This window comes from Bos javanicus, chromosome 2 (assembly GCF_032452875.1).
Source record: "Bos javanicus breed banteng chromosome 2, ARS-OSU_banteng_1.0, whole genome shotgun sequence".
Lineage (NCBI taxonomy): Eukaryota > Metazoa > Chordata > Mammalia > Artiodactyla > Bovidae > Bos > Bos javanicus.
Window position 1 is genome coordinate 24,628,949 of NC_083869.1, and position 576,716 is coordinate 25,205,664.

Below are 576,716 nucleotides of genomic sequence, written 5' to 3' on the forward strand. Positions count from 1 at the left end.
AAGCAACTTATTTAGTTCTACTTCAATAAAATAAGGACTATATTAAGCAATTTATCTTTTTTTTCCCCTTCTTAGACTTCAACATCTTGATAACCTTATATTAAATCACAACCTCATTTTACATATTTCAACAATAGTGTGTAAACTAGACTTTTGTTACCTGATTTGTATCTTACTATTTACAAAATGTTTATGGCAACTTCTGAATTATCTTCAATTAATATTTGGTGCCAAACATCTAGGTTTCAGGCTGTATTTAGTTTCCCTTCTCTCTCTTACCCACCCTACTCCTAATAAGTGGTTAATAGTTTATTTAAAACAATTCTACTTTAAGAACATTTTCTACTTAGAAAAATCACATAGTAAGACCAAGATTACTAGGAAGACCTTAAAGAAATGTGTTAAAAGCTTAGAAGCAAAGTGTGGGAGGAATAATAAAAGCTTAAAACCTAAAGGTTTTTAATAAGATGGAAAAAGTTAATCATAAGTATTCAAGAATCATATCAGCACACATTAACATATCACAACTAAGCATTTATTACACTATTTAAGAAGGGAAGTAATTGCAGTGGTATTTCAGAAGCTATATCTTTTTTAATGTAATATATGCTCATAAACTCTAAACAGTATTTTAAAATATACAATCTCTCCAAAAGAAAATATTCAACTAAAGATAGATAACTTTTAATGTAAGCAAAATGTTACAAGATTTTTTAAAATTAAAGTCATCATCTGATTTTCACAACACATGTACAGAAATTTGCAAACTTTCTGTACAGAGAAGTATAACCTCTACTCTTGAGCGAGGCGTTCAATGACACGTCGATAATCTTCCACGAGTTCCTGAAAGCTTTCTTCCAGCTGTTCATGTTGCATGCTTATTTCTATCTGGTTCATCTGGTTTGTCAGTTCTTCCGGTCTGAGACATTTTCTCATTTTAGCAAGATCTCTCTGTTTTTTCTAAGTAACAAACACGAGTATTGGTTAGACCAAGAAAGCTGATATAAAAAAATATGTCTCCAGTGTTAAAAATAGTAGTAGTAGGAATATGCCCAAATCTATCCCATACATTTTTAAGGAAGCCTAAACATAATGTTACATGAATTACAAGCCCTCTAAAAAGAGGGTTCCAAAAGACATGGAATTTGTATCAATTAATGGTAAATATAGGTATGTGAGTGACAGCCCCCTCTCCAAAGCATACTGAAGAACTGGCCAGTACAGACACTCAAGTATTTCTTTAATAAATAAGGTACTGTAACTGAAGAAAGACAACTGAAATTAAGTGCTATTATTTCATCAACTTTTAATAGTAATTAATCATTAATTATGTTAATCTTAATTCCAAACTGGCTTCTTCTGCCACTATTATTTCTGAGTTCCCTTACCCAGCGATGTATTTATGGACCACGTATTAATTTTACCATAAACTGTTGGGAGAGTTTCAGGAAGATAAGCCAAAAACTGTCACACTTTAAAAAACAGTATTAACTAGCATTTATTGAGTCTCTACTGTCTACACATACATTATCTTATTAAACCCTCTCCATTTCACTGAGAAGGAAACTACCATTTCTCAGGAAACTGAGATTTGCATCACCCTAAGAATCTGGTAACAACTTTTAGACAGGTCACTATCAGAACAATACAGTTAGTATACTGAGGATGGGACTGGAAGGGACCAAGTTAGCAGTTAGTTTAAGAATTCAAGAGATGATGAAAGCCTAGGCCAAGTCTGCTTAGTTACAGACCAAGCAGAGGTGGAAGGTACAGAACAGATTTAGGGAGGAAAACACTGGATGATGTGGGGAAAGACTGCAGAATGACTCCAAGATTCCTAGGTGGGTGGCAATACTGCATTATATAAAACACTGTAATATATGAAACTTTCATACATTTTCTTTTTTTTCTTTTTTTATTGCATATGTGTATTTTTTCTGTTAGTTTTCTTTTTCTTTTTTTTAAATTTTATTTTATTTTTAAACTTTACAATATTGTATTAGTTTTGCCAAATATTGAAATGAATCCGCCACAGGTATACCCGCGTTTTCAACTTCCCTGGTAGCTCAGCTGGTAAAGAATCCACCTGAAATGCAGGAGACTCTGTTTCGATTTCTGGGTCGTGAAGATCTGCTGGAGAAGGGATAGGCTCCCCACTCCAGTATTCTTGGGCTTCCCTGGTGGCTCAGACAATAAAGAATCTGCCTGCAATATGGGAAACCTGGGTCCAATCCCTGGCCTGGGAAGATCCCCTAGAGAAGAAACAACTACCCACTCCGGTATTCTGACCTGGAGAATTCCATGGACAGAGGAACCTGCAGGCTACAGTCCACAGTCGCAAAGAGTTGGACACAACAGAGCGATTTTCGCTTTCATACATTTTGGATAAACTGCTATAGATTATATCCTCTTTCACTTAAGCATTTAATAAAGAGCTAACTTTATATAGAGATCAGAAATCAAGTATATTAACTTATGTAATCCTAAAAACTATGAGACAGGTACTATAACTTTCTTCAATTGAAAAAGAAAAAAAAAAAGGTGCAGGTGTTAAATAATTTGTCATAGAGGCAGTAAGCAGAGAAGCCAGGATCCAACCCCTAATGATTAATTAGAAGTCCGTATTCTGAATTCCTATATACTGCTACTGCTACTGCTAAGTCGCTTCAGTCGTGTCCGACTCTGTGCGACCCCATAGACGGCAGCCCACCAGGCTCCCGCGTCCCTGGGATTCTCCAGGCAAGAACACTGGAGTGGGTGGCCATTTCCTTCTCCAGGGCATGAAAGTGAAAAGTGAAAGTGAAGTCACTCAGTCGTGTCTGACTCTTAGCGACCCCATGGACTGCAGCCCACCAGGCTCCTCCATCCATGGGATTTTCCAGGCAAGAGTACTGGAGTGGGGCGCCATTGCCTTCTCCCGAATTTCTATGTAACTGCCTACCAAATACAATTAACAACAACAACAAAAAACCCTGAAAACAGTCTTAACTCCATCCTAAAAACTAATAAATGTCTCTCAAAGGAAACCTTAATAGTTTTGGAATATAAGACATGCAGTGCTTCTCAAACTTAAATGTGCACAAACATCAACTGGGAACCTTGTTAAAATTAAAATGCAGGTTCTCATTCAGTAGGTCTGGGGTGGAGTGAGAGTCTGCGGTTCTAAAAAGTGCTCCTGGATGATGTTCATATTGCTGACTTAGTGTGTGTTTGTGTGCGTGGCTGCACTGCTTGGGGGATTCTTAGTTTGCCAACCAGGGATTGAACCCATGGCCCCTACAGTGGAAGCACAATCTTAATCACTGGATCACCAGAGAATTCCCAATGTTGCTGATCTTCTAATCACACTGTGAATAGTAGTTCTAGAGAAGTGATGAAAATTCAGGTTTATTACTCCCAAGCCCTGGAAGGACAGTATATTCCTCACTCTTCAATCATGTGGATAATAAATCCTTTGTTTCTGCTATGAAAGTTACTTTTTTTTTTGCCAAGAAGCACAACTGCCTCTTGGCGGCACCCAAGTTAAGGAAACGGGTCAGGAACTAAAAGGTAATGCATCCAAAAATTATCATGGTATGTTATAAGAAAAAAAATTATTCTTCTAAACTGCTAACCAGTTATAACATTTATAAAATAATCTAACCCCATTGCTTGAATATGCCTCCAATCATATTAAATTCTCATATACAACAGAACCATCATTTTAGTTCTTAAATATTAACTATCAATTCTGCTACAAATAACCTACAGAATGAATCATGTGCCAGTGACATACTGTTTTAAATTATTAACTTGTTTTAAAACTCAACATAGAAAACTAAGATCATGGTATCTGGTCCCATCCTGGCAAAGAGAAGAGGAAGAAGTGGAAACAGTGACAGATTTTATTTTCTTGGGCTCCAAAATCACTGCAGACGATGACTGCAGCCCTGAAAGTAAAAGATGCTTGCTCCTTGGAAGGAAAGCTATGACAAAACTAGACACCTTACTAAAAAGCAGAGACATCACTTTGCTGACAAATGTACAATGTAAGAACTGGACGATAAAGAAGGCTGAGCACTGAAGAACTGATGCTTTTGAACTGTGGTGCTAAAGAAGACTCTTGAGAGTCTCTTGGACTGCAAGATCAAACCAATCAATCCTAAAGGAAATCAACCCTGAATATTCATTGGAAAGACTGATGCCAAAGCTGAAGGTCCAATACTTTGGCCACCTGATGTGAAGAGCTGACTCATTGGGAAAGACCCTGATGCTGGGAAAGACTGAAGGCAAAAGGAGAGGGAGGCAGCAGAGGATGAGATGGTTAGACAGCATCACTGACTCAATGGACATTGATCTGAGCAAACTCCAGGAGACAGCGAACAACAGGGAACCCTGGTGTACTGTGGTCCATGGGATCACAAAGAGTCAGGCACAACTTAGTGACTGAACAAAAACAACAGATCTCTTACGAGTGTTTACTTCCCCAGTTTATCTCCCCCTTCATTGCCACCTTCAATTTCATTGTCAGTTTTTCTCAGATGGATGTCAGAATTAATTTCTATTATAATTTTTATTGACATAGCAGAACATCTCTGAATTAAATTTAAGAGCTCTGAGTACCTAGGAATAAAAAAATACATGTACTAGCTTTATGGAAAACTATGAAACTATTAGAGAAGTTCCTCATGAGCATGTAAACTATGGTTCTTTTAAAATAAGTTATTTGAGCTATTTGTTTTATTGATTTTAATATTCCTAAAACTGCATATGTATACTGCTTTGTATATGTAGGAATTATAAATTCATCTTTTAAACTGTGTTTAAAAAAAAAAAACTTAAACTGATTGGGGATCACCTCTATCCAGCAAGTGACTTACATTGGGAGTACAAATAAAATACTGAAAGACAGAACTCCAGAAGACTGGAATAGACCTCCTCTAGGCTCAGAAGAAATTTCTCCCTCCAAAAACAAACAAAAAGCTAATTCCTTCATAGACTAAGGCTGTGGATAACCTTAATTAATGCAGAAAAATTAATTAAAGATCATATTAGTGTCAGTTTATTTAAGGTCCAAAAAACAACTTTCTTCTTGCCTAGTTTTCAGAGGTTCCAAGAAGGTTTACAAATATCTCAAAAATTCTACCACCTCTAAGAGCGCCTTAATTTCCATCTGCTCAACCAGTCTCTTTTGTGAACTACAGAAATAAGGTTCTTTTGCAATAATTTAAAAATAATAATGGTGTGGAGACATATAAAAAGTCCTAAGACTTATCGAAAGGTTACCTTTAAAAACATGCACACTGTATTTTATTTCTTTCTCATCAGTTCCTCACTATGGAAGTATTTCCATTTTAGAGAAGAGAAGCCTAATACCCAGATTTTAATAACTGTCAACACACACAATTTGTAAAAGTTAAAGCTAGACCTCAAAATTGAGTTTCTGATTCCAAATCCAATGCTATTATAACAATGATTCTAAATTTTGTACTTGCAAACCAATTATGAATTAAAATATGCCTATGAAACAATATAAAAATTTAAATGCTAAAACCAAGCAGCTGCACCAACTTTTCTTTTTTTTTAGTCAAATTGTTCAAATTTATCTTTTTTTGAACACCTGAAAATTACTTCTGTACTAAAGAATTTCTTTTTGTGCTTTTAAAATGATTCTAGTTAATACAAATTATTTTTATCCCTTCTTGGCACTGATACAAATAAATTATCAGTACTTAAAGAACTTTTAAAGTAAGGTACAACTACTTCTAATATCTACCCAAATAAATTTCTTAGTGGAACTAAACTGATATGGAAATTTAAGCCCTTAAAAAAAGGCAGCACAGAATTGGACTTTGCTATCAATAAACAATTCCATTCCTCTGTAATAACTTAGCAAAGTTACATTTTTTTATAATAAAATGTATTAAAGTGAAACATAAATTCTAGATTCCAAACTTTCCCCATTTGGCATATATTTTAAAGATTTTTTAAAAATTCAAAATCACACTCAGTATTAAGCAATTTTACTTTATTCTTAAATATAATTTTGCATTTGAGAATGCTGTGATAGCACAGCACAGTATACAAGTATCAGCTTGGAATGACAAATTGGAGAAAACCATCTGCATACATTCAACAAAGAAATCTTCTAACTCTTCCCTTGCATATAGGGCATTCAACTACTTCTAGGCTTTTACCAAGTTTGTGGTAGGTTTTCTATCACACTGTGGCTATCAACCCAGATCAAGATTTCTTGGTTTTCTCAATGAGACAGAATACTGGATAACTAAACTCGTTAAACTTGGCATACTATAAATAGGGTTTGAGCAAGTATCTAAAGAATTTAATATTTTGTATGAGTGCAAGGATGGTGATACCGATTTTGACTGTTAAGAATTGAAATAGTTTAATAACCAGTTTTTGGTGGTCTTTTAGAAAAGGTGAACTTGCTAGACAGGTGAGGATACTTAATAATATAAAAAAAAATTATTATTCTTAAGAGTAGACAATACTTGCTTTTATGAACTACAGATATTCCCATTATTTGGTATAACTTCCTGACTGCTATTTATACTTAGAAATCATCTTTTATTTGCTGCATCTGCCTATATAAAATGTCACAAGTATCTGAGATACATAATTTAATAAATTACTAAAAGTTTTAATACTCTTAAATGTTGTCATGCTAACATCTAATTATATTGTTCTGTATGCCCAATTTCATCATAAAGAAATTTTCCAGCTACCAAGTTAATATTAAAGATCAAAATCTTTGGAAAGTACCATTTCTACCAATTTTCTGAAGTTTCTGAGCTGACAAACATAAAGACTGATAAAGAATAAAATGTTATTTCTGACAAATTTGGGGGAATAGTCGTTATAATTTATTACAACCTGTTATATGCAGATGGTAGTTCCTAAGTTAGAAAATCAATTAAATTGATTTTATTAATTGATTAAATTTAAGTATTCCATTAAATTGCTTAATGAAATGGCACTATGAAGAAAAAACATATTAATTCCAGACACAAGATTTGTATGTCAGGCAAATAATTATTTTTATATTCAAAATGTGCTATATTTAGAATTGTAACAAATTAAGAAATACGGTTGCACTGCAAACAAGATGTGATAAAGGAAAAAAGCTGAGATTCAACGAGTAGTGTGACCCTATATACCATTAACACTCAAAAGACTGGCTCTATAAAGCAGAATCTATGATAAATAAAACTTGGATTAACTTAGAAAAATCATAACTATGCACTTGATATAAATTACTCATTATTAACTGACACTCTCCTTAAACCTTAAGACAGATTCAAATTTGTCATTCATGTTCCCAACTATGGTGCTGTATAAGCCTCTAGGTCTAATAGTATATACAAATGCAGTACCCAGTAATTAGTTGTTGAATAAATAAATGAATATTCTCTCCAATCAGATTACTGCCCAACTACAAGAATCACAAATCTTCCTCCACACAAGTTGGCATGGACAATATCTACCTTAATAATTAATGGCCAAAAGATGAGGAGGCCAGACCTGATCTAGGAGTGGAATATTTTTGAGTTAAAGGAAAATAAAGGAAATGAAAAAAAGCAGGGGGTAAAGGAGCAAGAAAGATGACAAAAGAGATAAACAACACTAAGTTGTGATTTCAGCTCTGGTCAAGTACAGGGGTTACAAAAGGCAACCAAGGCCATATTTAGGAAGAAAGAAGCACGTGTAAGCAGAATATAGGGACAAATAAAACAATGGAAAAAAAACAAGATAATTTGTTAGGGAAGATTCTGGGCATTCAGTTTTTTAAAAGATGCATACAATGAAAAAAATAACCACGAGCAAACTATCCTTGGGATTAGTTTTTAAGTGAATGGAAACATTTATAGTTTACACTGGAGAATTCTTATAACTAACTGGAAGAATATTTTCACTTTTGTAAAGTTTAGCAGAATGATAATGATTTGGACTCTCCCACACATTGGCATTTGCTAGATATTCTTCATTTTCAACAGTGACAAGAATAAATGTTTAAGACTTCAAAGTCCTACCTTATATGGGCTAATTAGTCTTCTTTTAATATCCAGTCTATAGCTTCTGTATTGTTCAGCATCACTCATGTCAGTTACCAGTAGTCGAAGAATTTCATAAACCCGTCTAGCATGTTGCTAATAAACCAAAGAAGAACATGAACATTTCAAATCACAAATAGTAACACTTTCCCAAAAGAACATATCATATACTGAATACCTGCCATAGGCCAGAAATTATGCTTGGTGCCAGACAAAAAGCAATAAAAGATAGTCTCTGCGCTCAAGAAGGCAAGCAGTCTACTGTGTAACACAAATGAATGAGGTACGGTTAACTTCATGATAGAAATGTGCACAGGACACTACGGCAGCACAGACTGAGAATGGGGGAACAATGTTAGAAGAGGCGTCCTGGGGGAATAAAACCTGAGTGAGCCTTAAAGGAAAGGGAGCATGCTGCTCTTAAAACAGGGAGGCACTATATGTGCATGCACGTCTCACGTACACACGTGCAGAAGTAGTTTAACACTGCTGGGACACAAAATGAAAAAAACTGCGAGTAAATCAGCTACATGAAAATGGTAGCAAAAGAAGGGGAAGGAGACCAATCAGAAAGCTCAGTTGTTAAATCAGGCAAAAAATGATGATGGTATTAACTGAGACAGCACAAACAGTAATACTAAGGGGACAAGGATTCTAGAAATAAAGAGGAGGAAGACTGTGGAGGAGGGTATGGAATGACAGTGAGATTTTCACAGAGTAGGAGAGATTTAGGAGGCAAGAGAACATATAAATCTGAATAAAATTCCAGACGAAGGACAAGGATTTAAGCAATATCAATATACATGGCAAGAGTTTAAACCTTAGGACTGGTTAATGGTTAAGACAGTCCAAGGAAAACATACACAGTGAAGACGGGGGTGTGTGTGTGGGGAGGGGAGGTCAGAACCCTGTAGTATAGTGCCAGTTAATGAGCAGACAAAAACAGCCAAAAAAAATATGAGAAAAATCAGGAAGTTGTGGTAACATTGAAGCCAAAGGAGTAGGCCTATAGTTTTCCTATTTCTGTCATTCCACTTATTTATTGGGAGTGAGGAAGAGGTCAGGTATACATAGGTTAAGATAATACTGAAATTTCTGGAAGAAACACCTGAACTGAGCCTGAAAAATGTACTACCTGGCCAGGCAAAGATGAAGAAACAGGAGAAGGGGTTATCAGGGCAAAGGGAATAGTTGATATACAGGTACATAAAAGGAGTAAAGTTGTAGCACAGTTGGGAAATGGCAAGAGGTTCAGGAGAGCCAAAGCATACAGGAAAGTGGGAGGAAGCTGAGGCGAGCAAGGCAGGCACGGGCCAGATGACGATGGTGTCTGTATGCCATACTGAGGAGCTTTAATCTCAATAATAATGTCTTCATATTCTCTTTCTCTTGAAAGCTATTAAATAAATTCTAGTTAATTAAAGGTTTAATACAGTCTGAGATATAAATTATTTCTAAAATTGTATTTTATCTTAAAACCATGAGCCCATTAAAGTGTTTTTATGCGGGAGAAGATGGAAAGTTTCAATTCAAATTGTTTTTTGAAGGTCAGTCACCAGTGAACGTTTGGCATAGTTTTGGACCTCAGGAGGAAAATGTGGATTGCATATATAACAGATGAGCTCTCGGAATTAAGTAGAATGAGAAGAAATGAGGATTGGATAAAAAAACTCTGGGAAGAATTATATTTAGGGAGCATACAAAAATGTAGAAGCCAGTGACAATATCTCAAAAAAGATGAGCACAGTGGTTAATTGAAAAGCTAGGAACTGCAGTGCCTTAGAAGCCAGGGGAGGGGAGGCCGTCGGCACCAAGTACTAGTCCTCACTACTGGATACTCTTCATCCCTCATATTTTTATATTCCAAAACCTACCCATTGTTCAAGGCTTAGATCAAATGTATCCCCACTATGAAATATTTTGACTTCTTGCTAACATAAATATAATAATTTCCTCTGAATTCCTATATTATTTGTCTGTACTTACCTTAAGATATTTATTACTTTAAAATCCAAACAAATACATCTAGAAGTATAAAAAGTGAAAATTATATGTTTTATTCCAATCCTCCTCCTATCAATATAGTAGTATCCAGGGGCACTAACTACTTTACCAGTTTAAATAAACATTTTCTTGTTATACTTAATGCAGCCAAGAAATCAATTATCTTTCCATTCTATTAATGAGAAAACTGAGGCAGAAGGAAGTAAACTAAATTGCTCTAAGCAATTGCTCCAATTGCTCAAGTGGTAAAGCCAGATTTGATCCTGGGCAATCTGGCTTCAGGGCCTGTATGTTTTTGTTTTTTTTTTTTCTTTTTTGGCATGTGGGATCTTAGTCTTAGTTCCCTGACCAGAGATCAAACCCATGCCTGCTGCAGTGGACATGCGGTCTTAACCACTGAACCACCAGGCAAGTCCCAGGGCCTGTATTCTTAACCACTGCTACTTCCTACACATGTATTCTTAATGTATTTGCAACGTTTAAATTATGTACTTAAATTATTTTTTTCAAAATTTAAATGTTTTCCTCCCAGAATAAAAATACCTTATTTATTTTGAACTTCTGTTGAGCCTCTATTGCCATATCTTCACTGAATCCTTGCATTAACTTTTCCCGGGAAAAACAGGGCAAATCTTGACAAAACTTCACAAGCACAAAGTCTCTCAATTTCACATAGCTTTTGGATGGATCTTCCGCTAAAGAAAGAAAGCAGAATAACATTTCCCTTACCCAGCATAACTTATTCATCATCTGCAACCTCAGTATACACACTAACCTTAGAAAGGCAAATATTCTTCAATGAATTATATAATACAAAAGTTACAATATGAAAGATTATAAATAAAATAGCACTACCATCTTTGTCAAATAAAGTTATAGGTACAATCCTTTTGCAAATAATACATATATATTATTTGTGAAATTTCAACTACTTTTCAAATATAAATTTTTTAAATTAATTAGTTTTATTTTACAATATTGTATTGGTTTTCCCATACATTGACATGAATCTGCCACGAGTGTACATGAGTTCCCCATCCTGAACCCCCCTCCCACCTCCCTCCCCATCCCATCCCTCTGGGTCATCCCAGTGCATCAGCCCTAAGCACCCTGTATCAAACCTGGACTGACGATTTGTTTCACATATATTTTACATGTTTCAATGCCATTCTCCCATCAAATATAAATTTTTGACTAGTTTGTTATCATATGTACCTTAGTTTTATTTTCAGTTAAAGCAGCTGTGTACACAAGAGATCCAAGTTTGGATAATCAATTCCAAAAGCCATTTTCTGATAGCTAAGGGTTCCAAAGCTAAGTTTATAACTCCCTTACTTTAATCTAATAAACTTCAAAGTCTTCTATGCTTCTTTAACTTAATTTAAAAAAAGTTCTTCCTTTTACAAAACACTCTTTTTCATTTAGAGAATATGATTTTGATTCTTTCTTCATTGCATCTGAGTAGCATAGACTTCCTTTATGTTTGTCTATGTTATCTACATTAGACTGAGTAGTGGACAAGAAGATACCAAAACATATAGGTAGAAAAAACACTGCATAGTCAGAGAGCATGAGTTTGAGTCCCAGTTCTGTCATTTATAGATGAAGGACTTGAGGCAAATTATCTTATTTCTCTGAGCCCTCATTTTCTAATTAGTAGATGGTATAAACAAAGAATGTTGAAGTCTGAGCTAGTTCATGGGTCATAAAACAGTTTTGTTACAATTATCAACTCTCTACCAACTGTTCAATGCAATCCCTATCAAAATCCCAGCTGGCTTTTTTTATTGCAGAAATTAATGAATTCATCCTAAAATTGATATGTAAGGAAATCAGAATAGCCAAAACAACCTTGAAAAAAGAACAAAAGTCAGAGGACTCACATTTCCTGATTTCAAAATTTACTCCAAAGCTACAGTAATCAAGACTGTGATACTAGTATAAAGATGGACATGTAGGTCAATGGGACTGAGTTGAGAGTTTAAAATAAACCCATACATTTTTGGTCCATTAATTTCTGAGAAGGGTGCCTTGACAATTCAGTGAGGGAAAGAACAGTCTTTAACAAATGGTACTTGGACAACTGGGTCTCCATAAGCAAAATGAAGTTGGTTGGCCCCCCCTTTCCTCACACAGTACACAAAAATTAACTCAAAATAGATCATAGACCTAAATGAAAATAGAGGAGTAAATCTTCAAGATCTTTGGTTAGGCAATGGTTTCTTAGATAACAGAACCAGAAGCACAAGCAACTAAGGAAAAAGTAGATAAACAGGGCTATATAAAAATTTATAACTTTTATGCTTCAAGTGATAACCTTTAAGGAAATGACAAGATAACTTATAGAATGGGGTAAAATATTCCCAAGTCATATATATGATATGTAACTGTAACCAGACTTTCTATATAAAAAACTTTGTAATTCAATAAGTAAAGATCAAATACCCACCACCCAATTAGAAAATGGGCAAAGACTCTAAATAGGAATCTCTCAAGAAGATATAAATACACACAATAAGCACATGAAAGGATGTTTAACATTATTAGCCAAAGGGAAATGCAAATCAAAACCACAATGAAATACCATTTCTTATCCACTAGGATGACTAGAATAAAAAAGACAACAAGAATCAGCAAGGATGTGGATAAACCGAAATCCTCATGTACTTGCTGGTGGAAATATAAAATGGCACAGCCACTGTGGAAAACAGTCTGATGTTTCTTTAAAAGGGAAACATAGTTATCAGATTTTCCACCATTTCCACTCTTAGGTATGTACCGAAGAGATATGAAAACACAAGTCCACACAAAAAATTGTACACGAATATTTATAATAGCATTATTTAGAAGAGCCAAAAAGTAGAAACAACCCAAATGTCCATCAACTGATGAATGGATAAATAAAATATAGTATATCCATACAATGGAATAGTATTTGGCAATAAAAATAAAGTACTAAACTAAATAAAAAATAAAGTACTACAAGGAAGAACCTTGAAAACATTATGCCAAGTGAAAGAAGTCAGTCATTTTATTGTACAATTCCAATGTCCAAAAGAGGCAAATCTACAGAGACAAAAAGTAGATTAATGGCTGTGTAGCACTGGTGGGGGGTTGAAAGGGTAGGGGAATAAGAGGAAAGAAGTGACTGCTAATGAGTACTGGGTTTCTTTTTGGGAGAATGAAATACTCCAAAATTAGGTTAAGGTGATGGCTGCACTGTAAACATGTTTTTGAAAAACTGAACACTTTAAATAAGAGGACTGTATGACATGTTAACTATATCGCAATAAAATTTTTATTAAAAAAAGAATCTGAGCTAAAGGTAATGTTTTATGATTGAGTCTTTCATTCATTCAATCTATATGTACTAAATACTGTCTTTATATTTCTATGCAGCACTTCATATACATGTAATTATTAAGTAACATTATATGACTATGGATTTAAGGTGGTAAAGTGAAATTCTGTCATGGCATCGGTTTGGTATGAAATTGTGATTAGGAATACACAGAAAATGAAATCAACAGTAAACCAAATAACAAATGCAGACCTACAGAAAATCACCAAATAAACATAACACTGTAATTAGTTACTTTGTCTAATTCTTCAGTCTTTTCCTTATTAATCTGGTCACATAGCAGTTATACAAGTCACCCAGAAACATGAAGGACATTCTGATTCCTCTATGTGCTGCCACCAGTGTTTTTTTTTTTAACTACTACAATAACCTGGTTTTCCTCACCTGTACTCTGCAGCTTTATAAAATGTAAAATGGACTGACACAAACCTAGATTGAAACCATTCAAGTATACCAGTGTAACTAATGTGTGTCTCAAAGAAAGGGAAGAGGGAGAACAGCTAAGGAAACACTGGCCAAAAACTTTCCAAATTTGATGAAAAAAATTTTATCCATACATCCAGGAAGCTCAACAAGCTTCAACTAGGAAAAACATAATGTTACATATCTAAATACATCATAATCAAACTTGAACGTGAACTGAATGAAATGAAAGCACAATTTATGAAAATTTATATGATCAGTAAAACCAGTACTTGTATTTATATAATAATATTTAAGTATTATTTAGATAGCTATACTATTAGAAAAAAAGGACATCAAATCAATAACCTAAGTTTCAATCTTAACTAGAAAGAGTAAATTAATCTCAAAGCAATAAGAAGAAAATAATAAACGTTAAACTGGAAATCAATGAAGTAGAAAATAAAACAACAATTGTAATGAAAACACACCAAAACAATTCTGAAAAAGAACACAACAGACTTTCATTTCCTGATTCCAAAACTCAACATAAAGGTCGAAGTTCTGCTACCACTGGAGCCATGACGCCCAAAGAGAGCAAAAGCAAGGCCACATAGGCTGGGTGAGGCAGTATTTGAGTCCCAAGGAGATCAACAAAGCCACGGTCCACTGATGATGAGTTTGCAGCGACCAGCCCTAGTCTGCGTTGTCTAGATGCTCACTGAGAGCAGGACTGTCTTCTGGGAGTGTGTGCCTCTGGGTCCCTGAGGCCCCTCTTCTCTGCTCCATTCCCACCCACCTGGCCAAGGCCAGTACCCATTTCTAACTCTACTCATCAATCATTTGAAGAACTGTCTGTTTAGTTTACAGCCTCCAGGCAAAACAGGCTCCACAAATTCAACTTACATTGAATTTGTGGAGCTAAACTTGACATTACTGTTAAGGCAAAACACACACACACAAAAAAATCCTCAGTAAGAAAACTATAATAAATGTATCAAGACAGTATGGTTCCAGCAGCACTACAGACACAGATGATTAGAGTCCAGAAACAAATCTTTACATTTATGGTCAACCTATTTTGAACAAAGGTACCAAGGCAATTCAATAGAGGAAAGGATAGTCTTTTTAGCAAACTGCTGGAAAAACTATGATCACATGTAAAGAAGATTAATTTAGAAACTTTCCGCACATAATGCACAAACTTTACCTCAAAATGGATCACAGATCTCAATACAAGAGACTGGGGATGGGGACTGACTGGGGATAGACACGAGGGAATCTTTTTATGGTGACAGAAATATTCTAAAACAGGCCACAAAACTAGGCAAGTATACTAAAAATACTGAACTATATATACACTTAAAATGGATGAATTTAATGGTATGGAAATCAGACCTCAATAGAGCTGCTTTAATTAAATCTCTACTAAGTGACAAACTCTTAAGCAAGCATTTCTTGAAAAAATGTTCTGAAGTGCTAACAGCGACACACATGCTTATCCAGTCTACCTCTTTCTGGTTTGGAAAGAAAGAACTGTGTTGCTAATATCAGTATAAAATAAAATTTAGTATGGGAGAAAGCCTAAGTAACTTAAGTAACTAATACCCCCCAGAATTTTAGGGGAAAACACATCAAAGGTAAGAGAATTACAGTTGATAAAAATCTAAAAAAACTCACACCACATTCTTATCTGTAATTTTCACATAAATTAAAAATTTGTGTAAAAAAAATTTCCACTCAGGTTTAAATAATCCATTATACACTAACAATATTTTGTTTGTAGCTTCATATAAGTGGCCAAGTCACCACTCTTAACTTTAAGTGCTTTAACTAAAGGTGTCAGCCTGAAAATGAACCTAAAATGATAACACCCATTAATTTGTGACATCCTTCAATTGCTTTGTTTCTATGCTACATAAGTGATGCATTTAAAAGATGAAATTTGCTTGGATATAAATTTATAGTTATACATGGGCTCAAAGTTTGAGTTTTTTCCCCAAGTTAAATACATCATCTACCAACATTAATACTCTGCTATCATTTAAAAAAACACTCTTTTAACTCTTCATATTACAAAACATTTACAGATAAAATTCTAAAAAGCCATGTAACATATTCCAGTACTACAAGGAATATTTAAAGAACAGATTTAATCAACTCTTAATATACACTGATAGGTTAATAACACTGACATATAGCCCAGGATCAATTTTTACTGTCAAACGCAACTGTCTCTGCAATTCTGGAAGAAATAAATCATTGATTCTATATGTAACGTCATATAACCGAGATGTGTTAAAACGCTGTATATCTTATGATACTGACATCCTCAAAAGGAAAATGGCACATGATATAAAGAACTGTTTCCCAGTATTTTACTTTTAAATGCTAAAAATAGGGAATTCTCTGGAGGTTCAATTGTTAGGACTCGACACTCTCACTGCCAGGGCCAAAGTTTGATACCTAGTCTGGGAAATAAGATCCTGCAAGTCACGAGGCATAATGTGCTAAAAAAAAAGTGCTAAAAAAAGAAAATGGGTGGCAATTATACCACAAAAACTTATCCTGTAACATAGGCCATCAATGGTTAGGTTTTAATTTTTACTATATCTGGCTATATGTCAATTAAGCAAAAGGCCATCTCAATATAAGGAATATTCTGGGTTGCAAAGGGAAATCCAGACCCTGCAAAAGATCCAAAAGTTTTAAAAATATGCAAAATAATAGATCTAAACACAACTAAAACAACCAAAGAGAGAAAACTATCCTTTATTTAAAAAGACTGAGAATGGAAATCTAGGAGAAATATCTTAATGAGAAGAAATGTATCAGTCATTTTTAGTAATTTGCTAAGAAATGTTAACACTGAAAATAAAGGCCAATACCCAGTTTTCTAATTCAGAAGTCCTTTAACATGTTCAGCATTTTCTCTTTAGAGACTTCAGTTTGCAATGAATAAAGGCTACCATTATTGATGACTCTTCACTGAGATTTAAGAAATAAAATTCTTTATCTGCTAATTGGCGCTAAGTATCAAGGACTTTATAGGCTGGAGTAGACAGAAGAAAGTGGTTAAGAGGCTTCACAGAAACAACCCCTGCTGGCACATTACCCACTAGAGAAGACAAAGACTACTTATGGAAACCCTAATCTCCAGACTAAAATCACCAAAAAGTCTCTTCATGTAGTACCAAGTCCAAGCTCTATAAGTAAACAGAAGCTAAACAACTTTCAGCTTAGCTAAAAAGAAGTGTTACTGATTGTGTAAAGTTTCCATAATTTTACAAGTCACTAAGCTAGTGAAAGTGTCAATTTATAACTTTTGATATAAAGTAACTTTAGTAATTACTTCTTTATCTCCCAAGTTTCCAAATCATTTAACAGCAGCAATAAAGTTAGATGAAAAGATAAATCAACTTTACAAAATGCTTGAGAAATAGACTGAACAAATAGTCATACCATACTTGCAATATATATATATTTCTGACCAAGATTTCCCATTTTATATTCAGTTCATTATCCTCAATTTGTTCAACTAATTAAGCACTTCATACTCAGAGATGCAATCCAATTTCACAAAGGGTTTATGATTTAAAATGAAACTTAAGTCATCTCTAAACAGTTCCAAAAAGACCTCAGGAGACTGCTATTTAAAACAAAAGTTATTTCTGACAAAACCAAAATTAGTAAAGAAGAGATTTAGAAAAGCTCTTTCAGTAACAAAATTTACATACCTGTAATATCAAGAACAGAAGGAGATGCAATGTAGTATCTATGAACTGTTTCAAGAAGTTGAGCACCATGGCCTTGACCTTGAAATGGAGTCAATATCAGCATTTGACTATAGTAAAGAAATTATATTAAAATATTACAATCTGACCAGTTTACAGATTGCAAATCACTACAGTAATACAAACATTTTAAAGTTTGTGTAGTTTTTTTTCAATCCATCTTTAAGAATTCCAAAAACCACCGAGACACTCAAAATTGTAAACATTTAATCTTCCAAACGGTTTCAAAAGGAACAATGAAATAAATCAGTACACAGCCAATGAATAATGGTATTTTTTAAAACAAATCAACACTATTATAATAAGTATTAGAAACTTCAGCAGTTCCTTCTTCTGAAATAAAAGACAAGGCACGTGTTATACTGCCAATTACCTTACACGTGGCCGGGTTTTGTCTGGGTACACATAGTAATTATAGACTGTCATGTAGCCTACGGTCGCAAAGAGTGTAGCTCCATCCTTATTATACTTCTCAAATCTGCAGATAAAACAGAAAGCCAAGCAGGTCAATTACAGTCGCGCTCCCATGCAGTGTCCATTTTCTTTTCCATTCTCTGACTGAATTTTCAGTGTCAGCAAGCTACTCTGTGAGGGCCCAATGGGTACACCTGCTATGTTCTGAATATACAATTCACTTAATTGGTGTGCAGCAACTTGGATAAATCAGACCTCTTTACATCACTTCAGTGCACTTGCCTATTATAAAGATGAATAGGTGGCAAGTAAAAGAAAACACAGGCAAAGCTCATTTTACTGTTTAAGCCTACATTCAGAGCCCTAACGGACAACAGCATTTAATTCGGCTCTATTCTCAAGGTCTCCCAAAGCATAATGAAGGAAAACTCAAGCCTCATAAACAATAGTTTTTCTTTCCTGGGAAAAATATCATTATACTGTCCCAATAATTGGGCTGCCACAATTAAAATGCTGGCTTTGTGGAGGTAATAAGGTCTACTGTTGCTTTAGAACTGTACTTACACTAGAAAGTAGTGCCATCTTTCATCATCCACGTCAATAAAGCTAGCAGTTTCAATAAACCACATCAAAAAGGTCTGAAGCCTTTCATGATATTCTCGAAAGCCTCTACATGTCATGTCAGCCTAGGGAAAAAGCCAGGAAAAGTCAGGTGAAACTCATCACAGAGGTAAGTGAAAGTCTGCAGAACGCAAAACTATTCTGTGGGAAAATGTTTAGAAGTCTCAGATTAAGATGTGTACACAGACACACATACAAAACAGATCTTTGTTTTTAGTGCTGACAAAGACTTGTTTCCTGAAGTTAAAATAAATCAGTGAAAATAACACATCAAACAGAACACAGGTTTCAGGCAAATTAAGTAAGGGAACATTTAGATCTATCTTTACCTTATAAATCTGAAAGGTAAAGTTTTCTCCTCCTGTTGGACTGAGAACAGAGTATGTGTGAAGTAAGGTTCCAAATGGCTTGAAATCAGCTTCTTTTTCCAGCAACGAAAGAAAATCATTTGTGTTTGTGCAAAATCCAGGTGGAATGATTTGTCTAATTTTCCCCTCAACATCATCTGCCTAAAGAATGGAGATTAAAGGACACACACAGAAATTAATAACTCTGACCTAGTCGAATATGCTTAGTTTTTTTGAAAGGGACAAAATTCACAAAACTTCAATTCACTGTTAAACTAAACAAGTGAACACATAGCAAATTGGGAAAGGATGAGTTTCATGTGTACAAGATTCTGCCACAAAAATGTGAGATGAACACAAGTATAACGCAGAAATAAAAAAGAGGAGGTGAGGCGGGGAGTCTGAAATCAACTGCAAGAATGAATACAACCCTACAGAAATCTCTAACATCATGTAGAGAAGGCTGACCACACCCCTTCAGGACAACTTGAACTGGCCAAAACGAAAGACTGCTTATTATTTTTATTAAGTTACATGTGTCAAGAAGAGTATATTATTCATGACATGAAAGGATCTCCAGCAGTAGTGAGGTGAGGCTAGAGTCTGACCAAACAAACGGTAAGCATGAGCAAGCAGGTCATTAACTCCCTCACACCAAAACTCAAAATTAAGACTATTTAAAATATGCCCACTTAGGAAATACATAAATTATATGACTGGATATATTATCCACTCATCCTATAACGTGACACAATTTTTACAGAGTTGAATTTGTGACAGTAAAAAGAGACAAGCCTGGACAACAAAATTAAACTCAGAGATTAAAATTACCCTTGTTAAACAACCTCGATGAATGTTAAACTATCAGCTGAGCAGACTTCATAATCCTTTTCAAAACCCCAAAAGACCACTTGATTGAATACATTTACTACTTCTCTTTAACCATGAATATTTGATGAAGTCTTACAATAAAGTATTACTGCTTCTCACCAGGCAATAAAACTTAATGAATTGGTCTCAACTTAACAAAACCTTATCCCTCAATACAGTCCCTAAAAGCCTGACATTACATTCAACAAAATGAGCTTGCATTCTATTTAAACTTTTTCCTGAACAATGAGGCCAGGTTTTTACTTAATGGAGTTTGCCGTGAGTTCAGCTGTAATGTTTGTATTGTATCTATTTCCACAAGGACTGACACAAGAACACTTTGTGTTAACTTACTAAGCAGCTCTTTCATACCGTTTACATGCATGATGGGTATTAGTTCTAAACCAAGACCCTTGCTACTTAGCATTCAAAACAGGGAAATTAAGATGCTTAGGACAAAATGCACTACAAAAGGCTAATACAACATGCTACTAATTCCTGTCCTTTCAACCATCTTTTAACTAAGCAGAAGCAATGCACCTGCAGATGAATAGCACTTTATTATCACTCAGTTACATTTCAGGATAGAGAACCAGGGATGGAGTTTATTACAAACAAGTTTTATTTTCAATGCTCTGGTACACCAACATTTATATATAACTTGTTTATAGCTATAAAAAAGAGCTATTATTTTAAAATATAGCTCTTCAACATTTTACCCAACAGCTTATTTCTAACATGTACACCAGTCTGTACAATCCATTCATGCTCAAGGTTAAATGCACCACATTTGACAGAACTACTTTTGCTTATTTTTAAAGTACTATTTGATAAATATCTTCTCTTGAAACTGCTAACTAATATGAAGAGATGATCTTAAGCATATTTTCTAGAATTTGTACAATTTCAATAATTGTAAGAAGAAAGTGTAAGAATAAGGGATAGGTCTAATATGTCTGTTGTATGGCAACTAAAATCCAAAGTAGCAATGGGTAAAGGTAGTATTAATTCAAATTTTAAAAAGTCAAGAAACACTACTTTTAAATATTATAATCTATCAGTTTAAAAGAAAACACTTCAAGACACATACAGTATATATAATTTTAACTTTTAAAAATTTCCCCCAATGTCATGTCTTCTCAACAAGGCACTGCAAAGCATGATCAAATAACTTCACATATTCGGCACCAAATGTATTTCAAAGATTTCTTTGAAACTCTAAGTTTCAAGTAGCAGTTCTGGTGGACTATAGAGCAGCCCAAAGATTTGAGCTCAACAAAGTTGAAAGATAGTTAATGTTTAACTTTCAGCCTTCAAAGGATACCTATTTATTGTAATATCTTCAAATAAATATTTTGCTCTGGACAAGTTTATACATTATTTTAAGAACTTTCACAGAGGAATAAAAGGCCACGTTTAAAAATAAGTAATCTGTTAACATGTAATACACTACAGAAAATGTGTATCTATTATATAAAATACGAAACATAAAACTAACAGCTCTTCAAACTTGAAATTCAGAACTTTGTATCACTAAAGGAGAAATGTCTGCATTTCTCTATTAAATGGATTTTGCTTTAAGGAAAAAAAAAACAAATCCTGTAACTATCATATTTTACAGATCTACACTCTTTTCTAAAAGAATAAATTTATTTTAGTTCAGTTAAATATTCATCTATCATTCTGGATTACTGGCCAGGTAATAGTTTATCACTGGAGAAAATCCCCATATAATCTTTTTAAATTGAATGTAGAATTAAACATTAACTGAAACTTACACAAGTTCCAACGCTTGTGGTTAAAGGTTTAATTCTATTTCTGAAGATCACTGAAAAATTCCCTATCTTCAAGAGTATTCTGGAGAAGGCAATGGCAACCCACTCCAGTACTCTTGCCTGGAAAATCCCATTGTCGGAGGAGCCTGGTAGGCTGGAGTCCATGGGGTCGCTAAGAGCACCACCGAGCAACTTCACTTGCACTTTTCACTTTCATGAATTGGAGAAGGAAATGGCAACCCACTCCAGTGTTCTTGCCTGGAGAATCCCAGGGACGGGGAGCCTGGTGGGCTCCTGTCTATGGGGTCGCACAGAGTCAGACACGACTGAAGCGACTTAGCAGTAGCAGCAGCAAGAGTATTCTAAACTTTAATTTAAACTATATAGAAATACAGTTATGTGTGGTAAGTCACTCAATCACGTACAACTCTGTGCGACCCTGTGGACTGTGTAGCCCACCAGGCTTCTCTGTCATGGGATTCTCCAGGCAAGAACACTGGAATGAGTTGCCATGCCCTCCTCCAGGGGATCTTCCTGACCCAGGGATTGAACCCACATCTCTCATATCTCCTGCACTGGCTGGCAGGTTTTGTATCACTAGCGTCACCTGGGAAGCCCACAGTTATAGAAAGGATAAGAAATAAAGCTGATCAAGAATCTAGAGTACGGCATGATATGTTTAATTAATAAGGACATGCCTTACAAATTTTTTCCTAACAATTGGCAATGTCTTTTTAGTAAGGAAAGCATAAAGGTAACCCTTCTATTTAGGTCTTCTCTTAGGTGACTTAAGACGAAATATTTTAGATTGTATATTCTCTGACTATGGTCATTTCAACTTCCAGTGTTCTATATACTGTTACATATCTGATGTTTCCATGAAGCAATTTTTACATTTCCTCATCACTGCATAAAGCAATGTGCCTGAGACTTAACTGGCAGTCGGATAGAATTCGTACACATGTACTTAATACAGATTTAAAAAACAAATTACCTCTTTAGCCTCTTAACCTAAATAGCAGCATTTGTCTAAATTTGCCTGTGGTGCGTAATTTTTGAAATACCAATTTTGAAGGCATGTTAAGGCTTGGCTAAAGTTGCAGAGAGTTAACATTAGCTGTAATTCTAAGAATACCCAAGATATGCTGCAAAAACAAGCCAAAAAACTCCGTATCTATATAAACTTGCTCAATCTTACATTCACTGACAATATGCAAGCTGCAGAAATTTCAGTATTGTTGGAGAAATTAAGTAGAGAAAAACTGTGAGCACTTCCACTTTTTGAAAAACAAAGGTCACATTATGTTAATTTTACTGCATTAGTGCTTTGCAACCTAACTAAACTTACAATAGCTCAGTTGGTAAACAATCTGCCTGCAATGCAGGAGACCTGGGTAGGGAAGATGCCCTGGATAAGGAAATGGCAACCCACTCCAGCATTCTTGCCTGGAGAATCCCACAGGCAGAGGAGCCTGGCAGGCTACAGTCCATGGAGTTGCAAGAGTCGGACATGACTTAGCAACTCAACCACCACCACCAAACTCACAACGATGTTCCAAGATAAAGATCTAAACACATAATTTTAAAGCTTTTTATGATATTTCATGAAAGAATTTCTCATTAAGAATATTGTCACCATTATCAAAAAAGGAATGCAGTGGAATACATTAGGAAATATTATTAGTCTACAAAAGTATTTTTTTCACTTTCTCAAGATTAAATTTTTATACATACACAGGATTTTTCTATTAAAAAAGCCCTAAGGAATCCAGAAGATTAAAGAAATTTGCTCTCATCTACTCTCAAATTGAATCCAAATTAAAGAAAGACAAGGATAAAACAGATGACTGAAACTCACAGATAATACAAACTTTATCTATGTATTTCAACTTTCTCCAACAAACCCTTCCCTAAAATGTCAGCAATCAGCAAGACTGAACAATCTTTATTATACATTCTTCTACTAAAAAGCAATGAAATTACCTTAAGAGAGGGCTGGAGGTACTGATAAAAGCAAAACCATAAGATGAACAAACCATCAGTGTCTGAATAATCAAGTTTATTACATTGCAAAATTAAAAATAATTACATTATCTTTAAAGATGATAGCTATGGAGATGTTCTATAGACATCTTAATTGTTACTAAAAAAATTTAGGTGTCGCCAGAGAGTTTGCAAAAGAAAAAGAATGGATGATGAAAGATTAATATGGCAAAATTTTAATACGCAAATAACTTCTAAGCAGATGTGCTCTGGTTTCTGACCATCTAAAAGGGTATATTTTTCACATGCAAAAATAATACTACAAAGCACCGTATCCATAAACTCAATTATGACATATTATAGTCTCAAACCTTATACATCTAATAACAGAAATCTTGGGTTTTTTCCACTTAAATCTACTTCTCCAATCGTCCCTATCTCAGGAATAGTACCACCACCACTGAAGCAATGGCATCTTCCTCATTGCTCTTTCCCTGAACAATCACATTTAACTCAGTAACAGGTGCTGCTGACCCTACCTCTGAGGAGGTGACTCACTGGAAAGAACACTGATGCTGGGAAAGACTGAAGGCAAAAGAGGAAGGGGGCAGCAGAGGATGAGATGGTTAGATAGCATCACCGACTCAATGGACATGAATCTGAGCAAACTCCTGGAGACAGTGAAGGACAGAGGAGCCTGGTGTGCTGCATTCCATGGGGGTCACAAAGAGTCAGACACAGCGATTGAACAACCACCAAAGAAATATCCTCAAGCAGGTAAATGCAGTGTTGCCCATAACACTGTAATGTTCTGGTCTCTCTTCTCTCACTCTTGCCCTCTACAGTGGGTTCTCTGCATAGCAGGCAGAATCATCTTTCAATATAAACACTATCAGATAACCCCCACCTACTTAAAACTTCCAAGGGCTTCAACTACTCTTATTCCATCAACCGAGTTTTGCCAACCCTCTTCAACTATCTCCTACCCTCCTTCTCTCATTACCACAATTTAACAACAGTGATCTTTCTGGACAACAAAAATGCCAAGAATGTTCTCATTTCAGGGCCTCTGCATAGGCTGATCCCTTCAGATAACCACATGACTGGCTTTTCTTCATTCAGAAACCAGCAAAACGTTTCTTCATACATATTAATTTGTTTATTTAGTATCTATTTGTTGACTGCTCCCCTTGGCAAGAATGTGTCATAAGAACAGTGACTTTGCTTTGTTTGCCATTATACCCCTGTGAAATGAACATTCTCACTGCGAATGGGAAAGAGCCACGCCTGTTCCCCCCACATCTGCTACCCATTCTTTTTTTACAAGGGGAAAAAGAGGTCTCTGCTTGAACATGTAATTTAAATAAATGATCTCTGACAATGAAGCAAATAAATAATCCTACAAAAAGACATTATAAAAGACTGATTCCTTACTCCTAACACAGTACTTCTAAATGGAGAAACCTCGTTTTCAAGAACGGAACAATTAGAAGTCAATGCAAATACACAGCTATTTTCACTGCACAAAATATTTGAAAGATTTATCAATAACTAATTAATATTTCCTTCAGAAGAAATCAATTCAGCACTACCAGCTAGAACTTAAAAAGAAAAGAAACACAAAACACCAGTAAACTCCTCAAACAACACTGAATTATGTACAACACAAAGGAAAAAAAATACAATTTTTAATGTATTTTTAAGAGTATCTGGGCTTGAAAATTTAACAAATATTTGATTATAAAAAGCTCCATTTTAGTAAATTCTGTGTTAAATGCTAGTTTATCTAAGATTAAATCTTTTCAAGTATCAAATCACCACAACTACAGTATTAGTCAATGAGTCATTCTTATAGCTGCAAATTTTCAATAATATCTAAGGGACACAAACCACTAAAAAAAAAATATTAAGTGAAAGTGATATATATTTATCTAACAAGCTGAGTCATCTCAAATAGGGGTGGCAAATGAGAACCAAAAAAAGTTAGTGCTCAAAATATTTCTGACACTGAAGTTGAATAATGGACATAAGAGACTATTTCAGATTTCTTTTATGCTATATATCATTCACGTTTCCATTCCTTTAAGCTTACTAATACGGAATTTTTACCTATAAGGGGACTGTTTGCAAGAGGGAAGACTCTCACACTAGCAATAAACTGAGAGCTAATAGCATAAAAGTATGGGAGCAGGCAAATAAATAAAATATACACTGTGAAAAACAGAAATAAAACCTAACAAGCACAAAAGCCCAGGCCCATTTAGAACAGGTCATAAACAGTTCTAACATCTTTGAGGAGAATATTACTATATATTATGCATACTATGATAAGTGATTCTTTCCCATGTGCAATACAGATTATTTACTAGTTGTGTGACTTTGGACAAGTCCCTTACAATAAAATAAAACAAAAAAACAAACAAATAATAAAAAGGGGGCAAATCAACCAATCCCTGTAATGAGAGACGGTTTTAACAATAAAAGAGTGGAGCATGAGGCTGGGAAAAGACTCACATCAGGAATTAAAACTTAGTTAAAATTTTGAAAACGTTTGCTTCAATATCTTTAAATAGGAATGTCTAAGAACAGAACAACTCTAAAATATACAATTTTTTGAAGGTTCCTTAAAGATTCACGTCTATCCAAACATGCCAAAGACACCCCCTTCCCAACATCTCCCAAAGTTTCAACCATTCCAAGATCAACTCAAGTCTAAAATCTCATCATCTATGTTATTCAATAAGGTACACGTGAGACTATGGGTATGACGTATCATGGGGCACAATTCCTTCCCACCCGTCAAACTAGAAAATAAGTTATTACTTCCAAAGAACAAAGGCAGGACAAGCATTGGATAAAAGTTATAGACTTTGTCATTCCAAAAGGGAGAAAATGGTAGGAAGAAATAAGTCACCAAATGATTTCAAAATCCAGTAGGTCAAATTCCATTGTTGTTGTACAGTCTCTAAGTCATGTCCGATTCTTTGCGACCCCATTGACTGTAGTCTGCCAGGCTCTTCTGTCCATGGCATTTCCCAGGCAAGAATACTGGAGTGGGTTGCCATTCCCTTCTCCAGAGGATATTCCTAACCCAGGGATCAAACCCACATCTCCTGCATTGGCAGGCGGACTCTTTACTGCTTAGCCACCCGGGAAGGCTCAAATTTCATCAGACTTAGGAATACTGTGGTCTATGACACTACCCTCTGAGCCCGAAGCTCCTCCTTCAAAATCATTCATCCTTTTTCTTGAAAGGTAGCACATGTTTGCAGATGAATAGTGTTATCAACCTGTTTCTTGCCTATTGGATTTTAGAAGTCCATTAGCCTTCCCGTATTCTGTCAGTCCAAACTGGCTATATTTCTGCTGATATGACACTCTGGAAAACTTTCTGGGTCATGTACGTATGCCATGAAAGTTCATGCCAATGGACAAGATGGTCCTCCACAGGTGCTCCCTGAATTTATATCACAGAATTCAATCCCTATTTCTGGCTTTGTTGAGATTACTGAGGAGATCAATGAGTCACACCTGTCTATTCAGCAAAACAAGATTATTTAGCCAAGATTTCTATTGGCTTTCTCCCCAGAGCACACTTCCCCACCAAGGAATTTTCTAAATTTAGTGTCTTCACAACAGGCTGAGAATTTCCCAAATCAAGTCCTAGATCTTTTTTACTTAACAGTTCTCTCAATTTCTCTCTTTCTTCTTATACTTTAAGTGGCAAGAAAGCAGGCCACAGCTTCAATACTTTGTTCATAAAGCTCCTTAGCTCAATAACCAAGTTCATTTCTTACAAGTTTTCCTTTTCACATGAATATATGCTTAAAACAACAGAAACTAATTTAAAAAACCTAAAGTTGGTAAATGAAATAAAACTCTGATCAAAAAAGTGAGATTTTTACAGAAAAGGCTAAGGATCACAATCACAGGTTTAACTGGAATGACAGGCAGATAATCATCTCCATAATTAAATGTTAAATATGTGGTTTTAGAGCTGTAATATAACAGATTCTCTCCTCCCTCAAATCTTTAACATTTTATAATCTGTTTTAAACTCAATTAGGAAACAGTTAAAAATAAATTTATTTCTGTTCTTACCTCTACACAGTCAAAGTTCTCATCAACTTTAGATGCATATTCAACACGGAACATTGTTGATAGGCTACCAGCAATATAATATAACAAGATCTTCAGACCCTTGTAACCAAAAGCAGTTTCACTGAAAGGGGAAAAAAAGCAGTAATCTAAGACCCGAAAATGAACAAAGTCATTACAAAGTATTAACTCTACACAGAAACAGGTTTAACTTCATGCGTGGTTTCAAAATTTTAAACTATACTTACTAAAAACAACAACAAACCATACTGTAATGAAACTGTGCCTCAGCTGTCTGTCCTAGTTTATAAAGTAACAGAATAATAACACCTACCTTAGGGATGTTATATGGGTTATATAAATAAGTCAATACATATAAATTGCTCATAACATTCACGGGTACACTGTACAAGTGTACTACAGCTACTGTTGCTGCTTTTACTCTTGCTACTATTATGAGGTATTTCATATCAGAGACAAGTAATGTTAAACTGATTCCTGGTTAGGCAAGCAGTTAAGATGGAGCTATAGAGCCCAACTTGTAGTTCTCCCAACTTATAGCCCAGATCTCCCAACTTATCACTTGCATGTCCAACACAAACATCCAGAGCTGCTGAAAGTGCTAAGTGGTAGCACCTGACTACACCCCACTTAGGAACTCAGAAAGCACACGGGGAGCTGCTGCTATTTTCCCAACCTTGCTCCCTGCTATCCATCTATGCCTTTCTATTTCCTTAAAAAAAAAAAAAAAAGTCTTCTAAAAAGATAATTCTAAAGTAGCCAGGCAAGTTCCCTGGTAGTCCAGTGGTTAAGACTCGGTACCTTCACTGCCATGACCCAGGTTCAATCCCTGTGTTGGGAACAACTATTACACCAAGTACATGGTGTAGCCCCCACAAAAAAGTCCAGAATAGGTAAATCAATGAAGACAGAAAGTAGATTAGTGACTATCCTGGGCTAGGGAGGGTATGGGAAAGAGGGAGCCACTGCTAACTGGTCACAATGGGAATTTTGGTGGAAATGACGAGAAGGTTCCAAAATTGGTTGTGGTGATGATTATTCAATTTTCAATATGCTAAAACCCACAGAATTATACACTTTAAAAAGATTATTGTATGATAAAGGTTTTTTTTTTTTTTTTAAGATGAATTCTGAAAGAATGCTAGAAAGAAGCAGTGTCATTTCCAGATTTCTGTCTAGGTTACCAAAACAAAATATAAGAAGTGTCCATTCCAGGACTCTGAAAATTATGTGTAATAGGAAAGAGTGGCAATGATACTAGGATTAAGATCAATGTAATGGTTCCCAAGATACAGTTACCATGATTATGTGACTCTCTTCCATCTACCTTAGAGGGGTGTGCACACCACTTTTAATGATGTGCAAAGTGAGTGTGCAAAATGCCACAAAGAAGCAGTACTACAAAACACTCTTTAAAGACAGAGATCCAAAAGAAAGCATTCTTATTTTTATGCTGTAATAAAACCTGTTTAAAATATAAGAGGCTCAAATTTTGGCATGAATCAATTATAAAATTCAGTTATTAATACTTAAAAGCACATAAAATACCTAATCTGATATATTCACAAGAAATTCTTCAAAATTTCTTCCAGGAAGAGACATTTGTCAACTTAAAAATATATTAAAAAAATTATGTCAAAAATGCTGAAATAATGCATAGGGAAAAGGGCAATACAGAAGAATATTTTAAATGTCAACTATGTCTAAACACCCTTTCCTACTAAGAAAAAAATCCATGGTTCCTTGAGGATATGGCCAATTCATTCTGTAGAACTAGTAAAGTACAGGGTGAATGTGCAACACTTGATTATCACAAAGTAAAGTGTCCTCAAAATGATGATGATATATCAAAAGGACTCAAAAGCCAGTTTGAAAGAGCCACTTGTTGAATCTGGGATAATCTGAGCATCAATATTAAAAACAGTAACAGACAATAACTCATTAAGTTAAAAAATCCTGAGTCTATTCTGATATAAACAAAAATATGTAAGGGGAAGAAGACACACTCTCTTTTACAGCGGAATGCAAACTAATAACTGCTGAAATGTGGTAGCGTTAGAAAATCGCCCTTTTACAACCATAGTAAAATACTAACAATCATTAACAGATTTAAAACTATTGAATGAAAGTTTGATGGGAAACAGGGTATTTTCACTCTCAAGAGTATCTCCTCACAGGTTACATATAAATAACAAAGAAAAAACCCTACAGTGGTGAAACCTTGCAGATACCTCCAAACTTAATGACCCAAGGTAACCAACAATGGGACAAACTGACATCATGGACATTCTGACATGACACATTGAGAAGGGCAGATACAACTTCTGCTGTGGTACTATAAATATATGCATTATCTGAATTTAATCATGAAGAAACAATCAAACTAGTCCAAAATGAAGGTTTACAAAACTAGCCCTATTCTCTACAAAAATAATGACATGGAAAATAAAGTCTGTGGAACTGTTCCAGTCGAAAGGGACTAAAGAAAGGTAACAACTAAAAGCAATACACGATTCTAGGCTGGATCAAGGATGAGGAATTACTGACTTTATTGAATATACACAAAAGAATTACTGGGAATCAATTGGCAAAGTTTGAAATGTGGATTATATTTTAGAAAATATATCAATGTTAGATTTCCTGAGTTTGGATAATTTTACCACAATACTGTCCTTGTTTTTAGAAAATACATACTAAAGAGTTTAGGAGTAAGAGAAGATATATCTGCAACCAACTCTCAAATGGCTCAACAAAAATCTATCAATATATGTATATGAGAATGATTAAAGCTAATATAGCTAAATGTTAATAACTGATGTATGTAAAGGATGTACAGAATATTATTCTTGAAACTTACTGCAAAGTTGATATTTTCTTCAAAATCAAAAGGTAATGGACTACTCTAATAATGTAATGAAGGCATTAGAAATTTAAAAAATTGTGCTGAACATCCCAGGACATATCTTCAAACTTGCTTCTGAAAATAAATTTCTCTTAATTGTTTATTTATTTCTCATAGAAAAAAACTTGAGCTTTCTAGTGTTGGGGGAGTGTTTTCTAGAAGCAGTATAGCAAAATCATGCAAAACAAGTAGTTATGAATATGGGCTCTACAGTTTGACTGAATCTGAATTTCAGTCATTCATATGTTCCTAGGCAACTATCCAACCCCGCCAATGTTAATGTTACACATGATGATACCACTGCTAAGATTATGCAAATTAAATATCATACTGTACCTACAGTATAGCACTAAATGATAGGTATTATACAGTAGATTGGTGTCTCAATATAAAACATGCCATTCTAATATATTTTAAAAGAAACATGAAAAATAATAGGAAAGAAAATAAATTGATTTCTAAATTAAAAAAAAAAAAAACGTGTTTTCCCTACTAATTTGACAAATATCTTACTAAGTTACTTACTCATCCCCAAAGAGTTGATGGGTATACTCAGGAAAGAAAGTTCTAATGTCATTCTCAAGATCTTCAGGAAAACGAACTGTTTAAAAGAATAAAAAATATAGAGATATTAAAGGTGATAGGTATTTCCACTTTGAGAATCTCATTATAACCAGGATACAGCCAACAAATTTTTTTTTACTTAAAAATGTCACTTTTCCATTATATGATTTACACTGGATTCTCATGTGACAACAATAAAAATCAGAATGTTACTTTTGAGTGCTTCAGCATCAAAACCCTACTGAGTCTAAGAATTAGAAACCTAGGTATGACACAGGCATCTAATTTAGTTTTTATTTTTCTGTTATGTTTGTACACAGTGCAAAGAGTAAAAGAGAATAAAACCAAAGAGAGGCACACTGAGATGAGCAAAGCTAGTACAAAGGAAACAAAAACAAAGTGCTATAGGAAACATTCTGAGAACAAGAATAATCTGAGTTTGATGAAGCTCATATCATCACATCATTCTTTATGACTGCAAGATGATGATGATGTTTATGTTGTTGCTAGCTTTTTTTCCTTTTGCTTGTCACTGCAGGACTTCTCTGGTGGTCCAGTGGTTAAGAATCTGCCTGCAAATGCAGGGGACATAGGTTCAATCCCTGGTCCATGAAGATTCCACATGCCAAGGGGCAACTAAGCAGGTGTGCTGCAACTACTGAATCCTCGTCCTGCAAATACTGAAACCTGCCCTAGGGTCTGTCTGTGCTCTGCAACAAGAGAAGCCACCTCAAAGAGAAGCCCACGCACTGCAGCTAGGGAGTAGCCCTCACTTGCCACAACTAAAGAAAGCCCACATGCAGCAATGAAGAGCCAGAGCAACCTAAATAAATAAATTTTTTAAATGTATCATAAAGCACAAAACCTGAAAATGCAATCTAAGCTGTATTCAGGCAAAGAAAGCATTAAATGGCATAAAAGAACAATCTCTTCATAGTCATTAAGGTGAATTCTTTTAAGGAACAACTATATCTATCTAATACTTTAAAAACTATTCAGAGTGGGAATGGTAAAGTGGGAAGGCCATGAGAAATGTGCACAAAGACTACAAAAATTGACTTCCACCTCTCCTAAAAAGAAAGCAAAAAAAAAAAAAAGCAAAGAGGAGAAAAACAGACCAAGCTCACCTACAAACAATAATGTAAGAATATTTAAAGATAACATAAAATAGTCTTCATAGAAACAAAATACACTGTGGTACTGAAATAAAAGGATGATTCAATATCTAAAAATAAAAAAATAATTTAATATTTATGTATTACATTGTATATAAGACATTATCAAAATTATTTCCATGTAAACTGAAATGGCCCTCAATATACTCTAATGTGTATATCTGAATAAAAAATTTTGAAAATTGAAAAACACTTTTCAATGTAACAAGCCAGGATTTGAGATTTATTGGAGAATTACTATAATCATCTTCATTAATTTAAGTGAAAGGAATGACCACTATCATTTTTTAACAGTGTTCTGAAAGTGCTAGAAAATGCAAATTGGAAAGAGAACAAAATAAGAGGCATATTTATAAAAAAAGGAAGTGAATAAAAAACTAAGAAAATCAGCTGAAACCACTCTCCAAAAACAGTAGAAGAATCCAGTAAGATTATCTGTTTTAAAATACATTAAAAAAATAACAAATATATTAAAAACACTTCAATTAAAAATTAGGCAAAAGATTTGAACAGATAGTTCTACAAAAAAGATACACAGTGACAATAAGCACATGAAAAGATCCTCAATATCAGTCATTAGGGAAATGCAAATAAAAACTGCAATAAGATATCATTTCACATATTCTAGGATTGGCTATATATAAAATTAATTAAGTGCTGACAAGAATGTAGTAAAAGTGGAACTCTTATACATTGCTGGTGGGAATGTAAAATGGTGTATCCACTGTGGAAAATAATTTGGCAGTTACTCAAAAAGATAAACAAAGATTTATTATATGACCCAGCATTCTCTTCCTAGCTATACAGTCAAAAGAACTGAAAACAAGGATAACACAATTCTATCTTGATGCTCACAGCAGCATTATTCACAATTACCAAAAGGTGGAAACAACCTAAGTGTTCATCAGCAGATGACTAAATAAAACAAAGTGTGGCATCGAGTGGAATATTACTCAGCCATTAACAGGAGTGGAGCTCTGATACATGGTACAACATGAAACATCTGATGAGTAAATAAGGTGAAAATATGCTAAGTGAAATAAGCCAGACAGAAAAGGATAAATATTCCACTTAAACAAAATATCTAAAATGGGTTAATTCATACAGACAGAAAGTAGATTAGAGGTTACCAGGAGCTGGAGGGAAAGGTGAATGCAGACTTACCGCTTAACAGGTATAGAGTTTGTCTGGTATAATAAAAAAAGATTCACTTTTTTCTATAGTAACCCACCCCCAGAGCACTGGATCCCTGTGGGAAAAGTACGCCTGTCAATCTCTCACACACAGAGTGAAAATAGCTTATTAATGGAGAAGAATCTTGGGATAAACTTAGTGGAATTATTGGTATGCAGTCAAGAGTTAAAGTTATCCCACGTGTCTATCAGTATGTTCTGATAAACGTTTCTCCAAAGAACGGGGGAAGGGAAAAGAGGGAGACAGAAAGAAAGGCTGGTTTGAGGGAAGCAAATTATTGCTACTGATGGTAGGAATTAGATTGCCCAAATAACCCAGTCAACTTTAGTTATGTCAAATATGTGTAGAATATATGTAAACGGGATCTTGATGTGGTAAAATATATATATATTAAAAATTACTTTCCATCATTCTCCTACACACAATAAAGATAAATACAACAGAAGAGAAGATGCCACTTCATAATAGCAGTAAAATAGATGAAATCCCTAGGAATAAACAATAAGAAATGTTTATCATCTATACATAAACTTTAAAACTCTACAGTTAGACAAAAAAACAGGCCTTAATAAATAGAAAGATATGCTTGCTATTAGTAAGGAAGACTCAATAATGTAAGGACACTACTTTTCCCCATATTAAACTTAAATTTTAGTAGGATCTCAATTTAAAAAAATTAACAAAACATCTCTTTGGAACTTAGTAAAATGTTCATTAGAAGAAAAAACATTACAGAAACTGAAAGAGTAAATGAGTGGGATCTAGTCACACCGTATACTAATCATATTTATTGTAACAGTACACTAATGGCTCAAGGGGAACAAAAGGCCTCAAAGTACACCCAAGAATATATATGATACTTTAGTGTGATTAAAAAAAGAAATTGTAATTGTTTAAGAGACAACAAACTGGCAGGCAGATAATTGCCTAAACCATCTGGAAAAGTATAAAACTGGATTCCTACTCTATGCCTTATCAAGGTAAAGATTCAAAGGTTCAATTAAAAAAGAAAAAAATTTAAAAACTATTAAAATAAACAATATATAAACATTTTCATAATCTTAGAGAAGGAAGGCCCTTTTTATAAGACACAATGAAAACTCATAAAAGAAAAAGAAATTTCCCTAGATAAAAAGTTTTAACTTCTACATAACAAAAGTCAAAACAGGTGTCAAAGTATTTGCAAAATATGACAAAAGGAGGGTTGGTTCTTTTAAATATAAAGGATATACTTCTCTTAGAATTAAAAATCAATTTTAATTATCAAATCAAAACAGTCAAAAACACAGTGAAAAAGAAAAATCTCACTAAACAGTAAGTTGGTAAGGATGTGGAGAAACTGCAACTTTTGTGCACTGTTGGTGGGTATGTAAAATGGAGTCGTAATAACCATTATGGAAATTATGGAGGTTCCCCAAAGAATTAAAAATATAATTACTATATGATCTAGCAATCCCACTTCTGGATACATATCCAAAAGAACTTGAAACTGATCTCAAAGAGACAGTTGCACATCCCTTCACAGCAGCATTATTCAAATAGCCAAGAGAAGGAAGCAACTTAAGTATCTATCAACAGATGAATGGATAAATAAAATGTGGTATGTATATATATGTCTATAAATATATAATGTAATGTATATATTATATATAATGTAAACATAAATACTATAATTTTATAATCATTACATGTAATATATAATATTAAATATAACAATATTATAATGTTTATATTATCTATAATATGTATACATATATATGTAATGTAATATTATCCTGTCTTAAAAGGAAGGAATTTCTGCCAAGTGCTACAACATGGATGAATCTTGAGGATACTATGCTAAAAGAGATAAGCCAGTCACAAGACAACAAATACTGTATGCCTGCATTTATATGAGGTATCTAAAGCAGTCAAATTTTAAAACAGTAGAAAGGTATTAGCAAAGGGCCAGTGAGAGGGGGGAAAATAAGGAGTTCTTTCTTTAATGAATATAGTTTCAATTTTACAAAATGAGAAAGTTCTGGAGACTAGTTGCACAACAATGAGAGTATACTAAATACCATAGAACTGTACACTTCAAAAACCAGTAAATTTTAAGTTATGCATTTCTCACAACAATTGCAAGCAGAAATAAGAAGCTACCTTTCACACATCACAGAGGCAAGGTGTTTTTGGTTTTTTCAAAAATGATAATACGCAACACTGATCAGGGTAGAGGTAAAAGGACTATCTCAAATGTGAGACTGTAGCAGTATAAGCACACATACTCTTTCTAGAAGGCAATTTAACAACAGCTACTAAAGTAGAATATGTTCGTAACCCTTTGATCTAGCACAGTAGTTCTTAAACAGAGACAATTTTACACACCATCCTTAGGAGGTATGGCAGTGTTGGAAGACATTTCTGGTTGTCACAACTGGAGAATGTTACTGGCATCTAGTTATCAGACCAAGAGTGCTGCTAAACATACTACAAAGTACAAAATAACAAAGAATCCTTTTGTTGTTTAGTTGCTAAGTTGTTCCAACTCTTTTGTGACTTCATGGACTGTAGCCCCGTCCATGGGATTTCCCAGGCAAAAATATTGGCTGCTGTTACATCGCTTCAGTCATGTCCAACTCTTTGGACTGCAGCCCACAAGGCTCCTCTGTCCATGGGATTCTCCAGGCAAGAATACTGGAGTGGGCTGCCACTTCCTCCTCTAGGGGATCTTCCAGACCCAGGGATAGAACCCGTGTCTCTAATGTCTCCTGCACTGGCAAATGGGTTCTTTACCACTAGTGTCACCTGGGATGGGCTGCCATTTCCTAACAATTACCTACCTAACCCAAAATGTTAACAGTGTTGAAAATGAAAAACTCTGATCCAGCATTTTAACTTCTAGCCACACATTCTACAGATCACTCACACAAGTGGGTACAAATGTACACAAGGGTATTTACTAGAGAATCACTTTTAATAGTAAAAAAGGAGAAGCAAATCTCACAATAGAGAGTAAGTTTTAAAAAGTTATGATACAGTCATACTGAATTACATAATTTAAAAGAATGAAGTACATCTATATATAGTTATAAACAATGATATTCAAGTTATTGTTAAGCTAAATAACAAAACAGCCTTACAAAAGGATCCTGGTTTTAAAGAAATAATGTATGTACAAGAAAAAATAAAAACTTTGATCAGTATTATCCTTTTAATGAGGTGTCAGGACACAAGTATCTTCTTTATCACCTTCTCTGTATTTGTTATGTTTGTACTGTTTAATTATAGCTAACATTTACTGTGACTAAATCAAGTTTTTCAAGCACTTTACTTGTATTTAACCTCATAATTGATTCACTACAAATAATATTGATTCCATTTTAAAGATGAAAAATCTAAGGAATGGAAAGTGATGAGACCAGAACTCATTAGCACATAATTATTTTTTAAACAGCCTTATTGAGTTATAAATTTACATTCCATAAACTCAATTGTTTTAAGAGTATAATTTTAAGATTTTTAGTACATTTAGACTTGTGTACTGCTACCACAATCTAATTTTAAAATACTGCCATTACCCAAAAGAAATCTAATTTGCAGTCATTCTCTGTTGCCACCCTCAGACCCAGGTGACCACTAACTTTCTGTTTCTGTGCATATGCTTTTTCTGAACACTCATACAAATGGAATCATACAGCATGTCTGGTTTATTTCACTTTAGAATGTTTTTGAGGTTCACCTATGTTGTAGCATGTATCGACCCTTCACTCCTTCTTAATGTCAAATAGTATCCCATCACATGGATATACCACACTTTGTTTAACCATTTACCAGCTGACTGGTATCTAGGTTATATCCTTTGGCTATTGTGAATAATATTCCTGTGAACATTCACGTACAAGTTTTTGGATGGACAAACATTTTAAATTCTCTTGGGTAGACGTCTAGGAGTTGAACTGTTAAGTCATATAGCAAATATATGTTTACTCTTTAAGATCCTGCCAAACTGCTTCCCAAAGTAATTGCAAAACTGTTTCCCAAAGTAATTGCATCATTTTATGCTCCCACCAGGAATATATGAGTGTGTTTCCACATTCTCACCAACACTTATTTTCTATTATTTTTATAAGCAAAAAGGTAAAGGTAAATGTTTTTAAGAGGTTAAAACCATTTCTACTTGTCATTATTTTGCGACACTGAACTTTTGACATGTAAACTCTGCCATGTGTCAAACACCTACCCACTCCATGACATAAATCAAGACTTCATAAAATCTAGATGTGCTCAATTAGTATAGAAAACTAAACATAAATTGCAATAAACAATAAAATAAGCCATACAAATGTCATAAACAACTGCTCTTACACAAAATTCCCCTTCATGTGTCTAATGCTACTTACGAAAGGCATACATACCTAATTTCAGTTCAATTGCTGTGTTGGTGTTACATTTGTACTCAGCCAGTTTCTTCTCAACTGCACTCTTGTATTCAACCAAAAACTTCTCCATAGCACCAAATCCTAAGAAACAGGATTTTAAAAAGACTAGTTGGAAGTGATTTAATTAATCAAACCTAAAAAAAAAAAAAAAAAAGGGTTCTTACTAGAAGTGGAATAAAGGTAAGTCTTTAACTATGCTAACAGACCATAGATTTCCAAATACTCCTACATAAATGTAGAGTATATGACTGTCTCATTATAAAACAGAATAAACATCACTTTTGAGATAGAGGCTTGTGAACCAGACTGGCTTTACATAAATGAGTAAACTTGATAACATAACAGACTACTGACATTTCTAAATAGTTAATATAAACTACCTGCTAGGATTTATACCTAAGTAGCCTTTTAAAAAGAAATATAAAAAGGATGCTACTGCTCCACTAAGAATCGAGGTGAGAATGTCCTTCAATAATTACAAGATAGCATTTTATTCATAATACTGGAAAAATTCTACCCAAAGTACTTTCAGATCAACTATTTCAAAACCAACAACTAATAATGCATAGAAAGATTATCTCAGGAAGGATACACAAGAAACCAGTAAACACTGCTATTTCTAGTATAAAAGACAAGGAACGAGGACATGATTAGGACAGAAAATTTTCTTTTTTAACCAAGTGCACAAAGACATAGGCTATTGGAATAATCAAGTGGTTTTACTACAAGGTGGCTATCCATCAATGTATATGATAATTAACAGTGGAAGAAACCATTATCATGAGAAACTTTCAAGCAAAGATGGCAATAAATCTCCTGACAAAATAATCATAAAAATTAGGGAAAACTCAGGTAAAAAAGTCATGAGCAGAAATGGAAAACAGGGTACAATGACATGCCATAAACTTCAGTAAGTGGTTACAACACAGGTACACAGCAAATGTGGAACACTTGAAGCAGTACAGATTAACGGTTTGGAGTCAGAATTGCTGGATTCAAATCCAGGCTTCATCATTTGCTTACTGCATCTATGACCTAGAGCACATTACTTGGCTTCTCTGAACAAATGGATAAAAAGAGTATAATAGAACCTACCTCAAACTTCATCTATAAAAATGAGATAACAGAACACATCTCAAGGCATTTATGTATAATCTAAGCAACAAATCATACATTAGTTTAATCCTCACAATTCTACAAGACAAGCAGATACTTTATCAGCCCCCTTTCATATTCAAAAGCTTAGGCTTAGAAAGACGTTTGGTTGCTTAAAGGTCACCTGACTAAATGGTGGGACTGAGATTCGAATTTAGGTGGAATTCTTACAGTTCACCCCGTGCAATACATGCGTCCCCCCTCTTAAGACAGTACCAATGGACCCCAAAACCCTACAATCTCTATCTGGTAGAAGAGGTCTTCGTTAAACATCTGTAGAGCTCATGCTATACCCTGTCTATCCAGCACATCTATAAAAGTCTACTGAGACTACTAGGAAGGCACTGGGAAAAATCAGAAGAAACTGTCCATCACTTCAAAAGATATGTAACCGGGAAAAAAAAAAAAACATATACCACACCAAAACAATCTTAATACACGTACAAAATAATGGCAATTATTAGTTATTAAACGCTGTAAATTTAAGAGATTCAATAAAGAAAGCTGACTGGAATAAACACAGAATTATATTAGACATCCCCTAAAAGAGAAGTTTAGATGAAGGAAGAATGCTTCATCCTCTTTCTCAAAGGAAATCTACATAAATCCTAGGACTACTGAAGTGTGAGAGATTAAGGAGACTACTATCAAGTCAAACAAGACTCAAATGAGAGCCTTGGCGCAGGGTAAGGCAGCATTGCGCTAGCTCAGAAGTTGAAGTGCAGGGTGGCGGAAGACCTGGAAGAGGAGGGTCTGAGCATTAAAATCAGCTGGCGGGAATAGGCTCAGACTAGAGGCTGAGGCAGCAGTGGGCGAAGGGAACGAGAAGAGAAACAGGCGTCCAGACACCTGGCACCTTACAAGACCAAATCACCACGCTTTTTCCTGGGCTCTTGGTCCCTCTCAGGGGCCGAGTTCCCCTCAGAAGGTGCAGAACCTCGAGCAGTTGGGGGCGGGGGCACGAATCTCGGCGGAAAAGGAGCTGGGCTGACAGTTCCGCGCTCCCAGGTTCAAACAGGCCTTCTAAAACCCAGGCAAGAGCTCGAAAGTTCCCGGCGGGTACTGTCACCTCCGTCTCGGTGTTCTTTCCCAAACCTGCCCGCCCTCTCCCCTTGGTAAACTTTTCCCGGGAACTTACCCGCCATTTCCGAGCTGCGAGCACCCGCGGCTGAGGGAGGACGAATCAACCGCGCGCGCTCCCAGGCCGGAAGTGAGCCCACTTTCTGACGCATTTCCCCCGCCCACCCTTGGCCTGTAGCTGGCCAATGAGAGGAGGAGGTTCGAGGCGCGGGGTGGTGGAAGCGTCTTGAGAGGCGGGGCTAAGACGGCGGGGCGGGCTCGGATGGTTGCCTAGCCACAGCGAGCGCAGTCAGTCATTTTGCAGGCTTGAATTGCTGGAGGAGGCCGCGAAGGGATATTCTCTGTTAAGACGTTCGCTGGCTCGAGGAGAGTTTCTATCGGCTTGATTTGAATGTATACATACCTTATGGCAATTTTCTGTACCCCCTTAGCGATGTTTGGGAGTGGAAGAGAAACTTTCCACTTGGCTTGGACGGTAGATTCCAACACCGGAGCCCTGTCGGTAAAATACAGGGACTGAGTTGTGGTTTCCGGAGAAATTTTAACTTATTTTGTTTATATTTTTGCGGTAAATACTTGTTTAACATCGTTTTTCTTTCATACTTTTTAACAATATGTTTGCGGTCTGAGACTTAAGTACTGTTTTCACTTTATTACGCAAGAGTCTGCACTGCGCTTAGTCGCTCAGTCGTGTCTGACTCTTGCGACCCCATAGACTGCAGCCTGCCAGGCTCTTCTGTCTATGGGATTCTTCAGGCAAGAATACCGGAGTGGGTTGCCGTTTCCTTCTCCAGGGGATCTTCCCAACCCAGGAATGGAACCCAGGTCTCCTGCGTTGCAGTCAGACTCTTTACTACAAGGGAAGCCCGCGCAAGAGTTTAGTGTACCGAAATTGCTACCCAATAATACCTCAGGTGACCTGTTCTGCTCCTACATGTCTGAAGTCCTAGTGGTCCAAACCACAGCACAGGATACTATCCGATCTGGGCCATAGGGCTTGTTAGTGTTTAGTAGCTGCTGAAACTGTCCCAGAGTATAAACCACTGTTTGCGTGTCTGCGTCCTTGGTTCTTCAGTCCTGTCAGACTCTTTGCTACCCTGCAGTCCGCCAGGCTCCTCTGTCCATGGGATTTCCCAGGCAAAAATACTGCAGTGGGTTGCTATTTCCTTCTCCAGGGATCTTCCTGACCCAGGAATCCAACCAGAGCCTTCTGCGTTGGCAGGCGGATTCTTTACCACTGAGCCACCTGGGAAGCCCCTGTTTCAGTTCAGTTCAGTTCATTTCAGTCGCTCAGTCGTGTCCGACTTTTCGCGACCCCATGAATCACAGCACGCCAGGCCTCCCTGTCCATCACCAACTCCCGGAGTTCACTCAGACTCACGTCCATCGAGTCAGTGATGCCATCCGTATCCACAATTATTCCCACATGTCTATATACTAGAATGCCTTGTCTCAACAAATGTTGGTTAATAGGTTTTACAGTGATGATACTAGAGCTAAAATGGACCATTGGGATGACAATCTAGAACTAACACACTTCCTTCTTTTAAAGATGTGGAAACTAAACCCAGAAAAGAGAATTACCCAAATTCACACTCAGTATACAGCTTATACAAGAGCCCAGGTTTCCAGATTCTCAGCTCAGTATTTCACTACATGGATATGGCCCCCGTGAAGGTAAAGATCAGAAAAGGTACTGAGAATGCTCAGATCCCTTTCCTTTAAGCCTTAATGAAACACAAGAAATTATGATCATAATATTAAGAAGGAAACTGAAATCATTGTCACTAATGACATTATTGATCAAAAATGGAAAACAATCTTTTTTATATAATCATTTTTTCAAAATGGCAAGATTCATCATTTCTTTCCAAAACTAACTTACCTGTAGATTGCTCAATAGCTGACTGGCAATTATGATTCTTAAAACAAGAAATCAAAAGGGAGTTGTCTTAACTGCAGCAAATCTGAAACAGAGTTTATGACTTTATATGATTTCATAGTTAGTTGTGGGCTTCCCAAGTGGCACTAGTGGTAAAGAACCCACCTGCCAATGCCAGAAACATACAAGATGCAAGTTCGATCCCTGGGTAGGGAACATCCTCTAGAGGAGGGCATGGCAACCCACTCTGGTATCTTGCCTGGAGAATCTCATGGAGAGAGGAGCCTGGCGGGCTACAGTCCATGGGGTTGCAAAGAATCGGATATGACTGAGCAACTAAACACGGCACAGGATGCATATGATGATTAAAAAATAAGCTGAATATGAAAAAAATATGACACCTATATATTTTGTGACAAACATTTAGTATTATGATTTGCTTGCAGAATTGAGGTTACAGTTTTAAATTGCCCTTGTTTTAGAACTGTTCATGCATATTTATTAAAATGTCATGGGGCTTCTCTGGTGATCCAATGGTTAAGAATCTGTGCTCCCAGTGCAAGGGGCATGGGTTGGATCCCTGGTCTGGGAACTAGGATCCTGCATGCCTGCACAGGGTGGCCAAAAATAAAGAAATAAAAATAAAATGGAAAAAAAAGTCAGAATACGTGTTTCACTAGTTTAGCTAAAAGCTAAATGAATGACTTCTTTCAGAAAGGTAATAGTAAAATTACCAAAAAGGAAAAAATATTTTTTAGGGTGTTCCCCTTCTTTTTAAATGTATATTTTACTTTATTCTAAAGGGGATTTAGGAAGTGAATATTACTGCCACAGAGTAAAATTTCTGCAAAAGGAATCTGCTGTTCTGAGATATATGGAGGAGGGTGCATTGTGGTATGAAAAGTTCAGTTCTACTCCTTGGTAGACCTTGTTTCCTCTATTAAGTGGAGATAATAATACCTTCCCATTCATTGCATTGGGTTGTTGTGAAAAGCAAATGGAACGATATTTAGGAAAGAGGTTTGTAAACTATAAAAATTCGATATTGATATGAGATGGTATTAGTATACCATTCATTCTAGAATAGAAAATTTGGAAAAGGCATTTTTCTCCATAGCAAGTAGTCATATTACATTGCTAGGAATGAACTAGCAACCATATGTTTTGTACATGTTCAAGTGCATATGGGCTAGTAAATTTTGTCATCCTGTCCTGAAACCTCCACAAGGGATTTAAAAAAACAATACAAAACAAAACATGGTATTAAAAAGATGGTTATCAGAAAGTGGATGGAGGAAATTTGAGATCCAAAAGAAAAATGCAGGTACTTGATGCATCTTTATTTCAAAATATATGCCTCTCTACAAACAAATAACAATAACCAGTTAATTCATTTGTTTAACACATAGTGGAAATGGTGGGGGTGTGGGGTATGAGTGTCAGTTCCCAGAACAATTATCCAGAATCCCCTACCCAGATAGATGACTTTCATATGAGATGAAAGAAAATAAAAATTGAAAAGTAATGTTAGAGGAATAGCTTAAGAGGGACAGTACCAACAGTTTACGCATTCCATTTTTCAGTTCTCATATACTACCTATAGGTGTGTCAACTAGTACTTTTTGAGAGGCAATTTAGCAATTTTAACGAATATAACATATTTCAATTCGTATATCTTTGAAGTAGTTCCACTTAAAAGTATTTCTCCTACAAAACTATTTGCACAAGAATGCAAAGATAAATAATCAAAGATGTTCAAGGCAGCATTAATTTTACTGGCACATTGGAATTAGTCTAAACATTCATCAAAAGGAGCTAGCTAAAATGTACTGACTTGGGGAAATAAACTATTGTTGTTCATTCGCTCAGTCTTTGCAACCCTGTGGACTGCAGCACGCCAGGCCTCCCTGACCTTCACCATCTCCTGGAGCTTGCTCAAACTCACGTCCATTGAGTCAGTGATGCCATTCCAACCATCTCGTCTTCTGTCATCCCCTTCTCCTCCTGCCTTCAATCTTTCCCAGCATCAGGGTCTTTTCTAATGAGTTGGTTCTTTGCATCAGGTGGCCAAAGTATTGGAGTTTCAGCTTCAGCATCAGTCCTTCCAATGAATATTCAGGATTGATTTTCTTTAGGATCGAATGATTTGATCTCCTTGCTGTCCAAGGGACTCTCAAGAGTCTTCAACACCACAGTTCAAAAGCATCCGTTCTTCGGGTTCAGCCTTCTTTATGGCGGAAACATTAATCAAAAGGAGCTAGCTAATAAGTACTGACTTGAGGAAATGCCTACTATATAATAGGTTAAAACGTAAGTTACATAACATTATAATGCTATTTTACTTGTATAGTGCATAATGTTGGTTGCTCAGTCATGTCCGACTCTTTGCGACCCCAGGAAATGTAGGCCAGGCTTCTCTGTCTATGGAATTCTCCAGGCAAGAAATAACTGGAGTGGGTTGCCATTTCCTTCTCCAGGGGCACTTCCCAACCCAGAGATCAAACTCAGGTCTCCTGCATTGCAAGCAGATTCTTTACCATCTGAGCCACCAGGGAAGCCCAATTTTACTTGTATAAAGAAGTGTATTCTGATATAAACAAAGAAAACATCTGGAAGCATAACAAACTAGTTTAACTGTGGCTACTAGTAAGAGAATTTGGAGATGAGGATTAATCAGGGATTTTAAAAAAAGTTTTCTTCTTTTAATGAGGATATATTGGTTTCTTTTATAATTAAAAACATCAATCTTTTGGAAGTTTTTCGACATGGTGGCTAACGCTACACTCTTCTTTACGTCTGGTAAATTATGATACACAGAATAAAGAGAAGCAGCTTAATCGGCACAAAGAACATTAGTTGAAAATTAATATTTCTGGTTTTGCATTCTGTCATTATTTATAAGCAAAAAATAGTCAGAAAGAGAAAAGAGGACTATAATTGCTTATTCTTGTTTACAAAGTGACCAGTCAGGAATGCCCAGTTTACTTTTTGAAACTGTAGTTTGTAAAAAATGCTTTAATTATATACATCTACTGGAAAAGGTCAGTTTTCATTCCAATCCCAAAGAAAGGCAATGCCAAAGAATGCTCAAACTACAGCACAATTGCACTCATCTCACACGCTAGTAAAGTAATGCTCAAAATTCTCCAAGCCAGGCTTCAGCAATATGTGAACCGTGAACTTCCTGATGTTCAAGCTGGTTTTAGAAAAGGCAGAGGAACCAGAGATCAAATTGCCAACATCCGCTGGATCATGGAAAAAGCAAGAGAGTTCCAGAAAAACATCAATTTCTGCTTTATTGACTATGCCAAAGCCTTTGACTGTGTGGATCACAATAAACTGTAGAAAATTATGAAAGAGATGGAAATACAAGACCACCTGATCTGCCTCTTGAGAAATTTGTATGCAGGTCAGGAAGCAACAGTTAGAACTGGACATGGAACAACAGACTGGTTCCAAGTAGGAAAAGGAGTACGTCAAGGCTGTATATTGTCACCCTGCTTATTTAACTTCTATGCAGAGTACATCATGAGAAACGCTGGGCTGGAAGAAGCACAAGCTGGAATCAAGATTGCCAGGAGAAATATCAATAACCTCAGATATGCAGATGACACCACCCTTATGACAGAAAGTGAAGAGGAACTCAAAAGCCTCTTGATGAAAGTGAAAGTGGAGAGTGAAAAAGTTGGCTTAAAGCTCAACATTCAGAAAATGAAGATCATGGCATCTGGTCCCATCACTTCATGGGAAATAGATAGGGAAACAGTGGAAACAGTGTCAGACTTTATTTTTCTGGGCTCCAAAATCACTACAGATGGTAACTGCAGCCATGAAATTAAAAGACGCTTACTCCTTGGAAGGAAAGTTATAACCAACCTAGATAGCATATTCAAAAGCAGAGACATTACTTTGCCAACAAAGGTCCGTCTAGTCAAGGCTATGGTTTTTCCAGTGGTCATGTATGGATGTGAGAGTTGGACTGTGAAGAAGGCTGAGCACCGAAGAATTGATGCTTTTGAACTGTGGTGTTGGAGAAGACTCTTGAGAGTCCCTTGGACTGCAAGGAGATCCAAGCAGTCCATTCTGAAGGAGATCAGCCCTGGGATTTCTTTGGAAGGAATGATGCTAAAGCTGAAACTCCAGTACTTTGGCCACCTCATGCAAAGAGTTGACTCATTGGAAAAGACTCTGATGCTGGGAGGGACTGGGGGCAAGAGGAGAAGGGGATGACAGAGGATGAGATGGCTGGATGGCATCACTGACTCGATGGACGTGAGTCTGAGTGAACTCCGGGAGTTGGTGATGGACAGGGAGGCCTGGCGTGCTGCGATTCATGGGGTCGCAAAGAGTCGGACACGACTGAGGGACTGGTCTGATCTGATCTGATGATAGTTCACATTTTTAGTTATTACTTCAAATATTAATTCTTTTTTCAGGTTTAGCCAATTGAAAAATGACCATTATTCCTCTGTTTTAAACTTTTTTGCTGTTGTTTGTGTTGTACCTTAAGGTGGAAAAGTTTCAGTATAGGAGGGGGGTGAAGAAAACTATCAAAGCCACTTTGTTATTAAATGTGCTATGCTTAGTTGCTCAGTCATGTCTGACTCTTTGCATCCCCATGGACTGTAGCCCGCCAGGCTCCTCTGTCCATGGAGATTCTTCAAGGAAGAATACTGGAGTGGTTGCCATGCCCTCTCCAGGGGATCTTCCCAACCCAGGGATCGAACCCAGGTCTCCCGCATTGCAGGCGGATTCTTTACCATGTAAGCCACCAGGGAATATTACATAATTAAGAATAAAAAGTGGTGAAAATTATGACTAGTAATATTCATTCTAAACTGATATATTGTTTCAATCATTCTGTCTTTTTTTATTGTGGCAAAAAATACACAACGTAAAATTGACAGTCTTAATCATTGGTAAGCATACAGTTCAGTAGCACTAAGTATATTCACATTGTTGTGAACATGTCATTCTAGTGGACTGGTTTTCAGCCACTTCTTTTGTAACCTGTTTACCCATATCACTATGCAAAACAAGACTGTTAACTTCCTACGATCTGGATACACAAAGTGAAGAGTTTTTATACCAGCTATATAATACTGTTAAGTGTTTAGTTCCTAAAACTGTTCCTTAAAAGGATGATAAAATAAGACAGCTTTATAGTAATGTTTCCTCAAATCAGAATTTTGAGGGAATATATCAACATATAGTTGTTAACAAGCTAGAGCTACCAATCACTGTGCATATTAGTAACATTAATTCTTTCTGAAAATGTTGCTAGAGGGAATCCAGAATTTAATGCACAAAGAGGAAGAAACTGTCATGCTAACTGGCACCATATAATACAAAAAGAACCTGTTTCATCAGATAAAAAGGGTATGTTGGTAGGGTTGCTGCTGCTGCTAAGTCGCTTCAGTCGTGTCCGACTCTGTGCAATCCCATAGACGGCAGCCCACCAGGCTCCCCCCTCCCTGGGATTCTCCAGGCAAGAACACGAGTTGGTTGCCATTTCCTTCTCCAATGTTGTTGGTAGGGTTAGGATACATTTAAACAATAAATGGCTTTCTCTCACATATCTTTGTAAAGTTAAATTTTGTTGTATATGAAGCAGTTTATGTTATTATAGATATGGTATTATTTTTTAATATAGTTTAAGAGCAATTAAGGTGCTTTAAAATAGAATCAGGAATTTTAGAACAAAGTGATTTTAGAAATCAGGTAATCTAGTCATTGTCATTTTTTTTTTAATTTGGTATGCATGTGCATAAAAACTTTTGTTCATATCTCCTTTTAATTCCTGCATTAAATATTGCTATTATTAAGTTTTAATTTTTTAGACAAAAGAATATGAATGCTCATTTTTTAATATTTTCTATCTCAGTTGTTCACCTGTGCACCCCTGAAGATCCCTGACTCAAAACACCCTTTGCTTGAGGTTCTTTGCGAATAACTAGCAAAGCTGATACTGTGACCTAAGTCTCTCAGTTTGGGATGTATTCCCATTTTTTTCTTTCCTTTCTTTCTATACAAAGGGCTATTTCCTTCATGAGATATTTTAATTTCCAAAGAAAGTTACTGGATCTAGCATGTGATTGATATCTAATAAATATTTGTTAAATGACTTTGCAGTAACACCATCGAGAACACAGTTACTCCCCAAAACATCTAAGCTTCCACTTTTGTTCAAGCATTCCATGGTTCCTGGTATTGGAAACTGCTGTTTCCTTGTTTTAAAACATCCATGAGCATGTGATTAGAATCAAAGAGACTAAAAATTAACTTATCCATGTTTGGGTTTTTCTTCTAATATGTATTTTTATTTATTTATTTGGCTGTGCTGGGTCTTAGCTGCAGCATGTCAGATTTTTGATCTTCGGTTCAGCATGCATGATCTTTCGGTGGGTCACGCAAACTCTCTAGCTGCGGTGCTTGGGATCTAATCCCCTGACCAGAGATGGAACCCAGAACCCTTACACTAGGAGTGCAGAGTCTCAGCCCCTGGACCACCAGGAAAGTCCCTACGTTATCCATGTTAACCCATTACTACCAACATGTGTATAACACAGGTATTCTTCTTCTATTAAATTGTTCTCTGGATGTCATCAGGGATTAGGGAGTGATCAATACTAGGAGGAGAGGAGGAGGAGATGATCTTTTGCCAGAGTAAATTAATCCCCAGTACAATGGCTGAAAAGACAAGATTCCATGGGACACAGGTATTCTTATAGACAAACCCAAATCATCAGTATCCTTTGCTTTCCCCAGAAAATTTTAACTCAGATTAAGTTCTGGCTTTCTTACACAGCTCTAAGCCTATCTAACCAGCTTCCTAATTGGGAGTTTACCCTCCTTCTCTATACCTCTTTCTCTCTCTCAATCAGTTTAGCACCCAAATGTTTAGGCACTAAATGTAAACTGCCATCTCCCCAAACCCAGGCCCGATTTGGAATCTACTTACACAGTCCAAGAGAAGTGAATGTTGAATAAGTGGTATAGTGGATATAACAGTCTCCTTTCTTTTCTCCCTGGATTTCCCACAACAAACAGGGATGTGGTCATGCTGTAACCGGCAGCAGCCCCACGCTTCACCCCAACTGAGGCTTTTATTCTCTTCCCTCACTTCTCTCCACTTGTCTTCACTGAGGCCTGTCGTATCTGGGGTCTGCTGTGTTCACTCACCAAAGTGAGCCTGCTTATCACAGAAGGATTGCCTCACTTTCTGATCTGTCCTAGGGAATAATTGTGGATGATCACCTACTCCACTCTTAAACCTATTTACTTCTTATTGATAACTCCTCCAGAGCTGAAACTGTTTTGCCTTCATCTTTGAGTTCTTCCTTGAAGTGAGAACAATTTTTTAAAAGTAACATTTACTAAAGATTTTTTATTCAAATTAACTGTTGTATTGAATACATTAACATTTAAATTTGCCTATATCCTTTCTTCTTAGGCCCACTCATGTTTGTCTCCTTCCCCTTCTCTGTCTGGTCCTTAAGGTCTATTCTTATATAAGTGAAATTATCTATTTACTGCAGTACTATCTTATATTCTCCATTTTTGAGATCTTATCTAAAAGTCTGAATATTAACTTTAAAAAATATGTAATATTCTCAATTAAGAATGAATACTTGGAGAAGTGAAAACTTCCCTTTTAAAAAAGTCATAGGAATAATGTCAAGGGATTCCTAAAATATTTTAAAATATTAACAAATAATTATAACGTCTTATGTTATATAAGTTTTGTTAGACCAAGATCACAGGAAAAAGCAGGACAAAAATTTCCTTTTTCAAAAAAGTATGACTGCGTATCTACATTGCCCTTAGATGTGTAGAAGCCCTGTTAAGCTAAATTGTCTGTTTCTTTCATTTGGTAAAGATTCTTGCTTTTTTTCCCTTGTCAAGCAGACTTTCAAGTTATTTTATTCTCAGACCTTGAACTACATGTTGTTCTTTTGAGTAAAATGCACAGAAGGACTGCATCAGGGAGATGACAAATGTCCAAGTCATTTAAATAATATTAGTATGATTTAATTATCTTAGGTTTTGCTTTGCTTTCTGTTAAGTAAAATAAATTATATAATATGTTTAAATGCTGAATGACAATTTTATTTATTATTAGGAGACTTAATTGTATATGAGCCCTTCAGTTCAGTTCAGTCGCTCAGTCATGTCTGACTCTTTGCAACCCCATGAATCACAACACGCCAGGCCTCCCTGTCCATCACCAACTCCCAGAGTTCACTCAAACTCACGTCCATCGAGTCAGTGATGCCATCCAGCCATCTCATCCTCTGTCGTCCCATTCTCCTCCTGCCCCCAATCCCTCCCAGCATCAGAGTCTTTTCCAATGAGTCAACTCTTTGCATGAGGTGGCCAAAGTACTGGAGTTTCAGCTTTAGCATCATTCCTTCCAAAGAACACCCAGGGCTGATCTCCTTTAGAATGGACTGGTTGGATTTCCTTGCAGTCCAAGGGACTCTCAGGATGAGCCCCTATCTAACCGCAAATGAAAGCTGCACAGTTAGGAACTTCTCTGGTAGTTCAGTGGCTAAGAATCCGTGCTCCCAATGCAGAGGGCCCAGGTTTGATCCTGCTCAGGGGACTAGAACCTGCATGCCACAACTAAGACCTGGAGTAGCCAAATAAATAAAAATAAATATTAAAAACTCAAAACATGGATAACATGTTATCCATTTATTAAAGGTAGATAAATACTTACCTAAATTGTCCCTGTAACAGAATAATAGCTGTAATTTGAAAGGTCATTCTTCAGTGAGCCTTACTTTATTTTTATGCTATCTAGTTCATACATATTTCTCATTGGAGTCATAAGCGTTGAATTTTAAAAAAGATAGCCATAAACTTTTTATCTCTTACTAGGCAATGGCACCCCACTCCAGTACTCTTGCCTGGAAAATCCCATGGACAGAGGAGCCTGGTAGGCTGCAGTCCATGGGATCGCTAAGAGTCGGACACGACTGAGTGACTTCACTTTCACTCTTCACTTTCATGCATTGGAGAAGGAAATGGCAACCCACTCCAGTGTTCTTGCCTGGAGAATCCCAGGGACTGGGGAGCCTGGTGGGCTGCCGTCTATGGGGTCCCACAGAGTCGGCCACGACTGAAGTGACTTAGCAGCAGCAGCAGGCTTGGCTTAAGAAGGGGTTAAACGGCTTTAGTATGCATGGTATCAATATGCCACAGGAAATTCTTACCCTGCCCCAGTGTCCTAAAATATTCCAATGTGGGAGAAAGACTTCATCTATTAGAGTACTTATATAAATATTACCAATGATGCCATAGAAATTGGAATGAGAGATAGAATAAGTTATGGTAGATGATTTCACATCAGGTGGGCCTAAAGGAATCTTCACTAGAGGGCTCAAAGACATGTTTTGTGCAATATCTGCACAATATTAACAGTTATATGTATGGACTCCCTGCAAACTGGAATGATTGCAGATAATGGAAAAAGTCAAGCATAATACTCAATTTTTAATGGAAAAGGGAGGAACTGGAAGATCGCACTGTTTAGTCTTCTTTGAAATACCATGGTGCTAATCTTTGAAAAACAAAACCAAAAGCAAAAAAAAAAAACAAAAACAAACAAAAAGCCCTGTAATTTATAAGTCCACAGAGGGTGGCCAAGTATCTATTGTCTAATATGAGTTTGTGAAAAACAATCTTACTAAATAAACTCATTTTACTTCTTAAATAAATGGCAAAAAGAAGTGTGTATAATAGTATGGCACAGTGGTAAAGAATCCGCCTGAAATGCAGGAGATGCAGGTTCAATCCCTCAGTTGGAAAGATCCCTTGGAGTAGGAAAGAGCAACCCACTCCACTATTCTTGTCTGGGAAATCCCATGGACAGAGGAGCCTGGTGAGCTACAGCCCATGGGATTGCAAAGAGTTGGACATGACTGAGAGACTGAACATACATTCATGCATGTTCAATTAGATAAATGATCATTGCTGATCCTATGAAAAATTGTGATATAAAGAAAATTCAGTTATCTGCTCCTGGCCTTGTTTAATATATTCAGATTACTCATACAATTGTACGTGCTATATATGCACAGTTTCAAGTTCTGATTAATTCATTTAACATTATATCATAAACTGCATTCTACTCTTATGTGACAAAGTTACTAAGAAATCTGATCTTGGTGGGGATATAAACATAAAATATTGTATTTTTCCTCTAGTCACTGCTCCCACTGTACTCTGTTGAATAAACACCCTTTCTCCACAGGCAGATTCCATAGTTTTCCGCTCTTTTAAGTTACTCAAAGTCCAGCCTCGCCTAGTTTCTAAAATTTTGGTGTCCTAAAACCCCCTCCAATGCAGGCCAGACTTGTAGCCAAAAGGATGTGAAATGAGGAAGGGAGTATAACCAACTTTTCACTCCTTCTCCCTCATTGGGCCCCTAAAGACTGGGCTAGGTGTCTGGTTCAAGGGTTTTTTTCCTTTTTCTTTTGCAAGGCTAATTCCTCTGGTATTGAGGGCTAGAAGTAGGAATAGAGGAGAAATGAGTCTTGCTCTTTTTCTTGGTCATCTATGCTTCTCCAGCTGACACTGACTGCCCTCAGTGTTCCAAACTGCCTTTCCCGTAGTACACATCAATTCCTTCAGTGAGCAGAAGGGACCTCGGTATTGTACCAGCACCCTCACAAGGAAGCTCTGGCACCTTTCTGTGTTGTTTATTGGATTTATTTACTTGTGTTTTCCATGACATCCTATGGAAAAACCTGAACGAACTTTTTGGCCACTCCAACTCAATACTTTGTTAAGTAGTCTTCCCTTTTGGTGGAACACTGCAAAAACAATTCAAGCCCCAGTATCTTCCTGGTGTCTCTTGACCTACAGGAAATCCACACATTATTTCTTGTATGCAATCAATGTCCCCAATGCATTGGACACACACAGTCCTATCAGCTATCATATCATCACAAGATAATTAAATTTAAACTGTTAGCCAATGCCAATGCTCTTCATATAAGGTGGGGGTAGGGTGGGGAGTGAGAATAATGTAAAGTATAGCTACTACTGAACCCTGCCTTCTGTAGGTGGCCTTGAGGCCTAAGTTGATACTCATAACTTCATTTTTCACCCCTTCATTTCACATCCCTTTATCCCTCTAAGCATCTTGACCTTGCATTCTTTATTTAGTTCAGTGCCTAAATCTTAATTCCCAAATGACTTTGGTCCACTATGGACTTATTTTTGGACTTATATTGGCTATCTTCACTGAGTTGCCTCAGTTGGATTTCAAACATCATCTATGTTCCATGTATGGAGAAGGCAATGGCACCCCACTCCAGTACTCTTGCCTGGAAAATCCCTTGGGTGGAGGAGCCTGGTAGGCTGGAGTCACTAAGGATCGGACACGACTGAGAGACCTCACTTTCACTTTTCACTTAGATGCATTGGAGAAGGAAATGGCAACCCACTCCAGTACTCTTGCCTGGAGAATCCCAGGGACTGGGGAGCCTGGTAGGCTGCCATCTATGGGGTCGCTCAGAGTTGGACACGACTAAAGCGACTTAGCAGCAGCAGCAGCATGTTCCATGTATAGCAGCAACTGAATTTCCCTTTGATGACTGGGATTAATCACCACATGGCTATGATAACCCTTTTCTGCCTTTAATTCTATAGCTCCAGAAGCCAAAGATAGCCAGGGGAACTTTCAGCTTCCAACTCATCTGAATCCTGATGGAAGCGTTCCTCCCTTAGATATAAGACCTCAAAAAGCATGAGCCCAATGTTGTTGGGAAGAAAAGCAAAAATTTCTTTAGTGGATTATTTGTTGTGATAGTGAGAGGTCCATTTTTACTTCCTCTTTTATTCAGTACGTGGGTTAGTACTATAGGAGATCCTTTTTTAATCTCCAGTGTTCTGGTATTTTCTAATCTGCCTTGGTATTGAATCTTTTTCTTTCATTGTTCTGGGTACACAGAGGACACTTTGAAACTCAAAACTCATCTTTTGAATTTGAGAAATTCTCATTTTTTTTTCTTTGCTAATTTCTTCCCCATAATTTAAAATCTCTATTTTCTCTGGATATCCTAGTAGCCAATAAATAGTTCCCCTGGTTTAACTCTCTGTGTTTAAATATTTTTTTTCCTTTGATTCTTTGTGTATTGTCCTACTTTCTGAGATTTTTACAACAGTTTAATTACAATGCTTTGACTAACCTTTTTACCACTCACTAGCTGTATAATATTGGGAAAGCTGTTTAATATCTGTCTGCTTCCTCATCTTTGAAATGGAGATATTAGCAGGAGATAACCAACCATATTTCACAGTGTTTTTTTGAGGATAGCGTCAGAAAAAGTGCTTAGAATATTTTGACACACACTAAGTACTCAATAATAAATATTAATTAATATTAGCTATTCATCAGTATCTTGTGAACCTAGTTAGTGTAAGTGATCTTTGGGCCATTTAGAAGATAATTTCTCACCAGATCCTGATCTTGGCCTGTTTTGAGAAGATCAAACAGTTGGCCTTTGGCAGTCATGCCTCTCTATCTCATTATGTTCTTCAAGTGCAGCAATTTTCAAAATCCTTCTCCAGTTTTGCCTAAATCTGTACCTGTGGTTTATTGTTGTTGTTTAGTTGCTAAGTCATGTCCAACTCTTTTGCGGCACCATGGACTGTAACCCCCCCACGCTCCTCTGTCCATGGGGTTTCCCAGGAGTGGGTTGCCATTTCCTTCTCTAGGGGATCTTCCCAACCCAGGGACTGAACCCAGGTCTCCTGCATTGCAGGTGGATTCTTTACTGCTGAGCCACCAGGGAAGCCCTGTACCTGTGCTTACATGTGTATATTTTGTAATGTAAAATTACATGTAATGTGTTGTAGCAAACTCTTATTCTTAAAAAGGGAAATGATGGAGGGAAAATGATGATTCATGAGAATGGTCTGCTCCAGGAGTGTGCATTTATCCTTTTATCAGGCATCTTTATTTAACACTGCCATGTGTTTGCTGCTGCTGCTGCTGCTAAGTTGCTTCAGTCGTGGCCGACTCTGTGCGACCCCAGAGACAGCAGCCCACCAGGCTCCCCCGTCCCTGGGATTCTCCAGGCAAGAACACTGGAGTGGGTTGCCATTTCCTTCTCCAAAGCATGAAAGTGAAAAGTGAAAGTGAAGTCGCTCAGTCGTGTCCGACTCTTGCGACCCCACGGACTGTAGCCCACCAGGCTCCTCCGTCCATGGGATTTTCCAGGCAAGAGTACTGGAGTGGGTTGCCATTGCCTTCTCCAGGGGATCTTCCCAACCCAGGGATCGAACCCAGGTCTCCCGCATTGTAGGCAGACTCTTTACCGTCTGAGCCACCAGGGAAGCCCTCTGCTAATTGCTAAGGACAGAGATTTTGTTTGTATCATCTTCTTAATTATTTTCAGCATCTACTATGCTTCAGAATGTATGTAAGTTCACAATCTATGACAGTATTTTTAAAGTATGGGTCATGAAATCAATCCAGTATGTTGAAACTTGAGTTAAAAAAAAAGAAATAGAATAGTATAGAATAGTAAATACCATAGTACATTGCATGTAATAAAGTTCAATATTGCTTTATGGAATTTTTATTTCAGTGTGTCCTGGGGTTGTGATTTAAAAACATATTTTTTACTACTCAAGTCTGGGACAATGAAGTTGGAAAGCCACCAATGGAAAAGCCAATAAACAAAGAGGTATTTGCAACACAATGTGATAAATATTATGGTGAAAAGGGGAGTTAAGGATTGTATTCTGGAGGAGGGATTCTTGATCTGTATTTTAAAGGCTAGACAAATTGTAATAAGTGTGGAGTAATATATTTCCAGTAAATGAAATAGCATAAAAGCTCAAAAATCCTTGTAACTAAAGGAACAAGTATAACGTAACATATAAGTAAGAGGAAGGGCCAGATCAGGGAGCTTCTACTCTTCATCATCTGAGGAGCTTGGATTTTATATTGACATCTCTAGAGAGCTACTAGGGGATGGGGAAATGACAAAATTTAGTATCTGTTTTGTATTGAACGCTTGCTAGCACTGTGAAGAATGGATTTGCGGATAACAACAGGAGGCAGAAAGTGGAGAACTGGAGGCACGGAGAGCAAATAGGAGGCACAATAAAGGCCCTTTTAATCAAGAGAAGAGATTTTAAAAAGACTGAGGGAGATGGAAAACACAGGACTGGGCAGCTGTTTGGATGTGTGGTGTAAGGAAGAGTCTGATACCCAGCTTTCTGGCTTGAGCCACTAAAGCAATGGTAATGGTCTTTTTCTGGAAGGTTGCCTATCTCCACTTCATTTCGTTGTTTTTCTGGGGTTTTATCTTGTCCCTTCATCTAGGACATAACCTTCTGCTTTTTTATCCTGATAAACTTTCTGTAATGTGGCTTTTGTTTAGGCTGCTGTGGGATTGTGGTTCTTCTTGCTTCTGTGTGCCCTCTGATGGAGGAGGCTAAGAGGCTTGTGTAAGCTTCCTGATGGGAGGGACTGGCAATGGGAAAAACTGGGTCTTGCTCTGGTGGGCAGGGCCTTGTTCAGTAAAGCTTTAATTCAATTATCTGCTGATGTTACAGTGTTTTAGTCACTAAGTTGTGTCTGACTCTTGCGACCCCATGGACTGTAGCCTGCCAGGCTTCTCTGTCCATAGGATTTTCCAGGCAAGAATATTGGAGTGGGTTGCCATTTCCTTCTCCAGGGGATCTTCCCAACCCAGAGATCTAACACAGGTCTCCTGCACTGCAAGCAGATTCTTTACCAACTGAGCTACAAGGCAAGCTATCTGCTGATGGGTAGGGTATACTCCCTCCCTGGTAATTGTTTGACCTGAGGCCACCTAGGGTCTGCAAGCCCTATGGTGGTGTTAATGGAGACCTCCAAAAGGGTTGCCACCAAGAGGGACCTTTCCACTGCTGCTGCCAGTGCCCCTGTCCCTGTGGTGAGCCCCTGTGGATCCACCACCCCCCACCTCCCACAGGAGACCCTCCAACATGAGCAGGTAGTTTGGATTGTCTCCTGTGGGGTCACTGCTCCTTTCCTCTGGGGCTTGGTATGTGCAAACTTTTGTTTGTGCCCTCCAAGACTGGAGTCTCTGTTTCCTCAAGTCCCATGGAAGTCCTATAATCAAATCCCACTGGCCTTTAAGATCAGATTCCCTGGGGATTCCCAGTCCCTTTGTCATATGGCCTGACATGGGGTTCAGAATCTTCATAACAGAAGGGGAACTTCTTTGGTATTATTGTTCTCCAGGTTTTGGGTCACCCACACAGTGGGTATGGGGTTTTATTTTATCGTGATTCACCCCTCCTACTGTCTTGCTGTGGCTTCTTCTTTGTCTTTGAATGTGAGGTATTTTTTTGGTGGGTTCCAGTGTTCTCCTGTCAATGGTTGTTCAACCGCTAGTTGCAATTTTGGTGCTCTCGCAGGAGGAGATGAGTGCACATCCTTCTACTCTGCCATCTTGAACCAGAAGCAGTGGGAATGGTCTTTACTTAGGAAATATTGACAACAGGACTAATAGCTTGTGGTCTTGACCAGGTAAGAATAATCAATAAACACCTAAGTGGTACCTATGTAGTTAATGTCAAGCATTGAGATAAGTGTTAGGGCCAAGAAGGAAGGATAGGATAATAAGACATGTCCTTGAAGAAACAGGAATCATGAATTCAAAAAGTAGCAAATCATGATTTCCATGAAACCTGAATATCACTCAGCTTGAACTGATTTTTTTCTCTTTCTGAAATATATTGCATATTTACCACAGTTAAGTATATACACTATTTTTTAATATTTATTTTATTATTTGGCTGCACATCTTCTCTGGTGGCTCAGTCAGTAAAGAGCCTGTTTACAATGAGGGAGACCTGGGTTCAATCTCTGGGTTGGGAAGATCCCTTGGAGAAGGAAATGGCAACCCACTCCAGTATTCTTGCATGGAGAATTCTATAGATAGAGGAGCCTGGTGGACTACAGTCCATGGGGTCACAAAGAGTCGGACATGACTGAGTGACTAACACTTTCACACTCTGGCTGTACCAGGTCTTGGTTGTGACATGTGGAATCTTTAGTTGCAACATTCAAACTCTTAGTTGCAGCATGTTCCCTGACCAGGGGTTGAACCAGGCCCCCTACATTGGGAGCACAGAGTCTTAGCCATTGGACCACCAGGGGAGTCCCCTCATTGTTAGTTAATAGTATTACCTGTGTTTTTTCTTCTTAATACATTATGAGGTCTTTATCAATTCAGTTCAGTCGCTCAGTTGTGTCCGACTCTTTGAGACCCCATGGACTGCAGCACACCAGGCCTCCCTGTCCATCACCAACTCCCAGAGTTTACCCAAACTCACATCCATTGAGTCGGTGATGCCGTCCAACCATTTTATCCTCTGTCGTCCCCTTCTCCTCTCGCCTTCAATCTTTCCCAGCATCAGGGTCTTTTCAAATGAGTCAGCTCTTTGCATCAGGTGGCTAAAGTATTGGAGTTTCAGCTTCAACATCAGTCCTTCCAATGAATATTCAGGACTGATTTCCTTTAGGATGGACTGGTTGGATCTCCTTACAGTCCAAGGGACTCTCAAGAGTCTTCTCCAACACCACAGTTCAAAAGCATCAATTCTTCGGTGCTCAGCCTTCTTCACAGTCCAACTCGCACATCCATACGTGACCACTGGAAAAACCATAGCCTTGACTAGACGCACCTTTGTTGGCAAAGTAATGTCTTTGCTTTTTAATATACTGTCTAGGTTGGTCATAACTTTCCTTCCAAGGAGTAAGTGTCTTTTAATTTCATGGCTGCAATCACCATCTGCAGTGATTTTGGAGCCCCCCAAAATAAAGTGTGACACTGTTTCCACTGTTTCTCCATCTGTTTGCCTTGAAGTTGAGAGAGTCAGTTCCTAGGCAGGTTGATAGGGAGTCTAGGGGTCCCCAAGGAGAGAGGGGTCTGGAATTCTCAAGGAGGAAGAAAGGACAAACTTTTTTTCTTTCTCCACATTCCTTAGGGTTATATAACAATAATGTATCCTGCCTGAGGACAGTCTCTGGATTAAGGACAGTCTTTGGATTAAACCTTCTGGCTAATTCTGTTATCTTAAAATGTAAATTATGGGAGTAGGTCTGATGAGGTCTTTACAACCTCCAGACATTCTTTGGATTCACTGGAGAGTATATAACTTCATTGTTAACACTAGCAAGCGGGTACTCTTTCTACCCCCTTCTGATGCCTATGTCAGAAGCTTTCTCTATCTCCTTTATACTTTAGTAAAACTTTATTACACAAAAGCTCTGAGTGATCAAGCCTCGTCTCTGGCCCCGGATTGAATTCTTCTCCTCCGGGGGCCAAGAATCCCGGTGTATTTGCGTGATTCAACAACAACCTTTCAAAGTGATGGGACCAGATGCCATGATCTTTGTTTTCTGAATGTTCAGCTTTAAGCCAACTTTTTTCACTCTCCTCTTTCACTTTCATCAAGAGGCTCTTCAGTTCTTCTTCACTTTCTGCCATAAGGGTGAGATCTTTATGGAGAGGAATTGTTATATTCCCTTTATATTTCCTGGCTTATTATGGATACTGTGTCTAAGAGATGGAGTAGAACTTCATGGCCATTTAGAATTCCATATGATGAAATGCTCTATCATCTTTCTATAGTTCTCTAGTATGTTTGAACAAAGTTGGGTTTGTCTCAGCTACTACTGAGCAGTTTCTTCTCTGTGATCCATGTCCCCTCTTTACCATGCCTTGGGTTTCACTCACTTGGCTGCTCTTCCCTACCTAGAACTCTGAACCTATTGTCTTTGATGAAATGATGTTGCTGCTGCCACATGGATCTCAGTGAAGGAGTGATACGAGGAAGGCTACATTTAGCATTACTGAACTTTAATTTTTCTTCCATACCATCAACACAAAACTAGTTCACATAAAACGTTTTACTGAAAGTTTGGGGATGATTAAGGGAAGTATAACTGCTGACTGTCTTATTCCCCATCCTCATCCTGTACTGTGAGGGTAAGCCCATCCATTCATCCATCCAGGCTGAGGGAAGAGCAGGATGAGCAAACAATGACTATTTTCTGGGGCTTCTTACCAAATTGTAAAAATAAGAGATAATACAGGCAAGACCATGTAACTCTGATTTTTTCCCATGCTGACCAGAGTCAATGAAGAAGCTGCAGGTTAGGGTTACCCAGAAGCTTCCTCAAAAGTGCAGAATATAGTTAACTCTCTCTCTCTCTCTCTTTTTTTTTTTTGGTATTTTTGCTGCATTACAAAACCTGCAGGATAATTCCTTGACCAGGGATCAAACCCATCCCTCCTGAAGTACCAGATCCTAACCACTAGGCCATCAGGGAATTCCCCAGTTAATCCTTTTTATACATAAATTTATTCGTATCCATTATGACATCTTTTAAAGTACAGAGACCTTATACCACAGTGAAGACTTCTTATAACTATTTCACTGTCACGTTTTTATTATATTGTCATTACCTTGAAGTAAACTGAAATGTTAGTCACTCAGTCGTGTCTGACCCTTTGAGACCCCATGGACTGTAGCCCGTCAGGCTCCTCTGTCCATGGAACTCTCCAGGCAAGAATATTAGAGTGGGTTGCCATTCCCTTATTCAGGGGATCTTCCCAATCCAGTGATTGGACATGGGCCTGTTTGCATTGCAGGCAGATTATTTACCATCTGAGCCACCAGGGAAGTCACTGTCTTAAGGTGGTATATATCCTGTTGTCAGGGCCACTGGGAATGGAAAATGCAGAATACTACTTTGAGACCTTTTAACAGTTCTTGGTCAAATTCCTTGTGTGTTCTCAGCTTCTGACCTCTTCCAGTCAAAAAAAAGGCAGTCATTTCACAATTCTGCCCACTTTTCCTCCTTGATTTGTGTCTTTCCACAAGGTCTAACTCTCCTCTAGGTCTAGCTCATTCATGACGTTTCTCCATAACTTTCTATCTTAAACTTTCAGATTGTGTTTCTGGTCACTAGAATTAGACCAGAATTTTATGCTGATCAATATTACATTATTCCTTTATAGTGATTCTTCAGAAGGAGTTTCTTCCTGGGCGTACCCTGGTTCCTGGCTTCCTTCTCTTGAGATTTGTGGCCCTCTCTTCCTTTAATGAGTCCTTTCTTTAGGTCTCTAGCTACAAATCTACCCTTGGCTTTTCTGGAAACTCTCTACTTCCTGGGGTTGGTTTCAAACTAGGATGAGTTCTCCTTTCCCGAAACAGCAATCCAAGGACACAATGACCCATTGCAGGATATCTCCCATCAAAGTCTTGAGTTTCTTAGCCTAGATTTACACTCTAGGGGCATTTCAGAAAGGGAGTCCTAGGGCAGACTTCAGTTTCCAAGTCTGGTACTTTCCAACATCTCTGTCAATATGGTATGCAAATATACCTTGACATTCTTCCTCTAGCTTTCCTGTGGGTAACTATTAGATCAAACAGACACATGGACACAAACACACAACTCCCAAGGACATATGATTACTGTCTAAATCCATGATAAGGAAAATATTTTTTTTCTCAGTGCAATATATCTTTCACAGATTTTGCTGCCCATACTAGAGATATACTATTTGTCAATCATCAGTTTCAGTTTCTTTTCCCTACTCTCCAGCAATGCACAGAGGCATGTCAGTATTTAACAAGTTCCGTTACAATTTCTAGCCAAATAACAGAATTACATAACTGGGTAACATTTTAAGCTTCAAAAGACCCGGCACAATTTCCCCCAGCATTTGATTATGAACAATTTCAAAAGTATACAAAAGTCGAGAGCAGTTTAGCAGTGAATTCCCAAATACCACCCCCTACCCCAGTGTGCCTCAGTTTCCTCAATAACAACTGAATTTTTATAGTATCTGAAAACTGAGGTGGCGTGGGAGGTCTACCCACGCCACTACTCTTGCCTGAAGAATTCCATGGACAGAGGAGCCTGGTGGGCTGCACACAGTCCATGGAGTTGCAAAGAGACTACACTAACACATGCCCCAGTTGGGTATCACATTATCTATGTATCTACCCATTCATTCTCTTATTTCTTTTATGGATTTCAAAGTAAATTTAATATACCAGTACTCTTCTCCTTAAATACTTCATGTTATCACTTACAGTTCAATATTTATTAACAGATTTTTTTTTTTTTTTTTTGACCTGGACTGCCAGGGAAGTCCCCAGGTTTTTTTTTTTTTTTTTTCCTTTTGAGGAAAAATTTACACACAATGAAATTTATAAACTTTATGTGTACATTCCTTAAATTTTGGAAAATACATACACGTGTGACCTAAACCCCTAGCAAGACGTAGACGATTACTATCGCTCCAGATTCCCTCATACCTCTTTTCAGTCATTCCTCTCCCTAAACAACCATGGTTCTGATTTTTTCTTCCATAGGTTAGATTTGTTTGTTCTAGGACATTCAGTTCAGTTCAGTTGCTCAGTTGTGTCCAACTCTTTGTGACCCCATGAATCTATATGTAATCATATAGTATATGCTCTTTTGTACTATGTAAAGCTTCTTTCATTTAGCGTGATACTTTTTTTAAGTTGTAAGATAATTGCTTTACAATGTTGTGTTGGTTTCTGCTGTACAACAATGTGAATCAGTCATAAGTGTGCATATATCCCCTCCCTCATGAGCCTCCCACCCACTCCATACCCCATCCCACTCCTTTAGGTTGTCACAGAGTCCCAGGCCGAGCTCCCTGTATTATACAGCCACTTCCCACCAGCTATCTATTTTACGCATATTACTTTGCCAACAAAGGTCCGTCTAGTCAAGGCTATGGTTTTTCCAGTGGTCATGTATGGATGTGAGAGTTGGACTGTGAAGAAGGCTGAGCACCGAAGAACTGATGCTTTTGAACTGTGGTGTTGGAGAAGACTCTTGAGAGTCCCTTGGACTGCAAGGAGATCCAACCAGTCCATTCTAAAGGAGATCAGCCCTGGGATTTCTTTGGAAGGAATGATGCTAAAGCTGAAATTCCAATACTTTGGCCACCTCATGTGAAGAGTTGACTCATTGGAAAAGACCCTGATGCTGGGAGGGATTGGGGGCAGGAGGAGAAGGGGATGACAGAGGATGAGATGGCTGGATGGCATCACTGACTCGATGGACGTGAGTCTGAGTGAACTCTTGGAGTTGGTGATGGACAGGGAGGCCTGGTGTGTTGCGATTCATGGGGTCGCAAAGAGTCGGACATGACTGAGCGACTGAACTGAACTGAAGTGAACTGATGATACTTTTAAGACTCATCCATGTTGTTGTGTTTATCAGTAGTTTGCTCTCTTTTATTCATGGATAGTATTTCATTCTGTGAATATCAGTTGAGTTGAGTTCAGTTGCTCAGTCATGTCTGACTCTTTGCAACCCCATGAACCACAAAATGCCAGGCCTCCCTGTCCATCACAAACACCCTGAGTCCACCCAAACCCATGTCCATGAGTCAGTGATGCCATCCAGCCATCTTATCTTCTGTCCTCCCCTTCTCCTCCTGCCCTCAATCTTTCCCAGCATGAGGGTCTTTTCAAATGAGTCAGCTCTTTGTATCAGGTGGCCAAAGTATTGGCATTTCAGCTTCAACATCAGTCCTTCCAATGAACACCCAGGAATGATCTCCTTTAGGATGGACTGTTTGGATCTCCTTTCAGTCCAAGGGACTCTCAAGAGTCTTCTCCAACACCACACTTCAAAAGCATCAATTCTTCAGCATTCAGCTTTCTTTGTAGTCCAACTCTCACATCCATACATGACCACTGGAAAAACATTAGCCTTGACTAGATGGACCTTTGGAGATGGCAATGGTAACCCACTCCAGTATTCTTGCCTGGAAAATCCCATGGACGGAGGAGCCTGGTGGGCTGCCATCTATGGGGTTGCACAGAGTCGGACACAACTGAAGTGACTTAGCAGCAGCAGCAGCAGACGGACTTTTGTTGACAAAATGATGTCTCTGCTTTTTAATATGCTGTCTAGGTTGGTCATAACTTTCCTTCCAAGGAGTAAGTGTCTTTTAATTTCATGGCGGCAATCACCATCTGCAGTGATTTTGGAGTCCAGAAAAATAAAGTCTGCCACTGTTTCCCCATCTATTTGCCATGAAGTGATGGGACCAGATGCCATGATCTTTGTTTTCTGAATGTTTAACTTTAAGCCAACTTTTTCACTCTCTTTCACTTTCATCAAGAGGCCCTTTAGTTCCTCTTCGCTTTCTGCCATAAGGGTGGTGTCATCTGCATATCTGAGGTTATTGATATCTCTCCCAGCAATCTTGATTCCAGCTTGTGCTTCTTCCAGCCCAGCATTTCTCATGATGTACTCTGCATATAAGTTAAATAAGCAGGGTGACAATATACAGCCTTGATGTACTCCTTTTCCTATTTGGAACCAGTCTATTGTTCCATGTCCAGTTGTAACTGTTGCTTCCTGACCTGCATACAGGTTTCTCAAGAGGCAGGTCAGATGGTCTGGTATTCCAATCTCTTGAAGAATTTTCCACAGTTTATTGTGATCCACACAGTCAAAGGCTTTGGCATAGTCAATAAAGCAGAAATAGATGTTTTTCTGGAGCTCTCTTGCTTTTTCCATGATCCAGCGGATGTTGGCAATTTGATCTCTGGTTCCTCTGCCTTTTCTAAAACCAGGTGCCCAATATGCTACTGGAGATCAATGGAGAAATAACTCCAGAAAGAATGGAGGGATGGAGCCAAAGCAAAAACAACACCTCGTTGTGGATGAGACTGGTGATAGAAGCAAGTTCCGATGCTATAAAGAGCAATATTGTATAGGAACCTGGAATGTTAGGTCCATGAATCAAGGTAAATTGGAAGTGTCAAACAGGAGATGGCAAGAGTGGACATCGACATTCTAGAAATCAGCGAACTCAGATAGACTGGAATGGGTGAATTTAACTCAGATGACTATTATATCTACTATTGTGGGCAGGAATCTCTTAGAAGAAATGGAGTAGCTCTCATAGTCAACAAAAGAGTCTGAAATGCAGTACTTGGATGCAATCTCAAAAATGACAGAATGATCTCTGTTCGTTTCCAAGGAAAACCATTCAATATCACGGTTATCCAAGTCTATGCCCCGACCAGTAACACTGAAGAAGCTGAAGTTGACCAGTTCTATGAAGACCTACAAGACCTTCTAGGACTAACACCCAAAAATGATGTTTTTCATTATAGGAGACTGGAATGCAAAAGTAGGAAGTCAAGAAACACCTGGAGTAACAGGCAAATTTGGCCTTGGAGTACGGAAGGAAGCAGAGCAAAGGCTAATAGAGTTATGCCAAGAGAACACACTGGTCATAGCAAACACCCTCTTCCAACAACACAAGAGAAGACTACACATGGACATCACCAGATGGTCAACACCAAAATCAGATTGATTATGTTCTTTGCAGCCAAAGATGGAGAAGCTCTACACAGTCAGCAAAAACAAGACCTGGAGCTGACTGTGGCTCAGACCATGAACTCCTTATTGCCAAATTCAGACTGAAATTGAAGAAAGTAGGGAAAACCACTAGACCATTCAGGTATGACCTAAATCAAATCCTATGACTGTACAGTGGAAGTGAGAAATAGATTTAAGGGACCAGATCTGATAGACAGAGTGCCTGATCAACTATGGATGGAGGTTCATGACATTGTACAGGAGACAGTGATCAAGACCATCCCCAAGAAAAAGAAATGCAAAAAAGCAAAATGGCTGTCTGAAGAGGCCTTACAAATAGCTGTGAAAAGAAGAGAAATGAAAAGCAAAGGAGAAAAGGAAAGATATACCCATTTGAATGTAGAGTTCCAAAGAATAGCAAGGAGAGATAAGAAAGCCTTCCTCACAGATCAATGCAAAGAAATAGAGGAAAACAATGAATTTGAAAGTCTAGAGATCTCTTCAAGAAAATTAGAGATACCAAGGGAATATTTCATGCAAAGATGGGCTCAATAAAGGACAGAAATGGTATGGACCTAACAGAAGCAGAAGATACTAAGAAGAAGTGGCAAGAATACACAGAAGAACTGTACAAAAAGATTTTCATGACCCAGATAAGCACGATGGTGTGATCACTCACCTAGAGCCAGACATCATGGAATGTGAAGTCAAGTGGGCCTTAGGAAGTATCACTATGAACAAAGCTAGTGGAGGTGATGGAATTCCAGTTGAGCTATTTCAACTCCTAAAAGATGATGCTGTGAAAGTGCTACCCTCAGTATGCCAGCAAATTTGGAAAACTCAGCAGTGGCCACAGGACTGGAAAAGGTCAGTTTTCATTCCAGTCCCAAAGAAAGGCAATGCCAAAGAAGGCTCAAACTACCACACAATTGCACTCATCTCATATGCTAGTAAAGAAATGCTCAAAATTCTCCAAGCTAGGCTTCAGCAATACGTGAACTGTGAGCTTCCAGATGTTCTGTGAATATAGCATAGTTTGTTTATCCATTCTCCTATTGATGAATCACTGGGCTGTTTCCAGTTTTGGCTTTTATAAATAAAGTATTTGTGAACACTCTTGACCAAGTCTTAAGAAGACTGGTTGACCATATTAAATGTTGACCATATTTTCATTTCTCTTGGTTAAATCCTGATAAGTAGAATTGCTGAGTCATTGTGTACTGTCTGTTTAGTTTTATAAGAACCTGCTTGATCTTTTCCCAAAGTAATTATACCATTTACACTTCCACTACAGTGCATGAGAGCTCTGGTTGCTCCATTTCCTTGCCAGAATCTGGCATGTTTAGTCTTTTTAATTTTAGCTACCCTAGTGGGTGTATAGTGCTATCTTTTTACTGTGACTTAATTTGCATTCCCTGATGACTAATGATGTACAGTTTTTCATATGTATATTGGCTACTAGTATATCCTCTTTTGTGAAATGTTCACCTCTTTTGCCCATTTTCAAACTAGGCTGTTTATTTATCACTGAGATCTAGGAGTTCTTTACATCCTGGATATCAGTCCTTTGCTGTATATAAATTTGCTAATTTTCTCCCAGATGTGACTTGCCTATTTCTTTCCATTTTTGGGTATTTTTCCCTATTTCCTTTTTTCCCCCTACCCTACTTTATTTTATTTAGAAAAAAAATGTTTTTACAGGTATACACAGCTATATGTATTTATTTATTTTTGGCTGCGCTGGGTCTTCGTTGCTGCGCTTGGAATTTCTCTAGTTGTGGAAAATGGGGCTACTCTCTAGTTGCGGTGCACAGGCTTCTCATTATGGTGGCTTCTCCTGTTGCAGAGCATAGGCCCTAGGCTTCAGTAGCTGCAACTTGCTGGCTCTTGGGTGAGTGGACTTGAGTAGTTGCAGCATAGGGGCTCATTAGTTGTGGCTCATGGGCTCTAGAGCTCAGACTCAAAAGTTGTAGAACATGGTCTTAGTTGCTTCACGACATGTGGAATCTTCCCAGACCTGGGATTGAACCCACGTCCCTTGCATTGGCAGGCACATTCTTATCCACTGTGCCACCAGAGAAGTAATCCTATTAATTCTCTTAATGCTGTCTTTTGACCAGTAGACATTTTTGAATTTAGTGAAATCTAATTTAGCAGTTTATTAATTTATGGTTATTGATTTTTCTGTTCTGACTAAAAAACTTTACCTACCTCTGAGTCATGAAGATATTCCTTAATGTTTTCCACTAAAAGCTTTATGGTTTTAGCTTTTGCATTTAGGTCTATGATTCATCTCAAATTGATTTTAGTGTATATTTAGAGGTTGAAGTTTCTTTATTTTCCCATATAGATATGTATCTAGTCAAGTGTCATTTGTTGAAAAGTTTCCTTGCCCCCACTGCATTGCATTAGTATAATACTTTTGTTAGAAATCAAATGACTTTATGATTTTGTAACTATTTCTGGGCTCTCTATTCAGTTCCATTGATCTATTTATCAATCCTTTTGCCAGCCAATATCATACTGAATTGATTTCTTTAGCTTTGTACTAGATATTGAAGCCAGAAAGTGTAAGTCCTTCAACTTTACTCTTTTTCAAGTTTGCTTTGGATATTCTGAGGCCTTTGCTTTTCTCTCAGCAGTTTTTAAAGTGCATTTTTTTTTCTTTACTTTGGATCAGATCCAAAGCTTCCTTCCTTACTGACCTCTAAGTAGGAGGGAGGCAAAAACCAGATCCAAGTAAATCTCCAGGGGTGGGGTTAGGGGTGGGTGGTTGAGGGACCAGGCAGGATGTTTGTTCTCCCAGTTATATACTTTTGATTGGAATGGGAATATGTGACAAACCACAGAGTTTTTACGGCATTATTACCTAAAGCTGCTTTGACCTTTGGTGTATGCAAAAGTTTTGGTCTCATTCTTTCAGCTATATTCATTGAAAAAATTAATGATAGTAGTTGCTGCAGTAAAACATTCTCTACACTTTCAGAATCATGCTATTTATTCTTTTCATATTTCCTGTAGCTGCAAGAGCTAGTTTAGTACCAACACAAGGCACTTAATAAATTTTGTTAACTAAAACTTGTGTTATTAGAAGTCATAATATCAGAGTGTTAAAAGAAACATTAAAGCTCACCTAGTTCAATCCTCCATCTGATCATAAGGTTTCCCACTAAATACCAGCCTGTTCTGACTTATATAGTAATAGTGTACTCACAGCCTTAACCATCTACAACAGTTCATTCCATGAATTCCTTTCAAAATCCATTGGGGAAAAAAAAACAACACGAAAACCTGACTGTTACTGCTTCCATAAGGGAATAAAGAAGACTGTGGTCCCAAACTAAGATCACTATTATTTCCACTGCATAATTTATAAGACTTAGAGTCAGACTGTGAGGAAGAGCAGCTTAGGCAGATGCAATTGTAAGAGTACAGCTATTTCATCTGATTCTGATATGCCACTCTTCCCTCTCCACCAAAATGAGAATTTATTTCAATTAGAGCAAATGTTTCTACAGGGAATATAATACTTGTACAGTATAGAGAAGTCCTTAAATGTGTCATTTATCTAGTGTCTAACTATAAGTGGCATATAGACCTTAGCAAGAGTCTAGTTGCTGTGAGTGGGGGATACTCTGTTGCGATGCATGGGGTTCTCATTGCAGTGGGCTTCTCCCTTGTGGAGCACAAGCTATAGGTGAACGGGCTTCAGTAGCTGCAGCTCATGGGCTCAGTACTTGTAGTTTACGGGCTCTAGAGCATGTGCTCAGCAGTTGTGACATACATGCTCAGTTGCTCTGCAGCATGTGGGAATATCTCAGACCAGGGGTTGAACTATGTCCTTTGTGGGAGTCTTAATCACTGGACCACCAGGAAAGCCCCTATTCTAAATATTCTAAGTGAGCATCTTGATGTGGGGAGGGATACAATTCAGCTTCTTCCTCATCATAGTGTCATAGTGATGACATATGTACCTTTAGTCTAGGAGGAGCCCCACTCCTGGCTTAATTAGTCACTGACATCCTAATGCTCTACTAGTGTTTGTAGATTTATTTCTTGAAAGATGACATCCATCATATCTGTGTGGGATATGGAAACAGGAACAAAATGTATTCCTGTCAGTAGGGCTTCCCAGGTGGCGCTAGTGGTAAAGAATCCGCCTACCAATGCAGGAAATGTGGGTTGGATCCCTGGATCTGGAAGATCCTCTGAAGTAGGAAGTGGCAACCCACTCCAGTATTCTTGCCTGAAGAATCCTATGGACAGAAGAGCCTGGCAGGCTACAGTCCATGGGGTCACAAAGAGTCAGACACAGCTGAGCACACACACACTGATGGCCTATGCAGGATTTCTCACCTCTCAAAATAATGAGAGGAAGCTAGAAAATAAACTGGAAGAATATGTTATTAAAGATAAGAGGAGGGCCAAGAGTTGTGGTAGAACAGGCTCATTGGCAATTGCCTCTTGTTTTAATAATTACATTTTGGTTTATTAGGGCACTAGGCATTAGCATAATTCTAACTTTCACCTACAAAGTTAATACAGTGTAAGCTGCCTGGGAGTTGGAGACATATTTCTGCGGATTGGTCTAGTAAGCTCATACTTTGCTTTTGCATCTGGGGGTAATATTTTTAGGGCAAGGACTTCACAGGCAGATTTAAATTCCCAGCTCAGTCAAACTACACATTAAATATTTTATGAAACCAACACTAAAAAGTGACTATTGATGACAATACTTTTGCAGCTAGTCTCTTAGCCTTTAACTTCCAATTTTGCTTTCTGCAATGTTATTCTTTTCGACTCAATCTTCAAATTTTCAACTTATAGTTGTTGTGCCACAGTTTTAAAATTACTTCTTGTTTATAAATATCACTTTGCAATCTAAAGAAAGAGTTATAAATTACTATATCGGGATTTTTATTTTTAAAAATCGTAAAAAGTTTTGAATTATTTCTACCTCCTTTTCCCAAATATCTTATTTGACAGGTTTGTCTTTTGCCATCCCATTAACTTATAAGTTTTCCCTCAACCCTGATCAACTACAATTGAGGAAAAATAAGTTTTAATATCTAATAATACTGTTAGCCAATCATCATAATAGAATGACAGATTGCAAAATTTTTAAGGGCAGAAGCTCCAATTCACTTGCTTTTGTATTCCTTTTAATACTTAGTTCATCCCATGGTACCTACTTTTAATAACTTTATTCACTTTATTGTTTGTTATATTTGGATAGGTGAAAAATCCAGCAAAATTCACCTTTATTTAGGGTAGCTGAGTTTTTCTAACTTCTTATTATTTAGGGTAGCTGGCAGCCTTAGTTTTAAGTTGTTAATATCATCTCCATTGCGACTAGGTTGGCACCAGTGAGACTCTTAAACTTGCTTAAAAATCATCTATTTTTTATATAGGAAAATTGTTACCATGGCCTGGTGTTTATTCCTGTGAATTATTGTGTTGAGTTCTGTCTAAATGTAGTGTTGTCTTCCTCTCTCCAAGTGGCCAGTCTGACCCTAAATTTCACTCCAACAGTATGGATTTGGCAGACAACAATATGTTCCATTAGCAAATAATCCCTTCATTTAAATAAATCCCTTCCTTTCCCTTAAGTACTTTTATTCGAACTGAGGGACTTTGGGCTACAAACATCCTTCCCTTGAAAAGTAACATACAATAAACATCTTGAAATTCCTACTTAGAGAAACTTCATAAAATAAGAGAGCAGAGTGTCAGGGACATAAGGTGCTAGTAGAACAAATTATGAATTTGTAAATCTTGGTCCATAGGGTCACAAAGAGTAGGACATGACTGAAGTGACTTAGTACGTATATCCAATTACATTGTTAAAAGAAGTTTGAACAGACTGAAGAAAGAGATGTGATGGTGGCAGACAGTTAAATCTACTTCAGAAGAAAAGCTCACTTTAGGAGTACTTATAATATATTGTGCCTTATCCACAATTTCCATCTGCCGCTGCACTTTCCTCATTTCTTTGGATGTGTGTTGGGGGTGCTCAGTCATGTCTTACTGTTTGCAGCCTGAGGGACTGTACCCTTCCAGGCTTCTCTGTCTATGGAATTTTCCAGGCAAGGAAACTTCCTGGAGAGGGTTGCCATTTCCTCCTTCAGAGGGATCTTCCTGACCCAGAAATCAAGCCTACTGTGTCTCCAGCTTTGGCAGGCAGATTCTCCACCACTAGTGCCCCCTGGAAAGCCCATTAACTTGGATACTTAACAGAAATAAAACCATTAGTGAGACTTTAGAAAAGGGAAACCTCTTGTGAGATTCAACACTGGAAACAAGAAAGAGGGTGGAGGAGGGATTATTGCACTAAATGAGATAAGATAAAGCTTGGAGTGTTAGACTTTTTTTTTTTTCAAATAGGGAGTATGCTTTATTTGGGCTTCTCTGGTGGCTCAGATGGTAAAGAATCTGCCTGCAGTGAAGTAGATCGGGGTTTGATCCCTGGGTTGGGAGATTCCCTAACGAACGGGAATGACTACCTACTCCCATATTCTTGTCTGGAAAACTCTATGAACAGAGGAGCCTGGTGGGCCACAGTCCATGGTGTTGCAAAGAGTTGGACAAGACTGAGCAACAAACACTTCACTTTCATGCTTCCTTTAAAGACACAAACAAAATACACAGAGCTGGGATTGTGGGATGCACTGCCCACCTGTAAACTAGAAGTAGGGACTATATGTTATTAATCTTTGTATTCTTTATAAGCAGGACTGTATCTGGCATATAATAGATGCCCAGCAAACAATTGTTGAGTGACTCAATATTCAGCTCAATATAGTGGTAATGGCAAGACTCAGTTTGAGAGACATTATTTTGGTTCAAAGTAGAGCTACTTATTTTTGGATGGGGCTGGAAATGTTTTTGGAGAAGGAAGTTGGGCCAGGATTCAGTGCCAGCCCTGGCAGATGGATTTTTTTCCCCTAAACATTTGTGTCCCACCTCAACCAGAAAGGGATCTGGGTGATTAGGAAGGTGGAGTCTACTAATAAAGCTTTACAACAGTTCAGGAGGCACTCTATTAAGTGTATTCATCCTATGCCAATTTTAGGGCATATTTCTCAAGTTATGTTTACCTAGGTTTGCCCCAGAAATGAGCCCCAGTCTGTTTTATTGTCAGTATTTCCCTCTCGTCAACGATTCAATTATTATTGTTGTTATTATTGAGACACGTTCTTTGATCCTTCGAAATCCTGCTCAATCTAGGCCTCAAGTGTTTCTGTAAGTCTCAAGGGAAAACGACTTAGGCTGAAGTCGGCGCCCAAAGCCACACCCTCCAAGAGGCCTTAAGAGACCTGGGGCTTTCCTGGCAGCTACTCAGCTGCTGGCAACCACGCGGCGCGTCGGAATCCCACGGCTTGGCACCGAGGTGGTCCCTGTGGGAGGCCGGTCCCCCTCCGCGCTGCTGACCAGCCGCTTCTGGCCCGGACGCGGCCCTTCAAGCCGCCCCGCCCGCCCCGGGCTCATTTGCATAGGGACGCGCGCGGCGCCGGCGAGCGGGAGGGCGGGCGCGGCCGGGGAGGCGGCGCGCGCGCGCCCTGACAGCTCGGCCCTGCTCGCTCACTCGCTCGTCCCCGGCTTCCGAGCACAGCATGGCGGTCAAGGTGACTCTAACTCTCTGCTGCTGCCTTTATTTCATAAGAGACATTCCAGGGACCCTACCTGCAGCCCCTCACCTCTTCCCATTGACTTTTTGGCCTGATTGTTAGATGGCGTGTCCTGGGGCTCCAGGGAGAACTGTGCGGGGCTTGGACCGGAGGGAGAGGATGCCCGGCGGGGGGAGGGGAGGGAGGAGGGATTGTGAGTTGGAGGGGCTTGTAAGGACCACTGGTCCGTGAAGGAGGAGGAGTATCCTGCCCTAGGTACATGGGATTGTGAGCCAGCAGTTGGAGGGCATCAGAAAGGGAGTGGGAGGAAGTGGCATGGAAAGCCGGGGATACCCAAGGCATCCGTGTATTGTGGTGGGGGAGGGGGTGAGTAATTGAGTATTTGGGGGCCTCTGGAGCCAGGGGCAGCGGTTGGCATTTGAGCTGCAGGTGGCAGGATGTCTAAAGTATTTAGAAACGTTGTAGCTGCTTTCACTATTTTAGGTTGGGTGGAGAAAGAAAGAGGCGTGGAGATAATTATATTCTGCATTGCTTTCCACGGGAAGAAAGGCCAGTAGGCCATGCGATTAATTTGGGTGTTCCAACTTTGCTGTTGTTTCTACTCTTGCTGGACTCTTGGTTTGAAGGTGGGTGGATGCTCACTGTGTCGCTAGTGGATGTGGAGTAAAGTAAGGGCTTGATCCTCATGGCCCTTCCTTTCCAGCCCAGGGGAAATCTATCTGATAGATTTGCTGTTTCTTAGGCTTTTCACACCTGTCTTTCCACCGTGTGATCGCACAACTCCAATTTGACAGTTGTTATCAGTATTAGTGCTTTTAATTTGTTTTCAACTAGATGCACTTGTGAAAGATAAGAGCATTGATTGTTAGCATCTGTGAACTCTAATCTGCAGAGATTATGTGATCTCTAGTGAAGCATTAACTGGCTTTTTTTTTTTTTCCCCTTACAGACAACCAAGCGAGGTGATCCTCAGGAGTTAAGAAACATATTCCTACAGGTAATGGCTTCTGTCCTGTGCTGCTTCTTGGTAGGGGTGGGGTGGGGGGAACGTGTAAGTCTAGTACTTTTCAGGCCTTCGCTTTCAGGAATGTTTTATCAGTATTTTCATGTTTCCTTCAGAACATGAGAATAAATAATATAGATTATAACTCTTATTTTATTAAGATTTGATTAAATAGATTTCCCTCAAATTATTTTTTTAATGACTTAAGACATTAAAAAAAAAATCACTAAGGAGAAAAATTGCAGCTTCCCTTTAAGCATTGTGACCAAAATAAAATTTCAAAACATATTGGCACACTTGTGCAATTGATAGGTATGATTAAAATTCTTTGTTCTTTGAAAATTATGTTTGTAAAGTTTTCCTGCTTCTAAGCAACTCTGTGCAATTTGTTACAGAGATAAGAATAATATAGTTATTCTTAATTTGTGTGTGTCTTTTCTTCCTCCATTTATTTTTATTATATCCATGGGCTTTGGGGGTTGTGTTACAAAATGTTACTTTATGTGATTCTTGCAAGAATCCACCTTCAGTTCTGCTAAATTTTTATGATCAGTGACTTACTTGGCTGTAGACTTTTAAAAAATTGACTTAGTTTTTTGTTTTCATTTCTTAATTTCAGAAGTTCTGCATGCAGGAAATTGTGTTTAAGTACATATAAAGGGAGACAAGCTTAGGTGACCTACCAAATACTGTTTTTTTCTCTGAATTCTTTTGAGAATTTTTGAGAACGGGTCTATTCTGGACCTGTGCTTGTATAGCAACTTTGACCTTGGGCAGGTCCTTGCTGGGTGTTGGTTTCCTCTGTAAAATGAGAGGTGATCTTCCAAGGTTCCTTCCAACTCCAAAAGTCTATGATTCTATATTAGGAACAGATTCTAACATGTGCATCAGCCTGGTGCAGATGACATTTTTATCTGAGAAATATGGATTGCTTAAGCTATTGTTGGGGAGGAGGCTGTATAGATGACCAGTTAGTGAAAATGAGAATCTTAAATTTTATAAACTCTGGTAAAGGGAAGCATCATTTCCAGAACAAAAGTAATTGTAATAGAAATGTTCTGTTTGTGGTTTGAAACCTTGATTTCTCACAAGTATTCTTGAAAATAACCAAAAATATGTCAGTGTTAACCACGCCATGTGCTCAATTGTTTCATGAGGAATTCATGTGATGTAGTTAATTTTGTTTTCTAAATTAAGTAGGCAAAGGAAAAATCAGTGGAAATGCTTCATGAACTATTGAACAGAGTACTGACCAGGTGTTGGCAACACTGGGTTCAATTGCCAGTCCTGCCCCTATCTTGTGGTTTTACCTGTGGGTTTCATCTTCTCATGTAGTACTCAATGGGCTATAAGGAAATGGCAGTTGAAGTCCTTTCAGCTTTAAAAATCTTGTGGGAAAGAAATCTGTGATTCTATATGGATTTGATTTTGGAAAGGAGAGGGCTGGGACTATGCCTAGCTTTTTGAAAACTTTCAAATTTTATCTTTTTACACATTATTTTGATGATACCCTTTTTATACTGAAAATTTGTGGAATTCATTAACTACATGTTTAGCAGTAATGGTAAAGCATTGACCCAAGAGTTATTGATAAGGGTCAGAACATAGATACTACCTTCTGGTAAGTGAAACAGCTTGATATAGAATATAGTTAGTTGAATCAGTTTGAGGGCTATTAGCAAGTAACATAGATTTTGAATTTATATCTTAAATACTTCAAACTATAGTTACTTGAAGCTATAGGGCATTATTTAGAAACAGTTTTGTTTTAGATGCATATGTTTTTTTTAATATTTTAGAAACAATAGCAGGCAAAAATACATACTACCTATGCATTTCTTTAGCAACTTAACATATTTATCGGAATAGTCACTGGGAATTATTTACTGTGTGTCATGTATGTACTTGTATTTAGTTTAGTAGTAGACACTAACATGATGAATAATTAAAGGGGAGAATTGAGCCCAGACTTGAATGGACAGGTAAACGTGACTAGTCTCTCTTTGAGACCTGTCCCATGTCCCACAACTTGTGGTTGAGGGAGTCCAGAACAATGAAGGCAAATTATAGCCTCTGGTATGATAGTCAAATTGATTTCTCTAGATCCTTGTGGTCATGTAATAATAATGACAATGGCTATCATTTACTGATCATTCTGAAGTATGCTGAGCATTGGCTTAGTCTTTTCGGGTATTAATTTTTTTTCTTTTTAAACTGACGTATAGTTAATTTACAGTATTTCAGGTAAGGATATCTTATTAATTTTCATAACAACCTTTCTGCATGTTTAGTCACTCAGTCGTGTCTGACTCTTTGTGACCCCATGAACTGTAGCCCACCAGATTCCTTTGTCCATTGGATTCTCCAGGCAAGAATACTGCAGTGGGTTGCCATTTCCTTCTCCAGGAGATCTTCCTAATCCAGAGGTTGAACCTCGGTCTCCAGCATTGCAGGCGGATTCTTTAACAACCTTAGGAGATAGCATTATTTTCCCTGTTAAATCATGCTCAGTCGCTAAGTTGTGTCTGACTCTCTGACCCCATAGACTGCAGCCCACCAGGCTCCCCCGTCCCTGGGATTCTCCAGGCAAGAACACTGGAGTGGGTTGCCATTTCCTTCTCCAATGCATGAAAGCGAAAAGAGAAAGGGAAGTCGCTCAGTCGTGTCCGACTCTTTGCGACCCCATGGACTGCAGGCTACCAGGCTCCTCCATCCATGGGATTTTCCAGGCAAGAGTACTGGAGTGGGATGCCATTGCCTTCTCCGTGCTAAAAGCTAGAGGCATGTAAAAGTCTAACTGCAACTGTGTTTGTTAAGAAATTAAAGGAAAAAAAAATTGGTTTCTTAGGTGCTGAAATATAATACCTTTCCACTGTGACTATCTAGAACATTTGGCCAAGGACTTTGGATTTGAAACAGTAGGAAGGCACTCTGGGTTTCTCAGTGGGCAAATTGAAGTGGGTAAATTCTGGCAGCTCTTTGTGTATGTTGGATAAAGTGTGGAGAGGTTGAAAGTAGGTAGAGAGATCTGTTAAGAGGCCATTGAAATAATTCATGTGGGAGATAATGACCTGGAGTGGCTGATGGCTGGGGAAATGGAATGGAAGGATGATACTAGGGACTTTGGAAGGGATGAAATCAATTGAATGTGGTATTAAATATGAAAGTAAAGGAAAGAGTAGTGAATCTAGCATTTTTATGACAGATGTTAATTTATAAGGCGTCTATTTGAGGAGTTGGGTGAGGGGATTGTTAAAGTTTGGTTGCTAAATACATGTGTCCCAATAAGTTGAAGTCAGATACAAGTTTTGTATAGGTGGTAGATGAAACCTTGGATTAGGAGAATTAATTATAAAATAAACAAGACAGGGAATAAAGGACTGATTTATAAGTGATATTATCAATTGAAATGGAAGGAGGAGGAGTGGAAGTGAAGGAGAATGGCCTCATGGGAGTTTAGAGTGTCACAGAAAAGGGTCAAGTCAAAGAGTAAAATCTAGATTTTTCTGTGATTAATATAATTTTGTTTTGGTAGGATTTGAGGGGTCACTTGAATTCAGGGTCATTTGAGCTAATTAAAGACTACAAGAAGATATAATTTTGAATTTTAGAATGCAATTGAAAAATTCTGGAAAATTTAGAACTATGGCATTGACTGTCTAAATTCACAACTAGCTGGTGTGGCTAACAGTCATTTGTTTTGTAAAAGGCAAAATACTCCTGTTTGAAAGTGATATTATACCTATGTTTAATGACGCTCCATTTTATGTGCAAGTCCATTTATGTGCGAGTTGATAAGAGTAAGTAAGCATTTTGATTCTGAGTATAGAGAAATAGGTTTTTTTTTATGTTCATCATTTCTCAAATTTTGATAAGCTGCGTTTTCTATTAATTAAAAGAAAAGAACAATAGTATTCACTAGGATTCTTTTTCCTGCCCCCCCCCCCCCCCAAGTACTTAAAATTAGAGCACAGCAAATGAATTCTTATGTGTTAGACTGCTGTAATTTTACAACCAGCTATCAAGCTAATATTTTACTGTTAGTACCCTTGAAACCGTCAATTCTGGATTTATGTCTTCTTTTACCTCTCTCAGCCACACACTATTACTGACCCAAATCTGCTACATCAGAGGTATATAGTAGCAAAAGGAGACAAGGGAAACAGTGAAGAGGAAGGTGAGGTAAGGACAACAGGGATGTCATAGGCTGTTTGTTATAAACCTGGCAAATTTAAAAATGAAGAGTTAATCTGGTATGGTCTGTGTTTTGTGGCAAAGGAGTTGTGATGGACAGGGAGGCCTGGCGTGCTGTGATTCATGGAGTTGCAGAGTCGGACACGACTGAGCGACTGAACTGAACTGAGGTTTATCAAAAAGCAGTTTTAAGGGACTTCCCTGGTGGTCCAGTGATTATTAGGACTTGGCTCTTTCACTGCTGTGGCCCTGTGTTCATTCCCTGGTTGGGGGAATGAAGATCCTGCAGGCCGTACAGTGCTGCCCAAAAGCAAAAAACTGTTTTAAGTGAATGATTTTTGAAGATCTCTTTTTTTTCTTTTTAAGTTGATAGATTTTTCTGTTGTTCATTTACCAGTGTATCCTATGATAAAAGCAATACATGTTGAGACTGTAGCATAATATATGCTAGACCCAAAATGTGTGGCAATGTAGAAATCAAATACTATTTTTATCCCTTTTTCTCATCACCAGTATAACTAGAAGATCGTATCCCATATCAAATTATGAAAATCCATTTTTTTCTGTCTTGTTTATTTTACATTAGAAAATAAGTAGAAGATGCTGCTGCTAATGTAAAGCAAACAGTGATTCTTCTTTAGGGTTTTTATGATAACATAAATTTTTAATTGAAAGAAATGTCCTTTATTCAATAAATATTTTTTTACATATTATGTATTTATTTACTTTTGGCAATAACCTGCAGCTGAAAAGGGAATTAGCTTTTAGCAGGAGACTTTTCTATTTTGTTGAAATATGAGTTAGGGCTATGTTTTCCAAAGTGTAGGAAGTGTATCACAATATTACAGTTAAAATAAGAGAATCAGGTATTGAAAGATGATAATATCTACTGAGGCCAAATGTGGAGAAAAAAGGTGCTCTCACAGTGCATTTGTGGAAACAAAGACTCTTTGCAAAGCAATTGGCAATGGTTTAAAATAAAAAGATAACCAGTTAAAGACACAATCCTATTTTGGGGATATTTATCCCAGAGAAGTAAAAATACTCATAAGAATATATATGTATTAGATTGTTAGTGTCAGCACTCAGTTGTTCCTCAAAAACAAAAAAAAGCTGGGGGACACAAAATAAATGCTGTCAAAGGGCAGTGGTAGGAAAATTATGAAATAACAACTGTGGAAAATTAAGCAGATACTAAAAAGAATGAGTTAGACTTACTCCAGCTGATTTAGAGGGATTTCAAATGTACTATAAATGAGTCTGCCTGCACTGTGGGAGACACAGGTTTGACCCCCGGATCAGGAAGATCTCCTGGAGAAAGGAATGGCTACCCATTCCAGTATTCTTGGGGCTTTCCTGGTGGCTCAGATGGTAAAGAATCTGCCTGCAGTCAGAAGACCCAGGTTCAATCAGGAAGATCCCCTGGAGAAGAGAATGGTTACCCACTCCAGTATTCTTGCCTGGAGAATTCCACGGACAGCGGAACCTGTCATGCTGTACTCCATGGGGTCACAAAGAGTGGGACACAACTGAGCGACTAGCACTTTTTTTTTCTTTATAAATGAGGAAAGACAGGTGTATATACAGAAGGATAGATAATGTTAACGGGGTTGAGGTAAGAATTCAGGGGAAATAAAAACAAAATCTCAATGTATATGTGTTAAATTTTGAGCAAGTACATAATTTAAAAGTAAGAACTTAGTAATTCAGCTGCTGCTGCTGCTGCTAAGTCGCTTCAATCGTGTCTGACTCTGTGTGACCCCATAGATGGCAGCCCACCAGGTTCCCCTGTCCCTGGGATTCTCCAGGCAAGAACACTGGAGTGGGTTGCCATTTCCTTCTCCAATGCGTGAAAGTGAAAAGTGAAAGTGAAGTCGCTCAGTCGTGTCCGACTCTTAGTGACCCCATAGAATGCAGCCTACCAGGCTCCTCCATCCATGGGGTTTTCCAGGCAAGAGTGCTGGAGTGAGTTGCCATTGCCTTCTCCGTAGTAATTCAGAACATGAAGTTAAAAGAGACTCCCCAGCATGAACTGGGTTGAAGAAACCAGTAAGAGACACACAGAAAGGGATCTATAGTTTTCTTAGCCACCCTGATTAAGGTTTTCACCAGTTTTTCAGGCTATAGGAATTGAAGATAATAGCCTTTATCTTTAGTTTATAAAATATTTGCCATAAACTATATAGAGTTCTTATTTTTAAAAAAGTATTAGGCATTAAGGGCGTGCTAGCAACATAGTGAAGACTCTATCCTTGAATTAACTAGACAGATGAAAAAATAATTAAGATTAAAACATTAGAGTTATTAAATGCTATGTATGTCCTGCTGCTACTGCTGCTGAGTCGCTTCAGTCGTGTCCAACTCTGTGCGACCCCATAGACGGCAGCCCACCAGGCTCCCCCATCCCTGGGATTCTCCAGGCAAGAATACTGGAGTGGGTTGCCATTTCCTTCTCCAATGCATGAAAGTGAAAAGTGAAAGTGAAGTCGCTCAGTCGTGTCCGACTTTTGGCGACCTCATGGACTGCAGCCCACGAGGCTCCTCCATCCACGGGATTTTCCAGGCAAGAGTACTGGAGTGGGGTGCCATTGTCTTCTCCGATCTATGTCCTACTACCAGTCAATAAATAGGCTAGGCACTGTGCGAGGTTTGTAGGTACGACAGAGCTGTTTAATGAAGGTATGACCTCACATTCTGGGTAGGGGTGAGACAGACAATAACAAAGACCACACATTAAAAAAAAAAAGAAATATTAATCACAGGATTGTGACAATTCCAATAAGTAGAATGATGGAAAAGGTGATCGTTTTTCAAGATGGTGGCCAGTGAAGGCCCGTAAGGAAGTGATATCAGGGCTGAGAACTGAAAAGTAAGTAGAGAGAATTCCACATGTGCAAGGGCCTGGATGTGGATAGGATTTGGTATGTTCAACAAACAAAAATGAGGCCAGTGCTCCTGAGGCCTCAGTGAGTGAGGGGGTGAATGGGCAGTAAGAGATGAGGCTGAAGGAACCACACCAAGCAGGACCTTGTTTATAGACCATGAAGAAGAGTTTGGATTCTTTTCTAAAAAAATGTTGTGGAACCTGTCGGAGGTCTTTCACCTTGAAAGTTGAATGATTCAGTTTATATGTTAAATTGATTGTATTTAAAGATAGATCATATTGAAATGTAAGCTTTCTCATATATTTCTGTGCTTTCTCATGGATTTTCTACTCTACCTTGAGTAGACTGTGATTGTTCCAATTTAATTTCCTCCTGTCCGTAGCATTCTTAGGATATCTTGATCTGGGCCTTGGTTGACTCCTTTTTATCCAGGAGGCAACAGAAAGTAGCCAGAACCTTACATGGGCTTTGTAGTCTAACCAGAATCTGAATCCTCTTTGATCCCTTTTGCTGAGTGACCTTAGGTGTTTAGATTTCTGTGGGAGTCTGTCTTCTCATCTGTTTAAGAAAGGATAACTGCATCTAGCATATAGGGATATTACAAGGATAAGATAATGTGTAAATAGTGCCTGGCACTCAGAGAACCTGATAAAACTTAGTTCTTTGTCCCTTTCCTTTTCTTCTGAGCTGAGGACTTTTCTTTCCTGAAAAGGATCTCAGTCCCTTGTGTTCCCCAGGTAACTGTGCTGGACCTAGAAAGTGACTAAGGATGCTAATAAGTACTTGTGATTATGTACATGTAATCAGTTAATTATTAATTACATTCTTAAAATATACATCTGAAGATCTTCACAAATCCCCATAATCAGAAATATCTCCACAAAAGGTAATTTCTGTCTCAAATCTATAGATCCTGAGAAGGGGTAGAGCCATGATTAAAAACTGGGAGACTGGAAGTATGTGCAGAGTTTTCATTTAAACCTTCTGTTGCTCTGTCTTAACCAGAGAAGGAATAGTAGTCCAACCAAGGAATACCAAGATGCAGACCTGAAAGAGAGACTTACAATTCGTTCTTTATGTTTGTAATTTGTGAAAAATCATCTCCCTGTTCTGTTCAGCTCTCTTTTAGCAGTGCTGAAATTTCTGAAACATGGCTCACTGAAACCAGTGCCATGGCTTCTAGAACTGTACTATTGTTTGTTAACTGTTATGTTGTAGGGACTATTTTAAGCTTTTTATACAAATCACTGTATGTAATTCTCAGGACAACTCTATAAGGTAGGTGCCATTAATATTCCCATTTTATAGATGAGAAAACTGAGCCCCAGAACGGTTAAGCAACCTGCTCAAGGTTATATAGTAAATGGAGAAGACTTGCTTTATGTATGTTAATACAACTTGGCTTATTTACTTAATATTGTATGGCAATGCAGGTATGGTAGTACATATAGAATCATCTCATTTTTGGGGTAGCCTTTTTTATTATGAAAAATTTCAAACATATGAATTTAAAGAAAATAGCATAATGAATTGCCATCTACCGTCACGAATCTTCTACTATCATGGATAATTTTGCTTCATTTATATTGCAGCTGCAGGGGATTATTTTGAAGCAATTCTCAGACATCTTATCGCTGCATCCATAAATACTTCAGTGTCTATCTCTAAAAGATGATGACTCTGAAAAACAAACCAAACAAACCACAATACTTCCTGCACCTAAAATTTTTCCTTAATAAATGAATTTCAATTCAGAGTTGTAGTTTCCATGCTTGTTTCTTTTTTTTTTTTAAGTTGTTTTATTAAAATCAGGATCCAGGCCCGGTTCCTACATTGCATTTTGTTGATCTGTCACTGCTCCCTGCCAGGATAAAAGGCCTTTTTTCCTTATGGCAAAAATCTTGCTATGTAATCAAGGCTTACCAACAGTAAAGCATTCGATACACCTGGGAGCTACACCTTGATTATCAAACACATGATTTGTCCGGGCTTGTAAATATATATGCCCCTTGAATGTTCCCATGGTTACTTAGACCAAGAAACTGAAGTATTTTTAAGAACAATGCAAATTATTCAACTTAATCTGCTATGAAACATTCTAGTTCCAGTTACTGAATTCTCTGGGCTCATTATTTCCAAGGTTTTTGGCCATTTTTAGGGGTTAAATTGTTTTGAAAGACTTAGCTTATTATGGTAACTTCTGTTAATTTCAGTGAGTAACTGGAGTCTTCCACCTCTGCGCTTTGTTAGACATTGCATGGTAGCTGATAGTAGGCCTTGATGTAACAGATAGTAAAAATACACATATTAATGCAAAAAGATAGTATTTCATGAAACAATCTGAGAAAGGCAGATTTCTGGAGAAATTTTTTTTGCAATATTAAATAGGTTTTGTTTCCAGTGTAAGTGAAATATGCAACTGAAAATGCTAATTAGATGTATAAAACTGCCTTTTCCTAAAAAATGCGTGTGTAGATTTTAGTAAATACCAGAAAAATTTTGTGTCACTCATTTAAATCTGTTTTAAAAAATTAACGTGGCTTCATAGAGTTGTTAAAATCGATGTGGCTATATGTATTAATTATTTTTTCTCATTAAAATATTATTTCTGCTATTGAATTCCACATTGCACTATTGTAACAGAAGTTGTGTTGTTGGATCTGTTGTGGTCTTTGCTTGTTACATAGAGTGCTTGAGTAGTGAAAGGGCATGCATTCCGGACTAAATTTGGCTTGCATTAGGAGTAAGAGCAGTCAGTAATAGTGAAGGACAACAAGATTAGCTTCATGTGCTCAATTCTTGCCGTGGTAGAAGTCTTTCTCTTCCTTTGCTCATGTAATTCTTTTTTCTGTGGAGGAAATGCTCTGTGTGGTATTTGTAGTTACCAAATTTTATGACATTGTCCTTTGAGAGTTAGAAATCGCAAGGATGTTGCAATCTGAAAATGTCAGTTTATCTCAATTGGAACAAAGTCAGGGAGGAACAGTTTGTTTTGACTCATGTTACAGCCACATGTTGGATAAGCAGAGATGAAGCTGCCTAGACCAGTCAGGACTGATTTTCTGATAAACCCAAGAATAGTAGAAGCCAACCCTAAGGAAACCTTGGTTAGAATAAGGGTGAAGAGTTAGTAACTCCTTCATGTTTGAGCAGAAGCAGAAAAATTCAGAATGCAAGGAGGAAAACTGGGATCTGCTGCTTTTCTGTGTTTCTAAGCATTTTAGATTAACTATGTCAATCTGCATTAGCTTTATAATTTTCAAATACTTTGATGTTCAAGATCTCACTTTTTTCCCCTTAAAAAAGATCTGCTGCTGCTGCTGCTGCTGCTGCTAAGTCGCTTCAGTCATGTCCCACTCTGTGCGACCCCATAGACCGCAGCCCACCAGGCTCCCCCGTCCCTGGGATTCTCCAGGCAAGAACACTGGAGTGGGTTGCCATTTCCTTCTCCAATGTGTGAAAGTGGAAAGTGAAAGTGAAGTCCCTCAGTTGTGTCCAACTCCTAACGACCCCATGGACTGCAGCCCACCAGGCTCCTTCATCCATGGGATTTTTCAGGCACAAGAGTGCTGGAGTGGGATGCCACTGCCTTCTGCTGCTAAGTCACTTCAGTCGTGTCCGACTCTGTGCGACCCCAGAGACAGCAGCCCACCAGGCTCCCCTGTCCCTGGGCCTTCTACCTTTCTGTAATTTCTCATTAAAGAGACTCTGAGAAGTGTGTGTTTGCTCCAGAAATCTCTACTATTTAACAACACAGGAGATTAGAACCTCTTTTCTGACCTTAGTTTCAGTGTCCATCATGCCATGGTCTCTGAATGATTTGAGGGCAGGAACTATGTTTTCTTGATTCTGCATCCCTAGTGCTAGGCCTGGTGCCCAGCACAAAGTTGGTACTTGATAAATGTTTTAAAATGAATGCAAAATAACCTGAAAGATTAAAGCAGATTTTCGGCTTAATAAGTGCTTCTAGATATATTACCTTGGTTTTGGTGGGCGTACTGAAAAAGAAAATCCTTGATCTTGACACACTGTATAATTTTTAAAAAGTAACCAACTTTCTAGTCACAGCCTATCAGAACTTTCCTTTATAATTTCTGGAAAATCTTTTAGAAATATAAAAATAAAAAATCTCTGTTTTTAAACTTACACCATTTAAACAGCTAATTTATATCATTAAAACTGTTTGGGCCTATTTACTCATTCATGTTCTTGTTAAAACTGTTTGGGCCTATTTATTCATTCGTGTTCTTGAATTTTAAGTTAACCTTTTTTTTTTCTTCCCTTAGTGGAAATGTAGTATGTAAACTCTTTGTAAAGTCTGCTTTATAATTAACCTGTGATGTTGGTTGCATACATTCTAAAGGTTACTTAAGGTTATATTTGGTAAAATTGCAAAGGAGTTATTAGTATCCAGTTAACTACAGTCACGTGAGGTCTTGATGTGTTGATCTGTTGGCTTGATAGAACATTTCTGGAAAATGTGATTGTCTCTTTTGAAGCTAGAGGTAGTTCAGTGAAAGTATAACATAAATCTGTGTATGAAACCATACTGTCTTATCAGCAATGATTTTGATTAAATATATAAAGATCCTAATCTTTCATTAAGATCCATTTTCTTTCTCATGCTTCAGAATGTCAAGGCTTTTTCAAACACATATGAACTATACTCAAAATATTTCTGGAAATGCCAAAGCTATGGGCACTTTTACATTAAAGCACTTCAGTTAGGTTTTAAAAAAGTTTAATTGAGAAAATAAACCACGTGTTTTTTTTCTGATACTGTCAGCTACTTCTTATCTATGTCTTTTATGTGTTCTTGACTTCTTGCCCAAGAAGGATTTATGACTGACTGCTTAAGAAACATCTTTGAAATGGCAGATGATTAACTCTAAAGTTATTTGGAGTATGGATATAATATTTGGCTAATTTCATTTCAAGTCATTTTAGTTCAGTCTTTGATAGGAACAAAATAGAAACAATATTGTGCAACTAAATTAATATATTAATTTTTTAGCATAAGTGTTAGCCTAGGAGATCCAAAAGTTTGTCTTAAATTGCTTTTTTTCATTTTTAGTGTAAACATGCAAGTCATTTTGGTTAGCAGAAAAAGTCTAGTAAGCCCACTTAACCTTTTCTTGTTTCTAGCTGTGTTACTTTAGGCCATGTTTCCTTTTTTTGTTTGTTTAAGTGTCGGACATGACTGAAGCAGCAGCAGCAAGCATTATTATCCAGTCAATTAAAATCAGCATTAAAAGTAATGAAGTTATTTAAAATAGATAGGTCATTCTTATTTAAAAAAATATTTTTAGTTTAAATATATCACCCATTTTTGAGGTACCTGCTTTTCTTTGTTAAGGAAATGTTCTAGCCTTTTGGCTGACTGTGGGTAGATTCTAGTTTCAGTTCTAAATTCCCTCTTCTGTTTTGTCTGTTCAGGCAGCAGGCTCAGTGACATTGCCAAGTAATTGTCTCTAATTTAATGAGTTAATTAGTTAACTGTCTCCTGCAGAAGTCAAGTACTGACTCCTTGTGGCTGAGAAGACTTGTGTTTTTTCCCTCTGAGCTATGCACTTTATCTTTCAGTTAAAATAGACTAGGAGAGTTGGGAAAAACACTAGCAAAATACCTCAGGGTAAGTGATTCTCTGGCATCATTTATAACCCCAGATATTGGCAAAGCCTGTTCCAAGTACATGTCCACGAAAGCAATTGTTTTCCTTGGTGGCTACTGTGTCCTTGGTGGTTTGTGCTAAGGCTGCTCCATTTCCTGATAGTTTTAAAGTTAAGAGTGTTGGTATTTCTGTCTGTATGTAATCTGTGTATATAGTGGTGATAGTTGGCAAAAAGATTCAGGTATTAGATATCAGACACCTTTGTGACAAAAAGAAATGGACACTTCAGTCAGTTCAGTTCAGTCAGTTGTATCCGACTCTTTGTGACCCCATGGACTGCAGCACGCAGGTCTCCCTGACCATCACCATCTCCTGGAGTTTACTCAAACTCATGTCCATTGAGTCAATTATGCCATCCAACCATCTCATCCTCTGTCATCCCCTTCTCCTCCCTCCTCCAATCTTTCCCACATCAGGGTCTTTTCAAATGAGTCAGCTCTTCACATCAGGTGGCCAAAGTATTGGAGTTTCAGCTTCAGCATCAGTCCTTCCAATGAATATTCAGGACTGATTTCCTTGAGGATGGATTGATTGGATCTCCTAGAAGTCCAAGGGACTCTCAAGAATCTTCTCCAACACCATAGTTTAAAAACATCAAATGGACACTTAGTTGCTTTATTTTGTTAATACTAACTGAAATGTTTTTGTATTGTTCCTTTTGAAAATTAATATCTGCTAATTAAAGAAATCAACTCAATTGTGAAGTGAGAGAACAAAGATCACCATAACCCATCTCTTATATTTTCTTGTTTTATATTTAGTTCTTAATTATTTTAAATTTCTTATAGAAATTGGCCCTTTTCATTCCATTGATAAAGGAGTCTTTATCAATGAATATGAGCATTTTTATGGTTCTTTATGGGCTTCCCTTGTGGCTCAGCTGGTAAAGAATCCGCCTGCAATGCAGGAGACCTGGGTTCAGTCTCTGGGTTGGGAAGATCCCCTGGAGAAGGGAAAGGCTACCCAATATTCTGGCCTGGAGAATTCCATGGAGTGTATAATCCGTGGGGATTGATGCTTTTGAACTGTGTTGTTGGATAAGACTCTTGAGAGTCCCTTGGACTGCAAGGAGATCCAACCAGTAAATCCTAAAGGAAATCAGTCCTGAATGTTCATTGGAAGGACTGATGATGAAGCTGAAGCTCCCAATACTTTGGCCACCTGATGAGAAGAACTGACTCATTGGAAAAGACCCTGATTCTGGGAAAGATTGAAGGCAGGAGGAGAAGGGAATGACAGAGGATGAGATGGATGGCATCACTGATTGAATGGACATGAGTTTGAGTAAGCTCCTGGAGTTGATGATGGACAGGGAATCCTGGTGTGCTGCAGATCATGGGGTTGCAGAGTCAGACACGACTGAGCAACTGAGCTGACTGACTGATAGTTCTTTTTATATATATATATTGTATTTATATATTGCTAAATTACTTTTTTTGTTTAATTTTTTTTAATTGGAGGATAATTACAGTATTGTGTTGGTATTTGCTGTATAGCTGAATCACCTTTTTAAAGGACTGAATGTGAAAAAGCAAAATGTAAAGAACAATGTGAATAATATGTTATTATTTGTGTTAAAAAGACATGGATAAGAATAATCATACATATTTGTATGTATATATTGGCATATATCAGAGAAGGCAATGGCACCCCACTCCAGTCCTCTTGCCTGGAAAATCCCATGGACGGAGGAGCCTGGTGGGCTGCAGTCCATGGGGTTGCTAAGAGTTGAACACGTCTGAGCAACTTCACTTTCACTTTTCACTTTCATGCATTGGAGAAGGAAATGGCAACCCGCTCCAGTGTTCTTGCCTGGAGAATACCAGGGATGGGGGAGCCTGGTGGGCTGCCATCTGTGGGGTCGCACAGAGTTGGACACGACTGAGCGACTTAGCAGCAGCAGCAGCAACATTGGCATATATGGGGCTTCTCAGGTGGTGCTGGTGGAGATAGATGTAAAAAATATGGGTTCATTCCATGGGTTGGGAAGATCTCCTGGAGAAGGGCATGACAACCCATTCCAGTATTCTTGCTGGCAGAGAAGCCTGATGGGCTACAGTCCATAGATCGCGAAGAGTCAGACCAACTGAAGCAACTTAGCATGCATGCATGCATATTGGCGTCTCTCTCTCTATCTCTCTTATATATAAAATTTACTTGTTTATGCACAAAAAAAGTCTCTGGAAGCATGTGTGAGAAATTAATTGCCTCTGGAGTGAGGAATTGAATGATTGGGAAGAGGTGAGAGGAAGACTTTTTTCATTGTATATTCTTATTTTGAATGGTGTGAATTGACAGTATTAAAACCATAAATAAAACAAAAAGCCTCTAGCAATGGGTGAAAATCCCCATTGTGTTTTCATTTTCACTCCCACTGTTTGGTGCAGGCCTCGATCTCTTTCCTCTGGATCTTTGCAGTAGCCACTACTTGGTCTCCCTGCCCCCAGTCAGCTTATCTTTTCTCCAGTCCATCTTTCACATTGCTGCTGGGGAAAGCACATGTCAGATCATGTCTCTCACTTCCTAAAATTTTCAATGGTATCCCATGGCCCATAGGATAAAGTTCCAGCTCTTTGTTTTAGCATTCCAAGTCTTCCACTATCTGGTCTCAAATTGCCTTTTTATATCACTTCTACATATCTTTATATACCCTCTCTTTGTTATCTTTATATACCCTCTCTTTGTTATCTTTCTCCAGACAACAACCGCCTCCACCCAAAAAGAAAGAAATTCATTTTTAAAATTTCTGTTTTTTGGGTTTTTTTTTTTAAAGCCTGAAATACCCTTTCTCTCAATTTGCAGTTAAAACTGAATTTTGCTTTCAAGGCCTGTTCTGAACATTATTTTCTTTTTCCTCTCACCAACTCCCTGCCATCTATCCTCAAAATGAATCATTTATTTTTGGTTCCCATTGTATGTTTCTCATACCTTTGGCACTCATTCTAGTTAATTGCTCACTTATCAGTTGCTTAAATTCTATTTTTAGACTTCCTTGTATTGATCCCTCTTTCCAGCTGCAGTAGTCTTGCCAACATTGTGCCTTTCTCCACTCCTGCCTGTCTTTTACCCTGGTGGTTTTCATATCTTGGTAAATGTGTCAGATTATGTTATACATTGAAGAATTTTGAGGAGAAGAAGCAATTGATTAGAATTAGTACAATCCACTCAATATCATACAGTTTATTTTTTGTTTATCCTGTTTGCATGCCTATTTTGAAGTGTCAAAGATTATGTAGTTTTCATTTTATAGATATGTGATATATATCTAGAGGCCTGGGAGGAGAATGGCATTGTTGAAGGACTCACAGTGAATAAGTTTAGAGCCAGGGTGTAAACACAGGAACCTTTCAGGTATGACTTTTATAGCATGTAGAGAGAACATGACTTTATTTTGGGGTTATACTAGTTAGGTGCTTTTGGTAGTACCAGCTAGTAAGAATGTGTCCACCTTTGGGCTACTTCTTATGTTGGCTGATAGAGCATTTGCTGTGATAACCTCAATGATATTTTTCAGAATACAACAAAGGAAACAATTTAAAATTTAATTCTATCCTTATTGAAAGAGCTAATGGCTTGGTTTAGTCAGATTCACAAATGAGGACATTTGAAATGCTTAACCAAAAGCAAACCAACAGTCCTTTGCTGTAAGCTAGTGGCTTGGTTGGAGAAGGCGATGGCACCCCACTCCAATACTCTTGCCTGGAAAATCTCACGGTCGGAGGAGCCTGGTAGGTTGCAGTCCATGGAGTTGCTAAGAGTTGGACACGACTGAGTGACTTCACTTTCACTTTTCACTTTCATGCATTGGAGAAGGAAATGGCAACCCACTCCATTGTTCTTGCCTGGAGAATCCCAGGGACGGGGAAGCCTGGTGGGCTGCCATCTATGGGATGGCACAGAGTCGGACACGACTGAAGCAACTTAGCAGCAGCAGCAGCAGTGGCTTGGTTTAGTCAGATTCCCAAATGAGGACATTTGAAATGCTTAACCAAAAGCAAACCAACAGTCCTTTGATCTTTTGATCCTTGTCTTTCCTAGAAGCAACCTCTTGTAACTTTTCTAGCTATTCATTTTTCATGAATAGAAGTATTTCTATACTTTATGAAAAGTAAAGATATGAAGTATTTCATATCTTTACTTTTCATAAAGTATAGAAATACTTCATATCTTTGTACTGCTGCTTCTAAACACTATTGACTTTCTCTTATAGCAGCTGAAGTATTTTACTTCCTCTCCCATTCTTCTCCCTCCATGCTTATCATATTATAATTGTCATTATATTTATAATGTATATTTATAATTGTCATTAAATTAATATTTGGTATCTACATTATTATAACTTTAAATTGCTTATTTTCTGCCAAATCATGTAATGTTTTCTATTTTTATATGACAAAAACACTTGTTCATAATTTACTTTTTTATAGAGTTAAAAATTGCTTAACTTTTTGTTTATTTAGTGATTTGTGTACCTGTTACTGATCCCTTAACAAATATTTACTGAGTGCCTGCCGTTGTGTCAGCTATTATTCTTGGTGCTTGGATACATCAGTGAACATACTAGGCAAAAATTCCTTCTTTTGTGATATTTACATGCCCCTTGCAAGATAGACAACAAACATAATAAGTAAAATACATAGTGTGGTAGTTGATAGGTGCCAAGGGGGAAAGCAGAACACCATCGGGGAATTGGGAATATAAATACAAGTCTGGGTGGCAATGCTAAATAGGGTGATAAAGGGTAAGTCTCATTGAGAAGATTACATTTGTGTAGAGATTTAGGCTCCTCCCAGAGTTATTTTCCACAAAGCCAAATGCCTCGAATAATCTGACATTGCAGTTTCCCTAGTGGCTTGCTCTCTTGGAGCCCTCCCTCTGCCAGCCAGGACTGGCACTCCAGAGACCTGCAGCACAAATGTTGTCCCGGGGTTTCCCTTGGCCACTTCACTGGGTTGGATCATCCTCCATCTTACTATTACTTGGTTCATGCTGTCTTTTTGATGGGGCAATTATCCCATAGCTTCCTGAGAAAGGGTACATAAAAGGGAGGAAAAGCATATTGAAAATATGGATATTCCAAAGTACTTTTAACCTACCCTTACTGTTGATTGAAAGTTTGGCTCAGTTTAGAATTCTTGGTTAGAAATCATTTCTCTTTGAATTTTCAGTGCCTTATTGCATTGTCTTCAAGCTTTCAAAGTTTCTGTTGGGAAACATTGAGGCCCATGATTCATAATTGTTTACACATGACCTATTTTTTCCCTCTGAAAACGTTTAAGATTTTCTCTTTATTCTGATGTTCTATAATTTTATGATGATGAGTCAAACCCTGCTATGGGTTTTTGTTTTGTTTTAATTGACTGTGCTTGGCACTTAGTGGCCCCTTGTATTTCTCAGTTCTGGGAAATGTTCTGATGTTATTACTCTGATAGTTGAGTGAAGTAGGTAAGTTAATCGACTGCAACCCATAGAGGAACGCTTTGGTTGTTCATGTTTGGTCACCAGTTCAGTCAGTTTAGTTCAGTCATGTCTGACTCTTGGCGATCCCATGGACTGCAACATGCCAGACTTCCCTGTCCATCGCCAACTCCCAGAGCTTACTCAAACTCATGTCTGTCAACTTGGTGATGCCATCCAACCATCTCATCCTCTGTCGTCCCCTTCTCCTGCCTTCAGTCTTTCCCAGCATCAGGGTCTTTTCCAATGAGTCAGCTCTTCACATCAAGTGGCCAAAGTATTGGAGTTTCAGCTTCAACATCAGTCCTTCCAATGAACACTCAGGACTGATCTCCTTTAGGATGGACTGGTTGGATCTCCTTGCAGTCCAAGGGACTCTCAAGAGTCTTCTCCAACACCACAGTTGAAAAGCATCAATTCTTTGGTGCTGAGCCTTCTTTACCATAGTACATAAAACCCTTACTATACATTGAGGTGTGTATTTAATAAGCAGGTATTATTATTATTTTATTCTCTAAAATTATTGACATAAAAGGCAGAATTTTTTTGTTTTTTTTCCAGCTCCTGGTACTTAGAAGGAATACCTGTGTTGGAAGGTCTTGTTTGTTATGCTGTTGTTCATTTCCCTTTTAAGGTTTGGCTGTTGTGTCTCCACACCCGTCTCTTGCCATCAGGAAGCCTCCAGAGGCTTTGAGGCTTTCTCACCTTGGTTGCCCTTTCACCTTTCTTTATATTTCTCATATTTCTTTATGTGTATATATACATACACACACACACACCGTAAAATTCACCATTTTAAAGTGTCCAAGTCGGTGTTGTTTTTTTTTTTTCAGTTTATTTACAAAGTTGTGTGACTGTCACCACTGTCTAATTCCAGAGCATTTCTATCACCCCCAAAGAAACTCCCCCTGTGTAAAGTGGTTAACTCCATTCCCCCCTCTTTCCAGTTCCTGGCAACTACTCCTGTACTTTTCTGATGCTGTGAATTTGCCTCTTATGGACAGTTCATATAAATGAGGTCATGTGGTATGTGGTCTTTTGTGTGGTTTCTTTAAGTTAAAGTGTTTTCAAGGTTCATCCATATTGTAGCACGTATCAATACTTTGCTAATGTTCTGAACTCAGGCTCTGGGTGTCTGTTTTTGGACTATCCAGAGAAAACTTCTGCATTTATTGTTACCTTGATTATGATACTGGCATTTAATTTACTTTTTCAGAAAACTTTTGCTGGGTACAAAAAGATACTGAACAATTTTAATTTTAAGTATGCATTATTTACTTTTTAGTATGCCAGTACTGAGGTTGATGGAGAACATTACATGACCCCGGAAGACTTTGTCCAGCGCTATCTTGGACTGTATAATGATCCAAATAGCAATCCGAAGATTGTGCAGCTCTTGGCAGGAGTAGCCGATCAAACCAAGGATGGGTAAGAACTTGTATGCTGTTCTTAAAAGCTAATGTTATTCAATATCATACTGAAAAAATGGGAAAACCATAAACTTACCCATGACCATTTAGAATTTTAATATTAATAAACCATATCTTTTCTTAGAAGTTTAAAAAAATTGTTATTTACTGCCATTATCAAGTATACTTGCATTTCTTTCTTTTTTTTGGAAAAAAAAATACATGCAAAGCTGTATTTTATGTTGAATAATCTGAGCAAAATGGTTTTCAGATGGCTAAGTTATCTTTTATTCACTCATTCAGTAAATATCGAGTACTTACTATGTTTTAGGCACGTTCTATGTACTAGAATTCCATCAGTGAATAAACCACAGAAAAACAATAAACAAAATTTAAAAGTAAACTATAATATTAGGTGGTTATTACTGCTATAAGGAATAATAAGGAAGCATTTAGAGTGATACTTATTCATTTATCTGTCAGGTATTTATGAGACAGCCATCATTTGCCAGGTACTGTTGAACATTAGAAATATAAACAAAATGAGGTTCATGACCTTGAGAAGAAACTCATGGCTTAGTGAGAAAGGATGAGTAAACAAAGAGAAAAAGTAATACTTTGGGAATAAGGTGCTATGATAGAACCATATGAAATATACAAGGGACACCTAAGACAGCATAATTAACTCTGTTTTGGGTGTTCAGGAGAGCATCCTAGAAGAAGTAATGCTTGAGTGAATCTGGCAAGACAGAAAGAGTTTGCTGGACAAAGAGGGAGCATTCCAGGAAAGGGAACAATTGGCATGAAACATCAAGGGGCAGGGAAACGTCGTTTTGAGGGCATTAGCCTACTGTGTCCCCTAGCAAAGCAATAAAGCTATTCTTTTCTACTTCCCCCCCACAAAACCCATCAAGGGGCACCTGCATGTCTGTGTTGCCTCCACAGTGGGCAGGTTGTCAGAGTAATGGGGGCACAGCTGGGGACCTTGTGTGCTAAGCTTTGACTAGTATCCTATAGGCTTGTGACTCTCAGACTTGGAGGTATTTTTAGCCTGGCATTGTAGGCATGTGTGCAGTCACAGTAATTACAAAGTGCATCTTACTTGAGTGTCAGTTTACTCAAATCAAGGGGGAAGGGCATTTTTATATTAAAATCTAGTAGGACTGTATTAGGGAGGGAATGGAATATTTGTATTCTTTGCTTTGTGAATTCTGAGCTAGAGCCCCAGGACTCCAAGGGCCCAGTTTCTTTTTCTTGCCTGTAGAGGGGCTTGTGTGAAAAACTAGGCAAAATTAGTTTTAACTCTTTAAAATGTTTAGAAGGCTGTCGAAATACAGTGGAAGTGTTGGTTTCTAAGGTCTTTGAATCCAGGGTTATTGTATTCATTTCTATTTTCTCACAGAATTTAGCACAGTGCATGAAATTTACTATGAGTATTTTATATCTTGGAAAGGTTTTCTATAATTCATCACTGACAGATATTGAGGAACTTGTATACATTTTGTGCCCAGTCTCCAGAAAAAGTCAAATTGGCTGCCAGGTAACTGTGGCCCATTCAGTCCTTGGGTCTTTCAATAGTGATTAGACAGTGAGGCATATAAAAATTAATGGTATTTACTCAGAATTCCTTCTTCAAATTTAGAAATTTTAATTATTGTCATTAACTTGGTCTGAGACTTGCCAGACGTTTCTTTTCAGAAGCTTCCTCCATATCTTTTCAGATGCTTCCTTTTGTGACCATATGTTCTGATCCATTCCACTGGTGTATCTTATTTGAAGCTTCATGTGGTTCTGTCAGAAGCAGTTGTGTTGTTAAAGTGTGGTCAAGTGGAATCGAGTGTTTAAGTTGCCAGGGTAGAATCGATCAAAAATGGGTTTTGGCTAGTAAAGAATCTAATAATGTTGAATACTGTTTACTTTAAAAAAGCAAGCTGTTTCTTTTTTGAAAAGATATATTTGTTCTATTTAAAATTTTAAAAACTACTTACACTTCCTTTTTTCCCCTCCCTCCCTAGAATAAGTCAGATTCAGATTGGGTAGGAAATTTGATTCATAAAGTTAGGTCATAAAAATTATAAACATATAGATTATTTCTAAAAGCAGAGAAAGGTACAATTTTCTAGAAACCTCCCACCCATGGATGGTCTTCATAGTTTCCTGAACTTACTGAAATATAATGCAAAAATGAATGATTTTGTATTTTCATTTTTCTGGGCAGAAATCACAGGTTTTTCAAAGGGTCTGTGATTTCAGAAGGGTTAAATATCATTGTTAAATTTTTTTTAAATACTTTTAATTTAAGAAAATCAAAGGCATTGATGATGTTTAAACTTATTCCAAGTAGCCAGCCCTTCCTCATTTCACATTTAAGGAAAATGAACTCCAGAGAGATTGATTGGCTTGTCCAATAACACACGATTAATTCTCTTACTTTTTTAGCTCATCTTCTTGTAATCATTTTAAAAAGCTATCTTTTCTCTATTGTTCCATTTCCTACTCCTTTAAGCAGGGCAGTGATGAAAGTTAGGATAGTTTAGTTGGTTTATCTTTTTTCCAACTCCAAGAGGTATTCCTTGATTCTGTTATAGTTTTTTGAGGACCAGTCCTGTAGGCATATAGGCTTCCTAGGCGGCACAGTGGTAAAGAATCTGCCTGCCAATGCAGGAGATGCAAGAGACATGGATTAGATCCCTGGGTTAGAAAGATCCCCTGGAGTAGGAAATGGCAACCCACTCCAGATTCTTGCCTGGAAAATTCTGTGGACAGTGGACTACAGTCCATGGCGTTGCAGAGTCAGACGTGAACAAGCACAGCATGGCCTATATTGGTATGTAACTTGACAAGAATCACATAATACTGTTTATAATTACTCCAGACCAAATCTGAATAGAACTAGTATAAACAAGTTTGAATGATTTACTTAAGTATATGAGAAAAGCAGGTTTCAGTTCAGTTCAGTCGCTCAGTAATGTCTGAACCTGCGACCTCATGAATCGCAGCACGCCAGGCCTCCCTGTCCATCACCAACTCTCAGAGTTCACTCAAACTTACGTCCATTGAGTCGGTGATGCCATCCAGCCATCTCATCCTCTGTTGTCCCCTTCTCCTCCGCCCCCAATCCCTCCAATGAGTCAACTCTTCACATGAGGTGGTCAAAATATTGGAGTTTCAGCTTTAGCATCAGTCCTTCCAAAGAACACCCAGGACTGATCTCCTTTAGAATGGACTGGTTGGATTTCCTTGCAGTCCACGGGACTCTCAAGAATCTTCTCCAACACCACAGTTCAAAAGCATCAAAGCAGGTTTAGGGGTGGTTAATACTGTGTTCCTTTTGTGTTCTATCCTTGCCTGCCCTCCCTTGTTTTCTTAGCATGTTAACTGCTCCCTTTCTCTTCTCCTGGCTCCCTTTCCTCTAATAAATAGTAAAGTAAGCAAGAGTGTTTTGATACAGGTGCTTGCTATGGACAGCCATGTATTTTTTTTATTGCTTTTTGTTTTCTAAGTATTTCATTTGGCTGTGCCACAGGGCATATGAGATCTTAGTTCTCTGAACAGGGATCAAAGCCGGGCCCCTCACATTGGAAGCTTGGAGTCTTAACCCCTGAACTGCCAGGGAAGTCCCTGGAGAGCCATGGAGAAACAACATTGTATAAATAGCATGATAGGTTGTCTAAAAGTAAAAGCCATTCAGTTCAATTCAGTCTCTCAGTCGTGTCCGACACTTCCTGACCCCATGGACCACAGCACGCCAGGTCTCCCTGTCCATCACCAACTTCCAGAGTTTACTCAAACTCATCTCCACTGAGTCAGTGATGCCACCCAACCATCTCATCCTCTCTCATCCCCTTCTCCTGCCCCAATCCCTCCCAGCATCAGGGTCTTTTCCAATGAGTCAACACTTCGCATGAGGTGGCCAAAGTACTGGAGTTTCAGCTTCAGCATCAGTCCTTCCAGTGAACATCCAGGACTGATCTCCTTTAGGATGGACTGGTTGGATCTCCTTGCAGTCCTAGGGACTCTCAAGAGTCTTCTCCAACACCACAGTTCAAAAGCATCAATTCTTCAGCATTCAGCTTTCTTTGTAGTCCAACTCTCACATCCATACATGACTACTGGAAAAACCATAGCCTTGACTAGATGGACCTTTGTAGGCAAAGTAATGTCTCTGCTTTTTAATATGCTGTCTAGGTTGGTCATAACTTTCTTTCCGAGGAGTAAGCATCTTTTACTTTCATGGCTGCAGTCACCATTTGCAGTGATTTTGGAGCTCCCAAAAATAAACTTTGTCACTGTTTCCCCATCTATTTGCCTTGAAGTGATGGGACCAGATGCCATGATCTTAGTTTTCTTAATGTTGAGCTTTAAGCCAACTTTTTCACTTTCCTCTTGCACTTTCATCAAGAGGCTCTTTAGTTCTTCAGTTTCTGCCATAAGGGTGGTGTCATCTGTATATCTGAGGTTATGCATATTTCTCCTGGCAATCTTGATTCCAGCTTGTGCTTCATAGAGCCCAGCGTTTCTCATGATGTACTCTGCATATAAGTTAAATAAGCAGGGTGACTATATACAGCCTTGATGTACTCCTTTTCCTATTTGGAACCAGTCTGTTGTTCCATGTCCATTTCTAACTGTTGCTTCCTGACCTGCATACAGATTTCTGAAGAGGCAGGTCAAATGGTCTGGTATTCCCATCCCTTGAACAGTTTTCCACAGTTTATTGTGATCCACACAGTCAAAGGCTTTGGCATAGTCAATAAAGCAGAAATAGATGTTTTTCTGGAACTGTCTTGCTTTTCAATGATCCAACAGATATTGACAATTTGATCTCTGGTTCCTCTGCCTTTTTTAAATCCAGCTTGAACAACTGGAAGTTCACAGTTCACATGTTGTTGAAGCCTGGCTTGGGGAGTTTTGAGCATTACTTTACTAGCGTGTGAGATGAGTGCAATTGTGCGGTAGTTTGAGCATTCTTTGGCATTGCCTTTCTTTGGGATTGGAATGAAAACTGAGCTTTTCCAGTCCTGTGGCCACTGCTGAGTTTTCCAAAATTTCCATCAATAGAGGAATGGATAAAAAAAATGTGGTACATACATGCAGTAGAATATTACTCAGCCATTAAAGAGAATGAATGCTATTGCAGCACCATGGCTGAACCTAGAGATTGTCATGCTGAGTCAAATAAGTCAGACAGAGGAGGAGAAATATTGTATGACATCATTTATATGTGGAATCTAAAAAGAAATGATACTAACGAACTTACAAAACAGAAAGAATGGATACATGTATATGCATTTGAAGTGTGCAACCTGTGAGAACTCCAAAATTAAAACTCGCTGGTGAACAACTGTTGACAGGAGAATGTGGGATCCCACCAAAAAAGTGTACCCCACATCCAAGGGCAAAGGAGAAGCCCCAGCAAGTTGGTAGGAGGGGCAAAATCATTTTTAGAATCAAACCCCACACCTGCCGGAGACGCTCGGAGGGCTCAAACAAAACCTGTGCACACCAGGAGACTCCACAGAGAGTGAGCCAGACCTGCGTTTGAGTGTTTGAGTGTCTCCTGTAGAGGGACAGGTCAGCAGTGGCCTGAGGTCACCATTAACCCCACCATAGAGCCACCAGAACTTACACAGGACTGGGGAAATAGACTCTTGAAGGGCACAAACAAAAACTTGTGCACACCAGGACCCAAGAGAAAGGAGCAGTGACCCCACAAGAGACTGACCCAGACTTGCCATGAGTGTCCAGGAGTCTCCGTGGGTTGACGGTGGCCTGGTGCAGGGTTGGGGGCACTGAGTGCAACCATGTGTGCATGGGCCCTTTTGAAGGAGATTGCCATTATCTTCATTAAGATTCAGTTACAGTTCAGTCGCTCAGTTGGGTCTGACTTTGTGACCCCATGGAGTGCAGCACGCCAGGCCTCCCTGTCCATTGAGGGAGCTTACTCAAACTCACATCCATCGAGTTGGTGATGGATCATCTCATCCTCTGTCATCTCCTTCTCCTCCCACCTTCAATCTTTCCCAGAGTCAAGGTCTTTTCCAATGAGTCGGTTCTTCTCATCAGGTGGCCGAAGTATTGGAGCTTCAGCATCAGTCCTTCCAATGAATATTTAAGACTGATTTCCTTTAGGATTGACTGGTTGGATCTCCTTGCTGTCCAAGGGACTCTCAAGAGTCTTCTCTAACACCACAGTTCAAAAGCATCAATTCTTCAGCGCTCAGCTTTCTTTATAGTCCAACTCTCATATCCGTACATGACTACTGGAAAAACCATAGCTTTTACTAGACGGAGCTTTGCTGGCAAAGTAGTGTCTCTGCTTTTTAATATGCTGTCTAGGTTGGTCACATGGACTACAGCCTTGTCTAATTCAATGAAACCATGAGCTGTGCAGTGTAGGGCCCCCCAAGGTCATGGTGGAGAGTTCTGACAAAACATGGTCCACTGGAAAGGGAATGGCAAAACACTTCAGTATTCTTGCCTTGAGAACCCCATGAACAGTATGAAAAGGCAAAAAGATAGGCCACTGAAAGATGAACTCCCCAGGTCGGTAGGTGCCCAGTATGCTACTGGAGATCAGTGGAGAAATAACTCCAGAAAGAATGAAGAGATGGAGTCAAAGCAAAAACAACTCATAGTTGTGGACTTGACTGGTGATGGAAGTAAAGTCTGATACTGTAAAGAGCAATATTGCATAGGAACCTGGAATGTTAGGTCCATGAATCAAGGTAAATTGGAAGTGTCAAACAGGAGATGGCAAGAGTGAACATCGACATTTTAGGAATCAGTGAACTAAAATGGACTGGTATGGGTGAATTTAACTCAGATGACTATTATATCTACTACTGTGGGCAACAATCCCTTAGAAGAAATGGAGTAGCCATCATAGTCAACAAAAGAGTCCAAAATGAAATACTTGGATGCAATCTCAAAAACAACAGAATTATATCTGTTCGTTTCTAAGGCAAACTATTCAGTATCACAGTAATCCAAGTCTATGCCCCAACCAGTGACGCTGAAGAAGCTGAAGTTGACCAGTTCTATGAAGACCTACAAGACCTTCTAGAACTAACACCCAAAAAAGATGTCCTTTTCATTATAGGGGACTGGAATGCAAAACTAGGAAGTCAAGAGATACCTGGAGTAACAGGCAGATTTGGCCTTGGAGTACAGAACAAAGCAGGGCAAAGGCTAATAGAGTTTTGTCAAGAGAATGCACTGGTCATAGCAAACACCCTCTTCCAACAACACAAGAGAAGACTCTACACATGGACATCACCAGATGGTTAATACTGAAATCAGACTGATACATTCTTTGCAGCCAAAGATGGAGAAGCTCTATACAGTCAGCAAAAACAAGACCAGGAGCTGACTGTGGCTCAGATCATGAACTCCTTATTGCCAAATTGAGACTGAAATTGAAGAAAGTAGGGAAAACCACTAGACCATTCAGGTATGACCTAAATCAAATCCCTTATGATTATACAGTAGAAATGAAAAATAGATTCAAGGGATTAAATCTGATAGAGTGCCTGAAGAACTACTGATGTAGGTTCATGACATTGTATAGGAGGCAGTGATCAAGACCATCCCCAAGAAAAAGAAATGCAAAAAGGCAAAATGGTTGTCTGAGGAGCCCTTACAAATAGCTGAGAAAAGAAAAAAGGCAAAACGAAAAAGGAAAGATATACCCATGTGAATGCAGAGTTCCAAAGAATAGCAAGGAGAGATAAGGAGGCCTTCCTCAGTGATCAATGCAAAGAAATAGAGGAAAACAGTTGAATGGGAAAGTCTAGAGATCTCTTCAAGAAAATTAGAGATACCAAGGGAACATTTCATGCAAAGATGGGCTCAATAAAGGACAGAAATGGTATGGACCTAACAGAAGCAGAAGATATTAAGAAGAGGTGGCAAGAATACACACAAGAACTGTACAAAAAAGATCTTCACGACCCAGATAATCACGATGATGTGATCACTCATCTAGAGCCAGACATCCTGGAATGTGAAGTCAAGTGGGCCTTAGGAAGCACCACTATGAACAAAGCTAGTGGAGGTGATGGAATTCCAGTTGAGCTATTTCAACTCCTAAAGGATGATGCTGTGAAAGTACTGCCCTCAATATGCCAGCAAATTTGGAAGACTCATCAGTGGCCACAGTACTGGAAAAGGTCAGTTTTCATTCCAGTCCCAAAAAGAGGCAATGCCAAAGAATGTTCAAACTACTGCACAGTTGCACTCATCTCACACGCTAGTAAAGTAATGCTCAAAATTCTCCAAGCCAGGCTTCAACAGTACATGAACCATGAACTTCCAGATGTTCAAGCTGGGTTTACAAAAGGCAGAGGAACCAGAGATCAAATTGCAAACATCTGTTGGATCATAGAAAAAGCAAGAGAGTTCCAGAAAAACATCTACTTCTGCTTATTGACTATGCCAAAGCCTTTGACTGTGTGGATCATGAACATCTTGGAAAATTCTTCAAGGGATGGAAATACCAGACCACCTGACCTGCCTCTTGAGAAATCTGTATGCAGGTCAGGAAGCAACAGTTAGAACTGGACATGGGACAACAGATTGGTTCCAAATCGGGAAAGGAGTACGTCAAGGCTGTATATTGTCACCCTGCTTATTTAACTTATATGTAGAGTACATCATGAGAAACGCCAGGCTGGATGAAGCACAAGCAGGAATCAAGGTTTCTGAGAGAAATATCCATAACCTCAGATATGCAGATGACACCACCCTATGGCAGAAAGTAAAGAAGAACTAAAGAGCCTCTTGATGAAAGTGAAAGAGGAGAGTGAAAAAGTTGGCTTAAAGTTCAACATTCAGAAAACAAAGATCATGGCATCTGCTCCCATCACTTCATGGCAAATAGATGAGGAAACGATGGAAACAGTGAGAGACTGTATTTTTTTTTTGCAGTTCCAGAATCACTGCAAATGGTGATTGCAGCCATGAAATTAAAAGAAACTTGCTCCTTGGAAGAAAAGCTATGACCAACCTAGACAACATATTAAAAAGCAGAAACGTTACTTTGTCAATAAACGTCCATCTAGTAAAGCTATCGTTTTTCCAGTAGTCATGTATGGATGTGAGAGTTGGACTACAAAGAAAGCTGAGCGCCAAAGAATTGATGCTTTTGAACTGTGGTGTTGAAGACTGGTAGAGTCCCTTGGATTGCAAGGAGATCCAACCAGTCCATCCTAAAGGAAATGAGTCCTGAATATTCATTGGAGGGACTGATGTTGAAGCAGAAACTCCAGTACTTTGGCCACCTGATGTGAAGAGCTGACTCATTTGAGAAGACCCTGATGCTGGGAAAGGTTGAAGGTGGGAGGTAAAGGGCACGACAGAGGATGAGGCGATCCATCAACGTCTCAATGGACATAAATTTGAGTAAGCTCCGGGAGTTGGGGATGGACAGGGAAGCCTGGCATGCTGCAGTCCATGTAGTCACAAAAGTCAGACATGACTGAGTGACTAAACTGGACTGAAGCACATTCACATTCATTTCTTCACCAGTATTCAGCTTCAGAACTTTTTCATTTTCCCATACTGAAAGTCCACAGTCATTAAACAAGTCCCCATTCTCTCCCAGTACCCAGTTCCAGGTAAACACTATTCTATTTTCTGTCTTTATGAATTTGTTCTAAGTACTTCATATCAGTGAAATAATATTTTTCCGCTTCCATTTGGCTTATTTCACTTTGCATGGTGTTTTAAAGATTCATTCATGTTGTAGCATGTATCAGAATTTCATTCCTTTTTAAGGCTGCATAGTACGAAGTGACTTATTTTGAGTTTGCTGATGCTTTTGTGTTTCTTTATTGACTTTCTTCAAATAAATCACCCTGTATAACAAAGGTAACTGAGTATTAAGGTTTGGCTCAGTATCCTCCAAATGCCTTCTTATAATAATATTCTACTTGCTAGAGATAGCGGATACCTTTTGTATTTTTCAGCTGTAACTTTAAATTTGGGGTTGGGGGACAGGATGGTGTACACTGGATTGATTGAAGGTAGGAGTTGAGTCTTCACCGTGGCTCACTGAGTTGCTGAATGTATTTGTACAAATCAGTTCTTTGAATTTTCTAAGGGTCCTTCTGACTCTAAATTGCATAAATATATGATTTGCCTTTCTGAATATACTAGTAGATAAAAATGTAGATATTTAATAAAGTTCATAGAATGTGTGTATATTTTTTCTCCCTGTGCTTTTTTGTTTTATTAATTTAACTTTTATTTTTTAACTTGTATTTTACATTGAAGTATATAATTGATCAACAGTGTTGTGTCAGTTTCAAGTGTATAGCAAAGTGATTCACTTATGCATATATATGCATCTATTCTTTTTCAAATTCTTTTTCCATTTAGGTTAATATAGAACTTTTTTTTTATAAAATTGAAATGTGGTTGGTTTCCAATGTTGTGCCAATCTCTGCCATACAGCAGAATGACTCACTTATGTACATGTATGCATTCTTTTTTACAGTTTTCTTTTCCTTTATGGTTTGTCACAGAATATAGTTCCTGTGCTATACATGAGGTCCTTGTCATTTGTCCATTCTAAATGTAATAGTTTGCCTCTACCAACCCCAGACTTCCACTTCATCCCTTTCCCGCCCCACCTCTCCTTTGGCAACCCCAAGTCTGTTCTCTGTGTCTGTGAGTCTTTCTGTTTTGTTGATGTGTTCATTTGTGACATACTTTAGATTCCACGTGTAAGTGATACCAGCGTGACTCCTAAAAAGCAAATGATTGGTTTGCCAGCCAACCATTTATGACCTTTGCTAGTTAAGGAAAAAACCTTTGACCTCTTCTCATAAATACAGAAAGTTTTACTACTGAACATGAAATATGTTTAAAATCTAATATTCTATATTTCAGGGTAATTGTATTTTTATGTCTATTTGCTGAGACTTGGCGTGTTTTGAAAAAATCAAGATGCTATGCGTTGTTCTTCCCCCTATAATCAGCCTAGCAACTTTTCATTTTTATTTTAAAAGTTAATGTTATGAGCAGAAGAAATAGTGCTAATTCTTCATTATAAATATAAAAATTTCAAATGTTTCTAAATTTCATAATATAGAAAGTGACAACCTGTTGTAACTGGTTCCCTAGATCACTATTGTATTTGTGTTATACATTCTCATTGATCTTGAGTTTTGTTCAGAACTTAGAACCACAAATTGCTCATTGCTTTGTAGGAGTGTGTGGATATAGTCAGGATGATACCACTGTTTTTACTACCTGAAAATTTGTGTACTGATAATCATACTTTATAGAGTTTTACTATATTTTTTAGTAATGCATATACTGTGTTATATGACATGTGGCTTGATAAACAGTTTTTAATTGGCTTGTTCCTCCCAGGATTCTTTAGCATGAGCACAGTGAGGGCATAGTCTCCAGTGCCCTGAATACTACCGCGACAGAGCCATTCTTTTCCCTCAATAAAGGGCAAAGGCATAGAGTATATTGGGCTTCCCAGGTGGTTCAGGGGTCAGGAATCTGCCTGTCAAGCAGGAGACTGAGATTCGATCCCTGTGTTGGGAAGATCCCCTGGAGGAGAAAGTGGCAACCCGCTCCTGTATTCTTGCCTAGAGTGTCCCATGGACAGGGGAGCCTGGCAGGCTACAGTCCACGTGGTCGCAAAAGAGTTGGACATAACTTAGCAAGTAAATAGCACCAGCATTGCTTTTGGATATAATGTAATTTGTGTAATTTAAACATACTTCAAAATTTTAAGTAATAAAAATGTAACTTTGAATGTGTAATGTGACTTAGATGAGTGGGCATAAAATGAAATGTGAAATGTAGTCATTTTCTTAAAAATGTGTTGGAAAACATGTCTCTAAAAAGTCATATATCCTAAATTGAGTTTCTTCAAGAATATTTGAGTTCCTGCCCTGAATCAAGCCTGTGCTCTGACAAGCCTACTTTCTGACAGGGAATTAGATTTGAAATAATGAGTTACATGATTACTTTAACAGGAATTTTGTGAGGGGCACAGAACAAATGCTGTAACGATGTGAAGTCATCTGGGGACTTTTAAGATGATTCTCTTGAGGAAATGATATTTGAAATGAGCCATGTAAAGATTGTGCGTGTGGGTGTGTGTGCTTAGTTGACTTTTTGCAATCCCAAGGACTGTAGCCCACCAGGGTCCTCTGTCCATGGGATTTCCCAGGCAGAATTACTTCAGTGGCTTGCCATTTCCTTCTCCAGGGGTCTTCCTGACCGAGGAATTGAACCTACGTTAGCAGGCGGATTTTTTTTTTTTTTTTTTTTTTTTACTGCTGAGCCGCAAGGGAAGCCCAAATGCTCCATAAAATCATTGAAGGCTCTTTCCCACTTTTTGATTCGGTTGTTTGTTTTTCTGGCATTGAGTTGTATGAACTGCTTATATATTTTGGAAATTAATCCTTTGTTAGTTGTTTCATTGCTATTATTTTCTCCCATGCTGAGGATTGTTTTTTCACCTTGCTTATAGTTTCCTTTGCTGTGCAAAAGCTTTTAGGTTTAATCAGGTCCCACTTGTTTACTTTTATTTCCATTACTGTAGGAGGTGGGTCATAGAGGCTCTTGCTTAGATTTATGTCAAGTGTTCTGCCTATATTTTCCTCTAAGAATTTTATAGTTTCTGGTCTTACATTTAGGTCTTTAATCCATTTTGAGTATATCTTTGTGTATGGTGTTAGGAAGTGTTCTAATTTCATTCTTTTACATGTAATTGTCCAGTTTTCCCAGCACCATTTATTAAAGAGGCTGTCTTTGCCCCATAGTATATTGTTGCCTCCTTTGTCAAAAATAAGGTACCCATTTTCTATCTTGTTCCATTGGTCTATATTTCTGTTTTTGTGCCAGTACCATACTGTCTTGATGACTGTAACTTTGTAGTATAATCTGAAGTCAGGAAGGTTGATTCCTCCAGCTCCATTCTTCTTTCTCAGGACTGCTGTGGCTATTCAGGGTCTTTTGTGTTTCCATATGAATTGTGAACTTTTTTGTTCTAGGTCTGTGAAAAATGCCATTGGTAGTTTGATAGGGATTGAGTTGAATCTGTAGATTGCATTTGGTAGTATAGTCATTTTCCCAGTCAAAAAGTGGGGGAAAGACTTAAACAGACATTTCTCCAAAGAAGATGTACAGATGGGTAACAAACACTTGAAAAGATGTTCAAACATTGCTCATTATTAGAGAAATGCAAATCAAAACTACAATGAGATATCACCTCAGGCTGGTCAGAACGGCCATCATCAAAAAGTCTACAAACAATAAATGCTGGAGAAGGTGTGGAGAAAAGAGAATGCTCTTGCGCTGTTGGTGGGAATGTAAATTGAGACAGCCACTATGACAGACAGTATGGAGATTCCTTAAAAAAAACTAGGAATAAAACCACCATATGACCCAGCAATCCTACTCCTAGGCATTATACCCTCAGGAAAACAAAATTGAAAAAGACACGTGTTTCCCATTGTTTATTGCAGCACTATTTACAAAGCTAGAACATGGAAGCAACCTAGATGTCCATTGATGGATGAATGGATAAAGAAGTTGTATATATACACAATGGAATATTATTGAGCCATAAAAAAGAATGCATTTGAGTCAGTTCTGATGAGGTAGATGAACCTAGAACCTATTATACAGAGTGAAAAGAGTCAGAAAGAGAAAGGTAAATATCGTATTCTAACATATATATACACAATCTAGAAAAATGGTACTGAAGAATATATTTACAGGGCAGCAATGGAGAAACAGACATAGAGAATAGACTTAAGGACATGGGAGAGGGGAGGAGAGGGTGAGATGTATGGAAAGAGTTTCATGGAAACTTACATGACCATATGTAAAATAGATAGCCAATGGGAATTTGCTGTATGGCTCAGGAAACTCAAACAGGGGCTCTGTATCAATCTAGAGGGATGGGATGGGGCAGGAGATGGGAGGGAGGTTCAACAGGGAGGGGATATATGTATACCTATGGCTGATTCATGTTGAGGTTTGAATGAAAACAGCAAACTTCTGTAAAGCAGGTCCTTCAATAAAAAAATAAATTAGAAAAAAAATCACTGAAGGCTAGTTCAGTGTAGTTTTGGCCACTGGCTAGTTTCACAGCCGTTAGTATTATACGATGAATAAGCTTTGGTTTTCCTTTTTGTTTTGAACTTTCCTTTAAAGTTTTTATTAGTGACATTTCAAATATATAAAACAAAAAGTAGTGTAATAAATTCAATATACTCATCACCCACTTTTTTTTTTAGGTTAATTTGTGCTTTTATTTGCCAGCATAGTTAAACTACAGTGGTCTACAAACTCTTTTGATCTAAAAAGTAGATTTCACAACGCAATGCACAAGCGCACATACATATATAATATATATATGTAAAAGTGAAGCAAAACTCTGTCAAAATTATCCACCTAGAGTATTAATTCTTTTTTAAGACTTTTTTTTTAACTAAGGATGAACTGCGCTGATGCATGTAATCACCCCAGTTCATGTTAGAGTTCACTTTAATTAAGTGTGACTACACCTTTTTTTTAAATACACCTACTTTTAATAATTGTGAAGATAATTACTAAGTTTGTTTTACTTATATCTCCACCTATTCCTCTATCCCCTAGATTATTTTGAAGCAAATTCCAGGTGACAAATTTCATCTGTAAATATCTCAATGTGTATTTCTAAGAGATAAGAAAAATTACCAAAAACAAACCTCCAAAATGTTGATGTCTCAGTATTATCAAGCATTTGTGTTATATCAGTATTTTCATTTCCTGATTTTCTTATAAACTAAAAAAAAATTTTTTTTTACTTTGTTTTAATCAGAATCCAAATAAGATCTGTATCTTTGTAATTAATTGCTGTATCTTTTAGGTCTTTAATTAGGTTCTCTTCCATATCTTCTTTAAAATGTTTTTTTTTCCAACTCCAAAGTGTTTACTTCTAATTTCCCACAATCTACATTTTTGCTGGTGTGTTTCTGTCGTAATGTTTAATTTAACATTTTTCTTTGTCCTTTATATTTTTTCTGCAAATTGTTGATTACATTTAAAACATTCGTTCTCAATGTGCTAGGTATTGTTGGCGTCTAGTGGGTAGAGGTCAGTGATGTTGCTCAACATGATACAATGCATAGGAGGCCCCCACAGCAGAGTTATTCAGCTTCAAATGTCACTGTTGAGTGCAGAGGTTTAGAAACTCTGATCTATTAGAGACTTGGTCAGATTCAGTTTCAATTAGTTTTCATCCAGTCTCTTTCTTTCTGTGATATTTAGGGACTGTTGATTATTATTTAGATCCATTAATGTGTTAAGAGTTTACAAAAGGGTAATATTCTATCATGGGCTTCCCTGGTGGTTCAGTGGTAAAGAATCCAGCTGCCAGTGCAGGAGATGCAGGTTCAGTCCCTGAGTCAGCAAGATTCCCTGGAGAGGGAAATGGCAACCCACTCCAGTATGCTTACCTGAAAAAGTCTATGGACAGAGGAGCCTGGTGGGCTGCAGTCCATGGAGTCACAAGAGCTGGACACGGCTTAGCGACTACACCACCACCAACCAATATTCTATCATTCCTTCTTTCTTTATTATCTGGAATACCACTACAGAGAAACTTCCCTTCATCAGTTATTTGGTTGCCCTGAGCTATAGTTCATACTGCAAAGGCAGGTTACCAGCTGATGATATTTTATATTTTATTCTAGGTTGATCTCCTATCAAGAGTTTTTGGCATTTGAATCTGTATTATGTGCTCCAGATTCCATGTTCATAGTGGCTTTCCAATTGTTTGACAAGAGTGGAAATGGAGAGGTGACATTTGGTAAGAAAAAAAAAAGATTATATAGTTAAGTGAAGTTAGTGAGGCTGGTTCAATCTTTAATTGCTAAATTTAGTAACTGCATACAGATTGCTGCTTGTTTAAGAGCTAGTCAGAAAATGAAGTTTTAATTTCCTAAAAGAATTTATGTAGATAAAATTAAAATGGTTTTATTTTCTTTAAAGCATTGAACTATTGCCAAAAAAAATTGAGGAAGGTAGGAATGTTGTTGCTTCAACTCATTGCCTCTCTGACACTTTCACATTCCTAAAGTTGGTGGTATAAAATTACCTTGTTCTGGGCCAGCCTGGGATAGATTTTTTATGAAACAGACTGAACAACATGGAGTAATCATCTCGTTCTTTAAGGGGTTTCAGGGTAGAGAATTCAGAGCTTCTCCGGAGCCTCTTTGGAAAATTGCTTCGGTGTCATTTTAACGCCCAAGAATGGAACTGAAGGAAGGAGTTAAGGCAGGAATAGTTAGCATTCTCTGAAGCCCCATTTAAAATTTTTGATTTTAGAATAGAAGGCTAGAATATTAAAGTTGCCTTCTGAATGGGGTGTAGAAATCCATTTAAATCATTTGGTAGGCACATCACTGAGCACACTGTGGATGTCTCAAAAGTGTACAAACTAGGATTTCTATATATAGCTATATATTCGTTTTTTAAAAGAGGCTTACTTCCAGGAATTAGTATGTGCTTAGTCAAAGTATCAGCTAATTTTTCCTGCAATAGGCTTTTCAATTAAAAAGTAGTGTTTTGAAGGACCTAGAGCACTCCTCCCTTTTTTTTTTTTTTAATATTTGAATTTTTTTTCATTGTGGTAAACAGTACCTAACACTAACCTTAGCATCTTAACCATTTGTGAGCGTACAGTTCGGTAGTGTTGAGTATATTCACATTGTCATGAAACACATCTCCAGAACTTTTTCATCTTGTAAAACTGAACTTGAGCCCATTTAGCTGTGTACAGTGTGAATTGGCATCAGTTTGTGGTAGAGAGACTCCTGAAAATCTGGCTTCCCCTGAGCCACAGTGCTAAATACTTATTCACTGTAGTGTTTGTTAGAAGACAAACATCCTCTTGTTAAACCCAAAGGGAAAAGTATCACTGCTGTGGTGAGAACGGTGAGAAAGTACAGGCATTGGAAAGGGCTCGTCTAGCTTTTGCTGTCACCTTCGTGGGCATATGTTCTAGCATGGCATTAATTGATTTCTTCTGCCCACTGACCCAGTCGTCTTCTGTGTAAGAACATTTTCCCAAATAAATACCTACGCAGAGCTGTTTAGGTTTTTGCGTTTATCTTGGCATTCTCTCTTTGGAGCAAGCCCTGGCCTTTTCTGCCTCCTAAAGAATGTTGACTTTCCTCAGAAAAGCCTAAATTTTATAGTTTAAAACATAAAGGCTTTATCATTTCATCATTCAGCATTAACTTTGTACTTCTAAGAATGCTGCATTTTTTATTTTCAATAGTTATCACACATGTTCGTATGCCTTACTTCTAAATATGGTGCACAGATGCTTGGGAAATCACTTGATACAAATAGCTGTATTAGTGACAGTATGCCTATACTTCTATACTGTGTTCTTGCTTAAAAATTAGATTTCCCAAAGCCAAATTCTAACTTACTTTGTCCCTTTTACCTTGGTATTATGATTCTTTGATTGCCTTTTCCAATTTCTATTTTAAAAAAATAAGTCAGTCAAGTCAGTTTATTCAACAGACTAACAATAGAGACTCATGCCATTGTTGATTAGTGGATTAAAATGTGTAGGAAGTAGCTGAATGGTTTATACACACCATATTATTTCATGCAAATGAAAGCTTATAGTTATTAGACTCCAGCTTTAGCACTTTATAGATCTTTTGTTTTTCCCCTCATACTGATTTATGAGTTAAGACTTCAAGAAAATGCAAATAGAATTAAAAGCAAAATGTATCAGTCTTAGTTTTTATAGCACCTGGTGTAAACAGAACATGTAATTCCTCCAGATCCTTCAGTCTACTGCTCCATATTAGAGTTGGGAAAATTCTTACAGAATAAGATGAATTTGAACTCCCTTTTGATGTTGTTCCTGTGATCCCTGGCCAACTGGATGGTTCTCTTGATGGTGTTCACCTAAATCCTGGGGACCTGGACCATTCTCTTCCCTAATGTTGAGGATTCATTTTTAGACAAACCTTCTTAACTATAATGAAAATAATCATAAGGAAGGAGAGAAGAAAGCACTGAAACTGTTACAAATGCCATTTAACAAGATTTCTAAGGCCCACTCATTTCAGGCTGTATTCAACTACAGAATTTCAGCATAAGGAAATAATTAACCTGGAGTTAATTTTAATAGAATTTTGGATCTGTGATAAAGGTCAGTTTTCATGTTTACACTCACTTAATAAAGAGAATTATGCTTATATCTTTACAAATGTATGTTTAGGTAGAAAGAAAATTTAGATCCATTCTAACTCAGTCCTTTTCACCTGATGGACTTATGTTTTCTAGTTTGGAGCTTATTTAAAGTATAGTTTTTTCTTGTGCACATCAGGAGAGAAAGCCAGGAGAGAATATTGGATGCAAAATATAATGGAATAGGGAAAAACTATTATGCCATCAGTATTATCTCTATCTCATGGACTCTGATGATTTATGTGTACATCTATATATATTGTTCTCATCTATGCTTTTGTTTTTTTAGATATGGCTTTTATACACATCAAATTGTGTACTTAAATTGTATACATCTTTGCAAGTATTTATATATATAGCAGTACTGAAAAACATTTACTTGAATGCTGGGCAAGTGTTTTTTTTAAAGATGCCTTTGCTGTAGGGGAGAGGACTTAGATCAAGATGTTGATAATCCATTTCAGGATGCACAAGCTCAGGAGAGGGTTCTGAAGTTTTTAAAAGAATGAATAACATCATTAGTTGTTTCTTTGGTGTTCTTTCAGTGAAACCTCTAATGCATGCTGTGGATGATTACTTAATGGCTTGTATATCTGTTTCTGCCTGGTGGCATGAGCCTTCTACGGGCCATTGCATGACTGGTGTGTGCTAGATATAGTGTAAACTTGCCTTGCTGTCACTGTCATCCACTAGCGGACTGGGTGTGTGCTCGATAGCATTGGATTGAGGTAACCAAGATAACCAGCGCTTCTACACTGTGTTGTCAATAGTTGCCATACCTTTGTCCTAAGTTAAAAAAAAAAAAAAAGAAACCTATTGCTTTAACAAGGATTCTAAAAAACCCAACAATACTCTTACCTATTAACTAATAAATGAATATAAAACATGTTATGTATTCTAAATTTCCTATTAAAAATCTCATCAATATTGTGTTCTAAAAGTGTTTGCCTAGGAATGGGAACTGTTACAAGGAAACTTTTCCAGGGGCATATCTTCATCCCCTGACTGTAGAACTCTCAAGAAGTAGGGTTTCCTTTTAATTTTATGCTGTTTGACCACCAATATGTATAGCAAATAAATACGTGTTCCATTTGTGCCTCTAAAATACTCTTTTTCCATAAAGGGCATAATAATCAGATTGGAGTGTTTTAGGCATGACTGCTGCTATGGTTAAAAGGTTTAGGAGATGGAAGTCTAGATATGAAAAATGTCGTATCCTCTGTCAGTGGGAACAAAGCTATAGACATGGTATAATATGAAATCCTAATGGTAATAAATACCTAGTTTCACTTGGTAAGAACGAGAGCTTCACTTGGGTGTTCAAATTAAATCAGTAAGAATTTTTGAGACTCAGATATTACAGAGAAGGTCACATTAATACTCCAGACCGCTAGAGTAGCTTAGAGTTTGAGGTAAAAAAAGGACATGGTATCACTTGTTTTTATGCCATTTGGTGATAGATTGTTGAAGCATCTACCTTCTATAGTAATAGATGCTCTTTAAATGTAAACTCATTTTTCCTGAGAAATGGACCTTTACATATATTTGGCAGCAGGACTACTGTGTGGACTGATTGTACAGTAGTCCCTTTTGGAGGTAGGTAAAAGGGTTAATAGAAATACTTCTCCCTCAGTAAAACAGAGAAGGTCACCACAGAAATTAACAAGCCACCTGAAGTAGGACTTAGAAGTCTGGCTTGACATGCTGTGTTGGCTGGGACTTCTACAAGCTCCTGTTGTTGATCTTTTTATTGTTGTTGTTTGTTTTCCTTTGTTTTCTTTTTCAGTCTCTTAGTTGTTCCTCTTCTTTCTCCTCAAGTTTTCCTTCTCTGAGAAACTCTTCCACAAGTCTTGCCATTGTTTTTGTTCAGTTATACACAAGGATATTCATTGTTCATGGTGGGAGTCCTTTTAAAAGCCTCTCTGACTTCACTTTAAGAACTGTGCAGGTGAAACTCAGCTGTTGAGGACTCTCTTTTTTCCCCTCTGACAATAAAAATGTTTGCTCTCAAGCCTATAAGCTGGAAGCAGTGGTTCCTGCTGGGCTGGAATCCTTGGAATCAGGATGTCGTTGGGCTGATGGTAGGTGGGCTGTGTCACAGGGCTGATGGCTTGTATACCTACAGGAGGAGTTCTCTGGCCACACCGTTGGTACAGCAGCTCCTTCCAGGCTCATTCATGGAACAGGCATGGTGGCAGTCTTGGAGAAGAGTGCCAGCCCCGGTCAGAGGTAATTTTGTACTGCAGAAAGGTGAACAAGACCAGTAGGAAGCTCCCATAAGGACCAGGGGAGGGATGAGGGTGGATAAGATGGGGAGACGCAGTGTGGGCTGCTGGGGAAATTAAAACCTCTGTTAAGACATATTTACCTAATATATATGCTTCAGTGTATTTCATTTAGTCCAATCATCATAAGTGACTGATACAGCTAAATTGACTAATGTTATAGGTCTGTGAACATTTTTACTTAATCACAGTTGTCACCATTTACCTGCCCTCCTGACAAATCATTGTGCTCCTCTCCTTTAAGCAAAGAGAACATGATAGGCTACTTTTATATCTGACCCTGTTTCCCATTTCAAAGGAATTATAAACCATCTCTTTTATAAGCCCATGCTCCGCAGGAAGTGAAAAAGTGGTCTTTTGTTTTCTGTATGTCAGAAAACAAATGGATTCCTATTTCCCTTAGCAATGCCAACCTGATATAAAACACTCGATCATGATCCTGTTGCCAATAAGTTGTGACTCTCTTATCGCTTTCATCCAAGCCAGAACTGTGGCCACTGAAATAGCACTGCTTAGAGAGCTAAAGACCTTTGTTTGCCACTGGAAAGACGGGATTCTCTCTGGGGAGAAACTTACTATGTAGTTTCAGTTGGATACATTGGGTGTTTTTGAGATTATTGGTGCCCCCTTTCATGTCATACAGAGCCTGATAAAACTGCATAAGAGGAGGTCATTAGTGCTTTGGGCTATTGCCTCAGTATTAAGCTCTCCAGTTCTGGAGCTTTTGTATAACTTTTTTTTTTTTTGATAAGCATATCCTGGTAAAAGTAAAGTGGTAATTATGAATTTGACTTTAAAACAGTAGTTGTACTAATTATTTCTCTAAGCTTCCTGATTTAGCCTCAGGGAGTTGGTAGTGGAAACAGTGGAGAAGGAAATGGCACCCCACTCCAGTACTCTTGCCTGGAGAATCCCATGGACGGAGAAGCCTGGTAGGCTGTAGTCCATGGGGTCGCACAGAGTCAGACACGACTGAAGCGACTTAGCAGCAGCAGCAGCAGTGGAAATAATAACAGAAAGGAAGTGGCATACATCAAGAGATGCCAGAATAGGTTTGAAAGTTTGCAACCTGTGACATGGCTAAAATAATTAAAAGTGTCTGGGCATAGTTAATAAACCATAGCACATAATAATGGTCATAATAAAACCATGTACAAAACTGTCAACTGACCATTTTGGGAAAAGTGGGAAATGTTTAAACAAATATTCATGGAAAATGACACTTCTATATTTGGAGAAATTAATATGAGTAATTTAAGCCATCAGCTTAATTGTTTCAAAGGTACTGTAAGATCTTATTTAAAGGTTGCTAAGAAGTTTACTAAATAGGATTTTAGTTAAAAGTTTTTATTATAGTGCTATTTTTTTCTGAATGTAAATTACACATTGTAATTTTGGTTTATAAATGTCCTTTTTGTGATAGAAAAAGAAATTTTTATGGTTCATTAAATTTTCATAAGTTTGAAAGATTTTGAGTCTGGTTTTATTTGATATAGTTTCACATGAGATTCTGGTATTTTCCAGTCATACAAAGGGAATTCAGTTTTATTCTGCTATTGTATAAAACTTACTTAGGTAGCAGTAAGTATATTTCTTATCAAGCACTTGAGTTTTGAGAGTTGTGACCTTTAAATAAAGGTTATAAAATAACTTATTCCTTTTAATAATTTCTCTTAATGTAATTAAGTTATCCTAATATGTTTTCCATCAATTTCTTCCTATTCCCTTAGTTTAATACTTAAAATAAGAAAACCAATTAATTTGGAAAGAGAAGCAGGTAGGAGAATCCTAAAAAAAAAAATCTTTGCTAAACTGCCTTAATATTTTTAGCTCAAAAGAGTTTTCTGCCATCCTTGTTATTTTAATAATTTGTAAACTTTAATATATTTGACAACTTGTTGAAGTCTCACATAGAGTTGAGGGTAATCCTCTGTGTTGCTTAGAATCCCATAACTTGCTAGTGCATTAATTCTTTGCTTTCAGAAACTGAAGCTCACATCTTTGATTTGTGTTTATGGAAGATGAAAATAATTGACATGATTTGAAAACTCTGAAATACTGTTGCTATTTAGGCCAGAAATAGATGCTACATTCCATTTGAAAGAAAAGATGAGAATCCCATCTCCCCAGTGACATCCAATGCCGCCTTCCAACTGACCGATCGCTGTGACCTATTCAGAGCTGTCGTGTTGAGTCCAAACTGGTAGGATTTCCAGTTCAGGATTCTTACACTTCCCTTACTTCCCCACCATAGCAATGCTTTTATCAAGAAAAAGTATGTTAAAGCTAAAGGGAATCCATTAAACCATTTACAATGTGAGATTTATATCTGTTTAGAGAATTTTCAGAAATTAGATAAAATAGCGTAGTTGGAGATTATAAAACATTAAGCTTATATTTACTAATTCTTAATATAATTGATAGCTATAGATAGTAAAACCCTTTCACTAATATAATTGGCTTAAATTTGAAAATAATTTTGTTCTTAAGACATCAGTAAAAGAGGCTTCCTGCTTTCTTAACTTTGTTAATGATTTTTTTTTTTTTTTTTGGCATGAGCTTCTAAATTAGTCTATCCAGTCTATGCTTGTTAAAGTACCAGTCATTTGTGAATTGACTTTTCTAGTAAGTGTAGAACTCTGTAAGAAAGTGAATGCCATTGTCAGTGCATGAAGACAAGCTGTCAGAGGGTTTTGGTTGTATATTACATGGTGTGACTGGTTCCTATCTAAAAGTTAGTATACTGTGTTTAGTCCTTCTTTATTTAAAAGTGAATCACTAATTTCACTTATCTTAAAATATTTTAATAGCTGAGACTAATAATCATGGTTTTTACGGGGATTTTGAAGCTTTGTGTCAAGACCATATTTTTGACAATATCAGAAGCTTTTAATAAGGTGCTTGCTGCTGAGCTAATGATATGCTTTGGGTAGTATTTCTTATACCTATCTTCAATAGATATATTCAGGCTAGTGTGAATGTAATAATCAAGCCTCAATCAAGCCATACTTAGTATGACAAATATTGCATTATACCGTAATTTAGGTATTCATGCTTCTGATAAAGGGCTTAATTCGACTCCTTGAGGAACCGGGAAAACACTATTGATTTTATACTGGAATGCAAAGTAGCAGCCATTTATAGTGCAAGATATAAATCACTAACTAATTAAAATTAAATCAAGAGAAATTAAGAATCTCATGGCCTTATATGTAATGGTACACAATCTTAACTGTAAAATTATATTTTGTATCAATTGTGTTCCTGTGCATGGGTTTCTGGGCACAAAAAATTTTGCAGCTAATCTTAATAGAAGCAGATAATATTGACTTTTAAAATTTCTCTTAATTTCTTTCTGTAGGAACATTGCAGTGGACTAAACTACTTATTCCAGATATAATTTATTTATTTTTATTTTCCTTTTCAAGAAAATGTCAAAGAAATTTTTGGACAGACTACTATTCATCATCATATCCCTTTTAATTGGGACTGTGAATTTATCCGGCTACATTTTGGGCATAATCGGAAGAAGCACCTTAACTACACAGAATTCACACAGTTTCTTCAGGTGAGCTTAGTTTTTCATAACCAGTGTAAATATATAACATTCCGTCTCCTTCCTTTTACTTTTATTAGGTTTATTACCAAGAAATGGCAATTCTCTGTGGAATTTTAACCTCATTTTTCATTTCCCACTCCCAGAGGCAACTTATTTAAATTCTTATAATTGTTTCTTTCCTTCAGTGTTTACTTTCATAGCTCTAAATAATAAACATTATTTAAATGTTTTGAAGTGCTGATACTGCAATTTTTAATTTTTCACTCTTAGATATTTTTAAAATTTAATTTGAACACCTGAAGATTGGCAACTAGCTCTTTCACCTTTCCCTCTCGGACACTTTCTGTCCCCGCCCTCCATATCATTATGTCATGATTCTGCTTAGATTATCACATTTGAATCACCACAATTTTGTCAACACCGTGCATGACTAAAATGATCACTTTTCTTAGAGACTCTAATTTTTATTGGTTCATTTTCTGTGTGTTAATGCTAATTCATTCTCAGACTCTGCCTCAGTTATTAAACCCCCATTTTTAATATGTTTAAAACAGAGCAAGTGTTTGATCAGTTTTGTTCTCTTGGAGCAATCCAGGAGCTTTCTTTTTAAAAAAAAATTTGAGGTAAAATTCACTTAACATTAAATTAGCCATGTGAAAGTGCACAGTTTAGTGGCATTTAGTACATTCACCAGCTCTAATTCCAAAACCTTTTCATTACGCCAGAAGAAAACCCTGTACCGAAGAAGCAGTCACACTCCATTCTTGCCTCTCCTTAGCTCGTGAAGCCACCAGTTTACTTTCTGTCTCTATGGAGTTACTTATTCTGGATATTTCATATAAATGGAATTATACAACGTGAATTCTTGTGTCTGGCTTTATCTTAGCATAGTGTTTTCAAGGATTACCAATGTGTAGCGGATATTAATACTTCATTCTTTTTGTGGCTGAATAATATTCCATTGTGTGGGTATATCGTATCTTGCCTATCTGTTCATTAGTCGATGGGCACTTACTTGGGTTCTCGCCTTTCGGCTGTTACGAATAGCGCTGCTGTGAACATTGGTGTAGATGTATTTGTTTGAATACCTGTTTTCGAATCTTTTGACTATATCTTTAAGGTGTGGGATTATTGGATCATATGATAATTTTAACTTTTTGAGGAACTACCAGACAGTTTTCCACACCCCCTGCACCACTTTTCTGGAACTTTCTGATACCTGACTTTGTACTTATTACATAGCTATCAGCTTGTGATCTCCCTTCACCTTCATGCTGGGGAGTCCATTTGCCTTTCTGTTATGTTGAACCTTCCATTTGCTGGATTTCATCTCTTCATTTGCTATGATTTTTTTCCCTTCTTTTTACTTACTTACTGCAAGGGCTTCCTAAGGAAAGTAAAATAATTCTTTTGTGAGACTTTTTGTATCTGAAAACCTCTGCTCTATCATTACATTTAGTTTGGCCGGGTATAGAATTTTAGTAAGAATTTATTTTCCACCTAATTTGAAGATAAATCTCTTTTTTTTTTCTTCTAACATCCAGTGTTGCCACTGAGCAGTTAATTACCATTCTAATTTTTGGTTCTCTTTTGACATTTTGTTTCCCCTCACTCTAGAGGGTTTTAAGATTTTTTTATTTTCAGTGTTTTGAAATTTCATGATGATGTACCTTGATGTGAGTTTATTTTTATTCATTGTGTTGGACATTCAGGGGCTCTTTTAATTTGAAAGCTTGTGTACTTCAATTCTTGAAAAATAGTCTTCTATTTTTTTTCTTGTCTTGAACTACTAAATATAATAACTGTATGATCCTTTAGTTCTCTTTTCTCTCCTGAATCTTCTATTAAGTTGTTTTTATTATATTTCTAACTTTCAGGAGTTCTTTTTGGTTTCCTAATATTCCTTTTAAAATACTATACTGTTCTTCTTTCATGAATGTACTATTTTCTCTCACTTCTCCAAAAATATTATAGACAGGTGTTTTGTTTTTAAATTTTCTTCTTGCAATCTGCCTTTTTCCTTCAAGTTACTTTATTTCTTTTTGTTTGGATCTGTTTTTCATGTTAGTAGCTCTTCTTCCAAGTCTGATGATTCTGGGTCCTCTGCTCATACTAAAATTGGGATTGACGCTTATTGGGAGCTTTGGGTTCAGGTACCTTACTGTAAAGTTCTCTGGGTGGGTGGTCTTATTGGGGTCCCTCTAGTTCAGGTCTTTTATTTTGGACAGGGGAATCAGAATAATCGTTTGGCTTCCCATTGAAGTCTTAGACCTGGGTTTTGACATTCTGGTTGCTGAGTAAGACAGGAGGGTTACAGGTCTCAGTATTCAGTGTGGAGATAGTATGTGTGCTCAGTCGTGTCCGACTTTTTGCAGCCTTATGGACTGTAGCCTGCCAAACTCCTCTGTTCATGATCCAGATAAGAATACTGGAGTGGGTTGCCCTTTCCTCCTCCAGTGGAAGTGGGCTTTCGTTTATTTTCCTCCTTTCATTTGTGCCTTGTCTCTCTTAGTCCAGAGATCCTCTGTTAAAACTCACCTCGTTGTCTGCCAGGGTTGGGAAAGGGCCAGAGCCCTGGCTCTGGTGGAGTATGGCAGGCAACTAACTGCTTTATAAATGAACTTCCATCCAAGCTTCCTATTCTCAGTGCCACCTTCACCATCACTCTAGGGGTACTGGTGCAGCCAATGCATGAGTCTTTGGCAGATTCTGTTATGTACATTGGATTGCTTTCTTTGCTTTTCTAGTTTTCTTGGGCCTTCTAAGCCAGTTATCATTTGCCTCTTTGCACTCTAAACTTAAAAATGTAGTTGCTGTCTTCTTTTTTTGTTCTCTTTGTCTTTGAGCTTCTGTTTTGTTTTTCGTTCTTTACTGTGATTTTTGGTGAGGAATAGAGTTTTAAAAGAGCTAAATGTATGAATTCAGTCTCATTCAAAGCCACAGTATTTCTGAAGCTCTGCTATTTTTATCTCATAGATAGGTGAGATGAGATGCATTTCTAAGAACACAAGATCTTTAGCTTTAGTATAACTTCCTTTATTTACCCTTTCCCTCAGTTTCTTTTCCTGCCCTTTCAATCTAGAAGCAGATTTATTTTCTTTTATTTATTAGAATATTTTTATCTCTTTAGAATATCTTTATTTTATCTTTTATAAATCTGGAGTAGTTTTTTTTTTTTTCATTAGGGTGATCACATTATCTATTCTACCCAGATGTTTTGATTATACTACATAAATGAAGAGCTTATGTGCAGAACTTTTTTCCTTTAGTTGCTTCTTTTTGAAGGCCTTAATTTTAATTTTTTTAACTTTTTATTTTGAAAGATGTCTATATTAAAAAACCATGTACCCATCAACCAGCTTCAACAATTATATATTGACCAGTTATTATTATTTTTTTTTTTTACCTATACTTTCTACTCTGTTCCCTACTTGAGAATTTGGAAGCCAATTCCATTTAATCTATAGCTACATATGTGATACTTCAAATACATATATCTTTAAAAGATACAAAAGAGTCCTTCAACTGTTGACCTGATAGAAAATAGAAAATCTATTCTTCTGACATTAGTCTTACAATGAGGATTCTGCTTTGTCTTTAACATAAAGGTGCACATTTTCTTCAGTACTGTCATTAATAAGGCTTAATCATGCCCATAGTTGCCACTGGATATTTCTGAGAGGTTAAGATGCATGCATGGAGAAGACAAAGATATAACAAAGGCATAAATCGGGGGGAAAATAAGCAGGAGTGAGGAAGAGAAAGCCTATATAAGATGGAGTAGATGTGTGTTTGCTCCTGATGCTGCTCAGGAATATACTTTCCTTGGGGAATGCTTTCAACCATAATTTAAGGCTGAAATAGAGGTTTAAAATGCCTGCTTCATTTGAAGGATGATGTGGTTGGAACTGAGGTGATAAAAATATGAAGTGGGTTAGGGAGAAGGACTAAAGTAGAAGAGGAAAATATTTACAAATTGGAGATTGAACAACATGCTCCTAAATAATGGTTCATAGATGAAATCAAAAGGAAAGTAAAAAAATATCTTGAGACAAATGGAAATGGAAACACAGCAAAGCAAAGCATTCATTCTTTGGTGCTTAATAAAAGCAGTTCTAAGAGGGAAGGTTATAATGATAAACACCTACGTTACCAAAAAAAAAAAAAATCTCAGTCTACCTTTGTACTTCAAGGAACTAGAAAGAGAATAAGCTCAAAGTCAGAAGGAATTAACAAAGATCAAAGCAGAAATAAATGAAATAGAGACTAGAAAGACAATAGGAAAGATCAATGAAACCAAGAATGGGTTTTTTAAAAAAGCAAAATTCACAAACATTTAGCTACACTAAGAAAAAAAGAAGACTCAAATAAAATCAGAAAGAGGAGACTGATTACAACTGATAAAGATCATAAGAAACTACTATAAACAGTTATACACCAACAAATGAGATAATCTAGAAGAAATGGATAAATTCCTAGAAACATACAACCTACCTCCATTTCATGAAGAAATGGAAAATCTAAACAGACCAGTTACTAACAAGGAGATTGAATTAGTAAATAAAAACCTCTCAATAAAGAAAAGTCCAGGACCAGATGGCTTCAGTGTTGTTCAGTTGCTCAGTTGTGTTCGACTCTTTGTGACCCCATGGACTGCAACACACCAGGCTTCTCTGTCCTTCACCATCTCCCGGAGTTTGCTCAGATTCATGTCTATTGAGCTGATGATGCAATCCAACCATCTCATCCTCTGTTGCTACCTTCTCCCCCTGCCCTCAATCTTTCCCAGAATCATGGTCTTTTCCAGTGAGTTGGGCCTTCACATCAGGTGGCCAAAATATTGGAGCTTCAGCTTTAGCATCAGTCCTTCCAGTGAATGTTCAGGGTTGATTTCCTTTAGGGTTGACTGGTTTGATCACCTTGCTGTCCAAAGGACCCTGAAGAGTCTCCCCTGACACCACTAGAGGAAATAATTCATTCTTTGGCACTTAGCCTTCCTTATGGCCCAACTCTCATATTGGTACATGCCTACAGGAAAAACCATAGCTTTGACTAGACGTACCTTTGTTGGCAAAGTGTTGTCTGTGCTTTTTAATATACTGTCTAGGTTTGTCATAGCTCTTCTTCCAAGGAGCAATCATCTTAATTCCATGGCTGCAGTCACAGTCTGCAGTGATTTTGGCTTCACTGATGAATACTGCCAAACATTTTAAGAAGAATTAATACCAATCCTTCTCAAACTCTTCCAAAAAACAGAGGAGAGTGCACTTCTTCCAAATTTATTGTACAAGATCAGTATTACCCTGATACCAAAGCCAGACAAGGGCACTACAAGAAAAGAAAAGAACAGGTCAGTATCCCTGATAAAGATAGATGGACATATTCTCAACAAAATATTAGCAAACTGAATTCAGTAGTAGACCAAAAGGATCATAATCAAGTGGAACTTACTCCTGAGATGTAAGGATGGTTCAACATATGCTACTCATTAAATATGATAGACCATATTAACAAAATGAAGGATTAAAAATCATGATCATTTCAATATAGATGCAGAAAAAGCATTTGACAAAATTCAAGATCCTTTCATGATAAAAACTCAGACGTAGATGGAATATACTGACATAGTAAAGGCTGTAGATGACAAGTCTACAGCTAACGTCACAATAGTTAAAAGCTGAAAGCTTTTCCTCTAAGATCAGGAACAAGTCAAGGATGTCCACTATTATCACTGTTATTCAAAAGGTAATGGAAGGACTTCGCTGGTGATCCAGTGGTAAAGAATCTGCCTACCAATGCAGGGGACATGGGTTTGATTCTTGGTCCAGGAAGATTCCACATGCCACCAGGCAACTAAGCCCACAGCTACTGAAACCGACATGCTCTAGAGCTGTGCTCCATGACAAGAGAAGGCACCACAATGAGAAGCCCAGAGACACAACTCGAGGGTGGCCCCCACTCCCTGCAACTAGAGAAAGCCCGTGCATGGCAATGAAGACCCAGTGTAGCCAAGAATAAATTTAAAAAATGTAAATTAAAAACAAGGGAATGGAAGTCCTAACCAGAGCAATTAGACAAAGAAAAGAAATAAAAGGCATCCAAGTTGGAAAGGAAAAATTAAAGTTGTCCTTGCTTGCAGAGGACATAATGTATGTAGACTACCCTAAAGATTTTATGCTTACACAAAATACTGTGCTGCGATTCATGGGGTCGCAAAGAGTCGGACACGACTGAGTGACTGAACTGAACTGAAAATACTGTTAGAACTAAAAATAATTTCAGGAAAATTATCAGATATAAAATTAGTGTGCAAAACTGAGTAGCATTTCTGTACACCAGCAACAAACTATTGAAAAGGTAAATTAAGAAGATTGTTTCATAATAATACGAAAAAGAAAGAAACCAGAGTAAATTTAACTAAGTGAAAGATCTGGAAACTATAAGATGTTGATGAAAGAAATTGAAGACATAAATGAAAAGATTTGTGTCCATGGATTGAGAAATTAATATTGTTAAAATAGCCACAATACTCAAAACGATTTATGGATTCAGTGCAATCCCTGTCAAAATTCCAGTAGCGTTTTTCACAGAAATGGAAAAAAACAATCCTCAAATTTGTATGGAACCACACACACAAAAAAACAAAACCCAAATTGCCAAATCTATCTTGAGAAAGAACAAAGCTGCAGGGATGACACTTCCTGAATTCAAACTATGTTGTGAAGGTATAGCATTCAAAACAGTATGCATTGTCATAAAACAGACCCATAGATCAATGGAGCAGAATAAAGAGCCCAGAAATAAAGCCGTGTATATATGGAGAAAGAGTTCAGTTCAGTTCAGTCGCTCAGTCGTGTCCGACTCTTGTGACCCCACGAACAACAGCACCCCCGGCCTCCCTGTTCATCACCAACTCCCGGAGTCCACCCAAACCCGTGTCCATTGTGTCAGTGATGCCATCCAACCATCTCATCCTCTGTTGTCCCCTTCTCCTGCCCTCAATCTTTCTTAGCATCAGGGTCTTTTCAAATGAGTCAGCTCTTTGCATCAGGTGGCCAAAGTATTGGAGTTTCAACTTCAACATCAGTCTCTTTAATAAATGGTGTTGGGGAAACGGGACTCCTATCTTAAACCATACACAAAAGCCAACTCAAAATGGATTAAAAACTTGAATGTAAAACCTGAAACTTTAAACCCCTGGAAGAAAACATGGAGAGTAAACTCCTTGACATCCATCTTGGCAATGATTTTTTTGGATTTGACACCATAAGCAAAGGCAACAAAAGGAAAAATAAACATGTAGGACTACATGAAACTGAAAAGCTGCACAGCAAGGAAAACCAACAACAAAATGAAAAGCTATGGAATGGGAGTAAATATTTTCAAACTATATATCTGATAAAGAATTCATATCCAAAAAATACAAGGAACTCATTCAGCTCAGTAGCAGAGCAAAGCAAACACCCTCAAATGCAATTACAAAATGGACAAGGGACCAGAATAAACATTTTTTCAAAGAAGACATACAGATCGCCAACAGATAGATGAAAACTTGCTCAGCATTGCTAATCAGGGAATTGTGAATCAAAACCACAATGAAATATCACCTCACACTTCCTGCGTTGTCTGTTAGTAAAAAGACCAGACACGACAAATATCATCAAGCATGTGGAGGAAAGGGAACCTGTGTACACTCTTGGTGGGAAAGTAAACTGGTACAGCCACCATAGAAAACAATACGGGAATTTCTCAAGGAGTTAAAAGAGCTACTGTAATCCAGCAATCCTACTTCTGAGTATGTATCCAAAGGAAATAAAATCATCATCTCAAAGAGATTATCTATATTCTTGTTTATTGCAGCATTATCATAGTAGCCAAGGTATAGAAACAAGTGTCCATTGACAAAAGAATGGTTAAAGAAAATGTGTCATGTGTCTACACACACACACATCTCATTCCACATTTATGCAATGGAATACTATTCGACAACAACAGAAAAGGAGATCCTGTCATTTGCAACTGCATGGCTGAACTTGGAGGGCATTCTACTAAGTGACATAAGCCAGACACAGAAAGACAAATACTTCTGCTGCTGCTCCTGCTAAGTGGCTTCAGTCGTGTCCGACTCTGTGCGACCCCATAGAGGGCAGCCCACCAGGCTCCCCCGTCCCTGGGATTCTCCAGGCAAGAACACTGGAGTGGGTTGCCATTTCCTTCTCCAATGCATGAAAGTGGAAAGTGAAAGTGAAGTCGCTCCGTCGTGTCCGACTCCTAGCGACCCCATGGACTGCAGCCCACCAGGCTCCTCCGTCTATAGGGTTTTCCAGGCAAGAGTACTGGAGTGGGGTGCCGTTGCCTTCTCCGAAATACTTCCTGGTATCACTTAAAAAATAAAACATTGTACATGTAGAAACAGAGTAGGATAATGATTATGATTGGAGGGGGTAGGAGAAATAGGAAGAGGCTGGAAAAAGGGCATAAATTTTAAGATGAATAAAATCTGAAGATCTAATGTATAACATGGTGATGAAAATACTGTATTGTATAGTTGAAATTTTCCCAGAGTAGAACTTAAGTGTTCTCGTCAAAAAAAAAAAGTATGTGAAGTGACGGGTGTGTTAGTTAACTCAGTGGTGGGAGTCCTTGCACAATGTATACATATATCAAATCATAACTTTGTACGCATTTTAAATATACTACACTTTTATTTGTCAATTATACTTTAATAAGTTGGAATTTAAAAAGTAGAGGGGTGGGAAAGAAAACTACTTTGTCACATCATGTGTGTGCTTAGTCGCTCAGTTGTGCCCGACTGCGGCCCCATGGACTATAATAACCCGCCTGGCTCCTCTGTCCATGGAATTTTCCAGGCAAGAATACTGTAGTGGGTTGCCATTTCCTGCTTCAGGGGATCGTCCTGACCCAGGGGTCGAACCCGCATCTCTTGAGTCTTCAGGATTGGCTGGTGGGTTTTTTTTACCACTAGTGCCACCTGGAAGTCCTTGTTAAACCATGCTGGTTGTTTATTTTGTACTCTATCTTTCATATATTTTTACCAGTTGATTTTTAGTTTCCCTGCTTCTGTTAGTATTTTCAAGAAAATCCAAATATGTGTGATGATATTATTAAATTTTTTAAAAGTTAAGATTATTGAAAGACTTAGTAGATTTGATAAACTTGTTTCTAGCTTATCAACCTGCTAAGAAAATACTTAAAAACTTGTTTTATTGTTAAATATCATACAACTATGGACATATTTATATGTATGTTTTATAAAACAAATGTATAGTTTAATGAATTACGAGTCAAACCAATTTTAATGTCTTTCAACCACTGTTGAGATACAGAAAAATATAATTAGTAAAAGGGCGAAACTTCTATCAAAAGCTATTTTAAATGTCAGAAAAGGGTAAAGCAACATTGATTTGTAGGCTTTTATAAATAAATGATAATGCTAATTGCAATGTTTAATATATCTTCTGTGAATAGTATTTATATATTTAGATAGGAATATTGTTTCCAAGGGGTTCCCTGCTGGCTCAGACTGAAATCCAAAGGGAAGATACCCTGGAAAAGGAACTGGCAACCCACTCTAGTATTCTTGCCTGGAGAATTCCATGGACAGAGGACCTGGAGCACTACAGTCCATGGGGTCACAGAGTTGGACACAGCTGAACAACTCACTTTCATTATTTCCAGAGTTGCAAATAGTGTGAAAATGGCATCTAATAGCACTATTATGATGTTGTGATAACAAATTTATTTGGATTGTGTCATATGTCCTAGGAAAGAAATGCTCTAATTTTGACTTTTAAGTAGTCCTTAGGGTATTACTTGCATTTAAAAAAATTTAATTACTTAATTAATTTTTGGCTGTGCAGGGGCTTTCTCTAGTTGCAACGAGCAGGGGCTTCTCATGTTGGAGAGCATGGTATCTAGGGGGCGTGGGCTCAGCAGTTATGGCACACGGGCTTAGTTGCCCCACAGCATGTGGGATCTTCCTGGATCAGGTATCAAACCTGCATACCCTGATTTTGGCAGGTGGATTGTTAACCACTGGACCACCAGGGAAGCCCACTTTTTAAATTTTTTTAAAAATTTTAATTGATATCACCTACTACAAAGTTTGGCTGCCCAATACTTGAAAAGTTCCACGATCTTCTGGATTGTTCTACAGTTTGTGGGTATCACTCAAAGCCACATAGAGTGATAGATGAACAGTGCTTATGCAATTTGTTATTCATAACTTTCATATTAGAATTTGAGCTGTGGTTGGTTGAATCTAAGGACATGAAACCCTCCGATAGGGAGAGCCACCTGTAATCTAGAAAGTGCTCTGGGATGACAAGAACTTCTTCAAGCAGGAGAGTTACTATATATTTTAAAAGCAAAAATTAAAGCACTGAAAAGATAACTCTGTTTTCAGTAATGAAAACTTTTCAGGTAAACAAAGGTTTTCCCCTCCCCACCTCCCTTTTTATTGACATTCTGTGACTCACTTTTCTTCCTGAGGAATAACATGTAGTAAGTATATTTTCAGGAAAATGTGCTTTTTGAAAAGACATGAAGAGTTTTGCTGTACATTCAAAGATGTGTATTATTCATTTTTAAAGTAAATGCATGTACAGGAAGGATGTCCCTGCTTTTCTAAAACACACCTTTGGGGTATGCTTCCATCAGCCTGAGGCCCTGTTTCTGACTTCTCCCTCCAGGAACTACAGTTGGAACATGCAAGGCAAGCCTTTGCTCTCAAAGACAAAAGCAAAAGTGGCCTGATTTCTGGTCTGGATTTCAGTGACATTATGGTTACCATCCGGTCTCACATGCTTACTCCCTTCGTGGAGGAGAACTTAGTTTCAGTAAGTAAAAAGCAATGACTTCAACTTTCTATTTCCTCAGACCTTTGAAACCATTGTCCTGGATTGCATCCCTCGGCATGTCTCCCTCTCATCTGTTGTAACTTTACTCTTAGTTGGTAGGAGGTAATCAGATGTGTGTAAGGGAGATGTGTGTGGGGGCGGGGTGATAGTGAATAGTTTTCCCCCAGATCGGCACCACAATCTTGCTCTCATATATTTCCAAATTGTTTATTTCCATTTACAGAGTCCACCTAAAGAAAACAGGGGAGTATGTAGACAAGGGTGTGCAATTACTTTTTCCCAAGGGCAGTACTTCTCACAGACACTACTGCCTTCACCTTTGGCCTCTTTCCATCCCACCAGGCTCCCAAAGCCTTGCTATAAGGATGGCTCCTTCCTTTGTTGCCTGCAGGGTGCTGTTTGCTAGAGGGATCATCACTGGCCTCCACACTGTTTTAATAACCATGGCTGTGGCAGAAGGTACGGAGGAAATATGTGGGCGTCAGCCTCTGTGGCTCACTCCTCTCTCTGCCCCTTCACCTGTGCACTCAGTCTGCATGGACCAGTTTTTTGTTCTTTAAACTGCTAAACTCTGTAAAGTAAGCATCTGGGCCAATAGCAAACTGATGTCATCCACTTCCTCACAAAGAATGGTGAAACTGTCCTCACCGGTTTTCTTGTTCCTGTATTGTACTTATGTGTAAGTTTTTGATTGCTGCTTGTTTTAAATGGAGGGAAGCCAATGAGCGCTTTTGTTGTCTCAGCTGAAGATCATTATCCCTGATTTGGACCAGGGTAGAAAGATCAACTTCTGTTCTTTTTCTTCAGTGAATTTGAACGTGGAGCATGTCACTTTCTCCTATACATTTCACCTCCTTGACACCCATCTCCCACTCCCCTACCCTCACCTCGTACCCTAGCCAAAAAAATGAAAGAAGGAAGAAAAGAAAGTAAGGGAGAGAGGGAGGAGAGAAGAAAAGAAAATCCTAGAGAGAAGAGCTCAGTACCTTGGGGTGAGGGAGCCTGTTTAATCTTTTCCAGTTGGGTTAGATAGACCTTTATAGCCTGTTTACCAAATGCCATCTCAGTTTCTGGAGGCATGTGTTAAATAATTTGAATCTGGCTTTTTGGATCACTGGTATCCAAATTCAGGCTAATACAAATATCACATATATTTGGGCTAAGGCTCGTGTGTGAGGGATGAGGGTGGGAACATATGCCCATCATTACCTATACTGTCCTTAATATAGATCTTTATGATTAAGGTTGTCACACTGTCATTTCCCTAAGTATTTGAGTTTTTAATAGAGAATGTTTTTAATCATCTGGATTCCTCTGACTCTTGGCTTAGAAATTAAATGTTTGTAAGCTACGAAAAATATTCTCTTTTGAGTTTGTGTCTAACTGTTGGATAGAGGGAGAAGTTACCCCTACCCTGCAGAGTAGGGTAGGCTGTACTGTCCCCCTTCTTCCCCAGGCATGAGAGAGCCTCTTTAGCACTGTTCCACTAAAGACATATTTATAGCAAGTAAATCCTCCCTAGATTTTCTCTACATCTTTTTGGAGTTTTTTGGTAGTTTTACATTTTGTCACAGAGATTCAGCGCTCAGCACAGAGCATTCTATATGTTAATTATAACAAGAAGCTTAAAAAAGAAAAGATTAGTAAAGTTGATAAAGTGAAATAGTCTTAAAATTTAAAGTTACCACTGGTTTTTGTATATGGGTGTGGAAAAAAAAAACAAGTTTAAAAAAATGTTTCTTATTATTGTCTGTTGAGGTTTGGATTATCCAGAAATAGCAGGAGTTTCATAGTTGAAGGTCTTGAAAATCCTGTTTAAATAATCATTGGTTTTGATCTGTGATAATTATATTTGTTGTTTTTGACCTTATAGGTAGATGAACCATGAAGTCCAACTTCCAGATGTTGCTTTCTTCCTTAACACCTAAATTACATAGACTTTCCTGAGGGCTTGAAATGCACTGAGCGTTTCAGCATGATACCGTCCTTGTGTTTATGGACTGGTTGTTTATCATTTTAGTAATGAAGATTCCTTTGGTTCTTCTTTGAGAAAGTTCAGTGTCCATAAATGTGCTTTTGTTTTTGTTTGTTTAACTTTCTGTGTTGTCATTTCCTAGGCAGCCGGAGGAAGTATCTCACACCAGGTTAGCTTCTCATACTTCAATGCATTTAACTCCTTACTGAATAACATGGAGCTTGTTCGTAAGATATATAGCACTCTAGCTGGCACAAGGAAAGATGTTGAAGTCACAAAGGGTAAGATTTTTAAAATACATATTGATGTGAATCTCAGCATTTTCACTTTTCTTTATCTAGGGTGTGAGGTTGATCTAGGTTTACTACTGTGAAGCCACATCTAGAAAGTGTGTATATTTCACTTGGACCATCATGGTCTCCAAAAATCCAGTTGGATTTAGTGGGATGCCAAGGTCAGGAGTGGAAAAGTGGCTTTGACAGTTTTAAAAAGAACCGTGGCCCAGTCTGTCAAACAGGTCAGTGGCAACGGCTTCTTTGTATGAGGAAGGAGTGGCCACAGAAAGATGGGCAGGGCTACTCCTTTTGCTGAATTGTAGTGGGATGTTTTAAGTGACTGGAGAAGAGCCAGTTCTTTCATCTTGTAGCTCTGGAGACCAAAGCAAATAAACAAGATGAGGTTAGAGGAACCTAAAGCGATTGTTTTACCTCTGAAATTACTTTACCTGCTTTTACTGTTTTATCATCTTAACATTTTATCTTTTGCCAGTTTTCATATTTTTGTAGTTATTTCTATGTAGCTGAACTTAGATATTGAAATTCAGTTTTAGATTTTTAAAATAATACTAAAATGCTTTTAGCTTTCAGATAATAGTTAAGGTAGAAGTTTGTTATATGTTAAGAGTCTTTGAAGATTTTAAAGCATTTTCTTTTTCTTCCAGAGGAATTTGCCCAGAGTGCCATACGCTATGGACAAGTCACCCCACTAGAAATTGACATCCTGTACCAGCTTTCAGACTTATATAATGCTACAGGGTAACTATTCCAGTAATTCCTCATGATACTTTTTAGGACAGTTACTTTAATGTGAAGCAGTGGTGTTCTTTTAGTTCATTTAATCAATAGTTTGCTCAGTATATAAGTTTCAAGAAAAAGACACGGGCAGATATGAGAAACGGGAGGAGGACGAGATAGGTGCAGACAGACTAAAGGCAGGGGGAAATGGACAAAGGGAAAGGGAAAGCAAGAAGGGGAGGGAAGAGAAAGGAAGGGAAGAAACAGAGAGATAACGAAGGGAGTAAAGGCTGTTGAAGAGTGTGAGAGGGAAAGGGGGAAGGAAGAATGATAGAGGAGGGGGAGAGGGAAACGAGAAGTAAGTGAGGGACAGAAAAATTGATTTAATCTGGACTCTGTAGAGGTGGTTAGAAATTTTTAGAGATTTGTGGATATTTGCCTAAATTTATAAAATAAATTGAAATACATGTTCAGGAATCTTATAACCTTTTTTTGACTCATTGTGAGTGGGCATTTTCCTAAACAGTATATATCATTTTGTGTTGGAGGGTATCATTTTCTTGAAATATGCCTGTGACATTATTGTCATGGTTATCAGCATAATTAAGCTTAGATGTTTTATGTCTCTTTTATAGATTGAAAAAACCCAGTATTTAATTTGTAAAGTCTTACACAAATCCAGATGAAAAAGCTTTGTCCGTGGGCATCCAGTAGGACCTCGGGAGAGGGGACTCAGGATCTACTAAGTGATCAGATTTTCTTAGTCAGCTTTAGCAGTTGTGTAAGTGTAGGCATATCTGAAAAATAGGTTTTAACCCTAGAACTGAAGACTAGTAGAAGTTGAGTGTACCATAGATAATTTATTGCCTTCATGTTACATAATAAATTGTCAAGCTGGAGTTGATACTGGATAAACCAGCCAGTCTTTGATGATTGACATGAAATATCAGGCCCGTACCTCATCCATCTAGAATTTACATTTGTAATAAAGGTATTGAACATCCTTTATGATAATAAAAGCTTGCAAAGAGTGCTTCTCAAAACTGGATCTGAAGTGACCTACTACCTGGATCATGGAATACACTTATTTTAAAACAGTAGTTCATTCACTCAGTTCAAAACTCAAGAGTTTTAAAGAGCCCGCTGTAAAAATATCTCCCACCCCTTCTCCCTTCTACCCTTAAAGGCAACCAGTATCTATCACTTTTGTGTTTATCCTTCTCAAGATACTTTGCACTTAAGCATTAAAGATGTATGCTAAAGAAATATATTCAATGTGTACGAACTGAACAGTCAGTGTTTATACTTTGCTTCTGAGAAGAATTATTTCTTTAGTTTTTTTAATCTATTTTTAGAGTAATTAATTTGTGTACTCTCTATTATTTCTTTAGAGTCTTTTGCTTTTTGTGTGGCAAGCAAGGTCTGAAGTTTTTTTTTTTTCCCCTCTTACTAAAATTATCTGTGTGAATAGGGAAATACTACTTTTAAACCATAGTTCTTTTTTACCCTTTTCTTTCTGAAGAAAGGTGATCTTAGTATGAGGTGTCGTCTGTTGGTGTCTAACAGTTCTTTCTTTCCCATATTTTTGCCTGAAGGCGCTTGACTTTAGCAGATATTGAGAGAATAGCCCCACTGGCTGAAGGAGCCTTACCTTACAACCTGGCAGAACTTCAGAGACAGGTAGGAGGCATCTCATAAACAGAATCATCTTCAAAAATGCTAAAGTAGTATGGACATGACAGCCTGAACTTTCTGAACCTATGGAAATGAAAACATGATTTACAGAAAGACTTTACTTAGCACAAAGATTACGTTTATAAAACTGTTACCCCCACCCTTATAGAGTATTCTTATGGGGCAGGTAGATTTATGTTTGTGTTTTTTGTTTGTTTGTTTTTTTCCTTCTTTTAGCTTTTTAAGATAAGGAAAATGAGAGTGTAGACACATATGGGCTTAGCTTCCCTCCCCTAGAGTAGCAGTCTTTTCCGTTCATTTGTCTAGTGATATTTAAAGATTAGTGTGAAGTTCAGTTTGTATTATCAAACTGGTATTTATAGGGTTTTTAAAATACAAGACATTCCTCTACTGAAATCAGTCTTTGAGAATCTTTCACTATAGTGTCTTATAGATTACAACAATAACACTCTTTGTGTGTCCAACTCTTTGTGACCCCATGGTCTGTAGCCTACCAGGCTCCTCTGTTCATGGGATTTTCCAGGCAATAGTACTGGAGTGGATTGCCATTTCCTTCTCCAGGGGATCTTCCCAACCCAGGGATCGAACCTGGGTCTCCCGCATTGTAGACAGATGCTTTACCGTCTGAGCCACCAGGGAAGACTCTAAAATACAAGACATTCCTCTACTGAAATGAATCTTTGACTGAGAATCTTTCACTATAGTGTCTTATAGATTACAACAATAACACAGGAAAACTATGTAAATAATGAACCAGAAAGAAAAGCTTGATTATTATTACATTTTTGATAATATTAGTTTTTTGTTTATGTTAAGAGTGATAAAAACAGTAAGTTCTGAGTCCTATAAAGTTATTGCAGCCTTATTTCTGGTTTGAAAAATACTCTGTTAGGAAACTAAACTCCATGATATTACCTTGAAGAGTGGAATTGAGCAGATTTTTTAAAAATCTTGTTTTAAACTGAAACCCTATTTCTGAGGCATTTGGAAGAAGCCTCAGTTGCAGTGGTGGTCATATAGTTTTGGGGCTGGGGATGAAGGTTATAGGAGGGCTAGTCCTTGTCTAACAGACATGAGACCTGTTCCCTCATGATTCTTTAGAAGACTGTGATACACTATGAGGCTAGGAGACGTGGGGAGGGTGAAGGGAGACGGGGGCTGGAGGGGAAGAAGACAGGAGATGAGAGAGGAGGGGAGAGAGAGAGAAGCTACATTGGCATACCATGGAAAAGGCTGCGTCTATTTTGCTGCTACCACATTGATGAGTAGCTAGATGTGCTAGCAAAACATCAAGGTATCTGAGTGTGGTTCACTGTGGGAAGTTTCAGTAGCAAAACTTTCTTCTGTTTGAGCTCCATGGAATGATGATTCTGCCTCGGAAACAAATTAGAATGTTCAGTTTTACTCTGTGTAATAATCAGGAACTTCATAGGTATTATAAGATCTAATTTAAAGGTTGCTAAGAAATTTACAAAATAGGATTTTAGTTAAAAGTTTTTATAATAGTGCTATAGTCAGGTAAGTAAATTGAAAATGGAAACTAATTGCTTTTATATCTACATTTTATGTTAATACTTTGCCTGGGGTATAGTAAAGCTTCCTGTAAATTAAAATATATCAGTAACCCACTGAGATTTAGCCTCTTTAGTAGTAAAAAGCTCTTATTTGCTGCCTTCAAAGTTTATTTTTGTTATAAGTTCTCAGATCCTTTAAAAGAAAATAGGTGGATTTATTCCAATTCATTGATTTATAGTAAAATTTAATAAAATTATTTAAAATTTGGAGATGTGTTAAAATATTTAAAGAGCTCTTATTGAATATAATTTTATATTTTATAGTACACATTAAAGTTCGAAAAATTTCATTTCAAAAGGAGTTTTTTTTTTTTACTGTTATATGTCTATGAATAAAGCTTTCCTTGGGGGTTGTCCTTAATAATTGTTAACTGGGGAATATCTCATTTAGCTTATTAAAAACAGTGTAATGAATTAAAAAACCCAACCCATTTCCTCCTTTTTCAACCTTTCTGGTGCTCTTCTTCTTTTACTGGCCTTTCTTGCCCCTAGCTATTTTGCTGGAGGCCATCAATGAAGGTGGCTTTTGTAATCTTTGGCGCCCTAAGTCTGCATTGCTCATAGTTCTGATTCCTTAGGAAGGTGTTGTAATTCCGCTACTGTTGGAAATTTTCTTGAAGACAGATTAGATTTGCCTGCCTGCAGTGGCAGCGCTGATGCTCAAAGCTCTTGTCAGTTACTTAGAAAATGGGCAGTGATAGAAACCACCATTCTCTCTTGCTGTGTTTCTGATTGGCATCCAGTGTGGTGGTGGTGTGCCTTCTCTTCCTTTTCCCTCACTGGTGAAGGGCATGGGGACCTGCAGTCTCCAGAGAACAGGTAGACATCCTGGGTGTACTTACATTGGTCCCAAAGGAGGACGCTCAGAGCCTGTGTTGTTGATTTTTCTGTCACATATCAGATAGGGTGGTCTTACTGCTGAGGGGTTGGGCTTCCCAGGTGGCACAGATGAAGACTCCACCTGCCGATGCAGGAGACGTTAAGAGATGCGGGTTTGGTCCTTGGGTCGGAAAGATCCCCTGGAGGAAGAAATGGTACCCCATTCCAGTATTCTCGCCTGGAAAATTCCATGGACAAAGGAACTAGAAGGCTACAGTCTGTGGGCTTGCACAGAGTTGGACATGAGTGAACGATTGAACACACACACACATTGCTGAGAGTTTGGAATAAAGAAATAAAAATGAAGATTTAAAATCTGTTTTTTCCTTGTAAATAAATCATTGTAAAAACAACACATGGAAAAAACTCAAGTCATAAATAATTTTAGAATTTCATGGAAACACATATATGAATATTATTTAAGAGGGATTCAAATTAATATCCCTAGCTACAGCCATTGTAAAATCTGATCTTTACTGTCTTTGCTATCTGGTGTAAGTTTCTATGGTCCTCGGTTTCTCCTTTAGTAAAATGAGTACCTGCAGATCTAAGAATCCTTCAAGTTCCTGCATCCTGTAAAAATTATGTGAAGCAATGGATTTTTTTCTTTTTCAAAAATTTTAATGTATCTCTGTTTTTCCTTGTAACATTAAAAGCTTTATGAGGAATATAGGCTAGGACCTCAGTAGAATAATATAAAAATATGCCTAAGTTCTTACAGCAAACAAAGTAATAAACTTCCTGCAGTTTTCAATCTAGAAAAAGCTTTTCTTAGTAAAATTATTTTAAACTTATTACTATGAAGCATTCTAAGGTAGCCATATAGACTGAAATTTTAGTGACTTGTTTTTAAAACTTCTCTAGACCGTGAAATCACAGTAGTGCTAACCATAACTATGTCCATGTTACTTCCAGAAGACACTTTTGATTCTCTTTTCCTATGTTATCAAACTAGAAGTACATAATTATTTAGATTTTGTATGTAGAGTATTTCCATATAGGAGTTTTCTTGAAACCTAGACAAAAAACAGGAAGAATGGCATGTTGTGTGATCTCAGCCTGTGAAAGTTATGAAAACACATGTGCGTGATGGAGGATCTCCAAGCTCAGAAATAAAAGTTATGAGAGAGACAGAGTTTAAGAACTTGGGAGCTGATTAGGTAACATCTTTCCTGTCTCAGTTTCATCATTTATTAAGTAGAGAGCATAGTATCCATCTCACAGGATTATTGTGAGGATTACATGAGGTCATGTGCTTATACCTACTAAGTATGCAGTACATGTTAACTGCCATTATTGTTGTGGTGGTAGTTGTTAAATATGAGAAGGCTATCTGAGCCAACTCCAAGTTGAACTCAAATACAGATATGACACAACTCCTTCGTTCACCCTCATCTACTTTCCTTAGAAGAATGGCAAGTGAGGAAGAATTATATCTTGTGTCTTCTCCTTTATTGCCTGAAATGTTTCACTTTTTAAAGTTTTGTGCTGGCTGAAATTCTGTATTGTATTTTTTTTAATAATTTTGATTGATGGATATAATATACAAAAAAAATTCCCACCCCACACCATACCCCAAAATCTATTCCACCTGGGGTGTTCTAAACTTGAAAGATAAAAGCTTAGAGAAGATAACATAGGAGATTATATTCATAATCAAAAGATAAACAGATTTTTACAAACAGGGCATAAAATACTTATCATTAAAAAAAAAATTGAACTTCATTAAATTTAAGAACCTTTGTTCATAAAACATATCACCAAAAGGATGAGAAGACAGGCTACACAGAAGAGAAAGAAGATATCCAAATGGGGGAAGGAAGGAGGCAGGGAAGAAAGAAAGGGGGGAAAGAAAATTTTGTATCATTAGTAAACAGAAAAAAATACATAGTAAAACTACAATTAAATGCCATTTTATACTGTCCAGATTGGCCAGAATTACATCTGACCATGGCAAGTGTTGTTTAGGAGGTGGAGGAATAGAGATAACCAATGAGAAAAATGGAAATTTTCATTTGATTAAAATGAGTTAAATAAAAGAAGGTGGGTTGCAGAGAGAAGAGAATGTGACGTTTTTGGACCATGAAGCGCTTTAGAGATTAAAGACCAATATGAGAATATGTAGACAACTTCTTTATTTTTTCTTTACTGTATATCACATAATTTCTTTTTCAACTATATGGGGTAAATTTTATCTATGATGGACCTGCTTGGGAATATACATACTTTATAAAAGTTTTGTTTCTATGGGAAGTTATATTTAAGCTGCAGCCCACTCGCACAAGAAACTTTTGGAATACAAGATGGCTTGGGTTCTGTCAGAACATTATTAGAATGAGTTCTCCCTCTGTTTCATGTATAGCATTTCTTAGACATAGGAGTTTGTGTATTTTTCATTCTAATAGACCTTCTTTAAAACTTTGGATAGCTGCTGTGTAAATAGAAACATTATAATCCAGTTATTGATTCCTCTTTTTTAATTTATCACCTATCAACTGTGATAATTTTACCATAAATTGAAGTCTGTTCTCAGAAAAGGAGATTGATTTTCTATACTAGATTTGTCTATTTATTAACTATTTACCTCATTTAAAGTGTTAGAATTAAAGACTTATTACAGTTTTTAACACAATTTAACCTCACTTCTTAGTCAGAAAGAAGTATATATTGTTTAGCATTAGGGAGAAATATATATGCAAATATGGTCTTCCCTGCTGGCTCAGTGGTGAAAAATCTGCCTACAACGCAAGAGACATGGGTTGGAGCTGCTGCTGCTGCTGCTGCTGCTGCTGCTGCTGCTGCTGCCGCCGCCGCCGCCGCCGCCGCCGCTGCCCCTGCCCCTAAGTCGCTTCAGTCGTGTCCGACTCTCTGCGACCCCAGAGACGGCAGCCCACTAGGCTCTGCCGTCCCTGGGATTCTCCAGGCAAGAACACTGGAGTGGGTTGCCATCTCCTTCTCCAATGCATGAAAGTGAAAAGTGAAAGGGAAGTCGCTCAGTTGTGTCCAACTCTTAGCGACCCCATGGACTGCAGCCCACCAGACTTCTCCATCAATGGGATTTTCCAGGCAAGAGTACTGGAGTGGGGTGCCATTGCCCTCTCCGGTGGGTTGGAGACAGCAGTTCAATCCCTGAGTGGGAAAGATCCCCGAGAGAAGGAAATGGCAACCCATTCTAGTATTCTTGACTGGGAAATCCCATGGAGAGAGGAGTCTGGCAGGTTACACTCCATGGGATTGCAAGACTCAGACACAACTTGGTGATTATACCACCACGTGTATATAGATGTGGGTGTGTATATGTATGTATATAATTTTTTTTTCTTCCATCTCATAGGCTGTCACAACTTTGGATTATAGTCTTGTTTTGTGAGCTCAAATTCATGTGTGTTAAATTTGTAGATGTGATTTGCAGACAAAAGAATTTTGTTTTATCTCCCCTAACCTTTTAGGGGGCTTCCCAGGTTGCCCTAGTGGGAAAGAACCCTCCTGTCAATGCAAGAGACATAAGAAATGTGGGTTTGATCCTTGGGTTGGAGAGATCCCCTGGAGGAGGGCATGGCAACACACACCAGTATTCTTGCCTGGAGGATCCCATGGACAGAGGAGCCTGGCAGGCATAATATAGTCCATAGGATCGCAAAGAGAAAGGACTGAAGTGATTTCGCACAGCACATTTTGCCATTACAGTCATGCATTTTAGTTGGCATAAAGTCTAGTCTTCCCCTCCCGCCCCAACCCATGCTCAGTATAAAAAACTTTAGCCTTTCCTTTTTTTTTTTTTCTGTTCATCAATAGTGTACCATTTGGAAGAGGCACTTCTTTTTATTGGGTTGGCATACTGTGTGAAGTAGCTTGGTTTGGGCAGGGTGCTTGACTTGTTAACTGACATGATCTTGCCTTATCTAATTCTCATTTATAGGATGAGTTATGGTTAACAACAAAGTAAAAGAACTGTCTCTTCTGCAAATGAGATCTTGAACCATTTCCTCATTTCCTATCATCCACATAGCTTAGAGAGCAGGTTAAAAACCGTTTAAGGTTCTCAGCTCTTATTGTGCTTTGAAAAACACTTAATTAATCTTGTTAAATATCACCTTCATGATCATAATCATAACCTTAAGGAAAAGAGTGCCTCTTTCCTTTGGCCCATTTGTTCACGGTGGGTGATCTTCTTAGTGCTGAGATTTTCTTTCAGCCTAAATGCTAAAAAATTCAATATACAGTCATTAATAGAGATGACAGCTACAGCAGCATTGTACTTATGAATATTCATGAAGTGAAATCCATAGCATTAATTACATTAATTTACATACCTGAATATAAGTGAACCGTAAGTGATAGCTAAGTCTAAAAAAAAGAAACAAAAAAACCCTTAGTAGCCGTATATTGTATGCTTTTAAAAAAATAAATGCTATTTAATAAGGGTGGAGATGACATTTCTTTCAAAAGGCATTTGGGTATTTAGAGTTAAAGATGTTTTTAGTTAAGGATTAAATCACAGTATAATCCCTACAGTGTTCATAGGATTTTGTAGGGCTTAAAAACGTTCTTTAAAGGACGAGTATATAAAGAAAATATATGATTGAGCACAGGAGAAACCTTTTATATGAATAAGGGAATTAGTGGTTACTTGATTCTTTGTTTAATTGAGGTATAGTTGACTTACAACATTATGTTAATTTCAGGTATGTAACAGTGGTTCAGTATTTTTATAGATTATACTCCATTTAAAGTTATTACAAAATAATGACTGTATCCTTTTTACTTCTTTGTTTTATACATAGTAGTTTGTCTCTTAATCACATACTCCCCCTTTAGTTTTAGTTTTTTAAAAAATTTTATTGTATAGTTGATTTATAATGTTCTGTTTAATTTCTACTGTACAGCAAAGCGACTCAATTATACACTCACTGTTTTTCATAGTCTTTTCTGTTATGGTTCAAGATATTGAATATAATTCCCTCTGCTATACAGGAAGACCTTCTTGTTTATCCATCCTATATGTGATAGTTTGTATCTGCTAATCCCAAACTCCCAATTCTTCCCTCCCCTGCCCACCTGGCAACCACAGTTCTGTTCTCTATATCTGTGTGTCTGTTTCACAGATAGTTCCTTTTTGTCATATTTTAGGTTCCACTTATCAGGATACCAAATTTGGCCCACACCCCTATCTTGCCCCTCCCCAATACTTGATTCTTATTTGGGGTCATAGCTGTTTTAGTCAGTGAGTTTTAAATTCAACATATTCTTTTGAAAGGAGTCATGATTGGAAATAATTCATATTCTATGAGAATGAGATTTATTTTCACCCAGTTTTGTGATTGAGAAACTCTAATTTCAGAAAAGTTTCATGTGTGTGTGATTAGAGATTAAAAGCATATGTGCTATAGAGATAGTATAACAGCTATAGTGGTTATGAAAGATTTTAAAATCTAAGCCAGAACGCCATAACTTTAATTTCTTTAAAATAGTTGATGTTCTTCAAAAAAAATAAATACATAAAATATTTGATGTTGAACATCATTTTTGCCTCAAAGATACACAGATTATGTTTGTTTTCAAATGAATTGTCCTTGAAACAGCATATCAGAATTAACTAGTTAGCCTCATTGTATTCAATCAATATTTGAAAAACTGACTGAAGTATTTTCAGTTAATATAATACTTTACAGTGACACCAAGAAGGATTTTGCATTAATAAGTGCAAAATAAAATTTAAATTATTTTGGTTCAGTTCAGTTCAGTCGCTCAGTCATGTCTGACTCTTTGCGACTCCATGAACCACAGCACGCCAGCCTCCCTGTCTATTACCAACTCCTGGAGTCTACCCAAACTCATGTCCATTGAGTCGGTGATGCCATCCAACCATCTCATCCTCTGTCATCCCCTTCTCTTCCTGCCTTCAATCTTTCCCAGCATCAGGGTCTTTTCAAATGAGTCAGCTCTTTGTATCAGGTGGCCAAAGTATTGGAGTTTCAGCTTCAACATAAGTCCTTCCAATGAACACCCAGGACTGATCTCCTTTAGGATGCACTGGTTGGATCTCCTTGCAGTCTAAGGGATTCTCAAGAGTCTTCTCCAGCACCACAGTTCAAAAGCATCAATTCTTCTACACTCAGCTTTCTTTGTAGTCCAACTCTCACATCCATACATGACCACTGGAAAAACCATAGCCTTGACTAGATGGGCCTTTGTTGGCACAGTAATGTCTCTGCTTTTCAGTATGCTGTCTAGGTTGGTCATAACTTTCCTACCAAGAAGTAAGTGTCTTTTAAAAAATTTCATGGCTGCAATCACCATCTGCAGTGATTTTGGAGCCAAAAAAAATAAAGTCAGCCACTGATTCCACTGCTTAACCATCTATTTGCCATGAAATGATGGGACCAGATGCCATGATTTTAGTTTTCTGAATGTTGAGCTCTAAGCCAACTTTTTCACTCTCATTCTTGTATTATTTCTATTTTGTATGTTTAGAATATATATTGTATGTAATTTAATAATGTATTATTTAGATTTTTATGCATATAATCAGTACAGTGAAACATACATGTAACTTATAAATGAAATCATATAGTACCTGGCAGGAGTGTTCAGTCAGAAACAGTTGTTGAAGACTGTTGACTTAAAGGGTGATGGAGAAGACAGTGGGGTGACACAGGCCATCACTCTGCTTACTCCCCATTTCACAGTAAGACCTTTGGCAAGTCACCTGTCCTGTCCACAGTGTGGCCATCTTACCTGTGTATGTATAGTGGACTGACTGACAAATTAGTACAGTGTGGTGTCAACTGTGGGTAGAAATTGCTGAGAGCAAGCACCCTTCTGATGGTCTCACAGGGGAATTTATTTCCAGAAGATTGAAAAACACTGGAAACTACCACAACATTGTAAAGCAATTTTATTCCCATAAAAAAAAAAAGAAAGAAAGAAAAACATTGGACCCCTTGAGAGCTATATTTGGTCACCAATCCTGAGTGCTTGGTAAAGTGCTTTCATCTTTTGGAGGACAGCAAATTTCTAAATAAAATTAATAGCATTATTATAGTAATAGATGGAACAAAAAGTAATTATCTTTTTGGATGGCATATTTTTTTTTAACTGTTCTCTGAATAAAAATTAGACTATACACAAGGTTTTGTTAAAATGTTCTCTTTCCCTTTTAAAATTTCTAATAAAATATCAGTATTAAATGATTAATTGCTCACTCTTATTACAGCATATAAATCAAGCATAATGGATGGCTATGTAGTTGCTTGGGCTAACTTACTAGGAAAAGATGTATCCCCCACAAAATCATAATTATGTCCTGTGTGCAATTTTTCATCTTTTTATTTTATTTAAGATTTATTTATTGATTATTTTTGGCTGTGCTGGGGCTTTCTCCAGTTGTAGAGAGCAGGGAACTACTCTTTGTTGGGCTTTCCCTAGTTGCAGAGCACAGAATCTAGGCGTGTGTGAGGGCTCAGTAGTTGTGGCTCAAGAACTTAGCTGCCCTGTGGCCTGTGGGATCCTCCCCATCAGGTATCGAACCATGTTCCCTGCATTAGCAGGCAGATTCTTAACCCCTAGATCACCAGAGAAGCCCTCACCTTTTAAATAATGGTTTCTTCCATATATCAAATTCCGTTTTAGGTGTAGTGGATGTATACTTTCAGCTAATTGTATGGGTTTCCCTGGTGGCTCAGATAAAGAATCGACCTGCAATGCGGGAGACCTGGGTTCAATTCCTGGGTTGGGAAGAGCCCCTGGAGGAGGGCATGGCAACCCACTCCAGTGTTCTTGTCTGGAGAATCCCAATGGACAGAGGAGCCTGGTGAGCTACAGTCCATGGGGTCACAAAGAGTCAGACACGACTGAGCGACTAAGCACACAACTTTGGTATATTGGGACAGTTGACATTTATACAATAGTGATTTTATTTGAAGTGATGATATTTGACTAATTGCCAGATTTTCAAGGGTTTCATATTGACTTTTCATCAAACATTACTGATTTTCCTTCTTACTGTGGAATTTATTGATCCACAACACTGTGGCAAGCATAATGAGGTTTTAAAGATCTCTGCCTGCAGAGATCACATTCAGGTGGTAAATATTAGTATTTAGATATCAGATGCTTTTGTTAAAAGAAATGCTTCCTGTGGTGCAAAATTTACAAAACAAGAACACAAAACCTTTCTATAGGTTACTTCCCAAATTGTTAATAAATATCTGGTTTTGTCATTTTTAGCTTGCTTCATTGAACTTTGAAGAGATTGTACAAATGAAAGCAAATCAAAGTAGATTAGCTTACTTTTTTCTTTCCTTTAGATTTTAGGCATGGAGTCCCTTTCCATTAAATTATTCTAGTGAGAGTATCTAAACTTTTTTATTATGCTAGTGTTTTAAAAGCTCGTTCAAGTTGATATTTTTCAAGTTTTCTTATGATAAAACAGTATTTCATTCAGACTGTTATCATTTGTAGCTGCTATTTTTCATAATCAAAATATTAAAGAAGACTGACAATTACTATAGACAGATTATTTCAGGTCGTTAGTGCTGTGGGATACCAATGAAATATCATTCTGAATCATAATAGAATTTCCCCGTTTGCTTTATTTTCAACACAGATTTTGTATTAGAACTACAAATATGGCTAGGACAGTGGCTCTGAACCTAACTGTACAGCAGGATGATTTGAAACCTTTTAAAAATTTACAAGCCCCAGGCCTCAAGGATATCTTCAAGTCTTTCAGGTGTTCTCTTTGCATAGGCAGAATTGAGGAATACATAGGTGTAGGAGAGCAGATGGTCAGTAGCATAGGTGAGAAGTACTATAATTATCTAGTGATAACCTCACTGGTTAAGCTTCAGAGCCAGAAGTAAGGGGGCAAAGGCTCTGAACTCTTGAAATATAGTGGCTATTAAAGTTTTTCACATTAGCCCAAAAAGACGTCTTTGACCTTGCTTATGTCTAATCCTGATAGTTCTAGTTATGTGATTTCTCCAGCCTTGATAGATGGGAGGGAAGCATCAAAATCAAACTAGGACGCTGTTGGTAAAAGAAGTTATAGCTGTCAAGCATGGGAAGATAGCACAAACAGCTGCCTTAGATCCTGGTTGCATGAATGGTCGTATGATAGTCGTATGAATATGTTGACCTTCTGTCTAATGTTGACCTTCATCTTATCTACCAGAGATGGTAGATTATGATTGGTATTCTCTGATTGAGGAAACAAGATAGTTTTTGTACATTTTAGAAAGATTTTTCAATTTTAAGTTGATTAAAGCAAAGAAGGTGTAAAGATTTTATACCTAAAATATTTATTTACCTGAAAGATTCACTTCTGTAGAATGATAGTGTGTTCCCCAATAGTAGCAGATAAATGAAGCATTAATAGGCTTGTGAAAACGAGGGGGGAAAGCTACTGTATCTATTTGGCCAGATACGGTTTTTAAATGTCGATAGTAAAAGTATCTATTTCAGAATCTTAAATTAACATAGCCAAATTATAGCTTTTTTCATTTGCTGTATGCTTTTCCATTTTTTTTTTTTTTAAATATTTTCTTCTCCCCCACAGCAATCTCATGGTTTAGGCAGGCCTATCTGGCTCCAGATTGCCGAGTCTGCTTACAGATTCACTCTGGGCTCAGTTGCTGGAGGTGAGTGACATGTCTGTGTGCCATTTCAAGCTTGTGTTCATGTAATATTATCTCACTAGACTGGGACAGATCAGCAAAGGTGCAGTTCATTGTTCGCAAGGGTCACGAGTTCAGGGCTTTCTGAAGTGTTCTTTATTTTTACTATGATCAGAGGACTTGTCATAGCACAGCCACGGCCCCTGTGGCTCCAGTCTGTCTTCAGGACGAAAGCCTCTGGAGTCACGTGGACGTCTTGGCTGCGTGTGCATTCCGCTGGTTATCATGGTTAAAGCCAGTATGAAGACGTGGAGACTTAAGACTGTTTTTTGGTGTTAGGAGTGAGGGAAGGTGGGAAATCAAGATTTGGGGTACAAATCCCAGACGCTTAAGAAATAAAAGAACCTCTTAAAGTGATTGACTTTTGCTTTTCTGCTTGTGTTTGGCGTCTTGCCTTTTTTTCCCCCTTTCATCTTTTGTTGGTTGAAGAATATCTAGACTTGTTAGTGATTTGCTAAAATGAACCTCCCTTCTCTGCTCTTGGGCAAAATTTAACAGGCCTTTTTTTTTTTTTTTCTGGCTTAATTCTCTCCATAGAATATGTGTAAAACCTGAAGTTGCTTTGTTGAGAAGAACCTAGTAGATGTGATTAAAATACTTACGATTTTTCAAAACAAGCCTGAACTAATGAAACTATTATTTTTTCTTTTCAGTCTCAGTTTTAGAAGTTGCAAAGCATGTTTTGGTTTTCAACAGTTGAGAAATTTAATACTCTAATTCATGTTATGAATTTTTTAGTGCCTGAGATAGTCTGAAGCATGGCCTTTAAAAAAAAAAAAAAAAACTGGGTTCTTAATAGCTGTAACTAAGGTCAATTTACCAAAGTGCTGTAGTAAACTAAATTGTAAATTTATAGCCACTTCTGTGTACATATGTAGTTATTTTAAGGGGTAACTGGTATAATATATGGACACGTATTGGAACATATAAAGAAATATGTTATATATAATAGTTTAATGTTAAAGAAAATTGAGTGTTGACTAATGTTGGTGACAACTTGAAAATTCGCTACCGTTGTTCTCTGTAGCAGCTGTATTTATGGGTCCCAGTAGTTGCTAGCCTCTGATCCTTCAGCTGTGTATGAAAGAAAGAAAAACTATAGAAAGTCTCTTTTGTGAGAATAGATACTGTGTTCTATTTCCTAGTCCTCTGAGATGAGATTTGTTGTCCTTACAGATTCTCCATTTAATTGTGCTCTCTTTTAAGCCTAAAAATTGTTTGTTTTATTTGTAGCTGTGGGGGCCACCGCAGTATATCCTATAGATCTGGTGAAGACCCGCATGCAAAACCAGCGTGGCACCGGCTCTGTTGTGGGAGAGCTGATGTACAAAAACAGCTTTGACTGTTTTAAGAAAGTCTTGCGTTATGAGGGCTTCTTTGGACTCTACCGGGGTGAGTAAGTGAATCTCAGCTGCTGAAGTGAGTGAGTTTGTCTCACCACAGCAGACTTGGCCTCACTCATTATGAAAATCAGTGCATAGCCTGTTCAGTCAGACCGGGGCTGTTTTTCTTTTTATTGTCTCCTTGTTCATTTCCCCTTTTTACATTCTTGCTGGTAACTAGCTGTATTAGTCTGCAAACAAGGTCTTTATTTCTTATTTCTGCCATCCAAAGCCTGCATTTGTCCCAACATGGGTTTGTAGTCACTGTGCTCTTACCAGCTGAAGCACATACAAGGATGACAGGTAAGAAATAGAGAGCTGCTTTTCTCGGTGAATTATAAAGGAGAAATAACACCTCTTCTCTGTGAAAGAGAAGCCAAGCTGCCCCTTGAAGGTGAGTTTACTCTGTATGCACTTGTTTCAGCTGAAGTAGCGAATTTTGTTGTTCAGCTGAAGTAGCGAATTTTGTTGTCTCTTCCAAGGAGACCATTCATAAGTCTTTGCCAGTGAGTCATCTGAAGTTTAAAAAAAAACAGCAAAGGAAGGCTTTTTGCTCCAAGTCTCATTCTTGCTCCATTCCTCCTCTTAGCTTAGAGGTGCTGAGTGGAAGCAGACTGTCTTTTGCAGGGAATGTGATCACCAGCTGTAAGCTGAGCACAGTGCTGTCGGCGTCAGAGGCAGCAGCCCATGCAGGATTCTCCCCACCACCGTCGGCTTTGTAGGAACTTGTTCTCTTGGGAGAGGGAGACTTTCATGTACGTGTTTTCACATTAGAATTTAGAGTTTCCTTTGGGAGGGAGATTAATTTTTTAATCCCTTTGGGCGCCACTTGGAATTCTTTGAAAAACTCTCTACATGCTCAGGTCCAGGGCATTTATGTAATTTACTGTACTTATTTGTTTACACACACAGTCTCGTTAACCCTGAGCTCATTCTGAGCCTGAACAAAGCTTTATGCTCGTGGACAGGATATGTGCAGATACTCAAGTGGAAACGTAGTTCTGATATACTTGAAGGAGCGGGTCACAGGGATGTTTGTTTTTGGCATTTTATTTAGAACAAGAGAAGAGAGTGGTTCTGGAATCAAATTAGGCTCAAATACCCTGCCCTTGAGAAGGAATGTGATGAATTTTCTTAAGATATTCAGAACTCTAGCCTGTCTTAAATTCTAGCCATACAATGTGCGCAGAGGTGTACATTATCTAGAATGCAGATCTGTGCATGTCCGTCTTGTTTGAGACTTTATTAATCACTGCATATCTGAATTCTGTTTATGTGAAACCTGAGGGTTAAGTGGTGCCAAGTGGTTTTTTCCTTTGACATCTCCAGTTAAATAAGACTCTTTCTCCCTGTTGGGTATACTTTAAAAGAGAAGGAACCTACACATACACACTGCACAGCTTACCTTCGCAATAGATGGATGCTTACACAAGATTTTATTTGAGAGTGATGTCATATTATTTGGGTCCAGTATAGCAAGTTGAGGGTAGGGGGTGAAGAAATTATTCGCTTCATTTAAGATGTGAGCTGATAAAATCAGTCCTTTAAATGAGAAACTCTTATATTGGGGGGAAGACTGTAGGAGTCCTGTGTATGAACACTGTGTTGAGATTGTCATATATTGTTTAGAGCTGGTCCATTATTTTGTCAGATGATTGACAAAACTGTTGACAGATTAGCCTAAATTTCTTTATAGGCAGCAATGATAAAATGACATAAACTATCAGTACTGTATTAAAATTCCATGAGCCTTACTGAGGCAAGTTGTAAAACAAATACTCATGCTGACATGGTTGTATGGGGATCAGATTAAAAGTAATAAGGCCTGATAATCATAAGAGAAAGTTAAGACTGCCATCTGCTGATTTATTCTTTTAAATCAGCTGCTACCCATTAAAGGTGTGTGCCGATTTGTGTTTGTCATTGATAATTCAGTTTGACTGACAGTAGCCTGTATATACGATTACTTGCTGGCTCTCAACTCGTAGAAAATCACTCAGCAATATCCTCAAAGTAGGCTTAAGATCAACAGTGAGCATGCAAACACATACATAATTTTCCCTTGCCTGGATAATTTAAAGGCTATAATATGTTTATTGTTAGCATCTTTAAAAACTGTATGCAAAAATGTATTTTAACGATTTGGATAATCTGTGTGCTTTAGAAAGTTGAGCCTTGTGAATAGCTACAGATGTTGAATTGTTTATATATTTTTTTCTTTTGCAGCCAGCCTGGAAATTTTAACTTTCTAAGAATAATGGTTTCCTTTATTTTAGGAGAATTCTTTTGAAATGACTTATGTTTGACATATTAGTACATAGGCTAACAGTGGGCTGTGTTTTGCTTGTAGAGCATACCCATTAATTGATACTTTAAGCTGCATTTTTCTTTATAGTTTTGGCTGTCTTTTAAATGAGCACTAAATTCTGCATTTCTCTAAAGAGAAAATTATGGAAGTTGATTTTCTGTAACAGCCAAGCCACTGCGTGCTATTACACAGGTAGCATCATTTGTGGCAGAACCTGGTCTGCTTAACAGGATGCTTTCCAGAGCTTTTCCAGGCATACATCATTGGCTTCTCTAAAATGTCTATGTACGTTAGTATGTTGTTGGTTGTAAAGAGGGGGAATGTGGTTCTATTGTTGTTGGTAGTGTTCTGAAAGTAGAGAAGATCCATGGGCTCCATTGCTTCCTCATACTTTTTGAGAGGTGTTAGATCACTAGGCTTTAAAGGAAGCATGTTTAAGAAAAGGATTTATAGCAACAGACAGTATGACATTGTATTTGACATAAATAATTATTATATACATATGCATAGTTTTTAGGCTAATCCATTTTTTCCCATTTTCATGAAAATCCTAAGATGTTTGATGGGGAAATAATGTGGGGGAAAATGCCTTATTGGGCTTGTATGTTCATGTCTAGTACACCTATGTTGCTAACGATTCTCTCTGTTTACCTAGGTCTGATACCGCAACTTATAGGGGTTGCTCCAGAGAAGGCCATTAAACTGACTGTAAGTGACTAACTCATTGAATTTATGTCATTTGTTTAGATTATCACTAAGCCAAAAATTAAAACTGCTGCTGGGACTTCCCTGGTGGTCCAGTGGTTAAGCCCCACACTTTCATTGCAGGGCCCACAGGCTCATTCCCTGGTTGGGGAACTAAGATCCCTCATGCCGTGCGGCATGGCAAAAAATTTAAAAAACCAAACAAACCAAAACCGATGCTGCTAAGACTAGCACACTGTCGAGGCATTTGTAAAATTTTGAATTTATATGTAGACATCTGCTAATTTTAAATTTTATATGAGACAAGTATTTTGCTGACTTGGAAAACTAATAATGTACCACTAAAGGCAGTGATTGGGAGTTCTGGTTAATTAATGTTGTCTTTCTAATTAGGTTAATGATTTTGTCCGGGACAAATTTACCAGGAGAGATGGCTCCATTCCACTTTTAGCAGAAATCCTCGCTGGAGGTTGTGTAAGTATTAATAGTGTGATTTCTCACAACAAGTATGTTCCTTTAGCCTTTTTGCACACCAGATATAATACCTGAGTGACATCTCTTCGAGCTCAAGGAATTCTAAGCAGTTTTCTCGGATTGTATGATTGTTTTAAATATTTTATTGCCTAATCTAACTGGTTTTGAGGCAGAAAAGGGTATTTTTGTTAGCTCAGTCTGTTAGAAGCTCCTGAAACATTACTTTTCACACTTTTTGAAGTTCTAATTCTGTTTCTTTTTAAATACCACAGAAAACAGTGGATAGAGTTACCATTTATTTTTATTTTTATTGACTGGAGTAAGTGTGAGATGACTGATTAATTGGACCCTTTTATTTTAGGTGTAGGATTGAGTAAATCATTGTAGTATCAGTACAACGTCCCTTCTTTTAGGGACCAGAGCAAGCAACCATAAATATGTTGAAGCTGTTGACAGTTCTGAACACAGAGACTTTATCTTTAAAATGTGAGCATGACATTGGATTTTGTCCAGTTCTCAAATCTGTTTTGCAGCTCAGCTAATTTGTGGTGTCCCTTGCACATTTAGTAGTACCTAATTTGTTTAATCCATTTTGTCCCTGAAACCTTTAACGACTTCCATTTGACTTGGCTGACAGTCTTGGCTCAATCCTCTTCAGTTGTTTGTGGAACTGAGGTGATGAGGTCAGTGACCTTTGAGGCTTTTAATTCAGAGAAGATGCCCTGAGGGTCAGAGAGAGAGGTCGCTCTGGATTCTCCTTCATGCTGTTTGTCGGCCTGGCGCATACTTAGGTCCTTACCTTTCTGCAACCACGGCTCTTACAGAGGAGGTAGCTTGGTGCACTCCCTGTGTGCTTATGTGTGTTTGCTTCTACCCCGTCACGTATGCCCAAGTGCATTCTCAGAAAGAAGACTCATGTCTCTGGGTATCTCTCTTTTTTTCATGAAGGACAAATAATAGGCATAGACTAAGACCTTTGCTAGCTCTTACTATAGTTTCTCTTCGTCTTTACTCCAATTAGATGCTACAGTTGTTTCTCTTCAAATTAAAGACCCATTGCAAATCATATTATTTTTCTCAGTGGTTTTAGTTTTAATTTGGTTAAGAAATTTCCTAACTCAGTTTTGCCACAACACATGTTATACATTTGTCAGAAATCTCTCAAGTCATGTTCTCTTGTTCCATATAGATAATTATTTGTTTCCATTTGTAATATCCAGAGGTTTTTGCCCATGAAACTGACTTGTTCCCCCATGTCTGACCTGTGACCTAAGTAGTTACATTATGATCAGGTATTTGGTTCCTTCGTTCTTCCCAGGTAAAGACCCTGTTTCTAGGTTTGAACTTTGGGAATTTCTGTTGAAGTCTGGGGGTACCTCGAGGGTTGTATTGACACTCTACATTTCTTCCTTAATCATGACTCATTTCTGGAGGCTTTGATGGATTGTCTAGCTGGAAATTGACCGCATGAAAAATAGTTAGGTTGGGCTCTAGGCAGAATGATTTCATTGTCCGCAATTCTTCACCACACTTCTGCTTCCCTCTTCCCTCTAAATCTCTTCATTCAAGGATAAAAGGAAATGTACAATTATCAAGTTTCCACTGATAAATTTGATCACACTACAGTGTAAGTGATTGGTGAAGCACAATATGCTACTTCTCCCAAAGTCTACTTATTTCACTGGAGAATAAAGCCCTAAACAAAGAAGACGTCTCTGTTGATAGACTATCAGGCATTGTGGAATATAGGAGTAGTCTTTCTGCTGAATGAAATCTGGTAAGCAATCACCAGATAAACACTAGGAAGAGTGGCTACCTGAGGGGTAGGTAGGTAGTAGGGTGCGTGCGTGCGTGCGTGCGTGCGTGCGTGCGTGTGTGTTGCTCAGTCATGTCTGATTCTTTGCAACTCCATGGACTGTAGCCTGCCAAGCTCCCTGTCCCTGTGTGTGTGTGGCTTAGTCATGTCCAACTCTTGGCAACTTTGTGGACTGTGGCCCACCAACCTCCTCTGTCCATGGAATTCTCCAGGCAAGAATACTGAAGTGAGTAGCCAGTCCCTTCTCCAGGCGATCTTCCCAGCCCAGGGATTGAACCTGGGTCTCCTCCGTTGCAGGCAGGTTCTTTACAGTCTGAGCCACCAGGGAACCCTGATCATAAAAACGTTAGGATCCTGGGTATGGGTAGTGGTAGAATGTGGAGTGCCCTATGGGTGTTTGGCTAAATGCTGTCAGTGCCACCAGGCAACAGGAGTGTGGTCACTCAGTTTTAAAGATGTACTTAATGTGTTAGCCTAACGCATGTATTGACTAACGCATGTATAGGTTTTTTTCTTAGCAGAAGGGTCAGCTAGGACCAGGGCGTCAGGTTCCCTACATGTGCAAGGGAAAGTCTACTGCTCTGAAAATGACTGTGCTGTCCTTTAGGCAAAATGATGTGCACTGCCTGGATCATGCAGTAACCAAGAAATGAAACTATCTGGTCCTTAAGCATTATGTGTTTTCTTGTTTTTTGTTTTGTGATCTGTTTTTTAAAGTATATGATATTAGATACATGCAAAAGAGAACACATTATATAGATTAAAAGTTATAATAAAATGAGCATCCATAAACCTACTACTCCAACCAAATATTGCTATTATCATTGATGCTGGTTTTTGTTTTTACTCTAGTACTGATCAGCTAGAATGCTAATGAGCAGTAGGGACTTTTCTTATTGGGTTGAACATTTTATAGGCATGGTCTCATTATCCTTTCTAATTGGAGTTGAAGAAAATAAAACCTGAGAGAAGATATAGCACTTAGTGAATGACAAAATTGACAGTCAAACCACTTTTGTCTCCAAATCTCTGTTAGTACATATTTGGTATGCTTTCATTCTCTCTTTCTTTCATTTATTCATTCTCATTCAACAAGCTGTCAAGGCTGAGAAAGATTTAGAGTTTCCTCCTGTGCAAGGAACCAGACTTAAGATATGTTTATATCTCATAGAAAAAGGGTAGTTCTGACCATTCTCACCAGATAATCTTAAGTCTAATCATATTCCACTTTGGTAATTTGAAAGTAGAATTTATTATCATGATTTACTTCATTTTTACATGTTACCAAAGAAAATACATGCTTATGATTATAATTCATCATAATAGCTACCATTTCTTGAGCATCTTATACTAGACTGAACACTTTATAGGCATTATCTCTTTGTTATTCCCAGCTATTAATACAGTTGAAGAAACTAAAAGCTCAGTGAAATCAAGCACTTAGTTAATGGAAAAATTGAGATTCAAACCACTTCTGTCTCTGAATCTGTATTCTTTCATATTTGGTATATGTTTCTATTCATTCAGTCTTTCATTCATTCTCTCATTCGTTGAATGATTGATATGTTTAAGGAGAAGTTTTGAAATAACAGCTTTATTGAGATACAATTCATATATCATGTAATTCCCCACACATGAAGTAAACAATTCAGTAGCTTTTAGAATATTCATAGAGCTGTGCAGTTATCAGTATAGTCAATTTAGAACATTCTTATCCCCCAAAGAAACCTATGACCCTGTCTCTAATGATTCACCATTTCTGGACATCTCTTATAAATGGAATCAAACAACATGTGGCCTTTTTTTTCTGGCTCCTTTGACTCAGAGTAGTGTTTTCAAGGTTCATTCATGTTGTGGTATGTATCAGTATTTCAAGCCTTTTTATTGCTGAGTAATATTTCAGCATAATTATATACAGGTAATACCTATATATAATATATATAAGTAATACCTATAAATAATATATAAGTAATACCATATTTTGTTTATTCATTCATCAGTTGTTAAACATTTGGGTTTTTTCCACCTTTTAGCTTTATGATTAAGTGCTGCTGTGAACATTGATGTAAAGAGTTTTGTGGACATATGTTTTCATTTCTCTTGTGTACATACTTAGGAGTAGAATTGGTAGGTCATATGGTAACTCTAATTAGTATTTTGAGGACCTGTGAGACCATTTTGCAAAGTATCTGCACCATTTTGCAGTCCTCCCAGCAATGTATGAGGGTTCTTATTTTTCCACATTTTGGCCAATACTTACTATCTGTCCTTTATAGACATCCTAGTGGGTATGTGGTGGTATCTTACTGTGACCTAATGACTGACACTGTTGAGCATTTTTTCATGAATGTACTGGCATTTATATGCCTTTGGAGAGCAATCTATTCAGAATATTTGGCCATTTTTAGTTGGGTTGTTTGTCTTATTATTGAATTATAGGAGTTCTTTATATATTTAGTGTACCTTATCAGATATATGATTTCCAGATATTTTTCACTTTCTTGACTGTCCTTTTGCAGAACTGAACTTTGATTTTAATGAAGTTCGACTTACCTTTATTTTTTGTTGTTGTTTGTGCTTTTCATGTCATAGCTAAAGAAGTCATTGCCTAATCCAAGATCATAGAGATTTATACCTCTGTTTTCTCCTAGGGGTTTTATAGTTTTAGATTTTACATTTAGCTCTTTGATCTTTCACAGAAATTTTTAACCTTATTTTGCAGTATTTTGCTTTGAGCAGAGATATTACCAAATGAAGGTTTCCTTTTTTATCGTCAACATCTTGTTATATTTCCTCTTAATGTTTTTAATTACATGATCGTGTGCATGTAATGGACACATGCACACATGCATGCACAATATTTTTTAAACCAGGTCCAGTTTTGTTAACTCTGACTTCCTAATTGGAAATGCAAGCAGCTCTCACTGCTTTTAAGGGCAGCAGAAAATCACAGTGGAGCGTCTCACTTTGGAAATAGATATGACCTTTGGGAAAAAAATTATAAACAGAGTGTGCATTTTCATAATTTAAATCTTCATCATGAACATTAGCCAAACTTACTTTATATCTATATTAAAGTCTTCTCAAGAAGCACTTACTAGTTCAGAATTTATGATTTAGGTGTGATTGCTTGTTTTTTGTTGTTGTTTCTATAACTTGAATTTTAGAGTTAATAATTTCTCCACTCTTTTTTAGGTGGAGATGGGATAAGAGTGTATACATGTGTGTACAGTTACTCAGTAAATATCTGTTATGGGTGCATATGAGTAATGTATATGTAATAACAGGCTTCAAATAATTTTTCTCATTGTTCTCATAGGTAAGCCATTCTTATCAGGATGTATGTTTTTATTTTTCTATAAGAAAGTCTCTCTTTATTTATGTATAAGTATATACATATTTGTATATACACACATGTCCATATCAGACATAAATATAATTGTTTAATTATGATATCTGTTGTGGAGAATAATACTATGTCAACTCAGAATTTTTCAAAGTACTTTCACCTACACTATTACCATCTCTTATAAGATGGGTAGATGAGGAACAGAAGCTCGAAAAGTCTACCTCTCACCTCAGTCACACAGCTAATATATGTTGCAGTTTTCATGTATTCCCAAGTATTTTGATTTTAAGATCATCTCCTTTTGTTCTGTGATACTATCTTAGGAAATCAAATCAAGGCCTTGTCCATTTTTCAAAATAAATCTAGATGAGTCCATTCAACTTTGTAGTGGCTTTTCTTTTTTAAAAAATACTATATGGATGTATATTACAATAATTTAACATATATCTGAATATATATGTTATTTAGATATAACAATGTATAAAAACATCTTATATGTCAGCTTAATGAGTTTTAACAATTGTATACACCCATGAAATCAGCACTCAAGAGTGAGATGAAGAACATTTCACCCCAGGAAATTAATTCATGCCTCTTTCCAGTCAGTCATGCTTCCCCTTCCCCAAGGAGCCACTGTTCTGATTTCTGTCAACAGTTTTGTTTCTTCTTGGATTTCATATCAACAGACTCATACAAAATGCTTTCTTTTATGGTTAACCTCTTTTGCTTAATAAAGTGTTTTCAAGAGTCATCCTTGTGTGGGTATCAATATCGGTTTTTTTGTTTGTTTTAATTTTACTAAAGATTATTCCATGGTATGAATTAACTACAATTTGCTCTCCATTCTTCTATTGAAGGACATTTTGGGTTGTTTTCAGTTTTTATCTATTATAAATAAGATTGTTATAAACATTATTTAGTACCTAAGAGTAGACTAGGGTAGATGTATATTCAGTTTATTATAAAAGAAACTGCCAGTTGGTTCTTTGACGTGGATGTATCATTTTACAGTCTCATCAGCAGTGTACAAATATTCCAGTTATTCCCCATTCTCAAAATGTTTGATATTTTTAGTCTGTTTTAGTTGTTCTGGTTGGTCTGAAATGATATCTTGTTGTGGTTTTAATTTGCATTTCTCTGATGCCTAGAGATATTGAGCATGCTTTCGTGTGTTTATTGGCTGTTTATCTTTTTTGGTGAATTGTCTGTTCTAGTCTTCTGGTTTTATTAGGTTACTCATTGTTACTGTTGATTTGTAGGAGTTCTGTATACATCATGGATACAGTCTGTTGTCAGATATATGTGTTATGAATATTCTTCCCAGTGTGTGACTTATTTAATGGTAATGGTTTTATGAAAGAAAAGGATTATGTGAATTTCTTAGACATGTCCGTAAACCTAAGTGGGAAAAAATTTAATGTCTCTCTGAGTCAACAGAGAAGTCCCTTGAAAAGTCTAAAGGGACTGACCTATATGTATTTTCTAACGATCTCTCTGGTTAAGTATCTGTTTTTATGTTGTTAAACTCTAGCCAGAGCACTTAGGAGCTGCCGTGGTAGCTCAGCTGATAAAGAATCTGCCTGCAGTGCAGGAGACCCTGGATCGATTCCTGGATCAGGAAGATCCCCTGGAGAAGGGATAGGCTACCCCCTCCAGTACTCTTGGGCTTCCCTGGTGGCTCAGACAGTAAAGAATCTGCCTGCAATGCGAGAGACCTGGGTTCAATCCCAGGTTTGGGAAGATCTCCTGGAGGAGGGCATGGTAACCCACTTCAGTATTCTTTTTTTATTTTATTTTATTTTTAAACTTTACATAATTGTATTAGTTTTGCCAAATATCAAAATGAATCCACCACAGGTATATATTCTTGCCTGGAGCATCCCCATGGACAGAGGAGCCTGGGAGGCTGCAGTCAATGGAGTCGCAAAGAGTCAGACACGACTGAGCCACTAAGCACAGCACAGAGCACTTAACTAACTGATCACATTTACCTCTTCCAGGTAAACGATCACATTTACCTCTTCCAGGTAAACGATCACATTTACCTGCTTCTAAAAGGATAAAAGTCATAAAATTCAGAATGTATATATTGCTCAACAAAGGACTGATGGCCCCAGTATGCTGCAGGTGTTTTCATAGCCCTGTATGAGCACACGTCCTGGAGAACACATCCCTTCCCTTGTGTCTTGCTCTCCGTCGGTGTGGTGCTGTCACCTTGGTTACTGCACAGGAGCTATGTGAGGTAGATAAGGTAGCTGATGGAATCTCTATTGTCATATTAGGAAGCCAAGGAATGAAAAGGTTATGACCTATCTACGGTTACAGAGCTAACAACCATATAGGTTGACAGCTTTCCAAACCCGGAATCTTTGTGTTCTTTTTTCTCCCTTTGGCCTATGTGTGCGCTTGGGCTCACACACCACCATATCCATGCCCATATAGGTGTAGCAAGAGGCCCACTTGTTAGTTGGAGCATTTACTAATCCTGGGAGCCCGAAGTGGTAGCTCACTAGCTCCCCAAGCCATGTCTTTCTCAACAAGCTGAGCTTGCAGATCTCTATAAAGAGCTGTTTGGAAATGGTCCCTTCAGCTCCCATCCCCAGGAACCAGTGTGGTCTCAACTTTATGCTTGCATCCTTACATGAACACGCATACATATGCACACATATTAAAAGTCCACATATATTATGTCAGTATGTGTAATTTAATCTGTTTTTATCTCTGAACACCCTGGCATTTATCATCACTCCTTTTAAACTATGACTGTCTTGGACTATTTTAGAGCGAACCGTAGTGTTTCCCGTTGCTTTATAAAATAAGAATGCTTTGTTGATGGCATTGTGAGCCAGAGCCACTGTCTCTCTCCATCCTGCTTGAGTCAAAGTGACAACTAATTCTATGACTCTTACTTGTTTTTCTGGCAGTTTTAAATGCATATATTTTGTACATCTGTTCAAGGAGCTGATATGGCCTTAAATTGAAGTTAGATTTTCATTTGTCTCTGTAAGGGAAGACTTTATAAAATGAATTGTTTGGATTGGACATTTGGCAGTTGGAGGGAAATAGTTTCAAACTATAAGAGACAACAGATCAAAGAGGGAAGTAAACAGGGGACTTGGTGCACGGGGGTGGAGGGGTGGGGGTGGGGGTCATGCAGCCAGTGGCTGGATCCCCAGCGTCTTTGTGGTCTTTGCCCCTGGGTAGGATTATGCAGGCAGGTCTAACAGGCCCAGTCCTGTGTGCAGCCCCTTGGTCTCAGGAACATCAAAGGTGAGTGGTGACATCTCAGCATTACATCCTTTTCTCCTAACTTTGCTGTCAGCTTTGTCTGTTATTCGCTCAGTCATGTCCAACTCTTTGCGACCCCGTGGACTGTAGCCTGCCAGGCTCCTCTGTCCATGGAATTCTCCAGGCCAGAATACTGAAGTGGCTTGCCATTCCTTTCTCCAGGGGATCTTCCTTACCCAGGGATCGAACCTGGGTCTCCTGCATTACAGACAGATTCTTTACTGTCACCAGGGAAGTCACTAAAGCTTTAATAACTAAAGTTGTCAGCTTTAGTTGGTTTATTTTCCCATTAAAGAATTCTGCAACACAAGATGATACGGCGGCTTTTCCATTCTCTCTTTTCTGTTGGATGTGGGTAAGCCTCATTCAAAATGAGATTTGTTCTGTCTTGTTGTGTCATTTGTAATTCAGTTCTGAACAAAGAAATGACAACTTAATACTGAAAAATGGGAGCATCTAAGTCAGTTTTAGCATTAATGCTTGCATTTCTTTAAAACAATAATAAGTTTGAAAGGGAAGTTTAGCAGTTAGAGGTTACAAATTAATTTTGGTGATTTGATGAGTGAAAAAGTTCACCAAAGGTATTACTGTATGAAATGGTATGCTAGTTAACACAAGTACAAGGTAGGAAGGTAGGAAGACATCAAATTACACAGTGTTCATTTAAGCCTACGTAGCTATGTATCATCATGTTTTAACCTGAAGTTTTATTTATCTCAATGTCTATTATTTCAGATCACTAGCTTTACTTAGTTTGATTTTTTTTGATGTCCGTATATGCATAGGTAGATAAGCCTATTAAAAATTTTGGATCCACAGATAACTAGGGCTAACTAGTTTTTTCAAATGCATTTAAAGTATATGAATTCCCAAGTTTACTGTGGGGAAGCATGTATGAAAGAGGACCTGGTCTGTAAAAAGAGCCATTGTTTCTAAGACCAGTTCTGTTTCTTATTTCTGGTGGCGGGGGTGGGGGTTGTTTTTTGTTTTTGAGTAGTTAGTACACTCATTTGATTCAGAATTTAAAAGATATAATGGCATATGCTTTGCAGATTCTTTCTCCTAGCTATTTACTTCTCCCGGGGATGCAACCAATGTTTTCATCTCTAAGCTATTCTGCTTTTGATAAACTTAACTAAATTTTGACATATTTATGATAAATGGGTGCCTAGTGTTTTATGTTCTGTTTATGTCACTTAGCATGATTTTATTACCTAATATTATAGACTGAATAAGAGCATAGAATTATTTGTGCTTAAATATTTACTTATTGGTCATTTTAATTTTTTTGTTTAATTTTGTTGCTTTTAAAAATAGCAAATGTCAGCCTACTTGTAAAAATACAGATACTTTTTTAATTGAAAAGTTACTATATTTTTATTTCACACTTTAACACATCTGAAATTCTGTATATTCAGTGATGATACTTACTGTAAGTAGTGTTTTTTTCCCCTGTGAATATGTTATTAAATTCATGATATCAGAATCAGTAGAGTCTTAAAATAGAGGAGAAATGATGTTTTCCTCATGTGTTTGTTTCTCAGAGGGCAAACAGTTAAGGATGTGATAACATCATAATCTTGTTCTTTGTCACTAGATTTGTTATCAGAGTAATTGAATTAGTTGCAGATTTTATTCCCCCTTCTCCCTGTTCCCAGTTTAATATGTATGAGAGTGGTTAACCTCAGAGCTTAAAAAAGGACAGTGTATATTTGCCTTGTGTGTTTTCCTTTAAGTGTTATAACGTATCCAAAGTTTTAGGCAAATTAGATAGCAATCTTTATTATTCAGTGTTTCTATGTTATTGAACTCAGGCTTGGCTGCTTGCAGCGTGAAAGCCAGTACTTAAGAAGTGAGTGTTGGTTAGAAAAGGAAAGGTTGCTTAATTCAGGAGGCCAGCAATCTGGGCAGAAGGCAGACTCGTGTCCAAAAACCAACTTCAAAGATTCTGCTCAACTGTGAATGTTTTTAAAGGGAGAATCATTTGGGGAGGGGGATCAGTCTTCATTGTCTTCCACCGTGTACAGAGTCAGTGGTGAGGGAACAGGGCAGGGCTCCTGCAGTCTTGTACTAAGCCTGAAGTCCACCTTCGTGGGGGCCTCCGTTCCTATAGAAGTCAAAGGTACTTTGTTATGTATATTTCTTGGGGAGGAACCAGAACCCTGCCTCCTGGCTGCATTGATGTTACTTGTGTCTCTGGGCTTCTGCTCCCTCCCTTTCCTGAAAAGCAACTCTTTGAATCTGTCCTTTGGAACTCAGGGAAGGTCAGGGAGGCTGAAGGAGACCTATTTCCTACAAACTAGAAATGGGAGACAGAAAGGATCCCACAGGGTCTCGTTCCGTTTCATCTGGATATTGTCTATATATTCCTAGGTCTATTATAAAGTTCTTAAAAATGATTATTTTTAAAGAATATATAGATCATGAAGTTGGTAGAAGTTTTCTCCTTCAGCCATAGTGGAGTACATACATAGGTGTGAAACACACACACAGGTGTGTGCCTTGCCTGTAGTGTCATTTCATTGTTTACACATTCACTTGTTATGTTTCGTGTATTTTACATATATATGAACATAAATATATATATGTTTAGTTTTGTGATTGTGTCCAGTGTGTTGATGGGACTTAGTATATGTTGGTATTGTTGTTCAGTTGCTCAGTCGTGTCTAACTTTGTGACGCCACGGAGTGCAGTATGCCAGGCTTCCCCGTCCTTCACTATCTCCCTGAGTTTGTTCAAACTCATGTTCTTTGAGTCGGTGATGCCATCCGACCAGCTCATCCTCTGTCGCCCCCTTCTCCTCCTGCCTTCAGTTTTTTCCAGCATCAGGGTCTTTTCCGGTGAGTCATATCTTCGCGTCAGGTGGCCAAAGTATTAGAGCTTCAGCTTCAGCATCAGTCCTTCCAATGAATATTCAGGGTTGGTTTCCTTTAAGATTGACTGGTTTGATCTCCTTGCTGTCCAAAGAACTCTCAAATCTTCTCCAGCACCACACTTCGAAATTATCAATTCTTTCTAACTGATGAAAGAAAGCTGAAAGAAAAGCCTCTTTTATGGTCCGCCTCTCACATCTGTACAGCACTACTGGAAGAAGCCTAGCTTTGACTGTATTTCCTTTTTGTATATGCAGTGCGAGTGCTGGGTAACAGATCTTAAAGGGTGTAATGGTTAACGTGTTTGTGTTTTCCTTCTTTTAGTTGTACTGTTTTAATTGAAAGCCTATTACATGTACATGTAGGAAGAAATTTGGAGAGTTGTTAACTACAAACTTCACTAAACTGACAGTTATTTCCAGAAGGGTCTGTGAGAGACAGAAGAGGAGGAAGCTGTGTCTGTGTGGTTGGGGGCACAGTGCTATTTGGAGTATTCCTACTCTGCAGGATGTGATAATTTACTAATGATTAAAAACATGAAAGAACTTTGTATTTATTTAAACATAATGTCCACATTTAATGAGTAGAACCCAGGGGTTGACATCATCTGGTAGTGGTGAATTTGGGGGATTATAATAACATTTTATGCTTTTTTTTTTTTAATCTGCTTTAGTTTAGAACATAAAGCGCATTTTCCCAGAGATAGTCTTTGCAACCATTATTTAAACAAGAGGTTTCAAGGAAGTAGTAAACTTTTATAATTGGTTTGGCCTTTAATACTAGCTACAGGAGCAATTACTTGGATTATCATTTTAACATAATTTTTCACCCAGCAATCCTTTTCAAAGTATTGTCTCCTTAGATTGAAACATTGAAATACTTTCTCTTGCCTGCAGTGCAACAGATTAAGAGGCAGAAGCAGGGACAAATCAACATATAAAATTGGATCAGGCGTCACTCAGGAACCTTTGTGCCAGTGGTCTGGGTTGTGTAGATTTGGGAGTTGCAGGAAATCCAGAGAGAGACAGCAGATTGCTGCACCCTCAGTGCTCAGTGGACGAAAAGAGGATGAGGGCCCTGACGACTCCAGGGCAGTCAGCTTCCCACCAGGAGGAAAGGGATCTTGAGTCGGTGTTGGCAGTTGTGGATATTGATAGGAATGAGGGATCCGGGTGAGAACAGGAGTGTGTTGTCGGTTTATAGCCCCTGGTCAGTTAGGAGAATGGTCTGGGACTTTTTGCTGCCCCTTGGAAAGGGGGTCTGGAGGGCTGTGGGTTTCAGAAAAATGAACAGGGATATGGGTGAAGGTAGAGTATTGAAGTGGCATTGCATGTGGCTTGTGGGTTTTATGGGTGTTGTTTGCAGTCCTTCTATACCTGTGGAATTCCAGTGCCCCGTGAGGCACCTGTTTCCTGTTTCACATATGACGTGTTATTACAGAGAAGTTAGGATTATGTAATGTAATTATGATTATATGAGTGTGGTTCTGATTATATAATTAAACAGCTACACTTAAGATGACAATGTGCAAATGAGATTTTTTTCACTTCATGAATGGAAATGTATATATATTTATGTTTTTAAATTTTTATTTATTTTTATGTATCCATATGTGTACACATACACACTTTTTTTTTTCTTATGGAAACCAAAAAAAGAGTTGGTAGCAGTTTTGTTAAACATTCTCTCCCCACCGCCCCAACAGATTTCCAGTGCAGATACACTTTCATTATCTAAATTTAAATATCCCTATGGTCGCTCACCATGGATGAGTGTGGAGTGTGGCTTTGGTTTGCCCTCTCTTGTACTTGTGATAGCTAGATGCTCCATTTCCCATCTCTGTCTTGAACAGTGTTTCTAGTTTGGTCTTGAAATGATACTGCAATTGTCCTTCCAAATTATGTTCTTTTGTGTGGATGTAGTTGCAGAGTTTTGTTCAGGATAATACATTTTAGAATTTGAACCAGAGGAGACTTTCCACCTTTGACTAGCTTGGGGCAAAAACACCTCTGTGTTAATTGTTCTACACTCCAAGAAAGTGGCAGCAAGTGGTTGAGCTAAGGAGACTGCTTGCTTTTAAGAAGAGCAAAGAAGCTATGTAGATCCGAATTTTAGCTCCAGCTTGGTAGAAGCTACCAGTCAATCTCCTACCATCTCTTTCCCTTTCATTGGAGCACCAGCTGCCACATCTGGCTTCACTTTTGTTTTCCAAATGAGTTTATTAGTTTTGCCATTTTGGATATGGCTGGGTTGACCCAGGAAAGACTGGTCTGGGAAACACTCCTGACATTTCAAATAGAAGCAAAACTAGACATAAGTTGATTTGAGACAGAGTTTGGGGCCATCCCTGTGGGCCCTTCCAGCATCAGCCAAAGCATCGGACTCTCATTCCCCTCCCCGAAAAGGGGGAGGAGTAAAGGGGTACAGTGTGAAGGTCCCCAGGTTTTTTTTGGCTGTACTCTGGGTCAGTCGGGCTCTGATATGGAAATCTGCTCTGTCTCTCCTTTCTTGCCTGCAGGCTGGCGGCTCTCAGGTCATCTTTACTAATCCTCTGGAGATAGTAAAGATTCGCCTACAGGTAGCTGGAGAGATCACCACAGGACCCAGGGTCAGTGCCCTGAATGTGCTCCGGGACCTGGGACTCTTTGGTCTGTATAAGGTGGGTAGATTCCCTTGGGTTATCTCAATAGAGAGGTTGTAGTGTACTCCATAAAAATGTGAAAAAATGTCAAAACCAGACTTCTTCCCCATAAATGGAAAAACAATCTTGTCCAGCAGGGTAGTTCCTAGCGTAGAAAATCAAAACAAAAAGAAAAAATCAGGACACTTCTGTTAGAGGCAGTGGGATGCACAACCACACCATCTTCAGGCTTTTATGAAGCTGCCAGCAGGGAGGCCAGCGCCACAGACCCGCTGGCTCCAGGCTCACAGCCTTTTATTTACCGGTGGATATGGGAAAAGTTTCTTTGGTGTTCTTTTGGGGCTGGTTTAAGGACTGACTTCAAAATAGTCTTATGTTTATTTTGAGTCTGAGCTCTCTCTATTGTTATCTTCCCAGTAGGAGCTTGTCTTTGTCTTAATAATTTGACCACAGTGAAACAGTAGTAGAGTTTGGTAGGATTCAAGTCTTTAAGAAGTTAAGTGGTGGGATTTGTCAATAATGAATTGCATTTTAAAAAAGCAAAACAAAAGCAAACCAGAGTGTACTGTACTTTAGCAAAATGCCAGTCAACAGATTCCTTCCCTGCAGGTATGCTTACTCCCATCATTACAGATCAGATGTAATGGAGCAGAAGCTATTATTTTTCTTAAACAAGGAAGAGTATTTCTTTCTCTTCTTTTGCCTGGTGTAAGGGGAGGGATACAAAAATTTAGCTTTTATAGACAACTGTGTTTCCACAGCGTCTGATTTATTTATAGATCCATCACTGTAGAAATGTATAAATTGGCTTCTGTAGCTGCAAATTGGAAATTAGAAATTCTCTCGATTAGAATCACAGCTACACAGCTCTTAGGAGTCCAGTAAACCAATGATGCCTGTCCTGAGAATTTTGTACATACTTTCCCTTCTACCCCCAACTGCCATCCTTTTTAGAATTCCCTTTGAAAACTGACTTAGCATTTCTCAGAGAGTCCCAGGAATTTTTTTTTTCTTTAATGTTTGAGTTTGTCTTTTAAAAACAGAGCCATCCGGAAAACAAGTACCAAAGATGGAGTATTTCCCTGGCCGGCTAAAGCCTGAGCAGTAGGCTAGCGTGGGCTGAGGAACGGGCAGTGTCAGTCACCAAGACAAGCTGTCTGACTGGATTTCTACTCTCAGGGAAACTTCCTGTTAAAATATTTTGTCTGGGTTTCCCTGTCCTCTGCCATTTAGGACAATGGCAAGTGAGGAGGGAAGTTTGGTGCTTTCTTTTTCCCCTTCCCTAGAAGGTTTTAGTTGTTCAGTTGTGTCTGACTCCTTGAGACCCCATGGACTTCTGTCCATGGGATTCTTCAGGCAAGAATACTGGAGTGGGTAGCCATTCCCTTCTCCAGGGCATCTTCCCGGCCCAGGGATCAAACCCAAGTCTCCTGCATTGGGGGCAGATTCTTTACCATCTGAGCCACCAAGGAAGCTTCCCTTCCTTATCCATGGCTCCTACCCATAGCTTCTTACCTGGTACTTCAGGGGCTCTAAGCTGGGTGGATTGAGTTGGTAATTTGTTAGTTTGAGGAGCTGCCTTTGTTGGTTGCTTTGAAATCAAGCTATCAAACAAGTCTGTTCCCAGCCACACCCATCCCCTGGCACTCACCAAGGCGACCCAGAAGGTCTGAACATTGAATTTTTATTAAACTTAAAATATGAATCCATACTGGAAATGCCAGAAAATTCTTAGTTGTCAGAATACCATCGTTAACTGACTCTAGGACTCCCAGATTCACCAGACTTTCTCAAACTTTGAGCCCCGTCTCGAGTTCCCGGTGCCTGACTTGTTATCCTGTCTCTCTTCCATGTCAGTCTCAATGCTGTCTGAGGGACATTTCAGGCTTGTCAGCCTGGATCCCTCGTGGTCATTCACACCTTGTTTATACAACTGTTTTGCACTATTTCCTCACTCTGTGACAGGGTGCCAAAGCGTGTTTCCTCCGAGACATTCCCTTCTCTGCAATTTATTTTCCTGTTTATGCTCACTGCAAACTACTTCTGGCTGATGAAAACGGACACGTGGGAGGCATAAATCTCCTTGCAGCTGGAGCCATGGCAGGTAACTATTTTTTTTTTTTTTAAGCCCAAAGAGTCCCTACCCAGCCCACCCCCATTCTCTAAGTACAGAATCTCTGTGCTCCTCTTCTTTATTTCTGGAAAGGTTATTGTTTGTATCTGACTTAGTTTAAATATGATTGCCTTTTCTCCTTTGTGGGGTGCGCTATAATTCTGATGAGCGTTAATTACATTTGCATAATGTGGATAAACAGCTTAATGCAGCTTAGGAACTCGCAGCCAAATTAGCTCTGCCCATCGCAATTGGGCTTTCATCAGTTACTGTGTTTCTTAGCCTCCTCTGCCCCTGAAACCTTGGGTGCAGTCAAGCTGAGCATTAATGTAGAAAAGTTCTTCATCACATCAGTTGCTTTGTTGCACCTCATCCTGATGCACAGGTCTAGTATCCCCTCACTTTCTTATTCTGTATAGTAGAATCAACATGATTTGGCTCCAACTTGAGTTTGAAACTGTCCATGTTCCTTCTACCATCATCCTCATCAGACCAAACAAAGTCATACTTCCTCAGCAGCACCACCCTGCGGTGGCATCTCTTCTTGGCTCTTAACATGCTTTGTCTTTTATTAATGGTTGTTTACATAAGTTCTGCCCTCTCTCCTGTGCCCGGAGCCCCTTGGAAGCAGGGGTTTCAAATGCAAGACGGTGCTAAGAAGCTTCCTCTCAATCCCATGCTCCAGCCTTTCTCTTGTGTTGAGAGGGAGCTGATTCCAGATAGAAGGGCAGGACCAGGTTGTCCTTCACTGCAGCAATCCTCAGACTTGGCAGAAGAAGGAAAGGGCATGTGTTTACTTGCCATCACCACTGCTTAGGGAGAGAGACAGGCGAGGTGAATGAACGCAAGCCCAGTGCTGTCCCTGGCTGCTCAGGTGGCTCTGACCACCCAGGCTCCTGCATTACGTGCCTTCTCCTCTGGTCTGTGGGCTCAGCAAAGCAGGGCAGCCTGGGTACCCCTGGGGGTGTGGTATGGAGCAGGAACCCTGGGTTCCAGGGGCGCTGGGTGGACTTGTCATTCTTCTCATCCACGATGACAGGGAATGACTCGTGATGAGGAAGAAACTCTCCCAGGGAGCCTTGAGCCCTTATTTGGGGCAGTCACTTGCGGTTATAATTCAAAAGCCAGTAATGCTACCCGCTCAGCCTTGGCACTGAGTGTTCATCCAGCTCCTTTCAGGTATGCACCAGAGCCTCCCCAGTTGAAGTGAGGGCCAGCACATCTTTCCTCATCTTTGCTCTCTGCTATCCAGACAGCAGCAAAGAACACTCTAATCACGGACAGGCATTTCGCCAGTGGCTGATGGGACCAAGTAAACGTTTTCATGGAGCTGTCAGCACCAGCTTCTTGCCCACAGACACTTGATGTCAGTTTTCAGAATTAGAAATGAATTTTTCTAATTTTTACCTGTAAAGCTTTGCTGGCAGGCACTGAGAACATTCAGGATTTAGAACATTCCAAAGGCAGCAATTTACCTAGTTTCATGTGAATAAGGTATAGGGCTTGGCGGGAGGATATTTGCATCGTCTCTAACAGAGCCCTCCCCGCCGCCCGCCCCAACTACCTACCCTGAGTGGCCGGCTCCATCTGCCTAGTGATGATTCAGTGAAATTCAGGCCAAATTGAATTTCTTCCCCCTGAGGAAGATTATCTTGCTTCTTTGTTCCCTGTTTTGTTTTATAAGTGAAAGGTGTGGTTGTGAAATCCTTCTTGAGTGTCCTGCTGCTGATGAATCTCAGCGTGGCCCCAGGGAGCTGGGGCACAGGAAACGGCTGACAAGGCCTTTTGATGATCAGTTCCCCTACTGTTCCCTAACTGGTTGCCTGGCCTCCTCTGCTTCAGTTGTAATGACTTCTGTCATATAAGCATGTCTGAAAGGAGTCACAGTCAACTCTCAAGTTAGCCCCTCAAAGGGTGAGTGGATATGAGTATTGATATTCACCTCATACAGTAAGGTGACAGGAATCAGCAAAAAAAACAACACTACAGTTTGCTATCAGATATATTTAGCAGCTCGTTAAATTGACATTATCCTCATTCTTCATTATACATGAAAATACTGTCTTATTTAAGAAAAGGAAAGAGGTAATAAAATAATTGAAACCCAAAGGGGAACACTGGGAGTTGTCCTAGTAATATTGCTTCATTTATTCCTCTCACTGTTCTTTGGGATCATGCAACATAGAGTGATCTTCCTAATTCAGAACGAATAAGAGTTTTGCCCCGACTCCACTGAAGCAGCTAGTGGGATTATATCTCCTTTTTCCATTAATGCCCAAGGTATCTATCTAAGAAGCATTGAGTTAAAGCAGTTACAGTTGCTAATTGTACTGTTGGTTGTTAGCAGTCTGTCTATCCTCTGTAAGGTATTTGGGATGAATTAAATGTGCCTTTCTCCTGGAAGGTGTGCCCGCTGCTTCTCTGGTGACCCCTGCTGATGTCATCAAGACAAGACTGCAGGTGGCTGCCCGCGCTGGCCAGACGACATACAGTGGTGTCATCGACTGTTTCAGGAAGATACTCCGGGAAGAAGGGCCCTCAGCATTTTGGAAAGGAACTGCAGGTAGGGCTGGAGCCGTGCAGAAAGGCTGGTTGGCACTGGGGTCCTGCTCCCATTACTCACCTGTGGGCTTTGCTGTAGCCATCCTGCTGTTAACTGCCCCCCTCCCCCTTTCTCTCTCTTTTAGCTCGAGTGTTTCGATCCTCTCCCCAGTTTGGTGTTACTTTGGTCACCTATGAACTTCTCCAGCGGTGGTTTTACATTGATTTTGGAGGCCTGTAAGTGCAACTTTGCAAACTCCCTTATAAAGAAAGCACCAAAACCCCAGACAGGTGTTTGTTCAGCCTATAAAGGCATTTTTGGGATAGCAACCGACAGGACAGAGGACCCTACAGCAGCAATACGTTTAAAACAAACCATGGGCCTAAGATTCTTCACTGTTAGAGGAGTAAGACTTGGACAGGGTGACCCCATACATAGCATTAAGCAACTGCTTGGGGAAAGTTTAGAGAGGAAGCAAATTAAAATGTAATATGAATAGTTGCCTTTTTAGTGTAAGCAGATACTGAGCTTCATGGATTTAGGTCCTTATTTGGCCTTTTTACCAGAAGTAATATAAATTTGTGTTAGTTACACTTTTGTAAACTTTTGAAAACTCATTCAAGCCCTTTCACACCCTCATGATTTCATTATTCACCATAATTTATTATTAGATAGATTTAGAAGTTCTTAGAACTAATTCTCTGCAAAAAAAAAAAAAAAAGGTTCAAAGAAAGGTTATGCCCATGGACATAATCACTGGTGAGATTTAGGCCACAAATTGCGCCTTTTGACGGTTAGTACTTGAAGCTTTCACCATGGACAAGAGGAATCACTTGAATTTGCTGGGAGGGGAAGGTTGTACCCAAAGCAAGCAATTACCAGCTTTTCAGCAGAAGATCAAATTCTGTATCTGAGTCTTTACTGCATAAACCTATGAATTCTTTTCCTGCTCATAAGCCAGATAGGGAGTTAGCTGTTGAACCAAGAAGTTGAGGGACTTATACAAAGAAAGTAAGGACAATCTCAGAGTTTCAGGCTTTTCAATACTTTTGCATTCTGGAAAAAGTAAGAATTATATTTACTTCTCTTTAAATAATTTTAGTAATAACCTTCGCGAGCTTATTACTTTAAAAGTTAGCTTTTAAAATTATGTCAAAATAAAAGAAAATGTAAATTTTCTGCAGTTAATTTATGTTTAGTGTAAAAAATTGGGAAAATAGAAAAATCATTCATAATCCTACTTCCCAGAGTGGTAATATATGAGTGTATTTCTTTCCAGTCTCTCTTTCTGTGGATCTACTTATGTGTATGAAATGGAGGCCATTTCTCTTCTAAATCAAATATGTGAATGTGTTGCTTTCAATGCAGCTATAAATCATGACTAGTGCAGCGTAATTGACAAGGAAATAATTGGATACTCTTCTTGGTGACACATGGGTCAGACTGAAAGTGTTCAGTGGTGTGTCGTCTTCATTTTTTTGGTTTGTTTTTTTGGAGTATAGTTGCTCCTCAGTGCCGTGTGTCTGCTGTTCATCAATCTTGAATACACTGACCATTGACTTTTCCTATCAACAGCAAACCCTCTGGCTCAGAACCAACACCTAAGTCACGCATCGCAGACCTTCCTCCTGCCAATCCTGATCACATCGGTGGATACAGACTCGCCACCGCCACTTTTGCTGGCATTGAGAACAAGTTTGGCCTTTATCTCCCCAAATTTAAACCTCCTAGTGTTGCTGTGGTTCAGCCAAAGGTGGCGGCGGCAGCTCAGTGATAAGACAACCATTCAGTGTGGCAAAATGGCGCCCTAGAAAGAGAAGCCTAGGAGAGCAGCCTTGTAATGTATCCAGTCAGCTGCATGGTGCTGACTGAGCTGAAGAATCAAATTATTCTTTCTATATGACATATACATATATTTGTTTATAAACTAATCATTTGCCCAGGAAAAAAAAAATTACAATGCAGTTTGAAGCTTTAGTTTTATGTGTTGAAATGTTTTCTAAGCCTTGGCATGAATTAGTGTTCTAGACTGCTTTGCACAGCTTGCACTTACAGCGACTGTACATATTGTACATCTTTGTACAGAGACATCTTGGCACCTCATCCCAACAAATCTCATTTATAGAATGTAATGCAGTTCTGAGTGGCTTGAAATGTACAGAATGTTTTGAAAGTGTTTTATTAAGAATCACACGAAAATAAATGTATTAAAATTAAATTCATTCTTTTATTGGTGACTTATGGAAATAATGCATCAAATTGGATGTAATTAATTCCTAGCTTGTTTTCCGTTCTGGAGTAGAAAGGTATTTGCTGATAAGAGGCATAATGAGACCAAGTGCTGACACCATTGAATAAGAGACCCTTTGCAACAGATGCATGCCAGTGGATGCCGGAGGACCAGGCTAACGAACTGCGTGTGCTGGTGTTTCCATTTGTATTTCACGTGTGTATAGATTCTCCTCTGTTCATCAACCAAAAGGCATTTCCTAGGCAGCGCCTCTCCTGTCAGTGCGCATATAGCAGGGATGTCTCCAGCATTACTGGCTTAGTTTTTGCCTTCCTCTGACACAGCAAGGCAAGGGCCTAGCTTTCAAAAGAGTAAAGAATACTTTGGCAATTTTCATTCGTATGGATATGATTCCAATCAAAAATAAAATGCACACCAAAATGTATGCATGGAGTTGGATTTTCCTTCATAAATGTACTGATAGTGCTTTTGATTTTGATTCACTACCAGTTGCCAATGACTAGTGATCAGGCTTCCCTCTTTCCTGCTTTTATAGGAAATCATTTGACTTGGAAAGGGCTATGGTGGAGTAAGTGGAGAAGAAGATTTAGTGGGCTCTAGCTTCTTCCTTATGAATCTAAATACAAACTGCTTATTCCAAAAGTCACTCACCAAGGGTGTGATTGCTAATTTAGACCTAAACATACATCTTGACAGCCACATCTACACTTTGCTCTTTGTGATTTGATGTGTAGCATCAGAATTTATTTACTTTAGCAAAGTGCTTTGGGAAAACATTACTGTCGTTGCCAATGAGCTGGGATAGGAGAATGTATGCAAATATTTTCAAGGGGTGAGCCTGGAGATGAACCAAGTCACTTAATATCCTACACATGGTTCACCAGTTGATGGCTGACAGCCCTGTAACACACGATAGGCTCTCTTGAGGCCTTCCAGAACAAAAGAATTAGCTTTGAAAGCAAGTTATTTCCAAATGTATTCAGTTGTTCTCATTGGAATGGAATAAATAGCAACACAGTTGTTTTGCTATTACCACCTCTTAAAAATGAACAAGTAGTCTGTGGATGTGTTCTTACAAAAATTCAGAAATATAGCATAAGATGTAAAAGTGCCCTCTTTACCCTAATTCTCCCTTCCTCTCCCTGCCCCAAAGGTAATCACTGCTCACAAGTTAGAGTATAAAATTTTAGTCTGTTTTCATACATATACATATATATATATATATATATATATTCATATACGTTTTTATATTTTTAAAATAGAATTATGCTGTGTATGTGTTCTGTGACTTGCTTTTGTTCATTTGTTCACTTTTGAGATCTTTGCATGTCAGTTCATAAAGATTTATCTTAATTTTTAATAGCTGTATAGTATTCTAGTATATGGGTTATGATACTTTTCATAAATATTCCCTTATTGACACTCATTTTTTTTAACTATTGCAAGCAAAGCTGTAGTGAGCAGTAAACACCTTTCTATACATATTTTGTACATGTGCTAATATTTCCTTAGGATGGATATTTAAAATTGGAATTGGTACTTCATGAGATAAATGGGTTTTACATTTTTATATATGTTGTCACATTGCTTTAAAAAGGCTTTGCAAATTTACTTTCCTTCTGACAGCATACGGAGAACTCTTATTTCTTTGCAGCTTCAGCAAAAATGGATATTGTCAATCTATTTTAGGCAAATCGTGATAGGTAATCAATGCTGTTTTAGTTTTCATTTTACTAATTACTAGTGAGGTCAAATGTCTTTTTGCATTTACTGACCATTTGTGGATCTTTTTATGATTGTAGAGTATGCAGAAAGTCTATGAAAACATCTTTATGTGTATGTATACACAGATACATACACATAGATATTTTTTTAAGGAGATGGTCATAAACACCTATGTAACTACCCGGGTCAAGAAAGAAAATTTCTGACACCTCAGAAGTTCCCTCCGAGGATCCTTCCATCACAACTCCTGTGGTCCTCTTTAGCACCATCCTGGCTCTTCATTTCTTCGCATTTCTTTATAGTTTTACCACCCATATATACATTCTTAAACACACTTTTTAGTTCCTATTTTTGAAATTTTTGTGAATCAAATTATACTTTACACTTTCAAGACTTGTTCCCTTTTCTAAACATTATAAAATTCATCCCTGTAATTTGCTGTATAAGCTGTAGTTTGCTTATTCCATTGTTTGAATATAATAATTTATTTTGCTGTTTTACTCTGAACATCGGCATCTGGGTTGTTTCTAATTTGGGGATATTACAAATGGTGCTGCTCTGGATATTTTGTATGTGTGTTTTAGAGTTTTTTTTTTGTTTTTTTTTTTTCAGATTTGGAGTATGCATTTTGAAAGGTTTCCCAGCTGGCTCAGTGGTAAAGAATCAGCCTGCCAGGCGGGAGATCTGGGTTGGATCTCTGGGTCGGGAAGATCCCCTGGAGAAGGAAATGGCAACCCACTACAGTATTCTTGCCTGGGAAATCCCATGGACAGAGAAGCTTGGTGGGATATAGTCCGTGGGGTTGCACAAAATCAGATATGACTTAGTGACTAAAAAGCAACTTCAGCATGCGTTTTTAAAAGGAAGTATACCTAAGAGCAGAGACCCAGGGGTACAGGGTTTATTACAGTCAACTTAGCTAGATCATGCCAAACTATTTCCCAGAGACGTTTGTACTGATTTTCATTCCATCAAGAATGTACCGACACTTTAATTTTTACTAATCTGTTGAGTGTATAATGTTATCTTGTGGTTTTAATTAGCATTTTCCTTACATCAGATGAGGCTGAACACCTTTCATCTGTTCGTATATATATTACCACATTGTTCTTCAGAAAAGACTTCACTAATTTACTTTCTGACTAATAGCATGGGAAAATGCCTCTAAGGTTATTGACTATTTGGATTTCATCTTTGGTGAGTGAATTATGTGTTCAAGTTTTTTGTCCATTTTTCTTAAGCATTTACAGGGAGTTCTTTATATATTCTGGATACTACTCTTTTATGATTGGTATTGCAGAATCTTTTCTCAATTTGTGGCTTGTCTTTTTATACTATTTTGATTAACATTTTTATATGTTCAAATATATTAATTTTTGCTTATGGGTAGCATGTTTTATATTTCACTTAAAAACTTATTCTCTCTCCAGGTTATGAATACGCCTGATATTTTCTTCTTAAATGGTTTATAGTTCTGCCTCTCTCATTGAGGTTTCATCCTACTTGGAACTGTCTTTGACATGTGGTAATTTTTTTTTTTGTATCTTTATGGGGCTAATCTGTTGTCCTAGTACCATTTGTTAAAAACATTTTCCTTTTTCCTACTGCTTTAAAGTGCCTTTTCAGTTATATATTAAGGGTTGATGTATGCAAAGATTTATTTCCGGACTTTTAATTTTGTTTTATTGATTTCTCCTGTGTTGTACACACTCTCTTCAGTACTCTATCTTTTTAAAAAGTTTTAGCATATGGTATAGCACGTCCTTTCACCTTGCTGTTCTTCAAGAGCTTGTGGCTCTTCTTGTTGTTTTTCCATGTCCATTTTAGAAAGAGCTTGTCAATTTCCTCCCCAAAACTAAAAAAAAGGCAAACAGGGTGGGCCTGATTTGATCATGATTCTGTGGCCATTTGGAGAGAATTAGTGTCATTATATTGGGTCTTCTAATCCATGAACATGTTATATGTCTTATTCTAAGTCCTTTTAATGTCTTAATAAAATTTTATAATCACCAAAGAGATCCTGAACATTGTATGTGTAAATATATATATTCATTCCTATGTAAGTCATATATTTAGATGCTATATATATATACACACACACACACGTATACAGGCATATACACACATATATATATTTCTTAATGTCATTCCAAGTATGCCTGAATGAGGTTTCTCCACTTCTAAAAAAATTTTTAAACCTACAGAAAAGTTTGAAGAGGTAAAATGAACTTTTTTAATACCTTTCAACCAGGTTAACTTCCCTATTTGCTTTATCTTTACAAATACACATTTATTTTTGCTGAACCATTTTAAAGTATGTTGCAGACATGGTACTTCATCCCTAAATATCATCCCTAAATATTTCAGCATCTGTATACTAAGAAAGAAGACATACTGCAACTGAACAATACCATTATCTTGCATAAAAATTGACCAATAATTTCATAATGTCATCTTATCTTCAGTCAAAATTCAGACTTCCCCAACAACTCCAGATAGGAGAAGGCAATGGCACCCCACTCCAGTACTCTTGCCTGGAAAAATCCCATGGACGGAGGAGCCTGGTGGGCTGCAGTTCATGGGGTCACTAAGAGTCAGACACAACTGAGCGACTTCACTTTCACTTTTCACTTTCATGCACTGGAGAAGGAAATGGCAACCCACTCCAGTGTTCTTGCCTGGAGAATCCCAGGGACGGGGAAGCCTGGTGGGCTGCCGTCTCTGGGGTCGCACAGACTCGGACTCGACTGAAGCAACTTAGCAGCAGCAACAACTCCAGAAATATCTTTTGTTTTTCTAGTGCAGAATCTGATCGAGATTTATGCATTAATATAGGTTGCTATGTACCTTTAGTCTTTAATTCTGCAATTGTCTCTGCTTATTTGTCCTCAACATTGTAAACTGTTTCTTACAGAATGTCCCACATTTTATACCTGATTCTTTACTCATGGTGTTCTCTAACTTGTTCCAGTGTGTAAACAGGAAGTTTGTTTAGTGGTGAAATTTTCTTTTAATAGATCTACTAAGGTATTCTTTACAGAGCTGTGTAACTATCACCACAATCCAGTTTTAATGTGTTTCCATCACCTCCCCCAGGGAAAATAACATATCTACTTTACACATTCTCACCAACAATTTATTACTGTCTATCTATCTGGGGAGGCCTTACAAATAGCTATGAAAAGAAGAGAAGCAAAAAGCAAAGGAGAGAAGGAAAGATATAAACATCTGAATTCAGAGTTCCAAAGAATAGCAAGAAGAGATAAGAAAGCCTTCTTCAGCGATCAATGCAAAGAAATAGAGGAAAACAACAGAATGGGAAAGACTAGGGATCTCTTCAAGAAAATCAGAGATAGCAAAGGAACATTTCATGCGAAGATGTGCTCGATAAAGGACAGAAATGGTATGGACCTAACAGAAGCAGAAGATATTAAGAAGAGATGGAAAGAATACACAGAAGAACTGTACAAAAAAGATCTTCACGACCCGGATAATCACGATGGTGTGATCACTGACCTAGAGCCAGACATCCTGGAATGTGAAGTCAAGTGGGCCTTAGAAAGCATCACTACAAACAAAGCTAGTGGAGGTGATGGAATTCCAGTTGAGCTATTCCAAATCCTGAAAGATGATGCTGTGAAAGTGCTGCACTCAATATGCCAGCAAATTTGGAAAACTCAGCAGTGGCCACAGGACTGGAAAAGGTCAGTTTTCATTCCAATCCCAAAGAAAGGCAATGCCAAAGAATGCTCAAACTACGGCACAATTGCACTCATCTCACATGCTAGCAAAGTAACGCTCAAAATTCTCCAAGCCAGGCTTCAGCAATATGTGAACCGTGAACTTCCTGATGTTCAAGCTGGTTTTAGAAAAGGCAGAGAAACCAGAGATCAAATTGCCAACATCCACTGGATCATAGAAAAAGCAAGAGAGTTCCAGAAAAGCATCTATTTCTGCTTTATTGACTATGCCAAAGTCAATGGATCACAAGAAACTGTGGAAAATTCTGAAAGAGATGGGAATACCAGACCACCTGATCTGCCTCTTGAGAAATTTGTATGCAGGTCAGGAAGCAACAGTTAGAACTGGACATGGAACAACAGACTGGTTCCAAATAGGAAAAGGAGTTCATCAAGGCTGTATATTGTCACCCTGTTTATTTAACTTATATGCAGAGTACATCATGAGAAACGCTGGACTGGAAGAAACATAAACTGGAATCCAGATTGCCGGGAGAAATATCAATAACCTCAGATATGCAGATGACACCACCCTTATGGCAGAAAGTGAAGAGGAACTCAAAAGCCTCTTGATGAAAGTGAAAGTGGAGAGTGAAAAAGTTGGCTTAAAGCTCAACATTCAGAAAACGAAGATCATGGCATCCTGTCCCACCACTTCATGGGAAATAGATGGGGAAACAGTGGAAACAGTGTCAGACTTTATTTTTTTGGGCTCCAAAATCACTGCAGATGGTGACTGCAGCCATGAAATTAAAAGACGCGTACTCCTTGGAAGGAAAGTTATGACCAACCTAGATAGCATGTTCAAAAGCAGAGACATTACTTTGCCAACAAAGGTTCGTCTAGTCGAGGCTATGGTTTTTTCTGTGGTCATGTATGGATGTGAGAGTTGGACTGTGAAGAAGGCTGAGCGCCAAAGAATTGATGCTTTTGAACTGTGGTGTTGGGGAAGACTCTTGAGAGTCCCTTGGACTGCAAGGAGATCCAAGCAGTCCATTCGGAAGGAGATCAGCCCTGGGATTTCTTTGGAAGGAATGATGCTAAAGCTGAAACTCCAGTACTTTGGCCACCTCATGCGAAGAGTTGACTCATTGGAAAAGACCCTGATGCTGGGAGGGATTGGGGGCAGGAGGAGAAGGGGATGACAGAGGATGAGATGGCTGGATGGCATCACTGACTCGATGGACGTGAGTCTGAGTGAACTCCAGGAGTTGGTGATGGACAGGGAGGCCTGGCATGTTGCGATTCATGGGGTCGCAAAGAGTCGGACATGACTGAGTGACTGATCTGATCTGATCTGATCTTATAATTATTCGATGGGTGTGAAGTGATACTACATTTTGGTTTTCATTTGCATTTCCCCTAGGACTGAAGATGTTGGGCATCTTTTCATGTGCTTGTAGATATTTGTGTTTAAGTCTTTAATCTATTTTTAAGATGGGATTTGTCCTTCTATTATTGAGTTGTAAGAGTTCTTTATACATATTTATAGGATATGAGTCCTATATAAGATTTGCAATTATTTTCTCCCAGTCTGTTTTCTTAATGGTCTTTTGAAACACATGGGTTTTACATTTTAGGTCCAATTTATTAATTTAAAAATTTTATGGATCATGATTTTGGTATCATCTAAAAACTCTGCCTAAATCGAGACCATCAAGATTTTCTTGATTTTTTTTTTTACTTTTGTTGTTCAGTCGCCAAGTCACGTCCAATTCTGCAACCCCACGGACTGCAGCATTCCAGGTCTCCTTGTCTTTCCCTATCTCCTGGAGTCTGTCCAGGTTCATGTCCACTGAATCAGTAATGCCATCCAACCATCTCATCCTCTCGTCACCTTCTTCTTATGCCTTCAGTCCCTCCCAGCATCAGCGTCTTTACCAGTGAGTTGGCTGTTTGCATCAGGCGGCCAAAGTATTGGAGCTTCAGCTTCAGCATCAGTCCTTCCAATGAGTAGTTCTTCTGTTTAGACCTGTGATATATTTTGAGCTAATTTTTATGTATGGTGTGAAGAGTCTAAATTTATCTGTTTGCATTTGGCTATCTAATTTTCTCAGCATCATTTGTTGGAGAGACTGTCCTTTCCCCAGTGAATTGCTTTGGGTGCTTTTGTCAAGAATGAATTGACTGTGCATATAAGGGTTCATTTTTAGGTTCTCTGGTATCTTTGCCTTCTCCCACCTAGTGGAGAGCTGTTCCTCTTCCATCTTAATGAGGAAGCTTCATGTTTCTCACCATTTAGTATGATGGTAGTGTACGTTTATGTAGATTTTTTTTCTATCACATTGAGGAAATCCCCTTCTCTTCCTAGTTTACTGAGAGTTTTTATCATGAATGTTTGATTGTTTTAATGCTTTTTCTTTATCAATGTGATCATGTGATTTTTCTTTTTTAGCTTATGGATGTGGATTACATTGATTTTCAAATGTAATGTTGAACCAGTATTGCCTTGGATAAATCCCAGTCTGTTGTGTTATATAATTCTTTTTATACATAATTAAATTTGATTTGCTAACATTCTTTTGAGGATTTTTGCATCTGTACTCAAGAGAGATACTGGTCTATAGTTTTCTTGGAGTGCTTTGTCTGGCCTCATAGTAGGTTATGCTGTCCTCATAGAATGAGTTAGGAAATATTCCTTCTTCTTGTGTCCTCTGAAAGAGATTGTAGAGAATTAGTGAAATTTCTTCCTTAAATGTTTGGTGGAATTCGCCAGTGAACCCTTCTGGGTGTGCTGCTTTCTTTTTTTGAGGGTTAATTATTATTGATTCAGTTTCTTTGATATAATCCTATTCAGATGATCTGTTTCTTCTTTTGTGAGTTTTGGCAAATTGTGTCTTTTGGAAATTAGTCTATTTCATCTAGGTGTTATCATTAAGTATGTGGGCAGAATTTTTCACAGTTTTGCTTATTCTTCTTTTAGTGTCCTTGAAATCTGTACTTATATTCCTTCTTTCTTCTCTGTTATTAGTAATTAATAATTAGTCTCTAAAGCTACCAATGGTATTCTTCACAGAGCTAGAACAAATAATTTCACAATTTGTATGGAAATACAAAAAACCTCAAATAGCCAAAGCAGTCTTGAGAAAGAATGGAACTGGAGCAATCAACTTGCCTGACTTCAGACTCTACTACAAAGCCACAGTCATCAAGACAGTATGATACTGGCACAAAGACAGAAGTATAGATCAATGGAACAAAATAGAAAGCCCAGAGATAAACCCACATACCTATGGACACCTTATCTTTGACAGAGGAGGCAAGAATATACAATGGATTAAAGACAATCTCTTTAACAAGTGGTGCTGGGAAAACTGGTCAACCACTTGTAAAAGAATGAAACTAGAACACTTTCTAACACCATACACAAAAATAAACTCAAAATAGATTAAAGATCTAAACGTAAGACCAGAAACTATAAAACTCCCAGAGGAGAACATAGGCAAGACACCCTCCGACATACATCACAGCAGGATCCGCTATGACCCACCTCCCAGAATACTGGGAATAAAAGCAAAAATAAACAAATGAGACCTAATTAAACTTAAAAGCTTCTGCACAACAAAGGAAACTATAAGTAAGGTGAAAAGACAGCCTTCAGAATGGGAGAAGATTATAGCAAATGAAGCAACTGACAAACAACTAATCTCAAAAATATACAAGCAACTCCTGCAGCTCAATTCCAGAAAAATAAATGACCCAATCAAAAAATGGGCCAAAGAACTAAATAGACATTTCTCCAAAGAAGACATACAGATGGCCAACAAACACATGAAAAGATGATCAACATCACTCATTATCAGAGAAATGCAAATCAAAACCACTATGAGGTACCATTTCACACCAGTCAGAATGGCTGCGATCCAAAAGTCTACAAGTAATAAATGCTGGACAGGGTGTGGAGAAAAGGGAACCCTCTTACACTGTTGGTGGGAATGCAAACTAATACAGCCACTATGGAGGACAGTGTGGAGACTCCTTAAAAAACTGGAACTAGAACTGCCTTATGACCCAGCAATCCCACTGCTGGGCATACACACTGAGGAAACCAGAATTGAAAGAGACACAGGTACCCCAATGTTCATCACAGCACTGTTTATAATAGCCAGGACATGAAAGCAACCTAGATGTCCGTCAGCAGATGAATGGATAAGAAAGCTGTGGTACATATACACAATGGAGTATTACTCAGCCATTAAAAAGAATACATTTGAATCAGTTCTAATGAGGTGGATGAAACTGGAGCCTATTATACAGAGTGAAGTAAGTTGGAAAGAAAAACACCAATACAGTATACTAACGCATATATATGGAATTTAGAAAGATGGTAACGATGACCCTGTATACGAGACAGCAAAAGAGACACAGATGTATAGAACACTCTTTTGGACTCTGTGGGAGAGGGAGAGGGTGGGATGATTTGGGAGAATGACATTGAAACATGTATAATATCATATATGAAACGAGTTGTGAGTCCAGGTTCGATGCACGATACTGGATAGTTGGGGCTGGTGCACTGGGACAACCCAGAGGGATGGTATGAGGAGGGAGGAGGGAGGAGGGTTCAGGATGGGGAACATGTGTATACCTGTGGCAGATTCAGATTCATGTTGATATATGGCAAAACCAATACAATATTGTAAAGTTAAAAAATAAATAATAATTAGTCTCTATCTTTCATAGCCTGACTAGAAACTTGTCAATTTTATTGACATTTTTAAAGAAACAGTTAAAAGTTTTTTGAAAAAATTTTTCTATTAATGTCCTACTTTTAATTTAATTAATTCTGCTCTAGCTTTTATAATTTCTTTTCTGATGCTTCAGTTCAGTTTAGTCATTCAGTCGTGTCTGACTCTTTGTGACCCCATGAACTGCAGCACGCCAGGCCTGCCTGTCCGTCACCAACTCCCGGAGTCCACCCAAACCCATGTCCATTGAGTTGGTGATGCCATCCAACCATCTCATCCTCCGTCGTCCCCTTCTCCTGCCCTCAACCTTTCCCAGCATCAGGGTCTTTTCAAATGAGTCAACTCTTCGCATCAGGTGGCCAAAGTACTGGAGTTTCAGCTTCAACATCAGTCCCTCCAATGAACACCCTGGACTTATCTCCTTTAGGATGGACTTGTTGATCTCCTTGCAGTCCAAGGGACTCTCAAGAGTCTTCTCCAACACCACAGTTGAAAAGCATCAATTCTTTGGCACTCAGCTTTCTTTATAGTCCAACTCTCGCATCCATACATGACCACTGGAAAAACCATAGCCTTGACTAGACGGACCTTTGTTGACAAACTAATGTGTCTGCTTTTCAATATGCTGTCTAGGTTGGTCATAACTTTGCTTCCAAAGAGTGTCTTTTAATTTCATGGCTGCAGTCACCATCCGCAGTGATTTTGGAGCCCAATAAAATAAAGTCAGCCACTGTTTCCACTGTTTCCCCATCTATTTGCCATGAAGTGATGGGACCGGATGCCATGATCTTAGTTTTCTGAATGTTGAACTTTAAGCCAACTTTTTCACTCTCCTCTTTCACTTTCATCAAGAGGCTCTTTAGTTCTTCTTCACTTTCTGCCATAAGGGTGATGGTATCTGCATATCTGAGGTTATTGAGATTTCTCCTGGCAATCTTGATTCCAGCTTGTGCTTCCTCCAGCCCGGTGTTTCTCATGATGTACTCTGCATATAAGTTAAATAAGCAGGGTGACAATATACAGCCTTGACGTACTCCTTTTCCTATTTGGAACCAGTCTGTTGTTCCATGTCCAGTTCTAACTGTTGCTTCCTGACCTGCATACAGGTTTCTCGAGGCAGGTCAGGTGGTCTGGTATTCCCATCTCCTTCAGAATTTTCCACAGTTTCTTGTGATCCACACAGTCAAAGGCTGATGCTTGCTTCAGATTGAATTTGCTCTTTTTCTGGTTTTCTAAGATAGAGACTTAAATGATTATTTTTAGATCTTTTTCCTTTCTGATATGTTCACTCAATGCTATAAATTGCCCTCTGAACACTGCTTTGTTGCATCCCACAAATTTTGATAAGTTAATTCAAAATATTTAAAAAATTTCTCTTGATACTTCCTCTTTGGTCCTTATGTTACTTCAACTATGTTAATTTCCACATATGGGTTTTTCCAGTTGCCTTTCTGTAACTGATCTCTAGTTTAATTACATCATGGTCTTAGAGGAGGCATTGTTGTTCAGTCACCCAGACGTGGTCCCACTCTTCGCAGCCCTATGGTTGCAGCACACCTGGCTCCTCTGCCCTCCACTGTTTGCTCAAATTCATGTCCATTGAGTCAGTGTTGCTATCTAACCATCTGCCGCCCCCTTCTCCTTTTGCCTTCAGTCTTTCCCAGCATCAGGGTGTTTTCCAGTGAGTCGGCTTTCATATCAGGTGGCCAGAGTATTGGAGCTTCAGCTTTAGTCCTTCCAATGAATATTTAGGGTTTATTTCCTTTAGGATTGACTGGTTTGATCTCCTTGCTGTCCAAGGGACCCTCAAGAGTCTTCTCCAGCACCACTACATGATTTCTATTGGTTAAAATTTATTTATATATCATAGCCCAGAATGTGGTCTATCTTGGTGAACGCTCAGTGTGAGCTTGAGAACAATGTGTATTCTGTTGCTGTTGGATGAAGGAGTCTATGGGCTTCCCTGCTAATGCAGGAGACACAGGAGATATGGATGGGTTCGATCCCTGGATCGGGAAGATCTCCTGGAGTAGGAAATGGCAACCTGCTCTAGTATTCTTGCTTGGAAAATTCCATGGACAGACGAACCTGGTGCACTACCGTCCATGGGGTCACAAAGTGTCGGACACAACTGAGTGATCACGCATGTTGAATTTTGTCAAAAGCTTTTTATATACATCTGTTGAGATGATCATATCTATTTATGCATCTGTTAGAGATGATCTTATCTACTTATGCATCTGTTGAGATGACTGTTCTTCTTGTGATGTATCATATTGATTGATTTGCAGATTCTGAACTGTCCCTGCATCTCTGGGATAAATCCCACTTGATCATGGGGTCGGATCCTTTTAACGTATTGTTGGATTCAGTTTGCTATTTTGTTGCAGATTTTTGCATCTATGTACATAAGTGATATTGGCCTATAATTTTCCTTTTTCTTTTTTTGTGGTATTTTTGTCTGGTTTTGGTATTAGGGGGATGCTGGACTCAGAATGAGTTCATAAGTGTTCTTCCTCTGTAGTTTTTTGAGCACAGTTTGAGAAGGATAGGTGTTAACTCTTCTCTAAATGTTTGGTAGTATTCACCTGCGGATGTTTGGTATTATTTACCTGTGAAGCGAATCTGGTCCTTGACTTTTTAAAAATATTAGTTATTGGCTGCACCAAGTCTTGGTTGCCACATGAGGGATCTTTAGCTGTGGCGTGTGGGATACAGTTCCCTGACCAGAAATCAAACCAGGGTCCCCCGCACTGTGAGTGCAGTCTCAGCCACTAGACCACCAGGGAAGCCCCTGGTCCTCAACTTCTATTTATTGGGGTTTTTTTTTCTTGTTGTTTAATTACTGATTCAAATTCATTACTAGTAATTGGTCTCTTCATATTTTCTTCTTGCTTCAGTCTTGGGAAATTGTACATTTTTAGGTTGTCCATTTTATTGGCTTTTAACTGTTCACAGTAATTTCTTATTTTTTGTATTATATGGTGTTGGTTGTAACATCTCCTTTTTTATATCTTATTTTTTTTTTGTTTTGCCCCTGTCTCTTTTTTTCTTGAGGGGTCTGGCTAAAGGTTTATCAGTTTTATCTTTCCAAAGAAACCAGCTCTACTTTCATTAATCTTTATTTTTTAAATCTCTTATTTCTTTAATATCTGCCCTGATCTTTGTGATTTCCTCCCATTAATTTTGGGTTTTGTTCTTCTTTTTTTAGTTCCTGTAAGTGTAAGGTTAGGTTATTTATTTAAGGTAAGCTTATATTGCTATAAACTTTCCTCTTAGAACTGTATTTGTTGTGTCCCTTAAGTTTTGCATCACTGTGTTTTCTTTTTCATTTGTCTTCAAGTATTTTTTAATTTCTTGTTTGATTTCCTTAGTGATCCATTGGTTGGTTAGTTACACATTGTTTAGCTTCCAGATGTTTGTTTTGTTCTCATAATTTTCTAGTCTCATAGCATAGTGGTTGGAAAAGATGCTTAATATGATTTCAATTTTTTTAAGTTTACTAAGGCTTGTTTTATGGCCTAGCATGGAATCAGTCTATCCTGGAGAACGTTCCGTGAGCACTTTAACATGTAGTTTGTTGCTTTGGGATGGAATGTTCCCTCTCCCTACATATATATAATCTATTAAGTCCATCTAGTCTAATATGTCATTTAAGGCCAGTGTTTCTATTATTGATTTTCTGTCTGAATTACCTGTCCATTGATGTAAGTGGAGTGTTAAATTCTCTATTATTATTCTGTTACTATCAGTTTCTCCCTTTATGTCTGGTAAAGTGTAAAGTGAAGTTGCTCAGTCGTCTCCGACTCTGCGACCCCGTGGACTGTAGCCTATCAGGCTCCTCTGTCCATGGGATTCTCTAAGTAAGAGTACTGGAGTGGGTTGCCATTTCCTTCTCCAGGAGATCTTCCTGACCCAGGAGACCTGGGTCTCCTGCCTTGCAGGCAGACGCTTTACCCTCTGAGCCACCAGGGAGTGTTTCCTTTATGTATTTAGGTGATCCTATTTTGGTTGCATATATATTTACAATTGTTATGTATTCTTCTTGGATTGATCCCTTGATATGTGTCCCCAGGGTAAGCTCCAGTTGCCACCTTCCTCTTCAAGACTCTCTAAGATCAACAGGTAGGTCTGAACCAGGCTCCTTTCTTATGACTGCTTCTACCCTGTATTCTGATGTGTGTGAGATTATGTGCGTGCCCTTTAAGAATGGAGTCTGTGTTTCCACAGCCTTATGGTTCTGAAAGTAAAGCACCTCTAGCCTTCAAAACCAAATGTTCTGGGCTTTTGTCCCCCTGTGCTGGGGGATTTCATGTGGGGCTCAGATCCTTGCTGAGGAAGAATTCTGTAATTGTAATTATTCTCCTGTTTCTGGGTCACCCACCTGGGAGTATGTGTCCTGAGTATACCACAACTCTACCCTTCCTGACTTGTAGTTCCTTCTTTTTTGTTGTAGATCTTTTCTTGTAGGTTCTGGCCTTTTTCATTGATAGTTGTTCTATAAATAGTTGTAATTTTGGTGTGAACCATGAAAGGAGGTGAGCTCAGAGTCTTTCTATCTCAACCTTTTGAAACTCCTTATCCCTTCACTTTTGAAGGATAATTTCACAGGCAATAGAACTCTAGGTTGGTGGCTTCTTTTTTCTGTCAACACTTTAAATATTTCATTCATCTCCCCTCTTGCTTTCATGGTTTCTGAGGATAAACTGAATTTTATTTCCTCTGGCTTCTTTCAGGATTTTTTTATCTTTGATCTGTACTTTCAATACTGTGTACCTCAGTGTAGGTTTTTGTTTTGGTTTAGCATTTATCTCTAAGCTTACTAGGTTTGTGGTTTTGGTGTCTGACATAAATTCGGGGAAAATTCTCATTGTTTCAAATATTTGTTTTGTCCCTTTCTTCTCCTTCCGGTATTCCTGTTACACATATGTTACACCTTCTGCAGTTGTCCTACAATTCTTAGATATTCTGGGGGTTTTGTTTGCTTATAGTACTTTTTCTCTGCTTTTCAGTTTTAGAGATTTCTAATGAGATGCCCTCAAGGTCAGAGATTCTTTTCTCAGCCATGTCCAGCCTACTCATAAGTCCATCCGAGGCATTATTCGTTTGTTGCAGTGTTTTTATCTCCAGCATTTCTTTTGATTCTGTCTTAGAATTCCTGTCTCTGCTAAGTTGCCCACTTGTTCTTCCATGGTGCCTCAGTAGAGTCCTTAACATTTCATAGTTTTATCTCAGCCTAATAGTTCCAACATCCCTCCACATCTGCCATATGACACATGTGCCATATTACATAATTTTGATATTTGCTGTCTCTTCCAATGGTGTGTCTTAAATTTCAGTATGCCTGTAATTTTTTTCTGACAAATGAGCATGATGAACCAAGTAAAAGGAATTAATGTAAATAGGCCTTTGGTGATGTGGTGAGGGGTGGGGGAGACGTGTATATGCCTGTGATCAGAGCTCAGCCTTTCGGTGAGCCTGTGCCTCTGAATGGGCTTCCCTGGTAACTCAGATGGTAAAGAATCTGCCTGCAATGCAGGAGACCTGGGTCGAATCCCTGGGTTGGGAAGATCCCCTAGTGTTGAAGACTCTTGAGAGTCCCTTGGACAGCAAGGAGATCAAACCAGCCAATCCTAAAGGAAATCAGTCCTGAATATTCATTGGAAGTACTGATGCTGAAGCTGAACCTGATGTGAAGAACTGACTCATTGGAAAAGACCCTGATGCTGGGAGAGATTGATGGCAGGAGGAGAAGGGGACGACAGAGGATGAGATGGTTGGATGGCATCACTGACTCGATGGACATGAGTTGGAGCCAAGCTCCAGGAGTTGGTGATGGACTGGGAAGCCTGGCATGCTGCAGTCCATGGGGTCGCAAACAGTCTGACTGATGCCTCTGGACCGTGAATTAGATATGTTTCTCAGTCCCCCAGTCCAGCACACTTAGGTGGGACAGGATGGCTAGAGTGGGAGTTGGGTACTTCTGTCCTCCCGGGTCAGTTTGGCTTTGTTTAAATAGTTTCTCTGAGGGTAGACTTAACTAAATAAAGAAAAATACTCTCATGTATTTCAGAATAGTTCCTTTCCTCTTCCCGGAAACACACTGGAATTATTCTCATACACTCACTGTGAGGAACTGGTAGACACTGAAGAGGTAAAACTTACAAGTGTCCCCACATCCTACCTGCTGCATGATTGGGTTCCCCTGGCTTTTTAACTTAAGAGTTGTCCACACTGAACCTCCAATGATTTGTCTATTATGGTTCAGGTTTCCTTACTCTGGCATTCATTTCTAAAGAGTTTACTGCTACAATATGTTGTGATCTTCTGTATGTGCCTGTCAAGTCTAATTCTGGAGACAGTGCTTTGCCCTGTGACCTTACTTCCCTTATAGATCCGCTAAGTCACTTCAGTCATGTCTGACTCTGTGCGACCCCACAGACGACAGCCCACCAGGCTCCCCCATCCCTGGGATTCTCCAGGCAAGAACACTGGAGTGGGTTGCCATTTCCTTCTCCAATGCGTGAAAGTGAAGTCGTTTCTGACTCCTAGCGACCCCATGGACTACAGCCTGCCAGGCTCCTCTGTCCATGGGATTTTCCAGGCAAGAGTACTGAAGTGGGTTGCCATTGCCTTCTATTATAGATGTAGGAGGAGTTATTTTCAGTTAGCTTTTTACCTCCTTTTATGATGAACTAGCAGTGTATAAGCTGCTTACATGCAGGACTGGAAATTGGAAGTCTAGGATTCTTGGTTCAAAGTAAGTTCCTTTCTCATACATTATTGTCAAAGAGAAGCCCCATGACAGTAGTAGTAACTTGTATATAACCTGTTTTTTGGGAGCTAGCAGCTTTTAGGACTTGTTAATCATGGTTATTTTGAAATTTTGCCTTTAAAAAATTCATCTGGTTCTGTGCTGGGTAGGGATGAACCCTTTTATCCTAAGACTTTTCAGACCACCCCCCAGTGCCTAAATCTACTGTCTCTCTACATCCTTTTATCTCCTGTTTAGTTATGTATTGGAATATTTGAACCCGTATCTTTCAGCTTTCCTTGATACTTTCTCCATCTATACTTCTAGGTTGAGTAATGAGAGTCTTGCTTTATGTTCATCCTGCTCACAGCTTTGCTCTTAAGCTGTACCCCTCTGGCATTTAGTCTTTATTTAATGCCTATGATATCTTCTCTGCCCCTGGGATATGGAATCACTTATCTTCTTTCTTCTGTGGATTTTTTTTCAAGTTTTTCTTTAGGCCTTTCTTGAAGTATTCTGGTGATTCATAGTTGTAATTTGCTTAGTTGCTCATTTAGTTGCTGATTCGAGACTCTTTATGGATGTTGTTCTGTTTATCAGAGCCAGTGATGGGATACGTAAGTTGTGCTTCCAGGCAAGGATATATCACTAGTTGAATTCTGGATATAGGCTTTTTTTTCCTCTTGAGGGTAAGCAAGTACCTGTGAGGCACTGCCCTGCTTCTCCAGTTCCAATGGCTTCACCCACTGTTAGGGTATAGGCTGGGTGTAAACACCCCATCAGTACCCAACTTGGCCCATGGTTGGGGGATGGGACTGGTCTAGCTATTCTCAGTCAGCTCCCTAATGAACCACCCTGCCAAGTATCCATGGGCACTCTCCTACTTTTTGTATCTGTTGATTCTGGGCTCCAGCCCATTCCTCTGTTTAGTGTTGTGTGATTTTCTCTCATTTTATCTGCCTATAGCCTTAAGCCCATCTGCGCTCTATCTTTTTGGCATTCCTCACAATTTCAGTTCCATCGCTAGCCCTCTCATTTTCAGTACTATAGCATATTTCTTATTCTTCTTCTACTCTAGCACCTTACGGAATTTAGGGTTGAGAGAGTAGATGCTTCTGTTCCACCTGCCACCTTCATCCAGGCTCACTACTACCGTGTTAATTTATGTAACAACTAACTTTTGTACTGTTCCTTTTGCTCCGGTTAATTTTCTTGAACTAGTACTGCAGTGGCTCCTGAGCTGGTCCTATAGTTACAAAATGTGCTGTACTATATTATTTACAAGGAATTATTGAAATACGAGCTCTCTTCTCTGCTTCCTAGTATGCACAACTTTGTGATGAATCTACAGATACTCAAAAGCAAATCCTACTAGTGAATACTCTTAGGGGTCACAAAATAGTATTCAGTAATAACCTATTTTATTTGCACTGAAAGATTAGAGACAATAGATCTTAAAAAAAACTACTCAGTTGGTCAGCAGCATGGTGGGGTAAGACATTCCTTTTTGTCCCTCCCTTTTTAGCAATGAATGCTAAACTCCTGTCTCCCTTACTCTGTGGCCAGGTCCTTATGCACTTTTGGGGTGCAGTTGCGAGAATAATGCAAGTGAACCCTGTCAGAAAAATACACCAGGATTGGTGGGCAAGAGAGCAACCACAAACTGGAGCCATAGCGCCATCTTCTGGAAAACAAGAGATTTCCTGCAGCCAGTCAGCCGAGTGGTAAGAACCAGAGAAGACATAAAAGCTTAAAGAATTCTGCCACAAGAGGGAGCAAAAACAGTACAGTGGGTATTCCTGCTGCTGCTGCCAAGTCACTTCAGTCGTGTCCGTCTCTATGCGACCCCAGAGACAGCAGCCCACCAGGCTCCCCCGTCCCTGGGATTCTCCAGGCAAGAACACTGAAGTGGGTTGCCATTTCCTTCTCCAATGCATGAAAGTGAAAAGTGAAAGTGAAGTTGCTCCGTCGTGTCTGACTCTTCGCTACCCCATGGACTGCAGTCTACCAGGCTCCTCCGCCAATGGGATTTTCCAGGCAAGAGTACTGGAGTGGACTGCTCCTACACAAAGGCAAAGAAATCTCCATACGTAACAGCCCCAAAGAGCAGTATACCCCATCTGAAGCCAACCAATAAAGATTTAATTAAGATGTCAGGTACTTCAGATGTGAAAGCAGCAATGCCAGACTACAAAGAACATGGAAAATCAAGTAAGCAAGTCATCGCCAAAAGAATAATTTTTCCAATAACTGAGCTATAGGTATGGTGTTCTTTGATCTAGCTGATTCTTCAAAACAACTATTTTGAAGAAATTCAATGAATTACACAAAAAACTTAATTCAATTTTATCAGGGAAAAATGTACATGAATAAGATGAGATGTTTACCCAAGGAATAGCATCCATAGCACTGTGAAGCAAATGGAAGACAGGAATTTTGAAATAAGAGCAGAAAAAAGAAAAATGAGTGAAAAAGAGTAAAGAAAGTCAATGTTATCCATGAGATTCCATCTAAAGAACAAATGTATGAATAATCAGTGTTCCAGAAAGAGTAGAGAGGGAGAAGGGGGCAGAAAATTTATTCAAAGGAATAACAGCTGAACAGAGACCTGAGGAGAGATTTGGATATCCAAATTCATGAAGATAACAGGTCAACCTATGTTCTCAATGCAAAAAGACCTCCTTTAAGACACATTATAATGAAACTGTCAAAAAATCAGAGAATTCAGAAAGCAGTCAGGAAAAAAAAGATTATGTAACTTACAAAGGCACCACCATTAGGCTATAAGCAAATTTCTCAGCAGAAACCCTACAGGTCAGAAGAGAGTGGAATAACATATTCAAAGTGTTCATTGAAAGAAAAAAAACTGCCCGCCAGGAATACTTTATCTGACTAACTTACCCCTGAGATATGAAGGAGAAATACTTTCCCAGAAAAACGAAAGCTGAGGGAGTCCACTAGACTTGCTTTGCAAGAAACACTGAAAGGAGTTCTTTGAAGCTGGAATGAAAAGATGCTAGTCAATGACATGGAGATGGGAAAGTACACAACACACTGCTAAAAGGTGTGAATACAAAATCAATATATATATAATAATAATAAAAATCTGTATATATATAATATACAGAATCAGCTGCATTTATATTTGCATGCATGCATGCTCAGTCATGTCTGACTCTCTGACCCCATGGATTGTAGCCTGCAGGCTCCTCTGTCCATAGACTTTTCAGGCAAGAATACTGGAGTGGGTTGCCATTTCCTTCTCCAGGGGATCTTCTCAACCCAGGAATCAAACCTGCATGTCCTGAACTGGCAGGCAGATTCTTTACCACTGAGCCACCTGGGAAGCCCCACATTTACATAATACCAATAACAAAATACCTGAAAAGAAAAAAAATAACCCCATTTACAGTGGCATCAAAACAATAAAACATTTAGGAATAAATTTAACCAAGGAAGTGAAAGATCTGTACAATGAAAACTATGAGACTTTGATGAAAGAAACTGAAGAAGTCGCAAACAAATGGAAAGATACCCTGTGTTCACAGACTGGAAGAATTAATATTTCTAAAATATCCGTATTACCTAAAGTCATCTATAGAGTCAATGTAATCCCTATCAAAATTCCCATGGCATTTTTCACAGGAATAGAAAAAATAATCCTAACATTCATATGAGATTTAAAACAAAAGACCCCAAATATCAAAAACAATCCTGAGAAAGAAAAAAGCCACAGGGATTACACTTTGTTTCAAACTATACTACAAACCTATAGTAATTAAAATAGTATGTTACTAGCATCACACACCAGAGAAGGCAATGGCACCCCACTCCAGTACTCTTGCCTGGAAAATCCCATGGACGGAGGAGCCTGGTGGGCTACAGTCCATGGGGTCACAAAGAGTCGGACACGACCAAGCAACTTCAATTTCACTTTTCACTTTCATGCATTGGAGAAGGAAATGGCAACCCACTCCAGTATTCTTGCCTGGAGAATCCCAGGGACTGGGGAGCCTGGTGGGCTGCCGTCTATGGGGTCGCACAGAGTCGGACATGACTGAAGCAATTTAGCAGCAGCAGCAGTAGCATAACACACACACCTAGATCAATAGAACAGAATAGAGAGCCCAGAAATAACCCGTTGCATAAACAATCAACTAATATTTGATAAGGGAGCCAACACTCAATGGGGAAAGGACAGTCTCGTAAATAAATGGTGCTGGGAAAACTGGATAACCACATGCAGAAAAATGACACCTCTATCTTACATCACTCACAAAAATTAACTTGAATGGATTAAAGACTTAAACATAAGACTTGATCCCATAAAGCTCCTAGAAGAAAACAAAAAAGCTCCTTGATACTGATTGGTGTAGTGATATTTTAGATATGACACCAAGAGCACAAGCAACAAAAGAAAAATCAACAAGCAGGGCTACAAAATAAAAAGCTTCTGCACAGCAAAAAAAAAAAAAAAGCAACATATGGAATGGGAGACAGTATTTGCAAAGCATATATCAAGCAATTAATAGCCAAAATATAGAAACCAAACAATAAAAAGCAAACAATCTGATTAAAAGATGGGTATAGAACCAAACATTTTTCCAAAGACAACTTCCAGATATATGACGAGGTGCTTAACATCACTAATCATCAGTTCAGTTCAGTCAGTCATGTCCGACTCTTTGCGACCCCATGAATTGCAGCACGCCAGGCCTCCCTGTCCATCACCAACTCCCAGAGTTCACTCAGACTCACGTCCATCGAGTCAATGATGCCATCCAGCCATCTCATCCTCTGTCGTCCCCTTCTCCTCCTGCCCCCAAGCCCTCCCAGCATCAGAGTCTTTTCCAATGAGTCAACTCTTTGCATGAGGTGGCCAAAGTACTGGAGTTTCAGCTTCAGCATCATACCCTCCAAAGAAATCCCAGGGCTGATCTCCTTCAGAATGGACTGGTTGGATCTCCTTGCAGTCCAAGGGACTCTCAAGAGTCTTCTCCAACACCACAGTTCCAAAGCATCAATTCTTCGGCGCTCAGCTTTCTTCACAGTCCAACTCTCTCATGCATACATGACCACTGGAAAAACCATAGCCTTGACTAGACAGACCTTAGTTGGCAAAGTAACGTCTCTGCTTTTCAATATGCCATCTAGGTTGGTCATAACTTTTTTCCAAGGAGTAAGCGTCTTTTAATTTCATGGCTGCAGTCACCATCTGCAGTGACTAATCATCAGAGAAATGTAAATCAAAACCTTGTATGTTAGAACGGGTGTCATCAAGAAGACAAAAGTTGTGAGCATGAAAGGATAAGGGAACCCTTCCTTGTACCCTGTTGCTGGGAGTGTAAATTGGTACAGCCACTATGGAAAACAGTACAATTCCTCAAGAAATAAAAAACAAAACTACCTTAGGACCCAGCGATTCCACATCTGGGTATATATGCAGAGAAATGAAAATAGGATATTAAAGAAAAATATACACTATGTTGACTGCAGCATTATTCACAATAGCCAATATACGGAAACGACCTAAGTGTCCATCAACAGATGAATGGATAGCACAGTTATACAGACATACATACAATGGAGTATTAGCCATAAGAAATGAGGAGTTCCTGCCATTTGTGACATGTAGCTAATGCTAAACCTCTATCACGCTATACCTACTTATATAAAGCAATATATAAACATATCAAATCAATACATTGAACCCTGGCCTCCTGCACTGCATGTGGATTCTTTACTGTCTGAGCTACCAGGGAAGCCATTGTACACCTTAAACTTATACAATGTTATATAGTTCGCTATATACGTCAGTAAAAATTTTAAAAATTGTACTCTATTGACTTTAGGAAAAAGCCTAGCACTACCCTTAGCTGCCTCATTTGAGAGGGCCTCAAATCATTTCTGTGCCTAGGCCCCATGTAGCTGTATCCCCATCTGCAGGGCCAATAGGATACGACCACCTGGAGCCCATTTCATTTCAATCTAGGTTATGTTTAAGGTACCTGGGACTCAAACTTCCTGCCTAAACAGCTCAGCTTCCAGGCTCATTTTCCCAAAAATGTAGCCTTATATTTAAGGGTGGTCAAGAGGTGGCTCCTTGCAGGGGGGGACAAAACTTAGGCATGTAGGCTGAAGAACCCACAAATGTTCCTTAGTGGCTATTAAGAGATTGAATGGTGGAAGAGGAGGAGAGGAATGGGCTGTGTGCTGGCTCTCCCCTGGCTATCACCTCTGGAGTTCTGAGAAATCAGAAAATTCTAAAATCCAAGCTGCATGTGCGTGTTGTGTGAACATAATAGCTGTCAGCTTGATTTTATAACCTCAAAATATTTTGACCTGTTTCCTCAGGCCCTGCAGATATTAGGGGGAGGATTTAGGAAAGAGAAAGGCAGTGATCTAAATAGATTTCAGGCAGAGTCCTTCTTACCAGAGATGTCACAAGGGAGTCCTGATCAGTTGTAGGTAAGTCGACTACTTAAGAGCCACCACCATCTTCAGCCAGTGAGCATTTTCATTCCCATATCTAATCCGTTTCTTCCTGAAGTTTGAGTGAACCAGAAGGACAATAGAAAGTTATAAAATATCTTTATAGGTTCCTCAAAGCCAGAACACTAATCCTATTTCCTCTGTCACGAGGTTATTTCATGGTCCTTTTATGCCTGTGCCACTGTACGCAAGCTTATCTGAATAAAAAACTGATGTGTTGGTAGACTAAGATCATAAACGCAGTGTGGTATAGTGGTTAAGTACACACCTCTATAATAATGTTTAGTTCCTAGATTGTGAGTCAGTTAATGTCCCCAAGCACAGTGACAACATGCTGGACGCAGCTTGCACCAGTGCAGGGAGAGCCCATTACGTGTTTATTTTCCCAACTCCATGTTCAGTGACGTCATTGGTAGTTTGCCGTTGGCCACGGTGGAAATGTTTACTCCACAAATTGTTCAAATTAGTTTCTGTTTTTTAAGTTAGTAGTAACAGTAGTTCCCACATTATAGGGGAGCTTAGATAAATGAGAATGTGTGTGTGTGAGAGAATCGTGTACCAAATGCTCAATAAATGCTACCAGTTATTAATACACGGTCAGAATATACTAAAGCCAGAGTTTACAAAGCAAACAAACTTTGGAAACAGACATATACTTCCAGTAAGTATAAAGTGTTAGTACAAGATCTTTGTACTACTGATCTTCCCAGTTCTATTTCTTTGAAACTTATTTCATACAGGTTTTGTGGTCTTTCTCAGTAGAGAAAGCAGGGGGAAGGGAGCTAAGATAAGATTAGACAGTAATCCTAACTGGTCAAGCCAGAAAGCCCTTTGTGGTAAAGCAGAGGTGGTGGTAGAGATCTCTGATTTCTAAAAGCTTGTTTTTAACCTCTAACAGCCAAGAGATAGAACCTACAAACCTGTGGGAGCTATTGAAGAGCAGGTAGTAAAACTGTTGGAAGTTATCATCACCTCCCATTATAACATGCCTCTTATTTGTACAGTGCTTCATTTTTACACAGCCCTGTGAAGTGGGAGATGGGGAAATAAACTTAGATGAAGACATTTGCTCGAATGTATGGTTAACTGAGTTTCAACACAAGTTGACACTAAGTCTAAGACACTGAACTAGAAATACAAATCTCAGGACCCTCATTTTTGAAGGGATTTACCAACCAAACATTAGGATTTAGTTAGTTTCCTCTCAGTTGATATAATTCAAACTAAAGCATAGTATCTTTCATAATTAGCCTTTTAGGGCTTCTGATCTATGTGGATGTATTATTCTAGTTATTCTAACACTGATATTACAGCAGCATCCATTTTGCAACAGAGGATGATGGTCTAGAGAAATGAAAGACTTGCCTAAAATAAGGAGCAGGAAAACCCAGGGATAGTCTTCCATGAAGAATCACACTGTACTCCTTTACCTGATTTTTCAGCACAAAATATACAAGTCCTTTTACTCGGTCAACACAAATTCTACTTAAACTCCTGAGTTTCAGAAGGGCTAAGGCCATTTTTTCTGCCTTTGGAAGATGAAGCATCCTCCAAATCCATCTAATGACCCTCAGTGTACTAACAAATTCATTGATTGTATCAAACATTATTGGAAGTGGGGACAATCAAGAAGGGCATAGTTATTTTACCAAGTATTTGTTATCAAGTCAGATTTTGACTTATTTCTGGAAATCATAACTTGGATATAATGTGACAGCACATATCTGCTAATGAATTAGACAAAAGCTATTCCTGCAAGACTAATTTTAGGGCTTCCTCTAAGCCTGGCAACTACACACAGGTTAAGACTAAAGCTCCTCTTTCCAGTGACCATCTTCCTACAGTAAGCCCATGTTACTTCCAAGGGGACAGACCCTAGGGAGGAATGGGTACTTCATAAGTTGTAACAGTTGAGTAACTGCTCTTCCCCAGATTTTTGTGGGTGTGACTGACTCCAGGAGGTAGCTGGATCACCTTTGTTTTCTCATTGATTTGAAAAAGGCATTCCACCTCTTCTAAGACTCCAGATATTGCAATCCACATCTGAAACTAACATAAGTGCAAGAGCTACATATTGACTAGACATTGATTGGGTCTTTTTTCCCTACTGGCATAATTTGTAATTTTACCATAGAATGCAGTAAGAGAAAGTACTCCTAGGAAAAGTATCATTAAGGACAATAAATATTTCTCCCTCAGTTCACTGATACTCTTAAACATCTGAGGATTCAAATTGTGATGTGATTTCTTAGAATTAAAAATTTTTTTCTTCAATACCAAGCCACCTAATCCTTAGATTAGCTGGGTTACATTACCCAGATGGCTACATAAAGTGCTCTCTCTCCATTCTTATATTCTTTAAAAAAACAATCCATTATTTGTATGGCACTTCATAATTTACAAGTCTTCACATACATAATATCTCACGTAACCTTCACACAAAGCAAAAATTTTCATCACGTAACAGATGAGAATACTGATCCTTTACCCAGGTGATATTACTGGTAATGGGGAGTATCAGAACTAGAACTTGGGACTTTGAGACCAGTATTCTTTTCTCATATCAAGCCACCCTTAAGTATAAAAGATTCTGTTCCAAAGCATTTCTATTTGTTCATAAAAAGTTTTTTAAAAATCTAGTACAAAAATCCAGAAAGATAAAGTGACTTGCCATCAAAGCCTTACTGGTGGCACACTGATTTCCAGAGTCACACAGTCACATCTCGGCGTGTTCAGCACCACGTAGGTGTGTTCTACACCCTACACAATCACTGCCCTACAGCTTTCCGATCAAATCAAGTACATTACGAGAGAGGCAGGATAATACATTACCACGGACCTGAATACATGACCTCACAAAGTGAAACAGACCTTTCTGAAAGCTTACCTGAGTGCAAGCTGTTCCATCCTCTGACTGGGAACTGGTAATGGAATATTAAGAAGCTGAAACTGAGATTCCTGCTATGAAACTAACAACACAAAATACTGTAATTTTAGAAAAGTTTGTAAAAGATTGCTGATTGGCTACGTTCAAACTATCAGTGGCCAGAAGCTACATTCTGAAAATTTACATACCAGAGATCCATTTTAACTTTTAAGTTCAGGGATTGTGAACATGGAGGGCAGAAGAGAATCTGTACATCTAAATTCCAACAAAAGGTCTGAGAGCACTGGCCTATTGAAAAAGGGTTACAATATGATGACTATTCAAAGCCTTCTAGTTGGCATTCTGGCTAGGATATAGGATCTTTTTCTAAAACATGTTTCTTGTATGTGAAAAGGATTCAAAAATTATACTACTATATATTAAGTGCAAGCAAATTATTACCTTCTTAGGGCATTAAAATTGATTAGTTAAAAGAATGTTAATTGTAATCCTCTTCTTCAAAAGAAATCATAAACATGCTGCTCCCTTCTTGCCTTTGGGGCAAATTTCCTCTTCTTTGGTAGCACTAGAGACCCCCAGTCTGTAAACCAGATCTCTAAGTAAAGAATTTCCTGCTGCTCCTAAGTTTCTTCAGTCGTGTCTAAACTCTTTGCGACCCCATGGACTGTAGCCCACCAGGCTCCTCTGTCCATGGGATTCTCCAGGCAAGAATACCAGAGTGGATTGTCATGCCCTCCTCCACGGGATCTTTCTGACCCAGGGATGGAAACTGCATCTCTTATGTCTCCTGCATTTGTAGGCAGGTTCTTTACCACTGGTGCCACCTAGGAAGCACTAAGTAATTTCTTCAGCACATTTTTTAAATGAATAAAAAATAAGATTCCCAGGTATTTTTCCCAAACCTGTAAGGTCCCTAGTTGCCTAGCAATTAGCAAGATAATAGCAGGAAAGCAAGAACTCCTTTCTTGCCTCTGGCTTGGCAGAGGGGCTGGACCTCAGTGGGAATTACCATCCCTTAACTAAATGATCAAACAAGGCAAAGCTATAGCTTTTTAGCTATAAGCCCAAGATTCAGGCATAATACTGTCACATTGGGTACTATGTTACATTTGAAATAACTTGGTTCTCACAGCCACTGGAGCAGCTGGATTTGTAACTGAAGCTCTGTTCTCTGCAATGTACTTAATTGTACAGTTTTTTTCTAATTTTGAAATATCACAATGCCAATGCTGAAATACCAGGATTGTGGGAAAGACATTTAAAAAGCATTGCCTGAGGACTTCCCTGGTGGGTCTGTGGTTAGGAATCTGCCTGCCAATGCAGCGGACACAGGTTTGATCCCTGCTCTGGGCAGACTCCACACGCTGTGGGGCAGCTAAGCCTGTGCACCACAACTACTAAGCCCACACATGTTAGAGCCCATGCTCTGCAACGAGGAGCGACTGCACGAGAAGCCCACACGCTACACTAGAGTAGCCCCTGTTACCACAACTAGAGACAGCTCGTGATAAAGACCTAGTGCAGCCAAAAATAAATGTTTTTAAAACTCTAAAAAAATGAAAGCGAATGCCTGACAGAACGGAAAGATGAAAAATTATATTCTTCACTCCAAATTTTTATTCACTCATTCAAACACCTTTTCCACGTGGTTCAAGTGGTAGAGGTTACAATTTATTACTACTAGTACAAAACAGAATGAATCAACATTCTTACAATATTGAAAGACTAGGATCATTCCTAAAACTACTTAGCTTTACTTCTTACTCCTAAATTTTAAGTCATCCATTCTTTCAATATGCAATATCTCAGCATTATGGAAACAATGTTTTATATCTAGAGATTTTCTAAACTTTGTAGGGAACTAGATCTATAAACTGGAAGATTTTTTTTTTGGTTATTAATACAAAAAAAAAAAAAACACGATTATTTCTGAGGTTTATAAGCTGTCTTCTGCAAAACTGAGTATTCTTCCTCTATTCAAAGGTAACCAACTTCTCATTAGAAAAGAAAATAGCCAAGCAACAAACACAAAATAAGAAATTAGCCAGAAAGCTATGGCTTGTTTCCCACTCAGGAAAAAAGTATAACTGGTAACAAATAAGGTACAATTTCTATAAGTGGGTATTTTTTAAACTTGTAAGGTTTCCATTTCTAAAACAGAAGAGTTGAGACACTTTTCTAAGCAGCTTAATCTGTCAGAAGATCTCATATCAATATTTACACCCTCAGTACTTTGTATTTTGCTTTTACACAGTTAACTTTTATTTATTTTCACAGTTAACTTTAAAAGGCAATTCCTCCCATTAAATTCGTGTGTTACTAAAAATGTAGGCTAAAGTTAAATGGGTAAAGATAAAGGCCTACACTGTATTTTGGGGGAGGAAAGAAAGTTATTTCCCAAAAGCAAGAACTCTTTGGTGAGAAGTATTTTTTACTAACACTTACCAATTTTATTCTTTCACAGTTGGATGCATCAACTTGAGTCCAGTGAGCATCTGGGTTTGCCTCATCTTGTGATTTCCAACCTTAATCATAATTGTGTCTTTTTTTGTACTCATTTATACAAATGGAGGGCAAGAATACAGTAACTATTTAGGTGATTACATGAGTTCTATACTAAGACAGTGTGACCCCGCTAAGATTGAATTTTTGGCTCACAGACATTACTACCATGAGGTAACTTATTTGCTGCTGATATATAACAGGCAATTATGGGGTGTAAACCTATGAAAACTGAATATATAAAAATAGAGAATTGCCTGAAGTAATTACAATCAATAATTTTAGAGCTGGAAGGAAATTTAGAAATCATCTAATCTTAACTCCTAGATAAAAAGTCAGATATAAAGACTTAGTTGGCAAAAACCATACTTCTCATGAGTGCCAGAGCTAGATTTTGGGGTTGATATTCCAGGTCAATTATTCCTCACAGTATACAATACTCATAGTTAGGAATAAATTACTTGGAAATGTATTTCCAAACAGACCTTTGTTAGATTAAGAAAATCCAAACAAAAATGTTCAAAATCTGCTATCTATTCTTCATGTTGCTGAATAAATGACAGTTAAACTTTAGAAGGACAAAAGGTCAAGGAACTAGACAACTTAAAGTGAATAAATTCAACATCTGAGCATAATCTTTTTCTCTAGTCCTGAAACAGGTTGATTTCAACACAAATTATTAGAATATTTGCCACTTAACTTTCAGGCTTATAGACAAAGTTGTAACAGATCTCAAGATGTGGAGTTGATTCAATGACAAAAACTTAATTTGAGCACTTTCTTTCATAGCTACTACAACCACAAAATCAATTTCTCTCAAAGGAGGTTTCAGTCTCAGAGGGTTCACATATAATCTCAATTAGCAAAAACAACAGGCAGCTTTCCGTTTATTCTTTACGCCATATCTTAGATGGGAAGAAAAAGGGAGTAAAACAAAAATTAATCTAGAAGAAATTTTTTCACTTAGATTACCTAGACATCAGCTCATAATGAACTGGGAGATCTACAGTATACTGTATGGTAATTTAAGGAACAAAGCTTTCCAGGACTTGAGGTAGCTGCTTACAACAGGAGCTTAAAGCAAGATGAAGACAGGATACCTTATGAGAGAGACAGAATTTAATAACATTTTAATTGCAAGGAGTAAATCAAAATGAAAATTTGAAAAGTTAAAGCATATTTGTTTTTATTTATAGACAGTTATCACAAGAATTGTAAAGAAAAAGAGAGTATCAGAATGGAACTGGATAGTTTTCATGCTATAGCTAAGAATAAACAATGTTCCTACATATTATGGTTAGTGAGCACATTATCAGTATAACAGTGAATCATGGTTATTTAAAAATATGTGGACCATAATCTGTGCTTTAGAAATAACTGTATATAGTGTTATAAGCTGAAAAGACGTCAAAAGAATACCAAATATACACCTGTGTATAAGAATTCAGAAAAGGTTGCATTCTGTAAAGTCAATCAACTGTATTAAAAATGACACAAATTCAAAACAAAATGCATGTTATATAAAAAAGGACTTTGTAAGACTTGCTTGCTGCATTAAATCCATAGTTTAATCCACGAAATTTCCTTTTAATTATCATTTAGACAGAAGCATGCAAATAGTTCTAGGATCTACTTCGAGTCTTCCCCAAATCCACTAAGGCTACATATTCTCTCTTCAGGAGCTAAGCAGGTATTCGGGTAGCTGCTTCCTCCTCTGCATCCGCTCGGTTTGCATTAATTTCTGCAAGTGTTCGGCCAAACCGTGCCCATTCATCATTTCGGGGGACAGCAATCTGCTGTTAAAAGAAATACAATGCTTTATGTACACTGAAATAAAAGATCATCTTACCCACTATTTTTCAGTGTTTTCAAATAATTTTTCCATTAAAAAGTAATAATTGACTTGAATGTCCCTTCCATAATTACAGCTACTATACCAATAATTTATGACATTTCAAAACAAAAGATAGTGTTTGAGAAGTGTGTTGTGACAGCCTCAGAAATGATTTTGCTATTATCAGCATCTGTGCAAGAGAGAATGACATGATGCTCTTTAAATATAACTCCTATGCACTATCTCATGGATTTTCTGGTGAGCAGGAAGGAATTTCTGAAGAATTTTTACTTCTTGCACATGAGTATGAAATAATTTTTGAAACATGGTTCATAAGAGGCTGATTTCTTGTTTAAGTATTTTTGTTTGGAGTATAAGATAACCTTTCTTGATGTATCTTAAACCTTTCGTCAAAAGGTATGCTGCTACTTACCAATTCAGTGACACATCAATAGTAAAAGGGGAAAGGACGCTTGGGATATATTTCCCTCACTGAAGCAGTTCAATAACCAAAAATTTTTGACAGCTGTCATTATAATATTGGAGGAATCTAGTATGCCATATTCGGAGAAGGCAATGGCACCCCACTCCAGTACTCTTGCCTGGAAAATCCCATGGATGGAGAAGCCTGGTAGGCTGCAGTCCATGGGATCATGAAGAGTCGGACATGACTGAGTGACTTCACTTTCACTTTTCACTTTCATGCATTGGAGAAGGAAATGGCAACCCACTCCAGTGTTCTTGCCTGGAGAATCCCAGGGATGGGGGAGCCTGGTGGGCTGCCGTTTATGGGGTCGCACAGAGTCGGACACGACTGAAGAGACTTAGCAGCAGCAGCAGCAGTATGCCATATTAGGGCACAGAGCATTCAGTGTGGCAAATGGATGTGCCTGCTTCTAAATCTACTGTACGACTTTAGACTAGATGGGACAGTGATACCCAGTATTGTAGCTCCCAGACAAATGTGGCTATTTAAATTACCTAAAATGAAATAAAACTGAAAATTCAGTTATTCAGCTGTTCTAGCCACATTTTAAGTGTTCAGTAGCCAAATCTGGCTAATGGCTACCATGTTGGATGGTGCAGATACAGAGTAATTCCATCTATGCAGAGAATTCAACTGGCTGCTCTACATGATCCAATTTACCTCTCTCCAATTGCAGTTGCTAGAGGCTGTGGGATTTCCAGACAGGATGGAGAATCATAAGGCACAGCAAAAGAAAAGAGTAACTAAGGCACTAGCCAGGGCTAAAACATGAGGATACCACTCCCGAGCACTGTGCACAGTTAACCCAAACAGTAAAGATGAGAGGGCTGCAACTCATCCTGTTGGGTTCATTCATAATGGCTTTGCAATAAGGCTCAAGGAGTCAAGAATGACATTTCACATAGTCATTAGGTAGCTCTTAAAAGATACTACTTTTAATTTGAGCTACCTGGTCCAAACAAATCTACGAATATAGAAAATAAAATCTTATCTCAATGTCAATTCTGTAAAGCCCCCAAGTCCAACTATAACTAAATTTCTTCTGCTTGAAGAATTTCTAATTTCCAGCAATGCATGCTGGAAAGTACTTTCGACATATGATACTATCCTCAAAATTTGTTGCATAGGGACACAGGACATTCAGTTTAGAAAGGAAACTAATCTCAAGAGTTGCTTCTGTAATGAAAAGTAAGTTTTATCTTTACAAATACATGGGTTATTCAATTCACGAACCTCAAAGACTAGATTTAACCACAAAGATACTGTCACTATAGTTCCATGAAAGCTAAATAGATGTGTCAAAATTATAGGCAGTGAGCCCCATACCTCTCCCACATCATATATAACAATCTGTCCTTCAGAATCACCCACGGCAATCTCTCTTCCAGAATGGGTCCATCTTACACGATTAAGAGCAGGATTACCTTCCACAGAAATGCTTGCAGTTGGCACCTAAAGTCATTTAAAATACAGTTCAGTGTTAAAAGTTTCATCAGGATTTCTATAAACATGTAAAATAGTAATTCCTTTTCCTCCAATCTGGCTAGGTTTTTGAAAACAAAGATGAAAATAGATAAAGAATTTTCCCAACTTTCTTCCTGTTCAGTGATATATTTTGAATGACATTACAGTCAATCCTTGAAAATGGTTTGGGAAAATAACTTAAGTCCTTTCATAAGAAATCTTCACATGACTGGACACGTCATTTTGAGAAATCTTCTCTTTAATAAAGGATTCTTTGTTGTTTTGACTTTTTTAAGAAGTCAAGCCGTTTGAAAACAGATGGCCAAAACCTCTTTTAAAGAAACATCTCAGAAGCCCGCATAAACAGATTATGGTTCAATTTTAGAGGACAGGAGTTACTTTTGTAGCTTGTGTCTCTGTTAGCTAAAACCTGTGATTTGATCCACAGATTCTACAGTTCATACCAAAGATGCAGTATGGGTCATTCCAAAGCCCTTGTTCCCATGAACTATCTGGAGCAAGGCAAGATGACAGCACCAACACAACGGCACCATCCCTCGGATTATGACCGTACCCTCTGTTATGCTGAGGGAAAAGAAATTATCTGCCACTCACAGAGCAAACCTTCAATGTTTGACTCAGAACAGAATCACAATATTTTTAAATTTCTGAAACCTGATTAAAAATAATCCTTCTATTTGACATAAGTCATCCCCAAATGACTAATTTAACCTTCTAGAATGCCAAAATAGTTGTAAGAGAAAAATTATAACTTAGCTTTATTGTGAGTTAAATTATAGAACAGATCAAAATTGAATTGTAACCACAAATGCCTAACATGAAAATCCAAATTAAGAAAATTGGTACCACTCTAGATAACCAGAAATGTATAATTAAGTCCAGTCATGTATCCAGGACTCAATATCTTTCCCTAGCAGTATCTGAATGTTGCTCTTCAAACTACTAGAGCAGAAGTTAGCATGATGTTAAAATACTTGTATTTCCAATATATAAATTCCTTGTCCTGTATAATCAACTAATTTACTTAAAGGATTATGATAACATATATTTGGCCACTAGAAATAAGAAGAGATGTGAGAAACAGTGGCTGTGGGAGAAGGCACCAAGAGACTTTCTCAATAACTTTTATTGATAGAACTGCTAATGTACTTCTTAACCACACTGCAATACAGAACTCTAAGAACACTCTAAGCCTCTGCCTACATTGGTAAAAACAAACATAGTTAAGAATAAATAATAGCTGCAGTTAAATTTCATTCCAAATAAGTCATTTTAGTATAATAATTATGAAATTTGATTTCTATATTAATGTTATAGTAACAGTAACACTGTTTTTAATCTTTCACAGAGCAAGTCATGAAAATACATTTTGTGTCACTCAAGTCAGCCTAAGACTAGTATTTATGGATAATATACAATTCTACCAAGGCTAAGAGATGATTCAGAAATTCAAAATTAAGGTTAACGTATGTCAACAGCCTGAAACTATCTGCTTTCTAGCCTATGAATGAAAAATATCCCAGTTGCCTTATGAATGAGACTTTGCCAGGACATGAAGAGATGTGACAATGCTTTTTAGAAGTAAAAGGAATGCCCCAGTGGTCCTGGCAATAATATTTCTCCCTTCAGTTCTGCACAGCAGGCTGTTTATTATTTAGGGTACAAAGCTTATTTGCTTTCTTTGTGATGAAGCTACAATCACAGAGTCCTTTCACATTCCTTGGGATAAAAGGAATTTCACAAATTATTCAATAAATCTCCAATTTTCCATTTTTCAGTGCAATTTTTGTTATTTTCCTGCTCACCTCTGTATCATTATTGAGATTCCACAAATCCAGCCTACCCATGCCATCCACACAGGCAAACAGGGCTGGGTGAGTGGGTGACCACATAACATCATAAACATAGTCTGAATTATCTTCAAATGAGTACAAAGGCTTGTTATTCTGAAAGGGAAAAGTTGATTTTTAGCACAGCAAAATATGACATACATTCAATAAGTATGATAACATTTTATGATACTTAACTCAGCCTAGAAAAAGTTCCTATAATCTGTTTCACTATAGAATTACCTGAAGTTATGAAGTACGAATCAACAACTGGACTGCATTCTCTATTTACCTTGTAGACACCATACTGTTTTTAAAAAGGAATAGGATGTGCTGAAGATTCTGGAAAGATGAGAGCAATGGCACTATACTTTTTGAATCTCCTCTAAATCTCCCCATAAACCCAGACAAAGCACCAAGGATAGCAAAAACCAAAGATTCATAAACAACATCTACAACAAAATCAGGAGACAAAACTTCAAATGTAAACAGGTGGAAACCTTGGCCAACTATGAGATCTGCATGGCACATCTGTGTGAGAAGAAGTATAGGAAGGCACGAGGGCTGCTCACAGCTGGAGAATAGAACAGAAAAGCCTTTCAGTACACAGTGGGTTATCACTGGACAGCATGGGGGTCAGTCTGAGAACAGCAGTAGAGACTGGGAGGGAGTCAACACAATTCCATTTACACACCGAAGGCAGACTCCGTTGTGATAGAAGTAAGGTCTAATGATGCAGTCTGAGCCCCGAAAAACTCACAAAATTAACAAATCAAAGCTCCCTTTCCAAGACAAAGTCTCACCAAAAAGAAACTGAAGGGAATGGAATCCAAGTTGCGGAACACAGCACAATAGGGACAAGGGAAAGAGAAGGTTCAGATAAAGGTGGTGGAGAGGAACGGAAAAGATACATTTCAGAAAGTACAAGACACAGAGAGATATATATCCACTTTGCAAAAAACCTAGGAGAGCTTTAACCTAGACTACAAAACTAGAAAGGACTTCCCAGGTAGCTCAGTGGTAAAGAATCCACCTGCCAAAGCAGGAGACACAGGTTCTATCCCTGATTCAGGAAGATCCCCTGGAGAAGGAAATGGCAACCCACTCCAGTATTCTTGCCTGGAAAATCCCATGGGCAGAAGAGTCTGGCGGGTTATAGTCCATGGGATCGCAAAGAGTAGGACACAACTGAGCCACTAAACAACAACAACATGAAACTAGAAAAGTTATCTATGCCCGTTCCCTCCTTAAACACATAGAAAAACTCATTTCACTACTAGATAATAAGGAACAAAAAAAAGGATCTCAGTCAAATCTCACACAAAGTTATTGTGACAGATCTTTAACAAGTGTAACGATGTCATGACAATTAATATGTGAAAAGAACAGTCTTTTCAACAAGTGATGCTGGGACAACTGTATATACACATGCAGAAGAATGAAGTTGGACCCCTCCTTCCCCACATCAAACCCAGAAATTAACTCAAAAATATCTTAGATCTGAATATAAGAGGTAAAATAATACAACTTCTAAATACAAGAGGTAAAAACAGTAAAACTTAGGAGAAAGCACAGGAGTAAGTCATTGTGACTTTGGACTTGTCAATGATTTCTTAGATGAGATAAAAGCACAAATGAAAAAAAAAAAGTATATATATTGGGGTAAATCAAAATTTAAAACCCTTGTGCTTCAAATAATGCCCTCAAGAAAGTGAAGAGAGCCTTTACAATGGGCGAAAATATTTGGAAATAATATATCTGTAAGTAACTCGTATCTACAAATCTTAACAATACTTGAATAAAAAGGCAAACAACCCAATTAAAACTTGGGCAAAGTTTTAATAGGCATTTCTCCAGAGAAGATCTACAAATACAAATAAGCACTTGAAAAGATGTCCAATATCATTATCCATCATGGGAATGCAAATCAAAACCACAATGGAATATCATTTCATACCACCAGGATGGCTTAAATAAAATCCCCAAACCACTGAATTGTACACTATTAAATGATGAATCTTATGGTATATGAATTATATCTCAATAACACCATTATTTTTTAAAAAAAGAGATAAACTGAATTTTTTTGAAAGTGATAGACAAATGAGATTAACAAAGATATACCTGTAATGGTAGGCCCTAAAAAAGAAAATCAAAGCAATACTATAGAATACAAAAATAATAATTTTAGAGAACTCTCCTAAAATAAAAGACAGCCTGAAATTCATATTAGAGTATCTTGTGTATCTACACAATCAACCCTTAAAAAAAAAGAAAAAAAAATTTGATCATCCAGATTTTTAAAGACCAAGTTATGAGGTAATGAAAAAAAATAGGATTGTCATCAGACTTTTTGACAATGCTTTTGCCAGAAAACAACAGTAATATATTTAAGGTAATCAAAAAATGTAAACTGTAGATTTTATATACAGCCAAACTGGTTTCCCCGGTGGCTCAGTGGTAAAGAATCACCTGCAATCCAGGAGAAACAGGAGACATGGGTTTGATCCCTGGGTCCGGAAGATCCCCTGGAGGAGGCCATGGCAACCCACTACAATATTTTTGCCTGAAGAATCCCATGGACAGAGGAGCCTGGCAGGCTACAGTGCATGGAGTCACAAGAATTGGACATGACTGAAGCGACTTAGCAGATAGCACAAACTGACCTTCATAGACAGACTCTTGTGAATACAGGAATAACGCACCCATGAGCACCTCCTGAGGAATCTACTGCAGAAGAAGCTCCAGATGACCAAAAAGAATGAAGAGATGTCAACATAAGGACTGGGGGACACTAAGCTTCTCCTTACAGAATTATAAACAATCTGCAACTATACACAACAGTATGAACGATACCACAGAATGCAAAATCCAGACTGTGAGAAACTAACAGGACCACCAAACTGGTTTCTTCAACAGCAGTAGCAGCAAGACAGAGAAGGAAACCCTACTTTTAAGAGAAGGACTCAAAGGATGGGTTAATCACAAATAAATGAACCTCATCTGGATTCGGCTTCAAACAAAAGGTAAAAAACAAAAAAAATTTTTTTAATTGAGTACCAATCGCCTATTTTATGAAATTAAGGAATCACTATTATTCATTTAGGGGGAGAGTGCAACAATGATATGGTAGTATTACAGGGTTTTTTTGTTTTGTAGATATAATACTGCATACTATGTCTTTGTTTAAAATAATCCAGTGGTAGGGAGGGAATGTACGTAGGAATAGATCAAACAAGGTTGGTCACGTGTTGATAATTTTAGGAGCTAGGTAATGAGCACTACAGTTTAATTATACTCCTCTTTCTGCTTTTGTATCTATTTGGAATTTTCTATAACAAAAAGTTTAAAATTATAAATCTAAAATTTTCCAGGTTATCAAAGTAAATGTCAACTGCATGATTATCTTAAAAGCCAAAAAAAATCTGTTTGTAATTAAGAAAATAAAAATTTTAAACAAACTTAAAAGTAAGCTAAAAACAGAAAGTAAGAGTTTTTTTCCTTAAGATCATTATTTTCCTATAACTCCCCTTGGCAACAATGCCAAGGCAACAATGAGTATCACGATCATTTGCAGAGCTTTTAAGAAATTCAGACGCAGGGCCCCACCTTCCCTGTGCATCCTGAGTCTCTCTGGTGTTGCTCCACTAAAGGTTCTGATGCACATCAGTGATTAACAAACACCCTGCTCAGAAATAGCAAGGAAAGATAAAAAAGCTTTCTTAAGTGAACAATGCAAAGAAATAGAGCAGAACAATAGAATGGTAAAGACTAGAGATCTCTTCAACAAAACTGGAGATACCAAGGGAACATTACAAGAAAAGATGGGCACAATAAAGGACAGAAGTGGCAAGAACCTAAGAGAAGCAGAAGAGATTAAGAAGAGTGGTAAGAATACACAGAAGAACTACACAATAATGTCTTAATGACCCGGAGAACCACAATGGTGTGGTCATTCACCTGGAGCCAGACATCCTGGAGTGTGAAATCAAGTGGGTCTTAAAAAGCATTACTATGAACAAAGCTAGTGGAGGTGATGGAATTCCAGTTGAGCTATTTAAAATCCTAAAAGATGATGCTGTTAAAATGCTGCACTCAGTATGCCAGCAGATTTGGAAAACTCAGCAGTGGCCATAGGACTGGAAAAGGTCAGTTTTCATTCCAATCCCAAAGCAAGACAATGCCAAAGAATGCTCAAACTACAATTGTGCTCATTTCACATGCTAGCAAGGTAATGCTCAAAATCTTTCAAGCTAGGCTTCAATAGTACTTGCACTGAGAACTTCCAGATGTATAAGTTGGATGTAGGAAAGGCAGAAGAACCAGAGATGAAATTGCCAACATCTGACGGATCATAGAAAAAGCAAGGGAATTCTAGGAAAAACATCTACTTTTGCTTCATTTTCTACACTAAAGCCACTGACTATGTGGATGACAACAAACTGAAAATTCTTAAGAGATGGAAATACCAGACCACCTTACTGCCTCCTGAGAAACCTGTATACAGGTCAGGAGGCACCAGTTAGAACTGGACATGGAACAGTGGACTGGTTCAAAATTGGGAAAGGAGTATGTCAAAGCTTATTTAACTTATATGCAGAATACATCATGTGAAATGCCGGGCTGGATGAATCACAAGCTGGAATCAGACATGCAGATGATGGCAGAAAGTGAAGAGGAATTAAAGAGCCTCTTAATGAGGGTGAAAAAGGAGAGTGAAAAAGCTGGCTTAAAACTCAACATTCAAAAACTAAGAGTGGGGAAAACATGGAAAACAGTGAATATTTTCCTGGGCTCCAAAATCACTGCAGTGACTGCAGCAACGAAATTAAAAGACGCTTGCTCCTTGGAAGAAAAGCTACAACAAACCTAGACAGTGTTTTGCGAGGCAGAGACATCACTTTGCCAACAAAGGTCCATATACTCAAAGCTATGGTTTTTCCAATAGTCATGTACGGATGTGAGAGTTGGAACATGCAGAAGGCTGAGTACCAAACAATTTGATGCTTTCGAATTGTGATGCTGGAGAAGACTCTTCAGAGTCCCTTGGACAGCAAGGAGATCAAACCAGTCCATCCGAAAGGAAATCAACTCTGAATATTCACTGGAAGGACTGATGAAGCTGAAGCTCCAATACTTTGGCCACCTGATGTGAACTCATTGGAAAAGACCCTGATGCTGGGAAAGATTGAAGGCAAGAGAAGGGGGCGACAGAGGATGAGAAGATTGGATGGCATCACCAACTTAATTGACATGAGTTTCAGCAAACTCCGGGAGACAGTAAAGGACAGGGAAGCCTGGCATGCGGCAGTCCATGGGGTTGTAAAGAGCTGGACACGACTGAGCGACTGAACAACAAGGTCTATAAATCCTGAGGTGATCGTATACTTCAAGAAAATCCCATTTTTAGGCAATTTTATGGTCTCTCACCAAAGACTTAACACAGTTGTTCACAGTCATGTGCACATACATGTTCAACTCTGTAAGAATATATATTGGTCTACAAGATTTTTTTAAATTTAAAATACTGGTAAAACTATTTTGGAAAATTGCTCAGCAGTATCAGCTGAAAGTGTGCATATCTTATGGCCAAGTATTTCCCTAAGTATATGCCCAACAGAAACAAGTGTTTATGTTCACCAAAAGACACCTACAACTATGCTCATAGCAACATTATCCATAACCCAACCCCAAACTACAATTAACCCACATACAATCAGCAGCAGAATGGATAAATTATAGTATATTTACATAAGGGAATACTATATATGTGAGACAATGAACATCTAATAATCTACAACTACATTCAACATAATGGAATGACCCTTACAAATATAATGAACAAAAAAGCCAAACACAAATAAGTACATATCATGATTCCATTTTTTATAAAATATGAAAAATTTAATATACTAATTTGAATAAAACACATAAAATTATATATAAAGTGAAAAAGAATACTGTGGAATGTCTCAGGAAATTATTAATAAAATTCTTCATCTAATTAAGTGGACTATGATGCAGCCAGAGATAAGAGCAGGATGCATTAAAACTGGGTAAAAGATATTAAAAATAAAAATACAATAAAGGCAACATTTCCAAATTTATAAAATGTAATTAGAAACCTTTGGTAATTTTTTCAAGTTTAACAGTCATCCAAGGATTAACAATTTTGCCCCTCAAAGAGAAAGAAAGAATACACACAATACCAAAATTGTTCATTAATATATTAATCTTATATATGACACTGCAAATTAAAATCCCAAATGGATCACTTGAAATACTTTTTAATAGTAATATCTTTTCTTAATTTGATGAGAACTTCTGCCTAAATGGAAGAGAGGCAGCAGGAAAGAGCTGAAGAGGGACACAGGACCTAGACTCTTATTTCAGGACTTTAAGGCTTTGGAGAAGTCATCTCATCATTGCAGGCCCCTGCTTCCTTATTTGCAGAACAAAAGTTCTGTATCAGTGGTTCTGAACTTTGACTATACATTGTAATCCCCCTAATCCTGGAGAGATTTTCAAAATTATGCTGTTGCCAAGTCTCCTTAGATACTATGATTTAATCAGTCTCAGGTGCCAGGTGAGCACTAAAAGTTTTAAAAATTGCCAAGGTGATTCTAATACGACCAAAACTGAGAGCTACTGAACTAGATGATGTCTAAAGGTCACTGCCGCTCTAAAATTCTTACAAACAAAAGGTTTGCAAATACATTTGCCAAAAAGAATTAATCAAAAGAATGTATTGTTTCTTGAACAACAGACAGCATTTGAATAATCAAAGGCAACTTGCTGTAGTACATGGTGAAAATAAACACTGAATGGTCAAGAGACAAACCATATATATATATTTTTTAGTTCTTTACAGTTATGTATTGGGTTAAATAGTGTCCTGCCCACCCCAGCCCCACAACTCCCTGCCAAATTCAAGTCTGTTTGGAACTTGTAAATGTGACATTATTGGAAAAAGGGTCTTTTGCAGACTTAATTAAACTGGGGTTATACTGCTTAGAGTAGGCCCTGAATCTAGCATGACTGTTGTCTTAAAAGAAGAGAAAAATCTGGACAGACATGTAGGGAGAGTGCCATGTGACAACAGAGGCAGAAACTGGAGTGATGCACCTGGAAGCCAAAAGGCACAAGATTGTTAGCAACCCTGAAAACTAGAAAAGAGACAGGGGAAGAGGGATAGATTCTCCCTCAGAGCCTCCAAAAGTAACCAACCTTGCCAACACCTTGATTTCAGACTTCTAGCCTCCTGTGAGAGAATAAATTTCTGTTGTTTTAAGTTACCCAGTTTGTGACAATCTGATATGGCAGCCCTAGGAAATGTATACAGTAATTCTATATTTTTCTGGGGGCATCTGGGGAGTTCTAGATTAATAACCAAAGAGTCCCTATAGTAAATCCATGAACATAACGGTAAGGTACTCTCCAGAGAAATGGGAAATAAGTACGTCCTCACTTGAATCAAGATAGAAATAAACAGATTCTCATGAAAAAGAAACAATTCCAAGGGCAGAAATACCTTTCTATATAACCTGAAAGAAGATACTAACTTTTTGAGAAGGAATGTATGTATCCTAAAAAGAAATGGAAATATAAAGAAGCAATCTTATAAGAAAACTGAAGAAACGCCTAATTCAAGCACTGTCCTGGAGACAGTGTCTCTGTCAACGGATTCTGAGGATTACCATCTATGGCAGGGTTATCTCTATGTGAAGATGAACGAATCAGGCTATCTTTGCTTGATGCCATTAAACATTCAAATTAGAAAACGTCTTTTGCTCCAATTCCTTGCTTACCAAGCAACTTTCTGATTATAATTTGGCTTCCCATGTGGGTTGTCCAATACAGGGAAACAATGAACTGGTCAGGCAAGTATGAGTATCTGGGCCTTCTGGCAGTTGTTTCTCAGTGTAAATTAATAAACTGACTTTCTCCCACGTATCAGTGTCGTAGACACCTGTGAGTTCTAATTAGTACTCCCTAGCTAATCAACTCTAGTAGACTGATAAAACTGAGTTTCTGAATATGCAAAGAACAGGCTGGACACTGGCCAACAACAAGTTATTACAGTAAATGTTGCCCTGGAGGACTGGGTCCTGATGGTCAGGCAGCATTTTCCAAGAAACATCCCAACTTCAGAGCATTTCTTCATTTTAATTTGTCTAATAGGTGCATAGTTGCTATTAGAAGCATTAGTAAAATCTCTTTAATCCTGTTTTAAAGCAGATATTTTCCAAGAGTTAAACAGGTTAAAGCTTTTCGAATAAGGAGGGAATTTAAGGCATCAGAAACTGTGAAATAATTTTAAGGTGTATATGGACTATAAAAGTTCAAGAACTACCTATTCTGAGAAATACATTAATGATTTTAACTTTGTCACTTTATGGTAAATATACTCCTGAAAGGCATCAGTTCTGAGATTAGAATATATTGTGCATATATTAATATTTTGTCCTCCAAATAAATAATTCTTATATTTTAAGAGTAATCTGTAGTAAGTACAGTTAAATGTGGTTGGAATATTAAGCTCATTTATTAGGTCTACCCCTAATCAAGTACTCATGGAATCCTCAAGTTATCTTCAAGATAACCATTCTATTCCTCCTACCATTCTTCAGGACTGCCAAAGTACTTCTGCTGTGAATCTTCAAATTTGGTATTTTAAAAAGTTAACAGTGTCCTTATTTTAGAAGCAATATCTTGGTTGGTTTAAACTTCACCAAAATGTGGAGAACTATCTATCTTTATCTTCTTTATTAAAAATAACTGAGTTCAAAAAAGTAAAGAAAACAATTTGATGATCCAGAACCCTGTCACTGCATTAAAATCCCTGACTCTGCAAAAACTAGAAGATGACAGAAGATAGATTACTTAAATGAAATTTGAGGCAGTACCAATTGAGATTTCAAGTGATAGAGGATTTATAGAAAGGGAGAAAAAGAAAGAATCTTGTTTTGCTACTGGGGCAGAGTCACCTCTTAAAGGATACAAAGATACAGCAATATCTAATGATTCATTCCTCCAGTTTATGGGGACCCAATTCCTAGAGTCAGAAAACACTTAAAAAGTAGAGGCAAAGAAAAAAACATTTAAAGTCTGTTAAATTTATGAATTTGAAGATACTGGTTTAAAAAGCTTAAAGCTTTTTAAGCTGGAACAATATTTTTAAGAAGAGATTATCTTAAAATTTTGCCTATTATTCATTATCATTGTATTGGAGAGCAGAGAGGCTCTACCAAGTTTTTAGAGAAGAAATGAAGACCAGTAACACAATTAACCATGAAGTATAAATCCAAGATCAAAGCAATAATGACTTTGGGAGTCATAATATGGCCAAACAAAAAAATACTTAGCAGATTGTTGCTCTTTCTTCCTTCATAGACTAGAACTATTTGTATGATGAAAAGTCAGATTAAAAAGGTAATTCTTCTGATACAGTGTTGAGGGTGGGAGAAGGCAATGGCACCTCACTCCAGTACTCTTACCTGGCAAATCCCATGGACAGAGGAGCCTGGTGGGCTGCAGTCCATGGGGTCACTAGGAGTCGGACACAACTGAGCGACTTCACTTTCACTTTTCACTTTCATGCACTGGAGAAGGAAATGGCAACCCACTCCAGTGTTCTTGCCTGGAGAATCCCAGGGACGGGGGAGCCTGGTGGGCTGCCATCTCTGGGGTCACACAGAGTTGGACATGACTGAAGTGACTTAGCAGTAGCAGTTAGCAGTATTGAGGGTATGTGATTTATCTTCTATAAAATCTTCATTAACATTGGAGTGACCAAAGAATAGGGTGGTGGGGGGAAGGGAGCCATGTATTACAGTTGAATGAATAAATGAGTCTTCTATATGAAGCATAAGAAGGAAGCAATGCCTAGCTCAATTAACAAAAAAAGAGATATGGCTGGCTGTCATTCTTATTCAGTAGGCAGTTTTATGTTGAAATACAGGAAAATACAAAAACAAAAAATATCAACCACCATGCAACCAGCTGTGTAGTACAAAAAAGCAAGCACCAGTCAGTCCACTATCACAGATGTAGGTACTGTTCTTATTTAGGCAAGATGAAGTCTTCATTTTCTAGTCCTATTTAGTGGTATATTTAAGAATGGAAACCTCAAATTTAAAGATAAAAGGATGGCAAACTGAAGCCCTGAGATATTAAAAATAACAAATCTACAAATAGATAAAAGATTCTTTTCAAATACTGAAAAAGGGTACTGACCAACAATCTAAGATGTAAGGTATCCAGATATCCAGAAATCTAGCCACTTAGGTGGCCACCTACAGCTAGAGAGAAACAACTGGCTTCATCTCTCCAATTTTGCATCTTGCTTTGGTTTTGCTAGCTGGATTATGCATTTCTTTGCTTACAGACATGAGAATCTTCTACCTCTACCTTTCTCCACTGTATAAATCTCATTCAAAAGCAAAAATTCAAGAGCAATCCAGGGAGGAAAACAGATGATAAACAAAATGTATTAACACTCTGCCTGATCTCCATGGAGGAGAAAAGGAGGAACTGAATGAACACTGTGAAGTCTCTATCATGCTAGATAGACACTGTGTTAAACAGTTTTTAATCTATTTTCCTTCATTAGACTTAAATGCTGTTTTTAATGCCTGCTAATTAATCCCAGAGACATTACTTTGCCAACAAAGATCCGTCTAGACAAGGCTATGGTTTTTCCAGTGGTCATGTATGGATGTGAGAGTTGGACTGTGAAGAAAGCTGAGCGCCAAAGAATTGATGCTTTTGAACTGTGGTGTTGGAGAAGACTCTTGAGAATTCTTTGGATTGCAAGATCCAACCAGTCCATTCTAAAGGAGATCAGTCCTGAGTGTTCTTTGGAAGGACTGATGCTGAAGCTGAAACTCCAATATTTTGGCCACCTCATGCAAAGAGTTGACTCATTGGAAAAGACTCTGATGCTGGGAGGGATTGGGGGCAGGAGGAGAAGGGGACGACAGAGGATGAGATGGCTGGATGGCATCACAGACTCGATGGACGTGAGTCTGCGTAAACTCCGGGAGTTGGTGATGGACAGGGAGGCCTGGCATGCTGCAATTCATGGGGTCACAAAGAGTCAGACACGACTGAGCGACTGAACTGAACTGAATTAATCCCAAATGTGCTTAGTCGCTCAGTCATGTCCGACTCCTTGCGACCCCATGGACTGTAGCCTGTCAGGCTCCTCTGTCTAGAGGGATTCTTCAGGCAAGAATACTGGAGTGTTGCCATGCCCTCCTCCAGGGGATCTTCCCAAACTAGGGATAGAACCCAGGTCTCCCGCATTGCAGGCAGATTCTTTACCATCTGAGCCACCACAGAAGTCCAAGAAAACTGGAGGTGGGGAGCCCATCCCTTTCTCCAGGGGAACTTTCCCACCCAGGAATCAAACCAAGGTCTCCTACATTGCAGGCAGATTCTTTACCAGGAAAGCCAATCCCAAACATGAAAATGTTGAATTTTAAGAGACAATTTGCTACCTCACTTCCTACTACACTGAAAGAAAGCATCAGGAAAGGACAAGAGTGAATAGTGAGTTCATCCCTGATTTACAAGATCAACACTTGATAAATAAATGATTCCACTGTAATAGTGAAGAAAATCTCTTAAAAGCACCAGGTTTTCTCAAAGAAATTGAAGAATCAAAGTTAAGGCAGATGAAAACATGAAAAAACACAGCTTAAAATTTAACTTAATTTAAACAGAATATGATATTCTAAGAAAGGGACTTTGTCAGCAACAATGTAATACTACAGAAAAGATAGACAGCAAAGTAAAGGCACTTTGGATTTGCCTTGAGACTTTTAATAATTCAGGGCAAGTCACATGTTTCTGGAATTGCTGGAGGATCAGGAAGCACTTCATAACATAAAAGGTTTTCCAAGGGTTATTTAAACACAAACAACTTGTATTATGTATTGTGGTCAACAAAAATAAATATGCATCCATAAGTATAAGGATTTACTTATGTATAAATATTTATAATAAATTTACTTATTTAATATAAAATAATTTAAATATGAAATATAAATAAATTTACTTATACTATAATAATTTACAAGTATTTACACAATACTTTCCTAATGACTCAAGTTTATGACATAGTCTTGTTGTATAACAGTTTTTATCTATCTTTTCTCCAGTTTCCATCAGTTCTGTGAATCACTGCAGTTCTGAACATCTTCTAAAAGCTCTTCAAAGAGCAAATGCACAGCTTTTGTGCAGGCTATAGGGGAGCTATATGAGAGTCATGTGAGATCTTCAGAGGCTTTTCCCCCAGCTCAGTTCAGAATAACAATTTCTATGCTTGAAATGCCAGAAGTGGTGGGACAACTGGTCTTGGTTATGAGCGGAGTTATCATACCTGTAAGCATATTTTTTAAAAACTTCAACATCTAGTTTACACTCATGTTCTGTGACTAGGTTTGATTTATCAGTAAATCATTCCAAGCTATTAGGAGGCTTTTCGTCTTTTCCATGTAGTATTAGAGCACCACCTTGTGTCAGAAACCTGAGCACCTGACCAGACATCTGTTTTTAGATACCTTAGTTGTCCAAAGTTTTACTGTCCAGTCAAATGATGAAGTGACAAAAAGATGTGAGAAGTCCACTGCTCCAACAGCTGAATGACAATGAATGCCAGTAATTGGTCCTTGATGTCCCTCGAACATCTCACTGATTCCAGCTTTGCTGTTTCATAAGAGTGAAAACAGGGAAATCTCTTGTAAGTAGACCACTTACAAATATATGTTATCATAGATTTATCTATTATTATACTTTGACACAATTTCAATAAACTTAACTCTGTGCTCATAACACATCAAAATACTTATGTTGAGTGTTACTCTATCCATATTTGATAACACCACTAAAGCAGTAGTAAGTACATTCTGGAACCATAATCATGATGCTATTGATGACAGAACTCAAAAGTCCAATATCCAAGGTTCTGAGGTGGTGGAATAGAGACAAAGGGATGCTACATGTAAGAGAGAGAACCTAGGTTACTTTTAAAACAAAAGCTTTCAAGTGAAGGTGATCTATATTTGCAATGAAATCTGAACACTCAATTTTTTTTTTTAGAGGAAGCAATTGATAAGGTACAGCTAGACAATTTCAAAACAGATTGAACAGCAGGAGAAATACTAGTCAATTTAAAATGTGTACGTGACATTACTGTACAATTATCAGGAGAAGTGAACTTTGAGCCAAGAAGGCTCAATGTCCAAATAAATCGAAACAGAAAAACAGTTGAAAATCTTATTTACAACTTTAAAGGTCAGTATGTAGTATATGAATTTTTGTATTTGTAACTGCAGAATGTTACTTCCTACCACTAACTTTTGTGAGCACGTCCACATATACGAAAATCACAACACACCACACCCCTCAAAATCTATTACTAGAACACATTATGATCTAAAATGACCTTTTATTTTTAAAAAGTATTTAACTTTACATACCTGAACTTAAATAACTTGTCACAAATAAGTGGCTCTAGGAGAGATTCCTACTTGAATTAAGAGGCAAATTGTTTTCATGAGATTATTCAAGGGAGAATTTTAAATAATTGCAAATTCCAGTTTAGATTTACCTGCCATGGCGACATGCTGTGTACACAGAACCTTCCTCGCTTCCAACAACGAAGTTGTTGACATCTCCAACAGGGAAGGACATAGATGTCACAGCGACTGCCTTTGACTGTTTATGAACCAATTCCATGCTATCCTACCCAGAAAAAATTGAGATTATTTTGTAAACTTACAATTAAAAAAATTTTAAGAACATTTTCTAGTCTTAGTTTGTAAACCTTCTTTTACTATACTGCTTACATAAATTTAATTGATTAAAAGCAGGTTTGAAAATGAAGTATATATATCACAGATTATATTTAATACATGCTTAGATTTATAAACTGTTACTATAATACTATTATAAAACATTTATGAAAAATATACGGGTTTATATAGACTTAAAAAAATACCAATATTTGCCTCAAAACTTCAGAGTTTTCCTAGTTTAACCTACCTGTGGATGGGAAAGCATGTCCAGACTCCACGAACAAATTTTTCCATCAGTAGAGATACTAATCAGATTGTGAGCATTCTGTGTTCCAACAACATTTACACAATATACAGGATGCTAAAGAAAGAAATATTAAAGAAAGTTTTCTGGAATTATTTTCACCAAAAAGATGAAATAATTTTTACTGTATCATCACAGGTATTCTGTTTCATATCCAAACAGTCTCACATCATAAGGGCATTTTTAATGTGAAGTTTGATCTTATTCTGTGGATTAACAATAGATTATCTTAGAAGAGAGATAAGTTTCTAATAAAATAGATTTTCAAAAATAAAAAAAAAGTCCTCATTCTTAGTTGCTAAATGATGAGGAATTCATACATCAAAGGAAACATATTTTGAGACTATTTTGACAGACACGACTAAGTATTTAATGATGAAGGAAATCTAATGGAAATAACCTCTTTACTTACTGTGTGTGCTGCAGCTGACAGTGGAGTTCTTTGCACTGGAGTTCTTTTATTGCTACGGTTATCCCACAGCACAATTTGGCCTGAATATGTACCACCCACAACCAGATTTGGATGAAATTTTGCAAATGTCGCAGACATAACGGCTGACTGTAAATAAGTAAGATTTTTATATTCAAGGGTCAAACGAAAGAAATGTGACAAGTTATAAGAATAAATCTATAATCAAAAACATTTTCCCTTTTATTGTAAGCTATCAGAGATTAAAACCACCAGTAAATACACACACTTAAAAATGTCATTTTGTTTAAGAACATAAAGATACAGCTCTAGAATAGTTCTGCTTAAAAGTCGAATGTAATGACTGTTTACAGAAATATTTAAGCAAACAACAAAGCAAAAACTATTTGAATACAGCATTAAATCAAAAGATAAGTGGCTCTACTTTAGCCTTTGACAGAAATCTGACAACAGAGTATAATGCTAGTTTTGATTCAGTTAAGTGTTTTGCAGAATTATTATATTATTAAAAGATTATAACTTATGCAACCAGAAAGGCTTGCAAATTCTAACCTCCCACTAAATCCACTTTAAAAATCTGCATCTGTTTCCTACTTCAAACATATGTTTCTACTTAAAACTATCTAGTTCCAACTCCTCAGGCCATGTATAAGTAATTCAGTGGGCCAACCATCTAATTGTATATTCAGCAAGTAAGTTCCTGAGAAACTCCCTGCAGAAAAGACATTTTATAAAAGATTCCTTTTATACAATCAATCACAATAACAGAAAATCACAACAGCAAAGGACTTTAGGTGTGATTAAACATAAGAGACATCAGAAAAGCTAGAAAACACAGATCATGTTGAATAGAGAAGTCTTCAGTTTTTTGTTAACATCTGTTTGCAAATATGGGGTGGTTTAGTAAATGCTAATCCAATGAAATCATTATGTTGACAAGAAAAGAAAAAAGGCACTGTCTAAATTCATTAGTGAATTCTTAAACTGGGAGAAGACTGCTAAAAGACTATCTTACCTGGCAGTGAAACACATACTCTGGAGTAGTTTTTTTGTATTTCATATTCCATACAAGGGCCACACCGTCAGGCTCATGAGGAGCATCTTCGTTGTTGTTATAGGAAGCCACCAGTAATTCTGGATACTGCTCGCAAGAATCAAGTGGGGAAAAAATGCTATGAATAATAACTGTTTTACATTCCTAGTTACTCAACTTTTTTAATTAAATTATTCTGAAAATGCAAATTCCTAACACTTCATCAAGAAATACATCTCTAGAGTTATGCTCTCTGCAACATCAGTAAAACTTTGAATTAGTAAGGTTATTTTAAAGGTTTTAATGTTAAAATATTTTATTAAAATGTGTTGCAATTCTATCCAAAGGATAGAATTAAAATAGGTAAGCAATTAAAATAAGTAAAACTAAGTTGTGGCATAAATAAAACCTTGAGTTTTAAATAGTGTTCCCAATCCTTTCTTCCTAAGTACATAAGGCAACCATAACATTAGAGCCATCATCCATTGTTATAATATACATTGATTTAATTATACAAAGTTTCCATAATTAAAATACAACTACCTGCTTATTGTAATTCAAAAATGGGTAAACAGAAACCAATTTTGTTATTGTAATTTACCTGAGATGACCAATCCAAACAACTAACGACTCGATGCTTTGACCAACGTTCGTCAAAAAACTGTCGATTTAATGACAGTTTAGCACCTGCTTGAATCTCTCTACAGAAAAAAAACAAAAACAAAAAACCAACAACTGTGTTATAACTTCCCACTCTTAAAGTAATTAAACATTGCGGACACCATAATTTTAGCAACTATACTTACCCTTCTTTGTCTTCCAAATCTCTTCCACTGTAGTCAAAGAAGATGTTAATCTGCTCTGAAAGAGCTCTTTCTACAATTCTTGTGGAATGGTCAAAGAAACTTAAAAATTCCTCAGAGTGCAAGATTTGCTGCTTTTCTTCTTCAGTCAGCTCATGAGGAGGAGCTGTAAAACAAATGTTTTTCTAAAGTCTGATATATGCCACTCAAATCATGTCACTTCACTATCACAATTTGGATCAATGAAAGCAACTCATTTTTTAAGCAGATTCACCTCTTTGATTTAGAGCATTTTATTCTACTTTAGTGCATAAATAATAAAAAAACAATCTTAACAGGAATCAATAAAATTGTTTAAATTCTTTTAAGTTAAATTCTTTAAGGTACCTTTACTATCACTTTCTTCATCTTTCTTTAAAGTTTTCTCTTCCTCAGGTTCAATAGGTGGCTTAGGAGTCACCACGTCATCTTCTTCTTCTTCATCTGAATAAAAACAAAGCAGTAACACAAAAATTATTTTTATGACAATAACTGAAAGCTCTTGAGGTAATTATTTCAGAAAGTATCACAACTTTTTAGGTAGAAGCACAAGTGAACCACTCGTAAGATAGAATGAGGAGAAATAATGAAAATTTTATCAATACAGTTTTTAAAAAAGAATTAAGTGGACCTTCTTTATCCATACCTAACATGGTAAGTCAGCAACAGCCATATCAAATTCTGTAGCTACATAAACTGAAATAAGATATATAAGCAACTAGGATGAGTTCCTCATGTAAATCTCTAAAAGCTTGCAAGCATTTATCATTCCAGACAGAACAACATGCAACTCCTACATAGTTTTATGTAGCATGCTGACATATTAATGCTGTAAAATGAAAAAAATCAAATGTCTAAAATAGCCTACAGAGTTGGCTGCTTACTTGTGATCTGAAACCATCAGTGTCTAATGGATCTTCATATGGCATAAAGACGGCTTACATTAACTCTCAGGTTGCTATTTGAGAGGCAGATTTTAAAGATAATAGCTACGAGACCACATTTTCTATTCTGTCATTTTAAATGCAAGTCTCATTATCTACTGTTATATGATGTGGCAATAAGCACTTAAAATAATGTTTTCTTAACTTGAATAAAAATACACATTGAGACAATAGACAATGTTTATAAGACTTGTAAAAATGACTAACTCTCCTCTTACACAACCAAACCAGGAAAATAACTTTACTTATTTTAAAATGTTACAGAACATACAACTCTGCCTACCTTCTCTTTCGCTACATACGGAGATGGATTTTTATGAAGAAAATGCTTATTTTTATTGCCTAAACAGATGCGTCATTTGTCTATGAGGGAATGGCAGCAGGCATCTGTAGCAGAGTCCATCTCAAGTAATGAGAGCCTATTCAATAAGGGGACTTTACTTGTTATAGTCATTTCCCCGACCCATGTTCAAAATTATCTAAAACACACTAACATACGACATACACAAAAGAACGGTCAAGTATGGGAACCAGCTGCCAAGTCATGGTCCCAGCAGCCAGGCCAGCTGACTAGATAGCAACAACCAGATGGCACTGCTGGGATTGTGTCTTTCTGCTACAAGGTGGCAATGGGATGGCATAACATTCTTCCGCTTGACTGCTTCCAATCCTGTCTCTCCCCAATGGCGAGCCTGTGCAATTACCCACACTCCAGGAGGCCTACAGATAAGCCTTTACCCTGCAAACAAAATGCAGCTTGTAGGCCACACCAGCTGCCAAACCACACACATAGTGTTAGGTTTGGAAAGCTATGAAAATCTTTCTAACTCTATAGTATAAGCAATAAAAATATAACTGTACCTTTAGGAAAGAAAGCTTTAAATGACACTGTATAATGCACACAATGATACAACCTCCAACTTAATCAAAATGATAATGACGTATGCCAATCCTACATTACTTGAAATTGAGCGATTTTTACGTTCTGACAAGTTTACAGAACTAGGATAAATGGCACGAATGATTTCAATATATGCTCATACTTTTGAACCAAATGGTGAAGGTTAAAATTTTTCCTTTCAAGGGCCTCAATCAGCCACAAAGGAAAACAGTAATCACTGTCTTTTCAGCCAGCCCAACCGCATTTGTCAGCCCTTTCTCCGTCAATGCAGCCAGAGCAATCAACCTGCCAAACATTCAGAATGGAAAAACAATCTGAAAATACAGGGTATAATGCACCTGCCAGTGAAAATGGCCATTTCAAGAAAAGCTAGTGATCTCAGTGACCCCGCTGAGGAGGCGGTGGTGCAAAGGGGAAAGAACACGCAAAAGAATTCTTAGTGATCGCCACTCTCTTGCACATTGACACTTCCTTACAAAGCATGCCAATTACAGCTTTTGTGCTACTTAAAAAAATGAAAGCTTTTTTGGGGGCAAAATAATCACACAGAGAAACAGAAAGACAGTACTCCCTTTTAGATGAATTCTCATATACAATGGATTATTAATCTGAGAACAGTGTATCTGGTAACAATTCTATACTGTACTGCTCAAACATTATGATGAAATTCTACCATCAAGTCACCTATCAGTATAATGTAATGAAAATAATTTAATTACACTTAAGCTGACTTTTAGAATAACAAGATATTTACTTCAATTAAAAACTAAGTCTGAAAATATGTATTTTTCCATTTTCTTCTAATACTATCAGTTATCAATTTTGTTGACTAGTAAGTTCACTGTATGTAAATCCTAAAACCAAAGACAGGGAATCTGAGTCACCCTGGACAGGTCATCCTGAAGCGTTGTGAATTATAAATTACAGCCTCCTATCCACATCATATCTTCCTCCCTCAACTTTGTTGCATTATACGGCTTCTAAGTACCATTTCCAATGACAGGTGTCAAATTCCTGTCATAATGCATATGGTCAGTACTTTAGTGCTAAGTGACCTCATAATCTACACATTTAACAGAAAAGATCATGCTTACAGACACTCTTTTCCTTTTAAAATTTAAAATGTAGATTAAGTATGGTAGACAGTGATCTAACTCTGCCTACTTCATGGCATTTGTCATGCTTATTTGCCCATATAGTTTAGTTGTAGCTGAATGATGACTACAATATTTAAATACTTGTTTTCAGGATTTTATTTTAGAATGAATGTACTAACTTTTTCTATTAAAAACTGATTCAAAAACTCAGATACTTAAGAATCAAGCTTCATTAAATGGCTAACACTAAGAAAAATTCCAAGAACATTACAAAAATGATCTGCTTTTAAAATATTTTTATTATTAAGCTGATTATCTACACATACCAAATATTTGGCCAAAAAATGCCTAATATGGAATGGAAAAACAATCTGACCATTAGAGAGTACCATTAGAGACTGTTCCTCTGAAACAAATACTCTTATTAAAAATGAATACAACTAGCTACCAAAAAAGTTATTAACATGACCAAAAACATAATATTACAATTCTAAAGATTCTCTAAGCTAGTCCCTATTATATGATAAGCCATAATATATTTAAAACTGAAAAACACTACAACAGAGCAGGAAGACTGAAAAATGTGACTGCCATGTCACATCAATTTATTGATGAATATTCATTGCAGTATGCTAAGTAGTTAACTCCATGCTTTCTCTGACAGGGAATCTAAGATTATAAACTGAGCAATAAAGAATGCATAAAAGTAGCAGTTACTTTTAAAATGACAAACCTCTTGTCAATGAATGCTAAGATTAGGTTTAATGAACCATTGAATTTTTACTGAGTTAACATCAAAATTGTGATGTATTTTGGTGAGATGGAAAGAAAAGCGGTCTATAAATTAAGCTGCACCTAGAAATAATATGAAAGAATGAAATTCCAGTTGTTGGAATAATCTGTTACAATGGAGTAGGTTAATCAAAGTTAAATCATCTGTGAAATGGGTGGCTTTTGTTAAGCTGAAGGAAGGAGTCTTCAGAACAAGTTTTCTCATCTGTATGTCACACTGCGTTAAAGAGATATCTAAGAATAAGCCACAAAGCACACTTTGAATTATTTAAAAATATTGTAACACATAACAAGGAATATGCAAGATCCTAGAAAATACTCACTAAAAACTGATACTCTAACCTATCACTTATCACAATTAACTCTTAGCATGAGGTCAAAATCTATATCATTTGTGCATTAATGCTATTTAGGAAACAGGTGTCTATAAGTTTATTAACTAGTTTCATCAAACTGATGTATTCTAAGATAGTTTAATATCCTAATGAAGAATTCCTAATTTACAAAGTAGCGTAATTACTCACTACAAAGGAAACTGCCAATGAATTCCAAAAATCAGGAAAAATATGTTGCACATAAAGTAATAATTTAATTTATAAAAATTCTACTTGTAAGTAACTTCACAAACAAAATGAGACTATTAGAGGGAAATACTTTAATCTTAAGTTTAAAATTACATGTTAGATACAAATGATTTTCCTTTAATATTTTCAAAATAAACCTTTTTCTGGTTCAATATCCTTTTGAATCACTTCATTTTGATCCATTTGTCCAAAATTTCATATTCTTTACTCTTTAAAAATCAATATTAAGAAAATATTAGGACAAAACTTTAGGAATGTATCAGTGGAATTCATTCCTTTTATTTTTTTAAACACCTAGAATCAAACGCAAGGTCACTTGTTTCTTCACAATTTAGATATTTAACAAGGGAAAATTTTAATCAGGAAATATTTTGAATATAGGTCTAATGCTAATTTGGGAGATAAATAAAAAGAGGGTAATACTTTAATTATACCATTTATTTTAACACAGAATTTTCTCTCTACATTGTCTCATTTTATGTAAAATTCAAAATTTTATTTAGGCAGTACTGGCATCATTAACACAGATCCTGTTATCTGTGATCTCATAAATATTACATTTTTCTGAGGCCACAATTTTAAATATGCTGATTAAAGTCTTTCAATCATGGTTAAGAACAAATGATTCAATTTTCAATTATTTTTATATTCTCACAGATTCTTTGAGAGTTAAAACTAACTTATTACATATGTTATTTATTCCAAAAAGTTTTTTTAAAATCCATTTTAGACAAGAATAATATTAACCAGAAGGCCTTAACAATTTAGTCTACTTGGGAAGTGTGGATTCCAGATGTTAAGATCATGTAATAAAAAATTAAGAGCTATTTACATATAACATTTTTCTACACATTATATATTCTAATCAACATGTACCTGAGGAAAAATATGATTACTAAATCAATACCAAAAACCATTACGAAACTCCACACAGATAAGAAAGTAGAATGATATGAGAAACACAGCACTCCAATGGAAATCAAGGTTCTGACTGTAGCCAGATATTCTTTTATATTGTGACCATAGGGTCATCAATGAACATTCTTGGGTCTCAGTTTCCTCAGGTGTAAACAAGCTGATTAAACTGTGGAATTTCCTCTTTAAAAATCTGTGTCTAAAAATTGCAACAACAACGAAAAGAAAAGACAATGCCATTTTCAAGAGAGTTAAAAACTTCTAAAAGATAAGAGAAGAAAGTAACTTTTCCAGGCCTGTATCTGTGGGTATTACACTCCTGCCATGAGTTTTTTTTACCTGCCGGGAGCGAAATTGACTAAGGTCACATGTTCCTAGTCAATTTCATTCACAGTAGGTGCTTTAAGACAGCAAAGCACCTCAGTTCAGACTATCAACTTACAGAGTAAACTTGAAAGCAAGAACATGTGCTTTTCAAAAGAATAGATTCAGCCATTTTCTAAAAAATGAAAAAGAGAGCTAAGTCTAAGACCAATTTTTATCTTCAATTTGATAACTAACATTACTTCTGTACTAATTACACTGCCTACCCAAGTTCAATTTACTGTCTTTTACACTCAAACTGTAAATTTCGCAATTTTTTATCATGGTGAGTTTGGGAATTTATTACATATTCTTAAATGTGAGACAAGGAGGCTAAGTTTGAGAAGCTCTGTATTAAACCAATGGAAAAGCAGAGGTAGAGTTAAGCACAAAGTGTCCTCATTATAAAACTCTAAGTGTAGGGGTTTTTTACCCCTCTTTCTTAAACTCCCATAAATTGGGAAATGAAACAATGTAAGAGCCCTGGACATGAAAATAATGGTAATGATACAGACAGGAAATCTCATTTTTATAAACAGTTCTAAAGGCTAAGGACAGCCCCATGGTCTTACAGTATGTCTCTCAGTCTCCTTCACTTATATGCCTCAGTAGTCGTGCAGTGTTAGTCGCTTAATGACGTCCAACCCTTTGCGACCCCACGGACAGTAGCCTGCCTGGCTCTTCTGTCTATGGGATTCTCCTGTCTATGGGATTCTCCAGGCAAGAATACCAGAGTGGGTTGCCATTTTCTTTTCCAGAGAATCTTCCCAACCCAGGGACCAAATCTGGGTCTCCTGCTTGGCAGGCAGATTCTTTTTCATCTGAGCTACAGGAGGCCTATATACCTCAACCTTAAACTAAAAAAATAATCAAGTAGACAGCATACACTCAATACACTAGTAGAATCACTGAATTCTTGTTAGGTTGCAAATGAATAAACATGGATCTTTATAAAACTAATATCTAAGTCTAGTCTACAGAGGAAAATTTTAAAGAGAGTGGTACATAGGTGTACCCATTAGAAAATGGGCTCAGTTTATGTATCTTGCCACTTTTACCCTCTATTAGTGAAGATAAGAAAAATTCTATTTAACAACATGAAAGATCAAAGCTGTTTATTCATTACTCTGAGCCAATCACTATAAGATATTATCTGATGCAAATTTACCAATAAATAAGTGCAAATTTATGAATAAATAAGCCATGCTATTTTTTAATAAAATGTTCTTCAAACTACAGGTCAAAGCCAACAATTTAGTCATGGCCAACAATGAAAAAAATGAAATACAGTAAGAGCAGAGAAGGTATTATTTCAAAAAACTTTTGTATCAGTTACAAGACTCCGCCCTCCCCGCCCCCCCCCCCCCACCCTGCCCCCGTTATCCAAAAGTAGAGCAGTCCTTGAAAACTTTCTTAAGCTGAAATGGTGTAAACTGAAGAAGCGATTACTTTAGGACACATCTTGTTACCATGTGCACAGAGTAAATACTGCAGATGCTCAGAGACAGTTTAAAGCTACGGCAGCTTTCTGCTGAGATGCTGAGTGTAGTTTCCAGGGAAGGAGCTTGGGATTGTCACACTCCCTAAGTGGCATAAGTGAACTTTTGAAATTCGAAGGGTATCTGTACACATCTGTATCTACATTTGTACTAGACTGTAATTAATATGAATTGAATTTCTTACCACAGGTAACTATCATAAAAGAATGAAACTGCTGCTTCAGTGACAGTGTAAGAAGGAAAGCATACGTTGGAATCAGCCAAACTTGGTTTAGAATCTTACCCTTCATAAGCTCTCTTTCAGCTTCAGCTTCCTCATATGTAAACAGAATTGGTATTTAACTCTCAAGGTTTTGGTAAGAGGATTAGAGATAAAGTGCCTTACACTATACCTGATATGTAGTAAGCACTCTGCTGTTACAATTTTCAGTCACCAATTTAAACATGAGGTTTGAAGAATTGTAACAAACAAGTAGCTAAGATAATATATGTGAGAGATGCTAATAGGTCCAATTTGCTCACAGCATTCACAGGGATACACAGAACACAGAGTAACAGCATATGTTTGTATCTAGGTCATCATGGAATTAGAGAAGGCTATAAGGGAGGATGTATGTTTCATTTATGGATCTAAGAGCAAATAATGATTACAACATGATATAGTCATATTAAAATCAAGAACCGAGACTATACTTTCTCACCCAATTTCATCAATATTGTTACTGTAGTATTAACACTGGAAAATAATACTTTCCCAGCAGTTACTTCCCAAGAAAAGGCATTATTTACTGAGTTTGTACTCACTACACATTATGCATTCTCTAGACCAGGCATTATAGCAATGAAGAAGAAACAGTCCCTATTGTGTTCTGGAAAATTTGGCAAAAAAGCTGAAGTATGATGGATGGTAAAAGCCTTGCCCTAAATAGAAGAACCTGCCTGCAATGCAGGAGGCATAAGAAACACAGGTTCAATCCCTGGGTCAGGAAGATCCCCTGGAGGAAGGCATGGCAACCCAATCTAGTATGCTTGCCTGGAGAATTCCACAGACAGAAGAGCCTGGTGGGCTACAGTCCATGGAGTTGCAAAGAGTTGGACACAACCAAAGCGACTTAGCACTCACGTAACTAATTTTCAAGTGAAAAAATACGGTTTATCTTGAACTTCTGGGTTATTAGCCTACTTTACAAATCACAATCTTTTAAATTTTCCCATTAATTTCAAAATAAAAATGGAAAAAAAGCATTTTTTTACAAAACTGCCAGTCATATACTAGTAGCTATACATTCAAATTAGCTCAAAGACGTTATTACATGTTCACTTTAAAATTTATATGCATGTCAAGAATAAGGAACTATAAACAAAAAATTTCAGGTGGGATATACAACCATATGTGTGCTTGTATATGTATACGTATATAATTTTTGAAAAAAATGTATCGTAGAAAACAGACTGGAAACAAAATATTAACAATGGGTACTACACAGTGGTATCATAGGCATATTTCCTGTCCTTTCTGTTTTCTCTAAATTCTCTATGATATATTACAGTAATTAGAAAAAATTATTTTAAAAACTGGAAGTTTTCTTTTAAATAATACATATAATTATAGGTATGTTACAATAGGCATTACCTAAAATTGCTTCAGAATTGCTTTATATTCTAAAACAATCTAAAATGCAATTCATAAATAAAACTAAATCTTCATATTATTATTATAAGGAAAAAAGCCTAATTTATGTTTTAAATGAGATACTGTACCCTCATTTTGGCTATTTTGCTTACTTTCTATTTAACATATCTAACATTTCTCATTTAACATATCTAATTATATAGCTCCCAAAAGACAGACATTTCAGTACTTTGAACATATTAGTAAAATAATATTTTCTGGAAATTATAGAATCCTATAGTATTAGCTTTCTCCATACTGGTAGTTCAGCACTTTATCTTTCCTCTTTTCTTTTTTTAAAGTGGCTTATGTCTCAAACAAATCTATCATCAAGGACTTTTTTTCTGGTAAGATAAGGGATTTTGCACATGTGAAAGCTATTTTACCAATCGATAGAGCAGCAGGAATGAAAAAAAATGTATCCATAGAAATGAATAGTCACACGGTCAAGTTCTAAAAAAAACTATTGGACAAAAACTTATTCCTATTCCCTCAAAATTTTTGAGTTTAATTGTACACACAATAATGTCAAGTCCTTTTGGGAGCAAGAAGAAAATCAAAGGAAAAGTTAATGATATTTATTTTATGTCCATCCTTAGGGGGATGGACAGGAAAGGAGAGTTGTTAAAAGTACATGTGATGATCTACTATTAAGTTTAAAAAGTCTATAAAGAGTTATAATGGCTCATTTTCTTTTGAAGTATATATAAGTATGAAAATTTAAAGATTTTCATTGGTAATAAGCTAGGAATTTCAAGGATTCCCCCCACCCCCCACTCTTGCTTACTTGTATCTCTGGGTTTTCTGCAATGAATATTACTTTTGCTTCTCCTTAATGGAGAAATGTGGTAATTTAATTGAAATTTTAGAGATAAATTAACTTAAACATTTGATAAAGTGCTTATGCTTAATATTCTATAATTAAACAATAATAAATTTTTCTGGCTGAGAAAAAAAAGTGTTCTTTATGTACAGACTGCTAAAAGGATTACAATAGGCCCACAATTCCAAAATATCACCAACTCTAAAATCCGTAATTCTTTTGGTGGTAAACTCTAACATGACCAGAAGTAAAGGTATCTATAATCATTATTTATCTCACTCAGTTTGAATATTCATATCTTTTGCTGTTGAATATTTATGCCCAAGATGCTGCTGGAGTGTTTACATATAGTACTTACATATAGTACTTAACTTCTTTGAAATGTGAAAAATTCTGAATCCCTATATATATATACACCTCCATAGGTTTCAGATAAGAAATTGTGAATTGTATTAGGGATCTTAAGTAAACTTTTATATCAAACATAAATTTATTAGCTTCCCTTGGAAAAACAAGAACTATCATATTAAGTTTATGCTTAAATCATTAGCTATTCAATGAGATATTTAAAATTAGTCCCCACTGTAAAAATGGTCAGCTCCTTTTGATTTAAGACACAAAGGACTCCACATTCAATATAATGTCTATGTATACTCCTTCTGTTTCACAGAGATTACAGGCTGCTATATAATCAACATAGTAGAGCCCTTAGATCATAAAATAGGAAGTTTATGAATTAGGTCTAGATTTGTTCATTAATACAGATAACTGGCACTATATCAGAATATAGTATGCACCAAAGACAATAATTTACGTTATTTCATTTACTATTGGATATACTCCCATTTTGGGAAGAATTATGTTCATGACACAGAAATAGAACATTCTTAAGTTTATTTTTTGCTTCTAAAGCAGCACATAGTAACAACAAAATGAGAATGGAAGTATTTGTATTTATGCCAACAAAATTAAAAACATACATATAGCTTATACTTCTATTAAATTCTACAAGAAAAAGTTTTCAAACTCTAAAGAGCAAATACATAAATATAGAAACCCAAAGTATTATTTTTATAATGTTCCTCTAAGAAAATATGCCAAACAACCAAGGAAAAAAAAAAAAAAAGAATCCCCTTATTTAACATGGGGATTAATGACAATCATATTTAAGGGCAGATACTCACCTTCTTTGGGTTGAGCCATAACTGGAGTCTGAGTTTCCTTTGTATATGTGACAATTTCACGAGGAGGAAAGTCAACTTGTGTAATTTTAGCCATTCCAAGTTTAATAGGTCCTCGTCTAAATAAAGTGAACACAAATACTTTCAAACACTACAAATGATACACTTTAACTACATCAAACCATGTTTTTTGGGAAAAGTAAGAATTAAATATCGTATATCCAACAGTGTAATTTAAACCCCTGTTTTATTCAAGAAAATTTAAATGAACAATTAATTGGCTTTATTTTAACAAAAGAATTAGAAGGTAGCAAGAACAAAAGAGATTTCTGAATCATTCAAGGTGTTTATTTTTCACTTTAAAAAAGCAAATAATTTAGTTTCTTAGAACAAATGTGTGGGTAATAACAGAGGAAGAGGATGGGAATTTCAAAGTAGACTGCTGAATATGGTTGGTTATGAGAACTGTTTTTAGCAGGGATAGGATTCTGGAATTTTTTGTTAAGAGTTAAATATATGGATCTCATTCATACCACATTTAGTCTCCCTCCCTTCAAACATTAGAAGACATCAGCTTTAAGAGTGAGAAATAACTTTCTGTTGAAAACAACTTTTTCTACTTATATTTTGCAGAAATTGAGAAGCATACAGTCAATTTAGATTATAAAATAAAATATTTAAACTTTAAGTCTCTAATCTCTGTGTGATCAATACTGTCCTTGATTCACACATGGACAAACTATTGTGCAGATTATTTTAGATCTAAACTAAAGCTATATATCTTCTGAATATCATGAAATTACTCAAGTCACTCCTATCTTAAATAAGTGAAATACACTATTTTTTGACAAACAGAAGAGTGTTGTAGATAATGAAAATGTACCAAAAGAAAACTATATTTTATTCTATATCTTGGGGAATTTTTTCTTATTATAGAAGATGTCTAAATTCTAAACCAAATATAGCATGCTTTCAAACTCTCAAAATTCTCAATAATGAATCTGTCTTACAAGAATATAAAGCTGGATATTTGAAATATATATATATTTTGGTAATATTTTTTTCTTATATAAACATCCTTTTCAAAATCCTGTACAAAAAAGTTTAATAAAATTAGTACATTTAAAGAGTTAATCTTCTCTAAGGTCCCAAATGTGGGCCACAAGAAATTTTTCATGTGTTTTCTACCTTGGAAATATCTTAGAGAAAAAAAAGCATAGTCAAAGAATTAATTAGAAAAATTTGGTAAGATTTGAAGTGACTTAGCATTCTAAGAACAAAATCTGAAATAAATTTTATATTCTAATTTTCAAGATGTAAACCATATGAAAAATAAATTACTCATATCTGAAATATAATTTCAGATATTTATCATATCTGGAAAAAAGTGCCTGAGTCAACATTAAGAACAAGTTACTAAGCTGAGTACATACAGGGTTTAACAGATTAAAAACCACAATACACAAACAAACAGAATAAGATTTAGGGATAGATTTGGGGAGATAATACCTTACTTATCCAAAGCCACTTTTACTGAGAACAAGCAAGCAGTTGAGGGTGGAGGAGCCTCAGGGTCAGCCAACAGAGAGGACTTCCAGCTAATGTACAAGAAGCCCATATACTTTTCTTACATGGCCTAATTCAAGGTTTATTTAAGTGCTTCCCAGGTAGCACTAGTGGTAAAGAACCCAACTGCCAATGCAAGATACATAAGAGATGTGAGTTTGAGCCCTCAGAAATAAGAGATGTGGGTTCAATCCCTGGGGTCAGGAAGATCCCCTTGGAGGAGGGCATGGCAACCCATTCCAGTACTGCCTAGAGAATCCCATAGATAGGGGATCCTTGCAGGCTACGCACAAAAAGTCCCAAAGAATTGGACACGACTGAAGCAATTTAGCATGCACATAAGGCTTATTTACTCTTACTTTAGACATAATTTCTAAAGGTATAGGGACACATGCTTCAGAAGCTGCAAACTATCAAGGGAAAAGAGCTATCTGAGTCAGGCACAGTGGCAGAAGTAAACATTTACAGTTTGCATCAGAGACTAGAATAAATAAGTAAATGAATAAGCCAACAGCAATCTGGAGCCACAGTGTAGAAACCGACAGCTCTGTTCCTCTCAAAACCTTAAATATCATCAGGAAATTTTAATACAGGAAAATAAATTTTCATGTTGAGTAACCTAGAAAAGATTGCATGTAGAGTATGTATTTTTAAAAGTTTAAAAAAAAAATAAAAAAAATAAAAGTTTAGGAAGTTTGTAATACACTGTAGAAAAACTTACATAAAAAAATATAGCAATAATAAAAGTAATTTAGACATTTAAATTCATAGATTTAGGGTACCTATAAAATCAGATACATAAAATATTTCTTTCACTAATGATAGAGGATAAATGAGGTGTCACAGTGAAATATCACTCTTTGTATTATCTGCACGTTAGAAATTTAAGAAAAATAAAATTAGGACAATTTCACAAAGAATCAAATTAATTACAAAAGAGGGAAGGTAAAAAATCTATTCAATACCCCAAATCGGAATCTGAGTGAAGCTGAAGAACTGATGGATCTGTATCCCAATGCAGCGTCCTAAATGGTTGTAGGACAACCATGAAGCATTAGCAAAAAAGGCCATAAGTTAGTCAAGCAAATACATTCTATGAATAGCTAAAGCACTGTTCACAATTAAAAACCACATGTTCCGGTTAGTACAAAAAAACATGAGATATCACTCAAATGCTCTAGTTCATGCAATGCAAACATACAACCTAGAATAGTTAAAAAGACAGTATTTTCAGATTTTAAGAAACTAATCTTGCAAAATAATGGATAAGAACAGACAAAACATCCAACATCCCAAATAACACATTATTTTTGGATGATAACAAGCTAGGCTATACATATAGTTGAAATTTGAAATTTCCTAATGAAAAAAGCTTTAGTAAAAACATCTTAGTTAACATATCATAATCTTGCCCAAAGCATTAAATGTGTGCAGGAAATTGTCATATTGGTAAAGGAAATGAGTCAACACATAAGCCTTTTGGTAAGAAAACCAAAGACTATTCCACTGGGATACAAAATAGCTTAAGTTTCCAAAATGTGACCCTTATGTAATTTATGGGTTAAGCACTGCCTTGGGCTTACATGTCATCTGCTTTAGAAAGCAACTAAAGATTTCTGTCTCTAGGAAAAAGCAGACTTTTTTTTTGCCAGGAAAAATATTTTATGTTCCAAGAATTTATCTAAACTAACTAAGCTTTTGGAGAATATCAATCCTAAATAAATATTTGGTTGTGTTTAGCCTTGCCTTTTGGGTAAACAACTTCCACGGGATCTTTTCCAAAAGATTTAAGGAAAATTTAGTCATTACTAGAATAAAAGGTCCTTCCCACACTGGTACTCCTGTAGATTAGCAATATGTAAGATAATTATGTACAGTACCATATGATGCTAGAATCCCTATTAAAAAGTTAAGCACAATACATTCAGTGCTACCATCTTTGTCAAATATATTTGTTTCTCGTTTATGCAACAAATTATAATGTACAACTAAAACTACTATAATATTTAAATATAAGAAATGAAATCTTTACTTGCCTATACAACTTAACAGTAAAAGCGATCAAATGAAATAGAGAAATGCTTCATTTTAAAAATATAAAGAAAGATTTTGGGATTTAAATGGTAAGTGTATACACAAAGAAAGAAGGGGCCACAGTGAAGATTTACTTTATACTAAGCAATGAATAGCAACAAACTCAGGCTTTGTTAAACCAGAAGAGGTTCTATGAGATGCTCTCCAAGGAATGTTCTGTACATACCCTTTACATTCTCTAAGAGTTCGAGCTGTTACCAATGACATAGAGCTCCTTGTTAAGGATGTCATTTTGGTCTAAAATAGAGTAAAACTCTACCTCAGAACAGAGCCAGTACTGAAAACATATTGCACAAAGTATGGGATTATATTAAAGGCATCTCCAGACATATAAATTAAAATTTTAATATAATCCTGACACATATAATCAAAAGCCCAAAAGATAAACTGATCAAGAATGTAAAAAAGGAATAAGGAGCATGGATTACTCATTGACTAACTTATCTAAATCTCAGAGTTAACAGAAGTGATTAAGAAAGTGAACTAGAATCTTAATGATATGCAACTTGCCAATCAGCAAAGTTACAGAAATATCATTTTTCATGGCCTCCTATGTATTTATTCATAAATTACCACCAGGCCAAATAGAAACTTTTGGCATTGAGAAATTGTGATTCAGATGTTTTGATATCATACTTGGTAATGTCTAATATGTTTTTTTCCTACTCCCCAAGTGCAGTAATCGTCGACCGTCTTGGCCAGCTGAAGGAGTTGAGTGTATAGGTTTATACGTCTCACATGTCTTCATGCATTTCGCTGTTTATTTTTTCATTATCATCATGGCAGCTCAATTTATATCCATTCTTTTTCTTTCTCAGACTCTAGCATTCTTTTAAAAAGTCACATATTTTAAAATGCAACTTTACTGCCAATATCATCAATTAATCAACAATATTAATTATTTCTCTATTATGGAATCTGGAGATGATTTAAAGGAATTCATAGTTTTCTCGCTGGGTGTACATATATATTAAAAAGTGAACATATTTAGTCCTCTTGAAAATTAACAATTAAAAATCAGTTTGGATTCTCAAAGGAGATGACATATATATTAAGACTAAAAAGGTATCAAGTCATCTCATTTAAAAAGAATTTATTTTCTCTCCCATTAATCTTGTATTCATTCTCTAATAAAAAAACAAATACCCTTTTTAAAAAGTATCTTTGATATTAATTTCTCATTTTGATATTACTTTCTCAAATGTTTTCTCTGCAACCACCCTGTGTGATTTTTCAGTCTTTTAACTTTACTGAGGCTTTCAATAACTAAGTCAAAGATCTCTCTTGGTAATTGTCACATTGCATTTGAAAATATGTGCATTGTTATAAAATATCTTTGATCATGATTTCTAACATAATTTCACAGTGATAACAGACTTGAGAGCACAGGTATGATTTCAATATCTTTAGACCATGAAATTTTTGCATCTTGTTTTATGTCCCTGGATATGCTCCAGTGTCTCTAGGTCTATAGTCTATAGGAACTGAATAGAATTTGTATCCTGCTGTTGTGTGAAAATTGTATAAATTTTAATTATGTTGAATCGGTTCATAGTGCTTTTCAGGTCTACTATATCCTTCTACTTTTCTGTCTGTTCATTCTACTAATTTTTGAGAGTTTGACATTGAAACTCCAACTAAAAATACTTATTTTAAAAAACTGCAATATAGTGGAACTATATGTAACTTTGTTCTGCATTTTCCAAGTCTCCTGTAAATGTTATCATATTTTCATAACTTAAAAAATAAAAACACATATCCCTAAAGATACTTAACTATTCGTTTTCTTGTTTTACATCTACAAATCTACACTTTAAACACAAGTTAGTACATTATTCTTAGGATTTTTCAATACAGTGAATACTATATTTAAGTTATATAAATTAATGAGCATTAGAATCCAAGTTCCATGAAGGCAAAGACCAGGAACATTATTTTCTTTGCTAGCCTATAGCACTTAACATTAAATTGGCAATTCAATTAATATGTATTCTAACAAAATAAACATATTTCTTAAGTTATTTATTTCCTATACCAATTTACAATATTCCAATTGGGTCTCTCTAATAGTCTTTAGGTTTTTCAATGAAACTCAGGTGATCATATTTTAATTTGCATATGCTACACAGTATTTTTGAAAGCAAACTAGCTGATGCTGCATTATAATCTTTCTATTCTTATTCAAAATCAAGAACAATGAATTAACACAATACAGTATATGCATTAAAATAATATATAATATCAAGTAAGGAAATTTAATAAATTTTTTGTGTTTTTTACCTTGGGAAATATTTTTACTTTGATAATGTATTATAAGGGGAAAATAAAACCCTTCTGAAAATGCCACTTGTTTTACTAGGAAAGGAATACTAACATATTTGTATAAAAATACAGAAGTACAAAAGCATGAAACAAATTTAGCCTTTAAAAATGCATTTAGACTAAATAAATTCAGCCTTTAATCTACAATATATTCTTTTATCATGTCACTTAACGTCCAAAAAGAGTATTGTTTAAATCTGCAGTTTCAGTTCTGTAAACAGAACAGGTTTGGAAAGCACATCTCAAATTCAGATTGGTGAGCCTTTTGTGTCTTCTAATTGTTAATGACAACTTGATTATTCAGAACTGATTAAAGGACTGAGTTTATGGATTAGTTAGCCCCTTTTCTTCTTTTTTTGTCTTGTCTTTTAGATACTCATTACTTGTTTGCAACTTCAATCGAGGTGCCTGGGCACAAAGAAGATAAAACTTCTTAGCTTACTTCTCATTAAAAGGTGTTTAAGTTTTCCTGAGGAAGACATTTAACTTCCTAGCCCAAAATAAGGATTCTGAACAAAGATTTTTAACTGGCTGTGTTTAGTTTCATTTCAGTTGCAATAAGAAATAAAAATGTAAGATTTGTTAAATAAAGATTTGGTATTATTGGCAGTGTGACGAAGAGAAGTAATACTTTTCTCAGTATGGTATTTGGAAAGAGGTTGAAATCTTACTGAATGTTTGAAAATCAAGTCCCAACATGTATGCAGGATGATAAAACAAATGTGAGATACTGTTTTACAAGGAAGATGCAAGTTCAGGAAAACTTGGCAACGAACTTTTTTTTTTTTAATTGAGGTATAACTGGCATATAATATCAGTTTCAAGTATATAACATAATGATTTAATATTTGTATATATGGTGAAATGATCACAATAAGTATAGTTAACATCCATTTTACATAGTTACAAAATTTTTTCTTATGATTTTCTCTTTCTCTTTAAGACCCAATCTCTCAGCAACTTTCAAATATACAACATACTATTGTTAACTACTGGAGAAGGAAATGGCTACCCAACTCAGTATTCTTGCCTGGAAAATCCTATAGAGAAGCCTGGCAGCCTACAGCCCATGGGGTCACAAGAGTCAGACATGATTTAGCGACTAAAGCACCAAAAGGTGTGTTTATATATACATAAACTGCTGAGTACAGTCTCCATGCTGTACATTGATACCGCCATGACTTAGTTTATAACTGCAACTTTGTACCCTTTGACCCCCTTCACCGCCTACCCCTTACCTCCCCCGCCTCTAGCAAACATCAAAAATTTTTTAAATGAAAATAAAAATGAATCAATCTCTTCTCTGTATCTATGAGCTAGTTTCATTTTTTAAATTTCACTTATAAGTGAGATCATACAGTATTTGTTTTCCCTTTGATTTCTTTCACTTAGCATAATGCCCTCAAGCCAGTAAATACTTTTTAAAATTTTTATTGAAGCACCAGTAAACACTCAATGTTTCCTTAGCAATTATTCCTTATTCTTGATATTTTATGCATTATTATTTTCTACCTAATTAGAATAACTTAATAGAATAGAATTAGGCTGTTTATTTGAAATAAACAATTCAGTTAAACAGCCTAATTCTATTCTATTATTTCAATTACCAAATGGAAATTAAGCATAAGAGAGATTTTACACTATTTATACCCAAAACGCTCACATAATAACTAATACAATGCTGCTTAAATAGAAAAAATAATTTAATGAATTAACACTTCTACTTTTAGTATAAGAAAATCAGCATAAATCAGTTAACTAGTCAGTAGCTAAATTAATCAAGTGTAACAGTAAAATAATGTTTTTAAAAAATTTCCCCCCAATTTACAACAATTTCTGTGTCATTTAGATTTCAAAATGTTACAACTACCTCAACATAACTATTTAGAGCTGCTCTATACCACTGACAGTAACTGCATAGTAAATGCATTCTATCATTAAAATATTAAAGGAAAATTACTGTACCTAGATCCCACGGCGCCATCTCCAGAGTCCTGGCTCCCAGCTTCGCTTGGTGTGCTCACAGATTTGGAGGATGGAGACATAGGAGGAGGGACTAAATAGTGAAATAGACAGGTATCCGCTGTTACTACACGCAGAGGTTGCTCAGCTTATGACGTTTCAAAAGTAATTTAATATGAAGTAATTAACAAAAAAGAAAAAATAATGGCAAACCAAAAAACGAAAGTACATGAATGAAAATGAACAGTAAAAGAAGAGGAGAAAGACAAAGTTAACAATGCATGCTGACGATTCATGCAATTTCTCTGGCAAAATGCATTTGGGCTTTATATTAAAAAAAAAAAGGCAAGATTATGAAAGGATGCATTTTCATCTCGGCCAACACCAAATGTGGGTACTAATTTTCAAAGGAAAGCATTCCTTCTCCCCTTTCTAACTTTTTGCTTTTAAGATCACCAGATCATTTATTTTTTGTCGATCTTTTCTTTCAAAAAAAAATTAATGTCTTAAATGATATAATTTTCCCCTCCAAAAAAATAAATAAAAAGAGCCAATTTAGAAAAATGACTACCCGTAAAGGAATGACTCCTTTAAAAGTTCATTAGTTTCCAGCAATTTGGGTGAAAAATGCAAACAGGCCATAAAACAACATGCCTTCTAGACATGATGCATAACATAAAGTGATGCATGCAACTTAAACAAGGCAAGGCTTAATGGTAACTTCCTTACCCCAGTATTCAGAAAAAACTGAAGTGTACAGACAAAGATACAGACACCCAAAATATTCTTAATCCCTTCTTATAGAAAAATACACATTTTTCACAGTATATAAAACAAACAGCAAATGCTCTCCCCTAACTTGTTACTTTTAACATTAGATACCAAAAGTTGAACATGAGTATTTCATGCTATTACACTTGTAAACTTTTTGATTACCATTTCAGGGAGTATAAGAGGATCATCACTGCCATCTTCTGGTTGAATTTTACCATAAATGCCCCCAACCCCAAGTATCTTTTTAAAATAATTTTTCAATGTACAATATCAAGTGACTCATACATTTTATGTTGAACTACAAGCCCTTCTTTTAAAAGTTTACTGAAAAGAAGGTTAAGTTCCTAGTTATATAGGAACCAATCTAAAGAAATATGTACTTAATTAAAAGTCTGTGTTTTTGGAATAGTCACATTCACTGAATCCTTAAAATTATGTTTAAATGTTTACAGATGCTTCAGTAAAAACAGTGGGTCTGCAAATCTAACAAAATGCACAACTATAGTATGATGACTTATATCTTAAACATAGGTACAGAACAGATCAACCTTATTTTTCAATGCCAAATTCTACTGGAAACCAATAGGAAGATTAGAAGGAAAAAAACATAGCTAGTATGTTGATTTCCTGAGATACTGTGGTTAATTCTTGCTCAAATTTCAAAAGACCATAAAAACATAATAAAAGGTTTCTAATTTTGCAATTAAAATCTCTCAGAAACAATGCTGAAACCAGACTGCCTGTATATAATTCACATGTGGATAGTACTGCACCAGGGACTGCACGTATAACTCAGAGTAGCCAAACATGACTTGTATCTGAAGTCAAGAACTTCAATGTCCCCCAACTTCTCTTACTTTGCCAACAAATGTCCATCTAGTCAAACCTATGGTTTTTCCAGTAGTCATGTATGGATGTGCGTGTTGGACCGTAAAGCTGAGCGTCGAAGAACTGCTGCTTTTGAACTGTGGTGTTGGAGAAGACTCTTGAGAGTCCCCTGGACTACAAGAAGATCAAACCAGTCCATCCTAAAGGAAATCAATCCTGAATATTCATTGGAAGGACTGACGCTGAAGCTGAAGCTCCAATACTTTGGCCACCTGACATGAAGAACTGACTCATTGGAAAAGACCCTGATGCTGGGCAAGATTGAAGGCAGGAAGAGAAGGGTCAACAAAGGATGAGATGGTTGGATGGCATCAACTCAATGGACATGAGTTTGAGCAAACTCAGGGAGTTTGTGATGGACAGGAAAGCCTGGCGTGCTTCAGTCCATGGGGTCGCAAAGAGTCGGACAAAACTGAGAGACTGAACTGAACTTCTCTTAGGTTAAGTTTTTCCTCATCTTTTTGTCCAACTCTCAGTGTGAGGCTTCCCCTTAAGTCCCAACTGATATAGTAATAAAAGTAATATCTAAGAATGGTTTGTCTACTGTGCTGTAAGCGTAAGCACAAATATGTATATTGAGTTATAGTGAGGTACTACAATGTTTTCATATTAAAGATTTCCAAAGAAGAAATTTTTAGCTTTTTAAATTACATACTTAACTTTAGGCTTAGGAAAATAATTTTTCTAAGTATACATAAATGAAAGACTTGAGGAAAATAGTGATATTACTATCAATCTAATTTTGATAAATTATAAAATTCTTTTCCAGTTAATGTTTTTTTCCCCTTTCTGGTGACTTTAATCAATAAGTTCCTTGCCAGTATTTTAACTAGTTAAGACTGTGTTGAAATAAAAAATAAACACAGGGGTGATGCAATCAAATTATCACAGATCTTCAGCCAAAAGCAAAATAAATCACAACTTCAAGTTTGTAACTAGACAAAAATCTCTTTCTCAGAACTATTCCTTCAACCAGTAGACAGTTTTCACACCAGCTGATAAAGACACTCATTAAGGACTCAAAGTTTTATCTGGCCCACCAAACTCTTCTTACATCAGTCTATACCACAGAAGGGACAAATCTAGAAAAAGAAGATGACTATCTTTGAAAAAGGAAGAATGTAAACAGGAAAAAAGGGAAAGGAAGCATTATTTGGTGACTACCTTATTTTAACCTAATTAGTCTAGAAAAGTCAAAGAATATAGTAACTGCACAATAAGGCAATGTCACTATACTCCCAGCCTCCAATAAACAACACCCAAAAATGAATAAATGCGTGCACTCAGGAAGGCTTAAAAAAAAAAAACACAACTAAATAGCTCATAGCCACTCAAATTTCAGCAAAGACTTGAATCTAGAATTCATTTTTAAAAATGGTTTAAGAGTACAATCAGCTTTAGAAATAACATAAGCTTTATTAATTAGCCTTTGCCAAATACCTGAAATATGATTTGTATGATTAGAACAGTGATTCAATCAGATTACCTTCACCATAGAGTTCTGTATATAGTCTAAAATAAGGCTTTAAAAATAGCACCAAATAAAAGATTTAATATTAACATATGAGTGAATCAGGTGAATGAATTTAAGCTTCTTAGAAGTTTAGAGCAGAAATATCTAATCCTTTCTTCAAAAACCAAGGAAGAAATGTGAAGTAAACTGAAAGACAAATCTACCCCCATTAACTGCACCAATCATGCAAGTAATGCTGAAAGGCTGTGACACTGATTCTTTACAACAAAAAGCTAACCAAGAACTAAGAAGGCCTTTCCTACTAGCCTAGAGCTTGGCCTTCCTTCCTAGGATATAAAATTAACACTGCTGCCAACTGGTCTATGAAGAAAACAACTAGAAATTTTAAAACTACAAAGGACCTGGGTATGCACCTAGATTTAGAAACGAGAGTCAACTTTGAGTCAACCACTGAGAACTACACAGACATGAACAAGGATGGTGCACAGCCCAATTATCTTCAAAGAAAGTCTCTAGCAAGAAGGGGCTCTTGCCAGGAAGAAGAACCCAGAAAAGGTGGAAAGCCAAAAAAAGTAAATGTAGGGAGTGTTGGCAGAGCACAAATGGGAGGAATGAGATTCTGTGATAACCAAACATAGCTCATCTATGACACTTGGCACTCAAAGGCTGAGTTACATAGTAATGCCCTCTTGTGGCTATAAGTGTTTCTAGACTGGAATATTAACATTTAAGTAACTGTTTAAGTTTTCATACTTTATCTTTTTTGTCTTGAAAGATGATGCTTCAAACTTTAATTTTCTGAAATATCAATTTCTTCCTTTCCTATGACCCCTTCTTCTGATAGCATTAAATCCCTCCTCTGCTGCTAAGTCGCTTCAGTCGTGTCTGACTCTGTGCGACCCCATAGACGGCAGCCCACCAGGCTCCCCCATCCCTGGGACTCTCCAGGCAAGAACACTGGAGTGGGTTGCCATTTCCTTCTCCAATGCATGAAAGTGAAAAGTGAAAGTGAAGTCGCTCAGCCATGTCCGACTCTTAGGGACCCCATGGACTGCAGCCCACCAGGCTCCCCGTCCATGGGATTTTCCAGGCAAGAGTACTGGAGTGGGGTGCCATTGCCTTCTCCGAATCCCTTCTCTAACCTCCCCAAAATGTTTCCTTTATTCTCTTTAATGTTTCAGAGCACATGTAAATTTTCTAAAAGAAATTAATAAAATTTTATAGTTAAAATACTATAAGGAATCATTAAAATTAAGCTAAACCTGAAAAAAATGACTTGATAACATAGATATTATTCTATCTAAAAATCAGAATTACTAGTTATTAGATAAATAAGTGCTAGGGAATGTTGTACATGATGATTAGAGTTAACACATACATAACACTGCTGTATGATACATAGGAAACTTTAAGAAAGTAAATCCTAAAACTCATCATTAGGAGAAATTTTTTTCTTTTTATCTATATGAGATGATAGATGTTAACCAAACCTACTGTAGTAATCCTTTCACTATGTGTGTGTGTGTGTATATATATATACACATACACACACATGCATATTACATATACACATAAATCAAACCATCATGATGTACACCTTAAACTTATACAGTGAATCTGTCAATTATTTCTCAATAAAACTGGAAAAATCAGATTTAAAATATTGGAAGTTACAAGAGAGGGAGATAAATGAAGCTATACTTATTTTGACTACCAAACTTCATTTATTCTGAATAAAAAACTGATTATCACAGTATACAAAATCAATATACTATGCCCTACTGATACAGATTCAGGCTACAGAACAATTGACAAAATCTGTTTTCATCTCTTTGTAAGATGGTTAAAACAGCAGTCACACATTCAGAAAGATTCACTTTTTTGGGAAGTGTGGGAGATCAGTGTTTATTAACTCCACATTTGATAAAATATGTCTTGAAAGTTGTGCCTAAAATTAACTTTCTTAAGACTGGCCACTTAAATGTCATTAAAAAAATAATCAAGCCATATTTCTTTTGTGAAATATTCAAATTTCAATTTCCACTATGCACTTTGCTTAAATTTAAACAAGATTTTGTTGTTATTGTTTTTAAAGCAGATGGCTTTTATTGGTCTTACTAGGTGGAAAGACATATGACCTAATAATAATTGAACAATCATTTAAGCGTCCAGTCTGCAATGGACACCAGGGATAAAAAATGTAACATGCTATCACTGCTCCCAAGGACCTCTGACAAAAAAACAATCAAATGATCAAATAAATAAGAATCTATCAGCAAAGAGAAGCTAAGAGCAGTCTTATTAGCTGTATCTCTTTAAAAACACTAGTACTTTTCAGTAGAATTTTTTCAAAAAAGGGAAAAAGTCCATTTTAGCTAAAACCAGACTGATGTTTTTAATAAATCCTTTTGAATATTCTTGTGGTGTTTTCATACTTCTACGATTTAAAATATTTAATAAATACATTTCTAGTGAAAATAAAAACAAGTATCCATCCATGTTATGATACAGAAACTATTTTTATTGTTACAAGCAAGAAAGTTTGACAGCCAATGCTTTCGCCTGTATCCTTTATTCTCCAGGCCTAATTTCAAATAAATACTAGAAAGATCTTTAGATACTTGTGAGAGAACAGAAGGTGGGAAACTACACAACTCACTTAATGAGATTACTATGATCATTATAATAAAACCAGACAAAATATAGTAAAAGGAAAAAAACTATAGGCCTGACTCTGAGTTATAGATGAATCCCTAAATATTAGTGTTACGTAAGAAAAATATTCTCTCATAACTAAGATGGATTTATTCCAAAATGTAAGCATGCTTATACATTTGAAAATCTAACAATATAAACTATATTAACATTTTAAAAGACAATAAAAAGCATATAATCATCTCAAAATATGAGGAGATCCATGAGTTTGTCATACATAGTTTGGTGATTTTAAAGAATGTCAAAATTCTTTGTGAATGTGGGCTGGGACTTAGTGACTCTTCCAACAGACAGACAATGGCAGAAGCCATGTTCTCTGACTTCCAAGGGTAAGTCATAAAACGGACAGCTTCTTCCCAGCTCTCTTTCTCTCTGGACTGCTGACACACTGCAGCCAGGTGACATGCTGCAAGGATACTCAAGCAGGTAGTTTTATGGAATGGCCCACAGAGATACGATCGCAAGCCACCCACTAACAACAGAAGCCAACCTGCTGGCCAGATGACTGAGCAAATCATATGGCTGGTAAAGCAAATCCTCAGGCCCCAATCAAGGCTTCAGATGACTGCAGCTCAGACTGATCTTGACTTCAACCTCATGAGAGACCCTGAGCCAGAACCACCAAGCTAAGCCACTACCAAATTCCTGACTGGCAGAAACTATGAGTGATAACAAACCTTTATTATTTTTTTTTTAAAAATCAAACTGATACAAGAACAAAAAACTTGAATAGACTATAACCATTAGAAAAACTGAAATGATAAGTAACTCCTGCTCTCCACTATCCTCTGGGGACAAAAAGCATAATCTGAGATAATTTTACAGTTGAGTTCTACCAAGTGTTTAATGAAGAGACAATATCTATCTTTTACAACTGCTCCACAAAACAGCAAAAGAGAAAGCTATCCAATTTATTTTAAAACCATAACCACGGTGGCCACAGAACATGAACAGCATAAGAAAATTACAGGCAAATTTCATTTATCAGCATACATAGAAAAACCCTAAATAACATAACTAAACGGAGAAAAATTAGGTTGGATCTCTACCTTCTACTGTATTAAAAAAATGTAACATAAATATCTAAAGGTTTGAAGGATAAAATAATAAAGAAAATGTAGAATATATTTGTATTCTCAAAATAGGAAAGGATATCTTTTAAAAGACGACCAAAAAAGGGGGGGGGGTTGTCTATAATAGATCTGACCACTATTAAAATAAAAGATTTAAACATATCAAAATGTTCGATCCTTGTTCAGGGATCTAAGATCCCACATGTTCCAGAACAACTAGCCCCGTGCTGCAACTACTGAGCCCATATGTTCTGGAGCCCGTGTGCCACAACTAGAGAGGCTGTGTGCCACAATCACCAAGCCCAAGCACCAAACTAGAGAGTCCATGCGCTGCAAGCAAGACCCCTCATAATGCAAAGAAGATCCCAGGTGCCGCAACTAAGACCCAGTGCAATCAAATGAATAATTCTTTTAAATGAAGGATTGTTTCAATAAAAGATACTATGATGGAAGCAATCTAAATGTCCACTGACAGAGGAATGGATAAAGAAGATGCGTTACATATATACAATGGAATATTACTCAGCCACAAAAAACAAAATAATGACATCTGCAGCAAAATGTATGGACCTAAAGCTGTCATACTGAATGAAGTCAGACAGAGAAAAACATATCATATGATATCACTTATATATGGAATCTAAAAAAAAATGGTACAAATGAACTTATTTACAAAACAGAAATAGAGTCACAGATGTAAGAAACAAACTTATGGTTACCAGGGGGAAGAAAGAAGAAGGGATAAATTGGGAGATTTGGACTGACATATACATAATAGTACTGTATAGCACAGGGAACTCTTCCCAATACTCAAACTATATGTGAAAAGAATCTAAAAGAGTGACATATGTACAGGCATAACTGATTCACTTTGCTGTACATCTGATACTAACACAACATTTTAAGTCAACTATAATTCAATAAAAATTTTTGTTTAAATACTGTAGATAATAAACTAGGAAAAGGTATTTTTTAAAGGACTAAAACAAAGAAGTCCTCTCTTAAGTATACAATGAACTCTTACAGCAAGATAAAAAACCCTAGTAGTAAATGGACGAAGAACATGAATATGCAATTTGTAGAAGGGAAAATGTGAAAAGTAGATAAAAGAAAAAATGGTCATTCTCACTGTAAACAGATAAATGTATATTAAAACATTTTGACATACTATTTTATACCCATCAAGTAGATAAAAATTAGAAAGTCGGATAATATCAAGTGATGTGGATACAATGAAACAGTTACTTTCTCACACACAGGTAGCAGAAGGATAAACTTAGTTATTCTTCAGAGTGGTAGGTAGGACCTGAAAAATGTAAGTCTACAATAACATACCAAGCCAATTCTTCAGCATACATTCCAGAGAAATTCTTCCACAGTCCTTTCAAGGGAAAAGAATATATTCTTTGCAGTGTTGCTTGTGAAAGCAAAGCAAAGAGAGAAGAAATCACTAGGGAACAGATAAGTAAAATAGAGTATATGATAGAATATTATGTATCAGTCAGAAATAAATAACTAGATGTATATATTAACAACATGGGTAAATCTCAAATACAAACCTGCTTTGAAAAAAAGGAAAAAAAAAAAAGTGAAACACAGAGCACAATACCACTAATGCACATAAAACATATCCACACGTAGATATATAAAAACTTGAAAAATGTCAACACGCGCCAGACTGATCAAAAGGATGTATGTTAAAAACCCAAGAATCAGTACTTAATGCAAGACTGTGAAGGAGAATGGAATTGGAGATGGGTAATGAAGGAGAAACACACACACAACTAAAGAACATTCAAGAATAGATGATGGAGGTGGGCCATAAACTGAGAAATATGAGCAAGTGAATTTAGTGAAACTGAAGTCCTAAAGAGAATAGAAAAGAAAAAAAAAATCCTACAGGAGAAAACCAAAGCCAAAGGCTCAGAAAAAAATGATCACTTAAAGCTTATACAGCAAACAAGCAACTTGGTTTAGGTTCTAAGGTATTTTTTTCTTAAACAAGATAAAAGTGTTTCGATTCATTTACTTTTAAAATTGCAATATGCAACATAAGTTTATTAAATAAAAGACATAAAAATTAAAGTATTTCTACCTTCAAATTTTATCAATAAGAAAAAGACAAATAAGCTGAAAGGGCTTCCCTGGTAGCTCAGCTGGTAAAGAAACCGCCTGCAATACAGGAGACTCCAGTTTGATTCCTAGGTCAGGAAGATCCCTTGGAGAAGGGATAGGCTACCCACTCCAATATTCATGGGCTTCCCTGGTGGCTCAGATGACAAAGAATCGGCCTGCAATGTGAGAGCCCTGGGTTTGATCCCTGGGTTAGGAAGATTTCCCTGGAGGAAGGCACGGCAACCCACTCCAGGATTCTTGCCTGGAGAATCTCCATGGACAGAGGAGCCTGATGGGTTACAGTCTATGAGGTCGCAAAGAGTTGGATATAACTGAGTAACTAAGCACAGCACAATAAGCTGAAAGAAATAACAATGAACCCAAACCATGAAAGTAACCAGCTTTTTTCACTTTAAAACTTTTTAGAAATAGTGACTCTAATAAGACAGGTGTAATACTTAAAGACTGTTATGCTACCGTTCACAACAATAGGCATACAGCAGGTACTACCTCTGTTATTTGTCCTCTGGACTAGATGGAATTAGCCCACAAACTAACCCTGAAATTTTAGGTCCCTGAATGACAAAAGCCACATCAAACTAAAATACTATGTAACAGCACCCAGTTCAGAATTATTTTAAGTAAGCATTTAATGTCTATATGTAACAAGATTGTCCTCAGTACTTTTACTATTTCAGCTTTTTGGTCTAGTACTGTTATAAAAATGAAGAGTCCAGAAAAAGAACAAGATTAAGTCAAACTGCTGCCAAAATCAGCTACCAATAGGATTTCCCTTATTGGCACCGACAGCAGAAGGTTATAGGCTTCTCCTTCCACTCCTATACCTTTGAACATCAGTACACTTTTAGAACTTTGATTCACTATACCTCTCTTTAACTTATAGAAAGGATTATAGAGTTAAGAAGATCAGAATCACAATCATCTTTGAGCTTAACACAGTATGGCACAGAAAACTAGTTCAAATGTCTGTTGAAATAAGTTACTGATTTAACAAGAAAAGTCAGTTGGCTTATGTTAATAAATATAGTCTCACAGCTCTTCTGAACAAACAAAATAACTATGTATTAACACATCTGAAAAAAGTCAATTCCAAACATTTTAAGATTAATGCTTTTTTTGAGGCACAAATAAGAAAGATATACAAAATACACTAAATCAACTCACTCATCTCATGTATATCTGAGCTGAGTAAGATCTATGCCTCCCTTTTATTAACAGATATAATCTTATCCTTACCAATGGGGGATTCTGCAGTTAGACCCATGCTTTGAAGCAATGCTTCAGCTTCTCTTCTTTTTTTTTCAAGATCTGATTCTTCTTGCACAGGAGCAACTGCTTCCTTCTTCTGATCAGTCTAAATTTTTTAAGTTAAAACTTAAATTTACATATGGTATGAAACATTTCCATTTGCAAAAATACATATGTTTTAAATAATGTGCTAACACTGTATACATTTGGAGGTGGGCTTAGTTTTGAATACACATTATAGTCACTAAATGAAAATCATTCTCAGAGTTTTAGTAAAAATCTCCAAATGATATGTATTAAATTGATTCATTTTTATATGTAAAAGAAGTTCTCACAAAAACATTCTGAACAGATATGTTCAAAAGTACAGTCAATTTCTATTTAATTTATAATATGAAATTGCTATCCATGGTCAAGAATTGTGGAAATCTCACAAATACATAAATATCACAATGCTATGAAAAAAAAATAGAGACTATCATTTAAGACATAACAAATTTTAAGTAAATGAACAATTTGATTTGTTGAAAAAGTACAAGTGCCTCAAACTTCTATATGCAGTCTTCACTGTCTTTATGCAACTTTATGTAGAGGATGTTTGTCAAAAATTCATCTAGAGAAAGGTTTTATTTTTATCAACTATTGGTCTTATTTTCACGGTTTGGTAAAATTAAAATTTACTCTTCCATAGCACAAAACATTTTTCGTTATTGAAATTTTTACCAACTTTTATTTTAGCCATTTATAGTTTTAGCAAAATCTTCCAGTTATAACCCTCAATACTCTCAGATCAATACTCTCAACATCTTAAGGGAAATTTAAGCCTTAAAGGGAAAAGTCTTATGTATACACCTCAAAAGTCTATTTCAGCTAAGACAACCATTACTCATACAACTATCGGCAGTGAACTTTTTTTAGTCCTAATATTCTATCATACCATTTTAACTTAAAAGAGTCATCAGAAAATTTCATTAAAATAGCCAAATAAACTATATATTAGCAAGTAAACACTGTATCGATATATAACAATTAGACTTACTGTTTAATAGCACTGATTTAATGTCTCTTGTAATGTTTGATAAACTTTGAATTAGATATAAGTCATGTAATAGATATTCTGTACGGCCACTTATGGCCATGTTTAGAAAACAAATACCAAATTTGCTCAGTTCTGAAGGGTTCAAGACTACAGGTACTGGTTTGGAATGGTTCTGCCAGTCTTACTCATGCTTCTGTCAGTTAGTTTTTAATCAAATAGCTAACCGAAAGGTCCAACACTCTTACAGTAATGGATCACAAAAAGGTTTAGAATAAACTAGAAAATTCTTCAACTGTAGGCCTTTACAGCATCATAGCAATGCTGCACATAAATTGTACCTTTGGTTTTTCTTTTTCCCTAAGAGATTCCAAGAAGTCTTGGCTATTATTTAGGCCAGTGGTCCCCAACCTTTTTGGCACCAGGGACAAGTTTCATGGAAGACAATTTTTCCATGGACAGGGGGTGGAGAATGGTTTCAGGATGATTCAAGCGCATTGCATTCATTTATTTCTATTATTATTACATCAGCTCCACCTCAGATCACCAGACATTAGATCCTGGAGGTTGGGGGCCCCTGGTTCAGGCTATCACATAGAAAAACTTCACACTAATGTCACATTAGGAACAAACTATCTTAACACTGGCCATTTAAAACACTGAAGATAAAAATATACAAATCTGTCTACACAGGTTTCATAGGGACAAATGTGCATTTCAAGACAGGAGCAAGTAAAATATTTCTAGCTCAGGGTCAATGGATATTTGCCATACATAATAAAATCGTGATGCCAAAAGTCAGATCTAAGTATCTAGCCCATCTTCATGATAGTATCAAACCCACTTACCTGGTAAAAATATTTCAATGACCAACTCATGACAAAGGAGAGACAATCAATTAAGTAACCCCTTAATCAATTAATAATCTAGTCTGTATTTCTCTTTGCCATTATTTATTCTGACTACTAGCAGTTCTGACTGGTAAAATATTCAGATAAGCTCAAAGTCCAAAGTAAGCTATGATGCATATCATATTTTAACAGTAATTACAAGGCAGATGCCCCTTAGTAAACATATTCCTAGAAGACTAAATATGTATATTGAGCTTTTCACCTAGAGTGCTATATGTGCAGTCACAACTGCTGGAATTTTAACTATTCTGAAAGTATTAAAGGTATAAGCACTTAAAATCCAATTATTTTATATTATCTTAAAAAAAAAAATCAAACATACTTCCTTTTTCTTTCTTTCTTCTTCTTTCCTCTTCTTTTCCTCTCTGATTTGAGCCAACCGCTGCTTCTTACGTTCCAACTCTGCCTTTAATTCACTTTTGTCAGACATGTTTGCAACCTTAAGAAGCAAACAATCATTTACAATCATCATTAAATTGGTAAAAGGAGCACTCTTTTAAAACTCTGTCTTTCAAGAAGAGAACTGTCTTGAAAGGCCATGTAATTCAAGGTCATCAAAAGAGAACATGTACACTCTACTTTTAAAATAAAAGAAGCATATATACTGCTGAGACCTGAAAATCATTATAAACAGATGTATATAGGAAATATTCACAGTTGAGCATAGTAATTAGCACTCAGTAAACTCTTCAATGTTCACACGCTCAAATTTAACACAAAGTCTCTGGCTCTTAAAACAGAGGATGTGGATTGCCATTAAAAGCCAAGACAGCAAATCTGCTACCGGTTTTGCATTCACTCCTAGAAATCTGATAAAACAGGCAGTCAGACAGAAAATTCCTATAAATTCTAAGACTACCATGCAATAGTAATACTATGGAGAAGCAAAACACAAATATACCTAAAGGTAGAGCTTCCCTGGTGGCTCAGGAGGTAACAAATCTGCCTGCAATGCATGAGACCAGGATTCTATCCCTTTGGAAAAGGAAATGGCAACCCACTCCAGTATTTTTGCCTGGAGAATCCCACGGGCAGAGAAGCCTGGCGGGCTCTACAACACACAACATACAACACACACACACACACTTTAAGTATGGTGGGGTCGCAAAGAGTCGGACATGACTGAGCGACTCTAACACACTTTGAGTCAAAGCCCAACAACAAAGTCTGATTGAATAATTGCATACAGGTGACAGAACCGCTCATCCTGCGAGAGGCCGGAGCCTCCAGGCCTGACACATTCATTTTCTTAAAACTCCAAGAAAGATAAAGTCTCAGGAATTTTGTGCTACAATCTCCGCGTCTGGGTACTTTCTAACACACACCGGTTGAGCAAGGCGAAAAGGAGTCACTTCTCCCCTGGGTATGGACCAAGAGGGCGCGGTTCACCTAGGGCGTCTTAGGGAGGTGGCCTCGAACGAGCATCAAGGCTTCTCGGGGCCCCTCCGAAGGGTCCAGAGAGAAGTGAGTGGGTTCGTCGAGGCCCCGGCCTTCCTGACTCACCCCGCCTCTCCTTCCCAGGGCCGGGCTGGGCTGGGCGGCACTGTCAGCAGGCCAAGCCGCCCTTAGGGCCGAGACACAGCAGACAGAAGGAGACGGAAGGGCCGTCCACCCACCTGTTCGGTGGCGGGATGGGGAAGAGTCCGCCTGCCAGCAACTTCCCGGTAACGTCCCTCTCCTTCGCCCGCAACAGCAACAGCCGCCACCACTAGTTCCGCGGCTTCCCCCAGCACACAAAGAGGGATGGGCGGCGGCTGCTACGGCGAGAGCTTAGAGACAAACGGCTTCGCCCCAGCCAAGGCGCTCCCAGAAAGCAAGGCAAGGCCCCAGCTGCGGGGAGGAGTAGCCCCTCTACCACTTACCTGGGTAAAGCAGTAGCCAAGAGATGAGACAAAGACTCCACGCAGGGACCCGAAGCGTTTCCCCTTTGCAGACACTGGAAGACTAAGCCTAACAGCCTGGGGCTGGCTAAGAAAACGCCACCCTCGCCGGATTGGCTCCAAAGAGAACTACAAGCCCCAGCTGTGAGGGAAATCGGCATTCGGCGAGCAATGCACTCTGGGGGTAGTAGTCAACGGTAGTCGCAAAGCATGCTGGGACGTGTAGTGTTTCCTAGTCTTTAGCGTTCCCTCTTTGAGGCCTGCCTTCAAGATTCCAGAGACAAGCTTCCAGCTGTTCTGTTTAATGTAGTCTCCTTGGTTGGTCAGTTCTCACAATGTTGTATGTGTTCTATCTTAAGATATTTGATTCCACATTGGCCTAATTTTAAAAAGTGGTGAACTTAGGTATTACACTGCACATTTGGTGAACATTTCTAAAATATTTATACCGGTATTAAAAAATACCTTATAGAGGTTTAAGCAAAATCTGTAATACAAAATCTAAATTTTGAAAATGTAGTGTAACCTCACTGTCAAAAAATGTGAGAAATTGTCTTTAATTATATAAAGATTTGTAAATCTTTACTCAGTTTTCACCAGCGTTCATGGTTGTAAACTTGATTAGCTGGATTATTGCAGTTATGAAAATTAACAGTAAAACCTCTGATTGCTATATTTCCTCTTAAATTTCTTCCTGTACACATGGAATGTCTATTTGAGCCTGCAAATAAAATGATTACTGTTGCAATCAATGGATCAATAAGAATATGATGTACTCTTTCCCAGCCAGGGACCTAGAAATATTAGGAAAGGGTCAAAAAGAGAAAATTTGTGTACTAGAAGGTACACAAATAGTTCCTGAAGGAACTATTCAGGATGCAATATGGAGAGACAAAAAAATAAAAAATAAGAGACAAAAAAAATTCAGAAAAAAATAATAATAAATCTTCTAATAAGATTTAGAAACGTGGAGGATAGGAGGAGTAGGTCTAACAAACATCTCATGAAATTTTAGATGAGAAGGGGAGAGAGAGTAGAGTAGAGGCAATTTCAGATGAAAATACAGTTTTCCATAACTAGTGAAAATCACCAATTCACAGATTCAAGAATTCTGGTTAGTTGCAAATAGGATAAATGAAAAGAAATCCACAATTTGATACAGCTGAATGTAACTGTAAAAAAGAAAAAAAATCAATCCTGGAAATAACAAAAATTTCCATTAACTGATGAATGGATAAAATTGTAATATATTCATACTGTAGAATACTATTCATCAACCAAGAGGAATGAACTACTCATATACGTAATGGCATGAATGAAACTTGAAAACATCATGCTGAGTGAAAGAAGCCAGACGTAAATGGCTATGTACTGAGCTCATATTTGTGAAACCCTAGACAAGGCAGACTTGTCAAATAAGTCAAATAGTCATAGACTTATTGACTATGCCAAAGCCTTTGACTGTGTGGATCACAATAAACTGTGGAAAATTCTGAAAGAGATGGGAATACCAGTCTACCTGACCTGCCTCTTGAGAAACCTATATGCAGGTCAGGAAGCAACAGTTAGAACTGGACATGGAACAACAGACTGGTTCCAAATAGGAAAAGGAGTATGTCAAGGCTTATTTAACTTATATGCAGAGTACATCATGAAAAATGCTGGACTGGAGGAAACACAAGCTGGAATCAATACTGTCGGGAGAAATATCAATAACCTCAGATATGCAGATGACACCACCCTTATGGCAGAAAGTGAAGAGGAACTCAAAAGCCTCTTGATGAAAGTGAAAGTGGAGAGTGAAAAAGTTGGCTTAAAGCTCAACATTCAGAAAACGAAGATCATGGCATCCGGTCCCATCACTTCATGGGAAATAGATGGGGAAACAGTGGAAACAGTGTCAGACTTTATTTTTCGGGGCTCCAAAATCACTGCAGATGGTGACTGCAGCCATGAAATGAAAAGACGCTTACTCCTTGGAAGGAAAGTTATGACCAACCTAGATAGCATATTCCAAAGCAGAGACATTACTTTGCCAACAAAGGTTCGTCTAGTCAAGGCTATGGTTTTTCCTGTGGTCATATATGGATGCAAGAGTTGGACTGTGAAGAAGGCTGAGTGCTGAAGAATTGATGCTTTTGAACTGTGGTGCTGGAGAAGACTCTTGAGAATCCCTTGGACTGCAAGGAGATCCAACCAGTCCATTCTGAAGGAGATCAGCCTGGGATTTCTTTGGAAGGAATGATGCTAAAGCTGAAACTTCAGTACTTTGGCCACCTCGTGTGAAGAGTTGACTCATTGGAAAAGACTCTGATGCTGGGAGGGATTGGGGGCAGGAGGAGAAGGGGACGACAGAGGATGAGATGGCTGGATGGCATCACTGACTTGATGGACGTGAATCTGAGTGAACTCCAGGAGTTGGTGATCGACAGGGAGGCCTGGCGTGCTGCGATTCATGGAGTCGCAAAGAGTCGGACATGACTAGCGACTGAACTGACTGAGACAAGGCAGATGGAGAAGGAAATAGCAACCCATTCCAGTACTCTTGCCTGGAAAATCCCATGGATGGAGGAGCCTGGTAGGCTGCACTCCATGGGGTCACGAAGAGTCAGACATGACTGAGCGACTTCACTTTCACTTTTCACTTTCATGCATTGGAGAAGGAAATGGCAACCCACTCCAGTGTTCTTGCCTGCAGAATCCCAGGGACAGGGGAGCCTAGTGGGCTGCTGTCTATGGGATTGCACAGAGTCCGTCACGACTGAAGTGACTTAGCAGCAGCAGCAGCAGACAAGGCAGAATCCTAAACAATGACAAAAAGCAACCCACGGTTTGGTTGCCTGAGTTGGGCTGGAGAGAGTAACTGTCAAGGAGTCAAAAGGAAACTTCTGGAGTCATGGAACTATTCTGTTACTGTGGCTTGGTAGTATATTTTGCAATCAGAAAGTGTGAGACCTCCAATGCTGTTCTTTTTTGAGATTGTTTTTAGCTATTTGGAGTCCCTTGAAGTTCCATATGAATTTTAGGATGGTTCTCTTTATTCCTGAAAAAAAAAAAGGCTGAACGGATTTTGGGGACCGATTGTATTGAATCTGTATATTGCTTTAGGGAGTACTACTGCCATTCTTTCTTTTTAAAACCTTTAACCAGACTCATTAAGAAAAAGAGGGAGGGGGCTCAAAACAATACAACTAGAAACAAAAAAGGAGAAGTTAACTGGATACCACAGAAATTCAACGGATGGCAAGAGACTGTTACAAGCAACTGTATGCCAATAAAATGGACAACCTAGAAGAAATGGACAGATTACTAGAAAGGTCCATTCTTCCAAGAATGAATCAGGAAGAAATAGAAAATATGAACAGACCAATCACAAATACTGAAATTGAAACTATAATTTTAAAACTTCCAACAAACAAAAATCGAAGACCAGACGGCTTCATAGGTTAATTCTCTCAAACATTTAGTGGAGAGTTAACGCCTAACCTTCTGAAACTTTTCCAAAAAAATCCAGAGGAAGGAACACTCCCAAACTCACTCTATGAAGCCACTATCACCCTGATACCAAAACCATACAAAGATATCACACACACACAAAAAGGAAGAAATTTACAGGCCAATATCACTGACAAACACGGACGTAAACATTCTCAACAAAATACTAGCAAGTAGAATCCAACAATATACTAAAAGGGTCATACACCACAATCAAGCAGAATTTATCCCAAGGATGAAAAGATTTTTCAATATCCGTGAATCAATGTACACCACATCAACAAACTGAAGAATGAAAACCATATGATCAACACAGTAGATGCAGAAAAAACTTCTGACAAAATTCAACACTCATTTATAATAAGAACTCTCCAGAGAGTACTGCTGTCTTAGTATCTTCCAATCTGTGACCTTTCAAAGTCTTCTGTGACCATGGAATATCTTAGTCCTTCTTTAATTTCTTTCAATAAATTTTTCTTTTTTTTGCTTTCATTGGTTCTGGTTTTTAATATACAGGTTTTGGCCTGCTTGGTTAAATTTTATTTAAGTATTGAATTATTTTTCATGCTCTTGTAAATATATTGAATTTGTAATTTCCTTTTTGGGTTGTTCATTGCTAGAGTATAAAATACAGCTGAGCTTTGTGTGTTTATCTTGCATCCTAAAACTTTGCTGGATTCATTTATTTGCTCTAACAACTTTTTTTTGTAGATTCTTTAGGATTTTCTGTTCACTATGAGGTTATGTCACCTGTGAATAGAGATAGTTTTACTTCTTTCCAATTTACACATAGTTTATTTATTTTTCTTGCCTAATTTCATTGGCTAGAATTTCTGGTACAATGTTGAGTAAAGTGATAAGAGAGAGCACACTTGCCTTATTCCCTAAGGGGAAAAACTTACAGCCTTACTTCTTTTTTTTAAAGGTCAGAATATCTCCTCCTTTCATTGAAAGAGTAACCAAGATTATTTCATGGAGTCTGGTCTCTCTTAAGACCATGGGAAACCCCTCAGCTGTTATTTGGCCCTACTCACCCAGGGAACTATGTCAGCTGGAGGAACTGATGACTCCAGCTTTCAGGCACTGAGCTGAAAGAGGTGTGGGAAATACCTAGATATAGTTTGTAATTTCCATCCACTTCATAGGGAAGAGAGACTGTGTGAAACCCTTTAATTAGTTTCTATCTCCTAGTGTCCTGAAATTTTTATCTCAATGTGATTAAAGAATCACTGGCCAAACAGGGATGCATATCTGTTTTTCAAATTCTAAAATCTGATTAAGTAAGTAAAGGTATATATAGCCTTAGAATGCAGTACCATAAAACTTTTGAGATTAGTGTGGTAGTTCTCTATATGCTAATGACAAATGACCTTCATTATAATTTACAATTGAAAAAAGTAAGGTACAACCCATGGCTGATTCATGTCAATGTATGGCAAAAGCCACCACAATATTGTAAAGTAATTAGCCTTCAATTAAAATTACTAAATTAATTTAAAAATAAAAAAATAAAATCTAAAAATAAAGTAAGGTACAGACTATCTAGAATGAAAACCACAATCACAGAAAGCTAACCAAAATGATCACATGGATCACAGACTTGTGTAACTCAATGAAGTTATGAGCCATGCTGTGCAGGGCCACCCAAGATGTGCAGGTCATGGTGGAGAGTTCTGACAAAACGTGGTCTATTGGTGAAGGAAAAGGCAAACCACTTCAGTATTCTTGCCTTGAGAACCCCATGAACTGTATGAAAAGGCAAAAAAATATGATACCAGAAGATGAGTCCCTTAGGTTGGTAGGTATCCAATATGTTACTAGGGAAGAGTAGAGAAATAGCTCTAAAAAGAATGAAGAGGTTGAACCAAAACAGAAATCACACCCAGTTGTGGATATGTTTGGTGGTGATAGTAAAGTCCAGTACTGTAAGAACAATATCGCATAGAAACCTGAAATGTTAAGTCCATGAATCAAGGTAAATTGAACATGGCCAAGCAAGAGAGGGCAAGAGTGAACACTGACATTTTAGGAATCAGTGAATTAAAATGGACAGAAAGGGTGAATTTAATTCAGATGACAATTATATCTACTACTGTGGGCAAGAATCCCTTAGAAGAAATGGAGTAGCCCTCATAGTCAACAAAAGAGTCTGAAATGCAGTGCTTGGGTACAATCTCAAAAATAACAAAATGATCTTGGTTCGTTTCCAAGGCAAATCATTCAACATCAGAGTAATCCAAGTCTATGTCCCAAACACTAATGCCCAAAAAGCTTAAGTTGAATGGTTCCATGAAGACGTACAAGAACTTCTAGAACTAACACCAAAAAAGAGATGTCCTTTTCATCATAGGGGATTGGAATACAAAAATAGGATGTCAAGAGGTCCCTGGAATAACAGTCAAGTTTGGCCTTAGAGTACAAAATGAAGCAAGGCAAAGGTTAACAGAGTTTTGCCAAGAGAATGCACTAGCAACAACCTCTTCCAACAACACAAGAGATGTCTCTACACAAGGACATCACCAGTTGGTCAATACCAAAATCAGATTGATTATATTCTTTGCAGCCGAAGATGGAGCAGCTCTATACGTCAGCAAAAGCAAGACTTGGAGCTGACTGTGGCTCAGATCATGAGCTCCTTATTGCAAAATTTGGACTTACATTGAAGAAAGTGGGGAAAAGCACTAGGCCGTTCAGGTATGACCTAAATCAAACCTCTGATGATTATACAGTGGAGGTGATGAATGGATTCAAGGGATTAGATCTGGTAGACAGAGTGCCTAAAGCACTATGGACAGGGGTGTGTGACATTGTTCAGGAGGTGGTGACCAAAACCATCCCAAAGAAAAAGAGATGCAGAAAGGCAAAATGGTTGTCTGAGGAGCCCCTACAAATAGCTGAGAAAAGAAGAGAGGTTAAAGGCAAAGGCAAAGGAAAGATATACCCATGTGAATGCCGAGTTCCAAAGAATAGCAAGGAGAGATAAGAAAGCCTTCCTCAGTGATCATTGCAAAGAAATAAAGGAAAACAATAGAATGGGAAAGACTAGAGATCTCTTCAAGAAAATTAGAGATACCAAGGGAACATTTCATCCAAAGAGGGGCACAATAAAGGACAGAAATAACAAGGACTAACAAAAGCAGAAGATATTAAGAAGAGGTGGTAAGAATACACAGAAGAACTATACAAAAAATGTCTTAATAACCTGGATAACCATGATGATGTGCTCACTCACCTAGAGCCAGAAATCCTGGAGTGTGAAGTCAAGTGGGCCTTAGGAAGCATTACTATGAACAAAACTAGTGGAGATGATAGAATTCCAGCTGAGCTATTTAAAATCCTAAAAGATGATGCCGTTAAAATGCTGCATTCAATATGTCAGCAAATTTGGAAAACTCAGCAATAGCCACAGCCTGGAAAAGGTCAGTTTTCATTCCAATCCCAAAGAAAGGCAATGCCAAAGAATGCTCAAACTACTGCACAATTGCACTCATTTCACATGCTATCAAGATAATGCTCAAAATCTTTCAAGCTAGGCTTCAACAATACGTGAACTGAGAATTTCACGTTCTTGAGCTGAGTACAAGCTGGATTTAGACAACGTAGAGGAATGAGAGACCAAATTCTCAGCATCTGTTGGATCATAGAAAAAGCAAGGGAATTCCAGAAAAACATCTACTTCTGCTTCATTGACTATACTAAACTCTTTGTGTGGATCACAACAAACTGTGGAAAATTCTTAAGGAGATAGGAATATCAGACCACCTTAGCTGTCTCTAGAGAAACATATATACACATTAGAAAGCAACAGTTAGAACTGGACATAGAACAACGAACCGGTTCAAAATTGGGAAAAGAATACGTCAAGGCTATATATTGTCATCCTGCTTATTCTTATTTAACTTATATGCAGAGTACATCATGCAAGCTGGAATTCAGATTGCCAGGAGAAATATCAACAACTTCAGATATGCAGATGATACCACTCTAAGATGGCAGAAAGCGGGAGGAGGGAGGAGGGTTCAGGATGGGGAACGCGGGTATACCTGTGGCGGATTCATTTCAATATTTGGCAAAATTAATACAATATTGTAAAGTTTAAAAATAAAATAAAATTTAAAAAAAAAGAAAGTAAAAAAAAAATAAGATGGCAGAAAGCAAAGAGGAACTAAAGAGCCTCTTGATGAAGGTGAAAGAGGAGAGTAAAAAAGCTGACTTGAAACTCAAAATTCAAAAAAGTTAAGATCACAGTATCTGGTCTCATCACTTCACCACAAATAGATGGGGGAAAAGTGGAAACAGTGGCAGATTTTTTTATATTCTTGGGCTCCAAAAAACTGGAGACTGTGACTGTAGCCACAAAATTAAAAGATGCTTGCTCCTTGGAAGAAAAGCTATGACCAACCTAGACAGCATATTAAAAAACAGAGAGATCACTTTGCCAGCAAAGGTTTGTAGAGTCAAAGCTATGGTTTTTCCAGTGGTCGTGTATGAATGTGAGAGTTGGATCATAAAGAAGGCTGAGTGCTGAAGAATTGATGCTTTTGAATTGCAGTGTTGGAGAAGACTCTTGAGAGTCCTTTGGACCGCAAGGAGATCAAACCAGTCAATCCTAAAGGAAATCAATCCTGAATATTCATTGGAAGGACTGATGCTGAAGCTGAAGCTCCAATATTTTGGCCACCTGATGCAAAAAGCTGTCTCACTGGAAAAGACCCTGATGCTGGGAAAGATTGAGGGTAGGAGGAGAAGGGGATAACAGAGGATGAGATGGTTGGAAAGTATCACTAATTCAATGGACATGAGTTCGAGCAAACTCCGGGAAATGGTGAGGACAGGGAAGCCTGGCTTGCTGCAGTCCATGGGTCTGCAAAGAGTCAGACATGACTTAGGAACTGAACAACAACAAAATACAGAATAATTTGTGTAGAATTAATCCATTTTTATAAAAAAGAAACATCCATGTGTGTGCTATTTTTGCAAGGATACATAAGTGAGTAATAATGAATGTCTATAGCAGAGGGTTAGATATCTAGGGTAAAATGAAGACTTTGTTCTGTGGCCCATTTGAATTTAAAAAAAAAAGGTAACATGTGACAACAACTCCCAAAAAACCCCACACAAGTTTTTATTTCATTTCATTTTTAACACTTAAAAAAAAAAAAAAACATTATCAGTGTTGATTAAAAAGATTGTAATGGCTGAGAAAAAGATCAGTACTCCAGATATTATTTAGTTCAAACCACCATGCCATTCCTGATTCTTAAATTGGCATGACTGAGGAGGAATCAGGCAAGCATTAGTACTGAAGGAGTTTTTTTATTTTAGGGGGAGAGCTGAGAAGCTTGCATTTTAAAACTTTATAAGAAAATGTAAAATAGATAAAAATTGCATTTGTTGAACATATTCATATCTAGAGTTACACTTGAACTCAATATGCCAACATATAGAAAATTTTAGAAAAGTAACATATTGAACATACTTTCAGGATTTCATTTATATGAAAGTTTAAAGCAAGAAAAACTAATCTTATGATATAAATCAGAATACCAGCTGTGAGTATGGGGATATTGCCTTGAAGAGGAAATGGTGAGGTCTGTGGGGTGCTGGTAATGTTCCATATTGTGGTATGGGAGGATTACACAAATTTATATATGAAAAATTCATTGTATAATTATACATTGTAAAATTGTATGAATTTTATGGATTTATTTAATGTGAAAAGAAATTCTACCTTAAGTAGGGTCCTCTTTACTGTAGCCAGATTATATTCAATAGAGAAGCAAAATAGAGAGTAGCATATTAAACGGTTGCACTTAAACTTACAAAGCATCAGAAAGATGTAACACCCAAATCAGAAGAGGAAGGAATTTGGAAGTGTTAAAAATGTGTGACCCAGTGATCCAGGTATCACTAAATATTCAGGGGACTCCAGTCTTCCCCAGGTAGTCGACCATAGTGTTTATCACCTTGTGGTATGCACCCTCATCATACAAAGTTTATGAAATGATGTAAAAAAGAAAGAGCCACATTAGTGATATACAAAACTTTCTGATAATCATACTTTTATTATTTTTCTGTAAAGGTCACTTGCTTGATTATAACTCTGCTAAAATGAAATATACTGAAATTTAATATGTACATTCCTGTGAGCTTTTTAGCAGGCTAAGAACGTATTTCCTGGGATCTTCTCATAAATGTTGCATCTCTCTTCTTTTTTCCTCATGTTATTCAGAGATCCTATAAGATTTCACTTTGGTTGTGTTTCTGATGTTTCCACCATCCTGCCTTTGTGCTTTGAGACCGCTCATCTTTTTTTTTTTTTTTTTTTGAGACTGCTCAATTTTTTCATGTTAACGATTCCTTCCAATTCACTTGAGTTTTTAATATTTCTAAATATTTCCACTTCACCTTCAGGAAATGTATCTGACCTTGTCTTTTAGAAACATTGCACAACTAACTGTTTTCTTCCAACTTTGACATCTATCTTAACTTTCCCATTTCCTCTCTTGCCTAAGGGAAGCTCTTTAAGAAACTAACTGCCCGTCAGGGAAGTGTTTATGAGCTGACCAGCAAATCCCTCCTCATAATTTAACAGCATTACTTTTCTATTATCCTTATTATTGTTCTAGTGTGTATTTTTCCCTTTGGCATGTTTGCTGCATTGTTAACTTAATATAGGTTTTTTTTCCATTATTTTCTCTACTTGTCTTGATGCACATATTTTCTCTCTTAGTGTCAAAATAAGGTGATGGTGAATTATGAGTCCCTTCTGAGCTGAGGACACTTTTGTAATCTGGTAACCTTTGGCAGGAAGTACATATCCCAGTGAATGATGGAGCTCTTAAGACTGATTCACCGTAGAGCATTAGAGAAAATAGGCTGAGGGTTCAAAAATTCCAGGCAAGTTTGTTCTCCTCAGCGTGGTGTATATACTGTGCTCTCACTTTTATACCCCCTATTATGTGGTTAAGAGAGAGGCGATAATGACGGCTTCTTAAAGTTACCTATAATGCACTCAAAACTCTGTTAGGTGTAATGGTTTTAAAAGGTAGAATGAAAACACAGCTAGGAGATCAACACAAAAGGAATCATTTTCTGATAGCGACAGCAAGGCTTGTGTGCCTCTTGATACACACCTGCAACTTCCATTAACTGCAACGGGATTATGAATGCCCCCTTAAAGGAGTGTACACCCCCATCCCAAACGTGGTAAGGAGAAACCTTTCTCCCCCAGAACTTCTATTGATCCAGTTTCTTGTGGTAGAACCAAATCTTGTATCACTACATATTCAATATGTTGTCTTTCTAATGTAAGGGTGGAAAACAACAATCACTAATTGTGCATTGACTCAGTGGATATGAGTTTGAGCAAACTTAGGGAGATGGTGAAGGACAGGGAAGCCTGGCGTGCTGCAGTCCATGGGGTTGCAAAGAGTCGGATATGGCTTAGTGACTGAATGACAACAACAACAATAATATAGATAAACAACCGTCAACCCTATGTAAAGCCCAAACCAGACCCAGATTGATTAATTTTCAGGTTAGAAGCATTGATCTGTAATATCCCTCTTTGACATTTGACCTTACTGACTTTAGGCAAATTTCGGGGTGGTTAACACAGAAATGAGCTTCTAATTATACAGAACTGTTGATTAACAACATGTACAGATTTGTATAATGGGAAAAGAACTTTGGGTTCCTCAGTGATCTTTCTAGCTATACATGAATATAGAAATCTTGGTCATTGATAGGTGCTGAGCTTCATATGTATATATCTCTCACTATCCCCCAAGCTCCCAAAGCATGCATCCAACTCCCCACTGGATGTATTCCAGAGATCTACAGGTACATCAAATTGAGCACGTCTGAAACTGACCAGTCATCTTTCCCAGCAAGACTGCTCCTCTTCGTTCACCATTTCACTGAATGGAAACCACAAGTCCTTCGGTCATTCCAGCCACAGTCCTGCAAAACCATCCTTTCACCTCCCACATCTATCACTGTTGATTCCATTACCTAAATATTTTCTGGAGGCAGCAGAAAGACATCTGTGGTGCTGAGCAGGCAGGCTGCAGCAAGCGTGACTCTAGCTAGCATCAGATTCAGGCAGATGCTCCTCACACTGCCCAGGAAATGTGGCAGCAGGAAATAGGAATCCAGGCACAGTGACCAACAGGGCTAAGGTTCAACCTCAACATCCTTGGGCTCAGAGAACTAATAGATTGGTGAGAGAGGCCGGGGGTGGAGACACAAAATAGGAGTTCCCAGGGTTGGGATGATAGGCAGGGACTAGGTCACACATGGTCTGAAAAAAGAGTCAGTTGCTAGAAGACACAAAGTGAGAACTGAATCAGCATTAAGGGTGACCTCAGGCAGAGCCACAGAGCAGTAGATCCCATGGTCCTTTTGTTTCCCTGGTCTTGAAGCCAGTTCATCTCAGAGAAGTTGGAATGGGAATAAAGGAGCAGGTGGAGTTAGATCAGCTTTTGGCTTCTAGGACTTTGGGGCCAGTGGTCATCACATCAGCTGTCACTGGGTGCTTTTTATAACTGTCTCACTAACATCTCCCTCATTGTTTTAACTTACTGCCTAAGAAGCTTTTCTCTGAACAATTGCACAATATCAAAGGAACAGTATTTGTGCCATTGATTTCACTGTTCCCAAGTGTATTCCAGACTATCAAGTTACCAAAGTAAAGACAGTAAATTGCAGGAGATCAGGCCTCCGTCTTGCTTGGCGTCAGTACTTCCCTGGTGCTGAGAACTGTGCCTAGCCCATGGCGAATGCTCAAGAAATAGTCATTGAATTTTGAATGAATTACAATGATATTATAGTGGTATTTATCACTTTGGGCCTTACAGATTTACAATTCTAATAGTTCAAGACTCACAAAATCCTTTGTTATAAAGGCAAGTGAAAAAATAAAAATATAAGTTTGTAAATAGAGTATGGTATCAATCACTTATAAACAATTATGCAGGGAAAAAACTAGAGGGAAACTCACCAAGATGTTAAGAGTGAATGCCTCTGTGTGGCGAGACTACAGGGCCCAGAAGAGGAGTCGGTAAAGGAGAGTTGGATGGTCCTAGAGGGAAAAGTTTTCATTGACTGGGTGGGGATATAAATAAAACCACTCAGGGAGAAACAAACTTTCTCAGAAAACAAGACATCCTCTATGCAAAGGACAAAAGGAGTGTGACATCAGAGAACATCACATCGTTAGCAGCTTTTAGACAGTTAAGGCTGAGAAACTCCAGCCCTGCAGAAAGAACTTGATGCTGAAACAGTGTTTGTCAAATTGTGTCCCACAGAACCCAGAATTCAATATGTAATAATACTTAGGAAAACTGTAAGTCTCTGATTCAAATTTCTTCAATGTTTACATCACTAAGATAGCAACTATCAGCCATTCACCCTAGTTTCAAGTATATGTTTTTATCCAAAGTGTGCTCTTTGATTAACTTTATTAGTAAATGTTGAGTGTTATAAAGCTGACTGCATAAAATAAATCTGTGCTGATAAAGTGTTAGTCACTCGGTTGTGTCCAACTCTGCGACCCCATGGACTGTAGCCCACCAGGCTCCTCTGTCCAAGCAGGTAAAAATTTTGGAGACAAGAATACTGGAGTGAGTTGCCATTTCCTTCTCCAATGCTGATAAAACATTGGTCTTATCTTTTTCCGTATTGGGCTTTGAGTTTTATTAGAAAATTTTATTGAGGGAAGAAAAGGTTCTACTGCTTAAAAACAAAAGTGGAAACTACTGCCTTCAGGTTCCACAGTGGCCATCTGGAAGCTGCCCACTGTCAGGGCCCACATTACAAATGCTAGGGAGTTTTATCTTGATGGTAACAGAATCACTGATGCATTTGTAAGCAGAGGGGTTACATGTTCTAATTTTAAGGTGTATCTTTGGTAGCTGTTTGAAGATGGACAGGTGGGCAAACCAAGAACAGAGGCAGGGAGATCAGTTAGTAATTTAAGTGAGAAATGATGAGATGAAAGAGGACAATGGGATAGCTGGGAATAGAGTTGAGAAATATTTATAAGCTAGAAACAAGATTCCAGGGCATAGTACACATGAGAACTTTGAGCAGTATTATAATCTGGTTCATTTAATGAGTTTAGGAGCAAAGTGATATTCTATGAACACAATTTGAATACAAAAGCAATCAAATGTAGAAATTTGTGTACTAATTTACTTTTATTGAACAAAAAGCATAGTCAGTAGACTAAGAGATGACACATGCAAATTAGAATAACTCAAGGAGAATGCATTTACCAAAGGGACCATAACTTCCCCAGATATGAGGGGTTAGGGAAGAACCTAACCAGTCCTGAATAATCATTGAAATCAGTCCTGAATATTCATTGGAAGGACTGATGCTGAAGCCGAAACTCCAATACTTTGGCCATCTGATGCAAAGAACTGACTCATTAGAAAGGATCCTGATGCTGGGAAAGATTGAAGGCAGGAGAAGGAAATGACAGAGGATGAGATGGTTGGATGGCATCACCGACTCAACGGACATGAGTTTGAGCAAGCTCCGGGTGTTGGCGATGGACAGAAAATCCTGGCGTGCTTCAGTCCATGGGGTAGCAAAGAGTCGGACACGATTGAGCAACTGAACTGAACTGAGGGAAGAACGATGAGTGATACTCAGGAACCAGCATGGAACTCAAAGCTGCAGAGCTGTCACTAGTCCTGAAGCTTGAAAGATGAGAGAAAGGAGAACAACGGAATTCCGAGACGAGAGAAGGTTCTAGGGTGTGAATTGACTTGAGAGGAGCAGTGACCTTCTAGCCAGGAACCCAGGCAGCTAAGTGTATCTTACAGAGAAGCCACTAGGGGACTATGTGTCTGGATGTCACTCTCACTCTAATCTTCCTGGGGCTGTCTGTTAGCCAAACCCACTCAGAAGCCGAAGAGCACAAGAGGTGATCCAGGCAGCTCAGCCTCCTGAAGCAGAAAGAGGGGTGGAGAAGGATAAAGCACGGTGGAGGGGTAAAGTATCATAGGAAGTGTATCAGATGACCTGTTAAAGCTGTTTTAATTCAAATAATAGAATAAACACTTGTTTCTGGTAGACATCTTTGCATGCTAAGTTTTGGATTTTAGCTATTTGTAACTACTGACTTCATCTCAGGGTAGGTACATGTCATAAAACACTCAACAGAGATTAGAACAGTGCCTACAAGGAGTGCATGCGTGTGTTTTCACTAGTCAAGGACAATGTTTTCCATTTCAGAGAAATGCAAATCAAAACCACTATGAGATACCATTTCACACCAGTCAGAATGGCTGTGATCCAAAAGTCTACAAATAATAAATGCTGGACAGGGTGTGGAGAAAAGGGAACCCTCTTACACTGTTGGTGGGAATGCAAACTAGTACAGCCACTATGGAGAACAGTGTGGAGATTCCTTAAAAAACTGGAAATAGAACTGCCTTATGATCCAGCAATCCCACTGCTGGGCATACACACTGAGGAAACCAGAAGGGAAAGAGACACGTGTACCCCAATGTTCATCGCAGCACTGTTTATAATAGCCAGGACATGGAAACAACCTAGATGTCCATCAGCAGATGAATGGATAAGAAAGCTGTGGTACATATACACAATGGAGTATTACTCAGCCATTAAAAAGAATACATTTGAATCAGTTCTAATGAGGTGGATGAAACTGGAGCCTATTATACAGAGTGAAGTAAGCCAGAAGGACAAACACCAATACAGTATACGAACGCATATATATGGAATTTAGAAAGATGGTAACGATAACCCTGTATACGAGACAGCAAAAGAGACACTGATGTATAGAACAGGCTTATGGACTTTGTGGGAGAGGGAGAGGGTGGGAAGATTTGGGAGAATGGCATTGAAACATGTGAAATGTCATGTATGAAACGAGATGCCAGTCCAGGTTCAATGCACGATGCTGGATGCTTGGGGCTGGTGCACTGGGACGACCCAGAGGGATGGTGTGGGGAGGGAGGAGGGAGGAGGGTTCAGGATGAGGAACACATATATAATTTTTTTAAATTAAAATTGAAAAAAAAAATACATAAAAAAAAAAAGAACTGTCCCTGACCCCACCCCACAACGGTGGACTCCTAGGGCCATGTTTCTACTGTGGGACTCAGGCCATGATCATCAAGGGCAGACAACTGACCAAAGCTGGATCACTCATATTTTCTCCTCTAGGAATATAGAATTAGGACTCAAAAGTGTACCAGTCAGATTTAGTTAGTCTTTGAACTGGGAAGACAGATAAACTCAGAAGCTGTGGGGCAGGGACCTCATGTCATGAGAATATCTATAGAACTGTAACCGGCAGACACGAGAATACATGGGAACATGAGAGAGCTATTATGCAGATCCGTCTCTGGATCACTCGGGCACATCTAAGAGCTGGGGATCTGATACACAGAATTGGAAAAGAATTCAGAGTAGTTTCAGGCAGAATATCAGTTAGATGGATCTTCTCAAGAGAGTAAGGACTGCAGACTCATGAGACATGAGAACTGGGGAAAGGTCTGTGAACACAAGCCACTTAAGACCCCGCTGTTGGCATGAGTTCTGGACTGGGCCGGTTCCACTGTTAGATTTCCAGTCAATGTCACCCCCAATTCCAGTGGAAGTGTGTGTTAGTCACTCAGTCGTGTCTGACTGTTTGCGACCCCATGGACTATATCCCGCCAGGCTCCTCTGTCCTTCAGGCAAGAATACTAGAGTGAGTAGCCATTTCCTTCTCCAAGGGATCTTCCTGACCCAGGGATCGAACCCAGGTCTTTTGCATGGCAGGCAGATTCTTTACCATCTGAACCACCAGGGAAGGCCAATTGCTTGGAATAAGAGAATGGTTTTTGAATTGGGCACTTTTTAACTTAAAAAGATTTAGAATTAAGTATTGATGTGAAGCAAACTCATAGTAGAAAGATAATCAAATAAACCAAACATAGTACTACTGTTTTGTAATAAGTCTTGGAGAAAATCTATATTTTAAGTATGTTAAGAGAATCTGGGATATTAGTTTACCTAACAGGTCAGCCCTGTGATACCAATTTACAATGTATAGTTGAGTAACTTATTTTGGCTTAGGATTTTAAGATAATTTTATAAAAGTTATAAACATTACTGGAAGAGTCAAGGAAACTTTGAATATACCATATTTTTATATTTAAATCATCAGATGCAGACAGCTAACTGCAGTGTTTCAAGGAATGGACTTTAGGGCTAGATCGATGGAGCTGGAACCCAGTTCTGCCAATCACTGGCTGTGTGACCTCAGACAGGTTACTTAACCTCTTTGGGCTTCCACTGCCCCCATCTGAAAAACTGAGGAGAAAAACAGTATCCCCGCCCCCCCCCCCGCCCCCGCGTGTTGTCACAGTCACCATTGAATGAAGTAATATACAGAAAATTCTAAAACCAGTGCTGGTGTAGGGCACCCTGCACAGGTATCTGCTATTATCATTATTAGATTACATGAGAACAATGGGAATATTTCCACACTTTTGCTTGTTAGACAAAGGCTTCAAAAAGTAAACAAACATATTTGATTTCTAAACTTGTAATATTCATAGGAGTTTGAGTAAATGAATTTATAACTAAGATCTCATCCACACACATACAGACACAGATGCTTACAAATCCCAACTTACACTGATGATTGAGTCAGCAGAGAGAGAGGAAAATGAAGCAAACTGCTAAGATAAACAGGAGAGTCCAAGGCTAACTGCCCGGGCTCCTCCTGCTTCAGATTCTTTTAAGGCGCATGTGCCCACCCTGCCCCTGGCTTTCAGGAGACCCTCTGGCCTTAAGATACAGTCCTCTTAGAGGCTCCCTCTAGCAGACTGGGTTTCTATTACTTGCCACACCTATAGCTCCTCACTGTGTTGAATGGGGCTCTGCAAAGCATGGCTCTACTCGCCAGGTATGAGGCAGGCTCCACCTGCTGTCCCATATAAGAAAAAAAAAAAAAAGGACAATGTTTTCCAGGAATGAGAACAATGTGTATTTTGTCACTTATATAAGAAACTGCAATGTGGAAATGAGTTAACTGGTACCATATTTGTAATTAATTATAATAATAGAATCTTGCTGGGCAACGTCTCAACCTTTATTTTGAACTTATTGGATATAGAGGAGGAAAGGAAATGGAGGACTCTAGAAGTCTTTAAAGGCATTGTATTTTATGGAGATAGATCCATAACTTCCTTTTTTCTCCACCTAAATGCAGAATCATTTAAGAGAGAGAGGGTGAGAGATGAATTCAGGCAGACGGAGATCACAACATCACCCTATTATTGGTAAAGCTACAGGACACTGTAACATGCTAATGTTCACCTTTGAACTAGGCAGCCTTACCTAGTCAGTCACTGACAGCCCTGAACAGCACCTGGTCTCCTTGGGGAAGTGGGCACAGCATCTATAAAGCTCACATCAGAGAACTGAGAGTATGCTTTCTTTAAGTACACAGATGCCAAAGGAAACAAGAAAGAATAGAGGAAGAAGGAAACTGATTATACCCAATGTTGTTTCTCCCAAACTCACCAATTAGATAATTCTCTCTTCCTCTTACAGGGAGGAATAAGGGAAGGGATGGAAAGAGGGCAGGAGTGGTACTTTGGAAGAGATCTCAGGACAAGGAAACGTAAGGTGAGGAGAAAGCAATCTCTTTGCTGATAGATGGTAGTATCTTGGCTAACTGGATGCTATTAGGGAATATAGGAGGAGAAGGTAATGGCACCCCACTCCAGTACTCTTGCCTGGAAAATCCCATGGACGGAGGAGCCTGGTAGGCTATAGTCCATGGGGTCGCTAAGAGTGAGACACAACTGAGCGACTTCACTTTCACTTTTCACTTTCATGCATTGGAGAAGGAAATGGCAACCCACTCCAGTGTTCTTGCCTAGAGAATCCCAGGGATGGGGGAGCCCAGTGGGCTGCCGTCTATGGGGTCACACAGGGTCAGACATGACTGAAGCAACTTAGCAGCAGCAGCAGGGAATATAGGAGAAGAGGAAAAATTGTGACTTAGTTTGTGAAACGTTTGCCTTGACAAGCCACTGTACATCCCCATCTTGCCCTTGAGAAGAAGATGGAGATGTACAGCAGGCAGTTGTATACGTGGATCTGGAGTTCAAGAGAGGAATTGGGCTGGAAATGTAGATTTGAAAGTCACCTATGTATAGAAAAATGAAAATGGATATGGAAGATGGATATGGATAACAATGCCTTGAATTCAATGTACATAAAAATAGAAGAGAGCTCTATATGGAAGCCTGGAGAACACCAGCATTCAAGGAAACAGGTGGAACAAAGTGATTATAAAAAGTACTGAAGAAAGACAAGAGTCAAGAGTGGATGGGATTATGTAATCTACAGATTCCATAAGCAGGAAGCCACTACCTGTTGCACTAGGCTGCTCAAAGCTGTGAAACCATCTTTGACTATGCACTTCATATCTAACTTGGTCAAAGTCACCTTAGTGAACTAGTTATAAGAGGAACCCAGTGACTCAACTGGGGTGAGATAGAACACAGGTGAAGGTATTTAGGAGAAGAGTTTCTGAACTCCAATCAGTGGGTTTTCATTATGCACACTTATAAGGTGTAGTGATTAACAGTCTAGTGGGGGAGGGAACACAGAAATTAGGAAAACATGGGGATTTGCCCAACGTTGGGAAAATACCTTGATTTAATTTTTCTAGTCTACCCTCAGTTCTGGAACCTCTGACAGTATCTGAGTTGGGGTAGAGGTAGTAAGGAGTCATTCAAGAGGGTGGTCTGGACAACTTTATTAACAATGAAATAGGGCCCCACACTTAGGAAAGATCCAGAAGTCAGTGTCTCTTCTATACCTTATTCATAGAGGTTTTTTGATTCAGGTGGTTTAAGGCATTAGTTGGCAAACCATCAGTTAATTGAAAAAGTAAATTATCTATTACATCCAATTTCTCAACCAGACTAGATTATTAAGATGTGTCAAATCATTGATTTTGACGCTGTTTTGGATTCTACTTAAAGAAAAATCAAAGGAAATACATATATATACAGAGTAAATAGATCATCACACTTGAAACTAACTCAAAGAATAGTAAGGTCCATGCCAAAATGCATCTCTGCGTGTGTGTGCGCTCATTTCTTAAAATCATTCTTTGGCTGACATTTCTTTTATAGGGCTTCAGGATGAAATAAGAAAAAAGAAAAATACATGAAACTTATTTAGAAAAGTGACTATCACATAGTGTCCAATGAACATTTTTAATTATTATTATCATTGTTACCACTATTACTCCCCACTTTTAGGAATATAGAAATAGAGGAAATGTACATGTAGATAGACTCTTTCTCCACTATACTTCCAACAAACAATTTGAGATTTAGAAGCTTCTGGAACAGTAATTTTTGAACTTTTCTAATTCAGAGAGGCTGGTGAAAAACACAACCTCTCCTTGAGTAAATTCACCTATACATAAAATATTGCACAAATTTTGAAGGAATAAGCCCTTTCAGCATAAACTCTCGACTTTCCAGGGTGGTGAGACAGGGAGCCAGTTGCAGTTACTGTGTGTGTGTGTGTGTGTGTGAAGTCGCTCAGTCGTGTCCAACTCCATGGACTGTAGCCTATCAGGCTCCTCCGTCCAGACAGTGTCTAAAAGCACTATGTTAAGTGTGGAGATAGAACACAGACACATTTAAAAAAGATTTTAAAATAGCCACTAACCTCATGCAGCCAACATTCAGTGGAATAATAGTGTGTGTCCAGGCCTCTGTTGAACATTCTGGAAAATGCAAATATCTGTAAGGCTCTAGATGTCAGGGTCTCAGATTCTTGTGGTGGAGAAGTACTAGACCAGAGTCATGTTCAAAGTTCAGAGGCACAGGGCCAGGAGTCAGCTTGCTGGAAGTGGCAACTGAGTGATTATACTTGTTCCCATAAAGCTGATGATGATTTTAAAATATATTTACTGAGCTGCTACAGTCAATAAAAGCCCCAATTAAGGCACCATTAAGGGACTTAACAGTGTAATGGTGAGGAAGACATTCCTGAAAAGTTTAATGATCTCAGATCTTGACACAGCCAGAAAGTCACTAGTCATTAATGCCATGTCTGGATCTCAATTACAAAGTTCTCTATAAGAAAAACCCCTGGCCTTTAATAGCACACAAGATTATACCTGATTTGTTACAGAGAGAAAGATATACCTTTTCAAATGTATTGTTAAATCTCTATGTTTTCAGTTAAGAGAAGTGGCCAATTATGAGCAGAAACTGCTGAGTGAAAATCCATAGCATGATCACATGCCAATTAGATAAGTATTACCACTGAGTTGAAAAATAATGGAAATGCAAAACTGAACCCAGTATTGTGCTGATTAATAAGACTATGACTGTGCCTATATTGTTTAGTTGCTAAGTCATGTCCATCTCTTTTGCAAGCCTGTGGACTATAGCCTGCCAGGCTCCTATGTCCATGGGATTTTTGAGGCAAGAATACTGGAGTGGGTGGCCATTTCCTTCTGCTCGAACCTGTGTCTCCTGCATTGGCGGGTGGATTCTTTACCACTGAGCCACCGGGGAAGGCCCATCAGGTAATTCAGTTAATTCCCAGTGCAATGTGTAGGAATTCCTTCTGTGTAAAGCTGCATTGAATCTATAGAAAATTAAGCATATAGAGTCTCTCTGCCTTCTTAAATATTCATGCATTTATTCATTCATTCAACAGCTATTTACTGTGAACATCTGTATAAGGCTTAGTGATGGGCCCTGGGAAACCATGTGAGCCATACAGTCAAGGTACTCAAGAACTGTACAGTCCAAACGAATGATGATCAACTGTGATAAGTACTGGGAAAGAGTCAACCCGGTGCAGGTAACAACAGACTGAAGATCTTTTAAGATAAGGTGGTCCAGGGAAGCCCTCTGAGGAGTTAGTTCAACAAAGATCTGAATCATAAAGAAGTCAGTCTTAAAAAGGCAAGCAGGGGAAGAAGGGAAGGGTGGAACTTTTGGGCTACTTTAGCATCTGAATTCCTTTCCTGAATGCCTTCTCATGAAGCAAGTCTCAGTAAGGGGCAGGCTTCTCCAAAGCCCACCTACTCTCTTTTCTAGCCTTCCTTGCAGTTAGGGTTTTGGAATGTGACACAGGCTCGGTCAGAGTTATTTGCCCACAGCAGTAAAACTAGTGAGACCAAGAAGCAGAGTTGAGAATTTCTTTTGATGGCAATGAGTGTAGTAGCAACATTCAGTTCCTAGAGCAGCGATTCCAGGATTCCCTTGCAAAGGCAACAGAGCCCTCTTCAGGCTGGTTCTGGGTATGATTTTGCCTGAAGTTCTGTTTGTCCAGCTCTGCTTTATCTCTCCCTAATCTTCAAAGCTCGTATTGCAGTCTTCCTGGAAATTCTGGGAGCCACCCAATACATTCCATTTCTCTTAGGCCTTAATCAGCCAGAGTCAGTTTCTGATGATTCCAACTAAAAGTCCTGATAGGTTGGAGCACATTGTAGGCAGAGGCATGTGCAACAGTCGTCATAGGAGAGTTAGAGAAAGAGCTTGGAGGAACAAAGAAAAACCCTGGGTGGCAGCATTAGCGAGAAATGGTGGCTCATGGATGAGATGGGTGGAGACAGCAAGTCTGGCAAGAGTCAGACCAAGCAGGCCTCTGGAGCAGAAGTTGGAAACGTGCTGAGCCTACCTTTTCTCAGGGAGACTCATCTAACTCCTGATGCAACACGTCTCTACTGATGTCTGAGGACTCTGAGGCAGGACTAAAGTGTTCTGGTTGGGTGGTTGCCACTCTGCTGTGCCAAGAAATTCCAGAAGACTAAGCCTGAACTTGCCATTTCTAATTCTGTGAGATCTCTCTCTCTTCTTGAAGTACTAAGATGTGTGTCTCTAAAGGCATTTATAGCATTAATTTGGTTATATGTTTTTCAGTGTCCACCAATAGACACTAGCCAACTCCCTGGGATCACAGTGGAGAGGTGGGATGATTTCATGCTTTGGATTAAGACAGATCTGGATTTAGGGGGAGGTTCTGTCAATAATAAATTATATGATCTCAGACAAGTTGCTTCACCTCTCAGAAGCACGATTTTCTCTTTTGAAAAATGAGGTGTATCAGTGCCTCAGTGAGGATTACATCACTGTAAATTACTATGCAGTACCCACCACATAGTAGGCACTGTTAATGTCAATCCTTTTGTTCCTCGGTATTTCATTGAATTGAAGTATTCTGCAGCTACGAAAACAATATATTAATAAATTCGTTGCTTTTGTGCTTACTTTATTGTAAAATGCTAATTTAGAATCAAGTAACATACATTGCTTTCATACAGTTAAGAATTGATCATGAAAATTTCCTTTTTTTCAAAAATTCCCTGAAAGGTTATTGCCATTTACTCAGTTCACTCCAGCAAAATTACTTAAAAAAAAAAAAGTTTGCTTTTTTTTTTTTTTTCACTTATAACATCCCTACATTAATAATGTAGAATAGAAGTAAAACACTGTGTCCAAAACCACAAGGTAGATGTTGTTCATCTTGAGAAGCTGCTGTTCTAAGTCACTTCAGTCGTGTCCGGCTCTTTGCAACCCCATGGACTGTTGCCCACCAGGCTCCTCTATCCATGGGGATTCTCCAGGCAAGAATACTGGAGTGGGTTGCCATTTCCTCCTCCAGGGGATCTTCCCAACCCAGGGATCAAACCCATGTCTCCTGTGGCTCCTGCATTGCAGGCAGATTCTTTATTGCTGAGCCACCGGGGAACCCCGGAGGAATATATTATTCAAATTCTGATTGTCCTAGCCAAAATATTTCCTTATATAATATTTCCCTGGGCTTGAGTCTTTTTTCATTCTAAGAACTTGAAATCATAGATGCTCTATAGATTTGTCACTGACCAAATATGTAACTCAGCTCTGAAGACATTAAAAACTTTGAAATATTCATTACAAAACAAAAATCCTAGAACCTCCCAAGCCCCTTGCTTACTGACTTGCTTAAATAATTTAGTCTAATGAATTGAGAGTCTTTTAGAATCCTTTTCTTTCCTCCTTGCCTCCTGGTCTTTTAACATACATTTTCTGATCTCCATTTTCCTCTGATTTCTTTCTTCTGTTTCCTTGATTTTGGCATAGTTTCTCTTCTCATGGCTGGTGCTGTGTTGAGGAAAAAAAAAAGGTTATATATGCAAATGCACAATGTTTCCCTTCAAATGGCAAATGAGACAAAGCAGCTAGGATACAGGATTCATTTGTCTTTCTTCCTCTAACTACTTTCTGTAAACCACAAGCGCTTACAACCACCAAGAGACCAGTCAAGGTAGATCTTGATTTACATAAGGGGTTTGATAAGGCTGTTTTTGAAAACCTGCACTCCTCTCTTTGAAAATTCCTATCTTCTTGGCATTGAAGTAGCACTCTCAACACCGAAAATTCCTACTTAGCCCTGGTGATTGGAGCCTCAAATGAAAACATTGTCACAACTTCCCACAGAGGGAAGGAAAGAAGCTTTTATTGCTGCTAAGTACAAATGTGAAAAATAATGAACAACGGAAGAATATTCTTATGGGATAATCAGGCGCTTGTAGTCATTTCTTGGCATGTTTGCTTTGGAATTCTAATCACTAACAACAGTTCAGATTTTCAGAGAAAAGAGTATCTACCCGTGAAAACCCTTAGGCAAGACAACTGGAAATGCTTATTGTGAAGAAAAGCAAAAATACAGCAAGATATATCTGCGGCACATGAGAGGAATGCATAAGTGAGCATTGGAACATTCTTTTGGTATTGGTCTTGAGGTGCAATTGTTTTAGGATTTAACCAAATCAACTTTGAAAGCATCTTGCCTTCATGTAAAGGGCTAATCATACTTAGTAGGAGGAATCAATGCTCAATTCTGCTCTATGTTATAAGTTTTACACACAAGTGTAATTGATTTCCAGACCTCTGAAACCAAACTAGTTAATGAGAGTAAATGAAACCCCTGAGTCAACAAACAAACTAATTTAGGGGACTAGCACTATTATTCTATCTTTAACAGTAGGTTTCCGGTGGCCTACAGTTAGGTGAGTGCATTCACCTAACTTTCTGCCTCCCTCATCCACATTTAAGGAGTCATGTGAATTCATTGGGCCCACTCAAATCACATCATCATCATCTTCTTTTAAGATCAGCTGATTAGCAACCTTAATTTCATCTGCAACCTTCATTCCCTTTTGCCACATAACATAACGTATTCACATGTTTTGAAGAGTTAGGACCTGATTTGGTGGGTCCTTATTCTGCCTATCACACTTCTCAATCAGACTGTAAACTCCTTATGTGTCATGTTTTTCTCTGCATTTCTCATAACAAGAATAGGTCTAACTATATTTGCATTTTGATTGTTTCTTGAACTAATAAAGCTTCTCAAAGGGTGGTCTAAGGACCGTTGGTGGTCTTTGACTTTCAGGTATATTGCAAGTTCTATTAAAATTCAAGTCTGAAAAATATGTAGCTAAAGAACCCTCAAGTTGTCTTCATTGCCGATACAAATTTATATTATTTAAAAAGCTTATATTATTTTAAAAAAAAGAAAGAAAAGGAATTAATGACATTTTTCTACAAAAACAAAGGAGGAAGCCAAGAAAGAAGATGTAGGGCGTGGGAAACAGGGGAGGCAATACAAGGCAGGGGAGAAGGGTGTTCTCAACATCTAACAGTACTGGATGCAACCGAGCCACGTGGGAGTGGAGAAGGTGCGGCTCCAGTGAGATGTCTGTAAGATGATTAAAATGGAAGAGCTAGATTACTTGGTGTGTCTGATGTGCTAGAAGGATACTTACACTTCTTTCAGAGTTTGGGGATGAATCAGAAAATTAAACAAATAAAAATATGAGGCAATTATTGTACCATAAAGAAAACGTATTTCCAGAATACTATGTAGCTTTGCTGTGAATAATAATCATTAACAAAATGAATATTGAATTAAATGAAATATTGATTAAAAGGAAAATATAAGTACATAGGAGAATGAAGAGAAGATGGTGAGGAGAATATGTGGATAAGAATGAAATTCTCATCTTCCGTAGTAGGAGGTCAAATAAAATCTGAAACTGAAAAAAAAAAAAAAACCAAGAAATAGTAGCCTGAGAATATTATTTAGAAACAAGAATAAGCAGCTAAAAGAGCAGATATTATTGGAGGGGAAGTTTGGGGCAGAGTCCTGGTATTATCGTTTGACTATTTAAACTACATATGTGCATTAATTAATTAAAAATTAAAATTAAGACAAAATATGTCTTAACATTTTGAAAAACATTTTTTGTAATGGAAGGGTTATTTATAAAGGCAACATTCTTTTACAAGTTGCCCTCTCTTTCTTCTTTATCTCTTTCTCTTTGTCTCTTTTGCATATGGCAAGTAGTCCACAGGAACTTTTATTCTAACCAGAGTGATGTTTATTTTATTCCTTGATTCTAAAACTGGAAGGACTACAGTATAATTTAGCCTATTAACAAATCAACATGCAGGCTAGGTCAAGGTGATCAGATGGTGCCTGTACAAAGTGATCAGGAAGAGCTGTACCAGGGATGGCAGGGCATTTCAGGAAGAGTATCTAACGGGGATGAAAAAGAGTACTGATAAGGAAATAAGCTGGCTTATATTTCTGTCAGACTGAACGATCGGCTGTTACCTAAGTGTGCCATGTATTCTTTCCAGTTGGTTCTTCACATAATTTATAAACCAAACATAACTAGATTCATCATTACTGATATTACCTTGGATATCAGAAGATGCTGAGCTACCTATGCTTGCATTATTAACTCTTTTACTTTATTTCTGGGGGGCTGTCCATGCTTGCTTTGTAGGACTTTAAATAACTCCTAAAATGACATATCCAGAGGAGACAATTTAATTCAATTAAGCTTTGGCAAAACCTCTTCCCTCCTTCCTGTTCTCTCTCTGCCTTCTAGTTTAATAATTATGAGCACACAGTTAGGCAATGATTTGTGGGGCAGTGAGACAAGATTTAAAAATTAGAACTGTCTCAGTAGTTCCGTGGAGAAGACAATGGCACCCCACTCCAGTACTCTTGCCTGGAAAATCCCATGGACGGAGGAGCCTGGTAGGCTGCAGTCCATGGGGTCGCTGAGGGTCGGACACGACTGAGCAACTTCACTTTCTCTTTTCGCTTTCATGCACTGGAGAAGGAAATGGCAACCCACTCCAGTGTTCTTGCCTGGAGAATCCCAGGGACGGGGGAACCTGGGGGGCTGCCGTCTATGGGGTCGCACAGAGTCGGACACGACTCAAGTGACTTAGCAGCAGCAGCAGTAGTTCCAGCAAATGTGGTTATCCCAGGTTCTCAATTGTGGGTTTTTTTTTTTTTAAGTACCAAGGTAGTTGGGCAAGATTATGGATTTATAGATTAGTTTTCTTCTACCTGTGTTTTGAGTTAAGAGTCCCTAATCTTCATTATGTGTGTATGTGTGCTCAGTCTTGTCTGACCCTTTGGGAGTCCTGTAGTCCACCAGGCTCCTCTGTACATGGAATTTTCAGGCAAGAACACTGGTGTGGGTTGCCATTTCCTTCTCCAGGGGATCTTCCCAGTCCCAGGGCTCGAACCCGCATCTCTTGTGTCTCCTGCATCACAGGTGAATTCTTTACCACTGAGCCAAGTGGGAAGCCCCAATCTTCATTATACGTTTTCCCATTAAGTTGGGCAGTTTGATTAGTCAACCTCGGGAAGAGGTGTTTGGAAGCAGAAGGAACTGGAGCTACCAGCCCAAAGAAGCTAGTCAAAGAATGGCAGGCAGTAGATATAATCAGGCAAGAGGGCAACGTCTCTCCCTGATACTGACAATATCCCATGACAATGGCTCTGTTCTGTTACAGTTCATTCAATTCGTACTGAGCATCTCAGTGCCTGCCACTGTTCTAGATGCTGGGGACACAGTTGTGAACACAGTGTCATAATTCTGTCCGGTCTTATCTTTTTCAGATGCAGCCACGCAAATTAAGAATACAATTGAGCTCTCTCGCCTCGGCGCTTCCAAGATGACCAAGAAAAGAAGGAACAACCGTCGTGCCAAAAAGGGCCGCGGCCATGTGCAGCCTATTCGCGGCACCAACTGTGCCCGATGTGTGCCCAAGGATAAGGCCATTAAGAAGTTCGTCATTCGGAACATCGTAGAGGCCGCAGCCATCAGGGACATTTCTGAAGCAAGTGTTTTCGATGCCTATGTACTTCCCAAGCTGTATGTGAAACTACATTACTGCATGAGTTGTGCCATTCACAGCAAGGTAGTCAGGAATCGCTCTCTGGAAGCCGGTAAGGACCGAACACCTCCACCCCGATTTAGACCTGCGGGTGCTGCCCCACGTCCTCCACCAAAGCCCATGTAAGGATCCAAGTCCTTAAAGACTGAAGAAATATTGGTTTCTCTGAAAAGACAATAAAATGGAAATTATTAAAAAAAAAAAAAAAAGAAAGAATACAATTGCATTTCCTAACCCCTATTCAAAACCCAGTCCAGCATTCTTACTGGCTTCATTTGACCAAAAACTTCAGAGGAAAGAGACTTTCCCATGAAATTTGCAGTGTCTCCAGCTTCTGATCCCTCAGGGGGAAGAAGCTTTATTTCTTAGGTAGTTTGTCTGTTCCAAAGTGTTCTCCCACCCCACCATCTCTCAGATAAAGGACTAAATTCCATGAAAAGCCACAGCTACCCCGAAGGAGAAATCAGTCCCTAATGATATTACACTTGCACAAATTGAAATGGGGTTAAAAGCTCAGATTGTGGATTCTTAGATTTTTTGCTAAGCTGGAAGCTTTTATAGGCTCACTTTAAATTGAGAGGCAGAGTTTAGATCCTTTTGTTACTTAAGAGACTGAGCAAATTAGCAAGTCCGAGGCAAATCTTTTTTGATTACTGAACTATTACAAATGCCTCCTGGCCAAAGAATAACCTCTCTCCAGAGGGAAATGTTCAGCAGGACCTTTTGCTTAAATTCATAAAATCTGTTAAAGCAAATCTCTCACATTTCCATTAAGTCGGTAAATTACTTCTAGGGGAAAAGGATAAAATGCCGGCAATAAAATGGCTGGACTATATTAATGATGGGAGGTGGGGCTGCAAAGGTGGAAGAATTGATGCTACATTTACGGCGCAGAGAATTTCAGGCTTTTTCACGTGTTGAGCTAAATGTAAATGATGTCACCTTCTCCTCCCCTAGTGAGAGACAAAGTTATCTGTCCGCAGAGGCTTCACCAAATGCGTTGTGTGGCTGACATTAAAATGACTACAAGGTTATTTCTTTCCATATCTATCCCCTTGGAAAATTTTTCAAGATTTTATTGTAGATGGGAAAAATGCATAATACCATAGGAAACAAAGCCCTCGCTACATTCTTGCTACTGGATTATTGCCATTCTATCTCAATGCTGATTGAAATCCAAGATTTGGTATCTGAGCCTTAATGAGATGCTGGCAAATATCTTTCTGCCCCGCTGGAAATGTAATCTTTCTATTGAACATTTTGTCCCAGTGAATCTCATCTGCAATAGCATTTTGCATTTGAATCAGGGAGGTCAGTGCTTGGTAGCAGACCATGTGGTGCTGGCTCTGTTCACTTTTGGGTGAAATTGATCTCTGAAGGTGTTGAAAGTACAGCAGTGAGTCATTAACCATAATTATCTCATTGCTTCATCCAGATGATTAAAGTCATCATACCACTGCCCAATTTGTTGTGTGTCTAAAAATCGGACTTTCCTATAAAAATAACTTGCCAATTCCCGTGTCCACAATGCCTCCCAAATATATAGAATTAGCATATTGCCTCAATGCATCTAGTATACAGGCATTATATTTACTTAGAGAAACTCATGTATGTCATAATAGTTGTCCCTAAAAGGGTCATATTTTTATACCTTTCATACATTTTTCAGTTTTGCGTGAGTGAAGAAGTGGTTCATGCTGTGAACTTAACCTAAAATTTAAAGTTAAAATACTCTGTCTCTTGTCTAACCATCAGCATTTTCTGTGCCTTTGAACAGAGTTAATCATCAAGCATAATGCTAAATTATACTTTTGTTTCCTAAGGCTGAGATAGCAGAGAAGGGAGTGTCTAACTAGTGGTTTTTTATACAGAGTAGAAGCAGCAGCAAAACACATTTACAAATATTTGGCTTGGTAGTTAAATAATTTATTCCATATCTGCAAGCAATAAAGCATCCCTCTAGAATGCATGTATACATATATATGCATATTTTTAAAGTAAATGTGTGCTACCAAAATATAAAAACTTGCTTTTCATGCTGTGCTAATATCAAAAGACTGAGCATATAACTGCTATGTGGACATGGCTTTGCACATGTAAATTGAAAATTTACATGTAAATTTGCACATCAAAAAGGCCTAGCATATTCTAATTTAAATTCACTTAACTTAAATAGTGACAGATTATGGTTGTTTGCAATATGATCAATTTAATCAAAAACTGAATAGAACTACCAGAGAGATTTGCCTATATTAGTAGACCAAAAGATTGGGTTGCAAACCCAGTCATTGAAATTTTAAGTATTGAAGAAATTCTAGAAAATAAACAGCTGATAAATGAATGAATTTTAAGTTTGAGTAAATATAAGACCTAGTACAATTTCAGAGTACTAAACTTATTGTCATCATAATGTAACCTTAAGTAGAGAAAAAGGAAGGGACAATTTTGGTATGATGATTTAATAATAGACCAATACAATTTTCTCTAAGTAGAGAAATAAAAATATTTAAATGCACCTCAAGTTTTTGTATTTTAAATCTTAACATTGTACAAGCACTTTGAGCCAGCAATTCCATTTTTCAGAAATTATACTAATGAAACTAAGAGTGTAATAAGGATGCTTGGAGGAGTTTAGTTACAATTATCATAGTGCTGTTCATTACAGCAAAAATAACATTAGAAAAGTCTAACAATTTTATACTAATGATTTGGTAGTGCATGTTGTTTCCAATACATAATATGGATTCTATACAATGGAATACTACGTAGCTATCAAAATTATATTGCAGAAATATAATTATAGAAATGTATTTGGTGATATAGAAACATATTTTCAATGTTATGCTGTGTAAAAGAAAAAAAGTTCAGTTTATGTGACAGATGGCATGGTGCTAAAGAATCTGGCTGCCAATGCAAGAGACATAGGTTCAATCCCTGGGTCGGGAAGATTCCCTGGAGTAGGAAATGGCAACCCACTTTTTGCCTTGAAAATTCTATGGACAGAGGGGCCTGGCGGGCTATAGTCCATGGGGATACAAAGAGTTGGTCACAACTGAGCAGCTGGGCATTCATACAAGTATGATCCCATATATATGAATATGTATATAACTGTGTGTGTTTGTTTTCAGGAAAAGTTGTCACTAAAACATTTGAGTGGTGATCTCAGAGCGGCCAGGTATGTGATTTTTATTTTCATTTTCTTAGCCTATTTTTGTTATTTGCATAATTTTAAAAATTAAAAATATAACAGGAATGGATTGCTCCACAGTGCCATAAGTGTTATATATTATTCTAGCTAGGATTCAATCTGGCTTTGCCATTATTCTCTTAAAATTGACGGAGTCCAATCTCAGCAATTTTCCAATCCTCTCTTGTCTCTTGAGATTCTAAAAGAAACTCCAGGAAATTGGAGAAGAGCCTCTGCTCTTCAGTTCATTGTGGTTGGCACTTCTGATAACTCCTCATCCAAGTGAGTGGCTTTACTGGTGGCCATGTGCTTCCTGCTTAGTGTGGCCACAGGGACCTTCACTGGGGTTCAGGGCTCAGTCCCAGGCATCTGTTCAGCCTTTTAACTTCATGGCAGTGCTGGTGGGGCTTCAAAGGAGCTGGTATTTGTACCCCCACTTCCAAACTAACAGTATTTAACAAACAGGATTTTTTTTAAAGGAAGTTTCAAAAAAGTAAACTACTTTGTTATTCCCTTTATTTTAAAAAATGTACAAGGGATTACTCTCTTAAATATACAAACAGCTCATGCAGCTCAATAACAAAAAAGTAAACAACCCAATTGAAAAGTAGATGAAACATTTAAATAGACATTTCTCCAGAGAAGACAAATAGGTGGACAAAAAGCACATGAAATGATGCTCAACATCACTAATTATTAGAAAAATGCAAATCAAAACTTCAATGAGGTATCACCTCACACAGGTCAAAATGAAAGTGAAAGTTGTTCAGTTGTTTCCGACTCTTTGCGACCCCATGGACTATACAGTCAATGGAATTCTCTAGGCCGGAATACTGGAGTGGGTAGCCTTCCAGGAATCTCCAGGGGATCTTCCCAAGCCAGGGATCAAACCAGGTCTCCTGCATTGCAGGCTGATTCTTTACCAGCTGAGCCACAAGGGAAGCCCAAGAATACTAGAGTGGGTATCCTATCCCTTTTCCAGTGGATCTTCCCAACCCAGGAATTGAACTGGGGTCTCCTGCATTGCAGGTGGATTCTTTTCTTTACCAACTTAGCTATGAGGGAAGCCCCAGGTCAAAATGGCCATCATCAAAATAATGTGCAAGCAATAAATGCTGGAGAGGGTGTGGAGAAAAGGGAATGCTTCTATACTGTTGGTGAGAATGTAAACTGGTACACCCGCTATGGAGACCAGTATGGAGGTTCCTTAAAAAATGAAAAATAGAACTACTATATGATCCAGTAATCCCACTCCTGGGATATATCTGGAGAAAACCATAATCTGAAAAGATACTTGGACCTCAGTGTTCATTGCAGCACTATTTACAATAGCCAGGACATAGAATCAAGCTAAGTGTCTATCAACAGAGGAATGGATAAAGAAGATGTGGTATATATATACAATGGGACATTACTCAGCCAAAACAAAGAACAAAATAATGTCATTTGCACCAACATAGATGGACCTAGAGATTGTCATACTGAGTGAAGTCAGTCAAACAGAAAAGGACAAATAGTATATGGTATTGCTTAAATGCAGACTCTAAAAAAATGATTCAAATGAACTTATCTGCAAAACAGAAATAGTTACAGACGTAGAAAACAATCTTACGGTTATGGGGCAGGGAGGGATAAACTGGGAGATTGGGAATGACATATACACACTACTATAGATAAAATAGAAAACTAATAAGGACCTACTGTATAGCCCAGAAAACTCAACTCAATACTATGTAATGATCTATATGGGAAAAGAGTCTATTAAAAAGAGTGGATATACGTGTAACTGATTAACTGTGCTGTACAGAAGAAAGTAACACACAACATTGTAAATCAACTCTATTCCAATAATAATAATAATAAAGAAGGTAATTGCATTTAAGCCTTATTTTTAAATGCATAAGGACAACAGCTAACTATTCCTAATACTTTCAGGCAATGAACGACACCAATGAAGACACAATCCTTGTTCCAAAGAAACATAATTAAATTAGCCATTTTTCACTGCTTCCTGGAGAAAAATTAAAAGCAGGTCTATGGACAAGAAAGACTTGTTCAGGTCAGGCAGCTGCATTTCCCTCTCAGCTCCCACCTCTTCCCAAATCCACCATTCCCAACCCTTGCTACTGTTGCAATGTTCGGTGTTCTGATAGTCAGCTGGATAGTATAGCATTAGCCTGAGATCCCCTTCCGGATGAATGAATAGGATTTAATGCTGGGAGATCACCGGACTGGCTGGAGATGGTATAGTGTCTGACCATATACAGGCCTTTGGGGAAAAAACAGAATGATCTGTCATTGTCTATCAGGGGCTGGCTCTAAATGATTTGGTTTCTGCAAGGTTGGAAGAGGGAAGGAAGCTTTACACAAAAAGGTGCTGGCATCGATAACACCCACCAGACTTGAAAAGAGCCCATCTGCAGAGAGAAGGAGACTGAAGCCCAGAAAGCCGACACAGGACACACCACCCTGGTGTCTGTGTGTTGGACATGTGGATGGTGACATCTGAGCCCTACCCTTGTCTCATGACTATGTTCCTTTAGTAAGAGCACCATTTAGTTGGACATAATTGACAGTGAACATTGTTAAGCCTAGGATTGGTGAGATTACTGGATTTCCTCTAAAGGTCTTTGCATATAAAAATTAAAAATAACTATCCATGTGATTGAAGCAGTTTTGCTGGATGAAGAGGACTTAATCAGTCAATTGTTTATTCAAAACCCATCTCTTATTTTTCTAGACACTGAGCAAGATGGAAAAGTGTGAGATTCAGATTTTTCCCCAAAGGAGTTTACCAACTAGATGGCAAGGCAATTCCTCCTACACAAAAGAATCGGATAAAAGTTACGGACACTGCATGGTTCAGGTAATTCTGGGTTAAACTCTGTTTTCCTATCTGTAGTGAGAGAAGGTTGGGCTGCCCACAAAACCTGATTCTGACAGTGCTTTAAACTTCTGTAATCCTGTGGTGCTTCTAATGCTATGAATCTGTCTCTATTTCCTCATCTCCATATTGAGACTTAATAAAGTTAAAAGATGGGCCTAAAACAACAATAAGGCTAGAATCAAGGCAAACCCTGATACAGCAGGACACTCAGTTAATGGGTTTTGTGGGCTCCTTTATTAGGGCGAAACAAAATCACAGCAAAAGAATCTTATGTCAGGTGGGGGTTTATACAAAACAGAAGAGAACTTCCAAGATAAACTGTGAGGTCTTCTTCTAAGTCCTTAGTATCTACAGCTAATAAATGAGGCCCCAGGATGGTCACTGAGATATCACAATTTACCAAAGAAAGATTTACGTATATTCATTGTGCCATTCTTATGAAAGAAAGCACTTATTACACAGCTGCTGCTGCTAAGTCGCTTCAGTCGTGTCCGACTCTGTGCGACCCCATAGACGGCAGCCCACCAGACTCCCCCGTCCCTGGGATTCTCCAGGCAAGAACACTGGACTGGGTTGCCATTTCCTTCTCCAATGCATGAAAGTGAAAAGTGAAAGTGAAGTCGCTCAGTCATGTCCGACTCTGTGCGACCCCATGGACTGCAGCCTACCAGGCTCCTCTGCCCATGGGATTTTCCAGGCAAGAGTACTGGAGTGGGGTGCCATTGCCTTCTCCGTATTACATAGCAGTGATTAATAAATATTTATTGATATAATTAAATAAATCAAGTTGTTGAATAAATGAATAAATTTTATCAAATGTTTCAGAATGATAAAAATGTGATACATATATACAATGGAATATTACTCAGCCATAAAAAGAACAACATAATGTCACTTGAAGGAAATAGATAGACCTGGAGACTATCATACTGAGTGAAGTAAGACAGAGAAAGACAAATATCATCTGATATCACTTATATGTGGAATCTAAAATATAGTACAAATGAGCTTATTTAGAAAACGTAAATAGACTCATGGACATAGAAAACTAACTTATGGTTACCAAAGGGGAAAGGGGTGGCAAAGGGATAAATTAGGAGCTTGGGATTAATAGATACAAACTACTGTATATAAAATAGATAAACAATAGGAATCTACTTATAGCACATGCAATGATATTCAATATTTTATAATAACCTATAATGGAAAAGAATCTGAAAAAAGAACACATATGTGTATACAACTGAATTACTTTGCTTGTACACCAGAAACTAACACAACATTGTATCAATAAATCAACGATAGTTCAATTTTTTAATGTTTATTTATTTGGCTTTGTGGAGTCTTAGTTGTGGCATATGAACCCTTAGTTGGGGCAAGTAGGATCTAGTCCTGACCAGGGATTGAGTCCAGGGCCCCTGCATTGGGAGCACAGAGTCTTAGCCATAGGACCACCAGGGAAGTCCCTATAGTTCAATGTTTTTAAAAAGTGTTTCAGGCTGGGTTTCCTGTTAAGTAGAATCAAGAGACAGAGAGGAAGGCAGGGAAGAGGACGAGAATGACCAGGCAGAGAAATGAGCTCTGATGCAGTCTGAATGAAGGCCTCCACCAACCATAGTAAGGCTCTGGAACTGACGTGGTCTTCCAGAGTCATTCCAAATTGGGTCAAGAAGGCCTAAGCTTTATACCCACTCTGATCAGCTTTGGATGTGGGCTGTCCATAGAAGGAAGCCCTGGACAAGGAAGTTCCTCAAAGAGACAACTCCCAAACAGCTGACAGTGGAGAACTGTCTTCTGAGAGTCCTACCAATAAGGAGAATAAGAATTCCCACAGAGGCAGGCTACACCGGTATTCTTTCAGAGATACCTACTTTACTTACTTTACATTCTTACCCAGAAAGGACATTTTTGCTATAATATATCTTATTTCCAAAAAAGAATTATAATATTTCTTATTCTAATGTGGTAACTGTACATTTATAGACTTTCTACAAAAATTCTAAATTATATACATTATGTGACTATAATTGCTTATAAATTGTGTGTGCTATAATTTAATTGTAGTTTGAATAAAAGATTTGCATTTTGTAAGAGCATTAGGTATTTAGCTACCAAGTTGATAAAAGAAAAGAAATCAAATTAACATGGAAAGTTTAAAAATATTTACATTTTAACTAAAATAAAGGGGGGGACCCAGATTTTTCTTACAGAGAATTAAAGTGAACTTTACAATTCAGAAATAATGTTCCATCAAGAAAATTGCATTTGTGCTATTTGAAAGGGAGGAGAGGGTATATATCTATGAAATACAAAGCATAGAACTGAAGGTTTATATAAAAACCTGGAAAATCATCATAGCTTATTTTTGAAAAGGCTCTTGCCCCCATGAAATTTTTATGTGTTCTTTACATAGCTGAATTGTTTCCCTTCATTGTTGAGTGTCACAAGGCAGAGAGGTCTAGAATTACCATGTTATGAATGTGACTGAATTGGTTTCAAAAATATTTCAAAATAGGTAGTTATCAACAGGGGATTGAAATTCTCATTTAACAATCAGTATTATTTTAAATGACTGCAAGATTTTTTTTTTTTTCACATCTAGGCAGTACTAATTGGTCACACTGAACACAAAGAAATGTTATGTTTGGTAATATTTAACATCAGTTAAAATATCCTGATACTTGGGTTTCAGCCCAATTTCTTTGCTTCTTTTAAGTCAAAGAAACCCTTTAAGGAAGGAAAAAGTATAGCAGGAGGGAGCAAGTAAAGAGAGAAGGAAGACTGAGGAGACGAGATGAGAGGACTCAAGAAGCTCAGAGACAAATGGGACAAGCATTCAAGGAAGAGATTTACAGTCTGAAGCTCTTCTAGCGAATAGAAAAATGGAGAACACAACCTCATTTTATAAAGCTAGTATAGCCTTTGTACCAAAACCACACAAGTACAAAAAGAGAATTTATAGGGCATTTTTCTCATGAACATAGATACACAAACAGGTAAAATATTGCCAGCCTAAATCCAGCAATGTATGAAGAAATAATAAACCATGATGAGGTTAGGTTTATTTCAGAAAATAAGAGGTAGTTTAATGTAGTTTTATTATCATTACAATATCAACAAAACAAAGAAGAAAAAGCACATAAACATTTCAATCAATGTAGAAAAAGGATTTGATATACAGTGAGAAGAATTCGTGATTTTAAACAATGCTTAGCAAATCAGGAGCAGGAAGAAATTTTTACTCTCATGAAAGGTGAACATATTACATAGAGTGAACATTACATATTCACTTTTCCAATTACATAGTGAACATTAAATGTGCAATGTGAAAGTCGTTCTGTTTAAAGTCAAGAATAAGACAAGAATGCCCACTATTATTATTACTGCCAGTTCAATATTGTACTGGAGGTACTTGAGGGGAAGGAGGGAGAAAAAGATACTAAACTGTCCATATTTTCAGGGGGACAGCCAAATAAAATGAGACCCTGCTATTATAGAAGAATTGCTTTGCTGCCAGTGCTCTAAAGACAATGTCCACAAGTATTTGCTGTTGAATCCCTGGGGTATCCCTGCTTCCTACATCTTCTTACACTGTGGAGTGTGCTTCTGTCTAAATAAATCCACTTCTTACCTATGGCTTCATCTCCATGTTCTTTTGCAATGAAGCAAGAACCTTAAATTCACCAGCAACAAGGGCAACAGTATGATCTGTCATCCCAGAGCTCAAACATTACAGTCTAGAATCTACATGAGGATAACACGAAGGCCCTATAGATCCTGGCACAAAAGGCCACTCCAGGCAAGCACCATTCAACAAACTGACAAAGAGACCCAAGAAACCACTCAGGCCAGTGCACTATTTTCCATTTCTGCCCTCGGCAGTTTCTCCAGCATCAACTCAGAGATTTCACTGAACTGCCATCTTGTATGAGAGCAGAGGTTTCTTCTTGGGCTCCCCGGTACCATTTTGGTACATTCTGGTACACTCAATTTTGGTTCCAGGTCAACATTTTCTAACGTGACCTATGCATCCAGTCAGGGATTTATCCCAAGTTGCTGACCATTCACAATCATTCTGTTATCTGCTTTGTATTGTAAATCATCACTATGTCTTCTCTTTTGCAAAGAATGTGGCTACATCATTAGCTCAATAAATGTTTTTAAATAACATTAAATTAGCATTTTTAAAGAAGCAAATGCATGTTTTGGCTGCAGTTAGAAGTTAGAATTTATCAATGTCATTGATAAAGTTTCCACTTTTGCACACACTCTCTTCTGTCCATCTCTCCCCACTACCCTCCTAAAGGTTGTTATTAAAACACCTCTCAGATGGCAACCCACTCCAGTGTTCTTGCCTTGAGAATCCCAGGGACGGGGAAGCCTGGTGGGCTGCCATTTATGGGGTCACACAGAGTCGGACACGACTGAAGCGACTTAGCAGCAGTAGCAGATTGCCAGGAGGTGGCCAGTGGGGGTTGGTTATAGTGCCCTCATGTGTCTCTGCTTTGCAATGGCATTTTAAAACTTTCAAAGGACATATTATTTTCATTCATGTAAAATATAGTTGGGCTGCCCTGGTGGCTCAGATGGTAAAGAATCCTCCTGCAATGCTGGAGACCTGGGTTCAATCCCTGTTGGGAAGATCCCCTGAAGGGGGGCATGGCAACCCACTCCAGTATTCTTGCCTGGAGAACTCCATGGACAGAGGAGTCTGGCAGGCTACAGTCTATGGGGTCGCAAAGAGTTGGACATGACTAAGCAACTAAGCACAGCACACAAAATATAATAAGTAATGGCATTTTAAAACAGTAGCAGCAATTCTAAAATTCTCAAGTTGTACATACAAGGTTAGACAGCTTTGAAGAGCCATAAATGACTCAGATTGGTCACCTTGGTCTCATGGTGAATTTTAAATTTAACAACAGAAAATCAACAAAGATTTGATACCAAGGATAAAACATATCTAAGGGGCGGATGATGAAATTATTACATCACCCTTAAAAATATACCTAAAGCCACCATAAACCTTGAATTTCTATAGTTTTGAAACCAAGTTGCGTTTATCATCTGTGTTCACATTTTGAAGAATTTTAGTTGTACATTTTGTGAGAAAATGCACATTTGACAGTCACCTACTCTTGTACTCCCCAGCATAAAGTCAGAACTATTTATTTCAGAAAGGTTAATTTCAAGTCAAGCTTCACTTTTTGTTTTAAAATAGGTCTTAAGAGAGACTATTTAAGCATAGCCTTAATTTAATTGGTTTAGCACCCAGGAAACTCATTTAAAAATAAGGACATTTATAACAAAGAGAAACTGCCATGGCAAAGAAATTACCTACTCTACTCCCTTCAGATTTTTAATTCATTGTTTTACAAGACCACCTCAACTTAATTGCCTTTTTTTTTTTTCTTTTCTACCCCATAAACTTATAAAACTGTCTCAGCCTAGGAAAACTGCTGCCATTTGCTGGAACTGGCAAATAGGTCATCCTAGTCAGTAATAGCAACCAAGAGCAGGTTTCAAAAGATGCAATTTCAAAAACATAGCTTTTAAAAGAACATACATAGTGTTTTTCTCCTTGCTGAGAGAGCCAGTAAGTGTTAGAAGCAACATTTAAATTGAGATTTTCTGTGGACATCATCCCTATTCTTCATCCCACAAAATTTTGGAAGAGAGAGTTAAGTCCCAGGTCATTCAGTTCAGTTCAGTTGCTCAGTCGTGTCCAACTCTTTGCGACCCCATGAATCGCAGCACGCCAGGCCTCCCTGTCCATCACCAACTCCCAGAGTTCACTCAAACTCACGTCCATCGAGTCAGTGATGCCATTCAACCATCTCATCCTCTGTCGTCCCCTTCTCCTCCTGCCCCCAATCCCTCCCAGCATCAGAGTCTTTTCCAATGAGTCAGCTCTTCACATCAAGTGCCCAAAGTATTGGAGTTTCTGTTTCAGCATCAGTTCTTCCAATGAACATTCAGGACTGATTTCCTTTAGGACAGACTGCTTGGATCTCCTTGAAGTCCAGGGGGCTCTCAAGTATCTTCTCCAGCACCGCAGTTCAAAAGCATCAATTCTTTGGCGATCAGATTTCTTTATAGTCCAACTCTCACACTCTTACATGACTACTGGAAAAACCACAGCCTCGACTAGATGGACCTTTGTTGGCAAAGTAATGTCTATGCTTTTTAATATGCTGTCTAGGTTGGTCATAACTTTTCTTCCAAGGAATGTCTTTTAATTTCATGGCTGCAGTCACCATCTGCAGTCATTTTGGAGCCCAGAAAAATAAAGTCTGACACTGTTTCCACTGTTTCTCCATCTATTTCCCATGAAGTGATGGGACCGGATGCCATGATCTTCATTTTCTGAATGTTGAGCTTTAAGCCAACTTTTTCACTCTCCTCTTTCACTTTCATCAAGAGGCTTTTTAGTTCTTCTTCACTTTCTGCCATAAGGGTGCTGTCATCTGCATATCTGAGGTTATTGATAGTTCTCCTGGCAATCTTGACTCCAGCTTGTGCTTCTTCCAGCCCAGCGTTTCTCATGATGTACTCTGCATAGAAGTTAAATAAGCAGGGTGACAATATACAGCCTTGACGTAGTCCTTTTCCTATTTGGAACCAGTCTGTTGTTCCATGTCCAGTTCTAACTGTTGTTTCCTGACCTGCATACAGATTTCTCAAGAGGCAGGTCAGGTGGCCTGGTATTTCCATCTCTTTCAGAATTTTCCACAGTTTATTGTGATCCACACAGTCAAAGGCTTTGGCTAAAGTCAATAAAGCAGAAATAGATGTTTTTCTGGAACTCTTGCTTTTTCGATGATCCAGCGGATGTTGGCAATTTGATCTCTGGTTCCTCTGCCTTTTCTAAAACCAGCTTGAACATCTGGAAGTTTACGGTTCACGTATTGCTGAAACCTGGCTTGGAGAATTTTGAGCATTACTTTGCTAGAGTGTGAGATGAGTGCAATTGTGCGGTAGTTTGAGCATTCTTTGGCATGGCCTTTCTTTGGGATTGGAATGAAAACTGACCTTTTCCTGTCCTGTGGCCCCTGCTGAGTTTTCCAAATTTGCTGGCATATTGAGTGAAGCACTTTCACAGCATCATCTTTTAGGAGTTGAAATAGCTCAAGTGGAATTCCATCACCTCTACTAGCTTTGTTCGTAGTGATGTTTCCTAAGACCCACTTGACTTCACATTCCAGGATGTCTGGCTCTAGGTGAGTAATCACACCATTGTGATTATCTGGGTCATGAAGTTTTGTACAGTTCTTCTGTGTATTCTTGCCATCTCTTCTTAATATCTTCTGCTTCTGTTAGGTCCATACATTTCTGTCCTTTATCGAGCCCACCTTTGCGTGAAATGTTCCCTTGGTATCTCTAATTTTCTTGAAGAGATCTCTAGTCTTTCCCATTCTATTGTTTCCCTCTATTTCTTTGCATTGATCACTGAGGAAGGCTTTCTTATCTCTCCTTCCTATTGTTTGGAACTCTACATTTAAATGGATATATCTTTCCTTTTTTTCCCTTTGCTTTTGGCTTCTCTTCTTTTCACAGCTATTTGTAAGGCCTCCTCAGACAGCCATTTTGCTTTTTTGCATTTCTTTTTCTTGGGGATGGTCTTGATCCCTGTCTCCTGTACAATGTCACAAACCTCCATCCATAGGCACCAACCTCCATGATAGGCACTCTGTCCATCAGATCTAGGCCCTTAAATCTATTTCTCACTTCCACTGTATAATTGTTAGGGATTTGATTTAGGTCATACCTGAATGGTCTAGTGGTTTTCCCTACTTTCTTCAACTTAAGTCTGAATTTGGCAATAAGGAGTTCATGATCTGAGCCACAGTCAGCTCCTGGTCTTGTTTTTGCTGACTGTATAGAGCTTCTCCATCTTTGGCTGCAAAGAATATAATCAGTCTGATTTCAGTGTTGACCAGCTGGTAATGTCCATGTGTAGAGTCTTCTCTTGTGTTGTTGGAAGAGGGTGTTTGCTATGACCAGTGCATTCTCTTGGCAAAACTCTATTAGCCTTTGCCCTGCTTCATTCCATATTCCAAGGCCAAATTTGCCTGTTACTCCAAGTATTTCTTGACTTCCTACTTTTGCATTCCAGTCCCCTATAATGAAAAGGACATCTTTTTGGGGTGTTAATTCTAGAAGGTCTTGTAGGTCTTCATAGAACTGTTCAACTTCAGTTTCTTCAGCATTACTGATTGGGGCATAGACGTGGATTACTGTGATACTGAATGGTTTGCCTTGGAAACGAACCGAGATCATTCTGTCATTTTTGAGATTGCATCCAAGTACTGCATTTTGGACTCTTTTGTTGACTATGAGGGCTACTCCATTTCTTCTAAGGGATTGTTGCCAACAGTAGTAGATATAATGGTCATCTGAGTTAAATTCACTCATTCCAGTCCATTTTAGTTTGCTGATTCCTAAGATGTCGACATTCACTCTTGCTATCTCCTATTTGACCACTTCCAATTTGCCTTGATTCATGGACCTAACATTCCAGGTTCCTATGCAATATTGCTCTTTATAGCATCGGACCTTGCTTCCATCACCAGTCACATCCACAGCTGGGTATTGTTTTTGCTTTGGCTCCATCCCTTCATTCTTTCTGGAGTTATTTCTCCACTGATCTCCAGTAGCATATTGGGCACCTACTGACCTAGGGAGTTCATCTTTCAGTGTCCTATCATTTTGCCTTTTCATACTGTTCATGGGGTTCTCAAGGCAGGAATACTGTAGTGGTTTGCCATTCCCTTCTCTTATTTACTGGCTGCTGTTACTGAAATTTCAAGCACTGCTTCAGGCACTGTTAGAGCCTCAGTGTCTTCCCTGGGTCAGGAAGATTCACTGGAGAAGGAAATGGCAACCTACTCCAGTACTCTTGCCTAGAAAATCCCATGGACAGAGGAGTCTGGTGTCCATAGGGTTGCAAAGAGTTGGACACAACTGAATGACTTCACTTTCTACTTATACTGAAAAGTTTTCATTGTTTATTTGAATTCAAATTTAACCGGGCTTCCTGCCTTTTACCTGGCCACTCTAATCCTGGACTTTAATTTCCATCCATCCACCCTTTCATTCATTCCCTTATGTATCCACTCACCCTTCGATCCATCCATCCACACACCCACTCATCCATCCACAGATTTATTCAAACAGATAGTAGATGAATACCTGCTATATGGCCAGATAGGTGCTAGAAACACGGTGAAGAACAAAAAAGAGACATGATTTCTACTCTCCTGGAACTTTCAACCCCTTTAGCTGGGAAGAGTGACAATAATCATATAATTGACATACATGACATATACATGATAATATATGACAATAATATATAATTGCTAGCCAACTTAAGTGTGCTGAAGGAGAAAGGAGAGCATATTACAAAGGACCAGAGGTCAGAGAAAGCTTCCCTAAGGAAGCAGTGATGGAAATGACAGCTGAAGGCTGGGAGAAGAGCTTTCAAGGTGAGAAACTAGCCTCTGTTTCTTGTCTATATTGAGATTAGTGGCTGTAGAGTTGGACTGAAAGATTGCTTGGCTGTTCTTGGGCAGAGTTGGAGGAAAACATGAGTAGGGGCACCGTCTTACCTCCTCAGTCATTCCAGTTCTTGTTACACCCCCAGCCTTGCTTTCCATGAATGGTAAGTACCACTGTTACCCGAGGTAACTCTTCTTCGAATGTCATGATAAGGAAACATGGGCTTTAGAAGATACAACTTGTGGTGCCAGTCCTGAAAACACATTACTGGTCCTATCTGGCTTCTGTTTGTGAATGATGAGTAACGGCACATGGAATTATTTTCTGAGTCAGGAGACCTGGATTCTGGCATTTGGTTTGCTGCTAGCCAGGTGGTGAGGGTGGGCATGCCACTGAATCTCCCTTGCCTCCATTTCCTCAGCTATCACATGGGACTCACATTATGAATGCAGCCTCACTGCATTGTTGTAAAGGTTAAAATAACATGAAAATTTACATTTGAAAAGTGAGTTTTATTATTATTATGTTACTAGTCATACTGAATCAATTACTACCGTTGTATTTGGTGTGGAATAACTTCTATACAATTTTCAACAAAATATGTCTTCTGATGTCTTACTGGGTATAGTGAAACTTGGACAGATATAAATGTGAATAAGCACCTTTACAGCTTTTTCATCAGTTTAATGAGAATACTAGTAAAGTATTCGCTAGGCTTCCACCAACGTGGGGTTGAGAGGGTTAATGTGCTTAGAGCTTTTGAAAGTAGGTTGCTTCCTGAACACAAATATAAATCTCACTTGTTATTATTACTATCATTATAGCTGATGTTTCTTTTTTAACACATTAACTTTCCTCCACTGAGCAAACTGCTCAATTGTTGGGAAGACTCATGTCGTCATTCGTCTCTTCTTGATGTGTCTCGCTGCCGTTGAGCTAAACAATTCTTTAGCTCCCAGGGTGCTTATTTAATAAATGATGCTGTGAATTCCCAAAGAAAGACTTTCAATTTTCCTCTTGTGTGATGGCTGTGATCAAGTTCCAACACCCTGTGGTCTGGTTCAATGAGAATGTACACTTGGAACTCATTCACTAACTTGCTTGTTGTATTTAATCTGGTAAGTTCTATAAACTGTAGAAGTACCTAATGCTTTTCTTCTTCTCTTGACAATTTTCTCCTTTACTTTCCCTCAAACTTGGGGGAAAAAAGTTAATTGCTATATATTTTTGAGCTAATTTTCTCTGACTTCTACAAGATACTATGAAGAAGGTTATCTGTATTTTTATGTGTCTCTTAAAATGCACAAACACACACACACTACATCCTGGCTAGAAGTTGAGTGGAAATAATAGCTGATGCACTGAAGTTGTAGAATCATGAAGTTATCAGAGATTTTGAGATCAAGTTTAACTTATTCATTTCCCAGGTGGAGAAACTGAGGCCAGAGTTCATATGTGGAGCCAAGATCACAGGACAAAGGCTGTCCTAAAATGTGACCTGACAACCAAATCCAGCCACACATTCGTTGTATTGTCTATGGCTGCATTTGCACTACAATGAGATCAGTAGTTTCCTTTTCCTTGTTTTGTTTCTAATTTTACTTAATAATCAATTATTTTTTAATGAGGTATAATTGACATATGACATTATATTTGCTTCAGATGTACAACATAATGATTCAATATTTGTGTATATTCCAGAGTTCAGCACTTTTAACAAAGACTGTATGACTCTCAAAACAAGATATTTACTGCCTGGCTGGCCCTCACATAAAAGATCACCCATCTCTCTCTAGACTTCTGGAGTCTTCTGCTTCCAGCTGGTAGGAGGAGAGCAGACGTGAAGTGGGGGCTGGGGAGGTGTGGGGGTGGCCAGGCCTGGAGGGTATACATCGTTTCTGCCCACATTCCATTGGTGAGCATTCATCATATGGTCCCACTTAGATGCAAGAAGTGTTGGGAAATGTAGTGCTGAGCAGCTGATCCTCAGTGCAAATGTTACTCTACGAAAGTGGGACCATGACTTTTAATGGGTAGCTTGTTGTCTGTGCCACACTTGGGCAGAAACTGTTGGTTTCCTACAGAGTAGTAGACAGTTTGTGGGTATTTGCTGAATACATGGCCCCCATCCCTGCGAACTATAGCCTTCCGAAGAGTGGGCCTCTTTAGCCTTGTCTTTACTATCTGACTCCATTGCTTGTTATACATAATTACTGAAGTAGAGGATGACATTTGGTCCAAAATATAATTCTAGAAATTTTCACCAGATACTAAGAGATGATCATCAGTCTCTGGGTTTTTTGTTTGTTTGTTTGTTTTAATATTCTTCACTTACTAAACATTTTAACTGGAATGATAAATACAGACTCTCAGTAGAGGCCATGTTTTGCTTTAGATCTATTCCAAATCCAAACGTTACATATTCTTGAACCTTTAAAAATAATATACATAGCTTATTTGGCTAAGATAGTTGTAGTTGTTTAGTCACTAAGTTGTGTCTGACTCTTTTGCAACCCCATGGACTGTATCCCACCAGGCCCCTCTGTCCATGGGATGTCCCAGGCAAGAATACTGGAGTGGGTTGCCCTTTCTTTCTCCAGGGAATCTTCCTGACCCAGGGATCAAACCCATGTCTTCTGCATTGGCTGGGAGATTCTTTACAAGGGAAGCCACCAGGGAAGCCCAAGATACGAGTAAAGCATCATAATTATAATTAGTAATATAAAATTTACAAGGAAAGGCAAAAGATCACTGTCTTTCAGTATTCTTCAACACAATAAAGTGTTTCAATTGGACACAGAAGCTGTGGGACAGCCACCTGTAGTCCCCACAGAAAAGCAGAGAAAGCAACACTGCAGAATGAGCAACGGATGAAACAGAGACACACAAAGCAGAGACAAGAGGCCATGGGCCTCCGTGAAGAACATAGCTTGTTTAGTTCCCGATTCTTTTTGGATTCCTGGTTCTTCTTTTGCATGAGGCCCATCTGTCCTTCCTAACTTTGAGACTTTTCAGATACCCATGGTAGTGGACATATATGGTTTTATCTACTCTGAATCCTTTCCTTTATATAGGGGAACAACTCTTCCTCCACGCCATACTGTGACCCAACATGTGATCACATGACCTTGCTTTTTTATCCTCAGTGATGAATACACATACATACATATATACACATATATAGCTGACTGTTGAGCGACACAGGTTTGAAATGTGGGAGTCTACCTATATGTGGAGTTTTTTCAGTCAATATACAATTAGTCTCCTGTATCCATGGATTTCATGTCCATGGATTCAGTCAACTTCTGATCGTATACTAAAGGGATTGAACATCCACAGAGGGTGGGAAGCTGTCCTTGAACCAATGCCCCATGGAAACAGAGGGACAACTGTTTGTGTGTTTGTGTATACATACATCAGTCAGTTCAGTCGCTCAGTCATGTCTGACTCTTTGCAACCCCATGAATTGCAGAACGCCAGGCCTCCCTGTCCATCACCAACTCCCAGAGTTCACTCAGACTCAAGTCCATCGAGTCAGTGATGCCATCCAGCCATCTCATCCTCTGTCGTCCTCTTCTCCTCCTGCCCCCAATCCCTCCCAGCATCAGAGTCTTTTCCAATGAGTCAACTCTTCGTATGAGGTGGCCAAAGTATTGGAATTTCAGCTTCAGTATCAGTCCTTCCAATGAACACCCAGGACTGATTTCTTTTAGGATGGACTGGTTGGATCTCTTTGCAATCCAAGGGACTCTCAAGAGTCTTCTCCAACACCACAGTTCAAAAGCATCAATTCTTCGGCGCTCAGCTTTCTTCACAGTCCAACTCTCACATCCATACATGACCACTGGAAAAGCCATAGCCTTGACTAGACGGACCTTTGTTGGCAAAGTAATGTCTCTGCTTTTGAATATGCTATCTAGGTTGGTCATAACTTTCCTTCCAAGGAGTAAGCGTCTTTTAATTTCATGGCTGCAGTCACCATCTGCAGTGATTTTGGAGCCCCCAGAAATAAAGTCTGACACTGTTTCCACATACATAGAGTGGAATAATTATTATTCACCCTTAAAAAGAAGGAGATTCTGTCATATGCTACAGATGAGGAACCTGGAGGACATCCTGGTAAATGAAATAAGCCAGTCACGAAAAGACAAATGATGTATGATTATAGTATATGAGGCACCTAGAGTAGTCAAAATCACAGAGACAGAAAGTAGAACAGTGGTTCCAGGGGCTGGGGTCTTGTTAAGACCAGGCAAATCCACGGAGACAAAGAGTATGTTAGTGCTTGCCATAGCAGGAGGGAGTGAAGAATGAAGAGTGACTGCTGATAGGGACAGGTCTTCCTTTTGGAGTAATTAAAATGTTATGGGATCAGATAATGGTGATGGTTATACATCTTTATGCACATAATAAAAAACTGCTGGGTTTCAAATTACTTGTATTATTTTAAAGAATTGTGTATTTTAAAAGCATGAGTTTTATGGTATGTAAATTCCATCTCAGTGAAGATGTTATTCTTTTGAAAACACTGCAATGGATTTCAGAGCGTATCAGTTGCTGCCTGTCCCTGCCCCCCGTCAGTTACACTCCCTGCAGTTACAGTCCTAGGAGGTGCATTTTCATGGCCCCCCCACACAAAGCTCTATCACAGGTGTATTTTTGGTGTTGATCATGATAATAGTTACCTAAAATGCATTAATTGCAGGCCCAGAGTAATGGACTCAATTGTTTCCCCCAATGCTCTCTTTTTCCAAGATTTAGCAAATGCATGGTCCGTCCTCACTGAAGGGATATGAGTCTTGATGCTCCTGTTTCACTACTGCAACCATCTTGAGTCTCAAAGAACAAATGATGTATCAGCAGAGAGTATGAAACGATTTCAGATCTGCCTTGTGACTGTAACATACATAAAAAGAAGCTTGAAACCTCTTGGCGTTTTTGACGCTGACCAGAACCATACTCATGCAAACTGTCACTGGGCTGTTACTGCCACCATCCTCACTTTGGGCAAATCAAATGCAAAAAAGAATGGGACAGGTCCTGCCGAAATAAAATGGGAATGCTTGTGACTCAAGGTACATGGTAATTTTTTTAAGTTTCAGATTTATCAGTTTAAGTGGAAGATAAACCAAAATCTAATTTTTTTTTTTTTGAGGCTGGAATTAAAAGGTTTTATTAGGGGTATACACGGCACTGCTACTGTTGATAAGACACTTGTACACTGTGATGCTCTTTATTATGGAAGCTATATAGTTCTGTACTGTAATCAGACCATTTATAGATAATGACACTTTTGGGATTTGTCTAACCCCTTAAGCTAGATATCAATGAAGACTGGTATACAGGTCATCATTAACAAGCATGTTTACACTTAATCCAATGTTATGGTCTTCGTTTATTCCAATTGTGCTTCCTTTGGCAGACGGCTATTATGTTTTACTTTAGTATCATATTGTGGATGCCAGAGAACTTGCATTTGCCAAGGAATAATCTCCTGAGATGCAATGTCATGAAGGAGAATAGTGTAGTCTAACTCGATGAAGTCATCATTTCTTTGCACTTGCTTGACAGTTTGAATTTTTGCCATTTTATACCATGTATTTTCAGTAGAATTTTGCCATATTATATAACCACTGGCAACCCAGGCTAAATGTCGAACTGGCTTCATTTCTGGAGGTACATTTCCAAAACTGTCTGGAATATTTTGTGCGTCTAGTGGTTCCTACATGGATTTGAGTCTTTGATAAAATGTGTTATCTTCTTCATCTGGGTTTTTTCCAATTTCTCCTTCAAATGTTAAGTTGACTTCTGGTGCAGTATCTTGTCCCGTTGGATGGTACAGTACTTCAGCTGTGCAGTTCACTGTAACTTCTTTTTGGATAATTTCTTCCACAGAAAATTTAAGGCGGTACTTATGTCCTCTTCCTGGAATATCCTCCAGGCTGCCTTGTTCGACTGTCTGCACCAGAAACACCTTGTGGGGAGTCCCCTGCTGGTAGTTGATGCAGCTCTCTACCACCGAGGCCGCCCTGGCAGCCGGGCAGTGGGTCGGAGGGATTTCCATTCTTGCTGAGTGTTGGCTGGGCTTGCGAGCGTCTGCGTCCCCATCCCCGTCCTGCCTCCCAAAATCTAATTTTAAAAAATGTCCCAGAGAGATGGAAGGGATGAAAGGAGGGAATCGTAATAGAAGCCAGACATTTCCAAAGTTACTTAGATATTTGACTTTGGAATCATGTAAATGTTTTACATGATTAAAATAACATGAAAATAAATGAAATTAATAAACCCAATTGTGGATTGAGTGGGTGGCTTAACTACACAGAGAACTATTTTAAAGTATTTTAAAAATAATAATTTGACTGAAATGTACCCTAATACAAAAGAACTGTAAAAATAAACAAACTTGAATTTTTCCAGCAGTTATATTGCTAATGATAATATTGATACAGATATTCTAAGCTATTATATATGTAATAAGATAAATAAGTCATTGTGTTCTTTAGAAGCCAAGATTTTCAACATAAAAGAATTATAAAATATGAGAAGTAAAAAATATGCAACCCTAAATTTGAATTAGAAGTATAAATGCAAGACGCATTTTCTATTAAAAATTATTTCCTAGTTCCATCTACTGGAAAGGCCTAGGAATAATGATGAACCCAGTCTCACTGGTCTATTCTGGCATCCAGACTGCAGTCTCTAAATACAACTTCCAACCAAAAGCAACTAAGGTCTCTTGGGGAAACAGCTAATTAATTGGGGCAGGAAATGATTGTGACAAGCTTGGGATACCTTGTTAGGAAATCAGGACACTATGAAAAACTACTGGTGTCATGACAAAAGGATTCAAAAGGCAGTATGAAGAGACTCTGTAGGTTACAATAGGGACAATTCAAGCATCAAGATGAATATCTGCAATGAAACGAAGCACACTAAAACCAATAAGTTTCATCTTTGGAGAATGCTGGGAACCTAGTCATTTTTCTGGGGGAAAAAAATCAAGCTTTTATTCTGACTTCCCTGTATTAATTACACCTCAGGACAATCAAATTGTTGATGAGAGAAACCTTTACTTGATAGATTTAGGCTAGTAAATGAAGAAGGAATGATAGAATATGATCATTTTACCACCCTCTAATGAATTTGTGGATGTAGGTTACCTTCTCAGTGGGCTGCTGACATTACAGAAACAACCAGACATTTTTCGCCCCCTAGTGGAAGCTCACCATTATGAAGTATTCTTGATAAACAGCTAAGTCGCCTCAGTCGTGTCCGACTCTGTGCGACCCCGTAGACGGCAGCCCACCAGGCTCCTGAGTCCGTGGGATTCTCCAGGCAAGAGTACTGGAGTGGGTTGCCATTGCCTTCTCCTCTTGATAAGCAAGCAAACCCAAATCCAATACAATGGCAATTAACAATGTATCTATATTTCAATTTCAATTAACCTAACTTAAATTTCAATTAACCTCTATGTGCTGTCCAATATGGTAGACACTAGCCATTTGTGTCTATGTAAATTTAAATTAATTAAAACAAAATAAAAGTATTCAGTCCTTCAGTCACATTACTGCAGATACAGATGCAGATACAGAATGCAGATATAGAACATTTCTATCATCGTAGAAAATTTTGTTGGACAGGGCTGAAAATGTAACTACTAGTTTACAAGAAGTACAGGAAATAGAAGAACATGATTCACACAATGTGAGGATTCAACCACCAAATCCAGAAAGTTGGAAACTCTATTGAGACAGATGATCTAGGTGTTTCAATTAATAAATTACAAAGGGGAACGGGGGGTGGGGAGGGAGAGCCTATAGTTTAAAAGAGACAAAAAAAACATCAACCAAATGTAAAGTATGGATCTCATTTGAACACTGACTGGATATTTGATGATACTATGAAAGTAGTATTATCTTTTAGTGTTAGTGACATTATGGTTATATCTAACACATAATTATGTTTGAGAGATATATCTGGTAATGTTCATGGAAGTAATGATTTAATGTCTAGATTTAGCCCTAAAATCCAGTAGAGACAGAAAGTAGACCAGGGCATAAATGGTATAAGATTTGCCATATGTTGAAAATTCTTGAAGTTTGAGATTCTGCTAGACTATCCTGGTTTTTCATATAGGTCTGAAGTCTGCCAGAAGAAAAGTTTAAAAAATGAGTGGTTTATCTTTTAGATTCATAAAGTAGGTCTGAAACCATTTGGTATTTTCTGCTGATGTATCTTTTTTTATTCTCCATGTCAGAATGCTTGCAGCATAGAAAGGGTGGCGTCACATTGGGACCCTTGATTCTCTGATGAGCTCTCTTACCTTTGACAAGTTACGTAAATGTGCTTTCCCATTACATTAGCTGTAAGACCACTTGGTGGGTGTCCAGTAGCCATTTGACATTGAATGTACACTAAGAAGTGATCACGGCATACAAAGAATCATGGAAGATGTTGGAAGTTCAAAGATTAATAAAATATAGTTCTTGAATTCATGGAGTTTACACTCTGATGAAGAGGTAGGCATATAATTAATAAAAAATAAACTACTAAGTAGTCACAAAGTTTAGAGAAGCCAGAAGAAGGGATTGGTCCATTACATCTTAAGGTGGTATTGAAAAAATACTTCATAAAGAAGGTGGACTTTGCACAACACTTTGAGAGAATGAAAACACGTTTTCCAGGTTAATAGCATGGCACCCCACTTTAGTACTGTTGCCCGGAAAATCCCATGGATGGTGGAGCCTGGTAGGCTGCAGTCCATGGGGTCGCTAAGAGTCAGACACGACTGAGTGACTTCACTTTCATTTTCCACTTTCATGCACTGGAGAAGAAAATGGCAACCCACTCCAGTGTTCTTGCCTGGAGAATCCCATGGATGGAGGAGCCTGGTAGGCTGCAGTCCATAGGGTCGCACAGAGTCGGACACGACTGAAGTGACTTAGCAGCAGCAGCATGAGCAAAGACAGGCAGGCATGAAAGAGGCTGGCATGTCTGAGAGACTACAAACAGTGAATCTCAGTGCTCTGGAGGTGTTCATTAGTAAAATTCAAGTGATTACTGTCTTATTAACAGGAAATCTCAATTCAATTCAATAAATCCAATTCAATAAACTTTCAGTTTGATTTAATTAATACCTAGCAAAGTAAATGAATAACTGAAAATATTCTATCACTGAAGCAGTTTTTATGTACTTAACACTCCCCTAGAGTCTGTGGAGGGTCCAAAGAAAAATAGGAAAAAATCCTAAAGGACTTTTTGTCTTGGTAGAGAAGTAGGATTTACATGTGTGGAATAATTGCAGAGAATGATTAGCAAATTCCCGAGGAAGAAAAAAAAAACAGAATTTCAAAGAGACTTAAAAACCAAGGTTTTGTTCTGAGCTAATTTTGTTGATAATGACAGTCAACATTGAAGGCTCCAAGACATGTATGAAGCACTCACACATACTTGCTCATATAAGTTCAAGTTCACAAACAGGAAAAATCTAGGTTCCAGTGACTTGTATAATGAATATTTTTCTTCCATGTTTTACCTGTAGATACTGGGAATATCATTCATCAAGTTTGCCTTGCTCAACTTTAGCTGGTCTTCACATATACACGAGTACCTGCATGGGGGTTGGGGAGTGTGGGGAGGTTGGGTGTATGTGTCGTGTGATGAGACTGATACAGGGCAGACTTCGGGCTGCCTGACTATGGTGAGACTTGGTGTGAACAGATGAGCTGGGCCAATGCAATTCATTCTCTAGGCAAACTGGTCTGGAAACACAGAAAGAATCAGCTAGAAGAGGAGAGAAGGGACAAGGGAGCAAACACATGAAGAGCAAGAAGCTGAATCACATTAATGGCCAAATACCAGTATGAAGCTCCCATGGTCAACCCAACTGCCCATTCTGGTCTTTCTAAGGTCTAATTATTTGGATTTTTCCAAGGTCTCTTTGCACATTCATCCTTGTATAGATAGTATGAACTTGAGAGTCTTAGGACTCTGATTTGCAAAGATGTTTTTCTAACTCACCTGTCATCTTCGGTTTCAACTCAGATTCTCTTGGATAAATACACATCAGATATGGAATTCTTCCTCCCCTGTTCTCCTTCCTTTCTCCCAAAGGGATATATATTCCCTCATGGAGAGGAGTGGGGATCAAGAAGGAGCTCTGGCCTGTGAAATGTTCACCCTTCCTGAGGCCCACATGGTCCTGGGTGATCTCCTTTATTTTTATTGCCTCCCTGGCTGATGAACTAACCCCAGTAATTCTGAGTTGGTCTACACTGTGCCTCTTCCTCCTTCAGGGGCCCAGGTAGTCACTCCTACTTCCTCTTTGAGGGTCAGAGACTCTTGATCATGTTTCCTGAACCATGCAGGAGTACACTGGATCTGATAGTATGCCCTAACCTATGACACTGGTGTGTTGCCTTCTGTGCTAAAGAGGCAGGTTCAAATACAGTACAATAATGTGTGCTCAGCCGTGTATGGATCTTTGTGACCCTATGGACTGTAGCTCTTTAGGCTCCTCTATCCATGAGATTTTTGCAGGCAAGAATTCTAGAGTGGGTTACCGTTCCCTTCTCCAGGGGATCTTCCCGACCCAGGGATTGAACCTGCATCTCTTGCATCTCCTGCATTGGCAGGGAGATTCTTTACCACTAGTGCCAGTTGGAAAGCCCCAGGAGGCAGGCTGGGGATGCCCTAATGTAGTCTAAGACAAGATCTACCTGAAGCCCCACGCCCCAGCTGCAGTATCTCAGTCTGCTCAGGAACAGTGCTGGATGCAGCACTTCTCTGTGAGGTTTGCCCTCTCCTCAGCCACACCCCTCGGCCCGTGCACAGCCCCTTCTGTCCATGCATGAGTGCTCAGTCGTGTCCAACTCTTTGAAACCCCATGGACTGTAGCCTGCCAGGCTCCTCTGTCCAGGAGCCCGCCAAATGCTAGCTTTCATTCAACAATCTGCACTCTGTCACACATGGTTTAGCCAGGCTGAATGAAACCCAAGTCCTGGATAAGTTCTTCTAGAATCTTCTTTCCCATCACCTGCGCAAAATTCACTTTTGAAAGATAGGTAAGCTGCCCTTATATGTTCATGTAAGCTTCTCCTCTCTGGGTGTTGTGGCTTCATGTTCTTCATATTGAGCCCTTTTAGACAACACAAACAGACTTGCCTCTGTCAACCAGTCTGGCTCCTGCACTGGACAATTTACTTCCAAAATTAGTTTCATTTCCCTTCTTAGTTTTAAGAATCTAAAACGGAACTCAAAGGTAAACAATGGTTTCTTTGTTCTTGCCTTTATACACTCTCTTGCTAAAGACAGTGAGCATGCAGAGTTGCCTGCTGTCTGAAAGGAAGAGGGAGTGAAATAGTTACAAGAAACCTTGGGGAGAAAGCCTTACTGGATATTGCAAAGTATTCTCTGCTATATAACAATACTTGAGTATCTTAGTTAAGTTTCTTACAACCTGTGCAGCACAGCACCAGAATCCTCTTTAAAATGCTGATATTTGAGCTCCAGGATGATTTATGATACAGATTTCCTGAGTTACAGTGCAAGATTTTTATGACCTCTGTCCACAGGAAACAGTCCAACCCAAAATACAAGCAATCTTTGAAATAGCTTCATTGTTAGATTGTTCTACATAACTGATTCTTTCCACTTTACATGTAAGATACATGAAACCCATAATCTACTCACTTCATTTTCACAATTATCTCCAACATCAATCTAAATATACTCTTTTTATAAGTATGGGCAACTACCTTTAATCAAATAATTAAAATATTAGTTTGAAAATTTTCCTTTTCCAGTCCTTGAGAAGGATATTAATGAAGAGGATATGGCGTGGAGGGTGGTGGTGGGGGCAGTGGAAATGGCAGATAAATAAAATAGTAGAGATTTTAAAAGCTAATATTATTAACATGGCCATACTATCCAAAGCAATCTAAAGATTTAATGCAATCCCTATCAAAATACCCAGGACATTTTTCAAACAATTAGAACAAATAATCATAAAATTTATATGGAACCACAGAAGACCTCAAATTGCCAAAGTAATCCTGAGAAAAACTAACAAAGAGAGAGGTATAAACCTCATAGACTTCAGACTATTCTACAAGGCTATAGTAATCAAAGCAGCATGGTATTGGCTCAAAACCAGACACATAGATCAATGGAACAGACTAGAGAGTCCAGAAATAAATCAATGCACTTACAGACAACTTGGACACGACTGAGCGACTGAACTGAACTGAATCTATGACAAATGAGGCAAGAATATACAATGGAAAAAAGACGTCTCTTCAACAAGTAGTGCTAGGCAAACTGTATAGCTACATGTGAAAGTGAAGTCCCTCAGTCATGTCCGACCCTCAGCGACCCCATGGACTGTAGCCTACCAGGCTCCTCCGTCCATGGGATTTTCCAGGCAGGAATACTGGAGCTACATGTAAATCAATGAAATTAGAACACTTCCTCACACCGTATACAAAAACAAACTCAAATGGTTTCAAGACCTAAACTTAACATCTGAAACCATAAAGCTCCTAAAAGAGAACATAGCTGCAATACTCTTTGACATAAATCATAGCACTGTTTTCTTGGATCAGTCTCCTAAGGCAAAAGAAATAAGAGCAAAAAACAAATTGGACCTAACTAAACCTAAAAGCTTTTGTACAGCAAAGGAAACCATCAACAAAATGAAAAGACAACCTATGAAATGGGAGAGAATATGTGCAAATCATGTGACTGACCAAGGGTTAATATCCAAAATATACAAACAGCTCATATAACTCAATTTCAAAAAGAAATAATCCAATCAAAACATGGGCATAAGACTAGAATAGATATTTTTTCAAAGAAAACATAGAGATGGCTAACAAGCACGTGGAAAGATATTTAACCACTAATTTTAAGAGAAATGCAAATCAAAACCACAGCAAAGTATCATCTCACATCAGTCAGAATGGTTATCATCAAAAAGTCTATAAGTAACAAATGTTGGAGAGGCCGTGGAGAAAATGGAACTCCTCTACGCTGTTGAGAGTGTAAATTGGGGCAGCCACTATGAAAAAAATTATGTTTCCTTTAAAAACTAAAAATAGGACTACCATATGACTCAGCTAGTCCTTTTCTGGGTATATATCCAAAAGAAACCAAAAACACTAATTTGAAAGGATGCATGCACCCCAATGTTCATGTAGCATTATTTACAATTGCCAATGTATGGAAGCAACCAAAGTATCCATCAACAGATGAATGGATAAAGAAGATGTGGTGTGTGTGTATGTATATATACATACACATACATTCACATACATACATACATACAATGAGATACTGCTGCTGCTGCTGCTGCTAAGTCGCTTCAGTCATGTCTGACTCTGTGCGACCCCAAAGATAGCAGCCCACCAGGCTTCCCGTCCCTGGGATTCTCCAGGCAAGAACACTGGAGTGGGTTGCCATTTCCTTCTCCAATGCATGAAAGTGAAAAGTGAAAAGTGAAAGTGAAGTCGCTCAGTTGTGTCCAACCCTCAGCGACACCATGGACCTCAGCCTACCAGGCTCCTCCGTCCATGGGATTTTCCAGGCAAGAGTACTGGAGTGGGGTGCCATTGCCTTCTCCGAATGAGATACTACTCAGCCACAAAAAAAAAAAAAAAAAAAAATGAAATTCTGCTATTTGCAACAACATGGATGGACTCGGAGGTTATTATGCTAAGTGAAGTAAGTCAGACAGAGAAAGACAAATCTGTATGATATCATTTGTATGTGGAATATAAAATATAATATAAATGAATGGATATGCAAAACAGAAACAGATTCACAGATATAGAAAACAGACTTCTGGTAAACAAAGGGGAGAGGAATGGGGAGGTACAAACTAGGAGTATGCGATTAATACACACAAACTATGATATATAAAATAGATAAGCAACAAGGATATACTGTATAGCACAGGGAATTATACCCCGTATCTTATAATAAAATACAATGGAATATAATCTGCAAATACTCTGAATCACTATGCTGTATACCTGACACTAACACAATATTGTAAGTCAACTATACTTCAATAACAGAAATAAAACCCCAAACCGTGCTAGGATTATGATTATGTAAAATGAATGCATGCAAATTCAGGGCATAAATGAAGCCTGGAAAATGGAACCCAGAGGACTTTTAGTGAGGTGGAATTGTGATGTCTTAACTCTTTAAAATTTTTAGCTAACATTGTGTTAGAGGAAACATTCTAAAACACAAAATAATTTAGATTTACAACAGAAAGATCATTGTTCACGAGTGAGAGGAAATGGGAGAGAGAGTAGAAATAAAGTCTAAATCATCTTTAAATCCTGGTGAATTCTACCTAATCAATTTTTCTTGCCTGGGAAAAAATGACAAGAAATCTATGATATTTAGAAATTACGTTAAAACAAAGTTCAACCATCTCTCACAAGTATGGGTTGTGTAATTAATTTCATTAAATGGGTATGCAGAAGGGAGACAGTTTCCTTTCAACCTAACAATTTAGATGTCTAATTTGAGGTCTGATCCCTTTTTGCAGAAGACTTTTTTTTTTTGTCTGGTGAGTACAGCAAAAGCTGAGCCTCTCCTACTCGTCCTCTGTCTGGATTATTTGCTTACTCTGGGAAATGAAAGGATAGCATGGTTTGTGAATCAGGAGTTGTTATTCTTTGCCTGCATATCATGTTGGCTTTTTTCTGGTAAGAAAAATCACAGGAATATATAAAAGTTTTTGATGAATAGAACCCTTTATTTTTAGGAGAAAATGGATGGAACAGTTTGGGGCTTTGGGGCCGCCTGTTGCTTTAGTGTGAGCACCTCCCACTGCCTTGACTTTTTATTTCCCCATGTACTTGGTGCCAAGTTTTACATGGCCTCGGTGGGGAACAACTGGATTTAGCATAAGTAAGAATAACTGCTTTTCCCCTGGGGAGAGACAAAAAGGATAAGTGCGCAAGGTGCAGAGACAATATTATCAGGAGTTATATTCTTGTTCGGCTCTTTTATTCCTTCTGAATCCTGGATTCTGTTGCAAATAATAAAAGCAAGAAGCCAGTTGGCTTGGAGCCAAGGTCTGGGATTAGCAGAAGAGACTATTTTATTTGGGGCTAAAAATATGTTTGCCAGTGATGGCTCTATACATTACAAACATGGCCATTTGGATTAAAATTTGTTTCTTTCTTTCTGCAAATTGAGATATTGCCAGGAAAGCACAAATTAGTAGCGATTTGAATTAGGCAGGGAAAGACGGATGGCTGTGAGTGCCTGGGAAGCCGCCCACAATCCAGGCACACCTGTTACTGCTTGCCACACTCTCTCAGTTTGCACTGGGTTCTCTGAATTTGGGTTGGGTTGTTATTATTCCCTTAATAACCTGCTTCTTGCTCTCTCCGTTAATTCAAATTGTGAGATACGTTTTATTCTAACACTCTAAACCAAACGATGTCATTTTTCCCTTTTCCCCCTCATTTCAAATGTTGCCCCCCCTTTCCCCTATAAAATACATCAAATTAGTTACAAGGACTTCATTTTGAATGCAGGTAGACCTGGGTTGGAATCCTTATTTCCCTGAAGGCTACCTATCTTTGTGATCCTAGGGAGATTAATTTTTCATTTCAGTTTCTTCATTGATAAAATGAGGAATACTGATAGTACACATCTCATTAAGTTTTGTGAAATTATATACAAAGAGCATTCTGTGTTGCACTATGCAATAGTAATGTTGGATAGTGATGGAAAACACTCAAAATTTTAACCTGAAGAATGAGATAAGCATTCAACTTTAAAAGTTAGGAAAAGACAAACAGAATGTTACAAATATGATGACTTCCATTTCTGGTTATACGGAAGACTAGATGTCCAGAGAAGTCTTCCCCTATGGAACTAAAAATTCTGCACAAAATAAACTTTAGTGAAAAGTGACAGTCGCTCAGTCACGTCCTACTCTTTGCAACCCTATGAACTATACATTCCTTGGACTTATCCAGGTCAGAATACTGGAGTGGGTAGCCTTTCCCTTCTCCAGGGGATCGTCCCAACCCAGGGATCAAACCCAGGTCTCCCTCATTACAGGCGGATTCTTTACCAGCTGAGCCAAAGGGAAGCCCAAAGGGAAAAAGTTGGGAAAAATCCTTAAAAGCACTTGGCTGGCCTATTGGGAAAAGGAGGAATATCCTTCCAATAAATAACAAGAAAGTAAAAATTCAGAGAAGTAAGCCTATGTGATGATGGTATTTGCCAGGAGGTGTCTGGCCATATGCTGAGGAGGACAGACAAAAGCATGAAGCCTGTAAAAAGCTGAGATGATAGACAGGAAAACATCCATATGAAGCCAGAATTCCAGAAAGGTTGTTCTAGGTACATTCAAGAGTGTTGACCAGTGATGTGGTGGTGAGGGTGGGGTGCCGTAGAAAGGGAGATAGTGGAGGGAATTTACCTTTGTCCTTAGATCTAAATAAAATGTAAAAATGGGGAAAAATACTTGGAGAATATCTGACCACAAGTTTGTCATCACATGTGTTTGAGGCCAGAATTTATACCATCACTGTTATCCACCACCTCCCCCAATCAATCTGAGCCAAATATTTGGTTAAAAGTACCCCCAAATATTTGGTTAACAGGAACAGAATATCAGAATAATTCTTAAGAAGGCAGAAGGATGGAAATAATAAGAGAAAAAAATTAATAAATAGAAAGTAAAGGAACAGTTAATTATAGTCTTTTGAAAAGACTAATAGTAGTGATAACAGAGAAGGCAATGGCACCCCACTCCAGTACTCCTGCCTGGAAAATCCCATGGATGGAGGAGCCTGGTAGGCTGCAGTCCATGGGGTCGCTGAGGGTCGGACACGACTGAGAGACTTCCCTTTCACTTTTCACTTTCATGCATTGGAGAAGGAAATGGCAACCCACTCCGGGGTTCTTGCCTGGAGAATCCCAGGGACGGGGGAGCCTGGTGGGCTGCAGTCCATGGGATCGCACAGGGTCGAACACGACTGAAGTGACTTAGCAGTAGCAGTAGCAGTGATAAAGCTTCAGAGTTGCCCAAGAGGAGAAAACACTAACAACATTAGCAATTAGAAAGAGGACATAATTTGCCAATAAATTTGAAACCAGGTGAAAGGCACAAACTCCTGCAACAGTGTTTCTCAGACTTCAGCTTGTATCACAATCACCTGGAAGCTTTTTAAGAAAACCGATTGACAGGACTCCTTCCTAGAGTGCCTGATTTAGGTCTGAGATGGAGTCTGAAAATTTGCAGTTTTAGTGAGTTCCCAGGTGATGAAACATTGAGAACACTGTCATGGGAAATATAAATTACCAAGCACATTCTGGAAGAAATGGAAGTTGTTTTCTAATCCAGTGCTTTCCTACCTTTTGCACATCGTGGCATGTACGCACAAAACCCAAGGACATCGTATGACACATGGGTAGAGAAATGAAACTGCCCTCAGCTGGCGACAATATGCTCTTGAATTCTGCTTATCCTGGGTGTGCCTTGACCTACCTGTTCTTTGCATCCCTGTGGATAGAAGGAGCAGTTTCTGGGCTCACTTGTAATCCACACTCCACATAGCAGTGTGCCTTGCTGCACTTGCTGGAGAGTGCTCTGCTAAGATTTATACTCAGATGTAATATTTATCTACTGCAGCATTAAAAACTACACCCCCCCTCAATTTAAACAGCTTAAAACAGCATTCATTTATTATCTCACAGTTTCTATGGGTCAGGAATCCAGATGTGGCTTAGTTGGGTCCTCTGGCTTGGGAATCTAACAAGGCTGCTGTCAAGGGGTGGGCCAGGAACTGCAATCGTCTTCTGGGGAAGAATTCACTTCCAACCTTACTCCACGTGGTTGTTGGAGGGAATTGGTTCCCCCGCAGGCTCTTGGGCTGAAGTCTGCTTGGTTTCTCTGTTCTCTACAGGCCTTGGTTCCTTGGCATGTGGGCAGAGAAACTTTTCAAGGATTGTATATCAAGATGGATTGCCCAAACTTTCTCTGTTGGTCCTGAAAAGAATCATGAAAGAACAATAACTGTCATTCAAATTGAAGCTGAAAAGGCTGAATTATGGTTAAAGGAGCTGAAAGTATGAAGATTAATGCATACAAGAGGCAAGGGTCCCTGGTATCAGTATCCAGCCATTGATAAGGCATTTATTGGTCATTCTCCACAAGCAACTCCTGAAAACTAATATTTTATTTCTCTAAATACAAAATGTACTCTCTTTAGGCAAAAAGAAATTAATAAATATTAAAAAAAACCAAACAAAACAACTTGCTTCTCGCAAGAAAACAAGAAGAGACAGAGAATAAGAGCTAGGCAGAAGTCCCGTTTCTGAAACCTAATCTCAGGATGGCATCCCATCCCTCTTGCTGTATTCTATTAGAAGCAAAGCACTAGGTGCGAGGGAATTGCACACGGCTTTGGAAACCAGGAGGTGGAGACCATTGGGAGCCGTCTTAGAAGTCTGCTTACTGCATGGGAAGAGATATCACTGGGTGGTAGCTTTAATGCACAGGCTCAGTTTTACTATTAATAGATAGTTCCAGATTACTACCTATCACTGCAGGATGGCTGCCATTATTACAAATTCTCACCAACACTTGCCATTGTCAGACTAAAATTTTTGTCAATCTGGTGGGTATAAAACAAGAATTTGTATTTCTCTAGTAACTAATGATGGAGAAGGCAATGGCACCCCACTCCATTACTCTTGCCTGGGAAATCCCATGGATGGAAGAGCCTGGTAGGCTGCAGTCCATGGGGTCGAGAAGAGTTGGACAGGACTGAACAACTTCACTTTCACTTTTCACTCATGCATTGGAGAAGGAAATGGCAACTTACTCCAGTGTTCTTGCCTGGAGAATCCCAGGGACGGGGGAGCCTGGTCGGCTGCCGTCTCTGGGGTTGCACAGAGTCGGACACGACTGAAGCGACTTAGCAGCAGCAGCAGCAGTAACTAATGAAGTTTATTTACCATACAGATGTGTTCTTCTGTGCAAGAATGTTAATATTTGTCCATTTTTATATTAGAGTTATATCTTTTTCTTATTGATTCAAAGGAGGTCATATGTCTGGTTACTAACCATGAGTCCACTACATGTGTAATGAGTATCTTCCTCCAGTTTTTGACCTCTATTTTCACTCTCTTGATATTGATATTCTTTGAGGAATAGCAGTTTTATTATTTTAATGTAGTTGAATTTATGCTTCCAGTTTTATGTTAAGAAATCCTTTGTTGCTTCAAAGCAAGAAAGGTAATGCTCTACGTAGTCTTCTGAAGTTTTAAAGTTCTATCTTTAAGTCCTGTTTCTCTGGAGAAGTGATTTCTGTGTACAGTTGTTAGATAGTTCACTTAACTTTTTCCCTTGTATGGCTAATCATTAACATTGAATAGTCCATCTCCTCATCCTAGTCCACAATGTCATGCATAAATTTTCCTTATATAAACAGATTCATAGGTCTTATTCTGTATGTGGTTTTGTTCCACTGAGCTATCTCTGAACTGATAACATGTTCATAATTATTAATTACTTTATAACAAATCTTCGTATCTGGTAGTAGGACCATTGATTCTCTTGATTCTTCTCCAGGATTGTTTTGGCCATTCTTGGCTCTTTGCTCTCCTGTATCTTAGAAGCAGCTTGTCATGTTCTATGCATAGAATATCATTAACTCTATAGGTAATTTTAGCAAAATATTGTTTACTTCCTCACTAATGTCCTTTACTGATGTTTCATGATTTTTTTCCATAAAGGATTTGCCCATCACTTGTTAGATCTATTCCAAGTGCCTTAAGTTTTTTGTTTCTACTGTAACTAGTATCTTTCTTTTAATTGTGTCTTTTATATATTTATTGCTAAAGGGTAGATTTACAATTATGTTTTGTGTTTCGATCTAACAGTGGCCTGAAAACTTGTTTTCCCAGGTCTTTTCTGGTTTTAGTACCAAGGTTGTGCTAGCCTTAGGTAATGAGTTGGGTAATAGTCCCTTTATTTTTCTATTCTGCAAGATTTCATGTATGATTGGAACTGTCTTCAGTGTTCGACTGTGCTTGCCTTTAGAAATAGTGAGACCTTATGTTTACTTTGTTGGAAAATTTGTTACTACTAATTAAATTACTTTAATGATAATAGCAGAATGTTCTGTCTGGTGTGCCATGTAAGCAAACTCATGTGTTCTGAATGGGCATCAGTTTTTAAACTCTCACACCTGAGGAGGCCAAGGAAGCTAGGTAAGGAGTGAACATGGGCTGTAGGAGCCTCTGGCCTGGTTGTCTCTGGCCATAAGCATCCTCATCTCCTTACTTCACTGTGCCTTTGATGTATATTACTAAAGCTTTTTGATCTCTCTGTAAAGATCTTGAACAATTTTGTTAGATTTATTCCAGGGTACCATAGAACTTGTTGCCATTATAATTGGCATCTTTTTTCCAAGGCTGAGCCCCTTAGCTGTGTGACTCTGAGAAGGTTACTTAACCTCTCTGTGCCTCAGTTTATTCATCTGTAAAATGGGGTTAATGTACTCTTGCTTGACATGGGATAACTGGATATAATTATAGTGGTGTATTCATTTTTTAATTGCTCATGCTGCTGCTGCTAAGTCGCTTCAGTCGTGTCCGACTCTTTGTGACCCCATAGATGGCAGCCCACCAGACTTCCCCATCCATGGGATTGTCTAGGCAAGAATACTGGAGTGGGTTGCCATTTCCTTCTCCAATGCATGAAAGTGAAAAATCAAAGTGAAGTCGCTCAGTCATATCCGACTCTTAGTGACCTCATGGACTGCAGCCTACCAGGCTCCTCCATCCATGGGATTTTCCAGGCAAGAGTACTGGAGTGGGGTGCCATTGCCTTCTCCATTAATTGCTCATAGACCATACTTTTTAAAAAGATTGGTACTTAAAAAAATTTTTTTCTAATTATTTGTTGCTGAAACACAGATGTGCAATTTTACTTTATCAACTGATCTTATTTATGGCAAATTTACCAAACTCTCCTATTCTAATTATTTTTCTATGTAATAGCTTTTGTATGTGTATGCCGTGATAGGAGGAAGGTTAGGAATCATTGCCTTGGAGAAAGTTTAGTTTTGGTTTCTTCATCTATAAAATTCGATTGAAAAAGTATCTGCTTCATAAGATTGTTATGAGGATTAAATGAGTTAATCCAAGTCAGGCAACAAAACAGTACCTGGTAAACAGTAAGTGTTTAATTTCTGCTAGCTGTTACCCTGGGCTTCCCTGGTAACTCAGATAGTAAAGAATCCCCCTGCAATGGGGAGACCCAAGTTTGATCTTGGGTCTGGAAGATCCCCTGGAGAAGGGAATGGCAACCCACTCCAGTATTCTTGCCTGGAGAATCCCATGGACAGAGGAAGCTGAAGGGCCACAATCCATATGGTCCCAAAGGGTCGGTCCCCACTGAAGCGACTAAGCATGCACCTTATCCTGCCTCTTCCCCTCCTGCAGGCTTATCCTGATACACTAGGCTTTCAGCAGTGGTTTTGACGTTTAGGTCTGATACCCGCTTTTAGAACCTGATAGAAGTTTTGGACCCTTACCCCAGAAAAATGCAAAGATAGATAACTTTGCATGTAATTTGAGGAATCTCAAGATCCCCTTATCTTCCCCAACCTCTGAAACGTTTATAGATTAAGGTTGGAAATCCTGCTCTAGAACATTTCTCCTGGCTTCCTGGAGGAGTTCAAACTATTCTAGTGGAATACCCTGTGCTGCTGATCCTGCTGCTAAGTTGCTTCAGTCGTGTCCGACTCTGTGCGATCCCATAGACAGCAGCCCACCAGGCTCCCCCATCCCTGGGATTATCCAGGCAAGAACACTGGAGTGGGTTGCCATTTCCTTCTCCAGTGCATGAAAGAGAAAAGTGAAAGTGAAGTCGCTCAATCGTGTCCAACTTTCAGCGACCCCATGGACTACAGCCTACCAGGCTCCTCCATCCATGGGATTTTCCAGGCAAGAGTACTGGAGTGGGGTGCCATTGTCTTCTCCAGTAGTAAGCACTATATATGTGTTAAATAGTAATAATAATTCTTCTTTGATTTAGCAGACCATTGGCCAAGAAATCCATACGAGTATAATACTGAGTTGATTTTGTCATTGCCGTTGCTGCTCCTAAGTCGCTTCAGTCGTGTACGACTCTGTGTGACCCCATAGACAGCAGCCCACCAGGCTCCCCGTCCCTGGGATTCTCCAGACAAGAACACTGGAGTGGGTTGCCATTTCCTTCCCCAATGCATGAAAGCAAAAAGTGAAAGTGAAGTCGCTCAGTCGTGTCCGACTCTTAGCGACCCCATGGACTGGAGCCTACCAGGCTCCTCCATCCATGGGATTTCCCAGGCAAGAGTACTGGAGTGGGGTGCCATTGCCTTCTCCGGGGATACCCTGTAGATTGGGCTTAATGTACTCTGCTTCTAGTCTGACTATGACATTGTGCCCTGTCTGATTAGATGGGATGCCATCCTGCTCCTCTGACACGCGGCCCAGCTTGGGTAATCAGGGCCAGATCTTAGCTTCCTTTTCAAGCCTGTATCTTGGCAGACAGCTCAGCACCCCTGACATTGCTGAGATACGGCCCAGCGCTATAAAGGTTTATCTCCAGGGCAGGGTTTCTCTGTGTTGGCACTGTTGGTGTTTACGCTGGGCAATTTTCCGTTATGTGTCTGTGTGTAGGGGCTGCTCTGTGCCTTCTAGAACATTTAGCAGCATCCTTGACCTCTACTCATTAGATACCATTAGCATCTCCCAATTATAATAATCTAAAATCTCTCCAGACATTGCCACATGTCCCTTGGTGAGCCAAAATTGCCTCTGGGTGAGTCACTATTCTAGGGTGCTTAAGCTTATGCCTGCTGCCTGGAGTCCTGCTGTCTGCTGAGAGACTTCCGCAATACCAACTGCAAGCCAAGTTCTGCAAAGACAGCTTGCTCCTAAGTTTCACAAAGCCATGTTCTGCCTTCCAGTACAGAGGCCACTGTAACTCTTGCAGCATCTTGCTGGTGCCAGTGGTTTGCCTGGACTACTAATTGTTCTGTCTCAAGATACAATTTTCTCTGGCTTGAGTGAATAGCTCTTCACAACCTACACACACCCCACCCTCCAGCCCACCTCCCCAACACTTGCTAGCTTTTCCACAGGGACAGGGTGGGGTTGATTTCAGTCTTTGAATCCAGTTCAGATCTGGTTAGTTCTTCTAAGAGTAGCTATGTTGTGAGATATGGCAGTGAGAAGTTTGTTTTCTTAGAAAAGTAATCTTCACAGTGGTTTTATGTGAGAGAGCCTGTCCTTTTCCCCTGTAAGTGGAGGCAGGGTTTTCTGAAGGTGATAAATTGCCCCATTCTATCATGCCACAAGTCAGCTGGGAATGAAAAGCAGAACAACAGAATTGCAGCCTTAATAGATGCCAGCAACACAAAGGTGGTGAGCTTAATAACAGAGCCTTAGAGAGAGGGAGGAAGATTGATTGATTGACTGAAAGCTTAGAGCAGAGAACAGAACGAGAGAAAGAACACTGTGTAATGCTTTTCAAAGAGAACTTATCTAAGAACCCCAGGAGGGAGAGAGAAGAGAAAGAAAGTACAGAACAAATCGTACCTTGCAGTACCCCAAACCTGCCCTGGCTCATTACAGTGGGGCAGGGAGCACTGAAAGGTGTCCTCCACAGGCTGACACAGACTTTGACATGGGGAGAAAATCCATTCAAGCAGGCAGGAAGTGGTATCCAATGGCTTTGACAAGTTAGAAGATTCTCTCTCTCTCCTGTGGAGTATAGTGACTTTCCTTGGCAAAGCTTTTCCCCTCTTGTTGCTCTGTCATCTTTTGGATGTTTCCCTCATCTTTGTGACCAGGATGGTTCGTTCTCCCACCCGTGTCCCTGCTAGTAGAAAGAGGGAAAGGGTAGACACACCCCTTACTCTTAAAGGCTTAACCCAGAAGCTGCACACAATATTTTGGCTCATGTCCCATTGGCAGAACCTAGTCATGTGGCTACACCACGTGGCCACACCTAACTGCGAAGGAAGCTGGACATTCTGGAAGGTCACCTGCCCAGATAAAATCAGGTGTTCTCTCTGAGAGGTTTCTTCACCACCTCTAGCCTGAGGTCTTCTTGGCCGCAGACTTTCCTCCACATTTAATTTTCAAAATGCCCCCAAGAACCTGTCTGGGAGATCTATCCTCGGAAGACAGAAGATGGAGAGGCAAACAGTGGGCAAAGATGGAGTCCTCTTGAACAAAAATGGGGTGCTAAGCACATAGATTTTGTTTAAAAACTCCTAAAAGGGAGGTGTCTATAACACCATCAGGCAGGCAAAGCGACCTCATCTTGTTAGGGCCCTGCTTCTATCAATACCTGAAAAGTTGCTAAAAACTGCTGTGAAACTCCAGAGAAGATAGAGGCAACGCTGTGGGCTGATAGCGAAGGGCACCTGCTTGTTGAACTAGGATCTGATATGCACCCACTGTTCCAAGGCAGTCATCCCTGGTAATGTTCATCTTCCAAAGCAGTGAAATTTAATTTGTGGATGCTAGCACATTTCTGCTGCTGCTGCTGCTAAGTCGCCTCAGTCGTGTCCGACTCTGTGCAAACCCATAGATGGCAGCCTACCAGGCTCCCCCGTCCTTGGGATTCTCCAGGCAAGAACACTGGAGTGAGTTGCCATTTCCTTCTCCAGTGCATGAAAGTGAAAAGTGAAAGTGAAGTCGCTCGGTCATGTCCAACTCTTGGTGCATTCTGAGACTAAAAGAATTCGAGACCTAGAGGGGGAATGTCTAGGCCATACTGGAAAAGATGCTTCATTATACTGAGAACCTCTGGATTATGCAGAATGTGGTCTCTTAGCTGGAAAATCACAGCAGTCTAGACTTCAGTGTCAAGAGATCCAGAGGTCTGTGGTTATAGGACGTCATAGGATTTGTAAAGCAGTGAAGACAGAAATGGAAATTAGGAAAGAACTATTTATATGAAAGATATTAAGGTCCGTCTAGTCAAGGCTATGGGTTTTCCAGTGGTCATGTATGGATGTGAGAGTTGGACTGTGAAGAAAGCTGAGAGCCGAAGAATTGATGCTTTTGAACTGTGGTGTTGGAGAAGACTCTTGAGAGTCCCTTGGACTGCAAGGAGATCCAACCAGTCCATCCTAAAGGAGATCAGTCCTAGGTGTTCATTGGAAGGACTGATGCTAAAGCTGAAACTCCAGTACTTTAGCCACCTCATGCGAAGAGTTGACTCATTGGAAAAGACTCTGATGTTGGTAGGGATTGGGGGCAGGAGGAGAAGGGGACGACAGAGGATGAGATGGCTGGATGGCATCACTGACTCGATGGACACGAGTCTGAGTGAACTCCGGGAGTTGGTGATGGACAGGGAGGCCTGGCGTGCTGCGATTCATGGGGTTGCAAAGAGTTGGACACAACTGAGTGACTGAACTGAAGTGAACTGAACTGATATATAATTTTATGAGTTTTTTTTACATTTAAATCAACTTTTTAGAACAGTTTTAGATTTACAGAAAAACTGAAAAGATAGTGCAGTTTCCATACATATCTTATATATTAATTTTATTTTCAGAGATAAATGAATTTATTACAGCACAGCAGGAAGCATGGACATCTGCATATTTGTATCTTATATTTTTACCCGAAGACTTTCTTATTCTGAAATATTTTAATAAGGAAATAAAGAACAAAAGTTGGTCTGTAGTAGAAAATCAGAAAATGTACCATTTTCACTGTTTTGCCACTCCCTAAACGTGAGATTTTTTTAGCAAATCACTTAAACAACTTTGAATCCGAGTTTTGTCACTTATAAAACAGAAATAAAACTAGTGTTTCATACAGTTGCTATGGTGACAACATAATAAAGTACACCTGTGAAATGTCTGTATATGTATTTGATTGTAGTTCTGATCAAATTGTAGTTCTAGTAATTATTCTGCAGGGCCCTGTGATATTTTGAGTGATTGAATACAGTACGTGAGCTGACATTCAAGAGTTAGTGTCACTAGCTTGTCGTAGTGTGGGCAGCTGACTCAAGTGAGGGTTACTAAATTGATGTTGGAAAAATATTAAAATCATTAAACAATTGAATTTCTACTTGTAAAAACAAGTGAAGATTTTCCACTATGAAAATAAATATCATAAAATTTTAGGTGATCTAATAAAAATTTTCCCCAAATAAAACATTTAATATGAATGATGAAGAGTGTGAAAAAGAAATAGTCCTTAAGTGTCTCAAGTTTACTGTCCCTACCTCCTAGGATAAAGAGTGGAAACAATGTATCTGGAGGGGTTTTATGAACCAGAGGGGAAACAAGGATTTTCCTAACTTGCTGAGGGACTTGGGGAGGTTTGTAATAGATGGTTATCAATGGTTATCTCTGGGTGATGGGATTTGGAGGTAATTTTTTTTTCTACTTTTTAAATTGCCTAAATTTCCTACAATGAACATGCATTGTTCTTTTGTAATAAAAGTTGTTTAAATGCTAAGTGTTGTCAATGTTCCAAGTAGATAGACGGTGGGTTACCTTACCCTGTTAAAACAAAAACTATGAATCCTTTACTTACTTTTTGCTGGCTAAAAAAAAAAGAGCTATGGATCTTGAAAAACCCTAACAGCTACTAAGCATGTTCTTCACACTTCACGTTTCCAAGATAAGCCACCAAGAAGGTGGAAAGAGTCATAAAATCAGCGGACAAAGTGTACACTACTTCAGTCGCTTTTGAGATCCACAGTATCTCATCAGTCTCAGGTATACAAGCTTGAATTTTCTCTTTAATATAACAACTAGTCTTGAAAGAAAAGCTGCTTAACAGTCACCTGAAAATTCAAGAGAGCACTAAAAATAAAGAACAAAATTTTTTTTTTTCAAAAGCACGGTCCACACAAACTGGCTTGAATAAACACATTATTGAAAGTAGATACCATACGTTAACCCTGCCCTTTATTTGTGGAGGTCATTGTTTTACATGATTTGCTGTTGTTTAGTTGCAAAGTCATGTCTGACTCTTGTGTGATCCTGTGGACTGTAGCCCACCAGGCCCCTCTGTTCATGGGATTTCCCAGGCAAGAATACTGCAGTGAGTAGACATTCCATTCTTCAGGGGATCTTCCTGACCCAGGGATTGAACTGGTGTCTTCTTCATTGGCAGGCAGATTCTTTACCACTGAGCCACCAGAGAAGCCCATTTTATGTAATTGAAAGTGAAAATGAAAGTGTTAGTCACTCACTTTGACCCCATGTCTGACTCTCTGTGACCCCAGTGACTAGCCCACCAGGTTCCTCTGTCCATGGGATTTCCCAGGCAAGGATACTGGAGTACTTAGCCATTTCCTTCTCCAGGGGATCTTCCCAACCCAGTGATGGAACTCAGGTCTCCTGCATTCCAGGCAGATTCTTTCCATCTGAGCCAACAATTGGGAAGCCCCCAAATAAGACGCAGGTGTTGGGGATGTAATATTGGTCTTTGCTACTCAAGTGTTGTCCCCTGACCTTACCTGGGAGGCTGTTTGACAATCAAAATCTCAACCGCTACACCCTAGATCTGCATTTTGACAGGCTCTGCATGTGATAGGTGATTTGTAGGCACATTTAACTTTAAGAACCATTGATCTATTGTATGTTCAGCTCTTTCTGAGCTGCCCTATCTGACGGTATTGGCTAAGAGATCCAGCTGTTTTAGAAGCACTTATGGAATGTGGAGGTCAGTCATTGGTATCAGCACTTCCAAGAAGCTCATCTTTGTTGATTCATCTAAAAAAGCCTGTCCAAACCAGTCAGGAGTAAAGATGAAAGGTGGGGTAATCGTTTAAAGAAATTATCAGAGCTTTGTGCAACGCCCCCATATTTCAGAAATTCATCGTAATATTTTTAATAATAATTGAAAAGAATATAATGTTAATCAACAAGAAATTAAAGAAGTTATGGTGCATCTAATAGCTGCAAAGTAGCTATTAAAAATCATGTCACAGGAGAAAGTTTATTGGCTTGGGAAAATACCCACATCATATTCCTAAATGAACAAAGCTGACTACAAAATATGGCCTGATTCCATTTTCATGTTTTAAACAGTGGCTCAGATGGTAAAGCGTCTGCCTACAATACGGCAGACCCAGGTTCGAGCCCTGGGTTGGGAAGATCCCCTGGAGAAGGAAATGGCAATCCACTCCAGTACTATTGCCTGGAAAATACCATGGACAGAGGAGCCTGGTAGGCTACAGTCTATGGGGTCGAATAAGAGTCGGACAGGACTGAACAACTTCACTTTCATATGCGCAACAAGAAAAACTGAAAGAACATACTCCAATGTGTTAGCAATGGTTACAGATTTAAAGTGATTTTTTTTCACTGCACTTTTCACATTTTCTGCATCAAAGCAATGTTCATTTTGTACAAAGAGAAAAAGTAAGTGTTATAACCAAAGGACAGAATCCTGTATTTCTGGCTATAAATGATAGAATTTTTTTTTTCAAGTGGACACTCATTTCTGCTTTGAATCAACTAGAGCCAATATTCAATATTGACACTGACTTACTTTTGCACTAGAGCCATGGGTTTTCATCTTGGCTACATATTGTTGTCACCTGGGGAGCTTCAAAACAAACTAACAACAACAAAAAAGAGCTGGTTTCTGCCCCAATACCCCTTGGCACTTGGAATTTTAAAAGTCTCCTCAGAGTTGAGAACCACTCAACTGGATGGAAGGATATTCATGGTTAGTTCATTTATGAAAACAACTTACTACATTATGTGTTTCAGTTATGAAACCCTAGGATTATATATTTTAGGTTGTTTATTAAAGTATGGTTTTTAAAATCCTCCCACTACCATTTTATTTAGCAATATGCAACAAACATTTGTTGAACATCTAGACTATTTTGTCCCCTGCGAGTCCCACAGTAACCCAGAAGGTCAGTCGGAGAGGTATCAAGTCCATCGCATGGAGGGGATGGCTCAGATCTCACGGTTCTTTATGGAGAGGGCTCAAATCTGGATTCCCAGAAGCTGAAGCTACTGTTCTTCCTTCCATCACCACATGGTTCCTAGTGTTCCAAATTTATGTTCAGCTTTGAAAAGGCGTTTTTCTAGTTCACGGTTCTTTTTCTTTAAACACAGCTCAAGCATACTTAGTTTATATCTGAGGGATGTGCAAGAGTCTTACTTTACATTGAACATTAGGTTCTGTCAGCTCAGAGATTTCTGAGGACCTCTGTCATGATCATCACTTTGTTGCCAGAGCTGTCACCAGATCCTTGCTCAAAACTCACCAACCCCCATCTTTAACAGGAGCCAATATAAATCTGTAAGTCAGAGAGTCTGAAAATAAGAAAGGAAGCTATAGGAAGAGAAAAACAAAAACCAGATGGAACCAACTGGAACCAAGATGGCAATGAATCTGACCCTCAACAGATCCTGAGTCTCATTACATGCTGATTTCACTACATTAGCATGTTAAATGACACACTTCTGGGCGTGGCACCAAAACTGGAAGTAAAGGGCCAAAAAAGGATAAAAAGAGGGTGGCACCCCTCTTCCTCAGACAGCCCTGCCCCTTCCCTGGAAAACCACCTCGTGTACCTCCCCATCATCAGCTTCACTCCTCCTCCCTCTTTTCACTCTAAAATCAAACCCTTCTTGCCAGGAGTGCGAGAAGTTCATTTGTGAACAAAGTTCCCACTTCTTCATTCTCTGGCCATTGAATAAAGCTTGCACTGCTTCAGTCTCAGCTTTGGTTTTATTTTCAGCTGCACCAACCCTAACAGGAAAAGAAATTTCCCCACACAGGCAGAGGGCCATGGCCAGACTAGGGTCTGAGCAGGGTCCACAAGACTTAAATTGGTAACACTTTGGGGGGCTTAGGTGCTAAGGGGTTCAGAGCTGCTGAGTAAGACAACCGGAGACTTGGTGTGACATATCCCAGCTGAATTTGGATTTTAGCAATAGTGTTCTACAAGAAGAGTCCACTGGAACCAGCTGTAATTTACCTACCGTCAAACAATTCTGGTAGCTTAGCTGCTAAGTCGTGTCTGACTCTTGCGACCCTATGGACTGTAGCCTGCAGGGCTCCTCTGTCCATGGGATTCTCCAGGCAAGAATACTGGAGTGGGTTGCCATTTCCTTTTCCAGGGAATCTTCCCAATCCAGGTATTGAACCCAGGTCTCCTGCATTGCAGGCAGATCCTCTATCCACTGAGCTACTAAAATGCAAATTGTATAGAAGACTATTTCTCTGAATATTTTAGTAATTTTTAATGGAAAATGGTTGCGGTGTTTTTCTAAATCCCAGCACTAAAAGAAACAACCAAATCTGACTGAAACCACAAGTCCTCCCTGTTGGTGGTGAGTAGTCAAGGGCGGCCTTGGTTGCCCTTGGAGCCCGCAGGTTGACAGTCGTGCAGTTGCTGCCACCTCGTGGGCAGTTCAGATAGTGCAGCCAGAGAGGCAGCCTTGGCCACCCAAGGGAGCAAGTGCTCCACAACCCAGCTAGTCACTGACACTTTTATAATGCTTCAGCTGAGCTCACTTACTACGTTGGAAGCCGAAAGGCCTGTGTGGTTTATTATGGGTTTGTGGTGTTTATTAATCCACGATATTGTTTTTGATAGACAACCTAAGATTAAGACTAACAAAAGTCTCTGGGAATGTGGACTCAATAATTTTGTTGGCTTGGGAACAAAGAAGAAAGTTAGTAAATAGTACCTAGATCCTCCAGTAATTACTCCATCTTATAAATTACTGTTTTCTCTTATTTCAGCTCATAGTCTGTCATTCTAGAAAGTATGATATATTAATTTTTAGCTAAGAAATATCCACAGGGAGTAATCAGAGTCGGCACTGTACAGGTGTTTTTCTAAAGAAAAAAGATTACCATTGGAATTATTTATAAATGACATCAGAACACCGAATATTAACAAAGTGATTTTCACCTGCTTATTAAACATCCAGAGATACATACACACCGAATCATGTTGTTCTAGCTGACATTTGAAAGGTTAGATGTTATTCAAGAAAGAAACTTCCACCTTCAAGGTGCCATCATGGAAATTCCTTCCTATTCTTTTTCTTTTTTTCCTTTTAAATTTTATTTAAATATTAATTATTATTAATAGTTAAGTCCTACACAATAAAAATATGAAATTGATCATGGCTGACCCCACCACTCAGCTTAAGAAGGGAAGTGAAGTCGTTCAGTCATGTCCAACTCTTTGAGACCCCATGGACTATAGCCCACTAGGCTCCTCTGTCCGTGGGAATTCTCCAGGCAAGAAGACTGGAGTGGATTGCCATTTCCTTTTCCAGGGGATCTTCCCAACCCAGGGATCAAACCTGGGTCTCCCACATTGCAGGCAGACTCTTTACCCTCTGAGCCACCTGGGCTACAGCTTAAGAAACACAATGTAATCAACATGGGGGAACCTCTATGAACCACCACTTCGTGCTCTTTCTTCCCACCACTTCACACTCTCCACTCCCATGAACCCCTGAATTTGGTGTCTGTCCTTCCCATTTGTCTCTTTATGCTTTGTATACAGAGATATATAGTGTTTTCTATACATGTATATGTACATATATAGTGTGTTTTCACGTTTTAAAAACTGTGTTTAAATGGCTTTTTTTCTGTAACTTGAATCTTTTTTCCTTCAATGTTATGATTTGTGAGATTCAGCCATTGCATTACCTTCCTAGGGCTACTGTAACAAGTTGGCATAAATTGGTGTCTTAAAACAATAGAAATTCATTCTCTCACAGTTCTGGGAGCTAGAAGCTGTAATCAAGATATCCTCAGGGCTTTCCCTCCCTCGGGACACGAAGGAAGCATCTGTTCGTTCCCTGCCTCCTCCAGCTTCTAACAGCTTCAGACGCTCCTCGGTTCGTGGCTCCACCACTGCAGTCTGTCTCCACCTTCACATGGCCTTCTGTCCTATGTCTGTGTCATTGGATTTAGGACCAATCCTATAATCCCAGATGATCTTCTCCCAAGATCATTACCTACATGTGCAAAGCCTCCAGATATTATGTGGTGGAGGCAGGTTTCCAACCCACACATTTTGACTAACTCCTGATAGTTGGATTACATGTCTCTAAACTCAGGTGACTGGGACTTCTGGTTATTTAAATAAAAGGCATTTTGTGTGGCATTGGTTCTAAAGCTCAGCCCGAATAGGTGAAAACTAGTCCTGCGAGGTTACAGGTGGAATCAATGGCACACTAGCTGGGGAGGCAAGAAATCTGGGTTCTGGAGTCAGTCCCCTGCATGCGCGCATGCTAGGTCACTTCAGTCGCATTCGACTCTTTTCGACCCTATGGACTGCAGCCCACTAGACTCCTCTGTCCATGGGATTCTCCAGGCAAGAATACTGCAGTGGGTTGCCATGCTCTCCTCCAGGGGATTTTCCTGACCCAGGGATTGAACCACGTCTCATATCTCCTGCACTGACAGGCAGATTCTTTACCACTTGCGCCACCTGGGAACTCCCAGTCAATCCTCTCTTGACCCCAAAACTCAAAGGGACAGGAAGGCATTTTGTTCCTGTTCCTCTTCCAAACCATTTACCTGACTTAACTGGCAGGGAGGTTGAGAAGAAATAGCTACTGGCTCACTCCCTCAGTTTGGACTTGAAGTGCAGAGTGGGATTTTTAAAAATACTTACTTTTTCCTTTTTTATTACTAAAGTAAATAATCTTACGGAAATTTGAAAATGTATGGGAAAATTACTTTTAAGCCCACTACTCTAATCTATTTCTCATATGCACAGTTTTACAGTTGTAATCATTTCAATCTAATTTTATAACTTATAATAATATATCATTTTCTTTGTTGCTATATAATCTTCATAAATAATTTTTTTAAGACAAGTATTTTCATCTCCATTTTAAAGTTGCAGAAACGGAAGCTCAGGAGACCGACTTACTAAAGATCCCACAGTTAGTAAGTGATAAAGCTGAGGACCATAAAGAAATTGTAATTTATAGTGCCTAAAACCCTGTAATTGGTTCAAGGTTATATTCACATATGCGGATATTTCTAGTAACCATCCAGTAACATTTTTACAACAACTTCCAGTTGTCTATGGCCACATAACAAAGTACCTCAAAACTTGGTGCCTTAAAACAATGGTTGCTTTTATTTTCCTTGTGGATTTGTAATTTGGGTAGGGCTTGGCAAGGACAGTCTGTCTTCGCTTCCCGCGGCATATCTGGGGGTGGCTAGACTGGTGGTGGGACCACCTGCAGACTTGCTTAGTCATAGGTTGCGGGTGATGCTGGCTGGGAGCCGGGACTGCAGCTGAGCTGTGACCAGCGCACCTCCACACAGCCCTTCCCTGTGGCTGCCTGGCCGCCTCCCACAAGGGGAGCTGGGTTCCAAAGGCAAACATGAAAAGAAACAAGGCAAAACTGCCTCCCCTTTTGTGGTCTTGAGAAGTTATACAGGGTCACTTCTGCCATGTTATGTTAATATTTGTTAGAAGCAAGCCATAGAGTTGAGCCATTTTCAAGAGAAGGGGAATTAGGCTCTATCTTTGGTTGGGAAGGATATCAAAGAATTTGCAAACATGTTTTAAGACCTCACAATCTGCCCATTGGACGTGAATTATTTACATTTCCCCCTACATGTATGATATACTCCCTCCCCCCTTTCTAGATCCTTCAAACATTGTCCCTAGGTAGCATCAGGTTTTAGGTCCATGATCAGGTCCCAGGATGGTTGAGGCTCTTTGGGTTTTGTCTCCTGAGTGTAACTCCTCGCAGTCTGAAGATCTGTGAACCAAGAGAAAAGCTTTCTGCCCACCACACCCAATACACAGAGGTGGGTCAAGCAACGGACACTGATGTTCAAAACGGGAAGCACACAGCAGTCCCTGGCCCACAGCCATTCTGAAATCACATGAGCCTGTGCTGCCAGTTCTCTCAGTCTTACTTCCTAGAAGTCGTTCTCGATAGCTGGACTCAATTGCACCCTCTGAGTCATTATTTTAGCTCATCTTTGCAGCTGAGTAGTTCTCTTAGACAGCTGATTCATTTTTTTTTAAAGTCTATTTATTAATTTTTTTTGGTCTTCCTTTCTGCGAGCGGAGGCTACTCTTTGTTGCGGTACACAGGCTTCTCATTGCTGGAGCTTCTCTTGCTGTGGAGAACTGGCTCTAGAAAGTGGGCCCAGAAGTTGTGGTGCACAGGCTTAGCTGTCTGGTGGCATGTGGGATCTTCCCAGACCAGGGATCCGACCTGTGTCCCCTGCCTTGGCAGGCAGATTTTTTACCAGGGAAGTCTCCTCGTAGACTGCTTCTTGCCCTTTGAGGATTCGAAGGCCTGAATGTCTCTTTTGGCCTAAGCTGATAATAATTTTTTTTTAAATGTAGGCTTCTTACCAATCAATTTATAACCAACTCCATTTAGCAAAAGCCATACCCACGAATCTCATTTCACCTGTCTCTACCTTAGTGTATCCCAAACTGCTGTCTGAGAACATCCTTATGGTCTGCAGGTCTTTCGTACACTTGAAAGTATGTAGGAAGCAACACCTTAAAACTACCTGAGGTCTTTACCTGACCGCCTTTTTGGAGCAGTCTCTCAGAGCTATCTGAGGTGCTGCCTTCCAGGCTGCAGTCCTCATTTTGCCCCAAATAAAACTTAACTCACAAATCTAAAAAAAAGCTGCCTGAAGTCTTAACAAAGAGCTCCATAGTCACACCCCTGGCTTATCTCCGGGCCGTGTTTCATGACCATGCCCCAGATTTGATCTTCACAGGAAGCCACTTTTGCTAAAAGGAGAGGTGAAGAAGAAGAAACTGTTAACCTAGCAATTCCTGTTTGCTAGATATTTAACAGTTCTTTCTTTAGTTTCTCTCTCCTCTTGCATTTTATTGTAGTAAGAACAACCAGGCAGCAATTCTTCAATTCTTCAATTCTCTTCCTGAAAATCTCCTTAGGTCATTCAGGTAATTTGGTGTATTTTCTATCTTCCATGTTACCATAAGTGTCGCCAAACTTTCAGTCACTATACATTTCCCCCAAGTAACATTTCCTCACTTTCCTGTCAGCCCTAACCAATAACATCTTCAAGAACCATGAGGTTCCCTCGAATGGTCTCTTGAAGACCCTCCCAAATTCCTGCCCAGTCTCGAAGTCGTTGCCATATATTTTCACTTTTTTTTTGTCATGATACCAAAACCTGTTCTAGTTATCTGTTGCTACAATACAGACCACCCAAAACTTTCATGACTTAGAACAGCAATGACGTTTATTTACTCATTAATCTACAATTTCGGAAGAACTTAGAGGATAGTTTCTCTCTGCTGAACTCAGTGTCAGCTGGGCCACCTCAAGAATTAGTGGCTAGATCACCCGAAAACTCACTCACTGATCTGTCTAGTGGCTAACGCTGGCTGTCTGCTGGGAGCTCATTGCTAACCGTTGCTGGAATACCTACACTTGACAACGTGTGACCTGCGTGTGAACTTTCCCTGCAACAGCTTGGCTTTGTCACTAAATGGTGAAGATATCCAAAAACAAGCATTCCAAGAGAGGGAGGCAGAGGAAAACTCCAAAGTCACTTAGTATTATTTCTGCCACATTCCATTCTTTAGACATGAGTCACTGAGTCTGGGCCATGTATAAGTGGAGGGGAATTGGACTTCACCTATTCCTGGAAAAGTAGTGTTAGTTGCTCAGTCATGTCTGACTGTTTGCAACCCATGGACTGTAGCCCATCAGGCTCCTCTGTCCACGGGATTTTCTAGGCAAGAATACTGGAGTGATTAACTATTCTCTTCTCCAAGAGATCTTCCCGACCCAGGGATCGAACCCGAGTCTTCTGCATTGCAGGCAGATTCTTCACTGTCTGAGCCAGCAGGGAAGCCCACCTATTGCTGGGAGGAGTGTCAAACAATTTGAGGACTTGCTTTAAAACCACCTATAAAATGGCATCCTTAACACCATTTTGCAGATGCAAAAGAGACTTCAGAGACGGATTTGCTGAAGCTCTTACAATTAGTAAGTGATAATGTTTAGAACCATAGCGTGTACTCTCCATAGTTAATTACAAAATATCTCATGTACAATCTGTAAAGTGCTTAATGCTACACTTCACCTAGGAAAGCAGGGGTGTAGATGTGTGAAGGAGAGGGAGGTCATGGCTGAAACTTTCTAGTAGGCCTTTGCACACATAAAATACTCCACTAGTTCATGCATGTAATATCTGCTAAAATTCTCAAATGGCACGTTTCTGGTTTCATATGATTTCATATGTTGTTAATTGAGTGAACATTAAGATGATTTCAGTTGAACTTTTCTAGCTTCTTAACACAAAGATAATAACCCACCAGCCATATGGGTTATGAATCAAGGAACTTGATTATTTTTTGTGTGTAATGAAACAAGAATTTATTCTGCTGTTAGTGTTCTTTTTTAATATAATTTTTCTTTATTTAGATGGTTATTTTTGGCTGTGCTGGGCCTTCATCGCTGCATGGACTTTTCTCTAGTTGCGGCAAGTGGAGGCTGCTCTCTGTTTGCGATGCTTGGGCTTCTCATTGTGGTGACTTCTCTTGTGGGGCATGGGTTCTGGGCGCTGGGATTTCAGTCGTTGCGGCTCCCAGGCTCCAGAGCACAGGCTCAACAGTTGTGCCGAACAGTCTTAGCTGCTCCAAGGCATGTGGAATCTCCCTGGACCAGGGATCAAACCCATGTCTCCTGCACTGGCAGGCGAATTCTTTACCCCTGGTCAGCTTCTTTTAATGACGTGTTAAAATTGTTCTTTTAGAGAATCAAACTGTCATAATGGCCAAAAACATCTTCGGTCCTGACTTCAGAGCACCTAACCAAGTTCTACACTTCTATCAACCACTCTCTAGTTTGACGTGCAATGCACCGGCTCCATCCATATTTGCTAAGTAACTGAACACAGGGGAGCCCTTTAATATAACATGATATTAGGCTTTTGGGATATAAAGAGCGAATATGGTCACCAACTTTTGCCCATTGGCATTCTTGGTCTCAAAGTTAAATTTTGATGAGTGATCAGTTTTCCTTGACAAATACCTCGTGTTTCTTTATCTTAAATGGCATTTACCTTTGTCTGTGTGTTTGCGTTTGAACACAAGCGCACGTCCTTATGTGAGTGTGTTCCAGCTAGTTTCCCAGTTGTTCATTGCTGATAGGCCTTTGAATTTTCCTGGCAAGCCTGTTGTTTTGCAATGAGGAAAAACAATCAAATGATGATATATTAAATAAAGTGTTGTGTCCAGCAATGTAACTAAATATCTTCTGAGAAATAAAAATAACTTTCCCTGACACTATTATGTCCTTAATGATCATGTTTTGTCTGTGTAGTTTTTCTGGAACAAAACACCAGTGCTTATTGATTTTGGCTCATATTCCCTAAATTGGTCAAAATCTACAGTCTTAACCATTAGGTACAGTATTAAATCTCCAAGGACAAAGATCTTAGCTTAATCTCTCCCTCTCCCACAGCAATAGCAAACACAATCAGCATTGTTTGGTTCAGATTGTGGTTGCCTTAAAAGAATAACGTATTGTACTTCGAGGAAAGTAAGGCATTTAGACAATCTTGCTTAGGAATTTATCACCAGGATCTGCTATTTTCCCCATTGCTTTGGCTCAGGGTTTCTCCCTTTTGCTCCCTTCCTCCAAGCTGTTCTGAGACACACGGATTTGATTCTGGTCCATCTCTAACTCTTTCCTCCATTTATTCCTTACCCTAGTTTTATCTTTTCTGTCACCTTTACAAGCACCACTCACTTTGTCTCATTTCTAGAGTCCTCAATACCTAGATTACAAAGTTTTACTCCACCCTTGCTGCTGCTGCTGCTGCTAAGTCACTTCAGTTGTGTCCGACTCTGTGCGACCCCGTAGACGGCAGCCCACCAGGCTCCCCCGTCCCTGGGACTCTCCAGGCAAGAACACTGGAGTGGGTTGCCATTTCCTTCTCCAATGCATGAAAGTGAAAAGTGAAAGTGAAGTCGCTCAGTTGTGTCTGACTCTTCGCGACCCCATGGACTGCAGCCTACCAGGCTCCTCCGTCCATGGGATTTTCCAGGCAAGAGTACTGGAGTAGGTTGCCATTGCCACCCTTAAGCCTTGAGAATTCTAGATGATTCTGCTACAGAAAGATGGAAATGATGGTGTAAACTGAGTACAGTTTGTAAAATAACAGAGACTCAGCATTCTAGCTTGAGCCTAGGGCGGTGCCTGTGCACAGAGGAGGTCTTCAATAAGCAATTGGTGAGTGAATAAGAAGGACCTGTTTTGGGAGAGAATGGAGAGATCAAGTGACTTGTTTGAGGCTCCACTCATGGACAATGTTAGAGTTCTTACCAGAATCCAGATCATCCTGTTTTATCCAGTTCTCATGCTTCTGCACTACCCAGCTTCTTGTAATTTGCATTACCTTTGCAAACTTCTGAATGTTTATGCCCTGGGGATCTGGGGTCAAGAGAGCTGCAAAGCAAAAGGACCCATGGGCCAGTCTCATGTCTGACCAAGTTGGGCTCTTAGCGGATGTTTCGGTTCCTCTTTCCTGGGGTTAAGAAAGCATTTATTTTACTTTTTAAAATATTGTCTCTGATTTCTTGTTAAATAGATTAGACCAAGATTTGGATAATGTCAACCAGGCCGAAGGATTTCTGACAATACATAATTTTAAGTACTTGTAAATGTTAATCTTAGTACAAAAGCAGCGCATGTTAATTATAGGAAATACAGGTAAAATAAAAATAGGTAAATTTTAAATGCCCATGTGTGCCTGCATTCAGTCATGTCTGACTTTTTGCTACCCTTTGGACTGTAGCCCACCAAGCTCCTCTGTTCATGGGATTCTCCAGGTAAGAATATTCGAGTGGGTTGCCATGCCCTGCTCCAGGGGCTCTTCCTGACCCAGAGATCAAACCCAAGTGTCTTATGTCTCCTGCTTTGGCAGGCGGGTTCTTTACCACTAGCGCCAGCTGGGAAACCCACCCATTATCCTACTCTGTCCCAAAGAGAACCATCATCAACTAATTAACTATTTGGTATATTATGCTTTGGGTTATATACTAATATATATGCATTTATATATATACACACACACACATATGTGTGTATATATATATGCACATTCACATTTACAATTGTTTTATATATTGTTTATTTTACTTCACAATATTTTTCCATATTAAGTACTCACCTACAACATAATTTTTGATGACATAATTTTTTATAGCATAACATTGTATTGGTCAAGCCTATTGGACATTGTTTCCAAAGACAAGAAAACTTTAAAGATGATTTGCATACAGACAGGGCAAGAATGATTCTCAGTTCCCACTTGCTTGCAAGCCAGTGTTCTGGAAATAAGAGAGTGCAGGGCGGCACACACTGGGTTGCCTAAGGAAGGGTCTAGCAGATCGTCTGAGGAAAACAGCTCTTGACCATCCCATCCTCTGGGCCCCTCTTTTCTTCCTCCCTGAAGGAAGATCAAAGATTTTCACAACCTGCAGATCCTGTGGGTTTTCTTCTTGAAATCAGTCAAGTGTTTGCACTTGGGAAGGTCAGGGACCCAGGAGTTGAATGGGGAATGAGAAGAATAACTTCATACACTTACTATAATTATGGAGGGTGGAAATAGAATTTTTAAAGTCTTTTTAATGAAGCAAAGGAATATGTAGGCAGTTCTCCATGCTGATTTAAAATGACAAACTGCAGGTTAGGAAAGACATGTGTATGTGTATGTGTATGTGTGTGAGAGAGAGAGAGAGAGAGACAGACAGACAGACAGACAGAAAATGGGAGCAGAAGGCTAGGTAAAAAAGGAATGATTTTCTACACCATGGGAACTGAATCATAATCACTACTCCACACTCATGCACACATTTGAGTTATATTTGTTCTTTTGCTCCCCTGGGATAAAGTCACACTTGAAAGTTGTTACTACCAGGACTTCCCTGGCAGTCTAGTGGTTAAGACTTTACACTCCCAATGCAAGGGGCATGGACTCAGTTCCTGGTTGGGAAACCAAGATCCCACATGCTGCATGGTGCAGCCAAGACAAACAAACAAACAGAGTTGGCCAATGTAGGTGCAGAAAGAAAATGAAACGGAGAAAAAAATAAGTTGTCACCACTCCCTTTATCTCAGCTCTCTTTTACTTTCCTTCTTCCATTTGAATGTTCTAGATAAGTTCACCGGGCCCAGAATCTTCCAGTCTGTCTGTTCAAAGGTCCCTTAGCTAGAGATTTGAGAGGAAGTCTGAGCTCTGATAGAAGAGGGTTGGGCTGAGAAGGGCAAGGCTGCTTCCAGCTCTCCGCCTGCACCCCGGCTGGGCCCCGGTAGAGGACAGAAAACCATTCAGTGGCCCCCGGACATCAGCTCGCCTGTGTTGCCAGGGCTAAGCTGGGGGCTGGCCCCCCGGAGTCGATTCAGTCCAGTTTCAAAGTCCTTCCAGTCCCTGAGCCACAGAACGGGGACATCACCTCAGAATCTTAACATTAGGGGAATCTCAGACCTAATCCAGCACAATGTTCATCCAACGCTTATGTTTCTTTCTTTCACTTTTATTCTACATGAAGGATATTGGTGACAAGTCTCAGTTTAGCCTCAATGTGATAGGTTCATATAAATAGCTATAAGCACACATTAGACACTGATTTGGACTAGGCTTCAGGCTAAATTTCAATCTTGTCATTTTGTCATTGTGTTCAGTTGCTCAGTCATGTTTGACTCTTTGTGACCCCATGGACTGTAGCCCCCAGGCTCCTCTGACCATTGGATTCTCCAGGCAAGAATACTGGAGTGGGTTGCCGTGCCCTTCTCCAGGGGATCTTCCCGACCTAGGGATTGAACCCAGGTCTCCCACATAGAAGGCAGGGTCTTTACCATCTGAGCCACCAGGGAAGCCCAAGAATACTGGATTGGGTACCTATCCCTTCTCTAGGAGTTCTTCCCAACCCAGGAATTAAATCAGGGTCTTCTGCATTGCAGGTTAATTATTTACCAGCTGAGCTACCAGAGAAGCCCAAATTTCAATCTTAATATTTACCAAATGGAGGAAATTGTTATTCAAGAGTCTGATCCTGAAGCTGAGGACCATATACCTTTCTAGTTGAAATAGGAAAACCTATGACCCCGCTCAGACTGGAAAGCTCCCAGTTATGTATCAGTGAATGAATCACTATCTACTTGAAAGTCAACCAGAAAGCCTCTCCCATTTCCAAAAATCCACCCCAATGACACACTCACCAATCAAATCCGTCATAAGATGTCCTTCTTTCACTCTATATACCTCACTCCCTTTTCACACATCTTTGAGTCCTGACTAGGAGGAAATGATGGTAGCTGACTCCCCTCCTATAGTAAGATCTGAATAAACAGACTTGAAAGGAAAGCTATGACAAACCTAGACAGCATATTAAAAAGCAAAGACATCACTTTGCTGACAAAGATCCGTATAGTCAAAGCTAGAGTTTTTCTAGTGGTCAAGTACAGATGTGAGAGTTGAACCATAAAGAAAGCTGAGCACCGAAGAATTGATGCTTTTGACCGGTGGTGCTGGAGGAGACTCTTGAGAGTCCCTTGGACTGCAAGGAGATAAAACAAAAGGACATCAGTCCTGAATATTCATTGTAAGGATTGATGCTGAAGCTCCAATGCTTTGGCCACCTGATGTGAAGAACTGACTCCTTAGAAAAAACCCTGATGCTGGGAAAGATTGAAGGCAAAAGGAGAAGAGGGTGGCAGAGATGAAATTTTTGGATGGCATCACCGGTTCTATGGACATGAATTTTAGCAAACTCCAGGAGCTGGTGAAGCCTGGCGTGCTGTAGTCCACAGGGTTGCAGCGTCGAACATGATTTAATAACTGTACAACAAGGTAATTTTATAGGTGTTCTTTGTCTTTCTGACAAAACACAAGTACACTCTTATCCAGATTTGCAATATAAATTAGCATGCTGGGCTCCCTCCAACATGAATAGACATGGGCAGATTGTGGGGTCCAAGACTGTTCACTTATCCAGCATTCTCTCCACCCAAATTTGCCTGTCCCTCAAGAGGGTGGTCTTATGGGTCATACCTCTGTGGTAAGTGAAGGGAGCCCTTTTTTAGCATGCTCTCTCTCCTCTTCTTTCCTAGCTGCCTAAAGTCTAATGTTCTGTAATTAAAGATTTATTCCCTGGGCTCCAGGACTGATTTTTATGACATTAATAATCATGGAAGAAAGTCCACATCTCAGTAAGAAGAGATGTGGACCCAAGGAGGCACACAGAGAGAATCATCTTGGGTCTTATCTGGGAGGGCTACCAAAAAAGGTGTAAATGCTGTAGACGCCAACAGATTTCTAGGTGCTGGCTAAGGACAGAGGAAGTGCCTGGCTGACTGGAGATTTTTTTTTTTTTTTTTGCCCAACAGCTTCTGGAGCAGCAGGCCTCCTAGCCCAGCCTCTCCTTTACTACCACCATTTGAGCAGCTGGCTAATTCATCTCTCCACTCTACATTTGCAAAGACAAGACTCCTTTGTGCTCCCCAAGGTCCAGGGGCACATGTCAAGGTCTCTAAGTGGTCGGAGAAATTTCTTTCAGATTGAAGTGCCCTCTTCTCGGTCTCCATCTTGCCACAAGTTAGTGAGAATGGCTTTTGATAAGAGAAAAATGAAATGAGAGGTCACTAAGAAACAAGAAAGGCAAGACATGGGGGAAAAAAAGCAAGTAAAACAGGAAGGGAGGTTTAATGCAGCCCCACAACCCCCACTGTCCAGGCACAGAGGGGAGCAACTCTCAGCAGTCCTGCTCCCACGCCAGCTTCTCTTCCCCACCAACAGCTGTCTCTCTCACTATCTGCTATCTTTGTGATTAACCTTTCATAAACATTCAACATCTGTCTATCTATTTGGCCCTACCATAAGCCTGGGGGATGCAAATTCCAACTCTCTAGCACTTAAAGAGATCAGGAAAAGTGAAAGTCGCTCAGATCAGATCAGATCAGTCGCTCAGTCGTGTCCGACTCTTTGTGACCCCGTGAATCGCAGCACGCCAGGCCTCCCTGTCCATCACCAACTCCCGGAGTTCACTCAGACTCACGTCCATCCATTCAGTGATGCCATCCAGCCATCTCATCCTCTGTTGTCCCCTTCTCCTCTTGCCCCCAATACCTCCCAGCATCAGAGTCTTTTCCAATGAGTCAACTGTTTGCATGAGGTGGCCAAAGTACTGGAGTTTCAGCTTTAGCATCATTCCTTCCAAAGAAATCCCAGGGCTGATCTCCTTCAGAATGGACTGCTTGGATCTCCTTGCAGTCAAGGGACTCTCAAGAGTCTTCTCCAACACCATAGTTCAAAAGCATCAATTCTTCGGTGCTCAGCCTTCTTCACAGTCCAACTCTCACATCCATACATGACCACAGGAAAAACCATAGCCTTGACTAGACGAAACTTTGTTGGCAAAGTAATGTCTCTGCTTTTGAATATGCTATCTAGATTGGTCATAACTTTCCTTCCAAGGAGTAAGCATCTTTTAATTTCATGGCTGCAGTCACCATCTGTAGTGACTTTGGAGCCCAGAAAAATAAAGTCTAACACTGTTTCCACTGTTTCCCCATCTATTTGCCATGAAGTGATGGGACCGGATGCCATGATCTTCGTTTTCTGAATGTTGAGCTTTAAGCCAACTTTTTCACTCTCCACTTTCACTTTCATCAAGAGGCTTTTGAGTTCCTCTTCACTTTCTGCCATAAGGGTGGTGTCATCTGCATATCTGAGGTTATTGATATTTCTCCCGGCAATCTTGATTCCAGCTTGTGTTTCTTCCAGTCCAGCATTTCTCATGATGTACTCTGCATATAAGTTAAATAAACAGGGTGACAATGTACAGCCTTGACGAACTCCTTTTCCTATTTGGAACCAGTCTGTTTTTCCATGTCCAGTTCTAACTGTTGCTTCCGGACCTGCATACAAATCTCTCAAGAGGTAGATCAGGTGGTCTGGTATTCCCATCTCTTTCAGAATTTTCCACAGTTTCTTGTGATCCACACAGTCAAAGGCTTTGGCATAGTCAATAAAGCAGAAATAGAAAGTCGCTCAGTCATGTCTAACTCTTTGTGACCCCGGGGACTTAGCTTGCCAGGCTCCTTTGTCCATGGAATTATCCAGGCAAGAATACTGGAGTGGGTTGCCATTTCCTCCTCCAGGAGATCTTCCCAACCCAGAGATTGAACTGGGGTCTTCCGCATTGCAGGGGGAGTCTTTAGAGAGCTAAAAGCAACAGGTATGATTTGATAAGCTGGGCTTGTGGCAGGAGCAGGGTTCTGTGAACCCTCTGAGGGGAAATGCTCCACCCAGACCAAGGGGCGGTGGGAGCAGGGGCATAGGAGGGAGCAGGAGCCAGAGTGGGGCTGCCCTGGGTGATGCCTGACTCAGGTTTTAGAGGAGATGCTGAATTTAGCAAGGCACAGAAGGTGGGGTGATGTTTGGTCTCTTTTACCCGATGTTGACCATCTTGTAAGCTATTTCAGGAAGGTGGTTGGTGCTAAGCCTAGAAAGGAATCACTACTTAAAGCAGTTAATCTGCCATATCAGTGTAGTATTGTAAACCAGAATAGAGTTGCAGAGACTATTATGCTATACAATAGGACTTTAGGTACTGTGTGTACTTGATAAATTAGTAACCAGTATTATCTTCATAAGATTTTCCCATCTGTTTTTCCCTCTTCCTCTTCACAATCTTTTTATTCTAAAAAGAGATATTATTTCTGTACTAAAGGGGGAAATTAACTCCTGTCAAAGATATAACCTGGGAAAAGATCAATTTAAAATTAAAAAATAAAAAGTTGGGTTGCTCACTTGGAATAAAGTACTGAATTGGTCAGTAGTAGACTCCTTTCTTGGAGAAGGCGATGGTACCCCACTCCAGTACTCTTGCCTGGAGAATCCCATGGATGGAGGAGCCTGGTGGGCTGCAGTCCATGGGGTCTCGAAGAGTCGGACACGACTGAGCGACTTCACTTTCACTTTTCACTTTCATGCATTGGAGAAGGAAATGGCAACCCACTCCAGTGTTCTTGCCTGGAGAATCCCAGGGATGGGGGAGCTTGATGGGCTGCCGTCTCTGGGGTTGCACAGAATCGGACACGACTGAAGCGACTTAGCAGCAGCAGCAGACTCCTTCCAGAATCCAAGTAAAAAACGCCTTTGCTTTCACATGGTGCGTATCCCCTCAAGTAACCTGTCCTTGCATGTATTTGTTTTGTCTGTATTCCCATCTCAAAGTGTCAAGCTGTTGGAATAAGATCTCAGATTCAGAATATTTCTTTTGTCCAGTGACACAAACCTAGATGCTCAGACATTTTTAAGTGGAGATCACAATCCCTTAATATTCCCTTACTGTTCTTACTTTACAACAAAGGTCAAACTCTCACCTTAATTGCAGGCTATTTAAAACAGGTATGTTTTCTGCAGCATTTAGTTAAGTGAGAATTAAATCTAAGTGGATAATAAGCAAGGTCTGGTTTTGGCAAGAAGTTGTAAGGACACCTTGAAGAAGGCTGTCCTCTGATCAGCTTTTCCCAATGCAAAGCAGTCATTCTGCAGCTATTCCATGAAAACAAACAAAAAAGATCTTTCTGGTCAAAATCAGTAAAATACTGCATATTATATACTCTGCCTTGTAGATTCACATCATATAAGCATGTTATAATGATATGCTAATTCATATCACTAGCAATGAAAGGGCTTCCCTGGTAGCTCAGCTGGTAAAGAATCTGCCTGCAATGCAGGAGACCCTGGTTCGATTCCTGGATCGGGAAGATTCCATGGAGAAGGAATTGGCCACCCATTCCAGTATTCTTGGGCTTCCCTGGTGGCTCAGATGGTAAAGAATCTGCCTGCGATGTGGGAGACCTGGGTTCAATCCCTGGGTCAGGAAGATCCCATGGAGGAGGACATGGCAACCCACTCCAGTATTCTTGCCTGGAGAATCCCCATGGGCAGAGGAGCCTGGCAGGCTACAGTTCATGGGGTCGCAAAGAGTTGGACACAACTGAGCAACTAGGCACAGCACACAGCACAGCAATGAAAAGTGTTGCAAAGTTCTGGTTTCTAGTAATAGAGGAGTAACTTCTATTAGACAAGCCCTTCCACAGATAACAGCTAAAAATTCTGGGAAAAAACTTTTTTTTTAAACTACCTGAAGACACTAGAAAGCAATGAAAAGCAGGCAGAAATTTGAGTACAGCCTACATTTGGAAGAAGGGATTGGCACTAGGTAAGTTTCCATTTTTAGTTTTTCTGCTGAAGAGAGGCTCTGATCTCTGTAAAGCACGGAGGCTGAAATTCAATAGAATACTCTAGGCTTTAGCTGCTTGAAGAACCAAAGGACAAAGTTCAGAGTGACCAGAGCAGCTTGAAAGAATGGAGAGAATCCTAGGCAGAAGAGAGGCTCTAAGGAAGAGTTTTAATTCTGCACAGAAACTCTAATCACATCTTTGGCTGCCCTTGAATTATATATGCATGAGCAGATGCTAAAAGAACTGAGCAGAAACTTCAGCTGCTGCTTGTTCGTCAGTCTGACCAAGTTTACTGCCTACTAAAGCAAAAGGTCAGTACTCTTAGAGTAGCAGTCCCCAACCTTTCTGGTACCAGAGACCAGTTTCATGGAAGACAATTTTTCCATGAAGTGAGGAGTGGGAGGGGGTGGCTGCAGGATGACTGAGGCATGCTTCTTTTGTTGTGCACTTTATTTCTGTTATTATTACATCAGCTCCACCTCAGATCATTAGGCATTAGATCCCGAGTTTGGGGACCCCTGCTTTAGAGGAATATGACCCAGAGTCTCTTCAACCATTAACAGTGTCTAGGATACAATAAAAATTGGTAGACATACTAAGAAATACAAATGCAATCCACATTCAAGAGAAAAGGCAATCAATGGGAACTCATCTCAAAATGATCAAGACATTGGTATCAGTAGACAAAAGTTATAAAGCAGCTATGCTCAGGGATAGAAATGGAAACATGCTTGAAATGAATGGACACAGAAATCCATGCCCATACAAATCACAACCAAATTCCCAAAAACAAAAAACAAAGGAAAGGTCTTGAAAACAGCAAGAAAGAAAGTTACCTTACATATTTAAGGGAAAAACTATTTAAATGACCACAGATTTCACATCAGAAACCACAGAGGCCAGAAAGGAATGGGGTAACATTCTCCAAGTCCTGAAAGAAAAAACTGTGAACCCAGAATTCAATATTCACTGAGAATATCCTTCAAGAATGCAGAGGAAATAAAGTCATTCTGAGATAAAAACTAAGAGAATGTGTTGTGAGAAGACCTGCTCTAAAAGAATGGATACGGAGTGTTTCCTAAAAAGAAAGAAATCTTGGAACATTGGAAAGGAAGGAATAACAAAGGAGAGAGCAAATATTAATATATATGGAAAATGCAATGAATTTCTTCCTGATCTTGAGGCTTCTAAACTTTGGTTGGATGGTTGAATCAAAAATTATATACTATCTGATGTGATTCTCAATAGGTAGAGGAAATACTTAAGACAACCATAATAAAATTTGGTGGGTGGGGGAAGAGAATATAAATGGTGTAGGGGAGAGGAAGTAAATGTGAATATAAGAGTTTTGTGAGAGAACTTTGTGGTAATGCACAAAGTTGGATCTTGATTGTGGTGGTGGTATCATGAATCTATACATGATAAAGTGGCAGAGAACTATAAGCTCGCATTGCACCATTGCCAGTTTTATATTATACTATACTTATGCAAGGGCTTCCCCGCTGGCTCAGCGGTAAAGAATCTGCCTGCAATGCAGGAGCCACAGGAGACCTGGGTGTGATCCCTGGGTTGGGAAGATCCCCTGGAGGGGGGCATGGCAACCCATTCAGGTATTCTTGCCTGGAGAATCCCATGGGCAGAGGAACCTGGTGGGCTGCAGTCCATAGGGTTGCAAAGAGTTGGGCATGACTGAAGTGACTTGGCATGCACGCACGCACACATATTTATGCGTGATATCATCATTGGGGCACACTGGGTCAAAAGTACATGATACCTCTGTACCATCTTTGCGACTTCCTATGAGCCTGTATTATTTCAAAACTACACTTTTTTTTTTTAAGTAGAAGAAGAGGGAATATAAAATACAGAAATATTCACTGACTTGAATTCTTACTTACTAAAAATATATATAATTTTAAAAAATGAACAGAGCCTCAGTGACCTGGGAGCAGTATCAAAAGCTCAAACACATTGTAAATGGAGTTCTAGAAAGAGAAGAGAGAATGAGGCAGAAAAACATTTGGAGACACAATGGCTAAAAATGCTCCAAGTTTGGTAGAAGACATACATTTATAGATTCAAGAGGTTCAGTAAGCCTAAAGTACAACTTTTTAAAAAAACATACACTTGAGTACATCATAAGTAAACTGCCAAAACCAAAGATAAAGAGAAAATCTTGAAAATGGCCAGAAACAAAAAAACACATTACATACAAGGAAACAATAATACGACTACTGCTGACTACTATCTTTTTTTTTTTCTCTATTATGCAATGTGCAGGATCTTAGTTCCCAGGGTTGAAACCCAACTCCAGCAGCAAGAGGGCCGAGTCCTAACCACTGGACCACCAGGGAACTCCCCTAACTACTGTCTAAACATCATAAGTTACTGAGGCAAAAACACAGTAGAATAACATCTTTTGAGTGTCAAAATGAAAAATCTGTCAACCCAGAATTCTACACCTAGGGAATATATCTTTCAAAAATGAAAATTATATAGACTATTTTTAGAAAAATGAAAACAAGAATTTATCATCAGCAGACCCACACTAAAGAATTACTAAAGGAAGTTCTTCAGGATGAGGTAGAGGATGCCTGGTGGAAACTTAGACTTCAGGAGAGGATGACGATCACTGGAAAACTACTTGTGATTTCTTTCTTTCTTTCATAAGATTTTTAATTTGAAATATGGTCTAAGAAACACGAATGTAGTACATCTTCATTTCTTTAAAATACTTATGATTATATAAAACCAAACTGTAAACATTATATTGTGGACTTATAGTAATATGTATAATTAATTGTGACAGAGGAAATGCAGGTTGTGTGTGGTCAGTAAAATGGAGCTGCCTGGAGGGGCCAGGGCATGGTGGGCACTGTGACATGTCTAGACCACTTGGAAATTAAACTGAATGAGCTAATATATATAAAATTACATGACCGTGTGCTTGAGTCATATATTTTAAAAAATGTCAAAAGTACTTGCCAATTAAGATCAATCTGAAATGAAATATGATATGCCTGAAATTGATAATATAAATCAGTGACAAAATATATAACTTATACAGATTCAATTTACCCAATATCATGTCTCTATCGCATAATAGGACATTCACAATTAGTGTTATTACACCTACGCAACATAAAATACCATTAACATTTCCCAGGAGACAAAAAGTAGGTGAAAAAGACTAAATGAGCAATTAAATTAAGATTCAATGAATATTGACACTGCTCAGATGCTAATTATCTTTTTCTGTGTGGAAAAAATAAAAATCCAACCATTCATCCATAATGAATTATGTTTTCTCAAAGATTGTGTGTGTGTGCTCAGCTGGTCAGTCACGTGCGAACTCTTTGTGACCCCATGGATTATAGCCCACCCGGCTCCTCTGTTCATGGGATCCTCTGGGCAAGAATACTGGAGTAGATTGCCATTTCCTCCTCCAGGGAATCTTCCCAACCCAGGGATCAAACCTGTGTCTCTTGTGTCTCCTGTATTGGGAGGCAGGTTCTCTACTACTAGCGCCACCTGGGAAGGCTTTATTGAGAATGAGTGAGTGAGTGAAGTCGCTCAGTCGTGTCCAATTCTTTGCGACCCCATGGACTGTAGCCCACCAGGCACCTCCGCAGCCCACCAGGTTCCTCCTTCCATGGGATTCTTCAGGCAAGAGTACTGGAGTGGGTTGCCATTTCCTTCTTCAGGGGATCTTCTCAACCCAGGGATTGAACCCAGGTCTCCTGCATTGCAGTCAGACGCTTTAACCTCTGAGCCACCAGGGAAGCCCCCTTCTTGAGAATAATTTACTATAAATACAGAGTTCTGTAATAACTAGCAGTTTTATTATTATTATTTTTTAATATTTATTTGACTGAGCCAGGGGTCTTAGGAGGGGTAAGCGGGATCTGTAGTTGTGAAATGTGAGATCTAGTTCCCTGATCAAGGATTAAACCCAGGCACCTCTCTCCACGTTGCGAGCGTGGAGTCTTAGCCACTGGACCACCAAAGGAAGTCTTTTTCTAACTTACACTGCATCTGCTTTGATTGCTTAATTTTGGTTCCCTTCTATACTATAGAGTATGGTGCCAGCTTAGATCCTATATGGAGGAAAAACCATGACAGTTTTGAAACAGTCTCTGATCCTTCTGGCAATATAAAGGTATGGTACTCAGAGTACACGCTTTAGAGAAATCTGACAGCATTTTCAAAAATAAACAAACTGTCGACTAAAAAATTAGTTTACAACCTGAAAGCAGAGAGTGTTTTATTCGGTGGGAGAATCTTAGGACTTCAAGTCTAGGAGACAGGATCTCAGGTAGACCTGAGACTGCTCCAAGGAGGAGGGAGTCAGGCTACACCCAAGTTTGTGACAAAGGGGGCAGGCGCTTGAACATCAAAGATTATTGTTAAGTAAGGAAAACCAGATAGCAAGGTAAGGAATTTATCATTCTTCTATGTATGGGAAGAAGCAAGAGTCTGGGATTTTTGAAGTCATTCCTTTCATATGCATCTCAGCTATCTGGGCCAGCGTCTGTATCTGTTTTTTGACTTTTCACTGCCCTCCTCCCCTCACTCCCACCCAGCTCCTTGGCAATCACCGTAGGGGGCATGGTGGCATGTGCTGGATTGCAGGTATTGTTTTCCCCCTTGAGAGACTTCATTCACACTTGGGGGCCTGAAATCGCTAATAGCTGTTACACCCTTGTTTACTGATATTCCATTCCACAAAACTTAAAAAAAATTCTTCCCCACTGAAAAACTAACAAAAAAAAAACCTGGGAAAGAGACTTTCAGAACAATGTCTACAACACAAATAATATACACAAATAGCTTCCAAAATAACTTTTATTACTATATAAAAACAAGAAAAAAATAGATGCATATTTTTTCTACAAAATTACAAAATATTCAAGCTATTTAACATTTTTGCATAAATGTATTGAGATTAAAAAGGTAGATTTTAAACAGAGGAATCTTTCCCACTTTAAGTTTTCAGGTACTTTGTAGAGGATAAAGAAGTTTTCATTCTTCTGTACTTTCCTATGTGTAGCTCGAAGACATAGCAGTTACAGTTTTCTGTCAGAGTTATCTAAAAAAGGACATACAAAGATAAAAATTCCATCTTGCTGCAATAAAATTAGCAAAAAGCTTTACTTCAGGCTTTCAAATTTGGCAGTTGCGGTCTATCAGTTTTGCACTGGAATTTCCAACTCAGCAGGGAAAGAGCCTAATTAAAAGCAAGACATCCTCTTTATTTTGTCCTTTAGAAACAAAAATCACTTGTCAGTATTCCTGAAAAAGCGCGATTATCTCCTTTGTCATTTGATCATAAGGTCTGAGATACTGTTTCTAACCCGCACAGCTTAAATGAAACCAGGAGAAGAAAGGGAGGAAGGGACTTTGGAGGGTGGATTCAGTTTGACACAATGAGCACAGGAATTTGTACAGTTTTGATAACATTAATTTAAAAAGTATAATCATCTGAGTTTCTCAATAAACCCTTCGAGACAAAAGGCTTTAGTGTTGATTTAGATGCGTGTTAAAATACAGCTTTTTTTCCTGAAATTATATTATGGGGTAAGGCAAGCCAGACTATCTCTGTAGATGATATAAGCTATAATTATTTGGGAAGATTTCAATCACTGTTTTGGAATTGACACCTAAGGCTTTCTTCTCCCGTGTTCTTTTTGTGGACTTTTTAATGAGATATTTTGGGGGGAGATGCTTTAGGTAGGAAATACCAGCTTTTGAAAGATAAAGGTATAATTATCATTAGAATAAAAGGTCCATTAAGAGAATCTCAAACAGAAAGGTTTCTAGATATATTTTACTATGCATTGTTTTCACAAAGGTTGAGAAAGAAAGAAAAGAAGTTCTTATAATATCTGTAAGATGAACCTCACATTAACCCACAAGCGGGATAAAATAAAGGGCTAAGATGAGGAGTGCTCCAATACTTCTCAATGGGGCAGCACAGCCTAGTGCCAAACCCATAATTAACTTTTCATTGATAACCTCTTTCCTGAACTGTAGGAAATGGAATGGCAGCTTCAATTCTTGGGGTGGTCATTAACCCCTTGCCCCCCAAAATACCTGGAATTTTGTGCACCTCTATGTAATGAAACATCCATTTACCAAAATATGTTTCTGTGTGACAATTCAATTCCTCCTTCCACTTAGGACCCAAATTGCAGCAGGCTCTACTTCTACTGAATTTATGTGCATATTGCATACATATATGCCAGGCACTGGGCTGGGCACTGGGGATCCCTATGACTATTGCCAAAATTTTGGAAACAGAATGAAGAAGACAACATTGTTTTGGCGAGTGACTCAAATGATTATCATCAAATTTCAGGGATGTGATGAAGAGTAGCTCGTACTCAGTCTATGGGCATAATAACCAGTTACCCTAAAAGGAAATTCGCTAAACACCAAAAACGTTAAGTTTATTTGGTAGAAACAGTTTAAAATTGCAGGGAAACCAAAAATTAACCCTCAGATAAAAATGCATTGTTTCAGCATAGGCACCACTCTAGGTTTTACCAGGCCAGAGTCTATACAGAGATCTCACGCATGAAAACTATCATTTCTGAGTCTTAATTCACTACTGAGAACCCAAAACACAAGATAGCCCCGAGAATCCCATCCAAATCAGGAAGGACCCTAGCTTTTGCTCCCTGGGAAGGGCAGACCATGAAGTTCATCTCTCCTACCTCCAAACCCAAAGCTGTTTAGCAGCTAAGATTCTGAAGAACTGAATTGATAATTGATGAACTTTGAAAGCTATAGATGTTCTTGCCTAAACCTCTCTTTATTACCAAGACACAATTTTAAGATCAAAGGAGCATCAAGGTAAGCCATGGCTTGTTGGCAGTGGCAGGGTGCCCATGGTGAATCTCCAGGTAAGGGTAGGCCCTCTTCCTTGTTTATTTGAGGAATCTGCCTTGTAAACGGAGCCAGAAGGTAAATTTTAAAAACTCTACTGCATCCCACCAAATGAGGTTTATCCAAGGGTGGGTCAAAGCAGGTGTAAATTAGCAAGGGCTTCCCTAGTGGCTCAGAGAGTAAAGAATCCACCTGTAATGCAGAAGATCTGGGTTTGCTCCCTGGGTTGGAAAGATCCCCTGGAGAAAGAAATGGCAACCCACTCCAGGATTCTTGTCTGGAGAACCCCATGGACAGAGAAGCCAGGCAGGGACCTGGGGTCGCAGAGACACGACTGAGCAACTTAGGATGCATGCATGAAGACAACAATATGGTGAATCATGGACTGACCTGAGGTGCCAAAATGCCAGTTTTGGAGTCTCAGTTTCACTACTCATTAGCTGTGTGACCTTCAGGCAGGCTACTAACCTCTCTCAGATATCTCATCTGTAAAATGAAGATTTTAATGGTGCCTACTGCAAAAGTTATATCTGGGGATTGAATGAGCTAAGATTTATAAAGTGCTTAGGATAGTACTGGCACTTAGTAAGTTCCATGTTTAAAAACACCAGAAACTTGGGAGAAAGTGTTCTTTAAGGTTTGTAGAGCAGTTTATACTGCTTATGTATTCAGGTATATTCTCATCATAATTAGGTTTGGAATCTGGATCATAAAATACACCAAACCCAAGGAAGCCCTGGGATTAAGTCAACTTGGAAAAACTTCTGGTCTGACCAGAGGAGACCTTCAGCTACCTACAGTCTTGTCACTGCTCCAAAGTGCCCTAAAATAAATCCTGCTCTCCAGGGCCAATCTAAGGACAAACCAGCTGGGGAGGGAGCAAAGGGCAGGTACAGGGAAAAGGGAGCCAGTTCCTTTCCTACATTTTTTTCTGGGCTCTAGTCATGATACCTGTGGAGCATTAACTCTGTCCCAGAGAGTCATGATCTGATTCCAAAACTTTATAACTGGATTCCCAGAATAAACAGAAAATGACTACATATAAGAGGCCAGGGAAACTGCCAGTTTATCAGATTTACCAACTGTAGACACATTTTGATCATTTGTTCTATGCAAGGCACTGTGCTAAATGCTTTGGTCCTCAACGAGAAAAAGGTAATATAAGCACAATTTATATCTACTGTTATTAATATTTACACTGATCATCTCCCTCTCAATTTTGGTAAGTTTATAAGCCTCAATCAATATAAACACTTTCAAGACATCCTATTTTTTGATTAGAATAAATATTGACTCTGTGGACCTCAATCATCTCACGGGTAAGTAGGAGAAGCTAAACTGGAGAGCTAGTTTTTTACACTGGAGTTATATGGCTACATTACTACCCCGTTTTACATGGTGGATCTCTGTCCAGCCTCATCAAGGGTGATGTTTCTTTTCCTTGCTGCTGCTTCACTGTTTAACTCCGAATCTGATTTGTCCACGTTGCCAAAGTTCATTGCCATGGAACTTTCCACTCCCTCTGGAGCACCTCCGTTTGGCTGAAGAAGGACAGAATTTGGTTCTTTAGGACGTTTCCATTGTGGTCTGGTGACTATCCAAAAAATGAGAGCCCCAAACACCAGAATCAGAAGGCCAAGGGTGTTTGTGAAAATACCTTCTGGTGGCAATGAACTGTATGAAGGATTTTTCCTATAGAAAAAGAGAGAGTATGTCCAGTTACAAACAGGGTGATACAGCAACATGCTAAACAGTCTTGAATTATTTGCTCAAAGGGCACACTGGTACAGTGTGTGTAAATTCAACATAAATTCCCTTAAAGCTTGATATTAAGAAATTCATATAATTCACTCAGTGGATTAGTACAAAACTGTTAAAAATTTCATAAAGTATGAAAATAATATAGCATCTAAAACATCTGTACCACTTAAAATCAAAAAAAGGATGATACAAAAATAGGTATATCATAATTAGTTAACATAAAACATGTATATCAAATTGTATATCATGTATATCATAAAACATGTATATCAATTGAAAGGGCATGTATAACTTCAAAGGTTGCTTTGTAAGAGTGGTACAATTTGTTGGACTGCTTGGTTTTTCTTTCAAGCATTATTAATGCTATATTACATGTATAACACATTTTTTAAAATAAATATTTAAATTTTTTATTTTCACCATTTAAAAAATTTTGTCACGTTTATATTTGTCCAATGAGCAAGTATGTAATATTTTGTAGCTGAAGAATTGCAGTTAGGAAAACTATGAAACTTACAGGGCAAAAATCAGTTTCTCAGTCAATCCCATAAGTACAGTTGCAATCACTGTTCCAAAGATGAAAAGTCCGGAATAGACGTGTATGGGCATGAGAAGTGCTCGGAGAGAAAGTGGAGCCCAAGGAAGCAGAAAGACAAAAAAACCTAGGAGAAGCTAAACATAAAAAAATTCAGAGGTTATCAATTAATTGTAAGTTTTAACTGTTTTAAAATTATTGTTAGAGAAGCAATATGTGAACGAGAAAACATTTCATTTAGAACCAAGTTTCCCCATTCTAGTTCCACTCAAAACTGACACCTACTATGACTTTCTCAAGCATCTTTTCATAAAATTTCTATGACCAAACAAGCATATGTGTGTGTGTGTTTAAAGAGAAAGTGAGTTAGACATAGAAAATGAACTTATGGTTACTAAAGGTTAAAGGGTGGGGAAGAATAAATTAAGAGGATGGGATTAAAACATACTCCCTACTATACATAAGATAGATAACCAAAAAGGCCTATTGTATAGCACAGGGAATTATAGTCAATATCCTGTAATAACCTAAAATGGAAAGAATCTAAAAAAGAGTGTGTGTGTGTGTGTGGCGCACGCACACGGTCTCCCCAGGTGGCGCTAGTGGTAAAAAACCCTCTTGCCAATACAGGAGATGTAAGGGATGTGGGTTCGATCCCTGAGTCAGGAAGATCCCCTGGAGAAGGGCATGGCAACCCACTCCAAGTATTCTTGCCTGGAGAATCCCATGGACAAAGGAGCCTGGCGGGCTATAGTCCATAGGGTCGCAGAGAGTTGGAGACAACTGAAGTACTTAGCACAGCACAGTACATGTGTATGTGTGTGTGTGTGTGTGTGTGTATACACACACATATATATTTACATATAACTGAATCATCTTGCTGTATACCTGAAACTAATACAACATGTAAATCAACTATATTTCAATAAAAATTTTTTTAGAGAGAGAAAGAGGGAGTTTTTAAAAATGTAAGTGGGGTTTTATTGTACATATTTGTTCTGCATATTGCTTTTTTCTCTTAACAGTATATCTTGGAGATCTTTTCGTATCAACTCATGTTAATCTAGTTTATTCTTTCTAATGGCTAATATTTTAAGACTAACAAATTATTCAGTTCCCTATTACTGGACATTTCTATTTCCAGGTTTTTGCAGCCATTAATAAGGCTACAATGGACATTCTGATACTTAATTGTTCTTATCAGTTTCTGTAAGATTGCCAAGTAGGAAGGGAAGTAAAAGACTTTTAAGTCACTAAATCTAAGTACAATAGGACACATTTTGTCAGTACAACCTAAAGAAAGCTATGTGGAAAAAACATGACAATTTTTGTGTTTTTTTTATGAGGAAGAAATGAATTCTGCAGAAAATTCTCTCCATCTCCTCAATAATTAAATCCTTACTGGGATACTTCTCTGCAGTGAAGACAGTAAGATTCTTACAGAAACTGAAGTCTGTTAATGCTTTCACATTTGTTTTGTTGTCCCACACTCCTGCCCATTAAGGAATCACTTCACCTCCAGAAAATAAAGATGACTTAATGACCACTGAGTTTAGAGGGGTATTTTTTTTTCAGCTATCTCTTTGGGATCTACCACCCTAACAAAACAACTATGAGAAGAGAGGAGAATGAGAAGAAACACGAGCATCACTGTTCATTTTTCCTGATTGAGATCAAAGGGGGATAGAGAAGAATGAAAACAGAAGGGGTTTGAAGCCCTAAAACACATTTAGAAATCAGCATAAAGGCAATAGTAATGAATGCAAAGTAACTGAAAATGCATTTTATAGGCTGGTTTGCATATTTTATTTTTCATTAACGTCACAAATGCCTGAATATATTAGAAAGGGTTCAGAGAGTCCTCCTTGGTGGTTCAGAGTGTTCCTAATCCTTCAGTGCTCTTTAGTGATTGATTCTTTTAGTATTAATATCAAAGGGCAAGCATCCTAATGTGCAGGTTGCACTTTCTATACAAAAATGGGGCTTAGGTGAGTGACTGCCAAGGATTTAGGACAAATATATTTCTATGAGTAAGTCACACTATCTTTTCTGTGACTAATCCATGGAAATATTTTTTTTTCCATATTCCTATTCTCCTGCCTCTTCTGAAATTTCTAAGATTCTTATTGTTTTAAATAATTCTTAATGTTTTCTCTTATTTCTTTCAGGATTTATCTTGTGTGTCTCTTATAATCCCATAAAGCTCAATGATCTAAGTAGATGGGACATCGGACTTACAGGACTCCAGGGTGATTGCGCTCTAAGTCTTACTTTTGCTATGAAAACATTTTTTTCAACATCAAGTTATTTTTAAAAGGAAAAGAAAAAAAATTACAGGATGCTTATCTTTGATTAAAAGTGTTCCAAATTATGCAAATTTATAACATAAAGATGTATAGTTTAATCATTCTTTATTTCCTTTTTCTAAGCATTTCTCTTTGGGCCCATGCTTGTCTTGTGGAACAATGTATCCCCCACAAGCTAGATAGGTATCCAATGCATAATTGGTATTTAATTCTGTTGAAAAATGGATAAGTATTTTTCAACAGAGTTAAATGGGGTCCTGTAAGCAAATTTCTGATGTCCCATCTACTTATATCATTGAGCTTTATGGGATTATAAGAGACACACAAGATAAATTCTGAAAGAAATAAGAGAAAACAGTAAGAATCATTCAAAACAATAAGAATCTTAGGAATCTCAGAAGAGGCAGGAGAATAGGAATATGGAAAAAATATATTTCCATGGATAAATCATGAATAAAATTTCAATGACATAAAATGATATTCTCAACCATGAAGGTGTTAATGATCTATAGCTGAAATGAAAAAGGTCATCTTCAGGTTGTAAAGGAGCCTACCACAAGGCTTCCAGTTTTAATAACAACAGTTGACTTGTGTCATTCTAGTACGCTAAGCCCTAGGCTGAGCCTTTCGATGCATTATTTGTCCGTGGTTCCTATGATGTTGTGAAGGATGTATGAAAGTCTTACTAAGTGAGCAAACTAAGCCCAGAAAAGTTCAATAACAAGTCCAAAGGTCACAAATTACAAATGAATGAAACTGATTCAAACTGAGGTCTTCCGGATTCCAAGTCCTGTGTTCATAAATACTACCAGATATTTGGATGTAAGCAAGGAAAAAGTCAGGGACCACATTTTCTCCTGTTAAACAAAAGTTATAAAGTTGTGATGTGGCATTTCTGAGAAGCCTAGTTAGTACACAGATAAAACAATAAGAGATAAGAATCTGAATATTTCAGAGAGCAAAAGAGAATCTTGAAACAATTAAAAATGTTTTCAATTTACCCAAGTTTAATATTAGAATATCCATTGATGTAACTGACTACGTTAACAGATTAAAGAGGAAAAACCGAAGTCACATCTCAACATACACAAAAAACATCCAATAAAATTCTACATTCATTCATGATTTCAGGTCTTCCCTGGTGGCTCAGATGGTAAAGAATCTGCCTGCAATGTGGGAGACCTGGGTTCAATCCCTGGGTTGGGAAGATCCCCTGGAGAAGGGAAGCACTACCCACTCCAGCATTCTGGCCTGGAGAATTCCATAGACTGTATAGTCCATGGGGTCACTAAGACTCAGACGTGACTGAGCGATTTTCACTTTCATGATTTCAAAAGAAAAACAAAACCAATTCACAAACTGGAATAAGAGAAAATGTGAAGCATCTGTACTGAATAGTGAAATATTAGAAGTATCCTCTTCAAAAAAAGAACAGTTCAAAGATTCTTATCTCTACCTCTATTTTATACCCTGTAAATACTTCTATATACTTCTGTGTACTTCAACAGCTTCCCTGGTGGCTCAGTTGTAAAGAATCTGCCTGCCAGTGCAGGAGATGTGAGTTTGATGCCTGGGTCAGGAAGATCCCTGGAGAAGGAAATGGAAATCCACGCCAGTATTCTTACCTGGAAAATCCCATAGACTACAGTCCATAGGGTTGCAAAAGAGTTGGACACAACTGAATGACTAAATGACAACAAAAATATACTTTAATACTTCTATACTCTTCAATTCCATTGGCTTGGATGCAGAGAAAAAGAGACAAAACTGGCAGTGCAGATAAATGGCAAAGACAGGGACAATTCAATAAATGGTACTGGGGAAAGAGCTTATCAATCTGGAGAAAAAATGAAGTTAGATAACAGTATCTCATCATGAACTAACAATTCTAGATGAATTAAGTATACTTCATATCAAAGACAAAACTTTAATACTCTTAATAGAAAACATAAAAGAAATTAATATTTCCAATAATATTATTGTAATGTAACCTCTTGGCTATTCATAGGTTTTTCTCTTCGACCAACTGTTCTCAAATATTAGTGTGTATCTGAGTCACTTGCAGGGACCATGAAAGCACATATTGCGGGGCCCACCCACCTTCCCCCTCCCCCACCCTCCACCATTGAGTTTTTGATCTAGGAGGTCTGGAGTAGAACCTGAGAACTGGTTTGTTTTGACCTCACGGTACAGAAGGATTTCATAAACAAGTCATCAAAACAAAACAAAAAATGATAACCTAAAGGAAAAGATGATTAATTTGTTTCACTAAAATTAAGAGTTTCTATTCGTCAAAAAATGCTAAGAAAAGAGAAAATACAAGCCTCAATGCTTCAAGATATATATAATACATATAAATGAACAGGAATCTGACACACAATACCTACAAACCTTTAAGAAAAAGGAAAACAAACTCATTGTTTAAATGCACAAAAGACACAAACAGGTATCTTTTTTTAGAGGTGAACGGAGAGTAACCAGTGAAATAAACAAGAAAAGCACAAGACATCATTTTATACCCACCACTTTGGCAATACTTAAAAAGTGAGAAGAGGATGCATGTTGGCAACAATGTGCCATATGTGAACTCTTATTTGCTGCTGACAGCAACATAATTGGAAACACTTTGGAAAACAAGTTGACACTATTTTAGACTGAGCATACAACTGTTATTGTAAGAATACCGCCAGAGAAACCTTTGCATGTGAGGGCCAAGAGATGTGTATGTGAATGATCAATTCAGCATTGTCAGAAACAGAATACAACTCAAAATCATCTAAAAGTGTAATAGCAGGAGAATAGATAAGTAAATGTGTGGCCTATTTATGCAGCAGAATACAAAAGTAGAAATGATTAAACTACAGCTAGAGGAGTCAGTATAGTTGAATCGATAGAATGAAAAAAATTGTAATCAAATACTTAATGATACTGTTTCTTAAAAAAATAAAAAATACAAAGTAAACAACATATTGTTCGGGAATTTACAGCATGTGGTAAAATTACAAAGAAAAACAGGAATGAGAAAAAGGTTCTGGAAAATGGTTACCTGCAGGAGTTAGGATAGGTAGAAAAATGTGGGATCAAGTTGAGGGGGAGAGGGGTTCTATGTTTTCTAAATTAAGGTGGATAGTGGAATTATGAGAGTTAATTTTATTATGATTCATAACTTCTACATACACACACACACTGGCTTGTGTTTTTTTTTTTAAATCCCCCATAGGCTAGATGTCACAAGTAGAAAAAAAGAGCCTACAATTTGAAATGCTTTGCAATTCATAGACAAACACAGGAAGCGTGAAAACTTTCAGCTTGTTTTGGTTGTATTGCTTTGTTGCTAGTCCCCTTTCTTGCTTCTTTTCATTTATTGAAACAGCCTGGACCCTGGCTTCATTTGGCGGGTAAATCTTGACTTTATAAAGTGGTTAAACCAAAGTTCAAGATCACTAAGGTAATCTCTTGACAATCTCTTCCATGCTCTTCATACTCTGTGGTAGGTTTGTTTACTGAGTTGGTCTTGGGAAGAACGCAAACAGACCTCACAAACGTGGATGAATGGCCTGCACACAATTATACTTTGCAATTGAAGTGCACAACAGTTGGCGGCTGTGCAAGTGAGCAGCAAGCAGGCTGCTATAGCTGCTCCAAGAGGGGGGGACTTCCTGTTCTCCACCTACAAGCGGCAGCTCCGAGAACCTCCACTTACGGAGAATTCGTCCTGATTCACGGAGAAAATGGTTCCCCCTTTTTACTTCTAACTTAATCTGACAGAGGCACATCTCTGTCAAAGTATGTTTTCGTGGTTCATGAATTTTTACAACTAAGAATAGGGAGGAATCTTTGTAAATCTTAATAAGAAAGAGGCTTGAAAGTGAAAGTGAAGTCGTGTCAGGCTCTTTGCAACCCCATGGACTGTAGCCTACCAGACTCCTCCGTCCATGGGATTTTCCAGGCAAGAGTACTGGAGTGGGCTGCCATTTCCTTCTCCAGGGGGTCTTCCCAACCCCAGGAATCGAACCAGGTCTCCTACATTGCAGGCAGACGCTTTACCGTCTGAGCCACCAGGGAAGCCTAAGAAAGAGGCTTAGCTCCTATCAAAAGCAAAGAAAGCAAGCTTAGAATTGGTTTCTTTCCATGGGGATAGGAAATATTCTTTTGTTTAATTTCTTCCTGAGAACATCTGGGTGATCTCTTCTGTCACTTCTTCAGGGAAGCAATGCAAGTAACTTAAAAACAGCTTGGATGCAATAACCGAATAAAGTTGGAATGTAGTCATCTTTCCCAGAAAAGGAATAGGAAGGAAATGGTTCATCTGGTCTCCAAACAACCAACCAGAAGTTACCACACGTGACATGAATATTCACAACCTGATTTGAGGGAACACTGTTTGCTTATTTAGTTTTAAAAATTGTGTATATATGATCTTTTGTGACATGTGATTTACTTATATTTTAAGACAAAAGAGCCACAAGTTCAAGCAAGAAAAACAAGACGCATTTAAAAATTTAATACCCTCCCCCAGAACAAATAATTCCCCAACAACCCCACAATGGTATTCTGGTATATTCTCCCATAACTTTCTTTACCCATCTACACATAAATGCTTTTTTCCCTTTCTTTCCTCCCCCCTTCTCAAATGACACTTTACCATACACATTATTCTTCAGTATTTTTTTACATTGAAGAACATATAGGAGATGCAAGAGATGCTGGGTTCAATCCCAGGGTCAGGAAGATCCCCCGGAGAAGGAAATGGCAACCCACTCCAGTATTCTTGCCTGGAGAATCCCATGGACAGAGAAGCCTGGTGGGCTATAGTCCATGGGGTCACAAAGAGATACAACTGAGCATGCATACATATCACACACTAGACAGAACTACATTCTTTGTAATAGCTGTGTCATATTCAACAGATTTACCACAGGTTCTTATTGATGGTCATTTAGTTTGCTTCCCATTTCCTGCAAGCACTGCTGCACTAAAAATCCTTTTTTAGAGTTCCTTTTGTGACAGCATTTTATTTCTGATCTCCCCAAATGTGGGACTGCTAGGTTAAAGAGTAAGTATATATGTTACAATGTTGTGTAAAAGTATATATATATTTTTTAAAAAAATAATAGATATTAACAAACTACTTCCCTAATTTGGTGGCAATTCACTTTTCCATAAGCAGTGTAGGAGCGTACCCTTACCTCTCACCTCTATGCCAGCAATGGATATCATTATTGTTCTGTCTATTCCATGGGAGGAAAATTACATTTTATTGTTATTTTAACTTACATTTCTCTAATTTCTTAGTGAGGTTGGACATTTTCTCATATGCTCATTGGTGATTTAATTCTTTCTTATCTGAACTGTCCAAATCTTTTGTTCATAATTCTATTAGGTTGACTTTTTAATTATTGATTTTTAGGAGTTGTTTTGTATATTAAACACATTAAGCCTTAACACATAACAAGATTACTCCCCATATCTCCTTGAGCAGTTCCTGGTGATTTATTATCTTTGGTCACATATACAAACAGTCCTCTATAGCCCCAGGTTCAGAATCCATAAATTCCACCAACCAGAGATAAAAAAAAAAATGTTCAGAAAAATAACTGCAGAAAGTTCCAAAAAGCAAAACATGAATTTGCCATAGACCAGGAAATATTTATATAGGATTTACATTGTATTCACATAGCATTTAAATTGTATTAGGTATTGTAAGTAATCTACAGATGATTTAAAGTATATGGGAGAATGCATATAGGTTATATACAAATATGTGCTTAGTCACTCAGTCGAGTCCCACTCTTTGCAACTCCATGGACTGTAGCCCACCAGGCTCTTCTGTCCATGGGGATTCTCCAGGCAAGAATACTGGAGTGGGTTGCCATGCCCTCCTGCAAGGGATCTTCCCAGCCTAGGGATCAAACCCAGGTCTTCCTCATTGCAGGCTGATTCTTTACCATCTGACCCACCAGGCAAGTCCTGTATGCAAATACCACACCAATTTTTACAAGAAGCTTGAGTATCTTTGGAATTTGGTATCTGAGAGGGTCCTGGAACCAATCCCCCAAAGATATTAAGAGACGAAAATAATTTTAAAAAAATTTATGTACCCATATATGTCTTTCTTTTCCTTCTAGATTTCTTGTCAACCTTATAGCCTGCCCTACCTCAGTATTATACAGATTACATGCTTTTTAATTTTCTTTTTCTCTTTTGATTTTGGATTTTTTTATATCCATATCTTTAATCTACTGTATCTGGTATCTTTTTTTCTTTTGTGTGATATACATAGTCTTTTTGTTTGGTTTCCTTCAAATGGGCAGTCAGTTATGATGATAACATTGATTAAATAAGCATTCTTTCCCTGGTAAATTAAAATACTATAATGTCATAGAAAAAGTTATTATATATACTGTCTGTCTTCTGTGTTCTGGCCATGAATATATTTTGTTTATTCCTGTGGGAATACCTTGTTTTGAATAAAGCAGGTCTCCCTGCACTTCAAAATTTTCTTGGTTATCCTTGGGCACTTATTCTTTTGCATAAAGTTTAAAATTCTCATTGGGTTTAAAATTATAATAAAAATACAGTTGAAGAAGGAAGAATGTTTCTATATTAATTTTTCTCTCTCAGTAGCATGGTATTCCTCTCTTCATACCATATTTTCTGTTTTTTGGTAGAATTTTATAGTACTGCACTGTAAAATTTACAGGATTCTACTTCCTATTCTACGTGGTTATTTGTAGTATAGGGAAAAGTCATTGGATTCTGTTGGCTATCTTTTATCCAGATACTTTTCCAAATTCTTTCATAATTTAGTCATCTCTTGGATTTCTAGATATCATATGATCTGAAAACAGGAAAAAAGGTCACAAATTTTGTATTATTTATATGTATTTTTTTCATTAGCTGTACATTAGCTAAAACCTCTGAAATGAAATTGAATACAAAGGTTGCAAACATCAGTGTTTTATTTTTTAATGGAAATGTCTTCAGTATTTCAGAGTTTAAGCTTATGTTTGCTGTTAGATGTTGGTTAAGGTGTTTATTATTAAAGCTGCCTCCTTAGATATGAAGTATGCAGTACACAATGGGGCCACGTTGAAGAAGAGCTTGTTTCCTCCCAGTGTACTGGATTGGTTTAAAGTATTAGTTCCTTGTAGGTCAAAGTATAAAACAATCTGGAACTGCTAAGCTGCTAAGTCACTTCAGTCGTGTCCGACTCTGTGCGACCCCATAGACAGCAGCCCACCAGGCTCCCCTGTCCCTCGGATTCTCCAGGCAAGAACACTGGAGTGGGTTGCCATTTCCTTCTCCAATGCATGAAAGTGCAAAGTGAAAGTGAAGTTGCTCAGTTGTGTCTGACTCTTAGTGACCCTATGGACTGCAGCCTACCAGGCTCCTCTGCCCATGGGATTTTCCAGGCAACAGTACTGGAGTGGGTTTACCATTGCCTTCTCCTAATGTCTTTTTTAAATGATAGATTTCAAATGACCTGACGAATTGCTTATAATGTTATTGGTCTGCTTAGGTTTTCTAATTCCTCTTGGGTCAACTTGTTAGTTTATACTTGGCAAGAAAATAATCATTTTTTCTTTAAGATTTTAAAGAATATTACCATATTATTAAAATTTAATAAACGGTCCTAATTTTAAAATATTATTTGTATCTGTGATTATATTTTTAAAATTCTGAATGATGTGTATATTATGCTTTTTCTCAATCAGATTTGCAGTGGTTTATCTATTTTTATCCTGGGCTTCCTAGGTGGTGCTAGTGGTAAAGAACACACCTACCAATGCAGTAGACGTAGGAGATATGGGTTCAATCCCTGGGTTGGAAAGATCCCCTGGAGGAGGACATGGCAACCCACTCCAGTATTCTTGCCTGGAGAACACGATGGACAGAGAAGCCTGGTGGGCTACAGTCTATAGTCGCGAAGACTTGGACACAACTGAAGCAATTTGCACACGTGCACTTTTATTTTATTCTACTTGTTTTAAAGAACCAGCTTTTCATTTTATCTATAATTTCTTCTATTTTTTTTAAAATTTATGGTTCTGATAGGCTAAATCATGCCTTTTCCCAAAGATGTCTACAACTTAAATCCCTGCAAGCTGTGAATACATTATAGTACACGGCAAAAGACACTTTCCTGATGTAATTAAGGTTATGGATGCTTCTGATTGGGGAAAAACCCTGGATTATATGGGCAGCCCAATCTAATCACATAAACCCTTTCAAAAGCAGAGAACTTTGGCTGGAGGAAGAAGAGATGAAGAGGAGAAAGAGGGAGAAGTCAGAGAGATTCCAAGCCAGTTTGATGGAGGGGGGCCATGTGCAAGGAACAGAGTGAGAAGCTAGGAACAGCCCTGAGCTAATAGCCAATGAAAGACTAGCACCTCAGTCTTACAAGCACAAGGAACTAGATTCTGCCAACAACCTGACCTATTTTGCAAGTTGATTCTACCCTAGAGTCTTTCTATAAAAAGCCCAGGCCAGCTAACACCTTGACTTTGGCCTTGTGAGACCCTGAGCAGAGAAACCAGCCAAGCCAACATGGATTTCTGATGTGCAGAAACTGTGAGGTAATATATTTGTATTGTTTTAAGCCCCCATGTTTGTGGTAAATTGTTACAGCAACAACAGAAAATAATACAATTGTTCACAGATTTTTTTTGGATGGGAGGGAGGGGGTCTTTACTATTCCTTGTATATTTTGCTGTTCTTTTTTATTTCCTTTTTTTCCCTTGTTTTACTGAGATATAAACAATCTTTTATTTTCTTAAGTGAATACTTCATTTATATATTTTAAGTTTTTCTTTCCAATAAATAAACACATTTAAGCCTATATTCCTCTGAGAACCATTTTATCTAAGACCCCAAAATTTTAGAATAAATATTCTCTTTTTTGCTAATTCCGATATATTTCTTGCTGCTGCTGCTAAGTCACTTCAGTCGTGTCCGACTCTGTGCAACCCCATAGACGGCAGCCCACCAGGCTCCCCCATCCCTGGGATTCTCCAGGCAAGAGTACTGGAGTGGGTTGCCATTGCCTTCTCCAATATATATTTCCTAATCTTACATATTAAGATATAGAGCACAGCATAAAATTAGTTTTCAGAAATTCCAGTTTAAAAGATCTAGTGTAAGAAACTTGGTTTTCATTTTAAAAGCTTTTTATTGTTATACAAGAAATGCATCTATATTTAGAAGATGCAGAAAGTGAAAAGAAAAATAATCAACTAGAATACAGCCCCATAGAGATCATCAGCATTAACATTCTGATACATCTTTGCAAGTGTTCAGAGAATGCTTTGGTGTATAACTTAGTAAAGGCATTTCATCTAATCCATTTTAACTTTGTACTCAGAAGCACAGAACCCTCTCACAGGGAAGCTACACAGAGTTGGGGTGGGTGGTTTCCATTCGGCTTCTCAGAGACACGGCCCTCCACCGAGGATGCTCAAACACAGGTGAGTGATGATGGGGATGTTGCGGAGGCAGCAGAAGCAAGCGGCGAGGGCTCAGGATTGGCAAGACCAGGACCTGAGTCCTAGCTCTGCCACCTGTTCTTCCTCAGTGACCGTAAAGGTTATCTCACTTAAGGGGTTACAGGAGGTAAGCAGAATGCTGTCTGCTTAATGCACAGTGGTATCTGCAGAATGCACTCTGGCTCTCCTTTACTGCGTCCTGGTGTGGCCCACAGGAGGTGAGGCAAAGTGAGGGGAACAGACAGCTGAAAGCAGAACAGCGAGCTGAGAAAGTCCCGAAAAGATAGTAGTAGGCCAAGGGGACCCCCAAAGCAACTGAGGGATGTCCCCTGCTCGTACCATCCTACTCTGAAGGGAAACGGCCCACTGACTGCAGCAGAGGAGGACACTGTTCCAGATGAGAACACTGAGGGAAAATCAACTTTGAGGGCAGGAGATCTGGGCTTGGCCCGGCCATCCAGTATGGCATCTTTTCCTTGTTCCTTCTTGATCAGGAAGATCATGTTTGATATAGGATTTTCCCCATGCTCCCCTCTTGTCTGGCACCTTTCAATCCCCTGATCCTTATCTCCTGGCATGCTAATCCAAATTAAATAATTAATAGTGTCCGTATAGCTAGCAACTTCTATTTAGTTAAAATTAAAGAAGACTTAAGGCTTTAAAATCCTTACTTAAGAAGAAGAAAAATGACAAATAAATGTCTTCTAAGAGATCCCTATTTAAAAAGGTCATACATTCATATATTCTAAGATATGCCTTGAGGCTTTACAAACTCACTCCCATTTCTTCTCCTATATCCACAGGAAAGTAAGTTCACAATGATGTCCCAATCAGGAGTTGGATATATGTACTAAGGAAGGGAAATGAATTGACATAGTTTACAAAGATTTTTCAACAAAATGGTTAACACCAAAACCTTAAAAAATTAACCTTTACTTTTGTGACCTTGAACAGTCAAATTCCTATCTCACTCCCTTAACATGTTTAAAAATAGTGCTCTCAAGAGTATGTGTTTTTAATAAATAAAGACATTTAATGAGTGAAATGAAAATAAAAAAATCACTGAGCCTTCAAAATCTAACAAAGATGTAAAAATTCATCTCTTTACTCATAAACTTATAGAAATGACAGGGAATGTGGGGAAGAAATATCGAGCTCTTGCCTGTGCTAGTTCATCCAGCACATGGAATTTAGAGTGCGAACGATGGCAGCCTCGAAATGAAGAGATGGCACTTTCTCAACATACATATGTCCATATTTAAAACCTCACAATCATGCTCAAAACTGAATTCTGGTGCCCCCTCAAGGGAAAATACTTATAATGGAAACAAACTGAATGATGACTAGTGGAAATGAAATGACTTCCAAGAAACTATGAAAAACAGAAAACATCGACAGTATCTGAATTGTTTAACTTTTTGTATCTTGTTTAGAAATACACTGAGATACTGACCTGTAAAATGTAGAGAATGACAGCTGTCAGTCCAACCCAGCTGTGCAGACTGTACATATTGGGGATCTTCTTGGCATTGTGGAAATCAAAAACAGCCACCAGAGAAATAATTGCAAGAACGGCAGCAACAGTGTTTAGCCCTGCATGGATGGATTTCATCAGGAGCTTGCTGCATTTCCAGGTCCATGGCAGTCTGTATACAATGATGGCTGAAGAGAGAAAAAAGGGCACAGAATGTAGTGTTGCTGTTCTTTTAACCAACACAAGATGAACATTTTGACGCAGTGAACACTCCCTTCTATGAAACCCTTTTCTGTTAACTTTGGCTTCTCCTCTCTTCCCTGCCTCTCAGTGGTTCCTTCTTAAGTTCTTTGCTGGCATCTTCTTTACTCCCAACTTACGAATGAACCTTGACGCCTCTCAGGCTCAGTCTTAGGATTTTTTCCTCTCTCTGTGAGTGATCTCATTCAGTCTCTCACTAAAATGCTACCTCCATGGTTGGGACTCCAAAATTCTCATCTCCAGCCCAGAACTTTCTTCTGAACTCCAGACCTACATATTCCAATGGCTTCTTGACATCTCTACATAGATGCCTCTCAAATATCTCAAACTCAACATGTCCCAAACTAAATTCCTAATCTTATGGTCTGGTTTCTTCATATAAGTGCCTTAATTTGACAAGAAAAAGACAGGCTAAAGAATAGAAAAAATAAGCGCAAAGATTTAAATAGACGAAAGAGTATTTCTAAGTATTTCATAAAAGAGTATATCCAAGTGACTAGTAAGCATAATTAAGATATCAACTTCGTTGATCAACAGAGAAATGAGAATACCTCTATCACACGTCTGAATGGCTGAACACGGAAAATACTGAGTACTGGAGAGGCTATGAAACAACAAAACTCTCATGCTCTGCTGCTGAGAGTTTAAAGGAGAACAAACACTTGGGAAAACTAGCAGTATCTACTTAAGCTAAACTTATGCATACCTTTTGTTGTTATTTAGTTGCTCAAGGCTGTATATTGTCTCCCTGCTTATTTAACTTATATGCAGAGTACATCATGAGAAACATTGAACTGGAAGAAACACAAGCTGGAATCAAGATTGCCAGGAGAAATATCAATAACCTCAGATATGCAGATAACACCACCCTTGTGGCAGAAAGTGAAGAGGAACTCAAAAGTCTCCTGATGAAAGTGAAAGTGGAGAGTGAAAAAGTTGGCTTAAAGCTCAACATTCAGAAAACGAAGATCATGGCATCCGGTCCCATCACTTCATGGGAAATAGATGGGGAAACAGTGGAAACAGTGTCAGACTTTATTTTTCGGGCTCCAAAATCACTGCAGATGGTGACTGCAGCCATGAAATGAAAAGACGCTTACTCCTTGGAAGGAAAGTTATGACCAACCTAAACAGCATATTCAAAAGCAGAGACATTACTTTGCCAACAAAGGTCCGTCTAATCAAGGCTATGGTTTTTCCTGTGGTCATGTATGGATGTGAGAGTTGGACTGTGAAGAAGGCTGAGCGCCGAAGAATTGATGCTTTTGAACTGTGGTGTCGGAGAAGACTCTTGAGAGTCCCTTGGACTGCAAGGAGATCCAAGCAGTCCATTCTGAAGGAGATCAGCCCTGGGATTTCTTTGGAAGGAATGATGCTAAAGCTGAAACTCCAGTACTTTGGCCACCTCATGCGAAGAGTTGACTCACTGGAAAAGACTCTGATGCTGGGAGGGATTGGGGGCAGGAGGAGAAGGGGACGACAGAGGATGAGATGGCTGGATGGCATCACTGACTCGATGGACATGAGTCTGAGTGAACTCCGGGAGTTGGTGATGGACAGGGAGGCCTGGCGTGCTGCGATTCATGGGGTCGCAAAGAGTTGGACACGACTGAGCGACTGAACTGAACTGAACTGGAGTCAGGTCTAACTCTTTTGCAACCCCATGGATGGTAGCCCACCAGGCTCCCCTGTCCATGGGATTTCCCAGGCAACCAATACTAGAGTAGGTTGCCATTTCTTTCTCCAGGGAATCTTCCCAACCCAGGCATCAAACCCATGTCTCCTGCATTGACAGGTGGGTTCTTTACCACTGAGCCATTATGATATATTAATTCTACTCCTGGGCATATGCCCCAAGGAAATATATACATATATTCACCAAAAGACATGTATTAAGAGTAGTATTATAGCACTATTTGTTGTGGCCAAAACCTGGGAAATTCCCAAATGTTCATCATTAAGAGACTGAATAAATAAATTGTGATATATTCATACCATGGCATGAATGATCTAAAACTAGAACTTCACTCAATGATATGGATCAATCTATAATGTCAATGCCAAGAAACTAGACATAAACAAATATACACTGTATGATTCAATTGATATGAAATATAAAAATAGGCAACACTCATCTTTGCAATAAGAAAAATCAAGACAGGAACTTCTCTGGCAATTTAGTGGTTAAGACTCTCCATGCTTCCAATGCAAGGGACATGGGTTTGATTCCTGGTCAGGGAACTAAGACCCCAGGTGGCCAAAACCTAATTAATTAATTAATTGCAATATACTTTTAAAAAATAAATAAAAGATTTAAAAAATTGAAGAGTCAAGATAGTGGCTGCCCTTGTGAAGAAGGGGTATAGCAACCAGAAAGGAATGCATGAGGGATTTCTGGGCTCCTGCTAATAATCTGATTTTCAACCTAGGTGCTGATTATACAGGTAATCAATCACTGAGGGAAGATGCATTAAGCTATACATTTATACATATGCTTTTTTGCATGTAGAGTAAACTTCAGCAAAATGATTCTTGAAAAGCTTTTTCTTAGTGTCCTGGCTTAATCAGTAGATTATATGGCCACCCCATCCAGCATGCAATTAATTTTGTTTGGAAGGTAATATCCTGCCCCAACCTACTCTCATCCCACTCCTTATGTTCATTTCACGGAAAATTTAAATATCTGGAAATGTATGGCAGGTTGAAAAGTTTAAAGAATACTCTCTTGGAAAATGGGTCCCATTATATTAGCAACGGGTCACATAAATTTCTTAATTCCAGAAAAGAAGCAGCAGCAGAAGCTGCTGCCTTTTCCCTTCAAAGACATTTAGAGTATAAGAAACTTAATTGGATCATAAAATGTAAAAGATTATCTTGTCCATTTTCAGGCAGAAACACAAAAACCCTACAAAGATATTAATAGATGTGAATTCAGTCACTTTAAAGCTTTCAGCACAAGATGTCCATCTTCCTATTCTTTGGTTCCTTTCTAACACTTGAGAGGCAGGCATCACAGTTAGGACAGATTCATTTTATCTAATCCAAATTCTGAAGGCTGACTACCTACTCATTTTAGTGCATATATGGCTATCTTATAAATGTTGATTGATTATATCAATATTTCCTTGAGGACATAGAAACTTTACAGGTAATCATTTCTATAGTCAATAAATCTTTTCAAACCATTTAATACAACACCTTGAAAACTATATGTTTAGGGGGTGCTTTGCCCTGTAGCTTCCACGATCCTAGTTCCCCAACCAGGGATTGAACCCAGGCCTGACGGTGAAAGCACCAAGTCCTGGCCACTGGTCCTCCAGGGAATTCCCAAAAGGTATGCTTTTAAAAGCTAGTTCAGGAAGTTCCCTGGTGGTATAGTGGTTGGGATTCCAGGCTTTTACTGTTGTGGCCCAGGTTCAATCCTTGGTCAGGGAACTGAGATCCCACAAGCTGTATGGCATGGCCAAAAAAAAAAATAAATGAAATTAAAAAAATAAAAGTTAGTTCAACATCCTTTGTCATCCTACTTCAATGTCTTTGAGGGCAGAAATATGAGGGCACACACACACACGAAACCGAGCCCTTGCAAGGTAGTAGGCACCATACTAAGTGCTCTACTTGTTTACATTATAATGATCAACTCAACTCTGTGAGGAAGGCATAGTTATTATTACCACTACACAGAGGAGGAAGTAGAGGCACAGAGAGGTGAAGTAGTTTGCTCAATATCATTGTGTTTTTAAATTAATATCAGTTATCACCAGCATCATCATCATCGTCAGCATCATATCCTCCAGGCACCACCCAGGGGAAGGACTCTTAGATTGCAGGGCTTGAATGGATGCATCCACATGCATAAGGGAAATACTCAGGCTGTTTCCCTGAAAAGCAAATTATGAGCCATGAATCATGACAGCTTTTCCTCCCTAATTTGGGTCATATTATACCCCAAATTTCCAACATCAAAACTAAGCTCAGATGTTAGAAATCAGGAATAGTTATCAAGGCTGAGGAGAGTTCAAGAGTTACCGGGGGGATTCTGGGGTGCCTGGAATGTTGTCTCATGATGCGAGCATGAGTGTGCTCATGCGATGAAAACACATCCCTTATGATTTAGGTACTTTTCTGCATGTATGTGGTTCTTGAACAAAAAGTACCTGAAAAATGTCCAAAATTCAAAGACAATTATGTTCCCAGTAAAGAACTTTCACTCTTCTCAATACTGCAAGAACCCCGAAAAATGTGTCAAATTTTTCACAAAACTGAAAGTCTACCCTCTTTGAGTGTCAAAACTTGATTTTTAAACTTTTCACATTTACGCAAATGATTTTCAAGTCAGTTGCCCACTAGCTTTCCTTCTCTAGCAATAGCATGAGTGGGACACAATCTAATCTTTTATTGATGGTTTGGGGTTATCAGTAAAACATACTGTCCTATTACTATGAAGCAGGAGAGGTACTTACCTCTGATCCAAGTGGGCCCAGATAATTACATTTTTGTTTTCTCTAGTCCTTGAGTCTAGTTTTAGAATTTTCTATCTCTTTTAGTTTCTTGTCCAGGTTAAGGGTGCCTGCCTCCAACCTCTCCTCTCATCAGCCTGCACTATCTATTATTCCTACCAGCTTTAAGTTCTAGTTGATAAATTTTTAGGATGGCAAAACTCTTTTAACATCTTTAAATATGGATGGTGACTACATGGGGATCTGTTATATTAGTTTCTGTATGGTTGAAAGAGTTCATGAATAAAATTTCTGTAAGCCTGCAAACTTAATAGGCAATTAGTCTCACCTTCTAAGTAGGAAGCTTGTGGAAACCTCAGTGGCTCTCTCATAGGAGGCAGGCACGGAGTTTTCAGCACCTGTCCTGGTGATAGAGAAGTTCTGCAGGGTAGCTGACTAAGTTTCAAATGCTCTCTGGATAAATGGAGGATAACTCCAAAGTGATGCATTTGCATAATGTGTTTACGTGCCTTTTAAAATGCATAAATAACCCAAATACGGTGAACTTCAGGAGAAAGGGCAACCTTAACAAATCAACCACATTTCTTCAACAAGAAGCTTTTTTCAACAGCAGTAAAAACTGCCTGTAGAGTGGAATTTAAATATTTCTTGCTTCTCTGGCTTGGCACTTACCTAGACACCATTCCTGAGGTTCAGTGAGAAGGAAGAAAAAGTTCTCAGAAGCCCATGAGGAGGGGAAATGCTATCAGACAGCTACTTGTGATTGAAACAAGGGTTTTCTGTTACAGGTCCGAGATGGCAAAACCATTTGAGGCAAGAAAAGGAGGGGAAACATGAACACATGTATGTGAAAAATACGTTTAAAATTTTTTTTAACTTTAAACTTTTTATTTTGTATTGGTGTATAGCTGATTAACAACGTTGTGGTAATTTCAGGTGAACAGTGAAGGGACTCAGTCATACATATACATGTATCCATTCTCCCCCAAACACCCCTCCCACCCAGGCTGGCTGATGGTGGAACATGCTGTTGTGATAAACTTGAAAAGGAAGGAGGGAAGGCAGGCAGGCAAGAAGGGCGGGAGGGAGGAAGACCTGTCTACAATTATTCTTTCAATAATGAAGAGGGAAACGCAGTAACTTGAGTTGTATTTACTTATTAGAAATCTTCTCAGTTCCTAAGCAGCATAATCAACTCAGGGATATGTGAAATACAAATTCTCCAAGATGTAATCTCTGGTTTGACACCAGCTTTCCATCCATATACCATTACAAAACTATCCACATACACAAATCTCTTATAGCAGACAATGCAAATGTAGAATTTGTCAAAGTGAATGTGGGGAGAAGGGCACTTGGAGGGAGAGAAATGTCCCCATATATAGAAAACAATTTGACTCTAGTTCTTCTGTCTTTAAATCTTGTGATTTATGAAGATAGGAGCACATCTGTCTAGGTCACGGTCAGATCCCAGCATTTAGCAAAGAGCTCACAAAGCCTAGCACATAGCAGAAATTCAATAAGTATGTGTTGAATATATAAATCTTAATAAAGTACAGTAATTTATTATTTCCCAGAAAATGAGCAGATTCTCTTTTAAAATGCACAAATTAAAACTTCAACTGCTGACCCAAGTGTTGTGTGTATATGCTCAATCGTGTCTGACTCTTTGAGAACCCATGGACTGGAGCCTGCCAGGCTCCTTTGTCCATGGGATTTTCCAGGCAAGAATACTGGAGTGGGTTGCCATTTCCTTCTCCAGGAAAGGCAGTCAGATCTAACTGCTGACCCAAGTGTTAGCTCATATTAAACCAAATGGTCCTTTCAAATCAGTAAAAAGTATTCTGCCCTTGGACCCACTTAATAGCTTTAGATAAGCTTTAAGTGAACCACAAAATAAGTTATTAAAAGTGAAGTACACTGGAAATTGAAGACCTTTATAAACTCCGCTTAAATATGGCATGCCCATCACACTTTTCTTAACTTTTTGAATAAAGTATTATTTTGACCTCCTTGGTAGAATGTTCCGAACAGGACTATTAAAATTTATAATTTATTTCCCTGTGTACCCCAGAATGTAGCAGACTCAATCCGAAGGACCTCAAGTTTAAATGTACAAGCAGAGAACCCCCTTTAAGTACGCTTCCTGAAAAGATTCCTACAGCAACTATCAGGGTGAACCTGAGCTCTGAAACATGCCTGTGTACTCAGACTGTCTCACAGCATGAATGTCATGAAACTGAAAACCTCTGGAGAATCAGAATGAAGGAAGTGATCTGAGCGATTTGGAAGATTTGTTTTAGCATCTTGGTACTAGAAGCATCTCTTTGAAGTGACTAAAATCCTCACAAAGGTATCTTCTGGGTACCAAATAGTGTATGAAAAGAGAAAAATTCAATTAATTGGCTAGACATTTACAAATATTCAGAAAACTTGCATTGTTAACAACACCAGCCATATTTTCGCTATATTTTCTTGTGCCTCAATCAATATTATAACAGATTAGAAATAGTATTGGCTCTGATATCACTGTGGAGAAGGCGATGGCACCCCACTCCAGTACTTTGCCTGGAAAATCCCATGGATGGAGGAGCCTGGTAGGCTGCAGTCCATGGGGTCGCTAAGAGTCAGACACGACTGAGCGACTTCACTTTCACTTTCACGCATTGGAGAAGGAAATGGCAACCCACTCCAGTGTTCTTGCCTGGAGAATCCCAGGGACGGGGGAGCCTGGTGGCTGCCGTCTATGGGGCCATACAGAGTCGGACACGACTGAAGCGACTTGGCAGTAGCAGTTAGCTGATATCACTGGTGGTAAATTTAACCCTGGTCAGGCATTTGACCTCTAAAATTAGGAGCTGAACTTCAAGTCCTAGACAGCTCTAAATATTTAGGGCTCAGGTGGAGATAGGACTACATCTTACTCATTTGTTTTACACAGTGTCTGGCATACAGTAGTGGAGGTGATGGCATTCCAGTGGAGCTATTTCAAATCCTGAAAGATGATGCTGTGAAAGTGCTGCACTCAATATGCCAGCAGATTTGGAAAACTCAGCAGTGGCACAGGACTGGAAAAGGTCAGTTTTCATTCCAATCCCAAAGAAAGGCAATGCCAAAGAATGCTCAAACTACCGCACAATTGCACTCATCTCACACACTAGCAAAGTAATGCTCAAAATTCTCCAAGCCAGGCTTCAGTAATATGTGAACCGCAAACTTCCTGATGTTCAAGCTGGTTTTAGAAAAGGCAGAAGAACCAGAGATCAAATTGCCAACATCCTCTGGATCATGGAAAAAGCAAGAGAGTTCCAGAAAAACATCTATTTCGGCTTTATTGACTATGCCAAAGCCTTTGTGTGGATCACAATAAACTGTGGAAAATTCTGAAAGAGATGGGAATACCAGAACACGTGATCTGCCTCTTGAGAAATCTGTATGCAGGTCAGGAAACAACAGTTAGAACTGGACATGGAACAACAGACTGGTTCCAAATAGGAAAAGGAGTTCGTCAAGGCTGTATATTGTCACCCTGTTTATTTAACTTATATGCAGAGTACATCATGAGAAACGCTGGGCTGCAAGAAGCACAAGCTTGAATCAAGATTGCTGGGAGAAATATCAATAACTTCAGATATGCAGATGACACCACCCTTATGGCAGAAAGTGAAGAGGAACTCAAAAGCCTCTTGATGAAAGTGAAAGTGGAGAGTGAAAAAGTTGGCTTAAAGCTCAACATTCAGAAAACGAAGATCATGGCATCCTGTCCCACCACTTCATGGGAAATATATGGGGAAACAGTGGAAACAGTGTCAGACTTTATTTTTCTGGGCTCCAAAGTCACTGCAGATGGTGACTGCAGCCATGAAATGAAAAGATGCTTACTCCTTGGAAGGAAAGTTATGACCAACCTAGATAGCATATTCAAAAGCAGAGACATTACTTTGCCAACAAAGGTTCGTCTAGTCAAGGCTATGGTTTTTCCTGTGGTCATGTATGGATGTGAGAGTTGGACTGTGAAGAAGGCTGAGCGCTGAAGAATTGATGCTTTTGAACTGTGGTGTTGGAGAAGACTCTTGAGAGTCCCTTGGACTGCAAGGAGATCCAAGCAGTCCATTCTGAAGGAGATCAGCCCTGGGATTTCTTTGGAAGGAATGATGCTAAAGCTGAAACTCCAGTACTTTGGCCACTTGATGTGAAGAGTTGACTCATTGGAAAAGACTCTGATGCTGGGAGGGATTGGGGGCAGGAGGAGAAGGGGATGACAGAGGATGAGATGGCTGGATGGCATCACTGACTCGATGGACGTGAGTGTCAGTGAACTCGGGAGTTGGTGATGGACAGGGAGGCCTGGCGTGCTGTGATTCATGGGGTCGAAAAGAGTTGGACACGACTGAGCGACTGAACTGAACTGAAGTGCTTAAATATTGTATGCTAGTTAAATAAATAGGATAATATGTGAAGAAATTGAATGAATGAATAAACAGACTTAGAAAGGTACAGCTGAAGTCTGCAACCATTTTGAAGCCTGTTCTGACTTTTTAAGAAAGTTTCTATACGAAAAAAAGTTATAACAAAGATATCTGGTCTATATTTCTTAAAAGGGAAGATTGTTCTACTTTTTAAGGGAAATGTTGAAAAACCCACTAAGGCAAGACGGAAAACTCTAGAGGTCACTGGAAGATAGAGACTGGATTTGGTCCACAGAAGTGTTTTGTTTGATTAGCATGATGACGTGGAGGTTTTGGTTTTGTGGCTGGTTTACTTTTAGACTGAACCAGTTTTTTTTTTTTTTTTTAAATCTGGATTCTCTTGGATAATGAGAAGCTCTGACCTCTGAGAGGATCCCCACATTGCCCCAACCTGCTGGAGCTAAGAGCTTTCTATTTCGCCAGGAGGAGGCCATCTCTAGTCCCCTGCAGTTCCTACCCCTCACACAAAGCCTGTACCTATACCCTGTGGCCAAGCATCTGAACTTTGGTTAACTGTGCTCGTAAACACAGTGGCTTCTCCCGAGTGTTATTAGGCAACACTGCTCATAATAAAATGGACCCCTGATTGGTAAACTGTGTCTGGACTGAGAAGAACAATGAAAAGTCTACAAATACCTGAAGAAAATGCCATGCTTTGGGCTTCCCAGAGTGCAGTGTAACTGCCATATCCAGTATTGGTTTCCTAGGGCTGCCGTAACAAAGGACCAAAAACTGAGAGACTTCAAACAGAAATGTATTCCCTCACAATTCTGGAGGCCGGAAGTCTAAGATCAAGTTGCTGGCAAGACTGGTTCCTTCAGGAGGCTCTGATAATCCATTCCATTCCTCCCTCTTAGCTTCTGGTAGCTGCTGGCAATTCTTGGTGCTCCCCTGACTTGTCCACAGATGACTCCAATCTCTGCCTCCATTTTTACAAGACCCTCTCCTTTGTGTGTCTGTGCCTCAAATTTCCTTCTCTTTTCTCTTAAAAGGACACCAGTTATTGGGTTTAGGGCCCATCCTAAACCCGGGCTGACCTAATCTTAAGATCCTTAATTACGTCTGCAAAGGGCTTCCCTGGTGGCTCAGTGGTAAAGAATCCCCTGCTAATGCTTTGATCCCTGATCCGAGAAGATCCCACATGCCATGGAGCAACTAAGTCCATGTGCCATGGTTACTGAGCCTGTGCCCTGCAGCCCGTGCTCCGCAAGGAGAAGCCACCGCAGTGAGAAACCCACGCACCGCCGCTGGAGCATAGACCCCCACTCGCCACAGCTAAAGAAAAGCCTACACAGTAACGAAGACCCAGCACAGCCAAAGATGAGTAAAAAACAAAATTATATAAAAATATTACATCTGCAAAGATGCTAAGCCCCTTCAGAGGTCACTGAGATTAGGACTTGAACATGTTTTTTGGAAGTCACTGTTCAACTCACCATGTATTGTTTTCAGGGGCACTAGAAACCAGGTCCATAGAGTATTTACAAGAGATTTTGGTTCATCTTAAGGTCCCATGTGGGCCATGGGACCTTAAGCCCCAATCCCATCAATGGAGATCTCATCTCCTGATGTCTGGACAGTCACCTGGGGACAGGAGAGCTGATGGAGGGATTTACGCTGCAAGGATGCCGGCTAAGGAGCACCTGTCACTGCCCTGACAGCAAACTCCGGTTCCTGTCCTACATTCCTCCTGCATAGACTGGTGTCCAGTGTAGACCAGGAATTTGTGTGTTTGAATGTTTAGTTAAAGCCAGGAAGACACTCTGGTGGGTGCTACACTCCCAACCCACTTCACATATTCACTTTATATGTCATCCTTGTATCTATGACCCCCAGTTTAAAGGACTGGCCAAATTTTCATTAATTTAGTGAATATTTATTGAATGCCAATTACATGTTAGGTAATTTTCTGCCCACCATGGATACAGCAGTGAAGAAGACAGACAAGGGAGCTTACATTCAAATGGAAGATAAGAAAGAAGGGAGGAAGAGAAGTAGGGAGGGAGGGAGAAAATAGTCAGTGGTCAGAATTTGGTTAATATTATATTTTGAATTTAATATTATATTTTGAATTTGGAATTTATATGATTTCATATGGGCTGGATGAGAAGTATGGAAGAAGCAGAGGCATCAAGGATGACTATATAGTTCTGACATGAACATACATCTGGAAGGATGAAGTTGCCATTTAATGAGATGGGGAAGCCTATAGGAGGAGAAGTTTGGGGGGGTATGAGGAAGACGGAGAGTTGAGATTTGGACATGTCTATTTGACATACAAGTTGAGAGTGTGAGTAGATGGATATTTGAGTCTGGAGTTCAGGGGAGAGGTCCAGGTGAACATAAATATAGGAGGATTCAGGGGGATACATGGTGTTTAAAGCCACAAGACTAAATGAGATGACCAAGATTCTGAGTGGATCAGGAGAGGAGAATTGGTCAGAAAACTGAAGCTCAGGCTCTCTAACCTTAATGGATCAGGGAGATGAGGAGGAGCCAGCAAAGGACACGAAAAGGAGTAGGCAGTGAGGAGAGAAGAGCCAAGAGAGTCAGGGATCCTGGAAGCCCAAGTGAAGAAGTGTCCCAAGGAGGAATAGTGGGTCAGTTGCGGCAATGTTGCTTTTTGGTCAAGCAAGATGAGGACTGAGAATTGATGACGGCTGGAATTAGCAATGTGGAGGCAACTGGTTATGTTAAGAGCAATTTTGGTGCAGCAGTAGAGAGGAAGCCTGATTGGAGTGGGGTCAAGAGACAATAGGAGGAGAGGAACTGGAGACTGCAGGTATTGACAAGTATTTCTAAAAGTTCTGTGATAAGGCAAGCAGAGATTTTAGGCAGTAGCTGAAAGGGGAGTAAGGGGTCAAGAGTATGGTTGTTTTTTAAGATAAAAGACATTATAACACATTGGAAATGATCCAATGGGGTGGGAACTTGATGCACAAGGAAAAAGGGAGACCTGCTGGAGTGAAGAGGTGCAGGCAGTTAACACTCTAATAAGCTCAAGGCCTTTACAGTAGAGATGCAATTCCAATACACCATCATGCCCATTCTCCCCCAAGGCTGACTTAATCGGTGCTTCCAAACCAGCTATAAACAGCAGGATCACTGAGAAGAAGGGAGGGCACTTCTTTAGATGCTACTATTACTATCCCTGAATTCCCAGGTGGTGCAGTGGTGAAGAACCTGCCTGCCAACGCAGGGGACACAAGAGACTGTGTCGAGGGTTCGATCCCAGGCTTGGGAAGATCCCCTGGAGTAGAAAATGGCAACCTGCTCCAGTATTCTTGCCTGGAAAATCCCACAGACAGAGGAGCCTGGCAGGCTATAGTCCACGGGGTCTCAAAGAGTCGAACATGACTGAACACACACAACCAACAATGCATTACTATCTCCACAAATGAGTGGCTGTAAAAGTGCATTGTTACAATTAACAATGGTACTGAGAACCATCATTCAACAGCTATTTATTGGCTTACTTTGTGCCAGTTCTAGGTGTTATTTTAGACACTGGGGACACAACAGTGAAATACTCATGTCTGAAACATTTTTATTAGTTACATCACAAAGAGATCTGTATGCACTTATTTTTAACAAAAAAGAAAAATATGTTTGGGGTTGTCTTGAATATTTATGCTTTGTAAAAAGCCCTGTTTCTTTATGAGTGATAGGCTTTATTATCTATGGTGTTCCAAAGGCTGGTTTTGGAATAGGTATCTGAGGCACTTTCTCCACTCTCTGACAGGTTTTACCCCAAGAGCCTTTCCAAATATATTTAAGTGGTCTTGGAATTTGGTCACTTTTAGGTACGTTAATAGATATCGCACTTGCCTTTTAAGAACCACTCAATTTCGTCTTGTTAGTCTTTTAAATGTGACTTAAATGAAGTTATAGTCCCTCACAAAACCAACGTGAGATCATTACACTATTGAATTTCTCTTCCCTCAGTTTATATAGTCAAAAGAGTTCTACACATGACAAACTAGGGAGTATAGGGTTGCTGAGACTTTTCACTACGTTTATATACCTGAATTTTCTACCTGTTTCTAAAAAACACTTTCCACCTTGCTGAACCTTTTAGAAGGTCAACAGCTACTTTGAGAGCATTTATTTGTTTCAGTCTTTTCTGTGGCCTTTTCAAGTTTTGTTCCTCTGATTTCCTGGCAGTATACTTATTTCATGGGAAACATTCCTTTCAGAGAAGCACAAAGCTCTTCTAACGGTCTCTTTGAAACTTCCTCATTCATGTTTGCTAGATTTCCTACAAGTTTAAAATTTTATTTCAGCTTTAAATATCCTATAGTCTATTATACTTTATTTTAGAACACGTATATTTTCCAAAAGACATACACAGACATTTATTTTGTAACTTTTGTATTACCCTTGCTTTCTTCAGAGCTTACTTCTTACAAGTATTTCAAAGGACATATACCAGTTCTCATACAGTTTTAAATATTGTTTGCTCTCTGCATTTGTGAAGCATTTCTCTAATCTCTTGGGCTTCCCTTGTGACTCAGCTGGTAAAGAATCCGCCTGCAATGTGGGAGACCTGGGTTAGCTCCCTGGGTTGGGAAGATCCCCTGGAGAAGGGAAAGGCTACCCACTTCAGTATTCTGGCCTGGAGAATTCCATGGACTGTATAGGGGTCGCAAAGAGTCGGACATGACTGAGTGACTTTCCCTTTTCTCATCTCTAAACATGTGTGCATCACAGAACTCAATTACATCATGTTCACTATTAGAGATCTGAAACAACATAGCCTAAAAATTTGCTCCTTGAAGCAATTACACACAGTACAAAAGGCTTTTATAACACGGATGGTCTATAACACGTGTGTCCCCTGTCCCCGCCCACACCCCGTCTATAAGGTCAACTCTTTACTCCTACTCGTTCTACTGGAGGCTTTCTACTGCGGGATGTGAGGAAGTGCAGGTGGGCCAAAACTTGCAAGAATTCATGAGGTCTATGTATGTGCCTATACGTATGAGAAAGTTTACATTCATGTCAATTAAATGTGTCATCTACATAGAGAACGGACTTGTGGCTGCCAAGGGGCAGAGGGTGGGGAGGGATGGATTGGGAGTTTGGGATTAGCAAATGCAAACTATTACATATAGAATGGATAGACAATAAGGTCCTACTATATAGCACAGGATATATTCAACATCCTGTGATAAACCATGGAAAAGAATGTGAAAAATAATGTATATATGTATTACTGAATCATTTTGCTGTAGAGTAGAAATTAACACAACATTTTAAGTCAACTATACTTCAATAGAATACATTTTAAAAATAAAAAATAAATGTGTCATTTGATTAAAGTGTTTTGCATGCCTGGAATCCAAATAGTAAACAGGATGGGTAATGTTGATAGGACAAACATTCCAAAACTAATACAAATACAGCAGTTATGCTTAAATGAAGGCAGCAGATGAAAATTTCCAAAATATCCATGTTCATATTTTTGCTGCAAAGTGAATGTAAACAGACTTTTAAAAGCCCAAAGTTTAGACAAACTATAAATTCTTTTAGGAAAACTGTGATGGACTCTATCATGAAGAGTTTCAAAGTGTTTTTTAGATGAAGCTTTTTGCTTCTCTAAAAAGGGTATTTTACAGAGAATAAGCATATTGCCTTAAGAGTAGAGAAATGAAACTTGAAAATAAAACCACTGAAAACATGTATAGTACTTCTACAGGCAACTTACTTAGCTGCTCCATGCCTCAGTTTACGCTTCTATATATCTGTGAATTAATGCCCTGAGTGGGTGCACAGAGGCACTCAATAAACGATAGGCCATCTCCTTTTTAGAAGTCAAGAAACAAGTATTATCACCTGTTTCCATTACCTTAAATTATGAGAAGATCTTGTAGCCCCTCGGTAAAGTTTCTTAGTATTAGGTGCTGCTCAGAGGACTGGGTTGGAAGAGATGAAGAGTGTTTCTACTGCTTTGAGCAAACAGAAGATTTTGACAGCTCCAGCCAAACTTGAGGGCTCCACCAGGAAGGAAATAGTGCTTCTGCCAACAGTGACTTTGGAACTCGAGTATGTTTTTCTCATTTTAGTTTAGTGGCAAAATAACTTGAGACTTACGCAACGAACGACTCAGCCGTCCAGTGGTATTCACACCGGGGTGGATGCCAATCTCACACCAGGGAAGTCTCCATAGCTGGACACTGGCAGCAGCTTCCTCTACCTCCCAGAGTGGGAACATGCCACTATCCAGCCACACTGGCCAAGGCTGCTGCCCAAGTTTTAATCGGAAACAAAAATCTTTTCTTTAGGAATGAGGTCGGTGCTTTTTTGATCTCTTGTTTGTTTGGGGAAAGTTAAATACTGGTGGAGAAAAGGCAGCCTGCTCAGAGGCAAGGCTAGTGGTTTCAGCTGGTGGGCATCTGTTTCCCAGTCCTTTCCTCTCCTCTCCTTTCTTCTCTAGGATATAACCCCAGTCCACTACTCCTGCCTTTTTCTAAATGCTTTCTCTGCCAAGGCCTTGACTTCAATTTTTGGAAAGTGGTTACAAATAAATGGCGCTTGCAGCACTAGCTAGAGGTTCCTCCAGCTCAACAACAGCTGAAAGAAAGAAAGCTGTCAGCACATGCACAAAGATAAGAAGATCTGCCACTGACGAGAGAGGAGGCAGGCGGGGAAACAGTGAAGGTGGTCAAAAGGTACAGCCCTCCAGTTCTAAAGGGATGTAATGTAGCAGAACAGTGGTGACAAGTAATAATAATATATTGTAGATCTGAACAATGCTACAGAGACTATATTCTTTAGCAATGTTCTAAATGCTAAGTGAGATGAGATCTAGTTCTCATCCCATCTCAAAGGGGAAAAAATTGTAACTATGTGAGGTGATGGCTGTTAATTAGTAATAGGTATTTCCATCTATAATCATGTTACACACCTGAAACGAATATGTCAATTATAGCTCAAAACAAAAACAACCATCCACTGAGTCCCCCCTCCGTGCCAGGCTCATCCGAGAGAACGCAGGCCGGGCAGCAAACCCCAAAGAAGTCCCAAGCATAAGCATCTCTCTCACTCAGCCAGGCGGCCACGGAACCCCTGCGGGCATCTCTGGCCCCATGATCCGGGCCAGTGCCCAACAGGAAGCCCCGCAGGGGAACTTTCGCCAGTCTGCAGCCGCAAAAACAAGTCGGGCTCAAGACTGTCCAGTAACCTGGAGATGCAGCGAAACACCGTTTTGAATCCTGGCAGCTTCTTGGGCTCGACTGAGTTTAACGCTCTAGGAGTGAAACCAGAGTTGATGCTTCCTTCACTCACTCGTGAGGCCACCCGCTGACGGGCCTCCCCTTCGCTCAGGGCTTTAGAGAAAATTAGAGAAGATGAGACAAGAGGCCAATTCTCCCCACTCCATTCGCCCCCGCCCCACCACCGTTGCCTTCCTCTCCTAACCCGCAGTCTCAAAGCAAGTTCAACGACAGGCCTAGACTAAAGAGATCTCCGCGCCCCTGACTGCGCAGGGCTGGTCCCACAGGGGGTGATTTTCGGGGGGCTCGCGGGCTGCCTGGCCGCACCGCGCTCCTGCATCTCCCCCCTGCTCCCAAGCTTGGTGGAGTCTGGTGTAGCGTCCCAGCCACTCGCAGTAAAGTTAACCTAGCCGGGTCGGTTGACCCAGCTACGCGTCTTCCAGCGAACCCGAGTCTCGCGCGCCCCGCCCCACCGCCGCGACTCCCGCGCTCGCCCAAGTCCGCCCGGCCCGCGGCCCCCAGGCGCCGGACCAGCCACCTCCCTCTGCGCTGCCGACTCGGCTCCCTGGCCCCCGCTACTCCTTCACCCCTTCCCTCGCCCAGCCTCACTCGGTTGGAACTGGGTCGGGAACCTCGGCCCCTCCTCCCCCGCCGCCTCCCAGGAGGTGCCAGTACCGATGCCCAGGATGAAGACGAAGCCGGTGACCACGAGCACCGGGTGCCAGTTAAACTCGAGCGCGGTCCCGTCCCAGCCGAGCCCCTCTCGGTGGTGGAGGACCCAGATGAGGGTGAAGATCACAGACAGGAAGCCGACGAGCAGCGCCGACACCAGCAGCGCCAAGAAGCCCCTGTAGCCCTCCATGGCCATCAACGCCCCATACTCCGCGCGGTGGCGGCGAAGGAACTCGGCGAGGCGGCGGCCCCTGGGTACTGGCCTGCGGCGGGACGCGGCGTCGACTTTTAGGAGCTGTCTCCGCCCCGGGGAGGGGCTTTGTCGCGGGCCTGCCTGGGATGCGGGGCCTCGGGGCGGGGGCAGCTGGCCCTTAGCTCAGAAACTAGCCCCACCCTGGGGATCTCGTGGTCGGTGTCTGCGCTTGCCGAGAGCTCGAGTAACCGATCTGGTTAGTTGTTGAGAGCAAGAGTCCAGAAGTTTCCACACCCACCACTTTAACTTTTCCCGTGTCTCTTCCTTCTCTGAGAGGAGGCTGAGTAAGGCAGTGGTGTGCACAATCGGTTAACAGAAGAGAGGGGTCCGTCGGGTGGCTTTGTGTGTGTGATTTTGACTTACGAAGCCTCCTAAGCTGCAGACCTAGAGGACTGGCTGTCTTTGATGCCAAGGAGGAACCTGTGAGACAGTGTGTACCTGGTCTCATCTAGCAAGAAAACTACTGGCAGTGAGCACCTAACAGAGAAAGCAGACACCTCTTGGACTCTCGACTTCCCCATATGTGATAAAAATGCATCTTAAAAGTGCCACCTGTTCAAACGTATTTGGACGAAAGCCTCATCTTGGTGGCCTGAGCTTACTCACTCCCTGCCCTCTTTCCAACACTCAGTTCACCCTTCTCCACTGGACAAGAAAAGCGACAGAATTATCATTCCTGTTGAAGAAGGCAAGGCTGTGGCTGCAAGGTCTCCCAGAATGCATTTGGGAACCTTAACTTCTAGCTCCTCCTGTGGCTCATCTCCAAAGAATTAATTGTTTACCATATTGTCTTGTTGCCATTGTGAAAGCCCTTAGAATGTGTAGGAGGTGTATGGGCGTGATTTTCGATGGAAAAGACAGGTTTTAGGCAAGGAAGTAGGAGTGTCACGCACTGGTAGTGGTCCAAGATTAAGGTCTAAGAGTTAGAGGCTACAGACTTCACTGCTGTCACTAGTTTTCCATTGATGGTAAAAAGAAAGGAAGAAAAAGAGAGTAAACAAATGGGAAAAAAAGGACCCCTAACCACAGTATGGGGCTTCACCCGTGGCTCAGTGGTAAGAATCTGCCAGCCAATGCAGGAGACGCAGGTTTGATCCCTGGGTGTGGAACATCCCCTGGAGAAGGACGTGGCAACCCATTCCAATATTCTTTCCTGGAAAACCCCATGGACAGAGGAGCCTGGTGGGCTGTAGTCCATGGAGTCATGAAAGAGTCAGATGTGACTTAACAACACCCACAGTGTAAGGCTCTCTATGGTCTGGCTCTGTTGTCCATGGCTTCTCTCCCAGTTCCTGACCACTTCCTACGCATGTCCCTGCCTCTAAAATTGCCCAACACCATTTCCACCAAGAAACCTTACCTGTGTCTGCTTACACCCCTATCTTATACATGGACAGAGGAGTCTGGAGGGCTACATTCCATAGCATCGCAAAGAGTTGGACTAAAGTGACTTAGCATGCATGCACACAACCACCTCCCCATCCAGTGCTTCTCTGCATCACTCACCAAGGTGTGATATACCGATCTATTCCTGTGGCTGTCTCCACTCCCCAGACAGCCCCCTTGAGAGTACTCACTGTCTAATTTATCATTTTATCCTTCATTGACATAAAGTGGGAGAAGGAAATGGCAACCCACTCCAGTATTCTTGCCTGGAGAATCCCATGGACAGAGGAGCCTGGCGGGCTATAGTCCTTGGGGTCACAAAGAGTCAGACATGACTGAGCGACGAACACACTCTTGACATATAGTAGCTACACAGTAAATGTTGGGAGAAGAATGGGACTGACTGTGTCAGTCAGGGTGCTGGCAGGAAGAAAACGGCTCATTCCAGTTGGGCAATTTAATAATGAACAGGGCTATTTACAAAGTTGTGGGCAGGGTGTGGGAAACCACAAGGGGTTTTCAGTGCCCAGACCTGAATGGGAGAGGTCTGAAATCCAGAGAGAGAAAGAGAGAGACAAAGACAGAAAAGACACACACACACACACACACACACACACACACACACACACACGAGAATAGTGTAAAAAGGGCAGCCATACTGGGGCCATGGTCTTGAGTTGAGGGATGCAGCCAGCCTGCAGGGACCCCTCAGGGAGGAAGAATGAGAAGGGGGCATGAATATTCCAGCCTTATTTTCTTCCCCTCCAGTCTCCTGCCTGGTCCCAAAGGACAGAAACTAATCTGAAACCCAGAAGAAAGATGATGTAGCGTATATAGGTCAGTCTTCAGGACACAGCAGAGTGGAGAAAGGTGAGAGTAGATGCATAGGAATAAACAGAAATCATTGCCGCATCTTCTGGTTTTATTTTTTCGGACATTTGGGTTCCTGAGTGCTACAAAGATTCCCTGTTTAATTTATACTGTTTCTCTTCCTCTTCGACCTTTAACTAGTACTTCTTTAACAACAATATCACTGTGTCCCTATTCTTCTCCCTAAAAGTATCTAGTTCTTGTCCCCAGGTAACTTCTTCACACCCTTAGCCCAGCACCTTCACTCCACTCTTGATTTGATTTTACTCTGCAGCAGCAGCAAAGAAGAATTCCAGATTCCATTTAACAAAACACCTTAGGAGAATGAAAACACAGCCAAATAAGATGGATGATGTTGAATCACGTTGAAGTTACCAGCTAAACTGAGAAAACTTTCAACTTTTAAGTTGTCCTTTAAAGACCTAACTTTGATAAAACTTGTCACTTTGATTGTTGTGGCTTGGTATGAATAATTTTAAAACCAGAGTTGTTGTCTAAGTTCCCCCCGGGGGTGAGTAACAGTTTGTCACCAAAGTACTTACTCAAATACTTTGTGAAGTACTTTATAAAGTTATTTTGTGTGCACAGACACGTGGTGTCCAACTCTTTGCAACCCCGTGGACTGTAGCCCGCCAGGCTCCTCTGTCCATGAGATTTTCCTTGCAAGAATACTGGAGTGAGGTGCCATTTCCTCCTCCAGGGGATCTTCCCAGGCATCAAACCCACACCTCTTAAATCTCCTGCAGACGGATTCTTCTTTTTTCTATCTTTTAAAAAAAAATTATTTATTTATTTCAATTGGAGGATAATTACTTTACAATATTGTGATGGTTTTTGCCATACCTTGACATGAATCAGCCATGGGTACACATGTGTCCCCCCTATCCTGAACACCCCACCTCCTTCCCTACCCCATCCCTCTGGGTTGTCTCAGGACACCGGCTGTGAGTGCCCTGCTTCATGCATTGAACTTGCACTGGTCATCTGTCTTACATATGGTAATATACATGTTTCAATGCTATTCTCTCAAGTCATCCCACCCTCACCTTCTCCCACAGAGTCCAAAATCTGTTCTTTACATCTGTGTCTCTTTTGCTGCCTTGCATATAGGATCATTGTTACCATCTTTCTAAATTCCATATATATGAATTAATATATGTTGTGTATATATTATTATACACATATTAATATACAGAATGGGAAAGACTAGAGATCTCTTCAAGAAAATTAGAGATACCAAGGGAACATTTCATGCAAAGATGGGCTCAATAAAGGACAGAAATGGTATGGACCTAACAGAAGCAGAAAATATTAAGAAGAGATGGCAAGAATACACAGAAGAACTATACAAAAAAGATCTTCACGACCCAGATAATCACGATGGTGTGATCACTCACCTAGAGCCAGACATCCTGGAATGTGAAGCCAAGTGGGCCTTAGAAAGCATCACTACGAACAAAGCTAGTGGAGGTGATGGAATTCCAGTTGAGTTACTTCAAATCCTAAAAGATGATGCTGTGAAAGTGCTTCACTCAATATGCCAGCAAATTTGGAAAACTCAGCAGTGGCCACAGGACTGGAAAAGGTCAGTTTTCATTCCAATCCCAAAGAAAGGCAATGCCAAAGAATGCTCAAACTACCACACAATTGCACTCATCTCACATGCTAGCAAAGTAACGCTCAAAATTCTCCAAGCCAGGCTTCAGCAATATGTGAACCGTGAACTTCCTGATGTTCAAGCTGGTTTTAGAAAAGGCAGAAGAACCAGAGATCAAATTGCCAACATCCTCTGGATCATGGAAAAAGCAAGAGAGTTCCAGAAAAACACCTATTTCTGCCTTATTGACTATGCCAAAGCCTTTGACTGTGTGGATCACAATAAACTGTGGAAAATTCTGAAAGAGATGGGAATACCAGAACACCTGATCTGCCTCTTGAGAAATCTGTATGCAGGTCAGGAAGCAACAGTTAGAACTGGACATGGAACAACAAACTGGTTCTAAATAGGAAAAGGAGTACGTCAAGGCTGCATATTGTCACCCTGCTTATTTAACTTCTATGCAGAGTACATCATGAGAAACGCTGGACTGAAAGAAGCACAAGCTGGAATCAAGATTGCCGGGAGAAATATCAATAACCTCAGACATGCAGATGACACCACCCTTATGGCAGAAAGTGAAGAGGAACTCAAAAGCCTCTTGATGAAAGTGAAAGTGGAGAGTGAAAAAGTTGGCTTAAAGCTCAACATTCAGAAAACGAAGATCATGGCATCCGGTCCCATCACTTCATGGCAAATAGATGGGGAAACAGTGGAAACAGTGTCAGACTTTATTTTTGGGGGCTCCAAAATCACTGCAGATGGTGACTGCAGCCAGGAAATTAAAAGATGCTTACTCCTCGGAAGGAAGGTTATGACCAACCTAGATAGCATATTCAAAAGCAGAGACATTACTTTGCCAACAAAGGTCTGTCTAGTCAAGGCTATGGTTTTTCCACTGGTCATGTATGGATGTGAGAGTTGGACTGTGAAGAAGGCTGAGTGCTGAAGAATTGATGCTTTTGAACTGTGGTGTTGGAGAAGACTCTCGAGAGTCCCTTGGACTGCAAGGAGATCCAACCAGTCCATTCTGAAGGAGATCAGCCCTGGGATTTCTTTGGAAGGAATGATGCTAAAGCTGACACTCCAGTACTTTGGCCACCTGATGTGAAGAGTTGACTCATTGGAAAAGACTCTGATGCTGAGAGGGATTGGGGGCAAGAGGAGAAGGGGACGACAGAGGATGAGATGGCTGGATGGCATTACTGACTCGATGGACGTGAGTCTGGGTGAACTCCGGGAGTTGGTGATGGACAGGGAGGCCTTGTGTGCTGTGATTCATGGGGTCGCAAAGAGTTGGACACGACTGAGCAACTGAACTGAACTGAATATATATTAATAATATGTATTGGTGTTTCTCTTTTTGACTTACTTCACTTTGTTTAATAGGCTCCAATTTCATCTATCTCATTAGAACTGACTCAAATGCCTTCCATTTTATAGCTGAGCTACATTCCATTGTGTATATGTACCGCAATTTCCTTACCCATTCATCTGGGAGATGGATTCTTTACCACTAGTGCCACGAAAGATACTTTTCTCAAGTGCTTTTACACCAGTGCTATGAAAGGGCTTCCTGATGTGTGGGAGATGAGGTGGCGCATGAACAAGATAGCCTTCCAAAAAGCCTGAGATTCTAGAAACAGGTACATATTGGCACAGAGTTGTATTGTCCCTGACAGAGTGAGGAGAGGTGTGGAGGGCCGGGGAGAGAAAACCTAAACCCCAGTCAACAAAGAGATCAGGAACTAGCGCCCTGTTTGCAGTGTTGCAGTTCTGTGGTGTGTACAGAAGTCTGGTATTCTAATGTAAAGTATAATAAGCTGTTTGCTTACTACAAGCAGTAGCTTGCTTTGTGGAATAAGTGGACCATTTTTTTAAACTTCCAGATGTTGACTATGCGTTGGTTACTCTCTGTTTACCCCTCTCTGCCCCACCTTTCTTGGCCTTGCCCTGTGCCCCAAGAGGCTCTTGGCCCTTGGCTTCCAGCTGCCTTTGGTGGTGCTGGAAGATCAGAGGGCAGGAAGAAAGAGGGGTCATTGACCCATTTATCCCACCATGCCCCCTTGCTGGACCGTGGTTTTTACAGTGGCTATGTTCCTTTTTGCTGCCTTCCCCAACTACAGCTCTCCCAGGACCATTAACGCCAGGTCCCCTTGCTTCTACAGGCTGCGTGTGCTTGTGTGTATTCCTGGTCTTCACCATTCCTTGTGGGGTCCTTAACCTAAATGGACTGAAGAGTCTGCTTGCTATTTACCCTCTGTATTAATTCAAGTCCCTCTCTCGAATGAAAGACTGCAAACCAGCTGTTTCCTGCAGGACCATGACAGAGACAAGTGGAAAAACACTCTTGCCCAATACTCCTGTTTCCCCAGCCTTCCTGCCTGTGCCTTCTTAGGAAATGTTAAGAAAGGAGGACTATGCGAAGCAAGAAGAAAAATCACAAGCAGAAGTGAACTCCCACATCTTCGTCTCTCCTCTCCTTCTAGGCAAGAGATTTGGGAATCAAAAAGCTGTCTCAGATGACTAAAATAGAGTGACTCACAGCTGACACAGTGACTCATGGTATAACCCAAGCCCAGGCAATGGTCAAAGGCTCCTTAGCAAAAGAAAACTAGGGTTGCAGTTTTGAAAGGAACACAGTCAAATCCCTGTTATTGGGAGGAATATACTTTCCTCCTGTGTTGTCTTCAGGGCAAAAACCAAAGGTCTGTTTTTCTGAGGCGTTTCTGAAGGAACTGCTGAGGAGATTGGCCCTGACCCTGGCAGTGGAGCCGGCCCCTATCACCTCCCTGAGCCGAAGCTCCCAGAGTCCATCTGCACTCAGAGGGAAGCAAAGAAGGACTTCATCTGTATCTGGCACAGCCGAAGGAGCCCCAGTGTGGGAGGAGGCAGAAAGGAACTCTTTCCGAGGAAGCAGACCCAGGAGAAGAGGAAGATGTGTGGGGAGAGCAGAGGGAGTAAGGACAGCACCTGGAGAGGTGCCCAAGGAAAGGCTCAGCTCCAAAGAGCTTCTTCCCCGTGTCAGGGGAGGGAATGGAGGTTAGACCAAGGCATTGCTTCCACTCTCCATTGCTTTGTAAGATCTACCTTACAAAGTGTGTGTGTTCAGTTGCTCAGTCGGGTCTGACCCTTTGCAACTCCATGTACTGTAGCCTGCCAAGCTCCTCTGTCCATGGGATTTCTCAGGCAAGAATATTAGAGTGCATTGCTATTTCCTTCTCCAGGGGATCTTCCTGACTCAGGGATCAAAACTGCATCTCTTACTCTCCTGCATTGACAGGCAAATTCTTTACCACTAGTGAAAAATCTACTTAGGAAGCCCCAGATCTGCCTGACCCTTCACTTAATTTTTGAATTTGATAAAAGGAGCTGGGGGCTGGGGGATGGACTTCAAAGTAATCAGTCTGGACAAAAGGGCATGCTGGCAGGCAAATTATCTCTAGGAATTAGTTAACCCTGGGAGGCGTGGTTTCCAGTCTGCAAGGATCCAAATGCCAGTGAATTAAGAATACAGAAAAGAAAAGATGCTCAAAATGGCTAATTGTTAGAGAAATGCACATCAAAACTATAGTGAGGTACTACCTCACACTGATCAGAATGGCCATCATTAAAAAGTCAACAAAGAGTGAATGCCGGAGAGAGTGTGGCGAAAAGGGAACCCTCCAACACTGTTGGTAGAAATGTAAGTTGGTGCAGCCACTATGGAAAACAGTGTGGAGGTTCCTCAGAAAACTAAAAACAGTAAGAGAGAGATCAGTTGCTCAGTCGAGTCCGACTCTTTGCGACCCCATGAATTGCAGCACACCAGGCCTCCCTGTCCATCACCAACTCCCGGAGTTCACTCAGACTCATGTCCATCGAGTCAGTGATGCCATCCAGCCATCTCATCCTCTGTCGTCCCCTTCTCCTCCTGCCCCCAATCCCTCCCAGCATCAGAGTCTTTTCCAATGAGTCAACTCTTCGCATGAGGTGGCCAAAGTACTGCAGTTTCAGCTTTAGCATCATTCCTTCCAAAGAAATCCCAGGGCTGATCTCCTTCAGAATGGACTGGTTGGATCTCCTTGCAGTCCAAGGGACTCTCAAGAGTCTTCTCCAACACCAGAGTTCAAAAGCATCATTTCTTCGGTGCTCAGCCTTCTTCACAGTCCAACTCTCACATCCATACATGACCACAGGAAAAACCATAGTCTTGACTAGACGAACCTTTGTTGGCAAAGTAATGTCTCTGCTTTTGAATATGCTATCTAGGTTAGTCATAACTTTCCTTCCAAGGAGTAAGCGTCTTTTCATTTCCTGGCTGCAGTCACCATCTGCAGTGACTTTGGAGCCCAGAAAAATAAAGTCTGACACTGTTTCCACTGTTTCCCCATCTATTTGCCATGAAGTGATGGGACCGGATGCCATGATCTTCGTTTTCTGAATGTTGAGCTTTAAGCCAACTTTTTCACTCTCCACTTTCACTTTCATCAAGAGGCTTTTGAGTTCCTCTTCACTTTCTGCCATAAGGGTGGTGTCATCTGCATGTCTGAGGTTATTGATATTTCTCCCGGCAATCTTGATTCCAGCTTGTGTTTCTTTCAGTCCAGCGTTTCTCATAATGTACTCTGCATATAAGTTAAATAAACAGTAAGACAAAACTATAATTCCAAAAGATACATGCACCCCTATGTTCATAGTAGCAGTATTCACAATAGCCAAGACTTGGAGGCAACCTAACTGTTCATCAACAGATGAATGGATAAAGAGGATGTGGTGTCTATAGATACAATGGAATACTGCTGCTGCTGCTACTGCTGCTAAGTCACTTCAGTCGTGTACGACTCTGCTCGACCCCATAGACGGCAGCCCACCAGGCTTCCCTGTCCCCGGGATTCTTCAGGCAAGAACACTGGAGTGGGTTGCCATTTCCTTCTCCAATGCATTAAAGTAAAAACTGAAAGTGAAGTCGCTCAGTCGTGTCCGACTCTTAGCGACCCCATGGACTGCAGCCCACCAGACTCCTCCATCCATGGGGTTTTCCAGGCAAGAGTACTGGAGTGGGGTGCCATTGCCTTCTCCGACAATCGAATGCTACTCAGCCATAAAAAGAAGGAAATAATGCCATTTGCAGCAACACGGATGAATCTAGAAATTATCATACTAAATGAAGTAAGTCAGAAAGAGAAAGACAAATACCATATTATCACTTCTTTGTGGAATCTAAAATATGACACGAACCTGTCTATGAAACAGACTCATAGACATAGAGAACAAACTTGTGGTTGCCAAGGGGGAGGGGGAGAGCAGAGGAATGGACTGGAAGTTTAGGGTTAATAGATGCTAACTATTACCTATAGAATGGATAAACAACAAAGTCTTAAATGTATAGCACAGGGAACTAAATTTAATATCCTGGGATAAACCATTATATGGAGCAAAAGAATGTAGATAGGTGTGAAACTGAGTTACTTGGCTGTACAGTAGAAATTAACACAACATCATAAATGAACTATACTTCAATAAAATAAACACTGTAAACTTCCAGTTGTTAGAAGAATAAGTACTAGGGCTGTAATGTACAACATGATAAATATAATTAACACTGCTGTATATTATATATGGAAGTTTTAAGAGAGCAAATCCTGAGTTCTCATCACAAGAAAAAAAATTTTCTGTTTATTTAATTTTAGATCTATACAAGATGATGGATGTTCACTAGACATAATCATTTCATGATGTATGGAAGTCAAATCATTATGCTGTACACCTTGAACTCATACAGTGCTATATATCAATTATATCTCAATAAAACTGGAAGAAAAAAAGAATATGGAAAAGAAGAAAATATAGTTAATACAGAGAAAAGGTTTTTAAAGACACACTCCTGGACAGACTGACAAGGTTAGAATAGAGAGCCTAGAATCAAGTCAGCGAATTAGCAAAGGAAAGAATGCTCTGGAACGCTTATGACCAAGCTTTCTTCTACATAAATCGAATTTTATAAGCATATTGGACTATTTGGATGGGACTTTACAGTATGTGAAGAACCAGGTTATATTACTATTAACGAGGAGCTAAAAACATTGTTTACTTTTGGAAAACTTTATGGGACGCTTCGTTGTTTGCTTTGTAATAACAGGAATAAGTGCTCTAATTATAGTCTTCTCTCTCACTGATGCATTTTTAAAAGGGTGTTCACAGATGGAGTGTCTCAGAAACATATTTCCAGAATTTTGGCTCACAGATGTCAAGATTTTATTAAAGTATGAAGGGATCATACTTGTCCAAAACAGAACTCAGAAAGTAGACCAGACAGGATTTTTTTAATTGGCCAAATATTTGACTAAATAAATTTTATCTACAAATAGCTTAGACAGACCTCACTGAATCATGGAAAGCCTTGATTACAATTTCTGGAAGCAGGTAAAGCTCTATTTTAGAGAGAAAAACCAAATGGTGTAAATCCAAACTTTACTTTTGTTCAAGAATAATTTAGTATGGCTTCAGTTATTTATATATTGCTCCAAGTCTCAATCCTTGAAATTCCAGTCAACATGAAGCATTTTGGAATAAGGGAACATACACTGTTCCAGGACTTCAATCTCCTGTGTAATCAGACAATTTACATGGGTCAAAAGCTGGGAGACAGTTTGCTCATCTGTGACAGGATGGTTTCAGGCTAGATCAGGATTCTTAACTTGATGTCTATGGATAAAATCTGAATGGGAGAAAATTTGTACCTTTATTTCCATTCATTTCTAAGTGAAATTCAGCAATTTATTTCATTATGAATGCAGACAGCAAGCTCAGTGGAGCATTCACAATGACTGTGATTTTGTCACCAACAGAAACCACTGTTAGCCTCCCATCCCACAGAGTGCTGTTGCAGGTATCTCAGCTCATCATTTGTGCTCAGCGCTCTTAGAATAACAACAGTTATTAAATCCGTGGCTAGATCTTATAATGCATTAATAATGAAGCACCTATAGTGTTGTATCACAAACGCTTTCCTTTTTAATTTTGATACCCCCACTTCAATGTGACTGGTTTCCTTTGTAATCCCATGTTTAAAAATATTTATGCATTTTAAAACAATATTTGGAGGAGAGGTCCACAGAACTTATTAGGCCTTTTAAAGGAGTCCATGGCACACAGAGGTTAGAATCCCTTAGGTAAATGACATCTGAGGCTTATGCCTGCCCTTAAATCTATATTTTGAATAGTTGGATTCAGAAAGCCAGGGGAAGGCTATCAATTAAATCAACCTCACATCATACAAAGTGCAGTCACAATCTTTCCGTGATAGGAATACAAAAAACAACCCTCGAAGAACTTGATATATCTTTTGGAAAACAAACCTAGAAAAATCTTATATCTTCTTAATCCAGAGCTATTGTTAAATGCCAAGTTGTCCTGAATGCCATACTTCCTCAAGAATAAAAGTCTGTCTCTTGATTACTTTACATATTGATGGTCTGGTAAGTATGTTCTATAAGCATAGCCAATTCAGGCAAGAGCATCAGGCAGGCCCTGTTTGTTAAGAGTATCCTGTTGTCGTTGTGTAGTCAATAGGTCATGTCTAACTCTTTTGCGACCCACCAGGCAGCAGGCTCCTCTGTCCGTGGGATTTTCCAGGCAAGAATACTGGAGTGGCTTGCCATTTCCTTCTCCAGGGGATCTTCCCAACCCAGGAATCAAACCTACGTCTCCTGCATTGGCAGGTGGATTCTTTACCACTGAGCCACTTGGGAAGCCCATGCCTCTCTAGTCTCCCCTACTTAGGCTGTTCTCCTTCCCAGTAGCTACATTTTGTACAAGAACGCCTAGTACTCAGACCTGCCTACTACTGTTAAGGTGCCAGATGAAGACTTGACCTTTTTTTTTTTTTTTTTTAACCCCCTTTCAGTATAGGGGCTTCCCTTGTGGCTCAGCTGATAAAGAATCTGCCTGCAATGTGGTAGACCTAGGTTTGACACCTGGGTTGGGAAGATCCCCTGGAGAAGGGAAAAACGTTTTTGTCAAAAACGACAGAATGATCTCTGTTCGTTTCCAAGGCAAACCATTCAATATCACAGTAATTCAAGTCTATGCCCCAACCAGTAACACTGAAGAAGCTGAAGTTGAACGGTTCTATGAAGACCTACAAGACCTTCTAGAACTAACACCCCCAAAAGATGTCCTTTTCTTTACAGGGGACTGGAATGCAAAAGTAGGAAGTCAAGAAACACTTGGAATAACAGGCAAATTTGGCCTTGGAGTACAGAATGAAGCAGGGCAAATGCTAACAGAGTTATGCCAAGAGAACGCACTGGTCATAGCAAACACCCTCTTCCAACAACACAAGAGAAGACTCTACACATGGACATCACCAGATGGTCAACACCGAAATCAGGTTGATTACATTCTTTGCAGCCAAAGAGGGAGAAGCTCTATACAGTCAGCAAAAAAAGACCAGGAGCTGACTGTGGCTCAGATCATGAACTCCTTATTGCCAATTCAGACTTAAATTGAAGAAAGTGGGGAAACCCACTAGACCATTCAGGTATGACATAAATCAAATCCCTTATGACTATACAGTGAAAGTGAGAAATAGATTTAAGGGACTAGATCTGATAGACAGAGTGCCTGATGAACTATGGACGGAGGTTTGTGACATTGTACAGGAGACAGGGATCAAGACCATCCCCAAGAAAAAGAAATGCAAAAAACCAAAATGGCTGTCTGAGGAGGCCTTACAAATAGCTGTGAGAAGAAGAGAGGCGAAAGGCAAAGGAGAAAAGGAAAGATATACCCATTCAATGCAGAGTTCCAAAGAATGGCAAGGAGAGATAAGAAAGCCTTCCTCAGCGATCAGTGCAAAGAAATAGAGGAAGACAGTAGAATGGAAAAGACTAGAGATCTCTTCAAGAAAATTAGAGATACCAAGGGAACATTTCATGCAAAGATGGGCTCAATAAAGGACAGAAATGGTATGGACCTAACAGAAGCAGAAGATATTAAGAAGAGGTGGCAAGAATACACAGAAGAACTATACAAAAAAGATTTTCACGACCCAGATAATCATGAAGGTGTGATCACATACACTCACCTAGAGCCGGACACCCTGGAGTGTGAAGTCAGGTGGGCCTTAGGAAGCATCACTATGAACAAAGCTAGTAGAAGTGATGGAATTCCAGTTTAGCTGTTTCAAATCCTAAAAGATGATGCTATGAAAGTGCTGCACTCAATATGCCAGCAAATTTGGAAAACTCAGCAGTGGCACAGGACTGGAAAAGGTCAGTTTTCACTCCAATCCCAAAGAAAGGCAATGCCAAAGAATGCTCAAACTACCACACAATTGCACTCATCTCACACGCTAGTAAAGTAACACTCAAAATTCTCCAAGCCAGGTTTCAGCAATATGTGAACCGTGAAATTCCAGATGTTCAAGCTGGTTTTAGAAAAGGCAGAGGAACCAGAGATCAAATTGCCAACATCTGCTGGATCATGGAAAAAGCAAGAGAGTTCCAGAAAAGCATCTATTTCTGCTTTATTGACTATGGCAAAGCCTTTGACTGTGTGGATCACAATAAACTGGGGAAAATTATGAAAGAGATGGTAATACCAGGCCACCTGACCTGCCTCTTGAGGAATTTGTATGCAGATCAGGAAACAACAGTTAGAACTGGACATGGAACGACAGACTGGTTCCAAACAGGAAAAGGAGTATGTCAAGGCTGTATATTGTCACCCTGCTTATTTAACTTATATGCAGAGTACATCATGAGAAACACTGGGCTGCAGGAAGCACAAGCTTGAATCAAGATTGCCAGGAGAAATATCAATAACCTCAGATATGCAGATGATACCACCCTTATGGCAGAAAGTGAAGAAGAACTAAAGAGCCTCTTAATGAAATTGAAAGAGGAGAGTGAAAAAGTTGGCTTAAAGCTCAACATTCAGAAAACTAAGATCGTGGAATCTGGTCTCATCACTTCGTGGGAAATAGATGGGGAAACAGTGGAAACAGTGTCAGACTTTATTTTTCTGGGCTCTAAAATCACTGCAGATGGTGATTGCAGCCATGAAATTAAAAGACGCTTACTCCTTGGAAGGAAGGTTATGACCAACCTAGATAGCATGCTCAAAAGCAGAGACATTACTTTGCCAACAAAGGTCCGTCTAGTCAAGGCTATGGTTTTTCCTGTGGTCATGTATGGATGTGAGAGTTGGACTGTGAAGAAAGCTGAGTGCCTAAGAATTGATGCTTTTGAACTGTAGTGTTGGAGAAGACCCTTGAGAGTCCCTTGGACTGCAAGGAGATCCTACCAGTCCATCCTAAAGGAGTTGAGTCCTGGGTGTTCACTGGAAGGACTGATGTTGAAGCTGAAACTCCAATACTTCTGCCACCTGATGGGAAAAGCTGACTCATTGGAAAAGACCCTGATGCTGGGAAAGATTGAGGGCAGGAGAAGGGGATGACAGAGGATGAGATGGTTGGATGGCATCACCAACACAATGGACGTGGGTTTGGATGGACTCTGGGAGTTGGTGATAGACAGGGAGGCCTGGCGTGCTGCCATTCATGGGGTCGCAAAGAGTCAGACACGACTGAGCGACTGAACTGAACTGAACTTCAATATGGAGTGAGTACAAGTCTCTTTCATGCTAAATATTGATGGCTCTTGATCATACTAACCACGAAAATTATTAAGTCTATGATCAGTTAGTATGTGCCAGGCACAGTTCTGTGAACTCTCCAGACACTTATAATTTTTACAACAACCCTATTTTATATATGGGAAAACTGAGCAACACAGAATGTAAGCTACCTGCACAAGTGTCCATGGCATGGAAGTGAGAGGCTTGGGTTTCAAATCAAGCAATCTGATGCTACAGCCCTCACTCAGAGACACTGTGCTAAACTGCCACAATTTATTTAACAAATTCCCCATTTGTTGATATTAACATTTATGTTGCTTATAGTTTTTCACTACTAGAAAATGAATGATGTCTTTCTAAACAAATAATTTTATACATTTCTGGTTGTTTCTTTAGGGCAAATTTCTAAAAGTTAAACTGCTAGGTTAATTAAAAAAAAATTGCTAACTTACTTCATAAAAGATTATAGCTAATTTGATCAGAACTATTACTTCACTTTCACTTTTCACTTTCATGAATTGGAGAAGGAAATGGCAACCCATTCCAGTGTTCTTGCCTGGAGAATCCCAGGGATGGCGGAGCCTGGTGGGCTGCCGTCTATGGGGTCGCACAGAATTGGACACGACTGAAGTGACTTAGCAGCAGCAGCAGCAGCAACATATGATCATCCATTTGCCTATGAGGCTTCCCATGTGGCTCAGCAGTAAAGAATCCACCCGCAATGTAGGACATGCAGGAGACTCGGGTTCTATCCCTGAGTTGGAAAGATGCTCTGGAGAAGGAAATGGTAACCCAGGCCAGTATTCTTGCCTGGGAAATCCCATGGATAGAGGAAACTGGCAGACTACAGTCCATGGGGTCTCAAAGAGTTGGATGTGACTGATTGACTAAAACACTTTGCCTTGACTTTGGTCTGTAAAAATACTGAATCACTATGGTGTACACCTGAAATTAATATGACATTGAACACTTGAAACTAATGATATTGTAAATCAACTATACTTCAATTTAAATATACATGTACAGAATACATACATACATGAATGGGGGAGAAAAAGAATGTTAGTTCTTCACTGAGCATGAGAAGACTGAGATTCTGCAACATCTGACAATGTTTTAGTGTGGTGAGACCTAAGGGATTATCTGGGTTACTTTAAGTCATCAACAGCATTCTCAGCTCTCTCTGAGTACCTCCTGGTTTGAGCAGGGAAACTCCATTCCTCTGTCTTGTCCTTGAGATTCTCAAGTTCCTTTCTTCTGATTGCAATCCTGGATTGAAGAAAACAGGAAAAATAATTTCCTGCTAAGCACATTTCTGTTCTCAATTTCCTTATATGTTGTAACTTTTTAGCACACATATGATTTTGAGAATCAAATGTGTCTCTTGAGAGTCTCTTGAACTGCAAGGAGATCAAACCAGTCAATCCTAAAGGAAATCAACCCTGAATATTCACTGAAAGGACTGATGCTGAAACTGAAGCTCCAATATTTTGGCCACCTGATGTGAAGACATGACTCATTGGAAAAGACCCTGATGCTGGGAAAGATCGAGGGCAGGAGAAGGGGGCGACAGAGGACGAGATGGTTGAATGACATCCCTGACTCAATGGACATGAGTTAGAGCAAATTCCGGGATATGGTTAAGGACAGGGAAGCCTGGTGTGCTTCAGTCCATGGGGTTGCAAAGAGCCCGACACAACTGAGTGAACAACAAAAAATGATTACTATTACCCATGCTACCTAAAATTACACTTTGCCACAGAGCCTCAAATTTGCACACCATAAAGATCTATTTTCCATATGCTTCAGAAATCACCATGGTGAGGGTTACTTACCTGTTTTTTGAGATTCTCTCCCCTTATTAGACCCTACATCCAATTAATGGATCTATTCTACTCCCTTAGAAATCCATTCATTTCTCTCCGTTTCACTGTTACTCTAGTTCCAGTCACCTTCATATCAAGCCTAGATCAGCAAACAACCATCCAATTGGTTTTCTTGTTTCTATCTCTTCCACGCAGTGCATTTCTCACATTTCATCAAAAGATAATCCAAAAATGTCCGCCTCAACACATTCCCCTGATTAAGTCTTCCAGTGGCTCCAGGTTTGGCAGTTTGGCATGACATGCAAGGCCTTTCTGACCCAGCCCCTGCTTATCCATCCCCCCTGTCTCACCTCTCATCACTCTCCTCCAGGAATCTCTGCTGCCATTATCCTAAATTATTTGGCGCCCCACAAATGCCGTTTTCTCCCTTACTTTCTGATCTTGCCTTTGCACACACTGCTGCTGCAGGCTAGGATTTGGTGGCCACGTGACCCCTTCTTCTGCATGATGACTCAGTCCAGCCTAGGAAGTTGCAAATCAGAAAAGCCATTAATATTGACTCAGGAATCTTTTGCAAATATAATCATGTTTGTTGACACTGTAAAATTACACAGTTCTCAGGCCTATAGTAAAATAATCAAGGAAAAGACTGAGATGAATTTTCAGATATTTTTTGGTCAAAAAAAATCAATTTGACATATAAAAAAAGATTTTAAGAATGATGAAATAATATTTAAAAGAAAAGAGAAATGAGAAGCATGATAAAAATAGTGCTGAGAGAAAAGTGTCCTTTAATCTCAGATTAGATTCCTTGCTTAATATACATGGTGCTCACCCCAAACTCAGAAACAAAGAAATAACATTCCAGTTTCTCACAGGTTTGGGTTTATATTATGTTTATGATGGAAAATTGGGATAATTAACTACATTAAGATTTCAAAACCAGGTATCTGCAGAAGACGGGATATATATATATATATATTTTAAATCACTCTGCTCCTGGGTGGGTGCATAATATATATTGAGCTGACATTTCTGAGTTTGGTTTGTTGGTCACATTTTGGTCAGTTACTGCATCCTATGCATTTTTTAATATGCAAAATAATTTTATTCTTATTATAATTAGTAAGTTGTCTTATATTAGCATAAATTTGCAAAATATCAGTTATTCATATCTTTATGTGAACTTGAAGGACCTAAAGGTATATTTCAATGGGATATATATACAGCCCAGGGCTTCTGAGACAAATTGGTGGGGAGGGTGTTATTTATTTATTTATTTTGAGAATTTTTTATTTTATTTTATTTTATTTTTAAACTTTACATATTGTATTAGTTTTGCCAAATATCAAAATGAATCCGCCACAGGTATACCTGTGTTCCCCATCCTGAACCCTCCTCCCTCCTCCCTCCCCGTACCCTCCCTCTGGGTCGTCCCAGTGCACCAGCCCCAAGCATCCAGTATTGTGCATTGAACCTGGACTGGCGACTCGTTTCATACATGATATTATACATGTTTCAATGCCATTCTCCCAAATCTCCCCACCCTCTCCCTCTCCCTCTCCCACAGAGTCCATAAGACTGATCTATACATCAGTGTCTCTTTTGCTGTCTCGTACACAGGGTTATTGTTACCATCTTTCTAAATTCCATATATATGCGTTAGTATACTGTATTGGTGTTTTTCTTTCTGGCTTACTTCACTCTGTATAATAGGTTCCAGTTTCATCCATCTCATTAGAACTGATTCAAATGTATTCTTTTTAATGGCTGAGTAATACTCCATTGTGTATATGTACCACAGCTTTCTTATCCATTCATCTGCTGATGGGCATCTAGGTTGCTTCCATGTCCTGGCTATTATAAACAGTGCTGAGATGAACATTGGGGTACACGTATCTCTTTCCTTTCTGGTTTCCTCAGTGTGTATGCCCAGCAGTGGGATTGCTGGATCATAAAGCTTCTGCACAACAAAGGAAACTATTAGCAAGGTGAAAAGGCAGCCTTCAGAATGGGAGAAAATAATAGCAAATGAAGCAACTGACAAACAACTAATCTCAAAAATATACAAGCAACTCCTACAGCTCAACTCCAGAAAAATAAATGACCCAATCAAAAAAATGGGCCAAAGAACATCCTATGCATTTTCAGATTCATAGAGGGGAAATATAAATCTAGAAAAAGTCACTTCTTCACAATATGGTGATTAATTAAAAATCTTTCTGCACACATGGCTGTGGAGCCTGGTGGTAGAGGACAAAGCCTTAGCTGTCAGGAGGGATCCTGGGTAGCAAAATCTCTCTGTATAGATTAGTTCCAGGCCCCAGAAGACTTCTGTCTGAGCTCTGTGGAGAGCATGGAGTGTGGAGATACAAAGTGAGCAAGACCTGTCTTTCCAGGGCACTTAGCAGCCACCTGAACAACTCAGTTCTGAGGGCAGGTTTGGTGCAATCCAGACTCCAGGCATCAGTATAAGCCTAGTGGAAGACTGCAGTACCCCCACAAGGCTGCTGCTAAAGTATTTGGTAAGAGATAAACTGCCTGGGAACTCCTAGAATTTGGGAGTAGGTAATTTAAAGGGGCTTCCCAGGTGGCACTAGTGGTAAAGAATCCGGCTGCCAATGCAGGAGATGCAAAAGATGCAGGTTCAATGCCTGGGTCAGGAAGATCTCCTGGAGGAGGGCATGGCAACACACTCCAGTATTCTTGCCTAGAAAATTCCATAGACAGAGGTACCTGGTGGGCTATAGCCCATGGGGCCGCAAAGACTAGGACATGACTGAGCGACTGAGCATGCAGGCATACACACAACCTTTGCATGAAATGGGCTCTAGGCAACAAAATTGAGCTGTTACTCAAAAGTAGATTGAGAAGGCCAGTAGTAGCTATAAATACTATAAGGAAGACTCTTCAAGTCATTTGGTATAAACCTAATGCTTTATTTTTCAGTTTTCCCCCTTTATTTTGAACACATAGAATTAGAACTCCTAATAAAGATAAAATTATATGAAAATGACTTTAAAAATTGAAGTATAGTTGATTTACAATATTGTGTTATTTTCTGCTGTACAGTGGTGGTTCAGTTATACACACACACACACACACATATACATTCTTATTCATAATCTTCCATTATGGTTTATCACAGAATATTGAATTTAGTTTCCTGTGATATATAATAGGATCTTGTTGTTTATCCATTCTGTATGTAATAGTTTGCTTCTGCTTGCATGCTCAGTTGCTTCAGTCATGTCCAACTCTTTGCAACACTAATAACTGTAGCCCACCAAGCTCCTCTGTCCATGGATTCTCCAGACAAGAATACTGGAGTGGTTTGCCATGCCCTCCTCCAGGGTATCTTCCCCCACCCAGGGATCACGTCTCATGTCTCCTGCATTGGCAGGCAGGTTCTTTTCCCCTAGGACCACCTGGGAAGCCCTTTTCTCCACTATCATGGGGCAAAAGCACCTGCTGCACATGTAAAGAAGAGATGGCCAGTGTCCTAGGTCCTTGCGACTCAAAATGTGGTCCTTGGATCAGCTTGTGAGAAGTATAGAACTTCAGGCTCCAATGCAATCTTCCTGAATCATAATCTTCATTTTAATAAGCTTCTCAGGTGATTCGCAAGCAATTTAAGTTTGAGAAGCGCTACCTTAGGAGAAAAGCACCACTTCAAGGAGTTTAACACCTAATAATCACAACCTAATGACCACAGTCTGGTCAGCTGTGACCTTCCCAGATGGTCATCTAGTGCCAGGTACAGGGATCTGTGTTTCTCCAAGGATCTGTATCTCAAATCAGTGAGATTTTTGGAAGGCTAGCAGTTATCCCGATAGGCATCGTCTAAGAAGCCTCTGTATAATTCTTGTATAAGTACTATCAGTTCAGTTCAGTTCAGTTTCTCAGTCATGTCCAACTCTTTGCGACCCCATGGACAGCAGCATGCCAGGCCTCCCTATCCATCACCAGCTACCAGAGTTTACTCAAAATCATGTCCATTGATTTGGTGATGCCATACAACCATCTCATCCTCTGTTGTCCCCTTCTCCTCCCACCTTCAATCTTTCCCAGCATCAGGGTCTTTTCCAATGAGTCAGTTCTTCACATCATCATGGCCAAAGTATTGGCGTTTCAGCTTCAACATCAGCCCTTCCAATGAATATTCAGGACTGATTTCTTTTAGGATGGACTGGTTGGCTCTCCTTGCAGTCCAAGGGACTCTCAAGAGTCTTCTCCAACACCACAGTTCAAAAGCATCAATTCTTTGGCGCTCAGCTTTCTTTATAGTCCAACTCTCACATCCATACATGACTACTGAAAAACCATAGCTTTGACTAGACAGATCTTTGTTGGCAAAGTAATGTCTCTGCTTTTTAATATGCCATCTAGGTTGGTCATAACTTTCCTTCCAAGGAGTAAGCGTCTTTTAATTTCATAGCTTAATTTCATGGTTAATTAATTTCATAAATACTATGGCTTTAAAAACAAACTGACTTACGTTGGAAAACAGGGTGAGATTTGGGGTTCCTAGTTTATCACCAGAGAATCACCAGAGAAATGTTAATGTTCTTGATGAAAATATATGCACGGGACAATGACCAACACACGGAAGCTACAGTGGCATTTTGCAATGGGCTGATTATAACCTGACAATTCAAAGCAGAAATCTGGTATGCTGAGCTAGATGATGTGAAAGGTTCTTTTTTCCTAAATTAGCCAAAGTATGCTTTGAGTGCTATGTTTCCACATTCATTCAATCAAAACAACCTTTCAATAGAAATATTTAGAGATTCTCTCTCTGTATGTCTCTATCTGTATCTACCTATCTCTATTTATCTCCCTATCTATCTATCTGTAATAGAGATGCCAAACACTATGTTAGGTGCTGAGAATATAATTAGGCAAAAACTGGCAAGATCTCTGCCCTCATCGAACTCACGGTCCTCGCCAAGTACTAAACTTGAATCCTGGACCTGAAATCAGTTCAGATCTGAGGAAAGGTAGATCCAGTGCCTGCTTATAGCAGCAGGGGGATGGAGCCACAGGGTGAAAATGTAAAAGGAAGATACTTGAGGAAGGATCATTTCCTCAAAAACTGATATTTTACTGAGATTTTAACATCTGAAACCTCTATTCCTAGAAATCTCAGCCTAGTCATTGTCCGGGTATCTGTCTAACCAGTCAGCAACTTCTCCTAGGGGAAGAGATAAAGAGGAAGGCTGAGAGAGGAATCACAGATGTCCTTGTCTAGAATTTAAAAATAAGAGATTTCTGTGTTGCCTATAAAAGACTAAGACATTTGCTATACAGGAAAAAAAAGATTGTTCAATGTTCTAAGAGTATATTATTGTGCCAAGACCTTAGGACTACATCAGTGAACCGAAAAGGAAAAAAAAAAAAAGACCAATGCTTTATTAAAGCTTACGTTCTAGTTCATGATGGAGATTGGGGAAATACAGGTTTCTCCTAAAGAGTGAAATATGTTAATCTCCATGTTCCTGCCAAATACCTCAGGATCAAAGCCCTGAGTTAGAGCTGCAAGGCTGTCCCAAGCAGACAATGTCATAATTAAAGAGACTGTGTTGGCGTCCATCTGCCCTCTGGCAGGGCACAGGACAGCACCCTCCATGTGGGCACAGAGCAGAGGCTAGAGAATGAGGAGTCTGGGTCATGCCCCTGCTGCTAAGTCGCTTCAGTCATGTCCGACTCTGTGCATCCGCATAGACGGCAGCCCACCAGGCTCCCCCATCCCTGGGATTCTCCAGGCAAGAACACTGGAGTGGGTTGCCATTTCCTTCTCCAATGCAGGGTCATGCCCCTAGTAAGCTACATAATGGGATTGGAACAAGGCTTGTGAACCCAAGTCGTAAGACAGGTAGGATCATTATTATATAAACCTGGGTGACTTTTTTTTTTTCTTGCGTCCTTTCCACAGTTTTTATGTTTAAATTGCACAAGTAATATTTGTTTATTTTGGAGGAAAAAGTCTGAGACGACAGACCGGTTCCATTGCAACAGCAGTTCTTCATCCTCTGAAACCAAAGCCGGTCACTGACTCATCTCTCTTGCTCTTTAAGTTTCCTGAGCCACAGTTAGACTTAGTCCTTTGTGGCCCTAAACTCAAGAAGACATACATCAAGCTCTTTAAGCCCTTCTAACTAGCCTTGAAGTGAAAGGACAGTTTCCTTCTGCCTCTCCTTGGAAAAGGAGAGAGCAAGTTTTGCCCAGCTCTGTCCAAAGAAAGCTTCCTCATAAAATGGTCTGTCTTCACTTCCACAATCTTTGGACAGCTTCCTTGTGGGTTTTTGAGCTATATAACATGTCCTGGGTCACATACTTTGATATCTCTGGTACCACACTTCGGATTTTTCACATTTACTATTTTATGGAGCTGGTATTCATTTCCCACAGCTGCTGCAAAGAATCACCACACTCTTAGCAGCTTAACCAACACAAATTTATTATATTGCTATTCTGTGGGATAGAAGGCTGATATTGGTCTTGCTGGCCTAAAATTAAAGGGTCACATTTCTTTCTGGAGATTTTAGGGGAGGATTCCCTCTGTCTTGTTGTTTGCGGAACCCAGGGTAGGCAAGGTGCAAGCTAGAAAACTGGAAGAAGATGCGAGGAGCCATAGGAACTACCAACATGTTTATCCTCTCCTGGCTGGCACAGCAGCAAGGCAGCGGCAGCAGACATGTTGTCTTCTCTAGTGTTGACCCAGTGGACACAGCTGTGACTCCACATCACTCAATGTGACTGGACTCGACTACAAGAGCTTTTCAGGTGATGCTTACATAGGTCATTGCACATGGATGGTGCTATACATGATTTCAGCTGATGCATAACCATGTATCTACAAAACGTGGGGCGAGAGCAAGAGGCCGTGGGGGCGAGAGAGCCGTCTTGGCTACTTTGCTCTTTCCCTACACCCTTCCTGCCGTTTCTAGCTTCTACCCGCTCCTCAGATTCCTTGGTTATGGCGCCCTCCTCCATCTTCAAAGCAAGCAAAGTCGTACGTCTCTCTGTGCTTTTCTCCCACCACCACATGTCTTTCTCTGACCCTCTTCTTCTGCTTCCCTCTTCTACTTTTAAGTACCCTTAAATCTCCTATCTGGATAATTGAGCATAAGCTCCCAGTTTTAAGGTAGCTTTGTTATCAACCTTAACTCTATTCAGTTCAGTTCAGTTCAATTCAGTCGCTCAGCCATGTCCGACTCTTTGCGACCCCATGGACTGCAGCATGCCAGGTCTCCCTGTCTATTGGCAACCTCAATTCTCCTTTGCATGTAAGGTAAGGTAACATATTCATAGGTTCTGAGTGTTGGGATGTGAACATTTGTGGGAGGTTGTTAGTCAGCCTACCATAGAGTTTCAGTCAAAACTTTGTATTTATAAAACCAGATACGATAATAATTGTGTGGTGAACATAGGTTTATGGACATAAATATTCCTTTACATTTTTTGTAATAATTGTGTTCTAATGGGTAAGGAGTTGGGCTTCCCTGGTGGCTCAGTGGTTAAGAATACACCTGCTAATGCAGGGGATACCAGTTCAATCCCTGGTTGGGAAAATCCCCTGGACAGGGGAATGGCAACCCTATCCAGTATTCCTGCCTGGAAAATCCCATGGACAGAGGAACCTGGTGGACTACAGTCTATAGGCTCACAAAAAAGTCAGATATGACTTAGCAACTAAACAACAACATATTGGTATACCATAATGTTTAACAATTTCTGTATTGTTGGACAGTTAGGTCATATTCTATTGTTTATCGTAAATAACACTGCAGTGAACATCTCTGTTTAATTTTGGCACACATTCCCTGGTGACTTTTGTATTGTGTCAAGTAACCCACTCCAGTACTCTTGCCTGGAAAATCCCATGGATGGAGGAGCCCAGCAGGCTGCAGTCCATGGGGTCGCTAAGAGTCCGATATGACTGAAGGACTTCACTTTCACTTTTCACTTTCATGCACTGGAGAAGGAAATGGCAACCGACTCCAGTGTTCTTGCCTGGAGAATCCCAGGGACAGTGGAGCCTAGTGGGTTGCCATCTATGGGGCCACACAGAGTCGGACATGAATGAAGTGACTTAGCAGCAGCAGCAAGCTGCTCTTACATTTCCCAGGACCCCTTTCCCTGCATGGTTTTGAGTTAATCAGAGCCATAAAACAAATTTTTTTTTTTTTTTTGCATGAGATTTAGATGGTAGAAATGAAGCAGCAAGTCATATGTATACCTGGAAGACTGGTGTAGGGTCAGACACTGTCGCAGCTCAAGCATATCGTCGTGGCTCTGATAGTTCATCTTGTTAGAAGGGCCCAGCGGCCTGTGGCAACTCCAGTCAGTTCTTCCCGGGACAGTACCCGGGCCTAACCGATCCAGCTCCCACCAGATCTCCTCTTTCAACTTCTCCGTGTATCGACCCAGGTACACATGCGCCCTGTGGAAACATGCTCTAGATCTTCTAGACGTCTTCCTCATCACTGAGGTAGGATGTTTGGAAGTTGTGAGAGGCAAACGCAAGTTCTGCTTCTGCTCTTTCAGTGTTGGCTCATCCTGCATGTTCCTCACTCTCTCCCATTTCATGTGCGTCTTCTCTTTCTAGCTGCTGCCCTGCTGACTGCAGGCCTGGCACCGGATGAAGAGCCATAGTCTTACACAAACTGCACAACCAGCTCCCACAACTGTGGAAGGCCTAATCTCTACACAGATCTCTCTCTCTATCACTCATAAGTGGTTCTGCTTCTCTGATCAAACCCTAATTGATGCTCATTCATAACTATTTTTTTTGGATAAATTCCTAGAAATCTGGGAGGAGATAGTACATTCCCTAAATATTTCTTTTTTGTTCATGTGTTTTATTTAGTGAAATCTTTTTTGGAAAAGTTCTAGCTTGTTTCTACTCTACTAGGAAGACTCAAAGAAAGGTATTTTTGTCCACACTTGCTTGGACCAGAACTTTATGGACCCCTGGGCCACAGTGTGTATGGCAGTAGCAAGAATCTAGAGGAGATGAAATTCAAAAGGAGGTGGTCAGACTCACTTGCTGGATCACCCTTTGATAGCACTCCAAGGTGACAAAACCTTTACGACTCTCTTTTCTGTTAGAGACATGAATATTTCCTTTATGGTCTGTCTTCTTAGACTGGAGTCCTGTCTCTGAATTCTTAACTATTGGTAGACTTTGCTTGCTCCCACTTACTCCATATACCTATTTGGACAACCATTTACCTATTATTCCTGCATCCCCACCATCTGTGTTTGATTCACCTGCTGGGACATACCATTGACATAAATGGCATCATCTAGGTTTGTGCAGCACATGATCTATACAACTATATTCATGAATTTTAAGTTACCCCAGGTTGTATCTTCCTGTTGCTGACTTGATCTTTCTATTGTTTGTGGCCATAGCTTTTGGATACCATGATCTGTCTCCTGGCTGGACATTAATCCATGGCCATAATAAGTTAGGTCCATTCCCTCAGTGTCTTCCCCAGCTAGGAAGGCAGATTAACTCTAGGAACCAGTAACTATAAAATCAGCACATCCCAGACCACTGCAGGTTAGGCCACTCCAGGTCCAACTGTATTCCAAGCTATGACAAACTTAGCTTCTAGAAACTCCTCCAAATCCATCTGTTAGGTGATAAATTTCTATTTGAGCTGGGTCAAGATGATTATGTAAGTCTAAAGTGCTAAAACAAGATTCTAGTAACCTGCATCCCCTTCAGTGACATTATAAAGGCTTTCCTTGCTTATGTAGAGAGTCATAAGAACCATTGGTTTGAGGACTTTGATTTGGCTGGCTATCTTCACTATAATAATAATTTCTGGCAAAGATATTTCAATTGTACCTACCAACTATGAAATGAGTTATAGTATTTATTTTTCATGTTTCTCATGTTTGCATTGACTCACATCTCCCCATATCTATCTTTGTGGGAATAGTCTTTATTTGGGGACAATTAGGTACTGGGGATTTTTTTAATTTGCATGATTCACCCAGGCTAAACTCATGGGAAAGTGTTTTATGGAAATATATAATGATCTGGAAGTCCAGTCTTAGCTCTCTAGTTTGACATGGACATTAAAACTGAGAAGAGGGTTTACCTGGTGGCTCAGTGGTAAAGAATCTGTCAATTCAGGAGACGTGGGTTCAGTCCCTGATTTGGTAAGATAACCACATGGCGTGGAGCAGCTAAGTCCATGCACCACAACTATTGAGGTTGTGCTTTAGAGCCCGGAAGCTGCAACTACTGAGCCCAGGTGCTGCAACGACTGAAGCTGTGTGCCCACTTGTGCCCTGCAACAAGAGAAGCCACTTCAGTGAGAAGCCCGTGCACTGCAGCTAGAGAGTAGTCCTACTCACCACAGCTAGACAAAGAGCCTGTGCAGCAAAGAGGACCCAGTACAACCAAAACATAAATAAATTATAAAAATAAAAAGCTGAGAAGAATAACTCCATATACTTGGTCCTTAAATAGTTTTCCAAGATTAAACTTAGAACACTATACATTGATTCTAGAGTGGTATGATTTGGGGGGCAAGGATATTTGCCATCAAACTTAAAATTGAGGAGGAGGTCTTTTAAGTGATGCTTTTCTGTAAGTGCTAGAATGACTATTTTTAGTTGTTCAGAATGTTCTTCTTATCACTAAAATCCAGCTCCAAATAGATGGGGAAACAGTGGAAACAGTGTCAGACTTTATTTTTCTGGGCTCCAAAATCACTGCAGATGGTGACTGCAGCCATGAAATTAAAAGACGCTTACTCCTTGGAAGGAAAGTTATGACCAACCTAGATAGCATATTCAAAAGCAGAGACATTACTTTGCCAACAAAGATCCGTCTAGTCAAGGCTATGGTTTTTCCTGTGGTCATGTATGGATGTGAGAGTTGGACTGTGAAGAAGAAGAATTGATGCTTTTGAACTGTGGTGTTGGAGAAGACTCTTGAGAGTCCCTTGGACTGCAAGGAGATCCAACCAGTCCATTCTGAAGGAGATCAGCCCTGGGATTTCTTTGGAAGGAATGATGCTAAAGCTGAAACTCCAGTACTTTGGCCATCTGATGTGAAGAGTTGACTCATTGGAAAAGACTCTGATGCTGGGAGGGGTTGGGGGCAGGAGGAGAAGGGGATGACAGAGGATGAGATGGCTGGATGGCATCACTGACTCAATGGACGTGAGTCTCAGTGAACTCCGGGAGTTGGTGATGGACAGGGAGGCCTGGCGTGCTTCGATTCATGGGGTCACAAAGAGTCGGACACGACTGAGTGACTGATCTGATCTGATCTGATCTGAAAGACTGAGGGGATATTTTCTTTGGATGGTTTCCATCACTGGCATCCTTATAACATCAAAAGTGAAACTTAGAACAGAATGATAATTCTATTGATGTGTTGGAAGCAGATTTAATCAGAATATTTTGTGCGTTTGAGCTGCTTTTATCCATGGGAGCAAGGCACAATTTTCCTGTCTCACTTTTTATTTAGGATAAAGTAGGGGTTTAAAACAGGACTGAGCGACTTCACTTTCACTTTTCACCTTCATGCATTGGAGAAGGAAATGGCAACCCCCTCCAGTGTTCTTGCCTGGAGAATCCCAGGGACAGGGGAGCCTGGTGGGCTGCCGTCTATGGGGTTACACAGAGTCGGACATGAATGAAGCAACTTAGCAGCAGCAGCGGCGGCAGCAGGGGTTTAAACCAGATATTCTTTGTAATTCCTCCAATCCTAAAATAGCTTAATCTTTAAAAATGGTATTCATCTGTGGCCCAAATATTTAAAATGTCTGGTTAGTGTTTTCAAGGGCAAGTGCTAAAAGAGTACATACGTTGCAAAGTCAATAACTTTAACTATCAGATTTTCTAACATAGTGTTAAGGCTATAGGTTTAGTTTGGATATATTCTATAGGATAAAAGTCAAATACTTGTCCAGTTTAATTAAACATAATTTAGTCAATGGCTCAAACATAAAAAATATAAGAATATATTCGGCTGGTCAAATATACATAAATTATATAATCCCCAAAGACATTAAAAGTCTTTGAAGTAATGTGAGAGCGTGATTTGTTTTACTTTGAAAATATTCTGCATTTGATATGCTAGTGTCCTGAATTAGAAACCCTGATGATGTGAAAAATCATTTTCCCTTGTTTGCTTCCAAAGGAATTTACTACTGTAATTTTCAAACAAGAACAGAGTTCAGTTTCAATTAACAGTGTACTGAGTTAATGATTAGCCTTCCCAGGTGCCACAGTGGTAAAGAATCTGCCTGCAAATACAGGAGACAGAAGAGAGATGGGTTTGATCCCTGGGTTTGGGAAGATCCTATGAAGTAGGAAATGGCAACCCATTCCAATATTCTTGCCTGGAAAATCCCAGAGACAGAGGAGCCTGGCGGGCTACAGTCCATGGGGTCGCAAAGAACTGGATGTGACTGAGCATATGTACACATGCATGTTAATGATTAGTGTTTATGTTCTTAAGTTTCAGCTGTTTTAAAGTTTATGAATCCTAAAGAAGCTGGGCTAATTTTCTATCAGAAAAATATCACTGGAAAGCGCTATTCATTTAAAGTGCAGAGGAAATAAGATAATGTAACCTGTTGCTCATTTTAGCCATGTACCATGACATCTAGTCTATTAATATTAAAGAACTTCAGGCTTGCATACTTACTTAAATTAATTTGCAATAAATGATTCACAAATTAATTGAGTAGATTAAAATTTTGGCAGCAATAAATCTTAATAAAGTTTGGTTCTTGATAGAGAAAGAAAAACAAGACAGTCTTTCATATGTAAAGAATAACACATGGGACAGTTGAAAACCAGTTTAGCTTAATATTCCATGTGTACTTACAAAGTTCTAGTTTTTCTCCAAACCCCATAAAATCTTCTTTTTAATGAGTCTGGTAAAATATCTAAATTGCAACACTGCATCTATATTTTGTCCAAAAATTTGTAGTATATTTCCTTTAAGTTGTATAAAGCAAATATTCTGTGAACATTTAATTATTTATAAACAGTATTCTTTTGAATAGAAACATGGCAGTAAAGCATGAAGACCTTGCAAACTTCGGGATTCTTAAAAACCACCTGGAAAACAAGGCAAAGACCAAGATCAGAATATGGCTTCTCTGGTGGCTCAGAGGAGAAGGCAATGGCACCCCACTCCAGTACTCTTGCCTGGAAAATCCCACGGATGGAGGAGCCTGGTAGGCTGCAGTCCATGGGGTCGTGATGAGTCGGACACAACTGAGCATGGCTCAGATGGTAAAGAATCCACTTGCAATGAGGAAGACCTGGATTCAATCCCTGAGTCGGGAAGATTCCCTAAAGGAGGGCATGGCAACCCACTCCAGTATGTTTGCCTGGAGAATCCCCATGGACAGAGGATCCTGGTGGGTTATAGTCCATGGGGTCACAAAGAGTCAGACATAACTGAGCAACTAAGCACAGCACAGCACAGCACAAGATCATAATAGTTCCAAGAAAAGGAAATACAAATTTCTCTTAGATGTATAAAAAGCATTGTCTTACCCTTAGTAAAAGATACAAATTGAAATTATGAGATATTATTTTCAACTATCAGATAGATAAGTATAAATGCATTTGGTGAGAATGTGAAAATATAGGCATGCTCCTATAGTTCTGGAGTTTAAATGGATACAAACTCTATGCTAGGAGTTGGGGGAGGGCATATGATCTAGTAATTCAATCTCTAGGAGGTTATAATACAGATATACTCAGGTGTGAAATGACACTGCACTATTGTAATAACAAATAATTGGATAGAATTTAAAGACCCATCTTTGGGGACCAGTTAAATAAATTTCATATAATAGATCCTTATGCAGCCTTTTAAAAGAATGAAAATGCTTTATATGTATGGATCTGGAACAATATGTAAACATATTATTAAGGACTTCCGAATGGTGTTATGACTGATTAGGTGCACAGAGGCCCCCTTTCTGCTAAGGAACAACTAGACCTTGGATAGGACCCAACTCTTTGAGGCATTGTTGGTCTCTCAAGAGATCGGGGAGGTTTCTGAAGACCCTCTCGTTCCAAAAATCAAAATAAAACTAGAGTTGTTCTGAGGTAAATGATGATAGTAGTAACACTGTTATCAGGATACTGGGGCTTTGGCCAGTAGAGGATTGAAAAGAACGAACTGAACCAAGACCCTGAAGTGACCCCAGAATGATGGTTCCTTTGGCCACCCAAAAATAAGTTCCAGGTGGATTAAAACCTAAATAAGACAGAACTATAATGCTCTTAGAAGAATGGAGGAGAGTATATCACAGCCCCCAGACAGTAAAGAATTTATAAAAGATGATGCAAACAATTGCAAGTACAAAATAAAGATTGATAAATTTAACCACATTAAGATTAAGAACTTTTGTTCCTCAAAAGACTGTATTTTCAGTTATTGTTAGATATTATTAGAATAAAAAAAGAAAGGTCATGAGAAGGTATTTGCAGTACGTATAATCAGCAAAGCCTAGTGAGCATTACTATTACAAACTGATAGCAGAAACAGTCAAATAGAAAAATGGGTAAGACTTTAACAGGTACAAAAGGTGATATCCAAATGATCAATAAACATGATCCTTAGTAATTAGGGAAGTACACATTAAAACTACAATGGGCTACACACCTATCAGATTGGAAAAATAAAAGTCTGACAATATTCAGTGTTGGGGAGAAAACTTGGACAATAGGGACATCCAAACAATGTTGGTGAGGTGTAAATTAGTATCATCTTCCTGAAAATATCATGTGGCGTCCAATAAAGTTGAACATACTTGTAACCCTGGCCCAACAATTTAAATTCAAGATCTATACCTTAGAGAAATACATGCAGATGTGCATCTGAATATATGTATAAGAATGTTCACAGGAGTATTGTTATTAATTGGCCCAAACTGGAAGTAACCCAAAAGCCACCAACAGCAGAATGGATAAATAAAATTTTGGTACAACTGAATATTATACAGTAATACATATCAACTAAAATGCAGGCAAAAGGAATAAGTTGGAGATATATAAACAAATCTTACATACCTAATGTTGAGTTAAAAAAAAAAGCAGGATACAAAACAGTACATTCAATGTGATTATATACTTTAAGTTTAAAAAGAGGCAAAAGTAAGTCCTTATGCTTAAAAATGCACACAGAGGTAGTAAGGTAGTACATTTATAAAGAAAAGCAAGGAAATTACTACAAGTCATTGGATGATGGTTATATCCTGGGGGATAGATAGAACTGTGATCAGAAAGGCACACACATGTGGGCTCCTCGAGTGCTGATAATATTCTATTTCTTGACCTGGAGGATGGGTTATGTGGTTGTTTCGTGGTTATTTTTTGAATCATGCTTTTTTTCCACAATGCATGTTATACTTCACAGTTTAATATTTCAAAAAAGAAACTAAAGGAAATCACCCACTAAGATAAACAAGCCACAAGAAAGTACCAGGAATGAATAGGCAAATTCCAGGGGAAAATAGAACTTTTCAAGTCTACATGGAAAATTAAGGCAGAACTGACCAAATGCTGGACCACAACGCAAGTCTCAACAAATTTCAAAGTGAAATAATACTGAGCATATTCTCTGACCACAGTGGAAGTAAGCTAGAAATAAAATTATCAGTAGAAAATTCACACATTTGTAAATTAAGAAACACATCTCTAAATCGTCCATTGTTCAAGCAAAAAATCATAAGGGTGCTAGAAAATATTTTAAACAGAGTAACACTGAAAATACCACCTGTCACAAGTTGTGAGGTGCAGCAAAAGCCATGTTGAGAGGGATATTTACAGCATATAAAATGCACATATTAGGAAAGAAGGAAGATGGAGAAACTTATGGTCTAAAAATTTCTCATGAGATTAGAAAAACAGCAGAGGCAGGTGCAGAGTGCCGTGTAGCAGGCACGTGGTTGCTCGTGGGCGGAGGAGGCCAGGAAAGGCCCAGACATCCTCAGGGTGGCCTTCATGTCTGGTTGCACCACAACAGTCCCTCCTATCGGTTCCTTGAGGACACTCTAACTTGTCTGAGACTTGATGGCCTAGAGAGAGGAAGAAAATTTCTTCACTCTTAAAAATGCTAAAAGACTGAGACAAGAGTTGGGGGATTTACATAAAGTGAGGAAGATGAATGTACAGTTTCTCTCGCTAATGACACTTCTACTCTGCAGCAGAAATTAGGATAATTGAGAGTATTCAGCTAAGAAACTTCAAGTGTCGTTTGATACTTAGACCTTTTAAATTTGGTTCTAATATCAACTTTATTGTTGGCAACAATGGAACTCAGCAGCTATCTCAATAACATTAAGAAACAGTGGAGGTGATGCCAAATGTGTTTGGCGACTCTAGCTGTGTGACATCCTGGCAGCATGGACAGAAAAGAAAGTCAGTCTTACAAACTAAAAAGTGAAACACGAACCATGGCTTCTACTAGGAAAGAACTGATTGTAGTTCTTGATCATTTCAACATACAGGTGGATGATCTCGTTTCAGTTTAACACAAGAGATAAGCAACCAGTTATAGCTGCCTAAATTGAGGGAAACAAATATAAATTCTCCATGAGAGCAACCCAACTTGAGCAGATGAAGGAAGGTTATTCATACATTATGGAAACAAAAGAAAGAACAAGGAGTAGATAGATCAAGGAAGAGTAATTTTTTGAGCTAAACCACCAGTATTTAAAGAAGAATATTTTCAAAGTACTGCTAGTTTAAGTACATTGAAGGCTAATTTAAAATTCTTGAAACACGAAATGGTTTGGGCAGTGGTCAATTAAACAGAAAAACAATGGACTGCTATGAGAGATAATATAAAAATTAGAGAAGATCCTGCTGCTAGACTTGACAGGAAAATGAAGAACAGCAGGTCAAACTTAATGAAGCAGAGAAAAAAAATACAAGGATATTCAAGATAAAACAGAAAATATTAGTGAAGAGACAAATGCATGAACACCAGAATGTATGGTATTGAAAGCAGATAGATGTTACTCCTAAGAAAAGAGCCTATAATGAAACTGAAGTTTTATACAATCATTCCCTAAAAAAAATCCAAATCCATATAGAACATTAAAGAAAGATGATGAGCAGCTTTTCAAAAGAATTGAAGAACTGAAAAAAAAGGTACAATCAATCTTTGGAACTTAAGCTGAAAGGCAAAAAAATTACCTTGGTTAAAAAAAGAGTGTAACCTAGTCATACTGAGTCAAGTAAATCAGACAAAGACAAATATCATATGACATTGCTTAGATGAGGAATCTAGAAAAATGGTACAAGTGAACTCATTTACCAAACAGAAATAGAGTCATAGATGTAGAAAACATATTTATGGTTACTGGGGGTAAAGAGAGGAAGGATAAACTGGGAGATCAAGATCGACATATATACACTGCTATATATAAAATAGATAACTAATAAGGACCTACTGAACAACACAGGAATTCTTTTCAAAACCCCAACATGACTTATATGGGAAAAGAATCTTAAAAAAAAGTGGATATAGAAGCTCATACAGCATTTTAAATCAACTATATTTGAATAAAAATTATATATATATAAGAAAAGAGTGTAAAGGCCTTATAGGTTCAAAGAAGTTCAGTCAACCAAGAGATTGAACAGTTTCAGCAAGCCAAAGGAAACATACCAGAATTTAGGGAGAAGAATGAGATGTGAAGTATATACTGAACTATATAATCAGAGGCAACTGAAAGAAAGTAATAACGGTTGACTAAAAGGATTTGGCCCTCATGTTCTGACCCTTCTTGAAGCCAGAGATGATGCTTATTGATGTGAACATTTTACCTATAAACCTGTAGGCTCTTCAGGCTCTTTCATTCATCCTTGGGACACTGAGCTTGCTCTAGCTATTGAATCTTGCTTAAAGGACTTCTGCAAGCCTATTGTTGTCATAATCATGCTGAGGAAAGAATGCTTCAGGCACGGATGAAAAGGTTTTATTCACTAGGGACCTCACAGCCACAGACAATAGTTTCTGAGTTTGGGAATAAGATGTATGGTGTTAGATAGAGCTGCTTATCATCCAGTTTCCAACAGTTCTGACAGCTATAGAAATAGAAAATGCAGTTGTTACAAATAGTCTAACTGACATGAGAGATATAGAGACAGTGCTACTAATCAAAAATAATTGTGTAGCTTGTGCAGTAATGCAGTCCCAAAGCTACCCGAAAATTGTAGCTTTTATTGCTGATGGTGATCAAGTCTTTGTGGGATGTTATTATTTACCTGAAAATAAGACTTGAGTTTCTAAGCAGAAATGTGGATTTATTTAAACTGACTTAGAGAAGAAGGTTGAAAATACATAAGCCCAGATAACAAATTTTCAGCAACACTTGTCTATTCCTGAAGAGTATATTAAACACAATGAAAGTTTTCTTAGAAGTTGCCAACTAGATTGTAAAGTGTTAGGATGAAATTAAGAAAAACTCTTTCTAAAATGTAGGAACTTGAGAATATAAAAGAATCCTAGTCTGTAGATGTTGAAACCTTGGAAGATGAAGTTCAAGAAAATAAAATGAAAGTGAAAATTGTTGAGAAAAATATGGAACAACAAAAGAAAGCATGGAGTCTCTTAAAAGTCTGAAATAAGAAGCAGAAAACAAGTATGTTGTAATTAAACTGAAAATTAAACAGTAGCAGATCCACTTAAAGATGAATTAAACCTTGCTGATTCTGAAGTGGCTAACCAAAAACAAGAGAAATGGCATTGTGAAGCAAAACAAAAAGAATGTTTGGATACTTTAAATATTTTTAAAGTTTTTTTTTTTCTATTCTTTGCAGCCAAAGATGGAGAAGCTCTATACAGTCAGCAAAAACAAGACCAGGAGCTGACTGTGGCTCAGATCATGAACTCCTTATTACCAAATTCAGACTTAAATTGAAGAAAGTAGGGCAAACCACTAGACCATTCAGGTATGACCTAAATCAAACCCCTTATGATTATACAGTGGAAGTGAGAAATAGATTTAAGGGCCTAGATCTGATAGATAGAGTGGCTGATGAACTATGGATGGAGGTTCGTGACATTGTACAGGAGACAGGGATCAAGACCATCCCCATGGAAAAGAAATGCAAGAAAGCAAAATGGCTGTCTGGGGAGGGCTTACAAATAGCTGTGAAAAGAAGAGGAGCGAAAAGGAAAGATATAAGCATCTGAATGCAGAGTTCCAAAGAATAGCAAGAAGAGATAAGAAAGCCTTCCTCAGCAATCAATGCAAAGAAATAGAGGAAAACAACAGGATGGGAAAGACTAGAGATCTCTTCAAGAAAATTAGAAATACCAAGGGAACATTTCATGCAAAGATGGGCTTGATAAAGGACAGAAACGGTATGGACCTAACAGAAACAGAAGATATTAAGAAGAGGTGGCAAGAATACACAGAACTGTACAAAAAAGATCTTCATGACCCAGATAATCATGATAGTGTGATCACTCATCTAGAGTCAGACATTCTGGAATGTGAAGTCAAGTGGGCCTCAGAAAGCATCACTACGAACAAAGCTAGTGGAGGTGATGGAATTCCAGTTGAGTTACTTCAAATCCTGAAAGATGATGCTGTGAAAGTGCTGCACTCAATATGCCAGCAAATTTGGAAAACTCAGCAGTGGCCACAGGACTGGAAAAGGTCAGCTTTCATTCCAATCCCAAAGAAAGGCAATGCCAAAGAATGCTCAAACTACTGCACAATTGCACTCATCTCACATGCTAGTAAAGTAAAGCTCAAAATTCTCCAAGCCAGGCTTCAGCAATATGTTAACAGTGAACTTCCTGATGTTCAAGCTGGTTTTAGAAAAGGCAGAGGAACCAGAGATCAAATTGCCAACATCTGCTGGATCATGGAAAAAGCAAGAGAGTTCCAGAAAAACACCTATTTCTGCTTTATTGACTATGGCAAAGCCTTTGACTGTGTGGATCACAATCAACTGTGGGAAATTCTGAAAGAGATGGGAATACCAGAACACCTGACCTGCCTCTTGAGAAATCTGTATGCAGGTCAGGAAGCAACAGTTAGAACTGGACATGGAACAACAGACTGGTTCCAAATAGGAAAAGGAGTACGTCAAGGCTGTACATTGTCACCCTGCTTATTTAACTTATATGCAGAGTACATCATAAGAAATGCTGGACTGGAAGAAACACAAGCTGGAATCAAGATTGCTGGGAGAAATATCAATAACCTCAGATATGCAGATAACACCACCCTTGTGGCAGAAAGTGAAGAGGAACTAAAAAGCCTCTTGATGAAAGTGAAAGTGGAGAGTGAAAAAGTTGGCTTAAAGCTCAACATTCAGAAAACGAAGATCATGGCATCTGGTCCCATCACTTCATGGGAAATAGATGGAGAAACAGTGGAAACAGTGTCAGACTTTATTTTTCTGGGCTCCAAAGTCACTGCAGATGGTGACTGCAGCCAGGAAATGAAAAGACGCTTACTCCTTGGAAGGAAAGTTATGACCAACCTAGATAGCATATTCAAAAGCAGAGACATTACTTTGCCAACAAAGATCCATCTAGTCAAGGCTATGGTTTTTCCTGTGGTCATGTATGGATGTGAGAGTTGGACTGTGAAGAAGGCTGAGTGCCGAAGAATTGATGCTTTTGAACTGTGGTGTTGGAGAAGACTCTAGAGAGTCCCTTGGACTGCAAGGAGATCCAGCCAGTCCATTCTGAAGGAGATCAGCCTGGGATTTCTTTGGAAGGAATGATGCTAAAGCTGAAACTCCAGTATTTTGGCCACCTCATGTGAAGAGTTGACTCATTGGAAAAGACTCTGATGTTGGGAGGGATTGAGGGCAGGAGGAGAAGGGGACAACAGAGGATGAGATGGCTGGATGGCATCACTGACTCGATGGATGTGAATCTGAGTGAACTCCGGGAATTGGTGATGGACAGGGAGGCCTGGCATGCTGCGATTCATGGGGTCGAAAAGAGTCGGACACGACTGAGTGACTGAACTGAACTGAACTGAAAGGATTTTTTCAATGTGGGTTATTTTGAAAGTCCTTATTGAATTTGTTACAATATTGCTCCTGTTTTACATTTTGGTTTTTTGGCCTCTGGGTATCTGAGATTTTTAGCTCCTGGCCAGGGATTGACCCCACATCCCCTGCACTGGAAAACAAAGTCAACCACTGGACCGCCAGGGAAGTCCTCTGGATACTTTGAATAAAAATAAGTGAAAACTAGATAGGAAAGAAAAAGAACTAGAGGAGAAAAAGAAGATAAATCTGCCCAGAGAAAATAGAAGAAAAAAAGTTTAGCTGTCATCGTGGTTAGCCAGCGGAATGTCCACAGTGCGCGGGCCTTCGCCATGAGCATTCCTGCGTTGTGACGTCAGTGAGGAAGATCAGGTTGCTGAGCTTTGCACTTATTTGAAATCTAAAGGAGCTGAAATTTCATAAGAGAACTCTGAAGGTGGACTTCATGTAGATTTAGCTCAAATTATTGAAGCCAGTGATGTATGTCTGAAGGAAGATGATAAAGTCCTTGAAATTGTGATGAACAGCGCAGTATCCCCCTGTTGATCCTGGAACCAGATAAGCAGGAAGCTCTGATTCAAAGCCTGTGTGAGAAACTGGTCAGATTTCAGGAAGGTGAACGTCCATCTCTGAGACTACAGTTGCTAAGCAATCTTTTCCATGGGATGGATAAGAATACTCCTGTAAGATATACAGCCTCACTATAGTTGCAGCCTCTTGCGGGGCCATCCAGTATATTCCAACTGAGCTGGATCAAGTTAGAAAATGGATTTCTGACTGGAACCTCACCACTTAAAAAAAAAAAAAAAACACACTCTTTTAAGACTACATCATGAGGCACTTGCGGCTTGTAAGAAAAGTGAGGCCGCATCAAAAGTTATGGTGGAATTGTTAGGCAGTTACATGGAGGACAGTGCTTCCCAGGCTCGAGTTGATGCCCACAGGTATATTGTGCAAGCATTTAAGATCCAAATGCATTCCTTTCTGATCATCTTCTTACTTTAAAACCAGTCAAATTTTTGAAAGGCGAGCTTATGCATGATCTTTTAACCATTTTTTGTGAGTGCTAAATTAGCATCATATGTCATTTCATCAGAATGATACAGACTTCATTGATTCAGTTGGCCTACTACATGAACAGAATATGGCAAAAATGAGACTGCTTATTTTATGGGAATGGCAGTGGAAAATAAAGAAATTTCTTTTGACACAATGCAACAAGATCTTCAAATTGGAGCTGATGATGTTGAAGCATTTGTTACTGATGTGGTAAGAACTAAAATGGTCTTCTACAAAAGTGATCAAACCCAGAGAAAAGTAGTTGTCAGTCATAGCACACATCAGACATTTGGAAAACAACAATGCCAACAACTCTATGACACAATGCCTGGAAACAAGACTTGAACAAAATGAAAAACAGCCTTTTGAGTCTTTCTGACACCTGAATTTTTACTCTGTATAATTTTGTTCTTTTTGGAAAATCTAAATCATAGTAAAACATAGGCTGAAATCTGAAAAAAAAAAAAGTTTAGACAAAGAAATGAATAGATTAAGACAAAAGATACAGGCTGAACATGCTAGTTTTGGAGATCATGAGGAAATAATGAAGCAGTACTGAGAAGCATGAGAAACATATCTTGATCTAGGTAATAATGTAAAGACTTTTGAAAGGTTTATTAAATTACTAGAAGAAACAAGAACTCATAGATACAAAGCAAATCAATAATTTAGAAGGTCTTTGTAATACAAATTGTACTTTGACAATTTATCTCAGCCAGCCTATTTACGGAAAAATTAATTTTGTCCACAAGAATGACACTGTTACTGTATCAGTTCTGCCTGGGGAGAGAAACAAAGTTCCTTTCTATAACAGCAAGGCCTTATCCAGAGGTGAATGTTTTTGTTTTTGTTTTTTCCCATGGCTTGTTTCATTCTTTCCCTGTGGTCCATTGCTGAATCTCCTTTCAGATGGCTGGACAAGTCTGATGTTCTACATGATACAGTTAACTAAAGGACATAATGAGTATGATACTCAAGACAGCAGATTCCCAGTGTTTCAATTTATCTTGCTCACCCCTCAAAGCACAAGCTCACGTCTGTCAAGTTAACTGACAGACTGAGAATTCTTTGAATGTCTGATCCTGAAAGAGGGTAAATCCCATTGCCTTTGTCACCTGTAACTCAATAGGAACAAGACAAAAGTTGATTTGTAACTTAGATGCTGTGTCCTCATGTTGAAAGATTTGCAAAGGGAAAAAAATTCAGGACTATTTGATGAAATAAAATGAAACCAAAGATATTCTAAAATAAAAAACTCTTTTATGCATCTTACCAGAATAAAATATATAAATAAGCCTAGAAAACCAACTACAATCAGTAAATTAAAATTACTTTACAAAAATCAATTTCATAGTACTGGTTTTAAATCTTTTTTTTTTTAACTGCCTATTTTAAGTTTTCTTTTCAGAAGTAAAATTTTGTACATACATTCATGTACATATCTGTTTGGTTTGGGTTCATTTCTATGATATTTTGTAAGAATTAAAAGTTTTAGCACCTGGAAACAAAAAAAAAAGAAAGAAAAATAGCAGAAATAAAACCCAAAGAAAATGAAAGAAGGATAAAATAAAGATAAAAGCAGAAATTCATGCAATAAAAACATACATTTGATGGAAAGAATCAACACAGCTAAAAGATGTGTGCTGTGTGATAAGTCCCTTCAGCTGTGTCCGACTCTTTGCAACCCTATGGACTGTGACCCACCAGGATCCTCTGTCCTTGGGATTCTCCAGGCAACAATACTGGAGTGGGTTGCCATGACCTCCTCCAGGGAATCTTCCTGACCCAATGATAGAACCTGCCTCTCTTATGTCTCCTGCATTGGCAGGCTGGTTCTTTACCACTAATGCCACCTGGGAAGCCCCAGCTAAAAGATAGTTCTTTGAAAAATGAGGAGAGTGAAAAAGTTGGCTTAAAGCTCAACATTCAGAAAACGAAGATCATGGCATCTGGTCCCATTACTTCATGGCAGATAGATGGGGAAACAATGGAAACAGTGTCTTTATTTTTGGGGGCTTGAAAATCACTGCAGATGGTGATTGCAGCCATGAAATTAAAAAACGCTTACTCCTTGGAAGGAAAGTTATGACCAACCTAGATAGCATATTGAAAAGCAGAGATATTACTTTGCCAACAAAGGTCCGTCTAGTCAAAGCTATGGTTTTTCCAGTGGTCATGTATGGATGTGAGAGTTGGACTGTGAAGAAAGCTGAGCGCCGAAGAATTGATGCTTTTGAACTGTGGTGCTGGAGAAGACTCTTGAGAGTCCCTTGGACTGCAAGGAGATCCAACCAGTCCATCCTAAAGGAGATCAGTCCTGGGTGTTCATTGGAGGGACTGATGCTGAAGCTGAAACTCCAATACTTTGGCTATCTCATGCGAAGAGTTGACTCATTGGAAAAGACCCTGATGCTGGGAGGGATTGGGGGCAGGAGAAGATGGGGACGACAGAGGATGAGATGGCTGGATGGCATCACCAACCGGATGGACATGAGTTTGAGTCAACTCCAGGAGATAGTAATTGACAGGGAGGCCTGGCGTGCTGTGATTCATGGGGTCGCAAAGAGTTGGACACAACTGAGTGACTGAACTGAACTGAATGACCATAATAAACTTGTTATGAGAGTGAACAGGAAAAAAAAGAAAACATCTCATCTTACCACAGCTTGGATCAGCTGCGAATTAAACTTTTTGGTGCTTGACCTGTGGTTACCATTATTATAAATCTTTTAGATATTAAAAGATCTCAAAAGGATATTATGAGACTTTATAACTTTGAAAAATTAGATGAAAGGAATAAATTTCTAACAAGGCCCAGTTCTCCAAAATTGATACAAGAAGAAACCAGGTAATTCAATAACTCAAATTGCATCTGCAATTTAAAACCTTCTCAATGAAAGGAAGGGTTTGCTTCTATTATTAGTATTTTGTCTTTGTCATCGGTCACCTTTTCCTCCTTTACATGTCTAATAGTGTTTTATTATATGACAGACTTTGTATATAAAAGAAGGCTCCAGCTGATACCTTCCTTAGGCAGATAGATTGTAGAACAGATCATCTCAATCCAATCAGTGATTGAATTGATTCAGAGCTTCTAACTGAGAGTTTCTTTAATCTCTGTTTCCTCAGCCCTGTAGCTCTGTTCTTCATGTTTGAATTTAGCTCATTAGTGTCCAACCCCATTATTAGAGACTAAATCGTGTCTCCCCCTGCCCTGCCTGACCACCCCCCACAAATTCTTATGCTGAAGTCCTAACTCTCAGTCATCAGCATGTGCCCGTATTTGGAGAGAGGGTCTTCAAAGAGGTTAAAATGAGTTCATCAGTGTGAGCCCTAAGGCAACGTGATGGGTGTCCTTATAAGAAGAGATTAGGACACAGACTCACACACAGAAAGAAGGTTGTGTGAAGACAGGGAGACCACCATCCATAAGCCAAGGAAACAGACAGTATAGAAACCTAACCCTGCTGACACTTGGATCTTGGACATCTAGCTTCCAGAATGGCGAGAAAATAAACTTTTCTAGACTACCCAGTCTGTGGTAGTCTGTTATGGCAGCACTTAGCAAACTTGCTGAGCTTCCCCAATGGCTCAACAGGAGACACAGGAGACAGGGGTTCTTTCCTGGGTTGGGAAGATTCCCTGGAGAAAGAAATGGCACCCCACTTCAGTATTCTTGCCTGGGAAATCCCATGGAGAGCAGAGCCTTGTGGGCTACAGTCGAAAGGGTTGCAAAGAGTCAGACACGACTGATGACTAAGCACAGCAAGCTACACACCCATGGACAGAAACCTGAGGGAGAGCCTCGTTGTGAATCTGTGAAAGCCTCTAGTAGGATTTTATCCCCTGTAGGCTTTTTCCCCTAAGCACCACAAGACAATGGAGATGAAAACCTGCCTTTCTGACCAGCACCCAGCCTCACATCACCCTCAGGAAATGTCTCAGGGGCAAAACTAGCCTTGCACTTGGGCTTTTCCAGTTTCTAATTGGTCACACCAGCTCTGTGTGACTGTCAAAAATTCTGCTGCCTTCTTTTTCTTCTAGTACAGTCTCCCTGCCTAAATCAAGCCCACCAGAGGAAAAAAAAAAGACAATCACTAGTTCACCTTGGATGGGTTGTTACTGTTGCAGAATTTTAGTTTACCCATTCCTCTTTGCTCCTCAACTCTCTGATAGCTTTACAAACATAAATTTGCAATTTACCCATTTTATTTTCTACTTGTTGCAACAAAAACATTGGGATACTGCAAATTAATATATCCTACTTAGAAGTTAAGGTTTTTATTAAACAAACTAACTGAATCCAGCAAAATATAAAAGGATATATCACAACCAAGTTGACTCTATTTCAGGAATATGACTGTTTCAACATAAAAAATTAATCAATGCCATTCACCATGTTAACAGGAGAAATGAGGAAAACATGATTATTTTAATACTGTAAGCATTGATAAAATTCTATATGTAGGTATAAAAAAAAACTCTTAGCAAACTATAGATAGAAGGAAACATCTTTAAATTGTTAAAGGGTATTTATGAGAAAGGGACTTACCTGGTGGCTCAGTGATAAAGAATCCACCTACAGTGCAGGAGTCGCAGGAGATGCGGGTTCTATCCCTGGATTGGGAAGATCCCCTGGGGGAGGGCATGACAACCCACTCCAGTATTCTTGACTGGAGAATCCCATGGACAGAGGAGCCTGGTGGGCTACAGTCCATAGGATCATATAGAGTTGGACACAACTAAAGCAACTTAGCATGTAAGTACACATTTATGGAAAAACGAAACTACAGGAAACAGTACCTAACAGTGAAATATTTCACTCTGAAACAAGGAATATACTGAAAGTCCTATCTAATACAATAAGGCAAGAAAAATAGATAACAGGGTTAAAGGTAGAGGAAATAAAATTGAATGTTTTGCATTCTTAGAAAATTAAATCCACAGATTGATACTAGAATTATTAGGTGAGGGCTTCCCTGGTGGTCTAGTGGTTAAGAATCTATTTGCCAGTGCAGGAGGCATAGGTTCAATCCATGGTCCGGGAAGATCCCATATGCTGCCGAACAACTAAGCCTGAGTGCCACAACTATTGAGCCAGCACTCTAAAGTTTGGGATCCAAAACTACTGAAACCCATGCGCTGCAATAAAGAGTAACCCCCACTCTCCAAAACTAGAGAAAAGCCAGCATACAGCAGTGAAGACCCAGCACAGCCAAAAATAAAAATAGATAAATAAAAAGAATTATTAGGTAAGTTAACAAATTTACAGGATACAGATTGCCATGCAAAAGTCAATGAAATTGTCCTTGTTGAGCATCAAACCATTAAAAAATGAAATCTAAAAAGATACCATTTACAATAGGATTAAAACATACCAATCACCTACAATAAATCTAAAGAAAGATGTGGAATACCTCTATACATAAAACCTAAAAACATTTTTAGAGAAATTGAAAATGATCTAAATAAATGGAGAGATATACTCTTTTGATGTATTAGAAGATTCAAATTAGTACAGATGTCATTCCTCCCTGGGTTTACCTGTAGAGTCAATGTGGTCCCAATCAAAATTGCAATGAGTTAATTTTTGTGGAATTGACAGGTAGATTCTGAAGTGGAATGGGCTTCCCTGATATCTCAGTTGGTAAAGAATCCGCCTGCAATGCAGGAGACCCCAGTTTGATTCCTCGGTCAAGAAGATCTACTGGAGAAGGGATAGGCTACCCACTCCAGTGTTCTTGGGCTTCCCTGGTGGCTCAGCTGGTAAGGAACCTGCCTGCAATGCCAGAGACCTGAGTTCAATCCCTGGGTTGGGAAGATCCCCTGGATAAGGGAAAGGCTGCCCACTCCAGTATTCTGGCCTGGAGAGTTCCATGGACTGTATAGTCCATGGGGTTACAAAGAGTCGGACATGACTGAGCGACTTTCACTTTTCTGAAGTGGAAGGATAAAGAATATGTCAAGGGTCAAGACTAACCATGCACTCCTGTGAAAAATGTGTGAGGACAAACTCTACTGAATATTAAGATGTAAATCTAATTAATGCAGTATGATATTGGTGAAAACATTGACAAATAGATCACAGAATGGAGCAGAGGCCATATATAGACACCTGATTTATGACAAAGGTGTCACTGCAAAAGTGGTGATGGATTAGATTTTCCTATGAAAAGGGAAAGAAAAGAGACACCCTGCCATCTCACACCAGAAGCAAAAATCAATTCCATGTTGATTGTAGCTTCAAACATAAAAGATAAGGATTAGAAAGAGATAGCCCAGAAACAGACTCAGAAAGCGGATGAGAGATTTGCTTCTTACTTTTGAACGTTTTTCATCTTTTGTGCTGGCAGTGGGATGGTGAGGTAGTTACCCTCTTACAACACATCTAAGTGATGCTGAGATTTAGACTCCTTTCTTGAAATACAGACCCAAACTTGGGAGAGACACCTTCAGAGACCACTTCAAAATAAGCTCCTTCCTTTGTGATGAAGACTTTGAGGCCCAGGAGCTTCAGTGAACTATGACACCCAGGTTTCTTCTCCTCAGTCATTTACAAACACAGTCCTATCCCAAATGGAGCATTTCCAGCCACTTCCAACATCTTGGATCCTACTCCATTAAGGACATTCCCTACTGCTCTTTCATGAGTCTGTACTATTTTGCTGCTAAAAAAAAAAAAAAAGAATTTGGCAAATTCTCCTCCTTTCTAATATTTAATCTGTTGATTCTCCTTGGAGCATCAATATATTTTTGAAAACTTCAAAGGTGAGTAAATGTCCTAGGTATTAACTGTAGTACTATATCCCAACTGATACTGTTTATTAGAATGACTGTCAGTGAATATTCACTCTTGAATTCACCTAAATATAGCATTTCCCCTCATCAGAATTTTAGATTAATATCAGCAGATACACAAAGTCTTATTTCATTAATCTGTATGTAATTTTACTATTCATTGACATGGACATTTTATTACTAACTGCACTGTCTGGTCTAACATACGTTTCTTCTAGCAGGTAAAAGCACAATTAACAATGCTGTTCTTTGAAGACAGAGCACCTAATGGGTTCAACGATCAAACTTAGGAGATAGCCACAAAAGTTGCTGTATCTTAATGTTTCAGTCTTTATTTAGCAGGCACGTCCCTGCAATGACTCAAAAGCATTTTTAGACATGTCTGTGTAGTCTACTAAGTTTAAAATGGATAACAGTTATTTATCATAACACATTATCAAAATTCGAAGATAGATTCTGAGACAGAAAAAGTTAATAATTGCTCAGAAAGCCACACAAGCCTCTATCACAGGCACTATTTGGCTGTTACCTATTAGAGTCCAGAACAGGCAACTCCATGGAGACAGAAAGTAGAGCAATAATCACCAGGGACTGGGTAAAAGGGAGAACGGGAATTACTGCAAATGTAGACAGAGCTTCTCTTTGGGGTAATGTAAATGTTCTTGAATTACATAGTGATGATGGTTGCACAATTTTGTAAATATACTAAAAATCACTGACTTGTATACTTTCAAACAGTGATTTTTTAAAATGATTATTTGGCTGCACTAGGTTTTAGTTGCATGACATGCAGGATCTAGTTTCCTGACCAGGGATTGAACCTGGGCCCTCTGCATTGGGAGCGTGGAGTCTTAGCCACTGGACCACAGGGGAAGTCCCTCAAAGAGTGTATTTCATAGTATGTGAATTATAGCATAATAAAACTGTTATTAAAAGATCAATATCCTTTGTGCTACACAGGGAACTATATTGAGTATCTTATAATAACCTGTAATGGAAAAGAATCTGAAAAAGAATATATATGTGTAACTAAATCAATTTGCTGTACACCTGAAACTAACAATGTCAATGATACTTCAATTAAAAAAAAATCAGTATCTCTCAACTGTAAAAATCAAAGAACTATCCAAAACTCAATCCTAATTAAATTAATTAATTAAAAATTGATCAAGGTTTAATCTTTTAGAAAGAATAAGTTCTGTTATCTGACATTATTGAGGAAGACTGGTCTATTAATTAAAAAGGAAGTCATTGTATAAAGATATATACACACTTTGTAAACATTTTATTCCAACTTAAAACATAAAAGGGTACACAACTATCTTTTATAGAAGGCCAGGAAGTTTCCTTTAGGTTTGATTTTGCTAATTGGTGTTCTGCTATCTTTCTGACATAGACCACACTCACAGATATAATTTCCAGAATTTTTATTTATTTATATTTTTTATTTGAGGATGATTGCTTTACAATATTGTGGTGGTCTCTGCCATACATCAACACGAATCAGTCATAACTATACATATATCCCCTCTTGCCGCCCTCCTTCCCCATTCCATGCCTCTCTGTCATCGGTGGGCTCCCCGTGTTGTGCAGCAGCCTCCTGCTGGTTATTTATCTTACACAAATAGTGTATGCATGTCAGTGCACCCCAGTCCAGTACTCTTGCCTGGAAAATCCCATGGACGGAGGAGCCTGGTAGGCTGCAGTCCATGGGGTTGCGAAGAGTCAGACACGACTGAGCGACTTCACTTTCACTTTTCACTTTCCTGCATTGGAGAAGGAAATGGCAACCCACTCCAGTGTTCTTGCCTGGAGAATCCCAGGGACGGGGAGCCTGGTGGGCTGCCGTCTATGGGGTCGCACAGAGTTGGACACGACTGAAGCGACTTAGCAGTCTGTTCTCCATGTCTGTGTCTCTATTTCTTCTCTGTAAATAGGTTAATCAGTACTATTTTTCTAGATTCCAAATATGTGTGCTAATATATATTTTTCTCTTTATGAGTTACTTCACTCTGTGTAATGGGCTTTAGGTTCAGACACCTCACTACAACTGACTCAAATTCCAGAAATGGTATTTTTAAAGCAGACCAGAACTCAGAGACACACGTGGAGAAATCTGAGTTCAGAATCCTTCCGTTTTTTTTCAATTCCCCCTTTAGAAAGACACTCCATGCAAAATCAGATTCTCTTGGCCTCACTCCTCTCTTGTTCCAGCCACTGCTCCCATCACCATTCTGTGTGGATGGACTCTTGCAGACTTTGTGCCGGCACAACCTGCCTAACAACCTCACTCATATCGTGTTGCTCTGAGTTCCCTTGCTTCCTGCCCATTGATGTCAAGGTGAACTCAGCCTTGTGCAGTCTGCAAACTCATGGGAATGATGTGCTGAGTGTGAGCTTTGAAGAATAGCAGATGATAAGAATTGGGAGGATAAATTATTGTCCATTTCCCCCCATCTTGTCCCTCACTTACTGCCTCAGGGGTTTCTGTGACTTCTCAGAAGTTGATTCATGAGATTAAGCATTTAGTCGCTCTTAGCCAGCTTGATATTAGGTTTCTTTCTGTGTCTCCTTCATTCCTCCTACCCCTCATTCCTGCAGGGATGTCACTCCTTATCACAGAAGCAGCACATAAGCTTTGTTTCAAGTTCTGTTTTTTAAAGCATTTATTATTTTTGGCTGAGCTGGGTCTTCATCGCTGTGTCTTTTCTCCAGTTGCGGTGATAGGCTTCTCACTGCAGTGCTTTCCCTGTTGTGGAACATGGGCTCCAGAGCATGGGCTTCAGTAGTTGTGATGCACAGACTTAGTTATTCTGTGGCGTGTGGGAACTTCCCTGATCAGGGATTGAACCTGTCTCCTGCACTGGCAGGCAAATTTTTATCACTGAGCCACCTGGGAAGCCCCAGGCTCTATTTTTGAGGGAACCCAAGGCTAAGACATCTCTCAATCTTTCACAGCTACGTTATCCACTCCTTATTTGACAGTAACTTTTAGTGACCTGATTATAGCAAGTCTTTTGAAAGTATACAACCTTTTTAATAGTAAAATCGAACTTTCCTTTTTAATTCTGTTTCATGGATTAATTTAATAAATAAATTATGTAATGACAGTAACACACATAGCTGACAAAATGAGGTTTAGAAAGAGCTGGCCCTTGGTAGGTATACCCATGAATATGCTGGAAAGCAGTCATGAGTCTGCAGATTAATTTTTTTCATTTTTGTCTACAGAAATTACATTTTTAAAAACTATAGTTGATTTATAATATTGTGTTAGTTTCAGGTGGTGGTGTTCAGTCACTAAGTTGTGTCTGACTCTTTGTGACCCCCATGGATTGCACATACCAGCCTCCTCTGTCCTTCACTATCTCCCAGAATTTGCTCAAATTCATGTCCATTGAGTCAGTAATGCTATATAACTATCTCATCCTCTGCCACCCCTTTCTCCTTTTGCCTTCAATCTTTTCCAGCATGAGGGCTTTTCCAATGAGTCAGCTCTTCACATTGGGTGGCCAAAATATTGGAGCTTCAGCATCAGCATCAGTCCCTCCAATGAATATTCAGGGTTGATTTCCTTTAGGATTGACTGGTTGGATCTCCTTGCAGTCCAAGGGACTCTCAAGAATCTTCTCCAGCACCACAGTTCAAAAGCATCAATTCTTTAGCACTCAGTCTTTCTTATGGTCCAACTCTCACATCCGTGCATGACTACTGGGAAAAAACCACAGCTTTGACTACACAGATCTTTGTCAGCAAAATGATGTCTCTATTTTCTAATACACTGTCTAGTTTTGTCATAACTTTCCTTCTAAGAAGCAACTGTCTTTTAATGGTTTCAATCAGTGTCAAGCAGTGATTTTGGAACCCAAGAAAATAAAATCTGTCACTGCTTCCACTTTTTCCCTTCTATTTGCCATGAAGTGATGGGACAAGATGCCATGATCTTAGTTTTTTGAATGTTGAGTTTCAAGCCAACATTTTCACTCTCCTCTTTCACTTTCATCAAGAGGCTCTTCAGTTCCTCTTTGCTTTCTTCAATTAGAGTGGTATAATCTGCATATTTGATTTTGTTGATATTTCTTCCAGCAATCTTTATTCTAGCCTGTGATTCATCCAGTCTAGCATTTCACATGATGTGTTCTGCGTATAGGGCTTCCCTAGTGGCTCAGACAGTAAAGAATCTGCCTGCAGTGCAGGAGATCTGAGTTCAATCCCTGGGTCAGGAAGATCCCCTGGAGAAGAGGATGGCAATTCACTCCAGTATTCTTGCCTGGAGAATCCCATGGACAGAGGAGCCTGGCAGGCTACATTCCAGAGGGTCACACCAAGCCAGACGCGACTGAAGCGACTTAGCATGCACATGCATTCTGCATATAAGTTAAATAAGCAAGGTGACAATATATAGCCTTGTCATACTCCTTGCCCAATTTTAAACCAGTCAGTTGTTCCATGCCCGGTTCAGGTGTCTGGTTTCAGGTGTACAACAATGTGATTCAGTTATAGATCTATTTTTTTCAGATTATTTTCCATCATATATTATTCCAAGATTTTGAATATAGTTCCCTGTGTTGTACAATAAATCCTTGTTGTTTATTGATTTTATGTGTAGTAGTTTGTATGTTGGAGAAGGCAACAGCAACCACTCCAGTACTCTTGCCTAGAAAATCCCATGGACAGAGGAGCCTGGTGGGCTGCAGTCCATGGGGTCGCTAAGAGTCGGACACGACTAAGCGACTTCACTTTCACTTTCATGCATTGGAGAAGGAAATGGCAACCCACTCCAGTGTTCTTGCTTGGAGAATCCCAGGGACGGGGGAGCCTGGTGGGCTGCCGTCTATGGGGTTGCACAGAGTCGTACAAGACTGAAGTGACTTAGCAGCAGCAGCAGCAGCAGTTTGTATGTATTAATCCCATACTCCTAATCCTCCTCTTCCCTTTGGTAACCATAAGCTTGTTTGTAAGTCTATGTGTTTTGTTTATAGATTCATTTGTATTTTTTTTAGATTCCACATATAAGGGATATTACATATTTGTCTTTCTCTGTTGGAGCTGTACTTAGTATGATATCCTCTAGGTCTATCCATGTTGCTGCAAAAGGCAGTATTCCATTCTTTTTTATGGCTGAGTACTATCCCATTGTATGTTTCTTATATCTTCTTAAACCAACTGTCTGTTGATGTCTTGTTATTGTAAATAGTGCTGCTATGAACACTGGGATACTCTTCACAAATTAAGAGTTTTCATCTTTTCCAGGTATATGCCCAGGAGCGAGACTGCTGAATCATATGGTAACTCTATTTTAGTTTTTTAAGGAACCTCTATATTGCTTTCCATAGTGGCTACACCAGTCTACATTCTCACCAATAGTATAGGAGAGTTAACTTTTCTTCACTCTCTCCAGCATTTATTTGTAGGCTTTTTAATTATAGCCATTATGACAAGTGTGAGGTGATACCTCATTGTGGTTTTGATTTGCATTTCTCAAATAACTAGGGATGTTAAGCATCTATTCATGTGCCTATTGGCCATCTGGATGTCTTCTTTGGAGAAATGTCTATTTAGGTCTTCTGCCCATGTTTTGATTGGGTTTTCTGATACAGACTTGTATGAGCTGTGTGTATTTTGAATATTAACCCATCAGTTGCATCATTGCAAATATTTTCTCCCATTCCATAGGTTGCCTTTTCATTTTTTTGATGGTTTCCTTCACTGTGCAAAAGCTTTTAAATTGATTAGGTCCCACTTGTTTATTTTTGCATTTATTTCTATTGTCTTAGGACAATATTGCTACGAATTATGTCTGAGAATGTTTTGTCTATGTTTTTCTGAGTTCTATGGTGTCACATCTTATATTTAGGTCTTTAAACCAGGTTGAATTTATTTTTGTAGATGGTGTGAGGAAGTTTTCTAATTTCGTTGATTTATGTGTAGCTGTCCAGCTCTGCCAACACCACTTGCTGGAGACTTTTTTCTACCTTGCATTTTCTTGCCTCCTTTGTTGTAGATTAACTGGCCATAGGTGTGTGGGTTTATTTCTGGGTTGTTTATTCTGTTCCATTACTCCCTATATCTAGAATGCTGTTTTGATAACTGTAGCTTTGTAGTATAATGTGAAGTCTGAGAGTTAGTTATGCCTCTAGCTTTCTTCTTCAGGATTGCTCTGGCAATTCTGGGTCTTTTGTGGTTCCATATTATTTTAGGATTATTTTCTCTATGTGAAATATGTCCCAGATATTTTGATAGGGATCACATAAAATCTGTAGAGTGCTTTGGGTAGTATGGTCATTTTACTATATTAATTCTCCCAATCTGAGAGCATGGGATACCTTTCCATTCCTTTGAATCATCTTACATTTCTCTGATCAATGTTTTATAGTTTTCAGTGTACAGGTCTTTCATCACCTTGGTTTAGTCGCCAAGTTGTGTTCAACTCCTGTGACCCCACGGACTGTAGCCCACCAGGCTCCTGTCTATGAGATTCTCCAGGCAAGAATACTAGAGTGGGTTGCCATTTCCTTCTCCAGGGGATCTTCCCAACCCAGGAATCAAACCCGGGTCTCCTGCATTGCAGATTCTTTACCGACTAAGCTACAAGGGAAGCCCGTCATTTCCTTGGATATTCTTTTTTTTTCTTGATGCAATTTTAAACAGAATTTTTTTGAAACTTCCTCTTTCTGATATTTCATTGTTAGTATAAAGAAATATAACAGATTTCTGTATATTATCCTTCTATCCTGCTACTTTTCTGAATTCATTTATTATTTGTAATAGTGTTGTGTGCTGGAGTTTTTAGGGTTCTCTAGATGGCAATGGTACCCCACTCCAGTACTCCTGCCTGGAGAACCCCACGGACGGAGGAGCCTGGTAGGGTACAGTCACGGGGTCGTGAAGAGTCGTGAAACGACTGAGTGACTTCACTTTCACTTTTCACTTTCACGCATTGGATTAGGAAATGGCAACCCATTCCAGTGTTCTTGCCTGGAGAATCCCAGGGACGGAGGAACCTGGTGGGCTGCCGTCTATGGGGTCGCACAGTTGGACACGACTGAAGCGACTTAGCAGCAGCAGCAGCAGCAGATAGAGTATTTATCATATCATGCAGAATAATTTTGTCTGGCCATTTAGGAAAAAGTCTGGAAGCTTCTTAAAAAGTTAAGCATATACCTAATATATGACTCAGCCATTCCTTCCTTAGTATTTAGCAAACAGAAATAACACATATGTCCATACAAATTTGTCTGCAAATGCTCATAGTAGCTTTATTTGTAGTAGCCAAAAAAAGGTAACAACTCAAATGTACATTAGCAGGTAAATATATTAACAAGTTTTGATTATGTAAGTATAATGAAGTGCTACTTAGCAACAAAAAAAATAAACTATTGCTACATGCAACACAAATGGATATCAAAATAACACTGAGTGAAAGCAGCAGGAAAAAAAAAGTACTTACAATGTAACTTCTAAATAAAATTCTAAAAATTCAAACTAATCTCAAGTGACAGAAATAGATTAGTGGTTGCCTTGGATAGGAGAGGGGGCCCAGAGAAGCAGGAGGGAAGGATTACAAAGAAGCAAGAGGAGACTTTTTGAGGTGATAGATGTATTCATTATCTTGATTGTGGTGATGGTTTCATATACATTATACCTCAATAAACTTGTTTAGAAAATAAAAAATTTACACATGGGCAAACACATGAAAATGTGCTTACTGTCATTAGTTAATAAGGAAATATGAATTAAACCACACCAAATATAGCTGTTGGGGAAAGCATACAGCTTGTTTAATATGCTTTCATGTTAGCGTCAAAAATTCACCTGACTTAGAAATAACATGAACTGGTAACTGTTACAGGAAAAGCTCATATTCTGTTTTATTACAGTGTTTTGGTGCCATCCTGACCAGTACCAGCAGTCATGTGGAAGTCTAAAACATCTCTTCAACAACTCAGTTTTTTTCTCAGACGTTGGTCTTCATTATAGGAAAAAGAGTTCCTTGGTGAGTGATGTATTCCATGTTTGAGAAAGAATAACTCAAGCTGAGTTTTGGGTTTCTTAACTATTATCACAGAGAAAAAATGTTTTCAGCAGTTCCTAGCAGGAGGTGGTATTAAAAAGGATAAAGGGGTAGATCCGACAAGAGGGCTACTAGGCACAAGTAGAAATAGTCAAAGTATCGACTGGAAATAATACACCCACCACAAATACTAAGATGAAAAAGACTGACAAGCAGAAAGGTTGGAGAACATGTGGAGCGATTGGAAATCCCCATGGTTGCAGGTATGTAAATGGTACAATCCTTTGGAAAAAAGGTCTGGCAGTTTTTTATGAAACTATACACCTAATCAAGGACCCAATGATTTCATACTTAGATGTTTACTCAAGATGAATAAAGACATGTATTTACACACACACGTACAATTTGAATAAGAATGTTCATGGTAGCTTTATTCATAATATCAAAAAAAAAAAATTGTAAACAGCCCAGGTATCCATCAACAGGAAAGTGGAAAAAAAGACAATACTCAGCAATGAAAAGAAATGAACCACTGATACAGGCAACATGAATTAATCTTAAAAACATGCTAAGTGAAAGAAGCATTATACTTTGTATGATTTCATTTATATGAAGTTTTAGAACAGGCAAATTTAATCTGTGAGGCAAAATAATCAGAACAGTAGTTTTATCTGAGAGGTAGGTGGTGACTGCCTCGGTAGGGGCATTAGGAGACTCTCTGGCATGATTGTACTGTTCTAAATTTTGAATAGGGTTTGGGTTACACGAGGTATATGGATTTGTGAAAAAAATCATCAAATTTATATACATTTGTGCGTTATGTTGCATGTAAATATACACTGAAAAAATTAAAAGCTAAACTATAATAAACTATATAATAAATATAAATGAAGTATTAGGGGGATGTATACTGATGTCTGCAATTTATTTTAAAGAAAGTGAAAGTGAAGCCCAGTCATGTCCGACTCTCTGCGACCCCATGGATTGCAGGCTAAGAGGCTCCTCTGTTCATGGGATTTTCTAGGCAAGAATACTGGAGTGGGTTGCCATTTCCTTCTCCAGGAGATCTTCCTGACCTGGAGATCAAAGCTGGGTCTCCCACATTGCAGACAGATGCTTTACCGTCCGAGCCACCAGGGAAGTCACAATTTATTTTAAATGCACCATAAAAATAACATGGATGGATAAATAATAAAACATGTAGAATAAAATGAATAATCCATGTGGTTGGTTATTTGGGTATTTACTATAAAATTCTGTCAATTTTGTTATATGTTTGAACATTTTTATAATAAAATGATGGGGGAAGATTCCCAGGTCTTATCTTCCTATTATATACCCTTGGCCTGGAATAAATTATTCTTTCCATAGGACAGAAACTCTATAGAAACTTAGGGACCAGAAATTAGCCCCTGCATACTTTCTGGGACTCTAAAAGGTAAGTCATACATGTAAACATTTTAAGAAAGGTAAGAAAATATAATAATTATTGAAAAGGAAGGCAAGTTACATTAAGAGCAATTACCAATACTGGTGTTTATTATTACCACAAAATCAAATGAGAGGATTACTTTTTGTACTTTTTAAAAAACTGACTTTTTCAACCATTGCAGAAAGAGCTATCTTTTATGTCAAGTTATATATATGAATTTCCTAAAGGAAATCAACCCTGAATATTTATTGGAAGGACTGATGCTGAAGCCTGGCCACCTGATGCAAAGAGCTGACTCATCAGAAAAGACCCTGATGCTGGGAAAGATTGAAGGCAGGAAGAGAAGGGGATGACAGAGGACGAGATAGGTGGATAGCATCACTGACTCAATGGACATGAGTCTGAGCAAGCTCTGGAAGATGGTGCAGGACAGGGAAACCTGGCGTGCTGCAATCCATGGGGTCGCAAAGAATAAGACATGACTGAGCATCTGAACAACAATATATGAATAGGCCAATGTGACCAACTTTGCCCAAAATTTGGATATCTAATCATCATTTTAAAAAAGACTTTGAGCGTTTTTCTATATACCTAATATTATCATTGTTAACATGCTATATATGGGATAATATTACATCCTTTGCCTTTGGAGAGCTTTAGAGGAAGTTTGGCGTAAGGTTGCATCAAACAAATCTGAATGCATTTCCCATCTCTGCAGGACCTTGGGCAAATTAACTTCTGTGAGCCTCAGTTTCCTCATTTGTAACATGAGGAAGGATAATATAGGTCATACCTCATATGGTTAATCTGAAATCTTAAGCGAGACACTTCATTTTACATGTATCACAGTGACTGACAGAAAGTGAAAGTCCCTCAGTCGTGTCTGACTCTTTGGGACCCCACGGACTGTACAGGTCATGGAACTCTCCAGGCCAGAATATTGGAGTGGGTAGCCTTTCCCTTCTCCAGGGATCTTCCCAACCCAGGGAGAGAATCCAGGTCTCCCGCATTGCAGGTGGATTCTTTACGAGCTGACCCACAAGGGAAGCCCAACTGACAGAAAACACTCAGTAAATATGTTATCATTAAGAATAACGTATCACAAGAAACAAAACATTCAGCTGATGGAAAATGTAGAATACCTTACTTGTTTAAACACAGCGGTATCATCTTAAGATAGTTCTCAGATGCCTTTGTGAACAGACGAGTTTCTATCACTTCCTCAAAAGAAGGCACTGACTTAAACAAAGGGGAAACTCAACAAACCTCTTTTTAAAAAAATCTGATAGGACTGAAGTCTTAAGACATGCTTTTCTGAAATACTTCTGGAAATGGAGAGCAGGCTTTCTGCTTTTACATAGCACCGCACCTGCTTTAAAACCCACACATTCTGGTTTTTCTTTTCTCTGATTTTTTTAATCTATTTCCTCTTATCGGACTTGTTTTTGAAGATATAAATTCACTGGACAGGACTGTTTAGATATAGCTCATATTTTAGTTGGAAAGTTGGGGCAATGTTCTAGCACATTATAACTATCCAACTTCTTTGTAATCACAACTGTATCTCCAAAAGACTCTGAAAGCCTCAAATATTAAATAGTACTACTATGTATGCTATTGAGAATGGATTTTTCAACTAGTAGATATAAAATGATCAGAATTTAATAGATGAAGATAGTTTTATTATCTTGCTCATGAGGTAATCACTTCTACTTTCCCAAATGATTATACACAGGAGCAGATTCAGCAAGATTTATTTTTAGCCAACATATAAATACTTACCCCTATTCTAAAATGTTGGCAATCTTTTTTCTATTGCACAAATGACACTTTTAAGTTTGCTCCCTTTATTTCTTTTAAATTTATGGACTCTTTTACTAATATCTTGACTTTTTGAATAGCTAACACCTTTCTCTCAGCAGCCCTGTTGAGCACAATAAGCTTAAAATTTATCTGCAAACTTCAAGGGCAGGGCAGAATTCATATTATTCTTAACATACCAAGCCAAAACTGAAGCAAGAACTGGATAATTTTAATATAAATCATCCAAGCTAAAATCCCATATTTTAACTTTACATTTGAATCAGCAATGATTTTTACTGCTGTTTTCTCCCTTTCTATTTTTACCACTTTTTTTTTTTTTTGAGTCTGAATCAGAGAATGTGCTAAACATGTGGCTTGCAGGCAGCTGGATTTCTCAAGTAGGAAGCACAAAGAAACATTTTTTCCCTTTACTTACTTGGGTTGCTTTTATTTACCATTCTTAAGAATGATTATCTGAGTTCAAGAATCATATTTCCATTGGTTCTAACAAAGAAGAAAAAAAATACTCATTTCACAATTAAGAGAGAACCAAAAGCTTTTTCTAGCTGTCAGTCAGTTTCCAAACTAATAAAAACTCCTGGGACTTTATCCATTCTTCCTACAGGGAGCAGAGCTGGTATAACCTGGGATACCTTTATCTTACTGCTTAGGTATAAAAATATTGCCTAAGCAGAACTGGCAGATTCACCAAATAAATAGAACGGTGAAATGAGTACAATATTCTTAGATGTATTAACAGCTAAACAGGCTATGTATGAGAAAAAAAAATCACTTAAAGCTTGCTTGAAATCTTTTAGATTAGTCTAACAGAAACACAAAAAACCAATGGGAACATCAAAGAGAAAAAAACATGGAAAAGTCAACTTCTGCTACTACATATAATATCAAACACGTATACATATATCTATATTTTAAAAACCATGATGACACAGTTTTGTTTCCAAGTATGCTTTCATATTATAGATCTCATCTTCCATCCTTCAAGTCTGGTTGACAGGATACAGGATCTCCTTCTGTACGTTTTGTATCCTTCTGTCTATTCCTCCTAGTTTCACCAGTCAAAATTCCATGCCATCCTTTAATAACCATGCAAAACACCCCCTAATCAATGACCTCCAAATAATTAGAATTAACTTTCCTTCTCTGACCTTTAGTATTTTATATTTGCATCACCACCCACCTAAAAAACTGCAAAATGCTAGGCTTCTTGGGATGTTATTGTAAAAACCTTTATATAAAGTGAAGTCCTCACCACCTTGTATGGCCAGAGTTTAAAAAAGAAGTCACAATTGTCTGAAGTCAACACAAGACCTTTTCTGGAAAACACTGGAGAATATACTATGCAGATGATAAAAAAGAGGACTGGCCATGGCTCCTGGGGTGTTTGGCTAGAAGTCTCATAAGTTACATCTCAAAATGTAAAATTATTGTGATCTGTTTTATTCCTTTTGTCTGTGGTTTCTTCTTCTTCCCCAGGGTCACATACCATTTGGTAAACATAGCAGCTGAAGACCCTGCTGGGCTTCTGCTCTATGTGGAGCACCAAGTCTCTGTCAAAGTAGACTTCATGGCTATATGTCTGCAATGAAAACACAGGCAAATGGGATTTCCTCTTCACATAACCATGTTCAATACTGTTTCATTAAGACGTCACAGCATCTTTAGAGATGCTCAAATATATACTTGAAGGCAAAATAGTTGCCAGAAATAGTTTATTTTTCATTATTTATGGATATGCAGATGATTTATGAGAGAAGCATTACACAAAATATTAAGAATGAAGAGTTCTGGACTTAAGTGTCTGAACACCCAGATTTTACTGTCAACATTGCTACTGTGACTATGGGCAAGTTGCTAAATCTTTCACATTCTCCACTGACAAAACAATGACTGGATAAAGTAATATCTACTGTTCCTTACAACTTTTATATTCCATATTACTCAAAAGAGACAAATTTTCAAGAGTGCTTGAAAACTCTACATGATCAGAAGTCTCTATTAAGTAACTGTGGGGATTCAATACAGAAAACAGAATTTTTATTTTTCAAAACATTACCAAACTTATAAAATGGGAGTAAATCAGACTGTGGTCAGATAGCATGTCTCAGGAGAAAACATGAAGCTTCATCTTTAAGACCATTGGTAAGCAGGCATCCTCTACTTTCTAGGGGAGAAAGGCTAAAGAACTCATTTTGTCATGTGTGTAGGAAAATCTCTTTCACATGGTCATTGGTATAAGTGAACCTGGACTGATATGAACACAGTGGCATCTGTTCCAATAAAAGTCAGCTATAAAGAAAACTCTTACAACTTTGTATTCTGTGGACTCTACTCACCACATCCCATGACTCCATGAGTGGAATACTTTTAAGTAAAGTTCCATATTCATTACAGTGGAAATCCAGGTGAGCTTTTCCTTCAGCATCTATTTGAGTAACAGCTACCACAGAAAGCAAATCCAACTCATCTTCATAGTCGACAATTTTGAAAGTCTTAGGGAACAGAAGACAAAGTAAAATAAAAGAGGGGCAAAATCCAGTTTTGATTATTTCTACAGTTGTGGCTTAACTATTCTAACATTATAAAACTATGTAGAAAGAAAAAGAATGGGTGGGAGCATAGGCAGAAATGTATCTCCAAAGGCTGAGCTGATTTACTACACCCTCGCACCTTCTTCTTCTGGGCCATGAACACTGACAAACACATCTAAGTCTAGCAAGTGAAACATAAGGCAAAAGTCACAATCATCAGAATATAACTCAATAATTTTCTTAGAAGAGATTTCCCTAGGAAGTGTACACATCAACACAACAAAAAAATAAGCTAATAATTGTTTTTTCAAATTATTTTGGTCCTATGAACACTTCTACAAGCAAAATCTCATGAATAATTTCAGTATGAAAGGAGAGGATGATGGGGGTGCCCTGGTTCAAACAGCTTGTACAATTCTACTGACTAAGGTTGCATGGAGCTTCCTGACCTCTATCCCAGGGCAAGTTCATGCTAGTTTGGTTTATTATTTCTGGTTAAAGTCATACCGACTCGATGGACATGGGTTTGGGTGAACTCCGGGAGTTGGTGATGGACAAGGAGGCCCGGTGTGCTGCAATTCAGGGGGTCGCAAAGAGTCAGACACGACTGAGCGACTAAACTGAACTGAACTGAACTGCAAGTCATACCTCTTGTTCTGGGTCATCATCCAGAATGGTAAAACTTCTTTTTACCACCCGTCCAGAAGCTGTAACAGTGGGTAGGTTTTCATTCTATCACATGGAGAGAAATAAAAAGCTATGACAAGTACCGTTATATGTAGTTGATGGCAAGACTAAACAAATTTGTTAAAGCTAACCAATCCTTCTCCAACACCCGTTAAGTCTTTCCTCAGTTGAGAAAATTCTGAATCAGGTTCCACATCCTCCAATTAGTAAAAATACTTTATTACAATAAAATCTCTAAAGAATAAAATACCAAAATAGGCAAAAATAAACGCAGAGGTTACAGATTTAGTATGTGACTTGCCCTTCTGATTTCTGCCTTAGTATAGTATAGTAAATAAAAGAGTGGATCTGCTTTTTTCTCTGCATGATTTTCTTCATGCTCTTCATTTGTATGCTAAAGAAAAAGAATCATTTGGAATTAAAGAATGGTGTGTGATTTTTTAACCCAATTTACCCTAGATTTGCACAATTAATTAAACCTAGAGGTCAATAACTTATCCAAAAAATTTAAAGAGAAACCCAGAAAGGAAACAGAAATAAGCAAAAGATAAAGTCAATATAATTGACTCTTTTCAAATCTCATAGGTATGTGGGGCTAAGACTGGCTACTCATATAGACAAAATGAACAGACTTTTACAGGACTGTGTTGTTCTTTTCAGCCACACTAAAAGGCAAACACATTTGCACATTATATTCTCCTATAGACAGTGATATACAAAGGATTTTAAAGTACTGCTGACTTACTTTGTTCCTCTCTCTGTTGGCCAAAATGACAAAATCTTCAGAGATCTGATGCTGGGCACTATTATTTTCTACTTCACTTAGCTTTAAAACTCTGAAAAGGTAAAAAGGATTCTAAGAACCTAAGACATCAACACAGCATCAAAGTGTCAAAGCTGATCTACTGAAAAGAAACTGAACAAATGAAACTTATACTAACAATCCTGAGTCAGTTCTCTTCTCATTACTCCAAAATATTAATATCTGATAACTTAAGTGTCCACAACTTTCTTCAAATTTAGAGATTTTATTAAACCAAAAAAACTACTGGACTTGTGGCGACAGGTGCCACTGAAGCAGCTTGCTGAGGCTTACACTAGCTTCCATGCTGAAAGTCATTCTAAAGAACCTCCTCTCTGCATCCTGCAGTAGGTCTTTAATGTTTCAGCTTTAACAGTGGCATTATAGTAGATACTTCATTTTTATTTCTGAAGATAGAATTAGTTATCAATGAACAACACTAAACGTTAAATATAATATAGACTGCATTAGCAACTTAGTCTAAGTTTTCATGATAGAGTAGTATTTTAAAACTGCAAATGACTTAATACTTTTTTTGTCTTAGCATTATATTTAAAGACTTGGGTTTTCTGAGTGTAAATGGCCTCACAGATCAAGCTTGTTAAGCAAGTGAAAATAAAATAATTTTCTCACCACCCACACAAATCTTTTCACAGCATTAACAAGCATCAAAAGCACAATGTCCTCAAATCTTAGTCTCAAGTGCAAGTGAAGAGAGAACAGGGAGGAGCAGCCCCTGTGGCCAAGGAGAGCTGAAGGCCTTTGAGTTTTGCCGGAGACAAAGAAATCAGATTACATTTAAACTTCTAAATTAGTTATCTTAATTAGTGCCGATATTTAAGAGTGCCTATTTTTTAAAACCTGGCAAAAGGACAACACTCTTTGTGAAACTTATTTTCTTAAACTCAAACTAATATCAAAGATGGGTGGTAACAAACAGGAAGAGTAAGATTTACTAAAGCTGAACTATACTTTTTATGACATTCTGTTAAAAGTCAGTAATTTTTTTCATTAAGTTCCTTCATCCTCCTATAAACTGACCCAGAGTAGACTAATTATCATGAGGCATACGAAATAAAGAATACAGACACTGCCCTTCTTATTCAATGGACACTCAGTGAGCACCTACTCTGCACTAAGACCTGTGCTCCATGCCAGAGTTACAGGTGTCAGCAAGACAGACCCTTTCCCTGTTACGGAGTTCATGATTCCAAAGTAAGATGTTTAAACAGAAAGCCAAACAAATAATTAGTTTAAATTTCTGTAAGTACTACAGAAGACTACATAGTGGACACAGTGAAAATATGATGGGGGAGCTAATCTAATGAAGGGCACCAGGGAAGGGCTCTTTGAAAAAGGGACATTTAAAGGGCCATAAAAGATGAACAGAAATTAGGCAGATAAGGGAAGCAGACTCCAAGCAGAGTGTACAGGTCCTCAGCTTTCTGAAAAGACTGCACAACTGAAGTAAACTGAGTGGGAGGAATCTTTCAGATTGGCTCACTATGTTGGTCTTTTATCTTAAGTGCAACAGGAAGCCATAAAAAGGTTAAACCAGAATTCACACGGTTAGGTTTCTGTGTTTGTTAATGTTTCTAAAAATCATTCTAGCTGCTAAGAAGAAAACAGACTTAAAGAGTAAAAAGTAGATTCTTGGAGTCTGGTAAAGAAGGCTATTACTAGTCTAGGCTAGGGATGACAGTGGTCTAGCCAAGATGGTGACAGTGGCCAAGGGTAGAAAGAGGCAGATTTAAGAAATGTTAGCATAATAAATGTTAGTAGCAAAATAAACTGGATTGATGGGATACACGGGGTGTGTGTGGTATGTGTGTGTGAGAGAAGAGTATACAGGCAAATGCAACTGAGTGTTTAAGTACATGTAAACTGATGAAAAACAAGAAGGTAAGAAAGTGTTAAGAATGAGTCCGGACTTATGACATAAGCTCAGATGAGAGGTTTAGGCAAACATAAAAATTTTTTGGTGTATACATGATCTTTGAAGCCAAGGGAATAAACAGAAGAATCAAGCAGAAAGGGAACAAAAAAGAGGGGAAAGAGGGTCTAATCTTGAGGACATCTAGCAACTAAAGTCTGGGTTACAAGAGGAAGAACATGAAAGGATATTAAGAAAGATCAAAGAGGGAGGGAAATATTCAGGAGCACCGTGGTGTCAGGGAAGCTAAATGAAGAGTGTTTTGATTATATGAAAGATGTGCGTAAACTAAATAAAATAAGGTTTACTTCAAACAACCTGCTACTTCTCCAGCAGTAAGACTGTCTTTTAGAACAAAGATAAATCATCTCTCATTAATCTTGGAGAAATGAATTAAGACCTGATGTGAAGGAACCAATCTGTGATCTCCTTTCCTTCATATGTCATCCCTTATCCATCAAAGAACTTACTCAAACGTAGTATTTATAGACAGTAAGGACAAGGTTGAAAGTATAAAGTAACATTTTCTAGATTGCATTCTCTGAGGAAGCACCCTACAAGCAGCTAATAATTCCCACAGTTGGCTCAGTAGTTAGCTGGCAAAAATAAAGTTGCCAATAAATACTACCAAAAGCTACTTTTAACTTTAAAGTAACTAAGGAAAATACTCACTTGACCTGATTTGGGCCAACATGTATTATTCTGCCAGAAGCATCAGGGTGGAAGTAGATCCAATCAGATTCTAAAGAACAACATTCCATTTCTTGGATCCCATTTTTTGCCTGAAGTTGGGACAAAATATTGAAAATAAAAATTAAAGGAAAATAAAATAATTTTCAAAACCAGTATCAGTGATAGTTCAGTAAGTTAAAGGTAAGGGAAGAGAAAATATTAACCAGCTGAACTGGGATGTATATTAGGGATAAATTAGAGGATACTCAAGCTTGAGAAATCCACAACATTTAAATACAGAAATTTCACAGGTGTACCATGCACCATGCCTCACAAATAATAACTTAAGTTACCATATTTCAAGCATCTAATTTGTGTCTGGCACTGGATTACATGTTTTCTACTCGTTATTTCTTTTGATCTCAGCAATTCTTGAAGCATATATTGCTATCCTCATCGTATGCATGAGGAAACCGATGCACAAAGAAGAAAAATCATTTGCATAATGTTCTGCACCTACTATTAATAAACAGCAGATTAGCCTTCAAGGTACATGCATTTTCCCTTGTTTAACTGTCATAATTATGTACTTGCAGTCTCCCGCAACTTTCTCCCTTTCCTATCCTTAACAGATTGTCAATCAGAAGAGTAGACAGCACGAAAATAAACATGCAATGAAACAGGTTGGACAGCCTCCCTGCGAAAGTCAGATATTAAACTAATGCTAAGGAAATGGTCTACTACTACCTAGCACTTAAGGTAAGTAGAGAGATTTCATACTAGTATATTTAAACATTAAAATAAAGAAAACCATACTGCCATATGGATCACATATGTAACAAAAGTTTTACGTTACACGCAGGAGCACTAGGGACTAATACCATCATGGATACATTAACTTTACTGGCTTTATCCAAGTCATTCAATTTCTCCAATGTAAAATGAAACGACACCTTCTTTTTTATTAGATACTCAAAGCTTTCGACATATAAAAGTATTAATTCCACAGCATATACTGACAGGACACCATGTTCAAGGTACAACACTGGCTGTTCATACCTGACACGCACTGAACATAATCTCTATTATCCAGAAGCTCATATTCAAGAATGGAGACAGAAACAGAGTAAGGCCGTGAAGAAAATACAGTAGTCAAGCCATACACAGGCTATTATCAAGCATCCAAACCAGGTAAACAGAATTTCAGGAGCTTGAACTCTGCCTTAAAATGAGAAAGTGGCTTGAAAGAAGAGATAGCACAATCAAAAGCACGGATATGTTCGTCCATATAGCATGCATGTGCAAAAACATGAGTAGCAGACAAAATTAAACAGAGAAGCAGAGTGTCCAGTCATGAGACTGGAGAGGCAGGCGAAGGCTACATCGCAAGCGCTTTGTATGCTGTGTTTTTTTAATAATTGGAATTTAGCACATTTTATGTATCAAATTAGCACAGGTATTTTAATTTTTCAAGAACCTAATGATTTCTAAGAGAAATTGTTGTATTATTGCATTTTACATATAAGAACGTCAATGAAATTAAACATCTTGGTCGCTTTCACTGCAGGGGGTGTGAGTTTGATCCCTGGTTGTGGAACTAAGATCTTGCCTGTGTTACGCAACGTAGCCAAAAAAAAAAAGTTAATGTGTCCATTTTGGCATTATCTCCAAATGCTCCTTCATGTAACATAAAACTTTTTAATGTTTTTTTAAAATAAAACACACACATAAACATGCACACATAACCCATATCTTTCTTTAGGAGACCATTCTCTTTATTATAATATCTAAACACAACATGTGAAAGAAACATTATCTCTCTTTGTGTTAAATACTAGGCAGCATTATTATCAACTTCTGGAGTTATTATTTGCTCGAATGCTAGTTTAAGGCTCAGTTTAATAGAAAGTTACAGATCATTTTCTGAATTCTTCAGTTACCCTGCACATATGTTTTTGGGTTGCCAACTTTTCTGACTGACAGGTGCGGAAGTAACGCACATACACATCATTAAGGTAACGTCACTGCAATGAAGTTGTCCAGCAAAGTACTGAAAACTCCCCTGGATTCAGCAATTATTTATGAACATGCTAAAATACAGATCTGACTAAATGTTACAATTAGTAATTATACAAAGAGAGTACCAGATAGGCATGCCTGATGTAGATACTAAAGGCCATTTTATACACACACATAAGAGAATATATTACCAGTTCTTATTTGGGAAGAATATGAACTATGCAGGGTTTGACTGGATAGAAATTTCAACGAAAAAGCAATGTGACAGAGTCCTTGGTGGCTAAAGCAGTCCACTGCTGGGAGGTGAATAACCAAACCACAAACTCGTGGTAAACAGTCCCCAGAATCCACAGGAAAAGTGGATGTCACTGGGCTGAGCCAAACAGGAGGTGCCACACGTGACAGGCTGATGAGAAAACCAAAGGGAAGAATGCTTCTGCAAAAAAAATCCAAAGATACTACACACGATGTTTCCCGGTGGCCATGATCTATAGGGAAGTAGGTAAACAGACCCAAGACTGTGCCAATCTTTAGGGTGGTGAAAGGTGACCGACTGGTCACTCTCAAAGCCACTGGGTCCAACAGAGACTGACTGAGGAAGATTCTGGAAGAGAAGGGTGTGGAATAAGCTGAGTCTGTCTCACAAAAAGTTAATTTGATGTATCAAGAGGTTCCAGAACTAAAGTAAATCAACAATATAAAACAAGGATATATAAACAATATAAACCCCCCTCCTCTGTGCACTCCTTCTTCTGCACTCATCTCAACCACTGTACTGAATGGACTGCATTTTATTTAATCTACGTATCGGCTTTGTTTTGAACTTGTGAGAAGGGACTGTCTCCAGCCAAGTCTGGCATATAGTAGGTCCTCAATAATGTTTACTAAATGATAAATCAATGCCTAAATCATTTCTAAAAAGAAAATAAAGAAATTAATTCAAAGGGTAAAAATTTCTATTGTCTTGCTATACATCCTTTCTTCCCATTCTGCCATATATAACTTTAAAATATCCTTGAAAACTTGGTGTTTCAATGCTTATACTGTGACCAACAAAATACTACCTAATTCTGCTTGGAAAAACCAAGAGCAACAAACTGTGAAGAAGCAGAACCAACAACACATTCCACCAGTAATTTTAGGGGCAGCCTGAACACAATCCACCAATGATTCCCACTATGGAGCTTCTGAGATGCTTTACATTAGGTCAAGGAGTTGGTAAGAAGAAAAACTAATACATCTTTGGTGCCCTGAAAATTTTCGAATGTTAATAATGTTTTAAATTCTGGGTAGTACACACAAGTGTTTGCTATGTTCTTTGTGTTCTCCCGTACTTTACACTGTCTACAAATTACTGATACAAATTGAAAAGTAATTCCTGGGAATGTGGACCAATTAGAGAAAGTGAAAAGTGAAGTCACTCAGTCATGTCTGACTCTTTGCGACCCCATAGACTGTAGCCTACAGGCTTCTCCATCCATGGGATTTTCCAGGTAAGAGTACTGGAGTGGGGTGCCATTTCCTTCTCCAGGGGATCTTCCTGGCCCAGGGATCGAACCGGGGTCTTCCGCATTGCAGGCTGATGCTTTACCCTCTGAGCCACAAGAATAAAGAATTTCTGATATTAATTTACTACTAAAGCCTGAGCACCATGATTTACCAAGGAATTGTCCTTTAAGGCACAAATATGGAAAACTCCTTTCTGTTTCTTCTTATTAGGTGTAATGATGTAGTGCCAAGGATGGCCTCCGATCTGAAAAGCATTCTCCAGCGAGGTCACCTCAAAGAGCAGTGGCGGTGTATCTGCAGAGATGGGCGAGAGGAATTTGTTAGCTTCTTTGTTCTGGTAGCTTTGGAACATTCATTAACTGAATTCAACCTTTCTTTGCATGTATCATCTATTAATTTCTACCAATGAAAAATGACTATGTTCAAGGAAATAAAATACAATCTGGAAAGAGGCTTACTGATAAGAAAAGGCAAGTGGCAAACAGCTGTTACGTTATCAGTCAACTTTCTAGACACCCATTTTCAGGATATGTGTGACATGCAGCTGGAGGGCAATAAAGTGGGCTGAAGGTGCCTATGATGGCAAAAAAATGACAAGGTACACGTAATAAAAGCAGTTGCCATTTAATGAGTACCTTGGTTAGATACTATTTACAACTCTCATAAAAATCCAACCAGGTATTAGGTCTAGTAATTTCTTCAAATGTGAGGAAGAGATCTTTCATATTCTAGACTAACAGGTTATATTTAGCAAACTTTACAAGAGAAGTATTGCTTAAGTTTATGCAGTAGAAGTGATATGAGTCATAATGAAAGTAACCACTTAGGATGGGTCTTGTGCAGTGGAAGTTTCATCAAAGGAGAGCCACTACTACTAGTATTAGACAAGTTAATTTTAAGGTTAAAGTACCTTATATATCTTGTCAGCAACTGTCTTTTGGAGGTTGACACCACAAAAGGACTATCTGTTAGTGCTTCCTAGTCCTCTTCTTTGATGATACTTAATTTTATACGGAGTGTAACAGACTTACTTTTGGAGACAAGCATAAACAGAAGGTGCTGCTGCTTCTGAAGACCAGAATTCTTTGGGGAGAGCCCTTATGAGGATACCGCTTAGCCTGTTTGGGAAGGTGGCTATTCTGAGTCCTTTGTTTCTAACTTCAGAGTCTAATCTCTGGTTTATGAGGCCACCACCATCTGTAAAGGGACTTGTCTTAGGAAGAGCATTCACTACAGAGTCACATGTTACATATAGAAGTGTGTGCCTGGTTAGTCCTCTGCATAAGGGCCACTTACTACTTAAAGCTACATAAAGGAGAAAAACAAATAATGAAATTTGAGTTCACAAACTGCAGTCTTCAGGAGAAAGAACAGACAGATACAAACAAATCAGGTACATTTAAAATACCCTTGAAGAAACCTTTCAAGAAAAGGGTGATATTCTTAATATATAAAAAGGATTTTTTTAAGCAATAAGAAAACTATTGACACCCCAATAAGATGAATGGGCAAAGTACATCAGCCAGTAAATTATGAAAGACATATAAACATCATATGTGATAACATGGTGGCTACCAAATGGTGGTGGATGAGGAAAAGAATTATGAAGAGAAAAAAGTATAATTAGTTTGAACTGGGGGTTAAAAATTTAAATAGGGAAGTTGTAGAGAATATAAAATAGGAACTCATAATGGAAAAAAATTAATGCAAAAAGATGTATTTAGGAAGAAATACTTTTCCCAGAAGTTGCTAAAAATGGCCCCAAAGTAGCATTAAGACTTGGCTTACTACAACTCTGGTGTGTCACGGTTAGCCCCAAGATCCCAAATTTTGATCTCTAATTCTATTCTCAATTGAAAGGGCTAGGAGTTTGCAAAGAATGGCTGATTTCACACCCTGTGATGAGGAAATCTCAGTATTATTAGTAATTACAGGAATATTCTTGTACTTTTTTATAAGCACAGAAAATTTTAAAAACCTAAATGTCCATGCTGCTGCTAAGTCACTTCAGTCATGTCTGACTCTGTGCGACCCAACCAGGGGTCCCAGCGGCAGCCCACCAGGTCCCCCGTCCCTGGGATTCTCCAGGTAAGAACACTGGAGTGGGTTGCCACTTCCTTCTCCAATGCATGAAAGTGAATGTCCATAGTAAACTGGTTAAATAAATTTACAGTTTATGCATATGAAAGTGAAAGTCGCTCAGTCGTGTCTGACTCTTTGTGATCCCATGGACTATTCATTCTATAGAATTCTCTAGGCCAGAATACTGGAGTGGGTAGCTTTTCCCTTCTCCAGGGGATCTTCCCAATCCAGGGATCGAACCCAGGTCTCCAGCACTGCAGGCAGATTCTTTACCAGGTGAGCCACAGGGGAAAGTTACACATATAATGGTACATAAATTAAGTTCTTAAAACCTTGAGGGGCTTAATTAGCATGTGCACACATATACAGACGACTACTCTTTGGCAAAGATAATATGAGCACTGCATTCAAAAAGTATCAGAAAAAAATATAATGAAAACTAAGTTTTCCTTCCATGTGATTCCCTCAGAAGTAACTATCATTTATCATTTTTTCTGTGTGTCCTTCCAGATACTTCAAGCAATCCTCAAAGCATGTGCTCACATCTATATTTTTAACATATGCATATGAATACAACACAGATGAGGCTTTTTACACACATAGTTTTGCACTCCTTTTTTCACTTACTAATATATATTGGAAACTTCTCTATAAAGGAGCAAAAATAATTCCTATTTCTTTTTAATAATTAAGTTTATGACACAGCCAAACAATGAAAGAATACCAATGTCACCTATCAATATATACAGTGTTTCCAATCTTTTGTTGTTAGAAAAATGTTATAGTTATATGTTTGTCATTTTGTACACATGTGAATATATCTGGGATAAATTTTAAAAAAGGAATTGCTCAAGGAATACATGTATTTAAATTTTTGAAATATATTAACAAATTGTCCTCCACACGGGACTCCAACAATAAACAACCGTGTCTCTTCTATACTTTCACCAATCCTGTTACCTAACTTTTTGATATTTGAGAATCTAAATAGAAGTATCTCATGGTAGTGCTAACTTGCACTTCTCTTATCAGTGACATTGGGCTTTGTGCTCTCCTAATTAAAAGTCACTTATATTCCTCTTCTTCTGCACAATATCCTTTGCTCATTTTGTTGTTGTTGCTACGTTGTCATTTTTTCTTATTGGCCTGCAGAACTCATATACAGTGAGGCAATTACCCCTTTATAGTGTATGTTGCAATATGTCCACTATTTGTTGTTTGAATTTTGGTTGGTTTGTGTGTGTGCTTTTATTTACTTTTGTTTTTAAACAAAAACATGAAGCACTTTATCTTTATGTAGCCAAATTTAGCAATCTCTTCTTTAATGGCTCTGTGCTTGGGTCAGAAAGGTCTTCTCAACTCTGCGATAAAAGGATTCTCTAAGTTTTCTCACAGAACTTTAAAATCTTTGATCCACCTATTGTTTCTTTAGATGTAAAGAGACAGGAGCCTAATTTTATTGTTTTCATAAGACCATCTATTAAATAATCCCAATGGAAATTAATATTTGTAATATATTAACATTTAAAAGTGGGTTAGGCTACAGATAACTATATGCAATGAATCTAAAAAATTATATGGTGAGTGAAAGATGCCAGACAAAAATTACATATCATATACTTCCACTTATACAAACTCTAGAAATCTAGAGTGAAAGAAAGTACATTCACTGGTTGCTGAAGGCTGGGGATGGAAGGAAATTGACTGGAAAGGGTGCTGGGGAACATTTTGGAGTGATTAAAGTATTCTAAATCTTGATTGTAGGAGTGGTTTCATGGATATAAATATTTGGCAAAACTCAAATTGTACAGTTTAAATGGCTGCATTTAAGTGCATGTAAATTACACTTCAGAAGAGTTGATTTTTGAAAAAGCAAGTTATGAAACAGTGTTCACAGTATGATTCTTTTTGGGTTTTAGGCATATATACATTTTAAGATTATCCAAAAAACACAGAGGTGATAGCAACTAATGCCATGCAGGATGCCTGTGAGTGTTTTAAACTTTCTCTATTTTTTTCATTAATTCCTAATTCTTCTATAATGAAAATGAACTGCTTTGCCTTAAAAAAGTTACTTAAAGTTAAAATAAGTATTTTGTATAGGTTTTACTGATCCTGAAAAACAAATCTAGAGAAATAAACTGGATTTCAGTCAACAGAGTCTGAAAAAATACACAAAGTTTCCAATATAATACGTTACTCCTCTAAGCTAAATGTCTAACAATTACTGTATTGTTTTACAATGGCACATGATTTCACAGATCATATGTTCAAATGTTATTATTTTAAAGCTGATAAAAGTGAGGCCCATAGAGGTTCAGTAATTGCTCACTACCATACCACCAATTAGTAGTGGAATTTCATTCTCATAGGAGCAGACCAAGACTGTGATCCCAAGTCCAGTCTTCTCTCTGTAAACAGGGACCAAAATCACAGCACAATCAGAGGCTCCATGAGCTTTCTTTATCACCCTGTTCTTTGTTTTACTTGCTTATTATCTGCATTCCAAAGAGAACAATGCTACCATTTAGGGAAACTCTCTTCAAAATAATACATATTAGTTATCACTGGAGTCTGTAGTTTTCAGATTCCTGCCTTCTGTATTTGTATCAAATATAGTAGGAAACGGCAATCCACTCTAGTATTCTTGCCTGGGAAATCCCATGGACAAAGGAGCCTGGTGGGCTGCAGTCCATGGGGTCACACGAGAGTCAGACATCACTGAGTGACTGAGCACACACACAGGAGGCATTGCGAAGGCTGAGTTTTTACAAAACTGCCTAATTCAGCTCGCCCAAGATGCCTCAAAATTTGAGTAATTTTTAAAATTTTATTTTGAGCTTCTTGGATAATTGGCTATACTGAACTCTCTCAGTCCTCATACTTTGTTATTTACTAATAAAAAGAACATTTCCTTTCTCACAATTAAGTCTTTCATTTGTTTCTTGATCTGTTGATGATGTCATATTGTATAACAATAGAAGAAAGTTGTATTTTGACCCATATTAGAAAAACCTTTGGAGTTTTACCTAAATATGTTTATTGGTTAGAAGTAAATGTCCGCAATATGATAAAAAATAATTTTTAATGAACTAAGAATAAAGATAAACAAATATTAGGATAACAAAATATATTTTCTTTTTAAATTTACTCATGATTTTTATATCTATCTGCATTAAGTAATCCTTGTATTGATGAGATGAACTCTGGTCAGTTATGGTTTATCTGACATACATTGCTCAATTTTATAGCAGTATTCTTTTCAACAAACTGCTGAATTTGATAAGCTAATTAAATACAGAACACATTTTTATATTTATAAAATTGTATATAATTTTCTTTACTGTGCCTTAATGATCTTTAAGTTGGATAAATGTCACTGAATTGTAAAACTTCAAGTTCTAAAGGAGCTAAGGTATTATCATTTGCTGCAACTTATTATTCTGTAGATAAGGAAATCAAGACCAGAAAGGTAAAGTCACTTGCCAAAGGTTACAGATCTCTGGCCAAGCAAGGCCCAGCATCCCCAGGCCTTTATTTCAGTGAATAACAGATTTCTGTGAACACTTAAGACAAAAGCAAGGAATACTCTGCATAGGAGCAAAATGAACTGAATTTAGGAAAAAAACATTTGGATGATTACAATTAATCACTATCAATACGACCACTTAATTTTTAAGGTGAAAAAAGTACTATATTGTAGCCATACCTGTGATTTTAATATTACAAGGAATGCCAAAGGGAGCCTCTCCTACAGTTCCAGTAGTCCCACCCCATCTGCATGCACACCCTAAGTCAAGTTTCTGTTGCATGAACTAAAAACAAAACAAAACAAAAACGGTGGCTTTAGCACCTACTTATTTGCTGTCTGGAGAGAGAAAAAAAAAATCAAATTTACATGTATATGACAGAGGAAATGTCTTTATTTATTTAAGGGCTTTTCTATTTATCTTCCCACCCCTCTTTTAAAGGTTACTTTGTCTTTCTGCATTTGTACAGTTTTGTAGAGCTGAAATCTATACTAGAGCCTTATGTTAAAAATATCTCATTAAAAAAAAATCATACCTCCATCCAAATCTCAAGTTAATCTGAATATGGCAAATTTGAATTTTCTCTACCTGCTTGGTGATGGCTTGGAAGCTATAAAGTCTGACCAGTCCCGAGCTGTACATCACAATCAGTATTCCATGAGACAAGGTGGCATCCGTGACGTTCCCGAAAATCTGAGGGGAAAGGTAGACATCACCTGAGAAAAGACCAGAAGGCCAATCCTCTGAGTTTTCACCGTGGTATGTGTATCTGTTTAATATTCAGTTTACCATTACAATACTGCTGCCTAACATTCCAACTTCATTATAATTTAGGAACTTGCAGCTAATGTATTATTAGGGTGAGTGGTAACCTCCAGGGTCTCAAACTGAAGTACTAATGGGAATTTAATATATATCCTTCAAAATGATGCAGCAGCTTTCATTTACTTCCGTTTTGTAAAATCTTTTAATAACAAATCCCTTTCCTAATGGACATAGGTGTAAACTGAGCCCATTTAATTCTACCATGCAATACTTGCATGGCTGAATAAATACCGGGACCTTTTCTTTATAAAATATCGTTTATAAAGGGACCTTTTTCAGCTAGTGGTGAAAAGATTTGATCTAAGAAAGTAATTCTAATAAAAAACAGCCAACTCGAGAATTTTATCATTACCTTGTTCTTTAAACATCTAATACTATTTGATTTTTTAGTAAAAGCCAAACATGTTAAAGACCAGATACACACAGAGACATTTAACCTAGCTGATCTTGAGTAAGGCTTTGGCTCCTTGTTCCCTGTCTCTGTTCTGTGTACTGGATCCTGTTGTGATGCTCCACAGAGCTCTGATAAAGAACTTGATTCTGTGCCTCTTTTAATATTTAACAAAAGCCAACCAACATAGACAAATATTCATAGCAAGGAAAGAACAAGTAGAAATTAAGTGAAAATCTGTTTCTGTTTCCACTCAAGATAAATCACTTAGTAAAGGTTTACTAGCCCGGCAAAGAAAGAGCTTCAAGTACATTCTGAACCTGGCCCCTGGGTAGTCTTATTATGCATGGTAATTGAAAGATGTACTTTAGTTTCAAATAACCACAATCAAAATCAAATCCCTCAGATGATTATCTTGAACACGTAAGAATAAATAGAAGCACTTTATGACTACATTCCTGTTGTAGACTGTAATAAGTATACACAATTACTCAATCCACAAGCACAAAGAGAACAATTAAATTCGCGAGTTGTGTTTTTTTGTCATCTTTTAAAAGGATAATTATGGTTTGCTTTGTTTTTGACTAGCCCATGACTTTCTATTCCCTGATCCTTGTGCCCCACTTTGAAAAGAAGGATTTGTGTAATTCAAATGTATTTTCAAATAATGAATGCTAAAATAAAGTAGTCACTCTATTTTAAAATTTGGTTTAATCTCTGGAGTCAAATATAAGTTCAAATTCCAGTTTCTCCATTTACTGCCTTTAGATTTGGGCAGCTGCTTTTAACTTCTTAATTAAAAACTTTACCAAATACCTAATAAACAATTAAACAATAAAATCACATCTTAATGTCAAAAAAATTAATATTATAATTAAATCAGAAATGAGTTCTTACCTTTTTGTTGATCTCCAGAATCCCTATGAGTGAAAAAGGTAGCACATGGAACACTGCAAGATACAGCAAAACAGGCTGTTGAATGCCTGCCTAAAAGGAAAGACTAAAATCACAGACCGCTCTCAAGAATATATTAACACCACTATTTTCCCAGTGGTTACCAGTGGGTAAAGAGAACAGGCAAGGGATAATACAAGAATTAGGGCATTAAGAAGCACAAACTACTATGTATAAAAGCTACAAGGATATACTGTACAACACAGGGAATAACCCAGTATTTTATAATAACTATAGTTGGAGTATGGGCTTCCCAGGTGGCGCTAGGGTAAAGAATCTGCCTGCCTATGCAGGAGACATAAGAGACGCGGATTCAATCCCTGGCGGGGGAAGATCCCCTGCAGGAGGAAATGGCAACCCATTCCAGTATTCTTGCCAGGAGAATCCCATAGACAGAGGCCCCTGCAGGGCTAAACAATCTATGGGATCACAAACAATCGGACACAACTGAGTGTCTGAGCACATAAATGGAGTATAACCTTGAAAAATCATGCATCATTACATTGTACACCTGTAATGTACACAATGCAGTACAACAACTATACTTCTATGAAAAATTTTTATAAAAAACTTTTAATTTAAAAAATAAAAACACTCTATTTTCATGAATTGAAAACCACCCTCTGTCAAACTGAAAAGTTACTTAAACAGGAAAGCCTACATGTTCAAAATATGTCCACTAAACCTTTAGCCTTTCAGACACTACAAAATACACACACACACAAAAATCTATTAAAACAAGCATAACAGTAAGCATTTCTTAACAACACATTTTGTAAAAAACATACTTTATAACAAAATGTATGTATGTACTATGTAATAGATCATGTTATAATATAAATTAATACATTGGATTATAAATATATTATAACACAATTTAATTTATATTATAAATTGGAATTCTAATCATCAAGAGCCTAATCAAAAGACACAGCATTATCATGCTCATATCATTTAGCATTACACTAACATGGCTAAATGAAATAGAAAAAATATCAACAGTTATAACTTGAGTGATTTCTCTGCTTGAAGAAGGTAGCTTCTTTACTTTGAAGAATAAGGTTTAGTAACTATTTTTCTGCTATGGAATGGAAAGTAATCTGTTGTACTTCCCCAGAGTGGCTTGAAGAGAATATTTTAAGTTTGTGGTAAACAATTTTGATAGCATGCTCCAGAAACCAAAGATCATTAGTTCTCTCATAACTAATTTTCAGACAAGTTCCTCTGGAAACAAATTCTTTATTTTACTGAATTTTTAAAGATGTCTACCTGTCGGGCCAATGTTGAACCTTTGTTCTGAGCTGACTTGACAGCAATGACTTCTTGAGGAGTGTCCCAGCTCAAATACCTTTTAAAAGAATAAAGAGAAGTTTACTCGTTTAGGTCAGTTTCCTTATACTTCAAATCAAAATATAATAGATATTTTATAAGTGAACAGTTTTTCAGTTACTTAAATTATAAAAGTAACTTATTTTAAAAAATAAACAATTAAAAGAATTCCCTGAAGATCCTCATATGCATTTATTTGTTTATATATACATATAATTTTAATCCTTCTGGAGTCTCAATGAATGAAAATTGTATTTGATCTGTCAATATTCAAAACTTAGAAAACGAAAAACCATTCCTGATGTAAAAAAGAAGTTACAAAAAACATTAAAAATATTACATTCACATTTTGCATGCTTGTATTCATTCCGAAAATTTACATCTAATTTATAAAACTCTGAGTTTATAAGTAACAGTTCTTAGATTATACTAGGCAGGTAACTTAACTGCAACAGACTAGCTTTCAGAAAAATCTACCAAAAAAATACATCCCACATAAAAAATACTATTTGTAAAAAGTAAATTTTTTTAAAAAGGGTATCTGACAACTACTAGAGGTTAGTTACTTATGAGGAATACAAAGATAAATGACAAAGGGTCTCCATCCTTAGACCTTCAAAAGCAGTCATGAGGAGAGATAAATAGATTTATAAACTGAGATCCACATATACAATGGAAAACTTAAAAAAAAAAATCTTGAAATATCCTAGGCCATAAGTCTCAATTTTTCATAATCAAATTTTAAACAACAGAGTCACAGTTAATACCTGAATTTGCAATATGAAGCAAGATATATTTTCTCAAGGACTTTTCCTGTAGTTGCTGATATACGAAGCAGCCAATTATGAGCAGTCAGTGCTATGAGTGAGGATTTATAATCTGATGGACTGGGAAGCATTTCTCCCTTAAAAGAGATAAAACTGAAACTGCTTGATCATGAACAATCTACAGTAATCCATATCCAAAGAAAACAGCTAAACAGTCAAACAAGTAAATTTTAAAAAGAAATATTAGTGAGAAAATAAATAAGATGAGGAAAGATTAAAATTGTGAGAAATGATTTTCATTATTAATTTATTAAGTCAGCTTATTCACACAGAGTGCTTAAGCAGTACCTGAAATAATTATTTTTTCATTTAGTCGCCAAAATTGTGCCTCTTTTGTGACCCCATGGACCGTAGCCTGCCAGGCTCCTCTTTCCATGGGATTTTCCTGGCAAGAATACTGGATGGGTCGCCATTTCCTTCTCCAGAAATAATTATTACTTATTAATTATTAATCATTAAGTATTCAACAAATGTTAGCCAATCATCATCATAATAACAACAGTAATACTAATGATGCTGCTATGATAACAATAACAGTTCTTAAAACCAAGTATAACATTAGATAGCATAAGCAATTAAGAGTCATTTCCTAGAACAGATGTTTCTTTATTCCAAGACTTGTTTTCCTATTGATAGAAGTTAAAATGGGAAAAAAGCAATTTATCCCACTAGTCACTGTGGCTCTACTCTAACTCCAAATGGAAAGCTAACATCCAGAATCAAAGCAGCCAAAGAACAGAGATGGACCTACTTTTAAAGATAATCCTTGACTCCAATGAACTACCCTCCAAAAGGGCACATCTGCCACTGAGGAGCTACCTTAGGGTGGAAGTCTAGGGCAGGAAGAGAAAGAGAAGCTAAGGGTTCTACTTTGATTTGTAGAATAAAAAGGAAGTTCAAAGATGAAAGTTAAGAATAGAGAAGTTAAAATTAATCTAATATTGCTTCGGCTGAAAAGGGAATAGAAAAGAATGCAGGCACATTTATTTTACTTATGTGCCTTAAGATTTGTCTCCTGTTTCAAATGTTAGGGAAAGAAACTAGGTTTTTGTGTGTGTTTGTTTCTTGGTTGTGTGTGTGTGTTTTAACTTATTAGCTACTTAAGTCCTACACTAAAATCACAGGCAATGATGTAATTTTTTTTATTCTTTGATGTCTTACATAAGTATTACCTCAAGGAATTTTTAAAGTTTTAAAAAATGTATCACCTATATCTTGCCTATTAAAAAAAATTAGGTAGCAAACGTAATAGGTTTGAGCTATTTTCCTAAACTAAAAGTTGTATTTCACACCCTGTCTCAGAAGAGAAGTTTAAAGAAGAGAAGAGAAGTTTAAATTTAGTTTCACAATGAGTATATTAACAACAATACTATATGCTTTGTTGTTTTTCTCAATGGAAAATCTTGGTTCACTTCAAATAAGACGAGCAAAATGTTCAAAGAGAAGTGAGATTAGGAATTAGGTTACTAGAAACTTTATTTTTATAAAGATTGCTCTAAATTTTTGTTGCTTTGCATTGACATCTTTCAAAATTTTTCTCAATTAAGGAATCTGTCATCCTCTTCCCCTCATCAATTAAAGTGGATTAGAAGGCTTTAGATGGTGGGGGCAAAATAGTTATTTTTAACTTTCAATAAGGAGTTGGGGAAGAAAATGTAGATTTAAAGCTTCTTATTTTTAAAAAGGAAACTTCAATGAAAAGAGAGTAACTGTCCAGGGAAAATTACAATTTTATGTACAAACAAGTCTTTTTTTTTCCTTTTAAAGAATTATAATAATAAATGCAAAGCATAGGCTATTAACTTTAAACATTATTTTTGGTGATATATCCTATTTTTCCTAAAAAACAAAACAGCCAGATTAAAAGACTGGATTAACTTGCTGCAGTACTCCTTAAATGTTTCTTACAACACTGATCCCATGGAAAATTAATATTTAGAAATATAACTCAAAATAGGAAGTTCTATGATCAAAAGAGTTGGGAAAATGGTTTGACAATAACCATCCACATTAGTATTATTATAAGTATTAATAGTATTAAAGGCTCTGTGAAGTAATTCTACAAATAAATTTGTTTCCCAACTCCTCTAACAAGGATAAGATGTTAATATCTTATGAAAAAAGTGTTCTGAAAAATACACACAGGGGCAATATGGATCTGATGGAATGAGCTTATCTGTTATTTTATTTTTCATTTTTATCTTATTATTTCCTAAGAAGATTAATAGAGGAAACCCATAAGAATCCACTTTCAGAGTCATGAAACATAACTCCTGCCCTAAATACTTATTGTCTCAATATATTAAGTAGAATAATCTCTTAAACATTGAGAATAACTGCAAACTAGCTTATATTGCTTATGAAACCTTTAATCAGTTCATAACATTTTCTAGTTTTCAAGATTAAAAAATGGTATTAAAAGTATATTCACAGTATTAACATATAATTTTTTAAGACAGAAGTTACTTCATGAGGAAAAATAAAAATAAAAAATATGCTCTCTTTTTGCTTCCTTTCAAGGTTTAAGAATCACTATGATACTTAAATGTTTTATTTCTTTATACAATATATTAACAATAAACAGTTCTTCTAGACTACAAATGCTTTAGAAACATGCTATGAAAGCAAATCTTACCACTGGGCATTCCCATAATAAAGCATCTTCTATTTTTTCTGATTTGGAACATCTTGGCATTTCATAAAGTTTTCGTGGCTCTGATGCAACACTGGGGGGAAAAAAGATTATTCTTCTTCATAAATAAGATAGTGTTTGCTTGGATTTCAGGGATTTTTTTAATTCAGAGATTTGGAACACCAAAAATACAACCTGCTGCTTTGCTTTCCTCTTCTTAACTAAATGTCAACATTACTTTTTAATCACAAAATTCATAATACACATTCATAGAAAAAATATCAAATATGTAATACATTATAATAGCACAAAACTATCCAATATTAATATTTTGGTTCAGTTATTAATATTTTGGCTCATTTCACTCTACTTTTTCTTTATACACTTATACCCACCTGCAGATCATTTTCCAAAATTAGAGCATATTGAATTGTTTCTTTTCCTTTTAACATTTACTACCAATATCTCTGTTGAATTTCACCTTCATAATCTGTTATTCCAACATTGTGAAATGAAAATTAAAGAGTTCCTTTCTTTCAACTAATAGTAGAAAACCAGTAGATGAAAAAGATAAAAAAGGAAACTTCCCAAACCAGAAAGAAAAAAGAATTAAAAAAAAAAAGAACAGAACATCTAAGGACTGTGGGATAATTAGAAAACGTGTAATGTACACATAATGAGAATACCAAAAGAAGAAGAAAGAGAACAAAACAAATGTGGGAGGTATCAAACCAATTATATCAATGATCACTTTAAATGTGAATGGTCTAAAATACACCTGTCAGAAGACAAACTGATAGAGTGAATAAAAAACAAGACTTGAATATGTTATATACAAGTAACCCACTTTAAATATAAAGACACAGATATAAAAGCAAAGGGATGGAGAAAGATATACCATGCAAATACTAACTTAAAAAAAAAAAAGCAAGCAAGCTGGAGTAACCATATTAATATCAGACAAAGTAGACTTCCACACTGAAAATTATCAGGGATAAAGAGTAGAATTATATAATGTGAATGCATCTAACAACACAATGTCAAAATACTGAGACAAAAATGGTGGAATACAAGGAGAAACAGACAAATCCACCATTATACTTAGAGACTTCAAAATAATCCATCAGTACCTGACAGATCCAACAAATAGAGTAGGTAAGAATATAGTTGAACTGACCAGTACCGACAATCAGCTGGCTCAAACTGACATCTTTAGACTACTTCAGCAACAATACATTCTCCTCAAGCCCATGTGAAGAGTTCACCATGACAGACTACACCCTGGGTCATAAAATACTAGAATTTAAAAGACTAGAAAAAAATATAAAATATGGTCTCAGACCATAATGGATTTAGGTTAGATACCAATAACAGATAGCTGTAAAATCTCCAAATACTTGGAGCTTAAATGACACATTTCTAATTAACACAGGGGTCTGGCTTAGTGGTAAAGAATCCACCTGCCAATGAAGGAGACTCAGGTTTGATCCCTGGGTAGGGAAGATCCCCTGGAGTAGGAAATGGCAACCCACTCCAGTATTCTTGCATAGTCGGACATGGCTGAGCAGACTGAGCACAACTGAGGGAATGAGCTCGCACAAAGAAAAAAGTAGAAAAAAGTCCAGAGAACTTTTAAATCGAATATACAATGTTTCAACATTTGTGAGATACAGGAAAAACCGTGCTTAGAGGAAAATGTATGGCATTTAATATATACTTTAGAAAAGGAGAAATGCTTCTGGGCTGGTGAACACATGAAGATTCAGGAAGAGTGATATGCTCAGAGGGCACAGAATTTCTGTGCTCCTTCCCACATACCTTGCCCTATGCATCTCTTCCATCTGGCTGTTCTTGTGTTATAAAGTTTTATAATAAACTGGTAATCTACTAAGAAGCCAGTCACCAAAAACAAGTCACACACACACAAAAGTCAAGTATTACATGATTCAATTTTTTGGAAATGCCCACAATGGGTGAACCTACGGAAACAAAGTAGTCTAGCAGGTGCATAGGGCTGAGGGTGGAGAAGGTACGCTGGTGACAGCCAAAGGGTAGGGTTTGGGGGTTTTGTGAGGTAAAGAAGTTGTTTTAAAATTAATTGTAGTGATGGTTGCGTATATGAACCATCAATGGTTCATCAAATCATTTTCACTGAATATGAATTTCAAGGATGCAAAAATTGAATTGTATGCTTTAAATGGGTGAATTATTAAGCTGTTAAATAAGAAAATAACCCTACTTTTTTAGAGGAGCAAACTTAAGTGCGGCATGTTTGGAATATGTTTTAAAATATTTAGCAAAGGTATAAAGGAAAAGGATATGGGGACAGATAAGCAAATGTGGCAAAAATCTTGATCCTTTCTGAGTCTAGGTAATGAATGTATGGGGGCTCACTATACTATTTATATATATACACTATATAGACTACGTTAGCAAGTCTGAAATTTTTCTTTTAAAACAAAGGCAAGTACTTTCAAACCAAAATACAGAAATTCTTCCCTAAAACAGCATCTAATTAGTAGGTACTTGGATCTCCTGACATCTGGTATCCCTTAGGCAGAATAAAATACTACACTGTACTCAGCAATCTGTCATTTTGCCTACATTATAAATTCTCTTTAAATTGGTATTTACACAGATGAAACCTCAGCCTTTAGGTTTAACAAGATGTTAAATTACATGCATTTTATACCCTACCCTTATTTTGAACCCATTTTTCCATTCTGTTACACTAAGCACTAATGTAGGCATGTGTTTCTATAAAAATTAAAGGTCAACAGTCAATGAATTACATCAAAAAATTTCACCAAGATACCTGCTGATACAGCACCGATAATTGTTAAAGTATATTCTTCCTCTCTCATAGGCTATAGGTGATTTGGAATGAGTTGTCCAAACATTCTTAAATTTAGTACTTTCCTGAAAAACACAAGGAATTTCGGTTTAGGAAATAATTCATACGTTTCTACTGTGCACCAATCTTAAATTGGATATTTAAATTTACAGTTTTCAAAATAACTTCAAGTACGTTCTTAAAAAATAGTATGTTCAATTATTCTTCACTCTGCCCTCACATTTCGGCTTAAGTGGGGTAATTAATTTTTAGAAAAATTGTTTGCAAGATATAAGAAAGTTAAAACTAAAAGCATGTGCTGCTGCTAAGTCGCTTCAGTCGTGTCCGACTCTGTACGACCCCACAGACGGCAGCCCACCAGGTTCCTCCGTCCCTGGGATTCTCCAGGCAAGAATACTGGAGTGGGTTGCCACTTCCTTCTCCAACGCATGCATGCATGCTAAGTCGCTTCAGTCGGGTCCGACTCTATGCGACCCGTTAGACAGCAGCCCACCAGGCTCCTCTGTCCACAAGGCTCTCCAGGCAAGAACACTGGAGTGGGTTGCCATTTCCTTCTCCATAAAGCATGTGACGGTTCTGCTAATGGCTATTTACTAACCCCCAGTTTCAAGGCCGTGATCACCCTGCCCATCACTTGCGATATTCTTAAAAGGGAATTATACTGCATAAAAACTGCAGCCCAGCAGTAAGTCTGCCTCTCCCCTACGCCCGCGACCCCCGTCGCCCCGCTGCTCTTCGTTCCCCTCCCGGCCGGCAGGCGGTCACCTGGCACACCAGCGCCCGCAGGATGCCCAGGTTCGTCCTCTGCACCATACCCGCGTCGCGCGAGAAAAAGCCCAGCGCCCGGCGACTGAGCCGACCGCACACGTTGGGCTTCTGGCTTGGGCTCATGGAGGCGCGGGCCCGGCAGAGCGGAAGAGGGGCGCGCCCCTTACTCCCGCGCCGGGAAGCGGCCACTATCTCCGAACCTCCTGGCCCCAACTCCTCGAGGAGCCCAGAAAAACTGACACCGGGAGCTGGGCCCGGAAGGGCACAGCTGTGGGCCGAGGGACGACAGAGCCGGCGCCGCCTGAGAGCCGAGATTGGGCAAGGGAAAAAACCCCCTTCCGGGCTGGCCCGGCAAACGCTATCCAGCTCCGGACCCAGCGGCAGACACTGCAACGTACTTAACGCGCAGTCAGCCGAAGCCGTTCACTTGCCGGAAAACGTAGTTCCCAGTGTCCGCAGAGGGATCCTGGCTTGTACCCAGAACTACAATCCCCATCAGGCAGCGGGCAATGAGCCCTTGCCCAGGCCCCGCCTCCAACCCGCCTCGGCCCCGCCTCCAACCCACCGCGGCCCCACCTTACCCCGCCTTTTCTGGCCGGCCGGAGGCTGCGCCGTAGGGTTGGCGTGGCTTTCCGGCTCTGTTCGCGACGCCTGGGGAGGATTGTGGGGGCGCTGTGCTGCCGCCTCTTGGTCTGTGTTCCGTGTTCGCTCCGTGCACTCAGGGGTCCGTCCCTTGCCGCCCCTGTGCCCCCACGCTTGTCAGTCCCCGACTTTCGCTCTGGGAGCCCTGGCTGGGTGTCGAGAGGGGGTCTGTGTCGTGTGCGACCGCCCCTCCCCTCCCCACGAGGCAGCGTCTTGTGAAAAAGAAAGGTACGCCCTCCGCTTTCCCCTCAGTCTTAACGTTGGATGTTGTGGATGGTTAAACATTTTGGGTCCTTGAACACTGTGCTTTGTAATTATGAGTTAGTGGTGAAAATACTGACATTACTACCGAAGTAGAGTTCAATTACTCTTTTCTAGAGGCCCGCCCCTCCGTGGCCCGTGGAGACTCAGGCTGGTTTTGCGATAATTGCTGCATTTTCCTTCCTCTCGTCTTTTTCCCCTCCTCTTTATTGAGGAATGAAATATGAAATATTTACATTGTTTTTAGACTGCCTAAGATGGTCCACGTTGATTCCTCTAAGATAACTGTGAGTGGCCCTCCCGGTCGGGTCAATTTTCCTGTCATATCTTCAGGGGCTGTGTCACTGAGGATATGCCATTCCCACCACACTAAGTTTTCAGTAAGCATGTCCCAGAGGAGACCCATTGCTTTGCCTGTAAGTCCCTTGAGCATGGTGCCTTTGCGTCTCCCACGTGGCCTCTTGTTCACACATGGGCTAGGGTGTGATTGCATCGGACTGACAAGGCAAAAAGTACAGTAACTCTGTGAGTGTGCTGTTTTTAAGCGTTTAGGATGAAACTTTTTAACCCTGCTAAATTTCCATCCTGCTAAATTTCCTTTGGGGCCCGGGCTTTTGCTGATTTTTCATGACTTATTTACAGCATACTGTGGAGTGCTTTGTATATTTTTAGAGAGCGCTATAATAGTTAATTTGGTAATTCATGAATGCAGCTGTCACTGAGAAAACAGACCCAGAAAAGATAACTGGATTTTCTTTGGCTGAAATGAAATTCAAATCACTGCTGAATTGAATTCATCTTTTTTTTTTCTCCTTTCCCTTCACCCCCATTTGCTTGTCTTTCAGTGGTCTCACAAACAAGTCACCCAAGGGACAGTCGTCCTAGCTGCCCTCTTTTCCATCACCTTCAACCAAGTACTTTTGATTCTGTTATCCATCTCCTCTTCATATCCCCCCTACCCCAAGTAATTTAGGGCCTCACCATTTTTTCACATTATTATGTTATGTAGCCTCCTCTCTGCCTTACTTAAATACTTCCAATTCCAACCCTCCATACTGCTGCCAGAGTGATTTTTCTAAAGCACAAATCTGTCATTTCCCTATTAAGTCTTTCAGTGGCTTCCAGTCACCCAGAGCAGAATTTCTCAAACCTACGTAGATACCTAGGATTTTCTATGGTGAACTTAAAATATGTTCAGTACATTAGATATATGCAAATATAAAACTGTATATAAACTCCTTATTGTTGTATCTTTTGAACAACTATAACGCTCAAACAGTTGTACATTAAATGAACTATGAAACAAACTCTGATGAATGCTTATTCACTGATACCAGTGAGACTGTTTGCCAGACCTGTCATGCTTCACTGTTCTTGGGGGCGTGAATTCCTTGCAGAAAGACCTGTCCTTACTGCCCTTGCTGCTGCTACTGCTAAGTCGCTTCAGTTGTGTCCGACTCTGTGCGACCCCATAGATGCAGCCCACCAGGCTCCCCCATCCTTGGGATTCTCTAGACAAGAATACTGGAATGGGTTGCCATTTCCTTCTCCAATGCGTGGAAGTGAAAAGTCAAAGTGAAGTCGCTCAGTCGTGTCCGACTCTTAGTGACCCCATGGACTGCAGCCTACCAGGCTCCTCCGTCCATGGGATTTTTCAGGCCAGAGTACTGGAGTGGGGTGCCATTGCTTTACCCAGTGACTTCACCTCTTTTCTTTATTTAAACCACTGTAAAAACCTTCCTTTGTTCCTTGTGTTAAGATTTCATTTGACCTTCACTTGACAAACACCATTTACATAAAATAGTCTCCATGTCTCTCATTAACCTGTGCCAATGACAAATAGTCCCACTGTTAGCCAGTGCAGTTCTAAACGCAAACGTGATTTGAAATCAATCAAATTTGATTGTGACAATGATTAATCAAAGGGATGATCCAGAGTATCCTTTTGTTCAAAAAAATTTTGTTTAGATTTTTATCAAATTGAAAATAAAAAGTATCCCTAGGGAAGTCTCATCATCTTGAGACTACATGTACCAATCCCTCATGGTCTGTATAGGTGCTTTATAGGACAAAGTCTGTAAGTCTCAGTGTAGTATACAGGGCACTTGTTATCTGCATCTTGCCCACATTTTCAGCCTCATCTTTGCCCATCCTTCACATTCGCTCCTGTGGTTCTGACACGTTTCCTCCTTGCTCAAGCCAGGGTCCCTTTACATTAAAATTTTTCTTTATCTGGAGCTCCCTTCCTCTCCTCTTATCCATTTATCTCAAGACTCATGTCAGGTATCTCAGCTCCTCTCAGACACTTGTCCTGACCCTTCGGTCTTAGTGATAACCTTGCCTCTTCTCTTGTGTTACTCTGCATTCACTGGCTGTAGCACTATATTAGAATTGTTTGTCTTTCCAACGTTTGTTTAGAGAGGTCCATTCATTCATTCAACATCCATATGCATTAGCCACATTTTAGGCACTGTGCTCTGGATGCATGTGTATGTTGGATGAATGTTAGTCACTCAGTCATGTCCAACTCTTTGTGACCCCATGGACTGTAGTCCATCAGGCTCTGTCCATGGGATTCTCTAGGCAAGAATACTGGAGTGGGTTGCCATTTACTTCACCAGGGGACTTTCCCAACCCAGGGATCGAACCCAGATCTTCTACACTGCAGGCAGTTTCTTTACCGTCTGAGCTACCAGGGAAGCCATGTTGAATGAATGGGCTCTTCTAAAAACAATGTATGTATAGATTCTATTATCATTAACTAAATACTTTTAACATAGAACTATATTTAGTCTTTATTCTTTAAATGTAGGAAACCACAGAATTAATAAGAAGAAATGTTGTTTTATTTGCTGAATTGTGTCTGACTTTTGCAACCCCATGGACTGGCCTACCAGGCTCCTTTGTCTATGGGATTTCCCAGGCAAGAATACTGGAGTGGATTGCCATTTCCTTCTCCAAGGGATCTTCCTGACCCAGGGATCGAACCTGTGTCTCCTGCGTTGCAGACAGATAGTTTACACTGAGCCAACAGAGAAACCCAGCCAATAAGAAGAAATAACTTAAAAAAAAACTTTTATCCCTAACAGTTCTCCCTATAAAGTAGATATTTTCTTGTTGAAGGTAAAATGGCATAAACCCCTAGCTTAAGATTTGGAAATGACTTCTCTGGGAGGCCTGGCGTGCTGCAAGTCATGGGGTCGCAAAGAGCCGGACACGACTGAGCGACTGATCTGATCTGATCTGATCTCTTAATTTGGGGCATAGAACAAACATTAATTCTTTTTTTTCATTCTGTGTCTATATGATGCTTTGAGAATACTTAACCATCCTTGCCATGATACTTTCAAGATGAAGAAGAGATAAGAGTTCAGAAGTTAATAAAATGCTTTTTGTTCATATATTTTGTTTAAAGAGGGCTAACAGAATAAATATATAAAGCACTCTGATTATTAAACCTAAACATTTACTCAGAGACAAAAAAAAATTTGAACCAAGGCCACAAGAGGTCATTCATTCAACATGTAATTATTTTCATCTACAATGTGCTGGGAACTATTTTGGCATAGGGTTTAACTGATCAGGGAACAAGATCCTCACATATCCAGGGAGATAGACAGTAAATAGATTTTTAAAATATTTTCAGGTAGTGATAAAGTACTGTGAAGAAGATAAAACAGGGGGATGTGCTTGATAGTGAGTGGTTGGGAGCCCTGCTGTACCCAGAATGGTCAAGAAAGGCCTTTCTGAAGAGTGGAGTTTTGAACTGAGCCTTGAATGAGGATGAGCCAATCTACACAGAACTAAAGTTAGAGTAGTTCAGGCAGAGGGATGTTCCAATACAGGGTCCCCAGGGCAATAACAACGTTGGATTATTCTAAAACTATCAGAAGGCTAGTATGCCTTGTCAGGAGTAAGGAATTTTGGATTTTATTCTGTGGTGAAGGGAAGCCATGGGACACTCTGGAGAAGGAAAGTAACATGATCTGATTTGTTTTGATGAGATCATTGTGGCTATAGTGTAGAGAATAAACTGCAGGGGCACGAGAATGGAAACAAGGACATGGTGGCTGTGGCACTGGCCCAGATAAGCGATGGTAAATGAGCTAGAGTGGCAGGGGGAGAGGGAAAGAAGGTAACCGATTCAGGATATATTTATATTAAAAGCAGAATTGACAGGACTTCTGATGATTTGAATATTAAAGGTATTAAAAAATATTAAAGATACTAAATAAAAAGTGTCAGTTCAGTTCAGTCACTCATTCGTGTCCGAGTCTTTGCAACCCCATGGACTGCAGCACACCAGGCTTCCCTGTCCATCACCAACTCCCAGAGCTTGCTCAAACTCATGTCCATTGAGTTGGTGATGCCATCCAACCATCTCATTCTCTGTTGTCCCCTTCTCCTCCTGCCCTCAGTATTTCCCAGCATCAGGGTCTTTTCCAGTGAGTCAGTTCTTCACATCAAGTGGCCAGAGTATTGGAGTTTCAGCTTCAGCAAGCAGAACCACAAATAAACATCCCAAACTCCGCCCCCCCCCGCAAAAAAAAAAAAAAGGAAAGCAGGGAAATAGTAGATGTGCTGTCAATGAAGGAAACAAAGATTTTATTAAATTAACACATTAACATTGTAGACATTGATGCTGGAGAATGTTAGGATCTGTTCTATGGCTGGGGCATGTGGGAAGAGAGGAGTAAAATCAGGCCAGAAATAGGCAGGGGTCAGAGCTTGTTGGTCCATGGCAGTGTGATGGAAAAAAATTTCTATAGAGTGATGTGACATTCCCTTTAAGAGATAGTTGCATACAGCATCAGGGCAAGAGTGAAGCAGACCAGTTAGCAGGTTAATTGTGTAGTTTGGGTGAGAGTTTTTTTTGGAAATTTCTTTTGAAATTAATTGAGGCTTTTAACTGTAAATTTGGTTCTTTTATTTTTCTCTGTATATTTTAAGAATATGTAGTATCATTAAATGTACATTTAATGATGTACTACATTGTAGTACAAATATGTAGTACATTCATTCATATGCAAAATCCAGAAAGATTTAGGTTTAAAGGATTGGTAGTAAAGTTTGCAAGCTATTTATTTTAAAAATTTTACTTATTAAAAAGAATATGTATAGCTAACATGGCATAACATATAAATAATAAATAAAATGAATACCTAGATAGCTATCATTAACCTTAATAAAACAGAACATTACCTAAAATTTTGACATCTATGTGCCAATCCTGGTTGTTGGATCCCTCTTTTCTCTTAATATAAATAAAACATTAAGGTTTGAATGTTTTTGAGCATCATGTAAATTGAATCATAGTGCATATATGTACTCTTATACAGGTTGTCTTTTTTTCTTCTTCAACATTATACTTGACAAAGTACCTGTGGGTTAATTTCATTTATTTTTACTACTATATAGTAGTTAATTGTGTGAATTTTCTACAGTTTATTTATCCATTTTCTACTGACTGGGCTTTTGTTTCTTTTGGGCTTTTTGTTCCTAGAAAAGTGCTGCTATAGACCTTAAACCTGTCTTTTGGTCCACACATTAAAGGTGTTCATTTTCTATTGCTACGTAGCAAATTACCCCAAACTAAGCACCTTAACTAACACCCATTTATTGTCTGTTTTTTTTTTAATAACACTGATAACTACTTGTCAGTATCATTTATCAAAGGGGGTCCTCATTTCTTTACAAATCTGTAGTGCTAACTCTGTTTATCAGGTTTACATTCATAGTCAATTTCTGGGCTCTATTTTCTGGTCTGTTTTTCTATCCCCAGGTTAATGAATACCTGACCACTTTTATAATAAGGCTTTCAAGCTAGTAGAGCAAGACCTCTATTGCTTTTCTTTAGGAGGGTGTTACTTTTCTTTCTTTTCTTTTTTTTTTTTTACCATTTGCACTTGCCCTTTCATATACATTTTTAAATCCATTTAAGTTCTACAGAAACCTTATTGAAATTTTGGTTGGGATGATATTAAATCCACCTGTCAATTTGAGGAGAACTGACATCTTTACCACATATCAAATTATCCTATCTCTGAAAACAGTATATCTCTCCATTTATTTGGATCTTTTTTAGTGTCTTAGCTCACTTCGTAAAGAACCCACCTGCAGTGCAGGATACCCCTGTTTGATTCCTGGGTCGGGAGGATCCCCTGGATGAAGGGATGGGCTACCCACTCCAACATTTTTGGGCTTCCCTTGTGGCTTAGCTGGTAAAGAATCTGCCCACGATGTGGGAGACCTGGGTTTGATCCCTGGGTTGGGAAGATCCCCTGGAGAAGGGAAAGGCTACCTACTCCAGTATTCTGGCCTGGAGAATTGCTTGGACTGTATAGTCCATGGGGTCACAAAGAGTTGGACACCACTGAGTGACTTTCACTAATGAAATTTTATAATATTTTTTTACTGAATTGCATAATTTGCAACTTTCTAAGTACAGTGTATTTTTGGTCAGTGTTATAAATGGTATATTTTTAAGTTTAGATTTTCTAACTAAATATTTGATAGTATATAAACATGCAGTTGTCTGTATATTGATCTTATATTTAGCAACATTGTTCTTATATATTGATCTTTTGCTTGCCAATATTTATCTTTAATAGCAATAATTGTCATTTGTAAGGTTTGGGGGATTTTTCTACATAGCCAATCATGTCTTCTGGAAACTGTGACAGTTTTGTTACTTCCTTCTCAATTCTTTTACCTTCTTTCCTCTTTTTTTTCTTTTTTTTGCTGTGTTGGCCAGGACCTACAGTGCAGTGTTGAGTAGAACCAGTGATAGTGGACCTCCTTGTCTTATTCATGTTTATAAATGGAATACTTCTAATATTTCACCATTAAGGATGACATCATACGGTTTTGATAGGTGCCTTTTGTTAGGTTAATGAAATTCTCATCCATTCCATATTTGCTAAAACTCTTGTTCATTTTTTTAAAAATATGAATGCGTATTGAATTTTGTCAAAAACTTTCTCTGTAACTGCTGAGGTGATATAGTTTTTCCCTTTAGTCTGATAATGTGATAATTACATGAATATATTTTCTAATGTCAAACCAAACTTGGGTTTAGATAAGTGTTTGTGATGTATTTTGTTTTTTAAAAACTGTGGGAGTTGGGCAACTACTGGCTTCATTACTCGCTCGGCTCCTTGGACCTTTGCTGGCTCTGAGGGTTTCTCTTTCTATCTAGCTGGTTTACTGGTGTATTTAAAGTACTTGTCCAGCCTTTTAGGAATATTTTATAGCAGAAAGATTTTGGAGGTATCAGGTTCACCAAATTACCAGAACTAGAATTCCACTTCCTCATATTTTTAGTGTAAAAAGCTTCCATTAATGTGAAATGTGATCACCTACCACCGTTTCAGTCTTCTCTTCTTGTCTCTGTGCATAATCATGCCCCTCCTTGCTGAAAACAAGGACGTAGTGTTGTACGGTAGAAAGCCTCACAGAAGGGTCAGAAGGCACGAGTTGCAGCACCAGCAGCATCAGTTGCTGAAAGCTTGACCAAGCCACTTACTCTTTCTGAATTTCCTTCAATCATCTGCTAAGTGGAAACAGGATTGGAATGAGAATCACATAAATTTATAAATATGAACACATTGTTATGGAGAGTTTAGGGAGGAGAAAGTTTTGATTAAGTAGCACAGAGGATTTTTTTAGGGTGGAGATTTCGTATGGTACTGTAATGGTGGATACATAACACTATATATTTCTTTTTTTCCAGTTGTGCTGCACATGGCTGGCAGGATCTTAGTTCCTTGACTAGGAATTGAACCTGTGCCCCCTGCAGTGGGAGTGTGGAGTCTTAACTAGTGGACTGCCAGGGAAGTCCCACACTATGCATTTAGTAAAACTCGTATAGCTTAACAGTGGGCTTCCCTGGTAGCTCAGCATTACTGAATACACCTGCCACTGCAGGAGATGCAGGTTCGATCCCTGGGTTGGAAAGATCTCTTAGAGAGGGAAATGGCTACCCACTCCAGTGTTCTTGCCTGGAGAATTCCACGGACAGAGGAGCCTGGCAGGCTACAGTCCACAGAATCACAAAAGAGTCGGACATGACTTAGCAATTAAACAGCAACAACAACATAGTTTTACAGCACAAAGAGTAAAGTTTAATGTATGCAAAATTTTAAAAACAAGAGGAAGAGGGGGTTCCAGGATATAATGCAGATTCAGACAAAATAATCTAACTGTATTACAAAAGTATGCAGTGGCCTACTGAAAGGGGTCCGGGAAAGGTGCTGACCTAAGTAACTTTGAGACTGTGAGACTAAAAGCAGTAGGAACTGTCCTCTAGTCGATAAAAGTTTCCCACCGATATGGGTTAATAATTCTGTTCATATGTGTACTGGAATTGAACAATTAATAATTGGTGGATGATGGCTGCCGGATTTCTTACTGTTGGTGTGGGCGATTAGAGACAACCAAGAGTGGAAGGCTAGTATGATCAGGTGGTAATGGATTAGAGTCGGAGACATAAGTATAAGCTCTAGTTTAGCTTAACTGTAGATACAGATGGATATATATGGAAACATTTGTAGATAAAGATATTTGCATATGCATGGTGTGGTATACACACATATATTTCCTTGCTTTGTCAGTTGAGAGGGCCCAGAAGTGAGGACAGCTTAAGAGTAAAGGGCACACCCAGCGCCCAGACCATTCTCCAATAAAAGGAACAAACACTCTGTAGAGAAAGGGCTGATTCTAGGCCTGGGTCAAGGAGTATGCAGGAGTCTGCAGCATCTTGTAGTGCCAGAAAGTAAGGAGATGCTCAAAAACACATTGATGAGAATGTGTCAAAAGGATATAGGAGGCGATTGAAAGAGGTTTTTAATGGCCACAGCAGGAAAGTTTGAACAACAAAATTAAATAGTATTGGGTTATAACCCAAAGTTTAAAAGTAAATATCTGTGAGTCCATACTGATATAAACAAGTGGTTGAATTAAGTAAATGGGGAAGAAGAAACAAATCTGTGCAAAACATTTCCAAATAACTTATGTAGACACTCCACCCTTAAGAAGGTGGAGCATAACTCTCTCCTCCTTAAAGGTTGGCTGTGCATAGTAACTTCCTGCCTAAGAGTATGGTATGGAAAGTGGGGGAAGTAACTTTACAGTAGAAACCTGCCAGTCACTAACTCACCACTTTATCAAGGTTAACATCAGCAGTGGTAAGTCATGTTCATATCATGCACCCTTGATATGATGTGATAAGAATGACACTTTTTCCTCCCTAAAGCCTGTGCTGCTGCTGCTGTCACTTCAGTCATGTCCGACTCTGTGCGACCCTGTAGACGGCAGCCTACCCGGCTTCTCTGTCCCTGGGATTCTCCAGGCAAGAACAGAGGAGTGGGTTGCCATTTCCTTCTCCAATGCATGAAAGTGAAAGTGAAGTTGCTCAGTAAGTGTCCGGCTCTTCGTGCCCATAACCTCAGTCTAATCATGAGGAAAAATATCTGATGATGTTTTTCTAAAGATAACTGGGAGGCATTCTAAAGATAAACTGATCAATACTTCTCAAAACTGTCAAGGTTTTCAAAAACAAAGAAAGTGTGAGAAACTTTTAGAGCCAAAGAGGGGACTAAGGAGACCAGCTGACAAAGTGTCACGTGGTGTCGTGGATGGTAACCTGGAAGGGAAAAAGGGCTTTAGGGTGAAATGAAGGAAATCTGAATACGTTATGAACTTAAGTTCATAATTATGTATTAATATTGACTTGTTAATGGTAACAAATATACTGTACTAATGTAAGATTTTAATAATAGGGGAAACTATGTCAGCTATATGGGAATTCTTTGTACTATCTGAAACTTTTCTATAAATTGAAAACCGTTCTAAAATTGAAAGTTTACTTTAAAAATGCAACAGGACTATGGTAGATACCACTGAATAGAGGCAGCATTGCTTTAGTGATTAAGAAGATGAGCTCAGGTACCAGTCTGCCTGGGTTCAGATCTGAACCTGGTTACCCTAATTAACTAGAATTACTTAATCTCTATGTGCCTCAGTTTACTCATCTGTTAGATTCTTCAGAGGACTAAATGAGTTAATGTATGTAAAGCACTTAGAATAATACCATACACATTCAGCACTATATAATTGTTTGAGTACATTTATTAATATCATTACTTCTTTACTTTCCAGTTTGGGGGATTTCTGATTATAGCTGAATTTCACTGAGTATCCATCAGCATACTGAGTTTTAGCTTGGCATTCCGACAAAACAGTATTCATAGTTTTGTTTGTAAAGGGGAAATCATCAAGATGGTAAGATTCCTTATTAAAATATCCATTTCCCTTGTTAAACTGGTGTTATTTACAAAGCACTGCCCACAGCACAAACCCCTTAGATTTAGGCTTTGGCACCTAAAATTTTGGTAATATTTGAAACAAAATGGAATGAATGTATTATAGAAACATGTTTTTAGGCCTTTTACTTCTCTGCGTAGAATACATACCAACTCTTTAGAAAACCCCTTGTAGATCAGCAGTTCAGGTAGAATAGAATTTTGAGTAGAACATAGAATTTGGAATCAGGAGACTGACTTGGAGTGTGGGTTCTTGTAGCTGTGTAATCAAGGCAGCTCATTAATCCCTTTGAGCCTCTCTTCCCATCTGTAAAACAGTGATAACAGGAATGCGTCCTGCCTTCCTTCGTAGCTTATAGAATTGTTGTAAGGATTAGGTGTGAAAATGAATGTGAGAGCTTCTGTAAGTTGTAAACCCTGTACAAGTATTATTTGTTATAATAATCTCAGGTTTTCAACCAGAGTTCAACTCTAATGGAGCTTGATAGTCATATTAAGTGTTGGCGGTCATCTATATACCTTTACTTATTACGTAATAAACTGAAATCATTTGATTTTAAAATGCTTTAGATGGTATATTTTCTCACAGGACTTTCGTTTTTATGATGTTTTTCTTTGGTCTAACAAAGGAAGGCATTATTTTAATCTGGAGTTGTCTCTTTAAGGTGGCAGTTTGAGGATATGATTTCCAAACTCTTCGCTGAAATTGGCTATGTAGAGAACACAAAAGTGTGTCCCTGTGATTTAGGAAGTCTTCTCCTACAGAGACCTTCTTGTCCTGATGTGGAGCTGACCAGCAGAGGGTGCACAAGCTTTCCCAGAAGCTAGGCTGGGCAGACCTGACTGGAGCCATCTGTGTGATGATTAACAAGCACTACAAATGAAGAGGTTCTAGCACATCAGAAACACAGTTACCGAATGGAAAGAGACAGCCGCCATAATGTCACACAGCAATGTAGGAAGTACCTGCCCTAGTTGGTGAATAGGAAGTTTCTGGATAATTGGAATTTGACATTCTAAGTGGGTTATTTGTTTGATTGGCACCTCCTCCTGCTACTGTTTGTCATTTCAAAACTTCTCTTTGCAGGTTTTTTGCCTCACCTTCTCAGCATCTGTAATTATCTGCCTCACCCTGTCTAACAAGTTGGGGTTTTTAAAAAGTAACCTTTCCCTGGACTCCTTTGACCCTAAGGTATTTGGGTCCTGAATCCAGTCAGCTACAGCATCCTGTCAGGGTCCCTCTAACCAAACTCTTACAGAGTCCGTGGCATCTTTTTTTCCTCCATGGAAATGGGTGACCATCAGAAAATTTGTTAACTTTTTAGTGTTACCTCACTGCCCATATCATCTTTTCTCCTCTTCCTTCCCAAGAGTGGATAGTACATAGAATGTATATACTTGAAAGTGAAAGTGAAAGTTGCTCAGTTGTGTACGACTTTTTGCAACCCCATGGACTGTATAGTCCATGGAATTCTCCAGGCCAGAATAATGGAGTGGGTAGCCTTTCCCTTCTCCTAGGGATCTTCCCAGCCCAGGGATCGAACCCAGGTCTCCTGCATTGCAGGCGATTCTTTACCAGCTGAGCCCAAGAATACTGGAGTGGGTAGCCTATCCCTTCTCCAGGGGATCGTCCCGACCCAGGAAACTTACTGGGGTCTCCTGCATTGCAGGCGGATTCTTTACCAACTGAACTATGAGAGAAACCCATATATATACTTAATGGTTTTAAAAATATTTTTTTATTCTGATTATAAAAGTACTTTGAGTTTTCTTGAAAAGAATATTTAGAGATATTAGGAAAATGTAAGGATATCCTTGAGCCTTTCAATCAGAGGGAACTCCTGTTAACTCTTCCAGACTTTTTCTGTGCATACATATGTGTATGTATTGGGGGGTGTGTGTGTGTATACATATATATACACACACACATTGATTAACATATATATATTAATTTTTTAAAGAGATATACCATAGGTACTCTTTTGTACCTTTTTAGTCCTACCTAATAAGTCATGTACTTCTTTCTATATCAACAAATTTAGGTTTTTACCAACATTTTAAGTACATAGGTCAGCCCTCTAAAGATGAGTATTTGGATTGTTTGCAACTTTGCACTATAATGCTGTGATAAATCCTTAATACTCTGTTACATTAAAATCCATGGTCTGCCTTGCACCTTGGATCTGCATGTTTTTGTGACATCATATATTGGCCATCTGGAAAATACTGGTTCACTGTGTTGTGCAGGTCTTCCAAATGTTGACATGTTTCATTATACAATATCAAAAATACTTTATTCTTATAAGAACAGTGTTTTAAGTGTCAGTAAGCTCTTAAGCTCACAGTGGTGGACATAGGGTTTACAAAATTCTAATTTTTGCTTGAAAGTTTGAATTTTATCAGTGGCAACAAATGCTGTCCATTGTTTTCTTGACAGGTTACTTTGTTTCTGAGAAAATGCCAAAGTAAAAATGGTGTTCCATGAAAACAGTCTTTATTGCTTCATCAAGGATACGCTTAAGTAAAATTGGCCTTTTGGGTTTTTTTCTTCAAATGTATGGTTGGTGAAGAAGGCATGAAAGTGAAAGTGAAGTCGCTCAGTCGTGTCCGACTCTTTTCGACCCCATGAATTGTAGCCCACCAGCCTCCTCCATCCATGGGATTTTCCAGGCAAGAGTACTGGAGTGGGTTGCCATTTCCGTCTCCAGGGGATCTTCCCAACCCAGGGATGCCCTCCCCTAAAGTTTGGTGCTATTCCCTTGATTCTGACCAAGGTACTAGAAGTTTTATCTCATTGCCTATACACCGTTAGTGCAAATGTCACCACAGTAAAAAATGCAAATAACATGTTGATGGTATTATGAAAATATTTCTGACTTTTTGCAGACCCCCTTAAAGTGTCTTGGGAGTCCCTAGGGATCTGAGGACCACATTCTGAGAACCTCTGGTCTAAGATACCAGTCATAGGAACTCTTTCTCTTACCTGAGACTGGTTTAGAGATAGTCTGTGACCCAGTTCTGGCCAGTGAAATCTGAGAGCAAGTCTGTCTAAGAGCTTGTGAAAAAGTTTCTTCATTGCTAAAAAGAGACATAAGAAAGAGATGGTCCTTTTCTTCCTGTGGATATTGCCATGCCAGTGTGATGCCTGGAACCACTGCAACTATTTTGTAATTGACAAAGCCAACCAGCCTTAGAATGAAGGTGATGCTGTTTAGAGCAAGATGGAGAAATGAGATGAGCCTGGGTCCTTGATGATATTATAGAACTGAAGCCATACCTAGAACTTGCCGAACCTCTGGACTTAGAGTTAAGAGAGAGAATATTCTCTTATTATCTGAGCCAGTTTGAATAGTGTCTTCTGTTACTTGCAGTCAAAAGCATCCCCAGAAGGTATTAATATTTATTAGTGATGAACATTTTTAAGTGTCAAAAATTAACATTTTTAGTGGCCATTTGCATTTCTTTTGTGAATACTTATTGATGGTATTAGCACATTTTCTACAGAGGTCATTTTTAATTATTTTCTAAACATTCCTTACATATTAATCATATTAACACATTGTAACATTTTATATTTATAACCACAAATGTCTTGCATAGTATGTTATTCTTATAAGCAATCAATTAGTCTTTTTTCTTTTACACTTTATGTTGGCTTTGGTGTCATGTTTAAAAGAGTCTTTTCTACCCTACTTTTTAGTAAGTATTCACATATATTTTTTCTAGGTCTATTAAGTATTTTTACATTGAACACTCTAATTCATCTGAAATTGATTTTGGTATTGATGGAGTAAGGATATAACTTTATTTTTTCTAAATGTGTGGGTGTGTGTGTTAGTCACTCAGTTGTGTCTGACTTTTTGTGATCCCATGGACTGTAGCCCACCAGTCTCCTCTGTCCATGGGGTTTCCTAGGCAAGGATACTGAAGTAGGTAGCCATTTGCTTCTCCAAAGGATCTTCCTGCTTCAGTCCCTTAGTCTCCTGAACTGCAAGCAGATTCTTTACCATCTGAGTCACCAGGGAAGCCCAGGTAGCCCCTTTTCTTAATGTACTTTTTTGAATAGTCCAACCTTAACCTACTGATTTGAAATACTAGCTTTATTAGAAATGGAATTCTTGTATATAGGGAGAGGGAAGCCTGGCGTTCTGCAGTCCGTGGGGTCTCAAAGAGTCAGATGTGACTTGGCAACTGAACAACAAATTCTGACTAATTTTTGGACTTTCTGTTCTCTTCCAGTGCTTTGACTGTGTATCCTGGCACTATAGACATGGCCAGGACATTTTGCTTTGTAGAGTTTTGTAATGTCTGAAAGGACAAGGACTCCTCCCATCCTCCCTAACCCTACCCCACTACAATCAACAACACTCATTTTCCCTCCAGTATTTTCCTGATTCTTCCTATGTGTCTGTTCTTCGAGATGAAGTTTAAATTGTTTGTTCAGGTTCCCCAAACATTTTTGGAACGTTGATTGGAATTACTTTAATTTTGACCAGAATTTACATTTTTCACAATATTGAGTATTCAGTTCCAAAACCCACTGTCTTCCTTTTAATTATCTTCCATGCCCCTCTGTAGAGTTGTATAACTTTCTTCTTATCAGTCCTGTATATTTCTGGATAAATTTATTCCTAGATATTTCATATTTTTTTGTTACAATTGGAAGAAGGATCTTTTCCCCTGTATATTTTGTTTTGATTATCAATTTTAAAAAACCCTAAATCTAGCTCAACATTTCCAGATAGTTTTGGCTTCTCAAAACAGAATAAACAGAAAGGATACTATCATTTGTGGTAGTATAGTGTGGACTATGTGATTTATGAGGTATGACTGTTGAAGACTGTTTAAGGGAACAGAACTTCCCAGAAACTATATGCTAATGAATATGATCCTTCCAAGCTGGTTATGGTGGAAATCTATACATTTATGACAACAAGAACAATTTACTCTAAAGACAACAAAGGATATATATTCTTTAAAAAAAAATTACCACCACTGAAAAGATGAAAAAGAATTAATTAGCTTGCTATGAGGACGTTATCTGAAAATAATGTTTCAAAGATATTTTACTGTTATTGGAATAAATAGTAATCTCTTAACATGATTTATTTGAAAGGACAACCTTTATTTTGATGTAGAGGTGTAATTTTTAGTTAAGCAACATAACTTTGTAGATATGCCTTATGTTATCAGGTGTCAAAGAGATGGTTGACAGGTTTTATGTGTTTGCTGTTGTCGTTGTTGTAAAAGAATCATTTAATCAGTTTTTCTGTATTAAATAAGATTCCGTTGCCCCAGGCATTATGGATTGGCAATGTTTCAGCTGTTTGGGAAAATGGAATTTGGAATTTGCCAGTTTCCTAAGATCATTTAAAATAAACAAATTTCGTTTCATCTACATTATGGATTTCAAAAGCATGTGTAGTCTAACCTAGTATCTTAATCATCAATTAAAATGCTTCTGTAGAAAATGTGATTCTGAGCTCATAACATCTGACTTGTAGATGGTCTAAGAAATAAGACCTTTTGTATATTGAAGATTACTGAGGTTTCTCTACATGTTGTGGTCCTTGAAAGTTAAGACCATAATTAACATTCTCAATTATTCTTAAGCAACTTGCTGTGGCATTATTATTCATGGGCTATTTGTTTTAATAATTCTTAAGTGTATTGTTTTTTTTGGGTTTTTTTTTTTGGCTGCACCCTGCTGGCATGTGGGATCTTACTTCCCTGACCAGGGATCAAACCCACACCCCCTGCATTGACAGCATGGAATCTTAATCATTGACCTGCCAGAGAAGTCCCTGTATTGATGTTTTTGTTTATATGTAATTTCTTGGAATAAGTTTATTATATGTTAAGTAAAGAATGCCTGTATTCTTTTTTTTTGCCTTTGGGTGGGTGAGGAGTCTGGCTCTAGGTTGGAATTGGATGTGTGATCTTTCAGACCTGACTGTAAGCAATTATAAGTCTTTTCCTGCAAGGCCTCATTGAAAGAATTGGTACATACCAGTGTGCACACCAGAATCAGTACACAACCAGTGCATTGCCATTTTCTGGAGGGATTTCAGTCAAGACCTCCTTCCCTCTGTCCCGGGACTCACCTCCTGTGTGTGGCCATTGTCTTACGTACATCTGCATTCTGATAAAGTTGATTCATATATGGGGACTCACGAAATGGATGTTGCTTCAGTGGCCTAGTTAAGGTCACGTTTCTAAACCTTAGTCAGCCAACACTTATAGGAAACACCTGTTGAGGAAACTTAACATACTCCAGTCACAATCCGCCAACCTAATTTTAGCTTGCCGACAAAGGTCCCTCGAGTCAAGGCTATGGTTTTTCCAGTAGTCATGTATGGATTTGAGAGCTGGACTATAAAGAAAGCTGAAAGCCAAAGAATTGATGCTTTTAAACTGTAGTGTTGGAGAAGACTCTTGAGAGTCCCTTGGACAGCACGGAGATCAAACCAGTCAATCCTAAAAGAAATCAGTCCTGAATATTGTTTGGAAGGACTAATGCTGAAGCTGAATACTTTGGCCACCTGATTCAAAGAACGGATTCATTGGAAAAGACCCTGATGCTGGGCAAGGTTGAAGGCAGGAGGAGAAGGGGACGACAGAGGATGAGATGGTTGGATGGCATCAACTCGATGGACATGAGTTTGAGCAAGCTCCAGGAGTTGGTGATGGACAGGGAAGCCTGATGTGCTGCAGTCCATGGGGTCGCAAAGAGTCAGACACGGCTGAGTGAACTGAACTGAATTGAATTTTAGCTAGCTTGCTGTACACTAGAAAACAGGCCCTGCTAGCCTTATAACAAAATCCCTGACCTCCTGGGCAATCATGCCCTGTTTCCATATTGCCTCTTCTAATGTACTATAAAACCAGCCCTTCCCCAGAACAACTTGGGAAGAGTGCTCCACTGCTTGTGAGACACCGTACCCCCCAATCCATGTATGATTTTCCCTTGAAAAAAGACATCAATCTCATTACTGAATTGTTTTAGTTTTTTTCATTTGACAATTCCTAGACCAGATGCCTGCATTCAGAGGACTCCTTAGTGGGAGCCTCAGAGGAGACACTTTGGCTCTTTCCCTCTTCCTAACCCACCCCCTCACTGTCCATGGGCCCATAAAAAGGCATTAGTCTGTTTTTCAGGGGTCCTGGGCGGTGAGACAGTTTTTCCCATCGTGTTGCATCCACTTGATCCTTCCCTAATGCCATTCCACTAGGAGAATGGAACACTGGGAAGGAAGCTAGGGCCTCTTTTTCCTCTTGCTTGCATTGTTATGGTAAGTAAAAGGCTTGATTGCTACTTTCCGTTGGTCTTTTTGTCCTAATGGATCACCTCAATACCTTGACTGCTTCACAGTGGGAAGTGGGAATGGTGTTCGTAATTCGTTAATTTGTTATTTTTTCTTTCCTTTTCAGGCTTTAAGGGTTGCCCATTAGAAATGTTTCTGGAATTCACTGAATAGTAATTTGACTTTACATTTGTGAAACACATTGTAGTTTTTACTGTTCTTTGTATAAACTTTGTGACTTAGGAATTGTCTCCATCTTACAAATGAGCCTTAGGCAAAGTATGTGACTTTCCCCAAAATCATAATTAATGGATTCACTGGACCATAGTTTAAATTTGAGGCTTATTCTTTTCTCAGTTCAGCACTTTCTACTCTACTACCCCACTTCCCTATGGCTAGCTTCCCTCATAGCTCAGTTGGTAAAGAATCTGCCTGGAATGCAGGAGACCTGGGGGTTCGATTCCTGGGTCGGGAAGCCCCTGGAGAAGGAACTGGCAACCCACTCCAGTATTCTTGCTTAGAGAATCCCAATAGACAGAGGAGGCTGGCAGGCTACAGTCCACGGGGTCGCAAGAGTCGGACACGACTTAGCGACTAAACCACCACCACCACCACCCCACTTCACTGATAAATTAGTCTTTCACTTTCTTGGGAAGTTGGGGATACTTTAGGGCTGTATAGTAAGCATAGTGGAAGACTTGACCCTCTAGTATTCATAAAGCTGTATGGAGATTGTAAGAAGAGCCAGACTAATGGTAGCAACAGCAATATCAACTATTGAGCACTTACCATGCACCCAGCAGTGTGCTACGTAAATGCTAGATACATCACCTCCTATGTTGTTATTTAGTTGCTAAGTCGTGTGCAACTCTTTCCCGACCCCATGGACTGTAGCCTGCCAGGCTCCTCTGTCCATGGGATTTCCCAGGCAAGAATACTGGAATGGGTTGCCATTTACTTTTCCAATTGATTAACCTTCTCATATTTTGCAGTAAACTTATTAGTCACATGTTACTGAGGAAATTGAGGTTAACAAAATTAAGTATCCTGTCAGAGGTTATGTGGTAGTAAGTGTCAGAGCCTGGATTCAACTTAATCCAAACCCTTTTTCTCATCATCTGAAATTGTTTTCAAAGGAGAATTGAGGTGATTCTGCCCGACTTGGAGCATTTCTGTTGTTAAGGAGAAGTGGGAGAAGAATTTTCTGGAACAGAATCTTCTAATACTATATTACTCAGTGTTGAAAATACATAAACCTCCATTTAAAGGAAAAATATTCTCCCTGAGTTGAGGTCTTGCATAAATCTGGATATAAGTTCCTTGTGCAGAGCTCGTATTCAACTATAAAGTCAAAATAAGCACAGATACAACCACAAAGCCAATAAAATTCAAATTAGCAACATTTTAATGTGACTGCTGATGTTTTACAGAACTAAATTGCAGCTCTCATTATAAACAAGGTACTGACCACCACCACATAGGCTCTCTTGACTTCAGCCTGTCTGTACGGTGTGCGCTCTGTATCTTCTTAATTCCCTTACCACTTGTCTCAATTCTGAATACTGTAGAATCTTTTTACAGTGTGCCGTGTACTCAGATGCATCATTTCCATCTGTGTTGCTTGTTGCAACAAGATCATAAATGCACATATAGGCCCTGAAATCAAGTAGCTTTTACACATTTGCTTGTATTGATTTTATTTTGGGGTTATCATAATACGCAATTAAAAAAATTGTCATAGCATCTTAGATGTGTCTAGTGGGGATTGATCTTGAGGAGCAAAGGATGGAGATTTGTTATAATGACCTGCTAAATATTAAAATGAGGTAGTGGATGGGAGTCTGTATTTCAGCTTTTTGTCCATGCTAAAAAGTTTTTTTTTCCCCTAGGTGTTCATGACCTTGTGGTTCTCCCACACTATAAGAATCTCTCATTCAAAGCAATATTTCCATCTCCTCATTACAGTGTTACTGTTTTTGTTACTAGGTGATATCGGTTAACAGACTCAGAAGGCCTAATTACTAACCAGGACCTTCTGTCTGTCTTTGCTTCCCCTTGTTTCCCGTTCAACCCAGACTTCAGCCACATCTAGTCCTTCTTCCTCTCTCCTCTTTATTTTTAAATTTCCAGTCATTTTGGACTTACTTTATGGTCCTCAGTTATAATCTCCCTCAATTCCACATCCTAAATCACCACTGCTTTCTGTACTACCAGCTTAGACAGGCCATAATATAGGTAAAACTGAATATTTTCCCTCAGACCACCTGGTGGTAGAGGAAATCACAACTGCTCTATTATTTCGGTTACTTTTGGTTGGAGATAACAGAAAATTCAGACTGCCCTAAACAATTAAGGGAATATATTGGCTCAATAACTGAAAAAGCCAGATGTGGGACTGGCTTCAAATGAAACTTACTCTAACTAACAGTGGGACCTAACTTTTTTCAATTTTCCCAGTTTTCCTTCTTCAGAGTTGGCTTCATCCTAAATTTGTACCATGCCATCATCGTTAGGCCACATAGCTTCAAGATAGCTTTTGTTATCTACTGAATTGTGTCCCCTCCCCCCAAAATCAGATGTTGAAGATCCACACCCGCCATGTGACTCTATTTGAAGAAAGGGCCTTTACAGAGGAAATAAAAGTTGAGGTCATAAGGGTAGAGCCCTAATCCAATAGAACCCTGTCCTTGTAAGAAGACTCGAGATATCTGAAATCTCTCCACAAGTGTGCAAAATGGAAGGCCATGTAAGGACACAGCAAAAAAACAGCAAGACACAGGATCGCACCAGAAATCAACCCTGATGCCACCTTGATCTTGGACTTCTAGCTTCTAGAACTGTGAGAAAGTGAATTTCTGTTGTTTAAACCAATCAGTCTGGTATTTTTTTAAGGCAGCCTGAGCTGACTAATACAGCTTTCAAGAGCTCCAGGGCTTCATGCTTCCTCTTTTATGTGTAATAGGTATGAGAAATCATCTTTGTCCCAAAAGCTCTAGAACTAGACCTAAAAGATGCACTCTGTTGGCCAGACTTAGTCTACATCTGAACCAGCCTCAATGCCCTCAAATTTGGAATGTACTGATTGGCTTAGTGTAGGTTGTGCAGTGCATCTCTGGCTTTGATAGGTCCACTGTGGCTTCTCTGCAAACTCGTAGATCCAGGTCCGTGAGCTCTTGCCAAGTCCATGAGCTCTTGGAATTGGGGAGTGAGTACTCAGGAGGCAGACAATAAATCATCATAATTTGAGTGGAGACTTCATATGGCCCAGTTATGTTGCTGACATCCTTTACTCGAGTGTTGTTAGTTTCCTTTCTCTCTCTTTTTTTTTTTTTTCCTGTTCCTTCTTTTCTCAAGTCCCATACCTTGTAGCCTCTTACTTCACAGAGAAGAGAGCTTTGGGAAAGGGCACTCTTAACAATCTGCCTTTCCACTACAAACATCTGTTCTCACTCATCAGAAGATGAGAATGTGCTTGACACCTTACATGGGTAGCTTGTTTTCTGTGTACTTCCCCTCCCTGCCTCCCGCTTCTTGAAACTTGTTTGTTAGCAATTCATCTCTTTCCAGTATCTTCCAGTCTGTTTTATTTCAAACATTGGATAATTTTTCTCTCATCCTACTAAGATACTTGGGATTCTTTGTGTCTTAACAGATATTCTTCTATCTGCTTCCATTGTTTATTCAGGTTTTTAAAAACTTTTTACCTAATATCCTTCTTTGTCATAGGATCCCATTGAAGATACATTACATTTAGTCATCATGTCTCTTCAGGCACCTTGTGGCTCTGGCAGTTTCTCAGATTCAACTTGTTTTCGATGACTGTGACAGCTTGGGGGAATATGGTCAGGTATTTGGTACAGTGTTCCTCAATTGAGCTTTGTCTGATGTTTTTCTCAGAATAGATTGGAGGCAAAGTGCTGTTCTCATCATATAATGTGAAGAATGTGTGTGTGCTAAGTCACTTCAATCACGTCTGACTCTTTGAGATGCTATGGCCTGTAGCCTGCCAGGCTCCTTCCTCTGCCCATGGCATTCTCCAGGCAAGAATACTGAAGTGGGTTGCCATGCCCTTTCCCAAGGGATCTTCCCAACCCAGAGATCAAACTTCTGCATTGGCAGGCGGGTTCTTTCCCACTAGCGCCACCGGGGAAGCCCCATATGAAGAATATATATATACACACACACTATCAACCTGACTTATTGTTGATGTTAACTTTGATCACCTGACTGAGGTCGTGGTTGTCAAGTTTCTCCACTGCAGAGTTATTCCCCCACATCCCACACTGTGCTTTTTAGAGGAGGTAACTATGCATAGCCCACATTTAAGGAATGAGGAGTTACGTTCCACCTCCTTGAGAGTGGAATGTCTACATCAATTATTTTGAAAGTCTTGGAAGGTTTTTCTCTTCTTCCCCATTTACTTATTCATTTATTCAACCATTTCTATCAATATGAACACATGGGTATTTATTTTAAACCTTGGGTTATAAGCCAAAATTATTTCGTTGCTCAAAAATATTTCAGCTTTGGCCGTTGGGAGCACCTTCAGGTGGCTTGTGTTTCCCTTTGACACATCCTTTTTGTTGTGGGTTGTTTTTTTGTTTGTGTTTGAGCACTTCATTACTTTCTGGCACCATGCTACAGGCTCATTTTATATATTCCCTGCCCCAATCCCAGCATCAGCTATTTTCTCCAAGGAGCTCTGATTCCTTTTATTAGAGAATGGTATTAGAAACCAAGATCTGGGTCCCTGGTGTGCTTGTTGCTTCAGAACTAGCAGAATAAGGAAATATATGTGCTAACCCATGTTTATACACAAATCTCCAAATAGTTCTGTATGTAACATCTGTATTTAGATTAACCTAAATATGAATTCATACTGATGACTCCCAATTCTAATTCATCTCCATGTGAATTATTCTAGTTTTCTCCCCTCACTTATCTGTAACCTTTCACTCCTGGTGAGAAACCTGGTTCCTACCATCTATTTCTTAATAGTTCAGTTCCAGTATATTTGTATTGTAGCTTCTTCATACTGCCCTTAGTGTAACAGGTTCAACTCATTTCCAGACTGACTTAGCATCTTTTTTCAAATTATTTTGATTCCCTAAATATGTAATACTGTTGCAGGAAGGGGGACCCCTTCCAGGGCCCGAAACTGGGCTCTTGTCTAACACTCGGAAGTGAATTGTCTGAGGAGACACATGTGCTGACAAAGCAAGAGATTTTACCGGGAAAGGGCACCCGGGTGGAGAACAGTAGAGTTAGGGAACCCAGGAGAACTGCTCTGCCGCGTGGCTCGCAGTCTCGGGTTTTATGGTGATGGGATTAGTTTCCTGGTGGTCTTTGGTCAATCATTCTAATTCAGAGTCTTTTCTGGTGGTGCACGCATCACTCAGCCAAGAGGATGCTAGCGAGAGGGATTCTGGGAAGTGGACAGACACGCGGTGTCTCCTTTTGACCTTTCCCGAACTCTTACGGTTGGTGGTGGCTTACTAGTTCCGTATTCCTGATCAGGCTCTCCTGTCATAAAACAACTCATGCAAATGGATACTATGGTGCCTGGCCAGGGTGGGCGGTTTCAGTCAGTGTGCTTCCCCTAACAACTCCCCCCTGAGAGGCTTTATATTTAAGATATTTTTTGGGAACTGGGGCGGAAGTCTCTTTTTCCTGTAACTTTTTTCTGCTGTGTATGGGCGTAGGCCTGTCTAGCAGAGCAGAAGTCTTTCTCTACCTGATGTAAGTTGGGGTGTTCTACATTTGAAACCAGCTTTTACCCTTGTAGTAACAGCAATTTAGTTTGAAGCTGTTGGCTCTTCTCAGAGATGAAATAGAAAGGGGCCAAACAGGAAACCTAACAGGATGCTCATCACTGGTCCCCAGAAAGAGGAGGCAACATTTGGGGTGAGGGCTGCAGGGTTTGTGATTTTTTTTTTTTTTGATTGGTTGGTGGTGAAGCAACAGAGCTATGTTCTAGGAATCTTGTGTTCAGTCTGAGGTTACCATCTTTCACGTGGGTGGGGGCTCTAGTTTTGTAGAACTCAAAGACATTGTTATGTATATTTTTTTGTGTAGGAACCAGGACCCTGTCTCAAGGCTGTACCACCATTTGATTGTTTTTCTTCTGTTTTTGTATCCCCTCTCTTCTCTGATTAGCAATTGTTTGAATCCACCCTTTGGAACTCAGGGAAGGTGAAGGAGGCTGAATGTAGTCTATATCTTATAGATAAGAAATGGGGAACACAGAATAGATCTCTACTCCAGAGCCCCACAGAGTCTTGTTCAGTTTTAATTTAGGGAAATAGGCAACTATGACTGTGATAACTTCCTGTCAAAATGGGGCATAGGACTGCCTCAGCTTGGAGAATAGACACTGAATTGGAAGTGTTTTTGAGTTCCAAGTCGTAGATCTGAGCCTTGTATGATTAAAATCTCAATCTCTTGGTCTGCCATTTTGTTGTAACAGACCCAATTAGAAGTAGCTGGAGGAGGGATAACTGGAATTTTAATAGACAAAATAAATTTAATTTTTTTTAGAAGAATAGGCCTGAAACCCAGTCTGGACCTGGCACTTCGGGGAGACTTGTAGCCAGGTAGCCAGTTACCTAGTTTTATAAAAAGGTTGTTCAAAAAAAAAAAAAGGTTGTTCAGTTCAGTTCAGTTGCTCAGTTGTGTCTGACTCTTTGCAACCCCATGAATTGTAGCACGCCAGGCCTCCCTGTCCATCATCAACTCCCGGAGTTCACCCAAACTCATGTGCATCGAGTTGGTGATGCCATTCAGCCATCTCATCCTCTGTCGTCCCCTTCTCCTCCTGCCCCCAATCCCTCCCAGCATCAGAGTCTTTTCCAGTGAGTCAACTCTTCGCATGAGGTGGCCAAAGTACTGGAGTTTCAGCTTTAGAATCACTGCTTCCAAAGAACACCCAGGACTGATCTCCTTTAGAATAGGAAAAGGTTGTAGTTACTAGCTTTTAGCAGACATTGTTTTGAGAATGGTGGCATCTAAGCCTGACAAAACTCAGAAAACTCAAGTGTTTAGCAATATAACGTCTAATCTGAAATTACACCCATAGTGTCACCTAGTTATTTCTCAGGATGTCTGAACCATAGCTATTTTATTTTGACTTTTAATTTAAAATTTTTTTTAATAGCCAAAGCAGATGTCACCATTAATGACGTCAGTGTTTTTTTAGGTATGAGAAGATATAAGAATTGGAACTCGTAAAATCTTTTCCTGAAAAGATCTAACTATCTGAAGGCCTATTGTGCCAGTTTTTTCCAGAGCACAGAGTGCCTCATTTTTTATTTTTACCCTGAACTCTTTTTAGGGGCATTGAAAGTCACCAGTTGTAGTGGCCATGATTTAATCTTTGTAGATGTAGATGGAAAGTGTCAGTCTTTAGTTGGCAGAGCCCCCTTTTGTTCATAAACTTGACCATGATTTTGACGGGGGCATTTTATGACCATTTTATCTCATGGTGTTGAGAATGTCCATCCTCAGGTTTGGCAGAGATTTTGTTGACAGGCCACTCAATGTGTTACTAGACTAGGCCATACAACAGTATCCAAAATTTTATGGACTACCTGTCTTATTAGCCTCTTGGTCCAGGAAAATATTCCTGCTTGTTGTTTTTTTTTCATATCTAGAGTTACACTGTTACCATTATCGATCTCATATGGGACTATATATTATTTTATTAGAGGCCTCAGACACACATTTGGCAGTGTAAGAAACAGCAATTTTGTAAAACAGGTGAAATATAAATAACATAGCCAGCAGTATTAGTAAAGTCACAAGTAAGACTTAAGAACTTTTATTAGATGTAGCCCAGTATATCTCAGCTCATCTGACTTAGTCTACTCTGTAGCATCTTTATCTTTCAGGGAAATTATATATTGGCACCACCATCTATAAGGCACATAGACCAGTTTTTTAGTGTTACTAGCTGGTAGGCTGCAGTCCATGGGGTCGCTGTGGGCTGTGGATTGGACACGTCTGAGCGACTTCACTTTCACTTTTCACTTTCCTGCATTGGAGAAGGAAATGGCAACCCACTCCAGTATTCTTTCCTGGAGAATCCCAGGGACGGGGGAGCCTGGTAGGCTGCCGTCTATGGGGTCGCACAGAGTTGGACACGACTGAAGTGACTTAGCAGCAGCAGCAGCAGCAGACTGATTATCTTTAGTATGATTTAATTGTTTTTAACACAGAGGAGATTTTAAACCTAAATTACCATAGCCTGGTGTTATCTATATAAATCCATCTCATAATTGTGGGAGATTTTTTTTCTTTTGTTGAAACTTTTTTTTGTTGTTTTCGTTGAGTTTGAGTAATAGATAAAAGCTCAAATTTATGGCCAGAGTCAGAGCAGGCATTATTAATTGGCCTGGTGAGGAGATCTCATCTAGTAATATCACAGTGACCTGAATATGACTATAATTGTTTTTTAAGTATATTTTTTCAGGGCTAACCAGTTAGAGTCTTGTAGTAGAGAAATTTACCAAGGTAACCCAGAACTAGACACAGGTAATTGGCCACAAACCCAACAATTGGATTGATTTTTAAAACTAGCACAGGATCAGGCCTATGATAGAAAAGTATTTGATTTATACGTAAAGGTCTAAGCAGTCAAGAAAACATTATAAATGATCATATGAATCAGGTCCAGCATCTTGGGCAAGTTGTCTACCTCTGATGTTGTCGTCCTCTCATCCTGGTGTAGTGTAGTTTTTTCTGATAAAAAAGTCTTTCTATCCAGGTTGGAGACAGTCCCTTAAATTATGTCTTTTTTTAGTCCTGGTTGCAGGTCATGAGGCATCTGATCTTTATCCAAAGATAGATTACTGAGATAAGCTTTAGAAATAAACTTAGGGTGTTCTTTAAGAATTTAATTAAATTTTACATTAATATTACAAAACAGCAAAAAACTATCTAAGAAATGAGTCTTATTACATGCAGACCTCTATTAACAAACTGGGATTTAACATTTATTGAAACTTTTTTCTCTCTAAAATTATTTTTATTTTTATTAAATATAACCAAATTAAGGCTAGTTTGTTTGCAAAATAGGTCTGTTCTCACTAATTTTGATCGATGGTTTATATAACCATAACTGATCATAGACTTTTTATTTTGTTGAAACATTTATAGAGTCTCAGACTGAACTTTTAAAATAAAACAGGGCTGGGAAACTCACACCAAAGGCTTATCAAAGATTTTGCCTAACAAATCTAAGTGAATTTTTTTTTTTTTTTTAAGGTCTTAAAAATTTCTTGAGATTTTTGTATCTGTTAGTGAGATAACCTTTTTAATTTATTTGATAAACTTACTGGAAACCTAAGAGTTTTTAATTTCTGGAGGAGTAAGAGAGAAAATATAATTGTTTTGTTTGTAATGTATAATTTTACCAAAGTATTGTCATAATTAGTTTGAGAGGAAGGTTTTTCCCACTCCTGGAAAACAGAAGATTTAAACCCGTAATTTTTTTAGACAGAAACCATAAAAGTTATAAGCATATTTGCTGGTTCATTCAGTCCTTTTGTTAACTTTTGTGAAGTCATCAGGTTTTTCGTTAGAATATCAGGACATATCAGAATGTTAAGAACTCCATATAATTTTTAGGATATGTGTATTAGTAATTTTACTATATATTATGAGAGGATTTATTACTCATTTGATAATCTTTTTTATGTAATTTAACCAACCAAATAAACACAGTTTAATATCTCTCTTTGGGATGTTTTAGGGACCCTCTGAAGCACCCCAAAGTTAGCTAGAGGTCAAAGGAACTTCAAAAGAATTCGATTTGAAGTTTTATCGAAAAGATCAATTAAAAGCATTTAGAACATTTGGTCAGATTTAGTCAGTGTTGATGGGTGTATCATTTAGCTTGTTGATATGTCACAATGGGCGTAAATACTAGGCTCAAGGTCTAGTGAAAGTCAGCTCCGCCATCTTGGACCTAGTTGGCACTAACCAGTTTTTTTATGGCTGTGTCATTTCTAATAAAAATTAGATCTGATCTGATCTAATTACTCTAAGACATGTCTATATTAGATAGACATGTCTATCTAATATTCAGTATCAGGTATTTAATACTGAATATTTTTTAGTTTACATGAACCTGGAATTTATTGTTTAATTGTTTAATTTAGAATTATTTGATTTGTAAGCGCTTACCTTTTTTTTAAGCCAATTAAATAGAGCTCCTTTACAAATTAACCTCAAAAATATTAACCAGAGATGAAGACATGCCAAGACATATTTAGACAGACACAGTGCAAGATCTAGCTTCATTTTTTTAAGTTTCAGATCAGATCAGATCAGTTGCTCAGTTGTGTCCGACTCTTTGCGACCCCATGAATCCCAGCACGCCAGGCCTCCCTGTCCATCACCAACTCCCAGAGTTCACTGAGACTCACGTCCATCGAGTCAGCGATGCCATCCAGCCATCTCATCCTCTGTCGTCCCCTTCTCCTCCTGCCCCCAATCCCTCCCAGCATCAGAGTCTTTTCCAATGAGTCAACTCTTCGCATGAGGTGGCCAAAGTACTGGAGTTTCAGCTTCAGCATCATTCCTTCCAAAGAAATCCCAGGGCTGATCTCCTTCAGAATGGACTGGTTGGATCTCCTTGCAGTCCAAGGGACTCTCAAGAGTCTTCTCCAACACCACAGTTCAAAAGCATCAATTCTTCAGTGCTCAGCCTTCTTCACAGTCCAACTCTCACATCCATACATGACCACAGGAAACACCATAGCCTTGACTAGATGGACCTCTGTTGGCAAAGTAATGTCTCTGCTTTTCAATATGCTATCTAGGTTGGTCATAACTTTCCTTCCAAGGAGTAAGTGTCTTAATTTCATGGCTGCAGTCACCATCTGCAGTGATTTTGGAGCCCCCCAAAATAAAGTCTGACACTGTTTCCACTGTTTCCCCATCTATTTCCCATAAAGTGGTGGGACCGGATGCCATGATCTTAGTTTTCTGAATGTTGAGCTTTAAGCCAACTTTTTCACTCTCCTCTTTCACTTTCATCAAGAGGCTTTTGAGTTCCTCTTCACTTTCTGCCATAAGGGTGGTGTCATCTGCATATCTGAGGTTATTGATATTTTTCTTGGCAATCTTGATTCCAGCTTGTGTTTCTTCCAGTCCAGCGTTTCTCATGATGTACTCTGCATAGAAGTTAAATAAACAGGGTGACAATAATCAGCCTTGACGTACTCCTTTTCCTATTTGGAACCAGTCTGTTGTTCCACGTCCAGTTCTAATTGTTGCTTCCTAACCTGCATACAAATTTCTCAAGAGGCAGATCAGGTGTTCTGGTATTCCCATCTCTTTCAGAATTTTCCACAGTTTATTTTGATCCACACAGTCAAAGGCTTTGGCATAGTCAATAAAGCAGAAATAGATGTTTTTCTGGAACTCTCTTGCTTTTTCGATGATCCAGTGGATGTTGGCAATTTGATCTCTGGTTCCTCTGCCTTTTCTAAAACCAGCTTCAACATCAGGAAGTTCCCGGTTTACATATTGCTGAAGCCTGGCTTGGAGAATTTTGAGCATTACTTTACTAGCATGTGAGATGAGTGCAATTGTGCGGTAGTTTGAGCATTCTTTGGCATTGCCTTTCTTTGGGATTGGAATGAAAACTGACCTTTTCCAGTCCTGTGGCCACTGCTGAGTTTTCCACATTTGCTGGCATATTGAGTGCAGCACTTTCACAGCATCATCTTTCAGGATTTGGAATAGCTCAACTGGAATTCCATCACTTCCACTAGCTTTGTTTGTAGTGATGCTTTCTAAGGCCCACTTGACTTCACATTCCAGGATGTCTGGCTCTCGGTCAGTGATCACATCATCGTGATTATCTGGGTCATGAATATCTTTTTTGTACAGTTCTTCTGTGTATTCTTGCCATCTCTTCTTAATATCTTCTGCTTCTGTTAGGTCCATACCATTTCTGTCCTTTATCAAGCTCATCTTTGCATGAAATGTTCCTTTGGTATCTCTGATTTTTTTGAAGAGATCCCTAGTCTTTCCCATTCTGTTGTTTTCCTCTATTTCTTTGCATTGATCGCTGAAGAAGGCGTTCTTATCTCTTCTAGCTATTCTTTGGAACTCTGCATTCAGATGTTTATATCTTTCCTTTTCTCCTTTGCTTTTCGCTTCGCTTCTTTTCACAGCTATTTGTAAGGCCTCCCCAGACAGCCATTTTGCTTATTTGCATTTCTTTTCCATGTGGATGGTCTTGATCCCTGTCTCCTGTACAATGTCACGAACCTCATTCCATAGTTCATCAGGCACTCTATCTATCAGATCTAGGCCCTTAAATCTATTTCTCACTTCCACTGTATAATCATAAGGAATTTGATTTAGGTCATACCTGAATGGTCTAGTGGTTTTCCCTACTTTCTTCAATTTAAGTCTGAATTTGGCAATAAGGAGTTCATGGTCTGAGCCACAGTCAGCTCCCAGTCTTGTTTTTGCTGACTGTATAGAGCTTCTCCATCTTTGGCTGCAAAGAATATAATCAATCTGATTTTGGTGTTGACCATCTGGTGATGTCCATGTGTAGAGTCTTCTCTTGTGTTGTTGGAAGAGGGTGTTTGCTATGACCAGTGGATTTTCTTGGCAAACTCTATTAGTCTTTGCCCTGCTTCATTCCGTATTCCAAGGCCAAATTTGCCTGTTACCCCAGGTGTTTCTTGACTTCCTACTTTTGCATTCCAGTCCCCTATAATGAAAAGGACATCTTCTTTGGGTGTTAGTTCTAAAAGGTCTTGTAGGTCTTCATAGAACCGTTCAACTTCAGCTTCTTCAGCATTACTGGTTGGGGCATAGACTTGGATTACTGTGATATTGAATGGTTTGCCTTGGAAACGAACAGAGATCATTCTGTCGTTTTTGAGACCGCATCCAAGTACTGCATTTTGGACTCTTTTGTTGACCGTGATGGCCACTCCATTTCTTCTGAGGATTCCTGACCGCAGTAGTAGATATAATGGTCATCTGAGTTAAATTCACCCATTCCAATCCATTTCAGTTCGCTGATTTCTAGAATGTCAACATTCACTCTTGCCATCTCTTGTTTGACCACTTCCAATTTGCCTTGATTCATGGACCTGACATTCCAGGTTCCTATGCAATATTGCTCTTTACAGCATCAGACCTTGCTTCTATCACCAGTGACATCCACAGCTGGGTATTGTTTTTGCTTTGGCTCCATCCCTTCATTCTTTCTGGAGTTATTTCTCCACTGATCTCCAGTAGCATATTGGGCACCTGCTGACCTGGGGAGTTTCTCTTTCAGTATCCTATCATTTTGCCTTTTCATACTGTTCATGGGGTTCTCAATGCAAGAGTACTGAAGTGGTTTGCCATTCCCTTCTCCAGTGGACCACATTCTGTCAGATCTCTCCACCATGACCCGCCCGTCTTGGGGTGCCCCACAGGCATGGCTTAGTTTCATTGAGTTAGACAAGGCTGTGGTCCTAGTGTGATTAGATTGACTAGTTTTCTGTGAGTATGGTTTCAGTGTGTTTGCCCTCTGATGCCCTCTTGCAACACCTACCCTCTTACTTGGGTTTCTCTTACCTTGGGTGTGGGGTATCTCTTCACGGCTGCTCCAGCAAAGCTCAGCCATTGATCCTTACCTTGGATGAGGGGGTATCTCCTCACCGCCACCCTTCCTGACCTTCAACGTGGGATAGCTCCTCTAGGCCCTCCTGCACCCGCGCAGCCACGGCTCCTTGGATGTGGAGTTGGTCCTCCTGGCCACCACCCCTGGCCTCGGTCGTGGGGTTGCTCCTCCCCACTGCCGCCCTTGGCCTTGGGCTTAGGGGCGTGGGGTAGCTCCTCCCGCCTACTGCCTCTGGCCTCAGGCTTAGGGGCGTGGGGTAGCTCCTCCCAGCCACGGCTCCTGACCTCCGACGCGGGGTAACTCCTCTCGTCGCCACCCCTGACCTCGGACGCAGGTAACTCCTCTTGTTGCCGCCCCTGACCTCGGACGCTGGGTATCTCCTCTCAGACGCCCCCCCGACCTCGGACGCGGGGTAGTTCCTCTCGGCCGTTTCTGCGCCGTCACAGTCTGGTAGTCTCGGCCGCTGCCCCTGACCTTGGACGTGGGGTAACTCCTCTTGGCCGCTGCCCTTCGGGCATGGGGTCCTCCTGGCCCTTTTAAGTTTAGTCATGAATTAGTTATTACAATATAAAATTTACTAGTTTATTAAAAAAACAGTTGAAATAAATTTTTTAAAGTCTTTTTTTCCTTTTTCCTCAGTCTCAGGAGTTAAGAGATGGTCTAGATAAATGTTTCTGAGAGCCCTGGTCTCAAGGCACAGGGAAAGAAAATCAAGTTTTAACAAAATGGCGGCAGGTCTAAACCAAATGGTGACCAGACAAAGCAAAATGGCCATCAAAAATCACAACACAGAACACAGAGATAAAACACACACATACAAACCTGGCAGTCCTCATCAGACACTCCCTTAAATACAAGAATATAGTCTCTCAGAAAACCTCCTATAGAGACACAGAACTTCAGATCCAAGTACTAACAGAGTAAAGGAAAATATCTCGGGTCTTCAAAGATTTCAAAGGGAGGAAAGGAAGCCAGGTTGAAAGAAGAAGGGGGAGGAGGTGGGAGAGGGGGCCAAAGGGGTGGCCTTACAGACGTCTCCTGCCACCTGCAGATACCCAGGCATTATGGGACTTTACCCTGGGCCTCCAGAGAAGGGAGGACTGGAACTCGGCCCTACCAGAAATCAGACCAGACCAGAACCAGAATCTGAGTTCTCTGCCAAGAGGAGGTGATCAGTCTCCAATCCTCAGCTCAGGTTGAGGCCCTTTGACCAGATTCCTGCATCTAGGACCCAGGGACTAGAAAAACAGGGAAGGATAGAAAGGGTTAAGGAGAGGAAAGAGAGAGGGAAGGGGAGAGAGGTCAATAAAGTCTCTTGTTCCTTACTGGTCGGGGCACTCTGGCCAGTTGTCCACGTCAGGAGGAGACCACGGACAAAAGGGTCCCAGTTGCGGCCGCTGAGTCTGGTCCATTGGCAGGCAAGCTGGCCCCTGAGTACCCCGAGTGGTCAGGATGTCAGTCTCAGTGAAGACGAGTCCCCACCAGAGTCGCCATTTGTTGCAGGAAGGGGGACCCCTTCCAGGGCCCGAAACTGGGCTCTTGTCTAACACTCGGAAATGAATTGTCCAAGGAGACACATGTGCTGACAAAGCAAGAGATTTTATTAGGAAAGGGCACCCAGGTGGAGAGCAGTAGGGTCAGGGAACCCAGGAGAACTGCTGTGCCGCGTGGCTCGCAGTCTCGGGTTATATGGTGATGGGATTAGTTTCCTGGTGGTCTTTGGCCAGTCATTCTAATTCATAGTCTTTTCCTGGTGGTGCACGCGTCGCTCAGCCAAGATGGATGCTAGCGAGAGGGATTCTGGGAAGTGGACAGACACGCGGTGTCTCCTTTTGACCTTTCCCAAACTCTTCCGGTTGGTGGTGGTTTATTAGTTCCGTATTCCTGATCAGGATCTCCTGTCGTAAAACAACTCAGGCACATGGATACTATGGTGCCTGGCCAGGGTGGGCGGTTTCAATCAGTGTGCTTCCCCTAACAATACCACACATTTTCACACTTCTTTGTCTTTATTTCTGCTAGTTCCTCTGTCTGAGGTGCCCTGGCTTTTATCCTTATCTCCTTGGAATGTTGCCACTCACTCTCCTAGACCCAGTACAGATGTTGACTCCACCAAGAAGCGTTCCCTAACCGCAAGCAAGAGACTTAATCACTCATTCCTCTGTACTCTAATAGCACTTTATGCTCACCTCTGTTACACATGTAACAGGACTCCGTTTGCATCTTTCTTCTTCACATGTTAGTAGGATTCTTGAAGGCAGGAACCTAGTAGACTTGTCCCTGGATTTCTAATGGATCCAGTAATGGAGATTATGTTTAGCTCCTCTTGGGTGATAATTACAGAAAACCTAATAGTGGCTAAAATATGTAAGGATTTATTTTTCTCATCTAGTAGGAAATCCAGAGGAAAGTCATAACTATCATTGGTTTCCCTGTTCAGTGATACCATCAAGAACCAGGCCCTTTCTCTCTCCTATACACAGCATCACTTTCTTTTCAGGAAAAAGGCAGAGTTGAGGGTGCCAGCAAGCTGCCCTTCAACTCCTTTCTCTTCTGTATGGAAGCAAAGACTTTTGCCATTTAACAGATTTCTGTCATCTAGAACAAAACTGCAAGAGAAGATGAGACGGTGAATTTTTAGGAAGGCTAATCTTTTCAGTAAGAAGAAGATGTAGGAATTAAGCTCCAGGTAATCACACGGATTTCCCTGGTGGCTTAGACGGTAAAGCGTCTGTCTACGATGCGGGAGACCCGGGTTCGATCCCTGGGTTGGGAAGATCCTTTGGAGAAGGAAATGGCACTCCAGTACTATTGCCTGGAAAATCCCATGGACAGAGGAGCCTGGTAGGCTACAGTCCATGGGGTCGCAAAGAGTCGGACACGACTGAGCGACTTCACGTACGTACGTAATCACAAGGCTACAAGGAAATCAGGGATCTGTTTCCTGTTGGATAAAAGGCCTGAGGGTGGAAGAAGACCAGGCTGAGAAAACTCTTGAAAACAAAAGGAGAAAAGGGGGTGATGCCAGTGGGAGCAACATCTAACTTTAATTGGTGGCAAGTGCAAGCATGCCTAATAAGGAATCTAACGTACTTTGTCCACCCACTCTATATCTATAGCATTCTGTATTGCTCCCTGGAAACTTGCAGCTTTTCTGTTTTCATGTAGAAGTTGTATCATTCTTGTGGATTTTACTTTCCATTCTCTGGCACCTTTTCTGACTGTGTCATGCCTCCTATGATGTGACAGTCAAAATTTTACCTGATAGATCATGGTGTATTTTGCCTTGATTTTTTGCAAGTTATAACTAATTATAGTTCTTTAAAGTAGAATTTACATAGTGCTATAATCTCTGCCTACCTAAACCCCACATTCCTTTGAAATTATGGAAATACATTCATTTGGGTGCTTTTTATTCACTATTACCTTTCAGATTTTTTTTATGGATAACATTCACTTACAACTTGAATTCTTTATAATACTCCATTTTGTGCCAGGACAGCCTTATTGATACATTAGTCCAAACATGACTGGATAAATCTTGCCTACAGGTATAAGCATCTCCTGCTATCTAGTATACTTAGGGTTAGAGACATTTGCAATGAATCAGAAAGGAGAAGCTTCATTAAGAGTAGAATTCCATTAACTTCATCCATGTGAGTTTTTTACTAGAAATTGTAAGGACTCGTAACACATAAAGTATGTATGTAACTTAACACCTTTTCTCAGTCCACCAAGTCTGATTACTACTTCCAGAAGTTACTGTAGTGCACAGAAATGTGAAATGCCAGGCGGGTAAGTTAAAACAGATTTCATTCTGGTCTCCAATTTTGGGAGACAAATTCCAGAGCAATTAGAACAGTATATCCTTCAGATATTGAGTATAAGGGCAGCTTTGAGATGGGTTTACGTGAAGTTCCTCATATAATGTGCAAGTCCCATAACCTGTTTGTGTGTGAGTGCGTGCATAGTGACACCTTCAAGGGTGGTCGTGCAGAGCAAACACAGCATGAGATTCCCATTTTGAAGCTGCAGCGTGACTGACGTCATAGTGTGATCAAAGTGCTCTGCAAATACTTACTGTAATTATTCTGTTCTTGCTAATAACCTTATTTATACTTTGAAATTATAATCATCCAAAGAAAGATTAAAACAAGATGTATATGTTGCCTGAGCTCCTTGCCTTACAGATGGTCACACTCAGAGTTCCCTGAAATTGCCGGGGTTAATTGAAGCTTCAGTTTTCACTCAGGTGTAGTTGATACTTAAATGTTTCTTACCTGTCAGCTTTCACTATTTAAAACAGTACAACAATAGCGTTTTAATTTGCTTTCATTAATGGTAGCCTCTCAGGTAATGTTAGTGCAGGTTTGTCTAGATGATGTTTGTTCCTCTGAATGAAACCTTTGGACCAGCTTCCCAGCTGAGAAGAAAAGCTAAATAGTTACAGAGGTAAAAGCATGAATGTCTCACTAATTTATTCATTTAAAGGATGCTCAGAACCCAGGACACATCCAGGGGAAGTTAACTTTTAAACAAAGGGCAAGCATTTAGTGTATGATTAACGGCAGTTTCTTTCCTTGAGATTTCAGTGAGCTGAGACCGCAGGGAATCATTCTTAGGGAGGCAGCTCAGAGTCAGCCAAGTGCTCTAGGGATAATCATTACAGAGTCACACAAACAGCAGTACTATTTGCTCTAGTTCTTTGGTGCTCTTCCAGTAGTATTGAGATGTGAGAAAGCCATATTAGGCTCAAGCCTAATAGCAAGGGAAATAAGCCCTTCTTTGCTTCTACTCCTCAGCTGTGTAAAAGTAGAGGGCCAGTGAAAAGAGCTGGGTGTTACAATCTTACGTTATTTAGGTGATATAAGCGTTCTTGGCCTGTATATTGAGATTTGAGTACTGAAAAGAGAATGACTTTGCTTTCCTACATCAGAGGACTGGTGTTTGCCAGTGGCATTGCTTGCTATTTGATTAAGGCCCAAGAGAAAAAGCACCGCACTCCAGTACTCTTGCCTGGAGAATCCCATGGGCGGAGGAGCCTGGTGGGCTGCAGTCCATGGGGTTGCGAAGAGTTGGACATGACTGAGTGACTTCACTTTCACTTTTCACTTTCATGCATTGGAGAAGGAAATGGCAACCCACTGCAGTGTTCTTGCCTGGAGAATCCCAGGGACGGCGGAGCCTGGTGGGCTGCCGTCTATGGGGTCGCACAGAGTCAGACATGACTGAAGCGACTTAGCAGCAGTAGTAGCAAGAGAAAAAACAGAAGTGAGAAAGATGGAGGGAACATAGTCTGGGCTTCCTTATGTCAAGTATAAGTTAGCAACCCCAATAAAGACTGGGGAATAAGTACTGTGATGCTTCTTGCATGTGTAGTACATAAAACTAGGACGCATATTGTATGTATATGCATAATAAAGATTAAAAATAAATAAAAGGTAAGTGTAGGTTCTCTCATTCATCTACTTGGGTTCAAGTTGAAGCCTTGTTAGTTTTTGATGGGGTAACTTTAAGCATTTTGATGGGGTAACTTTAAGCATGTTGCTTTATTTGATTCTGTATGAGGTTTTCCTCTGCAATACAAATATAAAAATAGAACTCCTTTGATAGGGAAATAGAGATTAAGTAAGATAATACTAAATGCTTAGAACAGGGCCTCAAGCATGGTGAATGCTTAACTTTTTTATATTTATATTTAAATAAAAGATAAATGGGGATTGCTGGTTTACTTCCTCAAATATTTGTTCAAATTGCAAAGTATGCTATGGAGTATTTCCCTTTACTAAAATAATCTTTTTTATTTAAAAAGTACTTAAAACAATTACTCTACAAAAATAATATTTTCAAGTACTTAGACACTTTTTCATGTTTGTAACATGAAATATCCTGTGTACCTCTTACCTAACTGGAAGAATACGATATAGTTTGTTGGTACGGTAAGAGCTGTCAGTCTTTGTGAAAAGGACTCCATTTTAGTGGCAAGCAAAAGCATTTAGCCAAAATTTGGAGGTAGGGCAGAGATCTCTTCTCAGCTGCAAGTGTAATATGGTATTAATGGTGAACTCAGAAAACGTATATTAAAACCACCTTCTCCTTGGCATGTCATACGATATATATGTGGAATTCAAGTCATTTTATATGTTTGGTCATTTCCTTGCATTCTAAAATGGATGCACCCTTACCTACATCTAATAGCTGGCAGGAAGTCTGTCAACTCTTCATGGCATTCCAGTGTAGTTATAGCATAATAGCTGCTGTTGATAATGAAATTCTGCCACTCTGACACCCATATGAGCTTCAGTTCCTTTCTGGATCTGTTCCTTAGTAATCGCTTTAGCCAGTTGACTATTCATGCTCAAGTCGTGGTCTTGAGATCTCAGAGGACCGTGGCCCTAAAGCCGTGTTCTTTCTTGGTTGTGTTTCGTTGTGACCTTGGCAGGACTTGAGAGGAAGAACTGTCACAGGATGGTAAGCTGCACGTGAGCACCCACAGGCAGGGGGGTCAAAACACGCCACGATTATATGTGGCCAAGAATTTAACATGGCAGAATTAGTTTGAGCAAAGTGAAGTGAAAGGTCAGGACCCCAAACCTTTTCAAGGGCTTCCAAGAATAAAGAAAAACACTCTCAAATACCTGACAAGGATTTGTGGAGATTCTTGTTGCCTTTGTATTTCTCTGCTCTGGACTTTTGTATCTCAAACTAAATATAAGCCTTAGCAATTAAAATTGCATACCAAGACATGCCTAGAAAACTCTTACCAGGCTTCCCCGTTTTGAATATCTGCAAGTTTTATTCCTGACAAACACTAGATCAGTTCAGTCACTCAGTCGTGTCTGACTCTTTGCGACCCCATGAATTGCAGCACGCCAGGCCTCCCTGTCGATCACCAACTCCCAGAGTTCACCCAAACCCATGTCCATCGAGTCAGTAATGCCATCCAACCGTCTCATCCTCTGTCGTCCCCTTCTCCTCCTGCCCTCAATCTTTCCCAGCATCAGGGTCTTTTCAAATGAGTCAGCTCTTTGCATCAGGTGGCCAAAATATTGGAGTTTCAGCTTCAACATCAGTCCTTCCAATGAACACCCAGGACTGATCTCCTTTAGGATGGACTGGTTGGATCTCCAAACTATAAGTTAAGTTCAGTCACTCAGTCACGTCCGACTCTGCGACCCCATGAATCGCAGCACGCCAGGCCTCCCTGTCCATCACCAACTCCCGGAGTTCACTGAGACTCACGTCCATCAAGTCAGTGATGCCATCCAGCCATCTCATCCTCTGTCGTCCCCTTCTCCTCCTGCCCCCATTCCCTCTCAGCATCAGAGTCTTTTCCAATGAGTCAACTCTTCACATGAGGTGGCCAAAGTACTGGAGTTTCAGCTTCAGCATCATTCCTTCCAAAGAAATCCCAGGGCTGATCTCCTTCAGAATGGACTGGTTGGATCTCCTTGCAGTCCAAGGGACTCTCAAGAGTCTTCTCCAACACCACAGTTCAAAAGCATCAATTCTTCGGCGCTCAGCCTTCTTCACAGTCCAACTCTCACATCCATACATGACCACAGGAAAAACCATAGCCTTAACCAGACGAACCTTTGTTGGCAAAATAATGTCTCTGCTTTTGAATATGCTATCTAGGTTGGTCATAACTTTCCTTCCAAGGAGTAAGTGTCTTTTAATTTCATGGCTGCAGTCACCATCTGCAGTGATTTTGGAGCCCCAAAAAACAAAGTCTGCCACTGTTTCCACTGTTTCCCCATCTATTTCCCATGAAGTGATGGGACCAGATGCCATGATCTTCGTTTTCTGAATGTTGAGTTTTAAGCCAACTTTTTCACTCTCCACCTTCACTTCATCAAGAGGCTCTTTAGTTCCTCTTCACTTTCTGCCATAAGGGTGGTGTCATCTGCATATCTGAGGTTATTGATATTTCTCCTGACAATCTTGATTCCAAACTATAAGGAGAAGTCCTAAGTCTGTGGGGAAACAGACTTAGGAAACATTGCAACAATGTTGCTAGTATTCAAAACCTTATATCATACAAGTATACTGCTTTTCCACAGCACTATGCTGGTCTCATAAACAAATTGCGAAGTGTTTTCTCTAGTTTTTGAAAGAGTCTGTGTAAGATTGGTGTTATTTCTTCCTTAAACATTTGGTATTCATTAGTGAAGCCATCAGAGCTTCCAGTTTTCTTTGTAGGAAGGTTTTTTGGTTTGTTTATATTGTGGTAAAATATACATAAAATTTACCATTTTAGCTATTTTTAGGTGTACAGCTCAGTGGCATTCAGCTTAGTCACACTGTTGTACAAACACCACAACCAGTCATCTCCAGAACTTTTTCATCTTCCCCAAACTAAAGCTTTATATCCATTAAATACTGAACTCCTCTTCCCAGTGCCTGACAATACCATTCTACTTTATGTCTCTATGAACTTTTGATCATTCTAGGAACTTCATATGAGGAATGATAAAACATTTGTCTTTTTGCAGTTGGCTTACTTCACTTGTCATAATGCCTTCAAGACTTATCCATGTTGCAGCATGTTCCAAATTCCCTTCTTTTTAAAGCCTGAGTAATGTTCTATTTTATGTGTATATCATAAAAGGATGTCCATTCATCTTTGATGGACATTTGGATCGTTTCCACCTTTTGTCTATTGTCAATAATGTTGCTATAAACATGATGTACAGTTATCTCTTTGAGTCCCCACTTTCACTTTGTTTAGGTATATATCCAGAAGTAAAATTGGTAGATTGTATGGTAAGTCCATGTTTAATATTTTGAGGAATTGTTGTACTGTTTTTCACAGCAATTGTACCATTTTACATTCCCACCAGCAACTCGCAGGGACTCCAGTTTCTCCTTGTCCTTACCAACACTTGTTAATTTCTGAGCTTTTTAAAATGTGTTTTTGTTTAGTCACTAAGTCGGGTCCTACTCTTTTGGAACCCCATGGGTGTTTGTTTGCTTTTAACTATAAATTTAATTTACTTAATAAATTTAGGGCTATTTCTATTTTTTCTTGTACTATGTAAGTTATTGGTAAACTGTATTTTTCAAGGCATTAATCCCATTTAATAAAGAAAATAAAATTGTTCACCATATCTCCCTGTTACCTTTTTCCAGGCCTATAAGGTCTGTGGTGATGTCTCCTCTTTCCTTCCTGTTATTAGAAATTTATGTTTTCTGAAACACAAATGTTTAGTATCAGTCTTTCCAGAGGTTTATCAGTTTTATTCATATTTTCAAAGAATCAAATTTTGGCCTTGATCTTCCCTGTTTTGTCCATTTTCTATTTCATTGATTTCTGCTTTTATTTTTGATTATTTCCTTCATTCTACTTACTTTTCATCAGATTTACTGTTTTTCTAGTTTCTTGAAATTGAAGGCAAGATCACTGATTTGAGATCTTTCTTCCTTTCTAATAAAAGCATATAAAACTATAAAATTTTCTCTAAACATTGCTTTAGATACATCTCACAAAATTTGATATTTTAAGATTTGATAATTATTCAGTTCAATATACTTTCTGATTTGCCTTAAGATTTACTAACTCATGTAAATCTTAGACTCATAGGTTGTATAGAAGTACGTTGCTTAACTTCAAAACATTTGAGAATTTTTCTAGATATCTTGTGTTTGGATAAAAAAAGCAAGAATCAATAATCTGCTCCTTCTTTTAAACGTAAACACAGAATATTTTTTAAAAGACATACCCTACACAACACTACACAAGACAGCTGGTGGGGTTATATTAATATCAGACAAAATAGACTTCAATAAAATGACCGTTAATCAAAATAAGGAGGGATATTTATTAATGAGTATTAATGAGTCAGTTCATCAAAAATATTAATATTTTATATTGCTATTGTGGTCAGAAAGCATAGTTTGTATCGTTTTAATACATTGGAATTTATTAGGACTTTTTTTTATACACCAGCATATGTGGTCTGCCTTTGCAAATGTTCCATGTTCACTTGAAAGAATGTGTTTTCTGCTGTTATTAGTTATATTGCTCTTTCTGTAAGTGTCATTCAGGTCAAGTTGATAATGTTCAAATCTTCTGTGTCCTTATTGATTTTTTGATAATTTGTTTCTGAGTGCTGTTCTGTTTATTACCGAGAGAGCGCTATTAACCTAACCTAGAGTCTGTCATACAGATTGAAGTATGTCAGAAAGAGAAAAACAAATGTTGTATTTTAACACATACATGTGGAATCTCAAAAAATGTACTTATGAGCCTATTTGCAGGGCAGGAATAGAGACACAGATGTAAAGAACAAACTTGTGAACACAGTGGAGGAAGAAGCAGAGTGGGGATGAGAGAGTAGTGTTGGCGTATATGCACTAGCATGTGTAAAGTAGATAGCTAGTGGGAAGCCACTGTGTAGCACAGGGAGCTCAGCTCCCTACTCTGAGATGACCTAGAAGGGTGGGACGGAGGTGGGTGTGGGAAGGAGGCTCCAGAGCAGGGGCTATATGTATACTTAACAGCTGATTCACATTGTTGTAGAGCAGAAGTTAACACAATATTGTAAAGCAATTATACTCAAATTTTTAAAAGTCTCAAGTATTGCTGTGAAATTTTTTTTTAAATTTCTATTTTTGCTTCATGTATTCTGAAGCTCTGTTATCAGGTACATGCACATTTAGGATTGTTATATCTTGATGAATTGGCTCATCATTATTAAGTGTACTAGTCTTTTTTTAAGTCTACTTTGTCTGTTATTATACCTCCACTGGTATTTTTCATGCAGTGTTTGGATGGTATCTCTTTTTTAATTGTAATATATTTGTATCTTTAAAGTGCTTCTCTTATAGACAGTACAGGTATGCCCTGCTTTTTGAAAGTTTGCTTTACCTACTTCACTTTGATGAAAAACCTATATTGGTACCTGTTTTCACTAAATGAAAGAAATCTGAAGAGGATTTTCACTTTTACAAAAAGAAGTGAAAAGTGGAAATAGCTTTCATTGTTTGTTTTGCAGTGAGCTGTTATAGAGAGGCAGTGCAAACTCTAACCATCGAGAGTGGCATCTCTGAGCTCCTTCCCTGGGAACTACACTCAGCATCAAGCCACCATAACTTTGAGCACCTGTCTTTACCTTGATTTATTTTGTGCATCTGTTAGCAAGGTGTGTGCTACTTGCCTTTTTGCTTTACGCCATTTTGGCTTACAAAAGGTTTCACAGGAATGCTCCACTTTCAGATAGTGGAGGAAACCTGTATATGGTTGCTGCTACTGCTAAGTCGCTTCAGTCGTGTCCGACTCTGTGTGACCCCATAGACGGCAGCCCACCAGGCTTCCCTGTCCCTGGGATTCTCCAGGCAAGAACACTGGAGTGGGTTGCCATTTCCTTCTCCATGTATATGGTTGAGTCTTGCTTTTTTATACAAGTGAACAACCTTTGTCTTTTAACTGGAGTCCATTTACACTTAATATAATTACAGATATGGTTGGATTTAAATATGGCATCTTGCTATTTGTTTTTTCAATTGTTCCATCTTTAGTTTAGATCTCTAGTTTCTCCTTCCTTTCCTGACTTCTTTTGCATGATTAGAATATTTTTAGCTGTGCTTCTTTGTGCTACTTCAAATAAAACACCACTTATCCATATAATTTCATTATGCATATAATATCTTAGTTAAACTTGTATTCAGTTTAGGGTATGCCAAAAGAGAGTTAATAGAGGGTACACAGTGAGAGGGGACTCTCTGGTGGCAGAAACCAACATTCTCTACCATAATTCTTTTGGAAACTGACCCTGCCCTTCTTTTCCATCACAAAATGGAACCATGATCCAGTAAATGTTAAGCTAACACAATAGTCAAGACATTAAGTACATATTTATTTATCATTGCAGTGACTCTAACTGGAGTGTAGCCCGTGTACTGTGCACACAGTGTGCACTTAAAGTACACACTGTCACTTCCTTCTTCCTCTCTATTAGGATATAAGGAGTCCCCTTGAGAAATATGAAGTAACTTTCTTCCAATTAAATTTGTGTCAGACAAGCATCAATTTTGTGTAATCAAACAAGTAATTTGTGAGCAGCTTGATACCACCCTTAGATGTTTACAATTTAGTTGAGAAAGCATTTATGTAATTTTATTACATTTTTATGTTTATTATATAAATTTACTATATATTTAGGGCTTCCTAGGTGGCTCTAGTGGTAAAGAACTTGGCTCCCAGTGCAGGAGAAGTAAGAGACACAGGTTTGATCACTGGGTTGAAAAGATCCCCTGGAGGAGGGTATGACAATACACTCCAGTATCCCAAGGAGATACGAGAATCCCCTGGACAGAGGAACTTGGTGGGCTGTGGCCCATCAGGTCACAAGGAGTCAGACACGAGTGAAGTGACAGCATTCACATGCATGCACTGTATATTTATATAATAAAGATAAAGAGCAATGCAAGCTTGTTGCAGATAATACATAAATGAAATAGATAGATGTTTATGTGGTTAATTAGAGAAGCAGCTGCCTAAGCAGGACAAATTGCCACATGTTTAGGCGCTGGCCACATCATGTTTTTTCTATGGACTAGCCGTCTGCAAGGCACATGCTTCTCTGACATTTTCCTGAATTGCCTAATACCCAATCTGGTTATGGCTTTTTGTCTCCAGCTGTCTATAGAGGTTCCTGGTAATTTATAGTGAGAGAAACTCATATCTTTTTTCCCCCCTCTCTCCCTTTTCTATATATAGTAGATACAGATAAGTATCACATGATTATTTGAAGGATTGAAATTTCATTTTGATTTTTGCTTTCCTGGGCAGAAAACATTTATATCATTTTATACTTTTGAACATGAATTGCCTCTTTTTCTAGGTGTAATCCATTTCTACTCTTCAGCATATGGAAGATTTTATGAATAATATTCAGTGCAGAAAGAGAGCTCTAAAAATAATTGTGCTGGTAGGGTTTTGTTAGTCTTCTGTAGAGCAGTGGCAGGAGAAAAGAACAAAGGCACAGCAGAGGAAAGGTAGTGGTGGGCGGGGCACTTGATTTCATTTGCCTCCACCAACGAGCTTGTATTTAGAGAAGGAAAAACAAATAAACAGAAAATCTGCACTAACTATTGAATGTTTCATTTCTCATCACTGTTAGTCACATTTAAATGGAATCATTGCAGTCTTTTTGGTGTGTATAACTAAGCCTTTTTTCTCTGGAAAGAATATCTTGAATTTTATGTTTAAAAGCACTCTGAGATGTTTTTGACATTCTGCAGTTTGTTTTGAAATTCACAGTCTTAAAACCTTTTGACTTTCACAAGGTGGTAAAGGGTGTACAATACATGTCATTTTTATGCCTAATAGCACTTTGGATAGTGTCTAATGCATATTATATATACATACTTTTTAGCATCTGTTTCTACCTGACAGCTTACAGCATTAGGCTGAATATTGTAATGAACAACTGAATGAGGGTGAAATGCCAAGCAGTATTACAGTGGATTCGTACTAGACAAAATAAGCTCTCTAGAGTCGGACACGACTGAAGCGACTTAGCAGCAGCAGCAGCAGCAGAGCTTATTTGAATACTTTTCCATAAAGATTTTAAGCTGACATATATGCTGGTACATAATTAAAATAACATACTTTTTAAATGTTTAAGTTATTCTCCAGAAATGGAGATAGATTTGGCTAATCAAATGATTATTCTCCTTTTGACCTGGGATTTAAGCATGCTTTTTGTACAGGGAAATCTGTTTTGCAGATGGATTGATTATTCTTTAAAAATGTATGTATGTGTTATGACTGTTAGAATTAACTGATGGGATCTTAATATGGTATTCACTTGTTTATTTTACCAGTATTTATATTATTCAGCTCAACCCAGAGAATGAGATTAATAAGTTTGTTTTCTTATTTTGCTCCTCTACTTGGGTTTTTGGTCTAGTGGTCATCAAATATTTCCCAGAAATACATTTGCATAGAATTCCCAAAGCAAAATAATAACTTTAAAAAACTTTTTAATATACAAAATCCAGATTCTGGGCTTTCATGCTTTGGCCATGTGCTAAGAATTATATAAGCAAATACCAAGCAAAGCGAAGTTCGTCAAGGCTGTGACTTGTAAAGAATGCCAGACAGTGTTGCACACTCCAGATACTCTTTCCCTTTCTCTTAAGTCTAAATACTTCAGGAGAGAAGCTACCATGCCCATCTTTCATTTAAAAGTGGTTAGTTTTCATGTCCTTTCTCAGTTTGTCATTCTTTTATACCAGTTTTTGGCTTTAGGTAAATAATACATTGTTTAATCCATATTGACTAATTAATTGTTTGAAACTTTCCAGGTACCTATTAGGATGAATGTGATTTGGAGAAATTATATTTCCTGTCCAAGGATGAGAAAAGTACCTCACAGATACCAAAGTGGTTGTCACCCAGTGGCCCCTCTGGGATCAAGGATTTTAACTGATCCAACAAAAGTTTTTGAACATAACATGTGGTGAGTTATCTTTTTAGGTGTGATATAATGTATGTACATTAAGTGTCAGCAGTGTTATTATTTTCATTTAGTGCCAGAAAAAGATTTTTAAAACTCAGCCCTATGTTGTTGAAGTATAAAAGCCAGGGTAATTCATCCTTACTTGTATGCATGCCAAGTCACTTCAGTTGTATCAGACTCTTTGCGACGCTATGGACAGTAGCCTGCCAGGCTCCTCTGTCCGTGGGATTTTCCAGGCAAGAATACTGGAGTGGGTTGCCAGGTCCTCCTCCAGGGGTTCTTCCCTACACAGGGATTGAACCTGCATCTCCTGCATTGTCAGTTGGGTTCTTTTACCACCAGTGCAAGTAAGGATCTGGAGTGGCTCCTAACCCTACCTCTATCCCTCAGAAGCAATACTACGGAAAGATCAGCTGACAAATCATTACTAAACTCACTAGGCAACTCACTAGGCAAAAGTTGAGAACAAATCCTTGAAAATACATATTCTTACCTATTAGAGAAGAATTTTAGGTCTTAGCAGAGCAGGGGAAATCGTGGGGCTCACCATTTTCCAGAGTTCCATGCTGAATTGAGGGAACTGTCCAAAGCCCAGGGGAATCCCCCACTTAGGAACAGGGCACATCCTAACTAGGTAAAGTGAAACCTAGCATAGGACTTAATCTCAAAAAAGAAAAACGCAGACCCAGACCCTCATAAAGTCTGCCCACTACTCAGTAGAGTTTTCCCTTCTCCCCTACCTCTGACACCCTCAGATTACCAGAAAAGTGCAGAAAATACATAATACCCAGCCTTCAAACAGAAGCTTACTGAGAAAGATAAAAGAGAATTTATCTGCCAACAAAACATAAAGGAAAGAAGGAATGAAGGAGAAAGAACATAGCATGCATTATGGATTAGTTTGCATTTTCCCGTATTTTATGTAGAGGGAATCACAATATATGCTCTGTTTTTTGTCTGGCCTCTTTTACTAGGGATAATGTTTGTAGATTTATACATGTTGTTGCATATATCAATAGTTTGTTCATTTTATGACTAATAGAATATATAAAAAGCCCTCAAAATTCAGTAAACAAACAACCTTATAAAAATGGGCAAAATATTGAACAGACACTATACCTAAGAACATACACAGGTAACAAGCATATGAAAAGATACTCAAACACCATTAGTCATTGCTACTGCTGCTACGTCACTTCAGTCGTGTCCGACTTTGTGTGACCCCATAGACGGCAGCCCACCAGGCTCCCCCGTCCCTGGGATTCTCCAGGCAAGAACACTGGAGTGGGTTGCCATTTCCTTCTCCAATGCATGAAAGTGAAAAGTGAAAGTGAAGTCGCTCAGTCGTGTCTGACTCTAGCGACGCCATGGACTGCAGCCCACCAGGCTCCTCCATCCATGGGATTTTCCAGGCAAGAGTACTGGAGTGGGGTGCCATTGCCTTCTCCGCCATTAGTCATTAGGGAAGTGCAAATTAAAATCACAGTGAAATACCACTACATTTTCATTAGAATAACTAAAATTCAAAATACTGTACCAATACTGTTGGTGAAGATGTAGAGGAACTGGAATTTTCATACACTGCTGTGGGAACATAATACAATCACTTTGGAAAACAGCTTCGCGGCTTCTTTAAAAATTAAACAGGTACGCTGTATATGATTTAGCCATTCCATTCCTAGATATTTATCCAAGAGAAAAGAAAGCATATATCCATACAGATACTTTTACATGATTGTTCATAGCAGCTTTATTTGTAATAATCAAATGTGGAAACAATGCAAATAAATATCCATCAATAGGTAAATGGATAAACAAATTGTAATAGACAGTAAAGAATCGCCTGCAATGTGGGAGACCTGGGTTCAATCTCTGGGTTGGGCAGATCCCCTGGAGGAGGGTATTGAATGGAAGAAGCTAGAAATAAAGAATGTGTACTTTACTTTTACTAGACTAGAAAATGCAAACTAATCTGTAGAGGCAGACGACAGATCAGTGGTTGATGGTGAAGCAGTAGATGGGTGTAACGAGAAGGAGAAGGGTGGAAGGGAGGAGATACAAAAGGGCACAAGGAAACTTTTGAGGGTGATGGATAATAGTCATTATCTAGGTTGTGGTGATGGTTTCATGAAGATTACATTTGTCAAACTTATCAATTCGTACACTTTAAATATATGCTGTATGTCAATTGTATCTCAAAAAGGCCTTTAAAAATATGGTTTATATCCATACATTGGAAAATAATGTAGCAGTTAATAAAAATAAGAAAGATCCATGTGTATTGATATCAAGAGTTGGCTATGATATGTCATTAAACAGGAACAAATTGCAGAAAGGTATCTCTAGTATGGCCTCATTTTTATTAAGAAATTTCTATATGTCTACTACATGTATATTCATATCTTTGTTTTTAAATACTCAGAGAAATGTCTGAAAAGGTCCCCATCATACTGATAATGGTGTTTATCTCAGGGATGGGCATGGGGATAAGAGATAAGGTAGAGATAAAACTTTATAAGCATTAGTATTATTTGCATTTTGATTTTTTAAAAAGAATGCCCCCATATACCTATTCCCATCTTACTGTCTATCTTATAGTCTTTGTTTTTTAATAATCTGTTACAGCTCCTCATCGTTAACAATTCTGAGTTACACCAAATCTTCATCTTCAAATCCCCAGTTCACAGGCTAATAGATATAGGTTGTTAGTAAATGTTTAATGAGAGGAGTGAATTTTTTTTTCCAGCAACTGTGGACTCTTACATTTTATGCAGAAATGAGAAGGCATTGGTTTTTTTGTGTATCTTTTGTAAATCATACCTTCCTAAGTGAGAAACTGAACTATTAATAAAAACAATCAATTTAAATGTTTATTACAGCCAAAAAGATAAGTGGAAATCCAGGAGTCAGAATTATAAATTAGTGTCAATAGTAGAAAAGATTTAATTGAAGTTAATTCAGTTATTGTCTGATATATCTATAACAGCTATCTTTTATCCACCCAAGATATTTTTTCACCAATTATCTCTAAAATCAGGATATTTCTTAAAATTGATAGCATCTTACTGTTGTAATTGGAAGTGTTTTTTCTTTCCTACTGGTACAGAAAATAATGGTATCTTAGATTTGATGAAATAGGATAATTATAATTTCAAAGTACATAATCTTAGTTGTATGCTATTTTGAGAACTATTACACTTATTTTACTAATACTAAAACTGAGAGACACAGAAAATCTAAATTACTTTCCACTGCCATATATCAAGATTAACATTTGAGTATTTGTTATATTGTTAGAAAAGCATGAAAACCTTTTGTTATGTGGATAAATTGGCAACAGAAATAGAAAGTTGACCCAGAAAGAAGTACATGTGAACACATGGGAAAATATACAACAGTAAAAGAAATACAAATCAAAACAATTTGGTACCTTTTTAGATCTACTAAACTAACGCCAAGAAAAAAAAAAGAGCGAGAAATTTAAGGTAACACCCAATCCTGGTAGCTTTGTAAGTTAATACAATCTGGTTATATTTCTGTTTATTTTTTGACTCATCTGTTCTTTTATTTTCCTCTACTAACTTTTTGACTATACATCTTAAAGTTATTTTTTAGATGTTATTTTAGAGCAACAGTTTCAAACATTGTGGTCTTAGGACCCCTGTACACTGTAAATCATTGAGGACACCAAAACTTTTTTTTATGTGGACTGTATATATTGATATGTTCCATATTAGAGATTGAAACTGAACATTTAAAGTATTAATTCATTTTAAAACAATAATAAATTCATTATATGTTCATATAAATTACATATTTTAATGAAAATATTTGTGTGTTCCCAAAAAATGTAGTTCAAGGAATGGCATTGTTTTAAATATTTGAGAGTCTCTTTAATATCTGACAGTGGAAAAAGCTGGATTCTTATATCTGCTTCTTCATTCAATCTGTTATATCATGCTGTTTAGGTTGAATTATATAAAGAAAATTTGGCCTCACACAAATATGTACTTGTAAAGGAGAAGAGTTTTATAATAGACTTTTATGATGAGTTTATAAGCACGATAAGTTTATAAGTTTAGTAGCAGTTTCTTAGTTGCAAATATGGAATATGAAACCATATCAGTGAACTTCTGATATTCTGCTATATTATAAACCATTGTTGCACCGTATACTTTGAATGAATCTTTTTTTAAACCTAGGTATCATTTTATAATATCACACATGGATAATTTGGAAAGTTTGGTTCCCTGTTTTATGTAGATCCATATGACACATTTCATTAATAATCAGAAATCACATTTATTAATACACTATTATTCCCATCAGGAAAAATCTTTTTAAGTATTGAAAGCTATCAAACTCATGGCGGTGGACACAGTTTATCCAAGATTCAAATTTTTGTTTGAAAGCACAAAATTTATCTTTGACAGCAAATACTGTCCTTAAAGCTCATTTCATTTACTTTTAAGATGCCAAATACTCAAGTCTGAATAGCTGTAGTTTGTCTACGGTTGCTCTTTCAAGTAAAAATAGCATTCCATGAAAAAAGCACCTAATTCACTTCACAATGCAAACAATCGTACAAGTGCTTTTCTACAAGTCAGTCATCTGTCTTCAGTGTGCAGCTTTTTGCATGCTTCCCAACACATTCTCCAGTGAATTGAATTTTTTAAAACAAAAACTAGTACATTCTTTATCATCCCCTGGCTGGTGGTATAGAATTGATGACTGCTAGTACAGATCTTCCTTGACTTACAATGGGGTTATGTACAAATAAGTTAAAAATATTGTAAGTCAAAAATCCAATTAATATATCTAACCTACCAAACAGAATTTAGCCTGTCCTACCTTAAACATGCTCAGCACATTTACATTAGCCTACAATTGGGCAATATCATCTAATACCACACATATTTTTTAATAAATTGTTGAGTATCTTGTGTAATATATTGAAGGCTGTACTGAAAGTGAAAAACAGAAGGTTGTATTTGTACAGAATGGTTCTAAGTGTATTGATTGTTCATCTTTGTGATCACATGGCTGACTGGGAGCTGCAGGTCACTGCCAGTGCCTAGCATCATGAGACAGTATTATACCACCATGATTAGCCCAGAAAAAGATCACGATTCCAAGTACGATGTCTACTAAATGCATATCACTTTTGCACCATCATAAAGTCGAAAAATCACAAACTGAACCATCATAAATCAGAGATCATCTATACACTCTGGTTCTACTGCCTCGTTTCATACTTGGGCAGTTGCAGTTTTACCCATCGTTGCTTTTATACCATCAGTGCAAATGTTGCACAGTGAAAAATGCAAGTGACAGTATTATTATGAAAATAGTTTTGACTTAATGAACTACCTGAAAATGGGTCACACTTGGAGAACCACAATTCTAGACATTGCAGTGTGCTTCCTCAACTTCATACAAGTCCACTTAGAATTAATGTTTTACAACATTGTATGTCAGTAAAATGTAAAAACCTTACAACAGTGTGTTTCTACTTATTCATTCAGAGTTTGCTTTATTGTGGTTATATAGTTTACTGCTATAGCCCTCTAGTGGCTCAGACAGTAAAGAATCTGCCTGCCATGCAAGAGATGTGGGTTCAATCCCTGGGTCAGGAAGATCCCCTAGAGAAGGGAATGGAAACCCACTCCAGAATTCTTGCCTGGGGAAGGAATCTCATGGACAGAGGAGCCTGGGAGGCTACAGTGCATGGGGTTGCAAAGAATCAGACACAGCTTAGCAGCTAACACATACTTTTACTTCTATACATGTCATAAACTTCGAAATTCCTTATTTTTGCTGTATATAGTTAGTAATTTTTAAGAGGAATTAAGAAAGAATTTTTAAAAATATTGTCTTTTATACTTCGTCACATATTCATTGCTTGTGGTCTCTTGAGTCTACCTCAGTGTCTATGTGGTACCATTCTCCTTTAGTCTGAAAAAATTTCTTGTCATGTAGATTCTGCTGGTAACAAATTCTCTCAAGTTTTATATACCTGAAGATATCTCTGTTTTTAAATTTTGAAAGATATCCTCACTGCATATATAAATCAAGGTTGACAGATGTTTTTCTTTTTTAAATTTTTATTGGAGTATAATTGATTTACAGTTTTGTGCTAGTTTCAGGTATACAGCCAAGTGAATCAGTTATACATATGCATATATCCACTCTTTTTTAGGTTCTTTTCCCATGTAGGTCGTTACAGAGTATTGAATAGAGTTCTCTGTAATGTATAGTCGGTCCTTATTAGGTATCTATTTTATATACAGTGGCATGTACGTGTCAGTGTCCCAGTTTATCCCTTCTCCGTTTCCCCCCACCCTCTCCCCCGGTAACCATAAAAGTTTGTTTTCTAAATCTGTTCTGAATCTAATGTGGTTCTTATTTCTATAGCGTGGCATTTTGGGGGTCTTAACTGAATACCCAAGGTGTTCAGAATGGTCTCTGGCTTAGCCAGAGCTCTAGCATCTCCAAGCACCGCACTGCACAATCTATGCAGACTTCAGTGGCCCTCCTCTTTGTCCAGCCCTCTCTTCTTCAGTATTCCGCCACACAAAGCCTCACCATCTCAGTGGCTCTGAACCCTGATTTCTGCCTTCTTAACTCACAAAGCTGTCACTCAGTGAGACAGCCAGGCTCTTCTTGGAGTCCCCTCTGTACCACAGTCTAGAACATGTCCTAGACAGAAAGCCAGAGTAAATTGGGGAATGACCTTTTGTCTTTCTCTTCTTTTAAGGATCACAGTCCTGTGCTGTCTGAAGTGTAGTCCAGTGCCTAAAAAGAGTTGCTTCATATACTATTTTATCCAGATTTATTATAGTTTATGCAGAAAGATAAGCCTATTTCTAGGTACTCTGTCATGGTCCAAATCACAGATCCTATACAACAGTTTTAAGTCCTGTTAATAATTATGAAGATTTTATAGCTCTATAGAAAAGTGTTTGTGTGTATCCAAACATATAGGAAGGGAACTTGAAAAATTAAGAATTGTTAATTGATTAGGATATTTAAACAAAAGGTCAGACTTCAGATTTTTCTGTTACTATAATTGTGACTATGTAATAAAAATGACTTTGTTATGAAATTAAAGATTATTGAAATAGTTTTAGGCTGAAACTATTTAACTTTATTTCTTCCTTTTACTTTAGAATATTTTATTTTTAATTTCACTAGGCACCTAATACATTCCTTAAATTTATCTTTAAATTATATTCTGTAATAACACTTTACATACACAGTAAATGACAAAGACAAAACATTTTATATGCATAGCTTACACTGGGTACTTTGTTTTATATCTAACTGATTGTTAAAAATTATAATAGGAAGTGGCACCACGTTCAGCAGAGTTTTCTATAAGTAGGTTCCTCAGAAACATTAGTACCCAAGCTAAGTGACTGTGGAGAGCATATGTGTGTGTTTTAACTTTTTGAAACCAAACCAAATGCACGATTATTTAGATTGTTATTGTCATCAACTTAAAGCTAAGCAAGGAACCATCACTTGTACTATGTATCAGTTCAGTTCAGCCGCTCAGTCGTGTCCAGCTCTTTGCGACCCGATGGATTGCAGCACACCAGTCTTCCCTGTCCATCACCAACTTAGGGAGCCTACTCAGACTCATGGCCATTGAGTCAGTCCAACCATCCAACCATCTCATCCTCTGTCATCCCCTTTTCTTCCCACCTTCAATCTTTTCCAGCATCAGGGTCTTTTCCAGTGAGTCGGTTCTTCACATCAGTTGGCCAGAGTATTGGAGTTTCTGCTTCAGCATCAGTCCTTCCAATGAATATTCGAGGTTGATTTCCTTTAGGATTGACTGGTTTAATCTCCTTGCAGGCCAAAGGACTCTTAAGAGTCTTCTCCAACACCACAGTTCAAAAGCATCAATTCTTCAGCACTCAGCTTTCTTTATAGTCCAACTCTCACATCCATACATGACTACTGGAAAAACCATAGCTTTGAAGAGATGGACCTTTGTTGGCAAAGTAATGTCTCCGCTTTTTAATATGCTCTCTAGGTTAGTTATTGCTTTTCTTCCAAGGAGCAAGCATCTTTTAATTTCATGGCTGCAGTTACCATCTGCAGTGATTTTAGAGTCCAAGAAAGTAAAGTCTGTCACTGTTTCCATTGTTTCTCCATCTATCTGCCATGAAGTGATGGGACCAGACACCATGATCTTAGTTTTCTGAATGTTGAGTTTTAAGCCAACTTTTTCACTCTCCTTTTTCACTTTCATCAAGAGGCTCTTTAGTTCCTCTTCACTTTCTGCCATAAGGGTGGTGTCATCTGTGTATCTGAGATTATTGATATTTCTCCCAGCAATCTTGATTCCAGCTTGTGCTTCATCCAGCCCATCATTTCACGTGATTCATTCTGCATATAAGTTAAATAAGCAGGGTGACAATATACAGGCTTGACATACTCCTTTCCCAATTTGGAACCAATCCATTGTTCCATGTCCAGTTCTAACTGTTTCTTCTTGACCTGCATATAGATTTCCCAGGAGGCAGGTCAGGTGGTCTGGTATTCCCATCTCTTTAAGAATTTTCCGCAGTTTGTTGTGATCCACATAGTCAAAGCCTTTGTACTATGTACTATGTATATAGAAGGAATATAAAATTGCACACACACGGACACATATGAACTGAACTCATAGGACTTACGACTACTCCAAAATTATGATTTTATTCTACTAGCCATGTTGTGAAAATTTTCTTTTTAAAAATCCTGTCTTTTTAAGATTTTTTTTTCTCAAATTCAAGTTTTCAGGAGAAATACTCAATATATTTTATATTTTCTTCTCAATTCTCTTATTTAGGAAAACATATTCTTTTTTATTATAAAGATTGCTGGGTTTTCTCCCAAAGGATAATGTAAAGTTTTAATGGCCATTGTTATATATCTTAAACATACAGTATAGTTTTTTATAAATATTTTTTAAATTATCTCTAATTGAAGCAGTTTTAAAATATTAAGGAAATTTTAAGGCAGTTACTCTTTTTTTTAACTTTTTATTTTGTATTGGGATGTAACCAATTAACAATGTTGTGATAGTTTCAGGTGAACAGTGAAGAAACTCAGCCATACGTGTACATATATCCATTCTCCCCCAAACTCTCCTCCCATCTAGGCTGTAAGGCAGTTACTCTTAATTCCATAATTCTACTATAATTGTTTTTATTTTACCCAGTGTGTGTGTGTGTGTGTGTGTGTGTGTGTGTGTGTGTAGTTGTGATTATAATACATTTACAGTTTGGGGACCTGCATTTTAACCTCATGCTATTTCATATACACTTTTCCATATTTTTAAATAATCTTCATATGTATCATTTTAAATGTCTACATAATATTCCTTTGAGTTATAATAATTTTTCCATTATCCTATCACTGAGGTTGTTTACAATTTTTTGCTATTATATTTGGTATTCCAGTGAATACTGTTGTACAGGTACTTTCCTGTTTTATTGGCTTCATTACAATAAATTCCCAGAAGTATAATTTGCAAGTCAAACAGTATAAACCATTTTATTCCTTCAGTTGTGGTAGTGGTGGTTGTTAAATACCTGATTATTTTCAGTTTGTTTGTTAGTTAGCTGTCTCTATGCTTAAATTGTATTATAGTTGTATTTATTATAAACCTGAATGATTCTTATTGCTGTCTGTTGGGCTTGGGTATACATGAATCAGAGTCTTCTAATATAAGAACAGCCATAAAGCAGCAGGTCTGGAGGAAGTCCCCATAAATACAGTAGAAACATTTTATAGGTTTCTGAGGGGATTCTGTAACTATATAGTGGAAAATCTGTTCTGTTGGGGCTTAGGGTATAATATTCTCCTCACTTAGCAGTTAAGAAAATGAAGCAACATAAAAAACAGTGTAAGGAAGTTAGAGAAATTTAAGAAATAACTGAATCTATTAAATACTCAGGAAGAAGCAAGTTTTACAATTTAAAACAAATGTGTAAAGCTAAAAACCACATATACTCTCTTTGTCTCAGAGCTTGATTTTTTTAACAGGAAAATGGACTGTTCTATTTGCCTTCTTATATATTTTTAGAAATTTACAGATGAGAAACTTATCCCCAGCTTTAATAATACTATTTTTTTCAACAAATGATTTCTTGCCTTTAATGTCATAACTGTCATCTAATAATATTCTCTGTAATTTTTATGTACAGAATATAAAATGTACTTATCAAGTCCAAGTCATATATGTGATTGCTCACACATATTAAAATAAGTCAAAGGAAAAATTTGTTTCAATCTCATTCATTAAAGCAAGTGATAAAGCTGTTTAGTGATTATTTGGTTTGTAAGTAATTGGGTTTTTTAAATAACATCTGTGAAACTCTGATTTTTACATTATCATATACTTTTCCTAGGAACTTCAGTATATTGGTTCTGATTCGTCTAATAAGTAATTTCTCACCTTTCACTGGTGTATTTATAACCAGGTCACTAGAATATACCCTGTCATATCTGATTGCATAAGCATGACTTAAAATAGTACCAAGCTTGTCATCATTCCACCCAAAGCAACCCCTTATTCTGTCATTGGTGCCCCCACTTTCCTCAGTACTCAGTTTTAATACCTTAGAATCATTCCTGACTCTCAGTCTTCTCTCCCCTCAATATCTAGTTAATCTCCAGATCAACTCCCTCTACTCTTCCTTTCTGTTTTCCATTGCCACCACCTTAGTCCTGAGACTCATTACTCCTATACCACTGCAACAGACTTGAATTTTGCATATGTAATTTTATTGTTTAGAAAAGTGGTTTATTCCAGGAAATTGTATCACTTACTACTTATAGTCTTACCTATTGCAAAAAAAAAGAAATGCAGATTTTGAAAAACAAAACAAAAAATCACCTTTTTTGTATAAAGTTACTTATATTTCAAGAAAAGTATTTTGGTAGCAGAAAATAATATTCTCTCATATAGAGTAAATTATGAACCTGAAAATACTTATTTCTAGAAAGTGCCAGATCTTAGAAGGATGACCTTTTAATATGCTGTGTCAAGTAGTCTATCATTTAAACATAAGTAAATCCATACACAGAAATTAAGGCAGCTAATAAGAAAAGTGTAAAAGGACTATTAAAAAACTTTTAAAGAATGCTAATACATAGATTAACAAAAAGATTAAGCTTTAGAATAAAACACAGGAAACCATCATAGTGCTCCTGGGACATTACTTCAGCAATCAGTTCCAAAAGGTGGCTGGGGCTTGCAACACAACCAAATTTAAACAGAAGAACTGTAGGAGTTACAGGATTTTATCAGCACTGTCAGAAGGAACATCTGACACAAAATACATTCATTTGGTATGGGATTTGTTTGTATCCTCTGTCTTTGACTAATCTAGAACGAAAGATGTATCCCTTGGCACTCTTTTTCTGCCTTCTTCAATTATAAAACACGTTTTATAATCTTTATTTTTTTGAAAGGGATCACATGCAATGGTCAAAAGAAGAAGAAGCAGCAGCCAGAAAAAAAGTAGAGGAAAACTCAGCTGTGCGAGTCCTTTTGGAAGAGCAAGGTAAGCAGCTATATGTAGCTCCTGGAGCCTGGCTTTTCTGTTTGACCTCCCACTGATTCAGTTCACACCTTAGTCTCTCTTCCTCCTGATTGCGTCACCATTTGTTCTTAGATTCTGCCTATGCTAATTTACTTGTTCCTTTAGGATAATTCCCAGTCATTCCAGTGTGGTGAAACCAAAGTTAATGAAATAAATTACGTACTCACCCTATATGTACTTGCTCTTTTGGTAGTCATATTATTGCTTTCTCTGGGAGATAGGTAAAGGTGGCATTTCAAGCAAGATAGGAAAACACAATTTTAAAAATTTCCTTGTTGTTATGTATCTTTTAGTATGCTATTGTGCATTCAACTGCTGGGAATATTCAATGAATTCAAAAACTTTGAGCAAAGAAGGTAAAGTCATATCAAAATGTTGCTGGTCTTTTAAGATGAACACAAAGTTTCAATAATGATTTAAGTTATTTTTCTTGGAGGCCTTTGATATTTAGAGTTTAATTTAGGTAGGCCTTTCCAACCTTCAAAAATGGTCTCTAAAATATTACCCTATTGTGTAATCACCAAGCCAGAAAATAATAAGTATGGGTGAAGATGTGGAGAAATGAAACCCTTGGCACTATTGGTGTAATTATAAAATGGTACAACCTCTACTGAAAACAATATTTAAGTTCCTCCAAAAATTAAAAATGGAACTACCATATGATCTGGCAGCCCCACCTCTGGATATATAGTCAAAAGAATTGAAAGAGATACCCAAAAGGTCTTGAAGGAATATTTGCATACCTTTGTTCATAGCAACACTATTCACAGTAGGCAAAAGGTAGAAATAGCCCAAAATTCCAGCAGATAAATTGATAAACAAAATGTGGTCTATTCATATGGAATATTATTCAGCCATAAAAAGAAATGGAATCCCACATGCCATATAATCTGGATGAACTTTGAGGACACTATGTTAGGTGAAATAAGCCAGTCACAAAAAAGGCAAATACTATATGAGTCCACTAATATGAGGTATATCAATAACCTCAGATATGCAGATGACACCACCCTTATGGCAGAAAGTGAAGAACTAAAAAGCCTCTTGATGAAAGTGAAAGTGGAGAGTGAAAAAGCTGGCTTAAAGCTCAACATTCAGAAAACAAAGATCATGGCATCCGGTCCCATCACTTCATGGGAAATAGATGGGGAAACAGTGTCAGACTTTATTTTTCTGGGCTCCAAAATCACTGCAGATGGTGACTGCAGCCATGAAATTAAAAGACGCTTACTCCTTGGAAGGAAAGTTATGACCAACCTAGATAGCATATTCAAAAGCAGAGACATTACTTTGCCAACAAAGGTCTGTCTAGTCAAGGCTATGCTTTTTCCTGTGGTCATGTATGGATGTGAGAGTTGGACTGTGAAGAAGGCTGAGCACCGAAGAATTGATGCTTTTGAACTGTGGTGTTGAAGAAGACTCTTGAGAGTCCCTTGGAGAGTCCCCGCAAGGAGGTCCAGCCAGTCCATTTTGAAGGAGATCAGCCCTGGGATTTCTTTGGAAGGAATGATGCTAAAGCTGAAACTCGAGTACTTTGGCCACCTCACGTGAAGAGTTGACTCATTGGAAAAGACTCTGATGCTGGGAGGGATTGGGGGCAGGAGAAGAAGGGGACGACAGAGGATGAGATGGCTGGATGGCATCATTGACTCGATGGACGTGAGTCTGAGTGAACTCCGGGAGTTGGTGATGGACAGGGAGGCGTGGCGTGCTGCAATTCATGGGGTCGCAAAGAGTTGGACACGACTGAGCGACTGATCTGATCTGATCTGATCTGATAAATGAGTTTTCACAAAAATCAGTGAATTTTCCCAATACCCTTATTAAGAAACAGAAAATTATCAGTAATCCAGAAACTTCCTCATGCTGTGTCCCAAATTACTTTCCTAAACCCCTAAGACTCCACATAGAGCACCCACTATTCTGGCTACTAATACCATAAATTATTTTTTCCAGAACAACTTGGTTCTGGTCACCATCATTTCTCAATCACTTATGTAGCAATATCAGTGTACCTGTTAGCTAGAACAAGAGGCAGCAAACTGTGGCCATGGGCCAAATTCAGCCCACTGTCTGTTTTTATAAATAAAGTTTTATTGGAGCACATACTCATTTGTTAACATTGCCCATGGCTGCTTTAGAGGTATATCTAAAGAGCTGAATAGTTGAAAAGACTCTATATAGCCCACACAGACTACTTATTATCTGGCCCTTTACAGAAAAAGTTGGCCAACCCCTGAGATAGAATTTTGTTTCCACATTCATCAGCGGTCTTGAAATTCCCCAGGGAGAAATGTTTGCATTCCTCCTCTGTTCAAGCCAAGTATAGTAAAAATCACTAACCCCACTGGTAGTTAACTATTGTTCTGGTGACTTTAGTCTACACTTGAGGCTAAAGTTTGAAGCAAAGGGTGCTGTTGAAACTGAGCTAGTGAAACAGCCCTCATTAACTGCCCTTTACCAGTGAAGGGGGCAGTGTGGCCCTATCTTATCCTCTGCTATCATTTGCTGTCCCTCAGAGCTAGTTTTCCTTCCTTACTGTAAGCATGAATGTGTCCTGAAGGATGAACAGGAAAGGAGAGCACCTGATCCACAGTGGAACCATTCTATTTTTATGAGCTCCAGCCATGCAGTCCCAGAATGGGATGTGGCCAGGGAGTGTTGGGGTTGGATTTGAGAGTGCATACCAGTGGCAATTCTGCTTACAAATCAGCCAACATTGCATTCCTTTGCAGGAACTCTGTCACACTGTTTCTGAGGAAGTATAATTTTGCTTCTTTGCCAGCAGCTGCACAGACATATTTTCCACATTACTCAAGCTTCTGCTAGTGGCCACCTGGATATGACAGAGAGAATCAAGCCTAAACAGAATTAAAAGATATCAGTCATCTTAATTCTTTTCCAGGAAGTTAAAAATTATCCATAGTTTATTTCCTGAGAATATGAAAAACCAAGGATTTTTTTTCATGCTCTTTTGAATATTTCTGTTTAGAACATAAATAGATGAGCAGTGCTGATAAAGTTCCCTTAAAGTGCTCTATATGTGGCTGCCTATTTTGGCCTATTTATGTTAACAATGAACTTGAGTGAAGCTAATGAGGAGGTTATTTTCAGGCCTTGGAAACCGCAGTAAAGGAAAATGACAGTTCCCACAGAACCATAATGTGACTGAAATAGAAAGGTGGTGACTGGCCCTTCTCTATAGAAGCAGGAAAAGCAAGCTGGAGAGGACTGATGATACTCCTTTGAAGCGTTTGGTTTGCGTATTAGCATGTCCAGTCTCTTTCTGAGCAAGTTTTCTGGCTGCTGTGGAGACACAGAACAAAAGAATTCATTTAAAAATGCCTCCCAGTGATCGAGGCTTCTGTTGGGTCCCTACCCCCATAACACTCCTCAGTGCAGTGGACTTTATACATGTCAGAGAACCACTACAAGGAGAGGAACCCACAATGAGGGTGACCATTACATCACACTTAAGCAAGGTTGCACAGAGCAGCAACCAAGGCAACTGCTGCGCGTGGCGAAGAAAGAAAGAAAACTTCTGTCCTGAGGAACCATGTTGAGTGACAGTACGTTACAGTGAGACCAGATACATACCAGCCCCCCACTCCAGTCTCCACCAGGGATCATCAACCTGCAGGTCTGCAGAAGCCCTTGGTGAGGCTCCTAATTGGATATTTAATGTCTCTGATGTATATAGGTCAAGGTGAAGAGATCCATTTAAAAGCTCTATTCCCAAATGTTGTGAAAACCCAAAGGAAGCTATGACCCGGTTCTTCTCCCACTGCCCCTGTTAACCACTGTCTCTCTCTTTTTTGTATATATTTATTTTTATTTGTTTGGCTGCACGGGTTCGTAGTTGTGGCATGTGGGATCTTATTCCCCAACCAGAGATCAAACCCAGGCCCCCTGCATTGGGAGCACAAAGTCTTAGCCACTGGACCACCAGGGAAGTCCCTACCATCTCTTCTTATCCAGGAGGGTCCTAAATCTTTGAAAAAGCCAATTTTATCTCATCGCAAAGTATTCCACTTACAGAATAGTATATAGCATGAGCCTTGTGTATTGATTTTGTCTTACTTATTTTAATGCCACTAGGAGGAGGTGCTGATTGTTCTCCCATGCTGACCAGCTCTCTGGCACCTTCCTTTTGGTCTCTGTGTGTCAGTCTCTCCTGTCACTCCCATTTCCCATTTCTCGTCTATTGTCTCAGCTGTTGGTGAGAACTGAAGTCCGGAAACACCCTCACAATTCTGAAAGTAAGAACTTATCTGTCACGAGTGAGACAGTATTTTGCTGTACAGTGGCGGACATTTTCATTCCTGTGATTAAAACGTAAAGCATCTAGGCTATTGTTAGCAATATTTCTTTCAATTAGATGCTCAGATTAATGATTTGTGATTCCACATTTCCTTTTGGTAATTTATTTTAAATTTTATAATAGCTCAGATTTCTTTTTAAAGCAGATTAATTCAGAGAAATGAGAAAGATACATTTGGCAGTTTTTGAGTTAATATGATTATGTTTTTAATTTCCTAAAAACATTTCCAGTGTGTTATATCTCAGCTGGTAATTTAGCAAGTATAATGGGTTTTTTTAAACTTAATAACAAATGCAGCTGCCATTTTTACTTTAAAATACCCTTGTAAATAACTACGTACCTAGGGTGAGTTACCTATGTCAAGAAAATTAGTAAAAGAATCCCACTATACCTTCCTTTGTGAATACCTTGCCACTTGAGAGTGTCCTGTGTGAGAAAAAATAGAGTAGCTTAAAGTTTTGTGTGCTGATAAATTTAGAGTACTTGTTTATAGGTCAGCTTTGGTTGTTAATTTCATACTGTGCTCAGACTTTAAATTTCATAACTTAAGAGTTTTATTTTATTAGACAATTAACTTTATCAATGACGTGGAAATTTCCAACTTTGACAGCTTAGGTGTTTGTGTAATTGCTGTACAAAAACAGCTTTAAAATGACTTTTGTTACATTGCAACTTAGAATAAATTTTCATAATTTGTACTAATATGTCAGATACATAGGTGGTTTAATTCAGTTTTTTTAGTTGTGATATTCAGTGTGATTCAGAGTGAATTCTGAATATTTAAGTATGGTTAGTGTGTCATAGGCTTTCTTCCCCTCAGCAGTATTGAATTGAATAAATGAATAATTGAGAAGTTGTTTCATCTGACTGTGGTTAAACAGATCACTACACCCCTTTTATCGCCGTTGGCATAGAGCAATTAACTCTGAGTTGGTAACCTAAGAAAGTAAAGGGAAATTTTTCTCCTCCAGGAAAAATTGATATCCCTGTTTAAAAAGTCAGCTGGACAAGATATAGACAGGGCTGATTTCTCCACATTGTATTCTTTTATCATTATTGGATTTACCATGAGTGAAACAGAGGTTTAAACTAAACTTTTCTCTCATGGTCAGAAAAGTCGCTCATCCAGTTCCCCTGATACCACAGATACTCTTGCAGTTCACAAAATTAAATTAAACGTTGGATGTGTTTACCTTGTCTCACAGCCATAATTATGAGTTTGATTGAGCTTCCTTGGGGTCTCAGAAGCTGTTATACTTTGCTGGGAACTGTGGAATTGTCAGCATTGATTGAAGGTACTGCTGAAAGCACAACTTGAAAACACACACAAAAAAAGAAACCCCCAAAACCCAGTTCCAGTCCAGTAGCCTTTATCCAAGCCCATTCTGTTTTGTTTATGTTTTGTTGCTGTCCCACAAACCCATCTATTCTCATAGAACATTTTATGTTCCCATTGCTCATCATAATTTCATTATGCAGCCTTGCATAGTTTATTGTTTATATAATTCAAATGGAGTTTAATTAATTCTGTATTTCTGATCTGCCTTTATGTAGGTTCACTCCAATCAGCATTATTTTTACTGTTCTGTTATACTGATTATAAGTCATACTGAGGTTTTAATTTCAACTTGATGCTTCATAATATGAGGAAGTACAAAATCAGGAAAACATTTTCAGAGGTATTTTGGAGGAGGTTAATCTTGATTTTGTGTTAGAAGGCAATATAATGGTTAACAGCATAAAGTCTGATAGACTTAGTTCAGGTCCTAGCTCTGGTGGATGACCTTGGGCAAATTTTTTATCCCCTCTAACCTTGAACTTCTTTGTCTATAATAATATGTATGTCTGAGAGGTATTGTTAGGATTAAATGGGGAAAAAAATCCAAGTAAGGCATTTGACATAGTGCCTGGCACAAAATAAACACTCAGTATATACTATTGTTGCTATTTTTAATGCTGCTGTTATTGGTACAATGATTTATGTGATTGTTTGTTTGTTTTCTCCTAATTCCTGAGTGGGAAATACTTTAAAAAGCTTGAAAGTATATATATTAGCAGACTGTGACCACCATCTTTTAGTAGTAATCAGATCCTTTTTAAAGATTGGATAAGCTCGGGTTGAATTTAGGTGCTTGATATATTTAGTATCTGAACCAGATTCTAGTCACCTCACTGCAGGTTTATTTTCATGATAAACTGTAGAAATTAAACAGTAGGACAAGCTCATATTTATGACAGCAGTCTGATCCAAGATTTTGCAGTTTGTAGAACTGTAATGTTTGTTGTTTAGTCGCTAAGTCATGTCCAACTCTGTGTGACCCCACGGCCTGTAGCCCCCTCAGGCTCCTCTGTCCATGGGATTCTCCAGGCAAGAATACTGGAAGTGGGGTGCCATTTGTTAATGTTCTCCATAAATTCATGGGATTTAATAGGAAAGTACATAGACTTTTTAGAACTTGAACATAGAGATATCTTTTAGAAAAGTAGAATGAAGACTTCAACCAAGATTCTTTATCTTTGTATAAGATGCAGATAAAACTTTGCAGATATTACTCAGCCATAAAAAGGAATGAAATTGTGTCATATGTAGAGACATGGATATACCTAGAGACTGACATACACAGTGAAGTAAGTCAGAAAGAGAAAAATATCATATATTAATGCATATATGTGAAATCTAGAAAATGGTATACATAATTTTACTTGCAAAGCAGAAATGGAGACACAGACATAGGGAACAGACATATGGGTACCACGCAGGAAAGGGCGGGGGGCGTGGGATGAACTGAGAGGTTGGGATTGACGTATATATACCATTATGCATAAAGTAGGTAACGAATGAGAACCTACTGTATAGCACAGGGAACTCTACTCGGGGTTCTGTAGTGACCTAAATGGAAAGGAAATCCAAAAGAGAGGGCATATATGTATACATATGGCTGATTGACTTTGCTGTACAACGGAAACTGACACAGCAGTAAAGCAACTGTACTCCAATTTAAAAAGCAAAAAAAAAAAAAAAAAAAAACCTTTGCCAAAGAAGAACTACCTAATAATTGTTAAATTATTTTAACAATTTAACACTCCAGATTTCCATCTGATGGTTATAAATGAATATAAATTTTAAAATTGTAGTCAGTGCAATTTTAAAGATGCAGACCATTCTGTGTGAAGTTTTTCTCTTAATATTATTATCCTTTAAATTTCAGTTGCTGCATAAGATTACTCTGTTTTGCCATGCATGGTTTGCTTGATCATTCCAAAGTTGAGGCTATTTGAGTTATTTCCCATTTTTTCTTATAATAAGTAATACTGCTAGGAACATCTTTTCTTTCAAGTTACTCCCCTGCTGTCTATCTCTTCCTCTGCCAGTTAATTCTAAGGGGGATAGTGCCACAAATTAATCACTTGTAGTGTTAACATTCTAGTTACTAATAGGTTCAAACTCACTTCAAAAGTAGCTTGGTATTGGAAACTCAGATACTAGAGATTTGACTAAATATAGATCTTCTTAAGTGGGTTGCTTTTTATTAAACAGAAGAATCTTTTACCAGCACAGAGTGAGTTACAAAGAGAGTTTTTAAGATAAAAGGAAGAAGAGAAGGTATGAGAAGACTGGGGAAATTTGACAGTTTGCTAATTCCTCCTGAGTCTGATTTTCAGAATGTTGTTTTGTTTTCTTACACAGTATATCAGGCACACTCCCAATTTTTTTGAGTTGAGATAGAACTATTTTTAAAATATACAACAATTTTAGATTAACCATAAATAGCCTTCCTCCCATTATTCGGACACGGCTTAGCAACTAAACCACCACCACCACCCATTAGTACAGATGTGAGCGAGCATGTTTTGGACTTCAACATCACATAATTGTTTTGTTACAGAGATCTACTTTCATTTCTCAGACCTTAAATAAAGATAGGAGTTTCTGTCTTTCAAGCAGTCCTGCTGCCAGATACAATTCAGCCTTGATGGGAAGGAAGTCTTGTGGCTAAATGGGTGGAGATCCATGGTACAAGGCCATAAAGATAAAAGTGGAAAGAAAAGGAAAACTATAAGGGTTTCAGGACAGGGTTCTGTAACAAAGACAAAACTGACTGTAGGCAACTGCTTGTTCTCAGCATAGGAGCTTCTTTAAAATTATGAAAGAAAAGAGTCTGTTGTTTTTAGTTTTAGTTTAATTTTTTTGGGGGTGTTGAGAATAGATAATCAAAATTTACATGGATCAAAATTCAAATGAAAATTCTCTCTGAAACCCTGGTCCCCAACCACTCAGTTCTACTCTTGAGAGGCAACCAGTATGACTAATTATGTGATTATCCTGCCCAAAGACTTCTGTTCATGTAACACATGTGTTTTTCCTCCTTTTTTTCCCTAAAAAATAGTTTTTTTTCCCCTAAAAAATAGCATCATATACATACTGTTCTACATTTTGCTTTCTCGCATAACATTAAGTCTTGGAAATTATTCTACAACAACGGAACATTTTTAAAAATTTTTGAAAGCACTTTAAAAATGTCATGTGTCTCAGTTCAATTCAGTTGCTCAGTCGTGTCCAACTCTGCAACCCCATGGACTGCAGCATGCCAGGCTTCCCTGACCATCACCAACTCCCGGAGCTTGCTCAAACTCATGTCCATTGAGTCGGTGATGCCATCCAACCATCTCATCCTCTGTCATCCCCTTCTCCTCCTGCCTTCAATCTTTCCCAGCATCAGGGTCTTTTCCAATGAGTCAGTTCTTTGTATCAAGTGGCCAAAGGATTGGAGTTTCTGCTTTAGCATCAGTCCTTCCAGTGAATATTCAGGACTGATTTCCTTTAGAATTGACTGGTTTGATCTCCTTGCAGTCCAGGGGACTCTCAAGAGTCTTCTCCAATACCACAGTTCAAAAGCATCAATTCTTCAGTGCTCACCTTTTTTTATGGTCCAACTCTCACATCCATACGTGACTACTAGAAAAACCATAGCTTGACTAGACAGACCTTTGTTGGCAAAGTAATGTCTCTGCTTTTTAATATACTGTCTAGGTTGGTCATAGCTTTTCTTCCAAGGAGCAAGCGTCTTTTAATTTCACGGCTGCTGCACTGATTGAAAGTAATTCTTAAGCCAGGGTTTATGTCTGGTACATCATAGTATCCAAGAAATGTTTCTTGAATGAGTGTGTGAGAAAGTAAGCAAATTAGTGATTATGTTAATTTAACATACAGATAGAAAGAGGCAGAAAGCTAAGAATTTCTGGAAGGTCTGAGAATGTTGACCTGACTCTGATGCTGGGACCCAGGGTTAACATCTAAAGAATGACATCACAAAATGCATATCTGCTTTTAAATTGCATCAGAAATTCTCTTTAAGGCTTCATATTAGGAGATATCAATATGAAGAGATGCTCTGGAGGTGGCTGAAGAATGGAGTTGTGGGGTGGACGTGTGGTCCTGGTTCTACTATGACAGGGCTCCAGCACCCAGACAAGTGGGTTCATCTCTCTGTGTGTCCTTACTTCAAATGCAAAACAAAGAGGTTGGAGTAGATTATTTCAGTGCACCATTCTAGCTCAAGATTACATCATTTATTATTCCACAGTTTCCTGTTTGATTACCAGTTTGCACAGACATTTGTTACGTTGAAACTACATTTATAGCGACATAAAAAGTAAGGTTATCATTTCTCCAAGAAAATAAAGATACTTACAGGGTTATTGGTAAAAATGTGATTTTTTTTAAAGTGATTATTAAGATTTCAAGATTACTCTAGAAAGTAGTTTGCAATTATTATATTCCTCACAAAAATTTATCAGCTGAACAATTGAGACAGAAGCAAATTTACCAGGAAAAGCCCAAGTACCCCACACATTGACACATTTTGAGAGGATTAATACTCTGTAGTTTTAACCTTTAAGAGGTTTTAAAAAAAATCAGATAAGTAAAAATTACTGTAATATTATTCAATAGTAAATATAATTGTTATAAATGAATAGTATATGTAATATATTCAATAGTATTTAATTATTAAATGCTTCCCAGGTGGCGCTAGTGGTAAAGAATCCACCTGCCAGTGCAGGAGATGCAAGAGACACAGGTTCGATCCCTGGGTCAGGAAGATCCCTTGGGGAAATGGCAACCCACTTCACTGTTGTTGCCTGGAAAATTCCATAGACAAAGGAGCCTGATGGGTCACAGTCCATGGGGCCACCAAGAGTCAGTCACGACTGAGCGACTTTAATATATTTAGTTATTAAAATAATAACTAATGTTACATATAATTCATAATAAAATAAATCTTTTTTTTCCTCTTTATTTTAGTTAAGTATGAGAGTGAAGCCAGTAAATATTGGGACACATTTTACAAGATTCATAAGAATAAGTTTTTCAAAGATCGTAATTGGCTATTGAGGGAATTTCCTGAAATTCTTCCAGTTGGTCAGAAAACTGAAGAGAAGGTGAAAGAATTATCATGGAATCATGTAAAAATTAATGCTGAAAGTTTTTTCTCAAAAATGCACTGCCCTACTATGCCTGAAGAAAAAAATCATTATAAAGAAAGTTCTGGCTCATCAGATGGTCAAAGCAAAGCAGGATCTGACTTTTCTAAACTGGATTCTGAAGAATACAGAGAAAGACCTCTGAAGACTGAATTGTTTCCTGGTAGCAATGCTGCTTTCAGAATCCTTGAGGTATGGTACTACAGGGGAAAAATTTTTTAATGTACATCACATATTACTTTATTAATGATCCAGATTCTTTAGAGGGAAAATGATCAAAGAACTGTGTACTTTTGTGCATAAAAATTACGTAAGGGACTCATATCTTTAATCAGTCAGGTTTTAAGTTTGTGATTTATTCTTAAGTTTTTCTGCTTTAATTTCTAACTTGAAGGCAGTTTCTGTTATTACCCACTTGTAGATGAAATAGAAATAAGTGAAGTATGTAATTTGCTATAATCTGGTGTAGACCTTGATTTTCCATTTTAGAAAAAGAAAACTTTTCCTTCTGATTATAAACATAATAGATGCTGATTACAGAGAATTTGGTACAGAGAAAGAATAAACAATCCCATAAAGAAAGGATTTAACCACTGTTAACATTTAACTTTTTTCTCCCTTTGTTTATACTGTTTTATATAGTTGAGCTATACTATATCTGCATTTTAGGGTTTTTATTTGTATTTAACATAACATAAGCAGTTTTCCCTATCTTTAAAAATTCTCTATAAGCATTTTCATGGCTGAAAAATACTAAGTGAAATACTATGATTCTACTTATCTGTTTTCACTTGGCTGGGCATTTAAATTGTTTTCAGGTTTTGTACAGCAAGTATCTTCAGGTGTAGACTTTTCTGTATTTTCTTTTATTATTTGGGTTCAATTGACTTGTTCATAACTTATTAAAATTTTTAATATTGTTAAAATATATTGCCATATTGCTTTCTAAGAAATTGTACTAATACCAATTTACAGCAGTGTAGGTCTGTCTCGTCATACCCTCATTGATTAGAACAATCTTATTTTTAAGATTATTGTTAGACAAAAGCTATATTTTAATTTGCATTCCTTTGATTGTTAAATAGGTCATATAGTTCTTCAGATGTTTAGAAACCATTTGTTCTTCTGTCATCTACTTATTTCCTTTATTTATTAGGTTGTGTGTTTTTAATGAGCTCTGCCCTTTATCATATTTAATTCAAATATTTTTTTCACAGTGTGTTTGTCACCTTTTAGTTTGGTTCATTTGGGGGTTTGGTATGTAAAAATTTTAAATAGTCACATTTCTCAGTACATATTATTTTTGTGATTTATTCCATTTTGAGCTTAGACAACTCTCCTATAGACAAAGATTCAGAACATTTCTTTTAGTTTTTTTAAGTAAAAATCTGACATTGGTGAGGAAAATTTAACTTTATTTTCATGATACTTGTTTATTCTTTGATTTTAGGTTGGCTGTGGTGCTGGGAATAGTGTTTTTCCAATTCTGAACACTTTGCAGTGAGTTTTAGAATTTTCTCCTACAAAATTCTGCATATGTATGGGATATTGAGAAATTCTTGGAAAATGTTGTCATATATATATACCAATAGTGTCCTTGTTCCCATATAAACAATGACTAAACCAAATTTCAAAAGAAGTGGCTTGGTCTTAGTATCTAATTTCATGTGAACTGAGAATTACTCTGGAAATAATATTTCACAGACATAGGTTGTCCACCATGAGTTGAAGTAATTTTTTAAGCTTGTGCTTATGTAGATGAGAGAGTAAGAAATGAGCAAGAGATTTGATCCTTCTGCTAAGCTGGGAGTTGCTGAACTTAGAGATTTATTTACTCCTCCAGGTTACTTAGGTGTCATTTTACACATAGAGAATTGAGTTTAAAGCTTACACTTTATTTTGTGTAAGGTTCAGACTCATTTTATTTTGTCATCACTTCTGGAGTCACACCAAGGATAAAACCTTCCTATAGAGTTGAAATGACTCTCTAGAGCTGAAATTTTTGGAGTTATAACACCTAACCCCAAGATTCATAAAGGGAGAAGTCCGTGATAGGAGCAGAGATGTTCTCTTGACCTGACCTTCCTGTTCACCACCTCACCAATGTGTTTTAGTAGGTGATGAAGAAGACACATCTTACAAAACTTTTACTCCTTTTACCTGTGGCTGGTCTGTCAAGTGCCTATTTTTTTTAAGTTTACACACTAGCGTTCTGATTATCATTTTTCCATTATAAAATTAACATAAGCACATTGTAGAACTTTCCCATTAGAGGAAAAGTAGGTGGGAAGGAATCACCCATTATTCCCACCATCAAAACATCAAAACATAGCTGCTGATAGAATTTACTATGCATATTTTAAAATTTATTAAAGTCTTTTTTTAACTTTCCATTGTGAACATGTATTTCAGAAAAATTGAGTAATACAGTATATTCTCCTATAGCTACCACCTTGTTTCAGCAGTTACTTACGTAAGGCCAACATCATGACACATTATTTTTATGAACTTATGATGGATCTCCAAAAAACAAGACATTCCTAATTGTTATTATAAACCTAACATAATAAAAAATAATTCCATAATATCATCAAATTACCAGTTAAAGTGTCTGGCCAGAAGTGATACTGGCCAATTTGCAGTTCTGAATGGCCTTTTGCTTTCAAGATTTATTTTCTTTGTTTTCCTTTTCCCATTTCTAGGCCAAAATTTCCTGTTCTTATACCACATAGCCAGATTCCTTCACCCTAGTGTTCTCTGAACTTGTAATACACGTAGATCTACTACATTGGTAGTTGATTATGTGTTACTCTGTGAAAAGCAAAGCAAAGTCGCTCAGTCGTGTCCAAGTCTTTGTGACCCCATGGACTGTAGCCTTCCACGCTCCTCCGTCCATGGGATTTTCCAGGCAAGAGTAATGGAGTGGGTTGCCATTTCCTTCTCCAGAGGATCTTCCCAACCCAGGGATCAAACCTGGGTCTCCTGCATTGTAGGCAGACGCTTTACCATTTGAGCCACCAGGGAAGATATTACTCTATGACTCATCTCAAATTATTATTTAGCATATCATTTCCTTATATCTTCTTTATTCAGCTACTATTTATATATTTCTTGAGGTAAAGAGCATAACGTATTCTAATTTGGTTTTCCAGGTAGCCTAACAATGTAATATAGATAGATAGACAGAGCTCGGTACATACTGACTGGTTGATATCTCTGATTCCCCACTTGTTAGTTGTATTTTTTCCCCCTTCTGCTTCTCCATCTGACTAATAATTGCAGGCTCTTGCCTCCTCACCCCCTGACTCTTTCTTTTTGACTGGGTCTTTTTTTGGCCTCATATTCGTATTTTAGAAATCACTGTAACTCAATAACCTGAGATAATTGATTCATCTTTAAAAGGCAACTAGTGATTAGCCTTCCAAAGGGAGGATTAAACTTTTTTTCCCCACCGAAGAAATTATGTTTTATTACTTTTGGAGATCATAGAATTAATATTTTACATTTTCAGAATATTTTACCATAATTAGACCTCCGGAATTGAGAGGTCATATCATTCTCCAAGGATCATTTAATTCTTAAACCTCCTGCCAAGAGAGTGCTTGATGGTGTGGTAGTAGTAGTGATATTTACACCTGTTTCCTGGGAGAAGGGCCAAGACAGTCAGCTGATTTTAAAGAAAAGCCCTGGAAAATCATTGAGTGGTCACAAGACCAACTTGGGCTGCTGATGCAGTGGGAATTCAGTCTCAGAGGTCATGTTGCTGTCTGGTAGGACACATGGCAAATGGCACAAGCTTTCCTTTAGCTACTAAACTGTTCTGTATCTTGTGGTTGTTTAATAATTTCTGCACAAGGGTAGATTGCATGCCTTTCATAATGAGCTAGATGTGCCAATGTCCAGAGAAGCATTTTGAGCTTTATGGAAGTTTTTACAAAAGCATATAAGTTCTTACATTTTTAAGTTCCTGGAAGGCAGAGGCAGATATTCCTTTGATAATAATGATTGTGATGATGATAGCAAGAATAATAAAAATGACATTTTTTTAACGTTTATTAGGTGCTTACTCTGAGTCAGGCATTTTTCTATAAACTTTACCTATCTGAGTCCATTCTATCCTCACAACCAACTTAGATGCCATATTTTATCTCTATTAGGAGTTTGGGACTGACATATGTACTACTACTATATTTAAAATAGCTAACAAGGACTTACTGTTTAGCACAAGGAACTCTGCTCAATATTCTGTAACAACCTAAAAGGGGAAAGAATTTGAAAAAGAATATATACGTGTATGTGTATAGCTGAATCACCTTGCTGTACACCTGAAACTAACACAACATTGTTAATCAACTATACTCAAATATAAAATAATTTAAAAAATAAAGATGAGGACACAAATTACAGAGAGCTTACGTAACTCATCCATGGTTACCCAACTAAGTGGTAGAGCTGGGATTCAACCCTAGGCAGTCTGGTTTCAGAGCCCTTGCCCTTAGCCAGCATATCATGTAGTACTAATAATATATGTATCTAAGTATTTACTGAGACATTTCAAACATGTGTGACCACCCAAGAAATTACGAGTCACAAATATATGGATTTCCTAGGAAACAATAAGGATGCATGCTGCAATAAAGCACTATTTTTATATGTGAAGTCACTCAGTCATGTTTGACTCTTTGTAACCCCATAGACTGTAGCCTGCCAGGCTCCTTCGTCCATGGAATTTTCCAGGCAAGGATACTGGAGGGGGTTGCCATTTCCTTCTCCAGGGGATCTTCCTGACCCAGGAATCAAACTCTGGTCTCCTGCACTGCTGGCAGAGTCTACTGTCTGAGCCACCAGGGAGGCATTTTTAAATGGGTTGAATGAAAAAGAAAAGCAGCACAAGTTTTAACTTTGATTCAGTATTGGTTAACTTTTCATAACCAAATCCTATTCATCATATGTTCATTTATTTGGACAGATCTTAATTTGAATTAAAATTCCTAGTGCCACAGAGTGGCACTGTATGTGAATACTATACTGTATATGAGAATTCTATATGTTAATGTAGTATTCATCATTGAGTAGCCTTTAAGAGAGTAATGTCAGTCTGGGTGAGCTTTTGCTAAATGCATGTTTGGGCTTGTATTCCATATTTATTTAGAAATCCTCCTTGCCTAATATGCCTCCTGAATCAGATTAGAAGTTCTAATTATGTCCTTCAAAGCCCATATATCCTTCCTCATATTCTAAATCACCTCTGCTTCTCATCCCTGGTATGTGATTCCCACCTGTAAACCCTTCCCCTCTTCCCACTTAGCAATTCCATCCTCCCCCTTCAAAATTCTTAAACTTTGGCCTGACAGTGCCTGCCTTATCCACACTTCTATGGAAATTATGTCCCCAGCTAGGCTATAAAATCCACAAAAACCAATACCATACCTGTAATTACTGTTTAAGGACATACTAATCACTTGTCATTCAGACACAGTGTGAAGCAAGATGATTCAAGAATTCTTTTGATAATAGCGTGTAAGATATGATCAGGAAGAGTACTGACGCACAAAATTCAAAGTCCAATTGACTATTGAACACTGCAGGTGATTAATCCACAAAAATTTATACTCAACCCTTTGTATTTGTGGTTCCTCCATATCTGCAGATTCAGCCAACCACAGATCATATAGTACTTAGTATTTACTGTTATCCACGTGTAATTGACCTAGAAGTTCAAACTTGCATTGTTTAAGGGCCAGCTAAATGTGCCGCCCGTTAGTAACCATGGCTCAGCCATCGTTAGTGAATTTCAGGCAAAACACTTACCTAAGTTCAGTGGAGGCCATTTAAAATTAGTCAAGATTTTTATATGGATAAATATCCCCCCTCAAAAAAAAAAAAAACCCTTAATTTACTTCATTTGCATATTCTAAATAAAGCACTGAGTCTTGGAGACGTTAGGTCTAATTCCGTGTTAATAAGTGGCAAATCCGGGATTTAAAAAGATGTACAATTGGCTGCCAAATCCCACACTCTTACTATTTTATTAGACAGTTTCATTTACTACTTTGTATTTTAATGCTTGGTCCATATATGGGGCTCAGTAAAAGTTTGAAAATCATTTGAAAAGATAACAAAAATTAATATACAAATGTTTTATTATTTTTAGAAGTTGTATGTACATGGTATTAATATAAACATATTTAATAGCATGTAACTACAACTGCTAAAATATATATATATATTTTTTCATATGTATATACATCATCTTCGGAGCATCAGAGCCTCTGTGAGAGACCCAGGAACAAATAAGTGTACACACAGGAAAAGGAATGAGGCGCCAACAGACATGGGGTGGAGGGTCCTTGGAGAGAAAAGAACTTGGCTAAGCTGAGAGGCGGAGAAGGCAATGGCACCCCACTCCAGTACTTTTGCCTAGAAAATCCCATGGACAGAGGAGCCTGGTAGGCTGCAGTCCATGGGGTTGCTAGAGTCGGACACGACTGAGTGACTTCACTTTCACTTTTCACTTTCATGCATTGGAGAAGGAAATGGCAACCCACTCCAGTGTTCTTGCCTGGAGAATCCCAGGGACAGGGAAGCCTGGTGGGCTGCCGTCTATGGGGTTGCACAGAGTTGGACACGACTGAAGTGACTTAGGAGTAACAAGCTGAGAGGAATTACAGGCCATGCCAGCTGGAGGCAGACAAGAAAGGGTGCCTGGAAGGGGTAGGAGCAAGATTGAGCACTGCTGATGGATGGCTTTAGAGGTTTCTCATGTGAGAGTATGCTGGAATATAGGGCAAGTAGGCCCAAGAAAGGGAGGGCTTTACAACCAGATCAGGAACTTGAAAGTTACCCTGTAATTGGTAAGTGTTTTGAGACAGTGTTGGTTCAGAAACAACATGAAGGCACCCACATGCCACTCTAGAGAACAGTACCTTAACAAAAGAAACAGCAAGCCAAGGTCATCCAAAATTCTGGTAAAGAGGTACTTATTAACAAGTTTCAACTACAGTTTCTTTCTTGTGTTGCTTCAGCTTATCTGAACTCTAGATTTAAATATTTCTTCCTTTTTCATAGGAATGTGCCGGAGTTCTTTCTTTATTGTTGTGATTTTGCTTCTGGAGCTGTGGAGCTAGTAAAGGTATGCCTTGTATTTTCTTTAAAGAGAGCTGTATTTTAAAAGAATCTTAATTTATTTACTGTTGAAGTGATTTTTTTTAATGTAACTGCATCAAATGTTATCTGTGACCATTTTTTTTTTTTATTTTTGAGACGTGTCATTTTATTTTTTTATATTTTTTTGTTTATTTTTTGGCTGCACGGGGCCTTTGTTACTGTGCACATGGGCTTTCTCTAGTTGTGGAGAGCGGGGGATACTCTCTAGCTGCAGCACGTGGGCTTCTTATTGTGGTAGTTTCTCTTGTTACAGAGCACAGGCTCTAGGCCACTCAGGCTTCAGTAGTTGCAGCTCCCAGGCTGTAGAGCACAGGTTCAGTAACTGTGGTGCACGAGCTTAGTTGCCCCATGGCATGTGGGATCTTCCACGACCAGGGATTGAACCCGTATTGTAAGGCAGACTCTTAACCACTGGACCACCAGGGAAGCACATCTGTGACCGTTTTTAACTGAGCTTTTACTATTTTGCAAATCATATCATCAAAACAATTGAAGTTGTTTGGGACTTAGAATTCAGGGGAGTGGCTCCTACAGGGTGATATTTATATTTATACCGGAGAAGGCAATGGCAACCCACTCCAGTACTCGTGCTTGGAAAATCCCATGGACGGAGGAGCCTGGAAGGCTGCAGTCCATGCGGTCGCTAAGAGTCGGACACGACTGAGCAACTTCACTTTCACTTTTCACTTTCATGCATTGGAGAAGGAAATGGCAACCCACTCCAGTGTTCTTGCCTAGAGAATCCCAGGGATGGCGGAGCCTGGTGGGCTGCCGTCTATGGGGTCACACAGAGTCGGACACGACTGAAGTGACTTAGCATAGCATAGCATAGCATAGAGCTTTATACATAGCCTGGCACATGGTAGGCACTCATTAAATTAAAAATTCTGCAAAAACAAAAAAAAAGGTCTGAAAAGGCATTATCACAAATCTAAAATGTCCTTGACTATAAGGAAAACAGTTGGCACTTGGTCTTATTTGACCAATTCCCAAATTCTAGTAAGCATTATCATAGCAAAAAGAGGTAATTTTAGAAAATTGAAAAGGAATGGAAATTCTGCTAACAAAAATGTTTGGTAAACACGGAACATAATTTCTGGTAATAAGGGTTACTAGTTTTTCATTGTAGACATTTTCTAAAATACTGAAAAGCCTAAAGGGAAAGATAAAATTTACCTATAGTCATGCTTTCTGGAGTCCTAGAGTGACTCAGAATTTTGGTATATATTCTTTTAGTATTGTTTTTATAGGCAAATAGTATGTGTGTACTCTAATGCATTTTTAAAATAGCATCTTTAGTGAGATATAGTTCGTATATCATAATATTCACCATTTATAAGTATACAATCCAGTGATTTTTTTTCAGTATATTTACAGAGTTGTACAGTCATCACCATTGCCTAATGTTGATTACATACTATAGGATATTTACTGATTAAGCCAAAGGAGGCATGGAACAAGCAGTGAGAGAGAGTGCAGAGGACCATCTCAGTGCCTGCGAAGTAACATAGGGTGAGCTTCCAGCACTACTGCCTGCTGACCCAGAAAGACTGCCCTACTCCACTTTTAAAGCTAAAGAAGGGTTGCAAAAGAATATTTTTTACCAAGTCCAAGTGCTAGACTTAATTTTTTATGACAGTTTGATATAAGCTAACAGAACACCTAATCAGAAAATCAAATTCATAGAAGAAAGGCCTTTGGGAGAAGTTAAATTAACCTTTTTGATTTGAAAAAAAAAAAAATACTAGAAGTCTGCTAAAAACTTTGTCTTTTCATTCCTTTATCATGACAGTCTCATGCATCGTACAGAGCAGCCCAGTGCTGTGCCTTTGTTCATGACGTTTGTGACCATGGCTTACCCTACCCTTTTCCGGATGGGACCCTGGATGTCATTCTCCTAGTCTTTGTTCTGTCTTCTATTCATCCTGACAGGTAAATGATGACGAAAGGGCAGAGCAAATATGTACAGCCCCTTTATCAGGAGTGGCTTTCAGATCTATCAAAGCAAAAATGACAATTCTTGAATTTATTATTTAGTGAACTACATTACGTGTAATATGCAGCCTTTTAAATGCAGTTTTTCCTTTCTTCAGACTTTTAGAAAGAAACTGGCCAAACTGTTTCATTAGTGAGCTTTCTGTCACTGTCAGAAAGAAGTGAGCATCTTCTGGCAAGACACATACCTATTAAAAGTGACAGTGCTTCAAGAAAATTACAAATTCAGAACAGCCTAATAGTCTCCCAAGAGGGAAACTGTACTTGGTGATCAGAAACAAACATCTTTGATTTAGCTTCTTGCTGAATGTTCGTAATGAGGTGGGCTGTGAATCTGGCTTTACATAGGTCTTTAAAATATTTGTTTTAAGGAAGCCCACTAGGGAATTAGGATTTATCAAGATTTTCCAGATTAACCTTGGACCTTTATAATCTAAGGTTGGTCTAGTGCCATCATTTAAGTATTTATGACTTAAATATTTTTGTTCACATAGTGTTCTGAAATAGTAAATATAGCTTTTCTCCAAAGAGGAAGCACAAAGAGATATTACAGCAATTAAAATGATCACTTTTCTTAAAATTTTTCCACTCTGTATGTATTAAGACACAAGTGTGCTAAACGTCTGGGGTTGTCCCTTCAGAATGTGTCTTAAAATTGGGTTTTTGTGATCTTCTGGTTAGTAGGTGCAGACTTGGCATCGACCACTTTGGTGAGTGTTACTCTTTCCCAAAGAAATCAAGCACTGTGTACTTCTTTCTTTGCTATAAGATCACTAGGATCCTTTACAGGCCTTTTACTTCTCATTCAGAGATGTTCACTTTGATGACTTGTAGGAAAAAAAATTAGGTTTCCAAATAATGAATGAAATATGTAATTGCACCTAATGAGATCTATCAAGTTCCATGAAGTTACTTCCTCCCAGTTTCTGTAACCTATTTCTGCTAACCTGTTTAGGCTATTGGCATTATTTAGGTACTAGCATAAAGATATCATCTATATTTTGTTTCACAGCTAAAAGGATAGAGGAGGTGGATAATGAACAAGATTTTCTATCTAACACATATAACAGGAAATGTTTCAATTCAAAATAAACCTTCAAAAAAGCTATTTATATTAGTTTAGATTATATGTTTTTTCATGATTTGAATTGAATGGAAAGGAGAAGGGGAAGCAGATATCTTGAAAAGATTGTTTTTATAGTACATATATTCATTCTGTTTATTATAAAATAGATTCAGATGTATCATGTCAGTACATTACATAGCTACTTTCTTACCTACATGGAAATGATCTAAAAATGAGGTAAGTGAGTAAGTTGGATAATAGTAAGTGAAAAGTGAGGCAGTATGTTTCAGGTCATCTAGCACTGTGATAGTAGATTTAGCCCCAGGAAAATTCTAGAAAAGTGGCTTCTTGCCGGCTTGGAAAAGCAATTCAGCAAGCCGTTGAGTCTAGGGGGTCCCAGCTTAAATGGGAGTAAACCATAGAAGGCTACAAAACAAGAAGTAACTGTCCTTCTTATCATTGAAATAAAAATATAATATATTTTCTAAAGATCTACACAGAGATTGTATAGATAAACAACTTTTTAAAAAATCTCTTCTTTCTCATCTTAAGAGAAAAGGGGCTTTCCCCATTCTTGTCTTGTCCCTGTCATCCCCAACCCACTCCCACCTGCATTTCTTAGGAACTGGCTCTGGAATTGCACTATGAGCCAAGATGTACTGATAAGAGAAGCAGTTCCCCACCCCTTGCCTTGACCCACATTGCAGACTTTAAAGGACAGTTGGGAGCAAAGGGTTTGCAAAAGGAGGCTACATTTTGAAGTATTTGACTCTTTGCTTTTCTGTGTTTTCATTTCATGCTTGTCTTGCTAATAATTGCAGAAAGAGATTTTTCTCTGTACATAAACCATTTATCCTAAAAGTGAATATTTTAAGCTTTAGATATGGTTTTAATTGCCAGATCCTAAGGATATAAGCACAGTGTGAAAATAACCTGTAATAAAATAAACAAGGAAAAATAGTTTTATTTTTCATGCACTTATGTTCGTTTGTTTAAATGAGATCTTCTCCTAGTCATGCCACTTTTTTTTTGTCTCTTATTTTCATGGTTACTTTCAGTTTCTCATTACCTACTTCATTACCTGACATACTCTTTCACCCCATTATTCCACTGAACAATGTTTTAATTGGAAGGAACTTAAAGATTATGTGATCCAAACCTTTCATTTTTAAAATAAGAAATGCTCAGGAGCTTTAAGTAGTTTGTATAAAGCAGAGACAGAAAGGACTTACTACACAGGCTGCCATTTACCATTCTCTGCCCAGGGCCGACATTGATAACTGATTTTGTAGATTGTCATTCCCAGCAAGTCTTGAGTCCTTAATAGAGCTCTGTTGGCAGCCAGTGTCAGTCACTTGGCTTGTTATGAGATCTGAAATCTTTGCCATCTCTGTACCATAATCACACGTAAGGCTTTGAACACTTAACCAAAAAACATTAAATCAAGAGCAGTCACAAGAGGTCATGTCTGATTGGGAGCCAGATGGGTAGAATAAACAGTAAAAGAAAGAAAGGCTTCCCAGTATTGAGCTGGGGCTTAGAGTGTGAATAGAATTTAAATAGGCAGAGAGTAAGGAGGAGAGAATTTTTTCAGGGGAAGCCACGTGAGCACAGTCATGGGCGGCTCAGAATGAAGCATGTAACAGTTTGGCTAGCGATGCTTCAGATTAAGAAGCAGTGGGAAAGATGTTGGAAAGATTAATTGAGGCCAGTTGTAGGTGATCTTAAGGATTCAACTAAGAAACTAAGAGAACTAAGATTTTTATCCTATGGATTAATATCATGAAAATTTGCACAAAGGGATGATTTGAGAAAACCATCTTTTTAAGCAGAATAACTCATCAATAATGTACAGGAAGGATTGGCAGGGAAAATAATACAGCTAGTTAGGAAGAAATTTTCTTTCCAGCCAGAGAACGATGGAGTTTGTACTAAGGGAGTACTAATGGAAACAAAAGAGAGAAAATACCAAATATGTAATAACGATAATAAAAAGACATACAATTTGATGATTGAATAGTTGTGAAGAGTATAATGGAAAAAGAGAAAAGTAAAAGAGGTCAAAGATTTTTCTGAGGTGTTACACTTCAGTGAATGATGGTACCTTTGAACTAAATAAAGAAGTCAGGAGGGAAAGCAGCTAGTTTTGGAGAAAAAGATGTCCCTGCTTAGGTATATCTGATTTGGGACAGCTCTGGCATATTTTTTGTCATGCAAGGAAAATGAAACGACTTCGGTTTTTTCTGCCGTGTAACTACCTGAATTTGCTGTAAATATCAGGAATGTCTGTGTGGTTTTGCTGTTCAGTTTTGACATCAAGCTACGTGAAGTTACCACTCTAGTCATCTGGGTGATTTCTTGATATTCTAGACTCTTTGAATCTGATTATTGAGCAAATTGCCGTCCTTTTTTCTTTCTATACAAAATACTTTTGTTTTTGGTGCCCTTATGTTTGTGGCTTAGATTTCTTTGGCCTTCTCAAGCTATGCTTATTTTATCATGAAGAATGTTAAATGTGGCGTAGAAAACAAGACTTCCACAGTCTCCTGCTTTGTCTTCAAAGGATGCAAGGTGTTATAAACCGACTGTCCAAGTTACTGAAACCTGGGGGAATGCTGTTATTTCGGGACTATGGAAGATATGATAAGACTCAGCTTCGTTTTAAAAGAGGTAATGATATATTCAGTTTGGAATTATTTTCATGTGTTTTAAATAATGCTGTGTTTACATTTCATGTCAGTTTTGTTGTAGGTGGTGGTTTTTTTTTAAGGAATACTAAGTTTCTCTTGTCACAATTTTTTTTAGGACATTGTTTATCTGAAAATTTTTATGTTCGAGGAGATGGCACCAGAGCATATTTCTTTACAAAAGGTATGCATATCTATAAGAGGAAATAATTAGCTGTAGAAACTTTTCTTGGGTATAATTTGCAGGGAGAAACTCAAAAGCTCTAAAATGAGGCTTCAGGAGCTGATTAAACATTAGATGTCTTTACACTTTAGTGATTATAACTGTTGTGTGTAAAAGCTTGAAAATGGCCTTTTGCCTTTTAATCTCTTTCCAATTGAAACTGCTTTAAAGAATCACTTGTTTCATTCTCATGCCCAAATGAAGTTTCCGTTTTGGAGGTACCATTAGCCCAGACATAAAAAAATTGATGACATGCCACAGTCAAAAGAGGAAGTTTGATTTTAAGAGTCCATAGAAAATTACTTATCGCTTGTCAATTTCTCATTTTAAAAAAAGCATTTAAAATGAATTCTGCATTCAAGTACTTTCCCCAAACTTACATGAGTACTTTTATAATGTGCCATTTGGGATCTCTGCAGACCAGCAAGAATTTAGACCTAGGGCATGTCTCAAAATATTGAAAGCTGCAACCAGTACTGTTGTGTATCTATTAATACCTGCTGTGTTCAGCTGTTTATACTTGGTGTGTTTGTGTGAAGTAGAGGAAGCCTACTTGGTGTCATAGGTTTCCTTCATCAATTTGTACTAGAAAATGTTTCTTGGTATAAATGAAATTCATATGGTCAGTCATTCCATTAATGTTCCATTGTTCTTGACTGCCCCTCCCCCCGCCCCCAAGTCACATGTCATATATTTGATTGCCATTTTTGTCTCACAGGGGAAGTGCACAATATGTTCTGTAAGGCTGGGTTAGATGAGAAGCAAAATCTGGTTGATCGTCGCTTACAAGTTAATAGGAAAAAAAAAGTGAAAATGCACCGAGTGTGGGTTCAAGGCAAATTCCAGAAGCCATTACACTTGACTCAAAAAAGCTCCAACTTGGTATTTTCAGTCCTTTCTCATGAATGAACTATGTATCATGTTAAGGTAAAACCAGAGGATTACACTATTCAGAGTCTTCAGTAAATCTTTCATTTTTGAAAAGACAGTCAGAAGAAGAGAATTTATGTATCCTGCTGTTTATCGTGGATGGACTGTTTTATGCATTTTAAGCACACAGAAGTGACTTGGAAGAGAGCACAACATTCTGTGTTTTCAAAACTTAATATGCTCAAGCTTGTTTGGATTTATTATGTCTTAACCATTTTGTTTGTTCTCTGAGTTTTAAAAGCATTTAGGTAAATTACTGATATAAGTCAGATGATTCTGAGAAACCAAAGCCTGCCATTTTTTAGAAGTGAAAAAAACCATCTCCTTTATTTATACATTAGTTGAACACAGCTGAACTCTCCTCCATTGTTAACTGATAGCAGAGTCAGCTTGCCTTGTTTCCAAGGAAAGTCACAAGACCAAGGCAAAGGCCTATTTTTTTGTTTTGTTATTGTCTGTTGTCCATCCCCAAACCTTTTTTTTTTAAATTTAGAGACTAATGTCTGAAACAGAATTTTAATTTATCTTTCCTTTCCTAAAATAGGGGAAGTATGACTAATGCTAACATTATTTTCAGGCTATTCTTTGGTGTACAAGTTGAAAGCCTTCTTTAAAAAGACTATTTACCCAGGAAAATTCTTAAATTGTAGCAATTAAAAATTTTTTACTATTTGCTGGTGGTCCAGTAGTTAAGAATCTGCCTGCCAGTGCAGGGGACGTGAGTTCAATCCCTGATCCAGGACTTAAGATCCCATATGACATGGGGCAACTAGACCTGCCCACCCTCGTGCTCCACAAGAAGAAGCAGTCACCGCAATGAGAAGCTCGGGCACCGCAACTAGAGAGCAGCCCCAGCTCAGTGCAACTAGAGAAGGCCTTCGCACAGCAATGAAGTGCCCGTGTGCTGCATCAAAGACCCAGTGCGTCCAAAAAAATGAAAATGGTATTTACCACTTTGCCTCAAAAAAGATATAAATTGGCTTGCAAATTGCATTTAGTAAAAATGGAGTTTCTAAGACTGGGCTTTCATTTGTTACAAAATGTATACTGAGTACTTACTTTGTGTTGAATTATATGGAATAATACAATAAATAAATAAAGTCCCAGCCCTGTGTTTTGAGAGCGTAAGTAGGTTCTAGCTGGCAAAGCAAAATGTGTGCATCCCAAGCCTCTAAATCATGAGCAAGATAATATATGAGCAAGTACTCCTGGTAGCTCAGTGGTTAAAGCGTCTGCCTGCAGTGCTGGAGACCTGGGGGGTTCGATCCCTGGGTTGGGAAGATCCCCTGGAGAAGGAAATGGCAACCCACTCCAGTATTCTTGCCTGGAGAATCCCGTGGACGGAGCAGCCTGGTGGGCTATAGTCCACGAGGTTGCAAAGAGTCGGACATGACTGAGCGACTTCACTTTCTTTCTTTTCTACTCAAATAGGGAGCTTTTCAGCTAACAGACTTTGATTATGAGCCACAGAAATCTCAAAGACATGGACAATCTCTTGAAAGGACCTAGAATGATCATTCCAACTAGTTTTCCTTTTTGAACTCACTTAAAATTCAGCTTCCTGGCAGGATGTGATTAATCCAAGCTGGGTCATGGATTCTTTTATTGACAGACTGAGTCAGGGCAGGTTATTTGATGGTTCCACCAGACCATAGTGAATGGAGGAAAGTTCCTCAAAGGAAAATGAGGACACTGATCAAAAAAAGAGGGGAGGGATGCTGCCCAGTCAGACATAGCGTGGTGTAGTAATAATGTTCTGAAGAGAGAGAAAGATTAGCTGTGGGATGGAAGGAAAGAATTAGGGCTGTGGGAGGAGGTAGGTCTCAGACTAGTTCTAGAACGTACGCTCTCAGAAGATGGTGAGAAGACGAGTATGTTTGATAGGGCTGTTCATGGTTCAAAATAGTGGAGAAAAGATGGGGAGGGCATCAGCTTGTAGACAGCCTTAAATAAGAGGGTGCGTTGGGTTCTCACCTCTGGACTGGAGCCATTCAAGATTGGTTTGTTTCTGTTTTATCCTAGCCACAGCGTGCTTTAAATATATTTATAGAGAGATTGATCAAGGAGTCGTCAATAGAATGGAATGCAGTGAGGTCAGAGATGGGGGCAAGGAAAATCCCGAAAGGTATCTGCATACATTTGCCTTGGTAGCAAATCCTCAGAAGTACAATATCAAGGTTTCCATTTAAACATGCAGTAAATGTAAAAGTCAAAATTTGCCTGAGACTCTTAACTCAGTTGTTTTTCCTAATTAAAGTGTGTATTTTAAAGCCAAACTAGTATTGAAAGTATTACATACAAGGGCACTTAGATAAGTTAATGTTACTATGGGAACCCCCCCCCCCCCCGCAAATCTTCTTGTGTCTCAAATTTAAAAATCATGGCCCAAGGTGGTTTTAAAAACAACAGAAGGTAAAATTATTCCCACATTCTCACACATGTAAATTGTACTGTCTCTCTCAGTCCTAAATAGCAGATTCAAGCCAGCTTCTTGACTGGCACAGTAAAATTCTGCTTCGTGTCTTTCTATAATGTATTACAGCATGTAGTTAACCTTTAGAAACTTCAAAAATACATCAAACCAAATTTGGACTGTGAGACACAAACTGGGCTCTTTTGGGCTCTGTCTAGCATAGACCTCCTATTCCACATGGCTGCTCATCGGGCCATTTCTATCAGTGTCTTCTGCTTTCTCTCCTTTAGCCTACCTGAATCAACCCCCTATCTAGAATTTGCTACCAGACAAAATATAGATTTTTGGCAGAGGAAAAAAAAAAAAAGAGAAAGACCTGATTTGGGATATTGCCTATAGATATTAAGAAATCATGAAATGTTACAAATGTATCTGCTTGGGTATTAGTTTAAAAATAATTGATAGCTGCATGAAATTCTCATTTTTCCTCATCTATAGCGGTAGGACTAGTTAGGCAGAGTTTGATATTTAAAAATTCATCTGCTGAGGGAGCTGAATTTCAAAAGGACCATTTTCTTTCTAACAAAAAGATGTATTCATTCATTTTATAATACAGAAATAATGAAATATGCTATATTAAAAATGCACCCTCTATTTTCCTCCATTTCTAAAAATTCACTTTTGAGCATTTTCCAAATGTAAAAATTCTCACGCACATGAAGTACTGTTTCAGAAGGTTGTGAGAAAGCCAAGGTAACAGTTTCTATTATTAAAACTTTTGCATTTCAGTATGACACATTTGTAGTATTGAAACACCCATTTAACGCTGACTTCTGAGAACTTATTTGTTTTGCTTGTCTCAGTTCCATATGCTTTGTCTCTAAATTATGAACACATCGAGGTTTCTACCATTGTGCAGTCTATATCATTGCTATACTCATTTGTACGTGAAAATTATTCACCCATGTGTGAAGAGCTGCCCTCCTGGACATCCGAAGCATTTAGACCATTAAATTTCAGGTAACTTAAATTCTTGCCCCCAAACTCCTATGCTGTGTTCTTCTGGTTTTCTAACTCATCAAAGCCAAGTTCTGAAGCCAGAATATATCATGCACTGTTACTTCCAGTTGGTGTTAATGCTTATTATGCTTCTCACAAGTGCAGATAACTTCACATTTGCATCATTAATAGACTTCTTTCAGAGCCTCTGTTCCTTCTGCTTCCTGCCTCTATTAGTCATCAATAGACATGTTGGCGTGGTTATTCACCTCCCCGCTTGTGAAAGTGCACTGTAAAATGTAAAGTACTGAATATGTGTGAGATGTTGTTACTAATAACAGCAGCTACAGTCTACAAGGCAGCATACAGAGTACTCCAGCAACAGAAACGTTTTCATTGGGTTTATGAGACCTTGTGAGAAAGACGGTAAAATATGTGGAAAAGTATTGCCTGTCAGACAGGAAACATGGGTCATGGTTCCTATTGAACCATTTAGCTGCTCTTAATTTAGTTCTGAGTGCTAAGTCTTTTATATACTACACTTTTATATACCACATTATTCCTTCATTTAAACCTCAAACTCCTACAAATTAGTTTTTATTGTAACCATTTAACAGATAAGACTAGAACTCTGAGGTATTGGGTAGTTTGCCTAGGATATCACCACGAGTCAGTGGCAGAAACACAGTGTGGACACAGAACTGTCTTGATTCTAAAAACTCTGCCTCTCACCAGTCCACTTTTAATTGATAGGCTACAATGCTGCTCGGGAAAGCTGCTGGAGAAGAAAAAGAGCTCCTGAATCAAGCAAAGAATTACTGCAGTGGGTGGGAGTGTGGATCAGACGATCTTCAAGGAGACAGCTCCTTCTAGATCCAGTGTCTATGAAATAAGTAGGCAGCACTTATCCACATTACACACTGGGAAGGAAGGGGAGGAAAGGAAGGGAGAGGAATGACAAAGCAGAAGCTTGCAGTCAGCTCTTTTCAGCATTCTGCATATGTTTACTTCTGCTCTGGCCCCACCCCCTTGGGGCTTCAGACTTCTATTTGGCTCCCCTCCAAACAAGCAGAGCACCCATCACTTGCATACTCCTCACTTAAAAAAAAAAAAAAAATCAGTCTGTACTGCAAGTGGAAGGAAAAACTCTTAAAGTGTCCTCAAGGGCTCAGCTCCAGCATAATCTAAAATATGTGATCAGAAAGTGTCAATAATAAAATATGAGTGAAAACATCTTTATTTAAAACATTGTATGTACATGAATGCCACATTAATGCCAATTCAAGCATGAAATGTTGAGCATTTCTTGGAATATGGTTTGAGATTTGAGAGGCACAAAGGTACCTGCAAGATGGCTTTGGTGTAGTTATAAATATAAATAGAAATAAAATAACAGTTGCATCTTCATTTATAATGAATATATACTGTGGCCTCAAAGCTGCAGAGGAGAGTGGATGCCAAAATCTGTCTTTCATTAACATATGCCTTAAATGACAGGGAAGAGGTGTTAAGACAAAATTACATTTTCCTCTGCGTATGAATCAGCAACATGCAGTAACAAGCAAGTAATAATAGTTCTGCTTGTGAGTGCCTGCAGAGGGTAAGAAAAACAGCATCAAATTGAAAGTGCAAGTTCATTTGCGAGAGGGCCCAGGTGGCGGCAGAGCATGGCTCCCTTGAGCACCATTCTGAAGTGTCTCAGGGCACAGTGACCCTGACTCTGGCAAGCCAGGTTGGCATGAGCTGCATGGGGCACATTAAAACCTCCAGATGGCTCAAAGCAGCCCACCCTCAGCTGCTCCCAGAGCTCGTCAAAAGCACACTACAAGGCACCACCACTAGCCAAGGGTTTAAAACAGGTGCTTTGGATTCTACAGTGCATGTGGTTTCACAACCACTTAACCTTCAGTCAGGAAGAGCTAGAGGCAGGTGAAGAGATAAATAATGTTAACATTACATAGGGAGCAAAAAAGGATATTTAAGAGCACATAGATGTCAAATCGGAGAAGGCAATGGCAACCCACTCCAATACTCTTGCCTGGAAAATCCCATGGGCAGAGGAGCCTGGTGGGCTGCAGTCCATGGGGTCTCGAAGAGTCGGACACGACTGAGCGACTTCACTTTCGCTTTCCACTTTCATGCATTGGAGGAGGAAATGGCAACCCACTCCAGTGTTCTTGCCTGGAGAATCCCAGGGACAGGGGGGCCTGGTGGGCTGCCATCTATGGGGTCACACAGAGTCGGACATGACTGAAGCGACTTAACAGCAGCAGCAGCAGATGTCAAATAGTCACACATAGTGTTTGGTTAGCAGTGTCCTTGGTGTCCCTGTAATTTATGTCCTTATCTTTGATTTTCTTTCAGCAGATAGGCACTAAGTAGAGCCTGGACTCCAGAAAATACATGCTTTTCTATCAGGTGTTACCTGCCAAATTAGGTGAGCTATTGATTGCCTCCTACAAAAGGCCGGAACATCTCTCCTACTTGGGCCTACTCAAGAAAACTGTTATCCTTAACACAGATTCTTTGGCAGTGTTTTCAACCCATTGCTCCTTTACATGAGACTTCTAGTTCTTTGCAGGAAAAGCAGAAGTTAATTTTTTTTTTTCTTACATAATCTTTAGATATCAATTGTTGGTTGGTTCAGAACATTTTGGGGAAGGACAATCACCCCTTTCAAGTCTTTTAAGACTTTATCATTGGTAAAAAGCTCTAAAACTGTAACTTCCTGACATTAATGAGATGTTGTTGAGTCTCTTGCATTAGTTTGTTGCTCAGTCGCTCAGCCGTGTTTTGTTTTGTTTTGTTTTGTTTTAATGCTGTGTACTTAACAAAAGCAGCTATGGTTGCTGCCCCATTTCTCTCACCTCCAGCCTCTTGAGAGAAACTTGTCTTTCTCCTGAGTCTGTCCTGCTGAACAGAACGTAATAGCTCTCCATACATCTTTAGTTATGCCCCCCTCCTTTAGGTGAGCTGAGACAGCGTCCCAGTAAGCAGCATTGGAACTTGCACTGAAAATTGCCTGAAAGAGAATGGCTGAAATTGCCAGCGTCACATGCCGCATTGAAGCAAGGAAATTTCTGCCTCCGAGGATAATAGCTTTTCTCCTTGCTCATACATCTTCCTTCACAGCCCTCATTTATTTTAATGTATATATTCCACTTTGACTCTCTGGAAGATATTTTTTAAAGGTTTTTAAAAAATCCAAATGAAAGATGAAATTCAGGATCCAGAAAGGCATCTATTCTATTTATCCTGTCTTGAATGTATTCTTAATCAACCAGTCTTTCTGAGCGTCTCTTCATTTGCTGCTTTGTTTCGTAATAGAACACTTGGGCTCTGGAGATTAGTGAGACAAAGCTTCATTATAACCATCCTTGTTTTACTCCCATGTCTTACAGGCTTTCTCTTCCTCACTCACTCTCCAGGTGCTTCTTTCTCTTGCCAAATAGTGCAAGGAAATACTTATGCAGATCTTTTGTTTACTTTAGAAAAAAAACACTGATCCAGGCTTTCCCATTTGGGGGAGTGCTGCTCATTTCCTGACTGGCCTTTAAAGTTTGGCTCAGTAGCAACCTGGGGATTTGTTTTCTACCCAGAGTGAAAGGAGCTTGGTGCCCAATGGCCCCATGCTGGAATGAGAATTAAAATTCTACTCATTCCGTGGATAAGCAAGCTGATGCTTTCCTCATAGATTTTTTTTTTCCCCCATTCCTCAAAGTTTTGATGTTTATTCATTTAGCTTTGGCTTTTGAGAGACATTTTAATAGGATTGTTTCTCCTCCAAGTGCATTCAGAAGCTGATCATGGGTACAAGGAAACTCTCAAGAAGAATTCCCTGTTTGCTGTTTTTTACCTACAATGAAAATGATACACAACACGTGCAGTGTTCACCCCTACTGCATGCAGCTCCATACCCAACTGCCTGGCCTGGGAAAGAAGAAGCTGTGACACCCAAAGAATCGCTTGAGCCACCTCCCTTTCTAAGTCCGCAAGACTGCGGAGTCAACAAAGCTTTGGTTATCACCCAGTTGCATTTTCTTATTTCATGTAAGCTTTGTAAATCTTGTGCTTTCTTCTCCTGGCACATTTACATTAAGTTTGATTCTAGTTGTCCATCTTTATCTATACTAGAGTTACGGTTATATATAAGTTACTCTTCATTCATTCTACCATGGGGAATTTATCCATAGTTTGTTATGAGGTGTCAGTAACTTTCTAAACCTGGAGACTATACTTTAAATATACTGATGGATTTTTAAATTAAAAGATGTTTAAACTAGAATAGTTGAATGATAAAAATAGAAAACCTTGACTGATAAAGGTCTTCACTACATTGGGGGGGTGTTGTCTTTAAGGACTTAATCTATAATAGAAAATAATATGGCAAATAAAATACCATATGGGGAGGGAGTTACAGACAAAGTTATTGGCATAGACAAGGTACAGTTAAGGAAGCATACCATGTCAGTATGGTGACAAGGAATCCAGGGTCAGGCACATAGAGACAGTCACCACCATGGAAGGCTACCAGTAGAAGCAGCTGGCACTCTGGCCTAGAGAAAGTAGGCAGTGTTCACAGGCAGAGTGGCCAAATACTGTTCCAGTGACCCAAAGAAAAATGCAAGGTCAGGGAAGATGGTGGCAAGAGTGACTTGTAATTGAAATTCAGAGAACTAGACTGCAAGCTTAAATGCCTCCTAACCTGGCCCAGGAAGAACCAAAGGCTTCAGAGGCCATGAGCTGTTTTTTTGTTTACCTGAATCATATCACAGAAATGGCCATTAAGACATTTTGTTCTTAATACGTTTTAGAAGAGCAAAGACCTGCTTTTATCTAATTCTTACTTTTGATTTCAGAGCCTTGTGTTTGTTTTCACAAAGTATGAGTTTATTGATATCCATAAATCTGGAAAGATGGGGTGCAGCTTTAGGATAAACACACCCAGAAAGGTGCAGGCAGAAGGGGACGTTGGCCAAGCCAGCAGATTGTCCTCATTTACCAGTGTAACAGAGAAAAGTCTAGCTCCTACTTTGCAGAAGGGAACATATTAGGTATCAGTATAATAGAGTCACCAAATGATTAAGATGTGCTGGCCTTCTACAAGGAAATGAGGGCAAGTAAATACAGGCCAGAAGAGCCTGTGATACAATACCACAATATGTAGTCATCCCCATCTGGTGAAGTTCAAGAGGCCCCCAGAGTATCCCTGTGTTGCTTGCCCACATTTTAAACCAACTGAGAAAGACCAAGGTGCCAAAAGATGAAAATTAAAACGTGAAGCTGATATTGGAGAGAATGGCTCAGGGTGCGTGGAAACAGTTGTCCCCCTAGTACTGAACCCCAGAATCAAAACCTGCAGCTGGACAGCTGGGCCAGGAGAATCTACCCATGAGTGAATGCCCCCAACCTTTTACAGAGTACCTGGCTTCCAAGAGACAGTGAAAAAGGACTAGGTTAAACATGCCTAATTCACTTCCCAGATTCACTTTTCATCTAAGTCATTTCACCTCTCCCAGGAATGAGGAAGACAGGACTCAAGAGACCATTTGCTGTCCCTCCACATGGCAAGAAACAACAGGAGTGGAAATTACCCCAACGTCTTATGAGTACTGGGTTAAAACATACCCCACATCTGCTGAGACTAGAACAGTGTGGAATGGACTCTACTTTGCCATTTTGTCACTTGCTGAATCATCTGCTCAGCATTTACCTGTAAGCCTGCGGCAGCTTACCTGGTCTGTAAGCATCTGCCTTAGTGATGGGTAGAATCTGCACAGTATGCTTTGAACTGCAAACAAAATGAATTTCCAAAGTTAAAACCAGTGACTTATTCTGGGAACCCCACTACACTTAAATCTTTACTAGACGTCACTAAATAAATGGCCAGGAGGTCTTGCAACTCTGCCTAGCAGCACTTCTACACTGACTCACTGTCCACCAGCACTTCTCAAACTATTCGAAGTGAAGAACCACTGGTTGCTTTTTTTTTTTAATCAATTTCCACATGTCCCAGATCAATAGTTTCATAAAACACAATAATGGTAAATTAATAGGAAAAAAAAAATTACTCCAGTTCCTGGCATTGTTTCCCGGTTCCTGCCCTCTCCCCACAATCTCCTTGTTACTGCCCATTCAGTCAGTGTGTGGGGCTTCCCTGCTTAGTGGTGAAGAATCCACCTGCCAATGTAGGAAAGGAGAGTTCAATCTCTGGGTCAGGAAGATCCCCTGGAGAAGGAAGTAGCCGCCCACTCCAGTATTTTTGCCTGGGAAGTCCCATGGACAGAGGAGCCTGGCGGGCTGCACTCCATAGGCTCTCAAAGAGTTGGACATGACTCAGCGACTGAACAGCCAAGAACAACTACAGCCGATGTGTACCAGTTACATGTCAGGCATTCCCCTTGGTATGGGGAACGAAGGGGTGAACGGGAAAAGGTAAAGTTAGGAAAGCCCAAGATTTTCATTAGACACCATATACAAATTTACTCAGTCTCTCTGCCGACCCCATCAGGAACCGGGAATGAAACACCAGCACCCGGACACAACCTTCCCCGCCCTTGACCTGCCCTGCTGTAAACCATAGGAAGAGGACTTCCCTGGAGGCCCAGCGGTTAAGACTCCACGCTTCCTCTGCAGGGGGCGCAGGTTCAGTCCCTAGTCAGGGAACTAAGATCCCACAAGCCGTGTGGCACGGCCAAAAAAATAAATAATAAGCCACAGGGGGACTAAAAACCTATGTCTGACTTTGCCTCCTGAGCCCTGTAGTCTCTCTTTACTTCAGAGTGTGCTGTGCCAGGACCTAGGCTCCTACCCCTAGAAATGTTTGGTCCAATGCTCAGTGATTTTTGCTGCTGTCCTCATCAAGTTGTCTGTGTGAAGTAAACAAAACCACCCCTCACCACCCTGCTGTCACCAGGGTTTTTTTTGTTTTTTATTTATTTATTTATTCTTTATTGAAGGATAATTGCTTTACAGAATTTTGCTGTTTTCTGTCAAACCTCAACATGAAACAGCCTTAGCTATACATATATCTCCTCCCTTTTGAACCTCCCTCCCATCTCCCTCCTCATCCCACCCCTCTAGGTTGATACAGAGCCCCTGTTTGAGTTTCCTGAGCCATACAGCAAATTCCTATTGACTATCTATTTTACATATGGTTTTTATTGGTTCACTTTTTAAATTTTTGACTTTTTTGTGAATATGTGAATCGGTGCAAAGTAGTCTCTATGCTGATGTAAAATGGAAAGAGAGATGATTCAGTTCTTTTGTTGAAATCAAAACCTGTGATATTTCCCCCCCACTCAATAGTATTTAAATGCTGGGTTGATGCCAAACTCAAAGAACATGGAGAACTTGGGGGAAGGCCAGTGACAGATAAAATATTATTAATAGTTTTTTAATAGGAGCCATGATTAGAGAGGCTGAAGAAAATGTGTTTATTAACCCTGGAAGAATATCACATTAGAAGATGAGAATGCTAGCTCCCAGGTAGAAACAGAAAGAGAGTCCTCAGAGAAGAAATATGGGACCTGTTTAGATATAAATCCTAGCTGTGCTCCTGCTGGTTGTGTAACCTTAAACAAGATACTTAACAACTCTGAGCCTCAGTAATTGGAGATCATATTGCATACCCGAAGATTGTTGCAAGGACTAAATATAATGCACATCAAGTCAAAGGCATGATGCCTGGAGATAATTGGTCCTTCAGTTCAGTCGCTCAGTCATGTCTGACTCTGCGACCCCATGAATTGTAGCACACCAGGCCTCCCTGTCCATCACCAACTCCCGGAGTTCACTCAGACTCATGTCCATCGAGTCAGTGATGCCATCCAGCCATCTCATCCTCTGTCATCCCCTTCTCCTCCTGCCCCCAACCCCTCCCAGCATCAGAGTCTTTTCCAATGAGTCAGCTCTTCGTATGAGGTGGCCAAAGTATTGGAGTTTCAGCTTCAACATCAGTCCTTCCAGTGAACACCCAGGACTGATCTCCTTTAGGATGGACTGGTTGGATCTCCTTGCAGTCCAAGGGACTCTCAAGAGTCTTCTCCAACACCACAGTTCAAAAGCATCAATTCTTCAGCACTCAACTTTCTTCTCAGTCCAACTCTCACATCCATACGTGACCACTGGAAAAACCATAGCCTTGACTAGACAAACCTTTGTTGGCAAAGTAATATCTCTGCTTTTGAATATGCTATCTAGGTTGGACATAACTTTCCTTCCAAGGAGTAAGCGTCTTTTAATTTCATGGCTGCAATCACCATCTGCAGTGATTTTGGAGCCCCAAAATATAAAGTCTGACACTGTTTCCCCATCTATTTCCCATGAAGTGATGGAACCAGATGCCATGATCTTCATTTTCTGAATATTGAGCTTTAAGCCAACTTTTTCACTCTCCTCTTTCACTTTCATCAAGAGGCTTTTTAGTTCCTCTTCACTTTCTGCCATAAGGATGGTGTCATCTGCATATCTGAGGTTATTGATATTTCTCCTGGCAGTCTTGATTCCAGCTTGTGCTTCTTCCAGCCCAGTGTTTCTCATGATGTACTCTGCAAGTTAAATAAGCAGGGTGACCATATACAGCCTTGACATACTCCTTTTCCTATTTGGAACCAGTCTATTGTTCCATGTCCAATTCTAACTGTTGCTTCCTGACCTGCATATAGGTTATCAAGAGGCAGTTCAGGTTGGTTCTTAATAAGTGGTAATTAATAGATTTTTTAAAAACAAAGGATGGTGATCAAATCTTTATCTTTTTGAAAGGAGGAAAAATGTACTCTTCCTGTAATATAAGTATTGTAAATTAGGCATAAGAAACTTTTCCTAACTATAAAGAGTTGAGTTTTCTTACTTCAAATTATTGCTGTCTCCTTGGCTTACATTCAGTTCATTTCAAGCTTGTATTAAGCATCTGTCCACCATGTGCCAGAAACTGCTGGACACAGCATACTGGAATGAATAAGACTTGGCCCTTGCTCTTTAGATGCCCACAAATTAGGATGGGTGCCCATCTGTTTGAGATGTGGTATCTCCTACTTAAAGTCTCTTGGCTTTAGCTGGCCACTACCATTTGACCACCATAGTCTACCCAACCCAAAAAATATCAATTAGCATCCTAATTTTTCAGATGCTTTTCAAAGCCCTCCATGAATAAATCTAGTCATGTGCTACCCAGCAAGAACCAAACAGCATGTAAACCAAGTCCTCAAGATGTAGCCCCTGTGTCACATACCCTCTGGTGTCCAAGTCCTTTAAAACAAACATTTTTAAAATATTTATTTATTTATTTGGCTGAGTCAGGTCTCCCATTGCAGCTCGTGGGATTTTCGATCTTCATTGCAGCATACAGGATCTTTTAACTGCAGCATGTGGGATCTAGTTCCCTGACCATGGATTGAACCCAGGCTCCATGCATTAGGAGAGTGGAGTCTTAGCAACTGGATCTCTAGAGAAGTTCCAAGCCGCTTTTAATAATGCTACCTCTGAAAGCCTTCCTCAGCGATCAATGCAAAGAAATAGAGGAAAACAACAGAATGGGGAAGACTAGAGATCTCGTCAAGAAAATTAGAGATACCAAGGGAACATTTCATGCAAAGATGGGCTCGATAAAGGACAGAAATGGTATGGACCTAACAGAAGCAGAGATATCAAGAAGAGGTGGCAAGAATACACAGAAGAACTGTACAAAAAAATTCTTCACATCCCAGATAATCACGATGGTGTAATCACTGACCTAGAGCCAGACATCCTGGAATGTGAAGTCAAGTGAGCCTTAGAAAGCATCACTATGAACAAAGCTAGTGGAGGTGATGGAATTCCAGTTGAGCTATTTCAAATCCTGAAAGATGATGCTCTGAAAGTGCTGCACTCAATATGCCAGCAAATTTGGAAAACTCAGCAGTGGCCACAGGACTGGAAAAGGTCAGTTTTCATTCCAATCCCAAAGAAAGGCAATGCCAAAGAATGCTCAAACTACGGCACAATTGCACTCATCTCACATGCTAGTAAAGTAATGCTCAAAATTCTCCAAGCCAGGCTTCAGCAATATGTGAACCATGAACTTCCTGATGTTCAAGCTGGTTTTAGAAAAGGCAGAGGAACCAGAGATCAAATTGCCAACATCCACTAGATCATGGAAAAAGCAAGAGAGTTTCAGAAAAATATCTATTTCTGCTTTATTGACTATGCCAAAGCTTTTGACTGTGTGGATCACAATCAACTGTGGGAAATTCTGAAAGAGATGGGAATACCAGACCACCTGACCTGCCTCTTAAGGAATCTGTATGCAGATCAGGAAGCAACAGTTAGAACTGGACATGGAACAACAGACTGGTTCCAAATAGGAAAAGGAGTATGTCAAGGCTGTATATGGTCCCCATGCTTATTTAACTTATATGCAGAGGACATCATGAGAAATGCTGGACTGGAAGAAACACAAGCTGGAATCAAGATTGCCAAGAAAAATATCAATAACTTCAGATATGCAGATGACACCACCCTTATGGCAGAAAGTGAAGAGGAACTAAAAAGCTTCTTGATGAAATTGAAAGAGGAGAGTGAAAAAGTTGGCTTAAAGCTCAACATTCAGAAAACGAAGATCATGGCATCCGGTCCCATCACTTCATGGGAAATAAATGGGGAAACAGTGGAAACAGTGTCAGACTTTATTTTTTGGGGCTCCAAAATCACTGCAGATGGTGACTGCAGCCATGAAATTAAAAGACGCTTACTCCTTGGAAGGAAAGTTATGTCCATCCTAGATAGCATATTCAAAAGCAGAGATATTACTTTGCCAACAAAGGTCCATCTAGGCAAGGCTATGGTTTTTCCTGTGGTCATGTATGGATGTGAGAGTTGGACTGTGAAGAAAGCTGAGCACTGAAGAATTGATGCTTTTGAACTTTGGTGTTGGAGAAGACTCTCGAGAGTCCCTTGGACTGCAAGGAGATCCTACCAGTCCATTCTGAAGGAGATCAGCCTGGGATTTCTTTGGAAGGAATGATGCTAAAGCTGAAACTCCAGTACTTTGGCCACCTCATGTGAAGAGTTGACTCATTGGAAAAGACTCTGGTGCTGGGAGGGATTGGGGGCAGGAGGAGAAGGGGATGACAGAGGATGAGATGGCTGGATGGCATCACTGACTCGATGGACGTGAGTCTGAGTGGACTCCGGGAGTTGGTGATGGACAGGGAGGCCTGGTGTGCTGTGATTCATGGGGTCGCGAAGAGTCGGACATGACTGAGTGACTGAACTCAACTGAACTGATAACCTCTACACAGATCTTCTCATGCCACAGCATTTAGGGCTTCCACTTAAATACCTCTGAGTACCATTCCTTCATTACCTGAGTCCATCCAACCTGTCACTATTGGATGAGGTCTAGGCTGCCTTCAAGAGAACTGTATTCCTCTATTAGTGCTACAAAACACCACTGTATAAAAAATGATTCATCTGAGCTGGTCATCCAACCAAAGAACCTGATTTGGCTCATCTCTTGCTATAATCATCACCTTATCACATAAAAAAAAAAAAAACAAAAAAAAACTAGTCTCTGTGGAGGCCAGAAATAAACCCTTGCATACATGGTTGTGATTTTTCCAAAGGGTGCCATGACCCTTCAGTGGGGAAAGGACAGTCTTTCCAATAAATTATGTTGGAAAACTGGATTTCCACACTCGAAAGAATTAAGTTAGACCCTAACTTTAGATCACATAGAAAAATTAATTCAAGATGAATTTTTTTAAAACCCCTACTGTAAAACCTAAAACTATAAAACTCTTAGAAGAAAACATATGGGAAAAGCTTCAAGATGTTGGATATAGTAATAATTTCTTGGAATATGACACCAAAAGCATAGGCAACAATAATAGAAAAATGCTCAACTGGAACACATCAAAATTTAAGACTTTTGTACATCAAAAGACACAACAGAGTGAAAAGGCAACCCACAGAACAGGAGGAAGTATCTGCAAACCTTATATTTGACAAGGGGTTAATATCCAAAATATAGAAAGAACTCCTACAACTCAACAACAACAAATCAATTTAAAAAATGAACAAAGGAATTAAATAGACATTTCTCCAAAGAAGCTATGAAAAATGGCCAGTTAGCATATGAAAAGATGTTCAGCATCACTAATCAAAACCACAGTGGCACAGTAGCTGACACCCATTAGGATGGCACTATTAAAAACAGAAGATGACAAGTGTTGGCAAGAATGTGGAGAAATTGGAACACTTGTGCCCTGTTAGTAGGAATGAAAAACAGTGCAGCCACCTATGGAAAACAGTATGGTGGTTCCTCAAAAAGTTAAAGGTAGAATTACCATGTAAGCCAGCAGCCCCACTTCTGGATATATATCCAAAGGAATTAGAAGTGGGGACCCGAAGTGGTATATATTCATAGAAGCATTATTTATAATAACCAAAAGGTGGAAGCTACCCAAGCATTTATCAGCAATGAGTGGGTAAACAAAACATGGTATATACATACAAAGGGATGTTATTCAGTCTTCAAAAGGAAGAAAATTCTGACACATGCTACAACATAGATAAACCTTGAGGACATTATGCTAGCTGAAATAAGCCAGTCATGAAAGGACGAGGTATGATTCCACTTACAGATACATGTAATTCATAGAGACAGAAAAGCTTCATGACTGGATACAGCAATGATTTCTTAGAGTATGATACCATATTCAAATTTACAGAGACAGTAGGTAGGCTAGAGTTGCCAAGGTTTTAGTTTTGCAAGATGCAAAGTGTTGTGTAGATGGATGGTGGTGATGGTAATACAGTGTGAGTGTACGTAATGCTACTGAGCTGTACAGTAAAAATGGGGTTGATGGTAAATTTTATGTGTATTTTTAGCACAGTTAAAAACAAAAACCAGCCTTTGTGTTGAGCCTGGTCTTCCCAAATCATGAATTCGCGGTCTTCTGTCGCTAGCTCTGTTCTTCCCACCCACTTTCCATACAGATTACCCTACCACTGTTGTTCACTATTCCCAGCCCACTTGGACTCAGCCTGGCACTTTGCACACACTCTCATCATCCACTCCATAGAGAGAAGAGTTAAGTACAAGAGATCCTGGGCTCTCACCACCACAGTACCTTCTCATAATGCCCACCACTAAGAATACTCTAGAATCATCAAGCCCACCAAGCAGACCTGGGAAAATCTCAGACCTTCCACCAACCCTTGTGGCTGGAAGTGATGAGTAAACAGAGAGTGTTTAGAGCAAAGGTGTTACGTTGACTTTCCCCACACAGTGTGCTGGCACAACAGGAAGAAGCCACCCTGGCATTTAGGGTCTTAATGAGAATTCCAGGCACTGCCTCTACTCCCGCTCTCCATCGCCTGCCTTCAGACAAAAATGTTCATTTCCCTTTTCCTGATCTTACATCTCCCTTCAGAGTTCATGTTCATCTTCTTACCTGCTACCTTGGCTTCCCTGCTATTTCAGTCCAAAGATCCCTTTCAACCGTGCTCCCTAAGGCTTGGTCCTAATGAGTGTCTGGCACACCTGGGAGGTAGGAAGCAATATTGGATGTACATGCTATCAAATTCAGTATCTTCTTGACTTTAAAGAATATTTAGGTGACCAAGTTAAAAGTTTTGGTCATATAAAATGAAGCCATATACACTTTCTGTTTTGCCCTTTTTTATTGAAAATGTGTATTATTTTGTTACTATCTCTGCCCACCAGAGGAGTCTGTTGGAAATACAGAATCTGTCCCCACCCCAGATGCTTTGAATCAGGATCTGTATTTTAATAAGATCTCTAGGTAATTCATATGGATATTAGAACAAAAATTGTTCTAGAAAGCCTCTAGCTGCTCCTATTGGAGCAATGGATCTCCACATTGGCTGTGCCTTAGAAACACCTGGGAAGCTCTTAAAACATATTGATCGTTGGGTCCTACAATGTTATTATGATTTTATCTATACATGGGGACCATGAGCGTTGGTGTTTATTTTCGATTCTCAGAGATTTTGATACCTAGGCAGTGGGGAGAACCATTAAGAGTATGATTTAAAATATCACAGAGAATTCCATGACTTTTGAACTGATTTGGAGCTGCAAAACAGTAGATTCAGACTGTAAAGTGTAAATAGGTTTTGAATCTAAATATATGAATATTAACCTGAAACTAGAGATTGTATTTATAAATGACTTTTAAAGTCTTCCTCTCTTATTCTTGAGCTTCCCAAGTGGCACTAGTGGTAAAGAATCCACTTGCCAATGCAGGAGACACAAGAGACATGGGCTCGATTCCTGGGTCGGGAAGATCCCCTGGAGTAGGAAATGGCTCCTACTCCAGTATGCTCCTATTCCTACTCCTACTCCAATGGCTCCTACTGGCTCACTCCAGTATTCTTGCCTGGAAAATTCCAGGGACAGAGGAGACTGGCGGGTCACAGGCCACTGGGCTGTGGAGAGTTGAGCATGACTGAACAATTAAGCACACACACACTCTTATTCCTTATTTGTGTCTCATTGTCTTCTCATTAGAGTGTCTCAAGGGCTTTCTTCCATTAAATGGCATCCAGGGCTTTTCACCAAGCCCATGCTCCTGTCCCAGGGACCGAAGCTGGTGCTGCTGTCAAGGGCTCAGGTACAAAGTACTGGTGGGAGCAGCCAGCACTAGCAGTTTGGTTGCTGGTACTATTTATTTGAATACTCCAGAAACTCACTGTACTGATGCACACTGCTCAGGCATGCTAGAATCCCAGCAGTGAAGACCTTGTGGCCTCAAATGTCCTCATATACACTTCTTGCACATCAGCTGTGGGGGCTCAACATAACCATTCAACACAAACACACAAACAACTTTAGTATCACCACACCAACCTACAGCTTCCAAAGTTTCTTTAGCCTCTTCCCATGTGTTTTGATTTTTATTTGTCCTTTCAGAGACCCCAGTCCAAATTGATAATCATCTAAATGGGTTTAAGAGCAGAGAACTTCACCTGCCAAGTGGGTCTACTTTTCCTCAAGATATGCTTTTCTTTTGTGGTCATGGGTAAGAAATGGGGGCCTCTTTGCAAGGCCTGAGTAAATATATATTCACTTACACTCTTCATTCCTATCCCAGGAATTAGTTTTAAGATATTTAAATAGATTTTTTTAAAATCAGTGTTAGAAAACATATTTTAAATGCTTTAAAGTGAAATTCAATTTAATTGATTTATCAAATCTTAATTGAATCCCTGCTGTTACCATCAGGGGAAAATGACTAGCAGCTTCTCCATTGTTACTGAAATACTCATCTTCTTGATAAATATTTTGACATGCTTTGAAATGCCAAAAATATGCATGATGTGTACCATACAGTTGAGAATTAGAGCTCTTGCTTTGGCATAAAGCTTATTTCAGGTGGGGAAAGAGGGCAGTTGATAATGCAGATAAGAAGTAGAATTACTAAAATAGTAATTTTTTATGGATATGATATATTTCAAGATATGGTCCTAACAACTTAATTTCTCTGCAACAAATGTACCCTAAATGACAGTGAGTCATTATGAGGTTGTAATTTCTAACTCCTAATTAAATATGAGCAATTGAGCAAGTCAATCTTTTTCTGCCTCAAAGTATTTATTTGTAAAATCAGGAAGTTGAACCAAGAATCCAATAAGGTCCCTTTCAGCTCTTCCTGTCAGTGATTCTATAAATTCTCAGTTAAAGTATATATTATCAAAAGGCAAAGACAACATCTTCTATCTTTCCCAGCTCCTGGTTTTGCCATCATGTAGAAAATAACAGACAGTACTCTTGCCTGGAAAATCCCATGGGTGGAGGAGCCTGGTAGGCTGCAGTCCATGGGGTCGCTAAGAGTCGGACACGACTGAGTGACTTCACTTTCACTTTTCACTTTCATGCATTGGAGAAGGAAATGGCAACCCACCCCAGTGTTCTTGCCTGGAGAATCCCAGGGACGGGGGAGCCTGATGGGCTGCCGTCTATGGGGTCGCACAGAGTTGGACACGACTGAAGCGACTTAGCAGCAGCAGCAGCAGAAAATAACAGAAATAAAAACAATTAAAAATCTGAGAAAAAATTCTGTTATCCCAACATTTGAAAGTATTTTCATTTTATGTTCCATTCTTGTCCTTGAATATATGGATACATAATTTTATATAATTGCAAATAGGTAAAATTTTATATTTGACTTACCTTACTCAACATTATCTAACATTATTATATTATCATTATCACTCACAATTATAGTTTAAGTGGCCACGTAATATTCCATTTCATTAATGTACCATAGTGTAAGTATTTCTATATTTGTAAATTTAGATTGCTTTTAATGTTTGATAAATGCTGCAGAAAACTTTGTATTCATATGAGTCTTTTGAATAATTTTCTAAGAATAAATTCTAGAGATGTGATTACTGAGTTCAAGAGAGTCTCTTTACAATTGCTTATAAGCAATGACAAGTGGCTTTCCTAAAAGCTTAATGTTTACATTATTTCCACCATATCTGAGAGTGACAGTTTAACCAAAGTCTCACCAAAGGTGTGGTATGAAATGACACTTAATGTCAATGTACATTTCTTTGACTACAGGCAATCTTGAACATTTTTCCATTTGTGATTGCATTTTAGCTTCTGTGAAGTGTCTCAGTTTACTTCAGTTCAGTCTCTCAGTCATGTCTGACTCTTTGTGACCCCATGAACCGCATCACACAAGGCCTCCCTGTCTATCACCAACTCCTGGAGTCCACCCAAACCCATGTCCATTGAGTCGGTGATACCATCCAACCATCTCATCCTCTGTCGTCCCCTTCTCCTCCTGCCCTCAATCTTTCCCAGCATCAGGGTTTTTTCAAATGAGTCAGCTTTTCGCATCAGGTGGCCTAAGGATTGGAGTTTCAGCTTCAACATCAGTCCTTCCAATGAACACCCAGGACTGATCTCCTTTAGGATGGATTGGTTGGATCTCCTTGCAGTCCAAAGGACTCTCAAGAGTTTTCTCCAACACCACAATTCAAAAGCATCAATTCTTTGGTGCTCAGCTTTCTTTATAGTCCAACTCTCACATCCATACATGACCATAGGAAAAACCAGAGCCTTGACTAGACGGACTTTTGTTGGCAAAGTAATGTGTCTGCTTTTTAATATGCTGTCTAGGTTGGTCATAACTTTCCTTCCAAGGAGTAAGTGTCTTTTAATTTCATGGCTGCAGTCACCATCTGCAGTGATTTTGGAGCCCCAAAAAATAAAGTCAGCCACTGTTCCCACTGTTTCCCCATCTATTTGCCATGAAGTGATGGGACCAGATGCCATGATCTTAGTTTTCTAAATGTTGAGTTTTAAGCCAACTTTTTCACTCTCCTCTTTCAATTTCATCAAGAGGCTCTTTAGTTCTTCACTTTCCACCATAAGGGTGGTATCATCTGCATATCTGAGGTTATTGATATTTCTCCTGGCAATCTTGATTCCAGCTTGTGCTTCTTCCAGCCCAGTGTTTCTCATGATGTACTCTGCATATAAGTTAATTAAGCAGGGTGACAATATACAGCCTTGATATACTCCTTTTCCTATTTGGAACCAGTCTGTTGTTCCATGTCCAGTTCTAACTGTTGCTTCCTGACCTGCATACAGATTTCTCAAGAGGCAGGTCAGGTGGTCTGGTATTCCCATCTCTTTCAGAATTTCCCACAGTTTATTGTGATCCATACAGTCAAAGGCTTTGGCATAGTCAATAAAGCAGAAATAGATATTTTTCCAGAACTCTTGCTTTTTTGATGATCCAGTGGATGTTGGCAATTTGATCTCTGGTTCCTCTGCCTTTTCTAAAACCAGCTTGAACATCAGGAAGTTCACGGTTCACATATTGCTGAAGCCTGGCTTGGAGAATTTTGACCATTACTTTACTAGTGTATGAGGTGAGTGCAACTGTGCAGTAGTTTGAGCATTCTTTGGCATTGCCTTTCTTTGGGATTAGAATGAAAACTGACCTTTTCCAGTCCTGTGGCCATTGCTAAGTTTTCCAAATTTGCTGACATATTGAGTGCAGCACTTTCACAGCATCATCATTCAGGGTTTGAAATAGCTCAACTGGAATTCCATCACCTCCACTAGCTTTGTTCGTTGTGATGCTTCCTAAGGCCCACTTGACTTCACATTCCAGGATGTCTGACTCTAGGTGAGTGTGAGTGATCACACCATCGTGATTATCTGGGTCATGAAGATCTTTTTTTGTACAGTTCTTCTGTGTATTCTTGCCACCTCTTCTTAACATCTTCTGCTTCTGTTAGGTCCATACCATTTGTGTCCTTTATTGTGCTCATCTTTGCATTAAATGTTCCCTTGGTATCTCTAATTTTCTTGAAGAGATCGCTAGTCTTTCCGATTCTATTGTTTTCCTCTATTTATCTGCATTGACCCCTGAGGAAGGCTTTCTTATCTCTCCTTGCTATTCTTTGGAACTCAGCATTCAAATGGGTATATCTTTCCTTTTCCTTTGCTTTTCGCTTCTCTTCTCTTCACAGCTATTTGTAAGGCCTCTTCAGACAGCCATTTTGCTTTTTTGAATTTCTTTTCCATGGGGATGGTCTTGATTTGTGTCTCCTGAACAATGTCATAAACCTCTGTCCATAGTTCATCAGGCACTCTGTCTATCAGATCTAGTCCCTTAAATCTATTTCTCACTTCCACTGTATAATCATAAGGGATTTTATTTAGACCATACATGAATGGTCTAGTGGTTTTCCCTACTTTCTTCAATTTAAGTCTGAATTTGGCAATAAGGAGTTCATGATCTGAGCCACAGTCAGCTCCCAGTCTTGTTTTTGCTGACTGTATAGAGCTTCTCCATCTTTGGCTGCAAAGAATATAATCAATCTGATTTTGGTGTTGACCATCTGGTGATGTCCATGTGTAGAGTCTTCTCTTGTGTTGTTGGAAGAGAATGTTTGCTATGACCAGTGTGTTCTCTTGGTAGAACTCTATTAGCCTTTGTCCTGCTTCATTCTGTACTCCAATTGCCTGTTACTCCAGGTGTTTCTTGACTTCCTACTTTTGCATTCCAGTCCCCTATAATGAAAAGGACATCTTTTTGGGTTGTTAGTTCTAGAAAGTCTTGTAGGTCTTCATAGAACTGTTCAACTTCAGCTTCTTCAGTGTTACTGGTCTATTGTGAAGTGTCTAATTGTACCTTTTTCCATTTCTCTGGCTGTGCAACTGTGGATAAGTCACTTAACCTCTCTGTTGCTCTGTTTTTTTATTTGTAAACAGACTAATAATTAATAGTACCTTTCTATAGAGTTGATGTTGGATTAAATGGGTTTCTAATTGTAAAGCATATAGAATAGTACCTGATATATGGAGGACCTTCAAAAAAATGTTAGAATTAGAGCTAGTAGTAGCATTGGTATTAGTTATCTCATAGATACTAGTGATTTTCTTTATAATTTATATCAAAAATTAAAATATTTTTCTAGTCCTTGTATAAATGCATACTTTGATAAATTAATGGGCAACCTATTTATCTAATATAGATGTACCTTTTTTTGGCCTACTGGGTTTGGTAGTTTCCTGTTTCTTGTTTTAATTTCTATTTTAGTTTTACATGTGTATGTGTACACATACAGGTGTATGAGTATGTACTTTTTCACAAATCCAGACACAGTGTCTGTGTAAAAGGGACAGCTCATAAAAATGTTGATTGCAGACAGTGCTTAGAATGGCACACCCAGCTCAGTTGAAGAACTGTTCAACCAAGTCATTTAGAAAAATAACAGATAAACAAAACCAGAAGTGAAATCAAACTGCATACATACACTCACTTATAAAACCGAAATCAAAAACAAGCCATGTAAATACATGCACATTACAAATAAAACTGTGAAGGTTTTATGCCAGAGAAAATAGCCAGATGTAAGCCATGGAAATTTCTCTTTAAGAGTAATTGATTCTCCGTGTGCAATCATTGCCTGATTCCTGGCACACTGAGATCTGAAATAGACCACTCAGAGGAAGAACAAAAAGGCAGCATCAATAAATCGCCTTTGGGAGTATGAGAACTCAGTCTACAACAGCATGGATGGAAGAAATCCTTAGGGTAGGAATTCAGAAGGGATATAGGGAGCTCAGAAGAGCAAAGTTAGCCATGTTCAAGACCCAAGTTAATCATCTACACAGTGAATGAATTGAAAGAAAAGGATAGAGAGAAATTTAAAAACTGTAATATGAGTAGTGGGAGGAACTGAAGAAGCCCACTGCACAAATGAGGATTGGAAACTATTTAAACTGGATAATACAGTATGTGTTTTGGCTCTGAGAAGACAGAAGTTGAACTTTTGAGTAGTAATCAAGGACTTGGTCTCAAAGTATTTGCAAATAGCGCCAGTATGGAGAACAGATGCTGACATTATTGCCAATGGAAATCGCAACATGATAGTTGGAGTGTGAGACCGAAAGAAACCACAGGGAATTTTTGTGGAAAGCTTGGTATTGAAAATGATTTATGGTTGACTTAAGGAGGAGACGAGGAAAATAAGGCTACAGTATATATACCTTCTGACTGCTGCAGACAAAGGATGTATAAATAGCCATAGCTCTCCAACCTCTTGGACATCAGAGCTCTGCTCACACAGAAAGGCGCCAGAATGTTTGTCTGAGTTAAGTGGATACTTCTTTTTCAGTATCTAAGAATAGTTATCGTCCTTTCCTCTCTCATTACTGTTTGGGTATCCTTAAGAATCCTCACCAGCTATTAGGCATTGTGGAATCACCCAGAGATCTGTGGGATGCTTATTACCAAACAGGATCAGCATTGCAGGAGGCCCTAGGCTTGAAAGGTGAGCAGCTCTATTTTGTTATTGTTACATGTGTAAGATACTTTTTTATTTATTTGGTTGCACTAGGTCTTACTTGTGGCATGTGGGATCTAGTTCCCTGACCAGGACTCAAACCCAGGCCCCCGGTATTGGGAGCATGGAGCCTTAGCCATTGGACCACCAAGGAAGTCCCTGAGGTATTTTTATGCTAGAAAACAAGTTGGTGAATTCAGGAGAGTCAGGTGACTCTTCCAAAAATATCTGATGATCACACTTTTATTTCTCTTCAGGTCATGTAATTCTTTCTCCTTTTACAAAAATATCTGATGAAGTATGCTGAGGCAGGAAAGATGTGGCCATTCCTTACTGTCCCTTAAGTTATATCCTTTATTCAAAGGGCAAAGAACCAGCAGTGTCTCTCAGATAGGGAATACAAACTTTCTGAGCTTTCCTAGAGGGTGTCTGGGCTTCCTTGGTGACTCAGAAGTTCGATCCCCGGGTGGGGAAGATCCCTTGGAGAAGGGAATGGCTACCCATTCCAGTATTCTTGCTTGGGAACTCCCATGGATGGAGGAGACTGGCAAACTACAGTCCATGGGGTTGCAAAGAATCAGTCAGGACTGAGCGACTTTCAGTTTCACTTCAGAGAGAGTTTGCATATTGAAATGGAAAAAGAAAGATATGTTTAGCAAAAGGCAGTAGGATTTTCATATGAGACACAGACTTAAGCCATGTTGATTTGGGGCCTTAAGTCCTGAGAACCACTGAAGAAGAAGTGAGGTTCATCATGAACAACAATAACAGCAAAAAAAGCATCTCCAAAAGACAGAAACAATGAGTTTTAATATCTGTCTGGTGACAACTCTTACAGCAAAGGAAACAGATAAGGAAAATAAATCTGGGTTCTGTGCCCAGGAACCTGAACCAACTAAGCTAATCAGTGGCCAGATTTGTTACCCCTGAGAATGGATCCAGGTTCTCTCAATGTCTGTGTATGGACATTCTCCCCACACACATTATTTCACCAGCACCCTCCCCATTATTGCCTAGTTGAGTTTCCTCTGAAAACTTCATCCCAGAGCCTAAGACTAAGGGATCTACCCAAATCTGTACCAGAATAACTATGGAGATTCAAGTGTGCCCTGAGTGGTCAGCATGTCCATTTCAGGTCCATTTATTTGGGACTGTCTATGCCAGTCCAAAAAGACCAGACACAGCCAGGGCAGATGAAAAGGTGAGGACTATCTGCTTGCATTGCTCTTTCCACCCTCCTTTCCTTGGTGGAATCCTAATCAGTGTTCAGGATTCCCTCACACGTCTCCTATTATCTTCTCTCTCTAAACCCCCCTGGTGGAGAGAGCTCTGTTTCCATAGCATCTTGTGCATAACACAGATTATGGATTTACTACATTGTTTTGTAACAGTTTGCTTGTCTACCTTTTTTGCTGGGCCATCCACTCCATGATTGGAAGGCTAAAATTTTTTCATATCTGTATCTCCAGTCCTAACCCAACATCTAGAATTGTATTATCCAGTACAGGGGCCACTAGCCACATGTGGCTGTTGAGCATGGGAAATGTGGCTAACTAAAATAGAGACATGTAAAATACACTTCAGGCTTTGACATAGGAATAAAAGAATGTAAAATAGCTCATAAGTTTTTGTATTGGTTACCCATTAAAATGATAATATTTTGGATATGAGTTAAATATATTATTAAAATTTTATGTTTCTTTTTACTTTTAAAAAGTTTAAAATTATATTTCAGTTGGACAGGAACATAGCAGCGGTTTGTTCAAGTCAGAGTTTTAGCAAGAAAAAGAAGATATAGTCAGTTTGGATTTTGAAGAGATGTTAGTGAAGGGACAATTTACAAAAGTGTGGGCAGGTTAAAGAAATCCACAAAAAGAGGCCTGGCAACAGAGGGGAGCAGTTAAAACTCAGCCTACAAAAAGAGGGGAGGAAATGATGTTACTGGAGTTGGTGATCACCAGAAGTGCTCTTAGGCTCACTTAGCATCCATGGTGGCTTAGACGGTAAAGAATCCACCTGCAATGCTGGAGACCCGGGTTCTATCCCTGGGTCGGGAAGATCCCCTGGAGAAAGGAATGGTTATCCACTCCGGTATTCTTGGCTGGAGAATTCCAAGGACAGAGGTGCCTGGCGGGCTACAGTTCATGGGGTCACACTGAGTTGGACACAACTCAGTG

At 38.5% G+C, this 576,716-nt stretch overlaps 7 protein-coding genes and 3 pseudogenes across 20 annotated transcripts; 5 read left to right on the top strand and 5 right to left on the bottom strand.

The window, feature by feature from the left end:
- Nucleotides 1-513: 513 nt before the first annotated feature.
- Nucleotides 514-40,393, bottom strand: HAT1 (histone acetyltransferase 1). 2 transcript variants are annotated; one of them, XM_061435327.1, is made up of 11 exons: nucleotides 40,291-40,393; nucleotides 37,974-38,078; nucleotides 31,169-31,244; nucleotides 27,724-27,844; nucleotides 18,977-19,156; nucleotides 18,591-18,712; nucleotides 17,986-18,090; nucleotides 17,556-17,662; nucleotides 10,599-10,750; nucleotides 8,031-8,147; nucleotides 514-960 (listed from the first exon to the last, which is right to left on the bottom strand). In XM_061435327.1, the coding sequence occupies exons 1-11, from the start codon at nucleotides 40,382-40,384 to the stop codon at nucleotides 793-795; spliced, it is 1,347 nt and encodes a 448-aa protein (XP_061291311.1). In that variant the 5' UTR covers nucleotides 40,385-40,393; the 3' UTR covers nucleotides 514-792. The 2 variants fall into 2 exon arrangements, with proteins under 2 accessions (XP_061291311.1, XP_061291318.1); XM_061435334.1 differs by having other exon boundaries at nucleotides 37,974-38,131; nucleotides 40,291-40,372.
- Nucleotides 40,394-73,044: 32,651 nt separating this feature from the next.
- Nucleotides 73,045-171,251, top strand: SLC25A12 (solute carrier family 25 member 12). Of its 3 annotated transcripts, none has more exons than XM_061435440.1 (18): nucleotides 73,045-73,149; nucleotides 74,102-74,149; nucleotides 93,648-93,790; nucleotides 109,485-109,600; nucleotides 117,719-117,858; nucleotides 128,562-128,708; nucleotides 130,847-130,985; nucleotides 131,645-131,738; nucleotides 133,313-133,397; nucleotides 145,425-145,506; nucleotides 146,776-146,934; nucleotides 149,888-149,940; nucleotides 150,331-150,411; nucleotides 164,256-164,396; nucleotides 166,344-166,482; nucleotides 168,896-169,054; nucleotides 169,179-169,269; nucleotides 170,609-171,251. In XM_061435440.1, the coding sequence occupies exons 1-18, from the start codon at nucleotides 73,138-73,140 to the stop codon at nucleotides 170,805-170,807; spliced, it is 2,028 nt and encodes a 675-aa protein (XP_061291424.1). In that variant the 5' UTR covers nucleotides 73,045-73,137; the 3' UTR covers nucleotides 170,808-171,251. The 3 variants fall into 3 exon arrangements, with proteins under 3 accessions (XP_061291424.1, XP_061291416.1, XP_061291431.1); XM_061435432.1 differs by lacking the exon at nucleotides 73,045-73,149 and adding an exon at nucleotides 73,698-73,778; XM_061435447.1 differs by lacking the exons at nucleotides 73,045-73,149; nucleotides 74,102-74,149; nucleotides 93,648-93,790 and adding an exon at nucleotides 114,131-114,234 and having other exon boundaries at nucleotides 109,512-109,600.
- Nucleotides 80,952-282,920, top strand: LOC133258650 (small ribosomal subunit protein eS26-like). Its single transcript, XM_061435460.1, has 2 exons — nucleotides 80,952-80,955; nucleotides 282,511-282,920. Exon 2 carries the CDS (start codon nucleotides 282,511-282,513, stop codon nucleotides 282,856-282,858), a length of 348 nt encoding a protein of 115 aa, XP_061291444.1. The 5' UTR covers nucleotides 80,952-80,955; the 3' UTR covers nucleotides 282,859-282,920.
- DYNC1I2 (dynein cytoplasmic 1 intermediate chain 2) lies at nucleotides 201,233-255,125 on the bottom strand. Of its 7 annotated transcripts, none has more exons than XM_061435348.1 (17): nucleotides 254,951-255,125; nucleotides 253,411-253,527; nucleotides 251,130-251,247; nucleotides 240,837-240,927; nucleotides 235,421-235,480; nucleotides 232,893-233,008; nucleotides 222,467-222,562; nucleotides 222,083-222,245; nucleotides 221,878-221,977; nucleotides 221,259-221,384; nucleotides 220,226-220,372; nucleotides 219,757-219,870; nucleotides 219,323-219,456; nucleotides 218,274-218,418; nucleotides 205,684-205,824; nucleotides 203,720-203,845; nucleotides 201,233-201,868 (listed from the first exon to the last, which is right to left on the bottom strand). In XM_061435348.1, exons 2-17 carry the CDS (start codon nucleotides 253,516-253,518, stop codon nucleotides 201,755-201,757), a joined length of 1,899 nt encoding a protein of 632 aa, XP_061291332.1. In that variant the 5' UTR covers nucleotides 253,519-253,527; nucleotides 254,951-255,125; the 3' UTR covers nucleotides 201,233-201,754. The 7 variants fall into 7 exon arrangements, with proteins under 7 accessions (XP_061291332.1, XP_061291349.1, XP_061291328.1 ...); XM_061435365.1 differs by lacking the exon at nucleotides 254,951-255,125 and adding an exon at nucleotides 254,705-254,855 and having other exon boundaries at nucleotides 201,233-201,865; XM_061435344.1 differs by lacking the exon at nucleotides 254,951-255,125 and adding an exon at nucleotides 254,705-254,854.
- Nucleotides 282,921-303,506: 20,586 nt separating the features above from the next.
- On the bottom strand, nucleotides 303,507-304,415 carry LOC133235505 (latexin-like; annotated as a pseudogene).
- A 45,020-nt stretch (nucleotides 304,416-349,435) lies between these two features.
- On the bottom strand, nucleotides 349,436-385,160 carry LOC133258657 (plasma membrane ascorbate-dependent reductase CYBRD1). Of its 3 annotated transcripts, none has more exons than XM_061435473.1 (4): nucleotides 384,137-385,160; nucleotides 367,037-367,245; nucleotides 353,775-353,929; nucleotides 349,436-353,188 (listed from the first exon to the last, which is right to left on the bottom strand). In XM_061435473.1, exons 1-4 carry the CDS (start codon nucleotides 384,327-384,329, stop codon nucleotides 352,888-352,890), a joined length of 858 nt encoding a protein of 285 aa, XP_061291457.1. In that variant the 5' UTR covers nucleotides 384,330-385,160; the 3' UTR covers nucleotides 349,436-352,887. The 3 variants fall into 3 exon arrangements, with proteins under 3 accessions (XP_061291457.1, XP_061291463.1, XP_061291473.1); XM_061435479.1 differs by lacking the exon at nucleotides 384,137-385,160 and adding an exon at nucleotides 382,341-383,635; XM_061435489.1 differs by lacking the exon at nucleotides 384,137-385,160 and adding an exon at nucleotides 376,884-377,230.
- Nucleotides 385,161-416,765: 31,605 nt separating this feature from the next.
- On the top strand, nucleotides 416,766-424,106 carry LOC133235511 (structural maintenance of chromosomes protein 6-like; annotated as a pseudogene).
- Nucleotides 422,061-423,237, top strand: LOC133235245 (eukaryotic translation initiation factor 3 subunit M-like; annotated as a pseudogene).
- A 16,034-nt stretch (nucleotides 424,107-440,140) lies between the features above and the next one.
- Nucleotides 440,141-467,702, bottom strand: DCAF17 (DDB1 and CUL4 associated factor 17). Its single transcript, XM_061435493.1, has 14 exons — nucleotides 467,191-467,702; nucleotides 466,387-466,490; nucleotides 463,575-463,665; nucleotides 460,880-461,016; nucleotides 460,053-460,131; nucleotides 458,727-458,816; nucleotides 457,202-457,306; nucleotides 456,793-456,898; nucleotides 451,153-451,295; nucleotides 447,474-447,583; nucleotides 444,812-444,902; nucleotides 444,028-444,111; nucleotides 443,185-443,340; nucleotides 440,141-442,427 (listed from the first exon to the last, which is right to left on the bottom strand). The coding sequence occupies exons 1-14, from the start codon at nucleotides 467,314-467,316 to the stop codon at nucleotides 442,260-442,262; spliced, it is 1,590 nt and encodes a 529-aa protein (XP_061291477.1). The 5' UTR covers nucleotides 467,317-467,702; the 3' UTR covers nucleotides 440,141-442,259.
- Nucleotides 467,703-481,056: 13,354 nt separating this feature from the next.
- Nucleotides 481,057-551,410, top strand: METTL8 (methyltransferase 8, tRNA N3-cytidine). Of its 3 annotated transcripts, none has more exons than XM_061435495.1 (11): nucleotides 481,057-481,192; nucleotides 513,675-513,829; nucleotides 525,302-525,393; nucleotides 530,959-531,048; nucleotides 536,058-536,428; nucleotides 537,687-537,736; nucleotides 543,305-543,368; nucleotides 545,196-545,335; nucleotides 549,028-549,134; nucleotides 549,270-549,335; nucleotides 550,093-551,410. In XM_061435495.1, exons 2-11 carry the CDS (start codon nucleotides 513,687-513,689, stop codon nucleotides 550,281-550,283), a joined length of 1,314 nt encoding a protein of 437 aa, XP_061291479.1. In that variant the 5' UTR covers nucleotides 481,057-481,192; nucleotides 513,675-513,686; the 3' UTR covers nucleotides 550,284-551,410. The 3 variants fall into 3 exon arrangements, with proteins under 3 accessions (XP_061291479.1, XP_061291480.1, XP_061291478.1); XM_061435494.1 differs by lacking the exon at nucleotides 481,057-481,192 and adding an exon at nucleotides 510,323-510,505; XM_061435496.1 differs by lacking the exon at nucleotides 530,959-531,048.
- The last annotated feature ends 25,306 nt before the right edge of the window (nucleotides 551,411-576,716 follow it).

What these genes read in the sequence shown, in the direction of transcription:
- HAT1 (XM_061435327.1), bottom strand. Translation starts at nt 40,384, where the DNA reads ATGCGTCAGAAAGTGGGCTCACTTCCGGCCTGGGAGCGCGCGCGGTTG. An exon ending in AGCAATTGAACTGAAATTAG is followed by an intron (nt 31,245 to 37,973) that starts GTATGTATGCCT and finishes TCTTTTAAACAG; the next exon opens with TTCGTTTTCCTGAAGATCTT. An exon ending in AGATGGCACTACTTTCTAGT is followed by an intron (nt 18,091 to 18,590) that starts GTAAGTACAGTT and finishes TTTTATCTGCAG; the next exon opens with ATTTGAGAAGTATAATAAGG.
- SLC25A12 (XM_061435432.1), top strand. Translation starts at nt 73,713, where the DNA reads ATGCGATTAATTTGGGTGTTCCAACTTTGCTGTTGTTTCTACTCTTGC. An exon ending in CTTCTTTGGACTCTACCGGG is followed by an intron (nt 146,935 to 149,887) that starts GTGAGTAAGTGA and finishes CTGTTTACCTAG; the next exon opens with GTCTGATACCGCAACTTATA. An exon ending in TACATTGATTTTGGAGGCCT is followed by an intron (nt 169,270 to 170,608) that starts GTAAGTGCAACT and finishes TCCTATCAACAG; the next exon opens with CAAACCCTCTGGCTCAGAAC.
- DYNC1I2 (XM_061435348.1), bottom strand. Translation starts at nt 253,518, where the DNA reads ATGTCTGACAAAAGTGAATTAAAGGCAGAGTTGGAACGTAAGAAGCAG. An exon ending in TGAAGAAAGTGATAGTAAAG is followed by an intron (nt 222,246 to 222,466) that starts GTACCTTAAAGA and finishes TTTGTTTTACAG; the next exon opens with CTCCTCCTCATGAGCTGACT. An exon ending in TTATATATGATGTGGGAGAG is followed by an intron (nt 201,869 to 203,719) that starts GTATGGGGCTCA and finishes TTCTTTTAACAG; the next exon opens with CAGATTGCTGTCCCCCGAAA.
- LOC133258650 (XM_061435460.1), top strand. Translation starts at nt 282,511, where the DNA reads ATGACCAAGAAAAGAAGGAACAACCGTCGTGCCAAAAAGGGCCGCGGC.
- LOC133258657 (XM_061435473.1), bottom strand. Translation starts at nt 384,329, where the DNA reads ATGGCCATGGAGGGCTACAGGGGCTTCTTGGCGCTGCTGGTGTCGGCG. An exon ending in CGTCTTCATCCTGGGCATCG is followed by an intron (nt 367,246 to 384,136) that starts GTACTGGCACCT and finishes TTCTCTCTTCAG; the next exon opens with CCATCATTGTATACAGACTG. An exon ending in TCATTCTCTACATTTTACAG is followed by an intron (nt 353,930 to 367,036) that starts GTCAGTATCTCA and finishes TTTTATGTTTAG; the next exon opens with CTTCTCCTAGGTTTTTTTGT.
- DCAF17 (XM_061435493.1), bottom strand. Translation starts at nt 467,316, where the DNA reads ATGAGCCCAAGCCAGAAGCCCAACGTGTGCGGTCGGCTCAGTCGCCGG. An exon ending in GTTCAACATTGGCCCGACAG is followed by an intron (nt 458,817 to 460,052) that starts GTAGACATCTTT and finishes CTTTCCTTTTAG; the next exon opens with GCAGGCATTCAACAGCCTGT. An exon ending in ATGATGACCCAGAACAAGAG is followed by an intron (nt 443,341 to 444,027) that starts GTATGACTTGCA and finishes CTGTTCCCTAAG; the next exon opens with ACTTTCAAAATTGTCGACTA.
- METTL8 (XM_061435495.1), top strand. Translation starts at nt 513,687, where the DNA reads ATGAATGTGATTTGGAGAAATTATATTTCCTGTCCAAGGATGAGAAAA. An exon ending in CTGCTTTCAGAATCCTTGAG is followed by an intron (nt 536,429 to 537,686) that starts GTATGGTACTAC and finishes CTTTGATTTTAG; the next exon opens with GTTGGCTGTGGTGCTGGGAA. An exon ending in AGCATATTTCTTTACAAAAG is followed by an intron (nt 549,336 to 550,092) that starts GTATGCATATCT and finishes TTTGTCTCACAG; the next exon opens with GGGAAGTGCACAATATGTTC.